Source organism: Carcharodon carcharias, chromosome 3 (assembly GCF_017639515.1).
Source record: "Carcharodon carcharias isolate sCarCar2 chromosome 3, sCarCar2.pri, whole genome shotgun sequence".
NCBI classification, from domain to species: domain Eukaryota; kingdom Metazoa; phylum Chordata; class Chondrichthyes; order Lamniformes; family Lamnidae; genus Carcharodon; species Carcharodon carcharias.
The window spans coordinates 150089823-150661881 of NC_054469.1; the positions used below are offsets into that span (position 1 = coordinate 150089823).

General features: G+C 42.7%; 2 protein-coding genes across 4 annotated transcripts; both read left to right on the forward strand.

Annotated features, from left to right (window-relative positions):
* The first annotated feature begins 26216 nt into the window (after positions 1-26216).
* Positions 26217-409432, forward strand: chn2 (chimerin 2). Its single transcript, XM_041184893.1, has 13 exons — positions 26217-26879; positions 212756-212794; positions 225870-225925; positions 230875-230906; positions 235208-235321; positions 266802-267087; positions 328892-328969; positions 354466-354550; positions 377209-377382; positions 392343-392420; positions 402255-402392; positions 403182-403287; positions 407815-409432. Exons 1-13 carry the CDS (start codon positions 26834-26836, stop codon positions 407984-407986), a joined length of 1404 nt encoding a protein of 467 aa, XP_041040827.1. The 5' UTR covers positions 26217-26833; the 3' UTR covers positions 407987-409432.
* A 64678-nt stretch (positions 409433-474110) lies between these two features.
* On the forward strand, positions 474111-475384 carry LOC121276524 (proline-rich protein 15-like). 3 transcript variants are annotated; one of them, XM_041185033.1, is made up of 2 exons: positions 474111-474369; positions 474554-475384. In XM_041185033.1, the coding sequence occupies exon 2, from the start codon at positions 474585-474587 to the stop codon at positions 474915-474917; it is 333 nt and encodes a 110-aa protein (XP_041040967.1). In that variant the 5' UTR covers positions 474111-474369; positions 474554-474584; the 3' UTR covers positions 474918-475384. The 3 variants fall into 3 exon arrangements, with proteins under 3 accessions (XP_041040967.1, XP_041040966.1, XP_041040968.1); XM_041185032.1 differs by having other exon boundaries at positions 474557-475384; XM_041185034.1 differs by having other exon boundaries at positions 474111-474288; positions 474557-475384.
* The last annotated feature ends 96675 nt before the right edge of the window (positions 475385-572059 follow it).

Sequence of the window (572059 nt, forward strand, 5' to 3'; positions counted from 1 at the left end):
ACAGTAGTGGAGGAGTCTCAGACTTTGCAATTGTCAAACAGGCTTGAGGTGCTCACAACCTGTGTGAATGAAAATGAAGTCTACAAGGTGGATGAGCAGGCTGGCCATGTCACTGCAGTATAAGAAGCCATTCAAGCGGGGGGAGCAAAAAGAAATGTAGTGGTAATGGGGGACAGTATAGTGAGGGGGGATTGACACTTTTTTCTGCAGCAAAGATCGAGAGTTCAGACGGCTATGTTGCCCACCCGGTGCCAGGGTTCAGGACATCTGCTCGGGCTGAAGAGGAAATTGCAGTGGGAGGAGGAGGATCCAGTTGCCGTGGTCCAAGTAGGTATCAATGATATAGGTAGATCCAGGAAAGAGTCTCTGCAAAGTCAGTATGAGGAGCTAGGTACCAAAGTAATAAGCAGAACTTCAAAGGTAATAATCTCTGAATTATTACCTGAGCCATGTGCAAATTGGCAGACGGCAAATAAGATTAGAGAGATGAATGTGTGGCTCAAAGACTGGTGTGGGAGAAGTGGATTCCAGTTTGTGGGGCACTGGCATCAATACTGGGGCAAGTGGGGGCTGTACCGTTGGGACAGTTTACACCTGAACCTTGCTGGGATGAGTGTCCTCGCAAATCGCATAACTGGGGAAGTAGAGAGGACTTTAAACTAGAGGGGTGAGGGATCAAGCTTGGGTAGAGGTAGCAATTCAAGGAGTAGAGTCAAGACAGAAGAGCAAAATAGTAATATGAGAAATGAGGGTTAGAGAATGGCAGGAAGGAACAGAGAGAAAAAAACCTAAGAATACACTAACAGTCAAGACTAGATGTTACAAAGGTAACAAAAAGACAAAACTAAATGCATGTAGCACTCATAACAAAGTAAATAAATTGATGGCCCACATTGAATTAAATAAATATTATCTGGTAGCCATTACGGAGATGTGGCTGCAGGACGACAAAGATTGGGTCCTTAGTATTGTGGGGTACAAGACATTCAAGGAGAATAGGAAGCTAGATAAAGGTGGAGGGGTGGCACTGTTAATCAAAGAGGGCATTGGTGCGATAGAGGAGACCTTGGTTCAGGAGATTAGGATGCAGAATCAGTTTGGGTGGAGATGAGGAATAGTAGGAGAAAAAAGTCATTAGTAGGAGAAAAAAGTCTACAGGCCCCCTAACAGTAGTCACAGTGTAGGACAAAGCATTCAAGAGAAAATATTGTGTGCTTGTGGTAACGAGATTGCAATAATCATGTGTGATTTTAATCTACATATAAACTGGAAAAATCAGATTGGCAGTAGTAGTCTGGATGAGGAGTTCTTACAATGCTTATGAGATAGTTTCTTAGAGCAGCATGTTCTGGAACCAACCAGAGAGCAGGTTATATTAGACTTGATACTGTGTAACATGACAGGATTAATTAATGACTTCAGAGTAAAGGCACCGCAAGGTAGCAGCAACCACAATATGATTGAATTTTACATCCAGGCTGAAAAGGAAGAAAAGTGGGTCCAAGCATAGTATCTTAAACTTAAATAAGGGCAACTTTGTGGGGATGAAAGCTGAGCGAGCTGAAGTGAACTGGCAAATGAGGCTAGAGGATAGAACAATAGAGAAGCAATGGCAGACATTTAAAGGGGTATTTCAGATCTTCAGAATAAGCACATTCCGAAGGGGAGGACCCACCATCTGTGGTTAACTAAAGCAGTTAAGGAAAGCATCAAACTTAAGGAAAAAACATACAACTCCGCAAAGATGAGTGGCAGGACAGATGATTGGACAGAATATAAAGAACAGCAGAGAATGGCTAAAAGGTTAATCAGGAGAAAGAAATTGGAGTATGACAGGAAGCTAGCTAGAAATGTAAAATGGATAACAAGAGTTTCTGTAGGTACTTAAAAAGGAAAAGAGTAAGTAAAGTGAGTGTTGGTCCTCTAGAGAGTGACAGTGGGGAGTTAATAGTAGATAATAAGGAAATGGTGAAATAAATTATCAAATATTTTGCTTCTGTGTTCCCTGTAGAGGTTACAAAAAGCATTCCAGTAATAGCTGCAAATCAGGATGTGAATGGGAGAAAGGAACTTGGTGAAATTGAAATCACCAGGGAAATTATACTGAGCAAATTGATGGAGTTGCAGGCTGGCAAGTCTCCAGGTCCTGATGGACTGCATCCTACTAGGGTTTTAATAAATGTGGCTAATGATGTAGTCGACGCACTGGTGTTAATTTTCCAAAATTTGCTAGATTCTGGAAAGGTTCCATCAGATTGGAAAGTAGTAAATATAACCCTTCTATTCAAGAAGAGAGGGAGGCAGAAAACAAGAAACTACAGGCCAGTTCTGTCATGGGGAAGTTATTAGAATCAATCATTAAGGAGGTTATAACTGGGCACTCAGAAGTGCTCAAGGCATTCGGGAAGAGTCAGGAAAATCATGTTTTACCAATTTTTTGGAGTTTTTTGAAGGAGTAACATGTGCAGTGGATAAAGAGGAGCCTGTAGACATGCTGTGCTTGGATTTCCAAAAGGCATTTGATAAGTTGCCACATCAAAGATTATTATGGAAAATAAAAGCACATGGTGTAGAGGGTAACACGTTGGCATGGATAGAAGATTGATTGGCTGGCAGAAAGCAGAGAGTATGCATTAATGGGTCTTTTTCTTATTGGCAGGATGTGACAAGCGGAGTCCTACAAGAGTCTGTACTGGGGCTTTAACTTTTTTACAATTTACATCAATGACTTAGATGAGGGGAGTGAAGACATGGTAGCTAAATTTGTAGATTACACAAAGATAAGTAGGAAAGTATGTTATGAAGAGGACATGAGGAAGTTGCAGCTGGGTATAGGTAGGTTGAGTGAGTGGGCAAAGATCTGGCTAAATGGAGTTTAATGTGAAAAAATGTGAAGTTGTTCACTTTGACAGGAAGAACCAAAATAGCAGAGTATTACTTAAATGGCATATGGCTGCATAATTCTGAGGTGTAGAGGGATCCAGGTGTTCTAGTACATGAGTCACAAAAAGCTAATGTGCAAGTACAGCAAGTAATTAAGAAGGCTAATGGAATGAGAGGGATTGAACACAAAAGTAAAGATGTTATGCTTCAGTTATACAGGGCATTGGTGAGACCACACCTCGAATAGTGTGTGCAGTTTTGGTCTCCTTATTTAAGGAAGGATGTAAATGCATTGGAGGCGGTTCAAAGGAGGTTTACTGGATTGATATCTGGAATGAGTGGGTTGACTTATGAGGAAAGGTTGGACAGACTAGACTTGTTTCCACTGGAGTTTAGAAGAGTGAGGGGTGATTTGACTGAAGTATGCAAGATCCTGAATGGCCTTGACAAGGTGGATGTTGAAAGGATGTTTCCTCTTGTGGGTGAGTGCAGAACTAGGGGGCACTGATTTAAAATTAGGGGTCGCCACTTTAGGACAGAGATGAGGAGAATTTTTTTCTCTCAGAGGGATGTGTGACTTTGGAACTCTCTGCCTCAGAAGGTGGTGGAATTGGGGTCATTGAATATTTTTAAGGCGGTGGTAGATAGATTCTTGTTAGGCAAAGGGATCAAAGGTTATCAGGGTTAGATGGAAATGTGGAAATTGAAACACAAGAAGATCAGCCATGATCTTACTGTATGGCGGAGCAGGCTCAAGGAGCTGATGTAAATCGTAAAAAGTTGAGGCCCCAGTACAGACCCCTGTGGGACTCAACTCGTCACATCTATTCCTGTTCCTATTTCTTATGTTCTTATGTGAGGGTGGTTGATGGGGACCCAGAGACAGACACGGAGCCTGAGGTTGGGAAGCAGGAGGACGGGGAGGCGCATGTGGATGGAGGTGGGATTTTCAGGAAGGCAGGGAACGTACACATTCACCTGGACATCCCTGAAGGGTTGTGGCTGCTGGGTAATGGAGGGGAGGTGGAAGGTGATGCTGGGAGGGTCAGTTGTGATGGGAGAGAAGAAATGGGTGGCCAGGAAAGGATAAGAGATGGGGGAGCGCACAATGCAGTGAAAGCAGACCATACTTGCTAAATCGAAAGTGAAACAAGAGTCATGGTGGGCAAGATCATGTGCTGCGTGGGATTGTGATCAGTGGGTGGGTGAAGACGTAGGTCAGCTCAGATGGACAACTGAAAGTGAACCCCAGCAGGTAGCATTCAAAATGCTCAGGACATTGAGATAATTGTTTAACATGAAGGATCTGCATGCGTGGGAGAGTGCTTGCACCAGGATCTGAAAGGCCCTGCCACACACACACTTTTCCCTCCAGAATTAGTCGTGGGCCAGCTGCTCCCTCTGTGGTGACAGGTCTTCCAGGCTGCTTATTTCTACCTCTTCAATGGAGGAGGTGTCCTCTCAGCTGGAGGTCAGGATGTGGATGGAGCTGAGGGACTGGCTGGCTGAGGGTGTTGGTCCCTTGGCGGAGCTCCCTGTGAACCAAAGTAGAGATAAGTCGTGCATGGCAGCAGAGTCAAAAGCAGGAGAGAGAACACTCACAGTTGCGTTGAGGGAGGGTTGGTGTGGTGCAGGATCCTCAGGTGGGTGTTCACCCGCGACCTCACTGATGCCGCAGGCAGAGGCCACATCCTCACCAGTCAGCACAATGGCACACTCCTCAAAGTGAGTGAGGGGCCTAATGTGGGCCATTCAACCCCGGTCTGGGACCTCTGCTTGCTGATGTGATCAGACTTCTCCTGCATGAGAACAAATGAAGAAAGTGTAAGCAGGATGCGTGGCACTGTGTGGGATGTTTGAGTGGTGAACGGTGCCATGGATAGGACTGAAGATGTGAGCTCAAGTGGATACGAGCCTGATGGAAACGTGTGTGTGTGAGTTAGAGGTGCTGCCCCTTGGGCTGTAAGTTCCCTGTGAATGTGTGATGGGTTTCTGAGTGAGTTGAGAGTCATGAGAAGAGTGGGTTACCCTGGCTGAATGAATTAGACCATGCATTCAGTAGTGGCACTGAGTGGCTGCCTTCCTTTGCGGGGCATTGGCGCTGATCACCATCTCCCAAGGCTGGTTAGTAATGCTGCTGCCCATCCTGCGGCCAGAGTTGGGGTAGAGGACATTGCAGTGGGCCTCCATGGCATCCAAAAGGTGTTCCAGTGATGTGTCACTAAATCTGGGGGCTGCAGTCTTCTTTTCTTTCATGTATATCTTCCCTGCAGTAGTCAAGGTCTGGAAGCACTGAGATGTGCGCGCGCGGCTAGACTTTAAATATGACACCTGACGTGATGAAGTTATGAAGTGATGGCGAGTGGGCGAATTAGTGCTATCAAAATGGCGTGTTTCCCAGAATGCAGAAATAATGTGGCAGGATTGGGATGATACAGCTTGAAAATCCGCCATTGTGGCTAGCTGGTAAAGTGTCATTTTATCCGCCCGCTACTGCACTTAGTGCAAATTTGGGACGATTCCATCCAAAGTTGGCCCCACAGTTTAGCGAAGCCTCCCTGGAGATTCTCCTCCAGACCATCCAGGGGAAGTGGGAGGTGCTGTTTCCCCAGGATGCAGCAGGAGAGCTTCTTCTGAAGATGACGTAAGGAGGTTACAAAGTGACATAGATAGGCTAAGTGAGTGGGCAAAGGTCTGGCAAATGGCGTATAATTTGGAAAAATGTGAAATTGTTTATTCTGGCAGGAAGAATAAAAAAGAAGCTTCTTATCTAGTTAGTGAGAGATTGTAGACCCCCGAGATGCAGAGGGATCTGGGTGTCCTAGTGCGTGAATCACAAAAGGCTAGCATGCAGGTACAAATCTAATAGAATCTTCTCACTTATTGTGAAGGAAATTGATTACAAAAGTAGGGAGGTTATGTTTCAGTTGTACAGGGTGCTGGTGAGACCACATCTGGAATATTGTATACAGTACTGGTTTATTTATTTACAGAAAGATGTAACTGTGTTAGAAGCAGTTCAGAGAAGGTTTACTAGATTAGGTTGTCTTATGAAGAAAGGTTGGACAGGTTAGGCTTGTATCCACTGGAATTTAGAAGAGTAAGAGGTGACTTGATTGAAACCTTTAAAATTCTGAGGGGTCTTGACAGGATGGATGTGGAGAGGATGTTTCCTCATATGGGAGAGTCTAGAACTAGAGTATTATGAGTGCCACTTTAAGTTCAGTTCGACTGAGTTGGGGTCACATAATTTGTTCAATCAATGTGTAGTTTAGTGCCAGGGAATAAATTCTAGGGGTGGAGTTTCCTAGAAGATGCTTTATGAGGGGTTGGCTAGACGCAAGCAGCCATAGCAGTTCTCGTGTAGATAAAGTTTGTTTTGTTTGACTAAGAAGCCTCCCAGAGAGTGTTTCTACATTTGGCGACAAGGAAAAACTATCTTGGCACTGACTTCCGCATACATCTGTGAGTGTTGTGTTTAATTGATGATTTTGAATATTACTCACCAGGATGCCTCTTTCTGGATGGATAGACTCATTCAACTCCTCTGCAGAGGAATGGGATCAATACGTCTAATGCCTTGGACTCTGCTTTCAGATGAATGAAATAAGGGACGAGAGGAAGCGTAAGGCGATCCTCTTGAGCGTTTGTGGAAGTCTGATCCACAGCCTTACTGTTGCACGTACACCTGATTCCAAATCATTCAGTGAGTTAGTGGATCCACTTAAAGATCATTGCCAACCAAATCCTTCAGTCATAATGCAACATTTTAAGTTTAATTTGTGAGTGAGTGCCCCTGGGGAATCGATCGCGGTGTACCTTGTGAAACTCAAACAATTATCAGAGCTTTGCAATTTTGGTATGACCCTAAGTGATATGCTGCAGGTTCAATTAGTCTGTGGTGGGTAACAATGCCATACATCAGCTGTTAGCAGAAGTTGATATCGATTTCAAATGTGTGATGGAGATTGTGCTCGCTATGGAAAGCGCTGAGGATGTATTGGAACTGCAATTAGGGCAGGAACCAGCAGCCAACCATGGCACCAAATCAGCTGAAGGCACTGGAAAATGGAATCAGTTCCAATAAGCTATAGAACTAAATGATACAGTGGAGGCAGTCAGGCAGTGATTCCTAAGGTCCAATGTTATCAATGTAGGAGTAACCACACTCCTGAATCTTGTTGATTTAAGGAGGCTGAGTGCCATTATTGTGGAAAAAAAAGGACACCTGAGGAGACAAAGCAGTGCTAAGTCCAGGCAGCTGAATAGCCAATCTACCAAGATGTTACAAGTACACAATGAAGAAGACCCTGGGAGCAGTAAGTCTGATATTTACTCTCTTTTCAACCTCAATGATGTTAAGCCAGACCCAATCTCTGTAACACTCTGTGTAAATGGGAAGCCTCTAAATATGGAAGTAAATACAAATGCATCAGTCACTGTGATGTATACCTTGATGATGTACTCATCACTGGGGCCACAGAGGCCGAGCATCTGGCAAATTTAGAATAAGTGCTATAAAGATTTCAGGAGGCTGGAGTCTTCCTCAAGAAAGAGAAGTGCACTTTTCAAGCCAAGGAGGTGACTTAGCTGAACCACAGGATCAATGCTCAAGGGTTACACCCTGTCAAGGAGAAAGTCAGGGCCATGAAAGAAGCGCCTTCCCCCACGAACGTGTCTAAACTTAAATTGTTTCTAGGAATAGTTAATTATCGTGGGCAGTTTTTGCCAGATCTATCCACTGTGCTGACCCCCTTACACGCCTTACTAAAGAAGCACCACCGCTGGGGAACTCCTCAGGCTTTCAACAAGGTGAAGTGATTGCTGCAGTCTTCAAGCCTACTTGTACACTTTGACTCATCGAAGGAATTTATATCAACATGTGACGCCCCTCCATACAGCATTGAGGCAGTGTTGTCCCGTAAGATGGCTGACGGCTCAGAAAGGCCAATAGAATACATGCCAAGAACACTATCAGTAGTTGAAAGAGGCTTTCCGCAATAGTTTTGGCGTCAAAAAGTTCAATCAATATCTACATGGGAGACATTTCTCTATTGTTTCAAACCACAAGCTGATGTTGGGCCTTTTTAAAGAGGACAAGGCTTTTCCACCAATAGCCTCTGTGAATATTCAGAGGTGGGCATTGATCCTGGCCGCAAAAGAATACACATTCAAACACCGACCATGGGTACATGTTGTGAATGCAGATGCCCTGAGTCGCCTGTCCTTGAGAGAAGTTATTACATGTACATCCATTCCTCAAAAAATTGTCTTGGCCTTAAACATTTTGGATATGCTACTAGTCTGTGCAAAAAAAATCAAAACTTGGACCAGTCGGGATCCACTGTTATTTAGAGTGCGAGTTAAATTCCTTCCAAATGGGGAAATGAGGCAGTTTCAGAGGACATAAAACCCTACTCCATCTGTAAACATGAGCTTAGTTGTCAAGATGGCATTGTGCTATGGGGAGCATGAGTGGTCGTTTCTATGCCGGGCAGGCAGCTACTCATGATGGAACTACACAGTGGCCACCCTGCTATCTCAAAAATGAAAATGTTAGCCAGGAGTTATGTATGGTGGTTTGGAATCGACACTGATATTGAAAACCTGGTAAGGCACTGCCAACAGTGCCAGTTGCAGCAAAACCTGCCAGCCACAGCTCCACTACATCCTTCGGAATGGTCTGGCTGGCCATGGGTCCGCATCCATGTCGATCATGAATGGGTACGATATTTCTCTTTGTAATTAATGCACACTCTAAGTGGACAGAAATTTTTTAGATGAAGACACTAACATCGATGGCAACCATCGAAAAGCTGCAGCACTGCTTTGCAACTCATGGTTTGCCTGAAGTAATCATGCCAAATACTGAGTCAGTGTTCACGAGTGTGGAGTTTTAACACTTCTCCACTCTCAATGGCATAAAACGCATAAAGACAGCACCCTACCACCCAGCATCAAACAGCTTAGCCGAGAAAGCTGTCCAAACTTTTAAATCTGGCATGAAAAAACTATCAGGTGGATCTTTAGCAACAAGAGTCTCACATTTTCTGTTGAAAAAACATTTTCTCACTTTTCCACCCCACACGCAACAACAGGAGTTCCTCCTGCTAAACTGTTAGTAAAATGCCGTCTCAGGATGAGGTTAGGTCTTGTGTTTCCAAATTTGCAGGGAAGGGTAGAGTCAAGTCAGTGCAACCAGAAGACAAACCATGAGTAGGGCTAGGAGGTTCTCGATTAATGAAAATGTGTATGTGAAAAACTTTGGTAGTGGTCCTAGGTGGATTCCCAGAAAGATAGTCTCTGACACTGGACTTCTTTCGTAGCAAGTAAGGATAGAGGGATGGATCGTCCGGAAGCACATTGGCCACTTGAGGGGTAGAGAGGCACTCCCGAGTCACTGTTACCACCGAGTGTTGGTGAACCTGTGTGCACCAAAGATCCTGGTCGACCTGTAATAAATGTCAAGGACATCCCTGAGGAAGTTAATGATAATGATTTGTCTGTGCCAAATACAAGGTACCCGTTAGTACAGTTCCAGAAAATGTCGATCCAGTAGAAGCCTCACAACCTGTCGAGCTACTCCACTCAATGCAAATCTGAAAACCACCCAAAGACTCCATCTATAACTTTGGGTCTATTCTATTTATTGTGTAATTGAAGTCCAGCTAATGGTATATGTAATTCTTTCTAGAATTCAGAAAATTCTTGGTTCAAATGTATAAAGCAATTATTAGCTGAAAAGATGTACAGAGGAGTTAAGCGGGGAGGGATGTGATGACTGTCACTCTAAGATCAGTTCGACTGAGTAAGGGTCAAGTGATTTGTTCAACCAATGTGTAGCTGGATTAAATTCTAGGGGCGGTGTTTCCTAGAAGATGGTTGGATGAGGGGCTGGCTAGATGCAAGTAACCACAGAAGCTCTCATGTAAACAAAGTTTGTTCTGTTTGCCTAAGAAGCCTCCCAGAACATTTTTCTTCATAGGGGTCACTATTTAAAAATAAGGGGTCGCTCATTTGAGACAAAGATAAGGAGAAATATTTTCTCTCAGAGGGTAGTGAGTCTTTGGAACTCTCTTGCTCAAAAGATGGTGGAAGCGTCTTTGAATATTTTTATGGCAGAGCTAGATAGATTCTTGATTAACATTGGATGAAAGGTTATCAGGGGTAGGCAGGAATGTAGGGTTGAGGTTACAATCAGATCAGTTATGATCTTATTGAATGGCGGAGCAGGCTCGAGGAGCTAAGTGGCCGACTCCTGCTTCTAGTTTGAACGTTCGTATTAATGTTCATATGTTCACAGTGACCTGGACAGAGGTTGCAGCAGAGGTTAGCTCCTGTGGGGCTACCAAAGAACCGCCCAGCAGTGCAGGAAGAGGATGAATGATCTGCTGCACTCCGCCAGGATAAGTGGCACCATCTAGTCACTGCAAAGTGATACTCATAAGGGCATTTGGTAGTGATAGTGTGCCAGTGCACAGGGATGTCAGACAGGAGTTTGGGTTGCATGACTCAGCAGCAAATAGGACATGTGCACTGAATGTGTGCCAGCCACTTGCTCTCAATGTTCTATCAGTTACAGGACATCCTGCTTTTTAATCGATTACAGGGGAAGGTTCAGAAGCTGCCATAGGAATACATGCTCCTAAACTGTTCATACACCCATTGGGTTAACACTTAATCCTTTTGACTGTCTGCAGGACAAAAACGTTCACAATAAGGGAGTGGGTCAAGACTGGAGGCAGCATTCTGGACATTCATAGGGAAGGCTGTTGAGCTAGAAGGGCAGGAGCAGGACTGTACCTTTGCTGAAGGCAAGATAGGACTCCCCCAGAAAGTCAGTGAGGATGTCTTAAGTTTGCAATTGTCAGATGTGCCCACAAAGTAACACATTGCTTTCATTTAGGGCCTTGCTTAGGCATCCACTAAATCTTTCTTTTCTCCATTCCAGGTACCAGCAAGAAAAGGTGGAGGCCCACAAGTGAGACCAGCCACAGTTCCATCTCCAACCCCACCTCTGAGGAGGAATCCTCTGGAGCATCAGAGGATGCACTGTCATGGCATTCACCTGCACCCTCCATCAGCACAGAGACATTCACCTCAGTGGGTGTACGTTTTAGAGTAGGTTCGGGGTCAAAATCCGGTGAGCACATCACTGATGCTGATCCACAACTGGTGGAGGAAGTGACAGCCGAAGTTCTGACACTCTGAGGACTGCTGGAGATCAGGCCCCTTTTCAGCCTCATGCAGATGGTGAGCCCCTGGACTAGACCCTAAGACTCCTGATGGAAATGCTGACACAGGCAAAGATGCCAAAGGCCATGTGCAGACTGGGCCGAAGGTTGGAGGAGTTTGTCCATGTTCTGTCTGATGTCATGGCTCCAACATGCAAGCGCTTGACTGCCTCCATGGAAAGGGTGGCACCTGCCTTGGGGACCCAGGTCCAGAAGAATGCACAGTGGCTACCGGATATGCACTCAGACCTGCACTTCCATTGCTCTAGCCATGGATGCAGTGCAGCAGTGGCTAGGTGAGAGGGGCAAAGGGGCACCTCCACCTCCCTCTAGGTGTGCCTTTTCCTCAAGGAGTTAGGGAGGTGCCACTGGGCACCCTCAGGCTGGAGGAGCACCAGCCAGGCACCCTGGGGGCTTCATTCCAGGGTACTGCTGCTCCACCTACTCTCTGCCATGATCCCATTGCCTCCACCAGTGAGGCTGAGGAGGATGCATCTGTTCGTGAAGAGATCCTTAGCAGGCTGGGGCCCTCTAGGCCTTGGGCCATCAGAGAACGCCTGCCAAAATCATCACAGTCAACAGGGCATGGCAGACAGCAGGCTGCCTCCAGCTTGCTATGGATGTCGAGGCTGCACCCAGACGTAGTAATAGAGAAAGAAAGATAAGGACATTTTGAAGGCACACAGGTGGCATGGTTGTACAGCCATTGAATATACTTTTGGTACTCATAAATTTATGTTCATTTGCAGTTTGGAAACATCCTGGATTCCATCTTGCTGCAAGTTGCTTCAATGGCTACGGGTGTTTAAGGATGTGGAATTTGGACCTGCATCAGAGTCCAGTAATAAACTCCTCTAGATTCAATTCTCTCACATTATCAACATGGTGTTTGCCCAATAATCCCATCTGTGCATGTTTAAGCACTGGCCACCATTTGTGGGTGTGCAGCCTGGGCACGCACCATGTAATCCATTACTTGCATCTCACCATGTTCTGATCTCTGAAAATGATGTCTGTGCAGAGTGTTCAACCAGATTATTGCAAATCCTGTTGTTGCCCTGATGTGAGATGTGGGTGGTTGTAAAGTGTACTCAAGAGGAGTTAAACATGCTATGTAAGTGACAAGGAACACTGTAGATGCTGTTTCAGTGTTAAAAGGTTAAAGCTGTATACTGTCTTCTTAATAGTGTTAATCCTTAGTGATTTGTCATTTTGAGCTAACATGCAGGGGCAGCTGCAAGTAAGGAGGCAACGGCCAATTAGCCTTGACTACAAGAGAGATTGAGTGTAAGATTAAAGAGGTGTGTGTGTGCGCAGTTGATTGAAACATTTGTGAGACTTCACTTAGAGAGTTGTTTGGTCCTCTCGTCTCCTTATCAAGGGTGGCATTAGACCTCACATAAAAGGTTTGCAACTAAAGTGCACTGGACTTCACTGAAGGACATTGGCCTTAGTGCATGAGGTGAGAGACAATAGAATGGGCATGTGTGCTGGACCATGCTGAGGACTGTGAGGCTATCCATGTGAAGCATCAGCAGCTCTAACAGGGCTCTGCAGATTCTTTGCAGCAAATATATTAACCTTGGGGTGTCCTCAATGACAGATCAGTCTCGCACTAATACTAAGACCAGCTAGGACTGAGATTTGTAGGAGTCTCTGCAAATGGAGGATCTGGAGTGGTTGCTACTCAACAACCCCTAGTGCAGGTGAGGCACTCTCAGTGAGTGAACTCCAAAGTAGCTTCAAAACTTGATAAAGATGTCGAGGGATATGAGTTTACCGTGGACGAGTGAAAATCAGGGGGCAGGAACACGACCTTCCCTGATCAAGCCTCATGGAGGAACGATCTCAAGGGACTGAATGGTGTTCTCATGCTGCTGCTCCCTGTGGACACATACATCTGGTTCTGCCTAAAAGAGCTCTCTGCAAGGTCTGCTCCCATGGGAGCAGGTGTGAGGGTGACATGAGTACATCCCTGCCACAGTGGGATTTCATGTTGCTTCCAAGCTGCCATGCACATGGATTTTGTAAGGGCATGGGAAAAATCTAATGTTTACTTACAGGTTCCTGAGGTCGTGCAAGAACAGAGTGCTTTGAATGTTCTAATGTGTGCATTTTGCACCAGGACTCTATATCAGCACAGTTTGGCACATGCAAGGTATCAAACCACCAGCAAGGCAGACGTTAAGTAGTGAATTTAATTCAGCTCTCATACATCAAGGTACATTAGGGCAAAATATAGTGCCTATTACCAAAAAGGAGCTGGGGCCTACCAGCTAGCAGAGGATAGAAAACCAAATAGTAAAGGAAATGTCTTGGCTGCTTACTCTGCCTGGAATCTGTTAACCATCAAATTGTCACGGGCCTCTCTGCCGCATCATATCCTTACAGTGACCTCCGCATGTTCTTCCATGACATCCTGGCCCTTGTCATCACCATCCATTTTGTCGCCCTCATTGTCAAAGGAGACACCTTGGTCCTCCGTGATTCCCTCAGCCAAGACATCTTCCCTTTGTTGCGTGAGGTTATGCAGGGCACAGCAGACAACGATGATCTGGGATACTCTCTGAGGGGAGTATTGGAGAGCCCTGCCTGAGCATTCCAAACATCTGAACCTTATCTTCAGAAGGCCTATCATCTGCTCAATTGTGGACCTTGTGGAGGCATGTGCAGCATTGTACTTCTCCTCAGTAGCATTGTGTGGACAAACTGGTGTCATCATCCAGGTCTTCTGGGGGTATCCCTTGTCCCCAAGGAGCCAGCCCTACAATGCCATGATCCTTCAAAACTTCTGGCACCTGGGAGTGGGTGAGAATGTAAGAGAGCTCCCTGGGAACTGAGCACAAACATGCAGGATTTGACTTCTACAAACGCATCAGCTGTGCTTTCAAAGACCTTTCCTATTGATGAATGTGTCTGGCTGTTACCAAGAAGCTCTCAAGGCTACACGTGTGCAGTCAGTTGCCCCTTGCACTTGCGGGAAACCTGCAATTGCTGAAAAACCCAATGTTTTTGCAGCCTGGCTTTCAGGATCCAGGCAGAATTGGATAAATTGTGTGTGCTCTCCTGAACAGGGCATGTGTCCCCTCCCGGATGTATCTGTGTACCACTGACTGGGAGTTGCCGCACAGGTCCCCAGTGGATCCATGGAAGGAGCCACTGGCAAAAAAGTTTAAAGACGCCTTTGACTTTTAATGCCACTGGCATGGAATTGCCTCCAAGTCCTTGTAGAAGCAGGTCATTGTGGAGAAGCTGGCAGTTTTGAGCAACCACATTCTGGGACATCCTAAGTTGCTACTGGCATTGCCTTTTGCTCAACCATAGGTAGCTGCACCATCTGCGATATACCTGAGTTTGGGCCAATGCTCACTGCCTTGTTGGCCCGTGGTCACCAGTATCCAGACCTTCTTAAGGCCCTGCTGCCTCTTGCTGCTCAGGCAGTTGCTCCTCCTGACCCTCTGCCAACCTGCACCAGACCCCCCTCCTCCTCATCTGGATGAGATCCAGTAGCAAGGCAGAGTCGTCTGGAGCCTGCATCATCTAGGCCTCAGTGGATCTGTGAATAAATTGCAGTAATCAATCTATAGAGCATATTCTTTTCAGGTATGTCTCTATCTCAGAGCCATCAAGCCAGTGCTAAGCCCCATGCTAGGCTTCCATTTAGAGATGGCATCTCCATTCCACCCATTCCAGGTGATCCTGGAGGAATAGAGATGAATGTTTCTCCAGTTCATACATGACTGTGCATGGAGACATTGCTCCTTGGCCAGGGTGATGACAGCCATGTGCGAGAACCCATCCAAGCTATTCAGCTTGTCTCCATTACCCTCGAGAGACATTGCCTTGGCAGCATGGCAAAACTTCCCACATGAATCCTTATCAGCCATGACCAGTCACCCAGGAGGTTGGAGGTTCAGAGTCACCAGTTTGCTGACATTAACCAGTAGTGCCCTTTGGAGGCATCCGTCTTCCTCCCTCTCTTCATCCCTGCCTCTGATAGCAGCAGATGGCAAACTGCTCAGAATGAACAACAGCTCGACATCTTGCTGTGATTTTAATTTATGAGATCCATGAGTCAGGGAGCAAACCTGCTGCCATGTGGGCTTCACCATAGATAGGAAAACACAACTGAGCTCATCCAGTTGCCTCATGATTATTAGGGTGTCCCTATAGGCAACCTATTCTGCTCACTTTGACTCCATCCACCACAAAAAAACTCTCCTCCCACTTCAAATGATCGCAGTTTCAGAGCAACAGCGTTGTATAGCAGAGAATACAAAAATGGTGCATATGACATTCCAGACTTGCTCCAGCATTTTCTACCCTCCCCCGTCACCCACCAACTTCCCCCCCCACCATGCTTTACCAACTCAGTATAATCATTCCTCTCCCCCTGTCACTCTTGAATCTCCCCCGATTAGCCTTACACCCATAGCCATCACCTTCCACATGCCTTCTCTCGCCTCTGAGCCTACACCCATTACCGTCCCAATGCCCACCCTGAACCTGATCTCTCCTCCTATCCAAACCACCTGAATCATCTGTTTGCGTGACCTTCCCCATGAATCCTTCACCTGCCCGACTATTATCCCGGACCTGCCACCATACTGCATCCCAATCCCTGCTCTCACTGTGACTGTTCCCTCCATTGCCCAGTACCTTCAGTCCGACCCCAGTATCCCACTGTCGACAGCACTGGATCTCTAGGATCATCTCTCTCCCATCATTCCTGGCTGGAAAACCCCTCCCTGACCCACCCAATCACAGGATCCCAGACCCAACAAGCAAGCTCTTTCCCTGCATCCCACATTCTTACACCCTTGCATACCCTTGCTACCTTTCTCCCTGCCTTGGACAGTCTGTCTTCCTTCCTTGGACAGCATCCCTCCCTGCCGCACCCCCCCCCCTCCTGCCCCCCCTCCTTAGCCTGCCTCCCGTGTCTAGCCTCCACTCCACTCCGCTCTTCCCTCCTTAATCTGCCTCCCATTTCCAGCTTCTGCTCCACCCCTTCCCCTTTAGCCTGCTTCCTGTGTCCAGTTTCCACTCCACCCCTGCTTCTGGTCCTGCCTCCCATATCCAGCTTTCACGCAGCTTGGACTATTGGCACTCGATCTGAGTCAAGGGGCTGAGATTCGTTAGCGGTCCTCAAGATGGCCAAAGCAGCGCATACTCAACTTCAAATTCCAGAAAGAAGTCAAGCTCGCTGGCTCAAGCTACTTATATACAGTTGTAAATGTGAATGGTCTAATTTCTCGCTGGTGTAGAACTTAACTTGGAGGGGGAACTTATTTCTGATGAGATGGTCTTTTAGTGAGCATGCATGACTTGCTAATACATACAAAAGGGCTTCATGACATTAAGGTAAAAGCAAAATGATGCAGATACTGGAAATCTGAAACAAAAACAGAAAATGCTGGGAAAGCTCAGCAGGTTTAGCAGTACCTGTGGAGATAGAAACAGCGTTAACATTTCGAGTCCGTATGACCCTTTTTCAGATCTCTGAAGAAGGGTCATACAGACTCGAAACATTACCTTTGTTTCTCTCTCTACAGATGCTGCTAGGCCTGCTGAGTTTTTCCAACATTTTCTGTTTTTGGCTTCCTGACCTTGTTTGTTGGGAAGTTTGACCCACATTTAAAGTCTCGAAATAGAATTCCTACAGTTCATCCCCACGTCAGGAAACTGATTTTTGGCCTCCTGCCACATTAAGTTCCCCCGCCCGCCAAGCTTCCCACTGCTGGTGGGGCCAGAAGATTCCACCTGTTATTGCAAGCCCTTACTACTGCAATTAAGGAAACATTGGCCTATATTAATGGCTGCAACACCAGGGTGATTCAACAATGGTAAATGAATGGAGTTGCCTGTCAGAAATTTAGATCAGCCTGTATTCCTCCTAAGCACAGCAGTCAGTGTAACATCATAGAAATGAAACAGAATGATCCTTAACAAGGTTGGGTAATATGGTTATTGTTACTGGAAGGCATTATACTCTTCCTTTCTAACTACCACACAAGAGCATTAATATTTTCAATCATGCTGTTAAATTCAGCTGGCCAGAAGTTTAACGGATATTAGGTAAGATTGCAATGCCGCAAAGCTTAGGGTGTTGTAGGCACTGGAGCTACACTTCTAGGACAGAATTTTCCCAACTTAGTCCCTGCCAAAATTACAGGACCATTAGCAGGTCAGTAATCCTTTGCAACCTCTAGTGGGCTTTCCCTGAGCTATGGCATAAGCATCGCACTTCCAGGTTCTCTGGCCAGTCAGAGAGGCAAGTGGGATGTCATGTTGAATCTGTCGAAGGAGAAATTTCTGGTTAAAGGGATATCAACAGAGGTTGTGGATTTTTGAGCCTGCAGTAATCGTAGGAATGGAGAGGAGACTTTAGAAGGCTGCTTCCTGGGCCTTTCACCCTTACCTGGGTGTTCTGCTACAGGATCTGAGAGGCTGCAGTGAGGTGAGCTCTCTGAAGGATGGGAGGAAAACAGCCTTCCCAGTCAAGCAAGCGTGGATGGAAGTGACCGAGGAATTCATCAGCAGGAGTGTGTTCCATCCAATCTAGAGACAGTGTACCAAGAGGATCCAGGACCTGGGGAGGGTGGGCAAAGTGAGTTTTTTAAAACTCATTCACGGGATGTGGGCTTCGCTGGCTAGGCCAGTATTTATTGCCCAACCCTAGTTGCCCTTGTGAAGGTGGTGGTGAGCTGCCTTCTTGAACTGCTGCAGTCCATGTCATGTAGGTACACCCACAGTGCTGTTCGGGAGGGAGTTCCAGGATTGTGACCCAGTGACAGTGAAGGAGCAGCCATATATTTCCAAGTCAGGATGGTGAGTGACTTGGAGGTGATCTTCCAGGAAGAAGTGGCCTAACACTTTCACATGTCAAGCCCCACCTGCTGACTTTCACAACATTCTCCAACACAGCATGCCCCAGGACAACACACCTTGCAGCTTCACGAAAAGTGTTCAGTAATGTTTTTTGCAAAGTTACGTTTAAGTGATTTAAATCAGGCTACCCAGTGGTGGAGGACATGACCTACTAATTAAAAAATAATATTTTTGTTAATAATCCAGGTTTCAGCAGTATTAATAAAACTCCACTAAAATATCACTCCTAAAAACATCAAGGTGTACTTTTTACATAGAATGGAAAATATCACATGATGCAGTTTATTATGCTGTCCATTCATGAAGATTTTCTGCTTGTGATTCTGTTAATGAAATTTAGTGGAAACTTAAATTCTAACCTAATGAGCACAATTTCAACAGCATTTTGGACATAATTTTCCAATTCCACCTTAAACAGATACCCTTACCTCCCGATTTTTCATTTTACAATTGGCAGATGGCATGAAGATATTTATGCAGTTTTGAACAATCTCTGGATATTATCACTTTAATACCACTCGGGTCATGTTCTAACAAGTTATTTACATTTCAACACCACCATCCAAAGTCAGATCACCAATTATTTACTCAATGCAGTACTTCCTATCTTTCATAATGACTTGAGCGATGGTTGTTGGAATCTTACTTACCTTCCAAGCTTCTGGATTCCTGTCAAAATGTGTTAGAGTGACATAAACAAATACGGCTTGAGTAAGTAAATTTGGTAATTTAATTAGACAGGCAAATTTCATTCTTAAAATATTACAATAGGAAAAAAATCTACTTTATTGACATAATCTGTGGCAACATACATGAAACTGAAAACCTGAACAAAGGTTCACAGTGGGCGTATTTCAATCATTTTGATATAAATATTAGCATCAAATGGGCCAATGACTTGCAATCAGTTAGAACCTGGCACATTCTCTGTCAGCAGAAATTAATTCTGTACTTTAATTGTGGCAAACATTGATTGTCTGACAGACCAATGAGGCCGAGGATTATTCTTTAATGTATATAATTCAACTGGAGGCAAATTCTAAGAAGCTGAAATGGTGTCTGAAAATAATGGAACTAAAGTATTTGCAAGAAACGCAACTTGTTATATATAACATTTTAGACTTGTCTAATTTTAAAGATAATTGTTGTCAAAAATTCCAGGTCTGAGTTAATGCATCAGATTTTGCTTGGTGATACTGATATGCAAACAACATTTATGTTAGAACACTAAGATAAAAGCAAAATACTGTGGATGCTGGAAATCTGAAATGAAAACAGAAAAGGCTGGAAAAACTCAGCAAGTCTAACAGCATCTGTGGAGAGAGAAACAGAATTAACGTTTCGAGTCTGTGTAACCCTTCTTCAGGGCTAAAAAGAAGTAGAAATGTGATGAAATTTATACTCCTTCAATTTGGTCTATGCATTCATTGCTCCCAATGTGGTCTCCTCTACTTTGGGGAGACCAATCGCAGACTGGGTGACTGCTTTGCGAACACCATTGGTCTGTCCACAAGCATGACCCAGACCTTCCTGTCACTTGCCATTTCAACACACCACCCTGCTCTCATGCCCACATGTCCGTCCTTGGCTTGCTGCAATGTTTCAGTGAAGCCCAACACAAACTGGAGGAATAGCACCTCATCTTCTGATTAGGTGCCTTACAGCCTTCTGGACTTAACATTGAGTTCAACAACTTCAGACCAGGAACTTTCTCCTCTATCTTCATCCCTTTTCAACCCCCCTTTTTAAAAAAAATATTTTTATTTTTTATCCATTTTATTCATTTTTATTCATATATTCCTTGTTTTATCCCTTTTTTATCCCCTTTTCCATCCTTTTTCTCTAACTGTGGCCCCCTCCCCCCACCCCATCCCCAAGAGGGCCATCTGTCACTTTTTCCATGTTGTTCTTTCAAAGAGTGCTGACCCTTGTTCTACTATTAACACATTCTGCTTTCTTATCTTTATGCCACTATCAGCTCCTCCTTTAGCCCTTACCCTAACCATTAATAATCCCTTTGTCTTTTTGTCCATGACATCTTTGTCAATCTCTCCTTAGCCCCCACCTATTACTGGCCTTCTAACCAGCTTCACCTGCTCCAGCCCCTTAAACAGTATCAATTTCATCGCATTTCTACTTTTTAGCTCTGAAGAAGAATTATACAGACTCAGAATGTTAACTCTGTTTCTCTGTCCACAGATTTGTTACACATGCTGAGTTTTTCCAGCATTTTCTGTTTTTATTTATGTTAGAACATTGTTTGAATGGGGTGTTAAACAAACAATACGTTCAAAACACTACAATTGTCACATGGTCTGTCAATTGAAAACAGAAAATTGTATTTCCACAATTGTCATACTATCCCCAGAGTCAAATCCCTGACACAAAGAGGCATTTTGGATACCAGACAGTTAACTTGCAACGATGATATCATATCTTCAGTTGATGGTTGAAAATCATTTGTGTGCTGCTGCAGTAATAATAGTGGCTGCTGGGGAAAGTCATGTAGCTGTCACTGCTTGGTGCTTGCATGAATTAATGGATACAGTCTATACAACAATCTATTACAGCTGCAATTCTGTAGTGCGAGTTAAATTGAGTTCTTATGCCTTGACTTTCTTTGTCAGTTTAAGGTGTTTTATATATTGTTGGTGTAAGACAGCCAATTCTACACATGGCTGGCTTTGACCCAAGCTTAAATAACATCACCTACAACAGACAGAAATCTGCCAATAACAATAAATACAATGAAATAACTATGTGTACCAGCTTGAGGAAGATGAAATGGATCTGAATTTAATTGTAAGATTTAAAAGCGCACGTAACTTATGATATAATATATTGTTACAATCCCCATAGAGGCAGATAATTTTTAAGAAGAGATACATTTCCCAATGACTGATGGAAATAACCAAAGGACAAGATTTCACATTTTAAGACTTTTACTCTAACAAACTAAAATCAATATAATTCAATCATCACTTAACAGGCAATTCATACATTGAACTGAAGAAAAGGTACATACACATTAACCAACTAATGCAATCAGGATGCATCTTACAACTCCTTTCACTGTGCACCACACCTCTGCCAGATATAGCATTACAAAGTCCAGGCACCAAGATACTCCCAGCTTTCCAGCAGGCACTTCTCCCTGCTACACCAGGTTTAATCTTTTAGTGTCCTTCAAAGTCATCCCATTCTGCCTGAGTAAACCAACCTCTACCAGCAAGGCCCACCTCACTTAGTCCTTGTTCCATAAATCTCCAGAAGTTCCGTCTGTTCCATTTTCTTCTTTTCGAACAAAGAACCAGCTCTCATCAGCATCTTGCTTGGCTGCCAATAAAAACATAATCTTTTATTGCTCTTCACAGCAGCTGCATTTTTTTCTCTCTCTCTGTCTCTCTCTCTCGTGTCTCTGGGCCTCTGTATCCATAAAGCAGCTGCCCCTTTTCTGTGTCAAGGTGTGAAAACTGTCACTTAATTTTCAATAGGTTTTGGTTTATGTTTTCTTTTCCCATAACAACCAGATCAGATGGGCTTGTCTCAGGCAGAGGTTTATTATGATCACCATATGCCCTATCCAGAACTTTCTGTTTCACCTTAAGTTAAAAGAGACATTTTAAAACATAACCATCTTGTAAAGTCCTGCAGTTGTAACAATATATTGCTCTAGGCACATGTTTTCATTTTTAAAGGCTTGCTTTGAGGAATTCTTTTGGTTCTTATAATTTTGAAACTAAAAAGAATTACTGCAAAAATTGTGGCAGGTTCTCATCACCTTTCTTTAAATGGTCTCCCATCAAATTGTCCCTTGTTAATATGAAGAAGGGTTCCTTGCCTTACAAGCAAGAAATACTTGATGTCTATCTCTGTAGATAATTAAAAAAATTAAAAGTCGCACTTGGGAAGAGCAGTGTTTTGGATGTTGTGTTAGCAGAAGTTTTAAAATGTAGATATACTACAAACTCCAGCATTGACTGTATCAGAGCTGCCGGTTTAAGACTAACTGATCAGGACGGTAAAAAGAGAGATATAAATTGAAAACACTTTTTGACAAAAGCAAGAATTTATTTTTCTTGAAAATTTGATGTTGATGTCTATTTAACAGAACAATCAATATGAAAAGTCATCTTGGTTGTGTTTAAACTTTACAAATATAATCTTTAAAGGGATCTTATATATTTCACTGATAAGTCATTCTTATCTTTGAATCACATTTGGTATATTGCATAACCAGTTATTCATTTGTCTGCTATATAGGACAACTTAAGTCTACTTTTCTGCTTCTATCATTTGCCAACCATTTGCCAATTTTCTTTATTGAATGTGATCTGTCTTTAGAATTTACCTAAAGAGAACTCACCTTATGAGAATCTTAAATCTACCCTATCCTGAAAACTTATAGTAGGGAGTGAAAACTCCAGATAACTGATAGAATTTTTGGGTGGGAAGTTGGAATGGGGGGAAGCTTTATCTTGCATGTAATTGTTGACTCTTGAACACTTGAAATTATTTTTATCTTGCAAAATATCTAAGCATTTTATAACAATTGGATTTCTGTGCACTTGTGACATTGATATTTCTTAAAGAACTAAAATAAAATAATGCATGTTTGGAGTCATGTAACATTTTTTAATTTATAGAATTTGAATAAAAAAGTTAAAATTCTTGTAATTTATATTTTGATATGTAGCCACTAGGGGTTAAAATGAATGGTTTATAAAACAGTATTTTTATTTTGAATTTTATGTTATAAATTAATATTATACATATATGTATGAGTCAAAGTAAAATTACTTTACAGAAAATTTATTTTACATGTGATTTGTTTTCCAATAAATTGGCAGTACAAGATATAGTTCCCCTTCATTGATTTTACCTCAAATTGTAAAGAACAATTTGAGAAGTATACAGAAGTATAGAATAAATTTTTAAACAGTGTACACAATTAATAAGTTTTGATTTTGGTGCAAAATATGTTTCAGTCTTCAATATGTTAAGTGCGTCATATTTGACATTAACCAGGTGTTGTTAAGAAAATGAGGCCAGGCTGTAGGCGGCAAGGCTGTAGAGTGGCAGATCCACACCCTGCTACAGATCCATGAAAATGCATCTGGCAGAAGAAAATTATTCCTTTCACTTTTTCCTTGAAATTGCATGGGGAAAAAGAAATTAAAATATCTAAGAGTTTGTATTGCTACAATAGACACATAGTTAAAGACTGTCTCCTTTGCATTATTATGTAACAGCTTTAGGTTGGATTTATTATTATTTCTTTTGTAAATTTTACTTTTCCTTGAATTCTGGCCTAGAAATTTGAGTGTGCTGCTTCCGTTCTTTTGGATGGCAAACGGACCCTGACATGTCCAATATGGTGTCCAGCACTCTATATTCATCCAGGTTGCATTTGAATCAGACATTAGGTGTATTGCCTATGCAATTCACGGGCTTGATGGCTGCTTCAGGCCCCTTTGTCAAGTTGGTCATGACTGAGTGAACATAGTGCTGTGGTCAATTTTCTCACGTGCACAGCAGTCAAACTAGTGGCACTTAAAAATTTTAACCAAAATAAAAATAATAAAATAGTTACATATTTTACAATAAGACGATAAAATTATCTATTGCATTGCCTTTTGGGTCTTTTAGTATCTTCATTGAAGCTTTTATTTCAAAGCCTCAGTATTGGAAAGCTGGTTATGGGTTTAGTATTTTTGCCAAGAGCTGTGACTCTGTTAGATATAAGCAGGTCCTACAGTCCAGGCATGTGGAATATGCAACATTCCTCTATATTTAGTCCAGCATATTTTGTAACCATTTTGTTCAGCTTTTGGCACTTTCTGCATTGCTGGTTTTTAAGACTGTCACCCTTGTTCTGCTAAGACTCCAGCAATTTCCTCAGTGTTATCAAAGAACTGGGCTCCTGCACTGTCAAAACTCAGGATTGTACCCATAGCTCATCCATACTCCTTACTGCTAAATATCTGGGTCTAAATTTCCCAATAAGGCATTCTGCTGCTGGAACTGTGGTGGATGTGTGCTTCTGTCTACCTGAGGCCACACTGCTGACTGTGGAAAATTGCCTTGGTCAGTATATTATTTGGTGATTTCCTGCTGGAGATCCACAGGAGATTGGCATGTTCATGACTAAAATGTTCACTGCCAACCATATCTGTGTTTAATCATGAGGAAGATCCAGAGCTGTCAAGCTTTGGCTGAGAAGATCTTACAAGCCCTCCCTTTAAATGAAGATGCTAATGTATAGACACTCAGGACCATCTCTCAGACTGGTTAGCTGGAAGATTGATCGCCAATAACAATAACTTGCATTTATATCATACCTTAATGTAGTAAAAAGGTCCAATGGCACTTTGGACGAACATTATCAAACAAAATTTCACTGAGCCACATAAAGAGATAGGACAGGTGACCAAAAGCTTTGTCAAAGATGTAGGTTTTAAGCAGTGTCTTAAAATAGGAGAGAGAGATAGGGAGACATCGAAGTTTTGTGAAGGAATTCTAGAGATTAGAACATAGGGAGCATGTAAACCACTGAAAGGTTTCTCCTCACGCATAATTCACTTGAAAGGGTAACAATTCAAGGAGAATATGTGAATGTCACCTCCATGTATGATAACTCTGTAGTAATACCTGCTTCTTAACAGAAAGCACACACAGCTTCTTTGGAGGTCTTGGATGCCCATATTGAGAAAGAGTTGTCATCTCTGATTGAGAACATTCAGTCTGTCTTCCACTGAACAGTGATCCATCAGGGAGTGTGACCAGCATATGTGGTCTGTCAGACAGTTCTTTACAGGATCTATCATTCTCTCTTTCAGGTCTCCCAGCTACTTTAGCCTGTTGGTTTATAGAAGCAGAACCAGGTTCCCCCAACATCTGATTGGAGTTGCAATCTGCAGTCTATCCTTCTCAGGGCAGTGAATTCAGTGAAAATAACCAGTTTAGTATCATGAACTAACTGATGAGATGGGGATGATACACAGTTGATCAACCCATCCATTCTGGTCATTCAAATGATACCAATAAACTATTCATGGTTAGTGATAAGTAATAATGATTTAGATGCACAAAAGGTAAGCATCATAGTGTAGACTGATGAATAAGCCTGGAATATATCATTGGAACTGGATATCTAGAAAATCATTGTGGCTGGCATGATGCAAGCTGCCGTGCATAGGTTTTTCCTCATCCTGAAAGTAGATGCTCATCATATGAGGAAATGATGAGGTGTGACATTGCAGTCCCTGAAAAACATTATCTCAGCAAGTGTTTATATATCCAGGGTTAGTGCCCATCACGATTGTGTGATGCAAAGGGGCATTACCACCTCCAACAATTACAATACCATTTGCTGAGTGTCCTATGTTATGATCAGAACAATGATTCCAATTTATTTATACATTTGTGAGATATGCTGCTCATCCTGCCACTTGTAAGCAGCTGCTGGTAACTGCTGTCCACCAAGCCTGAATTCAAACCTTTGCATGCATGCTTAAGAGACCAGCTCGTCACTATTGTTCAAGGAGTTGAAGTAAGCAAGATCTCTTTTATTCCAAGTTGATACGCCTGGCTGTAAAAGTTCGAAACCAAATCAATATTCTGTAGTGGTCTTAGGAATCTGATACCTCAACCAGCACTTTGTTTAACCTTCTGAAGTAGTTTTGCGCATTTTGAAGTCTTATTGCCAACTTTATCTTAAGTCCACTGACTTAACATTTTTCGCAGGCCACATTGACTAAACATACGTTCTGCGTGTTGATTTTTAGTTTGGTTGATTTTTTTTTCAACATGATGCTGTGTTTCCTTGCCATATATGCCTTAAATGCCATACATATAAGGAATGAGGGACAACTCCACCGTCTCAGAAGCGGAGATGGATTCAATTTTTAGATATATATTAAGAAGTTATACTAAACATTGGCTGAAGTACACGCGGAAATTATCAGTAAAAGTATGAGGCATTCAAGAAATTACTTTGCAGAGATTTATTGCACGCCCAATAAATAAACTCTATGAAAGAAAATAGCTCCAATCAGCTCCGAGCAGCTGCAAGAGCTGAGCCGAGGTTCGCGGGCTGTGACGGGAGTTGTAGTCTACCGCTGCACTCACTTCCTCACCCGCCAATCAGCTGGCCGAATCAGGAGAACTACATGTCTCAGAAGGCGCTGCGAGCGGGCAGAATGTCCAGCCGACTCCGCCGTTTGCAGCCTCCGGTCGGGTAGGGACAATGTTTCTCTGCTTTGGGTTTTGCACATGGTAACGTGTGGCCACAATACTGTGAAACTGTGCTGGAAATGGCGTAGGCGATTTGTTGTAACGTTCGCATTTTAAAAAAAATCTTCTTTATGTTTGTAAGAATCTTTATGACTGCAGTGTTTGTGGCTCATTTGGTGTGCGCGTTTTTTTCCTGTCCTGTGGGGTTTTTCTTTTGCTCGTGGTCCTTATTGCCTGTGTTGGACATGAACCGCCTTGCCACAGTTTTTAGTCAGCATTTAAACAGGCAAACAGCTCTGACACGGTGATTACAGCGCTCCCTACTTTCCTGCACCGACCATTGAGTTGGAAACATTGTATCGCAACCTCTTCTTCTCGGCGGGAGACGTTGTATCGCAGTGTCTGTCCACGACTTGCACAGAAGGTCTGCCCCAAGAGGGGGAGTTTGAAGAAAAACCCGTTCTGGCAGCGCACTTCGAATTTGACAGTTCAGGAAGTGGCTTGAAATGGGTAATACCGCTACAACACGTAGAAGACTGCCGATCTGTCAGCATTAAATTCTATGAAAATAAAAGAAAACAGATACGTCGAGGATGGCATCAAGTAACTCGAGTTTATCTGGCTCATCGGTTTCGTCAGGTAAGGAAGGGGAAAGCACAATGACAGGTTAAAATATTAAAGCATGTTCAAACAGCTGACATGTAAATTGAATGCTTTAAATAGCATTGGCAGTGCTGCTAGGTGAGCGTGTTGTCTGACATTTTTGTTTAAAGATCTAATCCATGGTAACATGCTATTTCCTGGAATGTTCTTTAGATATCGTAATAAAAATTGTCACTTAAGATAAATCTTTTCCATATCAGCTTTTTGACCTAGTTGACTTTGTTTTGATCATGGATGTTAAAAGTCCCTAAGTTGCTGCATTCTTATGCCTAGCCGCCCCCCCCCCACCTTCAATAAAACATGACTATCCTTGTCTTAGCAACAATTATGACCCATAGCCGTTTTATTTATGTATACCTAATCGTGCAGCAACAAGAAATGATTATTTCAGAGGTCATTCTGGAATGGTGTACACAGCTGCAACTCTCCATTAACTCTCTCTCAAACTATAATCATAAGTGAATATCAAGTGAGTAACCTGATCTGTATTTTATAATAATTTACAACTCATTTCCAAAATAACATTAGACCTTTTTAAGAAAATGTCCTGACAATAATTATGACATTTTAAAAAGTTTGAAATATTTTGATTTCATAAAACCATAATGTGTTAATTGAGCAATACAGTCACATTTTAAACTGATTTATCAGGGCAATGTGATTCAAATTACATTTAGATATGGGTAAATTAATAGTTTCTGATGAAGATTGAAGTTCTTGCTTTGCTGATAAACGCTAAGTAGCGCTTAAGATGCTTGGTCTCCATTTCACATCTGAGAAATGGTGTGAAAAAGAATTGAAATTTTTGAAAATTTACCAGTAGTTGGGAATGTGTTACAAAAATCTGTTGAAAATGCTATAACAACAATAAATTGCAACATGATAAGCCATTTCTTTACTATCTTTTGGATATTCGAGACTGCTTGGTTTTTAAAATGTGCAAAAATAGCTGAAGCGGGAGAGCAGTGAAGCTGATTTTAATTAAGATGGTGAAATTTGACCAAGGTGAATCATCTAACTGCTCAGTTTTGAAGAGATTTATATGAGAAAGTAATGACGATTAATGGGTAAAGAACTATTCCAATTTAAGATGGATACTACGAAATTGTTCTGTTTTATTTGAAAGTAATTTAAGTAGCATAGTGCAGTTGTATCTATACGTAATATTGAAGTCTTTTCTAGATTAGGGAATAACTTAGTGACAGGAATTTACTAATAGCATTAATATGACTTTAATACCCTTCATAATTGAAGTGCACTTTGTTTTTTGTACGAATATCCTAATGTTACTCTATTTCTATTGGTGGACCTTGAAAAGTTTGTAGCCTAAGAATTGACTAGCTATATGAAATATTTGCCTTTGCCTCTCACTAAATGTATGTACTAAAATCTGGACTGTGCCTGCAGTGTAGTTTTTCTGCTTTAAGAAAATGCAAGTATACTGTTATTTCCCTAAGAAGGGCATGTTTGCTATATTGCCGCTAAGCTCTGTGTGTGTGTGTGTGTGTGTGTGTGTGTGTGTGTGTGTGTCCTGATTCTTCCAAACTTGACCTTTTTTATATGGATAAATAAACAGATTGCAAAACTTTACTGTGCAGTCTGACACCACAATGAGTCAGTTGGGAGTGTATTTTGGCACATTCAAAGGAACTGTACTATTGCTCCCATTTACATATTAAAATAGTTACATGTGGTAGACTTAGTTTTCTTAATTCATTAACACTATAACTAGCTTAAAATGAGTGCACCATTGATTTAATGAGAATGCTTTTTTCATAAAATTCTGTACAGGTGATGGCAATTGAATACTGTATAACCAGGAGTGACAGTATGAAACATGCAATAGTGACACCTGACTATCCATCTGCATATCTTGAGGGGAAAGTTCAATGGTACAATCCAGTCAGTGCTTGTAGAATTTTTCTAAGTGAGGACTGCAAATAATCCACAAGACTTGAAGTAATTGGTGTGTCTCAAGTCATCCATGGTACAGAAGCAGTAGCAGCGATACTGAATTCACGAGGCAAAGGCCTAAGAGTTATGGATTCAAATGTGTTCACTGTGCACATGTTGTAAATAAATTATTTGTAACTCTCTGAAAACTTTTAGTTACTGTGATATTTACAGAATTTTAATTGTAATGGCATTGTCTACTTCACAAAAAAGGTATTGACTTGCAATCTGTCCCACTTGAAGCAGTGTTTCAATAAGATAAGTTATTTATGTGTGGAATTCTTAAAATGATCCATGTTTTAATATGGCAAGTATTAGTCTTTCTCTGAGCTTGTGATTATCTCAAATGAAAACAGAGCTTTTGACCTTTGAAGGGTGGATCATAATAGTGCAGAAGATTAATAGTGTTTTTGTCACACTGCCTTGACATGCACATTATCAGCAAATGAATACACTTGTTCAAAAAATGCATTCAAGTTCTTTTAGTATGAAATGTATCTACAATCAATAGAAACAAAATTTATTCTCCATGTTTTGTTTGATTTTCCGAACAAGAAACTCAGGGTTCTGAACTTGAAATCTCTGCCAGAACTTATCCTGAACTATCCGCTAGAAACAAAAGCAAAATATAGCTGTGCTGGAAATCTGAAATAAAAGTAGAAAGTGCTGAATATACTTAACAGATTAGACAGCATATGTGGAGAGAGAAGCAGAACAAATATATCAGATGGTTGAGCTTTCATCTGAACTGGAAATAGAAAGTAGCAATGTAATCGACTTTAAGCACGTACAGAGGCAGGGATGATAAAGATGTAATGATCTGAAATTGTTGAACTTAATGTTGAGTCCAGAAGGCTGTACTGTTTCCTGTATGTCTGCTCTCACCCCTTCCCCTCCCTGCCAGAAGCATGATAGGGTTCTCTTTGTCCTCATCTTCCACCCATCAGCCTCCACACTCTGAATTATCCTCTAGCATTTCTGCCACTTCAAGCATGATGCCACAACCAAACACACCTTTCCCTCCCCTCTCCCCTCTGTATTCTCAAGGGACTGCGGTGCAACCTGTGGAGGAGCAGGATATATCTCACAGCAACTTTGGATTTCTCAGTTTAATCATACGCAAGGGCTCTAGAAGTTGCTATTATGTTTATCCCATTGTAATGATGAGCTCTGATCGCCTTATCGTTTATTCTTATTATGTATACTGGGCCATTATTTTGGAGCTCCCTCCTAACAGCATGATGGCAACATCATCAGTACAAAGGCAGCAGTGGTCCAAGCAGAAGATCCAATACCATATTCGCTGGGCAATTGGGGATACAGCTTTGTTGGTGTCACCCATGTTCGGTGAAATGTAAAAAATATGCTTATCTATGGCTAGCATCTATCGAGGTGAGAAAAATAACAATATAGAAATAAATATTGTCTGCCTAGTAACACATTTCTATGCTATTTCAGTATCGATGTTTCTATTTTTAAAAAAAGACATCCATTTGAAAACCAATTTACCGAAGTGAGACTTGTACAGTTACAATTTTACAAATTTATGTTGTAATATTTACTGTTTAGGCTCTGAGTCTTAACTCACAAGTTAATGTGTCTCATTAACATTATGAAGCATGCTCTGTGGATACATAATATTTACAGCATGGAAACAGGCCATTTGCTTCATCTGGTCCATACTGGTACTTATGTGCCACAAGAGCCTCCTCCCATCCTCTTGCATCTAACTTCATCAACATCCTCTTCTATTTCTTTCTCCCTCATGTATTTTTCTAAAATCTCCTAAATACATCTATGCTAGTTGCCTCAACTACTCTTGTGGTGATGAATTCCACATTCTCACCATTTTCTGGGTAAATAAGTTCTCCTGAATTCTCTGTTGATTTATCAGTGACTATCTTATATTTGTGGTCCTGTAGTTCTGATCTTCCCTGCAAGAGCAAACATATTTTCTATGTCTACCAGTCGAACCTTTCATCATTTTAAAGACATCTGTCAGGCCACCCATCAGTCTGCAACAGTGACTACACTTCAAACGTACTTCATTGCTTGTAAAGCACTTTGGGACATCTGGTGGGCATGAAAGGCATGCTATAAATGAAAGATTTTTATTTTTTAGATAAGAGTCCCAGCCTGTATCACCTCTCAGCTCTGGTAATGTTCTAGTAAATTATCTTTGCAATTCGTCCAGTGCTTCTATAATATGATAAGCAGAACGATCCAAAGTACTGCAAGTGTGGCCTAACCAAGTTTTTTTTTAAACATAATCCCTCTGCTTTCCAGTTCTATCGCTGTAAAAATGAACGCCAGTGCTTTGTTTTTTTTAAATGAGTAACTGATGTTGCTACTTTTAGTGATTTGTGTATCTGTACCTCCGGATCTTTCTATTCATTACCCCATTTAGACTCTTATTTTCCATGGAATATGTGGCCTGCCTTATTCTTCCTCCTAAAATGTGCCACCTCACACATATATAATCAAGTTCATTTGCCAATTACATGTCCATTCTGCAAATTTGTCGCAGTCTTCCTCTATTAACTGAACCCCTCCATTTGGTACTGCCTGTAAATTTTGGAATTGTACTTCTGATTCCCAAGGCCAAATTGTTCAGGTAAATGGTGAACAACAGTTGTCTCAGCACCATCCTGGGGAAGATGACTTCCACCTTTTGCCAATCTGAGTAGTTAGCTACCCCTTAACCCCAAATCTGTTTTTAGTTTTGTGAACAGCTACAACTATTCTGTCGCTTATGCTCCAACTCTGCATGCTCTGACTGTAGTCATGAATGTACAATGCGGTATCTTATGGAAGATCTTTTGGAAATCCGAATATGTCTCTTACATTGCCGTTGTTTTTCTGTTATGCTAGATAGGTATATTTTGTATGTTGTACAGATAGCACCCTTATTAACAATAATGATTATGAACCATATTTGTTTGGCTGTTATTAATGAGATTTAGGGAACATTTTATGCACAGAAACCCCATCTGGCATTTCTAACTCAGTTTTGCATAGTGAGGTGCACTGTGAAACTCTCACTATTTTCCTATAATTTGCCTTAATCCCAGTTTTAAAGGAGTGCCATCTCTACACCAGCCTCATTAATTGAAACTACTTATTTGTGATAAATTGTGAATAGCTTTTTTTCCTCTCCGTTTCAGCTACTCTCAATGTGAATTAGGTTGGAATTGCCCAAAGTTTTATCACATAGCATTTGTAATAGGCAGCAAAGAGAGGGAAAACTTCCTGCAAAGTCAGCCGGGCCTACATTTGAGTTAGATCCTTTATTAAGAAGAAAATGTGCTACTTATTTGTTTAAGTTAATAGCTGATGATGTGCAGTGGTTACATTTGATGTATTTTGGTATAAAAATTGTGTTTAAAAAGTTTTAGACAAACAATACTTAAGCATTGTTAATTGTTGGGTGGAAGTCCCTTTGAAACATTTTTCAAAAAAATATAGCAAATAATTACATCATGATCCTTTTTGCTCTGTTACAATTTTTGGTTGATTTTTTAAATACTAGGAAGGCAATAATGGGATGATTAGGAGAGTGCTTGATAAGTTGCTGGTATAAGAAGCCAGTATTCACATTGGAAGGAGTGTAGACATTAGTCACGAGTTAATTCAGCTCATTTGTAAAGTCAGACTTGCTGGTACCAGGTGAGGACAGTAACCTGATGTCTTCTATTTTTACTTAGTTCTGTTGAAGAGTCATACAGACTCGAAACATTAACTGTGTTCGTCTCCGCAGATGCTGCCAGACCTGCTGAGTTTTTCCAGGTATTTTTATTTTTATTTTTGTACCTGATTCAGGCTTCAGCACTCAATCTTCAAACAAAACCAGCTATGATATTATTAATAGTCATGCCAGACTTGGCTGTTTCACTGGGAATGTAAAATAATGTTAGGTGTGCTCGAGCTCAATTTAAAATGAAAGTGAAAAGAAATACAAATAAGTATTAATAACTTAAATGAAAACAGTAAAGTGCCAACAGAAGGAAAAAAAGACAAAAGCACAAAAAGGCAATGCAAAGATTTGTGCATCTGGAGAAAATGGGGCCTCAGGCAATCAAGGTGCAGTCCAGTCCAATTGATTTGCAAGGAGGAAAATTGTGCCTCGGGTGGCTTCTGAAGACGAACAGCAGTTTTGGAATGTGAAATACCATGCAAAAAGTGGACGTATTTAGTGATTTCAAAAATAATTTATATCTTTTTTAATTACAATAAATATTAAATGCATGATTGAAAGTGCAAGTAAGGGTTGGAACCTCTAGGAAATAAAGTAAACTCAATTGTTTTTCTTTGGTGATCTGAATTTCAGTGAGTTGGTGTGGTTATGATGCTTGTTTGAGAATAAGAAAAGCATGGCACTTCCATGTCTTCTGCTATAGGCAGGCTTAATATGGTACTTTACAGATTTAATGTCTAATTCACTGGGCAGAATTAATGATAATGATAGTTAGTAAACCAATTAATATGTCAGGAAAATAAATTTAAGTTAAAACTCTATTCCATGGATTAAGTTGAAAAGAAAACATGATGAAACTTTTTTTTCCAGGGAGCTTTGTAATGTAAAATGTATTCAGCTAAAACATTTAATTTGGGCAGTTTTTAAGTTCAATGGATCTGTCTCTTTTTGCTAGTCTATTTGAATAATTGATTTGGACATAGAAGGTGAAAGCCACTTCTGATATAAAATCAATTAGTGGTGGAGGCAGTAATGTATTTAAGACCCAAGTTTACTTGAAATTTTAAAATATGTTCTGCCCCACTACTTCCTAACAAAGGCTACTCTATATTTCATGCCATATCCATGTCTACTTAACTGTGACTTGAACTTGAGAGACAGAGGGAATAAAACAAACTGTTTTTGGATTTGCCTTGGATTTAAGGACCAACCTATAATGGTATAAGTATTTTTCTTGAATATTCCATCTTGTAGCATAGTGGAAATGATTCTGGGGATTTTTTGTGCACTTACTTCAAAACATTTTTCTCACAGCTCATAAAAACCTGGAATATTCTCTCCCAAGAGGCTTTAGATATTGGGACAATTGACCTTTGAGATTAATAGTTTTTGTAAAGTAAGGTCTCGAGATATACGGACTGATGAGATATAAGAGGCGTTGAACTACAGATGAGCTATGATCTGAAAGTCGCCTAGAGGACCACAGGCTGCTCTCTCGTTAGAAGAGACAACTGGTGGTGAGTTTAACCCGAGGGTCACCACACCTCAGGTGTGGGATGAGATTGAGAAAGCGGGGCCTTCATGGATGACTCAGCCAGTATGGAAATTGAACCCGCGCTGTTGGCGTCGTTCTGCATCACAAACCAGCTGTTCAGCCAACTAAGCTAATTGAATAGTCAAGCAAGCCCAGTGGGCTGAATGGTATACTCCTATTCCCATATTTCAAAATCTGTTGTACATTACCATCACGAGAAACATGACATATTTGCTTCCATTGTGCAGCATTGTATTAAATCTTTTTGGAAACACTTTAATTGAAAGCTTGCTTGATGATTTGATGTCATGTTGACCTCTTAGAAGTCACAGAAATAAATACTTCAAGCACCGAAGCTGTGATATAACCTTTTAATAGTGAAAAGCGCAATACTAAAAACAAACAAAATACTTCCTTATATAACTAGAGAGTAGGAAGAACAGAGAACTGCAATTTTGTATTGAAAATTATAAGTCCTCTTGTTAAGCTTGTGGGAAGGACTTGAGAGGAGGTGGGCTCCCAGATACTTTGTAGTGATCATGAGGAGTTGGGTTGTAGTAACTGGAGATAATCCTATTCGCAATAATGCAGCCGAGATTAGGAATTTGGTAAAGCTGCAATCGTAGCTGTGAACCCATGTTTCGTCTTTTGGGCTGGAATGCACTGTTGCTGCAACTTGCTACTATTTCCAATATTTCTTAATTTTTGCGTTCCTGTTTTATTCATTCTGCAACACCAATAGAAGGGAATTGATTTTCCCCCCTATTTACTCCTGAAATTAACATTAAGGACTCTTAAGCTATAGCACCAGCTTAGGCTCATTCTAAACTGAACTGCTCCAAAGGACATTCTCATTTCCAGGTTCCACCATAGCATCTTTGTACCTTTAGGGTTCATTGCCAATTCCATAATAATCAGTAAGAAATAAATATGCATGCTGTGCAGTAGATTCACACATACCAGAGGTATGGGCTTGAGCCTGCCAAAACTTAAATTTCTTTTCGATCCTTGCATCTTGCTGAACAAGGAGATTTTTATCGTTAAGTTTGGGCAAGACTCAAATTCGAGTCCTCAAGGTGCAAGGTTATAGTTCTGATCCACTGTCACTCATTCTTCACTGTTACTGAAAATTACATTGCTTCAAAATGCAGATGTTTTATGAAGAGCTAATGTAAATTTTGCATTTTCTCATGGTTGAGAAAAGGTGCAGTGCCACTATGATGAATAACTCAGTTGTGGTGGAAGATGAAAATAGCAAAAATAAAAATAAAAATGAAATAATCCACATCCTAATTATTTCTTCATAACCTGTAATTGTAATAGCAATGAGTTCACTCATCTGTCTAGAGCTAGTTTGAGAGAATTAAAATCATTTGTATACATAAATGAAATGCATTTATCTGTTTTGCAGATCACACATTAAAATGGTGACACTGTAAAACTATTACTGTTGTACATACACTGTTTTCTTAGCAACTACATTGGTATTTTGTTTCCATTAACCTCTACATATATTCCAGTAGTGAAAGTATTTTTTTTTTGCTGCTTGAAGTATAGATTCTATTATAGGTGTGTAATTTAAACCCAGTCACGGTGTTTTATTTCTTTCAATAGAAAATAAATATACCAATAGAGAAGTTTATAGTATTGAAGCCAAAAGAAACAATGCCAACACAAAACCACGCTGCTGTTAAATTACATTCTGTTTCAATCCACATATCAAGATCTACCATAATTTGACTAGGGAATATGAGGGGCAATATATAATGGCCAATGATGTGCACCTTAAGTTGTCAATACTTGGGTGGCTGAAAACATTTAGCACATAAAGGTACAATAGAAATAATTGCAGGTTATTTGGCACCCAGACAACACTATGTGAGCGATTACGCTTCATTCCTCTGTGCCAGGAAGTGTAATGCAAATGATCAGAGGTTTCTTGCAGATTTCTTGCCCTTTCCTTGAATCTGTTTAAGGCTTGCTTTTTAAAAAAAATCCAAATGTAGAGGTTGAAAAAACTGTATCGATATGAAATACCTGACTTCTGCTTGGTGGGAATATGTACATTGAACCCAATTGTTTACTCATTGCTGATAATACTGAGCTAAATCCCAAGAAGTACAGTTTCTTGAACAAATATCTCAAAGATTAAACTTCCTGGGCACAAATCCAAGTCCTGTACAGTAGCAAAGGATACATTTTGTTAGGACACTTTATCTGTGATGCTCACGAGGTTTTGAAGCACCAGTCCTTTCCTTTGGTAATTTTGAAAAATTTGAGGCCGCCTTTTGTTTATTGTAAAGTTTGTGCTATTTTATTCACCTTTCCTATCTGTGAACGTCAGGCACCATTTCTGAAATTGAGGGCAGCTGATTGGCTAAAACTGCTCCTTGGTCTCTGGCCTGTAAGCAGCTATCAGGAGGTTTGTAAGAATGACCTATGGTGACTATTCCTGTGATGATTTTCTCCCCGGTGGGAAATGGCTCGCCTCCATTCAACACTCTCTTTGGAGGCATGGATGAGATTAACAGTTCACTATGTTTTGGAATAACACTGGTGCAAACCCTTGCCTTCCACTTAAGATATTGTATTTAATTTTTTGTTCCTCAACATAGGAACAGGAGGAGACCATTTAGTCCCTCAAACCTGTTCCACTGCCATTTAGTGAAATTATGACTGATCTGCAAACTAACCCCACATACCTGCCTTTGCTCCATATCTCTTGATATCTTTGGTTGACAAAAGTCTTATAAATTTCAGATTTAAAATTGACAGTTGATCTAGCATCAGTTGCCCTTTGCAGAAGGGAGTTCTAAACTTCCAGCACTCTTTTTGTGTGTAGAGGTGTTTCCTAATTTTGCTCCTGAAAGGACTGGCTCTAATATTTAGACGCATAGTCATAGTTTAGATGCATATTCAGACAGCATATATCTACTCCTAGACTTGCCAAGCAATGGGAATAGTTTCTCTCTGTCTACTCTATTTGTTCTTCTTAATATCTTGGAAACTTGGATTAAATCACTTCTTAATTTTCTAATACAATCCAGTTTTTGTAATCTCTTCATTTGTAGGCAAAAGTGAGATCATCCAATTTGGACATAAAATGGTTAGAACAGGATACTTGAATTGTGAAAAGCTAGAAGAAAAGGAGGTCCAAAGGATAACAAAAAGCAAAATACTGATGATGCTGGAAATTGGAAATAAAAGCAGAAATTGCTAGAAATACTCAGGTCTGGCAGAATGTGTGGAGAGAGAAACAGAGCATATTGGATCTGTGACCTTTCACCAGAATTGGGAGAAGTTAGAAATATAAGCGATTTTGAGCGAGTGAAAGGGGGGAGAGTGGGAAAATGCACAAACGGAAAGTTTATGACAGGGTGTAAGGCAGAAGAAATTAAACAGCAAAATATTTCATGGTGCAAAGTCAAAAGGAGTGGTAACAGAACAAATAAAGAAACTGCCCCCTCTTTTGTAGAACCTTCTTCTACATACTGGCTTAAAAAGCTCTCCTGGATACAGTTTAAGAATTCTGCTCCCTCTAAACCTATCACATTATGACTAACCCAGTTAATGTTCGGCAAGTTGAAATCCCCCACTACTACTGCCCTATTATTTTTACACTTCTCTGAAATTTGCCTACATATCTGCTCTTTTATTTCTTTCTGACTGTTTGGGGGTCTATAGTACACTCCCAGTGAGATCAGATATGATTTGGCCAGAGTGGACTGGGAGCAGCTACTTTTAGGTAAATCTGTGTCAGAGCAGTGGGACTCATTCAAGAAGGAAATATGGAGAGTATATAGCCAACATATTCCAGTAAAGATAGAGTGGGACCAACAAATGCAGGGAATCCTGGATGTTGTGGGATATACAGGATTGGATAAAGAGAAAAAGAGAGGCTTATGGTAGGTACTGAGGGCTCAAAGCAGCGGAAGCCCTAGAGGACTATAGAATGTGTAGCTGGGGACTTATAAAGGAAATTAAGAGAGCAAAAAGGCAGCATGAGAAAACATTGGCAGGTAAAATAAAGGAAAATCCAAAGTTATTTTACAAGTACATCAAGAGTAAGAGGATAACTAGGGAAGGAGTAGGGCCCATTAAGGACCATAGTAGTAATTTGTGTGTGGAGCCAGAAGATGTAGGTAGGGCTCTAAATGAATACTTTGTGTCGGTGTTCACAAGTGAGAGGGATGATGTGGGTATGGAAATCAGGCAGAAGGACTGTGGTATAATTAAAGAAATTAGCATGGAAAGGGAGGAAGTCCTAAGTGGTCTGGCAGGCTTAAAAGCAGTTAAATCTCCAGGCCTGGATGAAATGTATCCTAGGCTGTTGAGTGAGGCAAGGGAGGAGAAAGCAGGGGCGCTGGCAATAATTTTCAATATCTCTTTGGCCACAGGAGAGATGCCAGAGGACTAGAGGACAGCAAGTATAGTTCCGTTATTCAAGAAGGGAGGAAGGGATAAACCAGGGAACTACAGGCCAGTCAGTCTAACCTCGGTGGTGGGGAAACTATTGGAAGCAATTCTGAGGGACAGAATTAATCTACACTTGGAGAGGCAGGGATTAATCAAGTACAGTCAGCATGGTTTTGTTAAGGGGAGGTCATGTCTGACCAATTTGATTGAATTTTTCAGAGGTGACCAGGTGTGTAGATGAGGGCAATGCATTTGATGTAGTCTACTTGGACTTCAGCAAGGCTTTTGATATGTCCTGCATGGGAGACTGATAATGAAGGTAAGAGCCTATGGGATCCAAGGCAGTTTTGCAAATTGGATCCAGAATTGGCTGAATGGCGGGAAGCAGAGGGTGATGTCGAGGGGTGTTTTTGTGACTGGATGCCTGTGTCCAGTGGGCTTCCACAGGGATCGGTGTTGGGTCCCTTGCTGTTTGTGGTATATAAAAAAAGGATTTAGACTTGAATGTAGGAGGGTTGATCAGTAAGTTTGCGGATGACACGAAAATTGGTGGGATGGTAAACAGGAGGATAGCCTTAGATTACAGGAGGATATAGACTGGCTGGCCAGATGGGCTGATCAGTGGCAAATAGAATTTAATCCAGATAAGTGTGAGGTGATGCACTTGGGCAGGACAAACAAGGCGGGAATAAATGATGAATGGTAGATCCCTGGGAAGTACCGAGGATCAGCGGGACCTTGATGAGAATGTACACTGGTTCCTTAAGGTAGCGGGACAGGTAGGTAAGGTGATTAAGAAGGCATATGGGATAGTTGCCTTTATTAACCAAGGCATAGAACGTAAGAGCAGGGAGGTTATGCTGGAACTGCATAAAACACGGGTTAGGCCACAGCTAGAGTATTGTGTGCAGTTCTGGAATTTGCATTATGGAAGGATGTGATTGCACCAGAGCGAGTGCAGAGGAGATTTACCAGGATGTTACCTGGGCTGGAGAGTTTTAGTTATGAGGAGAGATTGGATAGACTGGGGTTATTTTCCTTGGACCAGAGGAGATTGAGGGGGTACATGATTGAGGTGTATAAAATTGAGGAGCATAGATAGCGTAGACAGGAAGGAACTTTCCCCTTGGCTGAGGGATCAAGAATCAGGGGGTATAGATTTAAGGTAAGGGGCAGGAGGTTTAGAAGGGATGTGAGGAAGAATGTTTTCACCAAGAGGGTGATGGGAATCTGGAACTCATTGCCTGAAAGGGTGGTAGAGGCAGAAACCCTCATATTTAAGAAGTATTTGGATGTGCACTTGCGTTGCCATGACAAAGAGGCTATGGGCCGAGTGCTGGAAAATGGGATTAGAATAGTTAGGTACTTGTTTGACCAGTGCAGTCTCAATGAGCTGAAGGGCCCTTTTCTGTGCTGTTGACCTCTGTGACTTTATGACTAAAAGATGTGTGTAGAGGAGCTATGAATAGCAGGTTCCTGAATAGCTGCTGCCTGAAAGCAAAGAGAAACCAGAGTGAAAAAGGCTAAACCAGAATGCCCAATTGAAAGATGAGGTGCTGTTACTTGAGTGATCAGAGATTTTGCATTTGGCCTCTGCTAAGGAGAGGTCAGTATGTCAGACAAAACAGCACCACTTTTGTCAGTAAGTTTGATGGCAATGGAGAGTTGGACCTGAGAGAATGCAGTGCTGCAGGTTTAAGAGTGAAGGGAGCAGAAAAATTGGGACAGCTGATGTCATGCTGACAATTCTTGGTGAAAAGATGCAGAGAGGGTAAGAGGTCAGAGGGAGGTGTCCAGGTGGAGGAATAATATTGTTGATTTGTAAAAGCCCCCAGAGAGCATGGGGGAGACTCTTGGCTGAAGAAGATGCAAGGGCAAAGGTGACAGAAGAAGAGCTCAGCATCATGCCAACTGCAAATTGCTTGAAGTGGGGGTGTAAGGAGATGAGGCCTTTAATAGCATAGATTGATCAGGGTCAGAGGGGGAGAATGTCAGAGAGTGTCGTGAATCGACAGCAAAGTGTGAGATGGAAGGAGGGATGGGGCCAGAAGAAAGTGAAGGGGATGCAGGATCCAGATGGATGTTGGTCCACATGAGTTGTTGAAGCTTATGATCCTTCACACTTGAAAGGAAGAAAACAAGTTTTTGTTAAAGCGCCAAATGAGACGAAGGTAAAAGGTGCGCTAGGGCTTTGAGATAGGTCAAGAACATGCATGTGGCAGGACATGGTGTTGAGTTAGTGTGGATCTCAAGATGGGGCGAGAGTAGCAGTTTGAGGAATGTTGAATGTCTAGGCCAGTGCTTCCCAAATCTTTTCCTTCTCTAGGTGATATGAAAGACTCATGTGCAAGGCCAGGGAGAGAAATAAAGGGCCCTGGTGCTTCTCATCTTTCCGGGCCCCTTATTTCCCAAACACCTCCACCTCGCCCCATTTAACCCTCCCCCTCAATCGTGTATGATGTTTTTCGCCCTTTCAAGATTCATCAATCAATTCACCAATCACAGAAAGATACTAATAAAATTATAACGCCCATTATTGACATCTGGTTATAAATATCATCCAATATGTATGCAGCATGTGTCATTAGTAATAAGAGTGGCAATGATATAATCCAATGTTAGATTGTGTGCATCGTATAAGTGATCCAAATGCAACTATTAAACAAACCAGAGAATAAAAATTTTACTTTATCAGCATGCATGCAATATTGTTAATTTGATAGGAGAATATCCAGTTATTTATAACACTGCAGGCGATAACACTGATTTCAGTGACTGCCTAAGCTGCCTTTAAAATGTTCTGCACATTGCACCATATGAATATGGTGACAATAAATTCATATTCGGGGGCAAGATTCAATACTTGATAAACTGTACAAGATCTTTTCCATTCTGTAGATGAATTAGAAGACTTTCTCCTGCCTGGGTGCATGATATTAGTCAATATAATTATTTCATAGGTGGGGTGTAATTGTATACTATTTTATTAATAATCTCAGAGTAGAAATGCCAAATGACTCCTGAGCAACCAAGTGGAATGGTTGAACAACATATGTCTTTACTATCAATAAGAGCCATTGGAGTCTTCAGGTGCCTCCATGTGACACAATTTTTAAGAAGCCAGAGCTCAAAGACTGATTGGTTCACAATTGTATCTATGTTTTCTTGATTAGCAAGTCTGAAGGCTCTGCTGCTTCTCACTACAATATATTTTCAATATCTACTGTGCAACACAGCCTTAGCACAATATTTCATTTCTTAAAAAAACTCATAAAAGGATCAAAATAGAGTGGGATAATAGATAAATAACAAAAGGACATGATTGAAATTAATGGAAGAAACTCTTGAGAATCATGTGCAGAATAAAATGGGTTACTGATTCACTATGAGCCCATTGTGTACCCCTGTCCTGGAAATTTCATCCCACAGAGTCTGCACACAATAAACATACATTAGCAACAAAATAAGCAGAACTCCAGCCGTGATTCCACCCTCTGTTCACAAGATCATTATAAATGATAATGGTCATCTAGTCCAGATCATCTCATCCATCCAGAACAACATGCGAACACATGTATTAGTAGCAGGAGTAAGCTATTCGACCCTTTGAGCCTGCTCCGCCATTTGATAACATTGCCTACAATATACCAGTGACTATAACTCAAAGGTATTTAATTGGCTGTAAAGCAATTTGAGACATTGTGAAAGGTGCTATAGAAGGCAGAGTGACTGTAGCAGTGGTGAACTTGGAGGCTCATTGCTGATTCTCGAAGGATAATTAATTAGAGAGCAATCAACTGATGTTAGAAAATTGGCTACAAAGAAATCACTACATTTATGAAACAATTCAACTCTAGCTAATACAACCTTATCATTCTGACTTCTCTAGCTTCAATCCATAATCTATCATAAATGGAATCTACACCTTTTATACTAATGGTACTATCCCCAGGATTTGTCAATCAGACATCTAGCAGCAGCTCAGGAAAAATGTACATTGAATTTTTGATATGAATTTTTCAGAGAAGATTGGTAAATGGTGCATAAATTTGGTGCGGCCTTAACTCAAGAATTGGATTGATCTCTCTTCCCCCAGAAGCTGTCATACAAATTGTGTTGTACACTGTGAATTTACAGTTTAAAATGGAAAAATGTCATTAATAAATAAGAAATTCCAACAGCAAAATAACCCCACCCCCACCCATAAGACTAGAAGGTACATATATTCATATGCAGGGACCTAGCAGCTGCTGGCAACAGGAACATGTTCAGGCAATGAGCCTTTTTTGAATTAAACAAAACCATAGGGGACAATAGTTCCCTGGTGTATTCACCATGGCAATGCCTTGACCAATCAGAGTTAGCTTGCCAACCAATTAATACCCTTTCCTCATGCAGTATAAATTGTTACTCCCTTTGAAATTTGGCATTCTTGCATTTGTCCTGATGAATGCAAGATGTAAAACTTCGACAGCACGTCTGTTTTTTTCGGCAATACTCAAGTTCTGTTTTTTTGTACTGCAACTATTTATAGTTAAAATGTTAATTTCTGCTGTTAAATGCTTTAGTTTAAGATGTATTTAATTCCTTCAATCCTTCATTAATGAACTTGTTTTGCAATTTATTAGTTTAACGAACTTGCCTGTTGTGCTTGCAATTGATGTCACTGTTGAAGTGAATTTGGTGGTTAGTGTAGACAAAACTAAGCAAAAAATCATGCAGTCTAGATTTTGTATTAAATTGACAAACAAATCAGTTTCTTTTATATAGTAAGTAAAGAAGAAATAGTGACAACTTTTGTTTACTATCCATGTGAAGCAACATTTAAATGATTTACAAGGTGAGTGAAGGGCGCATAACAGGAGCGAAAAAATCTAAAAGGGCGGGGGGGGTGGTTGTGGTTGTGGAGAGCTGATAGCATGGTTGACCCAATAGATTTTTAAGAAGCTTTTGAAGAAAAGTTTTAGCAAAGCCAAGTGGTTTATGGAGAAAACCAGTGGCTTAACAGCTGAAAGATTTGTGGAGCAGTGATGAGTGGTAATCTGGAGCTCAGAGTGGAGGGTATGTGCTTGTATATGTAGGTGAAACTAGCTCCGATAAGTTGGAGCGAGGCCGCAGGTGATTTTAAAATAAGGAAGATAATCTTGATGAATTGGGAAACAGGAAGTTAGTGGAGCTTGGCAAAGATAATGTGTTATTGATATGCAGGAGTTTGAGTGAAGTGTATTTGGACTCCTCAATACACTAAGAATGTTTTATATACTCCTAAGCAAGTATCTTTTCAACAACAGGAAACATTTTAAATCATTCCAGGCTAATAAAGTACAAGTGGAATGCTTTGAGCTCTTTATAATTGTTGGCATTATCATGGAAGTATATAAGATACTCTTGGGTGGTGGCATGGGGTCATTTATTTTAATTAACTCAGTGGTAACACTTTTGCCCTTGAGTCAGAAGGCTTGGAGCTCAAGCCTCAGTCCAGTGACTTGAACAAAGGGTCTAGGCTGCTTAGATGGAAATTAAAGACTCCATGGCACAATTTGAAGAGGAGAAGGGAAGGTCTCCTTGAGTCCTCCCCAACATTTATCCCTAAACCAACACCACTAAAACAGATTATTTGGCAAATTATCTCATTACTGTTTGTGGGACTTTACTATGCACACACTGGCTACTGTGTTTCTCTGCTTTACAACACCAGTTACACTTCAATAATATTTCATAGGCTTTGAAACATTTTAGGACATCTTAAGGACATAAATAAAACACTTGCATTCATATTTTTTAAAAAATTTTGTTTTAAGATTATAGCATTATTTCACAACAAAGTTTGATTGCTCTGTAGTAAGTTTACATTAAATGAAATCTCTACAATGCAGTGTTGTGATGATTGTTATTGTAGGATTCCTGCCAATCAATGTATTGTGCAATGCTATGAATTAAAGTGAACTTTGAATTGGAGAAACTCATGGTGTTAAATTGTGTAATATTGATGTGCAGAGATGAAGAATGGAGGAAAGTGTGTAAGGAACTGTTGAAGGTAAAAAGTAAGGAGGGTGTTGGAGAGTTTACAAAGTGATATGCTTAATTGGCTGGGAAAATGAGGCACCTCAATTAATGCTGTTTTACTTGCACTCTTCAGGGTCTACTGGTTGTACACTGATATATGCATTATTTGCCCTGATTTCCAGAACTACCTCTGTGTAAATCCATTGGCATGTGTGTAGCTCATAATGCAACAGCATGTCTTAGTACATACAATAGCTCTGAGTTTTGCAGAAAGTCACAGCAACAACGATGTATGAACTGTATAATCTGACTGCACATCATGGGTAGGTGAAAGCTAAAAGCAAAAAACTGCGGATGCTGGAAATCCAAAACAAAAATAAAAATACCTGGAAAAACTCAGCAGGTCTGGCAGCATCTACGGAGAGGAACACAGTTAATGTTTCGAGAACGTATGACTCTTCAACAGAACTAAGTAAAAATAGGAGAGAGGTGAAATATAAGCTGGTTTAAGTGGGGGTCAGACAAGTAGAGGGGGGTGAGGGGAAGTGAAGATGTAGTACATAGTATAACTCAGAATGCAATCTACAGATATTATACTGGATTCCATACATTTGCACATGTCATACCTTAGACCACGGATGGTGTTGGACACATTGCATCTAAACTGGGGTTGCCTTTCAGTAAGATCTGAAATGGGTTTTGTTTGTGTTTCATATTTCTAGCTGACACTTACATAACATGAACATGCATAGCAACATAGGAGCAGGAATAGGCCCCGTGAGCCTGCTCTGCCATTTAATAAAATCATGGCTGATCTGAATGTAACCTCAACCCCACATTCCTGCATACCCCTGATAACCTTTCACCCCCTTGTTAGTCAAGAATCTATCTAACTCTGCCTTAAAAATAATCAAAGATCCTGCTTCCACCGCCTTTTGAGGAAGAGAGTTCTAAAGGCTCACTACTCTCAGAGAAAAAATTTCTCCTCATCTCTGTCTTAAATGAACAAACCCCATATTTTTAAACAGTGACCCCTAATTCTAGATTCTCCAACAAGAGGAAACATCCTCTCTACATCCACCCTGTCAAGACCCCTCAGGATCTTAAAAGTTTCAATTAAGTCATCCCTTGTATTTCTAAACTCCAGTGGATGCAAGCCTAACCTGCTCAACCTTTCCTCATAAGACAACCCACCCATTCCTTGTACTAGTCTAATAAACCTTCTCTGAACTGCTTCTAATGCATTTACACCTTTCCTTAATTAAGGAGACCAGTACTGTACACAGTATTCCAGATGTGGTCTCACCAGTGCCCTGTACAACTGAAGCATAACCTCCCTACTTTTGTAATAATTTCCCCTCACAATAAATGATTATACTCTATTAGCTTTCTTAATTACTTGCATGCTACTTTTGTGCTTGAAGTACCTTGGGGTAAAAATTTGTTTCCTCTCATTTTTTCAATATGTTTGCACCTGGCCTTATTGAAGCAGACTGCAAACAAACTTTTTGCTCCCTCTTCATTTGACTGATTATAACTTTCAGCCAAGCATGTCCTATGTTGCTGGCTGGCTGAATGCTAAATGGGGTTCTGGGCAGCATGCGTGGCTAGCACATGTTTCAGCTGGCCTGCAGCTCTTAAAGGCAAAAAGGGAGCTGGATTCAGTAGCAGGAAGCTGTTTCTGTCTGTCTCTGTTCTGCAATTGGCTGCAAAAAGAAGTTGAACATAAGAAGAACCAGGGATGGGAGAGTTTCCCAGGTTCACAGATGGACACTGGAGGCCTTGGAAGTATTGGAGGTTGGCAGGAGAAGAGAACCCATGATTCCATGTGGGGGCCAGGATGCTCCCAAAGAACGCTTTCTGAAGGGAATGGAAGCAGGTAGCAAGGAAGGACAATTTCCAGAGTCTGGCCCTGAGGGCATAGTAGCAGTGTTGTGAGAAGTCCAATACCTCATGCAGGTGGTCAAAGTCAGTGAATGCAACTTCAAAATACATCTCATATCAACCACACCACCAACCTCTCATGCTGCTTAATGCACCACACCCCGTTCAATCACTCAACATCAGTTCCTGGCACTCGGGACTCATGCCTAGCCTCTTGATGCTGCACCACATTCTATGGTGCACACACCTTCCTATGGTGTAAGCCTTGCACCCACCTCTCAGAGCCTCTACATACCTTGTTATTCAGCAATGGCAGACACATCATCCAAACGTAGTGCAACAACTCAGTGATGTTCTTTCATCGTTTGAAAAATGATGTTGCATACAATTGCAGGCAGCAGAGCAGAGGCGGTGGGGACCGGGCATGGCTAAATCACCCGAGTGCTATGGAGCAGATGGTGCACTCCATCATGGAGCTGATCGCAACAGAGTCCATTACATTCGGCATCTGTTTCAGATGAGGCTATGTTTCCAAACTTATGCTTCTTCTTAGCTCCAGTCTTACCTTCATCTTGCTATTTGGCATGAGGTGCAAGCTACTGATAGTGTAACCATATACCTCTCGCTTTCTACCCTACTCCCCTTACCTTAGCCCCTAAACCTCCCCTTCTGTGTTTCTGCTTTCAGACACCAAAGAATGGCTGACTGCCCAGCCAGAGCAACTCTAGGAGGAAGGGCTAGAGCAAAACCACTCTACTGACAAGATGCATCAGCACTTGGCTACGAGTGTCAGATCACCAGCTGGCACCGCATGAACTTTAGAGAGTAGTGGATAATTGGGTCACTGGAAATGAGTGGTTTACAACCAAACCAGTGGGGAGGGATTGGTCATGTGCCAGCTCACTGGATTTGAGCTTGTACACAAACTCTGCTGCAAGGGACTCAAATGAGGACCTGATGGGGTGATGTACTGGAGAACGCTGGTGAACATGCACGAGATGCTTGGTGCATTGATAGGCCTGTCAGACAGCTTGTTGTCGCTGCCAAAGAACTTGGAGGAGTCTGGCTCCCATGTGTCAGAGTATCTCACACAGCTTGGAACCCATCCTTTCTACCATGGAAGTGTTGGTCAACTCTATGACTGCACTGTGGATCGAGCAATGTTATGGCATCTGGTGGTTGCTGTCACAGCTTTCACTACAGCACAGGGGGAAGCTATGCAACATCTCAGTGTGTGAGATCATGAGATCCATGCCTGCTGCATGACCAGATGACGTCATGGCTGTGGCTTGTGTTCAAAGGTGCATGAAGGTTCTTGTGCCAGTCCAGCAATCTGAGTTCAGTACAAACCTGCTGACTTCTCTCAGGGTGATGGCATTCATGCTCCCACCACTGGCATTCTGCCACGGCCCTTGCTGGTGTCTCTGAGCCTGTCAGTCCAGACTGCTGCTGCCCATGTCAAGGTGCGAAGCTAGGCCCTCAGGGCCCAAAGTTGCTGGAGGGCATCCTGCAAGGCCATCCCCAGACTCCCCAATGAAATTCAGCAGCCTTGCTGCAGCCACTTCGGGTAGCACTGCATAGGAGCAGTAGATCAGACAAAGGCATTAAGGGGATTTACAAGGGTGAATAGTCTGTTTAATTTATCTTTATTTGGTGATGGCAGATAAAGATTTTATGGAAATATTTTCATTGGTGCATTTTGTTGCACCAATCTTTGGTCAAGGATCTTGACCAAAAGGATGCTGTGATGGGGCATCCCAGATGAAAGAGAAGTAGTGGAATACTGGTGGTGAAGGGATGGCCTTATAACAGAAATGGAATCTGAATAGGTGTTCTCGGACAGCCCATCTGAAGCAGATGCGTCCTGGATGTCTTCCTCCCTGCCTCCTTTCCATCCTCCCCCTCCCCACAAGGTGACCTCCAGATGTCTAGTGGCAATGGCTGCACGCTCATAATAGTGATGTTATGGGGAACAGCAGACCACTACAAATTTTGATACAGGCTCTGAAGATTACTGAAAGGCTCTCCTGAGTGGACACTGGCAATGGAACCATTACTAAAGCACTCCGATGGTCTGCTCCTTGATATTGCATGCTTACATGGTGGAGGGGGGCCATCAGCCGTTTGTGAAGCAGGATAACCATTGTCTTTGATCAACTGTCTTTGTGGCCTGAAAATGACAGACTGCCTCAGAATGAAGGCATTGTGGTTGCTGCCAGGTTAGTGGGCATTCACTGACAATGGTTTTGGCATGGTTGTACGCCAGCCATACATTGATAAAGTGATAGCCCTTGTAGTTTCAGTACCATTGCTTCACTACCTCTTTCTTCCTTTAATTTTAAAAAATTCTTTCACAGAATGTGGACGTCGTTGGTTAGGCCAGTATTTATTGCCCATTCCTAATTGCCCTTGAGAAGGTAGTGGTGAGCTGCCTTCATGAACTGCTGTAATCCATGTGCTGTAGCTACACCCACAGTGCTGTTAGGGAGGGAGTTCCAGGATTTTGATCCAGTGACAGTGAAAGAATGGCAATATGGTTCCAAGTCAGGATGCTGAGTGGCTTGGAGGTGGAAATTCCAGGTGGTGGCATTCCCATGCACTTGCTACCCTTGTCCTTCTAGGTGGTAGAGGTCGGGTGTTGGAAGATGCTGCCGAAGGAGCCTCGGTGAGTTCCTGTAGTGCATCTTGTAGATGGTACTCGCTGCTGCTATTCTGCATTGGTGGTTGATGATGTGCCAGTCAAGTGAGCTGCTTTGTTCTGGATGTTGTCGAGCTTCTTGAGCGTTGCTGGAGCTGCACTCATCCAAGCAAATGACGAGTATTCCATCGCACTCCTGACTTTTGCCTTGTAGATGGAGGACAGGCTTTGGGGAGTCAAGAGGTGAGTTACTCTGCAGAATTCCTAGCCTCTGACCTGCTTTTGTAGCCACGGTAATTCTGTGGCTGATCCAGTTTAATTTCTGGCCAATGGTAACTCCCAGGATGTTGATAGTGGGGGATTCAGCGAAGGTAATGCCATTGAATGTCAAGGGGGGATGGTTGGATTCTCTCTTGTTGGAGATGCTCATTGCCTGGCACTCGTGTGATGCAAATGTTACTTCTCACTTATCGTCCAAACCCTGAATGTTGTCCAGATCTTGCTGCATATGGGCATGATAGCTTTAGCATTTGAGTTGTGCTGAACATTGTGCAATCATCAGTGACCATCCCAGCTTCTGACTTTATAATACACCCCTTAAAACCTATCTCTTTGGCCAACATTTTGGTCATCTGCTTTAAAGTCTCCTTAAGTGGCTCAGTGTCAAGTTTTAACAATCTTGAGGTAATTTATCAAAAAGATTGAAGGTCATTTTAACCTGAGCTGGAGGGTTTGGATTGGCTGCTCATTTATACCTACCCAATTTTGCTCTATTGGCTTACCTAACAAGTTTATTTTAGACAAATGTATATCCTCAGCTGGGTGTAAAACCAAGTTGGGCTCAGGGATCATTGTGAAAAGGCTCTGAGCAATTTTGTTGAGTAATTTTGTACCATTTGCTTTCCTTATTGTCAACTGTGCTGCTTATTTTTTTTATTTTTTCACAAGATGTGGGCATTATTAGCTAGACCAGCATTTGTTGCCCATCCCTAATTGTCCTTCAGAAGGTGAACTGCTTATTAATATTGTATGTTCACTGCTGAGTAGTTAAACAGTGGTGCTTCTGCTCCTTGCAAATACATTTTCGAGTTAGTCAGCATTGTTTAGCATTATTCAGCTAACACAGGTTATGATACATAGAGCAAGAAATGCAACAAATCAGTGTATTCTGTCCAGTAGATTCTCCACAAGTGATTTTTGGAGAATGATTGACATTTTGTGAGTGTGGCATAAACAAATTTGATTGTACACTTAATACGAGGTATTAAATTATAAAGACAAATATGTTAGTTGGCATTTATCTCCACAGATTTCTCTTTCTATTGTGGAATTTCTAAAACAACAACTTGTATTTTTATAATGTAATAAAATGTGCCAAGGCACATCAGAGGAGTCTTATAAAACAGAATTTGACATCAAGCTAACGAAGGTGAAACTAAGCCAAAAACCTGGTCAGATTTTAAGGGATATCCTAAAGGGGGAACGAGAGGAGGTGAGGCTTAGGGAGGAAATTCCAGAGTTCAGGGACTGGACAGCTGAAGACACGACCACAAATGGTGGAACAATTAAAATCATGGATGCTCAAAAAGCTAGAATGAGAAGCACAGATATTTTGGAGGGTTGTGGGGCTGGAGGAGAATACAGAGATAGGGAGCGATGGGGCATTGGAGAGATTTGAGAAACAGGAATGAGAACTGTAAAATAGTGGCATTGCTTGACCGGAGCTAATGTAATTCAACGAGTACAGGGGTGATAGGTGGACGGGATTTGTTGTGAGAAAAGTTTTGGATGATCTTAAGCTTACCGTGAGTAGAATGTGGGAGGCCAGCCAGGAATGCATTGGAACAGCGAAGCTTAGAGGTAATAAAGGCATGGATGAGGGTTTCATCAGCAGACAAGCTGTGGCAGAGGGGGAGTTGGTCAATGTTAGAGAGGTGGAAAAGGTCTTAGTGATTGCATAGATAAATGGTCAGAAGCTGATCACGGGGTCAAATATGACATGGAGATAGTCTGGTCCAGCCTCAGACTGTGGCCAGGAAGAAGGATGGAGTCAATTCCTAGGGAATGGAGTTTGTGGCAGCAATCGAAAACAATGGCTTCAGTTATCGCAATATTTGATGGGAGGAAATTTCTGCTCATCCAGTACTGAATGTCAGACAAGCTGTCAGTTTGGAGACAGAGGAGTCGCCAAGAGAGGTGGTGGTGAGGTAGAACCAAGTGTTGTCACAAACGGAAACTAATGCTGTGTTTTCAGATGATGTTGCCGATGGGCAAAGTGCAGATAAAAAATAGGAAGGGGTCAAGGATAGATCCTTGGGGGACACCAGAGGTGGTGTGGGAGCAAGAAGAGAAGGCATTGTAAGTGGTACTCTGGCTATGATTAGATGGATAAGAATGTAACCAAGGGGAATGCTGTGCTACCAGGTAGATAATAGTGGAGAGGATTTGGAGGAGCATGGTATGGCCAAACATGTAAAAGCCTCACACAGATTGAGAGGGATAAGGAGGGACAAGTTCACCATTACCTCAGTCGCATTGGTTGTCTTTGTGATTTTGATAAGAGCTGCTTTAGTACAGTGACAGGGTAGGAAACCAGATTAGAGGGATTCAACCACTGAGTTCTGGGAAAGATGGGCACAGATTTGGGAGGTGACAACCATTCAAGGACTTTGGAAAGGTTGGAGATGAGTCTGTAGTTTGAATGATGGTGGGTTCAAGGGCGTGATGACGGCAGATTTGAAAGAGAGAAAGGAGAGTACCTGAAGAAATAGAATTGCTAACAATACCAGCTATTAGGGGACCAGGAGGGGAGCTGGGTGGTCAGTGGTTCAGGAGAATAGAGTTGAGGGAGCAAGAGAGAAGTCTCATGAACAAATAAGCTCAGGGCTAGGGCAGGGTTGTAGCTTTACAGGAAGTTTAGCCCAGTGGGCCTGGAGAAAGGAGGAAAATGACAGAGGTAGCTAAATGGGTGACATCGATCTTAGTTTCAAAGAAGTCCATGAGCAGATCCTCACACTTATTGTTGGAGGTGAGGGTACAGGGGAAAGTAAGACGGTTTGCAGGAGGGAAAGAAAGAAGCCGGGGGTTATCTTTCCTTTCCAGGATTATTCTGGCATAGTGAGCAGTTTAAGCTGAGGAGAGCTATATGTGGTCCAACCAGACCCGGCAGGGAATAGCTAAACCAGTTGCCTGCTATATCCTTTCAAGTTTCTGCCCCCTAGGCTTAAGGGAGTGGAGATGAGGCTGTACAGGGTGAATGGCCAGGATCAGAGAGAGGAATGATTTTAGTGGGAACTGTGGCACCAAAGGTGTAGGTGATGATGTTGTTGAGCAAATTTGCAGTTATAGAAATGACGAGGTGAGTGGAAAGCCGAAGGCTAAACTGTTGGGATTTTGAAACTGCAGTTGTAAGTAAATTGGGGGATAGTTTTTTTTCCAGGGGTGGACACAGAACATGGTAGGGTTGGGGCATGGAAGGGGAATTGGGTGGACAGTGATGCAAGGAAGTGATCAGAGATGGGCTTATCTGTGATCGATATGATGGGAGTAGCGAGGTGGCATGAGATAGCAAAGCCAAGGTGGGGCTGGGAAAACTAAGAGGGAAGTGAACTCAGGAGAGAGAGATGAATTGAGATGGAAGTTGACTCTGAGATGAGAAGTTGTTCTGTGCAGTGGTTAAGGGAGGAAAGTCGTGAAGATATCTCTGAAAAAAATTATTATAATTGAAGTGGGGGTAGAGATGCTGAAAGGGGGGAAAAAGGGACAGAGAAGCTATGGGGTCAGGCCAGTGTGTGTGATATGGTGATGAGAGTGACACCTGCATCACAACAGTAAGGGCAGGGAAAGTGGCAGAATGTGCAGCCAAACAGGAAGGTGTTATCCCCCTTGATCAGGTTTCCATCAAGGCTCTAATGTCTTTGCACTCGTTCACAATAGCTGATGGATGATGAGGACTTTGTTCACAAGTGAATAGATATTCTGAAGGGAGATATGGAGAGCTCATCTGGTGCCAGAGACCACAGGGTCTGCAGTGGGAGAGGTGAAGGAGATGGGAATGATTAGCCTCAGCAGACCCATTGAGTGGGAAGTTTGACGAGATAGGAGGATGGAGCAATTGGGGTTTCTGCTTGTATTGAGCTAGCACTGAATACCTCAATGACTGCTTCTGACGATGCCAAGAGGAGCTCTGGGCTTATCTAAGACATAAATAATTCAATAAACTAAATGATTAGTACACAACGTAGTGATTGTCTTGTAATATGAAGTAAATCAATATGCTTTGATGTTTGGATCTTTTCAACAGGTGTTTTGTCAAAGTAATAATTGTCATTAATATTGTGAAGCGCACTACATGTCGAGTATCCTTTATCTGAAACCCTTGGGGCCAATTATGTTTTGGTATTCAGATATTTTCAATTTTTGTAAGTGATATTTAGGCATGGAAGGGGAATTGGGTGGACAGTGATGCAAGGAAGCGATCAGAGATGGCCTTACAGCTTTAATTAGGATGAATAAGTGGTGACTTGTGGAAATTTAGCTAGTACTGAGGAGTTGGAGAAAAGGTTTTGTGTCCCTCAGTGGTACATTAAACAGTTTGTGAAGCAAGTGAAAGCAACCTCTGGGCAGACTGGACTTGGCACTTATACCTGTACTTCCTAAGACTTGCTGATTCCATTTGGATAAGATATTGTTGTTTGCCCGAGGGGCTGCATTTTCTTGGTTGAACTTAGTTGCCATGATAGGGTTTGGATCAGAGACAAAAACTCTCTCTGCAGCTGGGCACAAGGTAAGGCAAGCAACAAGATTTTCCATGCTAAGGTCAGGTGCCGTTGGTAAGGTTCGTGTTTGCTTGGGTCATGTCGGCTCTGGTCAGGGACTTCCAATATTAAAGGTCGATGAGGTTTAAAAAAGGTGCGGTATTTGGATGTGTTCGGTTTTAAGATTTATGGATAAAGAATACTTGACCTGTACTGAAGTTGCTGGTTCAAATAGCCAGTGTTGACTATTAATAGGCACCAAATTTAATTTTTCCATTGTGACTCTCAATAAGTATCTTTTTTCAATTACTTCCACTGCAAATGTCATGCTAATGGATGTTGGGTGAAGGAAAGCTTAATCTTCGGTTTGAGTGGCATTATTGAACTGTTTACTGATGTCAACCATTTAGCTCTAATGTGATAAGTTGCTGCTGGTTGGAGGTTTCAGAGGATGTCCCGTTCACTGTGGAAGTATGCATTGCACTTTCAAAATGGTGGGAGGTGTTATGGAGCTGTAGAGAGCTATAACTTTTAAAATAAGACTAATTTACCAACGAGTGACAGAAATAACTGAAGGACAAAATTTCGTATTTTAAGACTTTTACTGCACCAAACAAATTAAAATCAATACAGATCAAACATTACTAAATAGGTGACAAATGCATTGAACTAAAGAAAAGTGCTATCACACTTTTGGCAGATGGGCAGCATCACAAGAACAAGTCCAGAGTGACTCCTAGCTGTCCAGCAGGCTCCCTTCTTCTTGCTGTACTAGATCAAAACTTCCAGTGTCCTTTGAAAGTCATTCCACTCAGCCTGAGTCTTCCAGATCTAACTTTCACCAGCATGGCCCACCTTGGTGACTTCAAGTTACTTCAATCTCCAAAGGTCACATTGGTTCTATCATCTTCCTTTTGAATAGAAATCCAATTCTCACAAACATCCTGCTTGTTTGTTAACAGAATACAGTCCCCCTTTGCTTTTCATAGCAGTAGCTGCTTTTTCATTCCACACAGCAGCTTTGACTGTCTCAAAAAAAAACATATGGCCAAGGTGTGAAAACAGGCTTCTGTTTGAGTTTGTTTCCCCATAGCAGCCAGATAACTTGGGCCTATCTTCAAGCTGAGGTGTTTATTATGATACTTTTTCATAATATTCTGTTTCACCTTTAGTTAAAGGAGACATTTGAAAACATATCTATCTTGTATAGTCCAACATTTGTAAACAAAGGGAAGGAAAATTATGCCTTGATGAAACTGGCCTCCGTGGGGAACCTGTGATCTGATCTGATTCCCGCATCATGGGATACATAGGTATAAGCTCTAGTTGTGCCACTATACTGAAGCAGAGGGACGTCTCCTGATGCTGCTTAATAATCCTTTATAATTTTGGAGGGATTAAGAATTTATTGGGAGAATTCTCTTATACCTAACATCCATATCCATAGATAGTAGTAGATTTTCTCTTCCCTAGGTGTAGTGAATAAAGGATGGATTGACAATATTTTTACACAAAACACACAAAGCAAATCTTTTAAATCCTGCACACACCCCTCCCCCACCAAATAAGGGACAAAAACTTTCATGTATCTGGACAGGAAAGTATATGCAAAAATGTATTCTTGAAATAGTAATGGCCAGAAAATATCAATTTTCATTTAAAATAGCCATTAAAATACTTTTAGGCCACAGTAGCTACAGTAAGTCTCAAAGGAGATGTATATTTTTAAACTTCCGTCCTAAGGGAATTGACAATTGCTCTACCATGCATATCCTTCTAGGTAGGAGGTCACGTTGGACAGGCATATGGCAAAAGTTGACATTACAAAACTCCAAGTGATTTTTCAAAAGAAAAAAATCAGTGAGCACAGATTCCCACGGGATAAAAATAATAAACCTCATTGCTTTGGTTATGTTCCCTGCCTTATGACATGATGCAACTTTCTAGAATAACATGAGTTCTTTTGTGTATCTATCCTGTTCAAAGTCGACCTGGGCTATTTTCAAAAACCTTGACTCAGTAAAAAGTGTTTTAGTGCTAAGTAATAATATACAGATATAAATGCTAGCATAGCCCAATTGTGTTGAATGTCCCGGTTTCTGTGCTGTGAACTGTTGTATAACTGTTTTAAATGCAGTGCATGCATTTATAGACTCTCCTATCTTCCTTTGTGCCTTTTATTTAAATAAAAACCTTTGCACTAAGATAAACCCCTATAATTCCCGTAGGGCTTAGATATACAATGGACTTGTGCATTGTTGCATTATGTCGCTCTTTAATAGCTGAATTGTATTTAAAAAGAAAAGTCCGCACATTAGCACGTCTTTTTTCTTTGTACAGCTCAAAGAAAGCAAAACGTAGAAAGGTTTCTCAACAGTGCTATGTCTAGTTAATTTAGCATTTATTTTTTAAAATGAGAGAATTTTACAGCTGTAAAGTAGCCTGCTTATGAAGAGCTTGAACAAGATGCTTTTCAAAAGCACTATTTATTCAAAGTGAATTAAACCCCAAGATTGATATTTCTGTTACGTTTAATTTCATTATAGATACGTTAATCATTGCGATTACCTTCTTGTACTTCTGGTTAGTATATCCTATTTGTACACTACCTTTGTTGTTGCCATTTTTTGGCAACCTGTGTGTACACTGCTCTATGTCACTGTTCATTTTTTACTTAAACACGCAAGCCTCTTGATGTTGAAAAGTATAGGGGTGTCCAACATCCAGTGCCTTATCTCAGCAATTTGGCCCTCAGACAACTCTAACCCATTTACACTTATATTTCATATTTGCTAGTTGGTAAATTTTTACTGTGCAATATAAATTTTCTGTTAGCATTGGACTCATTAAGAATGTAGTTATTGGCATGAAATATTATGGTAAGCAATTGTGTATTAAGTGACACAGACAAAATTCACTTCCCCAATTTTAAAAAAAAGTCTTCAGTTACAATTTTTATTGCGCACATTAGGTAGATTGCATCTAGTAATACTCCCTATAAATGTATTCATACGCTCTAGTGGGAAGTGCATTGTAAGCATACCACTTGGGAGAGATTTCATTAATGACTTTTATTGTAAAGATTATAAATAAAAGAAGATTACTGCTTGGTGCATTAATGTTAATTACTTTTAATTGCTTTGTCAATGGAAGTATTTTTTGAATCAAGGGGAGTTGTGTTGTGTTTGGATGTGCTTGTAATAAAAAAAATGTCTATTGATAGCTGTATAACCTTAAGTAGTGGGTGGGGCTTTCAAAGTGAAGTACTGGGAACTGAACATATTTTTTATTTGTGATTTCCTGTATGAATGTCTGTCTTTGTGGATAGTTCAAGCTTTTGGCAGTCTCTCAGCTTGATGTCTGTAACTGAGTGGGAGTTGGGGGCAGGTGGGTGGGATTAAGAAATCAAGTTAATTAAAAAATGATCTTATATTTATTACATAGAATGCTTAAAATTAATTTTTGTGCACATTATAGAAATGTTCTAAAATACAAATCTGATTAAAACGTTGGCAAATAACTTCAGTAGGTTCTGAATTTTTAAGGCTGCAAAGGCTTCAAAAAATCTGAATTGAATTTAACGAGTGGAAAAACCTTTTGTTAATTACAGCAAGTAAATATTACAATTTTCTAAGATTAAATTCTGAAATAAAAACAAAATTTTCTGGAAATACTCAGGTCAGGCAGCAGCTGTGGAGAGAAACAGTTAATTTGTCAGATCAATGACATTTCAACAGAACATCCTAACGAAACGTTATTGACCTGAAATGTTAACTCTGTTTCTTGCCACAGATGCTGCCTAAGCTGCTGAATATTTCTTGCAATTTTTGTTTTTATTTCAGATTTCCAGCATCTGCAGTATTTGTAATAGTTGTCTGGATGTTCTGAATTTTGTCCCAGTCAGATATGATTCAGCTGATTTCTTTCTCCAGGCAGCTTGAACCAACTTGAATACGAGAAAGCAAAAATCAAAGATATTGCATTTTGCTGCACACAACATTTAGGGGATGAAATTGATCACCAATGATATAAAACAGGGTAATAGTGAATCTGCAGCTATTTAATACTGTCCAATTTTCTTTTTTATTGATTTCAATGATTTTGAAAGAAAATGTAGTGTAAAAGAGGCTGTTGATTCACACCCAGCCCTGCTTTATGCTACTGGCTTTGACCAATTTCACTCCTCTTTTACTTAACAAAAATAAATTACATCTGATAAAATTGGAGCTCTTCATTCTAAATAAATGATTAGGAACCGGTTGTTTCCCAAGCCAAAGAGACAGTCTATACATTGGTATGATTTTCTCTTCTTTTGTTCTAAAGAATAAAAATTAGATGCATTTGCTGTACACCATATATAATGTTCATTTATCCTTGCATTATCCCAAACCCCCACATCCACAACGCTCTACAGGAAAGTATGTGTGCTTTCATTTAACCCTGTGAATAGTGGGGCACAGTAAGTGATGGTGGAAACTTGACTGCAACAGTTCAGCCTAATGATTTACTTCATATGTAAATATGTTGACAAAAATTGGACATTCTCCAAAAATGAGTGCAGGGATTGCAATGAGCAATTAACCCATGCCTACTGTTTCCAATACAGACAGCAAGCAAACTTTGTGTTGCCTGCTCATTTAAATTAAAGTATCATGCAGTCAGTGCTATGCACGATGATGAGTGGATGCATGCCTGAGCAGGGGAATGCAAAATTGAGAGGGACTGGCACGGGTTCAAGCTAGCCTGCACTGCTTAAAGCCGACTTACACCTCTTAAAGGGAAAATATAGTTTGGCGAGACCACGTGTTGGGAGTAATTGTAAAAGTGAATTTGACCTGAAAGAAAAACAAGAATAGCACAACATAAGAGGCTGGACGCCAAGATTTTTTGATGCTGCATTAAAGGCCTGGGTGTAGGAGGAAGAGAGCAAGAGAGATGTCATTTAGCCATTGAAGGCCCTCCAGACAAATGTTGGGAAGGCACTGTGACTGGATTGCTGTTTACTGCCAGAAATCCAACTCCATGGAGCCTGGATACAGTGCTCTAAAGTTCATTGACCTCACAAGAATGGTCCAGGTCAGTGAATGTATCTTCAAATACTGTGTCCCATCAACTGGATCACTAGCCTCAAACACTGTTCAATGCACCACACTGCATAACTCACTCGCTAACAATCGGTATCAATCAGGAATCACATCCAACACTCATAGCTTCACTTCCCCCTAAGAAACTAAGCATTACTGCAAGCTTCACACCCACACCTTGCCACTTGCACACATTGCAAGTTATTCAACTATGACAACCATGTCATCCAACACATGCTCACTGACACTCACTTTCTTCTTTCTTGCAGGACATGGTGGGGGACAGGCATATTTTCATGTCTTAACCCCAGGGAGGAGATGGAGTGACCATGACTGAGGCCATATCCATTGGAAGAGCTGAAATGATCAAAGATAACTGTACGCTTGTATCTTATCCTCTTCAGATCCAACATTCCACTGCCCCCCACCTCAACACAACCCTACCTTGTGCCCATTTTCCTTTCAGGTACCCAAAAACTGCAATCCAGCCAGGCAGTGGTGGAAGAGCAGAAAGAGGAAGAGATTAAGAAGTAACACTGTCATTCGCTCTCACACTCAGCCACCAGTATGGGATACCCATAATGGATGGCTGCAAGTGTGAGAGCAAGTGACAGTGTTACTATTTCTTGTCACAGTGTGTAATTTAGAGGATTGCTGAGAGGTGGGATCTGCATGTAGTGAGACACAGGACACAAATTGCCTGCAACCAGGGCAGAGGGAGAGGAAAGTGTCAGCTTTCTGGAGGTTGAGGTTGCAAACAAGTTATGCTAAAGAGAAATCAGATGAGGCAGTGTTTGGGGTGGCGTACAAAAGAAGGTTGACAGGTCTGGAAAAAGAAATGGATGGTCCATTTGAAGACCTGCCAAAAAGCCTGCATTCAGTGTCAAGGGGGTGGCCAACTCCATGAGAATACTTGTGGACCCATGATGCAGTATCTGATGGCTGATGTCTGTTTCTAGTATAACAGAAGCCAACTTGATATTTAGGTGCTTCAATGGAAGCTCAAACTGAAGTTATGCAATCTTAGCTTGCTGTCACAAAAGCTCAGTCAGCTGTCCTGTGCACCCAGGTTGCTGCGACACAGGCTCAGATTGTTGCCATTATGCACAAATTACTGTTCAAAGAGCCTTGCAGTGTGTGTTACAGCAGTCCAGCAATTTGCTCTCCAACAATTGCTAGAATTGCTGAGGGGAAGTGGCTCCATGAACCTCTCTAAGGATGCCAGCATTCGTGACACCATCACTTTCACTCAGTCAGTGCCCCTGCTGATGCCTGCCAGCCTAGATTGCTGTCACCCATGCTAAGGTGGTGTAGCTTAAAGTCAGGCACTCGATGCTCAGAGCTGTTCAAAGTCTGGCTTGGCCAGAAAGTGGGTAAGTTGGTTACTCACGCTCCCCTACCCAGCCTTTCCTCCTCCTCTTTTCCCTCTTCCTCCTCAGCTGGTCACCATAGAGGTGTTAGCAAGTGCGGTGCCTTCATAATGGTGAGGTTGTGCAGCATGCAGCAGAATGCATGAGTCTTGGTATTTTCTCTGCTGAGTACTGTAGGGCTCCTCCAAAGTAGTCCAGACAGTGTAAGTGCCCCAATGGTCTGCCTTTGTTGTAACATTTGTTACAGCCAAGTGAGGAAGGTTCGAATGTCAAATGGCTCCCTTCTTTGCCCTGTCCATGCTTGATTGCAACAAGCTTTTGTTTGAAAAGGATATACTTGCCAATTCAGTGAACTGTTTATGTGCTGTGATCATAAAAGGACCAATCAGACAACATTTCTTGAGTTTAACAAAGATAGAAAGTAGCTTCACTATATTTAAACTGATCTAAGTAAAATAATAAAATACATACCGGCTTTCTCACACACATGGATTTGAAGTCCCCACACACTCACATAAATACAGATTACAGAGTAGTGAAGGATAGGTTGGCCAAATTAGTGTCAAAGAAAAAGGTAAAAGAGTATACAGTCCATATGTTGGTGACTCAGCTGGCTTCAGGCTAAATCCGGTGGTTTTCTGCTTTCACTGTCGAGGTGGTTTAAAATCGCAGATGTGTGAATTTGTTCCTCTGGATACACAGTTGTGGAGTTGAGTTCTTTCCTTAAAATCTCTGTCTGCTGCATATGGAGAGAGGGTCAACAATATTAGGCAGGGCCCAAGACATATAAGTCGTGTAGCGAGAGGGGCAGAAAAGGACCCTTCTCAGCTGTTTATTCAGTTCTGCAGAGAAAGCAGTTGCTTATAACACACAAAAGGAATTGGCTTGTCATACGACTGCATTCGCCAACTGCCAGTAATTCAAATGTGATTGTATGTTCCAATTGTAACTCAATTAGCTCATGTCTGAAAAGCTATCTTAAACCAGGGTCCCATTGTCTAAGCAATTAGCCTTTAAAAGTCCATCTCCAACAGTTGAATACCTCAGGTGATTGCCATTGATGTCTTGTTAATGAGAAAGGAGATGAGTCCTCCACAATCCTCAGGGGGTCATTGTTTTTGGAAAGTTTCTGCAGACATGCCATCTCCATTTCAATGGATGTTGGAATGTGGAATGTACAGTAATGCAAATTAGGTAGCCATTTTGGCTGAGAGTCATTTTAGTCTGTTATTTTAAAAAGTCTGGTTTTTAAAAAGTTCAATTCATGCTTCCAGCCAGTGGATTATAAATCATTGTTTGGCATAAAGCACACCTTCATAAGGTATTCCACGTGGCAGCATGATTTTGCATCTGTGTGCTGCCCCATGTGTGTGTGGGCTGGAGTCAGGCATCATGTCATCAAAGGACATTGTTATCCAGTAGCCAAATTATTTTATTGTGGTAGCTTAAATCCAGAGGGCAGAATTAAGGCATCATGACCTGTAGGATATGTTTGCACACCAGCTTGACATTGAGGGAGTGGAATCCCTTTTAGTTATGTTGTACCTTAGAGTTGAAATACAGTGCCCACACAGGAGTGCCTGTGTAGCCAATGGCACCCTGTACCATGGGGAAACCTGTAATTTTTGCAAAACCATGTGCTTACTCTGCCTGATTCTATCTTTCAAGACAGAATGAAATATATTCAGCTTTCTTGGACTGCAGCGCCTCAGTAACCTTCAGATCCTGCATAAAAGTTCATGGCTACAGTTACCTTCACAGCCATTGGCAGTGACATTCTCACCATACACTGGAGCTGCAGCAAATTGCAGATTTCAATGAGGACGTCCTTAGTGAAGTAGAGACAACCGACACACCTGTTTCTCATGGAGTTTCAGATAGAAGAATGGCTTTCTAAATGTCCTGGATTGATATAGCCTCCTCCTGAGAGTCCTTCTCCCTCTCCTCCCTCTGCCAGCAGCTTGCTTTTCTCTGTATCTACTCTGTATCTTCTCTGCTTATTCTCCTTATCCTGCTGTAGGGCAAGTAGGATGCATACTAATGAACACATGCCTGGGAGAAAATGGCTTGTGCAAAGTCCAGTAGAAATCAGGACACAGCTTGTCAACAAGTGTCACACCACTTCCTGTAGACATCAAGTTAAACAACTATGGAAAATACCAAACACTTATACAATCACAGCAGTCTCACTCCCTTCCCATCAACGCACAGTAGCAACAGCGTGTACCATCTACAATATGCACTGCAGGATTTCACCAAGGCTCCTTCAACAGCACCTTCCAAACCCACGACAATTCTCATCTAGAAGGACAAGGGCAGCAGATAGATGGGAAAACTACCACCTAGAAGTTCCCCTCCAAGTCACTCACCATCCTGACTTGGAAATATATAGCCGTTCCTTCACTGTCGCCAAGTCAAAAGCCTGGAATCCCTTCCTAACAGCACTGTGGGTGTACCCACAACATATGGACTGCAGCGGTTCAAGAAGGCAGCTTACCACCACCTTCTCAAGGGCAACTAGGAATGAGCAAATAATGCTGGCCCAGCCAGCAAAGCCCACATCCCACGAATGAATAAAAAAAAAGCAACATCCAGTAGGAATCAAATAGCAACTAACCTGAAAGTAATTGATGCTACCTTTCTATTGCTAAATGTCTGTACAGCTGTGCGTATTTGAGACAAGGGGCTTGGCTTTGAATTTAAGGCTAGGAACCCAAAGCCTGTGTAATTTCTGAGGCCCCACTCCACATCTGCATTGCTCACCTGATGCAACCTTGAAATGTAAATGGCCTAGTTGGCCGGAAGTGAGCTTGGTGCTCTATTATAGCACTGAATGTAGCCAGGAGGCAGGAGCTGTCTGTAAAGCACGAGTGGTAAAAAGCATTTGGCCACCATTGTGGGGCATGCCGTTGCCTTGCAATAAGAGGAAGCAGCACCTTGGAGGGCCAGCAGCTGCACTGAGCGCAAAAGTGGCCCAATGTAAAGTACACGATCCAGTGCAAGATTTCCATCTGCTGAAATTTTTTCACCTAAAAAAAACTTCTGCCCACTTTGAACCTGACAGCTGTGCACTAACATGTACCAGACTGTTTGAGGTCAACATTTTCAACTTTGAAAATTCCTTTCTCACCCTTCCTGGCCGGTTAACAAGCTCCTCGGGGAGCTTAACGGGCTGTTAATTGGTGGTGAATGGATTCCCTATTTTACCCCCACTTCCCATCCTCCCTTTGAATATTGTGTTCTATTCCAGAGACAGAGGGATCCATTGCCACCCTCCCAGATCAAAAATTTCAAATCATGTCCTGTACCTATTCCTGACCCCTTTGGCCATTACAATTCTGGCCTGTGGAGTATTGAGCTCCAAAACTCTGACTGATAACATGATCTGCCTACTCAGAATATTTTCAGCAGATATTCTCTGTGCAAACAGTAACACCATCATCAAAATGGCATCCAGTGCTAGAAGTGCGTGAGTGCGTCGTGAATGCCAGTTAGAGGCAAAATGGCATTTGTAGTAGTGCAAAGCTGAATGCAATGGAGCCTAACTTCTCTGCCGTTATTTAAATATCCACCTGCAGATAATATAGAACAACACCCTTTCATTTTGGGCTATATCAGCTTGACTGTTAATGCATCCTTAGTTGTTTCAGTTATTCTGCCTGATGCTATGCAGTAAATTTATACTGCACTTTTGGAATGGTAGATTAGAGTTTTAAAATTCTCAATAGCCAATCGTGCATTTATTCTGCAATGGTGTTGTCAAATGACAGTCCCTGTTCCAGTGGCTGCGATAATTTAAGTGAAGTAATGGAAGTGTCTCTTTGAAAAAAGATGGATTATTTTCTAGTTGACTATACCCAAAGCACTGTTACCCCACCCATTTGACCATTACCTCCCTGAGACTATAAACCGAGTGTCATCAGAATATAATATGGCAGGAATTACTGGGAAACCCAATCCTGCCCTTGAAATAGATTCCTTTTGCTGTTTGATAACCTGGTCCCATCAGATAATTTCTGTTCAGTAATATTTCTTTGTGAATGGATAAAAATAGTTTTATTTTAATCATCTTGCTGAGTTTCATGTTTTTGTCTTATAGATTTAGATTCTCCAATTTCACCTGTTCGGTTTGTCCTTGGTACTTGGCTAACTATAGTGGATCTAGCAACAGCCAGAAGTAATAAGAACCATTCCTGCTGAGAAGCATTGCCAGCACATATGGCATTTGTTGGTTCAGCTGGTACAAAGTGTATTTGTTACCAGGAGCCTCCAATCTGCACTGAAATACTGTTTTCTGGTATACAAAGGTGTGTATTATTTCTGGTTTTATTCCAGAACTGCCATCACTGCATTTTTTCTAAACTGGGGGAAAAAATGCAGCATTGCGAGCAGTTGTATTAATATTCAGTATATTGTGCTCAATATGCTGTTTTCACATTTGGCATATATTCTAAAGTTGTTAGATTTTTAGGTAAGGAAATGGAGGCAGGAAGAATGACACATGCAAGCATATCATTGATTGAGTAATGCTGCTGTAACCACAATATAAATTATAATTGCTAGCAGATGGATTTTCAAAGGAGCAATCCAACTGGCTGAGAAATTGTATAAACTGGAATTGTATGTCATTGGAATAATTTTAATTGCCACAGCTCACATTTCTCATCAGAATAAAATTTTATCTCAATGGTTAAAACAGTGTATTTTATGGTGAAATTCAGGCTTGAGATGAAAATATTAGGTCTTGATCCCTTTCTGAAATTAAAACAGATGCTTTGTACATCAGCATCATATCTGTTATAAGGAAAAGAGCATCAGGCAATTCGGCTAAATATCACAGCAATGGTTCTTAATGATTTCAGAACTGAAAAAGAATCTGATGGCCAACAAAAACAGATTTCTTCTTCCATAAATTTATTCTTTCAAAACAGAAATAGTCTGCAGTGCCAGATGAATTGTGAAATATACAGTAATTTACAAAAGCAGAATAAAATGCTGTTAGGTCAGAAATTATGTATGTTTTGAGTTAAAAGTGATATTTAGTGCTACGAAGGCTGGGGAAGGTTTTGGACATGTAGTACAACACTTTCATTCCTCATATTGCACTATTCTAAACAGGTGGGCCTGAATCTTCCAGTCCCTGGCTTATTGAAGACTGGACTTATGACTGAAGATGCACATCAGGACCCTGTGGAAGTCCTGACTTGCGGGCCTACATGGGCATTGCCTGGGAAGTTTAAGCTTCAGCTGGGCAATTCCCCAGGACCTTACATGAAAGTCTCTGACCCTGAGTTAGAGACAGAGGCTTTGACAGTTTTGATGTACTTAACTGAATAATGTTAGACAGATTAAAACCTGATCTAACACCTGGATAAGTATCCCCCCAACTTACTGACCACCCAACTACTCAACCCCCACTCCCCACCCCTGGGATTGGAAGATCTTGGAAGAAATATGTAGCACTGTCGGGTTGTGGGTATCTTTGCGAGCAGCATTGCTGCTGTTTGGAAGGTTCAGGGCATGATCTTCCACACAGATTGTTTTTCTTCAATATAGTTGTCATTCAGTAGATACTCACTTTATATCTGAGTCTTTAGGGGCTGGATTTTCCCTTCGGATTCAGGATGTCTGCTGTCAGAACCAGATGGGGGTCCTGAGGTCACACTTGCTGTTTCCAGAGGTGGCCTCTTAATTGGCTGCCTCAACATTTGCCATCCTATTAAGGGCAGCAGGAAGGCTCTTTGCTACTAGCTCAGTCAGAGGGTTGGCAGCCCCACTGGGAGAGGTGAGCGCTGCCAACCCTCTGAGGTGCATCAGGGCTAACGAAGCTGTCTCAACATGGAGATATGATCAAAGGAGTGGATGCAAATTAGGCTCCTTGGAGCTGCAAAAGCCAAGGAGGACCAAGAAACCGATTAAGAAAGGGAAAAGAGAATATGAATGCAAACTAGCGCGGAACATAAAGGCGGACTGTAAAAGCTTCCTGAGGAATGTGAAAAGGAGAAGATTAACTAGGCCAAATTTGGCCCCATTATACATGGGGACTGAGAATTTATAGTGGAGAGCAGGGAAATTGCGGAGAAACTAAATAATTATTTTGTGCCTATCTTCACGGAAGAAGATACAGAAAATCTCCCAGAAATACTAGGCAACCAAGGAACTTGTGAAACTGAGGAGCTAAAAGAAATTAGTGTTAGTAAAGAGGTAGTAATTGAAAAGTTAACTGGATTGAAGTTTGTTAAATCCTCTGGACCAAATGAGTTTCATCCCAGAGCGTTGAAGGATATGGCTGGAGAGATAATGGATGCATTGATGATTATCTTTTAAAATTCAGTAGATTCTGGAAAGGTTCCTGAGGTTTGGAAGGTAGCAGATGTAACCCCAGTATTTAAGAGGGGAGGAAGAGGGAGAATGGAGAGCTATAGACCTGTTGGTTTGATGTCAGTAGTAGGGAAAATGTTAGAGTCTATTATAAAGGATGTGATAACTGGACATTTAGAAAAGAATGGATTTATGAAAGGGGAATCATGTTTGACGAACTCGTTGGAGTTTTTTGAGCATATTACTTGTAGCATTGATAAAGGAGAAGTAGTGGAGATGGTGTTTTTGGATTTTCAGAAGTCTTTTGATAAGGTCCCACACAGGAGGTTAGTAAATAAAATTAGAGCGCATAGGATTGGGGGAAATATACTGGTAGGATTGAGAATTGGCAGACAGACAGAAAGCAGAGAGTTGGAATAAATGGATAATTCTCAGGATGGCAGGCTGTTACTAGTGGGGTACCACAAGGATCAGTGCTAGGTCCACAGTTGTTTACAATTTATATAAGTGTTTGAGATGTGGGGGACCAATTGTAATATTCCCAGATTTGCTGATGACGACAAACTGGCTGGGAACACAGGTTGTGAGGAGGATGCAAACAGGGTTCAAGAGGACTTGGACAGGCTAATTGAGTGGGCTAGACCATGGCAGATGGAATATAATATGAAAAAGTGTGAAGTTATTTACTTTGGTAGAAAAAAACAAAGGCAGAATATTTTTATATTTCTGTTCACGAGTTTCTCGAAGTTTGCATGCCGGTGCAGCAAGCAATTAGGAAGGTGAATGGTATTCAATGCCTTCATCGCAAGGGAATTTGAATACAGGAATAAAGATGTCTTGCTGCAGTTGTAAAAGTTCTTTGCTATTGGGGAGATGCACCTGCCACCAACAATTTTAGCAGTAATTATTTTGAGGACTTTGTGCTTTTTTTTTTGTCATGGCTATTCAAGTACCTTCTTCGTGTAAAGACTCCACATTTGCCATATTATATTTTTATTAGCCATTCATAATTATTAAATATAAGACTATGAGCTAGAAAACAAGTTGATCCTAAACAGACTAGCTGTTTATTATATTCCAGTGCATTCTTTCCTAGCCAGCCTGTGCCCTCACTGGAGCTACTAGACCTTTGGAGGATGTTATTCTCCCTACACATATCTGATTGTTTTGAAAATTAGTTCTTACTTGCTTTGTATCTAGGCAACAAGACAATAGTATATTTTTAAGGCTCATTAATGTAATTATGCTTTGCAGAAAAAGAAAACTATTATTCTGGTAGAAATATTGGAACAAATTTTGTATAAATCACAGCTTATTGATTACCCTTTGCAACTATGGGGTCATTCATTTTGGTCATAAGTGTAGAAAAACAGAATATTTTTTAAAAGGCATGAAACCTTCAAATATTGGATTCAGAGAGATTTGAGTATACTTGTACAGGGTACATAGGTTAGCATGCAGGTGCAGCAAGCAATTAGGAAGGTAAATGGCATGCTAGCTTCAATTGCAAGGGAATTGGAGTATAAGAATAAAGAAGTCTTGCTACATTTGTATAGGGATTTGATGACACCACACTTGGAATACTGTGTGCAGATTTGGTCCCTATACTTAAGGAAGAATTTGTTTGCTTTGGAGGCAGTGCAAGTAAAGGTTCATTAGTTTGGTTCCTGGGATGAGAGGCTGAGTAAATTGGGCCTATACTTTTGCGAATTTAGAAGAATGAATGGTGATCTCATTGAAACATCCAAGACTCTGAAGGGACTTGACAGGGTAGCCACTGAGAGGTTGTTTCCGCTGGCTGGGGATTCTAGTATTTGGGACCACAGCCTCAGGATTAGGAGTTGAGCATTTAGCACTGAGATGAGAAATTTCATCACTAAAATGTTTGCGACTCCTTGGAATTCTCTATGCCAGAAGGTTGTGGATGCTCAATCATTGAGTATATTCAAGGCTAAGGTAGACGGATTTTTGGCCTTCCAGGGAATCAAGGGATGTACAGAGCAGACAGGATAGTGGGGTTGAGGCAGAAGATCAGCCATGATTCTATTGAATGGCAAAGCAGCTCACCAGCTGTGAGAGGGAGGGTCAGGGTGGGCCTGGGGCAGGAGTGTAAAGGGGATTTCCGGGCAGGCTCAAGTGTGAGCCTGGTACAGGCTGGCTTGTCCTGTGGTCTCGCCAGCAGAAACAGCCCCTCCCCCACCAGCCATCCCGAGCTCCTCAGATATTCCCAGAAACCCTCCCCCCATGCACTCTTTCGGTAACGTGTCCCTTATTTTTTTCCCTCAGAGTTGGTCACCCTGTTGAGAAGCCATTTGGTCTGCCCCTATTTCTTATGTAAAATGTAGAGTAATTCGATAAGATGGAAGACAAATATCCCAAGCTAGTGGTTATGATTTCTTGCACTGTATTACATTTGTAATGGAAATCCACATCCTGAAGTGTATCTCTGTTAGCATTTGCCATTCCTAGTGCAATGTTATTGAGCAGTTTCTTTAGCAGCTGGATTCACTCAACATGGCTCTTGATGAAATGTTGCTTTCTACCCTTTTGGCTGAATTTAATAACAAATACTACGTAGTGTCAGAATTGGAGATAGTTGACTCTGAATCTCCTAGAAATTTAAACATTCTACAGAAGGCAAAAAATAAAAAAACATTTTTTCCTGAAAACAAAAGCCAGCTTCCTGGTGCACCAAATTCCTTTGGCTAAGTACTCTAAACTGACCCAATACATTTGAGCAATAGTTTAAAGTGAGAAACCTTTCAATGTCAAGCTCCAAGGAGGCAAAAAGTGAACTGGAGATCAGGGACAAGCTAATACTGAAGGACAAAAAAGTTCTCTGTTGAGATGTATACACATCTATGAATGTTAGAAGCTTTAGGTACAAGATGCCAGACCTGGGGACAGTTAAGGCAGTAGGAACTAAGGTATAATGGGAATATCAGAAAATGGCTAACTAGTGAGGTGGAAGTGGATGCAATATTTAGGGTGGAAAAGATTGTAAAAAGATCGTGGACATGAAAGGTGAGGTAGCCTTGTTTTTCAGGAACACCGAGGAGGTAAGCAAAGTTGATTATGTGGAAGTGGGGCACAGCTACAGAATGAATCACACATGTAAACATCTCTGATCCAAAAAGAAGAATATATGTTAACACTAGGACTACACCTGGCCATCAGAAGAAGGGAGAGAGCTTGCTCTATGAGAAGTGATGAAAGAAAGGTGCACAGGAAAATTGCTTTTAGAGAGGACTTTGAGGAAATATAAACTGCGAAAACTCAGTTTTTTAGAATCAACATTGATAAATGTAATGCATAACTCTTTGATGATCTAATGCACCAAGGAAGAGGCACAGCTTAGCTAAACTTGATATTTGCAAAAGATTCAGATAACATACAGGAAATTGAGGTCATAGCACCCTGGGTAATTGTAAATACTAAATGATGAAATTCAACAGGATATGGGGGCTATCAAAAATACCTAAGCCCATCAGGTGTATGATTGTAAAAAGGACTAAGTTCAATTTAGTGAGGGCAATTGGGCAAATAAATTGACAGAGTTTGCCAATATTTCAGTCAAAGAAAAGTGGAACATCTTTAAAGAAATCATGCTGAAAATGCAAAGTAAACACCGAAAGTCAATAAGCTCAGACTAAACAAACGTGACCCATAAATGGATTGATAGACAAATTAAAACTGATATGAAGTGGATTTTTAAAAAGACCCAACAAATTCTGCAGCAAAAAGGGCAAGGGTTGAATATAAAAATATGCATAAATTAGTTTAAAAGAGTGATCATAGGGGTAAAGAGAGAACTTGAGTATTGCTGAAAAAAGAGACATGTCTAAGCTTTCCATTTTGCACTCATCAGGACACTCGCAAGAATACCAATATAAGGGGAAAACAACAATTTATACTCTGTGAAGAGAGTGCTGATTGGTTGGCAAGTGACGTTGCCATGGAGAATGCACCAGTGATGGTGACTGACTAACTGCCAAGCATTGTTTGAAAATTTAAACCTGATTGGTCAAGGCACCACCCAGAGGAATAAGTCAGTGGATGAATGTAACTTATTTTGCTGAGCTGAAACAGGTGTAATGTATGTAATGTTCTTTCTGTCTGCAAAGAACAGGGCCCTGTGTATTAGTAGGAGTAGCTTCCAGAATGTGCAAATGCGCCAAAAGAAAAGCTTAGTCATGTCTCTTTTCAGCAATACTCAAGTTCTGTACTACCAAATGACAATTTGTACCTCTGTCTCAAAGAGAGGCCTACAGAGGGGAAAATGTAGCTACAGAGGTCAAACGTAATACATGGCAAAAGCATTATTCATTTAATCATTTTGCAAAGTAATTTTATTCACTTAAATTATCCCATTCCTTTATCTTCTACTGTGCTTAAGAATATTATTTTCCATGTTGACAATGCACTTTGTTCCTCTGGTGCTCTCCAGTTCAGGAAGGCCTCAAGTTTGTTTGCTGGCAGACATTGTGTGTATCTTCTCCAGGACCACCCAGGTGCAAACAAGACTGCTGAAGAGAGCCAAGTCTGCCAGAATAAACAATCCACTGCTCACACCTAACCTGGACCCATGGATGGCCATCTTGGTCAGGCCCAAGAACAGACCTATAAGGACATCCTCCCACTTCCAACCTCACCCTATCACTGGATGACGAAAGATTAGGAGCATGGCACAAAAATTCAGCGGGAAATTGAGGAGCAGCCCCTTCAAATTGTGAAGGTGAACTGCAACCTCTCACATACCGTGCAAATGATTTAAAAAGCTCTGCTGATTTCAGGTAGTGTTGAACATTTAAGCAGTTTCAATCAATTGTTTGCAGTTGGTTAAAATGTAATTACTCTTGACAACTGCTAATAATTAGAGCAGGCATTCACTAAGTGGAGATTGGAAACCTTTTGAAAGGTCTTTCATCTGAAACATTCACTGTTCTCTCACAGATGCTGCCGGATCTGCTGTGTATTTCCAGCATTCCTGTTTTTATTTGAGTTCCAGCATTTGCAGTATTTTTCTTTTTGAGTGATGTGGGGATTTAATGTTTTAAAAAAAATGTTGGTTACTTTTTGGTTTTATCATCCACTACGTATGGTAAACAAATTGTGTAACCACCAGTACAGCTTGTAATGACTTCGAGCAACATTGCATAATTCTTAATCATAGCATTGCCATACTTAAGAATTAGTACCTGAAGTGGTTTTCACAACTAAACAAAAGTACTTGGCACATTAATTATCAAAAATGTTTGAGCCCGACACCTGATGAGGTGAAAAAGACTGAAACATCGCTGAATTGATTACTAGGGCAAAAAGAAAATCATAAAAAGAACTTAACACAAAGCAGTGCAATGCAATATCTGAATTTATTAATTTTGGCAATCATTTAAACCTTTAATTGTTTAACATGGACAGTTATCATTAATATGAAAGGAATTTATGCATATATATTTTTTTTTCTTATTAGCTCTTTAAGTGGATTTACTGTTAAAACGACAGACTTGATTTTTGCCTCCCCAATGGAGGTGGGAATCAGGCTGTGAATTGCTGAACTTCGTTCTTTTTTGCTGGAAAAACAATTTTCCCCTGCCTTCCCAACCCCACCACCATTTTTGTGTGACCTTTGTGTAGTTCAGGAAGGCCTTTGTATGCAAAATGCACAAGCACCTCTTCTGAGTTCGGGGTCTCCATTGTGAAAACCACAGGAAAACTGTATTTTCTTCTGCACACAATTTTCATGTGTTGGTTTGAGTTTTGGAAGCCCTAAAAAAAATCTACCTCCTTGGAGAGTTTGTGACCGCTGGGCAAAGCTTGCTAAGGAGTCTGGAACATTTGGAAAGGTAAATGTAAAATGTTTGATACCTTCACATGTCACTATTAGAAGTTGTATTGTAATGTGAATGTGTTTTTAATGCAATGGTATGTCATAGGGTCCTGCAAAGGTAAGTTGAACCTTGCATTGACCACCTTTGTTTGTCTTGTCATGCATTACAGTACTTTGGAGAAGTGCCATTGTACATTAAAAAAAATGTGAAAATGCGCTGTCAGGCTCTGCTGTCATGTTTTATGCTGTAACTTAAATTGACTGACTACTCTGGCTGTTAAAAAGAAACACTTCTGCAAGTTGAAAAAAGTCTCTGCACCTGCCCCCTACACTGATTGACAGACATCTGCTTTAAAATGGAAATTGGACACTATTCTATTTGCCAGTTTCAGGCAGTGTAACTATGTTATGACAGCTGCAGCCATCGTAAATGCTTGGCTGGGTTTTAAAAGCTTAATGGCTTCAGCTCAACAGGTGGTCTGTTGATCCAAGAACAATTGAAACTTTTAAGAGGCTATAATACCACAATATGCCTTTGATGTGGTTTTTTTTTGTTTATTTACATTCAAAATGGCAATTAAAGGATTACAATTTTTTGAGTAATGGTTTTAAAATAATTCCCAGTGATAACGCATGGATCCTGAGGACTGTGCATAGTGACTATGCAGGATTGTTGGGGGTCATGGTGGTGACATATCTGAAAGGACATAAGGTGGCATGGATGGGTTCGGTGAAGAGACATGGGTGATCTGAGGGGGCATAGGGTGGAGGGTGAGGGGAGGAGCATGGGGTGTCATGAACGACCTGAGGGAGCATGAGGTGGTTGAGAGGAATGACAGGTGAGGGGGTTTAGGGGAACTCTAAACTATGTTGGGAGCTGGGCTGTTGTGTTGAGAACCCAGATGAGCTTTCTAGCCTGCCCACCTTGGGATCCACGCTCCTCACGAACTTCATCGCAACTTGCAAAATGCACTGTAAATCCAACCCCTTGTTTTTGTAAAAAAGACAAAAATCTCAGGCAAAATCACACATGGGTTGGGTGTGTATTTTGGAAGGCACAAAAGTGCACAGTTCAGGTTTTCCCGAGCCCTCTGGAGCATCCGAACTAATGTTTCAATATTATCACAGTAAAAGGGTATTCAGTGAAGAAATGAAATCCTGAAAAGATGAAAAGAAAAGAAATATTGAGCATAAGTATGTGTTAGATAATACTCTGGATAATTACTTCTTAAGTACTCACAAAGATATGAGCAACAATACCCTCCCCAATAAAGTTAATCTACATTAAAATAATTGCTTCCCTGTAAAAGATCGTGAAATCAGAATTTCACAGAAGGAGATCATTCTGTCTATTGTGTCTGTGTAAGCTCTTTGAAAGGGCTATCCAATTAGTCCCACTTGCCTACTTTTTCCCATAGCTTTGCACATTTTTCCCCATACAATTAATTATCCAATTTCCTTTTGGAAGTTATTATTGAATCTGCTTCACCACTTTTTTAGGCAGTGCATTCCAGGTCATCTTAACATGCTGTGTATTTTTTCCCTCATGGAGTCTTTGGTTCCTTTGCCAGTCACATTAAGTTTGTGTCCACTGGTTACCAACCTTTCTAGAGCAGGAAACACTTCCTTCTCATTTATCAAAACCCTCTGTGATTTTGAACATCTCTATTAAATCAGTCCTTAACCTGCTCTACTCTAAGTGGAACAATGCCAGCATCTCTCATCTTCCCAGATAATTGAAGCCTTTCATCCCTGGTACCATTCTGGTAAATCTCTTCTAATCTTTCAATGGACTTAACATCCTTCCTAAGTGTGGTTTCCAGAATTGGCCATGATACTCCAGATAGGAGCTACCCAGAGTTTTGTAAATGGTTAGGGGACCTCCTTCCTTTTGTACTCTAATTCTCTGCTTATTAGATCCAAGGATCCCGTGTGCCTGTTCAACAGCCTTCGCAACTTGTTCATCCACCTTCAAAGACCTGTGTAGGTTGATCCTTTTGAATTATACCATTCAGTTTATATTGCCTCTTCTCATTCTTCCTACCAAAATAAATCACTTTACATTTGGAAGTATTAGCAGGTTGAGTGAGCTCAAAAGAAATAAATTGTCAAGGTTATATGATATTGATCGCAGAATGCTGAAGAACACTAGAAAAAATATCTGATACACTGTTATTTTAACTATTTTGATGGAATTACCGAACAGTGGGGACATATGCTTAGATCATAAATTACTTTGCCCTGTCTCCTCCATCCTCACCTTAACAAAGTGTGCAAGAAACTCATGAACTTCTTTGTCAATAAGATTGAGAGCATCTGATCAGTTATCTCTGCCATTTTTCCCCTTCCTCCTACCCCATTAGGCCAGACATCCTACATGAATCCCTGTATACCACCTTGAATTTGCATTTTTACCTAGTTCCTGGCCTTTTTTTCCCCCCTCATGCCCTCTCAAACTCCTCATGCCCATGAGATCCACCTTCAGCTTCCTCAGTTTGTTCCCACTAAATGGCTGACCACCCAACTTTTGTTCCTGGCTCCCAAGTTAGCTGATACTTTTAATGGTTCTCTTCCCTTAAGTACTGTCCCTCACTCATTCAAATCTGCCGTTATCACCACTGTTCTCAAAAAACCAACCTTATTCCCTCCATCCTTGTAAACTATCACTCCATCTCCAACCTCTCTCCTTCAGTGTCGTTGAACTTGTCATCTCCTCCCAGATTTGTTCCCCATCTTCCCTAGAACTCCATGTTTGAATCCCTCCAGTCAGGTTTCCATCCTGTCACAGTACCAGATGGCTCTTATCAGAGTCATAAACGACATCAAGTGTGTCTGTGACAAAGGTAAACCATTCCCCCTCATCCTTCTTGAGCTGTCTGCAGCCTTATCTTCCTTCATTGCCTCTCAACTGTCATCAGCTGGTTGAATCTGCACTCACCTGATTGCATTCTTATTGTCAATTATTCACCACTTTCATAATTGGATGTGGCAGGACTGCAGAGCTTTGATCTGAACTGTTGGTTGTGGGATGGTTTAGCTCGGAATGTCACATGCTGCTTCCACTCATTAGCCTACATTTAGTCCTGTGTTGTAACCTCACCAGGTTGGATCCTCATTTTTAGATATGGCTGGTGCTACTCCTGTCCTGGTCTTCTACAGTCCTCATTGAACCAGAATTGATCCCCTGGCCTTTTGGTAATGGTAGAGCTGGGGATCTGGAAGACCATGTGAAGTTGAATACAATTCTGCTCATGCTGGTGATATCCCATGGATGCCCAGTTTTGAGCTGTTGTGTCTGTCCTGAGTCTATCCCATTTAGTATGGTGGTAATGCCACACAACTCCATGAAGGCTATCCTTGGGGTAAAGTCAGGACCTTGCTGCAGTGAGGTCTGTGCAGTGGTCACTCCTGTTAATACTGTCATAGAGAAATACATCTGCGATATTTAAACTGATGAGGAGAAAGCAAGTAGGTTTTCCCCCCTCATTTGTTTTCTCACTATCTGCTGCAGACCCTATCTGGCAGATATGTTCTTCAGGACTCATCCAGCTGGGTCAGTAGAATGCTATTGAGCTACTCTGATGAACGTTGAAGTCCCCACACAGAATACATTCTGTGCCCTTGTTGAGTGTCAAGTTGGCTAGTGCAGGTTGAGTGAGCACAGCTGATCATGTTCTGCTTTGTCCTTTCCATAGACAACGATGTTATCAAGTAGGTTGAGTGTGGCACGGGCTGAGAGGCAGGAAGTAGATGAAAAGAGTGTTGCTGATCCTGGGAAGAGACGTCAGTCAGGAGCATTAAGTGTAATAGTTGTCCAAAGAGAAGGTTGAGAGGAGATTTAATAGACGTATTCCAAATCATGAGGTATCTGGACTAAATAGATGGGGAGAAACTGCTCCCATTGGTGGAAGGACAGAGAAACAGAAGACACCAAGTTTAGCTGATTGACAAAAGAAGCAACAATGACATGGTGAAGAACTCGTTTACACATATCTGGAATGCATTGCCTGAGAGTGTGGTGGAGGCAAATTCAAAATTTCAAAAGGGAATTGGATTATTATATAAAGACAAAAAATTGCAGTGCTGTTGGGAAAGGGTGTGGGAGTGGCACTTGGTAAACTGCTGTTGCAGAGAGTTGGCACAGATACTATGGGCCAAATGGCTGCTTTCTGTACTGTAACTATTCTATGTTGTCAGAGAATCACCTCTAATTGCTTCAGTTCTCACTACTATATCGTTACCTCTGGTGTCCAACAAGGAACTAATTTTGGATTCCCTCCTATATTTTGTTTGCATTACCCCATGCCTAATCCAATGCACTCCTGGTTGACCTCCCACATTCTACCTTCCATGAACTTGACGTAATCTAGAATTGCGCTACCCGTGCTCTAATTTGTACGAAATCCTGTTCATCCATCGCTCCCATGCTTGTTGGCCTACGTTGGCTCAGAGTTACACAGCACCTCGATTTTAAATTCTCATCCTTGTTTTCAAATTCCTCCATGGCCTTGCCCCTCTCCATCTCTGTAACCTCCTCCAGTTTCACCACCTTCCACAAGATATTTGCACTCCTTTAATTCTGGCTGCTTGAGCATTTCTGATTTTAACTACTCCACTGTTAGTAGCTGTGCCATCAGCTATCAAGGTCTTAAGCTTTGGAATTCCATCACTAAAACACTTGAAGCCTCTACCTCTTTCCTCTTTTAATATGCTCCTTAAAACTTACTTCATTGATCAAGCTTTCAGTTCTCTACTAATGTGTCTTTGTATTTGTTTTATAATATTTCTGTGAAGCACCTTGGTATGTTTTATTAGTTTAAGTGCACTGTATAAATACCAATTGTGGTTGGAAGTAGGCTAATGTGTCCATTTTCAGAAAGGATGATAAAACAGTCGCAGGAAACTACAGGTCCTTTAGTCTTAAACACTTATCAAGAGTACATTGAATGTATCTGTGTAAAAACCCAGTTGAATAGTAGCCGATACTGATTCACAGGTATAAGATTGTGCCTGACCAATCTCCTTGATTTCGGGTATCACCCGAAGTGGACTGTAGAAAACCTTATCACATAGTGTCTCTAAATCCCTAAACGTCATGAAGTCCAACCCTTTGCAGAGTCACACTGAACAAAGTCACTAGGATATTGAGATACAAAGATTGTAAAAGTCATGATCAAACTGTGAAACTGACTACCTTGGAGATGAGGTTGGAGGTGCAGTACTGGGGTTGAGGGTCAAGCAAACTTAGGGCAAAAAGCGTCGGGCTGATTTGTTTATGAATTCTTGCCTCTGGCCGCTTTTCCCAGGGCAAGCTGGATCTAATGCTAATAACCCTTGTGTTCATGAGGGGAAGCCAATAAAAAGATACATTTTCAGCAATTTTTCTAGCACAAGGCAATTTTTTTAGTGTCACACACGTCCCCAGCTGTGTTAACACCCCAGTGTCTCAGAGGAGGTGGCTGAAGTCAGAACTGCATGATATTTCAGGGCTTTTTAATGTTTACTGGTAAGCAATGACAAGATGAATGCATTCCCATGTTAAAGACTGTTGATGGTGGGGGATTCAGTGATGATAATTGTTACATTCTCCGTAGAGACCATTAACTTTTAATAAGAAATTTGAGCTACCAGTTGATAGCTGAAAGGATAACATTCATGTTTTAATTTAAGATTTTTACTGTAACAAACAGATTAAAAGCTCCATTGACTAAACACTATTTTTGTTGGCAACTAGTACTTTATACTACAGAACAGAATTTTCCCCTTTTACTTTTAGCACAAGCGAAAATGCACTTCAAAGATATAGTTTACACTGTCCCTTAAGTAGTAATTTGTTTTTCTCGGAAGTCCAAAGTGATTCTTAGTTCCCTAGGGCTTACTCCCATTCCTTTCCTTTCCCAGCCTAGTAGTTTTTAACCCCGGAGCTGCCTTTCATGGTGAAGGATTTTCCTGGCAATTTGCCCTCCAGCGCAGTTAGGCAAGTCTTCTGGCCTTGCTTCAAATCCTCATGAATTTGGCCTTTTCAGTCTGAGCATGAGCTCCCACCCCCTTTCTTGTATGGTGAACCACAAAGACTCCTCTCTCCTAGAACCTGGCAGGCTGCCTGTGTCTGAGAGTTTTAGAGATATCTTAGAAACCTTCAACTCTTAAAGCCCTTCTCCATGGCAGTGTGAATTGCATAGGCCTTGTATCCAGGTAGAAATACTGATTAGCTACCCTTGAGACACCAACTCTCTTTTTTATCTTAGAAGCAAATGAACAGTTTAAAGTATAACTGTTTGCAACCCGATATTCTTAACACCTTCCTGGGACCTTGGGAGACTTGCAGCCTAACCACTTTAAAACAGATGCTGCTGCCATTGTCTCCAAGAATGAACATCTTACACCTTTTTTCCAGAAAAACAACTGGGCCTCCCTTTAATCTTTAACAGCCATGTGACTCAGACCTCTTCTTAGGCAAACTTTAGAACAGGTTACATGACCCCCTTCATTGTACCCTAAATTAAAGGCACAGTCCCAAGACATAGTCTTACAAACATCATAGTTGTAACTTATTGCTGTTGGCTGTCAAGGGACTATGGTTAAATTCTGTATTGTTTGAGATGGTCACTGCTTTCTGTTTGTGTGCCATGAATGTTACTTTGCCACTTTACACCCCAAGCCTGAATTGTCCAGGTTTTGTTGCATGTGGGCATGGACTGCATCAGTATCTGAAGAATCTCAAATGGTGCTGAGCACTTACAATCATCAGCAGACATTCCACTTCTGGCCTTATGATGAAACAGCTGAAGGTGGTTAGGCCTAGAACACTGTCATAAGGATGTCCTGGAGCTAAGATAATTGGCCTCCAACAACCACAGTCATCTTCCTTTGTGTTAGGTATGACTCCAGCCAGTGGAGAGTTTTCCCCCTGATTCTCATTGGTTCAGTTTTACTAGAACTCCTTGATGCTCAGTCAAATGTTGTCTTGATGCCAAGGGCAATCACTCTCATCTCAGTTCTACTATTCAGCTCTTTTGTCCACGATTGGACAAAGGTTGTAGTGAGGTCTGGAGCCTAGTGGTCCTGACAGAATCCCAACTGGATATCATTGAGCATGTTGTTGGTGGCTAAGTGTTATGTGATAGCACCGATGATTGAATGAAAGCAGACCAGGCATTAATTGGCTGGATTGGATTAAATAAAGTCACTTATGGCAGATAAGGAGACCATTTGGTTCATTCTGTTTTTAAAGGGCATGACAAATCTGGGCAATTTTTTACATTGCCTGATAAACGACAGTGTTGTAGCTGTACTGGAACAGCTTAGAGGCTCCTCTTCACTTAGTAAGTGATCAGCACTTAGAATGGACTCTGGTCAAATTAATGGAGGCAAAAATTCTTGAAGTATTGAAGAAACAACTAAAATCAGTAATAGAGGAATTGAAGGATGCTTCTGAAGGGATAAAGGTTTTCCTCATCCATAATGATTTTGCGATCAGTTGAGGCAAAGAAGATCATTTCTTTATCAGTTCAAAAATGCTTCAAGCTCATTAAAGAAAAAGATAGTGCCTTTTATGTTCCCGACCTCAAGTTTCGGAGCTAAGAAATTACTTTATAAATGTAAGCAGTTGTTGTTTTTGTAGGTGAACGTGGCAGCTAATTTGTGAACAGTAAGATACCAGAACAGGTTTGAGCTAAATGACCAGTTAATCTGTTTTGATGGTGTTGGCTGAGGAATGAATGTAGGGCTGAACTCTGAGGAAACTCTTCAAACAAAGTACAATGGAGTCTGTACACCCTCTTGTTCAATGTCCGCCTGAAAAACAATACATCTTGATAATGCAGCACTCTGTGGTGTCCACCTGGATTATTTGTGCTAGTCCAACAGATAGACTTAAATCCACACATTCTGTCCCAGATGAAATTGCTACCAATTAAGCAGGCTAATTGTAAGGTTCTCTTCAATGCAGTAAATCTTAAAGAAGAGTTGGATCAGTCTCCTGAAAGAAGGTCTGCTTGGTTTATATTTCAGCATTTCTAACTGCAACTGAAATATTATACCTTGATCAAAAATAAAGTTTTGTCATTAATTTTCTTTTGGAGGGGTTAGAATGGTACATTTTTAGAAAGAAGGTTAGTGAAAGCTAGCCAAAAAAAATCCTTGAAGCCATTTTGGAAAAAGCTAATTAATGCACACCAAAAGCTCTATAGAATTATGCTGTATCACTAAGAATAAAAATTTGACCTTGTCAACATGAGAAGTGCTGAGATGCTACTTGAAGACGTGCTAAGCTGAGCATAGTCACTTTATTTAACTACAAAGGCTGACAATGAAGAAATCATATAGATGAACAAAGGCTTCAAAATGGAAAAAGAGACAGGAAACTGCAATGTTTGCCCCATTTGAAGATGGAATGAATACGATTCAGCATGTTATTGTAATACATATAGATCTGAACTTTGTTGAGAGTGAAAGGCTAGTTTATTTCAAGATCACAAGATAATTATAGATGAGAAGGACCATTTCGATCATTTAGAATTCCTTTGGGTGGATGAATTAATGTCCTCTCTGCCACCCATCTGGCTCTGTCCCATAGTACCCAGTTATTTATTAAATATTTTTTGCCTTTGCTGTTACATCCATTGATGGTGGAAATGTTATGCTTCTGCTGTTCTTCAGTGTATGTTATTTCTTCATGCGTAAGTGCCAACAGGCTGTGAACCTCGAGACATTATTGATTCATCTCTTCAGTGCTAAATAAATATTTGAAACCTAGTTTTAATGGACTTTACCGCATCTTGGGGAAATAGCTATCTTCTTTTGTACACCACAAGCAGTGGTTAGCCTAATTTGAGATAAGGGAGGTGCATGGAATAGCTGCTTCTGCTAATTTAGTGCAACATAGCCCTCTTCCATCTAATTTACCTGCCAAGTAAAAAGTAATAGTGATACATGTTTAAAAAGTAACTGAAAATAAGATCACAATGACGAAAATTAAGAGATCTGTTCCCTGTAAAAAGGCAAACTAAAGATAGAAAATAAGATTGTAGTTTGAAAAGCATTGGGAGGGAGTGAAAGATTAGCTCCATGTCAAGAACAATTCACATGCTAATATGCTCATGGCAGTAATGGCAGGGAATTTAATGCTTGAGTGCATGCAGTTTCCAAAGTGTTTGCATATTAAATTCAATTTGCTTGTTAACTATCTTGCTCATCCTGGAAATATTTATATTTCATGCTCTCATCCATCTTCGTGCTTTTACTGAAGCCTCATGTTCCTTCTATTAAACTGGCTGCTTATAGTAAATGACATTAAACTGCCTTTAAAAGTTTTTGAAAGCAATATGTCAAAACTACTATTTTATGGGCATTTGTTCAGTTTGGAGTCCAGGAAATCAGTGTCTGGAACCAGCTTAATATTTTTATAGTTCAAGAGCTGGCAGTTGACATTGGTGCAAAGGCCTGAAAGCCATAAAAGAAAAATTGAGCCCATGAATCTGCTGCTGGGTAAGAGACTGGAATTTAGTGGTGTGATGCAGGGAGCTGGCTTGTGAATTATAGTCTTCTGGTAATCCAAACTAAACCAGCCACAATATAAAAGTAGCTCTGTGATCATTTGAATCATAGAATCTAGAAGCAGAGGAAGGTGCCATTTGGCCCACCACGCCTGTTCTGGCTTGTTGAAAGTGCTATCGAATTAGTTCTACTCATGAGTTCTGATGAGAGATTATCGACCTGAAAAGTTAACCCTTTTTCTGCCTCCATAGGTGTTGTCTATCTGTGTTTTCCCAGCATTTTCTGTTTTTATTTCATATTTCTAGCATCCGCACTATTTTACTTTAGTGTTAGTTCCACTCCCCATTGTCTACCGAGTTTTCAAGTATATATATATATATTCAATTCCCTTTTAAAAGTTCCTACTAAATCTGCTTCCACCACTTTTTCTGGCTGTGCATTCCTGATCATAATCACTAGCTGTGTATTTTTTTTTTAAATTCTCCTTTTTAAAACAATTATCTTTGCCACTGAAGGTGGGTAGAGGTAATGTTTTGGCCTCTGTTAATCTGTTTGTCTGTAAACCAAATATCTCAAAAACTAATGGACTGATTGCAACAAAATTTGGTACACAGGATATAGCCCAAGGTAGAAGTGATCAGTGTTTGGTGAAGATGCAGATCCAGACCTGGATCCGAGAATTTTGTAATGAATGCGTTAACATTGGGTGATGGGGCAAGTTGACTTTTTTTTCGAATTTTGTGGGGAGTTTTATTTAGAATCTTGTTGTTTGTTTTAGAATGCTGAGGATTGTCTCAGCTGCTGTGGTGGAATTCGTTACAGCTGTCAAAATGTGAGCAGAGTTTTCAGAGCAGGTTGTTGGATGTGGATTGGCCAGAAGCCTCCTCACTGAGATGGAAGTTCATAACTAAGTAATTTCTTTTTTGGCTTTGTAGTGACAAAACATCAACCAGGCAGGGACGAGCCTCAAGGAAAAGGTCTGTGTAATTGTAATAAAGTTGAATTAACACAGCATGGTGGAGGTATGTGCTCTACTGAGTGCCTTCACTTATTTTATGTTTGTTGTTGTCTGGTTATTGTCCCACCTTCCAGTGTTTACAGTTTCTCCTATTTACCCTATTAAAACCCCTCAATTTTGAACACCTCAATTAAATGGTCCCTTACCCTCTCTGAGAAGAGCCCCAATTAGATTTTATTTTTTCCCTGCATACCTACAATCTACCTGTAACATCCTCTTCTTAATTGGTAACTACATTTCTCCCTGTAAATCTATGATTCCCAGGTACCATTGGGGATATTCCCTGCAATTATTCATTCCCAGAAACCTCCAATCCAAGACAGTTACCCATAAGAAAACATTGCTAGAAAACACAAATTGGTATACAGCAAGGAAATAATGCACTGTTAAGTTGATGGAAATAAGGTGCTTTGTATCAGGTCAAAGGGTGCTCAAAGAAGTGGGTCCCAATGCATGATCCTGTATAGTTGGCAGCAACCTCAAATTAAGCATGCCAATTATATTAAGGCCAACTGCAAGGAGAACCAGTTATTACTGGGTCGTCTTGGTTGCTGGACATAGCAGGTCCAACATGTTTGCTTTGAGCTTGCTGTCTGGAGCATGAGATTTGCACATCAGAAGCTAGCAACACTCAAACCCTACTAAACCAGGTGTAAAATCAGCTATGAAAAATATGCAAATTTGATGGCAGACTAATCTGGGATCCCTTCACTGATTTCAATTTAAAAACCCTGTCGTGAAGCAATCAGAGACATTCTTTTGCGTGAGGTGCACTCTATAAATGTAATGTATTGCTGGTGAATTTAAATAACAATAATGATCAAAAATGGAAAGAAGCTTTTTGTTCTGAAATTGTATGATATTATGTAAATGCTGGTAAGACAACCTCCTTGATTTCCACAGGATTAGTCTATGCTACAGACAGGGGGTGGGGCGAAGGATAGACTTGAAACACCCAATTCCCTTTCCTTACAGTCTGTAATTCTTGTGGTTTAATTTTGATAAGGCTGGTGTCTGTTCCCAACCCTGCGCGCACCCCCCCCACCAGTATGTGGGCAATTTAAAGGTCACCAGCAGCAGACTTTCATGGATTTAAACAAGAAGTATTGTTTATTCACACAGCCACCTAAGCAAGGCCTATCGCTACATCAATCACACAACACACATGCCCGAGAAAGATAAAACTAAAAACAGTTGTGCACTTCTACAAATATTAGGACCAAACAGAATGGTTAGCAGCTCATGTGTCTTTGAGAGATCAGAGAAGGAGGGAGCTTTTCCCACTATGGAACTGAAGTTCAGATGGCAGGGGTCAAACCCGGACTGACTGCAGGGTTCTTTTGAAATAAAGACTATTCAGCAGGTTGTGTAGAAAAGTCCTGATTGCTGTTCTAACTGGAGGTCCAATTTCTTGCAGGCGAACTTGGAGCTGATTGAAATAGGTTGGAGGAGGCTTTTAAAAGACTTTATGCTTCACAGATCTTGAAAAGACAAGGTGATACAGCTTTTCTTCAGCAGCTGCAATGTTATTGCTGGTGTTATGTGGACTGCTCTCTGTCTTGTCTATTTAGATAAAAGGATTTCAAAATCAAAGTAGTTTTGATCACATGATGAATGGCCATTGATACACAATGGGAAGCAAATGATGGAGTTTCAATTACATGGTCAAAAGCTGATGACAGACAATAGAAGGGGGAGTAGTGATCTTCAGCACTTCATTGTGGATACTGAGTCTTGATAGACTTCCTTTATTACATAGTAGACCCAGAGTTAGTGAGTCTGAGAGTTTATTGTCCCTGTGTTTTGGAGTATGCCTTGACAGCAGGTGTGAAATTCCACTGAAGAGTCCTGTTTAGGCATGTCCATTCAAGAGAGAACGCTGCACCCCCCCCCCCCCCCCCACCCCCCCCGCAGCCATCTTGCAGTTCATCAGGGTCCATTATTGAAAGGAATACAATTTTTTTAAAAAATTGTAATATGTTCATGCCTGCACTGACATGACAAAAGTAATACCACATTTACTTAGCCATAATATATTGTGATCGTAGTGACTATGTAAAAGCTGGTTTTCGACTCTTCGATTTGCTAGCTGGCCAATTCACTACCTAATGTAGTACCCATAAAGGTCCACAAAACTAGATGGGAATGTGAATTATGAGGAGGATGCAAGGAAGCTTCAAGGGGACTTGGACGGTCAAGAACATGGCATATGCAATACAATGAGAACAAGTGTGAAGTTAACAAAAACAAAAATTGCTGGAAAAACTCAGGTCTGACAGCATCTGTGAAGAGAAAGACAGAGTTAATGTTTCGAGTCCGGATGACTCTTCAGAAGTGTGAAGTTATCCACTTTGATAGAAAAAAACTGAAAGGCAGAGTATCTCCTAAATGGTGAGAGATTGGGAAATGTTGATGTCCAAAGGGGCCTGAGTGCCCTTGTTCATGAATCACTAAAAGCGAGCAGGCAGGTGCAGCAAGCAATTTAGGAAGGCATATTGCATGTTGACCTTCATCACAAGGGGATTTTTCATACAGGAGTAAAGATGTCTTGCTGCAATTGTCTAGAGTCTTGGTGAGACCACACCTGGAGTACAGTTTTGGTCTCCTTATCTAAGGAAGGATGTACTTGCCATAGAGGGAGTGCAGAGGGGATTCACCAGACTAATCCCTAGGATGGCAGCATTGCCTTATGAGGAGAGATTGAGGAAACTGGGCCTGTATTCTCTAGAGTTTCGAAGAATGAGAGGTGATCTCATTGAAACTTACAAAATTCTTATAAGGCGTGACAGGGTAGATGTGGATAGGATGTTTCCCCTGGCTGGTGAGTCTAGAATCAAGGGACACAGACTCAGAATAAGGGGCAAGCCATTTAAGACTGAGATGAGGAAGAATTTCTTCACTCAGAAGGGTGAATCTTTGGAACGCTGTACTCCAAAGGGCTGTGGAAACATCAGTTTGCAATTGCCCGCTCCACCCATTAATGGTGGGCCACGTTTCCCGCTGCCGCAGGAACTCCATTGTACTACATATGCATGTCATAAGCCCAGCTTGCTGGATTCATTCCCCCCACACTGGATTATCTGAGCATGCCGACATGTTTCACAACAGCGTTTATAAGACATGCACCTAGTGAGCTGCGCTTCGAGGGGAACTTGGAGGTGAGTTATCAGTAACATTATGCAATGCTCGCGAGGGTCACCTGTTGGACCTCAAGGTTGAGGCGTCGCGTATTCAGGTGAGGGCACAGGCAAATCGCATTTTCCCAGCTGGCTGACAGTGCACTGCCAGGGCAAGGGCTGCACTGCAGTTGAGGAGAGTTCAGGGGGAGTTGGGGGGACAAGGGCTGCATTGTGGTTGATAGTACAACAAGCATGTGTGTGAGGCAGGGGAGTGTAGTGACCACACATTTGGGAAACCTTGTATAAAATGACCATTTCTCCGCAGCTGTGAGAGTTCAGGTGCAACACATTGACATGCTTGGAGTCAGGCTTCTAGCCTATCTGCTCACTCAAGCAATGCAGAGACCTGAAAGTGCCACCAAATGCTCCAGATCTCTTCAACCCTTGGGCACAAACTGCAAATTAATATGTTTTAGTGGACTGTTGAACAATTGGATGACTGGGCACATTGTATAATCTCCTTGTGAAAGCTGGCCATGGAGTAGTCACTGGTAGAGACGCTCTCAGTCCCTTGCAAACTCATCGTTCAGGTTTGGACCAGCCTCCCTGCACGGTTCAAGCTAACAGTGCAGCCTTGCAGTGTGGGTTAGGAGAATGCCCACGTCCGAGCTGAGAGCACAGCATGCAGCCCAGTGGGCAAAGCTGCTGCCAGTCGGTCAGGTGGAGCAGAGTGGAGGTGGATGGGATGCTTAACCAAGAGAAGTTCTTAGTACACCCAAACTAACCAACATGTCTCTGTCTTTCACCCTGCAGGAGGAGTACATCAGGAGCATGGAGCCTGGTGACCTAGCTGTATTCCTCATGGCTTACAGAGAGCGGCAACAAAGGAGAAGAGAGTGTTGGAGGCATCTGGCTGGGCAGAGGAGGAGCAGCACCCTCAGGAAGAAGGGGCAGCTGGGGCTTCCGCGCATGCTGTTGAAGAGCCACAGCGAGCTGTTGCTGGTGGGCGCCCAGCTAGGTCCAGGTTCTATAGACAGCACTTGTCGTTCCTGCAGATGTCCGGGAACCAGTGTTGCCGAAGACTGTGCATGTCCAGAGAACTGGTCGCTCACGTCTGCCAGCTGCTGCAGGATTTGGTGCCACGGGGACATGGAAGGCATCCATTGTCCGTGCCATGAAAGTGACCATGGTGCTCAATTTTTATGCAAGTGGCTCTTTTCAGGGCTCCACAGGTGACCTTTGTGGAATATCGCAAGCCTCCACTCACAAATGCATCCATGAGGTCACGGATGCCAACTTTGTGAAGGCACACAACTTTGTGCATTTTGCCTGGGACCAGGAAAACCAGGATGCAAGAGCGATTGGGTTTGCCAAGATGTCAGTTTTCCCACAGATGCAGGGTGCCATTGTCTGCACACTCACGGCACTCGGACCTCCATGGCAACAGGCGGTCAACTATGTCAACTGCAAGGGCTTCCATTCGCTGAATGTGCAGCTGGTGTGTGATAACCACAAGTGCATCCTGCAGGTCTGTGCATGGTTCCCAGGGAGAGTCCACAGCTCCTGCATTCTCAGTAGACTTCAGATCCCTGAAGTCTTCCAGGGTCCACAGAGGTTGCAGGGTTAGCTCTTCAGGGACAAGGGCTACCTGCAGAGGATGTGACTGATGACACCCATGCGGCAACCTCAGACTGCAGCAGAGAGAAGGCACAATGAGGCTTGTGCTACAAGTGATTAACACCCATGCCCAGGCTGTGCAACTACACCGCCTTAAAGGGCTTGGCCTAAATAGCCAAGTGGTTATGGTACTGGGTTTGTAACCCCAAGATCAAGAGTTCAAATCTCACAATGGCAAACTATGAAACAATGTAACTTCATCTGAAACAGATGGAAACGGGTTTGTACTCGAAAGAGTTACACCGCCTTAAAGGGCTTGGCCTAAATAGCCAAGTGGTTATGGTACTGGGTTTGTAACCCCAAGATCAAGAGTTCAAATCTCACAATGGCAAACTATGAAACAATGTAACTTCATCTGAAACAGATGGAAACGTGTTTATACTCGAAAGAGTTACTTTAAGCTTGGCCTAAATAGCCAAGTGGTTATGGTACTGGGTTTGTAACCCCAAGATCAAGAGTTCAAATCTCACAATGGCAAACTATGAAACAATGTAACTTCATCTAAAACAGATGGAAACGTGTTTGTACTCGAAATAGTTACACTGCCTTAAAGGGCTTGGCCTAAATAGCCAAGTGGTTATGGTACTGGGCTTGTAACCCCAAGATCAAGAATTCAAATCTCACAATGGCAAACTATGAAACAATGTAACTTCATCTGAAAACAGATGGAAACGTGTTTGTATTCGAAAGAGTTACAGGCAATGCTGATTTGGCTTGGCCTAAATAGCCAAGTGGTTATGGTACTGGGCTTGTAACCCCAAGATCAAGAGTTCAAATCTCACAATGGCAAGCTATGAAAACAATGTAACTTCATCTGAATAGGAACAGATGGAAATGTGTTTGTACTGGAAAGAGTTACATCTTCTTTATCTGGCTTGGCCTAAATAGCCAAGTGGTTATGGTACTGGGTTTGTAACCCCAAAATCAAGAGTTCAAATCTCACAATGGCAAACTATGAAACAATGTAACTTCATCTGAAACAGATGGAAACGGGTTTGTACTCGAAAGAGTTACACCGCCTTAAAGGGCTTGGCCTAAATAGCCAAGTGGTTATGGTACTGGGTTTGTAACCCCAAGATCAAGAGTTCAAATCTCACAATGGCAAACTATGAAACAATGTAACTTCATCTGAAACAGATGGAAACGGGTTTGTACTCGAAAGAGTTACACCGCCTTAAAGGGCTTGGCCTAAATAGCCAAGTGGTTATGGTACTGGGTTTGTAACCCCAAGATCAAGAGTTCAAATCTCACAATGGCAAACTATGAAACAATGTAACTTCATCTGAAACAGATGGAAACGTGTTTATACTCGAAAGAGTTACTTTAAGCTTGGCCTAAATAGCCAAGTGGTTATGGTACTGGGTTTGTAACCCCAAGATCAAGAGTTCAAATCTCACAATGGCAAACTATGAAACAATGTAACTTCATCTAAAACAGATGGACACGTGTTTGTACTCGAAATAGTTACACTGCCTTAAAGGGCTTGGCCTAAATAGCCAAGTGGTTATGGTACTGGGCTTGTAACCCCAAGATCAAGAATTCAAATCTCACAATGGCAAACTATGAAACAATGTAACTTCATCTGAAAACAGATGGAAACGTGTTTGTATTCGAAAGAGTTACAGGCAATGCTGATTTGGCTTGGCCTAAATAGCCAAGTGGTTATGGTACTGGGTTTATAACCCCAAAATCAAGAGTTCAAATCTTACAATGGCAAACTATGAAACAATGTAACTTCATCTGAAACAGATGGAAACAGGTTTACTCAAAAGAGTATCAAGAGTTCAAATCTCACAATGGCAAACTATGAAACAATGTAACTTCATCTGAAACAGATGGAAACGTGTTTGTACTCGAAAGAGTTACTTTAAGCTTGGCCTAAATAGCCAAGTGGTTATGGTACTGGGTTTGTAACCCCAAGATCAAGAGTTCAAATCTCACAATGGCAGACTATGAAACAATGTAACTTCATCTGAAACAGATGGAAACGGGTTTGTACTTGAAAGAGTTACACCGCCTTAAATATCCCTCATTTTGTTAATTTAGTTTAATTGTTTTAACTCTAAAAAAGTTACACTGCCTTAATCTTCCTAACCCTGGTCTCCCCTGACGTCCACAGCGGAGGTGCAGGAGGCCTGCTGACTGCTGCACCTGTGTGATGATTCTGACAGCATCCTCTAGAGGGTCTGCTTTTGGGATCCTGCTGTGTGGCAGTAGCACCTTCCTCAGCCTGTGGAGCTGGATTTGTTGGGCTCACAGGAAGAGGGGATTCTGATGGGCCGGACATTCCTGGAGTCACTTCGATGGATTGTGACTCTGAGGCTACTCTAGATCTAGGTCCTACCAAGGTGTGTATCTCTGCACTGGTGGAGGGTGTAGGTGAGCGCTGTGATGGGTCTTGCAATGAGGGTTTCACCAGATTCCTCTTCTGGGTTGTCTTCAGGGCGTGAGTTGAAGACCTGGGCCATCGACTCCACTTGTTTCCCAGATTTTCCTGCGAAAGCAAGGAGAGATAATTAGTGCATGGTAGTTACCTGTGAAATAGGACACATCACTCATAGCATGATTGTCTAATGGATATTGCGCTGCTAGATCCTCACTTGTTTGAGCACCGCCGATCTCTCTGTCAGCACAGGAACAGTCCAGATCTTTGCCAGCCAGCTGGATGCCTCCATCTTCAAAGTCCGTGAGGACCTTGCTTTCAGGCATTCCTCCACCAGCCCTTGACCTCTCCATTTTGTTGTGTGCCAGCTAGTCCTGTGTGAATATGGATTGAGTGTGTGTAAACAGGATGATAAGTATGCCTGGCATGTGTGGGTGACGATTGGTGCCATGAATGCGATGAGGACAATGAAAATGTGTGAGAGAGTGTTAATGGTGATGTCCCTCGAACTGGCAATGAGTGAAATCCCTGTGGATGTGTAATGGGTTTGAGTGTTTTGAGTTGTGAGTGATGAGAAGAGTGACTTATCTGGTGGAACGGAGGAGATCATTCTCTTTCGACACTGAGTGGCTGTCCTCTTTTGCAGGGCATTGGTACCGACCACCGCTGTCACCACCTCCCAAGCCAGATTGGTGATGTTACTGCCCCTCCTGCAGCCAGAGCGAGGTTAGAGGACATCACAGTGGGCCTCTGTGGTGTCCAAAAGGCATTCCAGGTGTACATCACTGCATCAGGGGGCTGCAGTCTTCTTGCCTTTTGCAGCCATGTCTTCTGTGCAGCAGCCCTGGGCTGGAAGCACTGAGATGAGAGGTGTATGTACGGTTGCACTGTAAATATGGCGCCTGACATGGGGAAGCAGTGAGGCCGCCTGCCACCGAAATGGGGTGTTTACCTGGAATGCATGATTAATGAGACAGTATTGGGACGGTATGGCATGAAAAGCGTCCAATGTGGCCGGTGGGTAAAATGTTCTTTTTCCCACCCGCTACTGCACTTTGTGCAAACCTGGATGACTCCACCCGTTATCTTTTCAAAATAAAGTATACTTTGATTTCGATATCACAGCATTTTATTTTTATTTGATTGAACACATTTAAAACTGAAATGAACAAATTTTCCATTGCCTTCTTTGATTTAACACATTTATGGCTAAAATGAAAGCATTTTCCAATGATCTTCAATTATTCAATGAAAATGATTTAGTGATTCAGCAGTTTATAGAGCGTACATGTTTTGTTAGTATTACCTCGATTTCATGATTGTATATTATGCTAAATGTTCCTCATTCATTTTAGGTAAGTAAATATCAGGTCTTGGTATGTGAGCGTTTCACCTGTTGGAGCAAATGATGACCGGATTGCCACTGTTTCAACTTGGCAAGCTAAGTGTCTGGGAAATTGGGCTAAAAGGGAGAAATTGCTTTTTAGCATTATATAGCAAATGGTAGCGGTATATCAGCTTCCTGGGAGATTAGATATGTATGCAGAATGATTGCAAAACAAAAAAATGGCTGGTGTGTCAGGTTAGAGCACCGCCTTTTGTCGTTTGAAATGTAAATTTCAATCCAGTCCAGATTCCGTATGTACTTCCCTGGAAAGAAACTCCTGTTCTCCCCACTCTGTACACAGACACACACATATGATATAGAAGCCAAGGAAAGCCATCCTGGTATTATCCCAGCTGAGATTGCCCCGCTCAGCAGTGATGAGGGAGACACACAGATCCTTCCTGCTCCATGCAGCACAGCACTCACCATGTAGTATGTTTACCCATCGAGTTACCTTTGTATGTAATCTTCCTGAGACAATTTCTATGTTAAAAGTGCTATATATATCCAACTATTGTTATTTACAATATATTAAGTGTGATTGCTGTCCTCAAAGGTTAAGAATAAAAACGTAGGTAGGAATGCCATGCTTTTAATGGTAGTTTCTCAAAAGCGCTGACAAACTTTTTACTTAATTGGCTGTGATTGAGCTGGGGGATTTATCTGACTTAATAAGTTGTAAAAATATGCACATGTTTTGGATTTTGTAATTTCAAAGAAGTATGTGGTAGTGTGTTACCATGCCAACGTTTTTTTTATCATTTCTTTCAGACATATAAACGATATGCTCAGGCAAATGAATTCGAATCATTATATTTGCCATGTTCGGCAATTAGCTTATTAACATAGCTAGAAATGTCACTTTTCATAAATATACAAAAGATACAGTGTTATTGCAGTAAGCTATTAATAGATTTTACATAATATGGCATTTCCCTGTTGCACAATATCTATTCACCATTATGATCTAATATACTGTACATTATTTATTGTGTCCTCATTAATAAGAAACCCATGCGAAGTGTCCTTATTGTAATGCTATATGCCTTTCTGATATCTGATTTTCATGAAGCTACTAAAGACAGCACAGTAAAAGGAATCTGCTAGTTAAGAAACCTTTCCTTGTTGCATTCCATTCTGTTCAGAGTGACCCTGTAAACCAGAAATAGTAAATGTCATAAAAGAAGTAGAACAAATGCAGCTGATGTTGTTTCATACTTGTATAGTCTCCACTTGTATTTGATTTTTTAAAGGTAAGTCATTCTCTCTCTCTCTCTCTCTCTCATTCAAAGGTGCTGATTCTTTCAGTGCATGGTTTTGTGAGTGCCAACAGCTCTCTAGGATCTTGTATGAGAAGCTGGAGATTATTTTAACAGCGTTGATGCACAAGGCTCCTTGTTTCAGCCTTCGGGAGAATAGGGGAGAGAGACCTAAGAAAAAAAAATAAGCATGACATAGATGATATAAAACAAAATGAAAATATATTTGGAGAAGAAAATATACTTGGAAAATGATAACAGCCTCCAAATGTTGCCGGTGAAAACTGGTTAGCCAGAAGAGGGTTTAATGTTGCTTTCAATTTTTTGTTGCTCAGACTTCCTCCATGCCAAACCATGGCAACTTAATACAAATCCACACCACCATTTTCCTTCACACCTTCCATACCAACTCACCCCATATCCATCATTGCCAGACCTCCGGAGCCATTTTGAGATGAAATAAATGAAGATCTAAATATCTATTTAATACGGTTTCATAAATGAGAGTTTTTTTAAAGCCCATTAAAAACATTTAATTTCCCTCAAGTACTTAACCTGTTGTAAAAACAGATTTGTATTCATTATCCCACATTAAAGACAGCTAATCCTTTAATAACCTCTTTGAGCTGTCAATCAAACTGTGAACTTAGGATCCCCAACTGAGACAATGATAGATTGTGGACAGCAGCCAAGCATTAATAATGACATAATGATAACCATTGGGATAATGTCAATGAATAGCTATTGTAACTGCAAGAACAGATTTTTAAAAATAACTTTCACTGACACAGGCTGCAGGGCTGGGGAGTTAAATAATTTCATAGCTTGAGTATTTTTAACCTCTCTGACACAGGTAGGCTGTTTTGTAAATTTTTAAATGGCTGGGCATATAAATAACTTAACATCATTACTGTTTTACAAACCTCACCACCCTTCAAAAGCATTTTCGACTACTCTAAAAATTCAGAACACTCACACAACGGGCTGAGGCCCTTACTACAATGAACATGGGGTCTGTTTCAACTTAGCACCAAGTTCATTTGGTCTTGTTGAGTTCCGGTTTTCCTCGTACGTGAGTCATGCCCCACCCCTTTTCCCTTAGAAATGGGTTCGAAACTTCTGGGTCTGGGTCCCACCTGTCACTTTGGAGACTTGGTGCAATTTCCTGGAGTCTGCGAAAATCCTGCTCTGTAAAAAAAAAAACAAAACTTGATATCTATTTTTCTATCCTTGGGTGGGAGAAAAGAAAACACCCTGCGTATGCTCCCCATGGTACTTCCTCACCCCTGGATCTCTTCTCCCCCTCCCCACTCCCCAACCCCACTCCCCAAACCCCCAAGGGACTCCCCCCACCTGCCTGACTATTCTCCACTACCCTGGGACTTCCTCAGTGCAAGACTGCCCTGCAGGTCTGACCTGACCACTCCCCCACACCCACACAAAAACCCTCGCTCCCTCCCCTGATCTCCACTGGCTGTCAGCAACTCCCACAGGCAGTCAACCACTCTTTTTACCCCCCCCACCAAATTGCCTTCCTCACCCGACTATCTGACTTCTTCTCCCCCCAACTGCCCAACCCTCCACCCCTGTTGGTTGTCTGACCTGCTCCCACCCTCTATTCCAACATCACGCACCCCCCCACCCCCGACTGTTTGACCTCCCATCCTCTCTCTTTCTTTCTCTCCCACTGCCCCCCTCTACTCCATTCCACCTGCCAACTTACCTAACCTCTTAGCTGACAAACCTACCTTCTCCCTGGTTTGAAGGTGGCTGGACCTTTAAAACTACTTAATTTATGGCAGCTGGTGCTGTTTAAAAAAAAAAGAGGGCATGGCCTCTTTCCAGCTGACTTTGCAGTGCTTGACTGAAGCGCTGCCCTGCACAGTTCTTGCCTGGGCTGAGTCAGAATGTTTGGTGTGAGACAGGATCGTGAAGATTTCCAGGTAAGAAAGTGGGAGCGGAGTGGCAATCTGACTGATTGCCACTCTGTGGAAGTTCAGGCCCAATGCTATGTACTGGACTAAAGTCAATCTATGGTGTAGTCTGCCAATAAGTTTTCAAGTTACTTGATATGCATTATTTAGCATAACTGTCACAATAGTGACACTGAAGTGTAAGGTGAAAGGCAATACAAATCAGATTTAGTTCCCAGAAGAGGCAGAAATGTATTAGCACTAAATTCTGCTTCAGAATGGCTGTGTTGATTACTGTGGCGAGCTTCATTTTACACTGCAACAGTTAATATATCATTGTATTTGCTGAAGCCTAATAATTGTTACAGTGCTGTTTTCAAATCTTTTATCTTAGATCACATTTAAAGCGTCACTTTCTTTGCTGTCATACTTTCGAAATTACAATATGATTGTATTGCTAGTCATGTCATCCGTTATGAATGAACTTAAAGAGGAACATGTCTAAGCTTTCTTTCGCGCAGTTGAGTTCAGTTTTAATGACACTATGTACGCCAAAATAGATGGTGTTGCCATGGGATCCCCTCTAGGCCCAGCTCTTGTAAATATCTTTGTTGGGTTCCATGAGAAATGTATCTTCAATGGAATAACACCGAATCTCCTGCCCATTGCATATTTCCAGTACGTGGATGATACGTTTGCTATATTTAAATCTGCAGCTGCATGTAACATTTTCTTACATGTCTTAATGCGCTCCATTCTGTGTTTAAATTCACCTATGAAATGGAGCAATCAAATGAACTCCCCTTGATGTACTAGATTTTTTTTATTCATTCATGGGATGTGGGCTTCGCTGGCTGGGCCAGCGTTTATTGCCCATCCTAGTTGCCCTTAAGAAGCTGGTGGTGAGCTGCCTTCTTGAAACGCTGCAGCCCATGTGATGTAGGTACACCCATAGTGCTGTTAGGGAGGGAGTTCCAGGATCTTGAGTCAGTGACAGTGAAGGAACAGTGATATATTTCCAAGGAGGATGGTGAGTGACTTGGAAGGGAGCTTCCAGGTGGTGATTTTCCCATCTATCTGCTGCCCTTGTCCTTCTAGGTGGCTGTGTTCTTGGGTTTGGAAGGTGCTGTCGAAGAAGCCTTAGTGAATTCCTGCAGTGCATCTTGTAGATGGTGTACACTGCTGCCAATGTGCTTTGGTGGTGGAGAGAGTGAATGTTTGTGGATGTGGTGCCAATCAAGCGAGCTGCTTTGTCCTGGATGGTGTCAAGCTTCTTGACTGTTGTGGGAGCCGCACTCATCCAGGCAAGTGGGGAGTATTCCATCACATTCCTGACTTGTGCCTTGTAGATGGTGGACAGGCTTTTGGGAGTCAGGCAGTGAATTACTCGTTGCACGATTCCTAGCCTCTTGACCTGCTCTTGTAGCCACAGTATTTATATGGCTAGTCCAGTTCAGTTTCTGGTCAATGGTAACCCCCAGGATGTTGATAGTGGAGGATTCAGTGATGGTAATGCCATTGAATATCAAGAGGTGATGGTTGGATTCTCTCTTGTTGGAGATGGTCTATGTCTAACACTTTTCTGTGGCACGAAGGTTACTTGCCACTAGTCAGCCCAACCCTTGATATTGTCCACGTCTTGCTGCATTTGGACATGGACTGCTTCAGTATCTGAGGAGTCGTGAATGGTGCTGACCATTGTGCAATCACCAGCAAACCTCCCCACTTCTGACCTTATGCTGGGAGGAAGATCATTGATGAAGCAGCTGAAGATAGTTGGGCCGAGGGCACTACCCTGAGGAACTCCTGCAGTGATGTCCTGGAACTGAGATGACAGATCTCCAACAATCACAACCATCTTCCTTTGTGCTCGGTATGACTCCAACCAGCAGAGAGTTTTCCCCCTGATTCCCATTGACTGCAGTTTTGCTAGGGCTCCTTGATTCCACACTTGGTCAAATGCAGCCTTGATGGTCAAGGGCAGTCACTCTCATCTCACCTTGGGAGTTCAGCTTTTTTGTCCATGTTTGAGCCAAGGCTGTAATGAGGCCAGGAGTTGAATGGCCCTGGCGGAACCTAAACTGGGCGTCAGTGAGCAGGTTATTGCTAAGGAAGTGCCGCTTGATAGCACTATTGATGACCGCTACCATTACTTGACTGATGGAGAGTAGACTGATGAGGTGGTAATTGGCCGGTTTGGATTTGTCCTGCTTTTTGTGTACAGTACATACCTGGGCAACTTTTCACATAGTTGGGTAGATGCTAGTGTTGTAGCAGTACTGAAACAGCTTGGCTAGGGGTGTGGCAAGTTCTGGAGCACAAGTTTTCAATGCTATTGTCAGGGCCCATAGCCTGTGCACTATCCAGTGCCTTCAGCTGTTTCTTGATATCACATGGAGTGAATTGAACTGGTTGAAGACCGGCATCTGTGATGCTGGGGACCTCAGGAGGAGGCCAAGATGGATCATCCACACGGCACTTCTGGCTGAAGATTGTAGCAAATGCTTCAGCCTTATCTTTTGCACTGATGCGCTGGCCTCCTCCATCATTGAGGATGGGGATGTTTGTGGTGCCTCCTCCTCCAGTGAGTTGTTTAATTGTTCATCACCATTCATGACTGGATCTGATCTGTTGGTTGTGGGATCGCTTGGCTCTGTCTATCACTTGCTGCTTATGCTGTTTGGCATGCAAGTAGTCCTGTGTTATAACTTCACCAGCTTGACACTTCATTTTTAGGTATGCCTGGTGTTGCTCCTGGCATGCTGTCCTGCACACTTCATTCAGCCAGGGTTGATCCACTGGCTTGACGGTAATGGTAGAGTGGGGGATATGCCAGGCCATGAGGTTACGGATGGTATTCAAGTACAGTCTGGTGCTGCTGATGGCCCACAACACCTCATGGATGCCCAGTCTTGAGTTGCTTGATCTGATTGAAATCTATCCCATTTAGCACGGTGGTAGTGCCACACAGCATGATGGAAGGTAACCTCAGTGTGATGGTGGGACTTGGTCTCCACAACAACTATGTGGTGCTCACTCCTACTGATGCTGTCATGGACAGATGCATTTGCGGCAGGCTGGTTGGTAAGGATGAGGTCAAGTATGTTTTTCCCTCTTGTTGGTCCCTTCACCACCTGCCTCAGACCCAGTCTAGCAGCTATGCCATTTAGGACTCAGCGAGTTCGGTCAGTAGTGGTGCTCGACATTGAAGTCCCCCACCGAGAATACATTCTGCCCCCTTGCTACCCTCAGTGCTTCCTCCAAGTGGTGTCCGACATGGAGGAGCTACAGGAAGGCAGTACGTGATAATCAGCAGTAAGTTTCTTTGCACCTGTTTGACCTGATGCATGAGACTTCATGGGGTCCAGCGTCTATGTTCAGGACTCCCAGGGCAACTTCCTCCCAACTGTATACCACTGTGCCACCACTTCTACTATGTCTGTCCTGCTAGTGGGACAGGACATACCCAGGGATGGTGGTGTATGGGACATTATCTGTCAAATATGATTCTGGAGGATGACTGTGTCAGGCTGTTGCTTGACTAGTCTGAGACAGCTCTCCCAACTTTGGCACTAGCCCCCAGATGTTAGTAAGGAGGACTGCAGAGTCAACAGGGCTGAGATTGCCGTTGTCGTTTCTGGTGCTGAGGTTGATGCCAAGTGGTCCATCTGGTTTAATTTCTTTTTTGTGACTTTGTAGTGGCTTGATAGAACTGAGTGGCTTGCTAGGCCATCTTGGAGGGCATTTAAGAGTCAACCATGTTGCTGTGGGTCTGGAGTCACACGTAGGCCAGACAAGGTAAGGGCGACAGATTTCCTTCCCTAAAGGACATTAGTCCTTTAGGCAGATCAACTGCTGAATCCCCTAACCACAATCTAGGTCAACATTAGCCAATAGCATGGACCAGAGATCAAACACTGGACCTTCCTGTTCTATGTGGTTTACTCAATCACTGCATAAAGCTTGGAAGATGATGCCAGTTGACGGAAGATAAGACAAGTCAGAGGTTTTGAGATTTGGGGCAAGGGACTCAAAACCTACACCAAGGAATCTTATGCAAACATTTCTATTTGTTCTGGTTAGAAACATTTTATTAGTGGTGTATCAGCATTACACTCGAATCAACAAACCTGTTGACGTTCAAGAAGCAGTTGCAAATTGCATTATTGGCTCCAGAAGGCTGTGATATATTCACGAGCATCAATTTGTTGCACCACAGAACTAAAACTGTGTCCATCAGGCCCAACTTGGAGAAATAAAGCAAAGCAAGAGAAGTGAATAGAAGATTGAACAATTAGATATCCTTTCTTTCATGTGCAGCCGGTGAATTGGAAGGTTTTATTTGAAATCATTGTTAAAGGCCTTTTCTAAAGCTGAAAGATAATGTCAAACAAAATAAGTCCACAATATTATTAATCAAAAATATAAGTTCAGCTAAGAACATCTCAGAAGGACATACTGATCTGTGGCTAGAACAAACTATCTAATCCTCCATAACTTATATCGCTCAGTGTAAGTGTTCATCATGAATGTTGTTGGGTGTCTTTGTTTAAGCGATACTTAAAAATCATTGAAAAATCTAGTTGAGAAGTATGTCAGGTGGTTTTCTACCATGGTCTACCGCAAGCCTACTTTTACTGGTCAGGATATGTGTTGGGATTCTCACAGTTGGATTCTCACACTGAAGAGGGTACAGAAGAGATTTACCAGGATGCTACCTGGGCTGCACGGTCTGACCTATGAGGAAAGGTTGGATAGTCTGGGGTTGTTTTCCTTGGAGCAACGAAAGTTGAGAGGGGACCTGAAAGAGGTGTATAAGATTATGAGGGGCAAAGATAGGTGGATAGGAAGGCACTTTTTCCATTAGTAGAGGGCTCAATAACCAGGGCGCATAGATTTAAGGTAGAAGGTTAAGACGGGAGTTGAGGAGAAATTTTTTCACCCAGAGGGTGGTGGGAGTTTGGAGCTCACTGCCTGAAAGGGTGGTTGAGTCAGAAACTCTCGTGACATTTAAGAAATATTTAGATATTCACTTGCGTTGCCATAGCCTCCAGGGCTATGGGCCAAGCGCTGGAAAATGGGATTAGTATAGTCAGATCTTTGTCGACCAGCACGGACCCATTGGGCCAAATGGCCTCCTTCTGTGCTGTATTACACATTTGTGTAGATTGGCAGAATGCCTTTTTGGCCAGGTCTGAGTTTCACACGTTATAAGATTGGTCTTATCGGCAACCTTGTAAATAGGGTCCGAGCCATTTGTTCACCATGCAAGCTTGATGCTTAAATAGGGCACATCAAAGGCATTGTGCAGAATAATGGCTACCCTATCAGATCATTTTCCGCTGTATATCACACAAACTAATGAATGGGCCCAAGGCCATCACTTTTGGCCCTGATAAGTGCCCAGTCTACCTTGGATTATCCTGAAGGGCAAGGTATCTCAAAAATTTGAACAACAGGTGAAGCTAACTGTTTCACCCTGCTACTATGCAGTAGCAACAAGAGTGGTATTCACCACTAACAGGATGCTGCCATCAAGCCAAAAAGACATTCTGCCAATCACACAAAAGAGTAATGTGGCATATGAATATGTGTGATGCTGGGTATGTAGGCCAAACGTCCCAAAGACTGGCAGATTGTGTCAAACAGCATGTCTCATCCACTATTCATGATGGGAAAGGTATAGACTGTACCCAACCAGCCCGTGCTTGCAAAACTCAAAACACAGTGTCCAACATTAGATATGATTCCACAACTGGACAACAGTTGCTAAATAAGCCTCAGTATGTTAAGAATTACGCTGACAACCAATTTAAAGTAGCCAGTTGGGTTCACAATGTGGCGCACTTGCTTGTACTGGAAGCTACATATATTAATACACAAGACCCTGTTCTTTGCAGACAGAAAGAACATGTACAAACACTGCGCCTCTTTCAACTAAACAAATAAATGACAGCCATTCGCTGACTCATTGCTCAGGGCAATGCCTTGACCAATTAGGGTCAAGCTGCCTGGTTTAAATTTCAAACAATGCTTGGCAGTTAACTGTCAGTCACCATTACTGGTGCATTCTCCATGGCAATGCCACTTCCCAACCAATCAACGTTCTCTTCACCCACAGTATAAATTGTTGTTTTCCCCTTATATTGGTATTCTTGCGAGTGTCCTGAAAAGCTTAGATATGTCTCTTTTTATTCAGAAATACTCAAGTTCTGTACTAGCAAACGATTATAACTAGGAATCCTGTATATCATTCTATCATGGTAACATTGCTTCTTTATTAATGAATATATGATGATGGATAATTTTGTTTAATTGTGGTGATTTTGTAGGCGTTTCCCACAGCAATGTATGATAAAGTGCTTTTTACATAGCTTATATTGTACCTACTTGAGGAAGAAATAGACTTTCTGGGCCATGTGGCTTTTTCTTGTTTGATGTTTTCAGTGTTCAGTTCATAGCTTTTCAGATACATAGGAATTTCATCTATGGTTTAATGGAGAGTGATTGGTTTACGGAACAAGTTTACGCTGGAATTTATGCTGCAGCTGACTTATTACTGGATTAATGAGTGCAAGTATACAAAGCAAATCAGGTTAAGTTGTCATGGCTAAGTAGATATTACATAACTTCCATTTACTGTCATGTGTGTGTGCAGGTTGAGAAGTATAATGCAAACCACTAACTGATAGGAAATTTAGAGAAATTAACTTGATCAAAACTTATTTTCCATACCTTTTGTTAAAATCAGTTGGATAAAGGAAATATTTTCTTGTCAAGCAGGGGGTTCCATTCTAAAGCAACTGCATACGTTTTAGTTTGATTCCCAGTTCAGAATTTTGTAAACTTTATACTTGATTTTCTTTGTGTTCATTTCAATAATTGACTTGAGTTTCTTCTGTATAAGTACGCAAGTGGCAGTTTGTCAGTATTATGGAAACGGGCACACATAGCCAAGTTTTGTTACAGCAGTGCATTAGCTTGAAACAAGATTACTATAAATTGTCCGCTATAAATCAAATGTTCTATAAATGTCTGTCTGCTTGCTGACACTTTTGTCTGAGCTGGAAGGTTACGGATTCAGGCCCCATTCTGGAACTTGAGTCCTGGTCCAGTAGTGAGATGGTACTTAGATGTCATCCCCAGGTAAAACTTTGATCCAAACTCTTGTCTTAAGTGAAGATTAAATTGTTGGAAGAAGAGCAGGGAATTCTTACCATATTACAGTTAACTTTCCTCCCTCAACCAAGGCACCAAAAGAACTGGTGATTCACGTTGATGAAGTTATGGGACCCTGCTGTGCGCAAATTGCTATTGTGTTTACCTACGTCAGCAATTTTACTTCAATGTAATTAATTGCATGAAAACTACCTTGAGACATTTGAGATACTTGGTTTCTTATTTATAATAAGAATTTTAAAATCCTGTTCCCACAACTCATCTGTTCATCCTCAAATTAACCAGTAACAGAAACAGCTGAATAACATAAGCTAATTTTTGTATAACTTAAAATATCTGAAAATTTGGCAGATAAATTTTTCACTTATGCATTACTGTAAATGAGTTTCTACTATGTAGTACTTCAGAAGTTACAACATTACTCCTGAATTGAGTCCCTAACTGCTTCCAGAACTCTTATGTACTTCATAATTTGAAATAGTTCAGTTTCATATTTTCAAAGGTTGGGCCCTCCTGCCTCAATACATTCCAGATTTATTGCTGTGAGTGGAACTCTACATGGGTTTGTGATGCTTACACAGGTGCTCAGAACTCTTGTGACACTCAGGGTATGATGTGCAGCCAGAGGCAGGGCAGTAAAACATTGATGTTGCTGACTGAAAATTTTATTGTTATGCAGCTATGTTTCAGATTGTTGGCAGAGTATAACTACAGTTTTATTCTTTTAAGCTTTGAACAGAAATTCTGTACAGTGGGAGTGAATGGGCTATGGTTTGGTGCATTTGACTTAAACGTGGATTTGAATTCTGCTTTGAATAGCTATCTATTTCACCCTTAGCAAAGTGTGGTTAATTTTCAAATGTTCAGTAAACTAAAGCATTCAATTATTTAAAATATATTAGTTCTCTGTGTACAAACATGACTAATGAAAGTAAGATGCCTATTTTACACTGCATTGTGCCTGATATGGATGTGTCATATAGATGTGAAAAGCCAGCTATGATTTGTGCTGATATGTCAGTTCTTATCTGGATCATTAGTTCCATCCAAGCACTGGCAACATAACTATCTTGAAGGCTCAGAGCCATGTTGTGGCAAATGTGATGCCCCTTAATGAAATATAGATCCTTTTTTCTCCCCTCACTAACTAGCTATTAGGATCAGCTACAGTAGATCTGTTTGCATCCATTAAGTTGCCATGATAGCAGATGTGAAAGTCCAGTAAGATATACATCTGAATAAAACTGTACTTAAAAATAGGAACTTATTGAAATGCACAGTGAGTCAACATCTGAAAGAGAAAATTTGTTTAAAGACAGTTATCCGATACAAATTTTCAGAAGACAATATGCAAATTTGAACTTTGTGCCTGTGTGCCTAATCTGTCAAGTCCAGTAGCAACCACTTATATGGTATGCTTAAGTATAATGATGAATGGCCCTGGGCTTGCTACATTTACCTGGATATTGGACAAGTTAAGATATGTTCCTGATTTTAAGGAGCAAAGGGTCACATATGAGCATATTTTGTGACTAATAGATGTGTTTTGGGTTGTTCTAGCACACGATATTCATTCCCAGATGGGTAATCAAGCTATTCATTTCAAACATAACTTAGGAAATGGTTTTGAAACCCAATGTAAGTGGCAGCGGCATCAATGTGGGTGAACACTGCTTTGAATCCCCTTAGGCCTCGGAATTCAAGACTTGAATAAATTCTAAGAGGAAAGGAGTTGAGTTCTTTTAGGCAGTATTGTCTAATGCAGGCTTGTAATTCTAAGCCCAACTCAGGACACATGTTGAAACACTTGTATATAATGGTATAGCAGAGAAATCTGCTGAACACCTACAAGTTTAGCAAGGGACCATCATTCACTTTGGAATTAGTTCAGGAGAAACATCTTTAGTATTTCTGAAAAAAGAGACATGTCTAAGCTTCTCGTCTTGCACTCATCAGGACACTCAAGAATATCAAGATAAGGGGAAAACAACAAATTTATACTGTATGTGAAGAGAGTGCTGTTTTGTTGGCAAGCGCCATTGCCATGGGGAATGCAACAGTGATGGTGACTGACAGTTAACTGCCAAGGATTGTTTGAAATTTAAACCAGGCAGCTTGACCCTGATTGGTCAAGGCATTGTACTGAGGAATGAGTCAGCAAATGACTGCCACTTATTTTGTTCAGCTGAAACAGGCACAATGTATGTACATGTTCTTCCTGTCTGCTAAGAGCAGGGTCCTGTGTATTAATATTTGTCGTTTCCAGTACATGCAAATGCGCCACATTGCGAGTCTGACTGACAATCTTAAATTGGTTGTTAGAGTAATTCCTAACATGTTGAAGATAATTTAGCAAATGTTGTCCAATCGCAGAATCAAATCTAATGTTGGACACTGTTTTGAATTTTGCAAGCACGGACTGGTTGGGCACAGTCTAAATAAGCTTTTCAGCAATGCTCAAGTTCTGTACTACCAAATGAGAATTAGAAACATCTTTGTTAATTTCTATACTCCAAAGAGGACCAGTAAATTCCGTAATTATAAGCCACTTCCTTAATTTAATATAGTTTATTGTTTATTTACTATTTTTGATACAACTGCCTTGGAGTTCTAGCCCAAGCTACGGACTGATAGAATATTTATTCTTCTGCCTTTATGGAGGCAAGAAAACCACATGGTGGCACATGATGTTTCTAGTATGCTTAAATTTAGTGATGAGGGTTCTCTTAATCTTTGAACTTGCTGTATTTGCCAAAACATTAGACAATGAAAGTTTTACTCCTGTTTTTAGTGGGCAAAGCCTCACTTACAGAAGTGATATATGACTTTGAACCAGATGAAAATCCAAAATGTAATAGCCTTAACCAGAAAATCATTCCAGGTTATGACCATGTGAAGGTGTGTTCTAGCATGGATCTTTACCATGTCTTTTACCAGTCACTCTCTCCCGTCCTCTGTGTTTTAACTTGAAATAGTGCTTAAGATCAATCTGTTTATTCTGCTTATTATCTAGATTAATTTGCTTATAAATACTGTACTACACAGATATTTATTGATTTTTGCAATTTAGCACTGATTTTAAGAATGCGATACATGTCATTGAAATCTATTTTGAAAAATGTAATGTATTATATTTGCCTAAAACTCTGCCATTTCAAGAACAGCAGTAGTTTTGTCTTATTTTGCCTTCTTTTTCCACCTTCCCATCCCATGATGGGATTCTTAGCATTCTTAGCTGTGATTATTGATGACAAATGGTCACGATAGTACAATCCGCTTTTTAAAAAAAAAAGTTACTATCTTGTAATTTCTCCAGTAGCATGAAACTTTGCAGGTAGAAGTTGGTATTAGCATGCAGAGAAAGTTAACTCTCCACAGACCACACTCTTATTTTGCCATATTTTTCTATCTTCTCACTCCCCTGTCTTATCCCGTAACCTTGCACATTCTTTCTTTTCAGATAGCAATCCAATTCTCTTTTGAAAACCTCGATTGAACCTGCCTCCAACGTCCTCTCAGGAAGTTTGTCCCAGTCGCCGACCATCCTCTTGATGAAAAAGCTTTTCCTCTCGTCACATTTACTCTTTTTGCCAGTTATTTTGAATCTTTGTCCTCTAGTTCTTGATGCTCCCTTGAGTGGGAACAGTTTCTCACTATTTTACCTGCCCATACCCCTCAGGATCTTGGATACTTCTATCAGATCTCCTCTCAGCCTTCCTTTCTCCAAGGAAAATAGTCTAATCTTTCCAATCTATCCTCACAGCTGCAGTTCTAATATCCCTGGAATCATTCTTATGAATCTCCTCTGTACTCTCTCCAATGCCTTCACATCCCTCCTCAAGCATGGAGCCCAGAACTGGACACGGTGCTCCAGATCAGGCCTAACTGGTGTCTTATACAAGTTCAACATGACCTCCCTACTCTTGTATTCAATGCCCCTATTAATAAAGCCTAAGATATTATATGCTTTATTAACTGCTCTCTCAATGTGCCCTGCCATCTTCAATGACTTATGTACGTATACACCGAGGTCCCTCTGTTCCTGCACCTCCTTTGGAGTTTCTCCCTTTACTTTATACTATCTCTCCATATTCTTTCTGCCAAAATGAATCATCACACACTTCTCTGCATTGAACTTCATTTGCCACTTGTCTGTCTAATCCACCAACAGTGTCTATGTCCTTTTGAAGTTCAAGACTATCCCCATCACAGTTTCCATCTTCGTATCATCTGCACATTTTGAAATCATGCCCTGAACACCACAGTCTAGGTCATCAATATATGCTGGGAAGAGCAAAGGTCCCAACACTGACCCCTGGGGAACTCTACTACAAACCTTCCTCCAATCTAAAAAACATCATTAACTACTTTTTGTTTCCTGTCACTCAGTCAATTTCTTATCCAAGTGCCTACTCTCCCTTTTTTTCCATAAACTAGAATTTTGCGCACAAGTCTGTTTTGTGGCACTGTATCAAATTGTCTTTTGAAAATCCATATACACCACATCAACAGCATCAATCCTCTCTGTTAACACCTCAAAAAATCCCAGTGAGTTAGTTAAACATGATTTTCCCTTAATGAATCCACGCTGGCTTTCCCTGAATTATCCTACAATTGTCTAAGTGACTATTGATTTTGTCCCGTACTATAGTTTCCAGAATTTCCCCTACCACTGCAGTCAAACTGACTGGTCTGTAGTTGCCAGCTTTATCCTTGCACCCCTTTTTGAACAAGGGAATAACATTGGCAATTCTCCAGTTCTCTGGCACGGACCTGTGTCTAAGGAAGGCCAGAAGATTATCACTCGTGTCTCTGCAATTTCCGCTCTTGCTTCCCTCAACATCCTTAGTTGCATCTCATCCGGTCCTGGTACCTTTTCAATTATAAGTAAAGATAGTCTTTCTAAAACCACCTCCTTCTCAATTGCAAATTCTTCTAGTGTGCCAGTTAACTCCTCTCTCATCTTGGCCTGGGTAGCATCTTCTTCCTTTGTAAAGACGGACACAACGTACTCGTTTAATAAAAACAAAAAACTGCCGGTGCTGGAAATCCAAAACAAAAACAGAATTACCTGGAAAAACTCAACTCTTTTCTTCTCCGCTGATCCTGCCAGACCTGCCGAGTTTTTCCAGGTAATTCTGTTTTTGTACTGGTTTAATACCTCTTTTATTTCCCCTGCCTCCATATGCAAGTCTCCTTTTTATCCATAATCGGCCCTACTCTTTCTTTTACCACCCTTTCATTATTTATATGCTTACAGAAGACCATGGGATTCCCTTTTATATTAGCTGCCGTCTCTTTTCATGCTCTCTTATTGTTCTTCTTATTAGTTTTTCACTACCCCACTGGTTCTTCTATATTCAGCCCGATTTTCCGTTCTTTTTTCTACCTGACACCTGTTGTACATGTGCTTCTTCCTTTTCACCTTCACCTCTATAATTCTCGTCCTTTATTTGTCCTACTTTCCCCCTCAAGGGAATATGCCTTGACATTGTCTGCAATAATTTTTCTTCGAAGGTAGCCCATTGTTCTGCACTGTCTTTTTTTGCCAGCGTTTGACTCCAACTTGCACGATTCAGATGCATTCTCATTCCACTGAAGTTGGCTTTCCTCCAATTGTTCCTGCTCTGGATTGTTCCTTGTCCTTTTCCACAGCCAACCTAAACCTTATGATACAATGGTCACTGCCCCCTAAAAGCTCTCCCATTGATATTTGATCCATTTGGGCCAGCTCAATCCCCAGAACCAGGTTCAACAGTGTGCTCTCTCTTGTTGGACTGGAAACATTCTGCTACAGAAAATCATCTTGAACGCGTTCTAGGAACTGTAATCCCTCTTGTCCCTTTTGCACTATTCCAATCCCGTCTATATTTGGATAATTAAAGTCTGCCATTATAACTCCTGCATAATTCTTGCACCTTTCTGTAATTTCTTTGCAAATTTGTTTCTCTACATCCCTTCCACTAGTTGGTGGTCTATATACTACAGCTATCAGATGTTATTGCACCATTTTCATTCTTTACCTCTATCCAGAGAGATTCCGTTCTTGACTCCTCTGAAACATCCTCTCTCTCCAGTACTTGCCATCTTTAATCATTACTGCCACCCCCTGCCCCCCACCCCCCATTCCCTTTGTTTCCTTTCCTGCCTCTCCTAAACACCTTGTACCCAAGAATATTTAACGTCCAGTCCTGCCCTTCTCTGAGCCAGGTCTCTGTTATATCACTAATATCATAATTCCATTTGTCAACCTGTGCCATAGTTAAAAAAAAACAGAATTACCTGGAAAAACTCAGCAGGTCTGGCAGCATCGGCGGAGAAGAAAAGAGTTGACGTTTCGAGTCCTCATGACCCTTCGACAGAACTTGCGAAATGCCATAATTCACCAATCTTATTAATCACACCCCGTGCATTTCCATACATGTACATTAGATCTGATTTAGGTGCTTTTACTTTTCCCCCTTGCTCTGACCCCATCTCATAACTTACTATTGTCTACTCTAATTCTATCAAAACCTCCAAGTATTCTATCTAGCTTGATACTACTCTCTGGTATATCCTCCTTATCAGTTAATACTCCTATACTTCCTACTGCCAGTTCCTCTCCACTTCACTCTGACATTCCCCTCAGTTTACCATCCCCCTGCCAATCTAGTTTAAACCTTCTGACAACACTAGCAAACCTCCCTGTGAGCGCACTAGTCCCAGTCCTGTTAAAGTGTTGCCCTTCCTTCTTGCACCTGCCCCAGAACTGGTCCCGCTGCCTCAGAAATCTAAAGCCCTCCCTCCTGTCCCATTTCTCCAGCCACATGTTGAACTGCTTAATCTTCCTATTCTTATGCTCACTAGCAAGTGGCACTGGGAATAATCCTGAGATTACTGCTCTTGAGGCCCTGCTTTTTAATTCCCTTCCTAACTCCCTAAAATCTGCTTTCAGGACCTCATCCCTTTTCCTACCTGTGCCATTGGTCCCAATGTAGTCCACGGCCTCTGTCTGTTCACCATCCTCCAAAAGAAGATCCTACAGCTGCTCTGTGACATGCTTGACCCTGGCACCAGGGAGGCAACATACCATCCTAGAGTCACATCTACGGCTGCAGAAATGCCTGCCTGCCCCCCTAACTATTGAATTCCCTACCACTATAGCACTTCCACTCTTCCTCCTCTCCTCCTGTACAGCTGAGCCACCTGTGGTGCCACGAACTTGGTTCTTGCTACAGTACCCGGAGGAACCATCTCGCTCACCAGTGTTCAAAATAGAAAAATGGTTAGAGAGGGAGACAGCCTCAGGGGATTCCTGCACTACCTGCCTGTTTCTCTTAGATAATCTGGCATCGCCCATGCCCCCTCTGCCTGAGTACTTAGCTGCTGTGTGACCACCCCTCTCAACGTGCTATCCATGTAATCCTCAGCCTTGTGGATGCACAACAGTGACTCCAGCCACCGCTTGAGTTCCGCAACCCAGAGCTCAAATTTCCGCAGTTGTTGACACTTCCTGTAGATGTAGTCATCGCGGGTACTTTGTGCCTGCATGACTTCCCACATCCTGCAGATGCACATTCCACATGGCTGACATACCTTAAACTTTATACGAAGTGCTTACTACAGTATGGTATAACATCATAATTCAACTGTCACTCACCAATTTTCTCCTCTGTGCCAAGTCCTGAAAGGCCTATATTTACCACCCAGTCAACTTACAGGACTCCTGTGACGTCACTTTTAGATTTTATCTATAAACTCACGGCTCTCTCTCTCCTCTGCTTCATGAGCTCTCTCATTTTGTTTGGTTAGCTTATTTTAATTACTTAATCAACTTAGATTAATTCCTATGTATACCACACCTCTTTCCCCTGTGCACTGAATTCCCATGTGAACCTAATTCACTACTCACTCTGCCTCTGTCTCACTCAGGCATAGCCATCTGTCTCCTTACTGATCAAATGGTGGTAATGCCTTGTGGTAAGGAATTCCAGAAAAAAGAAATCTGGAAATATGAATTCAAATGTTAGAGAAAAGAGGAACATTGCTGATCTCACATTAGGCCCAGGATGAATGATGGTGAGGTTGTATGCTTCTGTGACATGTGGGTGATTTTGTTACTGAGAGTGATTCAATCTACATTCAGATTACCTGAACTAAGCACCGTTAAGGATTATAATTTATCCTCATTGGAGTTGATATGGCATACTTTCTGGTCTTGTATCAATTGGTGTATGTTGTACTGCTAAAAAGTGACCTTTTTGTTATATAGTTGAATCCTGATTAAGCTGGAACTAATTTATCAACAAATGTTACGCTTAGATAGGAATTTATGTTGTGAGCATTATTTCTTAAATTTCTAAAATAGCCAGTTAAAACGATTTTTATTCTGTTGTGAATATCTAGTTCATAGTTCATATATTTAAGAATATAATTTCTAGTTTTAGGGATGGAAGTGTTAAATGTAAGATAAATAAAAAATCCTGATTGAGAAACTGTTAGTAACTCTGATGTAAATGCAACTCCAACAAGTTTGGAGTTGATTATGCTTAGGTCAGAGTGAACAGTGTGAAAACCATAAACAATAGGGAGTCTTCTATCTTAGCATAATAGTGCCAAAAAGTCTGCCCTTAATTCAATAAAAAAAATTAAATTATGTATATAGTTTCCAGATGAAAGGAAGGGTGTCTGGAGAAAAGGTCGTAAAACTCCATTAACAATATACATTATTCATATGGTTACAGAATCCAAGAGTACCATTGAGGATCAAATAACTTGTTTATGTTTCTATTTGAGACCATCCCAAAGCATGCCACATTGCCATGGAGATGGGCTGTGGGGCTGGAAGGTTCTTTTGTTTCAGGTTTCTGATTTTGCTGACAAAAGCAGGTAGTTGCAGCTCTGAAGATGAGTCACATGGACTCGAAACCTTAACTCTGTTTTTCTCTCCACAGATTCTGTTAGACCTGCTGAGCTTTTCCAGCATTTTCTGTTTTAGTTGCAGTATTGCTTCTCACTGGATTTGAGAGGCAACAGGAGATGATAGTTAGGCCTGCACTTCATGCAGTGAAAATACTAACTTCATTCACCACATGGAATGCGGGCAGAGCTCTATCTCAGTTTGGATTTTGTGAGGGAAAAGCAGCTGGAAGATTTTTTTTAGCTTGCAGCGAGTGGAAGAAATCTATAGCAGCCCTCACTGAACCTTGTGGCAGAAAGCAGTCAGCAGAGTTAGAAAGCAGGTGGATATCTGCCGGCAACCTTAACAAGGAACTGAGGCACCTTGAGGTCCATAAAGGAAAGGTGAAGGGTTGTGTAGACAAAAAGATTATGGAAGGACAGTCCATAGGATTTTATCTCGGAGGATAGCTGGAATGCTGAAGAGAATTCAAGTGAATTCTGGAGGCATATATTTGGTTTGGCCTCTAGAGAAGTGAATGCACCTTTAAGATTGTTGTAACATTCAAGGGACTTCTTTTGGGGAAATAAAAAGTAAAACTGTGTTGATAATATACATAGTTGTAAACTGTTAATATATTTTGATGTACAATAAAGTTTGTTTTTGTTTAAAAGCATGAAATCTTGTGGTGTATTCTAACGAATAATTGCTGGGTGTTTGGATTTATTCTTTAAATGTTAATGTGACAGTACAGTCTCTGTGAATTCCTGGCAGGCTGCAAGCAACACAGCAAAGCCAGATCCAGATTTGAAGTCTCCATGTGCATGGTGAAACTAGCCTCTTTGACATTTGGTCCACCAAACTAGTGGACACAGAGTTAGTACACCTATTTTTGCCCTAGCTAAGATTAGTTGACATGGCACGAAACTTGGAACCTATGTGATATTAGACTGTTCGGGACAGCAAGGTCCTGGCTTAGCAATGTATTTATTAACAGTGCTACTGGGCATCTGTGTTTCTTTTTATCTTGTGTGAGGGATACCTGCTGCTGAACTGCAGTATTAATGAATTGTTAGAATGGATTGAAGGTGTAATGAATGGTCAGATAGGCTGACTTCAGCATAACGGCAACCACTAGGGAAATAATTAATACCTCACCCCCACCTCCCCTCCCCCGCCAAACACACTTCTTTTAAAATGTGGTTGCATTTCTGGATTATGAATGTGATTCTCTCTCTTCAGCTACTAGTACTCCTTCCTTTTAAACTCCTGTCATTACTCGCTTCCTTAAAACATCACTTGACTCTGCCATCCTTGCAACCTACTATGCACATGTCCGATCTCTTTCCTATTGAAAGTCCTTCAACATGTTCTTGCCCCATCCACCTGATTTGTACTCGTCTTCTGTGGAACTCCATGTTTGAAGTACTCTAATCAGGATTTTGTTCCTGCCACAGTACCGAAATGGCTGTTATCCAAGTCCCAAATGACATCCTGTGTAACTGTGACAAAGATAACTATATCTCCTCATCCTTCTTACCCTATCTACAGCCTTTGACATGGTTGACAACACCATCCCCCTCCAATGCCTCTCCACTATTGTCCATCTGGGTAGGACTGCACTCAGTTTCATTCTTATTTATCTAATCATAACCAAAGAATTACCTGCAATGGCTTCTCTTCCCTCTTTCACACCATTACTCCTTGGCCCCGCCCTATTTCTTATCTACATGCTGCTCCTTGACAATATCATCTGAAAACGTACCATCAGTCTTCACATACATTGACAACACCTAGTTCTACCTCACTACCACATCTCTTAACCTCTCCGCTGTCACTAAATTGTCAGGCTGCTTATCTGGCATCGTATATTGGATGAGTAGAAATTTTCTGCAATTAAATATCGAGAAGACTGAAGCCATTGTCTTTGGCCCCTGTTAGAAACTCTGTTTCCTAGCTACTGACTGCATCGCTGGCAACAGTCTGAGGCTGAATGAGACTGATCACAACATTGTTGTCCTTACTTGTCTCCAAGATGAAAGTCTGACAATGAATATTTATGTTGTCACTGAGACTACCTATTTTCACCTTCATAACAGTGCCCAGCTTTACCCGTGCCCAGCTTTACCCATGCCTCAGCTCCTCTGCTGTTGAAACCCTCTTCCAAGGCTTGGCTACCTCTAGGCTTGACTATTTCAACACAGTCCTGGCTGATCTCCTATATTCTAACCTCCGTAAATGTGATGTCATCAAACTTTCAGTTGCATTTCCGTACTCGTACCTAGTCCTGTTCACCCATCACTTCTGTGCTCCCAGTTAAGTAATACCTTGATATTAAAATTCTCATCCTTTTTTCATATTCCTCCATAGCCTCACCCCTCCCTATCTCTCTAATCTCCTTCAGCCCCACAACCCTGTAAGACATGTAGGCTCATCTAATTCTGGCTCTTTAAGCATCAAAATTTTTAATTGTTCCACCATTAGCTTCCTAGACCCTAAGATCTGGAATTCCATACCTAAATCCTTCCCCTCTCTATCTTTCTTTCCTCCTTTAAGACTTCCTTAAAGCCTACCTCATTGACCAAACTTTTGGCCATTTGCCAAGAGGTACTATGGAATGTTTTATTACATTTAAAGGTACTGTGTAAATACAGGTTGTTGTGATGTAACCCACAGGTACTTTGCAGTTTCTTATCCAAAATGCTTGTTGCAGGAGTTGGCCTGTGTGTGAATATGAAGCAGGAAGCTTTTTTACGCGACTACTTCTGGTGATCAATGAATTATATTTTAGCTGAAAATTATTTTTACGCCAGTGATGTAGGAAGCTTCATGCTGCATTTATTTGAAACTATTAAGTTAGTTCAAAGCAAATAATACATGCTTAATGTCATTACAAAAGATTTAACCAAGGAACAAATCTTGAAAAATTGAAAGGTAATTATTGGCCTTCTGGAGGAATGGGGCCTGTTGTTTTCATACTTATGTGATTGAAAATGGATGACTCCCTTGGAAAGCACCAACATTGCTTGGCTTGGAGTGTATGTGAATATGGTATTTGTCACAGGCGTCCACTCTGGAATTTTAACCTATTCACTGCATTTGATTAGGAGTAGACAACAATCAAGGGGCTGATAACAGAGGGAAGGTCTCTATAGCTGGAATCGGCCTCTGAAACTGGTTTTACAGTAGACATAGCCAGGTGTTAGGGTCATGCATTAGGACGATCAGCTGTCAGTACACAGGTCTTGTTTTGCTTGTGGCAGGCAATCCCAAAGTAAAGCCACAGCCTCGGCAATTCTGACACAGATTTGTGAAAGCAATTATGTAATTGATTATATCTCCTTTGCAAGTGCTGGCCTCATATGTATTATATATCACACACCTGTATACGTGAGTCTGTATTTGTGTATCTGTATAGATTATACACCTTCCATGCAATTCACTTGGTACTGTTTTGTACATGCTGCATTAGTGTTGGACTTTACACTTTAGATATGTTTAGTATGCACGTGTGATTCTATTCCTGTCATCAACCCACTTTCAAATTTTCTTTTTAAACGTGTGAAAAATGTGTTTTTTTTCTCTTTTTAAGCCATTGGCTCCTAATCTTATTCCTATATTTAGTTTCTAAAAAGTTGTCTTCAAGCATTTTTAGTTCCATAAGTAGGAATAACTGCATGATTTGAGAGGGAGAAAGTAACAAGAAAATATACTTTGAAAAGAGAAATAAGTGACCAATATTCCTGAATCTATAACAGCTATAATAACTCACTGATTTAGTTGGTTAAAGCAGTGAACAATTGAACACTTGGCACTGTGATAGTGGCAGGCTGCTCCCCGGTCTGTGCAGTGTTAGCTGGAGTGGTGGGGCAAGTGCAGTCACTGATGTGACCTTCCAAAATATTCCACCCCTCATTGCTGTGATGTTTGTAATCTCCCTCTACAGATGCTTCTTGATCCGTTGAGTATTTCCAGCATTTTCTGTTTTTATTTGAGGTTTTCAGCATCTGCAGTATTTTGTTCTTGTAGTGATATTCAAATGTTGCTAAACTAAAACAATCGTCCTTCCTATTATCTGGGGGCTTGTGCCAAAATTGGGTGAGGGTATCATTGGGTTCAGCTGTTTCCGAGTTGCCTACAGGCATTCACTTGTTTAGGCTTACACGCAGAATAATAATACCTTACATCACTGAAGGAAGCCATTCAGCCCATCATAATTTTCACATATTTGAAAAAGCTGCCAATAAGTCTCAGTCTCTTTCCTAAAGCCCTGCAAATATTTTATCTGATAAGGGAAAAATGGAGGCTTGCCAACGAATCAGCACCATTTTCTCTTGTAGCATAAACTATTGTGAATGTTTGAAATTTGGCATCCTTGCATTTGTCCTTGAGTGCAAGACAGAAAGCTTCAACAACATGTCTCTTTTCAGCGATATCTAAGTTCTGCACCACCAAGTGACTTTAGCTTTTGTTGTCTCCCTCTTCCTCCCCACCGCCTCTCCCACTTTTCCTGCCTCTCTATTTGTCACACCCTAACTTTTTCCAGGTCTGATGAAAGTCATCGGCTTGAAATATTTTCTCTGTATATGGATGCTGTCTGACCTAAGTATTTCCAGCTTTTTCTGTTTTTATTTGAGATTTTCAGCATCCACAGTATTTTGCTCTTGTAGAAATGATATTCAACGGTTGTCTAAACTAAAACAGAAAGAAATATTACAAAACAAAAACAGAATTACCTGGAAAAACTCAGCAGGTCTGGCAGCATCGGTGGAGAAGAAAAAAGTTGATGTTTCGAGTCCTCATGACTCTTCAGCAGAACTGGGTGAATCCAAGGAGAGGGGTGAAGTATAAGCTGGTTCAAGGTGGTTGGTGGGGGGGGAGAAGTGGAGTGGGGGTGGTGTGGTTGTAGGGACAAGCAAGCAGTGAATGGAGCAGATAATCATAAGATGTCACAGACAAAGGAACAAAGAGGAGTTGAAGGTGGTGATATTATCTAAACGAATGTGCTAATTAAGAATGGATGGTAGGGCACTCAAGGTACAGCTCTAGTGGGGCTTGGCCTAAATAGCCAAGTGGTTATGGTACTGGTCTTATAACCCCAAGATCAAGAGTTCAAATCTCACCATGGCAAATCATGAAACAATGTAATTTCATCTGAATAGGAACAGATGGAAATGTGTTAAATTTAGCTTGGCCTAAATAGCCAAGTGGTTATGGTACTGGGCTTGTAACCCCAAGATCAAGAGTTCAAATCTCACAATGGCAAACTATGAAAAACTGTCACGAGCTGTCAGAGAACTTATTTGGGGCTTGGCCTAAATAGCCAAGTGGTTATGGTACTGGGTTTGTAACCCCAAGATCAAGAGTTCAAATCTCACAATGGCAAACTATGAAACAATGTAACTTCATCTGAAACAGATGGAAACGGGTTTGTACTCGAAAGAGTTACAGCTCTAGTGGGGGTGGGGTGGGAAGACAAGCAGGGCATACAAGATTTAAAAATAATGGAAGTAGGTGGGAAAAGAAAAATCTATATAAATTATTGGAAAAAACGAAAGGAAGGGGGAAGAAACAGAAAGGGGGTGGGGATGGAGGAGGGAATTCAAGATCTAAAGTTGTTGAATTCAATATTCAGTCCGGAAGGCTGTAAAGTGCCTAGTCAGAAGGTGAGGTGCTGTTCCTCCAGTTTGCGTTGGGCTTCACTGGAACAATGCAGCAAGCCAAGGACAGACATGTGGGCAAGAGAGCAGGGTGGAGTGTTAAAATGGCAAGCGACAGGGAGATTTGGGTCATTCTTGCGGACAGACCGCAGGTGTTCTGCAAAGCGGTCACCCAGTTTACGTTTGGTGTCTCCAGTGTAGAGGAGACCGCATTGGGTGCAACAAATGCAGTAGACTAAGTTGGTGGAAATGCAAGTGAAATGCTGCTTCACTTGAAAGGAGTGTTTGAGCCCTTGGACGGTGAGGAGAGAAGAAGTGAAGGGGCAGGTGTTGCATCTTTTGCGTGGGCATGGGGAGATGCCATAGGTGGGGGTTGAGGAGTAGGGGATGACGGTCATTGACAGGGCCCTCAACCATGTCCGGCCCATCTCTTGCGCATCTGCCCTCACGCCTTCTCCTCCCTCCCAGGAACATGATGGGGTCCCCCTTGTCCTCACTTATCACCCCACCAGCCACCGCATTCAAAGGATCATCCTCTGCCATTTCCGCCAACTCCAGCATGATGCCACCACCAAACACATCTTCCCTTCACCCCCCTGGCGGCATTCCGTAGGGATCGTTCCCTCCGGGACACCCTGGTCCACTCCTCCATCACCCCCTACTCCTCAACCCCCACCTATGGCACCTCCCCATGCCCACGCAAAAGATGCAACACCTGCTCCTTCACTTCCTCTCTCCTCACCGTCCAAGGGCCCAAACACTCCTTTCAAGTGAAGCAGCATTTCACTTGCATTTCCCCCAACTTAGTCGACTGAATTCGTTGCACCCAATGCGGTCTCCTCTACATTGGAGAGACCAAACGTAAACTGGGCGACCGCTTTGCAGAACACCTGCGGTCTGCAAGATTGATCCAAACCTCCCTGTCGCTTGCCATTTTAACACTCCACCCTGCTCTCTTGCCCACATGTCTGTCCTTGGCTTGCTGCATTGTTCCAGTGAAGCCCAACGCAAACTGGAGGAACAACACCTCATCTTCCGACTAGGCACTTTATAGCCTTCCGGACTGAATATTGAATTCAACAACATTAGATCTTGAATTCCCTCCTCCATTCCCACCCCCTTTCTGTTTCTTCCCCCTTCCTTTTGTTTTTTCCAATAATTTATATAGATTTTCCTTTTCCCACCTATTTCCATTATTTTTAAATCTTTTATGCCCCCCACCCCCACTAGAGCTGTAATTCTTTCGAGTACAAAAATGTTTCCATCTGTTCCTGTTCAGATGAAGTTACATTGTTTCATAGTTTGCCATTGTGAGATTTGAACTCTTGATCTTGGGGTTACAAACCCAGTACCATAACCACTTGGCTATTTAGGCCAAGCCCCCACTAGAGCTGTACCTTGAGTGCCCTACCATCCATTCTTAATTAGCACATTCATTTAGATAATATCACCAACTTCAACACCTGTGTTCTTTTGTTCTTTTATCTGTGACATCTTTTGATTATCTGCTCCTATCACTGCTTGCTTGTCCCTACAACCACACCACCTCCCTCCACTTCTCTCCCCCCCTCCCACCTTAAACCAGCTTATATTTCACCCCTCTCCTTGGATTCACCCAGTTCTGCTGACGGGTCATGAGGACTCGAAGCGTCAACTCTTTTCTTCTCCGCCAATGTTGCCAGACCTGCTGAGTTTTTCCAGGTAATTCTGTTTTTGTTTTGGATTTCTAGCATCCGCAGTGTTTTGTTTTTAAGAAATATTACAACACTGCCTACATTTCAGAAGTATTCCACCAGCAAGATGCTTTAGGCTGCCCTGAGGTTGGGAAAAGCAGTATATAAATGCATGTCTTTTTGTGCTGAAAGTCTCAGCAAAGATACATTCCAGTGTAAGACTCTAGAAAGAGTCTAGGAGACGAATGCACCATCTGTGGCTAAGGAAGTTAAAGATAGTATCAAATTGGAAATAAAAAGCATATAATTCTGCGAAGATTAGTGGTAGGTCAGAAGATTGGACAGAATTTTTTAAAAAAGCGATGAATGCCAAACAATTAATAAGGAGGCAGGCAATGCAATAGTGGTAATGTCACCAGACTTCTAATCAAGCGGCCCAGGCTGATACTCTGGGGAGATAGGTTTGAATCTCATCATGGCAGCTGGTGGAATTTAAATTCAGTTAACATCTGGAAGTAAATAGCTAGCCTCAGCAATAGTGACCATGAAATGATTGCTGTAAAACCCATCTTGTTCACTAACGTCCCTTAGGGAAAGAAATCTGCCATTCTTACTGGTCTGGCCTACATACGACTCCAGACCCACAGCAATGTGGCTGTCTCTCAAATGCCCTTTGAAATGAGCTAGCAAGCCACTCAGTTGTGTCAAAACTGCTACAAAGTCTACTGAAAGGAATGAAACAATACAGACCACCCGGCATCGATCCAGACACCGAAAATGACAATGGCAAACCCAGCCCTGTCAACCCTGCAAAATTCTTCTTTCTTACATCTAGGGGCTCGTGCCAGAATTGGAAGACCTATCCCAGAGACTTGCCAAGCAACAGCCTGACATAATTATACTCACGAATCATACCTTACAATGTCCCACTGACAGGACTGACCCACCAGAGGTGGCAGCACAGTGGTATACAGTCGGGAGGGAGTTGTCCCGTGAATTCTCAACATTGATTATAGACCCCATGAAGTCTCATGGCCTTAGGCCATACATGGGCAAGGAAATATCCTGCTGATTACCACCTATTGACCTGCCCCCTCTCTCTCAGTTGACGAATCAGTATTCCTCCATGTTGAACACCACTTGGAGGAAGCACTGAGGGCGGCAATGGCACAGAATGTACTCAAGGTGGGGGACTTCAATGCCCATCACCAAGAGTGGCTCGGTACACCACTACAGACCAAGCTGGCCGAGTCCTAAAGGACATACCTGCTGGACTGGGTCTGTGGCAGGCGGTGAGGGAACCAACAAGAAGGAAAAACCTCCTTGATCTCGTCCTCACCAATCTACCTGTCAAGATGCATCTGTCCATGACAGTATTTGTAGGAGTGACCACCACACAGTACTTGTGGAGACAAAGTCCCGTCTTAGATTGAAGATACCTTTCATCGCGTTATGTGGCACGGCCCACCGTGCTAAATGGGATAGATTTCGAACAGACCTCACAACTCAAAACTGGGTACCCATTAGTTGGTGTGGACCATCAGCAACAGAATAGTTGTAACCTCATGGCCTGGTGTATCCCTGACTCTGCCATTGCCATCAAGCCGGGGGTCAGCCCTGGTTCAATGAAGAGTGCAGGAGCGCATGCCAGGAGAAGCACCAGGCATATCTTAAAATGAAATGTCAACCTGGTGAAGCTACAGCATAGGACTACTTGTATGCCAAACAACAAAATCAGCTTGCGATAGACAGAGCTAAGCAATCTCACAACCAATGGATTATATGTAAGATCTGCAGCCCTGCCACTTTCAGTCGTGAATGGTGATGGAAATTAAACAACTAACAGGAGGAGGAGGCAGCTCCACAAATATCCCCATCCTCCAGGATGGGGGAGCCCTGCACATCAGTGCAAAAAACAAGGCTGAAGTGTTTGCAACAATCTTCAGCCAGAAGTGCTGAGTGGATGATCCATTCCCAACATCACAGATGCCTGACTTCAGTCAATTTGATTCACTCCACGTGATATCAAGAAGCAGCTGAAGGCACTGGGTGTTGCAAAGACTATGGGCTCTGACAACATTTCAGCAATAGCACTGAAGACTTGTGCTCCAGAACTAGCAGCATCCTTAGTCAAGCTGTTCCAATACAGCTACAACACTGGCATCTACTTGGCAATGTGCAAAACTGCCTAGATGTGTCCTGCCCACTAAAAGCAGGTTAAAACCAACCTGGCCAATTACTGCCCCATCAGTCTACTCTTCATCAGTAAAATGGTGGAAAGTGTCATTGACAGTGCTATCAAGAGGCGCTTACTCAGCAATAACCTGCTCACTGATGCTCAGTTTGGTTTTTGCCAGGGCCACTCAGCTCCTGAGCTCATTATAGCCTTAATCCAAACATGGACAAAAGAGTGGAACTTGGGGGCTGAAGTGAGAGTGATTGCTCATCACAGCATTGGCCGAGCATCAATGAGCTTGAGCAATACTGGAGTCAGTGGGAATTGGGGGGAAAGCGTTGCACTGCACAAAGGAAGATGGTTGTGTTTGTTGGTGGTCAGTCGTCGTCCCAGGACATCATTGCAGGAGTTCCTAGGCCCAACCATTTTCAGATGCTTTATCAATGACCTTCCTTCCATCACAGGGTCAGAAGTGGGGATGTTCACTGATGATTGCACAATGTTCAGTACCAATTGTGACTCATCAGATATTGAAGCAGCCCATGCCCATATGTGGCAAGAACTGGACAGCATTCAGGCTTGGGCTGATAGGTTTTAAAGTAGCATTCATGGCACACAAGTGGCAGGCAATCACCATCTCCAACAAGAGAGAATCTAACCATCTCCCCTTGACATTCAGTGGTATTACCATCATTGAATCTTCCACTATCAACTTACTGAGGCTTACCATTGACCAGAAACTGAACTGGACCAGCCATGTAAATACTGTGGCTCCAAGAGCAGATCAGAGGCTGGGAATCCTGAGGAGAGTAACTCACCTCCTGACTCCACAAAGCATGTCCCCCAGCCACAAGGCACAAGTCAGGAGGGTGATGTAATAATGCCTGGATGATAAAAAGGATATATTGTCATTAGAAGCAGTTCAAGGAACATGACTGATTCCTGGAATGAGGGGTTATCTTCTGAGGAAAGGTTGGGCCTGTTCCATTGTAGTTTAGAAGAAAGAGAGGTGACCTTACTGAAACATAAAAGGTCTTGAGGGGACTTTACAGGTGTTCCTTCTTGTGTGAGAGATTGGAACGAGGGGACAAAGTTTATAAATAAGGGTTCTCCCATTTAAGGTGGAGCTGAGAAGAAGTTTTTTCTCTTGTAGGGTAATTGGTTTTTGGAATTCTTTTCCCCAGAGAGCAATGGAGGCTGGGTCACTGAATATTTTTAAGGCTGAGTTCGATAAATTCTTGAATGACAAGGGAGTCAAAGGGTATAGGGGGTAGACAGGAGGATATAGTTGAGGCCACAATCAGATCAGCCATGATCTGATCAAATGGCGGAGCAGGCCTTGGGGGCCAAATGGCCTACACCAGCTCCTAAATTGTGTTTTTATGTCTCTAGCCTGAACTGAACCATAAGACACCCATTTATATCCAATATTGTTGTCTTGTTTAAGACTGGAATAATTAGTCATGGAATTTGCACCTGGAAATACCTTGGGCATAATTTTCAAGCCTCTGAATAGTCTTAAGTGATGAGAGAGAAAGGATTTGGCAGAAGTTGGGGTTGGAATCAGAGGAAAACTGGCAAACAGTAACATGGGAAGTTGAAGGGATAGGTACAATTGAAACAATGTCTAAGCCAGACATTCCTCCCCAGCCTCATGAGATGAGAGAAGAAGGGAACTCTCCAGGCATGTTTAAGGGTTTAATTGGTTTAATTTTTAATAGTACCTGTTCCTCCTGCCCCAATATTCCCCATTTATTTAAGATGGAATAAGTCATTTGTGCAGTATTTATCAGATTTGAAATTAGCATCAATTAAATGGCTGTTATACATAAGTTATGAATCCACAATATGCTCCTCTAGTATCTAAACCCTTCTTTATCAGGTGGTCTGATAGTCTAATATATTGCATATTGCAGTTGTTCTTGGTTTTATTAAGGGATACTTTTTGATCCATAACCCATTTGATTCAGTACTTTGTGGGCATTTTTGTCCATGGACAGATGGCTATTTCTCCATTTGATGTGGTCTGTGGTATTGTGCCTATAAATTCGTTATTGCATTTTGTACTGGAGATTGATAAGTCATAATGGGCTCTGCTTTTGCAATTTATCTCTTTTACTAAAAAGTAGGTTGCAAATTGAGGCGCAGCATTTTAGCTGCGCATCACCAACAATTGTTAATTAAGTATATTGCCAGGTTTTTGCAAACTCTGCTGATGCAGGTGTTTGTCCTTTTGCTCTTCCTCTTTTATGCGTCAGGTCATTTTGTAAATGCAGTGTAAAACTGCACTTTTTCTACAGCTAAGCAAATATTGCTAAGATCAGAAATTGTTGGATATTTGTATTCCATTCTGTTGTAATGACACAACAATGATTTTGTTAAACTGTGAATAAGTGTGTCCATTTCTCAGTCTATTAGAGTTTGGCAACTTGTTGAATGTTATGGCTTGTGTCGTAGCTTTGCAGTGTTGAAGCGCTTGCCAAACTTCTCTCAATTATAGTTTACTTCTGCATTGGCCTCCTGCCTGTGAGGTATTTTCTTTGATGTACAATGGTCGTCTTCCTTTAGAAAACAGTTACGTTTCATCCTTTTGCTACTTTCTTTTCTGTAACTTGTCTTGCATAGTGTCTTTAAATATCTCATGCTCTTTTTTTGTGGTTGGAGAGATTCTTTTGGCGTAGGTTTCAAATGCTTGTGTACACTTAGAGGCTGTGGTTGGTATGTATGTGACGTGAGGGGAAAGTTGTAATTGGTTAGCTACTCCCACGGAGTAAATTTTCAGTTGCTCTGCTTGTGGAAAGTACGGGCAAGGTGTGGATTTCATATACAATGCAGAGCAAGTTTTGAGTTGAAGGGGAACACCCCAGTGATGGTATATGCAACCTGCAAATTACTGATCGTAAGCCAATTGGGAAATCAAGAACCATGTCTCACATTGCATAAAGCAGTGGACTCTATGGGGTATGTTTTCTAAGTGTTGAAATTCAAACTATTCCCTATGGGGGAAAAATAATGCACTAACCAAAACTTGTTTGACTTTTCAAAAACCTCTGGCTCAGATTTTGCAGTATAATTAATAAAAGAAAAGCTTGCATTTATGTATTGCTTTTCATGATCAGGGATGTCGTGAAGGGCTTTAGAATCAGCGAAATGTAGTGTAGTTATTTTTGTCATGTAGGAAATGTGGCAGTCAAGCTTGTACAGAGCAAACACCCACAAAGCAATGTAATAATGACTAGATCATCTGATTTTGTGATGTTGATTGAGAGATAAGCATTGGCTAGGTCACCGGGAATAGCTCCCCTATTGTCCTTCAAAATAGTGCTATGGCATCCTTTATATCGCCTGAGCAGGCAACTGGGGCCTTGCTTTAATGTCGCACCCAAAAGACGACAGGAAAGTTACATTAATGTGAGTTCTTTGCTGGGTAATATGTGGGGGCAAGTTCTAAAATAAGCCAAATGATAAGAAAAAAAGTGTTAGCTGTTCTATATATAGTCAAATTAGATGTTGGGTTGAAACTGTATAGTAGAGTTGAGATGAGAAACCCATTTGTGAAAATAGTTTACTTAGGATTGTTTTGAGCAATAAACATCACAATGCTGTTCTGAAACATATTTTGATGTTTGATGTTTTTTGTGTGCAAGTATCTCTGATTGGCACCCTTTCTAATATTCATCAGAAGGCATATGTGCAGCAGACATTGCCAAGTTAATTACACCTACAATGAAGTCTCACAAGGACTACTAAAAAGAAAATAAAAACAGAAATACCTGGAAAAACTCAGCAGGTCTGGCAGCATCGGCGGAGAAGAGCAAAGTTGACGTTGCGAGTCCTCATGACCCTTCACAATGAGTGAACTGGCTGTGTCCTATCCTGTAAAATACAATTCAGGAAATAAATGAATAATGTACAACGGAGAGCGCATTACGATCAGTAAGCAGCTAGCATGAATGTAAACCATTAATCATGAAATTGAAACTTTGAATCAGAATTGGAGAGTCAGCAACAGCTACCAATTCATGAATAGACTGAACCAGTTAAATTGTTTAAAATATATTTTGAGATCCTTTTGGGCACCACCTTGGGTGGTTCTTAATGCTCAGCACCAACTGTTAGAATATAGGTTAGTGGCATTATAGAATATAAAAACATAAGGAACAGACCATATCGCCCCTTCAGCCTGCACTGCTGGTCAATATAATCATGGATGAATTTCTGCCCCAATTTGACTTTCCCGCCCGCTCCTCATATTTCCAAAATTTGATTAGTTACTAACTAAACTAGCAGTGACTCTCAAAACATTTATGTGAAATTACCATCTTTATTGCAACAGTACTTAAAACCCCATCCCATGCTATTCCATCCTTTCCATGTCATTTCTTGCAAGTTGTGACCTATCCCATTCCTGTCATTTCTCATGTATCATCCCCATTCCACAACTTCCTATGCTATCCCATCCTTCCCATGCCATCCCATCTCCATTCCACATCTTCCACAACATCCCACCCTCCTTCCATGCCACCCAACACTGTACCCCATTGCTGTAACCCCCTCCTATGCTTTCTACCCATCCCACCCCAGTGCCATGTCGTCCCTCAACACCCTTGTGCTCCTGTACTGTCTTCCCCCTCCTCCATGTATCCAAACCACCCCCCCCCCCCCCGCTGACTCCTTGGTGCCATCTCCCCCGCTGGGGCCAACTCATCCCCACCCTCTAATGTCACCCTGCAGCCCCCTGTGCCATTTCCCTGTCCATGCTATGTCTCCCCACTCACTTTCTTCCCCTCTTGCCTTCATCACCCTTGTCTTGTCCCGCCTCCATGCCTTGTGTCCTGCCTCACCTGCCATCTCCCTCCCCCAATTGTTTCCCCACCCCGTGCCATCTACCCTCACTCCCATTCCATGTCTCCCATCCTATGCCATCTTCACCCTCCATGCCGTTTTCCCCCCCTCTGCATCCCATGCTGTTTCCCCTTTCTCCCTCCAAGGTTGGTTGTCTCCCTCTCACCATCCAAGGTTGTCTCCCCCTCTCCCTCCCCATCCCATGTCATCTCTCCCTGCTGCCGCCGCCTCTTCCCCTCATGTGCCATCTCCCAACCCCCACCCCAACCCCCATCCTCATCAGCAACCCATTAATCAATATTGTGGAGGACCAAGGGCTCAGACTAGTAAGTAAGGCTGGGCAGTGGCGGGCCCAGTAATCTGCACCTGGGAGCACTGGGTGCCAGTAACCGGGGCTGGGGAACGGCAAGAACTGGGGTGAGAGCCAAGTAAATGAGGCCAAAATTTGCATCTTCAACCCAACTAACATGAGAGTAGCATTGGATTCTATCTATCTGTTTCATTTCATAGTTCATTTGTCCCTTGAAGTTTATTGCTGTGCCCACCAAATCAAGCCACCGACCAATCGGAAAATGTGGACAGACAGAAACTGTATTATTGTTATAGATGTATAAGAAAAATGTGCTAATTGCTTAAACAATATTCTGTGTTGAGAATGGCTCCAACAATATTTTCATTGAACCTTCTGCCTAGGTGACTACATGCAGATTCTCAAACTCATTCTCAGTATTAACTGAAGTTTGCAGATGCAACACACGGTTATAGCCTATATTTAGAATAAGATTGGACATTCATTGTGTTCATTAGAGAATACAGTTTGTCTGAGTGGTCTTTCCAGTGAGAAAAATAGAAAGGGCGTTCAAAACCAAGACAAGGTTAGAGTGGGGGATTGTGATTTGGACAATTTTACTGCTGCCGCTTCAGTTTTGCCAGAGTTGACCAGATTATTTAGTGGGATTTGTTAAAGGAGTAGGATAAAAGGGTCTTTGAGGAATCTGTGCCATCAAGATTGTAGTGAACCTAGCTAACGAGGTTCTGGAGGAGTGTGCCGTTCAGGTGGCGGGAACGTAACTTGGGTGGGCAAATCGATTGAGTGGGAAAGTGAGATTCCTACATATAAGAGGTGAGTTAGAGAACTTTAGAACTGCATGTGGTCCTACATGTCTACGGAGAGTGATGCAAGTGCTTGTGGTTATGCAATATCTTTGTTTTATGACCTAATTAAAGTGAAATTTCCTTTTTTATTTGAGGTAGCATTTGCCTTTTAATTCCTGTTCAGTTTGCATTAAAGTAAACTTACAGTTTACTGTAATTCCTTAGAGAGTCATTTTGGGAAACTTGGGGAATAATTTTTCCTATGGTGGATGGGCGGGGCAGGGGTGGGCATGGAGCTGATCACTGCCCGCCATCGGCATGCGCGTGAAAGAGCGCAGCAATCTCCCTGAGGCATAGAGCTGCCTTGGAGAGTGAATAGACAATTAAAAAAAAGCTTCAAAAAATAAAAAAATTATTTAAACATGTCCCAACTCATGTGACACTGTAAAGGTGGGGAAATTAATTTATTGATTTTATAAAAGCTTTAGGAACCTCACCCCTGCCCCTGGATGAGGCTTTCTGAAAAACATGAAGGTCACTTGGGCTTTTCGCCTGCCTGCCAACCTTAAGGTTGGACGGGCAGCATTGTTAACTAGTTTACTTACTTTTTAATGGCCTTAATAGGCTGTTGACATTTAAGCGGGCATGCACCCACCGATGTCGGGACGCACGCCTGACGTCATTGAGTGTCATTTTACGCATCGGCATGTTGGGCCCACCCCCGCACGCCGACTGGAAGATTCAGCTCTTGGTTATTTTAGTTTATGGTGTCTCCATGGGGATGGTAGCAAGAGCTCTGGAAGCACCAGGAATTCTAGAAGTTTTACTGGAAACCTTTCTGCACTGCCCCGGGAGGAAAAGATGGGTCATTTGCAATGAGATGTCATTTGATGAAATAGCACTTTGAGCTCCATCTGCAGAAGTGATTTGTGTAACTACCATGTAACAAAACTGGTAGAGGCTTCACAAAATTTATCTTTTCTCTGCATGGTAAAACTCATATATGTATGTGTATATATATATATATATATATATATATATATTGCTTTTTCATTTTGAATGATTCTCACTGGGTCATTTGGATCTTCATCTCACCAAATCTCAGACACGCTTCTGGCATTAATGTGATTCTGCGCAACACCCTTCATTTGTGTGCACCAAAATTATCCTTGATCTTTGTTACCTCTTCATTATGCCTCACTGAAAATTCACCTTTCATTCTCCTTGGAATTTTCTTAAGAAAAGTGATCTTTCCTATCATTTAAACAGTGCTGCTGGTTGTTTTACATAGACATTTTATGAAGATTTGTGAGCAGTTCTAATGCCCCAATTGTCATTCATGTTCAAAGTTTAGGCCTAACTCTGTGTAGTTTTCAGCATAAGTTCTATTGGTGATGCTGTGAGTTGGGTCTTAAACTTCTGGAATTCTGAGAACAAATGCAAATTATTTATTACTACCTTGGACATCTTAACTGGGTGCTACATACACAATATTGTCTCCCACAATATCCTCCCTCATATCAGTGATCTTCATTTATCATCAAACAACAACAATCTTATCCACATCCTACAACTTTTGTCAATTTGTATGCCCACCTATACACAATCTGGCTCCTACAACCTTCAGGTGTTTACATTGGCAGCCTTCCATCTTGTTTGCACTGTTGGTATCTAATAGTTTCGGTTGATGGATGTTAAATACCTAGTAGTTTAAGGTAATAAGGTTAACAGGTGTTGGGTACTGATTAGTTAATTATATATAGATTTGTTTATAAAGCAGAGTGAGCCAGCACTGGGGGAGATTGTCTTAGAATACAGAAGTAAGTTGAGCTCTGCAGCTATAGTGGGTATAAAATGGTCATGGGAAGTGCTATGCCAGAATCGGTGGGAAGGTTTTCTAGTTTTTGAGCTCAAAATGTGAGTCGGTCTTCCTCACCAAGAAAAACCCTTGTCAGATCAACTGGACTGTCTTGTACAGGCACAAACAGAAAAAAGGGCAGTCTGAAGAGATTCAGAAAAAGCGCTCCCGAAGTTCAATGAAGTTCCAATGGGTTATTTCTGGTGCCTCTCTTGCTGAGATTATGGCTAAGAGGAATCAGAAGCCTGAGGTGCTCAAGGCTCAATGTAAACAGGCAATCAGGGCTGCCAAGGAGGTCAAAGCTGCAACAAAGAAGGTCAGTGCAGCTACAGCTTAGCCTACTCAGAAAGCAGCACCCAACAAAAGTTTGCTAAGCCAATGAAGTCTCAAGCTTCATTGGAAAACGCTAAATATAAAAATCAATTGTTGATGTAAAATAAAACCTGAGTAAAATTTAAAAAAAATAAACAGCCTCTACCAATGCAGCCTGGTCTCTTTATCTTCTTCATAAGCAGGCTTGGGAATTTCTCTAACAAGTACTATGATGGTCAACTCTGTGTTAAGCAACGCCTGATATGGCTCAGGAGGCCCAGACTAGCATAGAAGTCTCTGCTACATTTGCTGCAGAGGAAGACAGTTGACTGAGAAGGTGCACAATTTGCTGGTATCTGTTTTGTCTGGGCCCTCTTCTAGGCCAGTTGAGGTTTCCATTTTTGCTCAGTTCTTCCAAGAACAATCAGCCTGAAGAGGTCATGGACATCGGCGAATGTTTCCGAGTTGCCAGTGTCAATGTGTACCATTTTCATATCTTGCTTGTGGGTTTTTTTTTCATTCACGGAATGTGGGCTTCCCTGGCTGGGCCAGCGTTTATTGCCCATCTCTGGATGCCCTTGAGAAGGTGGCGGTGAGCAGCCTTCCTGAATCTCTGCAGTCCATGTGGTCTAGGTATACCCACAGTGCTGTTAGGAAGGGAGTTCCAGGATTTTGACTTAGCGACAGTGAAGGAATGGTGATATATTTCCAAGTCAGGATGGTGAGTGATTTGGAGGGGAACTTGCAGGTGGTGGTGTTCCCATCTGACTGCTGCCCTTGTCCTTCTAGGTGGTAGTGGTTGTGGGTTTGGAAGGTGCTGTCTAAGGCGCCTTTGTGAATTCCTGCATCTTGTAAATGGTATACACTGCTGCTACTGTGCATCGGTGATGGAGGGAGTGAATGTTTGTGGATATGGTGCCAATCAAGTGGACTGCTTTGTCCTGGACGGTGTCCAGCTTCTTCAGTATTGTAGGAGCTGCACTCATCCAGGCAAGTGGGGAGTATTCCATCACACTCTTGATTTGTGCCTTATAGATGATAGACAGGTTTTAGGGAGTCAGGAGGTGAGTTCTCATCACACGATTCCTGCTCTTGTAGCCACAATATTTATATGGCCAGTCCAGTTCATTTTCTGGTCAATGGTAACCCCAGAATGCTAGTGGGGGATTCAGTGATGGTAATGCCATTGAACATTAAGGGGCGATAGTTGGATTCTCTCTTGTTGGAGATGACCATTGCCTGACACTTGTGTGGCGCAAATGTTACTTGCCACCTGGATATTGTCCAGGTCTTGCTGCATTTGGACATGGACTGTTTCAGTATCTGAGGAGTCGCGAACGGTGCTGAACATAGGGCAATCATCAGTGAACATCCCCACTTCTGACCTTATGATGGAAGGAAGGTCATTCATGAAGTAGCTGAAGATGGTTGGAGATGGTGTCCTTGTGGTGGAGACATGGGCACCCAGCAAGTTGTCATGCAGTGGCTAGTTCACCATACACAATATCTTTGAATATACACTGTTATCCATCTGATGAACATTGCTGACCCAGCACAGATGTTGTTGGTTTAGCAATGCGTCTGTGTTGATGGAATTAGCATGCTCCAGGACCTTTGAGTTGGTGACCTTGCCTGCCAAGGGACGCCAAGGATACGTCTGAGACAGCGAAGGTGGAAACTCTTCAGCTTCTTCTCCTGGCTAGCAAATGTTGTCCAGGTCTCGCTACATTAGAGGTGTGTGTTGAGGACTCAGACTTTCTAGACTTGCAGCTTGGTGTTCTCATTCAGGTTGCTGTTATTCCACAGAATTAAAGTTTCAAGTCAATTATGTTTCATTGTATCTCTGCTAGGTTGGCACTTTTTTTTTAGGTGTGCCAATGCTGCTTCTGTCATGTTCTCCTACACTCCTCATTTAACCAGAGTCGATCCCCTGGCTTGATGATGTTGGAAGAGTGAGGCATATACCTGGCCATGAGGTTCTCAATTGTGGTGGAATACGATTCTGCTGCAGATGGCCTTTAGAGCCTCTTGGATTAATCTGTTCTATTCCACATGTTGGTACTGTCATAAAACATAATCAAAAGTGTCCTCAGTGTGAAGATGGGACTTTGCCTCCATATTAGTTGTGCATTGACCATTCCTGCAACTACTGTAATGGATAGATGCGTCTGCAACAGTTAGATTGATGAGGACAAGCTCAGGCAGGTTTTTCCCTCATGTTGGTTCTCTTACCACCTGCTGCTGGCCCAGGCTGGCTTCATTACTTGGTCAGCCATGGTGCTGCTAAGCCACCCTTGGTGATGGGTGTTGAAGTCCCCCACCCAGATTACATTCTGTGCTCTTGCTACCCACAATGTTTCTTCCAAGTGGTGTTTAACATGGAGGAGCACTGATTTAGCAGCTGAAGGAGGTCTGTAGGTGGTAATCAGCCAGAGGCTTCCTTACTCATTTTGGCCTGTTGCTATCAGACTGCCTTCAAACCCTATGAAACATTAAGGACTCGTAGTGCCACTCCCTTGCAACTGTATACTACTGTGCTGCCACCATTGGTGGCTCTCTCGGTGGGACAGGGCATACTAGAGATGATGATGACAGAGTCTGGAACTTTGGCAGAAAGATATGTTTCTGTGAGTATGACTATGTCAGGCTGTTTGACTAGGCAGTGGGACAGCTCTCCCAATTTTGGTACCGTTCCACCAATGTTAGTGAGGAGGATTTTGCAGGGTCCACTGGCCTGGGTAAGCCATCCAGTTTTAATTTTGTTGCTGTTTTGTATGGAGGACTGATGCAACTGAGTGGCTTGCTTTGCCATTTTAGAGGATTAACAGTCAATTGTAATATGTAATATGAGTTTAGATGGCTCAATGATGAGATCTTGAGACTTGTATATTTAAACATGAATCCTGGATGGTTAACCTTTACCTATTTACAGATCCCAGGTTACTGTCATGCATGGTGCTGTTACATCCATGCAAGTTGGTTCCAGAGTGTTCTCTAGACTGTTCTCTCAATCTATTACCATGTGACTCTATACATCATGCCCCATGTTAACCCTTGCTCTGCTGAGCACCTTTACATTGCAATGGCATGCAGGCACATACAACATCAACCATATTGCTGTGGGCCTGGAGTTACATATAGGCCAGACCATGTATTTTTAGTAGATTTTCTTCCCCAAAGATTGTTAATGAACCAGATAGGCTTTTATGACAATCCGGTAGTTTCATAGCTGCCATTACTGATACGAGCTGTTTATTCCAGTTTGATTTAATGAACTGAATTTAAGTTCCCAAGCTGTCGTAGTGGCAATTAAACATGTATTATTGAATCAGTAGTCCAGGCTCTGGATTACTACTTGAGAAACACAACCACAATGTTGCTGTACCCTGTGATGGAGGATAACTCCAATCTCTTAGCAGCCAGTTTCTTTCAGAATTCCATTTTGAATTATAACACTTAGAATGCTGTTTGGTGTGCTCTTGTTATCATGGGGAGGCAGTGATGTAGTAAACCAGGATAATGCTCTGGGGGCCCAAGTTTGAATCCCATCATAGCATATGGTGGAATTTGAATTCAATTGAAATATCTGGAATTAAAAATCTAATGATGACCATGAAACAATTGTTGATTGTCGTATAAAACCATCTGGTTCACTAATGCTCTTTAGGGAAGGAAATCTGCTGTCCTCACCTGGCCTGAGCTACACTTGAATCCAGACTCACTTCAGGTTGACTCTTAAATGCCCTCTGTTGCATTAATAACCGCTAGTATCACCGGAAACAACAATGGCGTACTGAGCCATGTCGACCCTTGCATCTGGGGGCTTGTGCCAAAATTAAAGCAACAGCCTGACATAGTCATACTCATGGAATCATACCTTACAGAAAATGTCCCAGACACACCATCACCATCCCTGGGTATGTCCTGTCCCACCAGCAGGACAGAGATGATGGCACAATGGTATACAGTCAGGAGGGAATTTCCCTGGGGGTTCTCAACATTAGCTGCAGACCCTCATGGCATCAGGCCAAACATGGGCAAGGAAACTTCCTGCTGATTATCACATATTGTCCCCCATTGGCTGATGAATCAGTGCTCCTCCATGTTGAACACCACTTGGAGGAAGTACTGAGGGTGGTAAGAGTGCAGAATGTACTCTGGGTGGGGGACTTCAACGTCCATCACGAAGAATAGATCGGTAGCACCATTACAGACTGAGCAGGCCTAGTCCTAAAGGACATAGCTATGGGCCTAGGCCTGCAGCAGGTTGTGAGAGGAAAGCATACTTGACTTCATCCTCACCAACCGACCCGATGTGGATGCATCTGTTCATGACAGTATTGGTAGCAGTGACCATTGCCTAGTCCTCGTGGTTCCGTCTTCACATTGAGGATACCCTCCATTGGGTTGGGTGGCACTCCCACAGTGCTAACTGGGATAGATTTTGAACAGATCTAGCAACTCAGACTGGGCAACCATGAGGCGCTGTGGGCTTTCAGCAGCAAAACTGTACTTGACCCCAATCTGTAACCTCATGGTCTGGCATATCCCTCACTCGACTATTACCACCAAGCCAGGGGATCAACCCTGGTTCAATGAAGAGTGCAATAGGGAATAGGAGCAGCACCAGGCATACCTAAAAATGAGTGTTAACCTGGTGAAGCTACAGCAGCAGAGTATTTGCATGCTAAACAACATAAGCAGCAAGCGATAGATGATTCCGCAACCAATGGATCAGATCTAAGCTTGGCAGTCCTGTCACATCCAGTCATGAACGGTGGTGGACAATTAAACAACTCGCTGGAGGAGGAGTAGGCTCCACAAATATCCCTATCCTCAATGATGGAGGAGCCCAGCACATCAGTGCTAAAGACAAGGCTGAAATATTTGCAACAATCTGCAGCCAGAACTGCCGAATGGATGATCCATTTTGGCTTCCTCCGGAGGACCCCAGCATCACAGATGCAAGTCTTCAATTTGATTCATTCCATATGATATCAAGACACTGCTGGATACTGCAAAGGCTATGGGCCCTGACAATATTTAGACAATAGTACTGAAGACTTGTGCTCCAGAACCTGCCGCACCCCTAGCCAAGCGGTTCCAGCGCAACTATAACACTGGCATCTACCCGGCAATGTGGAAAATTGCCCAGGTGTGTCCTGTACACAAAAAGCAGGACAAATTCAACCTGGCCAATTACCACCCTATCATTTTACTCTCCATCATCAGTAAAGTGATAGAAGGGGTCATCAACTTTGCCATCAAGCGGCACTTGCTTATTAATAACCTGCTCACTGACGCTCAGTTTGGGTTCTGCCAGCTCCTCACTTCTCAACTCCTGACTTCATTACAGCCTTGGTTCAAACATGGACAAAAGAGCTGAACTCAAGAGATGAGGTGAGAGTGAATGCCTTTGACATCAAGGCAGCATTTGACTGAGTGTGACATCAAGGAGCAAGACAAAACTGGAGTCAATGGGAATCGTTGGGAAAACTCTCTGATGGTTTGAGTCATACCTAGCACAAAAGAAGATGGTTATGGTTGCTGCTGGTCAATCATCTCAGTTCCAGGACGTCACTGCAGGAGTTCCCCAGGGTAGTGTCCTAGGCCCAACCATCTTCGGCTGCTTCATCAATGACCTTTCATCATAAGGTCAGAAGTGGAGATGTTTGCTGGTGATTGCACAGTGTTCACCATTCACGACTTCTCAGATATTGAAACTATCCGTGTCCAAATGCAGCAAGACCTGGATAGCATCCAGGTTTGGGTTGACGAGTGGCAAGTAATATTCGTGCCACGCAAATCCCAGGCAGTGACCATCTCCAGCAAGAGAGAATCTAACTATCACCCTTTGACATTCCATGGCATTACCATTGCTGAATCCCCCATTATCAGCTCTGTCTTTCTCTCCACAGATGCGGTCAGACCTGCTGAGTTTTTCTAGCAATTTTTGTTTTTGTTTCAGATTTCCAGCATCTGCAGTATTTTACTTTTATCAACAATTGGGGATTGCCATTGACCAGAAACTGAACTGGACTAGTTTTATAAGTACTGTGGCTACAAGAGCAGGTCAGAGGCTAGGAATCCTGCAGCAAGTAATTCCCCTCCTGACCCCCAAAAGCCTGTCCACCATCTACAAGGCACAGGTCAGAAATGAAATGCAATACTCTCCACTTGCCTGGATGCGTGTAGTGCCAACAACACTCAAGAAGCTTGACACCATCCAGGACCAAGCAGCCCACTTGATTGGCACCCCATCCACAAACATTCACTCCCTCCACTACAGATGCACAGCAGGAGCAATGTGTGCCATCTACAAGATATAATTAAGGAACTCACCCAGACTCCTTAAACAACATTCTCCAAACCCATGACCACGACCATCTAGATTCTAGGTGGTAGCAGTCATGAGTTTGGAACATGCTGCCTAAGGAACCTTGGTGAGTTCCTGTTGAAAGCAAGGACAGCAGACAAATGGGAACTGCGCCACTTCCCCTCCTAGCCACTCACCATCCTGACTTGGCAATATATCGCCGTTCCTTCACTGTTGCTGGGTCAAAACCCTGCAGCTCCCTCCCTAACAGCACAGTAGGTTTACCTACTGCTGTGGTTCAAGAAGGCAGCTCACCACCACTTTCTCAAGGGTAGCTAGGGATGGGCAACAAATGCTTGCCAAGCCAACGGCATCCATATCCGATGATTAGATTTTTTAAAAAGTTGTGTTCTATTTAGAAGATTTAAATCAGAATGAGCTGATACAAACTTTTCCTGATTTCTACATTTTTCAATTTTATAGCTATACTCATTAACTAATCAGGTGCAAATTGATGTGCATGGGCACAGTCTGTAGTTCTTAGATCTGCAACCAACAGAAATTGCTGGTCGCCACAATATTACAATACCTTATAAGGAATATACCTCGTCACTTGCATAGCAGCAGCAAGCCTTGGTTACTCTGCAGTAACCTGCTGATAATTTAATTCTCAAGCATCTGCTGTTTTCTTAAAAGTTTGCAATACATGAATCCAATGCATAAACTACTTGTTTCCATGGATACAAGTTTGCCTATCCTTGTAATATAGTAAATTGTACCCAAGCACAGAGAAATAGTTGATTGTATGACTTTACTATGGCACTTCCATCTTATTTTCTTGACAATTTTTAACTATAGTTTACAGCTGCTACAATAAAGCCACTTCTATTTGGATCTATTTATAAATGGATGTGACAAGGCGATGGTGACTAGTGTGGAATTTTGTTGCTTGCTGTTTATGTTCATGCTTGCTCTCTCCCCTCTCTCTCTCTTTCTCTCTCTCTCTTTCTCTCTCTCTCTTTCTCTCTCTCTCTCTCACATATTTTACTATTGCTCTTCCTTCTCAAACTTGTCCCTTTATTACTCCATTCTGTATCTTATAGCTATAATTCACTTGTCATTTGACTCGTGGTTTTGATGAAATGGTTTTGGGTTATTAGTTTTTCAGAATAAGTATGCACGTAAACAATACAAATATCTACCCTGAGTCACTCAGATGTTTGACTCACTGAAGGGGTTCTTTGTGATGTGTTGCACCATACATTCATATTAAAAATTAAATATTTTTTAAATACATTAAATAAATACCCATCCACCCCATGTTCTCCTGCTTATCTGACGTCTGCTCCCCGGCTACTTTTCTGTCAGACATGCAGTCGGCCAGTGGCTGCCTGTTGGGCGGGAAACATGCTCCAAAAATTTAAACAATACCTTGCAGTTAATTTCTGCAGGATACCTGGGAAATCCTTACTTCCGGGTTTTCTGTTTGGAAATCCTCCTCCTCCCATTTCTCTCTTCATTATCCTGTCCAAAATGTATACTTGCACATGAATAATGGTGGCTTAGGTAAGGTATCCGAAGATGCCCAGCACCTGTTGGTTTCCAGAGCCATAGAACCATACAAAAGTTACGGTGCAGAAAGAGGCCATTCAGCCTATCATGTCTGTGCCAGGCAAAAAAAAAGAAAGTAGCCGCACATTTCAATCCCACTTTCCAGTGGGATTACGGTGCTTCAGATGCAGATCCAAGCACCTTTTAAATGAGTTGAACGTTTTCGCCTTGATCACCGATTCAGGCAGTGAATTCCAGATGCCCACCACCCTCTGCGTGAAAAAGCTTTTCCTCATGTCCCCTCTAATCCTTCTACCAATCACCTTAAACCTATACCCCCTGGTAATTGACCTCTCAGCTAGGGGAAACAAGTCTTTACTGTCTACCCTATCTAGGTCCCTCATAATTTTGTACACCTCAAGTAGGTCACCCCTCAGCCTCATCTTCTAAGGTAAACAACACTAGCCTATCCAATCTTTCCTCATAACTGCAATTTTCAAACCCTGGCAACATTCTTGTAAATCTTCTTTATACTCTCTCCAGACCAAATATGTCCTTCCTGTAATGTGGTGACCAGAACTGTACACAAAATTCTATTTTATAAACTGCCTTCATTACATCCCTGCTTTTGTATTCAATACCTTGTCCAATAAAAGAAAGCATTCCATATGCTTTCTTTACCACCTTAGCCACCTGTCCTGCCACCTTCAGACATGCACTCCAAGGTCTCTCACTTCCTCAACCCCTCAATATCCTCCTGTTTATTGAGTATTCCCTTGCTTTGTTTGCTCTCTCTAAATGCATTACCTCACACTTTTCTGGATTGAATTCCATTTGCCACTTTTCTGTCCACTTGATATAATTCTGGAGACAACAGCTATCCTCTTCACTATCAACTACACTGTCAATTTTTGTGTCATCTGCAAATTTCCCAATCATGCCTTCCACGTTTATGTCCAAATCATTAATATAAACAACAAACAGCAAGGCCCCCAACACTGAGACCTGTAGAACACCACTGGAAACCATTATTCATTCGCAAAAACATACATTGACCATCACACTTTGTTTCCTGTTGCTGAGCTGACTTTGGATCCAACTTCCCACATTCCCCTGTATCTTGTGGGATCTTGCTTTCCTGACTTTTCTGACCCTATTTTTCCCGAGGAGGTTCATCTTTCCATCTGTGTGGACTGTGCACCATTCAACGGGCAGGTGACTATTTCCCACCCCGCTCTCACATGCCTATCCTGTACCTACTTTGAAGTCAGATTGCAGCAAAGACTGGCAGTTGCCGAGCAGGTAACCAAGTTTTGAGTTGGATGTGGGATGTAATCTAACTCAACTGGGGAGGTGAAGTGGGGGCGTGTGTAATTAGAGCCTGTGCTGAGATCACATGCTCTGAGGCAAAGGGTTATGCTTGCATGGTCACTAAACATTGGTAGTCAATCAGAGCTTGAAGGTCTACACTGCCTGCCTTCCTGTCCCTGTTCAGATCAAATCACGCATTTTAGACAGAATGCTGGGTGACTGGTGCCACTTCCCTGCAATGTCTGTACACCTGTACACTGGAGGACCTGTCGTTGTCCATAAATACATCCGTAACACAAAATTTTAAATGTTACATTGAAAAATGTTTATTTAATATTTCTTATGTGGATTCTTAACATAGCAGTTTAATGAATTGTTGGTGGCTTGGAGAAACCAAGCTCAAAATATAAAACTGAAATATAAGCAACTAAAAGTAAGGGCAATGTCAGTGTATTAGCTGTCATGTACTATTTGTACACTTAGTTTAATAACTTATGATTGGACAGGAACAGAACTGACTTCAGGCTCTTTAAGCAGATATGGGCAGGGAATATTTCACAATAGTTGGCTGGCACTGTTTGATTGCCTATAGGGTGTTCAAGAAATTTTCAACTACAAAATTGACTGCAGTGACCGCAGGAGGCAGAAATAGAAAAGAGCCGTACGTCAACTTTTTTTAATGTGGATATGGTAGTAGAAAATTATCATAAAACTTTTGTTTACTCTATTATAAACCTTTGCACAAATTGATAATAGACTTGATTGAGTGAATACAATTGTGCTTCTGAATTATTCCAGTTTCCATAGAACGGAATCTGAGATGAGACTAGAAATTGAAACTACATGATATATTCACAATATTTGACTACAATTTCTTGTACGGTGCGGCAACAATAAATAACATTTTCAAAACAAACATTCTAACTCAACCATGCTTGAGGGTCTAGCCTTCATTTTGATCTTAGTTCCTGCTAAGCCCAATATTTGGTAAGTAACTTGGTGTGGTATAAATTGTATTATCCACTAGAATGAATGGGACTCACATAGAACCCTAGCAGGTTGATAGAGGTTGACAAACAATTGAGGATAACCAAATTACATGTTGTCACAGGTAGGCTAGATTGAGTAAGAGGGAAAACAAAAACAGAATTACTTGGAAAAACTCAGCAGGTCTGGCAGCATCGGCAGAGAAGAAAAAAGTTGATGTTTCAAGTCCTCATGACCCTTCAACAGAACTGAGTAAAATTAGGAGAGGGGTGAAATATAAGCTGTTTGAGTAAGAGGGAACCAGTTGAGTCTTATTGGAAAGCAGAATACTACTGGTACTAAAGAGCTGCTGAGTTTTTGCCAGCATCTTCTGTTTTTATTTCAGATGAGTCTTATGACAGACTAGAATGTTTTAATGGTTATTTTTCTGATGTTGATCCCCTCATTACCAGACTTACTAAATTTAATTTCACAAGTGGGATCTGAGAGCTGTAGGCTGCTAGTCCAGTAGCGTAATCTTCAGAAGGAAAAAACAAAAGAATACTGCGGATGATGGTAATCTCAAACAAAGATCCTGGAAACACCAAACTGGTCAGGCAGTATTCATGGAGAGAAAGAGAAAGAGGAGAGCATAATTCAGAAGCACAATTGTATTCACTCAATCAAGTCTATTATCAATTTGTGCAAAGGTTTATAATAGAGTAAACAAAAGTTTTATGATAATTTTCTACTACCATATCCACATTAAAAAAAGTTGACGTACGGCTCTTTTCTATTTCTGCCTCCTGCGGTCACTGCAGTCAATTTTGTAGTTGAAAATTTCTTGAACACCCTAAATTTTTAGGTGTGAACACTTTGTCAAATTGATAATGATTTTGTTGCATGGCTTCAATTTGGTTTGATGCGAAACTGATGTACTACTTCCAGAAAACAGGTGGCATATACTTTGGAACATTCAGCCTTGTGTTGACCAGACAGACAGATGGTTGTATCGATCTTTTCTAGTAATTATGAAGTTCTGGGAGGCATTTTCGTCATACTCTGGGCAGCACTGATGTATATTATGTCCAGACAACAATGGTAATTAACCTCCAGCCTTCTCTCTCTGCATACGTTGCTTGGGTTTATCCTGTGGCATCAAGTGACTTTCCAGAGGACTACCGATACCAAATCCTTACAGATCCATTTTCACCAGTCTGTCAGATACTAAGAATTTTTTTTGGTATGAATGTTGGAGAATTACATAAGGAAACTTTGTGATCTACAGTGAAATAGTAAGGCCTTGTGTGAAATCAAATAAATGGTAAATTGTTGCAGTACTACATATGCACCACCATCATTATGTCGCACTGTGCATATAGAAGTATCTGTTTTGTCATAACTACTTGCACCTACATTTTGGCACCTACATTTTAATGTTTAATTTTGTTTTAATGTATTGTTTAGTTTTATTTTACTTAGAAGAGCAGTCCAGTCACATCACAGGTATTTTCATGATTTAGGTGAACATTGATTGAAATTAGTTGACAGCTAATTACTTGGTCTCTGGTGTATTTATATTAATCAAGTCAGAGCTGGGATACTACAAATGATTACAATGCAGTACAACTTTTGATGAAAGATCACAGACCTGAAATGTTAGCTCTGGCAGCATCTGTAGAGAAAGAAACAGACCTGTTGAGTGTTTCTAGCATTTTATGTTTTTATTTAAGATTTTCAACATCCACAGTATTTTGCTTTTCTTGTAATGTTAGTTGTTAAAATATTTCAAACTTACTGGGCTGGAATTGCTGAAAAAATAATGGTGTGCGAATGATGCATGTATGTCTGGGAGGTGAATTGTGTGTCCTGCCATTCTCGGTTGTTTCTCCATCACAATGTCCTGCAGGTACTTCTGACCAGTTCTCTGTAGCACTTCTTTGTTGGTGATGTTGTGTCACCATGTGATGCCTAAGAGCTTAGATAGGCAATGCTGGTGAAAGATGTCCAACTTATACGACACTTTTGCTGTTCTCTTCTGTGTCTTTCCGGCATAAGTTACAGTTGGTACTACTATGGACACGTAGAGTTGCAACTTCATGGCTGTGTTGATGATGTTGGGTGCCCTGACCACGAGGAGCCGCTGGAAGACCAATGCTACTTTGCCAATTTTATGTGGATGTCGATCTCTACATCACCCTCCCTGGAGATGCTACTCTCTAGGTAGGAGAAGTGGTCGACATCCTTGATACATTGGTGCGTGATGGTGTTTTGGGGAGTGGGGGGAATAATGGGAACCTTGTTGCTATCCAGTTCTCATTGTTTTGGTCTTTTTGCAACTGATGTTTAGACCAACCTTGGCGCTGCTACTCTCAAGACTGGTGGGCATATCTTGGAGCATGTGATTCTTTGGCCAGCAAGGCAGTGTCGTCCATGAAATCCAGTTCCATCAACTGGTGCTATTGCCATGGGATGCCAATGTCTGCACTTGCCATTGCATTCCTGATGATGAAATTAATAACCAAGAGAAAAAGGAATGGGGAGAGAATGCAGCCTTGCTATACTCCTGTGGTGATGTATTTGCAGTCCTTGGTGCTCGTGTGGTCTTGATGCAGAAGCTGAAGTCACAGTATAAGGCTTTGAAGATGTTAATATACCGCTGCAGGATGCCACACTGTTTTGCAGTGTACCAGAGCGACTGTGGGCTTGATGCTGTTGAAAGCCTTCTTAAAATCAATAAAGTTGATAACAAGTGGCTTCTGATACTCCATGCCCTGCTCTATGACAATCTGGAGCATAAAGATCTGTTCGCAGCATGATCTGCCACCCTGGAAACCTGTCTGTTCTTTGCGAAGGGTACCATCTACTTCTACTCCCAATCTGTTGACTTTTATATAGTCATTTCAAAAAAATTACCTCAGGTGCTTCACAGGTATGTGAAGCAAGAAAATGAAAAGCTGAGAAGAGTGAAAAAGCAGAGGTGGTTATTAGAATTCCAGAAAATAGGACCCAGGTCATTGAAGGCAGTGCCACAAATATTAGAGTGAAGGGAGCACAGTGCATAAGAGGCCAGAAGCAGAGGAATGGTGAGTTCAGAAGGAATTTGTAAAGCTTGAAGGGAGACAATGGAGAGATTTAAAGATGAGGGCAAAGATTTTGAAGTTGAAGCATACGAACGTACAAGCCAACGTAGGTCAGCAAGGATTTGGTGATATACAAGTAGGACATGATATAGGGACAGGACACCTACAGAGTTTTGATCAAATTGGGGTTGGTGAAGGGTGCAGGATGGGAGACCAGCAGAGAGCCTTAAGTGAAGCTAAGTGGCGTTAGTTTAAATTGTGCTGGAAATATTCAGCAGGTCTGGAAGCATCTGTGGAGGGAGAAACAGAGTTAATGTTTCAGGCCAATGACATTTCCTCAGTTCTGATGAAAGGTTATTGACCTGAAAAGTTAAGGTCTGTTTCCCTTTCCATAGATGATGTCGGACATCCTGAGTATTTCCAGCATTTTGTTTTTATTTCATATTCCCAACATCAGCTTCATTTTGTTTTATTATTAGGTTAAATTGTATAAGGCTGCATTTCCAAGCACAGAGCCAAGACTGAATAAAATCACTTTGCGATAAGAGGACTGAACATAAGCAAGGGTAAAGGGTGTTATAATGAGGTTGTGGGTGTCCGCACCTTCTTGATAAACCTGGCCACTGATTGTGGCATCTTGGTTACGAACTGAATGATGGCTGGTACACAACTACAGCAGACACATCTGCTTATTAATGCACCACATTTTTCTAGTGCCTAGATAATACCAATGCATTTTTGGAAGTCTTGTCCTTAACTGAGGCGCTATCTACCTGTTCACGTATACTGTAAAGATTCTGCTGCAGCAATTTGAGGAGTAGGGAGTTCTGTCAGATGTGCCCAAAAACCATCTGAAGATGTCCATTGCTATCTTTTCTGGGCAACTAGTGGTGACAATAAATGTAGTCTCAAACATATCCTGAGCGGGATAACAGGTCAGTAATGTCATTGCGGTTTGTGGGATTGTGTCCAAAATGGATGATGTGTTTCCCTACACAAGTGACTGCAATTCCAAGTAATGAATTGTATGTGAATTGTGTTGAAATGTTTATTAGAGCTTTGATAAGGCAATATATAAATCCCATCTTTGTATTTTAATTCCACTTTTTGATTAAAAGCAGAAGATCGTGTGCTACTGTAATTTCATCTGTCTATTTCTTTTCAGAAATACTGAATTGACACTTCAATAATGTTAAAGCGCTTTACCAGATTTTAATTAATTTAAGTATCTTTCCCACGGTAATCATTGGTTCTGTTCGTAAAAGGCTTAAAGTTGTTTGAGTACCATGTTAGGCACCTATGAAAAGTGATGTAATTTCAATCACTTTTTGCAGATTTATATTTGAGTGTAGTTTCTGCTATGAATTCAAAATTGTATTTTTTTGGATTAAAATATTTTATTTAACAACTTTCAATTAACGTAGACATCACTTTGCACTCATGTACTCCTAGCCCCTCATGATTCAAATACTTCATTTAAGTGTTTGGCAAACCTTGTTTCGTCTGGGAGTTGAAAAGTTGAAAAAAAAATGTCTTTTTTGTCATTTCATGTGTTTGTAAACCAAAGAAAAATATTTTGCCAAATATGTTTCTGCAAAGCCAGTAACCTTTTAAGGATTTTTAAAATTAGATTTTAATGAATTTAATATATGCTATTTCGTAATCAGATTTCTGAATCTTAGAATCTCTGCTGACATGCATGTATCACACGCCAACAAATACAGACTTGTGATCTCAGCAATTTACACACGTCGAAGAATTTTACGCAGTTAATATGATTAACTCTCAGCTATCACTCTTGAAATTATTGATAGTGAAGGCATTTCATTTCATTTCTCTTCTACCTCCAATTTTGGGCTAAATTTCTGTGCTTTGAAAATGTCCAAACGTTAATTCTAGCTCAAAAATTCTCCAGATATTTGGGAAAAGCATGAAGTGATTTTAAGTTTGAGTATAGTGAGTGGGTGGTGGGTGGAGTGTGCATTGCACCAACCTGAAGGATTTGCTGTAGGGCCATGCCATTTTTGTGGCTGGGCTTTCATTTACATTTACATTTCATTTGTACCACCTATAGGAAGCATTTTTGGCAATCACAGCTTGCTGTTCTGAAAGGCAGTACATAAGTAAAGTTAGAGGAATTCGTGGGCTTAAAGAGAGAAGGGTGGAAGCACCTGTAAGTGAAAATAAACCGTAGTCTTGAGCAGTAGGCAAAACCTTTAAAATATCTACAACTGAATATTGAAAGCCTTTTATCTCAAAACCCACAAGTGACTAACTGGTATAAAAATGTGTGCCCAACTTCAGCTGAGGATCTATCAAACGGTCACTAAAAATGGCTGCCTTCTAACTTCAACCCATCATGTTTGTTGGATGCAAGCTTGCAGTTATTTAGTGGGCAAGGACAGAAATACATTGGGGTTATGACCATGTTTCCTGACCCTGATTAACATCCCATCTTTCCAACAGGAGCTCCAGCCATCTTGATTGAAGCCCATCCAAAATTTGTAGCAAGCAGGAGTCAAACGATATATCGTGCTTCAACTAGTCACATCTTTTTTGTCTTATTTTGAAGTACATAAAACTTTCCCTTATTGTCTCTAAAATTGCACAAGCTTATTTTGTGCGAAGTTTAATTAAGACTTACATATCTGTCTTCGTAGAGCATTTATGTTAATTAAGTTTATACAGGTTTTACTATTTACACTGTACTGAGTTCATTTTGTATTTTTTTCTTCAACCTTTTGTTGAAGCAACATTGTCAATATAGTCACACATGGATAGGCTAAAGAGCATCTTGTGGTTGATAAGAATGATCCTTTATAATGCTAGTGTAACTTTTTTTACATCTTTGTAAATAAGCTGTCAGTTATAAACCTCAAGTTTCATCTACTGCTTCATTTTTGACGTATGTATTTTATACCAGAGTTCCTTTTAATTTAGCTGCACAGTCTTAGGTAATATTTTCTTTGAATTGTTTATAACAGGAAGTTTCCCCCGCACAAGAGACATTTGGGTTCCCACATGAGCGCACAGTCATACATCCCATAGCAACATAGATGCATGCTGTAGTGATGCATATGTGGTTTTCTGGGCTTGCAATCAGCTCTGATGTTGAGGGCAAGAAAAAGCCTGTTCTATTAATAATTAACCTTGCAACTTTGCTACTTTGTGACGCCCACAAACTATATTTTCTAGTAATGAATAAAAGACTTTTTGTGTTAGAATTGGACCACTATTTAATGAGGTTGGTTGGTGGGCATTACCTAGTAGTTGCAAAGCTAGAGAGTCACCTTTTGTATAATATCAAGTGGGAACTAATTTGAATTTGACTCTTATTTGTAACTCTAAGCATGGTGTATTTAGAAAAGGCAGTGATGTTTTTCTGTTCACACTAGTTCTAAGATTGTGTTGCTGTAATTGCCAAGCTACAGATAAATTTTGAGAAAACTGCTTCAAAATCAGTGGTGAAAGTGGGGTGGAGGCTGCAGCTATGTTTAAGTTTTTGTCTCACTAGTGGAATTGATTTACAGATTAGATGGGACAATTTTGCCAGTAAGTGGTTGATTGTGCCTTCCGATCCTTGTTGATTTCTCCCAACACTTTCAACACCATTCACCACACCATTCTTCAATGTCTTTTCTCTTCAGGCTGCCTCTGGCACTCCCCTCTCATGGCACTATTCATATTTTCTGCAAAATAAGATATTACATCTGCTTCAGTGGTTTCTCCTGCTGTGTCATGTGTAACCTCTAGTGTATGCCAGGACTGAATCCCTGATTCACTTCTTCATTTTATAGACTACTCCTCGGGACCTCACCGAGATGCACAAGTGTCAACTTGCAAAGTCTATACTGACAACACCCAGCAGTCCAATCAGTTTTAGAATTGTTGCTATCCATTCTGACTGCTTGTCCAATTAATATTTAGTCCTGGATAAGTAGTAATTTGGTCCAGTTAAATAATTAAAAAAAGCAAAGTTAGCAGCTTGGCTTTCAGCAACATCCATGCGCTCTCAGTCATGACTCCATAAGTCTGTCAGGGTGCCATCTCAGGATGTGTGTGAGGTATACGACCCCATCATATTGTTTAACCTGAACTTGGTTTCTTTCCTGTGCCAGATCATGATCAAAACCACTTTATATCTCTTAAGCAGCATCCACCTGTCCTGACCCATTGAGTCTCAATACGCTTTCTCAGCACTTAACGCCATCCCCAGCATTTACAAACTGAAAATTATTGAAAGTCCTGTTAACTCTGTTTTGACCTGCACAATGTACTAAGCTTTCAATACTACATCCTTATCGGGCTCCTGCAAATTCCCATACTACACCAAGGAATTTGTAATAGTAATTTCCTCTAGCCTGCAGTCTTGTGTGCAACTTCTGCTCCATAAATCTGGGATTACAGCATATGTTCCATCACAGGTACCTTCTCTTTCTGTCATTATTCCCATTCTCTCTGGTACTGCCTCCCTGAACTCTTCTGCAGTACTTGCCAAAGTTCATTCGCTGACTTTTGCTTTTACTCATCTTTTCTCACATTCTACCTTCCTAACATTTATATTCCCTTTGCCCTTCCTCTTTGGTATTTATTTTTGTCTTCTGTTTAAAATGCTCTTTAATGTTTTTCTGTACATGGGAACGCTATGACAATTTTAATTGGTCCAGTGTAACTCAGCATAAACACAGTCTTAGAAATCAGTTTGCATCTCGTTTCACTTCATGATTACAATGCTTTCCTGTGGGGAGGGGGAGTGGGGTGTGGCTGCGGGGTGGGTTGGGAGGAAGGAAGGAAGGAATAGTTGGGCTAATATCAGCCAAGTTGCTCAGCAGAGCCGGGAAATCAAAAAATCCGGCTGCCATAGCAGGCTGAAAACCTATTGAATAAAATGTAGTCACATTTGTTGTCAGTGACTAATGTTCTAGGCAGTAGAATAAGTTATAGCCTGTGCAAAGAGGATGACTGTTTTTCAATTTGTAATACATTTTGTTCCAGGGTATTAGTTACGCACCAAAATGTAAGGTTCTTTATTATAGTCATGTGTTGCATACACTGTATTTGAGAATATGTAGAAAAGCAGTCGGTTCAAAACTATACAAAAAGAAAAAAAATCATTTAAAATAAGTTTTCAAATCTTGATCTAATCTTTCCCTTAGGTTATAGAGTTGGGTGTATTTCAAATTTCTGTACAAGGAAATAATTTCATACATCCAAAGGCTACATTTCCTGAGTGAGAAGCGTGCCCAGCATAATTGGACCTCTGCCAAACAAACATTTCATATTGGAGCAATTTATGAGCTTAAGTTACAGGAAGTTACAAAGCACAAGCTGAATAAAAAGATGTCAACCTACCCATAAAGCATTTTGGATTGACCTCTGAGGAGAAGGCAATTCAACCCATTAAATCTACCCTAATATCTTGCATTATGGCAGCTTTATCTCCTTGATCACAGCTCACTGTCATTTCTCTATATCCCTCAACTTTGGTGGCATAAGTCAGATACAGCAGAATTGCATACACTAAATTCTTGTGAAAGACTGGTGCCAGAAGATATTCTTGCCCTTCCAGTGGTGCATATTGTCAAATGCACCATTCACAATCTGGTATATCAGAAATCTTGCTACTTAAGCTAGAATTGCACCTTTAAACTTGTAGAAAAGAGAAGCAAGTTCTTTTCATGTACAACCAGAAAGGAATGAACTTAAAGTTAATCGGTAAGGAGTTAACCTTCCACTAGAGTTTAAAGTTCAATCTGCTTCTTCAAGAATACCAATGGTATTGGTTGTGCTGTAGTATCATAAACATTTTTAGCCCTCTTCTCGGGGTTCTTCAGGTGCATTGCTACTGCAGGTATTTGAGCAACTAGTTTTGTGTTCTGCCAACTACATGAATAGCCAACTGAGGGGGTTGGCTGGAAAGGCCAGCTGCTCTATCATTCAAAGAGTGGATGGCACCAGGAAGATAAATGGTAGCCACACCATTTGAATGGGCTCTACACCTGACTGTTTGCTGATCAGCGGGAGGGCAGTCCTGATGGTACCAATTAAATCTGTCAGAGCAAATAGATGCAGGTGTTCATGGTATGTCATCATTTGCTTCAAGTAGTGCTCTCCTTGGATATTAGTACTGAGAGTGACATTGGTCTTCACCATGATCCCTGATATCACTCAGTTCTTCTGAGAGGGTCTTCAGTGCCATGTCTAAGTGTAATGCTCATCCAAAGTCCTTTTTAGCCCACAGCTGAGTTCACAGGCTTGGGAACCAGGGTCTGAATTGTGCAGAGCCTTGGTGCCCTGGATTCGGAGGGAAAATCAACCAGGATTCCTGTGATTATCACTGTCCAGTGATCCTTGCTGGGAGTGCGTGTTTGTAAACGTTCAGTGATGAATGAGATCGGATTCAGTTTGATCTCCCTTCTGTATGGTTGAATAGTCTACCAACACTTGTTTAGGTTAACATGAAGAATGACGTAGAACGTAAAACACAGAACCTCAGGCTATCTGGCACAATTAGTCCATGTCGGTGTTTATGCTGTATACGTGTCTCTTACCATCTCCCTTCGTTTAACCCTAGCAGCATAACCTTCTATCTCCCTCACTTCAATGTACTTAACCAGCTTCCCTTTAAATGCATCTGTGCAGTTTGCTGCAACTACTGTATGCGATAGCACTTAATAACCATGTTCTGGGTAAAGAAGATGTTCCTGAATATTCAATTTACTGGTGAGTATCTTATATTTATACCCTAGTCTTGGATTTCCTCACAACTGAAAATATTTTCTCTGCATCCACCTTTACAAACTCGTCGATAATATTAAAGACTTAAAATTGGAACATACTGCAGGGATGTTCATGGAACCTACCTCTGAATAGAAGTTACTGCCTCCTGGAGAAGAGGGAACAAAATTGGAGGAAGAAAAGACAATTAGCAATTTAATTACTAACTCTGATTACTTGATGGTTTAACAATGAACTTACCACTTTATAAAGCTGCAGAAGCTGCTCATTAAAGGCCCTTTAATGCAACTAGTGTCATTTATTTTATAGGGAACACCTAAGGTCATTTTCTATCAGTTAATAATTCATTCCCACCATATTTAATTCAGGATTATTTTTGATTAATAGAGGTAATCTAATAGGTGCAACAACTAAATTTTGACTATCCAAATAACGAGTGTTTTAACTCAAGCAGTAATTGAATGCAAATATTGTGTGCTGAATGAACCTTTTAAATGTTCTGTTTGTCAGTACATGCATTGATTTTTTTAAAAAAATAACTGTATCCCAAAGGGACCATGTAGTCTTCTTAAAAAAATAATTAAACATAAAGCATACTTGTAGATCAGCTGAAATGTTTTTACAGCCATTATCTTTTCTGACACTAGAACCAACCTGGATCTTTTGAGAAATAGCACTGATATTGACAGGGGTAGGCTGCATAAGGCACCATGGTAGGAAGGTGGAATTTCGGACATGTTTTCAGCATGATGTGGGGTTTTAACTACACAGTGTGTAGCTTTTTCCTTGACCGGTTGCCTGCCTAGAAGTCAGCTTGATTGGCAGGCTTAGCTTCTGGTTAGGTGAGGTGGGCTCCGAAGCAGGTTGCAATACCAGGTAGTGAGCATGCTGCTGTTATACTGCAATGTGCGGATGGTCTGATCCCAGATTCTAAGGGAGGCGATTTTCTGATCCTCAATCGCAGGATAGGTGGCGGGGATTTTCAGCATTGGCTCAGTCAGTAGCACCTTTGCCTCTAAATCTAAAGGTTGTGGGTTCAAGTTCGATTGCAGGAAATGAGAACAAGAATCAAGGCTGATAGTTCAGTGCAGTACTGAGGGAGTGCTGCACTGTCAGAGGTGCCATCATTCAGATGAGACATTAAACGGAAGCTCTGTCTGCTGTCTCGAGTGGTATAAAAGATTCCATGGCATTATTTCAAATAAGAGTAGGAGAGTATCAGTGGTGTCATAGCCAATATTTATCCCTCAGTCAGCATCGCAGATTATCAAGTCACTATAACCTATTGTTTCTGGTATCTTGCTGTGTACATTTTGTCTGCTGTGTTTCCTACATTACAGCAGGGACTATACTTAAAGTACTTAATTGGCTTTAAAATATTTAGGGACATCTGTTGATCATGAAAGGTGCTATATAAATGTAAGTCTTTTCCTGTCTTTCCTTCTTGGGTAGAGATGCCTAATAAGGTGGTGGTGTGAGAAAACAACTCCTTCTCCTGACCCACAAGTCGCGCTGTAAATCTCCTTGTTTTCCTTCAGCTGCCATGTTTCACCAGGACTAGGAAACCTGGCCAACTACAGTTAAACCTGCAAAGCAAATTAAATCAGAGGGTACTCACCTAATTTTTTTTTTAATTGCCTGGGAGTTGGTTGGCTGCCCATCCCATGTCTTACCTCTTTTAGACCTGGAAGTGGATAGAGTGGGCTTGAATTCAGGATATTTAAAATGTTAACGTCAAAGCTGGTTAAAACTCACTACAGTGTTTCTTTTTAAACTTCATCATAACAGTTGAAAAGGATATCCCTGTTCTAAATACTTCCAGGCAGTAATCATAAAAAATTGGATTGAATTTTTTAAAATTCTGACTACATAAATAAAATTCACTTTAATAAAATTGTAAAGGTGAGAAGAATCAACTCTGCTTGGTGGCATTGCTCTAGAAGAAAGCAGGTAGAAATGGCTTGATCTTCAAAAACGTTGCATACTAAGTTGGAAAAGTACTATCATTGTTGTTTGAACTTTAATAAAATAACAAAGCCAATATATCATGGAACTCACTGTTCCTTTTAAAAGTACATGTGGCATGCCAATAAAATTGGCTCCTGTGGGCTAACGGAGAAGAAAAAGACAGCCAAGGTTTCTCCAGATCATTGCACAGTGCCTTCCTGCTTGAAAGTGCAAATAAATATCATTGAGTCTCTGAGTGTGGCATCTTTTTAGGTCAGATAAGCTGCTGGCACTGTACATTTAGACTCACTCTTTAAAGAATTGGAAATTTGATGAAGTGCGAGAAGGCAGCTAGTGCACAAAATTATACATTATATGTTAGTAATTTCAGGAAAGGAAGCAAGAATGTTAGGAGTATGTGGCCTTGAGTATCTGCCATTTCTAGCATATTAACTAAGCATTGTGCTTATAAACATTATACTGCTCAGAAACAAATCTTAGGTAATTTGAGATTCAAAGTTCCCATTTCAGTCTGATTGCTCTAACTTATCTATCCTTATTCTTGTTTTCCTTGGATCATAATTAGTGTGCCATTAATGTGATTTGGGTTTGAGGCCCTGATTTGTATCTTTATTGTTCTGATCAAGATAGTAACTAAAGTATTGAGGCTTTAATAATTTACCTAACCAAGGTTTCAAAACCAAAGAAAGCAACTTAATTCTATATTAATATTAGATGTGAACTATTTTAACCACAGCTTCCAACTGCTCAGAAAGTGACAATATGGTTTACTAAAGATTGAGCTAGATTTTGAGATTCCCTAGCATTTTTGTTTAGTTCAAAAATTGAATTTCTGATGTAAAAGCTTACAGAGAAGAAAGAACAAAAGAGTTTCATTTATAAATAGTGCTGTTTGTGACCTCATAATGTTCCAAAGTTCTTTACATCCATTTTAAAGTACTTTGGAAGTATAGTTACATCTGCAACATAGGAAATATGTCGGGTTGATGGATAACTATTGGCCAGGACTTGAGGGAGAACTCGCCTTCAAACTTTCGAATTAGTGCCATGGGATCTTTTTTGTCCTCCTGAGAAGAGTAGGCAAGGCCCCAGTTTAAAGTCTTCTCTGAAAGACGACAGTTGAGTTCTCTCAGTATTATCCTGAAGTATCAACCTGTATTAACTAAACTAAAAGCAAAATACTGCAGATGCTGCAAAACTGAAACAATGTCAGAAAATGTTGGAAAAACTCAGGTCTGTGGAGAGAGAAACAGAGTTAACACTTCAGGTTGAATGTGATTTTTCTTAAGAACTGAAGGAAGGGAGAAATGTTATAGGTTTTATGCTTTTGAAAGGAGGGAGGGAGAGAGAGAGAGAAAGAAAAATGGGGAAGGTCAGGGATAGGCTAGAGGGCAGGAGAGATTAAATAACAAAGATGTCATGGAACAAAAGGGAAAGGAAGTGGCAATTGTTGTAGTAAAGAAACAAAACGTTGATCTGAAGGGAATGTTAGTGACAGGATAATGAACAGCTCTGTCTGAAATCAAAAACATGAAAACAGACCTGCATCTGCTCTTTGGTTGGAGGAGGTGGGGGGGTTGTGGTTGTACAGAGATGGGAGGGGAAATGAATCAAAATATAATTACTAATAATAATATAGTTAATAAAAAATATAAGAAAGCAACCTAAATAATTGGTTAATATAGTTAAATAATCATTTAAAACACATTAAGGATGGCAGGACAATTGATATGTCAAGGCTGCAGCATGTGGGAGCTCCTGGATAACATTGTGATCCAGGGCAAACACGTCTGCAGTAAGCGTTTATGGCTTAAGGAACTTTAGTTCAAAGTCATTGAGCTGCAGGCTCTGAGGCACATCAGGTGGGATGGGGGGGCGGGGTTGGATATTACCTGGATGTATTATACCAGTCTCACCACTTAGGATAGGGTCTTCTGATTTGGCCAGTGGCCAGGAGCAGAAGGGTGTGACCACGAGTGAGGCAGGCAAAGGGACCCAGAGGGCAGGAGTGTGAGCCTCTGCAATTATCCAACAGGTTTGAGGTGTCCTCAGCTTACTTGAATGAGAGTGGGGCCTGCAGGATGAATGAGCAAACTGACCATGGCACCTTGGACAGGAAGCCACCCGAGTGGAGGAGCAAAAAGGAATGTAGTGGTAGTAACAGTATAGTAAGGTGGCTTTACACTGTTTGCTGTAGCAAAGAATGAGAGTCCAGATGGCTTTGTTGTCTGCCTAGTACCAGGCTTCAGGACATCTGCTCAGGGTTTGAGAGGAACTTGCAGTGGGAAGGGGACAGAATCAAACTTAAAGATAAATCATATAGTTATGCAAAAGCGGGTGGCAGGTCAGAAGATTGGAAAGAATATGAAGAGCAGCAAAGAATGACAAAAAGATTAATAAAGAGGGAACATTAAGAGTATGAGAGAAAGCTAGTTAGTATTATAAAGGCAAATAGTAAGATTTTCTATCAATATTTAAATAAGAAAAGAGTTAACAAAGTGAGCGTTGGTCCTATAGAGAGTGTGTCTGGGGAATTGATAATGGAAAGTAGGGAGTTGGCAGATGAATTAAACAGGTATTTTTCTACGGTCTTCACTGTAGAGGAAATAAGTAACATCCCGGAATTGCTGTAAATCAGGAAAAGGAAGAGAGGGAGAACTCGGGAAAATTACAATCACCAGGGAAGTGGTATTGAGCAAATTGCTGGGGCTGTGGACTGACAAAACCCCAGGTCCAGATGGACTTCACCCTAAGGTCTTGAAAGAAGTGGCTGGTGAGATAGTTGATGCACTGGTTTTAATTTTCCAAAATTCCCTAGATTCAGGGAAGGTTCCATTAGATTAGAAAATAGCAAATATAACTCCTTTATATATAAAAAAAAAGGGAGGGAGATAGAAAGCAGGAAGTTATAGGCCAATTAGCCTATCATCTGTCATTGGGAAAATGTTAAAAGCTATTATTAAAGATGTTATAGCAGGGCACTTCAAAAAATTCAATGCAATCAGGCAGACTCAACATGGTTCAGTAAAAGAGAAATCATATTTAACTGATTTATTGGAGTTCTTTGAAGGAGTCACATGTGCTGTGGATAAAGTTAGTTTTCCAGAAGGCATTTGATAAAGTGCCACATCAAAGGTTATTGCAGAAAATAAAAGCTCATAGTGTAGGGTATAACATATTGGCATGGATAGAAGATTGGCTGGTTAACAAGAAGCAGTGAGTTGGCATAAACGGGTCTTTTTCTGGTTGGCAGGGTGTGACAAGTGGTGTGCCAAACGGAGCAGTGCTGGGGTCTCAACTTTTTACAATTTATATAAATGACTTGGATGAAGGGACCGAAGGAATGGTAGCAAAATTTGCTGATGAGACAAAGATAGGTGGAAAAAGGCTACAAAGTGACATAGATAGGTTAAGTGATTGGGCAAGGATCAGGCAAATGGAGTATAATGTGGGCAAATGTGAAATCCTTCATTTTAGCAGGAAGAATAAAAAAGCTCATTATCTAAATGGTGAGAGGATGCATAGTGACCTGGGTGTCCTAGTGTATGAATCACAAAAGCTTAGTATACAGGTACAGAAGGTAATTAGGAAAGCTAATAGAATGTTACCATTTATCATGAGAGGTTATAAATGTAGGGAGGTTATGCTTCAGTTGTATAGGGTGCTAGTAAGACCACATCTGCAGTATTGTGCACAGTACTGGTCGTCTTATGTAAAGAAAGTTGTAAACGCATTAGAAGCAGTTCAGAGAAGGCTTACTGGACTAATACCAGAGATGGACGGGTTGTCTTATGAGGAAAGGCTGGTCAGATTAGGCTTGTATTTGCTGGAATTTAGAAGAGTAAGAGGTGACTTAATTGAAACCACAGGGTGGATCTGGAGAGGATGTATCCTCTTGTGGGAGAATCTAGAACTAGTGGTCACTGTTTAAAAATAAGGGGTCGCTTATTTAAGACAGAGGTGGTGAGAAATTTTTTCTCTTGAGGGCTAGAGTCTTTGGAACCAAGATTCTTGATTAACAAGGGGATGAAAGGCTGTTGGGGGTAGGCAGGAATGTGGGGTTGAAGTTACATATAAATGACTTGGATGAAGGGACCGAAGCCATGATTTTATTGAGTAGTGGAGCACGCTTGAGGGGCTGGGTGGCCTTCTCCCGCTCCTAATTCGTATGTTCATATTGCTATGGCAGGCGGATGGTAAATGCCAAGCTGCCCAAATCCCAGAGTGACACTTGAAACAACTGTCGCAACTATTTGTAATTTATATTTATTTCGAGATGAGGGCTTTGAATTCAGTAAAAAGGTCACCAAGTCTCATATATTTCTTTATAAAAATTAAATTAAACCTTTATTAAATAAAAAAAATGATTTTAAGCACATACGTAGGTTTACATATTACTGCAATGATAACTCCTAACCCTCCTGATTAATTCAACTCCCAGCTACACCTTGGTTAAGGCAACAGTAAGACACACAGATTTTAAAAGACCCAGGCAAAGTAACACGGTACACTGGCCATTTGAATTTAAAGTGAGTTTTTCTCTGCTTTGGTTCCTTATAGACAGCAGTTTGAGGCTTTTCATACTTGTTAGATCTTAGAATTCTTTCCTTTATAAACGGCCGTCTCTCTTTTATACATATTTTCCCCTTTGAATGCAAATTCCCATAGTTTCACTATGTCTTTGGACTTTACCTCTCTAATAATAAAAATCTATCATAGTACCAATTTTACCAGTAATCTTTGGGAAAAATAAACACACTGTTTCTTAACTTCTCCTGGCTAGGTGAAACATTTCACCCCCTCTTTTTAATTCAAGCTAGTCTGGTTTATTTAAAAATGCAAATATTCCTGTTACACCTCACATTCTAAAACTTCCACCATGTTTACCTACTTAACATTTCAAACCTAACTTACCTTCTGATACATCAAAGCTTTCAGACCAACTGCCTTTAAATCAATTAAGACACACACACACACACACACACACACACACACACACACACACACACACACACACAGACCCCGCTATTACTCTACAATAAATTGTAATAACATTATGAAAATTATTATATCTTGCTGACATCCCCCTCCTTATATTAAAAAAGCCATAATTTTAAAAGATGACTTTATTTTCTGAACCTGTCTTATAATACCTCCTGTACGTACACTATTACATTACCAGATGCATGCATTAACATAACTATATATATATATATATATATATATATATATACAAATCATTACAGTCTAGTGTCCAGGTTTTAAATGTCCAATTTTCCCTTTAAGCTTCAAGCCCTTGACAATGCATCTGTGATCAGATTTTCTCATCCCGCCACATGTATAATCTGTAGATTAATGGTTGCATTAATAAACATCATCTGAATAGCTTTGTACTTCTATCTCAAAATTTGTCCAGAAACTTTGAAGGATTGCGGTCTGTATAAACAGTTGTTTCTGATGAATTGTTTGCCACATAAATCTCAAAATGCTGCAACGCTAACACCAAACCCAAAGTTTCCTTCTCTATCTTTGAATATCTTCTCTGTTGTACATTCAACTCCTGTGAAAAATAACCTATCTTTTTTTCAATTCCAGTGTCGTCATTTTGTAACAGTATGGCCCCAATGCTTATGTCGCTTCTGTCAACAGCCAGCCTAAATTGCTTGGCGTAATTGGGTACTGCCAAAACTGGTGTCATGGTTGATACAGTTTTGAAACTGTCAAATGCCTTCTGACACTCCTGTGTCTACTGAAACTTCTTGTTCTTTTTTAATAGTTTAGTCAATGAAGCAACAACACTGCTAAAGTTTGGTACAAATTTCCGATAAAACCACTCATGCCCAGAAATCCCAAAACTTCTCATTTTGTTGTAAGCACGGGGAAATCCACGATAGCCTTGACTTTCACATCTCTTGGAGCCACCTTACCGTGTCCAATGGTATGGCCTAGATACATGCGCTTTTTCAAATTTAATTTTAGCTAATTTCACCAACAAATTAGCTTCAAATTGAGTAAATAATTCTTTCAGATGTGGTAAATGCTCCTCCCACGTTTGATTGAAAACTATCAAGTTGCCAATATAAACAACACAATTGCTCAGACCTGCAATTCATTTGTCAGTCTTTGAAATGATGCAGGTACATTTTTTGACTATAAACTGATGTAGTCCATCTGGCATCACAAAAGCTGATATCTCCTTTGTTCACTCTGGTAATGCTACTTGCCAGAATCGTCTTAGCAAGTCAATCTTTGTGATAAATTTTGTTTGTCCAACTTTCTCAATGCAACCTTCCAGCCGTGGTATAGGATAGGAATCTGCTTTTGTCACTGCATTCACCTTTCGATAGTGCACACGCAGGGTGGGGTTTTCCGCACCCGCCCGCTGCTGGGATCTTTCAGTCCCGCTGCAATTCAATGGGCTTCTGGCTGGGGGCACTGCCTCACCCGCGGCAGGTCCCGCCTTGCAATGGGGCCGGAAAATCCCTGCCTTTGTGTTCCATCCGGTTTCAGTACCAGCACAATAGGCGAACTCCAGTTACTGCAACTGGACTCAATGATATTGTTTTGAAGCATGAATTCAATTTCTCTCTGTACTTGTGATAACTTTGCCAGATTTACTCTATAAGAATGTTCTCTATAAGGATGAAACTTCTATAGGCATATCATGTATAGCTAAATTTGTCCTCCCAAACTTATTTCCACAAATAGATTTGTGTGACTGCAATATCTTCCCTAAATCACTTTGAAGCTTGCCTGGAAAGTAACTCAATATTACATATAAATTTCAAGTACACCCTCATTATCCAATTTGATGAGAGGAAAATCAATTTCAGAATCCTGTATTTCTACCTATTTCTCATTATCTACCATCACTAACACCTCCTTTTGGTCCTCTTCCATGTCAAAGTACTTTTTAAGCATATTTACATGACACACCCTTTGCTTCTTTCTTCTATCTGGAGTGTTTATTAAATAGTATACTTCACTCAATTCTTTTTCAATCCTGTGAGGCCCAGTGCACCTTGCCTTTAATGAGTTGCTCAGTACTGGTAACAGAACTAGCACTTTATCCGCAGCAACAAAACAACAAGCTGTAACTTTCCTGTCTGTCTTCACTTTCGTCACTTGCTGTTATACCTTTAAATGTTCCCTAGCCAATTCACATGCTCAGTCTAATCTCTCTCTGAAATTTGGTATATAATCCAGGAGAATAGTTTCTGAATTTTGACCCACCAATTTCTCATGAATCAATTTCAGTGGACCCCTTACCTCATGACCATAAACTAGTACAAAAGGACTAAAAGCAGTTGATGCATTAGGAGCATCCCTAATAGCAAATAACAAGAATGGAATTCCCCAGCCCAAACCTGTGGATAATCCTGATTATATGCCCTCATCATAGTTTTTGTTTGATGCCATCTTTCCAAAGCCCCTTGTGACTCAGGATGGTAAACTGTTGACTTAAACTGTTTTATCCCCAAATTGTTGATTACTTCCTTAAACAGCTATGACATGAAATTTGAACCCTGATCTGATTGTATTTCTTTAGGTAAACCATATCTTGTAAAAAAAAGTGTAGTTAAAATCTTCCACAGTTTTCTTTGTTGTAATATTTCTCAAAGATATTTCTTCAGGAAACTTGGTAGACACATCCATTATTGTCACTAACCTTGGTCAAATTGTATTTCAGTTGGTAGACCATAACGAGTGAAAAACAGTTAACTTTTCTACTACCACCTTAGTTGTAATTGTCCTTAAAGGAATAGCTACAGGAAATCAGGTTGTCACATTCATGATTGTAATGATATACTGATGTCCTGCTTTCATTTTGGGTAATGGTCCTACACAATCTACTAATATCTGACTGGTTCTTCAAAAACTGGTATGGGTATAAAAGGTGCTGGTTTGATTACATGTTGAGGTTTACCTACTACCTGACATATATGACAGATTTTACAAAATTGCACTACATCCCAATGAAGTATTGGGCAGGTAAAATGCCTGTTTAGCGTGAAATGCTTGGGGTTTTCGTATTCCTACATGTCGTGCCATAGGAATTTCATGTGATACTTGCAATATCTCCTTACGATATTTGGGAGCTACCTCTGTCTAATGAACAACTGTCCATTCCTCATCTGCAGGTCTGTGAGGGTGTCTCCTCTTCCTCACCAGAACTCTGTTTTTAATGTAATAACACTCTGGAACTCCTTCCGCCTCAGATTCAGTGTCAGCTGATTCTGCTAATTTATTTAACTCTGGATCTGCTTTCTGAGCCTCAATTAATGAAGACCTGCCAAACAATTCCTTTGAATTATCCTCATCCTTAAAGAAAGTTTCGGCTACTCTAACATCTGCTTGTGATATTCCTTTGACCTCTGGTGATGGATTTTGTTTAGCCATTGCTCTGGTCACCAAACACGATGGAAAAATACCAGGAACTTGTTCTTGTAACTGCTCCGTCTCTTTAGCCTCTCTCAGACTTTCCGTAATTATGGGCGAAGCTATAACCTTCATTCCTGCTAAATCATTCCCCAGGAGTAAATCAACTCCATCCACGGGTAATTCCTCAACCACTCCCACAAACACCGATCCAGACAACAAATCACACTCCAGTTGCATTTTGTACAATGGAACCGGGATGTACTCTCCACTTATCCCGTTTACCAATACTTTAGCTTTAATTGACCTCTCTGGAGAAAAAACTAGGTCCTTCTCCAGCAAAAGAGTTCAAGTAGCTTCTGTGTCCCTTAATATAGTTATGGGTTTAGCTGCATCATTTGATGAAAAAGGGGTTATCTTTCCTTTAGGCAAAAACCCTTTATATCTCTCATCCATCTTATTCACTTCACCTTCATTTACTGCAGTGTTTACCTACAGTTCCTTAGTTGTAGTTAAACAATCTGGTCTGTGGCATTTTATTTTTGAGTTCCCTTTTCGGACTCTCTCTTACGAACTCCAATAAGTCCCATGGGCTTCCCTTGCAACTTCCAGCATTCTGAATGTGAATGTGTCCCACGTTATTACAATGGAAGCACTTAGGCCTTCGAGTTTCATCTCCACCCTCAGTACCTTCCTTCCTGATCTGGGGAGGAGATCTCAAGGTATTCCCAGCTATCCATTCTTTACCCTGGCTACTTGCCTTCCTTTCACACTCCCACTTTCTATCCTTTTCAAATGTATGGGGTGATGGAAAAAAGGTTTAATTTTATGGATCAGCTCATAATCATCAGCCATTGGTGCTTACCTAACAGTTGCAACCCTTTGGTCTTCAACATGGGTTCTTATTACAGAAGGTAAGGAGTTTTTAAGTTCTTCCAAGAGAATGGTCTCTCAGAACATCATAGGTAGTTTCAACTCCTAATGCTCGTATCCACCTGTCAAAACTACTTTGCTTAATCCTTTCAAATTCAATGTAAGCTTGCCTAGGCTGTTTCCTTAAATTTCGAAATGCTTGCCTATACGCTTCAGGGACTAACTCAATATGGCCTTTTTCACCACATCATAAACCCTAGAAACCTCCTCTGACAGCGAAGCATAAATTTCCTGTGCTCTATCTGTCAATTTGCTCTGTATGGGCAATGTCCAGTTTTCCTTTAGCCCGTTCATCTGTTTAGCTGTCTTCTCAAATGAAATAAAGAATGCTTCAGCATCCCTTTCCTCAAACATTGGAAGAGTTTATACAAAGTTAAATATCTCCCCACGGGGTTCTGATCTGGAAATCAGTCCTGCCTCAGCTACTGGTGTCTCTTTCTTTAACATCCAGCATTTTCAGTTGGAATTCTTTCTCTTTTCTCTTTCTGTTCTTTCCTGTTCAAGTTTGTTTCTCCATTTCTAACCTCGCCATTTCTAATTCCCTTTGAAAGGCTCTCTCTTTCCTTTTTCTTTCTCTGCCTGTTTCCTTTAGAATGCCCTTTCTCTTTGCTTTTTCTCTCTCTGCCCTTTCTCTTTCTGCTGCTTCTAGTTCCAATTTTTAAATTTGCAACCGAATTTGAGCCCATTCCAAGAACCACCCCTTGGAGAACTCGGTCTCTTGGGTATTCCTTCCAGTTTTAAATGCTGTGCCACTTATCTCAGCCTTCCTAGCTTTGGCAGGCAATCCTACTCTTAATTTACTTGCCAGTTCGATTAACCTGACTTTTGGGATTCCTTGTAAAATCATCAGGGGCATCTCTTCCACTTTCAGGAAGGTTTTAGCAGTTTCCAGGGTCGTCATATTTTTGATAATACAAACCTGTTTCCTTGTAGCTTTTATTTCTTACTAAATCTGCACCCAAATTGTCGTTACCTTTTGTTCCAAAATATCCCGGTCATGAGCCCCAAAACTTTGCCACAATTTACTGGGGATAGTGCACTGCAATATCAAGCCCCACTGCCCCTGAGCTGTGCCAAATGTGAAAAAAGTTTGATCAACCCACCTAATTGTTTAATTTAGGTTAAATGAATACAAGCACCAGTTTTGTAAACTTAAGTAAATAACTGTTTATTGAACAAATTGTCTTTGACCAGTGGCAAAAGAAAGAAATATGAACTGCTAACTTCTAACTCTATAACCTAAAGTCTAATCCTTCTTAAATCCCTACACACACACACACACACACACAAGACACAAGATGCACAAAAACATGGATTTTAACGGCGGGATAAAACAGTTCAATACCAGAGTACAGGATTTTCACCCCTCTCCTTGGATTCACCTAGTTCTGTTGAAGGGTCATGAGGACTCGAAACGTCAACTCTTTTCTTCTCCGCCGATGCTGCCAGACCTGCTGAGTTTTTCCAGGTAATTCTGTTTTTGTTTTGGATTTCCAGCATCTGCAGTTTTTTGTTTTTATCTACAGGATTTGTAGGGTTGATTTTGATTGATGCCTTCCAAATTCCTTTCAGTTCTTTGTTGATGACATGAGGTGGTCTTCCAGCACTTTAAGTCTTTAGTTCACCAGTTGAGCACTTGCCTTTCAGTCTCTCCAACAGTGATTTTCCCCTTTGCCTCTTGACAGGGGTTTTCAGAGAGAGAGAGCAGATCGTAGAGTTATGAGGAGAAAAAGCCAGCTAGCTATTATTGTAAAATTACTGGAATCTTACACACACAGGAGCGAGAGGTTTTAGGTCTTTTTCCTTTCAGGCTAGGAGCTATTCTGCTGCACTGCTGTCACACAAACCCTTGTCACCTGGTCATGAGCCAGTTAAAACGTTGTTGCCAGGCAGTTCCCCATTAGACCAGACTCCTCCTCAACACCATCCTCTCTTTCATGGTACAATGTGTTCCAGGACAGCAACATTGTATATACCCCTTACACTGTTCCATTAGATATGTCCTTCAAACTGCAGCTATTGTAATTTTAATCCACAGTCCAACAGAAATAAAAAGGTATGTTCTTTACAATATGTTTGTATGAATAAAAGGGATGACAGAGTTCATGGCCTGAAGTTGTTGATCTCACTGTTGAGTCCAGAAGGCTGCAAAGTTCCCATTCAGAAGATGTGCTGTTGCTCAAGCTTGCATTGAACTTCATTGGAACATTGCAGCAGGTCCAGGTTAAAAATGTGAAGATGAGAGCAAGGCAGTGAAATGGAAATGTAAGTAACTAGAAGGTGGGGTCATGCTTGCAGAGTGAGTAGAAGTGTTCTACAAAGCGGTCACCCAGTCTCCTCCCCATTGTGGAGGAGATCACATTGTGAGCAGTGAATACAGTAGGTTAAGTCCCCACTTAACGTTGACTTACTTAACATTGTTCCGCTTTAACATTATTTTTAAAGTAGTAACAAAATATCCATTTAATATTGTGAGTTTCACTTTAACATCATTTCCCACAGACTTCCTCTTCTGCACATGTCCCTTTCCCCAGTGTTCACATCCTAAGTCCTGGAGCCCCTCTTCCTCGCAGGCTCGCAGTCCCATCCTCCGTTCTTATAAAGACCACAGTGACCGTTTCCACCACTATCCTGGCCTGTCTCCCTATCCTGGCCTCGCTCCCACTCACACCATTGCTCTCACTCCCTCTTCTCCCCAGCTCTCGTTCCCATCCTCTTGTTCTTACCTTTATGATCCCCAGTGTCAGTTGCCACCACTGGGGACATCTTCAGCTGCTCCTCTTCTAGCTACTTTACCTGCTCTGAACTCTCGCTGAAGTCCTAAGCTCCGTTTAGTGGCAGAAGTTGGTCTGTGCCGATAGCTGCTACCTGCACTGATGAACCTCTGCCCCTAGATGGAGTCTGCTCAACCTAAAACTAGGTAGGTGAGTTATGTTTCCTATGTACTGTATTTTTATATTTTTAAATTTATTTTATTTTAATGGTTACATTTATGAATGTAGTATTTAGGGATATACAGCATTGCAACTTATAATGTTTTGATTTTTTTCTGCTGAGAAACGTTCTAAAATACCTAACTATACAGTATTTATTTTATATTTAGTGAATTTTTATTTTGTAAATTATTTCAGCTAGGAATGCACAGTATTACACATAACAGTATAGTATTTCAACCTGTACATTGCTTTTTCTGGGCAAGACATGTCCGAAGGAACCTAACCCCAGTTTTAAAATTGATTCATATGAGACCCTATGATTCACTTAGTTATTTCACTTAAAGGTGTGATTTTCAGCAATGCAGCTACAGCTTTAGGTGAGGACTTACAGTATACTAAATTGGAAGACGTACACGTAAATTGCCTCTTCACCTGGAAGGAGTGTTTAAGGCCTTGTTGTTGTGTTTTTAGAGTGATATAAAGGCACCAATCGCTCATAAGAGATTGGGTAAACACTTTGTGGTTCATTTCTTTTGACTAGGTACATAAGAACAGTTATACAAAGGTAGAAAGCTTGAAGACAGCCGCACCAGAGCTGTATGTGTTGTGCTTTGCTCACAGGCCAAGGTGAAACTGAGACTGGATCACATGACACACTTCCTTTCTAGTGCTGTCATGCCAATATCCCTTAAAGGCATATTACAACATCCCCCTTGCTTCTTAAAAATACTTTCTCCCCTTCCAAAGAAGTATAACTATTTACAATACATGTTCATGTTTGGCTACCATTACATGAGTGTATAAAACTGATGAATCTATTGGTCTCAAGTGTAGAGGTAATGTGTTGGGACACCCAGATCTTGTGATGGTAACCTTGTCTAGAGGTTTCTTTAATTGCCCACTATGATCTGTGTGATTGTCATTCTTGGATGTTGCCCCTGGTTGCATTTGGGATCTTGTCCTAGATGCAGTAGGACTGTGAATTGGTTGAGGAGCTGGAATGGATCTGATTTGTCCTCAGTTATGCCTCACTATTGCACCTTTGTGTGTAATGACTTTGGTTGTGAACAAATCCATGTCATCGCGTCTGATTACCATATACCTTCTGTGGGACCCTGGATGAAAACTGTTGTCCCAACTGTAAACTTGGCAATTCTGTACCTGCATGTTTATTGTGCACTTTGGTGGTCACCTTTTACAGTTTTAAAAGTGGCTCTCTAATCTCTGAGAGAGTAGAATGGTTAAGAGTAAGTAAATTGGTATGCATTGGTCTGCCAAACATGAGCCCTGCTAGTGATGGAATAATTGCTCTTAAAGGTGCCGCTGGAGGTGGACAAAATGGCGGCGGTGGTGTGGAAAGTGAGGACAAGGGGAGCCGCCTCACAGTTCTGGAAGGGAGGAGAAGGGGTGACAGCAGATGTGCAGGAAATGGGTCATACACAATTGAGGACCCTGTCAACCAAAATGTTTGTGGGGAATCCTTGGTTGAGGTAAAAGGAAGATATGTCAGAAGTGCTATTGTGGAACGTAGCATCATCAGAATGGATGTGCCAGAAACAGTAATTTTTTTAATAAAACAATTAACCATTTTAAATTAAAAGCAAAATACTGTGGATGCTAAAAATTTGAAATCAGAAAATATGGAAAAGATTTAACAGGACTGGCAGTATCTGGGAGAGAGGAACAGAGTTAACATTTCAAGTCAAGGTTTCTGTCCCCACAGATGCTGTCAGATCTGAGTATTTTCAGCATTTTCTATTTTTCATTAACCATTTTAATTTTATAGGTTTATGACCACAAAACTGCAATATCACTAATTTTCTATTGAGATATGCTGATGTGTAAAGATTATAATTTGTAGATCATTTTTAATATTTTTTACTGTTTTTCTTTTAATCTAAATAACTTTGCTATAAAAAACCATTAAAGTTCTGCTATCGGGTAATGTAGCTAAATGTGGAATAATTCTGCGGAAGACACGGTGTTAATTAAAAGCAACACAGTTTAAAACCTTTCCTCACACATGCTGATAATGGATGAAAAACAACTTGATTCTTGCAGCCTGTTTAGAGGAGTGCTGTAAGTTTCTGGGTTGTTTTGAGCACTTGTTCATCAGGAGGATTTTGACACTCATGGGGCCAACCATTATTCCCTTCAGAACAACATGAGATTACTAAACAGAGTCGAACTGCACTTTGGGGTGGGGAATGCCAATGGGACAGCTTCCTTCCATCAGCTTAATTCTCTCATTTCTGGCTGGTTCAAATGGATAAATGGATGTGCACATGCATCTTCTGTTACTACCGCCTGAATTTGGAGATATGTTTCAATTTTAATAATTTTTTTATACCTTTAATATTTTCAATTTAATTTCAGCATGTTGACTGAATTGACTATTTATATCAGAATGTTTTTCTTCAAAACACAAGCTTTTAATGAGTAAATTCAAAGGTTCTGAGACATTGAGTGGCTGGATGATAATGTGCCACTGTAAGGCATTATATTTTCTGTACTCGCCCCCAAGTCTTCAGACCTTGAAATTATGATAAATATTTTGCATATTTATCTGATATTTCTCTCTGTTGTTTTAATGGACTCCTTAGCTGATTTAAAACAACATCTCTTCTGAAATAGGAGAGAGAACTATTTTAGATGTGCTAAGTGTTCATATTCACTGTGTAATTTGAAGGCACGGGTTATGTCTAACAGGCATTCCAGTTTCTGATACAGTTTAGATGTTGCATATACAAGGCTACATCTTATTTTGCATGCACAACTAATATATTAGCAACTCAATCTCAGTATTTTTTAGTGGCATGCCAGATGAACTTATTTTAATGAGTTACTTCTGGCCTTGTTAGTTGTGGAGCAGGAATTCTGAGCCATTATAGAGAAGCAGTGGACAAGGACATTTTCATTAATATGACAAGTAAAATTGTAGAAATAGGACATTTCAAGGCATCGCACACAGTCTAGACTAATGCATGGGTAATTTATTTAAATATAGCTAATATCTGACAGTTTGTATCACTTCCGTTGCTGTTTTTGATGCTCCAAAGATTTACTTTTTAAAATTACATGTAACATTAAAACAAGCAGAAAACTAACATGTAGGACAGATATGACCAGCTTTCAGTGCTCAGGGGCCAGGAAAATAAATGATATACCAATAAGAATAACAATTTTAAATATGCCACTGATATTCTCACTGTATCTACTAGTGCAGGTTTACCATGTGTAGGAGCTACTTGGCAGTATCAGGGAATTGGCACATTGCTATCCCTGAATCGCCATTAACAACCCCCTGTGGGCTGCGCAGACCAAATTCAAAGAGAGTTATATAACGGCCACCTGAATTTCATAACCCGGGATGGCCAACAGGAGTCTGCTTGTCTGCCAAGACAAAGGCCCTACACTCTTCCTTCCAGTTCTTTAATGGTTGAGATATTTAACAATCTTGAGCACCCAGACAAGAGGTACAAGTCCTTTGACAAATATGGTGTAGGAAGTTGGGAATCGTGATATGGGCCTCTGGCTCGTGGAACCAGTAATATTGCCTTGCTGAATTGCAAAGTCTCAGTCTGATTTTCTAATCATCTGACTAGCAGCCTCACAGACAAGGAGTTATGGTCCAGAGATAAAAACAAAAAACTGCGGATGCTGGAAATTCAAAACAAAAACAAAAATACCTGGAAAAACGCAACAGGTCTGGCAGCATAGGCGGAGAAGAACAAAGATGACGTTTCGAGTCCTCATGACCCTTCAACAGAACTAAGTAGAAATAGGAAAGGGGTGAAATATAAGCTGGTTTAAGATGGGGGGTGGGGAGGAAGAGGGTAGTGGGGGGGTGTTGTTGTGACAAGCAAGCAGTGATAGGAGGAGATAACCAAAAGATGTCACAGGCAAAAGGACAAAGAGGTGTTGAAGGTGGTGATATTATCTAAAAGAATATGCTAATTAAGATTGGAGAGCAGGACGAGCAAGGTAGCTCTAGTGGGGGTGGGGTGAAATAAACCATGGGTGGAATACATTTAAAAATAATGGAAATATTGTCTACGATGAGAAACAGCACCTCATCTTCCGACTAGGCATTTTACAGCCTTCCGGACTGAATATTGAATTCAACAACTTTAGATCTTGAACTCCCTCCTCCATCCCCATCCCCTTTCCGTTTCTTCCCCCTCCCTTTTGTTTTTTCCAATAATTTATATAGATTTTTCTTTTCCCACCTATTTCCATTATTTTTAAATGTATTCCACCCATGGTTTATTTCACCCCACCCCCCACTAGAGCTGCCTTGTTTGTCCTGCTCTCCAATCTTAATTAGTACATTTGTTTAGATAATATCACCACCTTCAACACCTCTTTGTTCTTTTGTCTGTGACAACTTCTGGTTACCTGCTCCTATCACTGCTTGTTTGTCCCAACAACAACCACACCCCCCCCCCCCCCCCCCCCGACTTCCCGGCCAAACCAGCTTATATTTCACCCCTTTCCTATTTCTACTTAGTTCTGCTGAAGGGTCATGAGGACTCAAAACGTAACTTTGTTCCTCTCCGCCGATGCTGCCAGACCTGCTGAGTTTTTCCAGGTATTTCTGTTTGAGTTATGGCCCAGGTTGGACATCTGGCCCCATCTATACTGCTACTGGAAATTATGTACCATCGACTACAAGATTGATTCATCTCTGCGTGCCTATCTCAGCGTGTGAAGTCAACACCACTGGAAAAGTGCAATACACCACCTCGGGTTTTCATCCCACCGACCTCCATGAAGGAATTCCTCATTGGACTTTGGTTCTGGACTCTGGAACCCAATATTTATTTTTCTTTGTGGCCTCTGTACTATAAATCTTTCTTCTCTGTATCCCTCTCTTTACTGTCTGAGTGCGGAGGTGCTGTTGCGACCCTCCTCCCACATCTTGTGTGTGTGCAAAGAAATTAACCTTTTGAGTTCATCCTACTTTGAGTTTGCTTGTGCCTATAAAATTTTAACACACCAAATCCGATGGGTTGGGAAATACGCCACCACTTATAAAGAGGGAAACAAATCAGAAACACCTTTCTATATATGGACGGATGCTGAGAGGAGAAATTACCCTGTTTAAATTAACCCCCCTTCCTGTCCATAGCACTCTGTTTACTTTTCTTTCCCACCCTCTTTGCATCCCCATTGTCTGTCTTTGTTTATTTGTGTGTGTGTGTTTATAGGGGGGGGGGGAAGAAAGAATTAGCTGAAACAGACCAAACATTAATGGGAATGAAAATTGAATGGGCTCTATAGTGGCAGGCAACCCACTGTGCCAATTTACCAAATAGTGAAGGTCAAAATTACACCCATTTTTTAAGGAGTGAGCTTTTGAAGTACTTAATGCATTGGAAAATGCATCAACTAAGTATCATTGAAATGATTTGAGGAAAAGTCTATTTATTCTTCATAAATTTGATTGGTTGATCTATTCTGCATCTCTAGTTGTAAAAGCAGATTATAAACATTTCAAATGCATTTTCCTATTTGTATTTCTTTCTCTTGGCAATGGAGACATGACTGATCAGGAGCTTTAAAATGAATGGACTGTCTCTGAGAGAGATCATCAAGTAGGCATGTAAACATGTATTTCTGTCCTGGAGGCAGAAGAGACATTAGGGATAAAAAAAACTATAAATAAAAGTACAAATAAACATCCGCAACAACAACAGCATTCTGGCATACAAAACAATGTAAAGAAGCAAGAATAAAGAATGCAGGCAAAGAATAATGAAAACAAAATAATGCAATAGAATCAAATCTAATGCAGAAATTTCCTTCCTTCCCTGACTCCTGGCTGGGTAATGGTTCCACATGTGTCCTCTGATTCCTTGCCAAAGTGGCTATTCCTCATGTCTGAATCTTAATATGGAGTTTTAGTGGTTAATTCAACTGTGGGCCAATCTGAATTGAGCCAGTATCCACATGCTGGCATTTACAGCAGGAGCCCTATTATATCAGTAGGATCATATATCAGTAGGATGCAATTTCACCCTCTTCTCCAAACTTGACACATTAAAGTTAGTTGTATTTTAAAAATTGCTACCCTGGTAGAGATTGTTTACCGGCATTTCAGCAGAGATCTGATATTGAACCTGAGATTTCCCTGATCGTAAGGTTCAGCTGCACAACCTTAACTGTTTGAACCACCTGGGGAAACTCCATAGCTCCATATTTATTTAGTATTGTAAAATATAATAAGCTGTGCTAAAGGATTGATGATAAATGGAAAATAATGCATTATGCTGTTTAGTTGCTGACTTTGTGCTTGCTAAAAGGTTGCATTTGAAGTTCAGATGGTAAATTGGGACATGTACTGATCAAATTTGAATGTATGATCAGTATTATATTTTTAAAAATATTTTTCGGATGCGTACACATGCAAGGCTGCATTTTATTGCCCATCGCTTATTCTGCCAAGAAGGTTGGTAGTGGGCTTCTCCTTGAGCTGTTGCAGTTCTTGTATTGTTGCAGTTGGTAGGGAACTCCAAAAATTTGCCTTAATGATCAGAGAGCATACGTCCAAATCAGAATGGTGTGTAACTTGGAGACGGTGGTGTTCTCAAGACATGGCTGCTCTTGGCCTCCAAGGTAGAGAGGTTGCAGGTCAGTGAGATGCTGTCAAAATGAAGTTCGTGGAATTCTTGTTGGGCAATCACAGTTGTTACAGCACAGAAGGTGGCCATTCAGCCCATCATGTTTGTACTGGCTCTCCAAATGAGCAGTTGCCTTGGTGCTATTCCCGCCTTCGACAGTGTTTTAAGAATCAACCCAGCAGCTACTGAACAGATATAAATTTCACATCAACATATTTAAATTGACACCAAATTCAGTGGGACCATTACAGTCAGCCTGAAATTATCTAGGTCATCAGCCTACAAGGCTTGTATACCTTTAACTTTTACTGGACTCTTTAAAATGCTGCTTAATTTATCATAGTCTATCACTTATGCGTGTGTGTGTGTGTGTGTGTGTGGTTGGGGGGAGATAGGTGAAAGTTGGACTTTTTATTATTTTTCTTAGAGCAGTTTAAGTACAATAAATATTATTCTGTTTGCTTTTTGAAAACTTACAAGGAAATTTGTCTGTGTCTTTTACAGTCACAGCATGTAAACAGTTGAACAGTTGCTGGATTAGCAGCATATCCTTTTTAAAAAAAAGCTTGTTATGATCAAGCAAGGATCGGGAAAAGAGGGGAGCCAGTCTACCTCTCTTCACCTGACCAGCACAGTGCCAAACATGCATTTGGGTGCAAGCCAATCGTAACATAGGTCAACATTTTATACAACATTTGAATGTAAAAATCTGTCGTGAAAATCCTGCTCCCTCAGTGACCAGGCTGCAAACTCCTCTCTTCTAAACAACCCTGATTGACCGCACAACACCTCCCCCAAACCCCCTAATACACCGCCACATAACCCGCCATTGCCAAAAGCACACGAAAATCAGCAGCGCAGCACATTGTCCAACCTTAAGAGATACCCAACAGATTCAACCTGAAGCTTATCCCCTGGCTCCCCTGCCCCATTCCTCACCCAGTCAATCCAAAGGCAATTCTTAGTCAACTCCCTGCCCTTAATTCTATTTACTCACATGTTTCCTAAACGTTGCTGCTCACACAAATAAATAGACTACTATTTCCTGGATGGCTTTGAATTTTTTGTATGTTCCTGCAGTTGGAATTACTAAGGTGAGTGGTGATTATGCCATCACATTCCTGACATGAGCCTTGTAGATATTGGATCAGCTTTGAGGGGTCAGATGGTGGGCCACTTGCTGCCAAATACACAGCCTCTGCACTCTTTGTGTAGCTGCAATGTTGATATGGTTTCTTCAGTCAAGTTTCTGATAAACGGTAACCTAGGATGTTGATATTAGAGGACTCTGTTATGGTGGTGTTGAACATTTAATGAGTGGTGATTTAGTATTTTTTTAGTTGGAGTTGGTAATTGCCAGTTACTTAGTGTAATTGTTATCTGGAATGTGTTGACACAAGCCTGGATGGTTGTCCTGTATTAGTTTGACATAGCTGTGGTAGTGATTTGCCTGAGGGTAGGCCGTTTGCTCATTTCTCCATGCCTCGTGCTCTTGTGCTTTCCTTCATTTGCTCATAAAGCCTCTCATTTTCAGTTTTAGTGAGAAATATGACAAGGGAAAATAACACAATGATGTAGTTTCCCATAATTCCCCTTGTATGCGTGAAGGAAGGTCCTCTTCCCGAATGATCTTCTTCCACAAATAAGCAGCCATTATCCCTTGAGTGAAAATTTGTTGGTTCCGCCATTGGCCTTAGCTCATAACCCTGAGCATGGGGCCCTTACCTGGGCCTAGGGGGACTCACAAAAAGGACAGGAACAACAATCCTCTGAGGTCCCAGAGTTTGATATGGACTGCTTTATTGTCGGATGATTTGTGAAAGGAGCTAAACTCTGTAGAACAATCAGTGATAACCTTACTCCTGGCTTGTTGATGGGGGTGTGCTACTGATGTAGCAGGTGAAGATGGTAGGATTGAAGACCCTGCCCACAGGTACATCTGCAGTGATGTCCTGGCACTGTGATGATTGTGAATTGTGTGCAGTTTTAGTCTCCTTACCTAAGGAAAGTTATAATTGCCATAGAGGGAGCGCAACAAAGGTTCACTAAACTAATTCCTGGGATAGAGGGATTGTCCTTTGAGGAAAAATTAAATAGACTGGACCATTATTCTTTGGAGTCTAGGAGAATGAGAGGTGATCTTATTAAAACATAGAAAATTCTTACAGGACTTGAGAAGTTGATGCAGGAAGGGTGTTTCCTCTGGCTGGCAGGGGTCTAGAACCAAGAGATACAGTCTCAGAGTAAGGGCCATTTAAGACTGAGATGAGGAGGGATTCCTTGACCCAAGAGTGGTGAATCTTTGGAATTCACTGCCCCAGAGGGCTGTGGAGGCTCATCCATTAAGTATGTTCAAGACTGAGATCAATAGATTTCTACATTCTAAAACATCAAGGGATACGGGGATACTGCAGGAAAATGGTTTTGAAGTAGAAGATTAGCCATGATCTCATTGAATGTTGGAGTGGGCTCTAGGGGCTGAATGGCCTACTCCTGCTCCTGTTTATTATGTTCCATGATTGTCCTCTGGCAGCATTGAACATTTCCCTCCCTCTGTCTCTGTCTGTCTCTCTCTCGTATTTCTCCTGCAGCTGAAATATTTTCCATTGATCCCCTTCTCCCATTTACTTCAGTTGTATTAGGGCTGTCCATGTTATACTTCATAAAATGTTGCCTTGATATCAAGGGCAACTGCATTCATCTCTCCTCTGGCATTCAGCTTGCAGCCAAATGTGCAGGCACTGTGCTGGTAGAGCTGGAGAAAGTAGGATTCCAGCAATTGAAGTATCCGTTAGGCCTTTAAAGCAGACAAATATTTATGGTGGCTCCTACTGTCATAACACTAAAAACCTTCACCTCACCTTGCTTTGCACTTTGTTTAGTCCTGTGAATGCTGAAAGTCCATAGTAGATTTTGAAAAGCCTATTAAACTTGTGTTCTCCTTAAGATTTGAATGTGATCCTCTCAAAGTATTAGTTTCAATTCTGCCTAAATAAGGTCAAATTGATTACTTTTCATATCTGCAATGCAGTTAGAAGCCCTCACATTTTTATTGAGTGAACTGAATTTTTTATTAGCTTCTGACTTAAAATGCATCAAGAAACAAAGGCAGATATCTCACTAAATTAACCTAGGTATTTTGTAGGATGGCAGAAAGACTGAAGGAGGTTATAATAGCATATTATCAACGAGCAACTGACAGCTCGATGTATGATTTGGCAATTGAGCTTTGGCAGATAATTCAGTAATTCTCAAGATGCTGATTGATACCTGTGCATGGTTTCATGAGCATTGGTTTCTTTCCAGTAAATTCCCAAACAGCCATTCTTCATGTGGAAGTCCACGTGGTCAGCACTTGTAGGCTATATTAGTAGGTGATATCATAGCTGAGATTGATCTTGCTATCTAGTGTATATGTGCATACTTTATCACCTTTCCTACCACCCCTGCTGGGTTGGGGGATGGGGAAGGTGGACTTGGTCAGTAGATACTAGATAACAAAATAGAAGCAAAATACTGCGGATGCTGGAAATCTGAAATTAAAAAGAGTGTGCTGGAAATACTCAGCAGATCTGGTAACATCTGTAGCGAGAGATGCTGCCAGACTTGCTAGGTATTTCTAGCACTTTCTTTGACTTTTATACTAGGTAACAAAACTTGACACCCTCCAATTGAAGCTATTAAGGTTTGTATGCTGTCATTACCAACCAAAGATGATGGTACTCGCTCATTACAAGGGAGAAACTCCACAGGCTAAACAAAGGCTGGTTGTAGAATCCCCATTTGCGACCTTGCCTTAAAAGTTAGACAGTTGTCGTGCCCAGCAAAGGCATATCATGTTCATGGCTTTAAGCATGGACTGCATTCAGTATATATTTTTCTGGAACTGCTTTTTCTTTTAAAAATGGACATTAAAAGGTAGCTAAGATGGCTGCCAAGTGTCAGGTGCATTTTGCAATTTCTACATAGACTCAAATATCTCAAGTCTCTGTAAAGTTCCTAATTGCAGTCTATGGGTAGAGTGCCTCCCCATTGAGTGAACATACCAAGGTTAATACATTTTTGGAATTCACACCTTATATTATCTGTGGACTTACCCAAAACTTAAGCCTGACTCTGAATTCAAAATTTAACAAAAGAGAACTGCAGAAACCAGTCCGGTCATAAGTAGGTGTGAATGGCCATCGTCAATTCTCCATTAAATAGCAATGGCTTCTAACTTAAGTCATTGTGGGCGGAGATAGAAATATTGATCACGTGATCGATGCTGTCTTCAGATAACAAATCTTTACCCTAAGCACCAGGGAGAAACTAGATTAGTCTGGATACCAACAGGACAAGAGGGACCATTTCTCCAGCCAGGAGAAATGTCTAGCAAGCATAAAAGTCAGGCAGTGCGAGGGGGACTAATTTGTTTTCACCTGCAAAGATTCGCCGCCATAGAACTTCAGCATAATCTGGTCTGGAACTCCAGAGACTTCCAACTTCCATTCATCTGCAAAGAACGAGGTGAGAGAGCCTATTCAGGCCTGCACTGTGTACAACTTAAAGGTCTTTATCTGAATGTGATTTGCTCCTTGTGTTTTGTTAATCTAGCTGCATGCTTCATTCATTAGAATCCATCTTTACTTGTGTGTTATGTGTCTGTGTGCATGAGGAAGTGAGTGTGTTTCTCACGGCATTCACATTTTGGGGTGCTGTGTGAGTAAACATTATATTTTCTTCTGATGTAAACCTACTCGAAAGCAGGCTCACGTTTAGTACTAAAGGTCACTATGAAAAATGTAAAGCACCCCCTCTAAACACACACCTTGTTGTGGGCACCTGAGAAGTGAAGTAAAAGGGGAGAAGTTATCTCATCGTCTCTCTATCCATAACACAATTTAGGGATGAACCTAGCTGGCGGCCTAAATGCTTTAATTAGCTATTGAGCTGTACAAAGAAAATTTACATCCTATTTGTGCCTCATCAGTTAACATATCCCAAAGAATAGTTTTTGGTTCAAAGGCTGAAAACAGCCCTTCTACCATTTGTATCCAGAACATGTTACAAGTCTGAGTTCCTTTCTAGTTGTACATAGGCACTATAATTCTGTTATACAATTTTCAACAAACTCATGATGAGGCATTAGGTGGTTTAAGTTGATATTAAGCCAGAAATGTAATTGCTTTATGACTCATTGAGTGGTCAGATGTGCTTAAGATGAGTGTAATCTATTGACTTTCAGACAAATTACCATTCTAGCTATTGATTTTTTTTTCTTTTCGAGCACATTTTTAAAGGAGCAATGGTGACACAGTAGTTGGGCATTAAACAGTTTTCAAAATCATCTTTTGAGAATAATGAACAATGAATACATAATGAATATGATAGGATGGGGGTTAGGATTGTAATGCTTTCTTCTCCTTTTCCTTCTCCTTTAGAAATGTCTTACATTGTTGGTAAGAAAAAAATAATGTACTGTCATGCTTCTTGGGAAAATTATTGCTGGTTTTACTCTTGTTATGGTCATCTCTGTAAAGACTTTTGGAACAAAGTTGTTTTGAAACAATTGGATAATACGTACTGATTCTAACACCTGAGTACTTTGAATATTCAATATTCGTTTGTGTCAGATTCTGCCCTTGCAAATTGTGTGCTGGCCATCCTAGTTCTCTGCTGTGGAATGGAATGCTTTACTTAATTTTGGATAAATATTGACCATGTTGATGCTGACCATCGCATGACTAAGTCTCTGTGCTTGTGTCACTAGTGTGCCCAAAGCTACACTTTGGAAATTTGCCCCTCATTGTAACAGTATGATTTTTTAATTTTATTTTGCATTTCACCAATCGTCTTTCTCCTAGCATTTGTGCCTTGAGATTGTCAATTTGAGCAATCTGTGTTTTGTGAACCTGATTCACAGGACCTGGGTTAGGACAGTTGAGGCTCATTTTATGTAGAACTTTTTATCCAGCAGGTGCTGAAATTTTCCATATAGTCCAAGCCAGATTTGACCTATGATCCAGACGTGAAAGGAAAGGATTTACATTCTTTGTGCCGCTATTTCCCTTCAAACTTTTTTTTTGCAGCTAAGTATTAAGTGTTTAAAAATAATCAACACTGTTGTTTTGTTTTATTTTGCATTAAAAACCTATGTAAACTGCCCACATATTGTTTGCCATAGTCTGCAGAGGTAGTGCGGAAACCAACAAGAGGGAAAAACATACTTGACCTCATCTTCACCAACCTGCCTGCTGCAGGCGCATCTGCCCATGACCGTATCAGTAGGAGTGACCACCACACAGTCCTTGTGGTGATGAAGTCCCATCTTCACATTGAGGATCCCCTCCATAGTATTGTGTGGCACTATCACCCTGCTAAATGGGATAGATTTCAGACTGATCTAGCAACTCGACTGGGGTGCTGTGGGCCATCAGCAGCAGAATTGTACTCGATCACAATCTGTAATTTCATGGCCGGCATATCTCCCACTCTACCGTCTCTACCGTTATCACAAAGCCGGGGATCAATCCTGGTTCAATGACGTGCAGGAGGGCATACCAGGAGCAGCACCAGGCATACTTAAAAATTAGGTCTCAACCTGGCGAAGCTACAACACAGGACTGCTTGCATGCCAAACAACATGAGCAGCAAGTGATAGACAGAGCTAAGCACTCCCACAACCAATGGATCAGATCAAAGCTCCATAGTCATGCCGTATCCAGTATAAATGGTGGTGGACAATTAAACATCTTACTGGAGGAGGAGGCTCCACAAATATCCCCATCCTCAATGATGGAGGTGCCCAGCACATCAGTGCAAAGTGTGCGACTGAAGCATTTGCAACAATCTTCAGCCAGAAGTGCCGATAATCCAGTAGAGTGGATAATCCATCTCGGCCTCCTCCGGAGGACCCCAGCATCACAGATGCCAGTCTTCAACCAATTTGATTCACTCCATGCGCTATCAAGAAATGGCTCAAAGCACTAGATATTGCGGAGCTATGCATCTGGACAATATTCCGGTAATAGTACTGAAAACTTGTGCTCCAGAAACTGCCGCGCCCCTAGCCAAGCTGTTCTAGTGCAGCTACAACATTAGCATCTATCTGGCTATGCCGAAAAATGCCAAGGTATGTCCTGTACACAAAAAGCAGTTCAAATCTAATTTGGCCAATTACTGCCCCATCAGTCTACTCTCGATAATCAGTAATGTGATGGAAGGGGCCATTAACAGTGCTTTCAAGTGGCACTTGCTTAGCAATAACCTGCTCACTGATGCTCACTTTGGGTTCTGCCAAGGCCACTTGGCTCCTGACCTCATTACAACCTTGCTTCAAACATGGACAAAAGAGCTGAATTCCAGAGGTGAGGTGAGAGTGACTGCCCTTGTCATCAAGGCAGCATTTGACTGAGTGTGATATCAAGGATCCCTAGCAAAACTGAGGTCAGTGGGAATTGGGGTAAAACTCTCTGTTGATCATACCTAGCACAAAGGAAGATGGTTGTGGTTGTTGGAGGTCAGTCATCTCAATTCCAGGACATCCATGCAGGAGTTCCTCAGGGTAGTGTCCTCGGCCCAAACATCTTCAGCTGCTTCATCAATGACCTTCCTTCCATCATAAGGTCAGAAGTGGGAATGTTTGCTGATGATTGCACAATGTTCAGCAGCATTTGTGACTCCTCAGATAATGAAGCAGTCCATGTCCAAAGGCAGCAAGACCTGGGCTGACAAGTGGCAAGTAACATTCGCACCACGCAAATGCCAGGCAATGACCATCTCCAACAAGAGAGAATCTAACCATCGCTCCTTGATGTTCAATGCCATTACCATCGCTGAGTCCCCCACATCAACATCCTGGGGGTTTCCATTGCCCAGAAACTGAACTGGACTAGCTATATAAACATCGTGGCTGCAAGAGCAGGTTAGAGGCAAGGAATCCTGCAGCGTGTAACTCACTTCCTGACTCCCCAAAGCATGTCTACCGTCTGCAAGGCACAAGTCAGGAGTGTGATGAAATACTCCCCACTTTTGCCTGGATGAGTGCAGCTCCCACAGCACTCAAGAAGCTTGACACCATCCAGGACAAAACAGCCTGCTTGATTGGCACCACATCCACAAACGTTCACTCCCACCACCACCAATGCACAGTAGCAGCAGTGTGTACCATGTACAAGATGCACTGCAGGAATTCAGCAAGACTCCTTAGCACCTTCCAAACCCACGTCGACTACCGTCTAGAAGGTCAAAGGCAGCAGATAGATGGGGCCACCACTATCTGGAAGTTCACCTCCAAGTTGCTCACAATGCTGACTTGGAAATATATCACTGTTCCTTCACTGTAACTGGTTAAAATCCTGGAACTCTGTTCCTAACAGCACTCTGGGTGTACCTACACCACATGAACTGCAACGGTTCAAGAAAGCAGCTCACCACCGCCTTATCAAGGGCAACTTGGGATGGGCAATAAATGCTGGCCCAGCCAGTGAAGCCCACAATATAGAAAATGCTGGACAGGCTTTGGCTGATAAGTGGTAAGCAATATTCACAGCACAGAAATGTCAAGCAATGCCCATCACAAGAGAGTGCCTAATCACTTCCCCATTTCATCTTTTCATTCCTGGAATATAGGCTTTGCTGGCTAGACCAGCATTTATTGCCCATCCTTAATTGCCTTGAGAAGGTGGTGCTGAGTTGCCTTCTTGAACAGTCCATGCATTGTAGGAACATTTACAGTGCTGTTAGGAAGGGAGTACCAGGATTTTGACCCAATATGTTGACATTCAATGATACTATCATCAACTCCCCCATCATCAACATTCTAGGTGTCACTGTTGACCAGGAACCTAACTGGACAAGCCACAGTGGCTACAAGAACACGTGAGCTCTGTGGTCAGTAATTCACTTCCTGACTCTCCAAAGCTTGTTCACCATCTTCAAGACACAAGGCAGGAGTGTGATGAAATACTCTCCAATTGCCTGGAGGGCCACTCCAACAACATTCAAAAACACCATCCAGGACAAAACAGACCACTTGATCAGTACCCCATCCGCCACCTTAAACATTCACATCCTCCTCCATTGGTGCTACTTGGCTGCAATGTGTGCCATCTACAAGATGCACTTGCAACAACTTACCAAGGCTTCTTTGACAGCACCTTCCAAACCCCCAATCTTCACCACCTACAAGGCAGTAGGCGCATGGAAACATATACCACTTGCAAGTTCTCCTCCATGCCACGCAACATCCTGACTGTTCCTTCATCATTGCTCTGTTAAAGACCTGGAAGTCTGCACCTAATATCACTGTTGGAGTGCCTTCACCATATGGGCTGCAGTGTTTCAATAAGGTGGCTTACCGCTATTTTCTTGAATAACTCAAGATGGACTATAAATGGTGGCTTTGCCAGTGAAGCCTATAGCTTATGGCTGAATAAAAACTAAATATTGCCTATTTGACACTATCCTTTTCCTTAAAATTAATATTAAATTTTTAAAAATGCTCGATTCAAGATTTGTCCTCAACTCATGCCCTCCCCAAACAGCGTGACTTAGCACAAAATATTTGCTGAAACTTATGTTTGTGCTTCAATGATATTTAATACAGTCAATATTCTAGTTTTATTTAGTCAATACTATGAATAAGTGTTGTGAAAGAATTGGTACTTGGAAGAGCTGTAGGTGATGTTTACATTTAGAATGGTTATAATTGATTTTTATTTTACTGTATTAATAATCTGGGTTGTGAAACACTCGCATTTATCAGTAAGCTTTCTCATGGTTTATGAACAGACAACATTAAAATTAATTGCATCATTTTTCAATGCATTAATTGATGTCAGACTGAACAGAAGTACTGTTTAGTATGACAAGAGTCACTGTTTGAACTGTTCAAATGTTTACAGTTCTGAGTCGTTGTATCCACTACAATAAACAGGATTTATTCTGGGTTAGGTAGGACCTGGTATTTGGATATGATTTTCCCATACTGAACAAGCGTATTTCAAAAGGTCTGTTTTTCAAATAGGAATTAGCTCCATTAACCTAACAATTCAACAGAAAAAATTGAAAAGAAAGATCAGTCTGGTCAGATAAAAACTCTCAAGCATGAAGTCCAAGTGCGAGGTATGTTTCACAAATCCATAATAACTTTGCTATTATTCACTGAAATATCCTGATAAGTACAGTATTTCGACGCAGAAAGTGAACTAATCGGTTTGCACTGATTGAATTGAAAAACTCACCAGCTCCAGAAGAACATTCATTTTTCCTGTGCTCTGTCAAGTGACTGTAGTGATTTTAGGAACAGGAGAAGGACAGGAGCCCCTTGAGCTTTTTGCACCATTCAACGACTGATCTGTATCCTAACTCTATTCACCCACCTTGACTCCACACTGAGTGTGGATTTCAGAATGTGACGGGAAATCCACACTCAGTGCCATGCGCCGCCATATGAACACACTCGACCTCTCCCTCCAGCAGCACCGCCGTACCCTTTTTCAAAGCTGCACGTGCCCCCAGTTTCATTTTATCCTTCGGCTCATCCGACGCCTCAACAAGAAACTTTTTCTCTTTCTCTCAAGTGCTAAGGAACGCAAGCTCCAACAACTCATCGACACCAACACCCATCTAGGACCCTCCACCCCTGCCTGTCCCTCCGTCCCCACCCCATCTTCCAATCCCAACCCCAGCCGTGTATTCACTATACCCCCTGAACTTCCCCTCTCCGATGGTGAACGTTCAGTGCTCAGCAAAGGACTTAGTTTCATACCCTTACGCCCTCACCTCAATGAATTTCAGGCTCGGCATGATGCTGAACTCTTCTTCCGCCGTCTTCGTCTCCGGGCTCACTTCTTTGGGCAGGAGTCCTCTCCCAGTTCAACGGATCCTTTTACCCATCTCCAATATTCTCCCTCCACCTGGACCCCTCCCTCTGGATTCTTACCTTCTCTTGATCTTTTCATTGAGAACTGTCGGCGCGACATTAGTCGTCTCAATTTCTCTGCTCCTCTCACCCATTCTAACCTGTCTCTCTCTGAACTTACTGCACTCCATTCTCTCAAGTCCAACCCTGACATTGTCATCAAACCCGCTGACAAGGGTGGTGCTGTTGTTGTCTGGCGCACTGACCTCTACCTCGCGGAGGCTGAGCGTCAACTCGCAGACACTTCCTCCTACCTCTCCCTGGACCATGACCCCACCACTGAACATCAAGCCATTGTTTCCAGGACTGTCACTGACCTCATCTCCTCTGGGGATCTCCCTCCCACAGCTTCCAACCTGATAGTCGCCCAACCTCGGACGGCCCGCTTCTATCTCCTACCCAAAATCCACAAACAGAACTGCCCCGGTAGACTGATCGTCTCAGCTTGCTCCTGCCCCACAAAACTCATTTCTCGTTATCTTGACTCCCTTCTCTCTCCCCTTGTTCTGTCCCTTCCCACCTACATCCGCGATTCCTCTGACACCTTACGTCACATCAACAATTTCCAGTTCCCTGGCCCCAACCGCTTCCTCTTCACCATGGACGTCCTATCCCTCTACACCTCCATCCCCCACCAGGATGGTCTGAGGGCCCTTAGCTTCTTCCTCGAACAGAGGCCCAAACAATCCCCATCCACCACTACTCTCCTCCGTCTGGCTGAACTTGTTCTCGCGCTGAACAATTTCTCCTTCAACTCCTCTCACTTCCTCCAAATAAAAGGTGTGGCTGTGGGTACCCGCATGGGCCCCAGCTATGCCTGTCTCTTTATGGGGTATGTGGAACATTCCTTGTTCCAGTCCTACTCCGGCCCCCTTCTACAACTCTTTCTCCGGTACATCGATGATTACTTCGGTGCCGCTTCATGCTCTCGTCGGGACTTGGAAAAATTTATTAATTTTGCTTCCAATCTCCACCCCTCCATCATTTTCACGTGGTCTATCCCTGACACTTCCCTTCCTTGACCTCTCTGTCTCAATCTCTGGTGATAGACTGTCCACCAATATCCATTACAAACCCACCGACTCCCACAGCTATCTCGACTACAGCTCCTCACACCCCGCTTCCTGTAAGGACTCCATCCCGTTCTCTCAGTTCCTTCACCTCCGTCGCATCTGTTCCAATGATGCTACCTTCAAAAACAGTTCCTCTGACATGTCCTCCTTCTTCCTTAACCGAGGTTTTCCACCCACGGTCGTTGACAGGGCCCTCAACCGTGTCCGGCCCATCTCCCGCGCATCCGCCCTCACGCCTTCTCCTCCCTCCCAGAAACATGATAGGGTCCTCCTTGTCCTCACTTATCACCCCACCAGCCTCCGCATTCAAAGGATCATTCTCCGCCATTTCTGCCAACTCCAGCATGATGCCACCACCAAACACATCTTCCCTTCACCCCCCCTATCGGCATTCCGTAGGGATCGCTCCCTCCTGGTCCACTCCTCCATCACCCCCTACTCCTCAACCCCTCCTATGGCACCACCCCATGCCCACGCAAAAGATGCAACACCTGCCCCTTCACTTCCTCTCTCCTCACCGTCCAAGGACCCAAACACTCCTTTCAAGTGAAGCAGCGTTTCACTTGTATTTCCCCCAACTTAGTCTATTGCATTCGTTGCTCCCAATGTGGTCTCCTCTAATTTGGAGAGACCAAACGTAAACTGGGCGACCGCTTTGCAGAACACCTGCGGTCTGTCCGCAAGAATGACCCAAACCTCCCTGTCGCTTGCCATTTTAACACTCCACCCTGCTCTCTTGCCCACATGTCTGTCCTTGGCTTGCTGCATTGTTCCAGTGAAGCCCAACGCAAACTGGAGGAACAGCACCTCATCTTCCGACTAGGCACTTTACAACCTTCCGGACTGAATATTGAATTCAACAACTTTAGGTCGTGAGCTCCCTCCCCCATCCCCACCCCCTTTGTGTTTCCCCCCCTTTTTTTTCCAATAAATTATATAGATTTTCCTTTTCCCACCCATTTCCATTATTTTTTAAAAAAAAAAATTAATTAAAAAAAAAAATTAAAAAAAAAAAAAAATTTTTAAAGCTTTTGTGGTCCCCCCACCGCCATTAGAGCTATACCTTGAGTGTCCTGCCATCCATTCTTAATTAGCACATTCGCTTAGATAATATCACCAACTTTAACTTTAACACCTATGTGTTCTTCTGTTCTATTGTTGGTGACATCTTTTGATGATCTGCTTCTATCACTGCTTGTTTGTCCCTACAACCACACCCCCACTCCACTTCTCTCTCTCTCTCTGCCCCCCACACACACACCTTAAACCAGCTTATATTTCAACTCTTTCTTGGACTCGAACTCAAGTTCTGTCGAAGGGTCATGAGGACTCGAAACGTCAACTCTTTTCTTCTCCGCCGATGCTGCCAGACCTGCTGAGTTTTTCCAGGTAATTCTGTTTTTGTTTTTGTTTTGGATTTCCAGCATCCGCAGTTTTTTTGTTTTTACCATACTTCCCATGTTGTCCAACTGGACGTAGCGTATATTCTATATTCTAGTCCTTTAGTTATGAAGGCTGGCATTCTATCAACACCCATTTGGTTTTTTTTGTATCTGACACTACATTGTAGTGATCTTTTTACAAGGGCTTGCTGCTATTCCAAGCTTTTCACTGTTTAAAACACACTTGATATAATCTTTTATTTTGTCCAGAAGGGATAATCTCACATTTGCCTATGTGGAAATCCATCTGCCAGTTTTGCCACTCTCATAATCTATCAATCTCTTTGTAATTTTATGCTGATATCTGTATTACTATGCTGTCAATCTTTGTGAAATTAGCAAATCCGATTTACTGAAAATTTGAGCCATTGTGTAAATAAGCCAAGATAGTGGTTGAGTTATAGCAAAAGTCTGAAATATTTGTAGGCATTTTGCCACATTGCATTGAGTTAATTTGCAATAACAGTAGTTCATTCCTTCATGCTTAGCCTTCTAACTATGCACACACACACCTGAATTATATACCTTCTTTGGGATGAAGTAGTCATTTGGCTTTTAGACTTTTTGGAGTGCAATTAAAAGTTGCTGCTTGGTTGAACCAACATGAAGCTAATTGATAGTGGTGCAGTTATCTTTTCTTAATCAGGTAACCTGGTCACATTTGCTCATACTCCATCCAGTGAAATTACTTGCCTGAATGCTAATTGAGAAAAGTGTTTGTGCTTTGGTCTTCTGGTGAGGTGCCTGTTACATGACCATTGTACCAATAGGACTGCATACCAAACATTTAAATGATTTTTGAAAAATATAGAGCAGGACGTAACAGCTAGAATTGATTAATTTTCTAAGAATGATTATATTGATCCATTTTCCACATACTTTTTACTTTTGCCCTTTTTCTTTTGAAAACAGGCAGGCAACAAAATGCAAATAAATAGCAAGTGCAAAACACTGTCTTCTAAATATAGTCAGGTACAAATTAGATTTTGCAGTTCATCATTTGCAGTTCAAGTGATTTGGTATATTGCAGTGCCCCAAGGGATTCATTTAAAGAAAATGAAGTACATTATACTGCAGCTGCACTGAATTGTATCTGTTGCTATGGGAAGCAATATACCAACAGGATTCATGCATAGCCAAGCATGCCATTGTCATGAGGTCACTATTATGCATTTGCAGCAGTCTAAAGTTTGAAAATGAAAATCAGTCATACAAATTGAAACTAATGTCTCAGATGACTTAACACAAAATAAACTTATGATTTTGGAAGATTGGTTGAACCATTAAATTATTCTATTGCCAAGCTGCTGTTATTATGTTTCTTCCAAAGCTTCACTATCTGCAATATCATTTCCTATGTGTATACTTGTTTACATATAATTTTTGCTTGTCCAGGCACTGACTAATAATAACAGTTTCATGGGCTAATGCTCTCCAAGTGGTCAATATTTATGTGTAAGTGTAAACAGAAATAGACCATTTAATAGCTGACATTCCCCTCATCTGTGCTTGTAAGTAAGGTCATAGGAGCAAGAATCTCTTGACTTTTAAATCTTATCAGAGCTGAAGGACACTAAATCCAGTGGTTATGCCCCACTGCTGTGGAGATTAGCTCACTTAGGATGGATCAAGTTCCAAAGTAGGACATTTGTGGTGTGCGTGGATCTGTTTTGTATTTGTGTGGTGTATATTTCAACTGAGCATTGAGTAAATGGCTATAGTCCTTAAGAAGACTGAGCTCAATCAATCATATGCTCAGCTTTATTTATTTCATATTTGTCACATAACCCGAAATAAGAAATTATAACTTGAGGATGAATGTGCAAGTTTTTTGAAGCAGTGACATAGTTGGAATATTTTGTACAAGCCTCCATCCATTAATATTTGTGCATTCTCTTGATATGTAAGTTTTCAAAGCAGTTTTGGGTTGGGATAGAAACCTGAATTTAATAAGGGTTTATGGGTGTTGATGATGCAGTCAAAAACACACTGCAGTCCTTTGGCATTATTCCTTTTTTGTTGAAAACCTTTGTTATTGAATCTAATATCATTTCATCAAACCTTCAGTTTTCTGGAATGCATGCCAGCTGCATACCATACAGTGAGTTTTCTACTTCTGATTTTACTTTTTAAAAAAATAAGTTTCCTTTTAAGAACATGAGAAATAGGAGCATGAGTAAGCCATATGGCCCCGACAGCCTCCTCTGCCATTCAGTAAGATCTTGGCTGATGTTTGGTCTCAACTCCATTTTCCCAGCTGATCACCATATCCCTTGATTTCCTGAGGGCCCAAAAAGTCTATCTATCTCAGCCTTGAAATATAGTCAGTGACTGAGCATCCACAGCTTTCTGGGGTAGAGAAGATTCACAATCCTCTGAGTGAAGAAATCCCTCCTCTGTCTCTGTCCTAAATGATCGACCCTTCATCCTGAGGACTATCCCCCAGATAAAAAGTCTAGAATGAGGGGTCAAATAGCCTCTCAGTATAGTATCTGTCAAGCTACCTCACAATCCTACATCTTTCAACGAGATCACCTCTCATTCTCCTAAACTGCAGAGCAGAGGCTCATCCTATTCAATCTCTTATTATAGGACAACACTCTCATCCCAGGAATAAATCTAGTGAATGTTCAAGGCAAGTATATTCTTCTTTAAATAAGGAGGCCAAAACTGTGCACTGTATTACAGGTGTAGTCTCACCAAAGCCCTGTAACAAGACTTCCTACTCTTGTACTCCAGTGTCCTTGCGGTAAAGGCTGACATATCAGTTACTTTCCTAATTGTTTGCTGTATCTGCATGCTAACTTTTTGTGTTTCAATGTACAAATCTCTCTGCCAACATTTGAAAGTTTGTCCTCATTTTAAAAAAAACTTTTTTATTCTTCCTAACTCATTTTCCCATATTATACTCCATCTGCTGCCATCTTATTACCTACTCACTGAGCCTGTCTATATCAGTATGCAGCTTCTTTGTATCCTCCTCACAGTCTAGTAGCAAACTTGGATATATTACTCCCAGTGCCTTCATCTAAGTCATTAATATAGATTATAAACAGCCAAGGTTCCATCCCTGATCCTTGTGATATAGCTAAAGCCTGCCAACTTGAAAATACCCCATTTATCCCAAATGTCCGCTTTTTCGCTTTCAACCAATCTTCTACCCAAATGAATATATTGCCCCCAACCCCATGAGCTTTTATCTTTTGTAATAACTTTTTATTGAATATTTAATTAAATATTTATCTCCAGTACAAGTAATGGCTTTTTCATGTCCTCCTTGGATACTTCTAATGTCCAATTTTACCTTCTTATGTGAAAACTGAGCGATTATTAAATACCTCTGCCATTCCTTCATTCTCAATTACAAGATGGCCCTCTTCATTTCTAACTGGTCCAACTCCTTTGTGACTTTTTTTTACTACTTATGTTCTTAAAAAGCCCTTGTTATACTCCTTTTTTGTTCTTTGCAGTTCTGACAGTTTTTTTCCCCGTATCACGTTTGTATTATTTGCCTTCTTTAACCTCACTTTTGCTGCAATCTTTCTGTTTATCTGAGTAACCCCAGCTTTTAAAGCATTCCCTTTATTCCTAGTTAAAATATACTTCATGATTACAGTATTCATCTCACTTAAATATCTCCCACAGCTGGTTTGTTGAACTGCAACTTTTCTCAACCAACTAATCTAGGCTTACACACCTGTCATGCTACTAAAATTTAAATAACTACAGTTCCAGCATTTTGCATCTTGGCCACCTTTTATTTTCAAATGTGAATTTAGTTAGGTTGTCAACTATTTCCAAGTATTCCACTACTTTCAGCTTGTCTTGCTTTGTTACTCAGAACTGTATTCACCTTTACATGCGTCGTTAGATCTGCAGCAAAAAGACGAAGAAAAGGAAGGGTAATGGTATTAATCAGACAAAGGACATAAAATTGAATTTGGGGATGGTGAATAAGTTGAATTTATTTGTTTAGATTTAAGAAACAAGAAGAAAAGGGTTCCTCTATTGGGAATTCATTGTTGTGCTAAATGGTGGAATGGAGCTAGAGGACTCTGAAAATTATAGATAAATTAAGGTGGCACATTTTAGTGGGAAAAGCAAGGGGGCCATTACTACTTAGAAAGTAAGAGTCCAAATTTGGTGGAAGAGCAAAGGGATCTAGGGCTATTGATTCACAAATCATTAAAAGTTAACAAGGCCATAAAAATGCACAGTTCATGCCTAGAGGAATAGAATTGAAAAACAGAGGAGTTCTGTAAAACATATATTGGACCATGGTGCACAGTGTTGGTCACCATATTGCAAAAAAAAAGAGGCACAAGCGAAGGTGTCAAAAAGATGTACAAGGTTAATGTTAGAACTGAGAGGTTCTGACTTTCAGCTAGGACTGAACAGGCTAGAACTCTGTAGGGAAGATGTTTCCACTTGGAATTCATTAGGAATTCAGGAGAATCTTCTTTATTCAAAGGGTGGGTCGAATGTGGAACTTGATACCACATGGTGCAGTTGAGGTGATGACATAGGCACATTTAAGGGGAAGCTAGATGTGTACATGAGAAACAAAGGAATAGAACAATATGCTGATAGATTTGGATGAAGTAGGGTGCATATGGTATGTTTGATTTAATTGCAAGGGATTTGGCGTATAAGTGTAAGGAAGTGGGGCCATATTTGGACTCCTTCCCTAAGGAAGGATGTATATGGCTCAGAGAGGTTGAAACAAAGGTTCACTGAATTGGCCCCTGAGATGAGAGGACTGACCTATAAGGAGAGATTGAGTGTAATGGGCCTATATTCTCTGGCGTTTGGAAGAATGAGATGTAATATAATCAAAGCATATAAAAATCTTAGAGGGCTTTACAGGATACTCAGAGGCTATTTCCCTTGGCTAGAGAATCTAGAACTGGGGGTCATGGTCTCAGGATAAGGGGTCCATCATTTATGACTGATATGAGGAGAAATATCTTCCTCAGTTTCTGGGGTACTAAGGGAATCGAGTGGCATGAGGTAGGATGAGAAAGTGGCATTAATATTAGAAGCTCAGTCATGATCTAATTGAATGTTGGAGCAGACTTGAGGACTATATGACCTCCTATTTCTTATGTTCTTTGGAGCCATGTGTGGAACATAAACACCAGCATAGACTAGTTGGGCAGAATGACCTGTTACTATGCTGTAAATTCTAAAAAAAAAAGGAAAAAAAATCAGAAATGACTGGACCGTAATAATCGGTGACTTTATCCAAAAAAACGAATGTTCAGATTGAAATCCATGTAAGTAGCAGTGAAGGGAAGGGGTTTCAACAAAGAATGTTTTCTTATTAATATGCTTTAGATCAAAAAGCTGGAAGGCATTGCTATACCTATTTCTAGGAAATGAAGTGGGCCAAGTATGGAATATAAGAAGAGAAGAGCATCTTAGACATAGTGACCTGAACATATGAAGATTTATTTAAAAATTGAGAAGTTAAAAGAACAGTCAAAGGTATTCAGCTGGAAAATACAGATTTAAAAAAGACTAAAGGGAAACTAGCACAGATAAATTGGGTGGAAAAAATGTCAACAGGTAATTAATGGGAAGCTTTCAAATGGATGATTACTGTACATAATAGACTTGTTCTCACAAGAAGTAAAAGTTTGCAATAAAGATGTAGTTCCTCAGAAGAGTAGACAAGTTAAGATTATGCTGGAACTTCAAGGCATACAAGAATTATTGGGTTAATGTAAAAGAAAATCAAAAGGAGTATAGAAAATGAAGAGGATGCAGAAGAGACGAGAAAGTAAAGATGAGGATATGAAGAAAGATTGGCAAGTAATATGAGGTGAAATTATTGAGATTTAATACACACATAGAAAGTAAAGAATGGATTAAGAAATTATAAACTTTTTGAGAAAAGAAAAAAGGAAGTTTTGTGGAGGATTAATGAATTCACAGATACCAAATGAATACTTTGCCTCAGTTTTCATATACATATTTATTTCAATCTTGCCTTCTGAGATTCTTTTCCCCTGGATCTCTGAGTACACTCAAGTTTCACTTTCCACATACAATCTCAGACTTCTCCCATGTCAAACAGAATACCATTGCCCCAAAGGAGTACCATTGCCTCAAAGGAGTACCATTGCCCCAGCGGCCTGCAGTAAGGGGTCATCAACCTTCGGTGGCATTCTCGGATATTCAGGACCCCTCTTGTGTCCACTTTGCTGAAAGTCTGCTCCATGCAGCTCGCTCTTGAATTCTTACTCTGCTTCTTTCTTTAACTTTACTTAAGGGACCTATTTCCATCCTCTGGCTTTGTCCCTTACCTGGGACTTCTTTTTGGGATCTCTCCCTGTCCCCCTCCCTGGTTTGGGACTTTCTCCCTGTTCCCGTCTCATGTCCTGCTCCCTTGAGCTGTCATGAAAGTATAATAATTTTTATATTTTTCTGGTTTATCGTAAAGTAGGTTTATAGGGGTAAGTATAGTTAGGTCTATCTGTATGTTATTTAATTACATTTGGAGTCCAGTAGACTGCAGGCTTTGACTTCATCAAAAGAAGCTAGGTGCTCAATATGCCAATGAGTAAACATGGATGCTGGCTTAGCATGTAAGGTGTGAAGGGAATTTGCATTTTTAAATAGATAAAGTGAGATTTGGATTTCAAAGGGATTTTAGTCTGTTTACAATTAGTCAGATAGACAAGGCTAAGGAATGTGTTTATTTTTCCCAAAGGTTACTGTCAATAAATAGTAGCAACATGAAAGGTTTTATATTGTGAGGAAGATACAGTTTCAAGACATGTGAAACAATAGAATTTACAGATTAAGAAGAGAGAAACATATATAAAGGAGAATGAGGCTATATATCAGGAAAAGGCATTGGGAGACCCAACAGAAGTGTGTGAAATAGCCTTAACGAAGCCTCTAGTATTTGTACATAAGCCTGCTATTTACTGAAACTGGAACAAAGTCATTTGGAATTCCACTGTCCAGGGCATTTTGTTAATTTGCTGGATCTGTTTAAAATCTAAAATCTATGTTTGGACAGTTGCCTTAAAGGGGGAGCCAGGCTAAGTCGTCTGTGGGTCTGCTTCTCCTGCATGACAATGTGCAGAATTAGTAACGTGTCAAGTGACACTTGATCCCCTTGTCAATCCTATTGTCTGTACACATCCCCATCACAAATACTGGCTGTCAATGGCACATTGGATTCAAACACGCATGCAAGCCAAATTGTTAGACACTTGGTCTCAATTGCCATGTGATACTGAGGCTAATCACATTCACCTGCCTAACCTAGCTGCCCACTTGCAAAGATACCTTTTAAAAAAATTTTCACAGGAAATGGGTGTGGCTGACAAGACCAGCATTTTATTACCCATTCCTAAATGTCCTTGAGAATCTGGTGGTGAGCCACCGCCTTGAACTGCTGCTAGCAGATACACCTACAATGCTGCTAGAGAGGGTGTTCCAAGATTTTGACCCAGTGACAGTGAAGGAATGACAATATAGTTCCAAGTCAGGATGGTGAGTGGATTGGAGGGGAACTTGCAGGTATTGGCATTCTCAACGTCTACCCTCATCTTTCTAGGTGGTAAAGGTTGCAGGTTTGGAAGGTGCTGCTGAAGGAGCATTGGTGAGTTGCTGTAGTGCTTCTTATAGATGATACGCACTGCTGCTGCTTTGTGTCGGCGGTGTTGAATGTTGAATGGCGGATGTTGAAGCTGGTCGAGTTGATGACCCCATGAGAGACCCTTTGATAACATGTGGCCGTGCCAGTTATCTTGGTGAATCGGAGCAGGGTGTTGACGTTTTCCTGCACTGGATCCAGAATCTTTGGAGGACCCCATAGTTGCTCACCTCTGCAATCTCCATCCAGTCCATCTTGATCAAGCGGGAGGGCCTTCTGTTATTATCTGTGGGAAAGAGCACCCCCGGCGTTTCCTGACAGCCTGGAGGAGAATTTGCAGGGAGTTGTCACTGAACAATGGGGCTGGTTTCTGTCTTGGGCTCAGATATCTACATGGTGTAGTCAAAGAGGCTTGGACATGATGAGGGAGGGGACCAAATACAAATCTGTAATTGGTGGGGGGGCTAAATATTTGAGGGGCTGCTGGGAGTGATGAGGGGATGCAACAAGAAATTGAACAAATTACTGATAGAATTGAAGAGACGTGAAAGTTACGGCCATGATGCAGAGCTTCCCTGTGTGGCCAGGAGGCTCTTTGATAGCCCATCTGTGCCTAGTGCATTGTCACCTGATGGCAGGATCCACCAATGAACACCTGCCCCCTCCTTACAACTTCACGCCTTCTGTGGCCTTCGCTGGCCCTTTAAATTTTAATTGTAACTGCATGTGTGCCTGACACGCAAGCAAAAGTGGTGCCCACTTCCGGTTCTGCAAAGGGGACCTGCGTCCCACTTATTAAATCTCACCCAAAAGTGGGGTGTGAGGAATTGTGGTTATGGGAGTTGGTGGTTTTTTCGTGGATATTGGTCAATTGTCTGACCCCAGAGCTGGAGACCTCTTTGTCCTCAGCCTTTTTTGTTGTCCCAGTGAAGCTCAACATAACATCTTGAGTAACAGCACCCCATATTTCAATTAGCCATGTCTGGACTCAACACTTGAGTTCAGCAATTTCAGATCATGACCTCTGCTTCCAGCTTTTTTTGGACAGCTATTGGTAATGATTCTGCTATTCCAATTTACACCTCCTCTGGACCCACCTTTTGCCTCTTTGCTCATCCCGTTTCCACCCCCTTTTGCTTTGCACCATCATCACTTTTGTCATATAGTTTCTTCTGCCTACCAGCTTATCACAGATCTATAATTCTGTTTTCCCTCATCCTCACTTTCCCAGCCTCTTCATTTTGTTAAAACCAACTACACTGCTAACCTTTTCCAGTTCTGAGGACAGGTTATCAACCTGAAACATTAGCTCTATTTCTCTTCCCACAGATGCTGCCTGACCTGCTAAGTATTTGCAATGTTTTCTGTTTCTATTTCAGAAATGATCTAGTAAGTTTGTATTTAATTAGTACAAAAGAAGCCAAGTTGCTACCCTGAGTTTATATTGTAATCTAATCCTGCTTGATTATTGTAGTGCAGTGCCTTTAAAAGAACTGCCCTTCAGAACAATTTTATAAATTAATGCAAAGTATATTAAATTACACAATGCATCATCTTTACAATTAGAAACATAAACTTTCAAAATTGTGAATGTTTTTCTTGTCATTTCTATGTTGGGTTATTTGAAGATAATAAAGCCTTATTCCACTCTGGCTGCAGACTCACGTTTGTTGACCTTTTGCTGGAAAAATGTGAGAATTGCTGTGAACGTGCTCCACTTGTCATTTTCACTTTGCAAGGACAGTTCACTGAATTGCAACGCCATGTGCAAACTTTGGAATCCAATTCAGTTGAGATAGTTGTAAATCTTAGTTGAATGTGACTGGTATAGCATGGTAATATAACTGTTAGAGAGATTTATATTGATATAATGTTTTAAAATCTATATGAGCATCGCAACTTACAGGAGATATGCTGGATTTTACAGAGAAAACCTGAGGTCAGCAATGAATGAAAAGCAATTTTTATTAAATACAGGCTCAAAAGTATTGCAATTATTTTATGGGGATGCAACCTTCCTCCCTGTTAGCTGCATCCAGGTCCTAGGCTTTGCAGGTAACTGACAAAATGTGGATCTACAAATTTGATTCCGTGCATTTACACCCTTGGGTCCATAACCCTTTTTGGATTGAACAGGTCGGGTTTTAGACTAGTGGCAGGCAGTCTTGACCGTGACAGTCTGACGCCTGACTGACTTTAACTCTTGGGCATCATCCGCATGCTCTGAGTCAGTTGCCTATCTGAACTGAGTGACATCAGACCAGCAGGGGGAGCAGAATGTTGGAGAGCAGGTTGCCACCATTGGGAGTTGTGAGAAAGGATTTGGGGCCTAACAATCAGAAAGAAAGTGGATAAAAACAAAAAAACTGCGGATGCTGGAAATCCAAAACAAAAACAGAATTACCTGGAAAAACTCAGCAGGTCTGGCAGCATCGGCGGAGAAGAAAAGAGTTGACGTTTCGAGTCCTGGAACAATGGAGGCTTAAGTTTTTGTGGGCCTGGAAAATTATTTTCTTTATGACCTTGATTTCTTCCTACTTACTTCAGCTGGTGGGAAGGTCACAAATGCTTTCGCATTCAGGATCTGATGACATCATCAGAACTCAATCTGCATATGAAAGGTCCTGCCAGTTTCTAGTGGGTGATCTTGAACTGAGGGTAGTGAGCAAGTCATCAGTTGAGTAAGCTGGGTGATTTTTAACATCTGGTTCCTGTATTGCACAGTGGAATCTATTGGAGTTTTGTGCCTAAAACTGAATATATAAAAAGTGATAGTGACTTGTAGAGAACCATCTGTCCTGAATAAAGCAACAAATCTTTTTAATACAAATGTATTTCTAAACCTAAAATAAAGTATTAGAAGGGAGAGTAGTGTCAAAAAATTGTCAAAATTCAGCTTGTACGGTACCTGAGGAATAGACAGCACTAAATGTGAATTTACCCTTCAAAAAGCATGTGCTTATCAAAGGCCAGATTATGTTAGCCAAGTATTTGAGTTCTTATGAGAACACACTAGGGTGAATTTTTGACTTTGCTCATTTGCTAGAAACATATTGACCCATAACAATCACACAAAGGAAGATGGCTGTGGTTGCTGGAGGTCAGTCATCTCAGCTCCAAGACATCACTGCAGGAATTCTTCAGGGCAGTGTCCTAGGCCCAACGTATCTTCATTTGCTTCATCAATGACCTGCCATCCATCATAAGATCAGAAGTGGGGATGTTCACTAATGATTGCACCATGTTCAGCACCATCCATGACTCCTCTGATATTGAAGCTGTCCATGTCCAAATGCAGCAAGACCTGGATAATATCCAGGCTTGGGCTGATAAGTGGCAAGTAACATTCACGTGACACAATTGTCAGGCAATGACCATCTCCAACAAGAGAGAATCCAACCATCACCCTTTGATGTTCAATGGCATTACCATCACTGAATCCCCCACTATCAACATTCTGGGGGTTACCATTGACCAGAAGCTGAACTGGACTAGCCATATAAATACTGTGGCTATAAGAGCAGGTCAGAGGCTGGGAATCGCACAACAAATAACTCAACTCCTGACTCACCAAAGTCTGTCAACCATCTACAAAGCACAAGTCAGGAGTGTGATGGAATACTCCCCACTTGCCTGGATGAGTGCAGCTCCCACAACACTGAAGAAGCTTGACACTGTACAGGACAAAGCAGCCCGCTTGATTGGCACCACATCCACAGACATTCACTCCCTCCACTACTGATGCACAGTGGCAGCAGTGTGTAACATCTATAAGATACACTGCAGGAATTCACCAATGCTCCTTAGACAGCACCTTCCAAACCCATGGCCACTACTATCTAGAAGGACAAAGGCAGCAGATAAATGGGAACAGCAACACCTTCAAGTTCCCCTCCAGGTCACTCACCATCCTGACTTGGAACTATATCAACGTTCATTCACTGTCACTGGGTCAAAATCCTGGAACTCTGTTCCTAATTGCCCTGTGGGTGTACCTATACCACATAGACTGCAGTGGTTCAAGAAGGCAGCTCATCACCATCTTATCAAAGGCAACAAGGGATGGGCAATAAATGCTGGTCCAGCCAGCGAAGCACATGTCCTGTTAATGAATACAAAAAAACTACTGAGCTCCGGGACATTGTAACGGGGAGGTATCCGAATGATGTGCAGGGGACCCTACCCCGCAGAAGTTCCCAGTTCCTAGATAAGGATTGCATAGCAATTTCCTCATAGTTCAAACTTCTGTTGGGAAATTGCCCTATAACCAGAACCATCTAAAAGTATGATATAAATCGCTAACTTCGGATGATTTTGACTGTCTTACCAGAATAGTTACCCAGGAAAGGTTAGGAGAATTAAAACCACTTCCAGCTCCTGGGTAACTATAGTATTGATCCCCTACTACCCCCATTGACTACCCCTAATCACCCCTATTATCCCAATTGACTACCCTTGACGCCCCCCGCCCCACCCCAAAATGGGAGCCCTTGACGCCCCCCTCGACTGGGGTGGATTTCCAGGTAAGAAACCAGGAGGAGAGTGGCAATCCAACTCAGATTGCCACTCCAGGGAAGTTAAGCGCCATTGAGAATTTAAAAGAAGGGATGGACACTTATTCATTCTATATGAATTAGTGGTCATAAATCATTCATGAAATATGCCCAAAATGTTCTTTATTTGATGTTGTTGGTTGAGGCACCCTGAATGGTTAATTTTCAACTCTGTTTTCCAATGAAAAGCAGTAAATGCTGTTCATTGACTATATGATAGTTCTTGAACACATGATGTAGGCTGACATTTCAGCGTGATTTTAGTGGAGTGCTGCATTGTTTTTTTTTCCTGATGCTGTGTTTTATATGAGATGGTAAAACCAAGGTTTCATCTGCCTATTCAGCTGGACACAAAAGATTGCACAGCATTATTTGACGAAACATAGAAACACAGGAGTAGGTCGTTTGACCCCACAAGCCTGCTCCGCCATTCAATTTGATGATGGCTGATCCTCTATCTCAATGCCATACTCCTGCTCTCTCCACATTGATGCCTTTAGAATCCAGAAATCCATCTATTTCCTCCTTAAATATATTCAGTGACTTGGCCTCCACAGCCTTCTGTGGTAGAGAATTCCATAGGTTCACCACCCTCTGAGTGAAGAAGTTTCTCCTCGTCTCAGTCTTAAATGATCATCTCCATATCCTGAGACTTGTTCTAGATCCCCCCAGGCAGAGGAAACATCATCTCAAGCACTGATCTACCGCACTAGTCATCGCCTGCCATTCTGAAAAAGACCCGTTTATTCCTAAGATAAAAGCAAAATACTCTGGATGCTGGAAGTATGAAACAAAAACAAAAGTTACTGGAAAAACTCAGCAGGTCTGACAGCATCTGTGGAGAGGAAGACACAGTTAACATTTCGAGTCCGTATGACTCCTCATCAGAACTAAAGAGAAATAGAAATGTGGTAAAATCTAAACTGTTTAAGGGGGGTGGGGCAGGTGGAGCTGGATAGAGGGCCAGTGATAGGTGGAGGCAAAGGAGAGATTGCCAAAGGTATCAAAGTGGTGTTGACAGTGGTGATGTTAGCTAAAGGATGTGCTAATGGTGACATTAAGGGTAGAAAGCAGGATGAACAAGTGACAGATGGCCCTGGTGGGGGTGGGATTGAAATAGGCTAAAAGGTGGAGATAAAACCATGGATGGAAATAAATTTTTAAAATAATAATAGAAATAGGTGGGAAAAGAAAACATATATTAAATATATAATTATTAGAAAAAAAAGGATCAAAAAGGAGGTGAGGATGGAGGAGAGAGTTCATGATCTGAAGTTGTTGAACTTAATGTTAATTCCGGAAAGCTGTAAAGTGCCTAATTGGAAGATGAGGTACTGTTCCTCCAGTTTGAGTTTCACTGGAACATTGCAGCAGGCCAAGGACGGACATGTGGGCATGAGAGCAGGGTGATGTGTTGAAATGGCAAGCGACAGGAAGGTCTGGATCATGCTTGTAGACAGACCGAAGGTGTTCAGTAAAGCGGTCACCCAGTCTGCGTTTGGTCTCTCCAGTGTAGAGGAGACCGCATTGGGAGCAGCAAACGCAGTAGACTAAATTGAGGGAAGTGCAAGTGAAGTGCTGCTTCACTTGAAAGAAGTGTTTGGGCCCTTGGACGGTGAGGAGAGGGGAAAGAAAGGTGCAGGTGTTGCACCTTCTGCGGTTGCATGGGAAGGTGCCGTGGGAGTTGAGGTGTAGGGGGTGATGGAGGAGTTTCCTGTCAGCTAACCAATTCTTAATCTATGCCAATATATTACTCCCAATTCCAAAAATTGGTGCTTTAATTTTACACACTAACCTCTTATGTGGGACTTTCTCAAAAGCTTTTTATCAAGAGCAGGAAAGTTCTCCGAGTGTCCTGGCCAACATTTATCTCTTCAGTAACATCACCATAGAAATAGTCATTCATCTAATTGCTGTTTGTGGAACCTTGAAATGTACAAATTTGCTGTTGAGTTCATCACAAAATAACTGATTAGGCTTTGAACTGTACAGGCTATGAAACACTTTGGTGTTCTGAAGAAGTGAGCAGTTATATTATATGTAGCATAATATAATAATTATGGTATTAATAATTTATAATATACAGGTGCAAGTTCTTTCTTGTTTTCATTCTCTGACTAACAGAATGGATTAGGTGTAGCTCGCTTGCTTATCCCTCTGTGTTGAGAGTATTGTGGCATTTTTGAATTAGTTCTTTTACCGACTGGCAACGCTTGCATCTGTTTCAAATTTTACATTTTTTTAAAAAAAGTTGGAAATTTTGTGTGTGCACGTGTTGTACATACTTATCATTTAACATAACTTTTTCAAAGAGTTTTAAAGTGGTCATCAATGAATCATTCGATAATTTTTCCTGTGCTTACATTGTCCTGCATGGATTCAGATAGGATATTTTTAACCTCCAGCAATTAAAAATGATTGTTACACACACACAGGCTGAAAAGCTGTACTTCATTTCAAAACTGGCTGTTTTCAATCCATTAATATTTTGCCTTGTGTCATATAATGAACACGTTAAGCCAAAACAAAGCAGCATGAGACTTCTATCACAGCATTTGCATCACAGTGCCGTCCATAAGTGTAGCATAATCCGTGAATGTTTGGCCCTCCCTTCTACACGCTGAATTCAGTGACCACTGCTTCAACATATTAGTTGTAGAATCTTTCAAGGTAGTAAGTCTACGTGTGAAGAATAATATTTTACTTGAAACTTTTCAATATTGGGAACATGCATGAGCTGGCATACCAGAATGATAGGGGAAAAGCTAGTTACATTGGGCAAAACCATGTCACCTATTTCCTTTAAGGATAGACTTGTGTGTTTCACATTATTCACGTGGATTATTTTTCAGAACATCCATTGTGAAATTCAGTTTTCTGCTGACCTTTGCATTGTGTAAATTTTCAAGAGTATATAAACAGAATCATATTTGGAACTAGTACAGATTTTGGCATAAATGATTGAAGACTCTGAAAATCCTTTGTTAAAAATCATTCAAAAGCAGACTTAAACAGATTGCAATTGCTATATATAGGTCTGGATTTTTGCCAAGTTGGGACAACTCAGGAGCCCTTTAAAAATGGTGGACAGAATCCAATTTTGAGATTCCCAGCCCCATTCCCATTCCCAGTTATTTTTGCTGGCGCAGGTAGCCTGCTCGTCTGCAGCATACCTGCCCTTATCAAGTCCCTTGTGGGTATGGGTACTTTAAATCCACTGGCCTCACCACCCCCCACCACCCCCGCACCTACACTTTCTATGGAGTCAGACCTTTCTCGTGAGTAAGCATAATTCACAGCCTCTCAGAGGAGCCTTGAACCATGGGTGAGTCCCAGTCGTAAATGGGAAATCAAAAGGAAACACGGATATCTGCTCCTGGAACTCTTTCAATGACGGGCTTTGAAGTACGAAAAAATTGTTCTTTCAGTTTCAGTAGTTAGATGCTGTATTGTAAATTAGATGTGCTTTTACTGCAGTGATTGGAATTTTTCGTCTAATAATCTGAAGTGACTTAAATGCCTAGAGCACTATTAAAATGAAAAATAAACTTAAGTAGTTTTCAGATAAAAATCGACCACCTGCTCTTGGACTGCTTTGTTTGACAGGACATCTGGTTTAGATTAATAAAAAGGGGTTTTCAGTTTCAATATACTCAATAAGATACATGCAGGTGCATGGAGGGGAACTGGGGAATTTGGAGGGGGCATGGTCAATACACTTGCTAACAAGCCTAATTGAACTTTCATTATTTATTTACATATGTCAGGCATGCTGCCAATTTCAGCACTTGCCCACCTAGTAGTATTATGGGTCACAGCTTAGAGGTGGGTGGTAGGTTAGTGGGCTGGGCTCCCATCATATTTCAAGTGCCCCAGCATGGCCCCACCCCACTGGAAATATGGCCAGCGAAGGTATGTAAAATCCAGCCCATGGTATTCTGACTTGAATAATATTTTAATGCCCAGTGAATTTATTTTTAAAAAACATATGCTTTAAGATTGCAAGTGACTTAATCTACCAGCATGTGTTTCCATTAATACCTCCAATTCCCTAATTTGCCTTTCCTGCTCCCTGCCTCTCACTTATTACTGGAAGATTAGCTGGTAATGTGCAGCATATAAATAGCTGCATTTGTGTCTTTGTTTAGCCTGTGCTGTGGAAAACATTATGTAGCAGCAAGCTTTCATCGATTTAGAGAGATAAATTGCTTATGGTACATCGCTAGGGTACTGGGACTGAATTTCTTTCTGAAAAGGTCTCATTTCATGTTAGCAGTGATCATTACCTTCCATATTAGGCTTACTAGTTTTGAGACATCTGGGAGAAAGGGAAAATTGGGCTCAGTGAGAGCCAGCATGTACCTGCAACACTAATACACGTTGGAAAACTAAATTGTATTTACAAGTTGCAGTATGGATGCAGGGAAATTGGGATCAGGGAATGATTATAAAACAAAAGATTGAAAGCATTAATGTATGACATTCTGCTGATTGTGCGTAATTATTTATCAACACGTTAAGGGAAATGGAGCTGGTAAAAAAAAATTTGGAAGAGAAGATTCTTTTTAAATAACCAGTCATTGTAAATTTGTAGAAATTAGTAGCTACTAATACTTATTGAAGTGTAGCAGGTGTGACAGAGCTGTACAAGCAGATTAGGTGGAAAATTAGAATTGATCAAATCCAGAAGCACTGACATTTCTCAATTAATTATTCTGCTGAGATAGTAAAGACACAGTTAATTATTATCAGCCGATGATGAGATGGAGGTCATGCCGCCAGCAATATCAAGTAGAACATCATCAGCATATAAATGGATTTTTATCAGTGAAAATGGAAGAAGACGAATGCTGAGAGGCTTTGATAAGTGCATTGGCCCTGTGTTGAAGAATGAGTGAAGCAGAAAAAATAACTGAAAACTGAATATGAGATAGCCTGATTTTCAAGTTTAACACCATAAATGATGCTGTGAACAGAGTTTCTTCTAGCAGAAATTGCTGAGGTTCAGGAATCCGTGCTTTTCTAAGCCACATTTCCTGGGTTGTTCTTCTTGCTGTCACATTTCTCTTTCTTTAAAAATAATTGATGCCAATAAATTAACTAAGAACGTTCTGATGAAAGGTTATTGGCCTTGAAACATTAACTCTGTATCCCTCCACGGAAGCTGTATGGCCTACTGGGCAGGGTTTTTCAGTCAGCGTGCGGGGGTGGGCTCGATATGCTGATGTGTAAAATGATGCTCGATGACATCGGGCGTGTGTCCCGATGTCGCGCAGTCCTGCGACATTTCATTTGGCGGGCATGCGTCGGAGTCGGCTGCATGCCCGCTGATATGTAAGTGGCCTATTAAGACCATTAAGAAAGTAATTGATCTAATTGTTAATGCTGCCCATCCAACCTTAGGGTTGGCAGCACGCGTAAAGGCCAAGCGGCCTTCACATTTATTAGGAAGCCTCATCCATGAGAGGGATAAGGTTTCCAAAAGCTTCTATTAAATAAATAAATTTTTTTTTACCTAAATATAAAAACATGTCCCATCCCACATGAGGGTACATGTTTAAATAAATTTTTAAACCATTTATTTAATTATTTCAACATCAATTCAATCTCCCTGAGGCAGCTCCGTGCCTTGGAGATTGAAGTGCCCTTTCGCGCATGTGCGAAAGAGTGCTGGCCCCAACTCTCCCTCCTCCCCCGCCCGCACAGGTAGCGCTGAACACTACAGCATGCGTATTATGCTGGGTGGGCCAACTGTAAAATGACGGCACGGAGCCGATCACGGGCGAGCCTGTCCACCACCTGAAAAATTCAGGCCACTGAGTATTTCCAGCACTTTTGTTTTTATTACTACATTTATCTTTTATCATTTCTGGATGTGGCTTTTTTTGTTCCTTTTCTTTTTATCTCTCAGTTTTTAGAGTAGTTTTGATACAATACAAACAAGAATCAGTGTTCTTCTCTCTTGTTACTTCTGAACTTCAAATATGCTGTCCTACATCCTCTTGAACACAAGTATTCGTACAGTCTCCTACTCTAAATCGAAGTTGCAGATTCCTTCCCCTTGATTAACCCTGCCTCCTTCCTACAAGCTTCTGTTTTTGTTTTTAAAAAAGTGCCTGTGATTAATATCACTTGCCTTCCTGCAATAAATTGTACTTTCTTTTACTGATTTCAATCTTGGTGATATCTTTGGCTTTGACCTTGGTTTCTCAGCAATAATCTGCCTTTTTTGACCTGCTTAAAATAATTTTGCTCAATTTCTCATCCCTTATCATGCATTTTCCTTCCACAGCTAGACCTTCCATTTATTTTATTAACTACTTTGTCTAATTTCATTGCTCTTACTAGCCTCTTTGGCATGGTTAAGCTCAGTAAAGACCTTCAAAATATGAACTTTATTCAATGTGGACTCTTTGAAATTGGCCATTTTTAAAAAGACAAGTTAAAGTGTTGCAAAGACAGGTGCTGAAGGTCGGATGACCTGGCTTGTGTTTTCAAGAGCTGACTCACTAAAAGAAACAAAAGGGCATATCCCAGATGAAAATGTGTAAACTACACATATCCTGAGATCATCAAGAGATATTCCATAATTGAATGGGTCTTCTTTGAAACAAAGAAGGTGATCATCTTAACGCACTCATCCTCAGGAGAGGTTAAAGCAGTAAACCAGGATGTGGCTAATCAATTCAAGACCACTACTACATTTGGAAGAGGAACTGCCATTGTGAGGAGTCACATGATAAGGCAGCTCTGATTGTTGTCTTATAAGCTTTAAAATGCTGACTGCAGAAAGTAAGTTACAGTAGCAGAAAGGGCAATAACACCTATGCCTTAAGAACCAGAGACTGTAATATTGTAAGGTCTCCAAGCCTGCTCCTTCTTGGGTCCACCAATACAGCAAACTGACCTCCTGATAATGAGACTATAAACAACTAATGTTGTGACTTGCAGAAAATCCATAGAATTCTGAAACAATTTTGCCTGTTGAATTCACCTTAACTTACCCTTCAGGAGTGAAGACATCTTCATCAGGCCTGCAACATGTGTTTTCTAGAAGGGCAATCATGTGCATTATGAACTTTCATTTGCTTATAACCTGTGAAAGTACACTATTCTCTTCAACTGTACTTTCCTTGAGTGGGTTTGTGTGTGTGATTGTGTCAGAGAGTGCCGTAGTGTTGCATTTCTGGTTGAGTGCGTAAATAAACAATCATCTTTATTTAAACCCAAAAAAAGCTTGCTGATACTTATTCAAATTGTCTACACATTCAGGGGTTAAAAAAACTACATATCTTCCTTTCCAAAGCTTACGGATTGCAGATGCTTGGGAAGGGAACAGGGATTTCAGCGATTGTCTCTGACCCTGTCTGTAGCAAGTGTTTAAATAATTGCTGCTCTATTTCTGGTCTTAAGTGTAAAAGTAGAAGAAAAGTGAGGTGCAAACTAGGTTGATTTGTATCTGTTGCTTTATTGCTTTTTCTTCCTAATTAAGTTTCATGCTAATGGTATCCTATACATACCTTAACTGGCTATTGTTAGCGGAAGACGGAATACAACCTCTTAAGGTAAGACAATGTAGCTTTCATGTATAATAATGAGATGACAAGAATAATTGGTTGATATCAAATCTGTTCATGTCACTTAACCACCAGCTTTTGACTGTTCTGGGCTCTTTTAGACAATTACACTCAAACCTCAAACAAATGGGAATTTTAGACTTTCAGATGTTCAAACCACTTCCAAGAGGTTTTTAGATAAACTAAAATACGAGTAGGGATTTTGGGAATAAAATTGGTAGTTTTGTGCAAGCTGGAGACGTGGAGCAGCCAATATATTGATCAGCACCCTCAAGAGAGAATAGATAAATATTTCTGGTATACCTCTTCAGACAGTGAAGTATTAATCCTTTTTTTCAAATGATGACCAACCTGCTGGCACATGTTCAGCATTTTTTTTATTCTTACCTCTGAATTCCAGCATTTTCCCCCTTTTTGTCAATAACATAACCAAGTGAAAATTATATCCAACATTTGCTGTACTGGTCACATGAGACTAAGTAATATTGATGGAGGTTAACAGTCTACTTAGCAGATACTGATAAGAAATTAAGGATTCATGGGCTGCGAATATCTCATCCGTGTTTATGCTTTCCTGCTCAGTAAACACATTTATTCTGTTTTAAAGTACTTAGTTAAAGTCGTTCACTCACTAAATTCTAGTTTAGAAGATATTTTGACTTTACTATATGGAATTCATATTTCTTAAACTTCCTCTATGTGTTGGCATTTTGCAGTGACATCAAACTTGCAATAAATGCTCTTGACCTTCGCCAGCAATAACGAAGCTGATGATCATGGATCCAGATCGATGATTCTCTAAGCCTGTTAAATATGGAATATAGTATAACAAAGTTAGTTGCTTGATTGCAGGTCTGTGGGGTAAGAGTAGGAAGTAATAGAAAAGCTCTTCAAAGAACCTGCACAGATATGATGGGACAAATGGCTTCCCACTGTGCTGAATGATTCTATGATTTTTAGTTGAGCTGGTTGGTGTGACTCCTCAAAATTACTTCTGGCTTCAGTTGTCATCCTTTTCCCTAGCCTACATAGATTGTCCAGCCTCTGATTGACAGCTGCAGCTTTCCCACCTATGGAATTTTCAAACTGTCAACTTACATTCTCATGAGTATTTGTATAAATGTTTCATAGTCCTCAGCTAATCAGATGTTCCAGGCTACTACAGAAATATGGGGATGCCTTGTCAGTGGACCCCAACTTTCCTGTAGAACCATTTTTGGCTGCTGTATAACCACAGTGTTATTGTCAGTCTTCTCTGTTTTAAATTTACCAAGACTACTTGCTGTGCTAGGCTGTAATCTGATGAGATGATTGTGTGAAGTGCGGACAATTTTCAGTCTAAAATGTGAAAGCCTTGTCTGATTTTAGCCAAAGGGGCAAGATCCTAAATTTTAGACACTTGGCATCACAGCATTTTCTTTAAGCACCTTTGGATGTTTTACTGCATTAAAGATGCAATAAAAATATAGGTTATTGTGATCTTCAGTTGTGGGTAACATAATTAAACTAACTAGACTTGTTAGAACTTTGAAATTAGGGATCTGATTTCCAGTGCTGGACAACACACTCACCTTTCTTCTCTGAGACTTGAGACTGACTGTACCTAAACTGATTAGGTAAAAATGTTCATTTTGTGGTCAGTCACATTTGGACAGCTTTAACTGCTCATAAATGCTTAGAACTTTCATCCAATGAAAGGATGCCTCAAGTGGAAATCCCATATTGATGCGGTGGAGGTTTTTCATCTGAAGTTTGTTAAAATAGATTGGGGAAAGATTTCCCTGGTGTGTTCGGTGTAGCAAATTCATGAACATTTTTAGAAAGAATGAATTTATGATTCTGCTATATCTAATGCACTGAAAAAAAACTTTATCCACTGTCCAGTGTTGGAGCAGTGTAAAGGATCATTTAATCTATGATGTACCTGATTATGAGCATTTGGTGCTAAAACTGCATATAAAATTGGAAAACATGTTCTATTCTTTATTCATTTGCCTTTTGATCAAAGCATACATCACAAGAAAGTAAGTTCCTATTCTATCTGATGTTTATCATAAAATAGCCTGCATTTTTTCCACACCATTTACCTGTTTGACTTTTGCTGCTTTTTAATTTCCACTTTAAATCTGTGGGAGACTCCCATTTGGCATTCATAGAAGTCACCTGATGTGAATTTCCTACTTCATAGCTCTAAACAGAACTAAGGGGAGGTGCAAATTGCTCTACCTATCCCACTGGGATGAAAATAACTCCCTAGCTGTTTATGTTTTCCCTTAGTTGTTGGAATTTGCATACGAGACAAATAGAAAAATTCTTACAAATGGAGTGAGATATTCTCTTCCTTGACATAATGGACAGTTGTTGCTGGGGGCACAAATTATTGGAAGGTAAGAAAGGATTACATATGCATATACATATATGCATATACTCTCACTATTTTTTGATTTTTTTAAATGTCTTAAAAATTGGGATGTTTTGAACTTAGTTCAGCATATATGCCAATATTATGTCCTTAGTAATAAAAATGAAGACAATTTAAATTTTTTTTATAAGACTTGACTATTGAACTAATAGCTGATTGGTGTTTTGAAGCATGGTCTGTTATGAAGGAAGCATGCATGCATTGTAAACAGGTAGTTTGGTTTAGCTTCATAATTATGAAAGTCTGAAGCAGCTTTGTTCCAGGTACAGATGTAAATATAAAAGCATTAAGTTAATAAATTAACTTTTTGCTATATTTGAAGAACTATTGCATTTAATGCACGGGTAGATATATTGATCATAATCTGTAGCAACAGTAAAGGAATTAAATCAGCATTGCTGAGCCTTACTTGGGTAAAGCACATGAAATATAGCAAGCAGTGATGCAGCATAAGAATTTGTCTTATGAGAGTTCTTTTTTTCATATGTAGAACATAAATATCATTTCCTGCCTCACCCTATATTAGCAACTTAACTGAACCTCTCTCCCATTTCTCTCATACCCTTTGCCCTCTAAATCTGCCGTTTTGTGGACCATTCCTCTCCTTGCCATGCACTCCCACCTGTAGTGGTAGAGCTGCTCTGGCCTTACTCTCTCTTACACATCCACCTCTCTCTCATTTATTTAAACAGCATCCGCAAACTTAACTTTACAACCAAACTTGGGATCATCCCTCTGAACTCTTGCATCATGGACTGAGTTTTTGTTCTGGGTTGGGACTCTGTCATTGGCCGCTTTTTGGGTCCTGACCCCACATCATGCCAGTGTCTAATGCCCAATGTGATTTTTGACCAGCTGGTCAATTAGTGGCCAGGGTACGTGCTTGCTGTCCACTTAAGGACGGCAAGTGGGTTCTTGAGGCTGGAAGCCAAAATAGGAGGTCTGGGTTGCCGATATAGATAGGAGAGAGAGGGCGTTTCAAAGATGGAGACGCCCTCTGAAGAATTTGTAACAAAAGTTAGACTTAAACTGCTGTTATAATGCTACAGCCAAGAGGGAGCCCTTCCAAAGGGCATCCTGAGGCAATAGCTATGGCCATCTCGCAGTCACAGGATGGGGTCGAGGGGGATTGTTAAAAATGTCAAATGAAGTGCTGGCCCCCTGGCCTGCCACTGGGAGGCCGCCCCCATTCATTAGCCAAGATTGCGCCTCAGCTGGGATTCTGACTGTGGATTGGTTAAGTCCAGTCAGTAGCTGCACTGTGCCCTGAATAGGCCATTTATGGGCCTTAATTGGCTAGTGGGCAGGTAGCCGCCACCCCCCCACCCCAAAACTATCCATTTTTAACTGACAGGAACATGCCAGCAAAACAACACACTGGTTGATTGGTTGATGCTGGGAAATTGCAGGCCCAGCTACCTCCATTCCCTGCGGCTGTTTGAAAATTTGGCTGCATATTTCAGCATTGTTTTCTTCATTCCCCTACCTATCCATCTGAGGGGGCAGACGGGGCCTCGGTTTAACATCTCACTCAAACGACAGCACCTCCAACAGTGCAGCACTCCCTCAGTACTGCACTGGAGATTCAACCTTGATTTTGCTGTTCAAGCCCGATGGGAAGGTTTGAACTTGGAACCTTGTGACTCAGGTGAGCGTGCTCCCGACTGAGTCATAGCTGACAGGATCTCTGTATGGGAATTTTCAGTCTCAACTCTGTTTCTGGAATTTCCAGGTCCCCTCCCTCCTGCTGCAACCATGTTCTCCTGCTCTCTACCCATTTCCCTGTAAATATTGTGGCCTCTGGAGCAAATAAGGGAGATAGCCCAGAAATTGCAAAATGAGCAAAACAAAATATTTTGTGTGAGCAGTCAATAGCAAATTGAACATGGTACAGACAAGAGTGAAATGCTGCACAGTAGAAGGAAAACCGGTCAAGACCCCTACTCTGTAAGTGGTGCTGAAACACAAGAAAGAGGCAGGGTATGCATGCTGACAAGGGCAGCATTTATTGCCAATTGCCCTTCAGAAGGCGGTGGTGAGCCATCTTCTAGACCCACTGCAGTCTGTCCAGTGAAGATGCACCATAGTGATGTTAAGGAGGAAATTCCAGGATTTTGATGCAGTGATGATGAAGGAATGACAATGTATTTCAAAATCAGGATTGTGTGTGTGAATTGGATGGAAACTTGGAGGTGGTCATGTTCCCATGCTCCTGTTACCCTTATTCTTCTAAGTGGCAGAAGTTACAGGTATGGGAGGTGCTGTCAAAAAAACCTTGGCGAGTTGCTGCAGTGCACCTTGTGATATACTGCTCCCACTGTATACTGGTTCTGGAGGAAGTGAATGTTTAGGATGGTGAATGGGTTGCCAATCATACAAACTATTCTGTCCAGGGTGATGTCTAACTGCACTTATTCAGGGAAGGAGAGAACATTCCATCACACTCTTGACACATTCCTTGTCAATGGTAGGAAATCTTAAGGGAGTCAGGAGGTACATTACTTACCACAGAATACCCAGCTCCTGACCTCCTCTGGTAGGCATAATATTTATGTGGCCGGTTCAGTTAAGTTCCTAAGGTGTTGATGCTGGGGAGTTTGGTGAGGCAGTGCCGTTGAATGTAGAGGGAGGTGGTTAGAGTTCTCTCTTGTTGTGATGGTCATTCCTTAGCTCTTGTGTGACATGAGTGTTACTTGCCACATGTTAGCCCAAGCTTGAATTTTGTCTAGGTTTTGCTGCGTGAGACCACAGACTGCTTCAGTATCTGAGGAGTTGCGAACGGTAGTGAACAGCATGCAATCACCAGCAAAAAACCCTCCCTTCTGACCTTATGAAGGGAAGGTCATTAATGAAGAAGCCGAAGATGGCTGGATCTAGGAAACTTCCCTAACAAACTCCTGCAGCAATGTCTTGGGACTGAGACAGTTGTCTTCCAACAATCGCAACCATCTTCCTTTGTGCTTGTTACTTCTCAGTAAATGGAGAGTTTTCCCTCTGATTCCCATTGTCTTCAATTTTACTAGGATCCCTGAATGCTCAGCATATCTAAACAATGCAGAGCAAAAATCAAGAAAGCCAACATATAGTTAAACTATAAAGCTAAAACAGTGAATATTACTCAATGGAAGTTGTATTCACATTGTGGATTTCTTTGGTCAGAATGCACCTTGAATACTTGTCCATTTCTGGTCAACCCAGAAATAATTGACATTCATGACGTTCAAATTGTGCACAAAAGAACCCTGAAGTTGATTCCTCATGTCATGTGTTAAAGTTGTAAAAAAGAGAAAAACTTGCATTTTTATAGAACCTTTCACAATCTCAGGATGTCCCAAGCGTTTTACAGCCAATTAAGTACTTTTGAATTGTAGTCACTTCTGTAATGTAGGAAACATGACAGTCAATAAACATGAGGCCTCAACAAACAGCAATGTGTTAATGACCATTTAATCCATTTTTAATCTCTCTGCTCTCTCCTTTGGAATAGTGCCATGAAACCTTTTGTGCCTACCCAGGGAGAACAGACAGAGTCTTGGTTTAATGTCTCACCTGAAAGATGGCACCTTCAAAAGTACAGTCCTCCATCAGGGCTGCACTGAAGTGTCAGCCTACATTCTGGTGCTCAGCTGTCTTGTGTGGGAGTTCAACCCACAACCTTTTGACTTCGAAGTGAGAGTGCTACCAACTGAGCCGCAGCTGAAACGCTAGGGAATGACTTGAGTAACTTGCACTTTTCAGCTAGAAAAGAAGATGGCTGGGAGGTATTCTTATAGAGGTTTATAAGATAATAATTATGGCATATAAAAAGATAATCCATAATATGATTTATTATCAAAAGTAGGAGTTTGACAAGGGAGCACAGATTAAATGCATAGAAATTAACTTCAGTATTGATATCAGGAGACGATTCCTCACACTGAATGATCAACACTTTGATTTGACTTCTGGGCAGAATTTTGAAGGTGAATACCCGTAATCTTTTCAGAACCAATTATGTGCAACAATTGAGAGAGCATTAGGTTATTTTGGATGGGCCAAATGTCAATCCTCATCTGTAAGTATCTTGTGAAATGTATTGTAGAAATAGATGAGGGATCTACTCAGGTTGATTTACGAAAAGTTGAGCACAATTTGAATCTTAAATGTACCTTTTGTTAAATATCTATCTATGGGAAGTAACTATCATGTTACATTGGGTTTAAATAGCTTGCATTCGCCAGGCTTACAGGGAATACACATTAAGGCCCGGTATTGAAGGGTAACTTCAAATATATTTTGATTGCAAAGCAAGTAGAAGCTACTTTGTGTGGAAACCTATAAACAAAAGTAAAGTGCTTGGTAGCACATTGAAATGGACAGTTATCTTTTGTCTTGTAGAAGTTCAGGTTATTCTAACATCAAGTTGATTTTTGCATTTTTTGTTTTTGTATATCGCAAGTTTGAGTACAGGAGGTATTCACACACCAGCAAGCAAACTCTATATTTTAAATTCTGCTGATGTTTAATAGCTTGATGAAATCAAGAGAGGGAAATATTTGTACTGTGCTTAATTTCAAATTTTATAGTTTGACAAGTAACTTCAATTGGGAAGGTTTGAGTTAATTGGTCCTCCTGGTCTGAGAGTGACCTAGTACTGTGCAGAGCTGTTCTCCTTATTGGTTGTATTCCTTTGGCTAACTGGAATATTGCCATTGATCACAGCAAAGACCTCAATTTCTGGATAACAAGCAATTATGTCAAGAGCGTTGTTACTCTGATTTTGGCTGAGCGGGCTATTGGATTGTCTTGTAATATGGTTCAAATCCTTCGTTGTATATAATTTGGATCATCTATTAGATCCTGTCCTGATGTTACAATTATACTGATATTGTTTGTAGTCATCAAGAAGTGACTAACTATTGACTGTTTATCCGTAAAGGTAAATATTGTTTCCATATTTGGTGAAAATGTTTACCATACTTCCAGAAAACAAATTTTGTGGCCAAATTTTTAGGTGGCGTGTGTTCTGATAAATTGCTTTTGTCGAAACCGAGTTGCCCAGAACAAAATAGCCACTTTTTAAAGCATAGAAAAATCTATGAATTGTGTACTTAATCCATTTGCAACACCCTTGCTGAAAAATCATTGAAAATAGATGACTATTTTTATTTCAATGTGATCTCCGTAATATGGCATTTGTCTCCAAATTTATGGTCTATGCTGATGCTCTCCCCATTCAGTGTTGTGAATCTTTGGATATATGTTATATAATATTATATATTTAAGGCTGGAATAGAAGACTTTTGGTGTCTCGGAGTTAGGGATATGGGGAATGGATGAGAAAATAGAGTTGAAGCCCAAGATCAGTCACAATTGTATTGAATGGCTGAGCAGGCTCGACAGACTGTATGGTCTACTCCTGCTCCTATCTCTTTTATTATTGTAGTGAAAGAGTAGCTGAAATTCTTGGTTTATTTTTTGCCACACCCAGGAGCTTCGGTCAACTTTCTACCTTCGTCAAGCACTTTGAGGAATTCTAATTCAAGGCTAGAACAGATATTTATACAAATTTCCCAGAGAGCTATTTCCCTTATTCAGCTTTCTTTCCACTTCAGTTGCCAAAGGTTTACCATAGTAATCTGAATTAGTTCCAACCTTAAGTGAATCAAAATTGAGAATAGAAACATCAAATATGCCTGTGTGCCAATGTATTGCACATTTCCTTCCCTCTTACAGTCGAAATATTATTCAGCTATTCAGTTGATAAAGCTGAATTGACCTTTTTAAATGGATCCAATGGACTTCTGCCCAAGCCTATTAACATTCTGAATGCTGTCGATGAACTAATTCATCTAGGGCCCCCTGGGCTAGAGGACATACATTCAATTGTTGGGAACCTTCATGACCAATTAGTTGTTTCAAATGTCATTGAACTACTATCAAATTAGTCTGCTGAGTCTGTGTTCCTTGATAGGCCGAAAAAAATCAGCCTTGGAGGCCATTTTTCCAGCACTTGTTTATTTTTTCAACAGCATCTTTCTCCCAACTTCAAAGTGGAGGGATAGAGCAGAATAATAAGATGGAAAAGTCAGTGATTTAACATTTTTTTTTAAGGGGTTGGAAGTTAGAAAAGGCAGATGAACTAGCGGAGAGAAATTGAAAAAATAAGATTTTGAAAAGTTTAAAATTGGACACCAGAGAATGGAAAAGAAGTGAAGACAAAACTGATGCTAGAAGAGCACAAATAAATGTCAGTTTTTTAATTGTTTTAGGGTTGCCTTAACACTTTTCATGATCTTTGGCAGCTTTAATATTTGTATGAATTTTCAGCACCACAGTCAACTAAATGCGATATACAACTGCTTGGCTGAGGGTGGGCAGAAATTTCTTTGCACATGCTGTCAGTCAAAAGGATAAAGCAAGTTTCTAATTTAAATGGGAACATACAAGATTTAAATTTTGTGGGTGTGGTAGCTCTGGTTAGTTCAAATATGATGAAAAGTTGGCAAATAAAATGGGAGAATTTTTAAAAAATTGAACCTATTTTAATCTCTGTAGATAGACTTGTGCAACTAGAAAAAAATGCATTCTCTTCTGTTTATTAAGATACATTATGAAATAAGAGATATTTAAAATATAAATCAGCAGGTTGGATTATTATTTTTAAAAATGTATATTGAATTAATAAGGCAATGATTTGAAATGCTGTTCATTTTAGGAGTCTTCAGATGAGGCCAGGTTAGAGGATGGGGAATACATGTAGCAGGGTGCACCAACATAATTCCATCCCTATTTTTAGGCCATATAGGTTGTCCTTTTTCTGTAATTATTTATAATTAAATGGCAAAACTTACAGCAATGTAGGAGGCAGTATGGACATAAGAATTCATAATGGAGAAAAGTGTATACAGAAGTAAGATGTATAATAATTTGTAAAAATAAATCATGTGCACTGGAAGTAGAATAAAGGTAAGTTAGAGCTATAAGAGCTTTAATTTGAATGCTCCTGAGTTTCGACATTAATGTTCACAGTTACCTGACTTCAATGTGTTCTGAAGTGAAAGGATGTACTCACTGCAAAAGCATTGCAACTATAATGTAAAGGGCTCTGAACATGGTGTCAGGGCCCGATCTCAATGAAGTGGAGTTATAACACTCTGAAGAAGAGAGTGTCACTTTGCTTTTTATGGAATCAGTTTGGACCTTCATATCCAAGTTTTGCTCCAAATTGTATTGTTGCAATGTGGTTTTGGCTTTATAATAATGCTAAACTTGTAGCATTTGAATGACAGATTCAGCAGACTTCGCATACAAATTCTGTGGCTCTTTCACAACAATTAATAGAGTACAAATAAGGAAAACTAGTAACAAGAGATAAAACTAACATACCAAAAACGATATTTTCTGAACAGAAACTGTACAAATACAATATGCTTTAGGTTCCAGTACAAGGAGATACTTGTTGTTCTCCCAAAGGACTGCACAAACCTTAATTATAATTTGTTAGTTTTAGCCAGAAAATGGATACCACTTGAAGCAAATTTAAAACCCTGCTAAGTGTCAATTTATGGTTGTGTTTGTGTGCAAGATTAAGGAATTAATGGTTTAAGTTTGAAATAGAACAAGCTTGTCAAATAGAGGTTCGACTTAAAATGATGCTTAAACCCCATTTTGAAAAGTATTATCTCAATCCAAAGTATGCAAGCAATGTATGTTGTTAAGAGACTTATTATTTCTTATTATATTATAACTTAGATGTGTATTATTTACAAATATGATTTAATTACCTGTAATTTTGATTGTATTCTTAGAATCATTTTGATTATACTATGAAATAGATAAATCTAGAAGAAAAATATTAATTCATTTAGGATACCTGTGTATATTCATATATTTTGATGATTTTACTGAGAGTCTAACTCTTTGTGTTGGTGTGTACATGAAATATATGTAAATCACACAATTACATAAAATGCACAGTTTGTACATATGAAAGAATCATAGAATATTGAAGAAAATATGGTCTAATCTTTTTAACAGGTAAATTTCTATTTTCTTTTCTAGATGCCGAAGAGTATCAACCACCAATATGGAAATCCTATTGTAAGTTAAAATCTGACTGTGAAATACATAATGATATATATGTTTCTATACAAAAGTAAGTTATAATAATGCATTCGATGTTAAATTGCATCAGCAATGTGATTATTTTCCCCTCCATTTTAATGTCAAATTAGCAATGTAGGCTTTAATTTTATTTTAATTAGGTCCTTAAGGACAAATTAACAGATGTACTTGACAATAAAAGAGAGCATTAATTTGTCTAAAATGGTGTTTTAGTAATGTAATGCCCCATTTATACTGCACAACTGCATAATAGAAGGCTGCTGCTGCTCTGAATTCATTCCATTTATATTATGGGGAATTTTCGGAGCTCTGGAAATAGCATTGAAGCAATTAAAATTAGCAACTGCCTTTAATTTTATTTAATTAATCCTTTTTCATCCCTATTCTCTCATATTACTGGTCTATTTGGCCTCATGACAACATTTGCTGGTGAGAGGGGTGGATCAATACATTTCAACACCTGCTTGTTAATTTGTCTAAATGATGTCTGTCCTAATACAAGATCACATGCACAGTTTTTCAAAAATCACAATGAAGACTTCAATTACTCGCCAGTGGAACTTCTCCTATTTGTACAGGGGAACAATGTGAAAACCAGTGAAAGAGCTGAGCTCATCTACGCAAGAAAAAATTGGTGGCCAATGGCAACCAATGTTGTGGTTGTTACCATTTGTCACCAAAAACAATTTGTCACTTGAACTCCCTTGGAAACCACCTCACGTGGTGGCTGCCACTGCCCTTGGAGGCTCCAGACTGAATTGTTAAGATCTGAAATCTGGTTTCCTGCTAGCACCCACCCTCCGTTCAAACCCCAAACATCATTTTTCACAAAATCCTCAATCTCAGATACTTCCATAGCTTTGTTTCACCTTGCCTCTGTAGTTTCCTCCAGCTTCATGATCCAATGTGTACCATTGACAGTCCTGACACACTCCATTATTTATGACAAAGCCCTCTGCCACTTATTGTGCTCCATTGCAGCAATCCAATTCCTATCCTGTTATTCATCTGCAAATTCTCTCCACTTCCTGCAGAGTGAACTCCAATTCTACAGTAAATTGCTTTGGGACATTTTTTGCATGAAATTTACTATGTAAATGCAAATTGTTTTTATAATTAGGGTTGAAATTCAGTGGTTATTAATCACTTGTAAAATGGCAGATCCATGGCTTAGGAAACCAGGTGAAGTGGATACTTCCCTTTTATCTATTGGCTCTGGTTCATCTCCAGCCGAGATAGGATGAAAGTCTCTGTTTGCTGGCTGTAAGGGTTCCATGTGAAAGGATTTTGGGAACGCTCAATTCAGGAGATGAACATGCAGTTCAAAACTATTCCTAATTTGGCGCTAATTGGAAATTTTGGTTCCAAGCTAGATATTTTCCTGGGTTCAAATCATTCAGTGCTCCAATAACTTATAATCGGCTGTTTACCTTATAGCGCACTCTTTAGTTATGCAATAGTGACCTAGGGACTATGACAATGAAATACAGGCGATACTGTAACCTTGCACTTTCTCTTTCAAGCATTATCTCTGCCTTCAGGAAGGCTTACTGAAAAATACTACTGAGATGAGGCCAACTGGTTTGATTTCCACACAATGTTGGACTGAAGACAATACAGTTTCTATTAAAATTCAGTCTACTTTATAAAATTTTTGTGACAGTGTTAGCCATGCCCATTTAGTTGGATTCTTGCTCCAAGTTAGAGTTTATGGTTTCAAGTCCCACTCCAGAGACCTGAGCACAAAAATCAAGGCTGACTTGCTGGTGCAGTAGTGAGGAAGTGTTGCACTGTCAGAGGTGCCATCTTTCAGATGAAAATTTAAACGTATGCCCCACTTGCTCTGTCAGGCAAATGTAAAAGATCCCATGACACTATTTCGAAGAAGAGCAGCAGCGCTTGTTTGCAACACAAGTGGGTTGCTCATATTTCTGATTTCTCCCCTCGGAGATCACACCCAACAGTTTAATTGTGATGTGTAATTTAATCCTGTCTGCTGCTGGGTAATTGAGTCTCTGCAATGTGTAATTTGATCCAGTCATTATCAGGCAGGCTGCAAAGCTCGTGGTGCTTAGCACTGTTGCTTTCAGAGAACTACCTGGGCTCTCATTCCTAGTTTAGGAGCACTCAGTGTTCACACTCCTGAGTTCAGATAGGAAAGGGTGAGGTATGGAGGGATTTCAAAATGAGAAGGAGAATTTTAAAGTTGAGATGTTGCTGCATGGACCGCAAGACAGTGTAGGTTAGTGAGCTGGGTGGGGGATGGGGATGATGGGGGAATATGCCTTGCAGCGAGTTAGGATTAGGGCAGCAGAGTTTTAGATGAGCTCAGACTCACTGAGGATTGAATTTGAGAGCTTGACCATGAGAACATTGGAATTGTCAAGTCTAGAAAATACCACATAACGCGATGTACTGCATGTTGATAGGAACACAGATACACATTTTTCCCAAAGGAGAATAACCCCAATTTCTCTAGTCTCCTCACATAACTAAAAATTTACATACAAACATTAAATAGGAGCGGAAGTCGACCCCACATTCCCATTTACCCCCGACAACTTTTGATTCCCTTGCCTAACAAGAATCTATCTACCTCTGCCTTAAAAATATTCAATGACCCCGCTTCCACTGCCTTTTGAGGCAGAGAGTTCCAAACCCTCTGAGAGAAAAAAATTCATCTCACCTTTGCTCTATAAAGGCGACCCCTAACTTTGAAACAGTGCCTCCTAGTTCTGGACTCACTCACAATAGGCAACTCCCTTTCCATGTCCACCTTGTCAAGACCATTCAGGATCTTATATTCTTCAATCAAATCACCCCTCACTCTTCTAATCTCAAGAGGAAACAAGCCCAACCTGCCCAGCCTATCCTCATAAGTCAACCCGCTCATTCCAGGCATTCTTATTACCTTCTAGTAGATATTCTCTGCACCCTTTCTAAGGTCTTGACCTTCTTCCCAAAATGTGGTGTCTTGATCAAAATGTGGTGTCCTGAATTTGGAATGATTCCTTGCAAGGCATATCAGCTGTCCTCCTCTACATACACATTGTTGTGGGGTTGAGCTCGAAGACCGAAATGCCCCCACTAAAGGAGCTTTACTTTGCACATACAAATTCTGTACCAGAGCTAGCAATATTCATTGCTGATGACAGGTGCCTAAAATGAAACATGATTCATTGTTAAACACTTTAATGAGTGAAAAACTTCAAAAGGAAAAAAAATTGAGGTTTAGACAAAAACTGATCCTGTGACAGTTTAAGGCCTTTCCAGTATATGGAGAAACATAATGATTGATACAGCTGGTGTCTGGAATGCCTAATGTTTGAATTATTCTATCAGGAAATTCCTTCAATTATTAGAATGTTGCAAACTTTTTTCACAAAAACAATGTCCAACTGTGTTTAATTTTAATCAATTCTTTTCATCACCCCATTTACAATAAATTACAACCTTTTTAATCTTCCTGGATGGGGTTGAATAAGTACTCATATTTTGAATTGGAGTAAAATACATTCTATCCTATGCTCTTTGACTGTTGTGGAATATTGCTGGTGCTGCATTTAAAGCATATATTAGGACTTGCTGTGAAGACTGTACTTGTCTGGCCAATTTTTCATTCTTCCCTCGATTGCATTATATTTCATCCAGCAATTTAACTGAGAAATAAGCAACCTGCTTCCCTTCACTGGAAAACCTAAACATCTGTCAAAACTTGTAATTTAGCTTAAATTGCTCTTTTGAGCTGGGAACCCATTGCTGTTCATCTGTGGTAACCAAGCTATTCCTTAACAGCTGTTGTGATGTCCAATTGAAGTGGCAATTACTAGGACACAACAGTAATTGATTAACCATTTTACACGCAAACATCTTTCTGTGAACATGGGGGGAACTCTTACTTCCAAAAACAGATGAGTATGGATTGGCTGGGATGAAATATGTTAAAAATCTGAAACCTGACTCCAACCCACCCACTTCTGGTTTTAATAAAGGCGTGACGAAGGGAGGGCAGGCAATCAAGCACCTCACAGGAGGCAGGTTGGTCATTTAAATATTATTATGATGCAGCATACCTCTGAATTTACCACAAGCATAATGGTGAAATTGACAGCACATTGGGAAGCCATCTCCAACCCACTGACTTCCGCATTTAACTGTGATGCGTTAGCCTGAGTGTGAGAAAACCTCTTGGGAGAGGTGGGTTATCAGTTTCAATATATTTATAAGCCCATTAAGGTATTAACATGAGTTTTGGGATTTAACTGCGGACGCCTGGGTTTCCTGGGCTTTTGGTTTTCACCAGTGAAAGCAAGGTGAGAAAATAGTGGTAATTGAGGGGGTTGAAGAAATGATAGGCAAATATTCCAATAAATATTGAAATCTTACAGCTACTTTATTATCTAATTGTGTGAAAGGGTTCATAGTACTTGTGCTGAGAAGTTACTTTCCCTATTTTGGAGGTTTGTACATCTGATCTTCATTTTGCAATTGTGAACTATCACATCAGCATGGTTGCCACATATACTGATTTATTTTGGACCTTAGGTGAGGGGCTAAGATAAACAGCAGCAGGTGCACCACCAATAGCAGAAACAGCAACAGTTTTCTCCTTGTGGACCTGCCACTCCACAAGACAGAGAGCATAAGCTGAGAAATGTAGCCTGCAGGAGGCGATACTGCAACCACAAGGTGTACAAGAGCTTGAGCTTCCTGGCCATGTCAGAATAACAGTACATGAGGAATCTCAGGAGTTTGTGACAGGTGGTGGTAGACATTTGCAACTTACTGGAAGAAGTCATGCTGTCAAGTGGACTGGGTGGCCACACGTTTCCAGTGTCCTCAACTTCTTTGCCGTTGATTCCTTCCAGGCTCTGCTGGAGATATTTACAGGATCTAGTAGTTGGTAGTCTACAGGACAGGTGACTGATGCCATGTTTGTCAGGGCAAACAATTATGCATACTTAGTCACTCAGGATGCCAGTCAGAATGAGCAAATGTTTGGGTGTGTAGCTTTGATTGGCTTTCCACAGATAGGGAGCACGACTGACTGCACACATGTGGCAACTAAAGCACTGTCAAATCACCAAGATCATTATCTGTTGCAAGAGATTCCACTCCATCTATGTGCGGTTGGTGTCCGACCACAGAAAGACGTTTATGCAGGTGTGTGCACAAGATTCCCAGTCAGCTCTTATGGTGCTTTCGTCCTGCAGCAGCCCACGGTCCAGAATCATTTTGCACCTCGAAGTAGACTTGCTGGCTGGTTGCTTGGAGACCAAGTTTATCAACATAAAATGTGGCTGATGATAAAAATAAGGAACTCAGCCAGTGATGCTAAGGAGCAATACATGGAAAGCCATACAATAATTAAACATGTCACTGAACCAGCTGCCTCAACAGATCTGCAAGATCAATACCTAGCAGCTACGGTCTCCAGAATGGTCATGGTGTGTTGCACTCTTCACAACATTGTGCAACAGCAAAATTTAGATTTTCAGGAGGAGCGAGTTGTAGAGCACAGAACCTGTTCAGAGGAGGAGGAGGAATGGGAAGCAACCTGTGCAGCAAGAGCAGTGATGCACATTGCTGCATGGATGCCCTCATTATTGCGTGGTTAGGTTCCCTGAATGCACCCATGTGACATCCATTCCACTGCCCCCTCCACCCACCCCTCCCCCAAAACGAAGCAGTCCTGCAAACAACCATGCATTCCTTTCAAAGACCCTCATTGTTCAGCATTAATTCTTGTTTTAACATTCATCACAAGTAGGAAGGACACTGGACAGGCAGCAATCAAAAATAGGCAAAGTGGGAGTGAGGTATGAACAAATAATTTTAATGTGATGAGAAAGTCACACAGAAACTTACCAGTTTACCATTGTGATGTGCTGGAGTAGGCTTGTGAAGGCAAAGTGAGGGGGGGTTGATGTGATACAAACGTCAGGAAGTAGTTGAATGTGCCACTGTACTCTCCTGCTCTGCCAAGCTTAGGTTAGGAAACTGTTTTCAACATTAAATCCAAGAGCATGGCACTTCACTCCTGCTGCTCATCTCCAAAACAATCTCCTGCCGCAACTGTCATCTTTGCAGTGCCCCATTAAATACAGGAGTTGAAATCCATTCAAGTGGATCATCATCACACCTACTCAACCCAATTGGCCGGGAGATCTCCAAGTCTGATGTAAATGCAGTGGCTGCGTTTAAAAGCCACTGACAAATGCTCTGAGCTTACTTCTGGGTTTCCCACATGCTACCAAACACCCCACCTTGTTTGCAGCGCAGGAGGTTATCTGTTTAATGCCACATTCATGTGGTTCCTACCTACTTCTGTGAATTAAGTGGGTTAACTTCCACAGAAGTGATTCAGGTTAGACAAAAAAAATTAGCTTATGTTTCTTGCAATAATATAATTCCAACAATTCATTTGATTTTTTTGAGAGAATTGTTGGAGTTTAGGAGTCCTTTTTCACAAAAAAGATGAAAACTATAAAAATATGATAGTGATTTCTGAAATAAAGGTGAAGTCATTGCCTCTCTTACAACATGGTGATGCTACATCATGCTGGCGGTGTGAATCCTTAGGAGGCTGTGCTGCCTGCATTCTGGCTGCTGACTGAGAATTCCATAATGTGTCTTCTCATTCTTCCATTAATTGAATTGGGTGGTGTAAAAAAAAAATGAAGCAAAACAAATTGGGAAAACTCTCTGTGGGGGTCTGTTCTTTATCAGAGAGTAGGGAGCAGTTTATTATCTTAGTCATGTTCCAACTCTTTTCGATAACAGATAATTATTGTTACAGATGACGTTAGAATCTTGCATTTGCCTTCTAAAATAGATACAAAACATTTCCTTTAACTGCTTATTGTTCTCAGTCTTGTTGACAAACTGCATCATATCCATGCTGAATTGTCCTCATGTTAATGAGATCCCAATCTCAACTAGTGTTTCAAGATAATGTAAAATATTTCCCTGAGGCTGGGACAGAATAATCAGAGGGTTAGACGATGTATTGTTGATGCAGAGCAGGACTGGCAGGCATTTGGGATGAAATTGTTTATTTGCACTTATGGCGGTAGAATGGGGTGGGTGACAATGGATGAATTGATAGAACAAAGAGAAAATTACATTGGAAATATTTTATTTATTTACAGCTCATTATTTTAGTGAATTGTGAACAATTTCAGTCAAATTAAGCAAATACATATTTAAACTAGTTTACTAGCTTCAATTTCTTTCAGTTGTGAATTCTCATGGGGGTCAGCTGACCCCCATGAGAATTCTTGGTCTTGGAACATGACCAAGATAATAAACTGCTCCCTACTCTCTGATAAAGAGCAGACCTCCACAGAGAGTTTTTCCAATTTGTTTTGCTTCCTTTTCTACACCACACAATTCAGTTAATGGAAGAATGAGAAGGCACATTATGGAATTCTCAGTCAACAGCTAGAATGCAGGCAGCACAGTCTCCTAAAGATTCACACTGACAGCATGATGTAGCATCACCATGTTGTAAGAGAGACAATGACTTCACCTTTATTTCAGAAATCACTATCATATTTTTTATAGTTTTCATCTTTTTTGTGAAAAAGGACTCCTAAACTCCAACAATTCTCTCAAAAAAATCAAATGAATTGTTGGAATTTATATTATTGCAAGAAACATAAGCTAATCAATTTTTTTGTCTAACCTGAATGAGATAAGTCTTGTCATAATGGCTGCCTTATAATCTCTATTCGATTATAAGATCTGACTGAAGCTTGATGGCCCTTTAAAATTGGCAAAATCACTGTTCGCTCCATGAAAGTAAACAAAAACAAAAGTTGAATCTGAACGCTGCACCATATTATCCCTTTTCCCACTTTGTACATAGGGTGGAATGGTCCCAGAAATCAGCAAAGTCCAATGTTGGGCGGGAAAAGCAGTGTTTGATCCGCCAATGACAGCGGTGGCTTTTTTTGCTGTATTGTGTGGCACTTTGTTTCAAAAATGCAGAGGCACGGGTTTCACGTCAGATTGCTGGCAGTTCAGTCTCTGATTCGCCCACTCTGCTGTGACCTCAGGCCTTCAGTAATCCGGGCAGCATATTTAAAGGGAGCCCCTGCACAGAGCTAGCACTCTCTAAGGGATCAAAAGCTGCTGGAAAGTCATGGCTGCCAAAGGCAGGAAGCATACTGCCTCCAAATTTAGTGACGGTTCCCTCAAGCGCCTACTGGACACTGTGGAGGCCTGCCACAAAGTCCTCTACCCAACTCTGGACAATCCAGCATGTGAGTTGGTGGCAGCGGTGGTCAGTGCCAATGTCTTGCAAAAGAGGACAGTCACCCAGTGCTGAAGGAGGATGAATGATCTTTTCCGTTCCACCATGGTAAGTCACTTTTTTCATCACACTTAATTTTTACACTCATAAACCCATCACACGTCCACAGGGATCTCATTCACTGCCAGTTCAAGGGACATCACCATTCACTCTCTCACACACACCTTTATTTGCTCGACAGATCATGCCCTCATTCCATCCATGGCACCACTCACCACCCACACTTGCCTTGCATCCTTCTTATCTGGCCTGGCAGGTGTCCTGTTTACATTCTCTCCATTTCTACTCATGCAGGACAAAGCTGACACACAATAAAAGGGAGAAGTCGCAGACTGGTGGAGGAATGCCCAATATCAAGGTCCTCATAGACTTTGAAGAAAAAGCCGTCTAGCTGGCTGGCGACGACCTGGACTATTCCTGTGCTGACAGTGAGGTCAGTGATGCTCAACCAAGTGAGGATCCAGCAGTGCAACATCCATCTGACAGCCATGCGGTGAGCGAGTTCCCCTGTTCCGCAGTCCCTTGCATGCACTAATTAAGTCTCCTTGCTTTTGCAGGCACACCTGAGAAGCAGCCGAGGAAGACCACAAGCCAGAGCCTTGACTCAAGCCCTGAAGACACTTTGGAAGAGGAATCTGATGATACCCATCACAGCGCTCACCTGCACCCTCCACCAGCGCAGAGACACAAACCTCAGTGGCTCTTGATCTAGAGTAGCCTCAGCGTCACAATCTAGTGAGCACATTGCACTGTCTGATCCACAGCAGGAGGCGGCAAGGTCTTCCTAGGTTTTCGGCACTTGGAAGACCAGAAATATGCTGAGCCCGAGTCAGATGAGAAGCCCCTGAACTTGGTCATACCTCAATTGCTGGAGCTGCATAGGCAAGTTTGGGAACATCAGGAAGGGATTTCCACCACACTCCACGATGGAGGAGCCAGTCCGCCTTCAGTCTGAGGTGATAGCGTCGGCATGCCGATGCACCGAGGTCAACACAGGTAGAATGCTAGCTGCCATGGAGACCTTGGTCCAGGACATTAGTCCTGCACAGCTGCAGGAACTGCACTCCATCACTGAGACACTTGCAGGCATCTATCAGTGTCAATGCAAGAGGGTGGCAGGACATCTCAAGCTCACTCCAGCTGCCCCTTCCTCTCAAGGAGTCAGCCAGGGCACACCATAGGGATCAGCAGGTGCACACCCTGGGGTCATTACCCCAGGTGACTCCGGGAGTGTCTAGCCTATCCGAGTCCTCTCTCCCTGTGAACCCAGCAGCTGTAGCTCCAGCTCCACAGGCCGAGGAGGGTGCCACTGCCATACAGCAGGACCCCGAGAGAAGTCCGGGGCCCTCCAGGTCTCAGCCCTCCAGTGGACACCGCCAAGGTCATCGCAGACAACAGGATGTAGCAGTTAGCAGGCCACCTTCACCTCTGCTGTGGATGTTGGGAGAGCACCAAACAGCAGGGTTAGAAAGGTCAAAAAGATTTCACAACGAGGGCACGGGTGTTATTCACTTGTTCTTAATGTTGACCGTTGTAAATACACTCTCAAGAATGTTTCCTTGTCAATGGCTGTTTGTTATATTGAGCAATACTCATGTCAATCAGATGTGAAACCTCGTTTCATGCACAAAACAAAGGCTGCTGTCACAGTCCAGAGCCTCCCCACTGTGCAGAGTGTAACCTTTTAAGCACAGTGATTACCCGGCTTCAAAGTCATTCTCCAGATTAGTGATGCGTGCACCTCCATATGGCTTCTTTTGCTGCAAGAATCTCATACCCAAGCGTCACTGGGTTCTGTGATGTTCTCGTGTGCTCTCAGCACCTTTTGGGCGGGGCTGCCCCATCCATCTCAACGCCATTCCTGACAGATGAAGGTGCTGAAGGAAACAGCTGAAGGAAAAGCCTGCCAAAGGAGCAAGTTGTCTTAAAGTCCATGTGGCAACTATTTCTCAGCATTGTCGCGATGATTTGAGCCTCTTCATAGAGCATATGTGCGCCACCCAGATGCAAAGTAAAGATCTCAGGAGTGTCCTCACTGCATCTTGTCATCATCCTCCTGGAATCTTGTGGCTGTGAGGGCTTCATGACTATGTCTGCCTCATTTGGCCAGCGCAGTGGCTTTATCGCCTGCACCCTTGCCATCCAGGAGCTCATCACTCTTATCCCCTTTGATGTCATCCAAACTGGAGGAGATGTGCAGCTCTTATCACAGTTTCTTTATGGTGCAGAAGGAGGGCATTCGACCCATTGAGTCTGCACTGGCTCTGAAAGAGTATTCCACCTAGTCCCAGCCCCTTGCCTTATCCCCGTAAACTTGCACATTCTCTCTTTCAATTCTCTTTTGAATAACTTGATCAAACCTGCCTCCACCACCCTTTCAGGAAGTTTGTTCCAGACTCTGACTATCCTCTGGGTGAAAATATGTTTCCTCGCATCACATTTACTCCCTTTGCCAAATATTTTGAATCTGTGCCCTTTAGTTCTCTTGAGTGGGAACAGTTTCTCTCTACTTACCCTGTCCATACCCCTCAGGATCTTGAATACCTCTCTCAAGTCTCCGTTCAGCCACCTTTTCTCCAAAGAAAAGAGTCCCAGTCTCTCCAATCTATCCTCATAGCTACAGTTCATTATCCCTGGAATCATTCTTGTGAACCCCCTCTGTGCTCTCTCCAAAGTCTTTGCCCAGAGGTTATGTTCTCCTCCTTCCCCCTTTGCACTGTCCTCCTTGCCCCAGCACCAAAAAGCAGCCAAAAATAAACTGCTGCAGAGACTCGCCTGTGCCACCCATGCCCCCCGCCCACCCACCCACCCACACACAAATCCACAGAGCCCCTGGGATCATTGCGAGTGCCGTGCAAAGGTGTGTGCACTCACCTCTGAGTTCTTGAAGTTGGAGCCGCCAGGTTCACACCTTTTAAAGGCACTTGTAAATCACGCTGATATGGGATTTAAATTTGACGGGGGGATGATTTTGGCACGTGGCCACAATAATTAGATGCTAATTTATTACAATTAACTCCATGACATTTGACGGTGGGAAACATGGCCCGTCATTGAAGGGGAGGGGACAGTCAAGTCCTGGGTTTACGTCGTTGGAAAATGCAACTAGGGCCTTCTTGCAAGAAACTCCAATCTCGCAACCAAACACGTCCGCTTCAAACGGGGTGGAAAATCCTGGCCATAGTGTTTCATTTTTAAAAATATCTGCAGTTAAAATATGTATTTGCCAACTTTAAAATTATTAGGAGCTGATTTTATCATTACTATTTATGCATATGTATATAATTTCACTGCTGATAAGGTGTAGGGAAAATCTTGCCGCAAATTTCTTTCTTTTTTTAAATTCCGTTTACCCTCTTAAATTCCTAGAGTGGCAAAGAATGCTGCTAGGGTGTGTGGAAGATGATTTGTCTGTCCATATTTATTTATTTAGGTATTTTCTTGCTTCTTCCTACTGTTTGTGAAAAATAGCTAGGCTTTGCTTAGTATATAGGGTATCAGTGGTTGGGGATCACCATGGCTGGTTAATTACAGGAATTGTAATAAGTCAACATACTGTTCATCTGAAAATAGCTCTATATTGATATCCTTTGTTGATGATTATTTTAAGCATCAAGCTAAAAACGTGGATTCAGCTTTTTCTTTCAGATGCTGACCAGCCTGTTGTGCATTTCTAGCATTCTCAGTATTTATTTCGGATTTCAAAGATTCCAATTTTTTCATACACAAATGTCATACTTTGCTTCTTTAAATTGAAAGGTGCATGCAAGCACCTTATATAAAGCATGCAGGTGTTGCTAGTTTTTGGATCAAAGGATTGAGAGCTATTGATTTGAAAATGTCCATTCTATTTAGGCATTCAAACAGGAAAAATTGAACTAGTACAGAAGCTTTCATTCCATAACACTAGCTCAGTGATGCATACCCATTGTATACCATGACAATGTTTTTTGTTTAGCTTTTCCCTATCTCTGTAATCTCCTCCAACCCCACAACCCTCCAAAATATCTGCACTCCTCTGACTCTGGTCTCTTGTACATTCCCAATTATAATTGTTTCACCATTGGTGGCCATGCTTTCAGTTGCTTAGGCCTTAGGCTTTCAAATTCCCTCCCTACACCTCTCTGTTTCTCTTTCTCGCTTTTCTCCTTTAAGATAATCCTGAAAACCTACCTCCTTGACCAAGCTTTTGGTGATCTGACCTAATATCTCTTTAACTGGCTTGGTGTTTGTTTGTTTTGTACTTTGTTTTAAAGTGTGCCTGTGAAGCACCTTGCATTGTTTCAGTATGTTAAAGCCACTATATAAATATGTTATTGTTGTTTAGTACCATTATTTCCTGTTGCAGCGGTTTGTCATAAGAGGGTACAGAACTGGATTCACTTGTATAAGTGATCCCAGGTTGGTATAAATTTGAAAATGCAATAATCTGAGCATTCTAAATGGCTGCAAATTGAAGGTTGGGGGTGGGGGGGGGGGGGGGGGGGGGGGGGGGGTGGGGGGGGGTTGGTGGGCGTGTGGGTCACTTTCAGTCTAGAAAGGTTCAAAATTAATGTACAATATAATATTTCTTCGTACATGGTGCTGTAAAGATTAAAATCTGCATAATTATGGAATAAAAACATCTAGATCAGCAATGTGGGATTCAGATGTTTAGCTCCAGTGATGTTCTGGATACTGTACTTCATTGGTGTATTTAATGTGCTAACATTACTTTGTTCTGTTTTTGGACAGTGTATCAGTTACAGCAGGAAGCCCCACGTCCGAAGAGAATTATTTGTCCTCGAGAGGTCAGTTGGAAACTAGACTGGAGTAAAGTGACAAAACAGTTTTGAGCTTTGCTCAGCACAAAATGTTTTGATTTTGCTGTTGATGGCCAAGAAAGTCCCTGCGTGTTGTGTGATCACCAGTATGTTGAAATGGAAAGCAATTTTGTCAAATTGCCAGGTTCCCAACTGAAATAATCTTCTGAATCAAAGCGGCAGTGAATTTGGTGCTGTAAAACAATAAGTATCAGTGATTTAAGCATTTCATTGCCCAACCATGGGTTTATAATAGTGTGAAAGACTTTCATAATTAATTTCCCGATGAGCAATTTTAGACCAGTATGATTCTTATTAGCCTGAATATCATGTGGTTTGTTTGATGTTGGTAAAAACAGATACTTGCAATGTAACACTTGCTTTTCTGGCACACTTTTCATCCAAAATGAAATGAAATAGCATTTCACTAAATAGTTGTAGACCCAATGCTGTGCTAATAATTTAAATCGCACTTCTGTTTTCTATTCTTTAGTTTCTTTAGTTTGTTAACTATCCATTAGCTCTAATGCTGTGATAATTGTGCTGATTTGCATCAGCATCCTTTCAGTAGTATGATTATATTGCTGCTGTCTGCAGGAGTATTTCATTAACATTCTGAATATGAATTGTGTAAAATTGCAAAAGAGCAAATTAAAATATGAACAAATTTTCATAGAGAACGCTCTTTTGTTTTATTTTTAAACAAGGTGCTGTGCATCGGTCCTGTGTCATCTAGACATTCAGTTTAATGGAGTTTGACTGCATAGTCTCAAATTTACAAGGCTGCTGGTGGCAGGTTGAGAATTTAAGATATTTAGATTTGTGTAGCCAATCTCATGTACTTTTCTTTGCCAAAGACGAGAGTTTTATCAGAAGTACCGAAGTTATATAAATTGACCCCACGTCTGGTTTTGTGTTTTTCTCACTGGCCCTGCCCTTCAATTCCTACCATACCTTTATAAAATAAACTTATGGTTATTGCACTTCTAAATAAATATTATATGAATACGAGTTGTTGTTATAGGCTTCTAAACTCTGACTTTCACAATGAAAATTTTTTCTAAGATTCAGTTTTTTTTTGCACGAGCATTCCTACTGAATTTTGCTAAATGCACTGTTTTGTAGAGGCTTGACTTTTGCTTGCCAATAGTTTACCAAAGCTCATTCGCGTGCAGCAAAGTGCTGAGGATGGAAATTCTTTCTGGGGGTTCCAAAAGAAAATCCAACACGTTCAGAACTCTGTGGCCTGCATTCTGTCTCGTTCGCCCATCATATCCTTCCTTGTTAAGCTACTTTGGGCCCCTAACCACATTAAATTTAAAATCCTTACTTTTGTTTATGAATCCCTCCATAGTCTCAAGCTATCCTATCTCTGCCTTCTCTTCTACTTTATTATAACATAAATGCTCTTTGGTGTACAACTCAAGCTTTTACATGCATCATCATCCCATCGTTAATAGAAGAACCTTCAGTCACCATTGACATGACATTTTTTGGAATTCTCTGTTTAATGACCGCCTCCCCCCCCCCAAAATGTGATTTTCTAGACCTAATTTTAATCAATTTTAAAGCCTAAATTTAACCAAGCTTTTGGTCACCTATCCTAACTCTTGAACGAGCAATTAATGTTCTATATTCTTTCTATCAATATTTTTCCTTCTCTCTATCCCCTTCTCTAGTTCCCACTGTAAAGCTTTTGGGATATTTTCTACTTTAAAGGTGCCATATACAAGCCAGTTGTTGTGAGTAAAACTTAAATACAAAGAAACAATTCAGTTAATCTATCAGATTAGAAGCAAGTATCCTTCAGGACTGTTATTCAAATGGTGTGAAGTATAATCATTTCAATATACATTATTTGCTTTTATAATTGTAGTTACCTACTCTATTAACAATATGAAACCTTTTGAAAGAAATTTCTGTGGCAGTTGCCATCTGGTGGATTTCCCACAGCATTGCACTTGGACTTTCTAATGCAGTAAATCCGGAGAACGTTTTAGAATTATTGTGCTAACATATAATTGCATTTCTAATTTCAAGATTTATCAGTGAAAATTGGTAGCTCACTGGGAAATACATGCTAAGATTGTTTTATTTTAGTAGGAGAGAATGACCACCTATAACCTACTGTATAGAAACACATTAAACCAGCGGGTAATCTTTTATTTATTGAATTTTGAATAACCTTGAATGCAAAAGTTAATTGTTTTTTCACCCACCTTTGTGAAGTTATTTACTAATAAGACCATAAGACATAGGAGCAGAAATTAAGCCATTCGGCCTAATCGAGTCTGCTCCGCCATTCAATCATGGCTGATGAGTTTCTCAACCCCATTCTCCCACCTTCTCCCCGTAACCTTTGATCCCCTTACCAATCAAGAACCTATCTATCTCAGTCTTAAATACACTCAATCACCTGGCCTCCACAGCCTTCTGTGGCAATGAATTCCATAGATTCACCACCGTCTGGCTAAAGAAATTTATCCTCATCTCTTTTCTAAAAGGTCTTCCCTTTATTCTGAGGCTGTACCCTCAGGCCCTAGTCTCTCCTACTAATGGAAACATCTTCCCCACGTCCACTCTATCCAAGCCTTTCAGTATTCTGTAAGTTTCAATCAGCTCCCCCCTCATCCTTCTAAACTCCATCGAGTATAGACCCAGAATCCTCAAACGGTCCTCATATGTTAAGCCTTTCATTCCTGGGATTATTCTCGTGAACCTCCTCTGGATCTCCTCCAGGGCCAGAACATCCTTCCTGAGATATGAGGCCCAAAATTGCTCACAATACTCTAAATGTGGTCTGTCCAGAGCCTTATAAAGCCTCAGCAGCACATCCCTGCTTTTATATTCTTGTCCTCTCGAAATAAATGCCAACATTGCATTTGCCTTCCTAACTACTGACTCAACCTGCAAGTTAACCTTAAGAGAATCCTAGACTAGGACTCCCAAGTCCCTTTGCACTCTTGATTTCTGAATTCTCTCCCCATTTAGAAAATAGTCTATGCCTCTATTCTTCCTACCAAAGTGCATGACCTTACACTTCCCCACGTTGTATTCCATCTGCCACTTCTTTGCCCATTCTCCTAACCTGTCCAAATCCTTCTGCAGCCTCCCCGCCTTCTCAATACTACCCGTCCCTCCACCTATCTTTGTATCATCTGCAAACTTAGCCAGGATGCCCTCAGTTCCTTTATCTAATGCCAACTGTCAAACCACACTGGTATCTTCTGACACATTTAAATCTCCTTTCTAGTATTATGATGATGGTTCCTTTCTCTTTTGGATTTCTTTTCATGGAGTGTGGGTGTCGCTGGCTAGACTAGCATTTAATGCCCATCTGTATTTGCCCTTGTGATGGTAAGCTGCCTTCTTGAACTGCTGCAGTCCATGTGGTGTAGATACATCCCTATTGCTGTTAGGAAGGGAATTGCAGGATTTTGACCCAGTGACATTGAAGGAGTTCCAAATCAGGATGGTGTGTGGCTTGGAGGTGAACTTGTAGGCGGTGCATTCCCATGTATCTGCTGCCCATATCCTTCTAGGTGGTAGAGGTCACGGGTTTGGAAGGTGCCATTAAAGAAGCCTTGGTAAGTTGTTGCAGTGCATCTTGTAGATGGCACACACTGCTACCACTGTGCATCGGTGGTGGAGTGAGTAAATGTTTAAGGTGGTGGATGGGATGGGTTGCCAATCAAGTGGGCTGCTTTGCCCTGGTTGGTGTCAAGCTTCTTGAGTGGAGCTGCACTCATCCAGGCAACTGGAGAGTTTGTGATATCCCGAGTACCACCATTGATATCAGTTTGACATCTTTTTCCATTCCCATACCATTGCTCTTCTTTCTGAACTTATTACCATCACCTCTTTCAACAAATTCAGAGAATGACTGGTTAAGGATTTTATTTTCTGTTTCTGAGGTTTTTCTGTGCAAGAATTGCATCCATTTACACATATAAGACTTAGACCAATTTATCTGTTATGAAGCACTTTGGGACATCCTGGACAACATGTTAAGTTCCTCCATAAATGCAACTTCCTTCTAATTTACAGAGTCCAGCTGTCTGGAAAAAATATGATTGGTGACAGGATTCATTATTCTGTAAATGTATTAGCGATGTTTGAGGTGAATACGCAGTAGTTAATTTGGCAAACCATTTTTAACCCAGAGCTGCTTAATAAAAGTGTCACCTTATGTAGCCCCAATGCGCATTGCATAAAACAATAACTTGCATTTATATAGTGCCTTTAATGTTGTAAACTGTCACAAGGTGTTTAAAAGGGCCAGAGCTGAACAAAAATTGTCACCCAGCCAAAGGAGGAGATATTGGAACAAATGACTAAAAGCTTGGTCACAGGGGTAAGTTTTAAAGAGCATCTTAAAGGAAGAGGAGTGAAGAGGCTTAAAAAAGGAATTCTAGAGGCTATGGCCTAACTCACTTTCTGCATTGCAGAGATGTAAAATTCACCATGTAACTCCATAATTTGTCTAGTCAAGATTTGACCCCAAGGCAGAGCATAACTGCAGTACAATATTAAAGTTAGTTTGAAAAGAAATTGAGAGTCCCAGCATTTTTCCAGCACTTGACTTATGCTCCAGGTATACAATATGCAATATCCTGTATCAGAATTAAATACATACAGCTGGGCAGTCTTCTATAATAAATGAAATAAGTATTATGAAAGGTGCTACTGCCATTTGTTACACAAGTTACAAGAGGTGTACAGTATTATTTTTGAGGTAGTTTTGTTGTAAACATGGTCTATATAATGTTCTGAGGACATTTGCGTCTTCACTGTATTTAAAGTTTCAATTTAGCAACACATGCTAATGTGACCACTTTGGTAGCAGGTTGTACAGCTTCCTTATTTATCTTTTAGATCCATTTCTCTTCAAGGACTGATATATGTACATGTTGGTAATAATTTTCTTTGGTTTATAGGTTGAAAACAGGCCAAAGTACTATGGAAGAGAGTAAGTAAGCTATTTTCTTTTTTTGTTCAAATTTTACACTCTTTTTCAAATAACTTAAAAAGGGAAGGACTTCTTGGGAAGGGATAGAAGCTAAACTGCAGATCAGATTGATGTTGGAAAAGCAGTTACGCAGCAGAGTGATACATTTACGTGGTTTATGCAGGATTGTGTTTCATTTTTATGATGTATAGTGTTTTGCAGTGATGTTATGATGTGAAGATTACATTCTTTACCAACATTGTGATCTAAAAAGCAATTTTACACCATGCCACACCAGAAATAATTTCCATATCACATCGCAGCAGAGTGCATTTCTATATCATTGCATAATAAATGCTGGCTTTGCCGTAAACAAATTATTTATATATATATATATATATATATATATATGTATATGTATGTGTGTGTGTGTGTATGTATATATATATATATATATAAATAAATTATATACATTAAAAACATTTGAGAGTTCCTCAAGTTATTTTGTAACAGACACAATAATATCTTCAGTTTTAGCTGTACTTTACATTAACATCACATCTCTCATACACTGTTCTCTGGGATCATTTGATTGATTTATGAAACATTTATAGAAGCTGTTTTATATGTCAATGCAGAAGAATTCTCAAGTTTGCATTTTTCAGAAAACCATGCTTGCCTGTTTCTTTGTATTACTGAATTGTCTACAAAAACAAAAAGGCAACTTTAATGTCTTTGCTTTAATTAATGCATGACTACTATCTTCTCCTTTTGGCTTCTCCCATTTTACTTGGGCTCGCCACAATGCTGATTATCTTTTTCCACCTCCTCCTGTCAGTCATCTATTCCTCTTCCAATTCCCCTGTGTTTAAGTTCCTTGCGACTGCATCTTTCTATCTGGTCTTAGGCCTTCCTCTTCTCCTTCCTGGCTGCCCCATCTCCATTACCCGCCTCACCACATTTCCTCTCTCTCTTTGCATCAGATGAGTATACCATTTCAATCTCTTCCAGGCTACTTTCTTTGATGCTTCAACAGTCTTCAGACCCCTTGATGTGCTGGTTTCTGATTTTGTATTTTCTCATTACCCCACACATCCATCTTATCATCTGCATCCCATTAGTATCCAGTTATTGTGTTCCTCTCTTTTTGGTGTTGCCCGAGTTTCTGCACTGTATAACAAGGCTGGTCTCACAACTCTTGTAGATTCTTCTTTTCTGTTTCAATGATACTTTTCTATCACACAATACTCTACTGCACTTCCTCCAATTAGTCCATTCAGAGCTAATCTGGTGTTTAATTTCCATTTCCTGACTTCCATCTTCTTCCACTACTAGCCTCAGCTATTTGAAACTGCTCACTTTTTCCAAGTCTTCACCCGTAATCTTCACAAATTCACTCTGATTCTTTTCCCTAAGCTCAGATTGACAGTCCATATATTAGGCCTTTGGTCTACTGGATCTTCATGCTGCTATCTTCCTTTGCTTTTCCCCAGAGACTTGGTTATGTTTTCATCATCCCCACCACATAGTTCAATGTCATCTGCAAAGATCATTGACGATGGCACTTCTCGTTTCACTTGCTCAGCTAGGACATCCATGACAGTCAGGAAGAAGAAGGGGCTTAGTGCTTATCCCTGGTGTAACCCAACTTTGGCCTTGAAGCTCTCGCTCTCCCCCACATTGCTTCTTACTCTTGTCTGGCACTCCTTGTACATGTCTTGAAATAATTGTATGTACTTCTCAGGGACTCCACAAATTCTAGCACATCTCCAGACTTCACCACACAGCCACCGCCCGCCCCCCTGTCCCCCAAAACCCCACACCTCCCAACTCCACCAGGCACCTGGTCATAAGCCTTCTCTAGATCGGTGAATGCAATCTTCATATTGCATTGGCTTTCCCGATATTTCTCCATCACTTGTCTCAATAAAAATGGCATCGGTGATGCTTCTTCCAGTGATGCAAACTGACTTTCATGGATTTCCACTATTTTCCTCTGTTTCTGGCCCATGACACCTTCCCATATCTTGAAGGTAGTGGAAGGAGTTTAATTCCTCAGTACATTTTGCAATCTTGAACATCTCTCTTTCCTTTGAATATTGGTACCAAATTGCTTTCCCTCCATGCCCTTGGGATTTTTTGTTTTACCATAACTCAATTGATAAGCTTGTTCAAGACCTGAACCTCATATTCATCTAAGCAGATCCATACTTCCCCCGTTATCTCAACCCGTGCTACTGGTTTGCCATTTTTCATTCCTTTCAGTGCTGTTCTGATTTCTTCCAGATTGATGCAAGTTGTCATTCCTTGATTTGTAGCTACCTCTTCTGATTCTGATCTTGGGTTTCCTTCGCTTATAAGCCAGTTAAAATATTTGCCCTACCTCTCTTTGGTTTCATCTTCTTTCACCAAGGTTACTCCACCTGCATCATTGTACATATATTTCTCATATCTTTTGTTAACCTATCTCTAGTAGCTGAAAACATTTTGTCCATCTTTGGTATGCAAACTTTAATATATCTTTTCCATGGCCAGGCATCTTCTCAAGCAGTCACTTTATTTGTATTCCTTTCTGTCTTTTTGTACTTTCTAAAAAATCATCTTTGAGTCCTGACTGTTTCCAGTTCTTTAACAGTTCCTTGGGAAATCTTTTGGTGCAGTGGTAGTGTCCCTACCTCTGGATCAGAAGCTCACGTTCAAGTCCTAATTCGGGACTTGATGGCCATGGAAGGTGTGGTCATAACGTGGCCAAACAGGTTGATTATCAGTATGTAAATCTGTCAAACATCAGGCGGTAAGAGCAGGAGAGTTTCCTGGTCAGCCATATTGCAGACCATATGACAAACCACTGCAGCACTTTGCCAGGCATAATCATGGACCAATACAATGGAAGTCCATGGTCTCTAATACCCACTTAGGGCACGGTACCTGAAGAAGGAACAGTTACTTTTTCTCTTTTACTGCATTTCCTGTGTTTTCATTCCCATGCCAAGTTTCATTCGCTGTAGATTGCATCTACTTATACAATAATCTTTGGTATAAAAATGAACAGTTAGAGGCATGGACTGTTGTAATTCTGTAAATATTTTAAAAATCTAAATGATTAAACAGTCAGTTAATCACATAAAAAGAAATGTAGATTATAGATCAAATTATCTTTATTGACAATGTTTTGGAGCGCCCTATTTTGCCTTTTGAAAAGTCAATTTTGCAAATTGTAATTTTATCGATCTAAAGGGACAGAACAGTTACTTCCAAAGCAAGTGCAACTTCATAATTTGTGGATGCGTTATGAAAATTTAATTAAGTCTAATTGGGATTTATTGTAAAAGTAGCCTTTGGAAAAAATCTCAAGGACTATTTTCTTTATAGAAAACTATTCTGCAATTTTTCTTCTAAGTTTGCAAACGTAATCACAAAGTGAAATGACTTTTTATAATTACCGTAACAAAAACAAAAATACCTGGAAAAACAGAGCAGGTCTGGCAGCATCTGCAGAGTGGAACACAGTTAATGTTTCGAGTCCGAATGACCCTTCAACAGAACTAAGTAAAAATAGAAGAGAGGTGAAATATAAGCTGGTTTAAGGGGGGGTGGGACAAGTAAAGCTGAATAGAGGGCCAGTGATAGGTGGAGATAACCAAAAGATGTCACAGACAAAAGGACAAAGAGGTGCTGAAGGTGGTGATATTATCTAAGGAATGTGCTTATTAAGGGTAGAAAAAGTTAACTGTGCTCCTCTCCGCAGATACTGCCAGACCTGCTGAGTTTTTCCAGGTATTTTTGTTGTTGTTTTGGATTTCCAGCATCTGCAGTTTTTGCTTTTATAATTACCATATTACTTGTGTCAGCTTGACCTCATAACATGGCAACCTATGGCTTTGGTGACTTGGTAACACATTGCCACTCACTTTGGAAATTTTATTGGCAAAGATTTCTTTGCACACGGTATCAATCCAGCTATAATACAAATTTTTTTCAACCTGCATGGCAGTACCTCAATTTCTTTGCCATTTCTCTGTTTTTTAAGTGTAAAATTTGATATTTTTGTTTGAAATGATTGTGATTTCATTATCAAAATACAGTTGTCACTCTGGCTGCCCTAAATCAAGTTTAAATGTTGCCTGTAGTTCATTGATTCTGATTTAAATTATATGTGCTCAGGCCTAAAGCATATTTTATCATAATACTGCCACATTGAGGGGCAGGGAATAAACTGAAACTGTACATAATTTGTCGAAAACACATTTTTGCAGTATGTCCTGAAAACTAAAGATAATCTTGCCGATAATTTTTTTTTACAAAGTGTATCCTCCTCTCAGGTTCCATGGGATGATATCTCGTGAGCAGGCTGATGAACTGCTTGGTGGAGTTGAGGGAGCTTATCTCATCAGGGAGAGCCAACGTCAACCTGGTAGCAACACATTGGCTCTGAGGTCAGTGTCTGTTCCTAATGTTAATGAACTGAACAAATTATGTTGAACTTTCCTATTTTCTTAAAGCACAGTTACAGATATTGTTATATTTTTGGATTTCTTTATCTAGAGTAAGAAAGATATTTATATTTTAGACCACCGTCACACAGCTATGGCTCCCACAGGTGCCAACTGTCTAAGTTTTGCGTGTTTTAACCCCATATATTTGTATATGCTTCCAAGGGCACCTCTTGTGCCACACTGACTCAGTTCTTATATGCAAATCTTACAATACTAACTCCCAGTAGAGACACAAGATTGCATATAGATTGTACGTAAAAAGTAAGCCATGCTATTTAAACTGAATTGCCGAATGCTCAAACTTGTTGCTCTTGATCAGGTTGTGATTTCGAAGACTTGTTTCCCTTGCAACATCACAGGTAGTGCAAAAACGTGATAGATCTATGGCGTTTACCCAATTTTGAGCAATATCTCATTAATTAATAACATTAGAGGGTGTGCAACAAGCCACTAACACTTTTAACTTCTATCATATGTTGTTATTACTGCTAAGTTTTGTTCGTACATGTCTTCCATCCGTTCACCTTGATCAGGCCAGTGCCTGAAATGGGGAAATAAACAAATAAATGTAATGGCTATATTACTAGACTAGTATTCCAGCATTCATATGTGCAAATCCCACAAGGTAAAGTTATACATTTAATTCAATACATTTGGAAATATATGACATAGCATCAGAGCAAAATTGTCATCAGAGTTTCCATTTTATTGTAAAAACCTAATTGGTTCATTGATAACTCCTACCCAATCTAGTCTGCATGTGATTCCATCGCACACTACATACAGTTGAATGTTAATACCTGCTGAAGTGACCTGGCAAGGCAGTCAGTTGTAAAATGCCTGTTACAGAGTAGAATATTAAAAGTATTAAAGTCTTTTAGCAATTACATATGTATCAGACTGGGGCAAGGTTTGAAGTAGTTGTATTCAAATGCCAGATTCCTCCATGACTGTTCTTGGATATGTCCTATCCGGGATGTACTCATTAGCAGTGGAGGCCCAGGGTTGTACCATATAATAATCATGGCTTTGGAAATATACAGCATTGACCTTAGATCCCAAGGAATCTCCAAGCTTCAAGCGAAACAAGGCCAAAGAGGCCTCCTGCTAATTATCAGCTACCATTCCCTGTCAACTGTCACATCAGTACTCACTCATATTTAACACCACTTTGTAATACTGGGAAATTATTTTCTTTCCTAAATTTGTTCATGGGATATGGGTATCACAGGGAAGGCCAGCATTGATCGCCCATCCCTAATTGACCTTGGGAAGATAATAATGAACTGCCTCCTTGAACTGCTGCAATCCATGTGGTGTGGGTACAAACAAAGTTCCAGAATTTTCCTCCAGTGATAATGAAAATGATGGTATGTAACTTGAAATAGAACTTGCAGGTTGTGGTTTTTTGTGGCCCTTGTTATTTTAGGTGGCAGAGATCATGGGTTTGAAAGGTACTGTTGAAGAAGCCTTTGGCGAGTAGTTGCAGTGCATCTTGTAGATGGTGCACACTGCAGCCACAGTGAACTAGTGATGAAGGGAGTGAATATTTAAGGTGCTGGATCGGTTGCCAGTCCAAGTGGGCTGCTTAATTTTGGATGGTATTGAGGTTGTTTGGTGTTGCCTGGATGAGCACAGCTCCAACAAGTGGAGAGTACTTCTCAGTTCCACAACACTCAAGAAGCTTGACACCATCCAGGACAAAGCAGCCTGCTTGACTGGCACAACCATTCACTCCCTGCACCACTGATGCACAGTAGCAGCAGCATGTACCATGTGCAAGATGCACTGCAGGAGTTCACCAAGGCTCCTCAGACAACACCTTCCAAACCCACGACCACTACTATCTAGAAGGACAAGGGCAGCAGATAGATAGGAACACCATCATCTTGAAGTTTCCCTCCAAGCCACTCACCATCCTGACTTGGAAATATATCGCCATTCCTTCACTGTCGCAAAATCCTGGAACTCCCTTCCTAACAGCACTGTGGATGTACCTACACCACATGGACTGCTGTGGATCTAGAAGGCAGCTCACCACCACCTTCTCAAGGGCAACTCGGGATGGGCAATAAATGCTGGCCCAGTGACGAAGCCCACATCCTGTGAAGGAATAAAAAAAAAATCATAGTCCTGACTTGTGCCTCGCGGATTGTGGAAAGCTTTGGAGAGTCTGAAGGTGAGTTATTTGCTGCAGAATACCCAGCCTCAGGCCTTTTCTTGTAAGCACAGTATTTATATGCTTGCTTCATATAAGTTTCTGGTCAATGGTGACTCCCAGGATGTTGATGATGGGGTATTCGGTGATGGTAATGCTGTTGAATGTAAAGAGGAGATGGTGAGACACTCTCTTCTTGGAAACGGTCATTACCTGGCTCTTGTGTGGAGTGAATGTTATTTTCCACTTGTCAGTCCAGCCTGAATGCGGGCTGTTTCATTACCCGAGAAGTTGCGAATGCAACTGAACACCATACAACCATCAGCAACATCCCCACTTCTGAGCTTTTAATGGAGGGAAGGTAATTGATGAAGCAGCTGAAGGTGGTTGAGCCCAGGACACTATCCTGAGAAACTCCTACAGCAATGTCCTGGGGCTTAGATGATTGGTCTCCAACAACCACAGTCATTCTCCTTTGTGCTACATATGACTCCAACCAGCGAAGAGCTTTCCCCCAGGTTCCCATTGACTCCAGTTTTCCCCTTGATTCACATTGATTTCAGCTCTACTTTTGCACCTCGATGCCACACTTGGTCAAATGTTGCCTTGATATTAAGGACAGTTGCTCTCACCTCACCTCTGGAATTCACCTCATTTGTCCATGTTTGGGCTGAGGTTATAATGAGGCCTGAAGTCAAATGGTCCTGGAAGAACCCAACCTGAGCATCAGTCAGCAGGTTGTTGGTGAATAACAGCAACTTGATACCACTGTCAACAACACCTTCCATCATTTTTCTGAGGATTGAGTGTAGGCTAATGGAGCAATAATTGGACAGATTGGATTCATTTTGCTTTTTGTGGACAGGGCATACCTGAGTAATTTCTCATATTGTTAAGTAGATGCCAATGTTGTAGCTGTACTGGAACAGTTGGCTGCAGGTATGGCTAGAAGCATAAGTCTTCAGCATTACAGTCAGAATGTTGTTCCAACCCATAACCTTTGATGTATCTAGTCTGCTCAGCTGATTTTTGGTATTATGTGGAGTGAATTGAATTGGTTGAAGACTGGCATTAGTGATGATGAGGATCTCAGATGCAGGCTGAGATGGATCGTCCACCCAGCATTTCTGGCTGAAGATGGTTGCACGCACTTCAGACATTTTTTCATTCTGTCACATGATGTGGGCCTTGCTAACTAAGCCTGCATCATTTTTTCCCATCCCTAATTGCCCTTGAGAAGGTGCTGGTGAGCTGTCTTCTTGAACCTCTGCAGTTCATGTGGTGTAGGTACACTCACCGTGCTGTTAGGGAGAGAGTTCCAGAATTTTGACCCAGTGACAGTGATATAGTTCCATGTCAGGATGGTGAGTGACTTGGAGGGGAATTTGCAGATGGTGGTGTTCCCATGCATCAGCAGCCCTTGCCTTTTTAGGTGACAGAGGTCGTGGGTTTGGAAGGTGCTATCGAAGGAGCCTTGGTGAGTTGCTGCAGTGCACCCTGTAGATGGTACACACTGCTGCTACTGTGCATTGGTGGTGGAGGGAGTGGATGTCGAAAGTGGTGGAGTGACAATCAAGGATGGTGTCAGGCTTTTTGATTGTTGTTGGAATTGCACTCATCCAAGCAAGTGGAGAGTGTTCCATTACACTCCTGACTTATGCCTTGTATATGGTGGACAGGCTTTGGGGAGTCAGGAGGTGAATTACTCTTCACAGTATTCCGAGCCTCTGACCTGCACTTGTAGCCACAATACTTCGATAGCTGGTCCAGTTCAGGTTCTGGTCAGTGGTAACCCAAGGATGTTGATAGTAGGGGATTCAGTGATGGTAATGCCATTGAACGTCAAGACGTGATGGTTAGATTCTTTCTCATTGGAGATGGTCATTGCCTGGCACTTGTGTGGCGCAAATGTTAGTTGCCATTTATCAGCCCAAACCTGAACATTGTCCAGGTCTTGTTGCATGTGGATACGGACTGCTTCAGTATCTGAAGAGTCACAATGCTGAACATTGTGCAATCATTAGTGAACATCCCCATTCCTGGCCTTATATGGAGGGAAGGTCATTGATGAAACAGCTGAAGATGGTTGGATCTAGGACACTACCCTGATGAACTCCCACAATGATAGCCTTGGACTGAGATGACTGACCTCCAACAACCACAACCATTTTCCTTTGTGCCAGGTAAGACTCCAACCAATGGAGAGTTTTCCCCTGATTCCTGTTGACTCCAGTTTTGCTAGGGCTCCTCGATGCCACGCTCGGTCAACTGCTGCCTCGATGTTAAGGGCAGTCACTCTCATCTCACCTCTGGAGTTCAGCTCATCTGTCCATGTTTGGACTAAGGCTGTAATGAGGTCAAGAGCTGAGTGGCCCTGGCAGAACCCAATCTGAGCTTCAGTTAGCTGGTTTTTGCTGGTTAAGTTCAGCTTGATAGTACTGTCGATGACTCCATCCCATCACATTGCTGATGATTGAGAGTATACTGATGGGGCAGTAATTGGCCTGGTTGGATTTGAGCTGCTTTTTGTGGGCATTACAGACCTGGGTAGTTTTCCACATTGCTGGGTAGATGCCAGTGTTATAGCTGTACTAGAAGAGCTTTGCGAAGGGCACAGCTGGTTCTGGAACAGAAGTCTTCAGTACTATTGTCGGAATGTTGTTGGAGCCCATATCCTTTGCAGTATCCAGTTATTTCTTGATGTCTCTTGGAGTAAATCCAATTGGCTGAAGACTGGCATCTATGATGCTGAGGACTTCAGGAGGATGCTGAGGTGGATCACCCACTCAGCAGTTCTGGCTGAAGGTTGCTGCAAATACTTCAGCCTTGTCTTTAGCGCTGATGTGCTGGACTCCCCCATCATTGAGGATGGGGATATTTTGGATTCCCGTCCTCCAGTTAATTGTTTAGTTGTCCACTATCATTCATGACTGGATATGGCAGAACTGCAGAGCTTGGATCTGATCCATTGGTTGTCGGATCACTTGGTTCTGTCTATCGCATGCTGCTTTCGCTACTTGACATGCAAGTAGTCCTGAGCTGCAGTTTCACCAGAATGACACCTCATTTTTAGGTATGAATGGTGCTGCTCCTGGCATGCCCTGCTGCACTCTTCTTTGAACCAGGGTTGATTCCCTGCTTTGATGGTAATGTTAGTTGGGGGATGTGCCGGGCCATCAGGATACAGATTGTGGTTGAGCACAATCCTGCTGCTGCTGATGGCCAAAAGCGCCTCATGGATACCTAATTTTGAGCTGCTAGATCTGTTCGAAATCTATCCCATTTAGCATGGTGGTAGTGGCACACAACACGATGGAGGGTATCCTCAACGTGAAGACCATACTTTGGTTCCACAAGGACTGTGTGGCGGTCACTCCTACCAGTACAGTCATAGATACATCTGTGACTGTTAGATTGATGAGGGCGAGGCCACATAGGTTTTTGCTTCTTGTTGGCTTCCTCGCCACTTGCTGCAGACCCAGTCTTGTGGCCAGCTTGGTCAGTGGTGGTGCTACCGAGTCACTTTTGGTGATGGACATTGCTTCCTCCAACTGGTGTTGAGCATGGAGGAGTACTGATTCATCAGCTGAGGAGGGGTGGGGTTGAGGTAGATGGTATCCAGCAGGAGGTTTCCTTGCCCATGTTGACTTGTTGGCATGAGACTTCATGGGATCCAGAATCGATTTTGAGAACTCCCAGGGCAACTCCCTACCAACAGTTTACCACAGTGTCACCACCTCTGGTGGGTCTGTCCTGTTGGTGGGTCAGGACATACCCAGGGATGGTGATGGTGGTGTCTGGGACATTGTAAGGCATGATTCAGTGAGTATGACTATGTGAAGCATTTGCTTGATTAGTCTGTTGGACAGCTCTCCCAATTTTGGCACAAGCCTCCAGATGTTAGTAAGGAAGACTTTGCAGGGTTGATGAGGCTGGATTTGTCATTGTCGTTTCCGGAGCCTAGGCCGATGCTGAGTGATCTGTCTGGCTTCATTTCTTTTTGTAGACTTTGTAGCGTTTTGATACAACTGAGTGGCTTGCTAGGCCATTTCAGAGGGTATTTAAGAGTCAACCACATTAATGTGGGTCTGGAGTCACATGTAGGCCAGACCAGGTAAGAATGGCAGGTTTCCTTCCTTACCGGGCATCAGTGAACCAGATGGGTTTTTAGAACAGTCGACAGTGGTTTCATGGTCACTATTGCCGAGACTAGCATTTTTTTTGAAAATCCAGATTTATCAACTGAATTTAAATTCCACCAGCTGCTGCGATGGGATTCAAACCCATGTCTCCAGAGCCTTATCCTCTGGATTATTAGTCTGGTGACATTACCACTGGGCCACGCCTCCCTCTTTTACACTCTTTACAGTCTGTTATACTCATGTTCTGAGCCTCACCATCATTGAGGATGGAGATGTTCTTGGAATGTCTTCCTTTCCTTTAGTTGTTTAACTGTCCACCACCATTCACAACTAGATGTGGCAGAGCTTTGATCTCATTTACTGGTTTCAACATATACTTTGGATGGGGGAAGCTCAATGTCCAGCAGAAAGGGTGGCTTGGCAATTATCGTTGACCGAACTGGACAAGTCCGGAAAGATGTACCTGCCATAATGGACTTGCACCAGTTAGTAGCCTTCTCCTCACAAACTTGCAGACACACCTGTAAATAAATGCATTGATAGCAGTATCCACTGCACAGTCCTCTGAGGACAAAACAGTGAGAGCCCCCTTTATCATATAATGTGGCACCACTGCTGTGTTTAAGTGGAATGGACTAAGGAGAGATATAGCAGCCCAAAACTGAACATCCATGACGCACTATTGGCCCTAAGCTGCAGCAGAATTGTATACTGACACAATCCGTAACCTCATTGCTTTATACATCTCTCATTCCTCCAACACTACCAAGGTGGAATAACAGTTCTAGTTCAGTGGACAGTGCAGAGGGGCATTCCAGAAGCAGGGATCAACTTAGTGAAGCTACAACGCAGGGCTTTATGCTAAATGCCTCTAGACAGAGCTGAGCAATTCCAAAACTGGTGGATCAGAGCAAGTCTCTGCTGCCCTACCGCATCAAGTCAAGAACGGTGATTGTAAACTTGAAAATTATTGGAAGAAGGAGGCTCCACGAATATTCCCATCCTCAACTATGGTGCATCATGCTGTTCCATTGGTCTGCTGTCCTTTGGAAACAGCAGAACTGCTTAACATCTAACCTCACTATATCCTTAATTTATGTGCCAGTCTATCAGTCGGAACGTTTGAACTATTTTATATACAACTACCGTATTGCCCTAAAGTCTACGCATCACTAGACTAAATATATCAAGCTTTCTAAGCCTATCTGAGCAATTAAGATTGTGAATCTACAATCATTCTTGTGATCCTCCTTGTAACATTTACCAAAGCCTCCATATCACCCAACAACAGCAACAACTTGGCTCCTTTAAAATATCCCAAAGTGGTTCACAGGAGCACCAACAAACAAATAAGACCTGCAGCCGCACACACATATAAGGTCAGATGAACAAAGGCTTGGTCAAAGAGGTACGTTTTAAGGAATGCCTTAAAGGTGAAAAGTGAGGCAGAGGGATGGAGAGATGTAGGCAGGGAATTCCAGAGCTTAGGTCCTAAGCAACTGAAGGCACAGCAGCTAAACATGGAGCGATTAAGATCTAGGATACTCAAGAGTTCAGAATTAGGGGATCATAGATATCTTTGAGGGTTGTGATTGTGGGATTGAAGGGAATTACAGAGATACAGAGGGGAAAGACCATGCAGGGATATGAAAACAAGGGATGAGAATTTTAAAATCAAAACATTGATTGATTGGAAACCAATATAGGTCGGCGAGCACATGGGTGATAAATGAATAGGACTTGGCTATTTGTTAAGACACAGGCAGCAGTTTTGGCTGACCTCAAGTTTACAGAGGGCAGAATGTGGGAGACCAGCCAGTAATGTGTTTAAATAGTCATGTCTAGAGGTAGTAAAGCCATGAATGAGTTTCAGCAGCCGATGAGCTGAGATGGGCAAAGTCAGATGATATGGAGGTGGAAATAGGAGGTCTTAGTGATTGTGTTACTAGAAGGTCTGAATCCTCCATCTTGGCTTCATATATGACACCAAGGTTGTGAACAGACTGGTTTGGGTTCAGACTGTTATCAGGGAAAGGGATGAAGTTTGTAGTAGGGACTTAAAACAGTGGCTTCAGTCTCCCCAATATTTAAATTGAGGATGTTTTTTGCTTATCCAGTACTGGATGTCAGATATGATGTCTTCATCATATGAATGGACTAAAATTGAACAGTGCTTCGAATGTGATCTAGCTAAGGTGTTATACGATATGATTATATGCTAATTGACAATCTGTGGCTTTGCAAACAGGGAGTCAATATCAAATGTATGATTTAAGCCAAGTAGAGCTTATAGAGCAGAGAGATAAATGGACCCAAGGAAAGGGGAGATAACAAGTGGAGGATAGGGACAGTGGAACTACAGCAGGGTCACCATCTCAGCAAAAGGAGTAGGCTACATTATGGTCTTAGTTCAAACATGGACAAATGAGCTGAACTCCAGAGGTGACGTGAGATCAAGGCAGCATTTGACCAAGTGTGGCGTCAGGGAGCCCAAGCAAAACTGGAGTCAGTGGGAATCGGGGAAAACTCTCTGTTGGTTGGAGTCATACCTAGCACAAGAAGATGGTTATGATTGCTGGACATCTCAGTTCCAGGACATCACTGCAGGAATTCCTCAGGGTAGTGTCCTAGGTGGAACCATCTTTGGCTACTTCATTAATGATCTTCCTTCCATCATAAGGTCAGAAGTGGGGATGCTCGCCGATGCTTGCACAATGTTCAGCACCATTCACAACTCCTCGGGTACTGAAGCAGTCCATGTCCAAATGCAGCAAGACCTGGACAATATACAGGCTTAGGCTGGCAAGTGGCAAATAATATCCATGCCATTTATGCTTTTTATGTTTTTAAATTTCTTAGTCCTCTTCCAGTCATTATTAGAGTTTTAAGAACAAATGGTAAACATGCCAACTTTCAAAATTGAACACCAATAGGCAAAGATAAAAGCTGACTGCAAATAGTGTGGTGTGCATTGGCTGAACAGCATTACTGTTTTTTTTCCTCAATTATTTCATGGGATGTGGGTGTCACTGGCAAGGACAGCATTTGTTACCCATCCCTAATTGCTCTTAAACTGAATGGCTTTCTAGGCCATTTCAGAGGGCAGTTAAGAGTCAACCACATTGCTGTGGGTCTTGAGTCACATGTAGGCCAGACCAGGTGAAGATGGTAGATTTCCTTCTTTGAAGGACACCAGTGAACTAGATGAGTTTTTATGACAATCAATCATAGTTTCATCACCATTATTGAGACTAGCTTTCAATTCCAGATGTATTAATTGAATTTAAATTGCTCCAGCTGCCATGGTGGATTTGAACCCCTGTCCCCAGAGCATTAGCCTGGGCCTCTGGATTACTAGTTCAGTGACCTTACCACTACAGCACTGTCTCTGCTAACTGTTTTTATGCAATTTTCCCGACAATCAATGTAAGAGAGCAAGTGGTTTTGAAGTATATATTTTTTTCTTTCTGTCAAAAGCATTATTTTTTCAGTCAAAGCCTTTTAAATCACAGCGGAAAAGATGACAGGCAGGCTGACAGGACATATTATAATATTTTTCACTGCATTATGGTGTTTTTTCCATTGGAAAAGCACTGTTAATGCATGCAAACAAATATACGAGGCTGGTCAATGTAAGAGTCAACTTACCATTAAAGGACAAATTGCTGCAATAAAAACACATCTACGTTAAAGCATGGCACCAAATAATAACGTTAAAGGTATGAAAACGCTTGACACTTACTTTTTAGAATGTTTCAGACTGCACAGTTGGCTTCCCATTTTCTTCACAAACTCTCAATAGGCTTCCAAAACTACACCACCAGACAAATATGGTGTGTGGGACGAAATCTGATTTTTGTCTCCCATTTAAAATTGGAAACCCAACCTCAGCAAGGGCGGTTGTGCATTGTGCATGATAGGTAAACCTAACCCACAAAAGGGCCACAAGAAAATGACATGGGGTCAGGCATGTGGGGGAAAATCAGATTTCCTCCAAAAAAAAATAGTGTGGCCATTTGTGCACTACATTGCACCTCTGTACCCAGCGAACATACAAATTAGGAACAGGAATAGGCCTTTCGGCCACTTGAGCCTGCTCTTTCTTTCGATAAGGTCATGGCTGATCTGATTGTGGCCTCAACTCCACATTCCACCCACCCCCTATAACCTTTGATTCCCTTGTCAGTCAATGACCTATCTACCTCCACCTTTAAAACGTTCAATGACCCTGCCTCCACCCCTCTTGGAGGAAGCGAGTTCCAAAGACACATGACCCTCTGAGAGAAAAAAATTCTTTTAATCTTTGCCTTAAGCTGTGTCCCCTTGTTCTAGTCTCTCCCACAAGGGGAAGCCCTCAGAATCATATATGTTTCAATAAGATCACTCTCAATCTTCTAAACGTCAATGGATACAGGCCCAGCTGTCTAATGTTTCCTCATAAGATAATCCTGCCCCCCACCCTATCCTAGGTATCAGTTATGTGAACCTTCTCTGAACTGCTTCTAATGCTATTATATCCCTTCTTGAATAAGGAGACCAAAATTATACATAGTACTCTATGTGTGGTCTCATCAATGTCCATATTATACTCCATCTCCATATTTTTGCTCATCACTTAACCTATGTATGTCCCTTTGCAAGCTCCTTATGTCCTCTTCACAACTTACTTTCATACCTATCTTTCTGTCATCAGCAAATTTAGCAACAGTACATTTGGTCCCTTCGTCCAAGTCATTTCTGTAAATTGTAAAAAGTTGAGGTTCCAGCACTGATCCTTGTGACACTCCACTTGTCACATCTTGCCAACCCAAAAATGACCCATTTATGCCTACTCTCTGTTTCCTGTTGGCTAACCAATCCTCTATCCATGCAAATATTTAACCCCTTACACCATGAACTCTTTTTTTATTCATTCACGGAATGTGGGCTGCGCTGGCAGGGCCAGCATTTTTTGGCCATCTCTAATTGCCCTTGAGAAGGTGGTGGTGAGCTGCCTTCTTGAAACTCTGCAGTCCATGTGGTGCAGGTACAACCACAGTGCTGTTAGGGAGGGAGTTCCAGGATTTTGACCCAGCGACAGTGAGGGGACGGTGATATATTTCCAAGTCAGGATGGTGGGTGACTTGGAGGGGAACTTACAGGTGGTGGTGCTCCCATCTATCTGCTGCCCTTCTAGGTGGTAGTGATCATGGGTTTGGAAGGTGCAGTCTAAGGAGCCTTGGTGAATTCATGTAGTGCATTTTGTAGAGATGGTACACACTGCTGCTACTGTGCGTTGGTGGTGGGAGGGAGTGAATGTTTGTGGATGTGGACTATCTTCCTTTGATTACTTTGCAAAGATTACTTTGCATAGTAACCGTTGATGTGGCACCTTGTCAAATGCCTTCTAGAAATCTAAGTCCAGCAAATCCACAGACTCCCCTTTATCCACATTGCTTGTTACTTCCTCAAAGAACTTGAATAAATTAGTCAAACCTGGTTTCCCTTTCACAAAATGATGTTGAATCTAATTTTACTGAGATTTTCTAAGTGTCCTGCTATGCCTTCCTTAATAATAGATTCCAGCAATTTCCCTATGACAAATGTTAACCTAACTGGACTGTAGTTTACTGCTTTCTGTCTCCCCGCTTTCTTGATTAGAGGAGTTACATTTGCTATTTTCCAATCTGATGGGACCTTTCCAGAATCTAGGAAATTTTGGAAAATTAAAACCAATGCATCTAATATTTCAGCAGCCGCTTATTTTAAGACTTTAGGATGAAGTCCATCGGGACCTGGAGATTTGTCAGGTTTTAGTTCTAATAATTTTCTTAGTACCCTTTCCTTGGTGATTGGAATTATCTTTAAAGTCCTCCCTTCCTTTCACATCTTGATTCAAAATTATTTCTGGAGTTATATTTGTATCCTCTACAGTAAAGACAGATACAATATTTCTGTTCAATTCATCCTTGTCTTTCATTCCCCAGACTCACTCTCCAGAGGACCAACGCTCACTTTACTTGCTCTCTTCCTTTTCAAACACCTGTAGAAATTCTCACTCTTTTTATATTTCTAGCTATTTTCTAATTTCTTCCTCCTTTTAATCTTTCAGTCATTCTTTGCCGTTCCTTATATTCTGTCCAACCTTCTGACCTGCCACTGATCTTTGTGGAACTATACATTTTTTCTTTCAATTTAATACTATCTTTAATTTTCTTAGTTAGCCAATGATGGTGTGCCCTTCCCATAGACTCTTTCTCACTGGAATGTATCTTTTCTCAATATTCTGAAATATCTCCTTAAATGCCTGCCACTGCATCTCTACTGACCTATATCTTAACCTAATTTCCCCGTTCACTTTAGCCAGCTCTTTTCTGGAATTCAATCTTTTGATCACTAGTGCCTAGGGGCTCCTTCACTTTAAGGTTATTAATTAATTCTGTCCCGTTGCACATTACCAGATCTAATATAACCTGCTGTCTGGTTGGTGCTAGAACACACTGCTCTAAGAAACTGTCCTGAAAACTCTCTCTCATCATCCAGGCTGCCATTGCCAATCTGGTCCAATCTGTATGCAGATTAAAATCACCTATGATTATCGCAGTACCTTTCCCCGATTATTTCTTCTTGTATGCCCTGTCCTACAGCGTGGTTACTGTTAGGGGTCCTTTCAAACCACTCCAACAAATGACTCTTACTTTTACTATTTCTCATATCTCCCCAAACTAATTCTATACCTTGATCTCCAGAACTAAGGTCCTCTTCCATTATTGTGCAAATATCATCCTTAATTAATATAGCAACCCCTCCAACTTTTCCTAGCTTCCTGTTCCTCCTAAATGTCATATACCCTTAAATATTCAGATCCCAGTCTTTGTCATATTGCAGCCATGTCTCTGTAATGGCTATCATACATATTTACTTCTATTTGTGCTGTCAATTCATCTGCTTCATTATGAATGCTACATACATTCAGATACAGAGCCTTTAGTTTTGTCTTTTTTCTATTTTTGTAACCTCTAGCCTCTTAGGTTTGTGCACTCTGACCTTTCCTGCCATACGCTGATCATCATTTCCCTTATGGCTACCTTGCTCTCTTGCCTTCCCTTCTCTGTTTAATTTATCACATCTTCCCAAACATGATCCCTTGCTCTGACTATTTAGTTTAAAGCCTTGTCTACCACTCTAGTTATACGACTTGCCAGAACACTTGTCCCAGCCACGATTCAGGTGAAGACCACCCCAACGGTACAGCTCCCACTTTCCCCAGTACCGATGCTAGTGCCCAATGAATCAAAACCCGTTTCTCCCACGCCAATCTTTAGGCCACACATTTAACTCCCTAATCTGATTTACCCTCCTCTAATTTGCTTGTGGCTCAGGTAGTAATCCGGAGATTATTATCTTTGAGGTTCTACTTTTTAATTTAGCCCTAGCTGCTCATATTCCCTCAGCAAAACTTCATTCCTACTTCTACCAGTGTTATTGGTGCCTATGTGAACCACGACCACTACCAGTGTTATTGGTGCCCATGTGAACCACGACCGCTACCAGTGTTATTGGTGCCCATGTGAACCACGACCGCTACCAGTGTTATTGGTGCCTATGTGAACCACGACCGCTACCAGTGTTATTGGTGCCTATGTGAACCACGACCTCTACCAGTGTTATTGGTGCCCATGTGAACCACGACCGCTACCAGTGTTATTGGTGCCTATGTGAACCACAACCGCTGCCAGTGTTATTGGTGCCCATGTGAACCACGACCGCTACCAGTGTTATTGGTGCCCATGTGAACCACGACCGCTACCAGTGTTATTGGTGCCTATGTGAACCACGACCGCTACCAGTGTTATTGGTGCCTATGTGAACCACGACCGCTACCAGTGTTATTGGTGCCTATGTGAACCACGACCGCTACCAGTGTTATTGGTGCCTATGTGAACCACGACCGCTACCAGTGTTATTGGTGCCTATGTGAACCACGACCGCTACCAGTGTTATTGGTGCCCATGTGAACCACGACCGCTACCAGTGTTATTGGTGCCCATGTGAACCACGACCGCTACCAGTGTTATTGGTGCCTATGTGAACCACGACCGCTACCAGTGTTATTGGTGCCCATGTGAACCACGACCGCTACCAGTGTTATTGGTGCCCATGTGAACCACGACCGCTACCAGTGTTATTGGTGCCCATGTGAACCACGACCGCTACCAGTGTTATTGGTGCCCATGTGAACCACGACCGCTACCAGTGTTATTGGTGCCTATGTGAACCACGACCGCTACCAGTGTTATTGGTGCCCATGTGAACCACGACCGCTACCAGTGTTATTGGTGCCCATGTGAACCACGACCGCTACCAGTGTGTATTGGTGCCCATGTGAACCACGACCGCTACCAGTGTTATTGGTGCCCATGTGAACCACGACCGCTACCAATGTTATTGGTGCCCATGTGAACCACGACCGCTACCGGTGTTATTGGTGCCCATGTGAACCACGAGCGCTACCGGTGTTATTGGTGCCCATGTGAACCACGACCGCTACCGGTGTTATTGGTGCCCATGTGAACCACGACCTCTACCAGTGTTATTGGTGCCTATGTGAACCACGACCGCTACCAGTGTTATTGGTGCCCATGTGAACCACGACCACGGGATCCTCTCCCTCTCACTGCAAGCTCCTCCCCAGCCCAAAGCAGAAATCCCGAGCCCTGGCATCAGGCAGGCAACACAACTGCCTGGACTCTTGATCATGGCTGAAGAGAATTGCATCTATCCCCCCGGACTATACTGTCCCCTACTACCACTACATTCTTATTAATGCCCCCTGCTTGAATGGCTTCCTGAACAATGGTGCCATGGTCAGCTTGCTCATTCACCCTGCAGCCACTGCTTTCATCCATACAGGCTGCAAGAACCTGGAACCTGTTGGATAATTGCAAAGGCTGAGCTTTTCCGCTTCCACCATCTGGGCTCCCATACATGCCTTACTCACAGTCACACCCTGTTGTCCCTGACCACTGACCAAATCAGAAGACCTGATCCTAATGGGTGTGATGGCCTCCTGGAACAAAGTGTCCAGGTAACTGCCCCCACTGGTGCATCACAATGTCTGCAGCTTGGCCATCAGCTCAATCACTCTTAGCCGAAGCGCCTCAAAACGCAGACTTACTACAGACATGTTTGCTCTGGATCAAACTGGTGTCCAGGAGTTCTCACATCCTGTAGTCTCAAACAAATCACCTGCCCTTCCATCTTTATTATGTGTTCATTAATTTAATTTCTTAATTTATAATTAATAAACCTTACTACTTCCAATAAACTTTATTACTGCTAGTAAAGTTTACCAATACCAATTAAACCTTACAGTTGTTAATCAATTACCTGAGTTTTGAAAGATAAGCTAGCAATATATTCACCAACCAATCACTTACCTGTTTCCCTGAGACACCAGGTTTTGATTTTTCTCAGAACTCGGTCAGTCCTCACTTGGCTGCTCTCCTCGCTCTTTTTAGAAATGTATATATTTAAAATGGAGACTGAACCTCATGCAGGGGATAGCATTTGTAAAATATATATGTAAAACGTCAGCACACAGTTCCTGTCTACAGACCTGGCTTCTTGCTGTAACCCTTTTACTCTTTTTTTTACTTTCCCATTGAAAATTCCTGACACCACAATCTCAATTCAATTTTTCTATGCTAACTTTCAGTGAAGGTTTGTTGATGAAGTAATCAAATTGCTGAAAATACTTTCTCAAAAAATAACTGACTGCTCTTTTTGTTTTCGGTAACTAAAATTACTGATCTTAACTGATTTATTGGATTGTTTACTGCTCTATAAATATATTAATTCACTGGTATTTGCAGCTCCAGTAATTTATTGGTTTGTTTGTGCCTGCTGCTCTCTTCATTTTTCAGTGTACGCACTGCTGCTTTAATTTGTTGATTTGTGCCAATCTTTTACTTGATTTATTGGTGTTCCCATTACCTTGTGAAGTTCTTAGCACACTGCTGTTGGTTGCTTTCTTAATTTATTGGTAATATCTGATGCTCTATTAATTATTTATTCTGTGCTCAATGTTCTGAATGTATTGATTCACTGATGCCTACTTAGCATTTATGCAATGTTTATCACTTTTCTATATCTTTCAATTATTAGTGAGTTGTGCATATGGTTTGTGTTGGTTTCTGTGGGCTTAGCATTACATTATGATTATATTTTCCACAATATTCTGTTCTGTTCATTTTAAATGTCTATGCATTTAAGGAATATAGGAACAAGAGTAGGCCATTCAGCCCCTCGGGTCTGTTCTGCCATTCAATTAGACTGATCTGTATCTTAATTTTACCTACTCAACTTGTTTCCACAACCCTTAATACCAATGCCTAACAAAAACCTATCAATCTCAGGTTTGAAATTTTCAATTGCCTGGCTGCAAAAACTTATTGGGGGAAGAATTGCAGATTTACCACATACTGTGTGTGATGAAATGCTTTCTAACATCACCACTGATGACTAAGATCTAATTTTAAAGATATACCATATTTTATTGAATTCGTTCACATGAGGAAAAATATTTCTCTCTCTGGACTATCAAATCCTTCGATTATCTGAAACACTCAATTAGATCTCACTAATCTTCGATATTCAAGAAATAGATGCCTAGCCTATGAAACATGCCCTCATAATTTATCCTTTTTACCCATGTAACATTCAGGTGAATCTGTGCTACACCCTCTCCAAATCTAAAATCCTTCCTGAGATGCAGTGTCCTCAATGTAGTAGTCCAGATGGGGCCTAACACAACTGTAACATAACTTCCACCCCTTTGCATTCCAGCCTTCTTGAAATAAAGCCCAACATTACATTAGACTTTTAAATTATCTTTGTATCTGTCCAGTAGCTTTTAGCTATTTCTGTACTTAAATCCCTAAATCTCTCTGCTCATCCAAAACTCCTAACATTTCACCATTTAGAAAATATTCAGTCTTTCTTTCTTAGATCCAAAATGGATGACTTCAAAATTTTCCATCCTGAACTCCATCTGCCAGTTTTGCCCACGCACTTAGTCTATTCATGTTCCTTTGCAACATCCTGCTTTCACCTACACTATTTACCATGCCACATAATTTATTGTTGTTAACAAACAAATATCTAGCTCTATTCCTTCATCCAAGACATTTATAAATGTGCAACAACAACTTGTATTTATATAGCACCTTTACCATAAGACAACCCAAGGTGCTTCATAGGAACATTATGAAGCAAAATTTGACATCAAGCCACGTAAGAAGATATTAGGGAAGATGAACAAAAGCATGATCAAAGAGGTAGATTTGAAGGCGCATCTTAAAGGAGGAAAGAAAGATAAAGATGCAGGAGTATTTAGGGAGACAATTTCAGAATTTAGTACCTTGGCAGCCAAAGGCATGGCTACCAATCGTGGACCAATTAAAATTGGGAATGTTTAAGATGCAAGAAATAGATGAGCACAAATGTTGATGGGGTTAGAGGAGGTAACAAAAATAAGGAGGGGTGAGGTCATGGAGGGACTTGAAACCAAGAATTTTAAAATCAAATCTTGACCAGGAGCCAATGTAAGTCAGAGCAAAGGCCTAATGGGTGAATGGGTCTTGGCATGAGTAAGGACACAGATGGTAGAATTTTGGATGACCTCAAATTTATGGGTAACAAAGTGAGACTTTCAGCAGCAGAAGAACCAAGGCACGGGTGAAGTCAGGTAATGTAATGGAGTGGAAATAAGCGGCCTTAGTAATGGCATGAATGTGTGGTTGGAAGCTCATCTCAGAATTAAATGTGACACCAAGGTTCCCACAGACTGGCTTAATCTCAGACTATTGCATATCATTGTTCTCATTTGTGTCACACAAAATACTTGCTGGCATTTCCAGCTTTCTTGTTTTAGTGTGTAGAATTGGGCAGCACATTAATCTGTGGGTGATTAGCTGCTCACCACTCTATTCCTTTCCTGTTGCATGATTGAAGCCATTCTTTTTCTCATCTGAACAGAGATTTTGTTGCTCTTAATGTTTTCAAGGATTAATACCGGCCTTACATTCTCTCTACCAGTCCTCTCTGTAGTCCTCTAGCTACTTGAACTGAAGTTAAGTAGATTGTACACATTCTCTTTATCGCATCAACAGAGAATCGGCAGGGATTTGTAAAATATTCACGTCTTTCTTTGTGCAGTTAGTTTCCACAGAGAATCATAAACTGACAAAATGTGACCGTATAAATTTAGTGTGTTACATCACCTCAACACAATATGTGCTGCGCTGTTGGTGAGCTCATTGACTGCTCGGTGTTTGTAAACACAACCTCATACCACTAATATTACAGTTTAGTTCATCTTTCATAATTCTCACTTCTACTTCAGATTTTCTGTTTGAGTTAGTTCTTTTTTGAGGCATTGCTGTAGGTTTTTTTTATTCCCCTTTAACGCAAGCCTTTTGACCAGTTTACATTCCATCATCCATTTCTAGCGCCTGCTATCTCTATCCTCATCTACCATAAGGTACTGTATTGTAATGGTTATGTTACTGCGTCAGTAATTCAGAAGTCTGAACTAATAATCCAATGAACGTGAGTTCAGATCCCACCAGTTTGAGAATTTGAAGTTAATTTAAAAAAATGTCTGGAAATAACAAAGCTGTTCTAAGTTAAAGTTACCATGAAAGTTTCAGATTGTCATTTAAAAACAAAAATGATTCCAAAGAACCACAGAAAAGTTACAGTGCAGAGAGAGGCCATTCAGCTCATTGTATCTGTGCCAGCCAAAAAGAAACAAGCTGCTCATTTCAATCCCACTTTCCAGCACCTGGTCCATAGCCTTGCAGGTTATAGCACTTCAGATGTAGATCCAGGTGCCTTTTAAATGAGTTGAGCGTTTCAGCCTCAACCACCAACTTAGGCAGTGAGTTCCAGAGGTTCACCCCCCTCTGATTGAAAAAGTTTTTCCTTATGTCCCCTCTAATCCTTCTACCAATCACCTTAAATCTGTGCCCCCTCAATTGACCCCTCAGCTTGGGGAAGTAAGTGTTTACTGTCTACCCTATCTAGGTCACTCATAATTTTATTACACCTCAATTAGGTCACCCCTTAACCTCCTCTGTTCTAAGGATAACAGCCCTAGCCAATCCAATCTCTCCAAATAGCTGCAATTTTCAAGCCCAGGCAACATTCTTGTAAATCTCCGCTGCATTCTCTCCGGAGCAATTATGTCCTTCCTGTAACCTGGTGACCAGAACTATACACGAAATTCCAGCTGTGGCCTAACTCAGTATTTTATACAGTTCCACCATTACATTGACCTCTCTGTCTCAATTTCTGGTGATAGACTGTCCACCAATATTCATTACAAGCCTACCGACTCCCACAGCTACCTTGACTACAGCTCCGCACACCCCGCTTCCTGTAAGGACTCCATCCCATTCTCTTAGTTCCTTCGCCTCCGTCGCATCTGTTCTGATGATGCCACTTTCCAAAACAGTTCCTCTGACACGTCTTCCTTCTTCCTTAACCGAGGTTTTCCACCCACGGTCGTTGACAGGGCCCTCAACCGTGTTCGGCCCATCTCCCGCGCATCCGCCCTCACACCCTTCCTCTCCCTCCCAGAACTATGATAGGGTCCCCCTTGTCCTCATTTGTCACCCCACCAGCCTCCGCATTCAAAGGATCATCCTCCACCAACTCCAGCATGTTGCCATCACCAAACACATCTTCCCTTCATCCCCCTGGCGGCTTTCCACAGGGATCGTTCACTCCTCCATCACCCACTACACCTCAACCCCCTCCCACGGCACCTTCCCATGCAACCGCAGAAGGTGCAACACCTGCACCTTTACTTGCCCCCCTCCTCACTTGCATTACTTGCACTTCCCTCAATTTAGTCTACTGCATTCGCTGCTCCCAATGCGGTCTCCTCTACACTGGAGAGACCAAACGCAGACTGGGTGACCGCTTTGTGGAACACCTTCCGTCTGTCTGCAAGCATGACCCAGACCTCCCTGTCGCTTGCCATTTCAACCTCCACCCTGCTCTCATGCCCACATGTCCTCCTTGGCCTGCTGCATTGTTCCAGTGAAGCTCGACATAAACTGGAGGAACAGCACCTCATCTTCCGATTAGGCACTTTAGAGTCTTCTGGACTTGATATTGAGTTCAACAATTTCAGATCATGAACTCTCTCCTCCATCCCCACCTCCTTTCCGATTCCCCTTTTTCCAATAATTTATAATTTTTTAACAAATATATTTTTCTTTTCGCACCTATTTTTGAATTTATTTCGATCTATTGTTTCATCTCCACCTTTTAACTCATTTCGATCCCTTCCCTGCACCCCATCCCCACTTGGGCCATCTGCCATTAGCTTGTCCTGCTTGCTACCCTTAATGTCCCCATTAGCACATCCTTTAGATAATGTCACCACTGTCAACACCCCTTTGTCCTTTTATCTATGACATCTTTGGCAGTCTCTTTTTTGGCCTCCACCTATCACTGGTCTCCTATCGAGCTCTACCTGTCCCACCCCCCTCTACCAGCTTATATTTCATCTTATTTCTATATTTCTTAGTTCTGATGAAGGGTCATACGGACTCAAAACATCAACTGTCAGATTTGCTGAGTTTTTCCAGGTATTTTTGTCTTTGTTCTAGATTTCTAGCATCTGCAGTATTTTGCTTTTATCCATCATTACATCCCTGTTTTTGTATTTACTATCTTGTCCAATAAAGGAAAGCATTCCATATGCTTTCCTGATCATCTTGTCCACCTATCCTGCCACCTTCGAGGACCTGTGGATATGCATTCCAAGGTCTCCCACTTTCTCAGCCCCTCTCAATAACTTCCCATTTATTGAGTATTCCATTACTTTGTTTGCCCTCCCCAAATGCATTGCCTCCCACTTTTCTGAATTGAATTCCATTTGCCACTTCTCCGCCCACCCAACCAAACCATTTCTGGAGTCGACAGCTAGCCTCTTCACTATCAACTATGCTGCCAATTTTTGTGTCATCTGCAAATTTTCCAATTATGCCTCCCACATTTAAGTCTAAATCATTAATATATACAACAAACAGCAAGGGCACCAACACTTCCCTGTGGAACACCACTGGAGATCATTTTCCAATGGTAAAACATCCATCGACCATTATCCTTTGTTTCCTGTCACTGAGCCAATTTTGGATCCAATCTGCCACCTTCCCCTGTGTTCCATGAGATCTCACTTTCCTGACCAGTCTGCCGTGTGGGACCTTGTCAAATGCCTTACTGAAATCCATGTAGACAACACCCATTGTACTACCCTCATCAGTCCTCCCTGTTACTTCCTCAAAAAATTCTATTGTTAGTAAGATATGATCTTCCCCTAACAAAACCATGCTGACTATCCTTGATCAATCTGTGCCTTCTAAGTGACAGTTTATCCTGAACCTCAGAATTATTTCCAATAATTTGCCTATCACCGAAGCCATGAAAGCCCATGCAATACATTTAAATCCCCTCAAGTATTTAATCCTATATAAAACACATTTGTATTAACCCCATGTCAAAGACAGCTAATCCTTTAATAACCTTTGAGTTGTCAATCAGATTGTGAACTTGCAGTCCCCCACTGTGATAGTGATAGGTTGTGGAAAGCACTCAAGCAGCAACAATGTTATAATGATAGCACTTAGGGTTATGTCAACAAAGATCTATTAAAACTGCAAACTTTTTTTTGCTAACAGTGGCATGTTTCGTTTTAATTTTTGAAGAGCAGGCTAGTTAAATGACTTGACAGCTTGACAGTTCCACAGACCTTATTTGCCCTGCTGGAGAATTTACTTATATGGTAAAAATTCGTAACTCTCTCATTGCAGGGTAAGGCCTTCATTTCAGTGAAAATGGGATCTGTTTGAACTCAGAACTGAGTTCAAGTAGTCCTGCTGAGCTTAGGTAACCCCCTTGTGTGAGTCACAGCCTACCCTCTCTCCCCTACCGCCAAATTATGACATTGCAAATGTGGGCGGGGTTTCTAGATCTGGGTCTCACCCACAATTTTTAAAGGTCCGCAGTCTCCATGGCTCCACAAAAGTCTAGGCCATAGTCTCCAACTTTCATAAGGAGGTGTTAGGAATGTCAGATTTTGTAAATAATTATACTTTAAATTGTCTGTTTAATTTCAGTGACTTGAGGGTCCAAAGGATAGCCACTTAGCATTTCTACCTGGGTGTAAAACCCATGTGATTCAGGTTGCCATGGAGATGATTTTGGGAAAGGAGAAGTCCATAACAAGCCTTTTTGTTATCAGGTTACTGTTGTTTTTCTTAAGATATCCGTAAACCTCACTGACAGGTTAGTCTGCAAGGGGCAGAGAGCAAAGAGATAGAGGCAGCCAGTCTCTATTGTTCACCACACTCTGATTGAAGAGACCAAGTTAGTGAGGATTTAAATGAGGCTGAAAGATTCACCTAGCTTTGGCTAGAGGAAGGAATTTCCAGGGTAACCCTCACCATGAAAGTCAGTTCAGAGATTAGTTACCTGACAGGAAAAGGAAGCAAGCCATTGGAAGCTGAGAATAGCTTTGGACTGGTTCCTGGAGAATGAAATGTCCATTTGAAGGACAGAATAAAACAAAACCATGGAGGGGGAATTTCGGTCATTTTAGAAGTTAAATGGAGAAACTTTTCTGTCATTTAGGGTGTAAGTTGCCAACTGATTGGGGTTTAGAAAATATTGCCTTTAGTTTGTGTGTTAAAGTAAAACTTGAAATCTTGTGTAAATCTTTCAGTCACTGTAAGTTCAAATTTCTTTTTAAAAGCTATCAATCTCTACGGGGATCATAACATGTGACTCGGAGGCGACAGTTCTGCCAACTGAGCCACAACTGACATGCAGTAGGACCAGCCACATAAATGCCAAGGCTGATGAGCAGATCAAAGGCTGGGTATCAGAGAGTGCCTTTTCATCCAACCCGCCAAAGCTTCACCATCAATTACAGGGCATAGGTCAGGGGTATGTAAGAGCACTCATCAATTTCCTAGATGGTCGCAGCTGCGATAGTACTCAAGATACTTGACACCATCCAGAACAAAGCTGTCTGCTTGATTGGCACCTCATCCACTACCTTAAATATGTAGCCCTCCGCTACAGGTGTACCATTGGTTCAGTGTTTGCAGGACACCGTCTCCTGCAAGTCTCTAAGGCTTCTTCGGAAACTTCTGACACACTCAAACGCCACCACCAAGAAGGAGAATAACAGGAGATGCATGGAAATATCATCACCTCCAAGTTATACATATGAGCCCGGATTTTCCTGCAGGGACAGGAAAAGGTCAGTTGTATGCTTTTCCAGCTTCACAGATGCACATCTGACCCATGTGTGACTTTGCCTGTGATTTTTCTTTTTTCATGCAGGTTTCTGGTTCACGTTTACATTGTAGTTTGTGAGTCATGATGGACTGTGTGAGGATTGAGAATTTTTAAAAGTATCATTCATGTGATGTGGGCATCGCTGGCTAGGCCAGTGTTTATTACCCATTCCTAATTGCCCTTGAAAAATTGGTGGTGAGCTGCCTTCTTGAACCGCTGCAGTCTATGTGCTGAAGATATACCCATAGTGCTATTAGGAAAGGAGTTCCAGGATTTTGACCCAGCAACAGTGAAGGAATGACGATATGTTTCCAAGCCAGGATGGTGAGTGGCTTGGAGGGGAACTTCCAGGTGATGGTGTTCCCACATATCTGCTGCCCTTACCCTTCTAGTTGGTAGTGGTCATGGGTTTGGAAGGTGCTGCCTAAGGAGCCTTAGTGAGTTCCTGCAGTGCATCTTGTAGGTGGTACACTGCTGCCACTGTGCATCAGCGGTGGAGGAAGTGAATGTTTGTGGATGGGGTGTTAGTCAAGTGGGCTGCTTTGTCCTGGATGATGTCAAGCTTCTTGTGTTGTTGGAGCTGTACTCAACCAGGCAAGTAGAGAATATTTCATCACGCTCCTGACCTGTGCCTTATTGATGAGAGACAGACTTTTGGGAGTCAGGGGATGAGGTACTCGCCACAGGATTCCTAACCGCTGACCTACCCTTGCAGCCACAGTATTTATGTGGCAAGCACAGTTCAATTTCTGATCAGTGGTAACTCCCAGGATATTGGTAGCGGGGGATACAGTGATGGTAATGCCATTATATATCAAGGGGCGATGGTTAGATTCTCTTTTGTTGGAGATGGTCATCGCCTGGCAATTGTGTGGCGTGAATGTTACTTGCCACTTGTCAGCCCAAGCCTGGATATTATCCAGGTCTTGCTGCTTTTGGACATGGACTGCTTCAGTATCTGAGGAGTCACAAATGGGCTGAATGTTGTGCAATCATCAGTGAACCTTCCTACTTCTGACCTTATGATGGTAGGATGGTCATTGATGAAGCAGCTGTGAAGGTGAGCTGGTTCGAAGGCCTGCCTTTGTTCTTGGCGATAACAACCAAGTTCCCAGCATAGTTTAAAGGCCCTCTAAACCTCACCCCTCATCCTCTGAGCCCCCACCCACCCCCATGTCACCGTATACCATGCCTTTATGTATCCTCCATAGCCGCTCACTCAGTATCCATTATGTACAGTCTTCAGAAAACATGCAATAACAATGTGAGTTATTTTAAATGCAGGTGTAAAAAATTTAATATGCTAAGACTGTTATTCAAAAGTCTGTTATTGATACTGCAAAAAAAACCTCTCCATTAAGTAGTGTAAACAAACAAACATGTACAGTACTCTGAAAACCAAATTGAAGGTAGAGTTTGTTATTACAACCACATACAACTGCCAGTCATTCCTCCAGACAGCTGTGTCAACAGAGCTGAGTGCTCAAGCATTTGAGTTCAGCCAAGCATTCATAAAAACAGCAGCTATCAAAACATTCGCTTCCATCTCCGAAGCCTGAAATTGAAAGAACAGATGATGTCTTCTTCATTTCACAAAAATGCCTGTCAGTCGATGGAGGAAAAGCAGGTGTTTAGTTTGTTTTTAAACTTTCAAAAGCAGGGGATGTTTTCAGGCAGAGATGTCTAAACATTTAAATCCCAGCAACAAACTGAACTAGGAGAGTTTACCAAAACATTTTTCAACATTTTTGAATGCATTATATCATTTTCTTCTATGGAAAAAATACTGTAATGCATGTCAGCACTTAGACAATAATTGTCAATGTAATGGTCAATCTTCTCTTTGCAGGGGAGAATCCTATGATGAACCACTGTGCTAAAAACAGCTCTACATTACAATACAGTATCTAATAGTAACATTTCAAGTTGTGAAAGCATTTTACACTTCCCTTTCAGAATGTTCCCAAATCAGCAGGATTCTTCCAGTGGTAACGAACTCTCTTGTTGTCCATGACAAATTATGCCATTAATAAAATGTTCAAAGGCACTTCAAAGAGGCGCTATAAGACAGTATATATATATATATATATATATATATATATATATAGATATATAGTTATGACAATACACAGTATATGACACTGAGCCACATAAGCAGATATTAGGACTGATAACCAAAAGTATGGTCAAGCAGTAGATTTATAGAGTATCTTGAAGGAAGAAAGGTAGAGTGACTGAGAGGTTTAAGGTGGGAATTCCCGAGCATTGGGCCCTGACAGCAATAGGCATAGCCAACAAGTGGAGGCACGATTAAAATCGCAAATGTTCAGAAGGCTGGAATTAAAGGAGTACAGCTACCTCAGTGTTGTGGGGCTGGAGAAGGCTACAGAGATGGAGACGGGCAAGAACTTGGAGGGATTTGAAAACAAGAAGGAGAATTTTAAAATTGAGATTGTTCCAAGTTAAGACAGACATCAGAATTTTGGATGACCTCAAGTTTACATAGGGTAATGTGGGATGCTGGCCAGGTGTGTGTTGGAATAGTGAAGTCTGGAGGTGACAAATACATGGATGAAGGTTTCAGCAGTGGAAGAGCTGAAGCTGGGGCAGAGTTAGGCAATGTTGTGGAGCTGAAAATAGGCAGTCTTAGTGATGGTGCAGGTATGTGGTTGAAAGCTCACCTCAAGGTCAAATACAACACCAAGTTTGCAAACAATCTGTTTCAGCCTCAGATAGTTATTAGGGAGAAGGATGGTATTGGTGAGGGAACAGTGTTCATGCAGAGACCAAAGACAATGGCAATAAGTAATTGGAGGAAATTTTTATTTATCCAGAACTGGATGTTGGACAATCTAACAATTTAAAGACAATGAAGGAATGAGAGAGGTGATATTTGGGTAAAGCTGGGTGCCATCAAACTTACATATGGAAGTTGATGCTGTGTTTGTGGATGATGTCACTCAGGGGCAGCGTGTAGATGAGAAACAGGAGGGGACCAAGGATAGATTCTTAAGCGACACCAGAGGTAACTTGCGGGAATGGGAGGAGAAACCGGTGATGGTGATTCCCTGGCGACAATCAGATAGATGAGAATGGATCCAAGTGAATGCAGTGCCATCCAGCTGGACAACAGTGGAGAGGAGTGGAAGTGAATGGTGTGCTCTACTATGTCAACGGTTGCAGACAGGTTGAAAGGATAAGGAGGGATAGTTTACTTTTGTCACAGTCACATCAGGTGTCATTTGTGACTTTGATAAGAGCTGGTTTGATACTGTGGCAGGACAGAAACCTGATTGGAGGAATTCAAACGTGGAATTTGGGATGGTTGGGCATGAATTTAGAAATTGACAGCATGTTTAAAGACCTTTGGGAGGAAAAGGGAGTGGGTAGTTTGCAAGGATAGAGGGGTCAAGGGTAAATTAATGGCTGTATTAAATTTATTTTTTATTTTTGTGTTGATTGAATTTTGACTTTTTATTTCAGTTTGTCAAAATACCACTGGGCATATATTTTGATTATGTGTTCAAACTCTTTGTACTCGGCCCAGCCCACAAAAACATTTGAGTAATTTTTTTAATGGACTTATCTACATTAATGTGTTGTGGTGTTTCTCAGGAGCACACTTTCGGTGTCATTTTCACCTAATTGTTTATTTCACAGAATATGGGAGTCACTGGCTAGGCCAGCATTTATTGCCCATCCCTAACTGCCCTTGAGAAGGTGGTGGTGAGTCATTATCTTGAACTGCTGAGGTTCATGTGGTGTAGGTGCACCCAGAATGCTGTTTGGAACGGAGTTCCATGATTTTGACTCAGCAACAGTGAAGGAACAGTGACATAGTTCCAAGTCAGGATAGTATGTAGCTTGGAGGGGAGCTTGCAGGTGGTGGTATTCACATACAACAGCTGCCCTTGTCCTTCAAGGTGATAGAGGTTACAGGTTTGGAAGATGCTGTTGAAGGAGCCTGTTGTTACAGTGCATCATGTAGATGATACACACTGTTGCCACTGTCCATCGATGGTGGCAGGAGTGAATATTTGTGGATGAGGTACCAGTCAAGTGGGCTGCGTTATTCTGAATGGTGTTGAGCTTCTTGAGTGTTGGAGCTGCACTCATTCTGGCAAGTGGAGTGTATTCTATCACACTCCTGACTTGTGGAATTGTAGATGGTGGACAGGCTTTAGGGAGTCAGGAGGTGAGTTAGGCGCCACAGAATTCCCTGCCTCTGACCTGCTCTTGTAGCCAGAGTATTTATTTGGTTAGTCCAATTCAGCTTCTGGTCAATGTTAACCCCCAGGATATGTGAGAGCGGGATTCAGCAATGACAATGACATTGAATGTCAAGGGGAGATAGTTTTATTCTCTCTTGCTGGAGATGCTCATTGTCTGGCACATTTGTGGCACGAATGTTCCTTGACACTTATCAGCCCAAGGCTGAATCTTGTCCAGATATTGCTGCATATGGACATGGACTGCCTCAGTATCTGAGGAATCATGAATGATACTGAACAGTATGCAATCATTAGTGAACATCCAGACTTCTGACTTTATGATGGAGGGAAGGTCATTGATGAAGCAGCTAAAGATGGTTGGGCTTAGGTGACTACCCTGAGGAACCCCTGCAGTGATATCCTGGGTACTGAGATGATTGGCCTCCAACAACCGCATCTTCCTTTGTGTTAGGTATGACCCCAACCCGTGGAAAGTTTTCCCCCGTTTCCTATTGACTCTAGTTTTCCTAGGGCTTCTCGGTCAGATGCTGCCTTGATGTCAAGAGCAGTCACTGTCACCTCACCCCTTGAGTTTAGCCCTTTTGTCCATGTTTGAACTAAAGTTATAATGAGGCCAGGAGCTGAGTGGTTCTGGCGGAACCCAAACTGAGCATCAGTGAGCAGATTATTGCTGAGCAACTGCCTCTTGATAGCACTTTTGATGACCCCTTCCATCATTTTACTGATGACTGAGAGTACACTGATGGGGCGATAATTAGCCAGCTTGGATTTGTCCTGCTTTTGGTGGACAGAGCAATTCTCCACATTGATGTTACATGCCAGTGTTGTAGCATGGCTAGTTTTGGAGCACAAGCCTTCAATACTATCGCTGGAATGTTGTCAGGGCCCATAGCCTCTGCGGTATCCAGTGTCTTCAGCCATTTCTTGATATCACGTGGAGTGAATCGGATTTACTGATGCTGGCATCTGTGATGCTGGGGACATCAGGAGTTGGCCGAGATGGATCATCCACTCAGCACTTCTGGCTGAAGACGGTTGCAAATGCATCAGCCTTGTCTTTTGCACTGAAGTGCTGGGTTTCCCCATCATTGAGGATGGGATATTTGTTGCACCTCCTCCTCCAGTTGATTGTTTAATTGTCCACCACCATTCACAACTGGTTGTGGCAGAACTGCAGAGCTTAGGTCTGATTCATTGGTTGTGGGATTGCTTAGCTCTGTCTATCACATGTTGCTTCTGCCATTTGGCTTGCAAGTAGTCCTGTGTTGTAGCTGCACCTGGTTGATACCTCATTTTTAGGTATGCCTGGTGCATCCTGGCATTTCCTTCTGGAGTGAGCTAGGGTTGATCCCCTGGCTTGATGGGAATGGTGGAGTCGAGGATATGCCATGCCATGAGGCTGCAGATTGTGGTTGAATACAATTCTGCAGCTGCTGATGTCCCACAGCGCCTCATGGATGCCCAGTTTTGAGCTGCTAGATCTGTTCGAAGTCTATCCCATTTAGCATGGTGGCACACAACAGAATGGAGGGTATCCTCATTGTGGAGACTGGACTTCGTCTGCACAAGGATCCAGTGGTCACTCCTGTCATTACTGTCATGGACATATGTATCTGCGACAGGTAGACTGGTGAGGACGTGGTCAAGTTGGTTATGCCCACTTGTTGGTTCCCTCACCTCCTGCTGCAGGCCCAGTCCAGCAGCTGTGTCCTTTAGGACTCGGTCAGTAGTGGTACTACTGAGCCATTATTGATGATAAACAGAGGAAATAGGGATAGTAGTAGGCCAGTTGACCCGTTGAACCTTCTCCATCATTCAAACAGATCATGGCTAATCATTTACCTCTACACCATTTTTCTTTACTATCCCTTGATGTTATTTGTATCCAGGAATCTATCGATTTCTGTCTTGAACATGCTCAGTGATTTAGCTTCCACAGCCCTCTGAGGTAGAGAATTCCAAAGATTCGCGACCATCCGAAGAAATTCCTCCTCATCTCAGTCTTAAATGGCCTGTCTCTTATTCTGAGACTAAGTTCTGGCTCTAGACTCACCAGGCAGGGAAAACATCCTATCCACATCTACCCTGTCATGCTCTGTAAGAATTTTTTAAGAATTAATGATCACCTTTCATTCTTCAAAACTCTGGAGAATACAGGCCCAGTTTCCTCAATCTCTCCTCCTAAGACATCCCTCCATCCCAGAGATTAGTCTGGTGAAACTCTATTGCACTCCCTCTATGGTAAGTGTATTCTTCCTTCGATTAGTAGACTAAAAGCGTACACAATACTCCAGGTGCGATCTCATCAAGGCTCTATACAACTGCAACTAGACATCTTTACTTCTGTACTCAAATCCCCTTGCAATGAAGGCCAACATACCATGTGTTTTCCTAATTATTTGCTGTCTTTCACAGTGACTTATGAACAAGGACATCTGAGTCCCTTTGGACATCAGCACTTCCTAACTCTCACCACTTAAGAAATGCTCTGCCTTTCTGCTTTTTCTAAATGGATGGCTTCACACTTATTCACACTATATTCCACCTACCATGTTCTTGCCTACTCACTTAGCCTATCCAAATCCCCTTAAAACCTTCTTACATCCTCCTCACAACTTATATTACCATCTAGTTTTGTGTCACTGAAGTCCCCACCCAGAGTACAGTCTGTGCCCTTGCCACTCTCAGTGCTTCCTCCAAGTGGCGTTCAACATGGAGGAGTAGTGATTCATCAGCTGAGGTGGGTTGGGGTGGGGGATTGGCAGGTTATGTTAAGTGGTTTGACTGATACCATGAGACTTCATGGGGTCCGGAGTCAATGCTGAAGACTCTCAGGGCAACTGCCTCTTGACTGTATACCACTGTGCCACCACCTGTGGTGGCTTGTTCTGCTGGTGGGACAGGATATACCAGGGATGGTGATGGTGGTCTCTGGGACATTGTCGTTAAGTTATGGTTTCATAAGTATGACTATGTCAGGCTGTTGCTTTACTAGTCTGTGGAACAGCGCTCCCAAATTTGACAAAAGCCCCCGGATGTTAGTCGGGAGGACTTTGCAGAGTTGACAGGGTTGGGTATGCCATTGTCATTCCTAGTACCTAAGTCGATGCCAGGTGGTCCATCCAGTTTCTTTCCGTGCTGAATTTTCTATAGCAGCTTGATACAACTGAGTGGCTTGCTGAACTATTCTATGGGTCTGGAGTCATGTGTCAGATTTCTTGCCCTAACGGGCATTAGTAAACCAGATGGATTTTTATGATAATGGCTTACAAATGATAATGGTATCATGATCACCATTACTGAGACTGGCTTTTAACTCCAGATTTAGTAACTGAATTTAAATTCCACCAGCTGCCATAGTGGGATTTGAATCCATGTCCCCAGAGCATTAGCTTGAACCTCTGGATTACGAGTCGAGTAACATTACCACAATGCCGCTTCCCCCAGTTTGAGTTAGTCTGTGACACATTTGATATAGATGCCAGGGATCCTGCTTATGACCTATTGTCTTTTTGTTGTTTTCTTTGTAGGTTTGGATATCAGACCTTAAACTATAGATTGTTCTATGATGGAAAGCATTTTGTTGGTGAGAAGCGTTTTGAGTCGATCCATGATCTTGTGACTGATGGCTTGATAACACTGTATATAGAAACCAAAGCATCTGAGTATATTTCAAAGATGACAACAAATCCCATCTATGAGCATATAGGATATGCCACACTATTGCGAGAACAAACCTCAAAGAGACTGATCAAAGCAAAGCGTGACAGTAGGAAGGTGTCCTTGGTGAATGATGAGAACAATTCAGTTGAAAAGGTAAGAATTTCCATTTACGTTTTCTTGTTCTAGTTGCCACAGAAATGGTTATTTTGTGGCTGTATTTTTATGTGTAGCCATTCTAACATACAGTGTTATATATGCCATGTACTTCCTGTAGACTTCACAATTGCTCTGTTCTTCTTTCCATTACGTTACTTCTGTCACGCCTGTCTACTATATGAATCCAACAATGTAATATTCTTAGGCTGCTCTCCAAAGACTCCATCTGTGGTACAGAAAAGACATGTTTGCAATGCTATACCAATTTAAGTTTTTGTGTTATCTGTGCCGTACTGCTCAGCCTCCACTGTATTTTTTATGAATGTCACTTTGAGTGATAAATTGGGCTGTTGCTTATAATGGATAAAGGGCTTACAAGCTAACACTTTACAATTGGCTGGTGCCCTTTTTTGAACAAGGGTGTAAAATTGCAATTCTTCAGTCCTCTGGAAAATTATGGCCAGTGCTTCTGCAGTTTCCATCCTCATTTCCCTCATTATCCTTGGATGCATCTCATCCGGTCCTGATGACTGAAACAAATTTAAGTATAGTCAGCCTAACCAATACCACCACCTTATCAATGTCAAACAATCAAGTGTCAGAACAATAGTATCTTCTCTTTCACCATGACCTGAGCACCATCTTCTTCCTTGGCAAAGACACATACAAAGTATTAATTTAGTACTTCAGCCATGTCCTCTGCCTCCAAAACAGCCTGTCTTTTTCTTTTCAGATGCTATTATCCTAGAATTGGCCACTCTGGCATATTCCGCCATTCAATTAGAGTATTAGCTGAACTTCATTTACCCATCTTTCATAGCCTTACCTGACAAAATCTACCAATTTCAGTCCTGAAAATTTCAATTGATTCAGCTTTCTCTACCCTTTGCGGGAGAGTTCCAGATTTCCACTACCATTTGTGGGAAAATGTGCCTGTTGCTTTCACTCTTAATTCGCCCAGTTTTAATTTTAAAATTATGCCCTATTTGTTCTGGAGTTCTGCAAGAGGAAATAACTTTATTTACCCTATTAAATCTCTGTCATTTAAATATACCAATCAGATTACTCTTGGACCATTTAAAGTCAAAGGAATGCAAGGCAAGTTTGTGTAACCTGTCTTTATAATTGCCTCCTTAAGCCGATTCTAGTGAATCTGCATTCTACTCCATTCAACTCTATTCTTCTTAAGGCACATTACTTTTGAAGGGTCTGACCAAGGCTCTGTGCAGCTGGCACTAATCCAGATGCAAAGGGCATGCATAACATTACTTTGTGTTTTGGTGGACACCTGTGTATGTAGCTAGTATTGCCTGATCTACATTACTGGAGGCAGCAGCATTCAATGTTTTTTTTCCAGCTAATAGATGTAGCAAGAATACAAATGGAGTGGAAAAGCTACTATATTTGTTTCCACCCCATGCAGTGGTGGGGAGGATGTTCTTCTATGATTCCCACCTGAAACTGCAACAGAAGATAAGGGGAAAATTGGTGGTGAGACTAATGGTGCTCAGGATTTCCTCCTACCCCCCAAGGACGTTAAATATGTTATCTCCAATTGGTGAAGGGGAAGACCAGAAGTCAATCTTTGCTCAGCTTTAGATTTATTCACAAAGTGGATGTTACAAATGTATAGCTCCTAACTCTACAACTCACAAGTAAAATAAACAAATGAACTAATAAACTAATTGAAAGCCCTTTAAAGGGGCACTGTAACAAAAAGATGACATCTTAAAGGAAACTTAAATTAAATTAAAATTATGTTCCCAGGGCTGATGATGCATTCCAGCCCCTGCATAAGTGTCTCTTTATATGTGCACAAGTAATTATACAATGAGTGTTCCCTTACCTGTATACACTTAAACTTAATTTATACAATTAACAAATTCCCTTTTTCCTTTCTTGAATAAAACTTAATACTATTCACAAACACTACTTCAAAACAAGTTGAAGATGAACAAAAGATATCCTAAATTCTCCAAGAGGCATTACATCACACGACACCCCCAACTAGTAAGGTACTGACTCGCCATGGTCCATCTGTTTCACTGAGTGCTTGGCGCTTTTAGTCTCTGCTCAACAAGTGGACAGAATACATTGCACCAGGCAAATAAACAAAGCAAACAAAAATAAAGAAGATGCTAACTCTTTGATTGGAAAACTGGAACATCAAAATCATAGCATTGACAGATGACTTGCAGCTAGTCGATAATGCGCACAAAACAACTGTGATTGACATGGAACTTGATAGGCTGAATGTTGACATAGTTTCCCTACAAGTGACCAGACTCGCTTAGAGCAAATTTCTGGATGAAAAATATTATACACCCACCTGGCAGGGGAAGTGTTCAGAGGAAATTTGTGACAGGGTGTAGGTTTTGCTGTAAGGATCTCGCTACTCTCAATGATAGAAGCCCCCACTAGTGGATCAGAACATGTTCTTTCCATCTGCCTCTCAACTCAAATAGGGCCCATTAACTCCATGAGTATCTACCAATGTTGTACTCCACTCCAGAGGCGAAAGACCGTTCTATGTGGAGCTTGACTCTATCAGCCGAATCCCTAAGGCAGAACATCTATATCTAGTGGGGGATTTCAACGCAAGAGTGAGAGAGGACCATAAGGCATGGCCCTCTTGCCTCAGATATTATGGCCTGGGGAAGATTCCTTATTTAAGGAAAGGTATAAATGTGTTGGAAGCAGTTCAGAGAAGATTTACTAGATTAATACCTGGAATGGGTGGGTTGTCTTATGATAAAAGGCTGAACAGGCTAGTGTGATGGCACAACTGATGGCAAATGCCAAGTGCCCAAATCCCAAAGGGCAATTTTGAAACAGCTGCCAAAACAGCTTTTAGATTTGTATAGTATGAGGAGAGGCTCTGAAATTAGGAAATGATGTCCCTGACTACTTGTGATGATTTTATAGGAGAGTATATGCTTATTAAAAGAGTAAAGCAAAAAAAAAAACACAATTACACTTCAACACAAGAATAGCTTCCCACAATAAACAGTACTTTAAAACAGTTCCACAAGATCTTAACTTAATTACCCTCAGAGCTAACCTCCCCCTTTTCTGCTTGGCAACTATCCTTACAAACTTTAAAATCAGTAGAATTCCAGTAATTTTTACTACACAGTGCCTTGTTCCTTGGGGTGCCCTCTGAGGCTGACAGTAACTGCTTCTCCCAGTTTGGCCTTGTTCACACTGTCTTCTGGGAGGTCTGACCAGCTATCTTGCTCTCTTCTGGGAGATCTAAGCAACTACCCCCACCTAGGCTTCAGTATTTCCTTAAATGTGTCCCTTCCTTTTGACCTCTCCATTGTCTCAACCAGTCTCTTCAGAAATGCTTTCCTTCCAGAAGCGATTAAACTTGTTTCTTTACCCTAGCTCTTAGATTTTAAAAAAACAACCTTACCCTACCTTTACCTTAAGATAAAAGCAAAAAACTGCAGACGCTGGAAATCGAAAACAAAAACAAAAATACCTGGAAAAACTCAGCAGGTCTGGCAGCATCTGTGGAAGGGAGCACAGTTAACGTTTCGAGTCCGCATGACTCTTCAACAGAACTAAGGAAAAATAGAAAAGGGGTGAAATATAAGCTGGTTTAAGGGGGGGGCAGGGTTGGGGCAAGAGAGCTGGATAGAGGGCCAGTGATAGGTGGAGATAACCAAAAGATGTCACAGACAAAAGGACAAAGAGGTGTTGAAGGTGGTGATTATTATCTAAAGGAATGTGCTAATTAAGGGTAGGAAGCAGGACAAGCAAGGTACAGATAGCCCGAGTGGGTGTGGGGTGGGGTGAAGGAATCGAAAAAGGCTAAAAGGTAGAGATAAAACAATGAATGGAAATACATTTAAAAATAATGGAAATAGGTGGGAAAAGAAAAATCTATATAAATTATTGGAAAAAACAAAAAGGAGGGGAAAAAACAGAAAGGGGGTGGGGATGGAGGAGAGAGTTCATGATCTAAAATTGTTGAACTCAATATTCAGTCCGAAAGGCTGTAAAGTGCCGAGTCAGAAGATGAGGTGCTGTTCCTCCAGTTTGCGTTGAGCTTCACTGGAACAATGCAGCAAGCCAAGGATGGACATGTGGGCATGAGAGCAGGGTGGAGTGTTGAAATGGCAAGCGACAGGGAGGTCTGGGTAATGCTTACGGACAGAACGAAGGTGTTCTGCAAAGCGGTCACCCAGTCTGTGTTTGGTCTCTCTGAAGTAGAGGAAACCGCATTGGGAGCAATGAATGCAGTAGACTAAATTGAGGGAAGAGCAAGTGAAATGCTGCTTCGCTTGAAAGGAGTGTTTGGGTCCTTGGACGGTGAGGAGACGGGAAGTAAAGGGGCTGGTGTTGCATCTTCTGCGGTTGCATGGGAAGGTGCCGTGGGAGGGGGTTGAGGTGTAAGGAGTGATGAAGGAGTGGATCAGGGTTTCACGAAGGGAACAATTCCTGTGGAATGCCGCCAGCGGGGGGTGAAGGGAAGATGTGTTTGGTGGTGGCATCATGCTGAAGTTGGCGGAAATGGTGGAGGATGATCCTCTGAATGTGGAGGCTGGTGGGGTGAGGACAAGGGGGACCCTATCATGTTTCTGGGAGGGAGAGGAAGGTGTGAGGGCGGATGCACGGGAGATGGGCCAGACGCAGTTGAGGACACTGTCAACCACCGTGGGTGGAAAACCTCGGTTAAGGAAGAAGGAGGACATGTCAGAGGAACTGTTTTTGAAAGTGGCATCATCAGAACAGATGCAACAGAGGTGAAGGAACTGAGAGCATGGGATGGATTCCTTACAGGAAGCGGGGTGTGAGGAGCTGTAGTCGAGGTAGCTATGGGAGTCGGTAGGCTTCTAAAGGATATTGGTGGACACTCTATCACCAGAAATTGAAACAGAGAGGTCAAGGAAGGGAAATGTCAGAGATAGACCATGTGAAAATGATGGAGGGGTGGAAATTGGAAGCAAAATTAATAAACGTTTCCAGGTCCAGACGAGAGCATGAAGCAGCACTGAAGTAATCACCGATGTACTGGAGAAAGAGTTGTGGGAGGGGGCGTGAGTAGGACTGGAACAAGGAAAGTTCTACATACCCCATAAAGAGATAGGCATAGCTGGGGTCCATGCGGGTACCCATTTATTTGGAGGAACTGCGAGGAGTTAAAGGAGAAATTGTTCAGTGTGAGAACAAGTTCAGCCAGACAGAGGAGAGTAGTGGTAAATGGAGATTGTTTGGGCCTCTGTTCAAGGAAGAAGCGGAGAGCCATCAGACCATTCCGGTGGGGGATGGAGGTGTAGAGGGATTGGACGTCCATGGTGAAGAGGCGGCGATTGGGGCCAGGGAACTGGAAATTGTTGATATGATGTAGGGTGTCAGAGGAATCACGGATATAGATGGGAAGGTACTGGACAAGGGGAGAGAGAATGGAATCAAGATAACGAGAATTGAGTTCCGTGGGGCAGGAACAGGTTGACATGATCGGTCTGCAGGGACAGTCCTGTTTGTGGATTTTAGTTAGGAGGTAGAAGTGGGCCATCCGAGGTTGGGCGACTGTCAGGTTGGAAGCTGTGGAAGGAAGTTCTCCAGAGGATATGAGGTCAGTGACAGTCCTGGAAACAATGGCTTGATGTTCAGTAGTGGGGTCATGGTCCAGGGAGAGGTAGGAGGAAGTGTCTGCGAGTTGACGCTCAGCCTCTGCAAGGTAGAAGTCAGTGCGCCAGACAACAACAGCACCACCCTTGTCAGCGGGTTTGATGACAATGTCAGGGTTGGATCTGAGAGAATGGAGTGCAGCAAATTCAGAGAGAGACAGGTTAGAATGGGTGAGAAGAGCAGAGGAATTGAGACGCCTAATGTCACGCCGACAGTTCTCAATGAAGAGATCAAGAGAAGGTAAGAATCCAGAGGGAGGGGTCCAGGTGGAGGGAGAATATTGGAGGTGGGTAAAAGGATCCATTGAACGGGGAGAGGACTCCTGCCCAAAGAAGTGAGCATGGAGACGAAGGTGGCGGAAGAAGAGTTCAGCATCGTGCCGAGCCTGTAATTCATTGAGATGAGGGTGTAAGGGTATGAAGCTAAGTCCTTTGCTGAGCACTGAATGTTCAGCATCGGAGAGGGGAAGTTCAGGGGGTATAGTGAATACATGGCCGGGGCTGGGATTGGAAGACGGGATGGGGACAGAGGAGCAGACGGGTGGAGGGTCCTGGATGGGTGTTGGTGTCGATGAGTTGTTGGAGCTTGCGTTCCTTTGCACCTGAAAGAAAGAGAAAAAGTTTCTTGTTGAGGTGTCAGATGAGACGAAAAATAAAATGAAACTGGGGGCACGCGCAGCTTTGAAAAAGGGTGCGGCGGTGCTGCTGGAGGGAGAGGTTGAGTGTGTTCATATGGCGGCGCATGGCACTGAGTGTGGATTTCAGAATGTGACGGGAACAGCAGTCCGAGGAGTGTTGTATGTCCCGGAGATACCTGTAATCCTGGGTGGGTTCGAAACATGAGGGATGGAACTTCAATTGAAATCCACTTGGGGTAAATCTGAGATGGAGACAGTCACTGAGAAAGGAGATATGGCTGTGAAAGCGGGTTTTAGTAAATACCGTGTCACTATCTTTACCTTACACATTTTACAACCTGCATATATCCATCCTCCTTTGAACTAAAACAACTCAATCAAAAACTGCTCCTGTTATTGCTTTATGTAAAACTCTGATTCAAGTTCCTCTTGGTTCATTAACATTACAAAATCACTTCTTACTGTTGGTTTTAGACTCTTGCAGCCACTCTGGCTCTTACTCCCATTACCATATTTATAACCCCAACAGCCTGTCTTCCAGTACAAAAGAAATATGGCAGTGATATTACCAGACAAAAAATATTAGGATCTCCCATTTTCTTGACACTAGGCTTGTATCTGCTGGAGTTTAGAAGAGTAAGAGGCAACTTGATTGAAACATACAAGATCCAGAGGGGACTTGACAGGGTGGGTGTGGAGAGGATGTTTCCTCTTGTGGGAGAATGTCGAACTCGGGATCACTGTTTAAAAATACGGGGTCACCCATTTAAGAAAGAGATGAGTAATTTTTTTTCTCTCAGAATTGTGAGACTTTGCAATTCTCTTCCCCAAAAAGTGGTCAGAGCAGTCTTTGAATATCTTTAAGGCAGAGTTAGATGGATTCTTGATAAGGGGGTGAAAGATTATTGAGGGTAGGCAGGAATATGGAGCTGAGGTTAAAATTAAATCAACCATGATTTATTGAATGGCAAGCAGGCTCAAGGGGCCAAGTAGCCTACTCCTCCTAATTTGTATGTTTGTATGTAACAAACAGAAACTACTTGAATTTTGCTGTTACCATGAGCTTTGTGTAATGAACACTTACTTTCAGAACAAGCCATGCCATAGGGTGTCCTGGAGACTCCCAAGATCAGGGCATTGGCAGCAGCTGGATCTGATCATAACCAGGCACAACTGTCTCAAAAGCATTCTCAACACATGCAGCTACCACAGTGCAAATCACTCCCTGGTGTGCACCAAGGTTAGGATGCAACCCTGACATTTTTTCATTCAAGGCAGAAATGCTGTCCTTGTATTAGCATTAGCTATACTGCCCACACAGATAAAAACCAACAGTTCCTTTGCTCAATTGAACAGGGAATATCTGGCATTCTCATAGAGTGCAGAAGTGAAATGGAACATACTTTGAGACATGATCTACAATATGCACTCTCAACATATAGGAAACAAAAGTGGAAAAATGCTGACTGGTTTGAGGCTAACATCACTGTGATGGAAGCTATCATTGAAGCCAAGCGGTCTGCTTTCATTAATTACCAGAGAGACCTGTACACAAACACTCTGAATGCGCTAAGAGCTGCTCGAAGTAAAGTTCAACTGACTGCTAGCTGGTGTACAAATGCAGCAGAGATTGCCATGCCAGTGTTGGGCTCCTGAGCCGCACCATGTGATGCTTAACAGAGTTGACAACTGCGACATAAACCATTATCATAAGAGATAGAAGGCTGCCATCACAATCACTTCTTTTCGTAAAACAATCAGATGACTTGCATTAACTAATATGTTATTGCAGATTTCCTTTTTTTTCTAATATCTGTTTCATCTTTAATCTTTTTTCACTTATATTTTGGTAGAGTGTATGTTATCTCACAAAGAACAATTATCTACGTAACATTCAATGGGCAAACTGTTTTCAGTTATATACAATTTCCTTATATAGAATTTCTCCTAAAATGTTTGACGAATAAAATTTTATATTCACTGCTTCCAAAAGGAACCAGTGTTTCTGCAGCTAAAGCACTTCCAGCAACCCTTTTTGTGTTCTTAGCTTCCCAGGCTAAAGGGCAACATTTCCCATTTCCACCCACCAAAAATATTATGAAACCAACTGCACTGGAATACCCATGAAGAGCGGCATGAGAAGCATCGCTAAAAAAACTAATTTCACGTTCTTCGGGTCATCAAAGGATAGAAACTTAAGTATGCATTCCACCATTTTAATTATTAAAAAAAAATGTTTTTGCTCTTAAAATATCCTCAATATTTGGGTGCTTCACCGTAGTACTTAGTTCCAACACATCAAAGCTAACATCTGGTCTTGTCTGTGGAAAACTAATTCATCTGACCAACCAAGCTTCGTATCTACTGTTTCTTCTTTAAATGTCACATCATCTTTGTGTGATGATCTAGCACAATTAACTAGGAGAGGACTAACACTCTCTGAATACCGATTGCTGATTCAAAGTTGCACCAAACCTAATTTCTAGAGCAACATATTAAAAAAACCTCTTAAGACTGACTTCCAATCTTAAATTCCACTTTAATTTTATTAATAACACATTTCTCAAATTCCATACTACCAACCCATAAGAAATCATCAATATGCATCAAGGCGATGCCTGGAAGTTTCCCTCTTTGCTACCAATAAACATTACGGGATCTGCTTTTAGTTGAACACAGCCTATTTTCAGCAGATCCGATCTCACCAAAAAATATCACACCTTCCAGGCATTATTCAGGCCATAAATGCATTGGTTTAATTTGTATTGTTTCCCTTCTGTATCGTTTGGCTCTTTCTCTTTGAAATTTTTCACTCTGCAGAAATGAGGTTTTTACGTCAGATGATCCCGAAGTGAGAGAAGTCCAAAGTATTTGGCGGGGAGGGTTTGGCCAGCTTAGGGAGGGAGGTTGGGACGGGTGGGGTGGGCTGGGCTTTGGAGAGCAGGAGGGTAGGAAGGAAGTGGGTTACTATCTTTGGGGTCTGCCCCGATACGCAAAGGGCACCTCCTGAAGATCATACCTCCCTTCCACTCCTTTGTAAAACCTTTTTAAAAAAAACAGGTTGCCCACTCCTGCCTGCCTGCCCGCCCATGCCAACTGTATTATGACATGGGCACTCTGTTATTGGGGTCAGTTGGCTTGTTAATGAGCTCAATTCACCCTTAATTATTTATTCGTATATGGTGGACGGGCTGCCGATTTTGGCGCCTGCTCACCTACCGTGTTATGGGGTGAGCTTGGAGATGGGTACGAAGGTGGTGGATTGGGCACCCACCTTATTTTATGTACCACCCTTCCAAAAACATGCCCATTGGGGCACGTCAAATCCAGCCCCAAAATTAAAATACAAACAAAGAAAAAAGATACTTAAAGATGAGATTTCAAATCAGTCTCTGTGAGATATTGTTGCGAGCCCGTTGCTTGAATTGTGAAGTGAAGGAGTTGAAACTTTGAGGTCCTTTTTAGTAGCTACTATGGCTTCTGTAGTTGAAGAGTTGGAGTTTGCCTTTGCAGGTGGACTTAACAAGCAGAACAGGTCCTGGGAGTGAGTAAAGGCTCCTGTTTTATGGTACTGCAGTGGTGGTCCTTAGTAGCCTAATTTTGTACAGCTGTTTCTGGAAACCTTCCTCGGTGTCACCCTATCCAGAGGTAGTTGCTGTTTCAAGGTGTCTCCCTCATGATGTTCAAGATGGTTCTGTCGAAGGGTCATGAGGACTCGAAACGTCAACTCTTTTCTTCTCCGCCGATGCTGCCAGACCTGCTGAGTTTATCCAGGTAATTCTGTTTTTGTTTTGGATTTCCAGCATCTGCAGTTTTTTTGTTTTTATCTCTGTGTTTAATTGACTGCCACTGCTCTTCAAGAAATGCCTACCTCCTTGAAGAAGTTCTGTTCTTTCCTGCGACAAGATTTCCGTTCCTCTCTTTTGCCTTGCTCACCTTCATTGCTTTCCATTTCCCTCCTGGTGTTTGACAAGGTGTTTACTAAAACCCGCTTTCACAGCCATATCTCCTTTCTCAGTGACTGTCTCCATCTCAGAATTACCCCAAGTGGATTTCAACTGAAATTCCACCCCTCATGTTTCAAACCCACCCAGGATTACAGGTATCTCCGGGACATAAAACGTTTCTCGGACTGCTGTTCCCATCACATTCTGAAATCCACACTCAGTGCCATGCGCCGCCATATGAACACACTCGACCTCTCCCTCCAGCAGCACCGCCGCACCCTTTTTCAAAGCTGCACGTGCCCCCAGTTTCATTTTATTCTTCGGCTCATCCGACGCCTCAACAAGAAACTTTTTCTCTTTCTCTCAAGTGCTAAGGAACGCAAGCTCCAACAACTCATCGACATCGACACCAACACCCATCTAGGACCCTCCACCCCTGCCCGTCCTTCCATCCCCACCCCATCTTCCAATCCCAACCCCAGCCGTGTATTCACTATACCCCCTGACCTTCCCCTCTCCGATGCTGAACGTTCAGTGCTCAGCAAAGGACTTAGTTTCATACCCTTACGCCCTCACCTCAATGAATTTCGGGCTCGGCATGATGCTGAACTCTTCTTCCGCCGTCTTCGTCTCCGGGCTCACTTCTTTGGGCAGGAGTCCTCTCCCAGTTCAACGGATCCTTTTACCCATCTCCAATATTCTCCCTCCACCTGGACCCCTCCCTCTGGATTCTTACCTTCTCTTGATCTTTTCATTGAGAACTGTCGGCGCGACATTAGTCGTCTCAATTTCTCTGCTCCTCTCACCCATTCTAACCTGTCTCTCTCTGAACTTACTGCACTCCATTCTCTCAGGTCCAACCCTGACATTGTCATCAAACCCGCTGACAAGGGTGGTGCTGTTGTTGTCTGGCGCACTGACCTCTTCCTCGCGAAGGCTGAGCGTCAACTCAAGTTCTGTCGAAGGGTCAACTCTTTTCTTCTCCGCCGATGCTGCCAGACCTGCTGAGTTTTTCCAGGTAATTCTGTTTTTGTTTTGGATTTCCAGCATCCGCAGTTTTTTTGTTTATATATATGCATGTGTGGTCATCTCTAGTCCTGGAATTGCAAACATTCGAGCATTGGCAGCATCAAGTTAACACTTAACAATCCACTCCATCCACAGGTCACCCCAACCCTCTCAAACAGGCCTGGAAAGAGTAAGTGGCAAATGGGACCCACTCTGCCTGCCCATCCTCACCCCAACACCCTATTAAAATGACACATGATGTTGGTGTCTTTTTAGAAATTTATTAAAAGCTGAATATCGAAAGAAATGGTTGGAGAGAGAGAGAGAGAGAAAGCAGGAGAGACAGGGAAATGGCCGCTCCCCAAGTGCCTGCCCGCTGGGGTGGGTGGGTGCTCAGGAAACATGGAATTGCTTGAAATTTCAGACTGGCCATTTAATTAGTTCAGAGGGTTTCTCCTACACCTGGCTGTGTATTTTTTTGTGTGGTGTAAATCATTTTGGAGACACATGGCAGTGTAATAAGATTCATTATTAAAAGTTTGAAGACTGCTGAAAACACTGTTTATGAGGGTGGATTTGTGTCTCCTGCAAATGACATCAGATTATGCACATGCGCAGACAGGTATCGATGGCCATTTACGTTTGCAGGAGATACAACTTTGAACTTAAAATGGCTGCTATCCCAAATTGCCAAATCATGCTCCCATATTAGAAATTGGATTCGTCTGGGGTGGGGGCATAGTCCCATATGTTGTTTTTTAGCTGAGATAATTAGCCGTTTAAATGTCTCAGTCATTAACTTGAATGGTTCCCAATCTCCCAGATTTGGGGAGATAGCAAAGAGCTAATCGCACCTTCAGGAAAGCCATGATGAGTTTCCGTTTATCTTTGTGGAAATGCGAATTGAATTTCAAATGTCTTCAAATTTGAGATGTCTGCCTCCATCTACTGGAGTTTTCTGGATGCTTGACCACATTCCAGTGGAAAGTACAGATGACTTTCGGCAGCCACCTTTAAGGCTTCTTGTGTCCAGTAAAAAAGGAAGATTAGCATTTTTACAATATCTACAATATCACAACTAAATGTTCATGACATACGCGAACAAGTAGTTATCCGATGAGTGCCCCCATCTCTGTACGCTTAATCTTAATTTATGCAATTTATGCAAACTGCTGCTGACCATCTTTACCCAATGTCTTGTACAAATGGCAGTGGATGTGCCATTTTGGATTCCTAATAGATTGCCTTGCATCCATCTATTTTAATGCATCTTCCTGGGGCCATGGTGGGAAAATGGGCAATGGGCCTCAAGAAATGACCAAGGTGAAGGAAGACCTTGTAGCCTTATCTTCACTTACATACCTTTTGAAGGCCCCAGTCTCAGTCAAGATTATTAATGGGGCATATACTGTAACCTTCGGGGTGCATTTGCCCCTTTAGTTCTGCGGATTGGAATTCCTACTCTTGCACTGGAGAGCTGCCTCTTGAGAGCAGAAATCTCATTGTGCATCTGCCATGAACCCTGTCCTAGCAAAATGGGCTGAGACTGAGATGGACTGGTTGACTGAAGTCCCACCTCAAAGAGAATTCTCCATCCTCATATGCTTTCCTGCTTTGTTTTCCACTTGGTATGTCTTCCTGCACCATGAACTATTCCCAAATCAAGATGGTAGGGAAGCCCTCTTTTAGTTGACAATTTTCCCTCTTCAAGTGAGTGCTAGAACAGGCATGAAACTGGAACCAATGTATGTGACCAGTATTGCCTAATCTACATTACTGGAGACAGCAGCATTCAGTGTTTTTCCAGCTAATGGCTGTAGCAAGAATAAAAATGTAGAATAAACAGGTTGACTATAGCTCCATGAGAGGAAGGATTTCACCTCTGGTTTGTGCCTCACATCAGTGGTTGTGTTTGAGAACTTGCTGTGTAGGTTATTAGTCATGGTACCATGCCATACCACAATGAGGTGCTTTGTTTTAATATCCAGACAAGCCGTGCTGCCAACCTGTGTGTATAAAACAGTTCTAGCAATTGTAACTGATTGATCTGAAATATCTGAATTTCACACAACTACTTCAGTCCAAAATTCTCAGGCAGACTTCAAGTTTTTTAATGAAGATTGAATAAATTTTGTTCTTACTCCCTGATTTTAGAGGGTGATTGAAAGAGCAGGAAAGGTTATTGATAAAGAAGTCTAGAAGTGAGCATAGCATGTATTGTAAGAAAAAAGAGAATTATTTAAAAATATAACATTTTACCAAATTTTACAAATGGTGTTTAGCTACAAAAGTGAGTACTTTCATTGAATTTTGCTTTATTAATAGCATTTTCTAAACCTACTGTTGTAATACACTTTGGCACTGTACTGTAACTTCAGTGGTTCCGAAAGGGTATTATAAATCATGCCACAAGCAGCAACCAATTCGGTCACTTCATTCAGTAAGGCATGCATCTCATTAAAGGTACTTGTATTCTAAATAGCTGTTTCATCAATAGCCAACTTCCCTGATGCTCGAGTTAAAATTGAAATCCTTTAAGCACTTGAACATGCCTTTCAAACATCACTGACAATGAAGTTGTTTTGTCAGTAAAGTGAGTTTAATGTAAATGATTTTTAGTATGTTAATTGAAACCTTTAAGGTTCTGAGGGGCCTTGACAGGGTGGAGGTGGAGAGGATGTTTCTTCTTGTGGGAGAATCTAGAACTAGGGTCACTGTTTAAAAATAAGGGATTGCTCATTTAAGACAGAGATGAGGAGAATTTTTTTCTCTGAGGGTTGTGAGACTTTGAAACTCTCTTCCTCAAAAGATGGTGGAAGCAGAGTCTTTGAATATTTTAAAGACAGAGTGGATAGGTTCTTAATAAGCAAGGGGGTGAAAGGTTAGCAGGAGTAGGTAGGAATTTGGGCTTGAGCTTACATTCAGATCGGCTGTGATCTTATTGAATGGCAGAACAGGCTCGAGGGGCCGAGTGGCCTCCTCCTAATTCGTATGTTCATATGTCCTTCACTGCATCTCTTAGCTGTTTAAGAAGGTCATCCCTCAGGCAGAAAAAAATAACATTATGGTTGACATGTTGCATTCCTTTGCAAATCAATGCTCTAAACATATTCATACAGTTGAGAAATTGAAGTATGTTGTTTACTAACAGAAAGTAATACGTCCTTTGCTTTCCTACATGTTATACTTAATGTGATATTTTTGCTTTTCCTTCATCAAATGTTGATGCTAATTTTCTTTCCTATCCTCCTGTTTAGTAGGTGACAATTCATGCCCACATAGTTTCATAACCAACTGTAGCCCTGTGAAACCTTGTCCTTGTGGTTGTGTTCATGTATGAGCCTGGGCAGTAAGTGTTAGAAGGTTATTCAACCACTGGAGTATCATAGCTGAGGCTTACAATGCCTTCAATTAGGCCAGAATTTTTAGCTCATTGGGTGGGCGTGCGCCTGATCCGAACGAGCGTAAACTGACCTACGATGTCGGGCAAGCGTCCTGACATCGTTGCGCACTCGCATGATAATTCAGTCGGTGGGCACGCATGGAAGTCAGCAGCGCACCCGTCAATAATTGAAAGCCCTATTAAGGCCATCAAAGTAATAATTGAATTAAACTTTTCGCTGCCCGTCCAACATTACGGATGGTGGGCAGGCAAAAAGGCCAAGCGGCCTTTGGATTTTTTAGGAAACCTCATCCACAGGCAGGATGAGGTTTACAACAGCTACTATAAATTAAAAATTTTAATATTTCATTAAAAACATGTCCCTGCTGATATGACAGAGTCACATGAGGGGACATGTTTTGTAACATTTTAAAGTTCTTTATTTTTAATTTTTAAAATCTTCATCACCCTGAGGCAGCCCTGTGTCCTCCTCCCCTTCCTCCTTACAGACAGCGCTGCTGCGTGTGTTTCATGCTGGGCGGGTCTTAATTGGCCTGCCAGCGTGAAATCACAGCCAGGCCCCGATTGCAGGCTTGGCGCTTTCTGACTGCTCCCACCCGCCCACGCCCAGCTCGCCCAACGAGGGCAAAATCCTGGCCTTAATGGCTAAACATGCATAATTCCAGCAGCAGTCAGTGTACCCGTTAAAAACAGTTCTGCTGGTTGTGACTGTTGCCTTGTTTAACTCTTTTTTGCCAACTGTGAACAGGCAGAGTTTTCACCCCATTGTTACAGGCCTGATTGACATGGACAAACCTCCTCGAGCCATTTTGGAAAATCCTTCAGCCAGGAAATAAAACTCCAAATCGTGTATACAAAGTTATTTGTTGTTGCTAATTCTGTAGAATTTCTGCAATGTAAGTGAAGCGACCGCACCACACCAGGACCTCTAGGATATTACAGAACCAGGAACCAAGCAGTCTTCCTGCGTTGCATGACGCTACATCACACAGTGTCTTGCCTGTAAAGTACTGTATCAATGTACAAGCTTTAAGGAAAGAAAGGTCATTAGAGAAAGATTGTGCTTCATACAGGTTATAGTTGTTGGTATTTCCTTGAGCTATTTATAATCCTCTCTTCAAGCCAATCCATGTTATGAAAACCTTTTCTGAATATAATAGTTACTAGTTAATCATCCATGGTGTTACATGTGTGGAGTCAAGACCAAGTGTAACATTTAAGCAGGGTTAGAGGGCTGCAGAATAATTGGGCCCAGGCAGGGAAGAGGGGAGACTCAGGTTTTTAAAAATTCATTCATGGCATGTGGGCTTCGCTAGCTGGGCCAGCATTTATTGCCCATCTCTAGTTGCCCTTGAGAAGGTGGTGGTGAGCTGCCTTCTTGAACTGCTGCAGTCTGTGTGGTGTAAGTACACCCAGAGTGCTGTTAGGAAGGGAGTTCCAGGATTTTGACCCAGCGACAGTGAATGAATGGCGATATATTTCCAAGTCAGGAGGTGAGTGACTTGGAGGGGAACTTCCAGGTGGTGGTGTTCCTACCTATCTGCTGCCCTTGTCCTTCTAGATGGTAGTGGTCGTGGGTTTGGAAGGTGCTGTCTTAGGAGCCTTGGTGAGTTCCTGCAGTGCATCTTGTGGATGGTGCACACTGCTGCTACTGTGTGTCGGTGGTGGAGGGAGTGAGTGTTGGTGGGTGTGGTGCCAATCAAGCTGGCTGCTTTGTCCTGGATGGTGTCCAGCTTCTTGTGTATTGTGGGAGCTGCACTCAATTCAGGCAAGTGGGGAGTATTCCATCATATTCCTGACTTGTGCCTTGTAGATGGGGGACAGGTTTTGGGGAGTCAGGAGGTGAGTTAATCACTGCAGGATTCCTAGCCCCTGACCTGCTCTTGTAGCCACAGTATTTATATGGCTAGTCCAGTTCAGTTTCTGGTCAGTGGTAACGTCCCAGGATGTTGATAGTGGGGGAATTCAGTGATGGTAATGCCATTGAACATCAAGGAGCGATGGTTAGATTCCCTCTTGTTGGAGATGGTCATTTGCTTGGAATTTGTGTGGCATGACTGTAACTTGCCATTTGTCAGCCCAAGCCTGGATATTGTCCAGGTCTTGCTGCATTTGGACAAGGACTGCTTCAGTATCTGAAGAGTCGCGAATGGTGCTGAACATTGTGCAACCATCAGGGAACATCCCCATTTCTGACCTTATGATGGAAGGAAGGTCATTGGTAAAGTAGCAGAAGATGGTTGGGCTGAGGTCAGTACCCTGAGGAACTCCTGTGCCGATGCCCTGGAGCTGAGATGACAGACCTGCAACAACCACAACTATCTTCCTTTGTGGTACGTATGACTCCAAACAGTGGAGAGTTTTCCCCCTGATTCCCATTGACTCCAGTTTTGCTAGGGCTCCTTGACACCGTACTCTGTCAAGGGCGGTCACTCTCACCTCACCTCAGGAATTCAGCTCTTTTGTCCATGTTTGAACCAAGGCTGTAATGAACTCAGGAACTGAGTGGCCCTGATGGAACCCAAACTGGGCATCAGTGAGCAGGTTATTGCAAGCAGGTGCCACTGGATAGCACTGTTGATGACCCCTTCCATTACTTGACTGATGATGGAGAGTAGACTGGGGCAGCAATTGACGGGTAATTGCTTTTTGTGTACAGGACATACCTGGGCAATTTTCCACATAGCCAGGTAGATGCCAGTGTTGTAGCTGTACTGGAACAGTTTGCCTAGGGGCGTGGCAAGTTCTGGAGCACAAGTCTTCAGTACTATTGCCGGAATATTGTCAGGGCCCATAGCCTTTGTGGTATCCAGTACCTTCAGCTGTTTCTTGATATCACATGGGCTGAATCGAATTGGCTGAAGACTGGCAATTGTGCTGCTGGAGACCTCTGGAGGAGGCTGAGATGGATCATCCATTCGGCAATTCTGGCTGAAGATTATACAAATGCTTCAGCCTTATCTTTTGCACTGATGTGCTGGGCTCCTCCATCATTGAGGATGGGGATATTTGTGGTGGCTCCTCCTGCAGTGAGCTGTTTAATTGTCCACCACCATTCACCACTGGGTGTGACAGGACTGCAGAGCTTAGATCTGATCTGTTGGTTGTGTGATCGCTTAGTTCTATCACTTGCTGCTTATGCTGTTTGGCCACAAGCAGTCCTGTGCTATAGCTTCACCAGGTTGACACCTCATTTTTAGGTATGCCTGGTACTGCTCCTGGCATGCCCTTCTGCACTCTTCATTGAACTAGGGTTGATTCCCGGCTTGATGGCAATAGTAGAGTGGGGGATATGCCGAGCCATGAGGATACGGACTGTGTTCGAATACAATTCTGCTGCTGCTGCTACTGATGGCCCACAACGCCTCATGGATGCCCAGTCTTGAGTTGATAGTTTGAAATCTGTCCTATTTAGTGGTAGTGCCACACAACGCAATGAAGGGTACCCTCGTAGACAGATGCATCTGCAGCAGGCAGGTTGGTGAGGATGAGATCAAGTATTTTTTTCCTCCTTGCTGGTTCCCTCACCACCTGCCACAGACCTAGTCTAGCAGCTGTGTCCTTTAGGACTCGGCCAGCTTGGTCAATATTGGTGCTACGGAGCCACTCTTGGTGATGGACATTGAAGTCCCCCACCCAGAGTACATTCTGCACCCTTGCCATCCTCGGTGATTCCTCCAAGTGGTGTTCAACATGGAGGAGCACTGATTCATCAGCTGAGGGAGGGTGGTACCTGGTAATCAGCAGCAAGTTTCCTTGCCAATATTTGACCTGATGCCATGAGACTCAATGATTCAATGATTCAATGTTGAGCACTCCCAGGGCAACTCCCTCCTAACTGTATACCACTGTGCTGCCACCTCTGCTGGGTCTGTCCGGCCAGTGAGACAGGACATACCCAAGGATGGTGCTATTGGTGTCTGGGACATTATATAAGATTTGATTCCATGAGGATGACTATGTCAGGCTGTTGCTTGACTAATCTTGGCAATCTCCCAATTTTGGCACTAGCCCCCAGATGTTAATAAATAGGACTTTGCAGGGTCGATAGGGCTGAGTTTGCCATTGTCGTTTCTGGTGCGTAGCTCCATGCCGGCTTCATTCCTTTTTTGGGGCTTTGCAGCGGTTTGAAACAACTGAGTTGCTTTCTAAACCATTTCAGAGGGTATTTAAGAGTCAACCACATTGCTGTGGGTCTGGAGTCACATGTAAGTCAGACCAAGTAAGGACAGCCGATTTCCTTCCCTAAAGGGCATTAGTGAACCAGATGGATTTTTAGAACAATTGATAGTAGTTTCATGGTCATCATTAGACTTGAATTCCAGGAGGAATTAAGGGAGGAGGAGTGAGAATGAGGAGGAACGAACAGGTAAATTAAAGACTGGAAACTATCTTACTGAAATGCTGCAGAGATCCCCTTTCTTTCATTGGGCCTATAAATTCATCTTGGCAAGGGTGTGAAGTTTGAGAGTGGGCTTTGGGTCAGATTTTCCTCCCAGCAGGTCTTAGGAAATGAAATATGCAGCAGCGGCTACTGAGGGCTGAGAGCAGGCAGCTGTTCAGGTCAAGGAAAAATGCTGGACGTTGAAGGGATGAGGGGCATCTGAACTGTGACTGGAAGCAGGTACCTGATGTGCAGGAGAGGTATATGTGGGGTGGACGCGGTAGGAATAGCAGCTGGTATATCAGCATTGAAAGTCTGTATCAGACAGGAGCTGTTTGAAAAATAAAAATGGAAGATTTGCATTTATATGTCGCTTTTCATGGCCACCAGATATCCAAAAGTGCTTTACAGCCAATGAAGCACTTCTGAAGTGGAGTCACTGTTATATTTTTGCTTAATGTGTAATTTGTTGTTGGTGCTAAGCAACAATCTATCAAAGTGCAGAAGTAGTGTTGCAGTTTAGGGTAGGTCCTCTGCTCATTTCTGCATACCTCACGGTCTTCCTCTTCAATTACCTGTAGGAGCCTCCCTTTTCAATTTCAAGTTATCTAACATTATCATTCTCTCTACCCCTCTCGTATTTCTTTAATCACCTCTTTCATCAAGTTCTCATGCCTTAGAACGTGAACAGCCCAATCTTGTTGCCTTTCAGTTATGATGAAATGTTAATGAGCCCTCCTAATAGCTTGATGAGGCAGTGGGTGCCAGTTTAGCTTCAATATTCTCACTGACTTGGTTTGTTCACAAATCAGCAAACTGTTTTGTTGAGAGGTCTAGAAAGTATCATGTTAAATTTGTTGAGTAGATCAGAGAAATGTGCTACAAACTGTGGTTTGCTTACGTCAAAGCCAACGTTTCTTGAATGAAAGAATGTAAGAGCTCAAATATATCTGTAGTACCTAACCACTGGAGCAGCCTGACAAGGAGGGACACCCTCCAGAAACCTGAGCATGTTGTCAGGGCAATTGCTATTTTTTTCAACAACAAAAGACCAACAGAAAGGAGGGCATGTTAAAGTTTAAAATGTTTGTGTTGCGATTGTTAGTGCAAGTTTATTATCACTGGTGCAGACAAACATTCAGTTTAAACTTAGCTGACTTTGCCCTCTTTCACAGTACAATAACTATTTTAATGCAAAACTTTTCCTTGAGAAAATCTGAAGTTTATCTCTTTTATATTGACACGGACAACAAATTTGATGTAAAAGGAAGAACACTGTAAATCACTTTCTGACTCAAATTTTTTCTCTCACTCATTCCAAACTAAATTAGTAACAAATGTGCCTAGGATTGTGCGCTCGTTCTGAAATTTTCATTGCATTAGCTCGGCTATCAAACACAAGGCATTGCCCTACCTGTGTCATGACCTTTATTTGCTCCATCATCAGTCACATCCTGCATTTTGCTCAAGTCAACTCGAATACAAATGGCTTAAGGTTATGAGCGAAGGAAATTGCGAGGGTTGGGGCTGGAATCTGGTGCTCGAGCCTTCTCGTGTGGGTCAGGAGAGTGAGGGAAGATTGGGAGTGACTGAGTGAATTCAGAGAAAGCTGACATTGCAGTAAGTTATTCCATCCAGCCCTGGGAATTTTAAAAATAAGTTTGTGGGTACAGTCTGGATTTCTGTTGCCAGCTGATGGGAATCTCAAATAAGATGTGCAACAAGTTGGCCAGAAAGATGAGGCATTCATGACCTTGGTAGATTACATAGTCTGTGTGGTTTTGGCTGACCTGTTGAAACCTCTCTCAGACCCACCCCACCCTCCCTACCCATGGGAGCTATGGATCCCTGTTTGAGAACCCCTGGAACAGATGCATTTAATGGGAAGTTAGATAAATGCATTAGGAAGAAAGGAATAGAATGATATCTTAATTGGGTGATATGAAAGAAGGTGCAAGAAGGCTCGTTTGGACCATAAATACCGGCACAGACCAGTTGAGCCTAATAGACAATTTCTGTGCTGTGAAATTCTACCATAACACCACCTTGTGGCTAAGACGTGCAACTGTATGCAAACTGAAAGCCCTGAAAAATGATCAATTAGTCCATGTCCTCTGTCTAAATAAGAGTGTAGGATTCGTGTTATATTAATTCACAAGCAAAACATTTAATTGCATTGGAAGCTGCTACCACAGCTCCACCTAGAGGAACTAAAGATGAATATTAACACCATATTAATATAATTTGCATAAATAGAAATGCAAACAAATATGCTTGAAATACCCAGCAGATCAAGCAGCATCTGCAGAGAAAAACAGAGTTAACATTTCAAATGGAGATGACCTTTCATCAGAACATGACCTGAAATGTTAGGAAGGATTTTACATTCACAAATCGGGATTGCTGAAGCCCTGTGCGTGGGTAAAATCCAGCATGATGACATTGGGCCGCGCCAGTCTGCCATAATAAGGGAGTCGGGCAGGCCCCAAAGTTGCAGCCTGCCCGCCATTTTTAAATACCTCATTAGTAAACACTTAAGCTTGTTTACAAGTCTATTGACTGGAATGAAATGTTGTCCATGCCATAATACAGTGGGTGCACAGGAAACAGGTTCGGAAAGAGTCATGTTTTTAAAAGTGTTGCAAAAGCAGATGTAAAGGCTGCAATGGAACAATGGCAGACTTTTTAGCAGAAGTGTCTGCTTCTCATGCTGGGACCTAACTATTGGTGTTAATTTTGTTTTTCATTACACTTCAATCTGCCTTAGGGGCATTTCCTCAGGGAAGGGGCAAAAAAGTAGTGCCTCAATCAGCATTGAGCACCATTGCTTTTCTGCTCAACAAAATATAAAAAATACCTGGAAAAACTCAGCAGGTCTGGTAGCATCGGCGGAGAGGAGTACAGTTGACGATTCGAGTCCACGTGACCCTTCAGCAGAACTAAGTAAAAATAGGAGAGGGGTGAAATATAAGCTGGTTTAAGGTGGGGCGGGGGGGGGTGGTTGTTGGGACAAGCAAGTAGTGATAGGAGGAGATAACCAAAAGATGTCACAGGCAAAAAGAACAGAGGTGTTGAAGGTGGTTATCTAAAAGAATGTGCTAATTAAGAGGACAAGCAAGGTACAGATAGCTCTAGTGGGAGTGGGGTGAAATAAGACTAAAAGGGCATAAAAGGTATAGATTTAAAAATAATGGAAATAGGTGGGAAAAAAATCTATATAAATTATTGGAAAAAACAAAAAGGAGGGGGAAGAAACGGAAAGGGGGTGGGGATGGAGGAGGGAGTTCAGGATCTAAAATTGTTGAACTCAATATTCAGTCCAGAAGGCTGTAAAGTGCCTAGTCGGAGGATGAGGTGCTGTTCCTCCAGTTTGCATTGAGCTTCACTAGAACAATGCAGCAAGCCAAGGCCAGACATGTGGGCAAGAGAGCAGGGTGGAGTGTTAAAATGGCAAGTGACAGGGAGGTCTGGGTGATGCTTGTGATCAGACTGAAGGTGTTCTGCAAAGCGGTCACCCAGTCTGCGTTTGGTCTCTCTAATGTAGAGGAAACCGCATTGGGAGCAACGAATGCAGTAGACTAAGTTGAAGAAAGTGCAAGTGAAATGCTGCTTCACTTGAAAGGAATGTTTGGGACCTTGGATGGTGAGGAGAGAGGAAGTGAAGGGGCAGGTGTTGCATATCTTGCGTTCGCAAAGGGAGGTGCCTTAGGAGGGGGTTGACGAGTAGGGGATGATGGAGGAGTGGACCAAGGTGTCACGGAGGGAATGATCCCTACGGAATGCCGGTGGTGGGGGGTGGGGGGGGGGGGGGGGGGGGGGTGGGGGGGGTGGTGAAGGGAAGATGTGTTTGGTGGTGGCATCATGCTGGAGTTGGCGGAAATGGCGGAGGATGATCCTTTGAACACGGAGGCTGGTGGGGTGATAAGTGAGGACAAGGGGAACCCTATCATGTTTCTGGGAGGGAGGAGAAGGTGTGAGGGCAGATGCGCGGGAGGCTGTATGTTGCTGTCCCCTATGGGAATATGAGGCACAATTTAATTTCCTTTGGTGTTGGAATTTGGCTCAAGGAAAGCTTTCACTCAGGCACCTAGTGCCTTCTATCCCTTTTCCATTTTTAAATCCCAGTTCTGTGTTGTTAAACAGTGTCAGATTTTTGCTAGCATCTTTTGTAGGAGTTTGGACATTTTAACATTAACAGACATGTGACTTTTTGGTGAGTTTTGGACAAAGTGGAAACTCAAGTTCAATTCTTGAGTCTTTGAGTGGATCGAATTTTACAGGCTGCTGAAGAGGCATCTTTTCTGTTCCAAGGTTTGTATTATGCAAATTTGTGACTGTATTGTTGCACTGCTTATAAAGTCCTTAACCCCTTAACTGCAATCTCCACAACCCATGAGTTTAATAGTTCGGTTTCTAGCACAATAATAATGCTTATCTCTAGGATGACAATAACAATAGGGTAATTATATTCGGTGATTTCAACTTTCCCAACATCAATTGGGATAGGCATAGTGTTAAGGGCTTGGATGGAGTAGATTTCTTGAAATGTGTACAGGTCAGTATGTAGAGGATCCAACAAGGGACGGCGCAGTGCTGGACCTAATTCTGGGGAATGAAGCCGGACAGGTGGCTGAGGTGGTGGTGGGGGAGCATTTTAGTGAAAGCGACTACAACATGGTACAGTTTAAGTTTGTTATGGACAAAGAAATAGACAAGTTGCAAAAAAATGTTTTGGATTGCGGGAAGAGCGGATTTTAGTAAAATAAGGCACGATCTGGCCAAGGTAGATTGGGAACAGCTACTTGTGGGGAAATCTACAGAGGAACAATGGGGGACATTTAAAAAGGAAATAGGGAAGGTACAGGCTCAACATGTTCCCTCTAGGGTGATAGGAAGGAGTAACAAGCCCAGATAACCAGAGATATTCAGGATATGATGAGAAGGAAAAGAGAGGCTTTTAGCAGGTACAAGGGGAGCAAATCAGCGGAGGCATTAGTGGAGTACAGAAAGTGCAGGGTGGAGCTTAAGAAAGTAATTAGGAGAGCAAAGAGGGGATATGAGAAAGCTCTGGTTGGTAAGGGAAAATTCCAAGATATTCTATAAATATATCAATGGGAAGAGGATAACCAGGAAAAGAGTAGGGCCAATTAGGGACCAAGGGGGCAATCTATGGGTGGAGCCAGAGGACATCACTAGAGTGTTGAATGAATACTTCACATTCGTCTTCACCGAAGAGAATGAGGATGCAGGTATCGAACTCGGGGAGAGAGACCGCGAGGTTCTTGAGCAAATAGATACAGGGAGTGACAAGGTATTGGAGGTGTTAGCAGGCTTAAAAGTGGACAGATCTCCAGGTCCAGATGATTTGTGTCCCAGACTGCTGAGGGAGACAAGGGAGGAGATCGCAGGGGCTCTGACCCAAATCTTTAATTCCTCTCTGGCCACGGGGGAGGTGCCAGAGGACTGGAGAACAGCTAATGTGGTTCCGCTATTTAAGAAGGGTTGTAAAGATAAGCCAGGGAACTGCAGGCCAGTGAGTCTCACGTCAATGGTAGGGAAACTATTGGAGAAAATTCTGAAGGAGAGAATCTATCTCCACTTGGAGAGGCAAGGTTTGATCAGAGATAGTCAGCATGGCTTTGTCAGAGGGAGGTCATGCCTAACAAATTTGATTGAATTTTTTGAGGAGGTGACCAGTGTGTAGATGAGGGTAGTGCAGTTGATGTAGTTTATATGGATTTCAGCAAAGACTTTGACAAGGTCCCACATGGGAGACTTATAAAGAAGGCAAATACACATAGAATACAGGGTAATTTGATGAGGTGGATTCAAAATTGGCTTAGTTGTAGGAGAGGGTGATGACAGAAGGCTGCTTTAGTGACTGGAAGCCAGTGTCCAGTGGCATACTACAGGGATCTGTGCTGGCTCCTCTGTTATTTGTCACTTATATAAACGACATAGATGACTATGTGGGGGTGTAAAATTAGTAAGTTTGCGGATGACACAAAGATTGGCCGGGTGGTTAACAGTGAGGTTGAATGTCTTGGGCTACTGGAAGATATAGACGGAATGGTCAAATGGGCAGATAAGTGGCAGATGGAATTTAACCCTGAAAAGTGAGAGGTGATACACTTTGGAAGGAGTAATTTGACAAGGAAGTATTCAGTGAACGGCATGACACTAGGAAGTTATGAGGAACAAAGGGACCTTGGTGTGTGTGTCCATAGATTCCTGATGGCGGAGGGGCACGTTAGTGGGCTGGTGAAAAAGGCAAATGGGACACTTTCCTTTATCAATCAAGGCATAAATTACAAAAGTAGGGAGGTCATGTTGGAGTTATATAGAATCTTGGTGAGGACACAGCTGGAGTACTGTGTGCAGTTCTGGTCGCCACATTATAGGAAGGATGTGATTGCGCTAGAGGGGTGCAGAGGAAATTCAGCAGGATGCTGCCTGGGATGAAACATTTAAGTTAGGAAGAGAGGTTGGATAGACTTGGGTTGTTGTTGTTGGAGCAGAAAAGACTGAGGGGCGACCTGATCGAGGTGTATAAGATTATGAGGGGCATGGACATGGTGGATAGGGAGCAGTTGTTCCTCTTAGTTGAAGAGTCAGTCACAAGGGTCAAGGAGGTTTAGGGGGGATGTGAGGAAAAACCTTTTTACCCAGAGAGTGGTGATGGTCTGGAATGCGCTGCCTGGGAGGGTGGTGGAGGCGGGTTGCCTCACATCCTTTAAAAAGTGCCTGGATGAGCACTTGGCACGTCATAACATTCAAGGCTATGGGCCAAGTGCTGGTAAATGGGATTAGGTAGGTAGGTCAGGTGTTTCTCATGGGTCGGTGCAGACTCGATGGGCTAAGGGCCTCTTCTACACTGTGATTCTGTGATGACAGTGGGTGATAAACTTTTTTAGCCTTTGTAAAGTGTCTGGATTGTCTTGCTACACTTTGTCCTTAGTGGGTTCTGAATCCAAATTGCTGGGCTCAGTTTATTTTGGATTTAGAACCTGACCGTTTGATTCTTCAGTGGGCAAATCCTCACGAACTTCACTTTTATTTTCCTTGTGGTTTTCACAAGTGCTGTTTCCCTTAGAATGTATTACCTTCCCTTTTTCCTTTGGGGATGGGTTTCCCCCAATCTGTCTTGTGTGTTCTGGGACACTACTGCTCGCAGGTGGTTGTCCAGCTTCAGCTGCACTCCCTTGTGGCACTTCAGCTAGATGGGGCATCTCCCTCATTTTTGGCTTGCTGTTTGGGATCTTCCTTTGTCCTGTTTAAACCTTTAAAGAAGGTCTCTGCTAACCCTGCAACTGATGCATTCCCTTCAATTCCTGCTGTTTTTAACTCAGCTCCTTTACTTTCCGCTGGCTCTATCTCGGCCCCTTTAAGTTGTGCTGGCATTCCTTTAGCCTCTTTAATCTTTACTGGCACTATTGCCTCCTGTGGGATCTTTGGGACTTCCTCAACCCTTGACAGATTCGTATCCACCCTATTGTATATTCCAAAAAAATAAATCTAACATAGATCACAAACATACCTATAAATCTTGCTCCAAGAACTTCTCTTTCCTCAAGTCACAGGGCAATTGTCTCAGCTACTGAACATTTTGAAGACAAGCAGGGGAGTTCTTCCTGGTATCCTTGCCAATAATTGTCTATCAAGCAGCTTCACTAAAACAGATTATCTGACCAATATCTCATTGTGGAACCTGGTTATGTACAAATTGACTGCAATTTTTTTTCATTTCAGCAATAACTGCACTTTGAACTACTTCATTGGCTATAAAGAACTTGGGGACATTCTTAGGTCGTGAAAGGTGCAATATAATAGCAAGACTTTTTTTTTGTAACTTTCGTTATTCCCACAGCTATTGATGACTACATTTGGAGGCCAGAATGCAGTGATCCTAATATAAGAAAGTGCAGCATTCCAAAGCCACCCTGTACCCCCAACTCCCAGATGATGTATTTTGCTTCTACAGATAGCAATAATAATTAATGACATTAGATAGTCCCAAGGAATAATAATAAAAAAAAAGCTATCTCATACAAAACAAGTAATTAACTAATGCTACAAAATCTGAGTACAGTGGTAATAAATTGCAACTCTGCGGTACAGTAATTATAATGTCAGCACACTGCAGCAATTAGCTGTACTCTTCCGCATGGCCTCACGTAGCCTCCCAATAATTCCCAATGTCCTTTCAACCCAGGCCCCAGTAGACAGCTCATTTATGCAATGGAGCAAAACAACCTACGCTCAATGCCTTGCTATAAGAAAGACAAAGTAATTTCTTCAGTAAACAGAAGCTTGGACCCCAGGCCTTCATGGCATGAGAGAAAAAATGAGAGAATATAAAACGCATAAATGATCAGACAGACAAGGGGAAAGAGTGTCTAAATGACATGGAAAGCACCAGATAGAAAGAAAAGAATACACACAAGTTGTTGCAGAGAGAATAGAAACCGCATAGGAATGAGATAACAGACACAAGCATAGAATTACACAGAGCACGCGAATAACTTGGAGATACACATTAAGATGGACATAACCATGATTGTAAGTGCATGAGAGTAATGGAGAATGCAAGGGAAAGAGTGGAAGACAAATGCAGAGTAGTCTGGAAAGCTATCATTTTCACAATTCTTTCCTACTGCACCATTTTGATATACATAAAAATATAATTCAATTCAAATTTTACCCCATACAAATGTTTATTGCACTGTAATATTGTTCCATTCCAGACTACCAATATGGTTTCATTACCACAGAAATTAGCAGCACGGATATTTAGTTACATGATGTGCCCAGAGCTTTTGCTGAAAATAGAATTAGTAATATAATTGCAACTGTTATTTCAATGGTTTCCACTTGTCAATAATGACATATTGTTTTGAAAGCTTAATCCATTTTTTTTAGAAAGGGAGCAGATATTTGTCTCCACTTTGGACATTGGGCAATCTGAAGAGCTGAAATTAAATGACCTGGAATTTGTATTAAAAACAAAAAAACTGCGGATGCTGGAAATCCAAAACAAAAACAAAAACAGAATTACTTGGAAAAACTCAGCAGGTCTAGCAGCATCGGCGGAAAAGAAAAGAGTTGACGTTTCGAGTCCTCATGACCCTTCGACAGAAATATCAACTCTTTTCTTCTCCGCCGATGCTGCCAGACCTGCTGAGTTTTTCCAGGTAATTCTGTTTCTGGAATTTGTATTGCTAGACCTCCAACGATATATGATCTTGTTAATACAATCTGTGTCCGTCAAAAATACAAATTCTGTGACAAGGATACAAATGATATAAAACATGTATGAAATTAAAATAATGGATGATGTTTGAGATATTATTTGCCATCTCTTTGTGTCGTGCTAACTTTATTTTGCTTGGTGCTTAGTTTCTCGCTCACCAAATCACAACTTATTGGCTTTTTAATGTTGGTGTCAGGATCTAGGGGCAGGATATTGAAGGTAATCAGTGACTTCGATTGGCCGCTCTCCTCAGTTTATATTCTGATGTATCAGTTTCTTCCTTGAGAAGTGGTTTGTAACATGCTTGATAAAATTTAAAGTGGCTTTGGGAAATCATTGGCCTAGATATTAGCAGAGAGAAATTACATAGGCAGGGGTTGGAGTTTTGGATGAGAAGCTCGAAAGTCTGGTTTTCCCCACATTCTGTGGCATTTTAATTCCGCAGCATGTGTATTTTGGTTCTGACAGGTTCCCCATCCAAAAGTCAGACTGATTGAAAAGCATGGCTTCCAGTCTGGAGCAGGCTGCTGGACCAGGTAGGCCCAATCCCTGATCCAGGATGGGATTGCAATTCCGATCCCGGGGACCTTTGTGCGGGGACGTGATTTGATGGGAGTTTGCGGGCCAAGGCGAAACCCCCCTCCTCCTGGCCCCCACACGGCGCTGTAAAGGCTCTTACCTTTTCCCTGAAGCTTTTCTCATCTCCCATCAGCTGCCAAGTTCCCTGAGACCTGAGAAATCCGACTGCCCTTTGTAACAAATACAAAGCAGATTAAATCAAAGACTGCTGGTCTCATTAAATATTTAAATTGCCAGCCCACCTTGCCCCTCCTCCATTAAACCTGGAAGTGGGCAGGTTATGAGCAGTTCCCAAGGCTCTTGGAATTTTGCCTGATTTAACCTTCCACACCTCAGAACCGCATCCAACTCCATGCACTCACTTGCTAAGGCTCCCCACAGCATCTCAAGATGCAGTTAGGAACAGAAATGCGTAGGATGGGCATGCAAGTCAATACAGAATTGGCTATCTGTGCCTTTGCACATGAATCATCAATAAAATTCAGTTTTGCAGTACTTGCATTAAGTTTAGACTTGAGATTATCAGTAATAGTTTGTATTCCACCTATACAAGAAGAAATGGTACATAATTTAGTATTGCATTCTTTAATATTAAGCACTACAACTTTTAAATTTAATTTGAAAATGCTATCTATTAACAGTGGTTCAAATGGGGAAAAAGGCTCAAAAATAACAGTTGTGATGTTCTGTTCATTTTTCTGCACATTATAGTTAATGTATACCAGAATGCCCTTATTGCAACATGAATGGAGGACTAGACCTTGTTACCTCAGAGTTGCCACAAAATAATATTTGAATCATTGTGGCGTATAAACCATCTATTTCTCCATTTTCATTTCCATATTTCCAATTAGGAATGGGGCATGAATGTTGCAACAAGCCTTTGTTGGATCTGATCTGAGCAATGTGCCATTGAATAAAACAATATTTGCATGGATTTACATTGTGCATTTATTTCAATGTCAGTAAAAAATGCATTTTATTCCAGAGTAGGTGGTTGAAATTCTCCAACCAAAATGTAATAAGCAATTGTAAAGTTTTAAATTGTTTTCAATTAATTCAGAAACAGTAATGGCTCGAGCTAAACAGTGATTAACCATGCAAAGAAATCCAACTTACAGCAAGTTCATTTTAGCTGGTCTGTGCATGACTGCTTTGAAAATGATTCTTTTTATTAGTATACTTTATGAATTAATGACAGCTTAGCTCTGTGTTCCAAACCTAATAATTGAAAACATTAACATCCTGTGTTATAAGGTTACAAAAGGCTTTTGAAATTTGAAGTCTCAATTTCAGCATTGACTCAGATAGTTATATACTCCAGGTTATGTTACAAAGTAATTTTACTGAGAAAGGTAACTAATAAATGACAATGAACAAGGTACTGAGGAAGCACATAGTTAAAATGACATCAAGTTTCATGTTTCACTTGACACCAGTGAGAAGGCTGCTGGCACTTCTGCATTTTGTGGCAGCTGAATGTTCGAATGGTAACTTTTACAGTATAAAAATTGAGGCTTAAAACAAACGTTAGATGGAAAGATTTCCATTGTGTGCCATTTGGTAGTGAAATTGTAAAGCATGCTTCTAAAGTGTGCTCACAGTTTTACTGAAATAGCACACAGAGGAAAATCTTCCCATTGGAATCTGACAACGATGAGTGATGTGACGAGAGTCTAAAGCTTGTTTGTATCTTATACACTGTACTATTCATTATTGTGTGGAGCTTGATACCAACATAAACTTTGAACTGGACATTTAGATTTAACACAAAGCTTCAGTAAACTTATATTTGTGACTTGAAGAAATTTGTTGTAAATCCTAAATAACTCAGTGCCTGGAGGTTAGTTTGATTGTAAAATCTCGATAGCTAAAATGTCTGTCAAGTATGATGTTCACATTTGATCAGATGGGTCAAGATGCATACGTTAATATAACTTGCAACCATTTAACTATATATTTAGGAGACAAATATTTCTTCAGTGTTTGATTGGCTACATGCTTCTTCACTTCTGTAAATATGCAAGCACATACAAATCAAGAATGCATTAATAAATATGCATGTCACCTGCTGCATGTAGTTCCATCTACTTTACAAATATTTGAAATTGTTCAGTATCTCTCAAATCAACTATACTATCATACAAATGCATATACGTGCATGCTCTTATTTATTGGGTGAAGTTATCACCTATGCATATTTAAAAGTTTACTACTGCAATTCAAATCTTAACCCTTGTTTTTGTTTTTCCTATCTTTGGAGTTTTCAGTATAATTTATTATCCATCATTAACTTAATGAAATTGTCAGATAAAAGCCTGCATCCAAGCCACCTCCAGGTATAACTAGTCTAGGAAATGGACAGATGGCATGTCCAGTAACTTTTTCCCCTTTCCTTTGATAAAGTTCTCTCGGGCCATCTACAGATTTTTTCTGTCGACCATATTACTTGTGTAGTTTGCCCATATGTTCCCAACATTGAAAATTGATCAAGAAAACGTAATTATATTTTCTGAATTATCAACAATAGATAATATTTTTGTTGTGATCTCATTACAAATGCCACTTATACTGTGGACAGAAACTGCACAGTGTGTTTGTCAGAGTATACGTACAGTCTGTATACATTTCTGGCTGCCAAGATGCAATGGGTGACAACAACAGTACTGATCTCAGTTTTGAAAGAAAGGGCACTGGGGAATTACTTAAGCAGTAGTTCTTTCACCTTGAAAAGAGATGCCTCAGAGGGACCTTGTGGAGATATTCTTAATGGAATAGAGAAATTGAACCTAGAACATTATTTTTCAGATGTGCAGCAGAACAAGGTGGTATGGGTTGCAAAATGCAAATTTAGGTTTATGTGAGAAAGTATTTGAGCAGCATGTCATCAGTAGTTGGGATGAGTTGACACGGAGAAAGTTCAGGCCATATAATTGAAAGAATTATTAAACAAATAGCTAGATGCTATATTGGGTGGGTGGGTTGGTATTATGAAAGGATGAGATCTGTTATGAAATCCATTCATTCTGTGTCTCTGTGTGCTATGTAAACTTGCAATCTGTGCAGATTGTAACATTTAAAGTACAGGATGTTCCAATACTTGTTACATTTGTTCCTGCCTAGTAATAAAGACGAGACCCTCTTTGAGTGTTTTGATAGGTCACCAGATTAGTTCAAGGGTCAGTGAACAGTCAGTTTGAGTCAGCCAGTCAGTTTTAATCAGAAAAGTGCTGTCCCAGGAAGAGGGGACAGAAACAGGTCGCAGCTAAGTTTAAAAACAAAGAAAGGAGAGAGAAATTGGCTCCAAATTAAAGAAAGAGCTAGGTGGAGCAGACTTAATGAAGTGGGCTCGAGAGGAGCCCAGAAGGCCCACAAAGGCAGCCAGAGGTTGGTGACTCTGTGCAATGGGCTGTTGGGGCAGAAGTACCCCTCTGGAGCATTGGGGTTCTGCTTGGCGTGGCTAAAGAACTTAAATTGTGCTTGTAAGTTGATGCTTGAGTGTACTTGGGAATCCAGGGTGGCAGAATCTCGGAAGGCGAGATGGGCCATCACTGAAACCATCTGAGTTGGAGTGACTTTTGGAGAAATTCTGAGGCAAGATCTTCGAATGTGAAGATTGGAAACCCAAGTGAGAGAGACAGAGTTTTAGTGAAATTGGTTGACTCAGTGTGACTACATTGTCTAGGTGGTTTGTTGAGAAATCCATGGAACATGTTTTGGTCGCATCTATCATTTATTGTGTAGTGTGGTGCCCTCGACCACAGTTTGCCTTTTAATTCACATGTACCTCATATTAACCCTGAATGTTGGAGTAGAAGGTAGATGTTTTAAATTGCTTTATCTTTCTGAACTTGTATAGTAAAGTTTATTTTTGTTTGTTCAAAACCTGTGGAATCTTTTGGCTTTGTTCACTTAGTATGTGTCCTGAATCTCAAACTTTGTCTACTTCAAACAAAATGTTATTGGTCATTAACCAGGTCTCACCAGCAACTTGGGGTTTGGCCAAGGATTGTAACAGATCAAATTGCTGAGGTGCATTCTTCATCCAAACCTCTGTCAAGATCTTACAGTCTTTGAACTTTGGTTGCATGTCCCAGCTGTCCAATTCCACATAAGTGGAGTACTTCCAGTTTCAACATAAATTTCAAATGTCTTCAATCTCCTCCCTTACTGTGTAGATGGTACAGTTTTCCTTGCAAATATGGGAGCATTGTTGCCATTTTGATAAACATTGACTATAAAAGACTGTAAAGTGTTTGCAAAAAGACAATATTCCAGTATAAAACAATCATCTAAATCCTTTAAACACTACATCTTATCTATTTCCAGTATATGATTATTTCTGTATTAACAAATAATCCATAAGAAATGGAATCTGACATATGAGGTCCTTTGTGCCAAAATGTGCGTATGTGTTTGAACATAAATAAAATGATTAGATGCAGAATAGTGTGGGTAGTAGGGTAACTTCTGTGGAGTCTGATGATCTAAACTACATAACAGAACGCCTGTATCTAGGGTTACCAACCCTCCAGGGTTAATCCTTTGGAGACGGCAGTGAATAACCCATGAGAAAAATCATAGGGCCATTTATAAAATACGTTCATTCTTCAATTTTCTTTCAACACTTCTATTCATTTTTCTAAAACTATTGGTGATGAGGGAAAATAACTGTTAAGGGGGGCAGTGGTTGAAGGTGGAAGGTCATATGACAGAGTCTCCAGGAAGATGTCCAAACCAGAGTTGCCAACCCTACCTGTATCTTGTATGCCATTCACATATCATAACTACCCAAAGTATATTATATAATTATTATATCTATAATAGCTGGTAATTAGAGAGGAAATGTAGAGATTGTTAGTCATTGCAATTCATGTGATCACTGTAGCTAGGTTTAGAGTTATATTTTGTGAGTTTATGCTTGGGAAATAGGCTTCATATTCCCCAAAGAAGAAAATAAAAGATGATCTGACAGTACAGTTTAGCTCAGGTTTTCTCCATTTTGATGAGATAGTTTAGTACTGTTTAAAGGGTAATCAAGGGAAAGTATATTGAAAGCAAGCTACACCTTCCTCAAAAAGAAGCTTTTAATGAAAATGAAAAAAAAACAATCCATTCAGTGTCTGTCAAAAAAAATTCCTGCTGGATCAACTGTTTGTGTTTAGGATTACAGAGATTTTTTTGTTCCACTTCTTAACACTGTCTCTGCTCTCTCTCAATCCAGCTGTCCTTGAAATTATTATCTATATCTGTGCTATCTTTAGACTTGACTATTTCAATGCTATCAAAGATATGTGAATAAGTATGATGAAACAACCAATCAAATTGCTCAAATGCTTTCAGCCACCATTTACATTCACTCAGGTGAATGCACAGAGTAGCATTCATAACAAACACAAATTACAGTTCTGCATAAAAATCAAAACTTATCTACAAACTTGGCTATTTAATATTGGAGGTGATTTCAAAAGGTTTCCTTCATAGACTTGCTCTTCTAATTGGAATTTGTGGTTAGGGTTTCTTCACTATTCATCCTGCTCCTCCTTGTGGAATTGCTATATGTGGCAGAACAGTCAGGAGGCAACATTCATAAATGTAAAGTTGTGGGATAGATATCAAAAGGTAAGATGACTTTGCTTTATACAATTTAAGCCAGTAAGTAAAATAAGCTAATGGCATTTGGGGTTAGTCACAGAGGAGGTGTGGTGTTTGCACTGGGTTCAAAGAAAGATGTCTCTGAGAAGCCCGGATGCGAAGGAAAAATGTGGAAAAGATATGGGAATGGGTTGGCCAAGTATAATTCAAATTCAATGCTTGCGTTGAAGGTAATCATTCTCTGGTTGGTCCAAATGGCCAGTATTCAGTGCTGAGTGGTCAAAATTGAGGAACTATAGTTAAAGGTTAAATTACACTTCTAGGGTTATGGTTGAGGCAGTAAATACGTCACCATTCAAGAAGATTAAATAGCTTGACAAGTGAAAAGGGGTTCAAAGGGAAAAGAGAACTGTAATTAGGACTGTTCGCATATGTCGAGGGTAAACATGGGCAGAAACTGGTTGGACTGAATGATCCAGATGTTTCTGTGTTGAAACTTTTATGAATTTCTCTTTATTAAGGCTACAGTCAGCCAGCCTGGCCTGGATCATGCCAAATGACTACAAGTTCAGCCCTGATTACTGGAAACTCAGTCCACTAAAAAGTGCTTCAGCAAAAAAACACAGAACTACTGTACAGAAATTATAGACAAACTGTCCCTTAGAATTGTAGTAATAACTGAGAAAAATATTTGATGGAGAGAAGAGTAAAGAATAAAGATACCTGCAACCTAAGCAAATACTGTAAATCCACTGTAGGAAGTAGAACATAAAATATTGTGTAAAAACAAATATTGCATATAGGGAATAAGTGAATGAGGAAGTTTTTTAACTATAGTGTGAGAAGTTTATTTTACAGATTCTACAATGTGAGGCCTCCTGGATTTTCCAATCATTAAACTCCTGAACTCTTGTGACAGAATACGCAGTAGGATATTTACTGTGAGCCTTATTTATGGTTAAATACCCACAGCACACTGTGTAAACAAAGCTTTGGTATTGCACTAAAAAGGAACATTAAAATATGCAGCACACTTTTTTTCTCTTTAAATGTTGAAAGGTGATATGGACCAGATCTTGCTGTGAGCAACAGCTTGCACTTGCCCATAAAATTTCTGTGGGCTTTTGCATGGCAAGTTCCTGACAGCCAAATATACAGGGCATCTGAGACCTGTGTGAACAGGGAGACCAACTGTGGATCACTTAAGTGAATTAAACAGTAGAATGGTTAATGAGTAAAGCAGAATCTGAATCAGGAGTGTCAGAATTGTGAATTCAATGCCATAATCAGGTACAAAAAGATAAAGAGAGGAAATGATAGATGTAATTGAAAGAGATAGAGAGAGAAAAAGTAAATAAAAATTATTTAAATTTGGATAAAAACTCATACAATAATCAAAATCTGAAGGAATACAAACTTACAAGCATTTAATTTTAATGCCAGAGAGGTTGTTTGGCAGTGATGAAGACTTATTACTTACATTAGAATAGATAAACCCTAGCATTTTCTTATCAGTTTAGCCCATATCTATATCAGTATAGAAACTTCATGCCATTCAATATCAGGAGCTATTTGGTGCAATTTACAGATAAACGTTGCAGTTTGGACAGCACCATCCGGATTTGCATATCTACCTGTGCATGTGTGCTCGCTGGAAGTTGGCTTCCGATTTGAGCAACAAAATCCAACCCATGCAATTTCAAAATGCCTACGAAAAGAATTGTTAAGTGTAAGCAGCAGTGAGGAAATCAGGCAAACCTTGTTTAACTAAGGCCTGCTATTGTTATGATACAAACATTATCAGCAGTTATAATCAAACAGGCCAGAGATATATTTTAAGCTGCTGTGTATCTTAGCCAATTAGAAAACCTTTCATTATTTGAAAATGCATACAAATTTATTCCTTGGGGTGACAAGTGTTATAAATACCTAGTTCATGGTTAAGAGTAATATTTCAGAGGTAATTTTAATTTCTGGTTAAGGTTTAACTGTAGAAAATGGGATAAATGCAACTAAAGCAGCTTGAAAACTATTACATTTAAAAGACTGGAACCATGTTGATTTAAGGGGTTAGCCGCTAGAAAGGTAAGGTCATGAAACAGCTGGTGGGCTTACTTAGCTGGAGAATTGGAGACTAGGTGTCTACACTGCTTGCAAAGAAATGCAGCCATTGAGTTATTTTGCTTTGGGAGTTAGAGCTACAATTAATTTAAAAGCATTTGGTGAGCTACATCGTCATGGGGATGGGTGGAGCTTAACAATGTTCTAGAGTTTCAATTTACCTGTGTGTTTGTTGAGGGAGTGCGTCTTCTGCAGCAGGGGCAAAAAACAATACCAAAAAGGTGTTGCTGTTAGCTGGCTCTGTGTAGTTGGGGCTCAGGAGAAGTCCCGGGAACCTCTTGATAGCTTTGTGCAGTTAGGGCTCAGAAGAAGCTCTGGGAGCCATTTATAGTTAAAGGTAGCTGGAGAGATTGGTGCTTGGAGAAATCCAGTGGCAGTGCCAGCTCAGAGAAGCTAGCCAGCTACTAAAAAGCTGAAATTATTCCAGTAAATCGAGGCAGTAGGGCAAATTCGGAAATCCAGGGGAACAGAGCCTTGGGAGACAAGTTTGAACCCTGGGAGGTGTGCAGTCATTGGGGCAGTCTGAGTTGAAGAGGCTTTAAGGGAATATAGAGGCTTGATCTTCAAAAGTGAAAAGTTTGGAGTTACTCGTGAGGGAGACAGACTTTCAATGAGATTGGTTGATTCAGTGTTTACTGAATGTCCGTGCGGGTTGCTGAGGAATCCATGGGATCTGTCGTGGCCGCGTTTGCTGTTTATTGTACAGTATGGTGTGTCCAACCACAATTTGCCTGTTAATTCACATGTACCTCATATCAACACTGAAAGTTAAAGAGTATAAGATAGATATTATAAATTGTTTCTCTTTTTGAACTTGTATAGTAAAGTTTATTTTTGTTTATTCAAACCCCATAAAAACATGTGGCTTTATTCTCTTAGCAAGTGCCTTGAATCTCAAACTTTGTCTACTTTAAACAGAATGTTATTGGTCCCTAACCGGATCTTACCAAAAACTTGGGGTCTGGTCTAGGATCAGAGCACAAGTCAAATGTTGAAATGCAAGTACATACTACACATGATTTGCTTTACTAAAGAATTTGCTGGGAATTCACCCTGCTTCATTTACTGATCTTACTGCAGGTCCCAGTTGCAACCTGAACATTATGGCGCTGTTTGTTCTGCCCTGCAAGTAAAATTCATCACCTTGCCATGAATCAGTCACACTTACCTGCAGTACAGAATCTGTTCATGAAACAAACTAGCAAAATCAGGTAGTAACAATGCCAAGAATAGCTGTAAGGAGCACACTTAAAGGCTTGGACAATATCCAGATTTGGGCTGACAAGTGGCAAGAAACATTCGTGCCACGCAACTGCCAGGCAATGATCATCTCCAACAAGAGAGCATCTAACCATCACCCCTTGACATTCAATGGCACTACCATCATTGAATCCCCCACTATCAACATCCTGGCGTTACCATTGACCAGAAACTGAACCGGACTAGCCATTCAAATACTGTGGCTATAAGAGCAGGTCAGAGGCTAGGAATCCTGTGACAAGTAACTCACCACCTGACTCCCCAAAGCCTGTCCACCATCTACAAGACATAAGTAAGGAATGTGATGGAATACTCTCTACTTGCTTAAATGAGTGCAGCTCCAACAACACTCAAGAAGCTTGATACCATCAAGGACAAAGCAGCCTGCTTGATTGGTGCCCAATTGACAAATATTCACTCCCTCCATCACCGATGCACAGTGGCATCAGTGTGTACCATCTGCAAGATGCACTGCAGGAACTCACCAAGGCTCCTTAGGCAGCACTTTCCAAACCCACGACCACTACTATCTAGAAGGACAAGGGCAGCAGACACATGGAAACATCACCACCTGGAAGTTCCCCTCCAAGCTACATACCATCTTGACTTGGAAATATATCGCTGTTCTTTCACTGTCGCTGGGTCAAAATCCTGGAACCTCTTCCCTAACAGCACTGTGGGTGTACCTACACCACATGGACTGCAGCGGTTCAAGAAGGCAGCTCACCACCACCTTCTCAAGGGCATTTAGGGATGGGCAATAAATGCTGGCCCAGTCAGTGATGCCCACATCCCATGAATAAAAAAAAATACACAAGATTGTTGGTATTTTCTGTAATAGGTGGGAGACTTGATAACACTTACGAAAAGCAAACTGTAGATAACATATATCTGATGGACCTTGTACTCTAAAATGCAGGTGTACATAGGTTTATGTAAAGCCTAATTATCTTAAATAAGCAATGATACTTTGCTAGATATTCTGATGTTTGTTCATTAGTTTTCCCCAGTCTGCCTTTCTATTAAAAATTTGAAGTGCTATTTTGGGAAATTGTGAAAAAGGGGGAATTGTTTGAAAGGACGGAGACAGAATGAGTTTAATAACAGGGTGCCACTTTGAGTAGCTGCACATGTATTTGAGTAGTAGGACTCCTCCTATTTACAGAACACAGGAGCAGAGTTCACTGGGAGAGGCTGGTATAGCAAAGGGTCAATGACATCTCTCGCATTATTACAAGCAGTAGTGATGCTTTTAATTGCATTTTGATTCACAAATGCTATTTCACTGGTAGTCACAGAGGCTACATTTTAGTTCTTTGCATCATAATAGATTTAAATATGCTTTAGGGAATTCACTTAACAGCTAATTAAAATGAGATCAGGCTTTTTGTTTCATGATTTAGTTGATCACATTAACTGGTTGTACAAAGAACTGTACATTAAAATATGCAATCAGCTTTAACCCTTCTTAATTAGAACAACCCTATATTTCATCCTATTAGCTGCAGTGGCCCAGATTTTGCAGCAGTAATGATGGCGAAACGATCAGCATTCACTGTCATTACTGCTCTGAAACTGATAACAACTGGGATCTGCACAAGCACGGTTAAATGCAGAAATCCAGAAGTTGCTGACAGTGATTGTACGTCTCTCCATAGGGTGTGTTGTTGAAGACTCTGCAGATATAAATTAATTAGAAATCATGAACTTCACTTTTTATACTGAAAAAGCTATGCCTTGTTAGTGAAATGTAACTGAGATATTAATGGCATGCTAATTCATAACTACTTCTGAAGACCTGCTCTGGGTGGAAAATTGATTCTGTAGTTATGATATTTTCCATATGATTTCAACATTTTTTAATATATAATATATAGTTTAAGTTTGATATTTCAGCTTCAACATTACAGGATTGAGAAGAACCAGAACTTTCATAATGATCTAAACAAAACTCAAAAGTAAGCCTGTCTATTTTGTTTATTTAGTTAGTTGTGTGGTTGACGCACATGAAAACAAAATGAAAACATGAAAACCAATCTTTATTTCGACGTTAGTAAAATTTCTATTAAAGTACATTTTACTTCCTAGTTTGCTGTTGGTGAGAATTCTTCAATGTGATTAGTTGCTTAACCTGTCTGATGACATCACTATTGCCAGATACTTGGAGGCACCCATGAACTTGGTGCCAGATTCAAATTAACATTGGAAAAGGTGAAATCTATACCTCTGAGATTGCTGGATCTTTATGAGCAGCTTTTTTTCGAGGCCACTGGCGAGCACTGTTGCTTCACAGCTGACTGCAAAATTTTGCATTAATTAGTTGGGTCTGAGGAATGACATAAGATGGAGCAGTGAAAAGAAATGACAACTGTGAGCAACAGTAACTGGAGACAAGTGGTGTGTGAAGATCTGCTTAGTAAACACAGTAGTTTAGGATGGAATCTCCTCCAGAGCATTATGTATTAACAGTCCTGCATTTCATTGATGGAAAGTTGAAGTGCTTGTCATTGTTTTAGTAAGGAAGAAACAGCTGCATGTCTTCTAACAGATGCAATATAATGTATTGTGGAGGGGAAAAAAGACAGCTAACTTGTTCATCGCATTTTGATGAAAGTTATGCAGTATAATCTCTGCACAACGCTTGGTGTGAGATTCATTTTGCTTTGTGTATTCAACTTTAAATCCCAATGCCACCCCCCACCCCCACAATCTGTTCTGCTTCCACGTAGTGCTCATTTATGGGAAAAGGAAATTGATTCCACATTAAAATAAAGCTGTTTAGCCTTTTTAGTAAAGGCTGTTTAAATTGCACACTTCATGTACCAGATAGTTAAAAGAGAGGGTACCAAATAAATGGCTAAGTTAGTCATTGTATTAACGCTTCCAGCAATAAAATGCAACCGACGAAAATATTTCTGAAATCTACTTGTAAACAATTTTCAAAAGTTTATTTGAGGTGTGTGAAGGAATTTCCCACTTTGGAAGCAATTTACAATAAATGTATGCATGACACAGCTATCTCAAAAATGAGATTAGAAAGTTATAATTATGAAAATCAGCTAAAGATTTTCTGATTTTTTTTAATACAGCTAACATAACTGTTGTTATGCTGCTCTGTATGTACCTTAGCAATACGTGCTAGCTAATGTGGCTCTGTATGGTTTTAGTTAATTAATGATCTGATATATTTGGTTAACAGATGATTCCATTGAATTATTAAAGCAATGCTCTTAATATTTCTGCCTGGAGAACATTCATTCTGTCTCAGTAGTTATTAAAATGCCTGTGATTGTGATTTTATATTTTTTGCAAATCATTTTCAGGAGACATTCCACAGCACTGTTGTGCCTCTGGAGTTTTGGCCAGGTGAAACTTGTGCCCGCTGATTTCACTATGCCCTGATTTCATCCCAAACCTGGATTTATAAACAACCATTTATAAAATAGGGATAAGCACTCACACCTGTACTGATGCGATAAAGGTGCCCACCCTTGCTGGATCAATGTTATGAGGGGTGGAGGTGGCAGAGGCCACTCAAGTTAAGGATGGAAAGTTTGGCAAAGCCACTAACTATAGTGCCAGATGATAGTTCTTTCATTTGAAACCATTTTGCAAAACAATATGAATATGTAATAAATAAAGTCATTTAGAGTCATGGAAGAAAAATTAAATTAAGCTTTGTGGAGGTGATCAACTTTGATGTCTGTTGAAGTTTTGCTTTTTTAACAGTTAAGATCAAGAGTGTTGGCTATAGCAAGCATGGTAGTGCAGTATCAATGCTGGATTAGTTGAATTGGCAATTGTTGAACTGAACGCTCACTATCTTATTTATCTTATTTCATTGCATCCTTCCTGGGACTGTTTCACTCTTTGCTTTCTGAAAATTCAATATAATGCTTCACTGAAGATTTTTAAATTCAGTTTCACAGAATGGCTCTGTCTCCCTCAGGAGCTAATTCACTGAACTGTGATGCACATGCTATTATAAAGTTGCATCATCAGGATATTGAGGCCAAGTTTTAGTCTTGTTAGGGAACAGAAGACTTTACTTACTCATGTAACAGGGAAACTGTGGCTCCCACTTGCAGCTAAGAATGGTAGCTGCCTGCACTCAACAGCTGTAGGTATTGCTGGATGTACCTAGCCCAATCCCTGCTGAGACATTGTGGGCAGGCCAAAGGCAGCCCTGTCCAATCAGAATGTTCTTTTCCTTTTGCAATGTGGTGTACGCCTGGTGGGTCTGGCTTGCAACTTCAATTTTCTCCACTATCAAAATTCTCCTCCCCAGGGGACAGCACTAACAGATCTGGTTTGAAATTTTTTTTTTGTTTAAAAAGCTACCAGTGCTGCCTAAAAATGTTAAGATTTCCCTTGCAATCTGATCGCAGTATAATGCTAAAATTTATAACTTTCATTTGTTTGTAAAAAGAGGTTTTATTTGGGAGAGAGAAAATGCCTTGGGCAATTTTGTTGCATTTTCATTCAATGCTGCATTTTGGTGGTAGAAACGTCATCCCTTTCATTTTACAAATACATTGTAACAATTTTCAGCATGCATTCAGGCACCAAAAAGCCTCTAAGATTTAGTGCAAGGTGCCATCTTGGTAAAGGAGCTGAAGTTTGTGCTAGGGGTTACCGCCCTGAAGCTTTTTAAGAAGCTATTTTGCAACATAAATTGCCTGCTCATGCTCATTAAGGAGGCTGCACAGCATTTTAGTGACTAACACTTGTCCTAACACCCTCTCCCAACAGCAACCATCTCTTAGGGAGTCAACAAGATTCTGATGTGGATTTCAAGCAAGAGTTAAAAGGGATATTCACCACTTAGAGATATTCACTGCTTTGTGCTCATTGTTGCTGGAGCTGTGAAGAGTATCTCTGAAACACATTAGGAGACTTTTTGGGACATTTTTTTGTTAAATCTTCACCAGCGCTTGAGCAGTGTTTGTTCTGGAAATTCCCTGAGGACTCCGTCTAAAAAAGTGAAGGCTCTGTGTTAATCTGCCTTCTAAGAGACCTTATGGGAGTTAGCAGGAGAAAGGGAGTACTTGGTCATGGGCAACGTACTTGGGGTTCCCTGAACTGAATGAGGAAAGGGAGGAGGACATTTGACCAAGCAGCATTAACTACTACAGGAGGGAGAGATAGGAGGATATGTAGAGTGAAGTGGCATCCCTTCAACCCCTAACCCACCCTTCCTACCCACCCCCCACAACCCCACTCCCCACCATCCCCACCTGGAGTATGGGTACAGGATATCCTTCCTGCTCCAGAACTCCTCCAATTAGAACCTCCAGTACCATGTCTGAGAACCTTGGTCCTTGAGCCATCATGCGTTGCGCCATTATGAGCCAATCAGCAGACTCCACATCGTCAGTGTAAGTGGATGTGAAGATCCCACATGTACTCAGAATCACAGAATTGTTACTACGCAGAAGGAGACCATTTGGCTGCCAGCTCTCTGTAGGAGCAATTTACCTAGTGCCACTTCCCCACTTTCTCCTTGTAGCTCTACATATTCTTCCTTTTCAGATAACAATCCAGTTCCCTCTTGAATGCCTCCATTGAATGTACCTCCACCACAATCCTAAAGCAGTGCATTTTAGATCCTAACCACTCGCTGAGTGAAATTTTTTTTTCCTCATGTCACCATTGTTTCTTTTGTCAAATACATTAAATCTGTGCCCTTTGGTTCTCGATCCTTCCACCAATGGGAACAGTTTTTCCCAATCTACTCTGTACAGAACCTCTTGTGATTTTGAATATCTCTAACAAATCTCCTCACAACCTTCTACTCTCCAAGGAAAACAGTCCCAGCTTCTCCAAGCTATCTATGCAACTGAAGTTCCTCCCTGGAACCATTCTTGTGAATATTTTCTGCACAGTCTCTAATGCTTTCACATATCTCCTAAAGTGTGGGACCCAGAGCCCAGAATTATACTGCTTCACAATAATTGAGTGCTAAACCTGCAGAAAGTTAATAGCAGAAAAGGAGATAATTTGGCCTATTGGGTTTATGCTGGCTAATCCCACTTTATCACTATCCATCTAACTGTGACTTAACTATTGTTTTATACAGTTCAAGCATTGCCTTCCTTATCTTATGATCTAAGCCTCGGCTAGTAAAGGAAAGCATTCCGTATGCTGTCTTAACCTTATCTACCTCTACTGTTATCTTCAGAAATCTGTGGACATGCATACCAAGGTTCCTCTACACTTTTCATTATCCTACTAATTATTGTATATTCCCTTACCTTCCCCAAGTGCATTACCTTACATGTTTCCAGATTGAATTAAATTTGTTACTTTTCTGCCACCTGACCAACCCATTGATATTTTTCTGCAGTTGATAGCTTTCTTCCTCACTGTCAACCACACGGCCAATTTTTGTATCATGGGTAAACTTCCTGATCATACTGGCTACATTCAAGTCTAAATCATTGATATCCACCACAGAAAGCCAGGGACTGAGCACTGAGCCCTGCAGAACCCCACTGGAAACAGACTACCAGCCACAAAAGTCATCTGCCGGCCATTACCCTTTGTTTTCTACCACTGCATCAATTTAGGATTAAACCTGCCACTTTCCCTTGGATCTCACGCGCATTTACTTTTTATGATCAGTCTGCCATATGGACGTGGTCAAAAATCTTGCTAAAATACATGTAGATTATACCAAATACCTTATATCTTCATCAACCCTCCTTTTGCCTCCTCAAAAAATTCATTCAATTTAGTCAGCCACAAATTTCCCTTAACAAATCCATGCTGGCTGTTTTGATTAATCCATGCCTAACTACATACTGTCCTTAAGAACTTTTTCCAATAATATTCCCACCACCAGGGTTGGCCTGTGATTATTTGTTCTAATGCTCCTTCCCTGTTTAAACCTCGGTACAAAGTTATCAGTCCTCCAGTCATCTGGCACTACACTTGTAGCCAGAAAAGATTGAAAATTACAGTTAGAGCCTCTGTTATTTAATCACTTGCTTCTCTTAATCTGGGATCCTGGCCCAGTGATTTAGGTACTTTCAAAGATACTAAACTCTTAATATTTCCCCCCTCACAAAGCTTGTCCCATCCAATATCTCACATTCTTTCTCCTTAACCACAGTGCCTGCATCGTCCCCTTCTTTCGTAAAATGAATGCAAAATATTCATTAGAGCCAAGCTCACATCTTCTTTCTCCACACATAGATTACCTTTTTGGTCTCCATTAGGCCCTACTCTTTCTTCCTGCTCTTTATGTATTTTTAAAACATTTTCCTTGTCAATGTTTTCTCATGCCCTCCCTTTGCTTTCCTACTTTACTTTTTAATTCCACCCCTGAAATTTTTATATTCCGCTAGGATTTCTGCTGTATTGAGCTTTGGGAACCTGACATAAGCTTCCCTTTTTTAGCCCTATCCTATCTTCAATGCTGTTTGACATCTGGGGGAACCAGATTTTGGGAGTCCCACCCTTTTTCTTTGTGGCAAGATATTTGTTCTGAGCCCTCTATCTATCTCCTTGAATGTCTCTCAGTGCTCTGACACTGATTTACCTTAATTACCTGTTTCCAGCCCACTTTACTTAAATCCCATCTCAGCTTAGTAAAATTGGCTTTTCCCAAGTTTAAAACTTTTACTCTGGATCTATCATTTTATTTTTCCATAACTATGCTAAATCTAACTGATCACTGCCACCAAAATGCTAACAGCCCAATGCAGCTCTTACTCATATACATCCATGGTAGTGAAAATAAACTCCATTCATGAAACCCATTCAAATTTTTAAAATCTCCTCAACTGGTTAATCTTTTATGAAAACAGACACACTCTTATTCAGTAACTGCATCAGAAACAGCTAATCCTTTAATAGCATCTTTAAACTGTCAATCAAACTATGAAATCATAACCTCCTGCTGAGTTAAGTGCTTTTGTAGCTTCTGAAGCTGTGAAACAGGTGGTCATGTTTCTTTCTAACCATCACCATCACCTTTTTTCAAGTTTAAAGAGCAGGTGATTTAAAATGCTTCAGACCATGATATTTATTCAGATCTTATCTGCTCTTCAGAGCATTACATCTACCCCATAAATTTGTGACTCCGACACTGCAGGTTAAGGCCCTTGGAACAGCCAAAAAAAGGGTCTTTTTGAATCCAGTGTTAAGTTCAAATGGCCCTGCTGATTTCCCACCTGTGTGTACCGTACCACACCCCAGCCCCTTCCCCTGCCAGCAAGAATTTAAATTTGTCGGAAATGGGGGTAGGACTTCCGCATCCGGTCTTCCTGACTCTACGAAAATTGGCCCTAAGTGTTAAAACCACAAGGCTAGCTCAAAGATTTAAAAGTTCAAAGATTTACTTTTCTTCCATGAGGTATTATTGATACTTAATGCTGTTGTTAAATACAAACAGAAGTCTGATTTTCAAATTCATACCTAGATACACTAGGAAGCAAACACCTCATGTAAAGCTTCAGTTCAGTGTGGCACACTGTAAGCAATTGGCCTGTCGGTGCAAACTACTGTTCAAATGTAGATTGATAACAGTAGTGGTGGAAGCAGAGGTAGCTGTTCAGCTCTGTGCATGTAGGTAGCAAATTGAGTCCAATGTCTAATAAATACCATGGCATGTTAAACAAATGGAAAGTGATTCTCTAAAGAGCAACTTGTATAAAATGCATGTCTGCTCAAAGATTAATGTAGATTTTTGATGAGGCTTAACTAGAAGCTGGAGTCAGTAAAAATGCCCACTGTTAGCAAGAGCCTGCCTGTAAAACAAGGCAGCAATTTAACTGCAGAATATTGTAATTAATGTAAATACATCTCTCATTCTACACTGCAGAAATTGGCAATTAATTCTTTATAGCAGGCCCATATTTTGTGTAATTATTGACCAAAGTTTGAGATCTTGTCTAATGGAAGAATCTTGCATGCTGCACAGCTAAGTTTTAGTTCTTAAAGGCTAACAAATAAATGAAAAATACTGATGGATTTCTCTATTTAAATAAAACATGTTGCTTTTTGCTGAAATGTTTTAATGCAACTTTTAACCCTAAAAACTCTGAATTACTGCCAAGAGTCAAAACAAAAGAAATATCTCTTTAGAGGAAAATAAAGGGTAAAAGGAGCAATTGAACTGGAGTGTCCGTTTGTTTACAAAACATTCCTGTGTTTGTACAAAAGCTCGACATCCCTTCATGTGACCCATTTATATATATTTTTCCTCATTCCCACACTGTGTTTCTACTCAGATTGTTTGATCGCTGCATTTTGAAATGGATAAATGTGTCATGATTTTATATTGAACAAACAGATCGTAGCAATCCTGTGCTACTGTACCTCGAGCATGATTTTGCTGATTAAAGTTGCTGTAGCAACACTGATTTTTGTTGAAACAAAGTAATGTTGTATATCCCACCGTACTATTCTAGATTTTACCTTTACATTTTCAGTTGTATTTAAAGGTAAAAGTATAAGCTATTTAGTTTGGTGTGAAGTGAGTTACTTCTCTAAAGTTTCTGCAGCTGTTATCCATGTACTTTTAGCTTACTCACTATTTTGTTTTGCGTTGTTCTATTTTTGTTACCTTTACATTGAGTTTTTTTATCACATAGAGTTATGGTTTCCTGTAATCTATGTTTCTATAAATTTTTCTATAATAAATATTCAGGATCAGAATAATAACTCATTAAATTGGAGTTATATAGTTTCATTAAACCTGATGGCAAAAGACGTTTAGTTCTTGAAATTAAAATACGTCCTGCCAGTTTGGTTGACAAGATCACTGGCCTGAAACTAGTATTCCTAGCAAATTTTAATTAAGTGCATTAATTAAAAGCCAGAAAGTGTAGATGGATTGTTCAACTGTTCTCATTCAGAATAATTAAGTGATAATCTTCTGTTGGCCTGAAGCACTTGAGGCCATAGTACAGTTTTGCTTTGGCTGTATGCCAGAGCCAGTAGGCCAAGGCTTTTGAACAGATGTTAATGTTTATGCAATAACATGCCACATAACTGGATATTCTTACTATTTTATTATAATTACTTACAAAAGGAAGCTGCTATGTAATATTATTTTCCACCAATAGATACTGCTATTCTGTCACCAATGAGAGATGGCATTATAAAGAAATTGAAATATTTTGTTCTCCAGTATCTGAAATCAATGTTTGAAAGATTTTATTGGATCTTTTTTAAAACTTTGGTTTAAGTTCATAGTTAGATCCCTTATATTTTTACTTTATTATATGTCATTGATTCCATTTTTTAAAAATTTTTTTAAACATCTGTAAAGGCATAATACATGCATGGCACTTGAGCAGTGCTCTATTTGTTACATGTTTAATCCATTATTAATAGTTGATCAACAGAGCCATGTTACCCATTCCCTGTAGCATAATTGACTTCTTGTGCACAAATGTTAAATGGATGACAAATACATGAAAAAAAGATTGTCTGGTCTGTTCTTCTGTTTACAAATGTACAGTAACACACATTACATTGCAATGTATCATTGAGTCACTAGCCTAATGCCTTACTGCAGGGTTTGCATGGGCTGCTGCGGGCACACCCTTTTATACTCTGCAGTGAACCAGGATGTATTTCCTGGCTTGATGGAATGGAGGGAGGAGTGGTGTGATAGGCTGTGAATGGCGGTGTACAATTATGTTGCAGCTGATGGCCCATGACATTTCATGAACGTGGATTTGCATTTTGATCCACTTATCATTTTTGTAGTGTCATGCTGTATTATAGAGGATTTCCTCATTGTGAAGGCAAGTCTTTATCTTCAATAAGGACTATGTGATGGTTCCCCCACCAATACTAACATACACAAATGTATTGCTGAAAAAAGAGACTTGTTGAAGCTTTTTGCCTTGCACTCATCAGGACACTTCGCAAGAATACCAATATACGGGGGAAACAACAATTTATACTGTAAGTGAAGAGAGTGCTAATTGGTTGGCAAGTGGACTCTGGTCAAAGCATTGCCCTGAGCAATGAGTCAGAGAATGGCTGTCACTTATTTTGTTTAGCTGAAACAGGTGCAATGTATGTACATGTTATTTCTGTCTGCAAAGAACAGGGCCCTTTGTATTAATTTATGTAGCTTCCAGTACATGCAAATGCCCTACACTGCACTACAACTTTAAATTGATTGTCAGGATCAGTCTAATTCTTAGCAAATTGAGGACTATTTAATAAATGTTGTCCAATCGCAGAAACACATCTAATGTTGGACACTGTTTTGAGTTTTGCAAACACGGGCTGGTTGGGTATGGTCTGTACCTTGCGCATTGCGAGCAGCGGCTGGGGATACGATTCACCAGTCTTCAGAACATACAGCCTACATATCTAGAATCTCACTGACACTGAAATTCGATATACCACATTCCTCGTATGTGTGATAGGCAGAACGCCTTTTTTGGCTTGATGGCAGCATCCTGTTAGCTTCCAGGGTAATCTGAGGTTGAATAGGCACTTTTCAGAGCCAAAAGTGACAGCCTCACGAATTTGTGTGGTGTACAGCCCTAAATGTTCTGATCAGGGTAGCCATTATCCTGCAGGTTGCGTTTGATGCGCCCTATTTCAGCATCAAGCTATCACCGTGAGCAAATGGCTCAGGTCCTATTTACAAGATTGCCGATAAGACCAATCTTATAGCACGTGGAACTGAGAATCCCAACGTGAATATTGACCAGTGAAGGTAGGCTTGCGGTAGAGAACTCCTTGGTAGATTGCTCAACTAGTACTTCAAGGAAGAGGAGTTCATTTGATTGCTCCATTTCAAAGGTGATGGTGTCGTGATGGGATCCCCTCCAGGCCCAGCTCTCGCAAATATCTTTGTTGGGCTCCATGAGAAACATGTCTTCGATGGAATGACACCTAACCTCCTATCCCTCGCATATTTCGATATGTGGATGATACATGTGCTATATTTAAATCTGCAGCTGCATATAATAATTTCCTTATATGTCTTAGTGAACTCCCCTTCCTTGACATACTAGTTGAGAAATATGCCAGGGGGTTCTCTACCACAGTCTACCATAAACCTACCATCACTGGTCAATAAACGCGTTGCAATTCTTATAGTTCCGCACACTTTAAGATTGTTTTTATCAACAACCTTGTAAATAGGGTCCGAGCCATTTGCTCACCGATGCAAGTTTGATGCTGAAATAGGGCACATCAAAGGCATCCTGCGGAATAATGGTTGCCCTGATCAGATCATTTTGAGCTGTATATCTCACACATTCATGAATGGGCCTAAGGCCGTCAATTTCGGTTGATAAGTGTTCAGTCTATCTCAGATTACCCTGGAAGGGCAAGGTATATCAAAAATTTGAGCAATGGAGGAAGCTAGCTGTTTCACACTACAACTATGCCACAGCAACATGAGTGGTGTTCGCCACTAACAGGATGCTGTCACCAACCAAAAAGATGTTTTGCCTATCTTACAAATGAGCTATGCGGTATGTTAATTTCGTTGCCAGTGTGATGCTAGGTATGGAGGTCGTACATCCCAAAGACTGGTGGATCATATCAGACAGAATGGCTAGGTACAGGCCATACCCAACCAACCTGTGCTTGCAAAACTTAAAACATAGCGTTCAACATTAGATGTGATTCCGTGATTGGACAACATTTGCTAAATAATCCTCAATGTGCTAAGAATTATGCTGACAACCAATTTAAGATTGTCAGTCAGGCTTGCAGTGTGGCGCATTTGTGTGTACTGGAAGCTACATATATTAATACACAGGGCCCTGTTCTTTGCAAACAGAAAGAACATGTAGACACATTGCACCTATTTCAGCTCAACAAAATAAGTGACAGCCATTTGCTGACTCATTCCTCAGGGCAATGCCCTGACCAATCAGGGTCAAGCTGCCTGGTTTAAATTTCAAACAATGCTTGGCAGTTAACTGTCAGTCATCATCATTGGTGCATTCTCCATGGCAATGCCTCTACCGTTCAGACTCCACTTCCAACCAATCAGCACTCTCTTCACATGCAGTATAACTTGTTGTTTCTCCCCTTTGCATTCTTCCAAAGTGTCCTGATGAGTGCAAGATGAAAAGCTTTGACATGTCTCTTTTTTCAGCAATACTCAAGTTCTGTACTACCAAATGACTATAGACAGATGTGTTTGCGACACTTGCATTGGTGAGCATAAAGTCAGGTAGGTTACTCCCTCATGTTGACCCCCTCAAAACCTGATGTAGGACCCGTTTGGCAGCTTCTTTCAGGACTCTGCTAGCTCAATCAGTGGAAGTGTTACTTTGTACGGATTGTTGATGGATATCCAAGTCCTCCACCCAAACCGCATTTCATGCTCTTGCTTCCTCCAGGCGTTCAGCATGCAAGAGTTGAGGTTGTGAAATAGGTGAGTATCAGCAAAAGTTTTCCCTAGTATTGTTTGACCTGAGGTTGAGACTTCATGGGATCTAGAGTTGAACCATGCTCATCTGACAGTATACTACTGTGTCTCTGTCTTTGGTGGATTAATTTGGTTGGCAAAACAGGACATACGTGCTTGTGTTGTATAGTCTGAAAAATATGTTGCTGAAAAATGTGCCTGAGTGCAATTATGCCAGGTTGTTGCCTAATTCGTTTGTGTGAAAATTCTCCTAACTTGGAAATCAGTCTCCAGATAATAGCAAGGAGGATTTTATAGGGTTGCCTGGGCTGGAATTACTTGAGCTTTGTCCTGGTATGGTTTCTGGGTCATTCCTAATAGTTCTATCTGACATTTCACTTGCTCTGTTAGTATTGATTGGTTACAATGTCTGCTTCTGTTTTAGTTATGTCGGCATCACAGACTAATATCCGTATTGTGCCAACATTTGGTGCTTGTTAGGCTGTTTCAAATATGTTGTGGAACTGGAATCATGTAGGCCAATCTGGGCAGGCCCATTGATGGATATTTGTGAATGTGTTGGGCGTTAACTTCCGGCTATCAGATTTATTGAATTTAGTTTCACAGCTTGCTGCAGCAGATTTGAAGTGATGATCTTTGGACAGTTAGTTCATAATCACCAGATTAGCATGTCCATTAACTCCTTGCTCCCACCTCATCTAATACCTGCAGATCCCAGCCCACTGCATCCATGACCTTGTCCTCCATTTTCTCTAGTCCAGATCAGAATTCTTCTCTCAGTGAAGCCAATCACACAATTCTGCAGCCATTTTCTAGCCACCTACACCCCTCCCACCCTAACATCACTTGTCTGCACACTCCTTGAAATTTTCAACATCTCTTTTTCATCACACATTTTCTGAACCCATTAAAATTGGCTTTAGCTATTCTTTATAAAAAGCCCTAAACCCTTCAGATTAAACAGCTAACCACCATACCTGTAAACTTCACCTTTTCAGGATCCTTCAACTTAGTGATCACTATTCAACTATCCCAACACTGTAGGGTTCCACTAATCTGGCTAGAGTGGCCAATAGCATTGAGAATAAAGACAGAAAAAGATGGAAAAACTCAGCAGGTCTGACTGCAGAGAAACAGGGTTAATGTTTTGAGTCCATATGACTCTTCTTCATTGAGAATAACCCAGGTGAAAGTCACCAATCATATCCTGTCTGACTCTAATAATGCTCACTGCCCATGCTCAGCCTCTCCACCACCTTCAACATTATTGACCACTCCATTCTTTTTCACAGTTTCTTCGCTATGGATCAACCTCACGGAACCACTCTTTCATTGTTTCATTGCTATATATCCCAATGCAGTGACTACATCTCCTCAAATGTTTTTTTCTCACATGCCCATGCAGTTACCTCTGGTGTACTGGATTCTTTTCATGACTGCCTTCTCATCGTCTGCATGCCACCTTTGATCAACTTCACACTCCTCCATGGGTGAGCTTCTACAGTCCCTGTATTTTGATGACCACTAACAATATTCTCTGACAGCATTATTGTTATATTTTCTGATTGCTGGCAGCCACCCACCTCTGGGCGAATCATGATTGCCTGCAGTTTGCTCATGCTGAACCTTTTTTGTGTTTCATTCACGGGATTTGGAATTCACTGGCTGGGCCAGCATTTATTGCCCACCTCAGTGTTCAGTTTGATCCGTACACATCCAGCCTGTTACCCAAAATGCTGCTTTTTATCTTAGAATGTTGTGAATTCTGTTGTATCTGTTTTGTTACTGAAACCCTCAACCACATTTCTATTGGCATACAAATTGACCTTTCAAATGCTTTTTCCTTATTGTCCCCTGTTTTCTGTTTACTTTTCCCTATTTTCTTATCTACGCCTTCAAAAAATGCAACATATCCAGAACTTAGCCACACACGCGTCACTCCCTGTATGCATCACCCCCACCCTCATTCAGCTGTATTTGGCTCTATAAGTCATAATTAATTGACTTAAAGCCACCATCATTTAAAATCCACGTCTTTCCTCCCTTATTTGGGGAGGCAGCACCGTGGTGGCATTGTCACTGGACTACTACTCCAGATACCCAGGGTAATGCTCTGGGGACCTGAGTTCAAATCCTGCCACAGCAGATGGTGAAATTTGAATTCAATAAAAAACCTGGAATTAAAAGCCTAACGATGACCATGAAAACATTGAAAGGAAATCTGATGCCCTTAACCTGGTCTGGCCTACATGTGACTCCAGTCCCACAGCAATGTGGTTGACTTGTAAATGCCCTCAGTTCTCAAGAGCAGTTAGGGATGGGCAATAAATGCTGGCCCAGCCAGTGATGCCCACATTCATGAATAAATAAAAGTCTTTTACAGTCAAACTAAATCAAAATTATGCTCATTTCCCCAATATCTTTACTTTAACAATTTTTTAACCATTATTTCCCTTTCTTGTTTCCTTTCCTTCCTTCCTCTGTCCCTGTCTTGTTTCCCCCTCTTTTTTTCCCATTATTTCTGTCTCTCACCAAAATAATCTTATGAAAATATTTGTCTTCAATCATGCTTTTGGGTTTCCCCTCCTGCTCCTAGTTTGTTGCTTCCTATTTTTTTTTTTTACCTTTTTCTCCTTTTTTGATAAAGCGGAAAGACATTCTTTTACTCAAGAAGCTTTAACTAAATACATGTTGCAGTCACTGCAGGAAAAATAATGGTGAGAATTTTACGTCCCGTGGGTGGGCACATGCCCGACCTGTCCAGCTGCAAAATAACGCAAGATGACGTCAGGCAAGCATCCCGACATCATTGTGCACTCACGTGATATCTCACTCAGTGGGTACGTGCGGCAGTCAGAAGTGCGCCCATTGACAATTAAGCGGGCAATTAAGGAGGAAATTGAAAGTGATTTTTCGTGGCTCTTTCACTTGTACAGTTGGCGGACTGGCCAGACGGCCTTTACATTTTTGCTCCAACCTCGATCCAGGGCGGGATAAAATCTCTGTAGGGAAATAAAATAAAGAGAGAAATCTGGAGGCTGGTTTTTTATGAAGTCTGCCTTCAGGTGCTTGATTGTGCTGCATGGGCATATTTTGCAGCATTTTTGTTTTGTTTATTCTGTGGAGGTCTGGAGCTCCCTGAGGCAGTTGTCTGCCTTCAGGGAGCTCACTGGAAGTGCTCACCAGGACCTGTAGTGACGTTGGCGCCCGCCCCCACCGAGGCAATGCTGAGCCTTTCCCAGTGCGTGTTTCAGCCAATAAATGGCCAGCCAGCGTGAAATCGTGGTCCAGGGCCGATCGCAGTCAGGGGCCCGTTTCCTGTCCGCCCTTGATGAGTGAAAAATTCAGGCCAATAGATTTTGCTCCAACCTGGATTTGCATCACTCAATGTGGTCTAAATAATTAAGCCAAGGACTCTGATAAGAAGAGTTTTTTTTAAAAAAAAATTGACGTAATTAGAATATAAGATTCATCTAATTACTAGTAAATTTTATCCAGATCAGAGTTAATCTTTTGCAGTATTTTTAAGCTCGAGTCTCATTCCTGCATGCAGTAAATTGTTGCTAGATTTAAAACATTTTAAGTTTTAAATTTAATTTCTCCTTTTTTTCCTTTCTATCTCATTTCTATTCCCACCTCTTAATCCTATCTTTCTCTCCCACTCTTTCTCTTTTTTTATCTGCTTTACTCTGATTCTCTACAATTTTCACTCTTTATTATTAATCTGTTTGTTTCCCAATCCTTAATTCTCATTAGTTAAGGAAATATACTGTTGGTCCCACCCTTCATTTGCTGTTCACTAAGGTACCAGGTGCCCCATTGCCCTTGCCACACTGTTATATACATATACTTCCAGCAAGCTATAATGCAAAAGTTTATTTGATTTGAGTGTGCAGAAAAAAGTCTAACAGTGAGAACACTGCAAGATGCCCTGCTCCAGCAAGAAAGCAGTTGTTTACCTGTGCTCTCCTTCTGTCATGAAAACCATACTTGCCTCATTGGACCGCGCAGAGTTCAGGAACTTAAACTCTTGATGGACCTTGGACCTCTTGTGCATGTGCACATGCGAATGGGCTGACACACGCAGTTTTACGTTTTCACATTCTGCGGGCCCAGCCTACCTGCGCAAGTGGGAAAATGGTGTGAAAACCTGGGTTAGGTGACTGGGTGCAGAGCACCATAGCCAGCAAGTGTCCCAGGAAGGGGACAAGGGAGAGGGACAGGGAGAGGTCCTAAAAGGAAGTCCCAGGTAAGGGACAGAGACAAGGTATAGAGACAGGTCCTAGTTCAGGGAAAAAGAGAGGAGCACAGAAACAGGTGCCAATTAGAGAAAAGGCTGAAGTGGGGTTGAGAGAGGCCCTAGTAATCAAAGAGGGCTCAGGGGAAACCCTGAAGGTCCAAGAAGGCAACCAAAGGTTGGTGACTTTGTGCGCAGCTCATTGCGGCAAAGGTATCCCTTTGGAGCAGTTGCATTCTGTTTGGCATAGCCGAAGATCTGAAGTACCTTTTAATTTGGTGCTCAAGTGTAGACTTGGGAATCTAGAGGAATGGAATCTCAGGAGACGAGATTGAAACCCTGTGAGATGGGCCATCATTAAGCCGTCAGAGTTGGAGCGACTTTTGGAGACAATTCCAATGTGAGATTTTTGAAGGTGAAGATTGGTATCCCTCGAGAGAGGCAGAATTTCATGAGATTGGTTGACTGTGTTACTGACATCTGGGTGGGTTGTTGAGAAATCCGTGGAATCTGACTTGGTCACATTTGGCATTTATTGTGCAGTATGGCGCGTTCGACCACAGATTTTTAATCAGTAAGGGAATCAAGGGTTATGGGGAAAAGGCAGGAAAGTGGAGTTGAGGATTACCAGATCACCCATGATCTCATTGAATGAGAGAGCAGACTCGATGGGCCAAATAGCCTATTTCTGCTCCTATGTCTTATGGTCTTAATTCACGTGCCCCGTACTTAATCTGAATGTTGGAGTATAAAATAGATAGAGTGAATTCTTTTATCTTTCAAACCTTGTATAGTAAAGTTTTTATTTGTTCATTTGTTCAAGACATTTATAACACTTACTTTAGCCCGAGACTTTTTATGGGTTTCTTTCAGTGGAAAATGGCGCACAAACCTCTATAAGGATCTGGGACATGTGTGAACAGGCCAAGCAACTATCCCTTTAACCAATCAGCTTAAATAAATGTTGCTGAGGTATACTGAATATAAACCAGGAAGTGTAAATTCGAAAAGTTAATTCAAAACCATATCATTCACAGAAAGTGAAAGCAAGATAAAGGAGACTGAAAAAGTTTTTTTTTAAAAAGTTTTAAAACCTCCCAACAAAAACTAAAATCTGAAGGAAAAAGAATCCATACTTAGAAAAGTTGTTTTTCAGTGCCAGTGAGGTTGTTTGGTAATAATTAAGTCTTATCATAGCTTTACAAATTCAGTTACATTTGAACCGACAAACCCTAACATTTTTCTGGCACATTTAGTGGGTATCTATCACGTAAGTGATAGATTAAATGTCTTTCCATGTGTTTGAATGCTGAGTCTCATGGTGAGATAGCAGTATAGTGAATCTTCTGGAGGAGCAGGGGCTCAGACAGCAACTTCCTGATTTATGTGCTTAACTACACATGTGCGTACACTGTAAGTTGCTCTCCGATTTACTTTTTAATAATGATGAACACTGATAGCCTTGTCGTTATTTTTACCCCAAAATCTAATTTTCTTTTTTTTAAAAAAATGTTTTATGCTTTATAATGGATTGTGACACATATTTCCTTATTCTAAGTAGTTGGCCTCTGTGTAAAGATGTTACTCTAATCCATCCATTGAGTTGGGGGTAAAAAATTTGCATGGATGGAGGATTTTTTAATAGATTGGGAACAGCAAATAGGGATAAATGGGGCATTTTTAAATTGGCAGGCTTAACGGATGAAGTGCCACAAGGATCAGTGCTGGGGCCAAAGCTATTTGCAATCTATATTAATAATTTAGGCAAAGAGACTAAGAATAATGTATCCTGTTGTTTTTGTTGTTTATTCATGGGATGTGAACATTGCTGGAAAGGTCACAATTTGTTGTCCATATCTAATTGCCCTTGAGAGAGTGGTGGTGAACGGTTGCAGTCCATGTGGGATATGTACAATCACAGTGCCCTAGGAAGGGACTTCCACTTTTTTGGCCCAGTGAAGGAACAGCTTCATTGTCAGATATCGTTCAAAGTCAGGCTGGAGTGGGACTTTCAAGCAGTGGTGTTCATGTGCTTCTGCTGCCCTTGCCTTTCTAGCTAGTGGACGTCACAGGTTTGGAAAATTTTCTCGAAGGAGATTTGTTGATGACACAAAGCTAGTTGGGAATGTAAGCTGTGATGAGGGGACATGCAACAAATTGAAGTAGATAGGTTAAATGATGGACAACAAGATGGCAGATGGAAAATGGTTTTGGGAAGTGTGAAAGTATTCATTTTGATAATAAGAACAGAAAAACAGAATATGTTTTAAATGACGTGAAACTTTTAAATGTTCATGTTCAGAGAGATTTGGGTGTAACTTGTACAAGAAGCACAAAGGCCTGAATTTTTAGGAAGGTGGGGGCAGAGTCCTCGCCATCCAAAGTGTCGGTGGGGAACATTTTATGCTCAAGCGAGTGCTGAGTGGCAATAGGCGGAACTTGCAGCTCTCAGTCGGGAGGCAGTCCCACCTTGTAGAGCACTGCAGTGGCCGGAAGAGGAACTTCATAGAGCTGCCTGAGACTTAAGTCCCAGGAACCAGAAACCCAGGTAAATGTCAGGAGTCCCAGGGTAGGGAAGGCCTGGGGGGTTGTGAGAGGGGCGATTGGGGTCTCAAGGGATAGGGTGGTGGTGGGGGAGAGGGAGATCCTGAAGTCACTGGGCCTTATTGGGGGGAAGGGTGGTTCCCAGTTAGAAGGGTGCCCCTCCCCCTTCTAACTTTCCTCACTTTCAGGTTTCCCCCATGGAGTTTCAATCCGCCCACCAACCTAAAAATTGAGGCTGGGTGGGAAACGGCCATTAATTAGCCACTTAAGGGCCTCAACAGGGTTAAGGGCGAGCTTCCGGTCTGAGGCCTTACACCCCCCACACACACACACACACACACACACACACACACACACACACACACACACACACACAATTTAAAATCGCTGCAAGATTGGCACAGGCTAGAACCTGGAGGAATTCTATCCCTGCAATTTGATCTCCCCCCACCCCACCCCCCACTGCTTAAAAACCCATTGGGGGAGCATAAAATGCTAAGAAAAGTTAATATGATCGTACAGCAAACAATTAGGAAGGCAAATGGCATGTTGGCCAATATTTCAAGGTACCTTGAGTATAAGAATAAGGAGGTCCTGCTCCAATTGTATAGGGCTTTGGCAAGACCACACTAAGGGTACTGTGGATAGTTTAGTCTCCCTATTTAAGGAAGGACTTACCTTGAAAGTGGTACAGCAAAGGATCTCCAGATTGGTTTGTCGAATGAAAGGATTATCCTATGATGAGAGGCTGAATAAATTAGGCCTATAATCTCAAATTTAGGAGAATGAAAGGTTATTGCAGTATATGAGATTCTGAAGGTGTTTGACAGGAAGGTTGTTTCCCCTGGCTGGGGAGCCTTGAACACAGGAACTCAGGATAAAGGGTTGATTATTTAGGATTGAGATGAGGAATGTATTCACTTATAGAGGGTTGTGAATCTTTGGAATTGTCCACCCCAGAGGATTGTGGATTTCCAACATTGTGTATATTCAAGGCTGGGGTAGATAGATTTTTGATTTCTCAGGGATTCAATAGGATATGGGAAGTGAGGGTGGAAAGTGGAGTTGAGGCAGCAGATCAGTCATGATCGTACTGAATGGCAGCGCAAGCTCAAGGGGCCAACAGTCTATTCCTGCTCCTGTTTCATACGTCCTTATCTTTCAAAAATCTTAAATCTTTGGGGCAAGAATTTAACTCATTCAAGTCCCATCCCTTTACTACACAGAATTAAATCAGGCCAGTGGTCTCTTATTACTGTCTTGCCAACCAGAGGAAATAATCTCATTGTTTATCTTAAGAACATATAGGAATAAAGGAGTTCGGAACAGGAGTAGTTCATTCAGCCCTTTTACCCTGCTCTGCCATTCAATAAGACCATGGCTGATCTGGTCTGTGGTCTCAATTCCACTTTCCTCTCTGACCCCATAACCCTTGACTCCCTGTCTATCAAAAATCTGTCTAACTCTGCCTTTAATAAATTCAATTACCCAGCCTCCACTGCTCTCTGGGGAAGAGAATTCCACGTACTAATGGTCCTCTGAGAGAAAAAAAATATCCTCATCTTAGTCTTAAAAGGGAGACCTCTTATTCCTAAACTCTGTCCCCTGGTTCTCAATCCCCCACAAGTGGAAACATCCTCCCAGTATCCACCCTATCAAGTCTCCGCAGGATGTTTCTATAATAATGTTACCTTAATTATGTTATCGAAATCCATCATAATGTTCAGTCACCTGTCAATTTTTCAACTTGCATGAAAAAATTCTAACTTCTCAATTCTCTTCATTACTATAATTCCTCATCCATGCTTCCTTCTAGTTCACCTACAATCCACTTTTCAACAATCATAGAAACTTACACTGTTGGCTCCTTGAAAGACCAGTTATGCTTTGTCCCTAAATCCCACTAAACAATATGTGTGCAGTCAGCAACATCTTATTGAAATGTAAAAGTTCCTGAGGGGCCTTGAAAGGGTGGATACCGGGAGGATGTTTCCTCTTGTGGGCGAGATTAGATCTAGGGGATACAGTTTATGAATAAGAGGTCTCCCTTTTAAAACTGAGTTGAGGGGAAATTTTTTCTCTCAGTTGGTTGTTAGTATGTGAAATTCTCTTCCCCAGAAAGCAGTGGAGGCTGGGTCATTTAATTTGTTCAAGGTAGAGATAGACAGATTATTGATAGACAAGGAAGTCAAGGGGGCAGACAGGAAAGTGGAGTTGAGACACCACCAGATCAGCCATGATCTTATCAAATGGCAGAGCAGGCTTGAATGGCCAAATGGCCTACTCCTGCTGCTAAGTCCAATGTTCTTATGCTTCATCCTGCACCATGGGAAAGCCTGCAAACCTACATTCTTCATGCTGCTGAACGTATGTTGTGTTTAAGAGTCAGCATTGAGTTCCAAATTGGCAGCACTGGCATCAATCAATGATTTAACTGCTTAACATCATAAACTGCCTGCTCAGCATATACTGCACATGCACGCACCAGAATGGAAGCCACCATGACTCTCACCAGAATTGTGCATGCATGCTGCAGATGCTATTTTGAACCTCTAAGGGCACAAGAAATCTAAATTTTGCAAGTGTTTTGTGAGATCCAAAATCCATCATGGAATCTCTGGATCTAGGAGGAAATAACAATTTGTTTCAGAAATCTTGAAGTGAAGAATGGAACATAAAATGTGTATCAAAATCTAGTTTCATTCTGGTATGTTTATACCTAATATTAGTATCAACCCTGTGGATGCATTTAGATCAGCATGTTATATACCGATAGAAAAGACAAATATACATGCATGTTATAAGATAGTGTATTTCACACAGCCAAGAATGCTATAGCCCACAAGAATTTTATATTTATCTTTTCTAAATTTGCTATATTCTAATAGTTACATTTTTAAGCAAATACACAGATAATTTGTGCATGGCAAATTTAAAATGGTGTTACTTAGGAAGTGTAATAGATTTCTGCTTTTGCACAAAATTTTGATTTTAGTTTTAGCATAGGATTAAGATGATTGATAATAAGATGATTGGATTGCATGAGTTCTTAACACTATGCAGAATTGCATTTTTAAACTGGGAGGTGACTCTCAAACTATTGTAGTCTCCTCTGATACTGGTGTCTTATAGGATATGAAAAGGCGTAATCTAAGATTGGATTTTTTTCTGCACTTTAATCTCTCAGCCCAGTCAGAAAGTCTTACAACTTCTGGGTCTGTTCTTCTGTGTAATTGGATGCAGTATCTGACCAGTGCTGCCTGAGTTAGTTTCTTTAATGTGGTACCATGCAGAACGGATCAGTCCTTTGAAATCTGCTGTGGTCTCAGGGTGCAGAGCTACTACCCCCTGCCTAAAGTTTCTCTAGCGTCTGTCTAGAAACCGTTGCCAAGGTTTTGCAGGGTTTATGAATGTGAGCTTCTGTCTGCAGCACACGTCTGCTTTAAGTGCTCACACAGGCCTTTGCTAAAGCTCATTCAGATGCAGAAACCCCTTTCATCACACAAGACAGCCCATTCAAGTCACATGCCTGAGGTCTCACAGAATGGAGTGCAGCTGCTGCCACTTTGGTTGCTAACATTAGAGGCTGTTTGGCAAACTTGAGGACGCTAAAACTTCACAGCTCAAAGGACAGAGACCCTATTTGGGACCCTAACACTATGCCGTCTCAGGAACTCTGGTTAGAGAGTGAACAGGCATGTCCTCCTGTTATACACAAATCCAAAAAGGACAAGCAGCATCAAGAACTGCTGGCTGTAGCATTAGGGATGAAAGTGGGTAGAAGGAGTACAGTGCTGTGGCAACCTCTGAAACTTTTTGCCTATTCACAGATCACCTCACTTGTCAGAAGAGCTGCCTTGAAACAAAGTGAGAACCATTTCAATTATGAAAAAGCTCACAATTTTAAGGTAAGACCGACTTTTAAATTTCTGTCATTAGAATGCTGAATGAAGGAAGGCTGGAATTATTTGTAATTAGCAAATGCTCCAAGGTTAACCTTATTGATGCTAAATGTAATTGAATGTTACTGATGTAGTATTAAGAAGTTTTGTAGAACTATTGTCACTTTCACTTCACGTTAGCATGTTTAAATGAAACATTGCAGGACACTCAGAAATGTGGCTATTTAAATTTATTTAAACTCATTAAACATTATGTTCCAAATATGCATTGTTTTGACTTTGATGATATACTTCAGAGTTAGGGATCATTTTTCTGTTTTACTGCTTGTTATTTAACTGCTGTTTAATTGGATCTAATTAAAGGTGGATTAATAGAAAAACTTCTGTGATCAGCAGTGTTTCTGCAGCAGAAAGTTGTAAAGCAGTGTAGTTATGCTGGTATCTGAACTTCCTACAATTACTGCAGCTGCCATCTCATTCTACCCACTGCTGTACATACTATAATATTGCTACTAATTAGTTTTGTTAGCTACATTTTCTAGTTGCGGCAACACCTAACATTTTCTTCAACAGTCCAGCAAGCATTTGAACTAATAATTAAAACCAGTATTACTTTTTAATTTACAATTAAGCACTAAACAAAAGTTGCACTTAGTTTGTTAATCCCTTCAGCCTTATTTCCTGCTTACCATGAGTTGCACACCAACTGGAAATGGTGAGGGTTGGGATATTGGGTTGTATTTGTCCTCAATGCTGCGTTAAACTAGCCACTAGGAAATACAGGAGAATTATTGAGGGATGACTCTCCTTTCTGTATTTTGTTTTTTCCCCTGGGAAAAGTAGATGACCTTAGTCAGCATTTGCTCAAAATCATTTGACTGAAATTGGGAATTCAGTCATGCAAGCAACTTCGGATTGCACCTTTTTCTTACCACGCCTGCATGGTAATTTTGTCCTCCAATGCATTGTGCCATTGCACTACCCTTCTAGAACAGAAACAAGCAACCAGATAATCATGTGTGTGCATTTGTGAGAAGCTTGTAACTTACTATTTATATTTGACAGCTCAAATTTCAACATTCTTGTAGTAAGTATAATGAATTGTGAAGTACTCTTAAACCATGATGCTGTATAGTGTCACAGCTCAGAAGGAGACCATTTAACCTATTATGCCTTTGCCAGCTCTTTGCTAGAGCTAACCAATTAGTCCCACTACCCTACTTTAATTAAATAATTGTGTAATAAAGCAATTATTCATCCAGTCATCCTTTGAACAAAAAGTGAAGAAGTGTCTACTGTGTATTAGTTCTAATTGAGAAATTTCAATTGAACTATGGTTAACAAACTCCTTATGTCTGTGCTGTCTCATCCCTTATAATTTAAATATCATATGGTCAGCATATTCCTTTTGCTTGAATCAACTCATTTTGTCAGTGCAACAATTCTACCCACAAGTAAGGGTTTTAGGATTGATATGAGAATTGCTGACAATCTGAGTGACTATTTAGAAAAATAAACCTTACTACATTCTCTGGAAAACGATTGGCTTTTAGTTCTTCCATTAATTGTTTACAAAAGTAAGCATGATCAATGTAAAGTGAATTTTCTGCTGTACATGAAATTTTAGTCAGTATATTTGATCTAGCATATTATTTTGTTGTTCAGATTGTGCTCATCTAAGAAAAAAGTTTTCTAAACATTCTGTCCAAAACTAGACTTGTTTTTGTAATAAATCAAAAATTTTCAATTAAGCAGGGTTATTTCTAGAACATAAAAATATTGTGTCCTGCTCTATTTTTAAACAGTTGCGGAGTCAATTCAACCTTGAAATAAAACAGTATTACAGTTTGCTTTATACACACTGAAGATGTCAATGAATTGTAAATAAATATCTTTATATAATTGATCGGAAATTATTATCTGTAAATATATCTTCATGGCAACCTTGCAGTCCATTATTCTGATGTTATTAAAGAGATTAGAATTTAATAACTTAATGATGCAGTTCAGAATCAGCAGGAACTTGTGTGTGTGTGAAGCTTTTTCCTCATAATAGTATAATACCAGCATGAATTTCTTGGGACTGCCTGATTGCATTGTGCAGTGTCTGCTGAATTCAGTCATTCTCTCAGCTATAACGATGTCAATTAATGTTTTCACAATATAGATCTAATTTTGTACATCATTGATATTATGTTTATTTGTAATAACATGCACAATTTCACTGTGTTAACTACATCTTTAAATAGCTGCAACTAATAATGAATGTACTATGTTACTCTGATAAAGACATACATTGTGCTTCTAGTAGTCATAACTGGATGCTTAGTGTTTCAACCTCAGTTTTAATTAAAAATGGAACAACCAAAGTAGAATAATGTGCAGAAGATTAAATGTTCAATCAAACATCAGATTCAATAGACCCAGTAAAAATTTACTAGTCCAGCTTTTCAAGTTTTGCTGAATATTCAAACAAACATGAAAACTTTCAAAATTCTTTCCTTAATCACATCAAATCCTACAGGATTAGACTCTGTACAAAGTTTCAATATGCCTTTTTGTTTTATTAAAACAAAAACAGGAAATACACAACAGGTTAGTTTGTTCACATTTTTTGAATAGATATCCTGATGACAGGTTCCACCCTAAACTTGTCTTTTGCATTCAGGTGCTAATTACTTGTTGTGTATGTTCAACATTCTGTGTTTGTTTCAAATTTTCAACATGCAGTATGATCTTTCATCAGACGTTAAGTAACCCATGTGGTGCATTTTCTAGAAAGAAATGGTATTTGGTCAATATTAATATTTGCAAAGATTTATTCATGAAGAAGTTAACAGTGACCCAACAGCTGCGCCTTAGAACATTGAACTTTTTTAATAAGAGCCATAAATTTAAATCCCAACATCAATGCACAGTTAAACAGATTTGATTGAGCTGAGTATGGTTTGGTGGCCATAGTGAAGCTACTGCTTGGAGCAAAATATAGGGGCTCTGTGTTCCCCATCATGAAAAAAGGTAGTGGACAATAGAATCCATCTGAACCAGTCAGGCACACCAATGAACACAGAGATAAAAACAAATATAAAAACAAAAAAACTGCGGATGCTGGAAATCCAAAACAAAAACAGAATTACCTGGAAAAACTCAGCAGGTCTGGCAGCATCGGCGGAGAAGAAAAGAGTTGACGTTTCGAGTCCTCATGACCCTTCGACAGAACTTGAGTTCGAGTCCAAGAAAGAGTTGAAATATAAGCTGGTTTAAGGTGTGTGGGGGGGCGGAGAGAGAGAGAGAGAGAGAGAAGTGGAGGGGGTTGGTGTGGTTGTAGGGACAAACAAGCAGTGATAGAAGCAGATCATCAAAAGATGTCAGCAACAATAGAACAAAAGGTGTTAAAGTTGGTGATATTATCTAAACGAATGTGCTAATTAAGAATGGATGGTAGGGCACTCAAGGTATAGCTCTAGTGGGGGTGGGGAGAGCATAAAAGATTTAAAAATATTTAAAAATAATGGAAATAGGTGGGAAAAGAAAAATCTATATAATTTATTGGAAAAAAACAAAAGGAAGGGGGAAACAGAAAGGGAGAGGGGATGGAGGAGGGAGCTCAAGACCTAAAGTTGTTGAATTCAATATTCAGTCCGGAAGGCTGTAAAGTGCCTAGTCGGAAGATGAGGTGTTGTTCCTCCAGTTTGCGTTGGGCTTCACTGGAACAATGCAGCAAGCCAAGGACAGACGTGTGGGCAAGAGAGCAGGGTGGAGTGTTAAAATGGCAAGCGACAGGGAGGTTTGGGTCATTCTTGCGGACAGACCGCAGGTGTTCTGCAAAGCGGTCGCCCAGTTTACGTTTGGTCTCTCCAATGTAGAGGAGACCATATTGGGAGCAACGAATGCAGTAGATTAAGTTGGGGGAAATGCAAGTGAAATGCTGCTTCACTTGAAAGGAGTGTTTGGACCCTTGGACGGTGAGGAGAGAGGAAGTGAAGGGGCAGGTGTTGCATCTTTTGCGTGGGCATGGGGTGGTGCCATAGGAGGGGGTTGAGGAGTAGGGGGTGATGGAGGAGTGGACCAGGGTGTCTCGGAGGGAGCGATCCAATGAACACCTTGTTTCGCTAAGTTACGGAGTAGTAATGACAGCAATTGTGAGTGTCCTCCCAGCTGAAGAAGTATAGGGGTATGGAGGAGAGGAAGAGGCAATACTAAAGCAGGAGAAAGAGGTAGGAAATTTTGAAGACAACATAAACTTTTCTCAATTAAAATGGAGTATAAATCCAAGTTAAAGCTAGAATATGTCAAAGGCGATTTTTTTTTTCACAAAACTGTGACATATGGATTTTTGTGCAACTAAGTGTGAGGTCATCCATTTTGGACTAAAATGGATAGATAAGAATATTGTTTTTAAGCACAATTACTTATATTCCAAATGAAATGTCTAAGCTTCACTTTGTTTCTACACCATGTCGAATTATATCCAAAACCTTCAAGTTAGATACTTAACAAAACTTGGAAGATTAACCCCTTGGTCTGGATACTGTATCAATGTTCGTATGCAGGTTGAGATTTCTTTGGCCTTCTGTTTACTTTCAACAAGGTTATCCCTTCAAATCTCCTCCAACTGTCCAACCTTCATTCAACAAAGGTGTCTCTGGCACCTTAAGCATAGTTGCCTTGGCCATAACTTTTCTGGTTCCAATATTCTTTAACTATGGCATTTTGTATCTAAAACTCACTCTCTCCTCAGCACAGCTATACCAGAAACTTAATTCACAGTCAGCAGAATCCTTCAATTGTTGCCAACACCCAGAATTTCAACCAAGTTCTGCTGAAAGGGATGTTTCTTCTCTCCAGCTTGTTTAAATTCTCAAACTAAATTGCTTGAACTGAGAACCACCTCTAGGAACCTACTCATTTCTATAATTAATTTGTTGATCCTTTTTTTATTGTTCATCTCCCAGGCAACCTGTTCCAACGATCATTTACTAGAACCCAGCTATTTTTTTAACCAGAAATCAGGTCCTATTTCTTAAAGGGACCACCACCCCATATAAAATATAGTTTTTCTTTCCCCATCACAATAGTAATAGTGTAAAAAGCAGAGAGGGGGAAGAGTTCATGATTTTTTCAGGAGAATTTTATAGATCAGTATATTTCTGGTGTTACAGACTAAAGGATGCTGATTTAAGGTAATTGACAAAAGAAGCAATGTAGACAAGAGGAAAAACTTTTTTATACAACGTGTGGTTAGGATTTGGAATACACTGTCCAGAGTGTGGTGGAGGCAGATTCAATTGAGACCTTCAAAATAGAAGTGGATAATTAGCCAAAGCATAAAGATTTTCAGGTCTACAGGGAAAGGCAGGGGAATGGAAATAGGTGAATTGCTCTTCCGGAGAGCTGGCACAGACATGACGGGCAAAATTGGCCTCCTTCTGTGCTGTAGCCATTCTATGATTCTATTTGCATTTGGGGTACTGTGCCCAGTTCTGGGCATCATACCTTAGAAAGGATGCATTGGCCTTGCAAGGAATGGAGTGCAGGTTCACCAGAATGTGACCTGGATAACAAAGGTTAAATTGTCAGAAGAAATTGCATAAAGTAGGCTTGTATTTCCTCAGAATACGCAAGGTTAAGAAGTAATTTTATCAAGGTTTTTAGGATTTTGGAAGGAATTGACAGAGTAGCTGGAGAGAAACATTTTCCACTGGTGAAAGACTCTTGTGCAAAGAGTCATAGCCTTAAAATCCCAGCCACGCCATTTAGGAGAAAAGTTAGAAATGCTTTTCATGCAAAGGGTGGTAGAAGTGTGGAATACCTTCCACAAAAAGCAGTAGAAAGTGGCTCAAATTAATAGTTTTAAACTGGGATTGATAGATTTTTGCTTGGTAAGGATATTAAGAGATTATGGAGCCAAGGCAGGTGGATAGAGTTAGGGTACAGATCAGCCACTTTCTCAGTCAGCAGGCACCAGGTCCTGGTAAAATTGTTCAAATTAGGGAGGACATAAGTGATTTAAACATTTTGGTGCACAGTGTGTGTAGGAACAGACATTAAATAGCTGACCCAAGGGGGTCTAGCTTTAAACAGAACTCAGAGAGAATTTCTTACTGCTCTAGACCATCTCTTCAGGAGGTGGAGGAGTGATTAAACACTGGACACTCGGCGAGGGAAGAAGAGTCCATCCAGTAACAGCTCCCAACAGCCAGAAGAAGGCTGTAAAAAGTATTTTTTTCTGTTTAATTTCCCCCTTCAAGCCTGCAGTTCTTTTCTGCACCAAAATCACTTTTGTGGGCAGAACTTAGAGTAAGTGCAGGAAAGAAGAAAAAAAGCTTAACGGCACCACCATTGCAGTCCAGCAACAACCCATGCCCAGCTATACCTGTGACCACTTAAGGTACTGCAACTCAGGGAGCTAAATTAAGTTGTGAAGGGCTGTAAAAAGAAAAAAGCCTGAATATTTGTTACTGTTCCAGATAATCTTAATCCTGCAAAAAGCCAGAGGATGACCACAGCATTTCCAACACTCAGTTGAAATGCAACCGATCTCCTGTCTGAGGTTAATTTGTTCCGAAAACACATACAGCTCTGTTTTCTGAACCTCAATATTTCCAAACCAGATGAATAAGCGATTAAAGTTAAAATTGCTATAGGCAATGAAGGTCTCCACAGACTGAACACTTCAGGTCTGTTGGAAGAGGACCTCAAAAATCCAGATAAAATATGATCAACGCTCAAAGATCAATTATGAGTGAAGCTCAACTTCCAAACACATTTGGAATTCATGTCTTTTAGTCAACAACGGTCAGAGACTATTGGTTAACACATAATTAGATGCAGAGACAAGGGGTGTGATTGCAACTTACAGCACCAGAGCTAACTGACAGAAATAATCAAACTCCTGATAGTGTCTACCCCAATAGAAGCATTCCAAAAAGACCTCTTGTACCAAGCCAGAACTTACAGTATGAAAACACTACTGTAAAGCGGATGCAAGCATGAAGTCATATTACTGGGTAGACAGTCTGCAGGCTATTTGTAATTTGTCCACCACTGGTACGAAAGCCAATGCAGGCAAGCTTGGTGAGCAATGTGAGTGACACAGCCTCACACACGCACCCAGAAATTGTCCTGCTTTTAATGACATATGCAAGGCATGTGGCACTAGAGGACACTGGAAATGCTAATGCAGAAAACAAAGGCTGGAATAAATGGTTCAACGTCATGAGAAGCCACAACCAAAGGCCAGACAGGTACAGCATTCTAATCGACCAAAGGCACAAAACAGAAATCGTCAAAATAAGATCCATGAAATGTCCAGCTAAGCTATATGGTCATGTGATGAAATGCAAAGTGAGCAAACATTTCACATGGTGAACACACATTCTTTGGCACCATGGCGCCAACAGAAGCCTTTGCCACTGTCCAGATAATATGCTCACGACCAGCATGTGGGTAATGAATTACCCCACCAGAACATCAGGCAAAAAGTTTAAGTACAACACCCAAATGATGGCACGTGGAATCCAGCAGAAATTATCAGCATATGCCCAGAACCAAGATTGTTTCAAGTATACACCAAATGACATGGCAGTGTGAAAATTAGAACAAAACCATAACCAGAAATGAATAGAATAGAATACGGTCTAAGATGCAACATAAACAAAGCACCCCTAACCAACCTGCTGAAAACAGACAGCAGCCTCCGACCAAGATCACTATAACTCAAAACAAAAACAGAATTACCTGGAAAAACTCAGGTCTGGCAGCATCGGCGGAGAAGAAAAGAGTTGACGTTTCGAGTCTTCATGACCCTTCGACAGAACAGTTCTGTTGAAGGGTCATGAGGACTCGAAACGTCAACTCTTTTCTTCTCCGCCGATGCTGCCAGACCTGCTGAGTTTTTCCAGGTAATTCTGTTTTGTTTTGGATTTCCAGCATCCGCAGTTTTTTTGTTTTTATCACTATAACTCAGTTCGGACAGATAAGCAAACCACTGATTCGTTTCAGATATTTATAAATTTATTCTTTTGTATAATCTCTATGTTCTGACACAATGTAATTTTCTTTAGTTGTCATATACATAGTTTGATTCTCTAAAGGTAATTTTTTAGTTTAGGAAAAAAGGGAATATTGTGATATGATGTACATGCAACTTTAGGTAGGCGTATCTTAAACTGCTGCCTATCATTAGCCACCTCTAGACAGGATGTGATGTGTAACTCCATGATTTTGTACTTAGTATACAGCAGCAGCAGTAGTAGAGGTCAGATGTGCCCTGCAAGGCAGAAGCCCCTCCAGTTAACTTTGTATGTATACAGGGCGGAATCTTCCCAGATTTGCACTAAGTGCGGTGGCAGGCTGGTAAAACTGTTTTACCTGCTGGCTGCATTGGCGGTTTTTCATGCTACATCATCCCAAACCCGCCGTATTAATTATGCATTCCTGGGAAACACGCCGCTTCCATGATGGGAGGACTGTCATTCGTCCGCTGCGCTATCACCTCGCCGCTTCAGCACACTGGGCGTCATATTTAAACTCCAGCCGTGCGCACACATCTCAGTGCTTCCAGCCCAGGACTGCTGCAAAGAAGACATGGCCCTGAAAGGCAAAAAGACTGCAGCTCCTAGGTTCAATAATGCATCCCTCGAGCACCTTTTGGATGCAGTGGAGGCTCGTCATAATGTCCTCTGGCCACAGGGTGGGCAGAACCCTCACCAATCTGGCTTGGGAGATGATAGCAGCAGTGGTCAGCGCCAATCCCCTTCAAAAGAGGACAGCCAACCAGTGCCACAAGAGGAAGAATGATGATCTCCATTCCGCCATCACTCTCAACTCTCACACTTACACATCCCATCACAAATCCACAGGGCCCCCACTACCTACTGGTTCCAGGGACATCACCATTCGCACTTACATACGCCTTCATTGTCCTCATCCCCACCCACGTATGCCAGGCATACTTATCATCTGGCCTGGCAGGCGTCCAGCTTACTCTATCTCCATTTCTATTCATGCAGGACAAGCTGACAAACAACAAGAGGGAGAGGTCACAGACCAGTGGATGAATGCCTGAAAGCAAGGTCCTCACAGGCTTTGAAAACAGAGCCATCCAGCTGACCGGTGAGGATCTGGATCATTCCTGTGCTGATGGTGAGGCCAGCAGTGCTCTACCAAGTGAGGATCCAACAGTGCAACATCCATCAGACAACCATGCTGTGACTGATATGTCCTGTTTCACAGGCCACTGCCATGCACCAGTTACTTCCCCTTGCTTCCGCAGGCACATCTGGGAAACAGCCGACGGAGACCATGACCCAGGGCCTCCAGTCAAGCCCTGAAGAAACGTCTGAAGGGGAACCTGGAGGCACTCTCCATGAAGTCCCATTACAGCGCTCACTCACACCCTCCACCAGCGCAGAGAGACACACCTGCATGAGACCTAGCTTTACAGTAGGCTCAGGAACACAATCTGGTGAGCACATTGCACTGTCTGATCCGCAGCAGGTGGCAGTAGGGACATCCCAGGTTTCTGGCACGCAGAAAATTGCTGGAGGCCAGAAATCTGCTGAGCCTGAGTCAGATGATGAGCCTCTGGACTCAGTCATGTCACAGTTGCTGGAACTGCAAAGGCAAGTTCGCGAACATCAGGAAGGGATGTCTGCTGCGCTCCTCAGATTGCAAGGCATGGTGGAGGAGTCCGTCCACCTTCAGGCTGAGGTGATAGTGCTGGCATGTCGACGAAACGATGGTCAACACTGGTAGGATGGTGGCCGCCATGAAGACCTTGGTCCAGGACGTTGCTCCTGCACTGCTGCGCGGGCTCAACTCCATCGCTAACGCGATAGATGGCCTCCAACAATTTGTATGTGAGAGGAGTGCCAGGCATCTTGATCTTACTCCAGCTACACCTTCTCAAGGAGTCAGTCAGGGGCTCTTGAGCACCCAAAGGGAGGAGGATCAGCAGGTGTACACCCACCGCCCCCCCCCCACCCCCCTTGCAGGGCCATCCATCCAGGTAACTCCAGGTGTATCTGGTCCATCCGAATCCCATCTTCCTGTGACCTCAGCAGCTCCAGCTCTATAGGCAGAGGAGGATGCCATTGCCACACAGCAGGCCGGGGCCCTCCAGGTCTTGGCCTCCACAGGATGTGCGCTAATCACAGGCTGCCTCCACTTCCAGGGAGCACTAAGACGTAGCGGCAGGGTTGGAAAAGTTAAAAAGATGTAGTTGCACAACCTGAGCATGGAATTTAATCACTTGTACATACTGCTCACTTGTGTCAATAAATTCCCAATAATGTCTCCCTGCCTATGGCTCCTTGTTCTGATGAGCATTGTTCGTGTCACTCAGATGTGAAACCTCAAGGGCTCCTTCACTGTGCTTTGTGCAGCCTTCAGACCATAGTGATGGTCAGGCCTCACACTCCTGGACACTGATACCTGTGCCTCAACGGTGAATGTCATGGGCAGGCGTCACAGAGTTCCGTCTTTCTCTCTGTGTGCTCTCATCACCTTTAAAGTGGAGCTGGCCCTATCTCTTCAGTATCTGTGACCAGTGACGCTGTGCTCCTGAAGAGGTCAGGTGCTGAAGGCGGACAAAGAATCAGATGCTTTTAAAATTTCATGGCTGCGTTTCTTTGATATGACCCTGATCACAAAGCACAAGGGAGCTGCCCTCGGCCAGGCAGTAATCATACATTCACAGAGGCTATGTGAAGATCTATGGAGTGTCCTCGCTGCATGGCATCATCCTCCTGCAATCGAGCGACTATTAGGGCCTCCACTGTGTCTTCATGACAGAAGCATTATCACAGTGGGCATGTGCGCTGCCATAAGCCAGACCGGATTCAAATGTTCATAAATGCAATGTGAGAATCTATGGTATCTCCTTACTGCATGTCATCATCATCCTCCACAAATCAAGCAGCAATGAGGGCCTCCTGAGCATGCCTGCCTCGTCTGGCCAGTGTGAGGACCTCATCATTGTCATCCTCGTCTTCGAGGACCTCCTCATCCCTGTCAGCGTCCTCCTTGTCAGAGACCTCCATCTCCTCCTGTGCCAACTCCTGTCCCCGTTGCAGTGCCAGGTTGTAAAGGGTGCAGCAGGCAACAACGATGCATGACATCATCTGTGGACTATATTGCAGGGCTCCACCAGACTGGTTCGGCACTGGAGTCTCATTTTCAGCATCCTGATGGTCTGCTCCACCAAGTTACAAGTTGCAGCATGAGCCTTGTTATGTCTTCACTCTGCTGCAGTCTGAAGCCGCTGCATGGGTGTCATCAGCCACATCCTCTGTGGGTAGCCCTTGTCCCTGAAGAACCATCCCTGAAGCTTCTGTGGACCTTGGAAGATGTTGGGGATCTGTGACCGACTGAGAATATAGGAGTCGTGGACACTCCATGGAAACCGTGCGCAGATTTGCAGGATGTGTTTGTGGTGGTCGCACACCAGCTGCACATTCAGCGAATGGAATTCCTTGCGGTTGACGTAATTGGCCGCCTGTTGCAGCAGAGATCTTATTGCCACATGAGTGCAGTGGATGGCACCCTGCCCATGTGGGAAGTCTGAGATCTGGGCAAATCCAATTGCTCTTGCATCCTGGCTGTCCTGGTCCCGGGCAAAATGCATAAAGTTGTGTGCCCTCGTGAAGTTGGCATCCATGACCTCATGGATGCATTTGTGGGTACAGGCTTGTGATATTCCACAGAGGTCACCTGTAGAGCCCTGCAAGGAGCTACTGGCATGGAAATTGAGCGCCGCAGTCATTTTCACGGCCACTGGCAGCGGATGCCCTCCATGTCCCCATGGCAACAAATCCTGCAACAGTTGGCAGATGTGACCAACCAGTTCCCTGGACATGTGCAGTCGTCGGCGACACTGGTTTTCCGTCATCTGCAGGAATGAAAGGCTGCGTCTATAGAACCCTGGGTTAAGCTAGACGCCGGCTCGCTGTAGCTCTTTGGCGGCTTGTGTGGGAGCCACAGCCACCCTTTCATCCAGAGGGTGTTGCTCCTTCCTCTGCACAGCCAGGAGCCTCAGCCACTCTGTTCTCGGTCGCCTTCGGTCTCTGTACACCATGAGGCATACAGCTAGGTCACCAGGCTACATGATCCTGATGTCGTACTCCTGTAGGATGAAAGAGAGAGGCTCGTGGGTGTACTAAGAACCTGACTGGGTTCATTCTGAAGGATGTTTAACACATCCCACAGAGTGGTGGCCACCATTTGGATGGACAGAGATTAGTGAGCTGCATGGCTGCCCAAAACCCCACCCACCTCCACCCCACCCCACTCCACTCGACCGATTGGCGGAAACTTCGCCCACTGGACTGCATGCTGTCCTCTCAGCTCAGGCGCCGGCATTCTCCTAACCCGTGGTCCACTGTTAGCTTGAACCATGGGGGAGACTGGTCCAAACCAGGATGGTGAAATTGCAAGGGCCTGTGAGCACCTCCACCAGTGACTGCTTCATGGCCAACTTTAGCAAGGAGGTTGTACAACTTGCCCAGTCGTTCAACTGTTCTGCAGTCCACTAAAATGCTCATTAGTTTGCTGGCCCGAGGTGTGAAAATCTCTGGAGCACTTAGTGACGTTTTGATTGGGCAGAGAAACTAAAGGCCTGACTCCAATAATATTAATGTGGCTGCGCCAGAACTGTCTCAGTTACAGTGGGATGGCCACTTTATACAAGGCGGCCCTAATACGTGGCCACTACCCTTGCCCAACTCCCATCTCGCCCCCCTCCCCGCCCCGCACAAGGTCCCCAGGTCAACCCCGCTTGTGTGCTACCTCCAACTGCAAGGCAGCCCTTGACACCCTTCCTCCCCCGCCCAACGTGCCTTAACAGCAGGCCAGCCCTTGCGCGCACACACCCCATCCCCTCCCCGCAAGTGCCTCAACTGCAGGGCAGCGCTTGATACCCCACTGACCACACCTCAACCGCAGGGCAGCCCTTGCCCCCACCCCCCACAAATGCTCCTCAGCCACAGGGCAGCCCTTGTCCTATCCTCCACAATGCGCCTCAATCTTGAAGCCCAACAGGCGACCCAGGCGAGGGCTCCGCAACGTTACTGTGCAATCACCTCCGAGTTCCCCCGCCAAGTGCACGCCTTATATATGCTGTGGTGAAACACGTTGGTGTGCTGAGCTTATAATGATATGCAGATGTATTACTATGAGGTCCCGATGTCCGATGGCAGGAAATGCGGCGGACGATCGCAAACTGATTTCACGATGTCGTGAAGCCGATTTTTGGTCTTCTTGCCATATTGTCCGGTCACGCCACCAAGCACACTCGACGCCAGCAGGCACAGAAGATTCTGCCCATAGTCTTTTATTCTAAAGAAGAACCCACATTATTGCTTTACCAATCCTTGTCATTTAACTGGTATGTTTGCAACAAATAGAAGAATGTAATGACCAACCAACTTGTAAGTAAGACCCTTTATAGCACCATACATATGATCTAAAGCTTCTTCACTTAAACTCCTAGCTTGTTAGTTGTTCTCACCCAGTGCAGTAGTTTTGATGCTAAAGTTAGGCTTGCTGGCTTGACTTAGGGTGCGAGGGTGGAAATATCTACCACTGGAAGCAGCTGGAACTGTAATGCAATTTCCTTGATCCTGTGAGTAATTAGTGTGGTGCAGACCTGCAACCAATTGCTCAATTATACAGCACCCTGACTGTGGCCTTTGGGCAACATTTTTGTGGGATCATGGGCCTCAACAAAAGATGACTGAATAATGCTGCTCTATATAAATTCCCTTCTGAATTCTCTATCCCATAAATATCAGTTACCCTGTATGCAATACACTCCTAAATTTTTGTTGTACAGTATTTTGCATTTATGGGCAATGAAGTTACACTAAATAACTCCTTTTAAGCACATTCCATTGTCAGTTTTATTCAGTGGTACCATCTTAGCCTCTGAATCACAAGATTGAATGTTCAAGCCTCACATCAGTAGTTCTGCATTTTTTTTATTCACGGGATGTGGGCTTCGCTGGCTGGGCCAGCATTTAGTGTCCATCCCTAGTTGCCCTTCAGAAGGTGGCGGTGAGCTGCCACCTTGAACGGCTGCAGTCCATGTGGTGTAGGTACACCCACAGTAGGGTGTTCCAGGATTTTGACCCAAAGACAGAGAAGGAACGGCAATATGTTTCCAAGTCAGGATGGTGAGTGACTTGCAGGGGAACTTCCAAATGGTGGTGTTCCTATTAATCTACTGCCGTTGTCCTTCTAGGTGGTAGTGAACATGGGTTTGGAAGGTGCTGTCTTAGGAGCTTTAGTGAATTCCTTCCATGCCTCTTGTAAATGGTATACACTGCTGCTACTGTACATTGGTGGTGGAGGGAATGAATGTTTGTGGATGTGGTGCCAATCAAACAGACTGCTTTGTCCTGGATGGTGTCAAGCTTCTTGAGTGTTGTGAGAGCTGCACTCATCCAGGCAAGTGCGGAGTATTCCATCACATTCCTGACTTGTGCCTTGTAGATGGTGGACAGACTTTGAGGAGTCAAGAGATGAGTTACTCGTCGCACGATTCCTAGTCCTTGATCTGCTCTTGTAGCCGCGGTATTTATATGGCTACTCCAGGTCAGTTTCTGATCAGTGGTAACCCCCAGGATGTTGATACTGGGGATTCCGTGATGGTAATGCCATTGAATATCAAGAGGCGATGGTTAGATTCCCTCTTGTTGGAGATGGTCATTTGCTTGGCATTTGTGTGGCGTGAATGTGACTTGCCACTTGTCAGCCCAAGCCTGGATATTGTCCAGGTCTTGCTGCATTTGGACATGGACTGTTTCAGTATCTGAGGAGTCGGGAATGGTGCTGAACATTGTGCAATCATCAGCAAACATCCCCATTTCTGACCTTATGATGGAAGGAAGGTCATTGATGAAACAGTTGAAGATGGTTGGGCCTAGGACGCTACCCTGAGGAACTCCTGCAGTGATGTCCTGGAGCTGAGATGACTGACCTCCAACAACCACAACCATCTTCCTTTGTGGTACGTATGACTCCAAAGAGTGGAGAATTTTCCTCCTGATTCCCATTGACTCCAGTTTTGCTTGGGCTCCATGATGCTACACTCGGTGAAATGCTGCCTTGATGTTGAAGGGCAGTCACTCTCATCTCACCTCGGGAGTTCAGCTCTTTTGTCCATGTTTGAATCAAGTCTGTAATGAGGTCAGGAGCTGAGTGGCCCTGGCGGAACCCAAACTGGGCATCAGTGAGCAGGTTATTGTTAAGCAAGTGCCACTTGATAACACTGTTGATGACCCTTCCATCACCTTACTGATGATCGAGAGTAGACTGATGGGGCGGTAATTGGCCTGGTTGGATTTTTCCTGCTTTTTTGTGTACAGGACATACTTGGGCAATTTTCCACATAGCCGGGTAGATGTCAGTGTTGTGGCTGTACTGGAAGGGGTGCAGCAAGTTCTGGAGCACAAGTCTTCAGTACTATTGCTGGAATATTGTCAGGGCCCATAGCCTTTGCAGTATCCAGTGCCTTCAGCCATTTCTTAATATCATGTGGAATGAATCGAATTGGCTGAAGACTGGCATCTGTGATGCTGGGACCTCCGGAGGAGGCCGAGATGGATCATCCACTTGGCACATCTGGCTGAAGATTGTTGCGAATGCTTCAGCCTTACCTTTTGCGCTGCTGTGCTGGGCACCTCCATCATCGAGGATGGGGATATTTGTGGAGCCTCCTCCTCCAATGAGTTGTTTAATTGTCCACCACCATTTACGACAGGATGTGGCAGGACTGCAGAGCTTAGATCTGATCCATTGGTTGTGAGATCACTTAGCTCTGTCTATCACTTGCTGCTTATGCTGTTTGGTACGCAAGTAATTCTGTTTTATAGCTGCACCAGGTTGACACCTAATTTTTAGGTATGCCTGATGCTGCGTCTGGCATGCTCTCCTGCACTCCTGTAATATAGCTGAAGCATGGAGGCAGTACCACATTGTTGGTGGTGCCATCTTTTAGTTAAGATGTTAAGCCAAGGCCCTGTCTGTCTTTTTGGGTAGTTGTAAGAAATCCGTGAGACTTTCTAAGTGCCGTTTGTAGGCTGCTGCATTTGCCTTCACAACTTCAAAAGATTTAATTGGCATTAAAGCACATTTGGATTACCTGAGGAGGTGAAAGGCAAAAAAGAATGCAAGTTTATTCTTTGCAATATAAATTCATGAAAAATTCACATGTTTATAGTTTACTTTGATTAGAATGTCCACAGTGATGTGTTTATGTTTTGAAAGCCCCCACAGGTTGCAACAGTATTTTGGTGGATGCTATTTTATAGTGAAAGGCAAATTATTTCAAATTATACATTGAGCTTTTAATGAACACCTGCTTTGCTCCCCGTTACTGCCTTAACCGAAAAGTTAAATGTGAAAAAATAGCTTCCCTGAATCCAGACAATGATCTTCTGTCCAAATTCTTAACATAGTTTGCACTGAATGTAATTTAGTCAGCAGATCTTATTGCTGTCTTCCTGCTGAGTTTCTTGCCTCTGGCCCTGACCCATGTAGTCAATCAAGTTAAATGGCTGCTGATACCATGGCAAGAAGGATAATATATAATAAAAATTATTTAAGGATTTGAAGGATTTGATCCAATTACTTATAAAAAAAAAAGAAAGCTTGCTACATTCTTTAAGCTCTCAACTTTGTTATAAACATAAGCAGGCTGGATTTTTCTCCGGTGCTTAGTTGTTGGTGGGAGGAAAATTGAATGGAACTGCCTGCCACCAAATCCTTGTCCCAGAAATGGCTGTATTAAATTTTCTGCTCCCCTATTGATGATGAATGACTTCACTCACCCCACCCTCACCCGACTATGTGCAAATATCAGCAGATGGGTAAAGATTTGGGGATTATTCCCATCGGAGCAGAAATAGGTAAGGAAAGTGCAATACATTTTTTAAAGGAAAATTGTATAAATATTTGAAGCTAATGATGATACAGGGCGATGGAGAGCATACAGGGTAATAGGATTAATCGGTAGGGGTTGGGGGGGCTGCGAAATATTGCACATGCTGGAAATCTGAAACATTAACTTAAAATGCAGGTCTAGTAACATCAGATATAATCCTTTGTGAATTCTGACGAAAGGCTATACCTAACCTTTTGTTTTCTTCGGGATGCTGACTGACCTGCTGAGTGTTACCAACATTTTGTGTTTTTGTTGCAGTGGGATATGTTTATAGATTTTTCTATAGCAAAGAAATGACGCAGATGCACGGCCCAATGATTTAATTCTGGGGTAAATTCCAGTAACTCTTTCAGGTGCTACTGCAGCAGTGAACCACCTACCCACTCATCTCACCCGAACCCCATCCAAGAGGATAAATGCCTAAAGAGGGCACTAATAGCACTGGAAGTGCACCATGACTATTTACTGAAGGGCCATTCCAGGAAAATTGGGATGATTCTTTTTAGAAATTTTGTGTTTTTCTCTGGTGCTAAACCTGCCACTGAGAAAAACTAGTCCATAATACTTTCCCAAAATATTTAACCTGGAACATAAAGATTATTATTTAAATATTGCTTAAAAGAGAGAAGTGTTACTGAAGCTTTTCATCTTGTACATAACAGGACAATAGAAGACTGCCAAATTTCAAACAATCACAATTTATATAATAGGAGAAAAGAATGCCAATTGGTTGGCAAATTGACTCTAATTGGCCATGGAGAAAGAAAAGGGGATCTATAGGTTCCCCAAGCTCCTAGTTAATTCAAAAAAGGCGCAAGGCTTGAACATATTCCTTTTGTTTGTAGAGAATGGGTCCATGCGTATCAATGTATATCATTTCTTGCAAGCATAAATGAACCAAATTATTAAATTGGTTGCTAGTTTAGCTTTTAGATGAAAAGCTTCAGCAACATGTCTCTTTATTCAGCGGTTATCATTTACAAGTAGCAGTAAGATTATTTAAAGTATATTGCCCAACACATGTATTGTTAAAAATGACTAATGCTGCCTGCTGAAATTCTTTTCAAAATCAATATGACTTTAAAAAATGCTATCACAGATCTTTTTATAGTCACTGTAATTTTTATTTATTAATGATCGCATGATAAAAGTTCAAATGTTTCTACACAGGAAAAAGAAAACACGATATTTGGGGAGGTGTTGGCATAGTGGTATTATCACTGAACTAGTATTCTAGAAATCCAGGTTAATGCTCTAGGGACCTGGGTTCGAATCCCACCACGGTAGATGGTGAAATTTGAATCTAATAAAAAAAACCTGGAATTAAAAATCTGATGACGAATCATCTGTCCTTTCGGGAAGGAGATCTGCTGACCTTACCTGGTCTGGCCTACATGTGACAGCAGTGTTAAATGCCCTCTAAATAAGAGCAATTGGGGATGGGCAATAAATGTTGGCCCAGCCAGGGACGCCCACCTCCCATGAACGAATATAAAACAAAATTCTGGATTTATTTTAGTAAGCAAACCTTTGATGTTTTGACCTTTGATGTTTCAACCTTTCATGTTTCAGATATGTTTGAGTTTCCCTGACTACTTTAAGTTTTCACTTGAACCTCCATTTAAAGCTGCATGCAATCTGCATGTTCCCAAACTACGTTGGGTTCCTGCTAATTTAATCATTTCGTATAATAATATTTTTGCACTCTTTCCTGGACTATATCATTAATGTAGTGCCAAAGTCCCTCCACACACACATTGAAAACAAAACAATCTTTTCACTAATTAATGAAAAGCAAATAAATAAGAATTGTTATAAAGCTTGCATTTCCCACTGCACCAGTGAGTCCTGTTTTGTTGGTGTTGTCACAATACAGAACATCTTTAGGATGTCAAGATATCAATGCTAGTTTGAATCCAGGTCTAGTTTATCACTGGTGCCAAAGTATTCTCAGGTTGTTAGCTTTAAACGGTAATTGCTAATGTTATGTGTTCAACATCCCATTTATTATCACTGCCAGTGCAAATACTATAAGTTATAATTACTGGTCTGAAATTAATGTTATAAATGTACCAGTCAGCACTCAACTCAGTACAAGTGTCATACTGATATAACATTGTAGGTATGAGCAGGACTGCAGGGTGACATTTTCACTGTTTGATCCTGCGCCAATCAAGATTTAAAAGTGCTGTGGCTTCTAACCCTTATCACTCAACATCATTTTGACCACGCCCCTGCAGCACTTCTGAATTGTTGAACATAATAATGTGGTTGGGCAGAGCTCCAGCAATGATCTGAAAACAGTTTAGTGTTACACCATTTTGACCACTTTTACAGTTGCCATCTGAAAGCCTTAGTGATATGCTGTAGCTACAATTTTGGGCCTAGCAGTGCACAGAAACTTTCACTGTGCTGGCTTCAAAAGTGCACTACAATGCTGCCAGTGTAAAATTAGTCATCCCTGCTATAACTGATTTAATCATGATTACCTCCTAAAGACAGTCTTGCATCAGTTTAACACGCTGTTCACAGTACAACTTCTGGAAAAAAAACACTGGGGGATATTTTCCTCAATGGCAGAATCAGTGCTGTAAATGACATGGGTGGGACTTTCAATCCCACTCTGTTTTGTTTTGTTTCATTTTCTTTGTTGAGATTAATTTGTATTCTTGGTGGACTTCAAGTGCACTAGCGTTCTTCCTTGGGAATCTCAACAGAATTCAATGCCAAATTTTGCAATGATTGCTATTCCTTACACCAAAATTCATAGAGTCACATGGCAGGATTTTGCCTGCAGTCTTCGGGACACGCACTTCGGGGTCACAGCCCCACATTGTGTGAGGAACAGTCACCTGGCAGTGATTTTCCCTGAATTGGCCAATTAGTTTCCCTGACTAGTGGCCAAAGGGCAAGCTCACTGTCCAATTAAGCATGATGGCTGGACTCTTGAAGCTGGAGGCCAGTTGGAAGCCAAAACTGGGAGAGCTGGTCCACAGACTAGTCAAGGAGCAGCCTGAAATTTTCATATTCACCAAATCATACCTTACAGCCAATATCCCAGACACCACCATCACAGCCCTGGGTATGCTGTACCCCACGAGAGGACAGACCCATCAGTGGTGGCATCATAGTGGTTTACAGCTGGGTTAAACATTCACTCCTTCCACCACTGGCACACAGTGGCAGCAGTGCGTACCATATACAAGATGTACTGTAGCAACTCAGCGAGCTTCCTTCAGTAGCACCTTCCAAACCTTTGACCTCTAAGGAGGTCAAATGATGATGCATGGGAACACCACCACCTGCAAGTTCCCATCCAAGCCACACACCATCCTGACTTGGAACTGTCTCACCATTCCTTCAGTGTTGCTCGATCAGAATCCTGGAACTCCCTTCCTAACATCACTGTGGGTTTACCTACACCACATGAACTGCAGTGGTTCAAGAAGGCAACTCACTGCCAACTTCTCAAGGACAATTAGGGATGGGTAACAAGTGCTGGCCTAACCAGCAACACCCATATCTCATGAAAGGATTTAAAAAAAACAGACCAGCAGTTTGTGTAAAAAGAACCATAGTAGGTTAGTAAGGGACAGTAAGAGTAACAAAGTAAATAGGGAATTAGTGACTAAGGTAATGTCCGGAAAATTAGTACAAGTCAAAACTAAAGGTACCATATCTGAATGTGCAAAGCATTTGCAACAAATTAAATTAATTAATAGCACAGATAGAAATTAATAGGTTTGATCTAATAGCCATTAAGGAGGCATGGGAAGGAATTTAATGCCACCCGGAGGCGAGTTCAGGTGGGAGGATGTGGGGTGTCGGTCTGATTTGGTGCAGGAAGGCTTATGGGTAGCCTTCCTGCCTGGAGACCAATTGAGGCCCTTAGGTGGCCATTTAGGGATCAAATGTAAGGGCCACATCCTGCCACTGCTGGTTGAATACCATCTGGGCAGGCTGCCTGCAAACCCTATTGGGTTTGCCAGAGGCCTAACAGGGGTTTCCTTTGTCCATGAGCACTTTCTGCCAGTCGAAAGACAGCCCTTCCCCTTGCCAGCAACTCCCTCCTCACAACTCTCAACCTGCCCACACGTAGCTCTATTTGGGGATCCAGCAGCGATCCTGATGGTAGACCTCACTTTAGTACTGGCAGTGGCCACTGCTCCCAGTGGCACTGCCACTGCTGGAGAGCTGTTAGCCTCTGATTGGCCAGTTGTTCTCGGGAGTAGGATTTCTGCCCCACTGGGGGATTAATTGGACCAGAGTGCCGATGCTGCCCGGAATGTAATTGTGTCAGGCCTCGTGGAGTAAAACGACACCAGGTTCCACTTTTATTCCAACTGGTGGGCTAGATCACCCTCACCCACATTAAATCGTGGCCATGGTTGCAAAGTGACCAAGATTAAGAACTAAAAATTCAGGATACTTAACTTTTTGAAGAAATGGGCAAAATGGAACAGGCATAGGGTAATAAAAGATGGGAAAAACAGTGGAAAGAAAGTATCATAGCTCAGAAAATCAAGAAGTGGGATTAGTTTGGGTGGAGCTAAGAAACAGTAAGGGCTGAAATTCATTGCTGGGAGTTGCTTATAGGCTTTTTAACAATAGTTTTAGTGTAGGGCAGAGTATATGAATCAGGAAATTAGAAGCACATGTAGCAAGGGTAATACAGCAATCGTGTAGTCTTTAATCTTCTTATAGACTGGGCAAACCAAATTTGCAGTAATAATATGGAGGACGAATTCATGGAATGTATACCAGTTTCCTAGGTAAGCATATTGAGAAACTAACTGGGGAACAGGCTGTTTTGGATCTTGTGTTGTGCAATGAGAAAAGGTTAATTAATAAACTTGTGGTAATGAACTAACTGGGGAGTAGTGACCATACTGTGATAGTATTTTATATCAAGTTTGAAAGTGATTTAGTTAAGTCCGAAACTGGATTCTTAAATCTAAACTAAACAAACTGCATAGGTATGAGGAGCAAGTTGGCTAAAGTAGATTATGAAAATGCATTAAACGATATGACAGTAGATATGCAATGGCTGGCGTTTAAATACAAACATATATGTGAGCGTCTGAATTAGAAGCAGGAGTAGGCCATTCTGCCCCTCGAGCCTGCTCCTCCATTAATATTAATTAATACATGGCATGCAACAAATGCACATTCCTCTCAGCCAGAAACCTCCCACACAAAATTAGTCCAACCATGGCATTTGAGGAGTTAAAGACAGTACTAGATCAAAGGAAGAGGTATATAATGTTGCCAAAATGGGTAGTAAGCCTGAGGATTTTAGAACTCAGCAAAGGAGGACCAGGAAATTAATAAGGAACAAGAAAAGAGAATATGAGAGTAGACTAGCAAAAGATATAAAAACAAGAGACATGCTATCTAAGCCTTTTGTCTTGCACTCATCAGGACAGCTCGCAAGGTAAACCAACAGTATCTTGTGAGCTATACTGATGAGTGCAAGATGAAAAGCTTCAATAGCATGTCTCTCTTTCCAACAATTCTCAAATTCTGTGCTGCCAAAATTGTGAATCTTTCTATAGGTTTGTAAATAGGAAGAGATTAGTGAAAATAAACATGGGCCATTAAAGGCATGGACAGGTGAAATTATAATAGGGAGTAACAGAATGGCAGAGGTATTTAACAAATACTTTATATCTGTCTTCATTGTGGCAGACACAGAAGAACATTCTAGAAATAATGGGAAACCAAGGGTCTAGTGAGAGGGAGAAACTTAAAGAAATCAGTACAAGTGAAGAAATAGTACTGGAGAAATTAATGGAACTAAGTGGTGACAAGTTGCCTTGTTCTGAAACCTATATCCTTGGGCTGCAGAGATAGTGAATGCATTGGTTTTGATTTTCCAGAATTCCTTTGTTCCTTGAACAATTCCCAAGGATTGGAAGGTAGCAAACTTAAGCCAATTATTTAAGAGCAGAGGAAGAAACAAAACGGGGAAATATAGGCCAGTTAGCCTAATATCAATAGTAGACAAAATGCTACAATATCTTACCGGGAACTGGTAACAGAGCACTCAGAAAATCAGAATATGGTTGAGCAGAGGCAACATGGATTTATGGAAGGAAAATCATGTTTGACAAATCTTGAGTTTTTTGAGGATGTACCTTGTAGGAGGGATAAAGGGAAACCAAGCATGCAGTACATTTGGATAAGGTGCTACACAAGAGGTTATTACACAAAATTAGGACTAATGGTATTGGGGATAATATATTAGCATGGATTGACGATTGGTTAATGGACTGAAAACAGAGTTAAAATAAACTGAACATTTTCAAATTTGTAGATTATAACCAGCGGGGTACCGTAAGGTACCTCAGCTATTTACAATCTATATCAATGACTTAGGTGAGGAGACTGTCTATAAGGTATTCAAGTTTGCTTGATGCAAATTTAGCTGGGAAAGTTAGCAGGAAGGTGAATGCAAAGAGGCCACAGAAGGATATAGATTGGTTGGGTAGGTGGGCAAGAACATGGTAGATGGAATAGAATGTGATGAAATGCAAAGTTATCCACTTAGCTATGAAAACTGAAAAAGCAGAATATATTTTGAATAGTGAGAGGCTGGGAAATGTTTGCACTCAAAGCGACCAGAGTGTGCTTGAACATGAATCATAAGAAGTTGACATGCTGGTGCAGCAAACAATTAGGACAGCAAATTATATGTTAGCTTTAGTTACAAAGGGATTAGAGTTTTTTTATGCTTTCATGTGTTGTGGTGTCAATGTCAAGGCCAGCATTTGTTGTCCATCCCTAATTGCCATGAATTGAGTGGCTTGTTAGGTCACTTCAGAGGGAAGGTAAGAGTCAACCACATTGCTTTGGGCCTGGAGTCACATGTAAGCCAGACCTTTAAGGATAGCAGGTTTCCTTCCCTAAAGGATATTAGTGAACGAGATTGGTTTTTAACAACAATCAATGACGGTTGTCATGGTCACCATTACTGAGACCAGCTTTATATTCCAGATTTATTAATTGAATTTAAATTCCACCAGCTGCTGTGGTGGCATTTGAGCTCATGCCCTAGAGCATTAACCTGGATTGCCAATCCATTGACATTGCGACTATACCACCTTCTTCCCCTGAAAGAGTATGAGTAAACAAGTCTTACCACAGTTACGCAGGGTATTGGTGAGGCCAACCTGGAGCATTGTGTGGAGTTTTGGTCCCCTTACATTAGGAAAGATAGACTTACCCTTGGGAGAGTGCAATAAAGGTTCACTAAACTAGTTCCTGGATTGAAGGGATTGTCTTTTGAGGAGAGATTGAGTAGACCCGGCCTATATTCCCTGGAATTTAGAAGGATGAGAGGATCTATTGAAATATAAAAATAAATCTGGACAAGGTAGATGCTAAAAAAATGTTTCATCTGATTTGGGAATCTAGAACACCCACCCTCCAATACCAACCATTGGCAGGCGGACCTGCTCCAGTGCTCCACACATTGCCACTGTGTGCATCAGGCACCGCCCACCAGGTAAATCCACCAACAGATGGCCCCCTTAATCTGAGCAATTAAAATGGAGTAAAAACTGAGTATATTATTATTCCAGATGGGGAAAGTTTGGGAAGGTGCAATTGAAATGGAAGATCTTGTTCAATGGTGCAGCAGATTCGAAGGGCCAAATGACCTACTACAGTTCCTGGTTCTTCTGTAGTGGCTAGAGTATTGTATAAGAGTCATGAGTTCAGATCCCACTGTGGTAAGTTGTTGAACTGAAATATATAACAAGGTATCCATATATCCCCTGAAAATATGACTGGAACATATTGATCTTCAGACAAAAGGCCTGGCTGACTCTTAAGTGACCCGGCTAGTCACTTGTTGCCACAGAAGGCCTGCAACCACTATCCAAGAGCTATTAGGTATGGGAAATTAAAACATTGTGCAAAATTTAAAAAAAAACACTGACTTTTGCATGTGCACTATTGATAAGAAAAACACCGTTGCTGAAAGTCTTACATAAAAAACGTTAACTGCTTGAATAATGCAGGATTTTTGCCATTTTTGTCATCAATTTGAAAGAGAAAGATAGGCTCACCATTCATCAAAACTGAATGATGTAGAGTTTGTAAAGAATGTTATTAGAACTATCTAAATGCCTGCACTTTCTGGCAGCCAATAATAAAGGTCACATTATAAAGTATTAATAAACATGTTATTGCTTTGACAATCCTGCATGAATATCCTGGAACTGGTCAATGTGGATATGTTCAATCATCCTTGCAAGTAGGAAAGTTAATTTTGTTGATAGTTACAAATCTTATCTGCCAATGACGTGACTAAACTAAGGTGCCACAAGTTTAAGGCAAAAGTGAGCACAGAAAGCACTATTGTTTAAAATAAAAAAGGTTGTTTCTCTTGGAACCAGCTGTGAAAAGTGAAGATAAAGAACACTAGTCCTATAAAGACGGTTTCATATGTTGACCCCTACTGTGTGCTTTGTAACTGGTGCTTTTGTGTGTTCCATCTGTCAGACCATCTGGCTTCATCTTTCATTTCTTTATCCACCTTTCTGTTTTTCAGGTCCATACATTCAGAGGTCCTCACTGGTGTGAATACTGTGCCAACTTTATGTGGGGCCTAATTGCTCAGGGAGTGAGGTGTTCAGGTACAGTCCGATTTTATTCTGCATATTTTGGGATATACACTTCAAGATCGTTCACATAAAACACTAGCCAGTCATTAAATATAGTTTTGCAATTCAGTGAAACTTGTTAACTCTTTTCACTGAAAGCATTTAAATAAACATAATTGATTTAGGTAGAAATTTGCAGCTCATGTTTATGGAGAAAAGGTGAATCTAGAATTAACAGAAGCAAATAGTGTGCTGTAAAATTGCAACTGCACAAAGGTACATTTTAAATCAGTTAATGGTAGTGATTTTAAGAAAGCTATTCTAATGCAAGTTTCTAAATATTTACCTGGCTGTGGTGGAACAATATTACAAATAACTGATTTTTTTTTGTGGGCAACAATGTGGAAGTTATTAAAATGTTCTAGGCTTCCTGTTTCAGATTGCTCTGCTTTATAGTAAATTCTATGTTTAACCAAATAGGCCAAGGGCCTTTTCTGTGTCTTGTTACCTAATTCTTTTTTCCCCCAGAGTGTAGCAATGTATTTGTTATGACCTGCCCGTCTTAATGTGTTTTTCACTCTCTTGGGTGTAACCATTTTCATTTCAATCTTAGCTGTTCTGTTCTGTAAGAGTTAACCCATTGTTATTAATTTCTATAGCTAAATGAGCAAGTACACTGACCAAATCTAGAGGTGTTACTGGTGCGACTAATTACCTGGGTTGTTAGACAATTTGAGGTCCTTAGGTCAATTGTTGTTGCTGGATCATTTTACTCCACCATCGATACAATCTACTGACATATCTCAACAAAGTGAGAGATGGGTGTATGCAGTTAAACAATCTTCACTCTTAGTACACTCGTAAGTTACTGTACAAATAGTGCAGAGGTCTCTTAATTTTTCTGTTTTTATTTTTTAATTTTCTTCATTAGAACTAGAGATCTAATTAAAATGAATAAATGAATAGATCTTGTTCCACAACAATATAGCATGACATTGTCCTTAATGAAGGACTACACATTTTTTGTTTTATTAGATAAATGCATCATTATCAACTCATTCTTAGGAGCATGAATAATCTGCTTCTCATAATCAGTGCTCGGTACACTGAAAGAGACAACACTGATCTAATTGATGGTTGACTAATGCAGCACAGACAGAATTTCAGAATGCCCTTGGATTAGAACAGACTAGCTTCTCCCAGGGTTCAGTGAATTTATCCAGTGAGTAGCTCAGCCATGTTAGACAAGATGGTTTAATGTTCAATCTCTGGCCTTATAAAGTTAGTTGAACTCAGCCAAATCAGTTATAGTGGGTATGTCCTCAACGTATTTGGCCTAACAAAGGAACTATTACCAGAGTTCTTGACGCTGATTGCTATTCAACAGTCCCATTGAAAATGCACGTGAACGTTGTTTGAGGACAGTACTAGGCTCTATGGTGGTGCCCCTCAGTCAAATTGCTTGTCAACACTCCCTGTCAAGCTCAAAAATGAATAACACTGGCTTAATGAGGTTGCTGGAGGGAAACCAATACTGCATCAAGGAATCAGCACCGACAGGAGGATGATGTAAATTAATGAGGATAACAAAATAGCATACACAAAAGTAGCATTATCAACAATTTTTATGTAATAAATAAATTGAAAGTGTATAAAGATATTGGTTTAAATTGGTTTCAAGGAAGTAACATGGCTGAAATAACTGGTTTATCAACATATTAACCAAGAATGTCTCTATTGGAATGTAATTTGAGTATGTTATTCTCTATAATTTATACAAACATAATGATGTTTTATCTATTTTGTATTCAATTTATAGTTCTATTTTGCTGATGAGAGCCAGTTGTAGAGTACAGAAACACAGACTGTCAGTTATGACTACATAGTAAGGCCAGAAATACTGTTAGAATTTATTTTACTGCATGGCACAAGGAAATGCCTTAATCTCTACATGTTATACCCCGAGTAGAACTAAGGTCATTTGCATAGACAGTGGATAATGAAACTGCAAAAACGGTCTTAAGAGAATGATCTTTGATATGAACTATTAACAGTTTTTCGGAAATGTTATTCCATTAGTGGTATCTTGTGAGCCTGTACCAAATTCAATAGTTATGAATTCACAGAAGTTATTAATCTTTTAAAATAACACCACCAACCTGTGTTAAAGTGAACCTCAATAGTAAGGTCAGAGATTACTATATTCTTGTTTTATTTTACTATTGCTTATTACTTATTTTCATTTTATTACTGTTTAAATTCAGCCACAATAAACCAAGATAACCATGCAATATGAAGAATAGCAATATGAAGAAACACCTGGATAGGTGTTTGAAACATAATCCAAGTTTAAAATAAAGTGCTAAGTGATGCTATGCAATCACTGAGTCCAATAACTATGGTTTTATCCGATACTTCTGCCTAAAAGGTTTTATAATGTGATCTAACTATGTTGTAAATTATATTCTATTTTTGTAATTCCTATAGCTGTGGCATTTTACTTAGTGAAAAATTAGCCTCATTAGGAGAAAGCAAGCATTTTTGAGAGATTTACTTTTATTATCTGATTAGTTGATCACAACTGCCTTTAAAAAGACATCAAACTCACATGTTTAAGGATACACTTTTTTCTCAACAGGTAATACCAGTTACTATAATTGGACTTTACTCCTTCTCATCCAAAGACTATACTTTTAGAATAATCTGTCATTGCAAATTTGTATGACCAAATCATTAAAAATGACCCTTTTTGCAATAATCTATTTAATGGATTAAAAGTAATTTTATGCATGCTACAACAGTCACTTTCAAATATCAAACCCAGATTAAATTTGCTTTTTAGGATTCAATAGCTGATTTACCCATTTATAATTAAGTAGAAATATGAAATGCAAATATTCAGTAAATTACTAAAAGTACAATATAGAATAGAATAGTAATGGGAAAAATTCATATGGCCAATTACATTTCAAAGGTATCCCTTCTGGTAATATATTGAATATCTGCAGGGGAAAAAGTCCTTCCTTTGAATAGCAAATTCTATTTTTATCCACTTTCACTATTAATATAAGGTATCGTAGAAAATTGTCTTGCCACAAGAACATTGCATCTGATATCTCTTCATAAAATGAAAGGGCTAACTGGAACAAAAAAAAGTGTTGGAAATACACAGCAGGTCTCAGCGTGCATCTATAAAGCAAAAGTACAATGTTTGATATGTATTTTTCAATGGTCATAATGCTGCAGGATTTGTGTTGAGATACAAATGGTGATGCTATCAGTTTTGATCATTCACAGTGGAGGAAATCTGATATTAACTTCTGAAATATGCATGTTCATTGTTCGGTTTAGAAATTCAGAAGTTGCTGTCAGAGATACCCTGCTTCTCCACAGGATGTGCAGTTGAAGTCTTTCTTGTCTACTTGATAATGAAGTGACTGCAACAACATGAACTTGGTGGACTTGCCCACTACTTTCACACTAAAAATGACCAAAAAATTGGGCTGGTACATTTTGGCAGTGTGAAAGTGATAATTACTACCGAATAACCTTGCTAGCCCTGAAAAATTAATTTTACAAAGAAAAAAAATCTCAAAAAAAATTGTGTTGGGAGACTTTTAAAAATTTGAAATTAAAGTAATTTGCCTTTACTTTAATGTCTGTCTCTTTTATCGTTCTCTCCCTTAACTCTATCTGTGTTTCCCAGTTTGTATTTTGCTCTCTGCACATCATACAGCTCTGAAGAGGATCTGCAAAAGATTTTAGAGTAGTGAGTGAAAGTGCAAAGAAAGGGCTGAGCATAAATTGTAAGAAAACAAAATGTCTAGTCAAGTCCAAAAAGAAAATCATACCAGAATGTAAAAGCACATTGAAGAATAAAAAGATCTATCAGGTAGACAAATTTTTGTTACCTTGGGAGAATGAAAGCAAAACTGAGAATCCTGGAATGCTAAATCATACCAATTTTGACCTGCAGAAGTGAGCGTTGGATGATCAGTGAAGCAATGCAGAGAAGAATTGAGGCTGCAGAGTTGTGGCTTTTGAGGCAAACAATGAAAATATCTTTGCCAATAAGTCACACAACAAATGAAGAGGCGCTAGTAAAACCTGAGGCCAATAAAAAACGCTGCCGACCAAGATCAGGAAGAGACATTTTGGAATTTCTTGGGCATGTAATGAGAAATCATGATTTAGAAAGTCTGATGCTGATGGGGAAGATAGATGGTAAAAGAGATGAAGGTAGACAAAGAACGATCTTTTAAAGAACCTCACAAACCGCACCAACGAAGATGATCCAAGCTTTTAGAGTAAGATTAACATGCAGGTCATGATCACCAACATCCTCTTAGGGCATGGTACTTGAATAGAGAGAGAGCACATTATTTAAACCAAATTTATCCTTCCTGTTTTTCACTTCCTGGTTGGTGATCCGTGCATGAATAAGAATTCTTCAGTCTGCTTTGTTAGTGAGCCTTGCTGTCACTTTCCCTGCTCACAGTAGAGGGCACTGTCCTGGAAATCTACTGTTAAAAGTCTGAACAGCTGTCACCGAGGTGAACAGCAAGCATCATCCCTTGACCGCTGAAAGCAATGTACAGCCCATTGTGTCTTTTCTCCTTACAGATGCTGACTGCCATGTATTTCCCGTATTTATTATTTTTATTTCAGATTACTACTATTTACAATATGCCATTTGTTGATCTGAAACAAGCTCTACTTCTTTTGAAACAAGGTTTTCAGATAAACCTAATTCACTAAAATATTGCTTTGGATAATCTTATCTAGAATAAACAAATACAAGCATTATGCAAAAATGGAGATCAACAGCATTTACAGAACCTAATCAGAAGGAAACTCCATCTATGTCTGCTAAACTCCAAGTCCCATTAACAAATTTCCAGACATGTAGACCTGTTTGCTCTAGTGTCACCAGGCATTGGCAATGGAGACACAAATAACGTATTCTGATTACGGGAAACATCAATTTACATTGATGCATTCACAAGCAATTTAAAAGAGCAAACTAAATTGATATAGGTTAAAAGACCACTTTCTACATTCAAATTGTGGAAAATAATTCCTTCAATTTCTAGATCAAAAGCCATCACTTGAATTATAATTAAAATGGAATGCAGAAAGTCCACACAATTGTGATGCTGACAACTTCTTCACTTTCATTCTAAAACAGAAACCTTCATGATTATAGCAATAAGCTTTTAGCTTTTTGCTGTTTTAAGAGTAAGGTGTACTTTGATTAAAAAAAACTCTGCTTAGGATTTTAGTAAAAACATAGAGGTCTAGAAGTGCATTATGTGTGGCACTGTCTAACCCAGACCTTAAATGTTTGATTGAAACAAGTCAAACAAGATTTTTTTTGGACCTTATTGTGTTAACAGAAAAACAACTGAAAGAGTAGTCTAAAATTAAATCACTATCCTTTGAAACAGAGAGCTGGCACAAAATGTCAAGACATTTTTATACTCACGCTGCCACACCACACCCCTGCCCCGGCACCCCCACCCAGTCTTCCCTGAAAACAGCTGGAGAATTTCACTTATTCAATTGTGAGGCGGGTGTAGAGTTAGACAATGAATGCCTTCCTTAGTTGAGGAGGAGTGAGTGTTGAGAAAAATCACTGTTTAGGGTGATGAGAAAGGAAAATATTGTTGGAAGGGTAGAAGTATGGAAATCTTGTTGGATTGGAGGGGAACAGAACAGATATTTTGCTCAGCTGGGCGGGGCATATATTGGGCTTCCGGAACAACATGAAAACATTGCTTAGTTTGTTGGTTTTGCATGAGTCATGATCAGAACATGGATCTTTCATTACAAGCAAAAGTTGTAAAAAATATAACATTATATTGAATGAGAAATAATCCACTTTTGGATTTTGTAGGCAGTATCAGCAGAAACCTGCAGAAAGAAAAGTTATTATTCGTTGTTATAGGGAGAGAGGTTATAAAGCATTGTGTGATTTTATTTATATATATAAAAATAAATTCAATTGTACAGAAGTTATAAGAACCATGGAAAAACGTACCATAGATATTGGTGTATAAGTTGACCTTTGAAGCCTCAAGATTGCTCCAAAAATGGAGTCGACCTATATGCTGAGTATAAAAGTGAACCACCAGCAAGGGTGTGGGTGGTTGCCATCTTTGTCATTTAACATGCAGGGATTGATTGCAATATAGCCCGAATTACCTGCTTGATCCCCCAGTTATAAGGTACTGATAAGTAAAACATCCATTTGTGGCATGAAAAATTGATGCTGACTACTAATACAAGTATAGCATGGCATGTCTGAAAAGTGGGGTGGGGGGAGTGGGGGTCAACTTATATGCTGAGTATATGCAAAAGCATGATTTCTGGGGCCAAAAAATGGATCTTATATGCTGGGTTGATTTATACTCCATGGTCTATGGTACTATAAAATGGATAATCTGTAGAGAACACCAGATAATGGATGGGGTGTTTTGAGTTCCTTTCACATCAGATTCTATGAAGATTCCTGTCATCTAGGTGCGAAACCACCTAGTGGCCAGATTGTAGAATCACTGTGACATGCTTACATAGGGTGAACCCATAATAAATGTGAATATTGAAATTTATAATGCAAAGAAGTTAATTTTAAAAATGTGTGACAAGAATGTGACAACATGAAGTCAAGTAGACCGGAAGTGCAAGCAGACATGATGCTTAACAGGATATAGAAAAATATAGGTAGTAAACAATATCAAATCAAATAATGCTGATACATAATTACAGTTCCTTAATCTTACTATTATTTATATGCCAAATATTGCAAATTATTCTGAATAATTTGTGTATATTATTTTAAAAATCCAATTTTCACATGCACGCTTTATGTACATACATTACACAGAAAAATATATTCTGTGGTATGATTGCTTGTTGCCAAATGAAATGTTTCATGGTTTTCTATATGTTAGCCCGTGTAACACATACCACAAAGAGTCGGGTTCATATTGAGTCAGATATTTGAAAGTTTATTCACAACATTACATCAATGTACATTATTAAGACATCACAGAAAAATACATTATATTATGCGTTTTATATATTTCAATTTATTTATTGTTACTTCTCTTTTTTATAAAGTCTGATTATAAACATGCCTTTGTATACAATTTCATCACCATTTTCCAATTGCTTATAATTATTACTTTTCTAACTTCTCCCAGTTCTAATCAAAGGTTATCGACCTGAAATGTTAACTCTGTTCCTCTCTCCACAGAGCATCTGGCAGCAGTCCAGACTTGCTGGGTATTTCCAGTATTTTCTGTTTTTATTTCAGATTTCTAACATCTACAGTATTTTGCTCTTGCATTATAATTTTTATATAGCTCAACAATGGCAGATTCTCTCTCATTCTATCTTTATCAAATCACATAACATAAAACTTCCCAAAAGCAGCAGCTCAGACTCTCTATTGCAATATCCTATTCTGTTTCAGCTCCCCATTATCCTGCTGTTACCTCTGGCATCAATCTTCTTACGGCTGTGGTCCTGACCCACCAGCCACCAACCTGACTGTATAGCTAGAATGACTTCCCTAAGCCTTCCAGAAGGAAAAAATTACTGTTTGACAAAAGCAAAATTCTGAAGATGCTGAAAATCTGAAATAAAAACCGGAATTGCTGGAACTACTCAACAGGTCGGACAGCATCTGTGAAGAGAGAAACAGAGTTAATGGGCAGAACCTTCCATTCTGGAGTATAAATTCTCTAGGGGGCGTGATGGTTGGTCCCCTGCAATCTTGTGCTGGTTAGTTCATCACATGCACATGCACGAGGAGCACTGTAAATCTTGTGACAGGGTCAGGCAGGAAATCACCGTCCTTGCCCTTACCTCATGGGTTCCTGACACCATATTTAAAGGACATCTGGACAGCCATTCACTCACTGCAAGCCAGGAGCATCAGTCTGGCTGTCATTCCAGAGGGAGAGACCTACTGTAGATAACAATGCCGCAGAGCAGACGTGTGGCCCAATGGCTTAGTGAAGCTTTGCTGCAGGTTCTCCTTTAAGCCGTCCAAGAAAGCTAACAATTGGAGGCTCTGTTTCCCAGAGCCAGCAGCAGGAGGCCTTCCCGTCTGACCAAGGCGGCCTGAACAGGGGTCGCAGCGGAGGTTAGTGCCCTTGGGACCCACTCCAGAACCGGCATGCAGTGCAGCAAAAGGATGAACGATCTGTGCTCCATCAGGGTAAGTGGCACCTTCAACGTACTTGAAAGGGACACTCATAAGATCATCAGGCAGTGTAAGTGTGTGAGTGCACAAAGATGTCAGACAGGAGTTCGGGTTGCAAGACTCGGCAGCAGATGGGACTTAAGCACTGAATGTGTGGCAGCCACTACATGTTGTCAATGTTCTATCAGTTGCAGGACATCCTGCTTGTTGATCACTTACTGGGGAGGGCTCAGGAGCTCGCATAGACATGCGTGCTCCTAATCTGCTCATGCATCCATTGGGATGACACTCAATCCTTCTATCAGTCTGCAGGGCAAAAACGCTCACAACACGAGGGGGCAGGCCCAGACTGGCGACGGACTGGTGGATTTTCGAATCCTCGCCACATTCCGGGAGGAGGCCATAGAACTAGCTGGGGAGAACCAGGGCAGTGCCTGTGCCAAAGGTGAGACAGGACTCTCCCAGGAAGCTAGAGAGGATACCTCCAGTCTGCAGTTGTCGGATGCGCCACCAGAGTGAGACATTGTTTTAAAGACATCCACTAAATCCTTTTCTTATCGACTCCAGATACCAGCAAGAAAAGAAAGGGAAGGAAAGGAACCCAGTTGAACCACAGCTCCAGCTCCACCACCACCTCTGAGGAAGATGCCTCAGAATCCTCAGGGGATGTACCATCACAGTGTTCACCTGCACCCTCCACCTTCACAGAGACATTCATCTCAGTGGATGCACGTTCTAGAGTAGGCTTGAGGTCACAATCTGGTGATCATATCACAGGCATAGGTCCACAGCTGACTGAGGAAGTGACAGCCAAGGTCTCTGATACTCTGCGGATTGCTGGAGACCAGGCCCCTGCTGCGCCCCATACAGATGGTGAACCTCTGGGCCATATGAGACATGTTGGAGATGCAAAGACAGGGGAACATCAGGCAGCCAGAGGCCATGTGCAGACTGGAATGAAGGCTGGAGAAGTCCGTCTACGTTCTGTCTGCTATCGTGGCTGTGGCTTGTGAGTGCTTGGCTGCCTTCATGGAAAGAGTGGCAGCTGCCTTGGAAACTGGATATGCGCTTGAAACTGCACTCTGTTGCTCTAGCCATTGATGCAGTGCAGCAGTGGCTAGGCAAGAGGGGTATAAGGCACCTCAACTTCCCTCTAGGTATCCCATCTCCTCAAGGAGTCCGGGAGGTGCCATCATGCACCAACAGGGAGGAACGCCAGCAAGGCACCCCAGGGACTTCATCCCAGGACACTCCAAAGATGCCCTGCTGCTCATCCTCCCCTCTGTCAGTGACCCCATCACATCCAGCAGGTCAAGCCAAGGGTGGTGCACCTGCCCCTGTGCAAGATCCTTAGCAGGCCAGGGCCCTCTAGGCCTCAGACTAGAGGACGCCCCCCTAATATCATCATAGGGCATAGCAGTTAGCAGGCTGTCTCCACCTCAGCTGTGTTTGTCAGGGCAGCATCTACATGTAGTAATAGGAAAAGAAAGATAAAGAAGTTTTGAAGGCACATAGGTGACACAGATGTTCAACCATTGTATGGACTCTGGCACTTCTAAATATATGTACTCTTACACTGTTTGGAAGTTTCCTAGATTCTCATCTACCTGCTAATTGCTTCAATGGTGGTGGGCATTTAAGGGGGTGGAATTTGGTTCCCCTTCAGAGTCTGATAATGTTCTTCTTTAGAGTTACTTCTCTCACATTATTAGCATTGTGATCACTGAATATTCCAATATGAGGATGCTTAAGCACTGGCCATCATTTGTGAGTGTGCGGCTTGGGCTTCGTTCAAATTCAAACTGGGCAGGTCAAGGCATTGCCTTGGAGAATGAACCAGGCAATGACTATTAATTGTTCCTTGCTGCATCCTCCATGGCAACACCTCCAATAATCAGAGTTCACTTGTCAACCAATCAGCACACTCTTCTCATGCAGTAGACATTATTGTTCTCCTGTTACAGTTAATTTCTTGTGAGCTATCCTGATGAGTGCAAAATGAAAGGCTTTGGTAGCATATCTCTTTTTTTCAACAGTATTCAAATGTAATATTGAGCTAGCATGCAGGTGAAGGCTGCAAGTAAGGAGCAACAGGCAAGTTGAATGCAAGAGGGATTAAGTGTAGGATTAAAGAGGTGTGTGTACAATTGATTGCACTTGGCCTAAATAGCCAAGTGGTTATGGTACTGGGTTTATAACCCCAAGATCAAGAGTTCAAATCTCACAATGGCAAACTATGAAACAATGTAACTTCATCTGAAACAGATGGAAACAGGTTTACTCAAAAGAGTATCAAGAGTTCAAATCTCACAATGGCAAACTATGAAACAATGTAACTTCATCTGAAACAGATGGAAATGGGTTTGTACTCAAAAGAGTTACAGATCATGCTGAAAGTGTATCAAGAGTTCAAATCTCACAATGGCAAACTATGAAACAATGTAACTTCATCTGAAACAGATGGAAACAGGTTTACTCCAAAGAGTATCAAGAGTTCAAATCTCACAATGGCAAACAATGTAACTTCATGGCTTAAATAGCCAAGTGGTTATGGTACTGGGTTTGTAACCCCTAGATCAAGAGTTCAAATCTCACAATGGCAAAACTATGAAACAATGTAACTTCATCTGAAACAGATGGAAATGGGTTTGTACTCGAAAGAGTTACATGACCTTTAGGGGCTTGGCCTAAATAGCCAAGTGGTTATGGTACTGGGTTTGTAACCCCAAGATCAAGAGTTCAAATCTCACAATGGCAAACTGTGAAACAATGTAACTTCATCTGAAACAGATGGAAACGTGTTTGTACTCGAAAGAGTTACAATTGATTGCAGCCTTTGTGTGACTTCACAAGGAGAATTGTTTACCTTGCTTGTATCCTTATCAAGGGTTGGAATAGATCTCGCACAAAGGGATTGCAACCAAAGTGCACAGGACTTTATTAAGGAACCAGGGTAATATCTCATGAGGTGAGAGCAAATAGAATGGGCCTGTGTGCTGGACCGTGTGGAGGACAGAGGCTATATCTATGTGAAGCATCAAGAGCTCATACAGGGTTCTGCAGGGTCTATTCAGGAAAGATGTTTAACCTGGCTGGGGTGTCCAGAATGATGGTGCACAGTCCCACAGTAACAGAGGCCACCTAGGACTGAGTTGTGTACAATTCTCTGCAAATGGAGGGTGGTGAGTGGTTGGATCTCCACACCCCATAGTGCAGATGAGGCACTGTCATTGAGTGAACTCCAAAGTTACTTCAGTACCTTGTGGAATGTCAAGTGATATGAGGCGACTAAGGGCGATTGGGGAACAATTACAAGAACTTCCCTGATCAAGGTGCATGGCAGAGCAATCTCAAGGAGCCAGATGTACTCATGCTGTTCTTCCCTGTGCACCCATATTTCTGGTTCTGCCTGAAAGAGCTCTCTGCAAGGTTTACTCCCCATTGGGTGTAGGTGTGAGGGTGACATGAATGCATCCCTGCCAAGAAAAGAAATTATATTGCTTTCCATTTGCCTTACATACAGATTTTTTGAGGGCCTGGGAAAAACATATTTCTACTTAAGAGGTGTCTGAGGCATTTGGCATAAGGGATCTGTATATCAGCACAATTTGATGCAAAAAGTCATGCCAGTAGGGCTGATGTCAGTAATGGAATTGAATTCAGTTGTCATAAATCAGGATACATGAAAGCAAATTATAATGCATGTTTTAAGTAAGGACCTGTGGCTTGCCAGCCGGCAGAGGATTGAAAACAAAATAGTAAAAGATAAGTGTTGGAAGCCTTCTCAGTCTGGAATCTGTTAGCTATTAGATTGTCACGGACTTCTGCATTGTACCCTTGGGCCATGGCCTCTGCGTGTGACTCCGCGACATCCTATCCCTCGTCATCACCATCACCTTCCCTTTCCTCATTGGAAGATGAAACTTCTCAGTGCTCCATGTCCCTCTCTGCAAAGATATCCCCCCCTTTGTTGCACAAGGTTGTGCAGGGCACAGCAGGCAATGATGATCTGGGACATGCTCTGTGGGAATATTGGAGTGCTCCACCTGAGCAATCCAAACATCTGAACCTCATCTTCAGCAGGCTCTATCACCTGTTCAACGGTGGCCCCTATGGAGCATATGCGGCATTGTACCTCTCCTCAGCAGCACTCTGCAGATGGTGAACTGGTATCATCAGCCCTCCTTCCCTTTATCCCTGCCTCTGACAGCAGCAGATGCCAGTCAGCAAACAATGTACGACAGCTCCAGATCTTGATGGGCTCTCGCTGGAATGAGATCTGTTAGTCATGGAGCAATGCTGGTTTATTGGGCATTGGAACCTTGAGAGCAGAACTTAGCTGAGCCTGGTTCTCCAATGGGCTAATAATTAATAGGATGTCCCTTTAATCAGCCAAAAAAGCAAAGCAATGTCAGGAAGATATAATGTTATTGGAACTTATTGTAGAGCAATAGTGGGACCTGTGGCTTTGGGTCTGTGTGTGTATGAGAGACTTAATTGAATTAATAACAGCTGGTCTGAAGGCTTTGATGTAAGAAGAGAAGCTAGGTTTGAAATGCTAAATAGGTAAACATGGGTGAAGCTTTAGAATCTGAGGTGTGAAGGGGAACATTTGCATTTTAAAATGAACCAGAGCAGCTTGAATTCAAATAATGGGGCTGAAATGTTACATCTAGGCAGAAGAAGTTTAGAAACAGTGTGTTTATTTTTCCCAAATATTACTAGTAAAATTAATACAAGATAGATTTTTATTATTAGAGAGGTAAAGTCCAAAGACGTAGTGAAACAATGGGAATCTGCATTCAAAGGGGAAAATATGTATAAAGGAGAGAAGGCGGTGTGTAAGGGCAGGAATTTTAAGATCTAACACAAGTGTGAAAAGCTTCCAGCATCTAAATCTCTAGCTACTGTTTACAAGGAACCGAAGCTTTGCCTGGGTTTGTTTAAATCTGTTTTCCTGTTACCTTAATGGAGGTGTAACTAGGAGTCAGATTAACTAGGGGATTTAGGAGTTATTATGGTAGTAATTTATAAACCTATGTCTGTGCTTAAAACCACTTTTTTATTTAATAAAAGTTTAATTTAGGTCTGTTAGAAACCTGTAAGATTCAGTGGCTTTATTACTACTGAATTCAAGGCATGCATCTCGAAATAAACACAAATTGCGAAATAGTTATGGCAGCTGTTTTAAGTTTCCCTCTGGGATTTGAACAACTCAGCACCTAGCATCCGCTGTGCCATAACAAAATTAACTTCTTCCAACCAAGATGAGACCCCTCCCATATCGAACTCCGCAACAACCTTGAGAGTTTCAGCATGGTGTGTGTGAGGTTTGCCAGTACGTCAAGCACCTTCCACCCTTCCCTGTTACCCATCAAGTTCACCCCATCTTCCTACACAATTACTGCCTTGCCATTACTCTCCCTCTTATAACCCTCAACTCCCACCGGTACCCTGCATCCTATTGCTATCTATGTGAACATTCCTGCTCTATGCCTTGAGCCCATAACAGTTAATGTACACATGCCCCTCACGACTGATGCCTCATGTTCTCAAGACCAGCTGTACCCTGACTTTCCATGAAACCCCCATGACACCATCCATTACCTGCCCATGATGCTACTCTACTTCCACCCTAACTAATCCAAACCCCCCCCCCCCCACCCCCTCTGTTTATTACTGTACCCTCTGCCTCCCAGTACCCTTATTAGGAGCAAAATCTTCACATCAACAACCTTATCCTTTAGACCCATCTCTGTATGTTGCTCACTGCTTAGAATGCCCATCTACTGCCCTATAATGGGATCAGGGGATGCGTGATATTCTTACCCTCCTAACATGCCCTGGACAGTCTGGCTTCCTGCCCCAGACATCCTCCAGCACTTCTCCGTTGACCCTGCTCCCCTTGTCCAGCTTCCGCGCAGGTTGGACTACCTGCACCCAATCTCAATCAATAGGCTGACATTTATGAGCAGTCCCCAAGAAGCACAAAACAGTGGCTACTCACTCCAAAGTTCAGGAAGAAGCCTACCTCGCCAGGTCCATGCCACTTATATGCAGTCCTGAATCTGAATGCATGAATTCTCGCTTACAGAGAACTTAATTTGGATGGGGCACTTAATTCTGGCTAGCTGGTCTTTTGAGCATGTATGACATATAAAATCTTGCAAAACGGTTTCCTGACACTGATTGTCAGGAAGTTTAACCCAACTTTAAAACCCCAAGAACTTAGCTGCAAAAGCTCATCCTGCTGTCAGTAAATTGTTTTTTTTGCCTCCTGCTAAATTAAGCCCCCCGCCTGCAATGTTTTCCATTCCAGGCAGTTCCGGAGTATTCCATTCAATGTTTCATGTTCTGATGAAAGATCAATCACCTGAAACAGTAACTTAGCATTTTTTTCTCCACATATGCTGCCTGACCTGCTGAGTATCTCCAGAATTTTCTGCTTTTATTACAAATTTTTATTTTTACTTGATAAATTTATTTATGCAATTTTCATTACGAATTTGAAAATAGGAAAATTGCTGACAGGAAGTGCATTCAGATGAGATTTTAAATCCTTTTTGGATGATGTACATGTCAAATACTCAATTTGATTGGCCTAGATGCAAGTTACTTGTCTACTCATGCTCCCAGCATCTTTAACTAAAGTTGTGTTAAAAGCCTTTGGAAGTCTATTGTCCTGTGGGTGCTTGTGGTAAAATTGCTAGTTTTATAAATTTGGATTCTGTTTGGACTGTTGCCTTACAGGGGGTGTGTAGTTGGGAGTTTTGTTAAGTAGAAATTTTGGCAACTGTTATAACTGTGTAACTTTAATCTTGTGTGTGTGTTTTACATTTTTTCTTCTTTTGTTAATAAATGTTTTAATTTAATCTTTAAAATCTCTAAAGGTGGTAGTGGACTCATCACTTCTGACTTAAGTGCATAAGCCTTCTCGTAATAAATACAAATTGCAGAATCATTGTGGTAGCATGGCCAAGTTTTGCTTGTGGATTTGGTCAGCCTGGCAAATACCACCTACCATATCATAACAGGGTCTTTTATCACATGCTCTACAAATACGAGCTGCTATTAAAACATGAAGGATGAAAAGTTGGAACCATTTGCTGTCGTTTCTTGGCTGAGTGCCCTTCGAGCTTCAAACTCGCATCCAGGGTGTGTGCGCACACTTGAGGGGCAAATTATGTCAGATGCCGTATTCGTATGGGTGTTGGCGTTGCACGGTGAACTTCTGCTGGAGATGCACAGAGCAAACAGACCATGACACCAGTTGGCCTACACGAGCATTGACATTTTTGAGTTCAATGCTCCATCAAAAGCTCCATCTTAATCCCACACAGCTGAACATGTGATTAGTAACAGGAAGGACCCCCTCCCCACCCCTGACCATTGCCATTTAAAGGGATCACCAATGCATACACCAAGTCACTGGTTGATTTCTTCTGCTTTTTGTCTCAATTGTAAAGTGTTTGGTATTTTCTATACTTGTTTCATGTTGCAAAAATCTACGGGGAGTGATGTGGCAGTGTTATGACCGATGCAGTTGGTAAAGCGGAGTTATTTTTAAAAATCCCAGAAGGAAACTTCAAACAACTGTCATAACCTATAAGTTTAAGTGCTATGTTTGAGATGCGACTCTAAATTCAGGAATCAGACCATTAGTTCTCAAGGCTTTACATTAAACTAGATGAAACATTTTTTTTAATTTACACAGGTTAAAATATATGTACACATGGCTACAAATTATTATAACTTTTAACAAATTCCCAAAGTAATCTCCATGAAGGCAACGGCAACCCATAGACTTAACCAAACACCAGGCAAAGCATTTTCACCTTACAAATTCAAAATGAAGTTCTTTTCACTGTGGAGCCAGTTGAAGGCTTGCAGCTCTCTTTTGTTCTTACATTATCTCTGCCTGCGCAGCCGAAAACCACTGAACCACCGAAAACCACCTTCCACCAATGATTGAATTCAAATTCTCATTGCCTCACCAGACTGTTTGAACTTTACCTCTTAACAATGAAACACCTTTCATAGTGCCAATTTTATTAGTAATATAAACATATTGCTTCATAGCTGCTAGAAAGATGTCAAATTTTCACCCCACTTGAATGCTCTATTCAAAAAATGCAAATGTACACAATCTCTCTGTTTGCATCTCAAACTAGTACATCAAAGCACCCAAACTAGCTGGCTTTAATCCAATTAAGGCATACCTGAAGACTAAACCTCTATTTTAAGAGAGAAATATTTTCCAAAATATATACATTAATAGCTTCATGACAGGCAGGCACTGAAGAACATTCTGCTAAGTTCAAGGTTTCTGCACAAACCCAGACAAGGATGCTAGAGCAACAGTTTCTCCTTGGAATGCAGCATGACTGGAAATGAACGGGACAAGCTGCTGGAAGAGGGAGGCAGGAGAGAAGAGCTCCCAGCAGGAGAGACTATCTTTCTAAGGCAGTTCAGAGAGCAAGTTTTCGACCTGAAACTCAGTAAGAAACAATGTCTGTGCTTCAGTAAGGATGTCTTCACTGATATCTGCCACCTGCTGCATCCACAAATGCAACCTCGAGCAAGGCAAGGAGCACAATGCCAGTGGCTATGGCATGGATTTTTACATGTCTGATTCCTTCCAGGCTTCAGCTGGAGTTATTTGCAGCATCTCGCAGCTTGTCTTCCACTGTTGTCTAAGGGAGGCTCTCTATTCAAAGAGCAAATGACTTCACTATGATTACAGCTTCCTCACGGTGCAGGGTGCTATTGATTGCACACACCTCACATTGCATTTTTCATGTGTCAACACTGCCCTATGCCAGAAAGAGATCCTACTCACTCACCATTCAGTTAGTGTGTGACCATAGGCAACAATCATGCAGGCCAATGTCCAGTCTCCTGGAAGCAGTCATGATGACTTCATTGTGCATCAGTTTGCTGTGCCAGCTGCATTTAAGACACCACAGCAAAACAAAGGGTGGCTACTGGGTAATAGATGGCCTTAGAGGGCAATTCTGAACAGCTGTGAGGCTAGTACACTCAGCTGCGAACTGCACCATTACAGCATGCAGGCAGCTGTCCAAAGGAGGCTGGTTGATGGACAACAGCACAAACACTGGTGGAATGATAGGGTTGAAAGGACAGTGTTGTCTTCCTGAAAGCAAGTTCATGCTCCAGTTCTCCAAGCGACATATTAGCAACGCTGGAAGACAGATTGCTTTTCTGCAGCGATAACCAGCAAGCCCATTGGCACAATGTAATCCCAGCACTCAGACATTGGTGGTTACTGCTTGTGCTGCACTGGAAGCTGCGACAACAGCCATCGGCATCATGACTGGGCCCACAACTGTGCAAACTGAATCAGTCACTACTTCCATACTGGAAAGTATGGGCTCCAAGCTCAGTGCAAAGTCTCTTGCCAAATTAGTGATAGACTCTATGCTCACTAACATTGACCTTAGGCTTTCTGATGGGCTTCCCACTGCACTAAGTATCTTGTGGTGCTTATGCATTGGCTGCCCCATCAGTGTTCATCTGAGTCCTCTGTGGCAGATCATGCCCACAAGTGCCATGCAATGGCCATCTCCAGCAAGAGAGAATCCAACCGTTGGCCCTTGAAATTCAACGTCGTTACCATTGCTGAATCACCCACCACCACCATCCCAGGAGTTACCATTAACTAGAAACTTAACTGGACCAACCATATAAATACTGTGGTCGTATGAGCTGATAAGAGACTTGGAATTCTGCTGTGATTAACTCACCCCCTGACTCCCCAAAGCCCCTCCTACAAGGCACAAGTCAGTAATATGATGGAATACTTGCCTCAATGGGTGCAGCTCCAACATTCAAGAAGCTTGACACCAGAGTAAAGCAACACACTTGATTAGCACTCCATCCACCACCTTAAACATTCACTTCCTCCCCCACAGTGCAAAGTGGCAGCAGTGTGTAACATATACAAGATGTACTGTAGCAACTCATCAAGGCTCCTTCAACAGCAACTTCCAAATCCACGACTTCTACCATCTGGAAGGACAAGGGCAGCAAATGCATGGGAACACCACCACCTGCAAGTTCCCCCCAATCCACACACCATCCTGGCTTGGAACTATTTCACCATTTCTTCACTGTCACTAGGTCAAAAAAAGGAATCCCTCCTAACAGCACCATGGATGTACCTACACCAGCTGAAGTACAATGTTCAAGAAGGCAGCTCACTTGTTGAACTTCTCAAAGGCAGTTGGGGATGGCAATAAATGCTGGCCTTGCCAGTAAAGCTCATATCCTATGCAAGAATAACTTTTTAAAAATCACGCTCTCCGGCGAGCTGGCACCTTGCTATCCTTGCCTGAACCATGGCTATAGACCCCTTGTGCCCGAAGTCTCTCAAATCCTGCCTCTATGCTATCCTCTAAAATACATGCATTATCAGCATCTGAATTGATGGTGTATCTTTTTCACTGTCGCCTTGTTCTTCCACTGCCTGACTTCTTGGGTATCTATAAAGAGGAAAGACACAGGATAAGGTTGTGGAGCTTGGGAGGGGTTTGTGGGCGGGAAGAAACTGGTTGTATGCTTAAATCATCTGCACCTTTTTAAATCAGAAGAGATTGTGGGATGAGGGGCAAGTGGAATCTGAGAATGCGGATTAGATCTGAGCATACCATTTTCTTTGATTAGTTTCACCCTGCCACAGCGTCAGCAATGGTCATCCCAATATTGGTCATTACTATCTCTTTCATTTTAGGTTATGCAGACATTCCTATTCCGCTCTGGTTAGCTCCTGCTGCCTGTGATTATGGGCCACGTAGTCTAGCAAGAGACAGTGAAATGTATCAGTGAGTATAGTTCAGTGTCTTTGGGTGGTATGGCTGTAAGGTTGGATAGTTGATATTGTGTGTAAGCTGAGAGATATGGGTGTGAAGTTTGCAGCAATGCTTATATGTGTGAGGGTGCGGTGGTGCATATATTTGTCAGGTATGAATCCTGATTGATACTAATTGTTGGCAGGTGAGTGATGAAGGGTGTGGTGAATTGAGCAGTGTGTGAGGGTAGTAATGCAGTTGGCAGAATATGGCATTAACTGACCTTAATCATGCATGAAGTCATTGAACTTCTTGCAGGCTGCACCCATCCAGGTCCTTAGGACTTGGCTTCTGGCGTTGACCTCCAAGGCCACCTGTTCTCATTGCCTTTTGAGCATGGAGGGCATCCTGACACCAGTTGCAGATACAGGACACCACCTCCACCAACTCCTCCAGTACAGCATTTGAAAACCTTGGATCCTCTTTTTCTCTCATTTTGTGTCGCTCTGCAGTGTTTCCTAGATCAGAATCACTTCCTGCATGATTGCTGACACCTGCTCCAGTCTTAAAATACCTTCCCTTTAAAAGTTGCATACTAGCTTTAATCATGTGCTAGCTCCTCATGATATTTACCCCTTTCTAATGCATCCAGCCAATCAATAGCATGGTTACTGTGGCTTTGGCATGCTGCCTGTATTGCAATCAGCGAGCATATATTAATCACTCAATCCCTCTACTGGTTCTTGTGTCCCTTGGAATCTCGATAAACAAAACTTCATCTAAGTACTGTGAATAATTTTTTTGAATGAATGCACACAGCCAAATTTAAGTACATGAAAGACGTTGGATATGTGTACCATGGTGCTCTGGTTCACATTACCAGAAACCAGCTGCGGAAGGAGGTTCCAAGGCAGGGAGATGAGACTTACATAGGGATCCAGGTCACAGCTCTGGATTCACTGATTTTATCTGTTGTGTTTGGGCCTGGCTGTAGCACTCTTCCCAGGTTTGCTCTACTCTCCCCTCTATGCCCTGATACTGTTGTCAGTTTTTGTAGAAGCAGAAGAAAAGAACAGCACTAATCTCCTCCCAGTATTATGTTGATGTTGGAATCGCTGTTCTCTAGTCAATTGATGCCCATTTGGATGCAGTAGAAGTTTAGCATAAAGGTAATCGCCAATACATAAGCTGTAGTCTGTGCTGCTATTGGCATTAATTAATTCTCTCTCTCAAATTTTGTAGGTGATTGTTATCTATTCAGTTGTACATCCCATAGTCATAAACTATATGTAAGATAGTAAAATAATTATTGACTTGGATTCCTATTCCTATTTACTCTCTATGTATTGAAGTTTCAACCCAAGCAAATTTGGAAAGTTTTGTTGTCTGAGGAAGTGAATGTACATATCAGGATAGTATAATTAATCATACATGCAATGCTTGTTGCTATTTTCATTGAATGTTATTTATGTTTTTCATAAGGAGTATTCTGTCAAATAACCCACAGAACTGCTTTCCCTGCCAAGTGAAACTAATCTGACAGGAAAGTTTTTACTGTATAAACTGGTGAAACTTGAAGATTGAGGATTGCCCACAGTTGTTCTTGATATGAGCCAAAAGATACCAACATATTACAGTTTCCCTGTAACTTGTCATACATCATTGATTAGAAACAAAACACAATGTTAATGACAGAATTCTTTCTCTTTCTACTCCACTTTGTTAATTTTGGAACACTTCATTTTTTTGCCATTGACTCAGGAAGAAGGCATTAAGAGCACCATTGAGATTTTACCCCTGTCTAAAACTACGTTTTTCTAATATAGTTGTTCGGTAGTACAGAGTTTGAGTATTGCTGATAATAGACATTTTGTTGATGCTTTTCATCTTGCACTCATCAGGACAATCGCAAGAATACCAAAGTTAGAAAAAACAACAACTTTATACTGAAGGAGAAGAGAATGCTGATTGGTTGGCAAGTGGACTCTGGTAGAGGCGTTGCCATGGAGAATGCACCAGTTAATGGTGACTGATAGCTAACAGCCAAGCATTGTTTGAAATCTAAATCTAGCAGGTTGACATTTATTGGTCAAAGCATTGCACTGAGGAATGAACCAGCGAACAGATATCACTTATTTTGTTTAAATGAAACAGGCACAATGTGTGTACATGTTCTTTTTGCCTGCAAACAGGGCCCTGTGTATTAATATATGTAACTTCCAGTACACACTAATGTGCCACACTGCGACCCGACTGACAATCTTAAATTGGTTGTCAGCATAATTTTTAGCACACTAAGGATTAGCAAATGCTGTCCAATTGCAGAATCACATCTAATATTGAACATTGTGTTTAGAGTTTCACAAGCTTGGGCTGGTTGGATACGGCCTGTACCTTGCCTGTTGCAAACAGCGAAAGGGATATGCTGTTTGATACAAGGCTGCATGTCCCTTCTGTTCACAACAGGCAGGGTACAGACCATACCCAACCAGCCCGTGTTTACAAAACTCAAAACACAGTCTTCAATATTAGATGTGATTCTGCGATTGGACAGTATTTGCTAAATAACCTTCAGTGTGCTAAAAATGACACTGAAAACCAACTTAAAATTGTCAGCTGGGCTTGCAGTGTGGCATATTTGCGTGTACTGGAAGCTACATATATTAATATACAGAGCCCTGTTCTTTGCAGATAGTAAGAACATGCTTTTACACACATTGCATCTGTTTCAGCTAAACAAACTAAGTGACCGCCATTTGCTGGTTCATTCTTCAGGGAAATGCCTTGACCAATAAGTGTCAAGCTGCCTAGTTTAAATTTCAAACAAGGCTTGGCAGTAATATCAGTCACCATTAACTGCTGCATTATCCATGGCAACGCCTCTACCAATCAGAGTTCACTTGCCGATCAATCAGCACACTCTTCTCATATTGTATAAAATTGTAGCTTCCCTGACATTGGTATTCTTATGATTGCCCTGATGATACCAAGACAAAAAGCTTCAAGAAAATGTCTTTTTTCTAATATGAAAATAACAATACAGTAAAATCTGATGTATAAATCACAACTCACCTATATGTCACAACCCTATTTTACAGTTAGTTTTTTCAGTTTAAAATGTTCTGTTTAAATTGTACTGGGTTACAGTTCAAACGTGTATTGCTGCTGGCAGGTCTGTCATACTCTAACAAATGCCAATATTAATATAAAAGAACTACTGTGTATTGTTAGTTTTCAACTGTAATAATAATCCTAAACCACAAAAAATAATTTCTTGAAACGCAATTTTAAACAAAGAAGAAAACTTAAATATTTCTTGTCTTTCGCTGCCTCTTCCCTATTCTCCCTCTCATTTTTCACAAAATTGACTCTAGTTGTTTTCTAATCTATCTATTCTAATATTTATAAATAGAAAATCTTCCCTTACTACTACTCCTAGGCATTGACCATTTATTTAAGAATTGGATGCAACTTACACAGAATTGGTCTGCCTTAAGCAAACCAATACTAAAATATAACTTATTGGTACAAGATCTGTTATCATCTATACTAGAACTTTCAAGCAAATTCTGAGCAAAAATATACATTTTGTTATTGAATTACTTTTAACTGTTTCTGAGTCACATAACAAAAGCACTGTGTAATTATACTTCTGTTGATTTTTGTTCCAGACTGTGGACTGAATGTACATAAGCAGTGTTCAAAATTTGTACCCAATGACTGTCAGCCTGACCTCAAGAGAATCAAGAAGGTGTACAGTTGTGATTTGACAACTCTTGTAAAAGCGCACAATACTCAGAGACCAATGGTGGTGGATATGTGTATTCGAGAGATTGAAGCACGAGGTTTGAGCATACTCTTCATAATGCTGTAAATTATTATTTTGATTTAATGTTTGCTTGTTTATATGCACCCAAAGGCAGTTGGTGCATTTTGGTTATGCCCGTCTTGCATTGCCAGTGAAGCAGTGAGGCTCTGACATATTTCAGCAGGTACTAACTAGACGTGTATTCTTTTGTCTTATATTACCATTTCATTGTGTCATATCATAACCAAATTGCCTATTAATGACATCCATAAAGGAGAATGATGCAATGGGGGAAAACATTTAATAAAGTGATCCTGTGACTCATAGACGTCTACAGCACAGAAGGAGGCCATTCAGCTCATCGTGTCCGCACCGATCAACAAAGATCTGACTTCACTAATCCCATTTTCCAGCACTTGGCCCATAACCTTGGAGGCTATGGCAACGCAAGTGAATATCTAAATATTTCTGAAATGTTATGAGAGTTTCTGACTCAACCACCCTTTCAGGCAGTGAGTTCCGGACTCCCACCACCATCTGGGTGAAACAATTTCTCCTCAACTTCCCTTTATCTTAAATCTATGCCCACTGGTTATTGGCACCCCCCACTAATGGAAAAAGTGCCTTCCTATCCACCCTATCTATGCCCCTCATAATCTTACAGACCTCTATCAGGTCCCCCCTCAACCTTCATTGCTCCAAGGAAAACAACCCCAGCCTATTGAATCTTTCCTCATAGCTCAGACCCTACAAACCAGGCACTTTCCTGGTGAATCTCCTTTGCACCCTGTCCAGTGCAGTCACATCCTTCCTATAATGTGGTGACCAGAACTGCACACAGTACTCCAGTTGTGGCCTACCCAAGGTTTTGTACAGTTCCAGCATAACCTCCCTGCTCTTGTATTCTATGCTTCAGCTAATAATGACAAGTATCCCGTATGTCTGCTTAACCACCTTATCTACCTGCCCAGCTAATTTCAGGCAGCTATGGATATGCACACCAAGGTCCCTCTGATCTTCAGTACTTTTCAGGGCCCAACCATTCACAATGTAATCCTTTGCCTTGTTAGCCCTCCCCAAGTGCATTGCCTCAAACTTTTCCGGGTTGAATTCCATTTGCCACTGCTCTGCCTACATGACCTGTCCATTGACATCTTCCTGCAGTTTGCGGCTATCCTTCTCACTATTTACCACCCTACCAATTTTTGTGTCAGCCGCGAACTTCTTGACCATGCCCCCTACATTTAAGTCCAAATCATTTATGTACACCACAAACAGCAAGGACCCAGCACTGAGCCCTGCTGAACCCCAATGGGAACGGACTTCCAGTCACAGAAACATCCCTCTACCATCACCTTCTGCTTCCTGCCTCTCAGCCAATTTTGGATCCAACGTGCCACTTTGCCTTGGATCCCATGGGCTTTTACTTTCTTGACTAGTCTTCCATGAGGGACCTTATCAAAAGCCTTGCTAAAGTCCACGTATACCAAATCAATGCATTACCCTCATCAATAGTCCTGGTTACCTCCTGAAAAAATTCGATCAAATTTATCAAACACAACCTTCCCTTAACAAATCCTTGCTGACTATCCCTGATTAATCTGTGTCTCTCCATACATATAATATATATATATATATATAAATATTTACACAGAATATATACAAATATATTCTGTTCCTCAGAATTCTTTCTAGTAACTTCCCCACCATCAAGGTTAGACTGACTGGCCTGTAATTTCCTGGTCTATCCCTTCCTCCCTTTTTTAATAATGGGACAACGTTAGCAGTCCTTGAGTCCTCTGTTCATCACCTGTGGCCAGAGAGAATTTGAAAATTACTGCCAGGGCCGCTGATATCTCTTCCCTTGCCTCCCTCAACAGCCTGGGATACATCTCATCTGGGCCTGCGGATTTATCCACTTTTAAGGCCACTACACCCACTAGTACCTCCTCTCCCTCTCTGCTAGTTTCCTCCTAATATTTCACAGTCCTCCACCCTGATGTCTATATCTGTGTTGTCCTTTTCCATTGTGAAGACCAACATAAAGTATTCATTGAGGACTGTACCCACGTCTTCCGGGGCCCCATACACACTACCTTGATGGTCCCTAATTGGCCCTATTCTTTCCCTAGCTATTCTCTTGCTCTTTATATATTTTAAAAACCCCTTTGGGTTTTCCTTTATTCTACCCGCCAATGCTTTCTCATGCACTCTCTTAGTTTTCCTCATTTCCTTTTCAAGTTCCCCCCTGTACTTTTTATACTCCTGTGATATCAATAGGTTATGCACCTTGATTTGTTGAATTATTTTTTGTAACTGTTCTCAACTCATGGAATGACACAACACAAGGAGGCCATTTGGCCCATCTTGCCTCTGATGGCCTTTGAAAGAGCTGCCTTAATTAGTCCTACTCCTCTGCTTTTCATCCATAGCTAAGCTTTTTTTTCCTTTTCAAGTAATTGTCCAATTCCCTTTTGAAAGTTATTATTGAATTTGCTTCCACCAGCCTATCAGGCAGTGCATTCCAAATCATAGCAACTAGTTGTGTTTTTTTCTGTCATGTTGTCTCGGATTCATTTGCTAAGTTACTTAAATCTATGCTTTCTGTTTACCAACCCTTCTGCCATTGGAAACAGTTTCTCCTTATTTACTTTATCAAATCCCTTAAAGATAAGGTTAACTCTCCTCTTAACCTCCTTTGCTCTGAAGAAAATAACCTCAGTTTCTTTAGTCTCTCCACATAACTGAAGTCTTTCATCCCTGGTATCATTCTAGTAAATCTCTTCTGCAATCTCTCTAAGGATTTGACATCCTTCCTAAAGTGTGGTGCACAGAATCGGCCACAATACTTCAGTTGGGATCCAACCAGAGTTTTATAAAGGTTTAGCATTACTTCCTTGACTTGTATTCTATGCTTCTTCATTATAATGCCAAGGACCCATTGTGCCTTTTTTTAACAGTCTTCTCAATTGGCCTGCCACCTTTGAAGAATGGGTTGGATTTTTAGGTCCTGTTAGGGGTGCGAATGGAGATGGGTGGACTCCAAAATACTCTGCATTGCTGAGGCTTCCCAGTGCAACTCAATATATGGCATTGTGCCCCCTTAATGAGTGCTTGGCCTCTGTAATCTCCATCATGAGTGCCAATTTCGTCATGGCTGACTTCCTTGTGGTCTGCGATCATGGCTACTTACATCACTTCCTCCTCCATTGATAAAATGATCTGATGGTAGAGTACCCCTCCATCTGTTTGAGTCTTCTCACAAGCATTATGATCCTGTTTCTCCTGCAAGGACAAATTAGAGTGCGATAAGACACTGCTGTCCCCTATGGCCAATGGCAAATGATCCAAATTCATTGGAAGTTGCTTGTATTAATATCAATCAATCAATCACAAAAAGCTAGCGTACAAGTTCAGCATGTAATAGGGAAGGCAAATGAAATGTTGGCCTTTATTTCAAAGGGAATGGAGTATAAAAATAGGGAAGTCTTGCTAAAACTATACAAGGCACTACTTGGATCACACCTAGAATACTGTGAACAGTTTTGGTCCCCTTATCTAAGGAAATATAAACTGGCACTGGAGGCAGTCCAGAGAAAGTTCACTAGGTTGTCCCTAGGTATGGAGGCATTTTCTTAGGAAGAGCGGTTGAGTAGGTTGGACCTGTACTCATTGGAGTTTAGAAGAATGAGAGATGACCTAATTGAAACATATAAGATTCTTCCGGGGCTTGACAGGGTAGAAGCTGAGAGGTTGTTTCTCCCTTGTGGGAGAGTCTAGGACCAGAGGGCATAATCTGAATAAGGGATCACCTATTTAAGACAGAGATGAGGAAGAATTTCTTCTGAGGGTAGTGAATCTGTGGAATTCTTTCCTGCAGAGGGCTGTAGAGGCTGGGTCATTAAGTATATTCAAGGCTGAGATAGACAGATTTTTAACCAGTAAGGGAATCAATGGTTATGGGAAAAGTTAGGAAAGTTGAGCTGTGTATTTTCAGATCAGCCTTGATTTCTTTGAATGGCAGAGCAGACTCGATGGGTCAAATGGCCTACTTCTGCTCCTACATCTTATGGTACCAATAGTTGCAAATCCTCAGCAGCAGCCATTCTGAGGGGTGCACATACCTCTCCCATGTCCAGGAGCAGCATCAGCCTCAGGCTCCTCGGCTGGTGCTCTGCTGAATATTCAGAGGCTTGTTCTGAGGATTGGGAGGTAGCACTCACATTGCCAGAGTGTATCAGATCTTTGAACCTTTTCCTGCACTGGATCCAAGTTCTTCTCACCACTCTTCTGCTGCTGATAATGGCAGTGCTGTCAATCCACACAACTGCTTGGTCTTTGTGGATGGCCTCCTCCTGCCACCCTCCAGGAATTGGACCTCTCTCCTCTCCCTTATAGCCTCCAGCATCATCTGCAGATCTGCATCTGAAAAATGAGGGGTCGCCCTGTCCTGGGTTCCAGGCTTCTGGTTTTGCTGGAACGGTGTGCAACACAGCTGCCATGGAGAGTTTAAATTGGACCTGCAGTTGAGTTGGTGAGCCTCCGTTCATGCCTTCCACAGCCTTTAATTGGCTGCCAAACATGGCTCCACATGAAACTGAAGGCTCGTTTCTGTTTCCCACCCCTGCCTTAAAAATGCAGCCCCTGGATATGTCCCCCTCCCCCATCTTTTTCTCCTGTAGCCCTTTGAAAACTGTGCCATTTGGTTATATTGCCTTTCCTCATTCTTAGCAAAATGAAATGATGTGTGAAGTTCAGACTTACCTACATTAAATTTCATCTGCCATTTTACAGCCTGTCTGTCATCCTGAAGTCTGTTACTATTCTCCTCATTGATACTTTAACCTTTTGTGTCACCTGCAAAATTTGAAATTATAGCCTGTGTACTGAAATCCAAGTCATTAATATATATCAAAAAGAGCAGTGGGCCCAACATTGAACCTGGGGTTTGAGCCTGGGGGTGCGGGAGGGGGGTTTGTTAGGGAACAACGTTATACATATCCCTCCAGTCTGACAAGCAACCGTTCACCACTACTGTATGCTTTCTGTCCCTCAGGTAATTGTATATCCAAGCAGTGACTGCAACTTTAACCCCATGGATTTCAGTTTTGCTAACAAGTCAATTATCTGGTACTTTATCAAATGTCTTTTGAAAATCCGTATACACCGCATCAACTGCATTATACTCTCTGTTACTTCGTCAAAGAAGTCAAACAAGTTAGTCAGACACAATTTGCCATTAACAAATCCATGCTCGCTTTCATTTATTAATGGATATTTTTGTATTGCCAATTAATTTTGTCATGGATTAATGCTGCTGCTTGGCCTTTTTTTGAATAGGGCTGTGAGATTTGCAGTCTTCCAATTCTCTGGCACCACTCCCATGAGGAGCATTGGAAGATTGTGGTCAGAGCCTTCGCAAGTTCTACCCTTTCCTCATCAACCTAGGATAAATCCCATCAGGACTGGCTTTGAGTGCTGTCAACCTTACATGCACCTCCTCTTTGCTAATTTTTATTCTATCCAATTGCCTACTACTTTCTCCTTTACTGAGAGATTTACAGCACCCTCTGCTTTGGTGAAGAGAGATGCAAAGAATTCATTTAGTACCTCATTCATGCCCTCTGCTTCCATAAGATCATTTCCTTTTTGTTTCCTAACCAACCCCCCTTCCACTTTTAATATTTATGTATTGATTGAAGACTTTTGGGTTCCCTTCTGTTCGCCACTTATCTATTCTCATACATTCTCTTTGCCCGTCTTATTTTCTTTTCCAGTTCTCCTCTATACTTTCTGTAATCAGCATGATTTTCTACTGAATTATGAACCCAACATTTATCATGTGTCCTTTTTTTCATTTTAATCTCTTTATCTTTAGCCATCTGGGGATCTCTAACTTTGGATGGCGTTTCTTTTCCCCCAGAGAATGTGTCACTCTGTATCGCTTTTGAAGGCACCCCATTATTCATTTTCTGTTTTGCCTGCTAATCTTTGATTCCAATCCATCTGGGCTAGATCTCTCTTCAACTCACTGAGGATAGTACTCTTCGAGGTGACTGCAGCTTACCAACTTTACTTACCACCAGGCAGTTATGCACATGTTCACATCTTAGCCTATCTCTCATTTCCCCCTCCCCCATCCCCAAAACTGATCCCACCTGTTTCTGAATTGCTCTTTTGAAGAGATAAATAGCATTAGGATAGTCATTCTTGCACTTTGTACCATCTCTCTAATGCTTCATCTTAATGCCCCTCCCCCTGCCAAATTAGTTTAAATCAGCATCGCCAACACAACACACATGCCACAACCACCATGACACCACACATTAACCTTCCTTATCTTTATGCTCTTATATTCACTAGCATTGGCACTGGGAATAATGTAGAGATTACAACCAATGAGCTCTTGCTATTTTCTTCCATAGCTGCTGAAACTTGTCTGTATTACCTCAACTTTTTTTCTATTTATGTCATTGGTTCCAAAAGGGAACTGCAACTTTGAGCTGTTCCTCTTCTCCACAAATTGTTCTGCACTCATACAGTGATGTCCTTTACCCTGACACCATGAAGGCAATACACTATTTAAGACTCTTGGTGGTTGCAGAAACATTGGTATCCTCCAATTATCAAATCTCCTTTGACCACTGCATTTCTACACTTTGCTGCACCTCGTGTGTGTTTGTTTTTAGTTTAGTATCCTCTTATTCCAATTAATTATTTAATTATTATTTGCACACACCAAATGTTTATTTAATGCAATTCCGATCCCATTAATGGTGGCATCCTCCACTTAGTTAATTCTAATTTTAACTCCTTACATCAAAATAATTACTCTGCTTACTTATGTTGTTACATTAATGAGGTTTATAAGATTATTTTAGGACTGTCTTTAATTTAGGGTAAATGAAAAGGATCATGTGACCTGTGTAAGTCTGCGTAATAACATGTCTGGTTGATAGGACTGTTAAAAATTGAAGGAAGGCCTAGATTGTTTTACTGAAAAGAAGGTGCAAGGTATTCAAATGATAATGACTAAGACAACTGGGATGCGGATGGACAGACTGTGGGTCTCCGAATCCCAGGAAAGTGTTAAAAATGTCAAGTTGTAAATGGGCATAAAAGCAAAATACTGAGGATGCTGGAAATCTGAAACAAAAACAGAAAACGCTGGAAAAACTCAGCAGGACTAACAATATTTGTGGAGAGAAAGATAGAGGTAATGTTTCGAGTCCATACTTTTCTTCCGTGTCTGACTCCACACCGGATCTTCCGACTCAGGCCGGGTGTGATCCAGGCAACGCAACTGTCTCCGAAACCCAGCGTTGCAGTCCAGCTCTGTCCGATTGAAGAAGTACACACCGCTTGGGGTGGGGTGGGCAGGGGTGGGGCTTGGGGGTTGGTGGTGAGAATGTTGGATGGGGGTTGGGGGCGGAGCGGGGGGGTGGTGCTGGACCACGGGTGAGCCTGGGTGGTGGGGGGAGGGTCAGGCCTTTGTGGGGGTGGGACCTCAGCAGGGGGTTGGTCAGATGTGGGGGTGGGTGATTGGGCCAGGCCTGTGGGATCTGGTCGGGTTGTGAGGCTGGGTTGGGCCTGCGGGGAGGGGCCTGGGGTGAGGTGGGGGGTGCGGTGTCTGGACAGGTCGTGCGGATCCAGGGTTGGGCCTGTGGGAGGGGGGTCCGGTCAGTTCGGGAGGAATCCCATGGGGAGCTGGGTGGGTAGGAAATACTGTGGGGGTGTGGTTAGTGGGGGGTTGGGGGAGTCCCCTGGGGAGGTGGTGGTAGTCGGGAGGTAGGGGAGTCCCTTAGGGAGGGAGGGTGGGTATTCAGGGGCTTGGGGAGTCCGGGGGGGGACGGGACGGGATTGGGGATGTGGCAGAAGTCCCGTCACGGTGGGGGATAGGGGTCAATCTTTTTAACTTTTTATGGGTAACTATTTGTGTAACACAGCCGGAGCCATTTGAAGTTTGTGATTTAAACTGCATTTTTGGATGGCTCCCAACGTAGGGAAATTGCCCAGACGAAATTTGCACTTCTGGTCAATTGCTGTACAAACCCTTACCTGTGAACTTCCGAAGGGGATTCCCCAGCGCATATTTGGGGTACCCCCAAATCTGACACTGGGGAGCTCGGAAGTTAGAGCCCATTGTAAACATCAAGTTACAAGCTTTTCTAGAGTATCACTGAACATCACGTCACATCACAGGTTGGCTAGTCAGCCAGGATCCAGGGGAAGGAGAGCAGCTATAGGCAGTAAGATACTGTGGTTTACAGCACAGGAATGCATGTGGGATTGGAAAGGTCAAATTCGTGGGGAATTAAAACAAGGCTGCAAAATTTGCCTAACTTTAGCTGAGCGGGGAGGTCTCCAGGAGAACCTGCACTATGAAAGACACTTCTGGAGCTAAAAGTTTCCAGGCTGGGAAAATAAAAAAAATTGCAGTAAACCCTTGGGAGCCAAGAACCATTTTAGACTGATTCTGGAAAATTGAATGTCTGCTTAAAGGACAGTGTAAAGTATATCTGTGACATGTGTTTTTTCAGTTGTGCTAAAAGTAAAAAGTTATGTGCTATGGTTTAAAGTATAAGTTGCCTTCAAAAAGAATGTTTAGTCAATACTGGTTTTAATGAGGTGTTAGAGCAGAAGCCTTAAAACATGAAATCGAGTGTCATCCTTTCAGCTATTAGCTGGAAGTTTGAATTTCTTTTCTACAGTTATTGGTCTCTACGGGGATCATAACAATATGTTTATTGCTCATCTTTGGGTTAAATAACTTCCTCCTCTGCTTCAAATTCCCAAGCTGATCACTCCAATTAGCAGGTTGATCCAACTCTGATTTCACACTGCTGTGCTCACAACTCCAGCATTTATCATCTTTCTAAAAACAACAACAACTTGTATTTATATAGCCACTTTATCATTGTAAAATGTCCCATGGTGGTTTACAGGAGCATTATCAACGTTTTACACTGAGCCAAATTTGGACTTATTAGGGCAGTTGATCAAATGTTTGATCAAAGAGTTAGGGTTTAAAGAGCTTCTTAAAGGTGGAAAGTGTGGGGAAAAAGTGGAGAAGCTTATGGAGGTAATTCCAAAGTTCAGAGCCTTGGCAGCTGAAGGTATGGTCAGCAGTGGCGAAGCATTTTAAATCAAGGATGCTCAAGAGATCAGAATTGAGAGAGCACATACCAGATAGGTTAGGGCAAGGCAACAGAGGGTTTTGAAAATAAAGATGATAATTTTAAAATTGAGGCATTGCTTAAGCAGGAGCCAGCATGGGTCAGCAAACGTTGGGGTAATGACTGAACAGAAATTGGTGCAAGCTGGGATCTGGGCAACAAAGTTTTGGATGACCTCAAGTTTATGGAGGGCAGACTATGGGAGGTCAGCCAAAAGTGCATTGGAACAGTCAAATCTAGAGGTAACAAAGGCATGGATGAGAGCTTCAGCAGCAGTAGAGCTGAGGCAAGGGCAGAGTTAGGCGATTTGATGGAGGTGGAAATAGACGGTCTTAGTGATGACGCGAATACATGATTGGGAGTTCATCTTGGGATTAAATATGATACCAAGGTTGCAAACAGTCTGGTTCAACCTGAGGGAGTTGCCAAGGAAAGGGATGGAGTTGGTAGTTAGGGAAAGCAATTTGTGGCATGGAAGTGATGATCAAGATTTTGAGATTACAGTGCTTTTGGTAACTTGACTAACCTTCGATTTGGGAAAACCCTATAAATTCCTATTTTTCTTAGCTAATTTGAAAAAAGAAGCAATAGCCCATAATACTTGAAGGTCATATTGTTTACTTATAATTCAGTCAATTTCTCTATAAACCTGCAGAAATGTTGTTGCAAATATTTCAAATATCTTTCTGGGAATGTTATACTGCAGATGTTATACTTGCATTTACTATATAAATGCAAGTTGGTGTTCTTGGGAAGAGAAGGTAGCTGAGAAGGGCCCTATAGATGGTGATAATTGAGACTGATTGCATCATTCAATTTTTAGAACCCCAATGTAGGGATTATCTGTAGCATCTTCAGCATTATATCTTTAATAGAGGTAATATGCTGCATTACATTGGATATGATAAAAATAGCCATTACGTAAACAACACAATGGATGATTAAAAACCATTATACATTATGGTCTGCTTTGATGTGTATGGCCCAGATCTTCTAATCTCTGGATCTTCAGAGACCAGGTGTGCAACCCAAGATGTGCGTCGGGACCCTGCCGAAGTCCTGACACACTGACCTCTGTGGAAATTGCCCAGGAAGTTTGAACTTGTGATGGGGAATTCTCCTGCTTCCTGCAGCCCTCTGTGAATGTCTCCGATTCTAAATGAGATTCGGAGACTTTGGACAGTTCCGCAGCACTTAACTGGGCAGTTATCCAGAAAATGTTAGACAGAAGAGTCCTAGTTTAACTCCTGGGTAACTTCAGAACTGACCCTCCAGTGACCATTGACAGACACTGAACCCCTACAACCCCATCACCACACTGACCCTCCGACTCCCCCTTCAAACCCTGGGTTACTCCACCCCAACTTCCTGACTACCCTTCAATTCCTACCATCCTGACTACCGACCATGTGACTCACCCCCTATCAGCCCCACTGACCCAACCCAACTACCCCTCCTGACCATGCTAACCCTGACCGCCCTCCCTGACCAGACCTGACTAGCCCCCACCACTCAACTACCCTCCTACCCACCTGTCACCCTGCCACCCTATTCATCTGCCACCCTCCCCACATGCGCACTGATCAACATACACCTCATCCATCCTACCCAATCACTCAATCATCCACTCACCCATTCACAAGCATTCATCCATTCGCCCACTCACTAACGTTCACACTGGACATTTAAACTTACTTTACGGCAGCTAATGCTGTAAAAAGGGGGCATGTCCTTCCCCCCCCCCCACAATGCTACAGTGCTCTGACAGAACTCTTAGATGGAAGCTGAGATCAGCATTTCTGAAGAAGCCAGGCTCAGAAGACCAGGTCAAAAATGTGGAGGAGCTTCGGGGCAGGCAAAATTAAGAGGGGAGTGACAATCTGATGATTGCTGTTCCTCAGAATATTCATGCCATTTTTAGCAGATTCTGCTTATGTTTTCTGTTCATGCCATGGGTATTTTATAAGTAAATCAAAAGACAGGGATAAAAGTGAACAAAACATGGAGCAAATCAAAGTTGTGTGGTATATGGCTTTATCAAAATGTTATCTCTTCAAAGCCAAAAAATGGTGTTCTCATTTTCTTGGTTGTACCTGTCATGAGCATTAGGCCACAGCCTTTCTAGGAACATAGGAGCAGGAGTAGGCCATTCAGCCCTTTGAACCTGCTCTGCCATTCTATAAGATAATGGTTGATCTGGTTCTGATCTCAACTCAAATTTGCCTTCCCCCCGCATAACCTTTGACTCCCTTCTCTATCAAAGATCTGTCTAACTGCCTTGAATAAATTCACTAACCCAGCCTCCACTGCTTTCTGGGAAATATAATTCCACAGACGTAACGACTCTGCGAGAAAAAAATTCTGATCTCCATCATAAGCCTCTTATTCTTAAACTATGACCCCTGGTTCTAATCTCTCTCTTAAGTGGAAGCATCCTCCTGGTATCTACCTTGTCAGATCCCCTCAAGATCTTATATGTTTCAATAAGATGACCTCTCATTCTTCTAAACTCCAATGAGTATAGACCCAATCTGTTCAACCTTTCTTCATAAGGTAAGCCCCTCATCCCAGGAATGAGTCGAGTGAACCTGCTGTGAACTGCTTCTCATGCAATTATATCTTATTTTAAATAAGCAGACAAAAACTGCACACGGTATTCCAGAAGTAGTCTCACCAAGGCCCTGCACAGCTGTAGCAAAACTTCCCTACTTTTAGATTCCATTCCCTTGGCAATAAATGCCAACGTTCTATTTGCCTTCTTAATCACTTGCTGCACCTGCATACAAACATTTTGTGATTCATGTAGCAAGATACCCAGATCCCTCTGTACCACCAAATTCTGCAATCTCCATTTAAATAGTACACTGCTTTTCTATTCTTCCTGCCAAAACAGAGAAGCTTACATTTTCCCACATTGCACTCCATCTACCAAATTTTAGCCCACTCACTTAACCTGTCTGTATCCTTTTGCAGGCTCTCTACCTCCTCTTGACAACTTACTTTCCGATCTTGGTGTAATCAGCAAATTTAGCTACCATACAGTCAGTCACTTCACAGCCAAATAATTGATATAAATTGTAAATAGTTGAGGACCCAGCACTGATCCTTATGACACTGCACTTGTTACAGTCTGCCAACCCGAAAAAGACCCATTTATCCCTACGCTTTTCTTCCTGTTAGCTAACCAATCCTTTATCCATGCTAATATGATACCCCTACGCCATGTAAGCTTGTGTAATAACCTTTGATGTGGCACCTTACCAAACGTCTTCTGGAAATCCAAGTACAGCAAATCTACAGGATCCCCTGTATCCACTTGCTTGTTTCCTCAAAAATCTTCAATACATTAGTTAAACACAATTTTTCTTTCACAAAGCCATGTTGACTCTGCCTGATCAAATTGTGATTTTCTAAGTATCCTGCTATGGCCTCCTTAATAATGGTTTCTAGCAATTTTCCTACAACAGATGTTATGCTAACTGGACTGTAGTTTCCAGCTTTCTGTCTCCCTCCTTTCTTGAATAAAGGTGTTACACTAGCTATTTTCCAATCCACTGGGACCCTTCCAGAATCTACGGAATTTGGAACATTATAACCAATGCATCTATTACTTCTGCAACCACTTCTTTTAAGACCTGGGGAGCAGGCCATCTGGTCCTGGGGACTTGTCAGACTTTAGGTCTAATAGTTTTCCCAGCACCTTTTCCCAGTGATGGTGATTCACAGAATCACGCAGTGCAGAAGAGGCCCTTCGGCCCATCGAGTCTGCACCGACACATGAGAAACACCTGACCTACCTACCTAACCCCATTTACCAGCAGTTGGCCCATAGTCTTGAATGTTATGACGTGCCAAGTGCTCATCCAGGTACTTTTTAAGGGATGTGAGGCAACCCGCATCCACCACCCTCCCAGGCAGCACATTCCAGACCGTTACCACCCTCTGGGTAAAAAGGTCTTACCTTTCATCCCCCCTGAAACCTCCTGTCCCCTTGTGACTGACCCTTCAACTAAAGGGAACAGCTGCTCCCTATCCACCCTGACAATGCCCCTCATAATCTTGTACACCTAAATCAGGTTGTGCCTCAGTCTTTTCTGCTCCAGCGAAAACAACCCAAGTCTATCCAACCTCTCTTTATAACTTAAATGTTTCATCCCAGGCAACATCCTGGTGAATCTCCTCTGCACCCCTTCCAGTGCAATCACATCCTTCCTATAATGTGGCGACCAGAACTGCACACAGTACTCCAGCTATGGCCTCACCAAGGTTCTATATAACTCCAACATGACCTCCCTACTTTTGTAATCTATGCCTCAATTGATAAAGGAAATTGTTCCATATGCCTTTTTCACCAGCCCACTAACATGCCCCTCCGCCTTCAGAGATCTATGGACACACACACCAAGGTCCCTTTGTTCCTCAGAATTTCCTAGTGTCATGCCATTCATTGAATACTTCCTTGTTAAATTACTCCTTCCAAAGTGTATCACCTCTCACTTTTCAGGGTTAAATTCCATCTGCCACTTATCTGCCCATTTGACCATCCTGTCTATATCTTCCTGTAGCCCAAGACACTCAACCTCACTGTTAACCACCCGGCCAATCTTTGTGTCATCCGCAAACTTACTAATCCTAGCCCCCCACATAGTCATCTATGTCGTTTATATAAATGACAAATAATAGGGGACCAAGCACAGATCCTGTGGTATGCCACTGGACACTGGCTTCCAGTCACTAAAGCATCCTTCTGTCATCAACCTCTGTCTCCTAAAACTAAGCCAATTTTGAATCCATATTATCAAATTACCCTGTTTCCCATGTGCACTTGTCTTCTTTATAAGTCTTCCATGTGGGACCTTGTCAAAGGCTTTGCTGAAATCCAAATAAACTACATCAACTGCACTACCCTCATCTACACACCTGGTCACCACCTCAAAAAATTCAATCAAATTTGTTAGGCATGACCCCCCTCTGACAAAGCCATGCTGATTATCCCTGATCGAACCTTGCCTCTCCAAGTGGAGATAGATTCTCTCCTTCAGAATTTTCTCCAATAGTTTCCCTACTACTGACGTGAGACTCACTGGGCTGTAGTCCCTGGCTTATCTCTACAACACTTCTTAAATAGCGGAACCACATTAGCTATTCTCCAGTCCTCTGGCACCTCCCAGAGGTGTTTTAAGTTCCCCCCTCCTTTCTTCCCTTGACTTTCAAGTAAACTTGGGAAGTTTTCTACAGTGAAGATGGGTACCAAATACCTGTTCAATGTCTCTGCCATTTCGTGGTTTTCCATTATCAATTCTCCAGACTAACTCTCCAGAGAACCAACATTGTTCGACTCTGCTAGATTACAAGGAAAATGAATGTTTAGCCTGTGATTTCCAAAATGAATGACTGAAAAAGTGAATCGCACTGCACCCATATGTGGAATTAAAATATTCCAATAAAAGTTGTATTTTGATTGTTGTCAGCTCACTAATGCAATTAATGGCATAAAAATATTTATAATGTGGAGTACATTTTTTGCATTTTAAAAAGTAAACACAAAGAAGAAAATAACAGACTCTTCTACATATTTGCTTTTCAATGGATGGGAGCAAGAATTATGTCCGCCCTTATTTTTCCCGCTAAAACCAATAGGGTAGCAATGGACTTTTTGACTTCTTCTTGCAGAGTATGGGGTTGGGTTCTGGGTATTTGTGTTATTCACAACATGAGAGTGTTCATGGATGTTCTCTGAAAACTTTCATTTAAACTTCACTATCACCCCCACTATATACAGTGCAATTAGTGAAATAACAATTTTCCATTTGTTAAATAGGTTTGAAGTCTGAGGGGCTTTACAGAGTCTCTGGATTTACTGAGCACATAGAAGATGTTAAAATGGCATTTGACCGAGGTAAGTGCAACACTATCTTATGCTTTTAGCCATTGTGTAATATTAAATAAACATACAAAACTATTAACTTAAATTGTAAGTTTTCCCTTTGGCTTAACTTGTCAAAACAGTAGTGCAGTCATAAAAAGCTTCTATTTCACACTTAGGGAAGATTTCCATTTCTATTTGTCGCAAGATCATAAACATGAATATAAAAATTGCATTTATGATATCTCTTCATATCTCCATGAGTATTTCTTCAGTTTTATAATTGTCATGAACTGTATGTACCTGCAAAGGCATGTGTTTGTACTTGGCTGAATTACTATGTGCAGTTTTGTCCATCCAATTATAGAAAGCAAAAGAGCCATGGAAACATGTGATTAAGGTTAGGATGAAACCAGACATGAGCAGATGTGATTATGATCAGCGCCCTGAAAAGGTGTCAACTGAAAGTATTACAAATCAAAGAATATTAGTGAATAAGTGGAATGCTGTCTACTTGTGGGAATCAATAATCAGTTATTACGTCCTTTTCCATGTACAATACAGGCTCAATGGGAACATTTTCCTAGACTTTCAGAGAGGGGTTTGGATGCAGGATAACATGCATTGAGCCAGTGTGCTGATGAGTTCCTGCCTCTGGCTGCTTTTCCCAGGTGCGGGCTGGGTTCGATGCCAGCAATCCTTGTGTCCATGGTGGGAAGCCAATTAGGGTAGTTGAGGGATCAATTTTCAGTGATTTTTCCCAGCCCAAGGCAATTATGCCAGCATTGCAGGCCCCTTCCCCCACCCACCATGGCTGGATCAGCATTCCAGCAACTTGGAGGAGACAGCTGCATAGTGGAGACCAGAGCAACCATGAGATTTCAAGGTTTTTTAATGTTTACTGCCAAGAAATGGCAAGGCTAATGCATTCCCATGTAGTTAGGAAAGCAAATGCAATGTTGGCATTTATTTTGAGAGGACTAGAATATAAAAGCAGGGATGTGCTGCTGAGGCTTTATAAGGCTCTGGTCAGACCACATTTAGAATATTGTGAGCAATTTTGGGCCCCGTATCTCAGGAAGGATGTTCTGGCCCTAGAGAGGGTCCAGAGGAGGTTCATGAGAACGATCCCAGGAATGAAAGGCTTAACGTATGAGGAACGTTTGAGGACTCTGGGTCTATACTCGATGGAGTTTAGAAGGATGAGGGGGATCTGATTGAAACTTACAGAATACTGAAAGGCCTGGATAGAGTGGACGTGGGGAAGATGTTTCCATTAGTAGGAGAGACTAGGACCTGAGAGCACAGCCTCAGAGTAAAGGGAAGACCTATTAGAACAGAGATGAGGAGAAACTTCTTTAGCCTGAGAGTGGTGAATCTATGGAATTCATTGCCACAGAAGGCTGTGGAGGCCAAGTCATTGAGTATATTTAAGGCCGAGATAGATAGGTTCTTGATTGGTATGGGGATCAAAGGTTACGGGGAGAAGGTGGGAGAATGGGGTTGAAAAACTTATCAGCCATGATTGAATGGCAGAGCAGACTCGATGGGCCAAATGGCCTAATTTCTGCTCCTATGTCTTATGGTCTTACAGCGTGTGGATGTCCTAGAGACTGATCTCTCCAATAGTGCGGGACTCAAGCAATGCCAGTCACTCCTCTAATGTCATTTTTGACCGTGGAGATGAGCTTCTGACAACATATTTTTGCCATGACAAAGATCCCCTATTTCCAGATCGCCAGGCTTCACCCTGTCTCAACTTATCTTCTGCTGAAACCTACATTCTTGCCTTTGTTGCCTATTTTAAAGCATCCTGGCTGGTCTCCCATTTTCTATCCTTGGTAAACTTGAGTTCATATAAAACTTAACTTGCACTAAGTCCTGTTCACCTATCACCCCTATGCTCATTGACTTACATTGGCTCCCGATCAAGCAATAGTACAGTATAATTTAGTCTGAATGTTGGCAATAACAATGTGAACAAATTTGTAAAGAAATTATTTTGACCAGGATTTTACAGTTGGTGTGCGGGGGTGGGTCCGACATGCCGGCATGTAAAATGACACACGATGACATCGGGCGTGTGTCCCGATGTCATCGCGCTGTCTCACGACGTTTCGTTTGGCGGATGCGTGCCAGAGTCGGCTGCGCGCCCGCCGATAATTAAAAGGCCTATTAAGGCCATTAAGGAACCAATTCATTTCAAATTTACACTGCCCGTCCAACCTAACGGTTGCCGGGTAGGCAAAAAAGGCCACACGGCCTTTACGTTTCTTAGGAAACTTCATCCACGAGGGGGATGTGGTTTCCTAAAGCTTTTACAAATAGATTAACACTTTTTTTTGAAAAATTAAAACATGTCACGTCTCGTGTGACACAGTCACATGAGGAAACACATTTCATTAAATTTTTTATCGCATTTAATTATTTTTTGCAAAAGCGCTTCAATCTCCCTGAGGCAACTCTGTGCCTCAGGGAGATTGAAGTGCTCTTTCACGCGCATGTGCGCAAACGCGCACTGGACCCAACACTCCTTTCTCCCCCTGCCCGCACAGGTAGTGCCTCGCTACCGCTCATGTATCATGCTGGGCGGGCCTTAATTGGCTTGCCTGTGTAAAATGGCGGTGCAGAGCCAATTGCGGGCGGCTCTGCCACCGCTCCTGCCAAGCCTGCCTGATACAGGAAAATTTCAGGCCTTTGAGTATTTCCCACATTTGCAGAGGTCCAGCACTTAAATTGGACAGTGGGCTCTATCATTTAATCGCAAGGACATTGGAACCAAAAATTCATACTTAAACTAATTTACTTTGAAGCCTTATCTGTCCTTAAGAAAATATGAGATATTTGTATCTCTAGTTCTCAGAAAAATGAAACAGGATCCTGAGATCATAAATACCATCACTAATTGTTTCAAGGTCATCAAAATAGCAGAGCACCTCTGTCTTATATACTTATCACATAACCTATTTAACCGTTGTGGGAATAAAAGGAAGCCATTTGCAGCTCAAAATCCTGGCATAGTACAGCACACGCTCAAATTCATCCTGACCCAGGGAACCTTTTTGATACCTTTATCTATTCCACCATGCAAAATTTCTTGGCAAGTTTTCTTGGGCAGTTGTTTCTCTGTCCACTGTTAAGCATTTAGAATGCACTTCTAGCTTTAGAGTTCTCTAGTGATGGAAGGTGTCGTAGACAGTGCTATCATGTAGTATTTTCAAACCAAGAACATCCTTGCCAATGCTCAGTTTGAGTTCCAGCAGGACCACTCAGCTCCAGATCGTATTACAACTTGGTCCAAACATAGACCAAAATGCTTGAGGTGAGAGTGACTTCTCTTGATATCAAGGCAGCATTTGACTGAGTGTGGCCTCAAGGAGCCCTAGTGAAATTGAAATCAATGGGATAGTCATACCTAACACAAAGGAAGATATCTGTGGTTGTTGGAGGCCAATCACCTCCACCCCTTCTACTCTGTTAGGTTGTTGTTTACATACAAAACTATTGGCAACTGCCTTCAAAGTATTCATTCATTCCAATAATGGCTTTTGTGAATTTTAGTGTTAGAATAATTCTCGTTTCTTTTCCTTGTTCCTTTTGTCCAAAAAGTTGGAGTCATTAGAGAACCCAAATTTATTTTTAATGATCAAACTAAAGAGTCACAGACATCCCGTGATGTCCTGTTTAATCAGCCTTATCTTACGTTGACTTGATTCAGGAGGTGAGCGAGTTTCGTCTTGCGCATTAGAATTCATAGTCTGCAACTTGATTGAGACCATTTATTCAGGCAAGCCTCAAGTACATAGTGAATAGATGTGGTAGTGAAGTTGACTTCAAGTTGTAGGCTGCAGAGAGAGTCAGGCTTGTATTAGGAAATGCTTCAGGTTCTCAACATAGCCAAGGCTATGAGTGAGTTTATTATTTAGCTTCTTGTTAAATATGTTAGAAATCAAAATGTTGTTTAAAGCACTGCAAAAATAGCTTGTGATGTAACTACTTCATTCTGCTTGCAAATTTTTAATTGACTTCCATTTTGCTTGCAAGCTGTTATTGGTAGCTTTTTAAAAAAACTTTTTGATTATTGATAGTTTTACTCTCTGTTTAGCAATATTTGAGGCAATTAACATTGCTAAGTTATATCGTTTGCTTCTTTCCAAAAATTATGTTTGAGTATGATGGATTTTTACAAATATAATTCTTTGAATTATGTTAGTTACTTTCATACGCTGTACAAATGCACTTTACATGAGATATTGAGAGTGAAATTAACCAACACTAGAGGCGCAAAAGGGCTCATAGTGAATCGGCAGTTGATTATTCACCATGCCCGAGCTTTTGACTGAAGTTCACAGAACAGTAGTTCAAATATTTTTTGGAGACTTGTTTCCTCGTAACACTGTAGTTTCTGCTTGGTTTGAAATCAAAAATCTTACCAACGTTTTCCAAGTCAACGTAAATAAAACCTAGCATGGTGCAAAATCGGTTGCCAAATTGTGACAAGCCCTTTCCATGTTGTAGACCCAATTCCACCCCTATAATTTATATTTATCTGTGAAGACAGGTTTAAGTTGAATTATTGCATAATCACACAAGGAACCATAATTTATTTTATGAAAACTTCACTGTAATCTTGCTCTGATATAATATGAACATAAGATGAGCCTATTTACAGGGCTTACACTGTGCTCTACATTAGTATCCATGCTGCACGAGCCCACTTCTGGTGCGGTCCTGGTAGGATGTCATTTTGGGAGGTCGATAACGCAGGCACTGGAAATATACAGAGTAAGCAGATCATGATGTCAGTCATCGTGCAACCTGATTTGACCCTAGCTGTGCCATTTTGGACTTGTGCTCGAGCTAATGGCCTCTTTTAATCTTGCACAGCTAAATATGCACTCAGCAGCAGGAAAGAGAAGGACCCCACCAGTGTTATTTAAAGGAGTAATCAGCCTCTTTTCAATTGCTGACTGATTTCTATTGGCTGCTGCTGAGGTAGTAGAAGTGTTTTGAGATTTGCACATCCACTTAATGTTGCTGAAACCTACAGGAAATGTTGTAGCATGTGGTTGGCCCTCGTTCTCACTTGAGTAAGCATTGCCTTCAAGCAAAAGAGTTGGTTGCTTAAGCTCTGTTCCCACTGCCTTACTCTTCAGAGGAAGCATTACAATTTGTTGTTGTTGTAGGGTGGCCGAATTGTGTTAATGATAGAGTTGATCTGCAGACACTTCTTTGGTGGAAACTTTAAGTTTATTTACAGTATACTCAGCAGCAACTACATGTGTGCTTTCAACTCTAACTATCTCTACACTGACTGCGGAGGTAGGCCGTGCTACTCTCCTATTGGCTATTACAGATCATGTGATCCCTTAGCAAGCATTATTCTTAAAGCTACATTGCACACTAAATGAAGCAATATTTACTACAGCTGTGGTCTGCTGCATCCTTCACATCACCGTCATAAAAGTAAACCTTTGTCACCAGGTATTCGGTGAGCAGCTGAGAAGGAGAAGGAAGGGAGGAGGCAATCAACCCTTTTGAGGCCAGACTGTCCATGATCACCTCATCTGACTGCTATACTAATGAATGCAACCCTAATTCCCTGATCAACATCAGTCCCACACCTTACCTTTTCCCAATTACAGTGTCCTCCTGACCACAGTGCTGACCACCATTGAACAAACATTCCAAAAACAACTTTATCAAACAAACCATCCAATATTCCACTCAAAAGCCAACTAATCACCCTTGTGCATTCCCTTAGTGCTTGTCTTCTGTGTGCCTTTGCCTATCCTAACCCTCCCACGTGCTGCTACCCCAGTGGCTGCAGCATTGTTGGCGGAAGGCTGGTGATTGAGTTGATCACCAGTTCCACACTGGAGACATTGAACTCCAAACTGAGTGAAGCTTTATGTAAGGTTAGTGCCAGACTCCTCCATGTTCCTGGATAGTGACCACAGCCTTTCTGGCAACCCTGTCAATGCACCAATCATTTCTGTGTGCAAACTCATTAGCCTTTTTCTGCATTCTGCCCTATCTTATCTCAGTCCTCTGCAGCACTTTCGTGTGATGTTGTGCTCCAGTGAGCTGGACTTGCACTATCTTTCCCTCCTGCCCTGGCAGCAGGCCACTCAGGCCCAGTGTCGCACCATGTGCAGGACCCTTCTCTAAGCTACCTGGTAAAGTTGTGTCAGTTCTGAGCCAGTGGCTGCAAGTGTGAGAGAGAGTGGGAGTGTTTCTTAATTATCAAGTGTCCTCTTCCTGCATGATTGCCTGGTCAGATGGCAGCTTTCAGATATCTGAAAAGAGAAAGGCATAAGGATATGGTTCTGTTGAGGGGACGAGTGGAAAGCAAGAGGTGCTTAGACCATCTGCATATCAGAAGAGATTGTAGGTGAGGGGGAAGTGGCATGTGAGAAGGAGGATTACATATTATCACCTTTCCTGCTGTCAACCCCGCCACTGGCCATTGCCTCAGTCAGTGCCGCTGCAATGATGGTGAGGACATTCGGCTGTGTCTGTCATCCACCGTTTAGCTGCTTTTTCATGCAGTTATGCACCACCTTGTTCTGCAAGCGAAAAGGAATTGTGTCAGTGAGTGTGGTGCAATGTGTTTAGGTGATGTGATTGTTCCGATTGAATAGTTGGCAGTGCCCTCAAGCTGTGAGATGTGGATATGAGGCTTGCAACAATGATGTGTATGAGGATGCAGTGGAGCATATGAATGTTGGGTATAAGTCATGATTGATAAAGGTTGTTGGTAGGTGAGCGATGGGGATGTAGCACGTTGAACAGAGTGTGAGGCAAGTGAGATCAGCTTGTAGGATATGGCATTTCAAGATGCATTCACTTGACTTCATGATGTAATTGAATTTCTTGTGGCATTGCCTCTTGTTTTCTGGGGTTAGACTTCTCACATTGACTGCAGTGATTATTTGCTTGCGCCGCTTTCATAGTACCTGCCGAGAGAGTCTTCTGGTCCCCTGTGGTTACATGACCTCTCTTTTCCTATCTGCCTTTTAGATCAAGGCTCCAGTGTGGCATCAGAGAATCCTAAAGCTTGCTTTCTACCATTCTTGTGTCTTTCCTGGATCAAACTCTGTTCTAGAATGACTTTCAGAAACTGTTCCAGTCAAAATGCACCTACATTTTTAAGGGGTACAGCTGACAATAAGTATTGAATCTCAAGATTCCATCTCCCTCCCACCCCCCACCCCCACCTGCCCCCCACCCCCCAAGCTCAGGCTGCACTCACTCTGCAACATGCTTCACACTGGCTGCATGCCTCAATCACACAAATAAGCAGACAGCACAAAGTTTGCATTGGAAGCAATGGGTTAATCATGCATTGCGATCCCTGCACCCATTTTCAGGCCCCATCAAATTTCACGGCCAGTGTACGGTGTAAGACCAAAACCCAAAATTATAAATGTGAAATGCACAAAAGATCCAAGTAAATTTTCATGTTTGTGATTTCCCACATTTTACTTAAATTTATATAATTATGCTTGAGTACAAAGACTAAACTTTCAAATATTGGCTAAACTTGACTGTTTTTTTAATTTGTTCATAGGATGTGGGCGTTGTTGGCTAGGCCAACATTTATTGCCCATTCCTTAATGCCCTTGTTCAGAGGGCATCTTAAGAATCAGCCACATTGCTGTGGATCTGGTGTCACATGTAGGCCAGACCAAGTAAGAATGGCAGATTTCCTTCCCTAAAGGACATTAGTGAACCAGATGGGTTTTTACAACAATTGACAATGGTTTCATGGTCATCATCAGACTTTTTATTGAATTCGAGTTCTACAATTTGCCATGGTGGGGTTTGAACCCGCGTCTCCACAGAATTACCCTGGGTCTCTGGAATATCAGTCCAGTGACAATACCATTATGCCACTTGCCTCCCTGAAAAATTAAATTTTCCATAGTTCTTCAAATTGAAATTATTGTTACATCTTATATATATTGTTAGAAAATGTGTGTGTGTATTTTATTAATACACACCATTCCCCAGGTGAGGTCCCCCAATTTGTTATAATCTCAGATTCTTATCATCGTGTTCACGGACAGTCTATACATGGCCCAGCCAGAACTGGACACATTTTTGCGCCGTGTTGTTGAATTCAGCAAGATCTGCAACAGTGCAGGGTTCCTCTAGCGATAGGCATTGCAGGAGATGTTGCATAGTTTGTGGCTCAGTTCCACATTCACAAGTTGTTGGGCTGGTTGCATATTTCCATTTGCTTAGTGACACCTTTGAATGACCTACACCAGTCCTAAGTATCTCGGATGAGATACCCCAAATTGTTAACTTGCCAAACGGGCCCCTAATTTTGTTATGCTCCTGGGTGAGGAGGAATGAGCTTGCTCCCCTTCTTTATTCAACCCTCTTGGTTGATTGCTACAAGGTTAATTTAAAAGGGATCCCTTCCCAGTCCAAGTATATTTATGTTCTAGCAGGAGCCAATTTAACCAAGCTTTCTTGAGTCAAAGTTTATTAGTTACTAAAAACCCAAGAATAAAAATAAAAATGAAACTCACATACACATAGGTCAGAAATGAGAAGTTGAGTCCAAAAATAGAAGTTAAAAGAGATATACGAATCAGTATTTGGCTTGTCCGCCAAAGATGGCAAAATGTTGTGGCCATTAAGTTGGGTGATTCCAGTAGAGCTGACTTTGGCAGTTGAGCAGTTGGTTTGGAAACACTTGGTTCTACAGGTTAGCTGAAGGAGCTGCCGTTTTTCTTTTTTGACTGTGGCTTTGCTGACTTGTGACTTGCCTGCAGCAACAGAGGGAGAGGGAGAAATAGAGATTTTTACCTGCAAGCTGCAGGGATGCCTAGCTGCTGTTCTTCTGTTGTGACCTTCACAGCACAAATAGCACATAAGAACTAGAACACACCGGTCAGGTTTTCAGCTGGCTTTTTAACCCGTTCCCTTTTGTACTCCTGGAAGGGAAGAAAAAAAACATATCTTTCCTCCAGAATCTGCATTCTTTCAACTCAGACCATTTCCACATTCTGAGATATAACTCAACAGAAGATGGTTTCTACTGAGATATAGAAATCAGTCTCCACTGTCTCGGCAACCAGATTAAAGTTCAGTCTTTTGCATTCCTTTCAAATGTCTCTGTCTGAAGTAGGCCTTGACACCATTTTAGGCATGACGTTCCATGTTCTCTCTGGAACAAATCTGTTTACGAATATATTTTTAATCATTCTCAAAATGCAGAGCTAAAACTTGGATAAAGAAAGTCTTAAATTTATATTGAGCTTTTCACAACCATTGGGCATCCCAATGTGCTTTACAGCTAATGAAGCCTTTTTGAAGTGTAGTCATTGTTGTAACATTCAAAACGCAGCAGCCAATTTGCACACAGCAAGTTCCCACAAACAGCAATGCGAGAATGACCAGATAAGCTGTTGTTCTGATGTTTATTGAGGGATAAATATTGTCCAGGATACTAGGTAATTCCCCTGCTCTTCTTCAAAATAGCACCATGGAATCTTTTATGTATTCCTGAGGGGGAAGACAAGGCCTCGGCTTAACCTCTCATCCAAAAGGCAACACCTCCGACAGTGCAGCACTCCCTCAGTACTGCATTGGAGTGTCAACTTTGATTTTTATGCTCAAGTTCTGGAGTGGTGGTGGAATAGTTGTTGCCTCGTGAAGTTTGGGAAAATAATCATTAGTGTGTTCAAATAATATAATTATTTAAGAGGTAACGAATCCTTTGTGCATTGCTGTGATTGAAGATCTGCAGGAGTGGTAAGCTCTGGCAACTAGCTCACATTCTTTGTAAAACAACTTGTGTAAGCTTTGGGTAGCATTCTTTAGTGCAATTAACATTTGTCTTCTTTCCAGATGGTGACAAAGCTGACATTTCTGCCGCTACATATGCAGACATCAACATCATTGCTGGTGCACTTAAGCTGTATTTTAGGGATTTGCCTATTCCTGTTATCACCTATGATTCATATCAAAAATTCATTGAAGCAGCCAGTAAGTATCATCTGAATTTTGAGACGCTGCCTAACTCCCACTTGGAATTGGTGAATATTGGACAAGACGATGAGAATAGGTCTATCCAGTAACAAGGCTAATTCAGTTATTGCATGCAGATTTCATTTTTAAAAATATTTTCCAGTAACAGTGGCCATTAACAAAACTAATCAGTGTGATTCCTCTGTCTTTCACCAATTTTGTCACCTGACCTGGACTGTAACCTTTGATTCCTTGCTGGTCTATGAAATTGCAATTAACAGATGCTCTATGGTACCTCACATAGCCATCCTCCGCATCTGAGCCTAAACAGTGAGCTTTGGCAGGCAGTTCATCTGTGGAGGGGCACCACAACTTAGCCAGATCCTGTCCTTACTGGATGTGCATAAAACAGCAGGATATCTGGTCATTTTTTTCCATCTCGAATACAGGGATATAGGATAGCAATGAATTTGTCTGTCATACCTCAAGCTGTCAATTAGCCTAACAATAGTGGCAATGCTGCTGCAAGAATATTGGCTTTTGGAATGAGGTATCTGAGGGCACCGACACCCTTGCAACTGTACCCAACAGCAATTGGCATCTTCAGGAGAGTAGGAAAAGGGAGGCCTAGATTCAGTAAAGGTGAGGAGAAAGCAAAATATGCAAAGAAATTTGATTTAGAAAAAGACATGGTGTTAGGAATTCATTGGAGAGCCAATATTTCAGAAGTTCAGTTCTAAGGACAAAAAGCCAATATGTGTGAATTAATGTCTATTTTATGACTAATGTGCATTTGCTTTTACTTAGAAATTACCAATCCAGATGACAGGCTGGAGGCCATCAATGAATCCTTAATGTTACTCCCTCCTGCACATTATGAGACACTAAGGCACTTGATGACTCATCTAAAAAGGTAGGCGGGTTTTATACTTGGGTAGATGATTTGTATATTCAGCTGAAAAGTTTGAACCATTTAATAATAATGCACAGAGAAATTGTCAATATACCAAAATTATGATAATTCTCTGGATAAAAATTTAAACAGTTATTCAGAATTCATCTGACTTGTCCACAAATGTTTTACATTGCAGTAACTCCCTGATACATGAGTCCTGCCCAGTTAATGACTCATTCATGAGGAATTCTATTGGCCCTAATAAACCCAATAGTAAGGGAAACCCAGCTTTTCTTTGGTCTTTAAATTTGCCTCTATCCTTTGTAATTACGTGAACCAATTAAACACAACATGTGCATATTAGGGGGAGATAGTGGTGTAGTAATGTCGCTGGACTAGTAATCCACAGACCCAGGCTAATGCTTGGGTACATGAGTTCAAATCCCATCACGGCAGGTGGTACAATTTAAATTCAATTAATTAATCTGGAAAATAAAACTGGTCTCAGTAATAGTGACTGTGGCAACTATCAATTGTAGTAATAACATATCTGGTTCACCAATGTCCTTTAGGGAAGGAATCTGTTATTCTTACCTGGTCTGGCTTACATGTGACTCCAGACCCAGCAATGTGGTTGACTCCTAACTGCCTTCTGAAATGGCCTAGCAAGCCACTCAATTCAAGGGCAATTAGAGATGGACAACAAATGTTGGCCTCGTCAGCAACATCCACATCCCATGGAAGAATAAAGGAAAAAAAGTTCATCAACCATTTGCACATGAACAGTACTCAAAACCTCACAGATCACTCAATGACTGTCAGCTTCAGTTGCCAACCCGCATCAAGTGCTTAAGTGTAGAAGACTAGCAACCATAGGGCACTCTCCCAAAATCTCTGGTCAAACCAAAGGTAAAGCACCTTTAAGTTTTATAAAGAAAAAATACTAAGCCTTTTATCTGCCCCTGGTTATCATATTTATGCTTTAACACAAATGATTAGAGGCAACATGAGAACACAGGTACTCTGTAGAGCTCCCCCTGCTGTGACATGAATTCCCTTGGCAACATGACTGAGCAGTTCCTACCTATAGGCTATAATGACAACTTGCAGCTATGCAGCATCTTGAAAGCAAAGAAATATTTTAAGATGCTTCACGAGCAGGTGCAAGGATCAGTACACCAATAATAGTCCCCAGCTATTATTAGTTCTTATTTGAAAAGTGCAGTGCAAAATGTCCACCCCTCTAACCAGCCTTTTTAAAGCAATATTACAAGACTGAATGAAAAACGTAGATCAATGTATTTATGTTATATAAATATTTATGTATATAAATGCCGCATTCAGCCATCACCCCTGTGCTTGCCAGCCTACATTGGCGCCTAATTCAACAATGCCTTGAGTTTAAAATTTACATCCTTGTGTTCCAATCACTTCATAGCCTCACCCCTCCCCATCTTTTTAACTTCGTCCAATGCTACAATCTTCCGAGAGCTCTGCATTCCTCCAATTCTGGCATCTTGTGCAACCCTAGTATCTTTCATCTCTTCATTGGCGGCTATGTCTTCAGCTGTCTAGGCTCTAAGCTCTAGAATTTACTCCCTAACCCTCTTCATCTCTCTCTTCACCTTCAAGATGTTCCTTAAAACTTATCTTTTTAACCAAGCTTTTGGTCATCTGACCTAATCCTCCTTATGTGGTTCAGTTTCAAATTTTGTGTCTCAATAAAGTGCCTTGGGACATTTTACTACATTAAAGGAACTATGTAAATGGAAGATGGTGTTGTATTTATGGCAATTATTACTCTAAATTTCAATAGATTACAATTCCTTTTAATTTTGGAAATCAAATCTCTCATAACTAATTTGGAGTATGAAGTGGTAATACTATGAAAGAAAAATATTGATAGCCATTTATTGGAATTGATTAGTGTTCCATGTAATATAAAAACATACCGCAAAACAGAAACTAATATGAGGCTTTTTTTTTAGCACTTCAGTGTACTATTGAAATTAACTAGCTAAGGTGTAATAAATTTTCTGGAACCAGTTTAGCAATGGCCATCTGTTCTTTCATTCCTTTGTATTCCTACATTACATTAGTTTGCCTTTGTTTTATAATATTTCCTGTGGGCTTTTATGTGATCAGATGTTTCAACAGAATAAAATGCTTTTCATTTTAGAAGAATTATTAAACATATTTTTACAAAATGGCCTGATAAATATTCAGTGGCACTATTTTAAGAAAATGTGAATTTCAAAACATTTTTGTTTAAGTTCTTACTTCACTACCATTTACATATTCATGGAGGAACCACTAAATTTATTTCTGGGAAAATGGGTAGGTAGGATAGTTTGTCATGACTACATCCATAGCTACTGTCATTGCTACTCTAGGGGTAGCCAACTAGTTCTACAAGCCTACTATGTTATCTTTTTATTCCCAGTAGGAGAAAAATGAGAATAGGCAAAAGCATATTCCTGATTCTCTCAAGATTGTGGTCAAAATTGAATGCAGAGGCAGTGGCTCCACTGACTGGCTACAAAGTTCGGGGCTAAGCTCGCATCCACCAGCCCTTGAAGCCATAACCAGATTTTATGATGGTCAGGCAATTAGTTGCCTGAGGAAACAAAAATAAGTCAGGTTGCATCTGTGGAGAGAAATAGAGTTAACGTTTAGATCAATAACCCATCATTCCCCCAGGAATTCTGCTGAGTATTTCAAGCATTTTCTGCTTTTGTTTCAGATTTTCAGCATCTGCAGTGTTTTATTTTTGTGTTGTTGTAGTTGCCTGAAATCATGGCTCCTGCCTGCCTGAGGCAGGATGTTCCACCTACAAGAATTGCCAGCCTATTAGACGGCTGGCAGCTCTTGAGCCCCAGCAGTGCCACTGTGAGTGGTGCCATTGCTGACTCTGTAGTCAATCCATGACTAAAGGCAGCACTAGGTAAGTGAGGTGGCTATGCTGAGGCCAGTCAGGCAGGCCCCATCGGGAGTAAGGGTTGGGGACTGGTGAGGCAATGGAAGGATGGGCTGCCCTTTCCACTGGGAGGCTCTTCATGGGGCACAGGATGCCTGAACAGGAGGAAACCCTCCCCTGTCCAAGCAGGTAGACAGGCCATCAGGGTATACCTGGTGACCTTGCCACACGACATTTGCCTAAAAGCAGGCAGGCTGCCTGACACCTCCCCTGCTGCTAATAAAATTTCAGCGGAGGCAGGCACACGAAGGGCATAGCACCCACCCGCCATCCCACCCAATTTTATGACCCCTCCCCCCCACCTCCACCTCCAGCCTGCCAGGGGCATAAAATTCCAGCCAGTGTCAGTGATTGGACTCTCAGGAGTCCAACCTGCAACTATCTGGTTATGAAGTAGAACCTTAATTTTTTGGGGTTCTGGGATCCCCAAATTAAAAGCAGTTAATGCATTAAGCTGATAAACTGTATTGGCATTGAATGCCTTCTATGACTGCATGAATCAATTATTCTTAGTGCTATAACATTTTTTGGTATTGCCAGGCATTCAGAATTACACACAATAAGACAACGGGGTAGTGAAATATTTATGACGTTCTTATATTTTGTCTTCAGAGCCATGTATATTTGTTTATGACCATGTTTTACAACATTTAGTGGGTATCATAAATTTATGCTTAGAAACTGCATCTTTTGTGTCCTGTATCGGTTGAAAGCTAAGCCATTTGATGGTTGAGTACAAATAATTTGAATGGTTGTCCAGAATCCTTACTGTTTTTCCATCTAGCATTTATTCAATATCATGAACTTTAAAAAAATCTGCAACAGGTGTGTTGTGCAATGATTTGCTACCAGCACATTTTATTGTTCTAGACTTTATAGAAAAGCAGGTGATGTGTGGTTCTTCATAGTTGTAATAATAACCACTACTAGTCAGTGCCTTACATGGCTGTCATGACGGAAAAACCATTAGTAAAGTCCTTTTTACGTACCATATTTAATGACGTGTAACTGTGTGTGAAAATTAATTTAATAAAATTCTAATTACTTCAGTAACTAAAGACATTTTCTCTGCCCTTGAGCAGAATTTTAGGACTTCCCCATTAAATATGTTTAAACAGCGCTGTCAGAAAATCAAGTCAATATTTATGCCAATGTTCTGTGTTTTGATTTTAATACTATAGGATTAATTTATTAGTGATTTTGCACTTCCTGACCACGTAAGAGAGGCCTGAACTAGAAACTGTTATATAATTCTATGACTGACTACTGAAACTCTGATTAAAAGGGAGGTCATTTTCAAAATTCCTGAAGTAAAATGGCTTTCATAACAAATTATAAATTCTCTAGGGTTTTCATTGTATTTTGTTTTGATTGATATATAGTCATCCACTACTGCTGTTAAAACATCCAGTTAGAGGCAATATGAGAGTCTTGGTTTAGGGTTATGATTGCTACTGTCCACCTTATTTGAAATAATGCAAATGTAGATCAAAACATAAAAATTGATAAGTATTGGAGTGTTGTACAATCACATAATATATCTAACATATCGATCCTATTCTTTATAGAGTCACTATGTTTGGAAAGGACAATTTGATGAATGCTGAAAACCTTGGAATTGTGTTTGGGCCTACATTGATGCGACCCCCTGAACAGAATACACTGGCAACCTTGAATGACATGCGATACCAGAGACTGATTGTCCAGCTCTTGATTGAAAATGAAGATGTCTTGTTCTGATAGAGGAAAACAATATGAAGTAAAACCAGCATTGTAGTTACTATTTGTGACTGAGCGGCAAAAGGCACTGGTGCTAGTATCTCCTTGCAAGATTGGCAATGTAAACTTAAGTCTGTGATGCTGAAGATGAATGCCAAAACATTCCCTGTAGCCTGCTTGTTAGGAAGTTTATGTTTAATTAAGAGAGTTGAGGTTTGGAAAGTTTATCCTATCATACTACATGCTTTCCAACAACAATAGCACAAAGTTATATTATACAGGAAAAACTAAGCAAAAATGGTTTGTGACTACCACAAGCTACAGAGTTGGTATCTTGCTTTTTAAAATCTAAGACATATATGCTCATTCAGTAATGCCAATCGTCAAAATTCTACTCCAAAGTTAGCTTGGTGCAGAGTGAGTGTATTTTTATTTGTAATGATAGTATTTACCTGTTTTGTATGTGAATTACATCACAGAATTTTGAATTGCACTAAGTGTCTCGATAAATTGGTATATCAACTAATTTATACCTATAAATTTTCCAAGAATCATTACCCATTAACTTGAGCTACATTTAACAAATTATCAATATACTACAAATGATCAATTTTGTAATAATTGTGGGAAATAATATACCAGCCACATGCAACGGTAAAAGATGGTATTCTAATAGTAATATTATTAATTTTAATTACCATTGAACACTTTTTCTCCTCTCCTCAAAACTCCTCCACTGTACTTACACTCAGTCCACAATGAGAACTGGATTAATTGCCACATTACTGTATTTATGACTGGTGCCTAGTGATTCATGGAAGGCATTTAATTTGTATATATGTATAAAGCTGTGTTTGGTTATCACTTTGGAAAAGATAGCAGGAAGTCAACAAAGTGAAGAGTGTAGAGGGAAGGATCTTCTGTAGTTCTTCCATTTTATATCTTTTTGTGAATTAGCTATATTCCTGTTTATGACGCCCAGCTGCATTTCAAAACTGTCGAACATCATACCTTCACAGCAAGTTCCTTTCATACATCATTTTGGTTAAAATATTATCAAACCATTCCTGTTTTACAATGACAGTTATAGTCTCCTGTGGTCCTCCTGGTAGGTGTCGTTAATTCATCTTTTCAAAACAAATATATTTAAACTAGATAAAAAGTTGTTTGTTTTTTGAAGTGTTCTGTGGATATGATTTTGATAGTTTTCAAATGCAAATATATGTTTTGACTAAATCAAATGCTGCAAATGTTTAAAAGACCACTTTTTAAATTCTTTTGAGGTGTAAATTTTCATTCATTTAGTGAACTGAGCATAGTCACTGGTACCTGCGTATGAAATATTTTGCTTTGAAAGCTTTTGCCTATTTTATTTCTCATCTATTAATGTGTAAAATGATACCAATTTACTTTGTAAATTAAATAATGTACTGTGAAAATTTTATTAAATGTACTATTAAATTTAAATCCTGCAAGTTACTGATTTTTATCAATAAATGGCTGGGGAAGAATTTTTTTCACTACTTCAAGATCAAAAGGAGTCTGTATTGTAGAGGAAATTTCAGTAATATAATGTCAATACTTTGAGGATGTCATTCTTAAATGGAGATAAGCTGAAACATTTTGCTACAACTTACAAAGCACAGCTGTATGTTTTACCCACTTTAGTGATCTGAGCACATAATTTAGGCTGATACATCAGCGCATTACTGCATTGTTACTGTTGTTGCCGCCTTTTGATGAGCCTTTAAACTGAGGCCCTGACTGTGTATCTCAAAATGATGCCAAAGCACTATTCAAAAAAAGAGTAAGGAGTTCTCCCAGTGTTCTTGCTAATATTCATCGTTCAACCAAAAGCAGATTACCTGGTTATTTAGCTCATTGTTGCTAGTAAGCCCTTGCTTTGTACAACTCACCTGCTATGTTTTCTAACAGTGACTTAAAGCATTTATGGCTACAAAGTGTTTTGTAATATCCCGAGGATACTTAATCAGAAATGCAGGTTTGTTCATTTTTCCTCCCTTTTTCATCCAACTGAACAAAACAACGGCTATTGATAGGTACAAGTAGGTCCGCTGAAATTTTGGAGAATAAAGATATTAATGATAACTTTTATGTTATGAACTACTCTTCCTCTCTTCTCAAAATAATTTATTTCACTAAATAAAAAGTAAAGGAAACTAAATTGAATGCTAGAAACCATTTTTTAAGGCACTGCACTACCACATAAGACTCAAAAATTGAGTCTAATACGTGTGCGCACACTACTGATGAGAAGTGCACAGCACACCACCTTTGTAAAGGGGTTTATCTGCACACAACTAATGACTATTGACAGCATACAGTGCAGCAAGCTGATTATGTGAATCAGTTTGGAATGCTGATTTGCAGGCACTGCTGCCATTCTCATACTCAGTACACCAGCGAACTTAACCTTGCACAGCTGAAGAAGATATTGAACAGAATAAAATACTGCATCCAACTCAATTTAAAAGGATCACAAAGTACTCATAGATTAGTTGCTGGATTATTTCTTCCAGCTGCTGGTGCAATTGTGTGTGTTTTTGAAGATTTTGTTCACTTGGCTAAACTTTTAAACAGGGAGTAGTCTGGCTGGTCCTGGAGGATGACCACAAGAAGCTCTGAGTCAGACAGCATCATCTTAGTATTGGTTGCAGCTGGGCGGCTGTCAGGCAACAGCAAGTGCACCACCCAAGTAACAGAGATGGGACGAGTAACCCTGGGAGAGGACAGCACGTTCCTGTTTTGTAGAACCACTGCTTCTCTTCCACAGCAGCACCTCAACAATCCTGCTGATCAGGCTGGAGAAGAGATTGATAGACTGCCATGAGGCTGTAGAAGCCCCTTTAAATTGTGTCATCCAAAGCCATGATGGCAGCAGTCTTGAGAGTCCATTGCAGCATTCACCTTTGATGGAAGCTGTTTCTACTGAAGTGGAAGTTGTGAAATCCATCATCAGACATTGCATTGTGCTAAAATCCACAGGTATGCTAATGGAGCTATCCAACAGTTCCATGCTGGAAAGCTCTGTTCAAAGCTCTGTGTGGAGTTGGTGTTGGACTCCTCCATCCTCTTTGACTTTGCACACAGGCTTTCCAGTGCCCATGAATTTGTTTATATACAATTATCAACTTCTGTAGCTTGGACCGTCCAAGTCATCATCTGACATCTCTACAGCAGATCTAGTATGCAACCACACCCTTCAGTGAGTTGGTTCCTGAACTCTCCCCATCCTGGCTTCTATACATTTGTGACCAGTGTCTCACCACATACAGACTACTCCTCCACCCTAACCTCAAAAATACACTGTCAATCTTTTAGATAATGGCTGTGAGAAGGAAATAGACTGATGGTGTCTTCTTCATCTTCACTGTCATCTTCACTGTAATCTTCCTCTTCCTCCTCTGATAGGGAAGGTTCCAGTGCTTGGGCATTTGAAATTAAAAGAGGACCAGGGTTGAGTTGTGGTGAGGGAAAAGCAGAAAGTAAGAAGTGCAAGCTTACACCATCAGCAGCCTGAGAATCTGAAAAGACATGGATGAGAGAGAAGAGGCTTAAGTTTGCAGATGCCCTCATCATCATTCCCTTCTGGCTAAATCAGTAGGCACGATCTCAGAGATGTCCCTTCCCAGGATGACCAGCACTGCCTCATCCATGGGGATTAAAACATGCAGACACATTTGTCCTCATCCCTTTCTGCTGTTGAGTGCCGCCTTCTGTAAAAAAAAAAGTGGTGTGTCAGTAAGTGTTGTTCAATATGTTTTGCTGATGTGGTTCTAATGGTTGAATAGCTGCAAGCTGAGAGTTGTGGGCATTAAGAGTTGCATTTTTGTAATGGTATGGTAAACCATATGAATTGAAGAGTTGAGTACTGATAGTGATTATTGGTAGATGGGTGATCAGGTTGTAGTGAATTAGCAGCAGTTGGTAGAAATGCCATTTGAAGATTGAACTCACCGTAACTCGTGCTGAATCATTAAACACTGGCCCATAACTTCCAGTGGAGTGACAAATGAGTTGAAGGGTGACAGGGGTTCCCCAGCACATCTTTGGGGTACCCCCCAAGCATGAGGCCCTGGAGCTCGGAAGTTACGGCCCATTGTCTAGCACCGCACCTGGGTTCTTGGAGCCACCCTCCTTGCATTGACGTCCGCTTCTACTTCTTCCCATTGCTTGTGTCTGGAGGGACACCTAACCCACTGAAAATACAGGATGGCTCTCCTCTCCATCTTTCAGCAAGCCTCCATTACACTGTCAGAAAACCTTGGTGCACAACATCTCTCATGTTCGGGCATTGCTCAAAGTATCAGAGCATTGATTAAGTTTTCAAATAATTCCCACCGCTTCTTACAGCCACAAAATGCACCTCCTCCTGAAGAGGTGTGGGCTGCCTTTCAGTAACACTAGTCACATGCAATATCAGGCCCCCCACCACCCCGATGTGTGCAGCCAATGTCCAGTGCTGGTAGCATTGGCTGCATGCAGTGATCATGTAAATCAGCAAGCAGCATGAACTTAACATGCTGCCTGCAAAATAATGAACAGGCATAGATTAAACATGTGCCTCAATCCTCACACCCCCAAAACATGAAGAGCTATTTCCAATATCTAGTCAAAATTGAACTGGTCCAAATCTTTTGGTTTCTGAATCATCGGATAATATGAAATCCAATGCCATATGGAAAGCCGTAATTGCCCAGTTTACAAAGTGCAATTTAGGCTAAAAATTTAAGGCTGTGCTGTTGCCATGAGGTTGCCTCATTTAAGTTGAAAAACTATCTATATCATGGGTCACATTGAATCTTTCAATTTTTAGCATGGTTCCATCCATAGTATGTCCTATGAGAATTAAAGCCCTCTGCACTGTTTCTCCAAGAACTAGGGACATTGGGGTTACAGTCATTCCTACCATTTCTGTGTATTTAAAACACTTCTCCCATGTTTTCTCTCACTTTTTTAAGCTTTCCTGCAATCCAGGCATCAAGTCTGCGTTGATGTCATTTGGGCATGGTAATGAGAGCCAGAGGGGCAAGTTGCCTGGATTTGAACTGCTAATATAGTCTGCTGCTAGGATATGCTTCTTAAAGCTTTTTATAAAAATCATCCTGCCCATACATGCCTGGACTTGCTTCTCACTGCTTCCCACACCGAGTCAGATACAGCAGATTTCAGACTCCTCCTTCCCCCTTCCCATAGTCAGGGCTTTTTAAAAACAATGCTTCTTAGGTATTGCATTCCCTGTCGGCATACTCTTGTATGCCATTATTTTGAAGGAGGAGAAGCATCACAGGATGGAGCAAAAGAGACTCAAGACAGGACAGACCCACCAGGGTCTGCAGTTGGGAGAGAGTTGCCTTGGGAGTTCTCACCATCGACTCTGGACCCCATAAAGCCTCATGGCATTAGGACAAAGATAGGCAAGGAAACCTGCTGATTACTACATACTGCCCCCACCCCCCACCCCCCCAGCCTGTCCACTGATGAGTCAGTACTCCTCCATGTTGAAAATCACTTGGAGGAAGCATTGAGGGTGGTGAAGGCATAGAATGTATTCTGGTGGGGGCCTTTAATATCCATCACCAAGAGTGGCTTGGTAGCACCACTAATGATTGAGCTGGCTGAGCCCTAAAGGACATACAAGGTGAGGGAACCAACAAGAGGGAAAAAAAATACTTGATCTTGTCCTCCCCAATTTACCTGTCGCAGATGCATCTGTCCATGACAGTATTTGTAGCAGTGACCACTGCACAGTCCTTGTGGAGCCAAAGTCTCATCTTCACATTAAGGTGTTGAATGGCACTATCACCATGCTACATGGGATAGATTTTGAACAGATCTAGCAACTCAAAACTGGTCATCCATGAGGTGCTGTGGGCCATGAGCAGCAGCAGAACTGTATATAACCACAATCTGTAACCTCAGCCAGGTTCAATGAAGAGTGCAGGACGGCATGCCAGGAGCAGCACCAGGTATACCAAAAAATTACATTTCAACATGGTGAAGCTACAGTACAGGACTACTTGCATGCTAAACAGCAGAAGCAGCATGTGATAGACAGATAGACACCAACAGGTCAGATCTAAGTTCTGCAGTCCTGCCACATCCAGTTTTGATTGGTGGTGGACAATTAAACTAACTGGAGGAGGCTCCACAAATATTCCCATCCTCAACAATAAGGAAGCCCAGCACATCAGTGCAAAAGACAAAGCTGAGGCATTTGCAGCAATCTTCAGACAGAAGTGCCGAATGGATGATCCATCTTGGCCTCCTGATATCCTCAGCATCCCAGATGCCAGTCTTCAGCCAATTAGATTCACTCCAAGTGATATCAGAAAATGACTGAAGCTCTAGATACTGCAAAGGCTATGGAGCCTGACAACATTCCAGCAATACTGCTCCAGAAATAGCTGCGGCCTTAGACAAGTTGGTCCGTTACAGCTACAATACTGGCTTCTACTCAGCAACATAGAAAACTGCCTAGGTGTGTCATGTCTGTAAAGAGCAGGACAAATCCAATATGACCAATGACTGCTCCATAGTCTACTCTTGATTATCAGTAAAGTGATGGAAGGGGTCATCAACAGTGCTATTAAGTAGCACTTACTCAGCAATTACTTCACTGATGCTCAGTTTGGGTTTCACCAGGGCCACTCACTCCTGACCTCATTACAGCCTTGGTCCAAAAATGGACAAAAGAGCTCCTGAAGTGAGAGTGACTGTACTTGACACCAAGGCAGCATTTGACCAAGTGTGGCATCAAGGAGCCCTAGCAAACCTGAAGTCAATGGGAATCACTCTCCACTCTCCATCAGGAGTCATAACTAGCACAAAGAAAAATGGTTGTGGTTGTTGGAGGCTAATCATCTCAGTCACAGGACTTCACAGCAGGAGTTCCTCAAGGTAGTGTCCTAGGGAAAACCATCCTTACCTGCTTCGTCAATGACCTTCCCCCACATCACAAGGTCAGACATGGAATGTTCGCTGATGATTCCACACCGTTCAGCACCGTTTGCAACTCCTCAGATACTGAAGCAGCCCATGCCCATGCCCATATGTAGCAAGACCTGGACAAAATTCAGACTTGGGCTGATAAGTGGCAAGTAACATTTGCACTACACAAGTGCTAGGCAATGACCATCTCCAACAAGACAGAATCCAATCATCTTATTTGACATGCAATGGCATTACTATTACTAATGCCCCTGCTATCAACATCCTGGGGGGTTATCATTGACCAGAAACTGAACTAGACCTGCCATATAAATACCCTGGCTGCAACAGTAGGTCAGAGATGGAATTCTGCAGAGAGTAACTCACTTCTTGACTCCCCAAAGCCTGTCCACCATCTACAAGGCACAAGTCAGGAGTGTGATGGAATACATTTGCCTGGATGAGTTCAGCTCCAACAACACTCAAGAAGATTGCCACAATCCAGAACAAAGCAGCCTGCTTGATTGGAACCCCTTCCACAAACATTAACTCCCTCCACCACCGATGAATAGTGATAGTGGTGTGCACCATCTACAAGATGCACTGCAGAAACTCACCAAGGGTCCTTTGACAGCCGTGACCTCTATCACCTAGAAAGAGAAGGGCAACAGATGCATGGGAACACCACCAAGTGGAAGTTCCCCTCCAAACCATACCTTACCCTAACTTGGAACTATATCACTGTTCTTTCACTGTTGCTGGGTCAAAATCCTGAAGCTCCCTTCCTAACAGCAACAGTTCAATAATTTGCTCACTACCACCATCTCAAGGGAAATTAGGGATGGGCAATAAAAATGCTGGCCTAGCCATCTATGCCCATGTCCTGTGAAATAATGAAAAGAAATAGCCAATACGGCTCTAACCTCTATCATCAGCAAGGTGCTACGGCAGTAGACATTCTGCTTAATTTTTTGTTTTTATAAAAGTAAATTCCAAGGTGCACACAGTTAATCTACTCATTCTTAACATTGTGCCTACTTTTGTCTTTTGTTTTCAAACTATTCTCATATTTCTTATAGATGCCACTTGAGGTCCAGAAGTATGAGAATTAGCATGATCAGGAAGATGGTGTCCAGCTGTAGCCATTCCCTGGGCCCTGGAACTGCAACCTCATTGACCAGTGACTGCCCCAACAGCAGCTATCAAATCTGGCAAGGGGTGAACCATAGCAATTTCCATGAATTACCTGGAAACAGCAGTTCATGCTGTGATCATACTGTCCCCTACTCTGTGCTTCTATTGAAGTAGAGACAGAGGCATTGGCTGGTCTTATCTCTTGGTTCAGTTTTATCTGGGGATCTGCTGCAGATTCCAATGACGCAACTATTCCTACATTGGTGCCTGCAAGGAAGACAAAGCTTCCAAGATGATTCCACATCCATACAGCCATAGGCTTGAGTCACACCTGCCATTTTCAGTACATTATTTTGAGTGACCTCAGAGTCTGCAGATTAGTATGATTGCTTCTGAAAGATATCCTTCTTTTCAGCTGGGTACCTATGTATCCTGGATTCCACAACTTAACTGGACCAGCCATATAAATACTGTGGCTATAAGAGCAGGTCAGAATCCATGGCAATTCAGCATCGCTTGAATCCCCAAAATTGTCCTCCATCCACAAGGCACAAGTCAGGAGTGTGATGGAATACTCTCCTCGTGCTTGTAGGAGAGCAGCTCCAACAACACTTAAGAAGCTCAACACAATCCGGGACAAAGCAGCCCATTTGATTGGCACCCCATCCGCCACCTTAAACATTCATGCCTTCCACCAATGCTGCACTGTGGCAGCAGTCTGCACCATCTACAAGGTGCATTGCAGCAACTCAACAAGCCTCCTTCGACACAAAAACAAAAATACCTGGAAAAACTCAGGAGGTCTGACAGCATCTGCGGAGAGGAATACAGTTAACATTTCAAGTCTGAATGACTCTTCTTCAGAACTAAGGAAAAATAGAAAAGAGGTCAAATATAAGCTGGTTTAAGGAGGGGTGGGACAGGCAGAGCTGGATAGAGGGCCAGAGATAGGTGGAGATTGCCAAAAGATGTCAAAGACAAAAGGACAAAGAGGTGGAGATAGGGCATGAAGGTGCCTCCTTCGATAGTGCCTTCCAAACCCACAACTTCTGACACCTAGAAAAACATGGGTAGCAGTTGCATGGGAACACCACTACCTGCAAGGTCCCCTCCAACTCACACACCTACCTGACTTGGAGATATATTGTTGCTCCTTCACTGTCACTGGGCCAACATCCCGGAATTCCCTTCTTAACAGCACTGTAGGTGTTTGTGCACCACATAGGCTGCAGCCGTTCAAGAAGGCAGCTCACCACCACCTTCTCAAGGGCAGTTATGGGGTGGCAATAAATGTTGGCCTTGCCAGCAATGCTCACATGCCATGAATGAATAGAAAAAAAACATTAAGAGAATAAACAATGTGCCGGTGCCCATGGACAGTGCCCATTGTGTTAACTTGCCAGGCCTGATGAGGTAGTTTAGCATTTTCCAGTATTTCTCTGCAGTTTTGGCTGAGGGAGGGAGCTCTTAGTGTCAGTTTATCTCTCTCCAGGCGGCACAAATTATATTTCTGGGTGATTTGGTGGCACCCAAGCCCAGAATTCTGTGCCTTCTGCATTTGATTTCCTCAAAGAAGGTTTAGCAGTCTGAATCTCTGGCTTAGTGCCAGGCCCTCTTACCCTTTGGGTCCGGATGTTGTCTGCATAATCATAATTCAGGTAAAGTGAAACGTTCCTCTCTTGCTTGTTTATCTTCACCTCTGCAATTGACGATTAGGGGCTGAATTGTGTTTTAAAGGCTGCACAAAGTTTCTAGGTAATTCAGTTACTTACACCCATTTTATCCCGATCACTGCACTAGGGGATGCAAATAACCAGTCCCAGGAAACCTGAGAGTTACACAGGAAACCCTTGTGTAACTCCCTCCACAGGCCATTGGCAGGTGCAAATATTTTTCTGAGGGGTCCACCAGCGGAGCAACTCATTTTGAGGAAATTCTAGTCCAATGTGTTTAGAGAATTAATAGCTTGTTAATATTAATTGAGCGTTCAGTTGCAAGATGAAAGAGACATTGAGTAATTTTTGTGAACTGCGGTGAGCTAAAACAATTAAACAGCCAGATTGAAAATAGATGGATTCAATGGTTTTTATTCACTAGAATTTAACAAGCTCAGTAAGGTGCTGTAAATATAAATGTAACTGTTTCATGCATTAATTGTACTATATAATTTTGAATGACAAATTTATAATTAAGTTAGGCTGCAGTACTTCCCGAGTGAGCAAAGTTAGTTCATATATGTTGGAAAGCAATTTTTGGGTTTACAATAATCATTGAAAATAAATCTAAATAATAGTTACTAGAAATAATCTGTCAGCCATGATAAAGGAATCCTGTTTGTTGATATCTTGTGTGAAATAATTCAGAAAATAACATATCTATACAAATTACAATTAATATCCACTTCTACTATGCAGCAGACTGTCAGATATAACAAAAATAAATGCCAATTTTATTGAGTCTTTTAACCCAAAAATGGAAAAGAAAATAATATGTGAGGACTTCTTAACATGTTATTGAAAGAGACAGAACCATGCTATTAAGAGCCACTGTGTTGATCTAACCACCATAAAGTGAGAGGTTCTGTTCCAAGGATAAGACAAAGCTCTATTGTCTTTGATCCAATTGTGCCAGTAACTACAGCTACCAAAACTATGACAACACAATTCCCAATGGTATGTTGCTGGACTAATTTGCTTGTTTTCTGAGTTTACATGGAAGAATACAGATGATAAATTTAAAGTGCAAATTGTGCATCATTTATATAAGTTCGAAATTTTGTCAGTTACCTTCATCACTTGAGTATAGGCTCCATAAAAAAATGAACTTTGTGTTCAAATGATAATACAGTAGTAATCAAGCCACAATCACAGAGCCTTGTCCACTGGGAGCACACATCAGGAATTCAGGAGTGGTCCCCAAGCTTTTACATCCATTAAAATGAATGGACAGAAAATTATGTAAACCTTAATTCCCAGTTTGCTAAATTTCTTAGGGGCACAGTGTTGGGTTCCCTCTGCAGAGTGAAAAAGCCACCATGCGTTTGCCCTTCCTATTTAATAACATAAGACTCAGGAAAATGGGTCAGGCTAGGATCAGGCAAAAGATCCTTTTATTTCCCCTTCTGTCAGCATAAGCCAGCCATGAACAAAAGAAAGAGGGGAAAATGCTCCTCCCTTCAGCACTCCTTTACAATAGGCTGCATCAGGCAAGCTTTCTCTGGGGGCATGACAGACGTAGGGTTGCCAACTCTGGTTGGACATATTCCAGGAGATGTTGGCAGAAATGACATAATGGAAATCCAGTAGGTTCTAAGGGAGTGCAAGAGAGGAAAGCAAACCAACTCCAATAGGCAGACAGAACAAATTTTCAGCGATGGTGAATAACTATTAAGGTTTAGAGGAAAATAAAGCTTTACTCACTCTTAAGGGACCTTGATGCAAGATCTGACACCATGGTTTCAATCAGGGATATCAAAAGCTGCTAAAACTGAGAGGAGAATGGCCAAGATTTTCACGAGTCGCATTGACTGAGAAACCCTTTAAAAATGCCAGGCATTTTTCAATTTCACAATATTTGTTTATACATTAATGCCCAATTCCCGATTCCCAACCTCATTCCTGGGCTATGTCATTGTGCCTTCAAAAGGTGCCATCTGGTTCCTGTCAAAAGCCCTTACCCCGGCTCCATTGTGGAGTTAGGCATGTCCTACTCCTCTGCAATTTTCATGGTGTTGGGCCAGGTTTTTAAAGAGTCATGTTTCACGGCCCCTCAGGGGAGTCATGAGGTCTAGTCTGCAAGGGGGAAGGGGACCTTTTAAAAGGTAAGTTCAAAAGGTACCCTCATGACCCCATGCCAATGCTATGCCTTTCTGCCCCCAACCCCTCCCTATGGCCCCTCATAGCCCTAATGCCAAGCTATGGCACTTCCATGCCCATTGACCCCTATATATTGTATAGAACCAATGAGCCCTATGGTGACTGTAGGATGTGTAAAAAAAGGTAATTCATTCATAACTTTCTACTATGTTTAAAAAAGTTATTTCACTTAGAAAGCAATAAAATCATCCAAACCCTTTAAAGTATTAATAACAAAAAGCGCAAGCCCTTGAAACCACTTAACCTTGTGTAAATAAACATTGTGAAATGGACTACAGAGATCAGAGAGCCTGAGCAGTCAATCAAGCAATGTTTTCTTCTTGGGTACAGCTGTTTCAACAAACTTAATAGTTGTCTGGGCTCTCCTGCGCCTGTCTGATTGACAACTCAGAATCTCTGATCTCTGCTGTCAATTTCACAATATTTGTTTATACATTAAGTGGTTTCAAGAGTTTGAGGTTTTTGTTATTGATACTTTAAAAGGTCTGAAGGCTTGACACTTTTATTGGCTTGTTGTGAAATGACTTTTTGCCAACATAGTGGAAAGATATGAATGCTTTTTTTAAAGCATTTTTTACACCCCCTACTGCCACTAAAGGGTTCAATGGTTTTATACAATGTATACTGCATCAATCGGCATGGAAGTGCCATAGCTTGGCATGAGGGGGTCACCAGGAGTGAGAAGGGCATGGGGTCACGAGGGGACCTTTTGAACTTACCTTTTAAAATACCCGATCATGCAGAATATGGTTCATGACTCCTCTGAGAGTCCGTGAACCGGAACCTTGGCCCAACTCCATGAAAATTGCAGAGGGGTGGGACATGCCTATCTCCGTCATGGGAACCAGCTAGGTTTGGAGTGCCGGATACAGACTTTTGACAGGAAGCAGCTGCACCCTTTAAGGACACTCCTGAAAATCAGACAACTGAGAATGGTGTCGGGAATCCTGAAATTGGGACCCGTCCATGATTTTTAAAGGGTTTCCAAGTCATCCTGACTTAGTGGAAATCCAGCTGGCATCCTTGGTAGGAACAATGAGCAGAGGCAATATAAAATATAAGGTACAATTGTAAAAGGGGTGCAGGAGCAGAGGGACCTGGAGTTATATGTACACAGATGTTTGAAGGTGGCAGGGCAGGTTGAGAAAACAGTTAGTAAAGCATACAGGATCCTGGGCCCAGATTTTCATCACTCTATTTGTATCAGAACTGAGGTGGACTGAAAAAAATGGTGGATGTGACCAGCGGCGGAAGTCCCGGCCCATTTCTGGCCTCTGCATATTTTCATTTGCTTGGGAAAGGGAGCATTCAAGTTTTGCGTACAAGTTCAGAGAGAAGTCGGAAGAGCTACTACTTGTAGTGGAAAATGTTTTCAGACCCCACCTTTATCATTTCCAATGCTGCAGTGAAGGACTTTGGAAGCATGTCCTTAGCAAGGAGTGGAAAGCTGTTGGACCAAAGATAGAGAAACTTCATTCAAAATTATCCCAGCTGTTCGTAGTTTGTTAGAGTCACCTGAACATCACTGTTCAAAGTGCTGGCCTTACATCCAGGAGGTGGAAAGAGGGAGGGAATAGTATTGGGTCACCTCAGGTGCTGCAACGATTCTTGGCAGCAAAGTGTATACCTTTGAAGAAAACCTCCAATTATAAAATGGGTGTAGGTCTCTTATATCCAGGCCATTGAAGCAGGACTGCGGCAGGTGCATGCTGCAAGGGCGAGGGTCTCCTGGCATCAAAAGGCAGAGCCTCGAGAGGCACAACCAAGAAGAAGGGCATACTGTTACCCTGAGCAAAGGGTTTATCATGTTAGGCGCAGTTATGTGGACATGGCAGAGCACCAATGTAGGCGAAGGCTGAGAATGTTCCGACAGGTGATCACAGACATCTGTACCATCGTGCAGGATGAAATGATAGTGCAAATCTGGGATGATTCTACCTAAGTGCAGTAGTGGGTGGGTAAAATTACATTCCCCCCTCCTGGATGTAAGGTGGGTTTTCAAGCTGTATTGTCCCAAACTTGCCACGTTATTTATGCATTCCTGGGAAACACACCCGGCAGGATTTTCTGCACCCGCCCGCCGCAGTGATCTTCCGGTCCCACCACAAGTCAATGGACTTCTGGCTGGGGCGCCGGAAAGTCCCAGCCACCGTTTCCATGGCGGGTGGGCTCTCATTCACCCGCCCGCCATCACCTCGCCAATTCATCACGCTGGGCATCATATTTAAAGTCCAGCTGTATGCACATATCTCAGTGCTTCCAGACCACAATTGCTGCAGGGAAGACATGGCCCTGAAAAGGAAAAAGACTGCAGCCCCCAAGTTCAGCAACGTCACTGGAACGCCTTTTGGATGCCGTGGAGTCCCACCGGGATGTCCTCTACCCCCACTCTGGCCGCAGGATGGGCAGTGGCATGAATAACCAGGTTTGGGAGGCGGTGGTGGCCGTGGTCAGTGCCAACGCCCTTCAAAAAAAAAAACAGCCATCCAGTGTCATAAGAGGATGAGTGATCTCCTCCGTTCTGCCAGGGTAAGTCATTCTTTTCATCAATCTCAACTCACACTCACAAATCTATCACACGTCCATAGGGCCCTCACTCACTGCCAGTTCATGGGACATCACCATTCACTCTTTCACATTCACCGTCATTGTCCACATCCTGCCCATGGGACCACTAACCACCCACATATGCCAAGCATACTTATCATCTGGCCTGTCAGACATCCTGCTTACACTTTCTCCATCTCTATTCATGAAGGCAAGCTGGCACACAACAACAGGGAGAGGTCACAGACCAGTGGAGGAATGCCTCAAAATCAAGATCCTCATGCACTTTGAAAACAGAACCATCCAGCTGGCCAGCGATGATCTGGGCCGGTCCTGTGCTGACAGTGAGGTCGGCGGTGCTCTACCAAGTGAGGGTGTAGCAGTGCAACATCCATCAGACAACAATGCTGTGAGTGATGTGTCCTGTTTCACAGGCCACTGCCATGCACTAATTATCTCCCCTTGCTTCTGCAGGCGCATCTGGGAAACAGCCAATGGAGTCCATGACCAGAGCCTCCAATCAAGCCCTGAAGAAACCTCTGAAGAGGCATCTGGTGGCACCCTCCTTGAAGTCCTGACACAGTGCTCACCCACCCCTCCACCAGCACAGAGACACATGCCTCAGTGGGACCTAGCTTAAGAATAACCTCGGGATCACAATCTGGTGAGCACATCACACTGTCTGATCCACAGCAGTAGGGTTAGGGACTTCCTTGATGTTGGAGAGTCAGGGGACTGCTGGAGGCCAGAAATTTGCTGAGTCCGAGACAGATGGCGAGCCTCTGGACTCGATCATTACAGTTGCTAAAACTGCAAAGGCAAGCTCGGGAACATCAGTGATGTCCGTTGCACTCCTCGGATTGCAAGACACAATGGAGGAGTCCGTGCACCTTCACTCTGAGGTGATAGCGTTAGCATGTCAATACGCCAAGGTCAACACTGGTAGGAAGGAGATCCTGGTCCAGGACATTGGTCCTGCACTGCTGCACGAGCTGAACTCCATCGCTGACGCCATAGTTGGCCTCCAACTGTGTGTACACGAGAGGGGTGCCAGGCAGCTCAAACCCACTCCAAATACACCTTCTCCTCAAGGAGTCAGCCTGGGATTCTCGGACACCCTTAGGGAGGAGGATCAGCAGGGGGAACACTCTTGGACCATCCATCCAAGTGACTCCGGGAGTGTCTGGCCCATCCGAATGTGCTCTTCCTTTGACCTCAGCAGCTCCAGCTCCACAGGCCAAGGAGGCTGCCACTGCCACTCAGCAGGACCCCAAAAGCAGGCCAGAGCCCTCCAAGTCTTGGCCCTCCAGAAGACACCCGCCAACGCAGGACATTACAGTCAGCGGGCTGCCCCCACCTCCACTGTGGATGTCTGGGGACATAGCGAGGGATTAGGAAAGTTAAGAATTAGCTGCACAGCCTGGGCACAATTGTTAATCACTTGTACGTACTGTTCACTATTGTCAATAAACTCTCAAACCTGCCTATGGCACCTTGTTCTGATGAGTAGTGTTGTTGCTATTCAGATGTGAAACCTTTCTGCACAAGATAAAGGCAGGTGTATCAGTCCGGGGCCTCTTTCCTGTGCTCTGTGCAGCCTTCAGGTCAAAATGATTGTCTAGCCTCTCACTCCCTGGACACATTACTGATGCCTGCACCTCGGCGGTGCTTGTCATCGCTGCCAGAATGTAGTGGGCAGGCATGATAGAGTTCTCTCCTTCTCTCTTTGTGCTCTCAGCACCTTTAAAGTGGGGCTGGCCCCCATCTCTTCAGCATCTGTGACTACTGATGCTGTGCTCCTGAAGGGCTTAGGTGCTGAAGGCGGACAAAGGATCAGATGCTTCTAAAGTTTCATGGCTGCGTCTCTGATGTGACTCTAATCACAGAGAACAAGCGAACTGCTATCGGCTGAGGAGCAGTCAGACATTTTCAGAGACTACGTGAAGATCAGTGGAGTGCCCTCACTGCATGTCATCATCCTCCTGCAATCGAGCAACTATTAGGGCCTCCACTGCATCCCCATTACAAGAGCATTCTCACAGAGCATATTCATGCAGCCATAACCCAGACTGGAGTCAAACATTCACAGATGCAATGTCAGGATCTATGGGGTCATCTCACTGCATGTCATCAGCATCCTCCACAAATCTAGCAGCTATGATGGCCTCCCGAGTGTGCCTGTCTCGTCTAGCCAGTGTGAGGGCACCACTGTCATTGTTGCCTTCGAAGACCTCCTCACGCTTATCCCCATCTGTGTCTTCCGCATCGGAGGTGACCTCCAGTTCCTCCATCTCCTCAGCCAGCTCGTCTCCACGTTGCAGCGCCACCTTGTAAAGAGAGCAGCATATGACAACGATGATACATGACACCCACTGTGGACTATATTGCAGGGCTCCGCCAGACCAGGCACCAGAACCTCATCTTCAGCATCCCGATAGTTTGTTCCACCAAGCTGCAGCATGAGCCTCATTCTAGCGTAGCTCTGCTGCAGTCTGAGGCTGCCGCACGGGTGTTGTCAGCCACATCCTCTGCGGGTAGCCCTTGTCCCTGAGGAGCCATCCTTGCAGCCTCTGTGGACCCAGGAAGACTTCAGGATCTGTGACTGACTGAGGAGAAAGGAGTCATGCAAACTCACTGGAAACCTTGCGCACACCTACAGGATTCATTTCTGGTGGTTGTACATCAGCTTCACATTCAGCAAAAGGAACCCCTTGCAGTTGATGTAGTTCACCACGTGTTGCGATGGAAATCTGAGCACCACATGAGTGCAGTCAATCACACCCTGCACCTGAGGGAAACCCGAGATCTGGGCAAATCCAATTGCTCTTGTACCTGGTCCTGATCCCAGGTGAAATGCACAAAGTTGTGTACACTTGCAAAGCTGGCATCTGTGACCTCACAGATGCATTTGTGGATTTGTGGATGGAGGCTTGTGAGATCCCACAGAGGTCATCTGTGGATCCCTGAAAGGAGCCACTGGCGTAGAAATTGAGCACCACGGTCACTTTCACAGCCACTAGCAGTGGGTGTCCTCCATGTCCTCGTGGCACCAAATCCTTCAGTAGCTGGCAGATGTGACCGACCAGTTCCCTAGACATGCTCAGTCTTCATTGACACTGGTTCTTGGTCATCTGCAGGAATGAAAGGTGGCATCTTTGGACACTGGCTGTCACTAGGCGCTGACCAGCGATGGCTTGCTGTGGCTCTTCAGTGGCATGTCAGAAGCCCCAGCCACCCTTTCTTCCTGAGGTTGCTACTCCTGCCTTTGTGCAGCCAGGAGCCTCAGTCGCTCTCTCCTCCATCGTCTTCGTTCTCTGTAGGCTGTAATGCATACAGCTAGTTCATAGAATCACAGAATCACACAGTGCAGAAAAGGTCCTTCTGCCCATCGAGTCTACACTGACACGTGAGAAACACCTGACCTACCTACCTAATCCCATTTACCAGCACTTGGCCCATAGCCTTGAACGTTATGATGTGCCAAGTGCTCATCCAAGTACTCTTTAAAGGATGTGAGGCAAACCGCCTCCACCACCCTCCCAGGCAGTGCATTCCAGACCGTCACCACCCTCTGTGTAGACGATAAGACCATAAGACATAGGAGCAGAAATTAGGCCATTCGGCCCATCGAGTCTGCTCCCCCATTCAATCATGGCTGATAGGTTTTTCAACCCCATTCTCCCGCCTTCTCCCCGTAACCTTTGATCCCCTTACCAATCAAGAACCTATCTATCTCAGTCTTAAATACACTCAATGACCTGGCCTCCACAGCCTTCTGTGGCAATGAATGCCATAGATTCACCACTCTCTGGCGAAAGACGTTTCTTCTCATCTCTGTTCTAAAAGGTCTTCCCTTTACTCTGAGGCTGTGCCCTCCGGTCCTAGTCTCTCCTACTAATGGAAACATCTTCCCCAGGTCCACTCTATCCATGCATTTCAGTATTCTGTAAGTTTCAATCAGATCCCCCCTCATCATTCTAAACTCCATCGAGTATAGACCCAGAGACCTCAAACATTCCTCATACGTTAAGCCTTTCATTCCTGGGATCGTTCTCGTCAACCTCCTCTGGACCCTCTCCAGGGCCAGAACATCCTTCCTGAGATACGAGGCCCAAAATTGCTCACAATATTCTAAATGTGGTCTGACCAGAGCCTTATAAAGCCTCAGCAGCACATCCCTGCTTTTATATTCTAATCCTCTCGAAATAAATGGTAACATTGCATTTGCCTTCCTAACTACCAACTCAACCTGCAAGTTAACCTTAAGAGAATCCTAGACTAGGACTCCCAAGTCCCTTTGCACTCTAGATTTCTGAATTCTCTCCTCATTTAGAAAATAGTCTATGCCTCTATTCTTCCTACCTAAGTGCATGACCTCACACTTCCCCACATTGTATTTCACCTGCCACTTCTTTGCCCATTCTCCTAACCTGAAAATCCTCCTGCAGCCTCCCCGCCTCCTCAATACTACCTAGCCCTCCACCTATCTTTATATCATATGCAAACTTAGCCAGGATGCCCTCAGTTCCTTCATCTAGATCATTAATGTATAAAGTGAAAAGTTGTGGTCCCAACACTGACCCCTGCGGAACTCCACTAGTCACCGACCGCCGTCCTGAGTCTTCCACTGTGAAGCCTGACACAAAGTACTCTCTGCCTCCTGCCAGACAGCCAATCTTCTATCCATGCTAGTAACTGCCTCTAACACCATGGGCTCTTATCTTTCTGAGCAGCATCCTGTGCTGCACCTTGTCAAAGGCCTTCTGGAAGTCCAAATAGATAACATCCATTGGCTCTTCTTTGTCTAACCTACGCGTTATCTTCTCAAAGAATTCTAACAGATTTGTCAGGCATGACCTCCCCTTGATGAAACCATGCTGACTTTACCCTATTTTACCATGCACTTCCAAGTATTCTGAAATCTCATCCTTAATAATGGACTCTAAAATCTTACCAACGACCAAAGTCAGGCTAATTGGCCTGTAATTTCCCGTCTTTTGCCTCACTCCCTTCTTAAACAGGGGGGGTTACATTAGCGATTTTCCAGTCCTCTGGGACCCTCCCTGACTCGAGTGATTCCTGAAAGATCACCGCTAACGCCTCCACCATCTCTTCAGCTATCTCCTTCAGAACTCTGTGGTGTAATACACCTGGTCCAGGTGATTTATCCACCTTCAGACCTTTCAGTTTTCCTAGCACCTTCTCCTTGGTAATGGCCACCATACTCACCTCTGCCCCTGACTCTCTTGAACTTTGGGGATGTTACTTGTGTCTTCCACTGTGAAGCCTGACGCAAAGTACCTATTCAGTTCCTCCGCCATTTCTTTGTTCCCCACTACTACTTCTCCAGCATCATTTTCCAGTGGCCCAATGTCCACTTTTGCCTCTCTCTTACCCTTTATATAACTAAAAAAAACTCTTGCAATCTTCTTTTATTTTACTGGCTAGTCTACCCTCATATTTCATCTTCTCCCTCCTTATTTCTTTTTTGTTGTCCTCTGTTGATCTTTGTAGGCTTCCCAATCCACTGGTTTCCCACAGCTCTTCGCCGCATTGTATGCTTTCTCTTAAGCTTTTATGCTGTCCCTGACTTCCCTTGTCAGCCATGGTTGCCTCGTCCTCCCTTTGGTATGTTTCTTCTTCCTCGGGATGAATTTTTGCTGTGTCTCTCAAATTACTCCCAGAAACTCCTGCCATTGCTGTTCCACTGTCTTTCCTGTTAAGCTCATCTCGAAGTCAATTCTGGCCAGCTCCTCCCTCATGCCTCTGTAGTTGCCTTTATTCAATTGTAATACCGTTATATCTGATTCCAGCTTTTTCCTCTCAAATTGCAGGGTAAATTCTATCATATTATGTTCACTTCCTCCTAAGTGTTCCTTCACCTTAAGCTCCCTTCTCAAATCTGCCTCATTACACATCACTAAATCTAGAATTGCCTGTTCCCTCGTGGGCTCCACCACAAGCTGCTCCAAAAAGCCATCTCGTAGACATTCCACAAATTCCTTTTCTTGGGATCCACTACCAACCTGATTTTCCCAGTCTACCTGCATATTGAAATCCCTCATGATCACTGTAATCTTGCCTTTCTTACATGCCTTTTCTATCTCCTGGTGTATCTTGTGCCCCACATCCTGACTACTGTTTGAAGGCCTGTACATAATTCCCATTATGGTTTTTTTACCTTTGCGGTTTCTCAACTCTACCCACACAGATTCTACATCATTTGACCCTACGTCATTTCTTGCTATCGATTTCAGTTAATTTCTTACTGACAAAGCAACCCCACCCCCTCTGTCAACCTGCCTATCTTTTCGATAGGATGTATATCCTTGGATATTTAGCTCCCAGTCTTGATCCCCTTACAGCCATGTGTTCGTGATGCCCACCAGATCATACTTGCCAATTTCAATATGCACCACAAGCTCATTTACCTTATTTCGTATACTGTGTGTATTCAGATACAATACCTTCAGTCCTGTATTTCCCGTCCCCTTAAAAATGTTTTTCCTCACATCCCCCCTAAACTTCCTGCCCCTCACCTTGAACTTATGTCCCCTTGTGACTGACCCTTCAACTAAGGGGAACAGCTGCTCCCTATCCACCCTGACAAGGCCCCTCATAATTTTGTACACCTCGAACAGGTCACCCCTCAGTCTTCTCTGCTGCAATGAAAACAACCCAAGTCTATTCAACCTCTCTTCATAACTTAAATGTTTCATCCCAGGCAACATCCTGGTGAATCTCCTCTGCACCCCTTCCAGTGCAGTCACATCTTTCCTATAATGTGGCGACCAGAACTGCACACAGTACTCCAGCTGTGGCCTCACCAAGGTTCTATACAACTCCAACATGACCTCCTACTTTTGTAATCTATGCCTCGATTGATAAAAGAAAGTGTTCCATATGCCTTTTTCATCACCCCACTAACATGCCCCTCTGCCTATCTATGGACACACACATCAAGGTCCCTTTGTTCCTCAGAACATCCTAGTGTCATGCCGTTCATTGAATACTTCCTTGTCAAATTATTCCTTCCAAAGTGTATCACCTCTCACTTTTCAGGGTTAAATTCCATCTGCCACTTATCTGCCCATTTGACCATCCCATCTATATCTTCCTGTAGCCCAAGACACTCAACCTCACTGTTAACCACCCGGCCAATCTTTGTGTCATTCGCAAACTTACTAATCCTACCCCCCACATAGTCATCTATGTCGTTTATATAAATGACAAATAACAGGGGACCGAGCACAGATCCAGTGGTACGCCACTGGACACTGGCTTCCAGACACTAAAGCATCCTTCTGTCATCATCCTCTGTCTTCTACAACTAAGCTAATTTTGAATCCATCTTATCAAATTACCCTGTATCCCATGTGCATTTGCCTTCTTTATAAGTCTCCCATGTGGGACCTTGTCAAAGGCTTTGCTGAAATCCATATAAATGACATCAACTGCACTACCCTCATCTACACACCTGGTCACCTCCTCAATAAATTCAAATTTGTTAGGCATGACCTCCCTCTGACAAAGCCATGCTGACTATCCTTGATCAAACCTTGCCTCTCCAAGTGGAGATAGATTCTCTCCTTCAGAATTTTCTCCAATAATTTCCCTACCACCAACATGAGACTCACTGGCCTGCAGTCCCTGGCTTTTCTTTACAACCCTTCTTAAATAGCGAAACCACATTAGCTGTTCTCCAGTCCTCTGGTACCTCCCCCGTGGCCAGAGAGGAATTAAAAATTTGGGTCAGAGCCCCTGCGATCTCCTCCCTTGCCTCCCTCAGCAGTCTGGGATACAAGTCATCTGGACCTGGAGATTTGTCCACTTTTAAGCCTGCCAACACCTCCAATACCTTGTTACTCCCTATATCAATTTGCTTAAGAGCCTTGCAGTCTCTCTCCCCAAGTTCAATACCTTCATCCTCATTAACTTGGGTGAAGACGGATGTGAAGTATTCATTCAACATTTTAGCGATGTCCTCTAGCTCCACCCATAGATTGCCCCCTTGGTCCGTTATGGGCTTTACTCTTTCCCTGGTTATCCTCTTCCCATTGATATACTTATAGAATAGTTCACCAGGCTCCATGTACTCCTGGTGTACTCCTCCTGCAGGATGAAAGAAGAGACACATGGTTAGCATGGGTGTACTAAGAACCTGTCCTGGTTAAGTGTGAAGGCCCCTTCACACTTCCTGGAGAGTGCTGGCCACCACTTGGATGGCCAGAGATTAATGTGCTGATTGGCTGCCCAAAACCCCACCACCTCCACCCCACGCCACCTGACCGATTGATGGCAGCTTTGCCCACTGCACTCATACTGTGCTCTCAGCTCTGTGCAGGCATTCTCCTAACCTGCACTGCAAGGCTGCACTGTTAGCTTGAACCATGGAGAAGACTGGTCCAAACCAGGATGCTGACATTGCAAGGGGCTGGGAATGCCTCCAGCAGTAACTGCTCCATGGCCAGCTTTACAGAGGAGATTGTACAACATGTGCAGTTGTCCAACTGTTCTACAGTCCACTAAAACGCTCATGACTTCGCAATCTGTGCCGGGGGATGAAAAGCTTTGGAGCATGTGGTGGTACTTTGATGCCTCTGCATTGCTTGAGTGAGCAGATAAGCTAGAAGACCGACTCCAATCATATCAATGTGGCTGTGCCTGAACTGTCACAGTTGCAGAGGAATGGTCACTTTATACAGGTTTCCCTAATGTGTGACCACTTCCCTCAACCACCCTACCACCCCCACCCTGAATGCTTGTGCCCTATATTCAATGGCAGGGTAGTTCTTGCACCCCCCCCGCAAGTCACCTCAACCACAAGGCAGCCCTTTCCCCCCTTCCACAATCGCCTCAATGGCAATTCTGCCCTTAACCGCACCCCTGCCAACGTCGCTCAAGCTTGAAGTCCAACAGGCGACCCTGGCAAGTGCTGCACAATGTCACTATGTACTCACCTCCGAGTTCCCCTCAAAGTGCAGCCCACAATTGCATACCTTTTATATGTTGTTGTGAAACACGTCAGCCTGCTTTCCCACCAACGTGGACGGTGATCCTGCGGGGAGGGAATGATTCTGGCAGGCTGGCCTAATAATGATACGCAGATGCATTACAATGAGATTCCTGACGTCCGATGGCAGGAAATGCGGCCTGCCATTGATTGGCTGAGCGGACAATCGTGAACTGGTTCCACGCTGTCATGAAACCGATCACACCATATTGTCTGCTCTTGCCACCGAACACGCCCGTCGCTGGCAGGCACAGCAAATCCCAGCTGATGTCTCAAACCAACAGCCGACAGGTGCTGCCTGTAGCAGTCAAGATTAAGGCAGTTCTAAATCTTTTTGCAGCCGCTAATTCCAGGGTTCAGCTGCAGACCTGTGCGGCATTTCACAAGGGCAGCCCACTGTTGTATAACTACAGTTAGGGATGCCCTGTTTGCATGGGTGGTGGACTCATCACCTTTCCTACTGATCCAGTCTCCCAGGTGCAAAATGCAATGGGCTTCGCCGCAGTAGCAGACTCCCCAGGTGTAATAGGTAATCAATTACACATCTGTGGCCATTAGGTGCCCGCTGGCAAGCCTGAGAGATTCATAAATCAGAAGGTGTTCCCTTCTGTCAACATTCAGGTGATGTATGACCTCAGAAAGATACTCAAATAGTTGTTTAGTAGTACAGAACTTAAGTATTACTAAAAAAAAGAGAAATGTTGAAGCTTCGCATCTTGCAGTCATCAGAATACTTTGCAAGGATACCAGTATAAGGGAAAAGCAATAATTTATGCTGAGCAGGAAGAGAGCGCTGATTGGTTGGCAAGAGGACTCTGATAGGTAGAGGTATTGCCATGGAGAATGCACTAGTGGCAGTTAACTGCCAATCATTGTTAGAAATTTAAACCAGGCAGCTTGCCCCTTATTGGTCAAGGCATTGCCCGAGGAATCAGTCAGTGAACAGCTGTCACTCATTTTACTTTGCTGAAACAGGTACAATGTGCGTACATGTTCTTTCCGTCTGCAAGGAACAGGGCCCTGTGTACTAATACATGTAGTTTCCAGTACACACAATGCGCCACACTGCGAGCCTGACTGACAATTTAAATTGGTTGTCAGCATAATTTAGCAAATGTTGTCCAATTGCGGAATCACATCTAATGTTGGACACTGTGTTTTGAGTTTTGCAAGCATGGGCTGATTGGGTATGATCTATAACTTGCCCATTGCAAACAATGGCTGGGACATACTGTTTGATACAATCCACTAGTCTTTGGGACGTACAGCCTACATATCATACTGACACTGAAATTCATATACCACATGTTAGATCCAGCGCCCTTAGGTTTGTTGGGCTAAAGGATCCAGGTTTCACACTTAAACTGGGGTGATTGAGTTGGTACAGAGACAGAAAACATCAGGAGATTGTTGTTAGAATAAACACATGTTGTTTATTTACAAACTCAACTCTGCAGCTATACTTGTGTGCTCACAGAATAAAATTCTGCCTTCACTCATCAGTGACTAACTCAAGACTCTGCCATAGATAGCCTGCACTACTTTGCTATTGGGTATTAAGATCATGTGACCTTACCTTAAAGGTATATTACATATCAGGTTACTACATCTCTCCCCCTTTACTGAAAAATACATTTTACAATTTTTCAATATATCAAGTTACTTACACAGGTCAATTATTTACAAAGTCAGTCTCTCTGGGGTTTCCTTATGCACGTAGAATGTCTCAACTCTAAAGCTTCTGTAGTTTGCTTTGGAGTCTGCCTTTCTGAAGTTGTCTGAGTTTCAGGTACTGCTGCAGGTACCTGTATATTTGTTTCTTCAACTCTTTCAGGTATAGTCAGCCCTTCAACACAATTGTACTTGGCTGAGTTCTTTCAACAGAGAATGTTGATTCAGTCTCAAGCACTAGTGGAATTGCTATGGATATTTGGTTTCTCCTCTTTGTATGTGATCCACATGTCTCGTTATTTGATCTCCAACTTTCAGGTGGTAGGGAAGAGGTCCCATTACAGCACTTATTTCACCGGATAACCACGCTGGTCCTTTTCTAAAATTTTTCACAAATACCTTCTCTTCTACATTAAATGTTTTGTCCTGACTGTGACAATCATGTTCCATTTTCTGATTTTCCTGCCTTCCTTCAACCTTCCCCCCAAGTTTGGCATAATTAGGCTTAGTCTCAACCAGAGATGACGCTTCATCAACAATTCTGCAGGTGTGACACCTGTTGTTGATTGAGGGGTGGTTCTATAATGGAAAAGAAAATGTGCCAATTTAGTCGCTATCGAATCTCCAGATAATTTCCTCATACCAGATTTGAATGTCTGAACTGCTCTCTCTTTGCAGAAGGGTGATATGGAGATGTCTCCACATGAACAATATCATTGAGGCTTGTAAATCGGTTAAATTCAGCACTTGTGAACACTGTTCTGTTATCTGATACTAGCACTTCAGGTAATCCATTTATAGCGAAGCTTTGTCGTAGCTTGTCGATTGTCGCTGAGGATGTGGGTGACCTTACTTCGTATATGTCCATCCATTTTGAATGGGCATCTGTGATAAGTAGAAATATTGATCCTATAAAAGGTCCCACATTATCGATGTGTACTTGTACCAATGGCCTTTCTAGCCACTGCAGGGGTGTAAAGGAGCTGTTGCAGGTAATTTTTGCACTTGTTGACACTGCATACATTCTCACTACATTTTCTATTTCTCCATCCATTCCCGGCCACCACATATAGCTACATGTTATTGCCTTCATTTTAGAAATTCTGGGATGTACACTGTGAAGTTCAGATACCAATAGCTTTTGTCCCTTTGGAGGAACAATCACCCGAGCTCCCCACAATAAAATACCGTCTTGTCTGGTTAACTCATATCTTTTTTGGAAATATGGTTTCATTTCATCAGACTCTTGTGTTTGTGACCAACCATAAAGAACTTGATTCCTCACTTTGGATAAGACTGGGTCTTGGTTCATCCAATTTTTAATCTGTTTAGCAAGTATCAGTGATGAGTCCAGGAAGCTCAACAATAAAACGAATTCCTGAGGAATTGGAACTTGCTCATCTTTTACTTGCAGGAGTAAACAACACTGAGTGCATCTGCATTTGCAATTTGACTTCCAAGTCTATGAATAAAAGTATACTCATACACTGCTAAGATCAATGCGCATCTTTCTACTCTTGCAGAGGCTATTGTCTTCATCACTAGTAGTGGCTTGTGGTCCGTTATGATAGCGAAATGATGACTAAGTACAAACTGATTAAACTTTTTAACACCAAAAATTACCTCTAGGCCTTCTTTTTCAATTTGTGAGTACTTTTTCTCTGCAGTACTGAGTGTTCTTGACATATCCTATAGGTCATTCTGATCCATCATCCATTCAATGGGAAAGCACTGCTCCTACTCCATAAGGTGATGTGTCACACATTATCAATTCTTTCTTTGGGTCAGAACGTACTAGCAATGTAGAATATTGTGGCAATTGTGAAAGCTTCTTCTTGTGGTGTTTGCCAAGATTATCTCTGGTTTTTCTTGAACAAGTAATACAGTGGTGCTGTCGACAAGTTAGGTAGAAAACGTCCGTCGTAATTGATCATCCCCAAGATTGATTTCAGTTTGGATGTTTTGTTTGGTGCTGGGGCTTCTTTAATGGCTTTCACTTTTTCTTGAACTGGATGTAGGCCTTGTAAATCTACCTTGTGACCTAGGTAAGTTACCTCTTTTGCCTGGAATGTGCACATCTCCTTTTTCAATCTCATTCCAATCTGTACCAAACATTTCAGAACTTCTTCCAAGTTCTTCAAATTTTCCTTTTCAGTGAGTCCAGTCACAAGAACATCGTCCAAATAAACTACCACATGGAGCAATTTCTCTAATAAATTTTCCATGGTTCTTTGGAATATGGCGCCATAAGATATGCCAAATGGTAACTGTTGTATTGATACAATCCCTTTTGTGTATTTATGGTGACAAGCTTCCAGGATGCCTTCCCTAATTCCAATTGTTGGTAGGTATGACTCATAACCTAATTTTGTGTAGACCTTTCCACCTGCCATTTTAGCATATAAATCTTCTATTTTAGGTATGGAGTGTCTATCCAATTTTGCCACTTAGTTAACTGCTAATTTGTAGTCCCCACATATTCTAATACTTCTGACAGGTTTGAAAACATGTAAAATTGGAGCTGCCCACACTGAAAATTGCACTGGTTGTATCACTCCCAAGTTTTCTAATCTGTCCAGTTCGACATCTACCTTATCCCACATAAGATACTAGCCTGGCCTTCATGAATCTTGGTGTTGCCTCTGGATCTACATGAATTTTTGCTTGTAGTCCCTCAATTTTTCCAAGTTCTTCCTTGAAAACTGAGGCATATTTTTGTAGTAGCTGTGATAACCCATTAGTTCTCAGTTGGAAGATTTCAGTCCATTTCAATTTAATTTCTTTCATCCAGTTTCATCCGAGGAGACTAGGTCCCTTGCCTGCAACTACAATCAAGAGTAATCTCTCTGTTTTACCTCCATAATGTATTGTGACTTTACATATACCCTTCACTTGTATGTTTTCTTCTGTGTAGGTTTGTAACTTTTCATCAGTTTCTCCTAAATTCAGCTTAAGTTCTTCAAGATTCAGATATTTGAAATTATGCTCACTTCTCACCATATTAGCTATACCAGTATCCACCTCCATTCTGATAGGCTTCTCATTCACACTCATGGTCACATAGATAGGCTCCGTTCTTCCTATATTTAATTTATACAGCGAATAGATATCAGCATCTATTACTTCTGGCTTTTCAACACTGTTTATCTCATGGAGTTTTTGCTTTTGTCTGGAAGTCTGCCTAATTCTGTCTTTACAATGTCTTATGAGGTCTATTACAATGGCAGAAGAAAATTTGATCTTAAATTGGGATTCAGTCCAGGGTTGACTGCTTCCACCTCTATCACTATTATGCATATTTTTGCTGCTGAGCTATCCCTTTTAATTTGTCTGCTAGTGGTGGCTACTTCCCACTTCAAAACAAAGCTCTACACTTTCACTTTCTTTATGGTTGAGGATCTCCGCCCACCATGGAGGATGGTACCATTTTGCACTCCTCGAATGGCTTCTGAGTCTCGCACTGCACCTTCCATTGCCAGAGCGATTTCTAATACCTTCTGAAAATCTAGATTTGCTTCAGCAAGTAATCTCTTCTGAATTGCATTTTCATTTGTACCGCCCACCAAACAATCTCTAAGCATATCATTGATAGATGTAACAAACTAGCAATATTCAGTTAATTGCTTCAGACATGCCACATAACAAGCAACTGTCTTCCCTTCAGCTCTATTTCTTGAGTTAAATTTAAACCGTTGTGTCGTCACTGACGATTTGGGCTGATAATGATTCTTTACAAGGTTCACTAAATCATCAAAACTTTTCGAGTCTGGGGCACTGGGGGCCAACAGATTCCGAATTAGTCTAAAACAAAAACAGAATTACCTGGAAAGACTCAGCAGGTCTGGCAGCATCGGCGGAGAAGAAAAGAGTTGACGCTTCGAGTCCTCGTGACCCTTCAACAGAACTGAGTGAATATTAGGAGAGGGGTGAAATATGAGCTTTATCCAAATTAGTCCATATGTCTTACTTCCACACATGGACATGCCTCTTCTTCGCACCAACTTCCCCCCCTACCCCGGCGCAATGTCATTCACCTGGAAGAAGAACGTAAGGCATTCAACATAGTGAGACCAGTCATCCGAGATTGGATTGAAAGGCCCCACTCTTCCAAATTGCAGCATACTCTGAGGGGATTACTTCGACACTCAGAAGGAAATTTTCTTTTACTTACGACTACCTTGTGAGGTACGACTTGATTTCGGCTCTTCTGGATTCCTTCGTTCTTTCTTGCATTTTTTACCTTGTTTTTCGTGATTTTACTCTCTTCGCCTGTTTGCTGGATCCAGTGCCCCTAGGATGTTGGGCTAAAGGATCCGGGTTGCATGCTTAAACTGGGGTGACCAAGTTGGTACAGAGGCAGAGTACATCAAAATATCGTTGTTAGAATAAACACATGCTGTTTATTTACAAATTAAACTCAGCAGCTATATTTGTGCGGTCACAACATAAAACTCTGTCTTCACTCATCAGTGACTAACTCAAGACTCTCCCACAGAGAGGTAGCCCGCACTACACTGCTACTGGGTATTAAGGTCATGTGACCTTATATTACAATACTTGTCTTAAAGGTATATTACATATCAGGTTACTACACCACACTACTCATTTGTGAGATAGGCAGAACGTCTTTTTGACTTGATGACAACATCCTGTTAGTGACGAATACCACTTGTTTTGCTACTGTGTAGTAGCAGCGTGAAACAACTAGCTTCACCTATTGCTCAAAGGTTTGAGATACCTTGCCCCTCCAGAGTAATCTGAGGTAGAATGGACACTTTTCAGGGCCAAATGTGACGACCTTAGGTCTGTTCATGAGTTTGTACTGCGCTCAATTCCCAGGCAGCTGTCACAAAGCTTCCATCTTCTGTGAATCATGCCTGCCTCAGTTGTTTCACCCCATTCCTCAGGTGCATGGCTAGCTACTCAGTAACTAGGACTACCCTTTAAGAAGGTAGCTCCTCACTCCCCTGAGAACCCCACAGAATTAGGCCCAACAGCGTTAAAATGCGAGTCATATTAAGATGCAGACCATCACTAAACAGGTAATCGGACAGTTAAAGATGTGCTTTCAGTGCTTCGGCCGCTCCGAGGGTACCCTGCAATATTCACCTGCTAGGATCTCTGGGACAGTGGTTGTATGCTGTAGCCTGCAGAATATGGCACAGATATGGGAGTGCCACCTTGAGCGGGCAGGTACTGAGGAAGGATCCATGTTATTGGAAGGTGAGGATGAAGAGAAAGTGGAAGAGAAGGAGGAAGAGGAGGGAGAAGAACAGCCAGGGGATTCAGAGAGAGAGCCATCAGAAGTGGAGAGTGGTGAGGGAAGGATCGGCAGACAGTACGCTAGGATGCCTTTGGTGGGTTGCATGCAGGATGTCATTGTCATCAGGGACCTCCTACTATAGTGGTGATTCACCTGAGTGCCCATGAGGAGTTCATAGCACATGCATGGCAAGAAACCAAACCTGCGAATTGAAGTGGGGGAGATCCATACAACCATCCCTCACACTCCTACTGTTACTGAGAGATGGGCTACAGTCTACTGGTTCAATAAGAACCAACAAGAACCTTATTTTGACTTTGAAGATGTCCTATCAACCTGCCCTGCTAAATGAACAAACATTGAAAACCATTAAAGCAGATAGTATTTCTAGTGTCTATTACAATAAATGTCTATCTAACATCAAGGCGGCCTATTTAGTGGTCATGATGATGAGGCATCTTGGCGCATATTCCTTCACAGTGCTCCCTGTTGCCTCAGGGTAGGTGGAGACAGGCTACTCACCTTTCTGGCTACATGACTGTTAGGTACATGGTGAGCAGCCTTGGCAAGCAGGGTCCAAGTTTGTGGCTGCAATCCCTCCATCTTTGCAGAGTCAGCTGTGGTCAGATGCTGGCTCTGACAGTGGGGCCGAGGAAGCTGTGGGAGATGAGGATGCCAAATGCTGCTCGGGCACTTCACACTCCTCTTTGACCTCCTCAGCCATGGGTACGCTTTCCAGTGGCCTGGAGGGAGTCAGCTGCTGGAGCACAGCTGCCAATCCCTCCATCCACCATTGTGCCACAAGCACAGGCGTCCTGTTTTGGGTATGCAGAACGTTGGGTACTCCATGGAAATCAATACTCATGTTATGAACTGACTAGTCCAGGCTACTAAGTGTGCCTTGTACCCTGTGCAGAATCTCACACTGCTCATGCATGCATTCCAGCTGCTGCCGCATGTGACTCTCCATGAGCTTGGCCATTCTCTCCTGGAAAGAGCTCATGCTCTTGAGTCCCCTAGACACTAATGAGCTCATCTGTGCCAAGGACTCCTCCACTCACTGAACATGAGCTTGTATGGCCCCCAGGAGTACCACCAAATGTCCATGCATCTGTTGTAAGCTGTTCCAAGTGCTGAGTCCCAAAAAGAGATTCCTCAGGCCTTTCCTCAATGCTGGAGCACCATTGTGACTGCCCTCCTTCCTCCAAGATAAGCTGTCCATAAATGTTTCTAACTCTGACACCATCTCCTGCACTCTGGTGCTGTGTGTCTCACACCCAGTGACCCTAACTCTAATTGCGCCTGAGAACCCAGTGATGTGCAAATATAAGCGGTAGGGGATGGCTTGCTTGTTTGATGTGGCACTGCACTCTCATACATCTCTTCCTCCTCTTGATGCCCAAGGGATAACCCAGCTCTTGGGGGTGGCCATACACAGCCAGGACCTGAGTAGTACACAAGACGTGGTAATGAGAGTTCACCTATGACATTCTAATGGTGATACAAACATATCACCATTCACACCACACAGTGCTTGGCATTCAGTGATTGGATCCTTGTCTCAAGGCCTGATTTGCATACCCCTTCCGTTGACATCTAATCCACTTCCTCCCCTTGCCACCATCATCCTTGGCTTATCCCTCTCCCTCCCTCAGCACTTAACACCATCACCCCACCAATGAAAACGTGCTATTGTATGACTCATCCAAAGCCAATTGCACCTGGAATAGGAGATTCTGTCTCTGATTCTCTGGTGACTGGGCACACACACCATCTCCTTGACCCTCTCCTTCATGGCCCATATTGTCCTCAGTTGCTATGTCCCACCAACAGACTGGGTCCTATCCCTGGCACCTCTTTTCCTGCAAGGACAAGAGAAGATATGAAACATATTAACCTGAATTTTACCCTTGGTGGGCGGCATGCGATCGGCGGGCCCAGGAGCAGCCGGGAAATGGACTGCTGGCCGGGATTGGCCCCCGACTGCCAATTAATGGCCAGCCAGCGTGAAATGTGCGCTGAAAAGCTCAGCACTGCCAGGGTGGGGGCGGGAAGGAGGGAGGCGATGAAGTCACCACTGGTGTGGGTGAGCACTGCAAGAGAGCTCCTTGAAGGCAGTCAGCTGCCTCAGAGAGCTGAAAACGCGCAAATAATGAAGCAAAGCTATAAAAAGCTGCAAAAAATGTCCATGCATCACAATTAAGCACCTGAAAGCATACCTCATAAAAATGCTGTTCCGAGATATTTATTTTTACTTTATTTCCTAACAGAGATTTCATCCTACCCTTGGATGAAGTTTGATGAAAAATGCAAAGGCCGCCTGATCGATTCGACCCCCATCAACTGTAAGGTTGGACAAGCCATGAAAGATCGCAGACAATTGCACCATTAATGGGCTTAATTGCCCTCTTAATTGTCGGCAGGCGCGCTTTTGACTTTTACATGCACCGTCTTGAGTAAAATATTGTGCAAGTGCGTGATGATGTCAGGTCGCTCGCCTGACGTCATCTCGCACGATTTCAGACCCGTTTGGTTCAGGTGCGCGTCTGCCCACAAGGCGTAAAATTCTGCCCATTGTATTCCTGCATGCTCATATGCTGCTCATCAATGTGACTTGAACTGACTATGGCCATACATGTTTTAAAACAGATTGTCGCATGTCTACATAGACCTCCTGGTTACAGGACAGGCATGCGCCATGCATGGCCCACCTACGCCTGCATGTTGCTTAGAGACCTGCAATGGCCATGTCTGCTCTACACAAGGACTCACTTACCTAGCCAGACTGCAGAATTATGGAAGTACTTGCGGCACTGCATCCAGGAGCCCCAGTGTTTACCCAAGGCGCTCATAGTTAATGCAAACTCCAGCCATGCTTGTTTTGTGATGGCTGGAGAGAGCCTTGTGCCTGCTGGGTACAGCATGTACCTCTTATCTATCTCTGACTGCATTAGGAGCTCCAGATCCTGGTCATTGATTTAAGATGTACTCAATGCCTGGCTCCCCATTGATGTTCTCCTATGGCACATTCTGACATGGCAACATGGGTCATTATGTATGTTCGCCTTGTGTGAAAACTCACAATCCATGAGTCTGGTTGGATCTAATGAGTGGGGTGCTGACGGCTGTGTGCTGGATGGATGTCATTGCCATGGCTGTCTACATGCCAGCATGGCAAGAGTGGCCGTGACCCAGGAGTCCATTGAACCATGAGGTGCACAGGAGCATGATAAAGGTATCAGGTTCTTGATGTACTAGGACATTTGTTTTATGCCTTCAGCAACCTGCTGCGCTTCTGATCAGCATTGCTGCAGAGTACAGACACTTGATAGGACAGCAAGTACAAGTGCCAGTAGTGTGTCAATGCTGTGTACTACAATCATATGAGAAATGAAGGCAGCCAGCAAGGAATTTGCAGCTTTCCCAGGGTAGGCCTATGCTGGGCCAAAAACAGGTTAAAAACCTGTTGGCCATCACATACAGTCAAAGTTCATTACTCACATGATAAGGGTCTGGAATTTGCTGCCAGAGGAGGTACGATAGTGGTGTCTAAGAGGCAGCTTGACAAATACATGGATAGGATGGGAATAGAGGGATATGGACCCCGGAAGTGCAAAATATTTTAGTTGACGGGCAATATGATCGGTGCAGGCTTGGAGGGCCGAAGGGCCTGTTCCTGTGCTGTACTTTTCTTTGTTCTTTGTTCTCACCTCCACATCCAGGCCTGTTTCCGACTCCGCTAAGCCTTCCGATTCGGTGGATCCTTTGCCAAGATGAACCCACCTTCCTTGTATGTAAATAGGATGGGTCAGCACCTCCACAATGGACACAGGGTCACAGAGTTGGGAAAATTCCCAACTCCCAGTACCTGCCTTGAGAATGAAAATCCGGCCCCTGGCTTTATAAACACAGGCATAGAGTACAAAACCAAGGATGGTATGATGAACCTCTATAAAACACTGGTTTGGCCCTGGAGTATTGTGTCCAACTCTGGGCACCACATTGAAGGCATTGGAGAAGGTGCAGAAAAGATTTACAAGAATGGCATGGATAAGGGATTTCAGTTACATGTATAGATTTGAGAATCTGAGGCTGTTCTCTTTGGACAAGAGAAAATTAAGAGGAGATTTGACAGAGATTTTCAAAATCATGAGGTGTCTGGACAAAGTAGATAGGGAGAAACTTTTCCCATTGGTGGAATTTCTGGAAACCAAAGAACAACGATTTAAGGTGATTGGCAAAAGAAACAAACGGTGATATGACAAATAACGTCTTTTACACAGACCCTGGTTAGGACCTGGAACGCTCTGTCTGAGAGTGTATTGGAGGTAGATTCAATCGAGGCCTTCAAAAGGGAATTGGATAATTAGCAAAAGTGAGAAAAACTTGCAGGGTTATGAGGAAAAGACAGGGGAGTGGGACTAGGTAAATTGATCTTCCAGATTGAGAGCCGGCACAGGCACAACAGACTAAATGACCTCGTTCTCTGCTGTAACCATTTTATGATTCAATAATACCATTCTAATAAACTTTTTCTGCATTTTCCAAGTTCATGACATCCTTCCTAAAGTGTGGTGCCCAGAATTAATCATAATACTCCAGCTGGAGCCTAATCAATGTTTTATAAAGGTTTAACATAACTATTTTTATTTCAGAGGTCCAACATCCTCAGTACAGCTTTTTGCTTTTGTATTAATATAACCTCTTGCTGTACTCTACTGCCTAGATTTTAACTTGTTAGACCTTTTGGGACCAGGCGCCAATAGGCACAAGAACGCAGATGTTGGAATTAGAGATACCCCCTGTATGCTGTGGAGTTGTACGCCTCTGTGGAATTGGGGGCAGGTGGGGGGTAGTGGAGTCAATTGAGGAGGCATCGATCATGGTGCGGTGAAGAATGGTCAATGGGAGTGTCAATCGGGTGGGTGGAGGGGGCTTGTTCAGGAGGATAATTTCAGCAGGGGGCTGCGGTCCCTTTTGGGAGCGGGGAGTACTTGGAGAGGTGTGTGCCCTGTGGGGATTGTGGGGGGGTGGTGGTGAGCAGAACCATAGGCCTTGCTGGGGGAGGTCAATGGCCTCATAAGGAAGGTCAGAGGTCAGAGGCGGGAGGTGGTTTGTTTGCACAGAGGGGTCACTCAGGCAGACACACTGGATCCAACTAGTAGGTGTTAAAGGCACTCAGCCTTGGATCTGGAGTCCTTGCCTGGATGTACCTGATGGGTTTCCCAAGGATCAGGAAACCCAACTATCTGTGGTTAAATCTGAAAAGCCAACCAATGAGATTTATGGTCTCATTAACAATCTTAAGTACCAATCCACCTCGTTGAAGGGGGTTGGTCACCCACCCACCTTCCCATCTCAGTTGGGCTTGGCCTAAATAGCCAAGTGGTTATGGTACTGGGTTTGTAACCCTGAGATCAAGAGTTCAAATCTCACAATGGCAAACTGTGAAACATGTAACTTCATCTGAAACAGATGGAAACAGGTTTGTACTCGAAAGAGTATCAAAAGTTCAAATCTCACAATGGCAAACTATCAAGAGTTCAAATCTCACAATGGCAAAACAATGTAACTTCCCATCTCAGTTGGGCTTGGCCTAAATAGCCAAGTGGTTATGGTACTGGGTTTGTAACCCTAAGATTAAGAGTTCAAATCTCACAATGGCAAACAATGTAAATTCAGATGGAAACAGGTTTGTACTCAAAAGAGTTACTCTAATTGGCAGGGGGCTTGGCCTAAATAGCTAAATGGTTATGGTACTGGGTTTGTAACCCCAAGATCAAGAGTTCAAATCCCATCTCAGTTGCTTGGCCTAAATAGCCAAGTGGTTATGGTACTGGGTTTGTAACCCCAAGATCAAGAGTTCAAATCTCTCAATGGCAAACTCTGAAACAATGTAACTTCATCTGAAACAGATGGAAACGGGTTTGTACTCGAAAGAGTTACATCTCAGCACAATGAACTGTCTGGAGGAAGTATTCCCATCTCAGTTGGGCTTGGCCTAAATAGCCAAGTGGTTATGGTACTGGGTTTGTAACCCCAAGATCAAAAGTTCAAATCTCACAATGGCAAACTATCAAGAGTTCAAATCTCACAATGGCAAAACAATGTAACTTCCCATCTCAGTTGGGCTTGGCCTAAATAGCCAACTGGTTATGGTACTGGGTTTGTAACCCTAAGATTAAGAGTTCAAATCTCACAATGGCAAACAATGTAAATTCAGATGGAAACAGGTTTGTACTCAAAAGAGTTACTCTAATTGGCAGGGGGCTTGGCCTAAATAGCTAAATGGTTATGGTACTGGGTTTGTAACCCCAAGATCAAGAGTTCAAATCCCATCTCAGTTGCTTGGCCTAAATAGCCAAGTGGTTATGGTACTGGGCTTGTAACCCCAAGATCAAGAATTCAAATCTCACAATGGCAAACTATGAAACAATGTAACTTCATCTGAATAGGAACAGATGGAAACGTGTTTGTACTCAAAAGAGTTACTCTCTGAATCGGTGAAGAAAGACTCACTTAAAAGAAAATAAATTCCCATCTCAGTTAAAGCTGGAAACGGGCAGGTTGGAGGTGAGTTTGGGCAGGATTCAGGTTGTTAAGTCTCTCACCCAACTCAAAGATTTATTTTCTTTAGCTAAAATTCTCCCCTATGCCCTTGTTTATTACGTCAAGGACCCCAACTACCTTTGTAATAGCTTTCTTAACTTTTCCTGCCACCTTCAAAGAATAATGTGCATCGAACCTAGGTCTCTCTGTTCCTACAGCCCTTTTAAAATTGGTACTCTGCATTAAATTTTATCTGCCATGTGCCTTCCTATTTCACCAGTCAATGTCCTTCTGAAGGCTGTTACCATCATCCTCACTGTTTATTACATTTTTGAATGGTGTGCCATCTACAAACTTTGAAATTATGCCCTGTATACCCAAGTCCATATCATTGATTTAAATAAAAAAGGGCAGTGCTCCTAGTACCGAGCCCCAGGATTTACCATTGTAAAGCAACTATTCACCATACTCTCTGCTTTCTATTTTTTAACCAATTTCACACTCACACAGCCACAGCCTCTTTAAACCTCTCAGCTTCATTTTCACTAACAAGTTCATTTTGTGGTATTTTATCAAACTCCTTTAAAAGTTCATATAGACAACATCAACTGAACTACTCTCATCAGTCCTCTTCATTACAGCACTTTATCAGAGAAGTCAATCAAGTTGGTCAAGTTAGTAAATAAAAGTAAAATATTGCAAATGCTGGAAATCTGAAACAAAAACAAAAAATGCTGGAAAAACTCAGCAGGTCTGACAGCATCTGTGGAGAGAGAGAGACAGAGATAACATTTTGAATCCAAATGACTCTTCTTCAGATCTAAAGAGAGGTAGAGATGTGGTGAAATATATACTGATTAAGGGGGGTGGAACCAGTGAAGATGGATAGAAGGCCAGTGATGGGTGGAGGCAATGGAGAGATGGCAAAAGATGTCATAAGCAAAAGATCAAAGAGTTGTTAATGGTGGTGGTACTGGCTAAATGAGGTGCGAATGGTGGCATTAAGAAAGCAAAATGTGATAATGGCCAGACTAGGGTAAGCACTCTGGAAAGCGACAGATGGCCCTTATGGGGGTGGGATGGGGGGAGGGGGGCGGTGCTGGGAAAAGAGATCGAAAATAGACTAAAAGCTGCGGATAAAACAATGAATGAAAACAAAAATAAATTTTAAAAATAATGAATAATGAAAAAAAGTGAAAAAAAATGAATAAAAATATAAAAATGAATATGCAAAAAAGGGGGATGAAACAGTACAACCAACATTAACAACATTTACCCAAGACATAAAAGTGGCAATGAGGATAAAGAACAAAAGAAAATAAATTTCAAGATGGGTAAGCAAAGCATTGGAAAGAGCATCTGCACTTAAGTTGTAAAATAGGCAACAGCCGGCATTTGGAGCAGAAATGCACAGTGCTGTGGTTTAAAATAAAATAAAAAAAACCCCTGCAGTATTGCGATCGCAGGGATCCCACTAAAACTCAAAAAGAGTGCGAAACCCAGCAGAGAAAAGCTGACAGCTGCAGAGATAGAGTTAAAAAAAAGACTGCTCTTAAAGCAGCAATGCATTTACAAGGGTAAATACATGAAAAATAGCTATAGACAGAAAATTACGAGACCCCAGAGAGAGGACAACCCTGCGGTAAGCCAAACACCTAAATTTGTTATTACCTGGAAAACCTATCAGAAGTGCAGTCCCCTTGCAGTCATTCACAATGCCGCATTTTGGGCATGTCGATCCATTCGACCCTATTTCAGATGACCGGTCTTAGTATGTCGAATGCCTAGTATTCTTTTTTACCGCTAACATCATTACGAGGGAAGATTCTTTTGTCCTCATATGGGAGCAAAACATATGGGCTGATTCGTGGCCTTACATCACCTAGCACCCCAGACTTGAACACTTTCGACAAGTTAAAGAAAATTGTACAGAGCCATCTGAGACCAAAGCCTTCAGTTACTATTCAGCGCTTCAAGTACAATTCAAGGAACAGGCTTCCAGAGGAGACAATAGCTGACTATGTGGCTGCTTTAAAGGCATTTAACTGAGCATTGCGAATTCGGAACATCCATTAGTGGTATGTTGAGAGACCAGCTGACATACAGGATTGGAAATGATGCTATCCAAAGGCATTTGCGAACCAAACCTAGTCTAGACTTCAACAAGGCATTAGAATTAACTACCACGATGGGGAGTGCTGTTAGAAATTCCGAAGTTATAAAAGATACAAAAAATGGAGCCGTCCATCTGGTCGAGCGGGACAATCCGCCAACAAAAGGAGTGAAAACTTCGAGCTCCACGGAAAGGCGGGAAACGCTTTCTAGCTCCAGACCACTGAAAAACAACGGCACTGCAGTGAAAACCCACAAAATGAATGAGAGAAATACACTTCCCTAGCACAATCTCTAAGACAAGGCCTTCCTAAATCTCAAGGCTCATATGTAAACCAACTGTCTGGTTAAAAGTTAAACAGGATGTCCGAGCAAGTGATGAGCCACAAAATGACATCCTGTGCTTCCAACAGAAATAGGAGGGATTACCTTGCATATCTGTCCCTTGCTAGGACAATTAGATTAGTGACTGGCATAACACCCCCAGAAATAAGGTATATAAGCAAGCTCTCAAGAACAAAAAATTACTTCAGTCAAGAATGAGCTTCTTGAGATGAACCAATGCTAGCTCCAGCCTTACACCTTGGTTAGCTCAAGAAGATTTCAGGCAGAGGAGAGCTTTTCAAAGTGATTCATGCTGGCTTCAGCCTAACACTTTGACTAGCCCAAAAGACTGAGGGCAGAAGACTCTTCCACTTCCAGCTACGGAGGTGAACTTCATCCATCTCTCTGATCCGAGACCAGTAAGCCGTTATAAGCAAACTGTAATTTCTCACTATGGAGATCAGCAACCTCTTGCTTTCCCCATCCACTTGTTCAATCTGGGACCAGTAAACTGTTCTCACCTGTTGTGGTTTATTTCTGCCTATTTAGCTTATTTATCATATTTAAAATGTTGCTTCTTAATAAGCTGCTTTAAAATCACTTATGACTTTGACCCCCTTTTTAGGTAATCTGTGACTCCTGGACCCAAATCTTAGAGCCCTCTTTTCCCGTTACATCGGCTCTTTCCCGTCTATATTAGGATAGTTGAAGTCTGCTCTACCAGCGTTACTCTGAAGTTCTTGCTCTTTCTGCAATTTGCTTACAAGTTAGCTGCTCTATCTCCCTCTCATTATTACACGGCCTACAGAATGCACCCAGCAGTGCAATAGCTCCTGTATTGTTCCTTAAGTCAAACCAAATAGATTCTGTCTTTGAAGCCACAAATACAGTATATTTGATCAATACTGGCAACCCTCATTTTCCTTTCTCTATCTTTCCTGAATATATTGTAGCCAGGGATATTAAGCTCCCAATCCTCCCCTTTTTTGACCTAGATCAATGTTATTGCCACTACATTATAATCCTATGTGACAACTTGTACTTGTAGCTCACTAACCTTATAGACTACACTCTGTGCTTTAACATACATGCTCTTAAAACCCATCGTAGTCCACCTCGCCTTTCCCCGTCTGATGCCTACCATTTTGAGCTACTCTTTATCCTCATGCTGTTTGTCCTCCCAAGTCCTCTGCATACCTTGTCTTTCCTCTCTAATGTTTCATCCTAGTCCAGCATCTCCTGCCAATTAGGAAGTCTATCTAAGAGGACATTGATTCCAACCCAGGAAGTACAACCTGTACATTACAGTTCTCTTCTGCCCCAGAATTGGTTCCAATACCCCACAGGCAGAATTTTCTGCCTGCCAGGTGGGTGGGCCCAACCCAATCTCCGACGGGAGCCGATCCCCATTGCAGAAGCAAGCCCTGCCGCCATTTTAAGTGGGCGGGCCAATTAAGGCCCACCCAGCATGACGCCCGGTGGGAAGCGCTATGCGCTTCCTGTTCAGGCGGGGGGAGGGGGGGGGATTACCCAAATGCACAAAAGAGTGCACATCTCCCTGAGGCTAAGTGCTGCCTCAGGGAGATTGCTGACAGTTCTAAAAGCATTAAAAATAGAAAAATAAAATCCTTAACATGTCCCCCTCATATGACAATGTCACACAAGATGGGACATGTTAATAAATTTCACTAAAACTTTATTAAACTATTTTAAACCCTTAATGAAACCTCATCCTGCCGGTGGATGAGGTTTCATGTTTTCTCTATTTGCTGCCGGGGCTCCTGGCCTGCCTGCCAACATTAAGGTTGGATGGGCAGGTCCTTTAATTGTTTTACTGATCCTGTCAATGGCCTCAATTGGCCATTGACAGGTCAGCGGGCGCACAGCTGATTTCGCTGTGCCCCCACCTTCCTGAAGATTTAAATGGGGCCCCTGCTCGCCAACGGCAAAATTCAGCCCCATGTATCTGAAGCCATCCCTCCTGCACTGTTTTTCCAGCCATGAGTTAATCTATCGTATCTTATGGCTCCTATTTCTTCCTTCATCATTGGTTCGAATGTGAACCAAGATGTCTCCTTCCTCTTTTTTTATTCATTCATGGGAGTGGGCATCACTGGCTAGGCCAGCATTTGTTGCCCATCCCTAATTGCCTTTGAGAAGGTGGTGGTGAGTGGCTGCCTTGAACCGCTGGCGTCCATGTGGTGTAGGTACAGCCACAATGCTGTTAGAGAGGGAGGTGCATGATTTTGACCCACTAACAGTGAAGGAACGGCAATATATTTCCAAATCAGGATGGTGAGTGGTTTGGAGGGGAACTTCCAGGTGGTGGTGTTCCCATGTATCTGCTACCCTTCTCCTTCTAGATGGTAGCGTCGTGGGTTTGGAAGGTGCTGTCTAAGGAGCCCTGGTGAGTTCCTGCAGTGCACCTTGTAGATGGTACACACTGCTGCTACTGTGTGTCAGTGGTGGAGAGATTGAATGTTTGTGGATGGGTTGTCAATCAAACGGATTGTTTTGTCCTAGATGGTGTCAAGCTTCTTGAGTGTTGCTGGAGCTGGCAAGTAGAGAGTATTCCGTCTCACTCCTGACCTGTGCCTTGTAGATTGTGGACAGGCTTTGGGGAGTCAGGTGAGTTACTTGTCGCAGGATTCCTAGCCTCTGACCCGATCTTGTAGCCACAGCATATGTATGACTAGTCCAGTTCAGTTTCTGGTCAATAGTAATCTCCAGGATGTTGATAGTGGAGGATTCAGTGATGTTAATGCCATTGAATGTCCAGGGGCGATGGTTAGATTCTCTCTTGTTGGAGATGGTCATTGTCTGGCACTCGTGTGGCGCAAATGTTACTTGCCACTTGTCAGCCTTTGCCTGGATATTGCCCAAGTCTTGCTGCCTTTGGACATAAATTGCTGCAGTATCTGAGGAGTCACGAATAGTGATGAACATTGTGCAATCATCAGCGAACATCCCCACTTCTGACATTATGATGGCATGAAGGTCATTAATGAAGCAGCTGAAGATGGTTGGGTCAAGGACACTACCCTGAGGAACTACTGCAGTGATATCCTGGAACTGAGGTGATTGACCTCCAACAGCCACAACCATCTCCCTTTGTGCTAGCTGTAACCGCTACCAGCAGAGAGCTTTCCCCCTGATTCCCATTGTCTCCAGTTTTGCTAGGGCTCCTTGAAGTCACACTCGGTCAAATGTTTCCTTGATGTCAAAGGCAGTCACTCTCACTTCACCTCTGGAGTTCAGCTCTTTTGTCCATGCTTGAACCAAGGCTGTAATGAGGTCAGGAGCTGACTGACCCTGGCGGAACCCAAACTGAGTGTCAGTGAGCAGGTTATTGCTAAGCAAGTGCCGCTTAATAGCACTGTTGACAAACCCTTCCATCACTTTACTGATGATTGAGAGTAGTCTGCTGGGGCTGCAATTGGCTGGGTTGGATTTGCCATACTTTTTGTGTAAAGGACATACCTGGGCAATCTTCCACATAGCCGGGTAGATGCCAATGTTGTAGCTGTACTGGAACAGCTTGGCTAGGGGCGCGGCAAGTTCTGGAGCACAAGTCTTCAGTACTATTGCCGGAATATTGTCAGGGCCCACAGCCTTTGCAGTATCCAGTGCCTTCAACCGTTTCTTGATATCACATGGAGTGAATCGAATTGGCTGAAGACTAGCATCTGTGATGCTGGGGACTTGTGGAGGAGGCCAAGATAGATCATCCATTTGGCACTTCTGGCTGAAGGCTGTTACAAATGCTTCAGCCTTATCTTTTTCACTGATATGCTGCACTCCCCATCATTGAGGATGGGGATATTTGTGGAGTCTCCTCCTCCAGTGAGTTGTTTGATTGTCCACTACCATTCACGACTGATGCAGAAGGACTGTAGAGCTTAGATCTGATCTATTGATTATGGAATTGCTTAGCTGTGTATCACTTGCTGCTTATGTTGTTTGGCACGCAAGTAGTCCTGTGTTATAGCTTCACCAGGTTGACACCTCATTTTTAGGTATGCCTGGTGCTGCTCCTGGCATGCTCTCCTGTACTCTACATTGAACCAAGGTTTATCCCCGAGCTTGATGGTAATAGTAGAGTGGGGGATATGTCAGGCCATGAGGTTGCAGATTGTGGTTGAGTACAATCCTGCTGCTGCTGATGGCCAACAGCGCCTCATGGATGCCTAGTCTTGAGTTGCTAGATCTGTTCAAAATCTATCCTATTTAGCACGGTGGTAGTGCCACAGGACATGATGGAGGGTACCTCAACATGAAGACGGGATTTTGTCTCCACAAGGACTGTGCAGTGGTCGCTCCAACCGATACTGTCATGGACAGATGCATCTGCAGCAGGCAGGTTGGTGAGGATGAATTGAAGTATCTTTTTCCTTCTTGTTGGTTCCATCACTACCTGCCACAGATCCAATCTAGCAGCTTTAGGACTCAGCCAGTTTGGTCAGTAGTGGTGCTACTAAGCCACTCTTGGTGATCGACATTGAAGTCCCCCACGCAGAGTACATTCTACGCCCTTGCCACCCTTAGTGCTTCCTCCATGTTGAACATCACTTGGAGAAGCACTGATTCATCAGCTGAGGGAGGGCGGTACATGGTAAACAGCAGGTGGTTAAAACAAAAACAGAATTACCTGGAAAAACTCAGCAGGTCTGGCAGCATCGGCGGAGAAGAAAAGACTTGACGTTTCGAGTGGTTAACTTGCTCATGGTTGACCTGAAGCCATGAGATTTCATGCGGTCCAGAATCCCAGGGCAACACCCTCCCAACTGTATATCACTATGCTGCCACCTCTGCTGGGTCTGTCCGGCTGGTGACTAGTTTGAGAGACAGCTCTCCCAATTTTGGCACAAATCCCCAGATGTTAGTAAGGAGGACTTTGCAGGGTTGACAGGGCTGAGTTTGTCATTGTCATTTCCGGTGCCTAGGTCGATGTTGGGTATTCCATCCAGCTTCATTCCTTATTGACTTGTTTTTTAGTAGTTTGGTACAACTGAATGGCTTGCTAGGCCATTTCAGAGGGCATTTAAGAGTTGACCACAATGCTGTGGCTCTGGAGTCCAACCAGTTAAGCACCAGTTAATATGACAATCCACAATGGTTTCATGGTCATCATTTGGCTTTTAATTCCAGATATTTATTGGTATCAAATTCCACCATCTGCTGTGAGCATTATTCTATACAATACCACTATGCTACTTCTCACAAGATGTTCTGCACCCATTCAGTGATGTCCTTTGTTATGAGGAGGTGCTTTTTTTAAAGATACAATTTCTAATTTTTCTCTTCCTGGTTGGATTTTTAAAAAATAAACTGAAACCCTCTAAAGACATTGGAGACTCACAGATGGCTACAATGCACAGCTTGCATTCCACCAAGTGGGATGGAAAGAAAAGATACTCGACCACCTGGGGAACATGAAAGATCCAATCTTTTGTTGGCGTTACACTATTCTGAAATTTTTCACGTTTCTGAGTAAAGACATCAAAATGCAATTACCTGTTCTAAAACAATGACTGCAGCAGACATGGACTAATAGAATTTCTCTGGAATATACAGCCAGCAGGTAAATGGGTAGGTACCAGCAGGTAAGATAAAAGCAAAATACTGTGGATGCAGATCTGAAACAAAAACAGAAAATGCTGCAAAAACTCAGCAGGACTAACAGCATCTGTGGAGTGAGAATCAGAGTTACTATTTCCAGTCTGTATGACCCGTCTTCAAAGCTTACTTTATAAGTTGCTTTAAGGTTTCTTTAAAAGATTGTATTATCAAGCTGGGAGAGATTAGAATGCTGCACTGAAACAGGATGAAGCTGTTGCCCACTCTATCTCTCTCTCTCTCCTGGAAGTATTGTGCCCGGATTTGCAAAGTAACCATCCTAAGAGAAATCTGCTGCAAACTGAGATCTTTTGGGAATAAAACATGGAAATCTGCTCCATACAACTAAACCCAGGAAGGCAACGAAACAAAATGTCCTCAATGTGGAATCACTGCATTGAGACCAGCCAAAAACAGTTAACCGTATACTCCTTTGATTTATCTTCATGAACTGTAAAAAATCCTTAAACTATCCTCTTATTCTGCCATCTGTAGTAGTGAGTGTGTGTGGGCCCAGGCAAATGTATGTGATATATCGTGGTTGCGATTTACCTAGTTTTTTTAAATTTGGGAAATAGCTTCAATAAACTTATCTTTTTCTTTGTTTAACCAAAGAAAACCTGTCTCACTAATTCTTTACAATCTGAAAAGGTAAATAGTGGGACTCCTACAGTATTGGCAAAGCACATTCCCTCTACATTGAAAAGAAACCCCTGCTACGGTCAGACCTGCAGAGGGAGAATTAGGGAATCATTTCACCCCTCCTCACATAGTTGTATCGCCTCTACTTTAGCACCAGGGGTAAAAACACATTCATGTCAGTGGTTACAGATACACCCATTATTCCCAGCAGGTCAGGCAGTGATTGTGAAGAGACACAGAGTCAAAATTTCAGGTCAAGATGACCTTCCATCAGAACAGTTGTCTTGACCTGAAATGTTAACCCCATTTCTCTCCACAGATGCTGCCTGACCTGCTGAATTTTTATAATGTTTTTTGGGCAGGATTTTTAGGTTGGTGTGTGGGCATGATTGGTGGGCCCAGGAGCAGCCTGGGAATGGTCCACTGCCCGTGATCAGCCCTTGACAGCGATTTCATGCTAGCTGGCCAATTAATGGCCAGCCAGCGTGAAGTGCATGCTGAAATGCTCATCGCTGCCAAGGTGGTGGCTGAAGGAGGGCAGCTGCTGACATAAGAATGGGAGGGTGCTGAATGAAAGCTCCCTGAAGGTGGGGAGCTGCCTTAGGAAGCCAAAGACTTTGAAACCAATAAATAAAACTTTTAAAATCCGAAAAAAAATGTCCATGCATCACAATCAGTCACCTGAACATATAGATTTTTTGAAATTTAATAACGGAAACCACATCCCGCCCTTGGAAGAGGTTTCATCAAAAATGCAAAGCCCACCTGGCAGATTTGCCCATCCACCAACTGTAAGTTTGGATGGACCACGAAAAATCGGGGACAATTGGAACTTTAACAACTTTAATTGTCTTCTTCAAAGTATCGTGCGAGTGCGAGGTCACGTCGGGACCCTCACCCGACATCATCTCGTGCAATTCAAGTCCGGTCAGGTTGGATGTGCACACGCATGCCGACCTAAAAATTCTAGCCTTTGTTTTTATTTCAGATTTCTAGCATCCACAGTATTTTGCTTTTGTACCTGTTGATTCCCTTGCGTGTTGAATCCCCTATGATCACTGCATTTCTTTTCCATACCTCCTGTCATTTACCCTGTGGATGGGTTCTAGACTGCATTCTCCCAAGGTGCTGTCACCTTGCTACTGAAAAATTATTTGGAAGTGCTACATTGATGGAGGATTCCTGCTGTCTGCTTCCTCCTATCCTTAAACCATTTGTTTTTCTCCTGAAATCTCTGTAGCTGCGGCGTTATCACCTCTTGGGAGGTGTGATCCGGGGAATTTTCAGTTATATGAGCCTATGGACATACAAATTAGGAGCAGGAGCAGGCCACTCGGCTCTATGAGCCTGCTCTGCCATTCATTAAGATCATGGCCGATCTGACTGCAGCCTCCTGCCTACCCCTGATAACCCTTCTCCCCCTTGTTTATCAAGAATCTATCTATCTCTGCCTTGAAAACATTCAAAGACTCTACTTCCACTGCCATTTGAGGAAGGGAGTTCTAAAGACTCATTACCCTCTGAGAGAAAATTTTTTCCTCATCTCTGTCTTAAATGGGTGACCCCTTATTTTTAAACAGCAATCCCTAGTACCAGATTCTCCCAACATCCTCTGCATATCTACCAACCAAGACCCATCAGGATTTTATATGTTTCAATCAAGTTGCCTCTTACTCTTCTAAACCCCAGCAGATACAAGCTAAACCTGTTCAATCGTTCCTCATAAGAACAATTCTTATTCCTGGTATTAGTTTAGTAAACCTTCTCTAAGTTGCTTCAAATGCATTTACATCCTTCCTTAAGTAAGGATACCAATACTGTACACAGTACTCCATGGCCTGAATTTTACCTTTTGCGGGTGCGCGTGATCGGCGGGCCTGGGAGCGATCAGGAAACAGACCGCAAACCCTGATTATCCCCCAACCACGATTTCATGCTGGGCTGGACCAGCTTGAAATGCATGCTGAAAAGCTCAGTGCTGCAGGGGTTGGGGGGAGAGGGTGGGCGATGATGTTGCCGGGGGTGCGGGTGAGTACTACGAGAGAGCTCCTTGAAGGCAGACAGCTGCCTCAGGGAACTGCAGACCTTCAAATGACGAAATAAAGGTTTAAAAAGCTGCAAAAAAATATCCAATCATCACCATCAAGCACCTGAAAATATACTTCATAAAAATGCTGTCTGTCCACTGATATTTATTTTTATTTGATTTCATAACAGAGATTTCATCCTGCCCTTGGATGAGATTTGATGAAAAATGTAAAGTCCGTCTGGCTGATTCGCCTGTCTGCCAGCCGTAAGGTTGGACAAGGCCACGAAAAATTGGAGACAATTGCGCTGTTAATGGGGTTAATTGCCCTCTTAATTGTAGGCAGGTGCGCTTCCAACTTTTGCACGATCCTGCCAAGCAAAATATCGCACAAGTGTGCGATGATGCCAGGATGCTCATCTGTCGTAGGGAGTTCTGCTGTCCCATCATTTTATTTACAGTCTATTTAAGTTTTATAACGCGTCTTGAGAAGACCGATGGCTCTCTCCACCACAGCCCTTGTGGTGCTGTGGCTCCTATTGTAGCGCTCCTCAGTTTCTGTTCTTGGATGGCATAATAGCGTCGCAGGGAATAGCCCTTGTCACCCAGCAGCCAACCATCCAGCTGAGCCAGAGCACTGAAGAGCCCCGGCAACTGGGAGTGTCTGAGGATGTAGGGAGCTGCCTAGGTACCTGCACAGACCTGTAAAATCTGTATCCTGTGATCACACACTATCTGCACATTCATGAAGTGACGGTGGTTGACGAAGGCACCGGTCTCACCTGCTGGCGCCTTGATGGCCACATGTGTACAGTTTATAGCACCCTGTACATGGGGGAAGCCAGCAATGGCCGCAAAGCCTCTGGTTCACTGAACCTGACTTGCCTGGTCGCAGCGGAAGTGGATGAAGGTGGATACCCGTCTGAACAGAGCACCTGTAACCTGCTTGACACAAGTGTGGACAGCTGATTGGAAGACACCGCAAAGATCACCCACCGAGCCCTGGAAGGAGCCAGAGGCATAGAAGTGGAGGGAAACTGTGAGCTTCAGAGCCGCTGGCATGGGGTGTCCACCCACACAGTTAGGGGAGATCTCAGAGCCATCTGGCAGATATAGCTGACTGTCTCCCTTGAGAGTTGGAGCCTCCTTCAACACTGCACCTCAGTCACATTGAAGTAGCTGCTTCGCCACCTGCGTCTTCTGCGGGCCCTCGCACCTCGGACAACCTCTTGGCCCTGCACCTCTTGGAGGCTGATTGTCCAGTTCTGGCCTCCTCCTTATTCTATCCCTCCCTTCCTCCTCAGAGGAGCTGCCTCCAGCGGAGAGGTCAGAACTCATAACCCCAGGCTAAGCGGAGGCCTCCGGAAAGCTGCAGGCCCGAGAAAGATTACCGTCACCAGACTGGTTTCAAAGTATCCAAAAAAGCTCTTGGAAATCATTGAGAACTGCTAACAATCACACAGGCAACTTTTAAACACTTTCAGCAATTAAAACTTCATGGAAAACATGAACAACTCCTCTGAGTCCACATATCCCGACATTGCATGAGTTTTATTAAAAAATCTTCAAACCCGCCTGCCCGTTGGGCCCGTGCGCCGACCTGAAGTTCGCACGGGCCCCTCAAAATCCAGGACATTTGGCAAATTAAGGGTCTTAACGAGGCCTTCAATTAATGGTGAGCGCGCCCACCAACCGAAACATCGCGATGCCATGAGCTGATGTCAGTGGGTGATATTTTAAGCGCTGACGTGTGGGCTCTGCCACCCCCACGCCAGCCGGAAAATTCTGGCCAATGTTTCTAGGAAAGTGATCAGCATGAGCAAGTCAAAAATCATTTGAAATGATGTAATCTTCATTGTTCTGTAGCACTTTTTATGGATCTGTTCCATACCTTTTTCACAGATACTCAAATATACTGTTCCTAGAATTACAATAAAATGTAATATAGACATTTTACTAAACTTTGCTCATGGCCAGGAGACAGATGGACAGGAACTCATATTTCAGAGTCAGTCCTGCAGTGTTATAACCCAATATTTAATGCAGCCAAGAGAAATGATTCCTCATATGTATGAGTTGCAAATCATGCATTGGGCACAACCTTAGGCCAGGATGTTTAGGTCAGTGAGCGGGGGGAGGGGCCCACTCACCTATGTGAAAAATGAGGCGGGATAATTGTGGATGGAACTCCCGATGTCACTCCGCCTCATTTCAATTTTCAGGTCAGCGGGGGCGCAGCTGAATCAGCTGTATGCCCGCTGACCTGTCAACGGCCTATTGAGGCCACTTAAAAAGTAATTAAGCTCATTAATGGACCTGTCCGTCCAACCTTAAGGTTGGCAGGCAGGCCGGGAGCCCTGGTGAGCTTCAGAAAAAGCATGAAACCTCATCCACGGGCGGGATGAGATTTCATGAGGGTTTTTAAAATTTGAATAAATGTTTGATTAAAAGTGATGGACATGTCCCAACTCATGTGACAGTCTCACATGAGGGGACATGTCAGGGAAGTTTTATTTTTGCCCCTTCGCCATCTTTAAATTTGGCGCCGATCTCCCTTAGCCTTAGCCTCAGGGAGATGAGCGGCCTCTTTCACGCGCATGCGTACTCTTGGCTGAGGGAATCCCGTCCCTGACTGCACAAGGAGTGCATAGCGCTTCCTGGCAGACATCACGCTGGATGGGCCTTAATTGACCTGCCTATGTAAAATGGCAGCACCCCCTCGATTGGGGGTGCTGATTGGAGGCGTGCCCGCATGCGCCTGCTCCTGGACATCCCCCCCAACGGGGGGAAAATTCTTCCCTTAAGCTATTTTTGGCGGTTTAGCATTTTGAAAAATAACATTTTAAAATTAATTAAGTAAACCTTTGAAACAATGATAGTTCATATTTTAAAAAAATAGTGTTAAATCAGATGCTCATATTTTCTTTTATGAAGATATATATTGTCATATGTAATTAGCTTCTGAATGTGACAGCTGAGTTTTATATCAATTTGAAACAGCATTACTTGCTCTGATGTTCAATTCTGTATTATAGTCTTGAGCTCTGTTACATCCAAGCTGCATGGGTACACTGCATGGATGCATAGTTACACCACAGTTCAGAACTTTCTATGCAGGGGACAAATAGGCCACACACAAAAAGCAGTCCCTTTAAGAAATGCACATATGTGGCTGCAGGGCAATCTTAAAGGACCCATGCAGTGCAACAAATTAGTCATATCTTCCAGAGGGAAATTAAAGGGAACATTGGGTTAGAGTGAACGTTGGGCCTGAATGCTTTCCATATCCTCACCTGAACTGTAAACAGTGCCCAACATGCTGAACCAAAGTAGCATTTATGATTTATTCCAAAGTACGGACGTTGGAACTGATGGGTGTGGCAATGCTTACTTTTCCTCCTCCGGTATTGACTCATCTTCCACAAGCCCTGGAAACACTCCAGTACTTCACTCAAGTAGTCATTCTTCATGTATGAACCTACAATTGACACTTGGTTTACCAATAAATATCACCTGACTTAATCGCACCAATGAAATCAGCAAAGTCCTGAAAAATACTTGTTTTTATCCCAGCACCAATAGCTCAAATGTCATAAGAATCAACCCTCCATAATCTAAAGTGTCAGGCCCCTAAGGCAACAATCCAAGCATCTACGGTCGAAACATAGAACATTCTTAGTATCTACAACACAGTGCCTTGGTAGCAGATTGGCCCGGAGCCAGACCAGACTGCATAGCAAGGAAACCATCCATCAAGGTTCTGCAGGTGCAATTAGTAGATTCATCCAATCAATGTGTTGGAGGCTAACTACCCACTGAAGACTGATCCAGTGCCTGCATATGCATTCCAAACACTGTAAACCTTCTTTGAACAGTAGGAACCATGACATCTAGGTTCCCAGGCTTTAAGCCGAGGGGATCTTCTTACTTTGCCTGGCCTGATAAGATTATTGAATTTTTTATATTACTGAGGTGGCACTCACTGTCCTGGCTGTATTGCTCTACTGGATCTGGCCATCTCCTTTTGGAGCTTTTGCTCGATCTCAGTCTTGATCACCACCTTTCCCCTTCTCAGGAATCTGTTAGATCTGTGCAATTATACAAGCAGCTTTTAGTAACAAATATTCAACCTCCATTTCCAAGTCAGATTTCAATTTGCCAGGCCTTTTAAACTTCTGTTGATGTTTAAATCCTTAATGAAAGTCATTTACAATGCCTGGAATTTTCCATGCATATTATAATTAAGATGACTCCAGAAGCACAGGTGGATTCAGCGATACTGCATAGAAATCCTGCCTGTCATGCTTCTGGGGACACCTAAAGCAGGATTTTCCTTGTGGGGTTCAAGATCCTGCCATCAAACTCAAATAGGGTTCAGAAGCCCAGATTGTGGGGAGGAAACAGTCTGTCGCCTGCTATTTTCACCAAATTGGCCAATTAGTGGTCTGGCAGCATGCTCACCATCCGATTAAGGACAGTGGGGGCTCTTGAAGCTGGAGAGCCAATAGGAGGCCTGCCAGTTTGGAAGCAGCAGCAGGATATCCTTACAGACAAGTGAGGGAAAGGGACCCCAAGATGAAGATGAAGATGCCCTTTCTCTAAATCATAAATAAAGGCCTGTAGCAGCAAGGCCACCATTGGAGGGAAACCCTTCTGCAGGGCAGCCTGTGGCTGCAGCTAAAGCCAGAAAGGCAGGAAGGGAGGGCTTCTAAGCCTGCCTGGTACGCTGCCCCACTCGCATCCCCACCCCAAGTTTGCCACCAGGAGGTTGCCACCAAACAAATGTCTTGTTCCCCATTCTTTGAGAGACCTGCAGGCTGACTGAAAAATCCCAGTCCTGCAATAGACGTTAAGTGGCCATTAATTGGCTGAATTGGTTACTCGCCACTTGCGAGCGGGTAGCCCTGACCCCACCCCACCCCAAAGCAATCCCTCCTCTGGGCTACTAGCCTGGGGCAGGGGCAGGATGGAGCTGGGGAACCAGCACATTGGCCAGCGGCATTAAATTCCCCACACACCCACCTCCATGCCTGCCCCCATTGTGGGCCTAAAAATTCAACCCCCAGGTAGAAAACTTAGCCTTTATTGTCTGTAGGCTACTTAACCTGAAATCCATTAAAGCCAGCCCCAATTCTGTCCCCAGCTGGTGTGTGCACATATACATTTCTAGGAGAGTACACTGGATGACAATCACCGGAAAATTCAGCAGTTACTTAACTTTTTAGCTACAGAGTGGGGAAGTGAATTGTATCCCATCATTTTTAGTGCTTTTAGTGCTTAACTTTCTTAAAATATGATCCCTCTTAAAAAAGTTGTTTTGCAACTACCTTATTCTAAGTTAAATATTGCTGTAACAAATAATCAGGTGTGTCACTGTATTCTCATTTTCAGGATTGGAAAGATCTTTAAAAGGCTGGCAGGTCACACCCTGTTCTGTAGTTTACATTACCTGAACTGTTTGTATCCACTTCAGTTTTATGGAGTAGCTATAGAAGCAACAAATGTTCATGGATGGGAACTTGAATGTTAGTGTATATGTGCAAAGAGTTTCTCAGACAAGGGACATAAAAGAAAAAAAAGGATATTCCACGAATGAAGACACACAGTTTACTGGCAGCAATTATTCAATTCTTATTAAAGACCGTACTAATTCAACAAACTATGGAAGTCACCTTATTACTGCCACAAAAAATTTAACAAAGGAGCCATTCAGTCAACCTTAACTACTCAGTTCTGAACATTTGAAAGGAAAACCTAAGAAAAGTGTTACATATTGTTTATTCAGGCCACTGATGGAATACATCTAATTGAGGAGGAATTATGTAGGGAGGGTATAAGATCAGAAGGGGACTATCAATGGGGCTGGCTGTAGACTCAGGGGGAACGATGACAAGAGAGTGATAGTATCTGGGGTATTGGGAGAAGATTGAAAGGTTATAGTGAGAAGAAGCAAAGTAATGTTAGGAGGGTCAAGGGTGATGGAGACAAGTGTGAAGATGACAGGAGGAGGGTGGAGCATATGGGTTCTAGCACAATGGTGACACATAGCAATTTGTTGAAACGTCTCCAAACACATGTGCGGCTACCAGAATTGGAGCTCAGAGTAGGGTGGGGAGGGTTTTGTGTGTGGACAATGGAAGGAGTTGAAAATCTCACTGCTCCTCAGTTCTACGGGTGAAATCCATGGACACACATGTTCTCACCTCACTGTCTGCCTTCACATAGTTTAATTGCTGGAATAACTACAGGTCTCATATGCCCAATACTCTTATAATCTCAGCAACAGGAGGGGAGGATGCAACAAAGGAGGAATCTTGCCGGTCAACAACTGAGGTCACAATGCCAGCAGCAGGCAGCAGAGAGGGGGAGACTGGTCAGGATGCAGCCATCCAGGGAAGGCATCATGGATGATGGGCAGGTCACCATGTCCACAGGACAAGAACTTTCTGCCTGCAGATGTCAGAGAGGCAATGTCAGAGACAACTGCGACTATCCCTGGAAGTGGTCATTGAAATATGTGGAATTGTACAACCAGACCTACAGCCATATGGATTTGACAGGAACCCAATGTCAGTGACCCTGCAGCACTCAGTTTTATCGTCACCAGTACTTTCTAGGACTCCACAAGCCACATATGTGGCATGTTACAGGCTGCCACACACAGGTGCATAAAGAAGGTGCCCAATGCTCTCTTCCATCACACAAATGTTCATTAATTCATCAACTACTCTACAGACGAGGACAGCCAGGCAGCAAAGATATTGGGCTTCGGGGCCATTGCTCGTTTCCATACAGTGCAAGGGCTCATTGACTGCACACGTGTGGCCATTAGAGCTCCCTGGAACCAGCCAGTGGCATTTGTGAATTGCAAGGGCTTTCATTCTTTAAATATGTAATTGGTCTGCAACCAAAAGCAAAGAATCATGCATGTCTGTGCTCATTTCCCAGGGTGCTCTCATGACTCATTCATTTTGTGCTTTCTGAGCTTTCTGAGGTTGGCGACTGGCTCCTGGGTGACAAGAGTTAACCCTTCCTGATCTGGTTGATGAGACTAATGAGGCATCCCCAGAGCACAGTGGAAGCATGCTACAATGCCAGTCACACCTCCACAAGAGCCACCGTCAAGCAAACCATTGGCTTACTGAAAATTCACTTCCACTGCCTTGACTAGTGTGGAGGGGCACTGCAGTACACACCACAGGAGGTATCATGAATAATCTTGGTCTGCTGTGCACTACATACATGGCCATGCAATGTGGTGAACTGTTTCAATAGGAAGATTGGGAGGAATAGCACTCCTCTTCAGATGAAGTTGAATTAGGTGTGCCTGAAGAGGAGGCCATGAATGCGAATGAGCTTTTACTGGATGCTTGGGCCATGAAGAGAAGTGCACAGGATACCAGGTACAAACTAATATACTAAAATAAAAGCAAAATACTGCAGATGTTAGAGATCTAAAATAAAAATAGAATGTACTGGAAAAACTCAGGTCTGGCAGCATCTGTGGAGAGAAAAAAACAGAGTTAATGTTTCAAGTCCAATATCGTTCTTCTTTGGAACTTTCAGTAGAGGCCTTAAAAAGCTCTGGGAGCTGCGAATTGCGCAAAATGAATGAGTCATGAGAGCACCCTGGGAAACGAGCACAGACATACATGATTCTTTGCTTTTGGTTGTAGACCAATTACATGTTCAAAGAGTAAAAACTCTTTCAGTTCAGAAGAAGGGTCATATTGGGCTTGAAATGTTAACTCTGTTTCTTCCCCCTTACAACTAATATACACCAGATTCAGTCAACAGTGATGCACCTACGTGACCATGATCCCATTGCCGGAATTCCATTGCATGCTTGAAATGTAGACCAACCCTGCCAGTCTCCCTTATGGAGCTACCTACGAACCTACATCCTTTGACACCTAGAAGAGCAAGGACTGTGGAACTTTAGCACACATATTTGCTAGTTAATACTAGTCCCAACAACATCTGTGTCACATTGGACATACGTCACTCAGCCTACCATGATTGAAAATCAGATTCTGCACCATTCTTACAGGGCTTTGAGTTTATCTACAACATTTCAATTATCCCTGCTGAGGGTGATCATAAGTAGGGGGCAGGCTAGGGGTGATGGGGTTGGGCTGGGGATGATGCAAGGTGAGTTGAGGATGATGTAGGAGTGGATCGAGGGTGACATGGGGTGGAGAAGGTGATGCAAGGGAGGGTCAGGGTGACAGGGGTTGGTCGAGGGTGACGCAGGAGTGGGTCATCGGTGACTGAGAGTTCTTCAATAGTGACGGAAGGAGGGTTGAGGGTTACCAAAAGCAGAGCAGATATAATGGAGTGAGGGTTGAGGTCATTGGAGAGGAGGTCAAAGATGACTGAGGGAGGGTGGAGAGTGGTGGTGGAGAGGGTAGCTCCAGGGTGATTGTGGGACTGCTGAGGGACATTGTTGCAACATCAGGAAGAGGTGGCTGGTGACCAGGTCGAGGAGGGAAGAGACCACTGGTTGGTAGATGGAGACGAGGGAGTAGTTGATGCAAAGCAGTGGGATCCCCATTGGTCCAAAGGTGCAAAACCAGGAATAAGGGTCAAGTAGATGGTATTGACCATATCTTTGCCTGCCTTCTGCCCATGTTTACTTCATGCAGGCAAAATGAGTCCAGTGTTGTGGAGGCTCAGGCAGAGGAGAGGAACTGGGAGAAGATGGCCTTGGACCATGCACAACAACGGACCATAGGCCAATAATGGGTGGCACCAGAGGGTGAGGTTGCTCAGGATACAGACAAACAGAAGCCAGTGTGCTGCTGAGAAATGGTGCATAATCAAATATACTGCACCAGCACAAACATCAGCAAATGTCTGAGACGAAATGTCAGAGATGTCTAAGGCTGTTATCGCAGGCAAGTCACTAATATATATCAGCTCCTTCATGGATTCCCATGGCTCCATGGAATGTGAGGAAATCCTATGCCAGTAGCCTGAAAAGTCATCATGGCATTAAATCTCTATGTCACTGGATTGTTCCTGAGCTCCACAGGAAACATGTATGGCAGCTTGCAAGGCAATCACTCACAGATAAATCAAGGAGGTCACCAATGTCCTGTATAAGAGAGCCATTGAATTTGTGAGATTCACTACAGACCCTGAGATCCATGTAGCCAGAGTTGAGGCCTTTGGGTCAAGCACAAGGGGTTATTGATTGCATACATGGGACTGAGAGGTCCCTTAGAACAGGCAACAGTATTCATAAACAAAAAGGGGTTTCACTCCATCAATGTGCATCTGGTCTCTCATCACCACAAATAAATCCCGCAGATGTGTGCTCTCTTCCCAGGGAGTTCTCTGGATTTGTACATTCTCAGTCACTTTCAGGTGCTGCAGCTGTTTGCACCCCCTGAGCAACTGCAAGGTTGGCTCCTGGGTGACAGGGGATATTCTCTTAAGACTTGGCTCATGACACCTGTGCAGTACCCACAAAGCCCAGCAAAGAAGAGGTACAATGCCTCCCATGGCTCGACAACAGCAATAATAGAACAGCCAATTGGACTGAAGATGAGATTCAGCTGCTGGGACTGCTCAGGTGGAGTGCTGCACTCCACACCACAGAGTCTTCAGGATCATTGTAGTCTGCTGCGCCCTTCATAACCTTGCACAGAAAAGGGGTGAGGAATTGACAACCAGGGATCAGAAGAGCCAGACTCATCCTCAGGTAATGAAAGGGAAGAATCAGACCATGTGGAAAGGCATGGTGTGGCTCCATCTGGAGATGGTCAGGCCCTTGAGACACTCATTGAAACTTATTTTCAGCCGGAATTAAACGGCTACCAGACCTGTCGATCACCATTTCAAGAAAAGTTGCTGTGGATGTTCAACCAGCTCAGGCAGCCTCCCTACAGACCAACCTACAACCTGTGGCCTCTGGCATCTAGAAGTCAATGGCAGCAGGCCTTTGCCAAGAGCATTCCCATATGCAGGGCCCCAAGAAATCAACCAACACTCCTCACTTGGAAAGGGGTCACATATGCTTCACAACCACATGCCCCAGAATTTGGAACCACTTTCCTACAGCTGTGTGTGCACCTTCAAAAGATGGAATGCATTGGATGCAGATTTTGTTGAGACAACACCTTCCCAGGGATCTACCATTACTATCAAGGCAGGGGATCAATCCTGGTTCAATGAAGAGTGCAGGAGGGCATGCCAGGAACAGCACCAGGCATACCAAAAATGAGGTGTCAATTGGTGAAGCTATAACACAGGACTACTTTCATGCTAAACAGCATAAGCAGAGCTAAGCGATCCCACAACCAACAGATCAAATTTAATGTCCTTCTACATACAGTTGTGAATGATGGCGGACAATTAAACAACCCACTGGAGGAGGAGGCTCCACAAATATCACCATCCACAATGACGGAGGAGCCCAGCACATCAGTACAAAAGATAAGGCTGTAGTATTCGCAACAATCTTCAGCCAGAAGTGCCGAGTGCATGGTCCATCTTGGTTTCCTCTAGAGGTTCCCAGCATCACATTTGCCAGTCTTCAGCCAACTTGATTCACTCCACATGTTATTAAGAAATGTCTGAAGGCACTGGATATTGCAAAGGCAATGGACCCTGAAAATAAAGTGACAACATTACTGCAGATAAAGCAAAAACTGCGGATGCTGGAAATCTGAAACAAAGACAAAAATAGCTGGAAAAACTCAGCAGGTTTGACAGTATCTGCGGTGAGGAATACAGTTAACATTTCGAGTCCATATGATTCTTCATCAGAACTAAGGAAATATAGAAATGTGGTGAAATATAAGCTGGTTGAACGTGGTGGGACAGGTAGAGCTGGATAGAGGACCAGTGATAGATGGAGGCAAAGAAGAGATTGCCAAAGATGTCATGGACAAAAGGACAAAGGGGTGTTGACGGTGGTGATATTATCTAAGGAATGTGCTAATGGTGACATAATATTACTGCAGACTTGTGCTCCAGAACTTGCTGTTCCAATACAGCTACAACACAAGCATCTACCCAGCAATGTGGAAAATTGCCCAGGTATGTCCTATACATAAAAGAGGACAATTCTAACCTGACCAATTACCACTCATCAGTCTACTGATGGAAGGGGTCATCAACAGTGCTGTCAAGCAGCTTTTGCTTAGCAATAACCTGCTCACTGACGCTCAGTTTGGGTTCCGCCAGGATCACTCAGCTTCTGACCTCATTACAGCCTTGATTCAAAAAGAAAAGAGCTGAACTCCAGAGGTGAGGTGAGAGTGACTGCCCTTGACATCAAAGCAGCATTTGACAGTGTGTAGCATCAAGGAGCCCTAGCAAAACTGGAGTCAATGGGAATCAGAGGGAAAACTCCGCTGGTTGGAGACACACCTAGCATAAAGGAAGATGGTTGCGGTTGTCGGAGGTCAATCATCTCGGTTCCAAAACATCACTGCAAGGCTTCCTCAAAGTAGAGTCCTAGCCCACAACACAACCATCTCCAGCAGCTTCATCAATGACATTCCATCTATTATAAGGTCAGAAGTGGGGATATTCGCTGATGACTGCACAATGTTCAGCACCGTTCACGACTCCTCAGACACTGAAACAATTCATGTCCAAATGCAGCAAGCCCTGCAGAATATCCAGGCTTGGGCTGACAAGTGGCAAGTAACATTGTGCCACACAACTGCCAGGCTACGACCATCTCCAACATCTATAACCATCGCCCCATGACATTCAATGGCATTACCATCATTGAATCCCCTACTATCAACATCCTGGGAGTTACCATTGACCAGAAACAGAACCATATAAATACTGTGCCCACAAGAACAGGTCAGAGACTAGAAATCCTGAGGCGAGTAAACTCACCTCCTGACCCTGTCCACCATCTACAAGGCACAAGTCAGGACTGTGACGGAATACTCTCTTGCCTGGGTGAGTGCAGCTCCAACAACACTCAAGAAGCTTGACACCATCCAGGACAAAGCACCCGCTTGATTGACACCCCTTTCACAAACATTCAGTACCCCCAACACCAATGAATAGTTGCAGCAGTGTGTACCATCTATAAGATGCACTGCAGAAACTCACCAAGGTTCCTTAGACAGTACCTTCCAAACCCACGACCATTACCATCCAGAAGGGCAAGGGCAGCAGACAGATGGGAATACCAACATCTGGAAATAGCACCATCCTGACTTGGAAATATATCGTTCCTTCACTGTTGTTGGGTCAAATTCCTGCAACGCCCTCCCCAAAAGCACTGTGGGTGTACCTGCACCACATGGACTGCAGCGGTTCAAGAAGGCAGCTCACCACCACCTTCCCAAGGGCAACTAGCAATGGGCAATAAATGCTGGCCTAGCCCATAAATTAATAAAAAAAATAAATAATAGCTGAATGTCAGAGAATAGTTTGACACCCATGTCATCTTTGTGCCATCAGAACATCTTAAGCTTATGTTTATGACCACTATGTCTTTGTGCAACCCTGAGATCTGCAGCTGAGGTCGAGGCAGCCTGCTGGGTGCTATGCCATGTTATCTAAGATGTCCTTGGTGACTTTCCTCCAGTGGCCTGAGGCTTAGAGGCCTCCTGCTTGCTAAATGTCTTCTGTACTGGTGCAGGTGCACCCTGCTTGACCTCACTGTCTGGAAGCACTGGAGTGACTGGCAGAGTGGATGACAGTAGCAGTTCACCCTTGGAGTACTCTGAGATGAATCTCCTGAGGTGGAAGGCTGGTACTCCTCCTCCCTGTTGGTGCACAATGGTGCCTCTCTGAATCCTGGAGAAGAGGCGCTTGGAGTGAGGTTCAAGTGCCTTGTTCTTCTCTTGTCTCGCCACCACTGTATGGAGTCCATGGCCAGTGTGATGGAATGCTGGTTCAAACGCATAGCCAAAAGCCACTGAGTGCTCTGTTGGACATGGCATTCAATATTGGTCCATGAAGGTAGCCATGTGGTCACATGCCTGAGCCATGACAGAATTCATGGCTTGGATGGACTCCTCCACCATCTCTGCAAGGCTATGCATGGCTTCTGGCATCTCTACCAGATGTTCCCCTGCCTGTCTCTGCCTCTCCTGTGACCAGAAGCCCGTCATGAAACGGGTTCAGCATGGGTCTGGTCTCCAATAGTCCTCTGACTGTCAGGTCCCTGATTGTCACAGTCTCCATTGGCTGCTGTGATGTGTCTGTGATATGCTCACTAAACTGTGACCCTGAGCCTAATCCCAAGCGCATTCCCACCGAGATGACCATCTCTGTGCTGGTACAGGGTTCAGGGGAAGGAGGTGACAGGTATCCTCTGAGACTTCAGTGTCATCATCCTCAGAACTGGAATAGGGCTTGCTGTCGACTAAGGTGGCCATGAGTCAGTTATCTTGTTTTCTGGGGCTCCTCCACCCATCCTCGCCAGTTCTCTGGCATTATGCACTGTTTTGTCTTGCAGACAGATGGAAGGATTAAGTGTCTTCTCACTGGGTGCCGAACCCCTTTATGCTCTTGCAGCCCTATGACAGCTAATGGCTCCCCCCTAGTAAGTTTTCCACACATGCACTCTCCTGAAATTGCACAACTTTGTCTATGTGGACTGCCTCCTACTCATTCAGGCCTCACATTACATCTGGAGCTGAGGCTTTCAGAACTCAAACTCCTGCCTGGCATACCTCTCCAGTCGTACATATACATTGCTTGATGCCCTCATTTGAGCCACTTTTCTGAAGCGCTACTGTGCCATTTATCTGGCAGAGCACATGAAATCGTTAACCATTTTTTGGCACTGGACCCGGTTTTGCTTATGGACCCCATGGTTACTATCCTTCACTGTGATCTTTGTCCAGGCTGCCTTGGTCAGACGGGATGGTCTTCAGGTGCCATCGCTGGGGAAAAGTACCTTCCATCTTTCCTGGACAGCCTGGATGACAATCTGCAGGGATGCATTGCTGAACTGTGGGGCTATGTATTTGCTCTGAGACATCTCTCAGTATTTTTAGGGGCTGATAGCAATTTCTGAGGTCCAAAGGAGGGAAAATGATGAGAGGGAGGCAGAAGTTTGGGGTTCAAATCTGCACACTCTTTAAAACGAATACTGCTGGTTGGTAGGGAGTGGATGTCTGTCTGGGTGCAGTTTATGAATGGCACTTGGACCTTCACCCCAAGAGCTGATGGCAGGGTTGTCTACTTCCTATCCACTTTCACTGCAAAATTGGCCAGGCCTCACGCCTCTGCATATCTAATTGGCTGGCTGTCATGTGATTAGCCTTTCGCCAAGCAACCACAGGTCCCACACACTTCCGGATCCGCCATTGGGAACCTCGCCCCGGAGCAAAATCCACCCTTGGACACGTTACAGTTGTGTGATTCCTCATCATTTGTGAAACCGTAGGCTGGAGTGGTATTTTGTCATATCATATTGCACCTATAGACTAAAATAGTCCCTGATGCAGCCCTCTATGTTCAGATCTATCCAGGTTCCATTGTCCTTTATCAGTTAACATAGGTATTCCTGATATTGTTTATGTATAAGGCCTATACCAAAGTCTTCAATCGCTCCAATGGACTCTACCCAATACACTCTCCAAGACTGACTCTTATCCTTTCTTAACAACATGGGGATGAGGGTATTATACCACTGGTATGCTATCCTCAATCCCACCTTTATCTCAGGGAGGCAAACATGCCACTATTATTTAGCACATCCTAGTATAGTCTATATCCATGGGTCTTTTGATCAGTTGTTCTTTATAAATAAACAAAGGGATTCAATTACCTTCTGTGTAGTCCAGTCCTTTCTGTACCATATTCATCAGAAATGCTGCATACAAACTACACATCTAGTAAAGTCTTGATTCTGATTAGCTTAATTGTTTGCCTGCATCAAATCATGAATTTTACCCTTGATCTTTCCCAGCTCCCACGCCAATTCTTCTCTAAACAATAATGTACTCTGATGCTCCATTATCTAATTGTGTTCGCACATATTTTCTATATTTATTCTGTTTACTCCTGCTAATCCTGCTGTAGATCCTATCCTAGCCATTCTGTCAATTCTTACTTCCTCCACAATTTAAACTTTCTTATGGTCCCCATCTTTCTCAGGCTTTTGTTCCTGTTTTCTACTCTTTCCTAATAACTCCTTTACTAATTCTCCTATCATCTTGCCTACTGATTATAAATAAATCCCTGCACATAATCCAGCTGACAAATTCAAGCTCATCTTTAATACAACTGGTACAATTTCAAAACATACATTGTTATACATTATAATACATTTCTTGATTTGATTGCTTCTAGTCTATTGACATTTGGAAATTTTCACTGGATCAGATAATTCTTTCCTTTAAATGGTTTTTCATTTCTTGGTTTCACTGTTTTATTTTTGCAGGTAAGATCACGCCTCCATCATCACAGCGCATGCCTTCCCTTCTCCTTTCTACATGTCGCTGCCATATCTGTGATCAAGTAGTATTTGGGTCAGGTGTGTCCTATCCCTCTTGATTCAGGGGAGTCTGCCTGGTCTCCCATGTATGGTAACCTCAGTGACAAAGTACAGTCCTGCCACATGCAGCCGTGAATGATGGTGAACATTTAAACTACGAACGGAAGGAAGAGTGTCCATGTACATTCCCATCCTCAATAATGGTGCAGCCCACTACCTCAGTGCAAAAGGTTGAAGTGTTTGCAACCATCTTCAGCAAGATATGCCGAGTCATTGATGCAATAGCTACAACATTGGAATCTGCCCAACAATTGGAAAATTGCCCAAGTATATCTCTCCACAGAAAGCATGCAAATCCAATCCAGCCAATTATCACCCCATCAGCCTAGCCTCAATCATCAGCAAAGTGATTGAAGGTGTCATCAACAGTTCTATTAAGTGGCACTTTCTCACCAATAACATGTTCACAGGTATCCAGTTTGGATTCTGCAAGAACCACACAGCTCCAGACCTCATTTCAGCCTTGGTCCAAAAATGGACAAAAAAGTTGACTCCCAGAGGTAAGGTGAGAGTGATGCTCTCGATATCAGGGCAGCATTTGACCGAGTGTGGCATCAAGGAACCTTAGCAAAATTGAAGTCAATAGGAATTAGGTGGAAAACTTTCCACTGGCTAGAGACTTACCCAGCAGAAACAAAGATGATTGTGATTGTTGGAGACCAAGCATCTAAGCTCCAGGACATTACTGCAGGAATTACCCAGGGCAGTATCCTAGGTCTAATCATTTTCTTCTGCTTCATCAATGACCTTCCATCGATCATAAAGTCAGAAGTGGTGATATTTGCTGATGATTGCACACTGTTCAGTACCGTTTATAGCTCCTCAAATGATGAAACACACCGCACCTCCATGCAGTAAAACCTGGGCATTGTTCAAGCTTGGGATGATAAATGGCAAATAACATTTGCTAGGATGTGACCATCTCCAACAATAGAGCTCTGAACATTACTTCTTAATATTCAATGGAAATACCATTACTGGATGCCATACCATCAACATCCTGGAGGCTACCATTGACCAGAAACTTAATTGGACCAGACATATAAATACAGAGATGGTCAGAGGTTGGGAATTCTGCAATGAGTAACTCACCTATCTCCCCAAAATTTGTCCAAAATCTATAAGATACAAGTCAGGAGTGTGCAAAAATACTCCACAGTTGCCTAGATAAATGCAGCTCCAATGCTCAAGAAACTTGACACCATCCAGGTCAAAGCAGCTCACTGGATTGACACTCCCTCCAACACTGGCACATGGTGGCAGCATTGTGAACTGACGACAAGATGTACGGATCAACTCACCAAGGCTCTTTTGATAGCACCTTCCAAACCCCAAACTCTACTGCCTAGAACAACAGGGGCAGTGGGCGCATGGGAACACTGCAACTGGCAAGTTCCCCTCCAAGTCCTGCACCATCCTTACTTGGGAATGTTTTGCCATTCCTTCATTAGCTTGGTCAAAATCCTGGAACTCCCTCCCTAACAGCACTGTAGATGTACCAATATCAGGGAGATTGCAGAAGTCTAAGAAAATGGCTCACTGCCACCCCCTTAAGGAAAATTAGGGATGGGCAATCCTTGCCAACAACTCCCATATTCCATGGACAAATAAGAATAAATTTTCCCAGGGAGCCTGTCTTTGGATTCTTTCCCTAATATCTCAGCAATATCTTGGCTCACCACTGATTAAAACCTAAGTGATAGAGGTGTAATTGGGTGTGCAGCCTAACCTTTTCGGGGTCCTCTGCTTGCTCATGGAGGTCGGTTCTCACTTGTCTCCATCTTCAGCCTGAGGCTTACTTGTATACAACCCATGCCCCCTTGTCCAGACAGAAACAAACTCAAGGCCTTTCTTATCTTGTTACCCTCCATACAAGCTTTCTTTGTACCGCTACTTTACAAAAATAATTTATTATATATGCAGTTGAGATGGTTTGAGAGACAGAATAAGGTGCTGCATAACTGTGTATATTTCTATATTAGCCCAGCAGTTTTCTGTTTAAAAATTACATTTATAAGAAAAACACAAGACATTAAATGTCACTCAGCCCTTTGAATTTCATCCATCCCATCTCATACCCTAATTTTGCTATTACCATATCCAACCACATTTGAACAATCTTCTGCCTCTACCATGTGCTGGCAAAACCACTGTGACATTTAACATAACTTCTGTCATAAGTGTCTTGAATTTACTTTTAATAACTTCCCTTAATTGCTCTGTAATCCTGCCTTCCTGTCTTAAATTGGGTTGTTTCCGTATAATATATATTGTACATACTTAAATTTTCCTCCCCTTCCCTACAACAATTCCTCACTTCTTTGTATTTTTCCACAGTTTACAATCAGTTTTATTGCTCTAAAATCCAGAGCACTTAATGTCCAAAGTTTTGAACAATTTATTTAGTTGACTCTGTGTAAAACCTAACTTATAGCATTAAGGATACATTCTGGAAAAATACAAAGCATGAAGGTAAATTTGATATGCATAGAATGCACTGCGCATATTTAATGTTTTAAAGTTTTGAATGTCACCTTTCTTAACCCAGGGAGATCGTTTCGAAACGGATAGGAACCCATTCGCTGTAGTATAACTGTAATATTTCTGTCCTAAGTGAAAACCCACCTTCCAGGTATTCAGGATTGACTTTCCTCGTTCGAACATCAGTAAATGCATTGGAAGTAATTTACTCCTGGGAGCACACGACGTCGAAACGCTACGATTTGTAACGGCAAAAGCTTGTGTGGAGTTCGGACGCCTCACCGCGGCGCGCGATCCAGGTACAGCACCTGTGCCGAGCTCGAGCCGGGACTTGGGCTGAGGGGCACGTGGCCCGTTTGATTGACAGGAACAGTGTTGCCCATTCGCGGTAAAGCACCAATGAGGAGGCGGCACAAGGCGCCCGCTGCGCACTTTACCTGTGGCAGGATTGCAAGCTGAGGAAAGGAAGCAGCGCCGGAGGAGGCAACAGGTCAGATTGCTGAGGGGCAGGCGCACTCACATCGTAGGGCAAAACAAGGTTTACCTTATCTTCAGCCGGCACTGGGATCATAAACCACTGGGACAAAGTGCGTGGACTTATGGCAAACATGGACTAACAACTAAGCGGAGTAAGGAAGGCGATTCGATCATTTGAAGTAGTAAAAATTGTTCTACTGCAGATCAAGTCAAAGCTTGTGAGAGGCGAACAGGTGAGCCGGTAAACAGAAGTGATGATGTGGAACTCAGCAGAAAGTTGGAGGTGGCATTGTTTTTTTAATGTTTTGTGCTGTTTTATGTTTTCCGCAATGAGGTTTTATAAACAAGGGAAATTATTGGTCTGCCAATGCAAGCAGTAATCTCTAGTCCTCCAATGACACTGTCCGTGTTTTAAAGCAGGTCAAGAGTGCGAAGAAGTGGCCGGGAAATGGCTGACGGTGGGAAGACCAGTTGGTGGAAATCGATGACCACGAAGAAGAAGCCGAAGGAACTGGCAGACAAGGGAGCAGGACTGGAGAATGTGCAGTCGTCCACGGATAAAACGGCGACTCAGGAGAACAAACATCCCAATTATATCGAGGAAAAAGAATACGTAGACCCCAAATCAGAAAAAGGCTTTAACGAGAAAAGCACACGCAGGAACCTGAAAATCTCTCGCTCCGGACGTTTCAAGGAAAAGCGCAGAGTCAGGGCTACTTTACCGGACAGCCCCAAGTTTTTTGAAGGCAACGCGAATGGAAATACAAATGATGAAAACTAGTGCAAAATACAATTTCTAAAGGCGCTGTCCGGTGTATTAAAGACCGCTCAACGAACTCTAATGGGAGATTTTACAGCCGTTAATTTAATAGTGATAAAAGCTGAAATTAAAGTGTCAATTTATATTACCTTGAATATTTTATGAATTATGTGTTAAATATTTATTTGTTGTAATGCAGATACCTACTGGTGTAGATTGATTTTTACGGCTCCTGAATTCTTTCCCTTTCAGGTGCAGAGACAGGCAGTGAAATTCTCTGCGGGTGAGAATTATTAAGAAACGCTTGTTCTGATTCAGAACTTTTTGGGGGAAAATGATTCAAGGTATTAGTTTATATTGAGAACGCTACCTTTAGCAAACATTTTTGTCTGTGGCTGTTATGAAGCTTGAGGTCTAAAACAGCGTCAACTCCCGACCAAACCAATTGTTTATATTTGAGAAAGGGGTTAATTTTGTAATAAAATAATATTTTCAAGACAATTCATATCTGTATTGTTTCATATTTGCTGAATACTGTTTTTTTCCCCTCCTGTAAGGTTCACAGAAAAGTGCTTTCTCCCCTTTTGGCCTATTATAAAAGTTAATCATTTGCTAAAATATAGCCTAAGACTGAAATGCAACACACCCAGTAATCCAACACGTAGAACATTTTCTTTAGAGGATAGTGCTTCTGGAATTTTGCCACGAAATTTGTAAATTGTTTTTGGATCAGTCAAGATCACAACTTTCTTGGGGAAATTGTTCTCCTCAATGAGTAAAGCCAGCAATCGGGGGTCATTCTTCAGGCGACCGTAAGGTCAGGGAAGGCGCAGGTAAGTTTGAATGAGACCATAAGGCGCTGTAGTTCTTGTCTGTAAAATGTATTTTTCACCTATCTTGGCGGCTAGTGTGAAGATCTGATGAAAGCTGTCTGATGAAAAGTCTGCATTTATCACACGTGTACCTGACCCAGGTTCACAGTTCAGGTGGTGTGCGCTAGGGAAGTTTAGCAAATGTACCAACGACTGCGATTGTACACCTTTTTACCGAGAACCTTTTCGACGTTCATCCACATTGGTACAATATAACAATATACTTTTTGTTTTGTAAATTCCTTTGTTCTGAACAAGCCAAAAGATTAATCAGTATAAACAAAAAGCAGGAAGGATACTTCAAAAGCTGGAATGTGACCTTTGTTTTTTGTCCTCTCCTGGCGTAATCGGTTTGAAAAGTTAAGATGCTTTCCCGTTAACTCCTGCGAACTCACCCAGCCATGTGAAATATGAGTGAAATAATTCACTGCCTATTTGTAATCTCGTTCATTCACATTTCTGGGTAAGTAAAATTACATTCGATCAATTTGTTTCAAATATAGACATTAGTGTTTACATGAATCTGGTTATGAGGTGTTTTTTTTTAATCTTTTACAGAAAACAAGATTTCATGGTGTGTTGCCTCTATCGATAAGATGAGCTATTCCACAGCATTTAGCAGTGTTTGGAAAGTCTGAAAAAGTCTTTTTTAAAATTGTACCCAAATTGACATTGTCGATTGAGTGGAACACCATGCAGAAAGCGCACTGTTCCAAGTTTGCATTAAGGTACAAAATTGATGTTTTAAGGTTTTCTTTTTAATAATTCCCAAATGAATCAAAACTAAATTTTATCTGAATAGATTATGAAAAATGAATTACATAAGAATATGTAATATAGCAATTGATATAATAACGTGGCTCAATCACATCATTTATACAATGTGTATATCATTTGCTCTGATATTGTGGTTCTGGCACCAATATTAACATGTATATATATTATTCATTATGATATTGAGAGAGTAATCAGCAAAGCATATGGGAGTTTGGGCTTTATAAATTGAGGCATTGAATGCAAAAGCTATGCTGATCCTTCATCAAGCTCTGGTTAGGCCACAACTGAAGTATTGCACCCAGTTCTGGTCACCACAATTTAGGAAAGATGTGAGCGTCCTTCAGAGAATGCAGAGGAGATTTATCAGAATGATCCCAGGGTTTGGGATTTTAACTACAAGGTTAGGTTGGAGAGATGGGGGTTGTTCTCCTTGAAGCAAAGGAGATTGAGAAGGGCTATGATAGAGGTGTACAAAATTAGGACAGGTTTAGATAAGGCAAACAAAGAAAGGCTGCTCCTATTAGCTGATGGCAACAGGACTATTGGACATTGGCTCAAGGCTTTGGGCAAGAGATGCAGGAGTATTGTAAGGAAGAACTTTTTATGCAGCGAGTGGTAATGACCTGGCAATCACTGCCTACAAGGATGGTGAAAGTAGAAATGATCAATGTTTTCCAGAAATTGGATGTGCACTTATAGGAAATAAACTAACAGGGCTTTGGGGGTAGAGCAAGGAAATGGGACTGACTGGATTCCTCTACAGAGAGCTGGCATGGACTAGATGTGTTGAATGGGCTCCTGTGCCATAATGACACAATGATACTATTGAATATCTCAAGGGAAAGGTGAAAACTGGGGCACTTCTCATGCAATGATCCAAAAAAAATCCAGACGTAGAAATTAAGCCTCACATGAGCAACTAACATAAGTATTTTTATGTATTAGAAGTCCTTTTTATATATGTATATTTGTGCCTATTTTATGTTCATTGAATTAAAGAAATACTAAACACTAAATAACAACTTAGAATATTCCCAGAATGCCATGAATAGCAAGTTTTATTTCCATAATTATATTTTTATTTTGGTTTCAAATTCTATGACAGCCATTGGTTAACATGAACAAATATTCTAAAATTCTTTGTATAACATAGAACATCCCTTTATAATTAACTGAAAGAGAACAGTTTCACTGATTAGAAATTTGACTTATATATACATAATCACCTGACTAAATTAAAATATTCCTACCAAACACCACAGATGTTTAGAAGAATACAAAAATAGCAAAGAAACACAGACTAGATATTGATTTGATTTTTGAATCTTCCAATTTAGAAGGATGGATTTGAAAATCTTTCAATCAAAATACTGTCCAAGCCAAATATTCTCCTTACTGGAGGAATTCTTTTACATAAAGAGGGAATAGAGAAGATATTACTAGAAAATGGAGATACTTATACAGATATCTTAGTTAATTTTAATTCCATTTCATCATATCTATTTTGAAATTATATCATTGTTTATTTCACTAAACAAAAGAAAGCTAAATAAAAGTGTTAGGCATGTTCAAATGTACCAGTTGAAAAAGTGATACCCCTATATCTTGCAATAAACATAATTCCTTTCAATCAAAAAACTGTTTCCAGTACATCTGGTATCAGTCAAGCATATTCAGGTGGGAAATAACATATTTGTGTAGAACAGTCAATGATATATACTAATAACAATTGCTTATATATTAATAAGGTAGATTTTCATGATGATAATGCAAAAATATTGCCTTTAATTCATGCACAGTGGGCTATACTTTCTTACTGCAAATAAAGCCATAGATATGACATCTTAAGTTTGAATGGACTCAGCTGAAAATGACACATGTCCTGATTTTGCTGCAAATAAGTCTGTTAGGAAGAAAATAAATCTGCCACCATAATGCATCTGTAATGAAGTTGTTAGTGCTAGTCACTTAACAATTATAACTGATGAAAATCTATGCAATCCAACTGAGAAATAATAAAAATATGTGTCTAATGACTTTCTGAAATGGCCTGAGAGATCATGGGCAGGCCGACCTCAGCTTGTGCCTTGTCACGCTTGCGCAATATGGACTCACGGATTTATTTGAAATGAACATTCTACCTTAAAACAAAATGGTGAATGGACACTGATTTTGCAATAAAAAATGGATTGAGAGGTCAGGTGACCTTTTTTCTGTTAATATACGTGGAACTACACAAGGCCCTAGAAGCTAGCCTGCTTGCCTGGACACAGCATTAAAATGCAAATGACTTATCGGGACATTTCACTGAGAAGACATGAAAATGCAACAAACCTTTCCTGTGGACTGATGACTGCCATTATCCAAATCATTATAGATGGACTTGCACTCTTGTCTTCAGAGTGGAATTCCAAAGAATGGGGGTGAGAAGAATCCCTTTCTATCACAAGTCGATGTATATGGATGAAGCGTGAACACCATTGTGTGTCAAGTGACCAAGCTGTCAGAGACCATTTGTGAGGATGATAGAAAACAGATACTATGGTCACATTTCAGAAACCAGGTTTAATAAATGACATTTAGTAAGACACATCTTTGGAGCAGCAGGGAGAAAGAAAGAAAGAAGAAGAGTTCCAAACCAACAAAGGAACAGGACCCTGCCTAAGATCCACCAGGGCACAGAAAATTCAGGCTGGCCTTTACCTAACTACTTGAGGAGCCAAACCAAGTTTTCTGCTGCAGGGATTTGATTGCCCTTCAACTGGAGTGAAGCCAGGAAATCTGCTACTGCATGCAGTAAGCCACTGCAAACCCATCCTCGTAAACCTTCAGCCTCTATTTCTTCAGTAGACCGAAATAGCAAATCCCGGCCTGCGATGTTTCAAGACCTCATTTCAAACTAAGCAAGTGTGACAGTGAATTTCTGGACTTTTAAAAACATAAGTGCGTGGTACCTCCTTTGTAATTATCTTTTCTTGTGTGTGTGTGTGGGTGATGTTGCAAATACAATTTCCGATGGACAGTAATAAAAATTTACCTTTTCAAAACCTTATGAGAAAACCTGTCATTTGTCTGTTCTTGAGAATTATAGCACTCCAGGGGAATAAAACACTCCTGTAAAACACATCTACCTTCAGTCAGTCAAGAGGTGGAGACAGGGGACCTATCCTATCATCTCTCCCCTATCTGTAACAGCCCGGGTTTATTGGATTATTTGGGTGCAGCTCAGAGAGAAAAATGGCCAGGAGGAATTGCACAAGCACACTTGATTTTCCATCCATTTAAATTAATGCATGGGGATTTAGGTGGGCTCTCTAACAGGCGTGTGATCCTTGTTTGATTTTGCTTTATGCAATATACCAGGAACAGGAAAACCTTTCCACAGGTTTTTCCAGCTTAACATAATGCTGCTTCTCTGAGAGCTCCATAGTTAATCATTTGTTAATTACACTAAATGCAAATGTCTCGGAATCATGTCACAATTATTTAGTAACTTCAGATCTACTGGTGTAAATGTCACAGGTTTGTTGTTATTATTGAATGGTTAATGATATTCGCATACTTGAACTGACATTGAAATGATTATCTCAGGAGATAAATTTCAACAGTAAGTCTAAGGGCAGAATTTTCTGCCTTCTGGGTGGGCGGCTGGGCCCGACCCAATCTCTGGCGGGTGGGGGAGCCGATCCCTGCCGGAGAAGCATGCCCCGTCGCCATTTTACGTGGGTGGGCCAATTAAGGCCCGCCCAGCGTGACGTCCACCGGGAAGAGCTGTGTGCTTCCTTTGCGGGCGGGGGGATTCCCCAAAAGCGAGAGTGTGCTCTTTCATGCATGCACATGAAAGAGCGTACATCTCCCTGAGGCTAAGTGCTGCCTCAGGGAGATCGCTGACAGTTCTGAAAGCATTAAAAATAGAAAAGAAAATCCTTAACATGTCCTCCTCATGGGACAATGTCACATGAGATGGGACATGTTCATAATTTACACTAAAACTTTATTAAACTGTTTAAAACCCTACTTGAAACCTCATCCCGCTGGTGGATGAGGTTTCATGACTTTTCTATTTCCCGCCAGGGCTCCTGGCCTGCCCACCAACCTTAAGGTTGGACGGGCAGGTCCTTCAATTGTTTTAATGATCCTGCCAATGCCCTCAATTGGCCATTGACAGGTTGGTGGGTCTGCAGCTGATTTTGCTGCAGGTCTGCCTTCCTGAAAATTTAAATGGGGCAGGATGACGTCAGGGGTTCCCCCCGATGTCATCCTGTGTCATTGTACGTGTCGGCGAGCAGGCCCCACCTCCTGCTCGCCGACGGCAAAATTCAGCCCTAAATGTTTCAAGAAGATTACAAATTAGATTACATTGGATTGAACCATATTTCTATTCGTTATCGCATGGCTGATTGTAAATGCTGAGCTGCTCAAGTCCCAGATGGAAACTTGAAATAGCTGTCAAAATGTTTTTTGTAGTTTGTACATTATGAATAGAGGTTCCGAAATCATGAAATGATGTCCCCAACTACTTGTGATGATTTTATAGTAAAGTAAACATTTATTATAAGAATAAAGGTTAAAAAAAACACAATTACTGTCAGGAAGATATAATAATTTTCATAATGTTATTGGAATTTATTGTAAAGTAGAGTAATGGTGGGGTCTATGTCTATGGGTCAGTGTGTTTGGGACTTAAATGAATTAAAGGCAGCTGATCTGAAAGCTTTGATGTATCAGGAGATAAGCTAGGTTTGAAATGTTAAGTAAGTAAACATGGGGGAGGTTTTAGAATGTGTGGTGTAAAGGGAATATTTGCATTTTTAAATAAACCAGATTATCTTGAATTCAAGAGAGGGGGTGAAGTGTTACACCTAGCCAGGAGTAGTTAAGAAACAGTGGGGAGAATTTTCTCCCTGTTGAAGGCTGGGCGGGAGCGAGCATGGTTGCGGGTGGCTGCGTGCTGCCATTTTACATGGGCAGGCCAATTAAAGCCCACCCAGCGTGATGCACACCCAGAAATGCTGAGTGCTACCTGTGGAGGCGTGGGGAGGAAGGGAGAGTCAGGCCCGCCCCCGCACACCGACCAGAAGATTCAGGCCAGTGTACTTATTTTTCCCAAAGATTACTGGTAAAATTGTTACTATGATAGATGTTATTATTAGAGAGATAAAGTCCAAAGTGAAACAATGGGAATTTGCATTCAAAGGGGAAAATATGTATAAAGGAGAGAAGCTTGTACGTAAGGGCAGGAATTCTAAGACCTAACACAAGTGTGAAAAACCTTTAGCATCTAAGCCTCAAGCTGCTGTCTAGAAGGAACTGAAGCTGAGAAAAACTCACTTTGAATTCAACTGTTTAGGGTATTGTGTGTTACTTTGCCTGGGTCTTTTAAAATCTGTGTCTCATTGTTGCCTTAACGGAGGTGTAACTGGAGTTTGGATTAATTAGGGGATTTAGAAGTTATCATAGTAGTAATTTATGGATCTATATATGTGTTTAAAATCATTTATTCTATTAATAAAGGTTTAATTTAATTTAGTTTTGTAAGAAACCTGTAAGACTTGGTGGCCTTTTACTGAATTCAAAGCCCGCATCTCGAAATAAGTAGAAATGCAAATTGTTATGGCAGCTGCTTCAAGTTTTGTCTGGGATTTGGGCAGCTTGGCATTTACCATCCGCTTGCCATACAATTACACTTAAACACAAGAATGGCTTTACACAGTAAACAGTACTTTAAAACAGTTCCACAAGATCTTAGCTTAACTACCCTCAGAGCTAACCTTCCCTTTTCTGTTCAGCAACTATCCATAAAGATTCTAAAATCTATCGAATTCCATTAATTTTTTACCACACAGTGCCTTTTTCCTTGGGGTGTCCTCTGTGGCTGATAGCAACCAGATCTTCAGGTCTGGGTTTGTTCACACTCTCCTTGGAGTTCTGCCCAGCTATCCTGCTGTCTTCTGGGAGATCTGGCCAGCTACCACCACCTAGACATCAGTATTTCCTTAAATGCATTCCTTCCCTTTGACCTTTCTAGTGTCTCAACCAGTCTCTTCAGAAATGCTTTCTTCTCTGAATTGATTAAATTTGTTTCATTACCTAAGCTCTTAGACTTGTAAATACAAACTTACCCTATCTGTACCTTAGTTACACCTTTTACAACCTGCATATATCCCCTTTTGAACTAAAACAACTCAATTTAAAATCACTCCTTTTATTTCCCTATGTAAAACTCTGATTGAAGTTCCTCTTGGTTTACTAACATATCAACACCACTTCTTACTGTTGGTTTTAGATTCTTGCAGTCACTCTTGCTGTTACTCCAATTACAATATTTACAAACCCCCAATAGCCTGTCTTCCAGTACAAAATAAATATGACAGGGTTATTAACAGAAGGAAAATATTACAATAGTGTCAATAAAAAAGTAATTGCATTTCAGTATGCAGTATTATTTTATAACATAAAAGCAAAATGCTGCAGATGCTGGAAATCTAAAATAAAAACAGAAAATGCTGGAAAAACTCAGCAGGTCTGGCAGCTTCTGTGTCCTGTTGGCTGGCTTCCCATTCAAATATATCTAGTGGCATGAAACTCCTGAAGTTTTATGATCGATACGAAATAATCTCACCACAGAAAGTCAAGTTATTTCAAGTTTAAGAACCATTTTAACAGAGTGATAGTTAATTACTGCCAGTCCACCCTTTTGGCACTGTCATAGTATTAAGTCACATTCCACCAGGTTGTGAATTATGGGAATTTTAAAATATATTTTTAACTTTTTCTTTCTGTCTCCTATCTATCTCTCTCTCTCTTTCTCATGTACCGGGGCTAAGACCTCATTATACCTTTTTAATTTCTAAAATTTAAAAACTGGACAATGGACCTTTTAAAATGTATGAAGTTATGTCCTACTGTGACTTTCAAACAGAAACTTGCTCCTTGTTATCTCTGAAGAGCCGCTAATGACCCTGTGGGCAGCAGAGACCAAATTTAAAGGGAATTATACAAAGGCCATCTACATTTCATAAGCCAGGCCTGGCCAACCGGAGCTGATCTGTCTGCTAGGTCAAAGGACCCTTCAACCTTCTGTTAAGACTTAATGGTTGGAACATTAACCATCTCAGGAACCCAGGCAAAGGGATACATGATCTTTGTCAATGTCAAAGTGCAGAGGTGGGGCTTATGTGACAGGGCCTCCCCTCACTCCCCCTCCAGCTGGGGAAACCTGTAATATTGCCATGTAGAGCTGCAAAGCTCAGATGCTATCTTTCCAGCTACCTAGCAGCAGCACAGAAAAGGGGCTATGTCCTAGTTTGAATAGCTGGCCCCATGTGCGCTTTCTATGAGACTTTTTGTTCCATTGCCTACAAGACTGATTCATCTCTACGTGCCTATCTCATCGTGGAAGTCATCTCTACTGGCGAAGTGAAGGAATATACCATTGGACTTTTGATTCCGGACTCTGGACACACGTGAAGCAATAATTTTTTTTTGGTGGCCTTTGCCTTGTAAATCTTTCTTTCTCTATCCCTCTTTACTGTATGAATGTACAGGGTGCTATGTAGTGGTCCCCCCCATCTCCCACATTTTGAGTGTGTGCAAATAAACTAACTTTGAATTTGCTGTGGGGTTAGTAATAGAAATTGGATCACACCAAAACGAAGGGGTTGGGAAATACGCCACTGCTTATCAAGGGGGAAATGAAAACCAAAACACCTTTCTGTTCATGGATGAACTGTGAGAAATTAGGGCTGTTTAAATTAAAGCCCCTCCTGTTTGTAACAGAAATTGGGAGTCTAAATCTGGGATAACCCATTTGAATTTGACATGAGTCCAAGTTAAGAGACGAGCCAAATATGCCATAAAAAGTCAATCAGAAGCCAGAAGGGGAAAACATACTGGCTGGAACAAATTTTAAAACGCAAATAACTTAGTGTTCCCTAACACTAAGAAAATGGCAACTTTTATTGCCCAGATGTTGATCAAGTAAGGGAATTTGAATGGTGAATCTTTAGTGGCCCTTGTCGCTGAACAACTGAAAGCTGCAGCTAGGGAGGTACAGTTCAAATTACCCAGTAATGTGAAGTGAACTGATCCAGTTCTTGGGAGAACATCTGGATCTCATGGGCAGAATTCTCCCTTCAGCGAGCAGGGATGGGGTCCGTTCACAGACACGTAAAATGACGCGCGGTGATGTCGGGCAGGCATCTGGACGTCACCGCGTGTCATTTAGATTTTCAGTTCGGCAGCCATGCAGCTGAGTCGACTGCGCGCCCGCCGAACTGTCAAAGGCCTATTGAAAAGTAATTAAAACAGTTAAAGGAGCTGCCCATCCAACCTTAAGGTTGGTGGGCAGGCGAAGAACCCGGGCGGCCTTCAGAAAAAACATGAAACCTCATCCATGGGCGGGATGAGGTTTCATGAGGGTTTTAAATTTTGTATAAAATGTTTAAATAAAAGAAATTGACATGTCCCAGCTCATGTGACAGTGTCACATGAGGGGACATGTCAAGAATATTTTTTCTGCCTTTGATGAACTTTTGAATCTTAAGCCAATCTCCCTGAGGCAGCATTTTGCCTCGGGGATCTGTGCACTCTTTCGTGCGCATGCATGAAAGAGCACACTCCCAGCTCAGGGAATCCCCCCAGCCTGCACAGGGAGGGCACAGCGTCACGTTGGGTGAGCCTTAATTGGCCTACTCACATAAAATGGCAGCACACCTCTGACCAGGGGCGTCGATCGGGAGCCCGCCTGCTTGTGTCCACTCCCACACAAGCCCCCTAATGGGGGGTAAAATGCTGTCTCATGTTACCAGTAGAGCAGCTAGCTGTAGAGCTCAACCATGATTCCAAATCCCACCCCCTGCCGCCCCCGCCAGCCCAATTCAAGCTGGAAAAGCTCAGAATACAGCTAGTATTTAAGGAGTGGGAAAGGGAGGTTCAGGAGAGGGATCAAGAAAGGGAAAGAGAATTCCAGCTCTGAAAATTGGAAATGGAGCTAGCAGCTCAGAGATAGAGAGACCAGGGAGCTAGAGTCTGCGAGGGAAATTCTCTATCTGGTGGCACCCCCTATCTCTTTAACCCAGAACCACACTCTCAGGCCTTCAAGTATGCAAGATTCATTCCCAAGTTCAAAGAGAGTGATGTGGAGTCATTTTTTGCCACTTTTGACAAAAAGACAGGACAGCTAAAATGGCCATCAGATATCTGGACATTTTGAATTCAAGGGCAGCTGTCAGGGAGAGTCCAAGAGGTCTATCCTTGCCATGCTGACTCCTGATGCGTTCATGAATTATAAGACCATGGCTGCCATCCTAAGTGCCTTTGAGTTCGTCCCAGAGGCATATCGCCAGTAATTCCAGAATGCTCGCGAGAAACCCACACAAACCTACATCGAGTTTGAATAGCAGGAGAAAATCATGTTTGATCAATGGGCAAGATCCCTAAGAATCCCATGAACCTATGAGGGGCTGCGTGAGTTGGTATTGTTAGAGGAATTCAAAAATTGCTTACCCTCCAACCTTAGAGGGGCAGAGGATCCTCACAACCAGGGACGCAGACAGCAGACGGCCATGATCTCAGCCATGTGCCTGGACACTTAGGCAGACCCTTTCCAAACCATTTCCATGTATTGGAAAGAGAAGCAGGGCAATCTAGATACGTAAGGCCCCCAACCTGGAAAAACAAAACACAAAGGAGGGTGCGAGAAACCCCCCCCACTGCAGCCTGAAAAGGGAACCCCAGGAGACTGTTGTATTCCCATTGCAATAAAATAGGCCATTCCACACCTGAGTGCTTAAGATTGCAAGGGAGGCCTGTTGGTCTAATAGGGCACCAGATGAGTAGTTCCCCGAAGGATGCCCCAATGGATAGTGCAACAGAGCAAGCAGAGACTCTCACAACAGAAACTTAGTGCCATTTCCGCCATAGGCTATGTGTGTCTGAGCCGGACAAACTCCCAGACAGCTTCTGGAGTTTTGTCGTTTCAGGAAGTGTCCCCCTACCCATCCCAAAATGTGTACAAGGTCCGTTGTACTGCTCCAGGACACAGGCGCTACTCAGTCCTTAATGTTGAAGGGAAACATTAACCTACCCCTCAAGTTCTCCCTGAAAGCTAAAGCCCTAATCAGTGGAGTGGGAGGAGGATCTGTGTTTGCACCACTCCAGAAGGTCCAACTAAAGTGTGAACTTGTTTCTGGCCTTGTTACAGTAGTAATTGTCCCTGAACCACCTGTAGCAGGAATCAGTTTCCTCATTGGGAATGATTTGACTAGCAGCATGGTATTGGCCAGCAAAGAAAAAGAGGCCAAAGCCAACCAGCATAAATCTGCAGGAAAGCAGAAAGCTGGGGAAGATCCAGAGGCCCAAAAAGGTGAAATAGCACCCATAAACAATGAACGAGGGCTGCTCGAATGCAGCAAGGCTGAAACCAGGCGAATAAAGTTGAAATAAGCCCAGGAAAGGCCACTAGAATCTAAAATAGATTCACAGGGTATCCCAGAATTAATTAGGGATCAGAGAAGTCCCAGAGCAGGGAAAGAGATAATGAGTGAGATGACCCATATTGCCGAAAAGCCTGAAGGAATGCAAGCTTTTATACCATGAAAGGACAAAGGTTAAGGAATTTCCAGAAGTATCGTTGGCAGAAACCTTCTTTCCAACATTAAATAGGGACAAAGAGAGTTCGCAAGCCAATGAGCAGATAGGGAGTGATATTCCTCCCCCAGTCAAAAAGCCACAAAGGAGTGTAGCCAGAGCTGCACCTCCAATTGAGGGCAGTGGTGTTCCAGGGGACATGGAACAAGTTAGGAGAGTGTCCCCTTCAAGGGTTTTTTTAAAAAAAATATTCTTTCATTGGATGTAGGCAACATTGGTTGGGCAAGCATTTGTTGCCTGCCCGAATTGCCCTTGAGAAGGTGGTGGTGAGCTGATTTCTCATGATTTCACTTTAACAAGACTGTAAACAAGCAATTTTTCAGCTAAGTTCTGTATATATTAAGATAGGAGTAAGATTCAGAATAACAGTTACAAAGATGAGAAATCCATTCCCTCGTTTCAGTCTCCCTCCTCTGTTTACTCACATCACCTTTTTGTGTAAACTAATGTACAATGAAATATGGTCAATAGGGTAACTTCAGTGCTGCCAGCAGGGAACCTTTCTTGAAGGAAATGTGACTCACTCGACAATCAGAGTTAGAATAGTGTAGCCTTAACTTTGACCTACACTCCCTTAAAGTTCAGCTCAACTCCATAGGAGTGTTAAATTTAACTTGATATGTTAAAGATTTCTTCTGTATTTTGAAGGTTACCAGGTAATGCATTTTAATTGAACATGAAACTGAGCTAAATAAATGTCCATAACAAACAGCCCGGTAAAGCAGAAAAGTCCAGTCTGTATCCAGTTTCTAGTAATTCAGAACTGCAGGCAGGACCACATGACATCATGGACAATGCTGTGTTCAGATCAAAATGAAAAGTCATTTTAAAATAAAAAAAATAAAGAAACAATAATAAAGCCAATACTTTTACAGCCACCTGGAATAACATTTTTTCTATAATTATTAAATTCTGCAAGTTTTATTGTAAATAATTTACAGGATAATTATATCTATATTGTTATGAACTGCATCTTGGTTTTAAACAAATTGCTTTTTTTTAATGTTTAGTCTTTAGCAGGGAAGTGTTGCCCTCATCATGCCTATGGACTACCTTTGCTGTTATATGTATAATGTCACAGTTCATTTAAACTTGGATTTCACCATTACTAGTGTCTATAACAGAACTGTAGCCAGGTTTTTGGAGAGGGTTGTTGAAATTCATTTCAGTTAGATTACTGAATCAAGACCCTTATTTATCCTGTTATATTCTCAGTTTATGAAAATAATTGTGCCTGTGCTCCTGTGGGATCAGATTTTTATATCACTGGCAGGTTAAGGTTATCGCTCTGCCACTGTTATGCCAATGCAGTGGAATTGCAGGTTTTCTACTCTAATATCAGCAGAAAGGAAATGTGTGATTTGGAATGTGAGTTTTTTTAAAGTTTGGTAATGTAACTAGTATTGACTTTTGTAAAATTGTACAGTATTATAAAACAGTCAATAATGCATTGGATCTAAATTATGGAAAGAATCTATTTATATATGTTATGGCACAGCAGATGGCAAATGCTGAGCTGCACAAATCCAGAGGGAAACTTGAAACAGCTGCCACAACTGGTTTGCAACTTGTATTTCGAGATGCATGCCTTGAATTCAGTAGTAATAAGTCCACCGACACTTAGGAGGTTTTTTTCTACAAAACTAAATTAAACATTTACTAATAGAAGAAAAGATTTTAAGCACATACATAAGCCTACAAATAACTACTATAATAACTCCTAAATCCCCTAATTAATCTGGCTCCCAGTTACACCTCCATTAATGCAACAGTAAAAACAAATAAATTAGACAGACCCGGCAAAGCACACAATATCTTGGGCAGTGATATTCAAAGTGAGTTTTCTTAGCTTCAGTTCCTGTAGACACCAACTTGATTCACAGAGACTGGAGACTCTTCACTCTTGTGTTAGATCTTAGAATGCCTTCCACCTTACACATAACCTCACCTCCTTTATACATGTTTTCCTTTTTTAATGTAAATTCCATTGTTCCAATATGTCTTTGCAACTTTACTTTTCTCATCATATATAACTTTCATAGTACTAATTTTATTAGCGACCTTTGGGAAAAATAAACACACTGTTTGCCTTAGCTTCTTATGGCTAGGTGTAACATCATACAATCTCTTTGAAATTCAAACTAACCTAATTTATCTAAAAATGCAAATGTTCCTCACACCTCACATTCTAAAACATCAGCCATGTTCTTAGCATTTCAAACCGAGCTTCTGTTTTGATAGCTTAAAAGTTCCAGACTAGCTGTCTCCAACTTAAATTAATCCACCTCACCCCCGCTGGCTGCCACCCCCCCCCCCCCCACGCCCACTCATACACACACACATCCACACAGGTGGTGGAATTTTCCCAGATTTTCACTAAGTGCAGTAGTGGGCGGGTAAAACAACGTTTCACCCGCTGGCTGTGATGGCAGGTTTTCATGCTGTATTGCCCCAAACCTGCCTCATTATTTATGTACTCCTGGGAAACACACCATTTCCATGGCGGGCTGGCTCTCATTTACCCTCCCGTCATCACCCCACCGTTGCATCACACCGGCCGCCATGTTTAAAAGGTGGCTGCCAACACACCGCTCATCGCTACTAGATCACCACTGCTGCCCGGGAGACATGGCCAGCAAAGGAAAAAAGATCGCAGCTCCCCCAGTTTAATGACAAGACCCTCAAGCCACTGCTGGATGCCGTAGAGGCCTGCCGGAATGTTCTGTACCCCAGCTCTGGCCATAGGATGGGCAGCAATGTGACCAGTCCAGCTTGGGAGGCAGTGGCAGCGGTGGTCAGTGCCAATGCCCTTCAGTAGAGGACAGCCACCCAGAGCCACAAGAGGATGAATGATCTCCTCTGTTCCGCCAAGGTAAGTCACCCTTCCCATCACTCTCAACTCACACACTCACAAACCCAACACACATCTACAGGGCCCTCACTTTCTACCATTTCAAGGGACATCACTATTCACTCTCTCACAGACACATTCATTGTCCTCAGCTTGTCCATGGGACCACTCATCACCCGCACAGGCCAGGCACATTTATCACCCAGCCCGGCAGGCATCCTGCTTATACTTTCTCTGTCTCTATCCACGCAGGACAAGCTAGCACATAACAAGAGAGAGAGAGAAATTGCAGACTGGTGGCAGAATGCCCAAATTAGGACTTTGAAAACAGAGCCATCCAGCTGGCAGGCAGGCAAGAATCTGGAATGCTGCTGTGCTGATGGTGAGGTTGGCGCTGCTCTGCCAAGTGAGGATCTGGCAGTGCAACATCCAACAGTCAACCATGCTGTAAGTGATGTGTCCTCTTTCACAAGCCACTGCCATGCACTAATTATCTCTCTTTTCTTTCACATGCACATCTGCCAAACAGCTGACAGAGTCCATGACCCAGGGCCACCAATCAAACTCCAAAGAAGAATCTGAAGACACCCTCCTTGAAGTTCCGTCACAGCACTCACCCACCCTCTCCACCAGCGCAGAGACACACACCCCAGGGACTTAACTTTAGAATAGACATGGCGTCACAATCTGGTGAGCACATCACACTGTCTGATCCACAGTGGGCGGCAGCAGGGACTTCCCAGGACACCGGCATTTGGAGGACTGCTGGAGGCCAGAAAGTCCGAGTCAGATTCCTTTTTTTTTTAATTCATTCATGGGATGTGGGCATTGCTGGCTAGGACAGCATTTACTGCCCATCCCTAATTGCCTTTGTTCAGAGGGCATTTTAAGAGTCAACCACATTGCTGTGGGTCTGGAGTTACATGTAGGCCAGACCAGGTAAAGACAGCAGGTTTCCTTCCCTAAAACACATTAGTGAACCAGATGGATTTTTACAACAATCGACAATGCTTTCATGGAAAAACTCAGCAGGTCTGGCAGCATCGGCGGAGAAGAAAAGAGTTGACGTTTTGAGTCCTCATGACCCTTCAACAGAACTGGGACAATGGTTTCATGGTCATCATCAGGCTTTTAATTCTAGATTTTTGTTGAATTTACATTTCACCATCTGCCATGATGGGATTCAAACCCAGATCCCCAGACCATTACCTTGGGTCTCTGGAATACCAGTCCAGCAACAATACCACTATGCCACCACTTCCCCATGATGACGAATCTCTGTACTCGGTCATGTCACAGTTGCTGGAGCTGCAAAGGTAAGCTCGGGAACACCAGGAAGGGATATCCGCTGCACTCTTCAGATTGCATGGCACAATGGAGATGTCTGTCTGCCTTCAGGTTGAGGTGACAATGCCGGCATGCCCATGCACTGGTCGGATGGTGGCCGCCATGGAGACCTTGGTCGAGGACTTCGCTCCTGCATCGCTGCATGGGCTCAACTCTGCCGCTGATGACATAGTTGGCCTACAACAGTGTGTACGCAAGAGAGGTGTGGGGCAGCTTGATCTCACTCCAGCTATCTCTCCCCCTCGAGTCAGCCAGGGGCCTGCATGCACCCATAGGGAGGAGGATCAACAGGTGCATACTCTGGGCCCATCCACTCAGGTGACTCCGGGAGTGACCAGCCCATCCAAATCCCCTCTTCCTGTGACCTCAGCAGCTTCAGCTTCACAGGCTAAGGAGGGTGCCATTGCCACACAGCAGGACCTAGAAAACAGGACGGGGTCCTCCAAGTTTTGGCCCTCCAGAGGACACCTGCTAAAGTCACTACAGACAGGGTGTTGCAGTCAGCAGGCTGCCTCCACCTCCATTGTGCATGTCCAGGGAGCACCAAGACGTAGAGGCAGGGTTAGGAAAGTTAAGGAGAATTAACTCTCTTGAGTCCAATTAAAAGGTTAAGGAGAATTAGCTCTTTTGGAGTCAACCAATTAAATTAGGGAGACTGCAAAACCAAAGACAAAATTTAAAGGAAACTTAAAAAACATTAAACCAAAATGTGATTAAGGGGGTCAGTAAAGCACCCCAGTCCCTGCGGTGCCCACCGAGCACGGAAGGCCTCAATGGTGCCAGCAGACACCGCGTGCTCCCTCTCCAGGGATACTTGACCACGAATGTAGCCGTGGAAGAGGGGCAGACAGTTGGGTCAGACATCCCCTCGATTGCCCGCTGCCTGGATCTGTTAATTGCCAACTTGGCCAGGCCCAGGAGCAGGTTCACAAGGAGGTCCTCCTCCCTCCCGGCCCCCCTCCGCACCGGGTGCCCATAGATCAGGAGCGTTTGACTGAGGTGCAGACAAAACATCAGAAAAAGGTTTTTTAAATAACTGAAAAGGGAGGGCAGCCTACAACACCCTATATAAGCCTGGTCCACGGAATCCACAAGGCTGCAAAAGACGCAGGTCTCTTGGGAGCCCGTGAAGTGACACATCCTACAGTTGTACGGGACTGCTGCTTGCAACATCATCCACCCCAGGACCCCAATGGAAAGTGGGAGGACACCTCTGTAGAGGGCCCCCCAATTGGGACCTCCACCACCGGGCAGCAACAAGGCATGCCAGGGTGTGTCTGGGCAGCAGGCGGGGGCAAGGAAGTGAAGGGTATGCAGCAGCAGCCCATACAGGAAACCCCTCCGCGCTGTGCTAAAGGGCATGGAGGGCATTTCCACGAGGTGACTCAGGTTGCAGGGCACCGGCTCCCGAAGGAGGGCTTGGGGCTTGGGGCCAATGTGGAATTCCATCCGAACAGGGGTATGTTCAGACGGAAGACCACCGCCCACCTGTGCCATCTCAAGGCCAAGTATGATGTCGGAGTGGAGCACGACTGTCCTGAGGTCTTAAATGGCACTGGCCGCGAGCCAGACATCCACGGACGCGCGATGCACCAACTCCTGTGGAAGCATCCAGCCCACTCCTCCACCACCTAGCACGTCCCCGATCCTGGTCACCCCAGCAGCCACTGCCCTCCTCTCTGCTAGTCGCCGGAAAGGACTGAGGGGCGGATTCTTGAGCAGCAGCTCTCTGATAATAGCCGCTCCTCCTGATGGCAGAGAGCTCTGGCACGAGGTGACCATGTTCCAGACCTTGATCTGGACCTGGTAAAAGATGGGCAACACCTGCAAGGAGCCACAAAGGCCCCTCTGGTCTACAAAGAGGAGCTGCATGTCATAATTCAGGCCATACACCTGGTGGAAGAAATACATTGCCAGGACATACCATCTCGGAGGGGGCTCGATGTAAAGGTATCGCTGCAGGAAGGTTGCCACCTGGGTGCGTTGGCACACTAGTGCCTGACTACCCTCCCTAAGTGGGAGATTCAGAACCTCAGCAGCGACCCAGTGCAGCCTTTTGTCCCAGAAGAAATCGATGAGCGTTCTCTGGATTTTTGTGACAATGTCCGGGGGAGGGATCAAAGGGACCAGCCAGTACCACAGCATGGTGGCAATCAGCTGGTTTATGACCAGAACTCGACCCCGGTAAGACAACACTCGGAGCTGTCCTGTCCAGCGCCGCAGGCGAGTGGTGACTTTAATCTCCAGCCCCTGCCTGCTTGCCGGCCAGGATTCCTCAGCTGGTCCTGCTCGAGACGAAAGGCCTGAGTTCCTCGGGTAGGGGATCCATCTGCCACTGACAGACCAGGAGTCCAGAACATTTGCCCCAGTTGATCCTGGCAGAGGACGCGGTAGAGTAGACCTCCTGACACTTGCACATCCTCCGCAGGTCAGACGGGTTGCTGAACATGAGGAGCACGTCATCGGCATAAGCCGAAAGGACCACCCCGATGCTTGGCCCGCACTGAACCAATCCCAAGAACCTCCTCCGCAAGAGGAGCAGGAGAGGCTCCACGCAGATGGAATACAATTGGCCAGACGGGGCAGTCCTGACACACTGTCTCCCAAAGTGAAGGGGTGCTGTTAGGGACCCGTTAACCTTAACAAGCCACTCTGTGGCAGCGTACAGAAGTCGGATCCAGGCAACGAAATGCATCCCGAACCCGAATGCTTGCAGAGTCCAGAATAAACATTCGTGACCCAGTCTGTCGAACGTCTTCTCCTAGACAAGAGACAGGAAGGTGCTCAACAGACCTTGTCCTCTGGGAGAATTGGATGATGCCCGAGACCAGATGGATATTATCAAAGCCCAAGACTATGTGGTGCAGCACGGTGCCAAGTGAGAATACATTGCCCTGGCAAACATCTTGTAATCCGTGCTGAGGAGGGAGACCAGGCGCCAGTTTTTAAGAAGGTGGAGATCCCCCTTCTTTGGTAGCAATGACCGCCATGCACCACGAGAGGAGCATCCACCTGGTAGCGATACTCTCCCCAGGACCCCCGGGTCGTCGTTCCCCAGGTCATCTCAGAATGTCATGAAGAACTCCACGGTCAGCGCATCCAGCCCTGGGGACTTGCCTCTGGAGAGGCTGTCGAGGGTGCCGATCAGACTTATAGGGGAGTCAAGCTTTCCAGCGCCCTTTTGGCCAACCTGCAACAGGTCCTCCCACAAAACTCTGCAGGCATCCTCACTGGATGGATCTGGAGAGAACAGGACAGTGTAGTAGGTTTTAGCAATGGGCTTGATGCTCTCTGACAAGGGATCCATTGTCGGCTAGCAGTGTAAAGTTTCCAGCAAGTAGAAGAAGGGGGAGGCGTGATCCAGGTCCTGGAGGAACCAGATCTGCGACCTCACGTGCGCACCACGGGATCCAATGAGTCGCAGGTCCCGCAGCGTGCCCTTCTTCTCTTCGTACACCAGCCACAGGGTTGGGTCTGCATTGGGCTGACAGAGACGTGCCTCCAGGTCGAGAAGTGTAAGAAGGAGAGGACTATATTAATCTTTCTACTCCTTCAGGAGCCCAGCGAGAAATATGTGGATCCTCCTCTTAGTGTTCTGGTCCAGCCCAGGGGCCTTGAGGGAAAGAGGAAAAGAATGCCACCGGTCCAGGGCCGACTGGACCCTGTCTCAACGACTGTGATTACTCGCTAAAAAATCCTGGAGCTCCTGTAAAGGGAGAGGGCAGAATAGTGTGGGGCACCAGGGGATCCACCACCTCACCTGACAATGACTCTAAGTCACCCCTGGTGCTCATCACCGAAACCCTGTCCTCCTCCAGGTCATTGCCTCCAGCTTCCAACCCCTCCCCTGTATTGAGTAGGGGACTGGTTCGGAGCTGCCTGTCTTCTCCATCTCCACCTCGATCCCACCCTCAGGATCAAGGGAAGAGGAGTCCTCTCTTGTTTTCTCTTGGGGATATGGGCCAAAGGTTGATGGTGGCTCAGAGCCTCGCTCCCCATCAGGCACTGGGTCACCTGGTGAATCCGAAAAAATCTCTGGACCTAGGGTTGAGGTGTTTGGCGCTGAAGGTTGGGAGAGAGCAGGGAGGCCTTCCTCGCCACTGCTGACCGATGACCCAGCAATTGGGGCCGTGAATGGACTGCTGCAGTCCCCTGGTGGATCAAATGACATCTCGGGGGTACAAGGTGGGTCGGGTTGGAGCACCACCACAAGGGCGATACCCTCACCGACACCCGAGGGGCCCTGCTCAGGGGACTGCAGCAAGAGGTCAGGGATTTGGGCTCCCCCCAGAGGGCACAACGATAACTTATGGGGCGGAGATGCCACCACCTTTGCATTGGAAGAGGGGATACATCCAACCTCACAAGTCACGAGGTCCTCCCCTTCCAAGGTGTGGCACCTCTTCTGGGATAGGCTGAGGGCTGGGGAGACCTTCATCTGCGAGGCCCCCCGCCGCTTCACCCAGTCCCTCCGGATGCTCTGCCCTCTGGGGTTTTGGCTGGTCTATTTTTAGGACAACCTCTGGCTCGGCGTCGCGCGACCCGTCGCCGCCGGACCTGGGAGCATGCGCATGAACGACGCTGGGCCCAACACATGTGCTGAATTGCACACAGGCCCAGGAGCATGCACAGACAAGTCCCCAGGGCCGGATGATGTTTTTCTCCCGAGCTGGTGTCCCTGGGTCTGGAGATCAGGGTGGGTTTGAGTAGTTCCGGAGGTTTGGGGGCTGCCTCCACATAGCGGGTTTTCCATCACCCCCTCTTCCAGCGCGTGGTCTCTCCACTTGCCTCGCCCACAGCCAAGATAGTGGCACCTCCCCTTGTGGGGAAGAAGATGGAGCGGTGGCAGGGGGAGAAGCAGCAGTGATATTGGCGGCCTTGGAGGCAGGGCAGTTCTTTCAGACGTGCCCCACCTCCTTGCAGACATGGCACCACATGCCATCTGCCATCCAGAAGACGTGATAGCCAGCCCCCTCAGAGGTGACATCAAACTGCCCCTCTGTGCATTCCCCTCAGGTCAGGTGAACGAAGACCTGGCACTGGAAGGAGTACACATGGCGGAGACTGGGTTCCCTGAGGCCGAGTGGGATCGGCACCACCCCTGACCTGACCTCCCCCAGTTGGTGAAGGTGCGGGAGGAGGAGCTCACCGGGAATGAAGGGCGAGATGTTGGATAAGACAAGCCCCTCCGCAGTGGCCTCAAGAAGATCCACTGCCAGATAGGTCTTGGTGAGCCCCTTGGCCAGGGCCAGGTGCACCGCCCGCTCGGACCTCAGGAAGAACACCACCTTCCCATACATGCATGAGGCCGCAACAATGGCCGAGGGGCCGACAACTCCGGCCAAAGCCTTCACGCATGTTTCTACCGTCATCTCGGGGTGAATGTAGCTCTTTACGCCCATGGCCCTGGTCAGGAGGTGGAATGGTGACAGGGCTGCGGGAGCAGCGGAAGCGGGGCCACGGAAGCAGTCACTTATGTATAGGTCTTCTTGGTGGACCCTGCCACTGGTGATAGCGCCGCCTCCACAACTGTTCCAGAGGGCCCGGCCACTGGTGACCCCATGGCAGCCATTGGGGGATGAGCCACACTCACCCTGAGCTCTGCCGGTGGTATTAACAGCAGTGGCATAGTGGTATTGTCAATGAACTGGTAAACCAGAGACTCAGGGTAAGGCTCTGGGGACCCGATTCAGGGTCTACCTATGGTGCAATTTGAATTCACAAATATCTGGAATTATAAGTCTAATGATGACCATGAAACCACTGTTGATAATCATAAAAACATCTGGTTCACTAATGCCCTTTAGGGAAGGAAATCTGCTGTCCTTACCTAATCTGGCCTACATGTGACTCCAGACCCACAGCAATGTGGTTGACTCTTAAAAATGCCCTCTGAACAAGGGCAATTAGGGATGGGCAATAAATGCTGGCCTAGCAAGTGACACCCACATCCCACAAGTGAATAAAAAAAAGGGGAGGGGGAAAAGGAAGGGTTACCCTCTCCCTCTTGATGGTGTGTAAAGACAGAAGGGGAGAGGAGGAAAAAGGACAGGGAGGCACAGAAAGGGAAAGGGTAATGGGTGCAGGGTGGGTGGTTGTCCCTGGGTGGAGTGGAGTGGGGTGGTGGGGTCCTAGCTGTTCCTCCCATAGGGGGAGGCAATGTCTTCGCCAGGCAGCCGGTACTCCCTGGCACACGGAAACCAGGCAGCACCTGTTACCTGGACTTGGACACCGGCAGGGTGAGAAATGGTGGGTGGGGCAAGATGTTAACTGGACACATTCACACACCCCTTCTCCCCGAGTCCCTTCAGTGGTCTTCTTCCTCTCCCTACAAAGCAACATGGTCTTCCACAGCCCCCACCAAACAAACGTCCAGATACCCACTGCAGATGTAATGATAAAAGTCTTTGCTTCCTTGGCTCCCTGTCTTGCAGCACCTCCCCTCTCTCTCTCTCTCTCTCTCTCCCTGCCAATTCTTCAAGCCTCAGGCCTTGCAGACTGCAGGCCCCTGCAGCCCCAACAACAATACCAGCAGTCGGCTTCTAGTGTCCCCTGGGCAGCAGCAAAACCAGAGCAGCTTGTAAAAACCCAGAGCAGTATGTTGGAAAAAGCAAAAGTAGCAGCAGCAGGGTGTACCTCTCCCAGCAGCAGCAGGGTGTACCTCTCCCAGTAGCAGCAGGATGTACCTCTCCCAGTAGCAGCAGCCACAGCCAGCACACAGCAACAGCTCCCACTCAGGCAGGAGCAAGCTGCCCCTGAGCCCAATCAGGAAACGTAGCCTGGGCACGGGAGTTAATCACTTGTACATAATGTTCATTTTGTTAATAAACACCCAAGAATGTCTCCCTGCCTATGGCTCCTTGTTCTGATGAGCAGTGTTTGTCACTCAGATACGAAATCTTGGTCTCTGCACAAGATTAAGGCAGGTGTCTCAGTCCAGGGCCTCTTCTCTGTGCTTTGTGCAACCTTCCCAGCACACTGATAGCATGGCTTCACAATCACTGGTCACATTAGTCATGCTTGCGCCTCAGTGAGGTTTATCATTGCTGCCAGAATGTCCTGGGCTGGCAGCACAGAGTTCTGTCATTCTCTCTGTGGACCCCCATCTCATCAGCATCTGTGTCCGGCGACAGTGTGGTCCTGAAGGGTTCAGCTCATGGAGGATGCCATAGGACCATGAGAAGTTAAAATCTCCTCAATGCATTTCCATGATGTGACCCTGTTCACAGAATGCAAGCAAAGGGCCATCAGACATTCACATAAGCTATGTGAGGATCTATGGAGTGTCCTCACTGCATGTCATCATCATCCTCAAAGAATCTTGCAGCTATGAGGGCCTCTTGAGCACACCCACTGCATCTGGCCAGTTTGATGGCCTCATTGCCATCACCATTGCCTTTGAGGACCTCATCACCCTCATCCCTGTCAACATCCTCCTCATCGGAGGAGACATGCAGCTCCTCCATCTCCTCCTCATTCAGCCCCTCTCCCCATTGCAGTGCCAGGTTGTGAAGGGCACAGCAGGTGTGATGATATGTTACACCCTCTGTGGACTGTGTTGCAGAGCACCAGAACCTCATTTTCAACATTCCGATGGTTTGCTCCACAAAAGTGCAAGTTGCAGCATGAGCTTCGTTGTACGCTCTCTTCTGCACTCTGGGGCTGCCCATGGGTGTCATCAGCCACACCCTCCACGGGTAGCCCTTAACTCTGAGGAGCCAACCCAGCAGCCTCTCTGAACCCTGGAAGATGTCAGGGATCTGAGACCTACTGAGAATGTAGGAACTGCGGACACTCCCTGGGAACTGTGCGCAGACCTTCAGGATTTGTTTGTGGTGGTCGCATTCCAGCTGAGCATTCAGCTTGTGGAAGCCCTTGCAGTTGATGTAGTTGACTGCTTGTTACCACAGAGATCTGAGTGCCATTTGAGTGCAGTCGATGGCATCCTGCACCTGTGGGAAAACGAGAGCTCTGTACATATCCCAACGCACTTGCATCCTGGCTTTCCTGATCCCGGGCGAAATGCACGAAGTTCGCTAAGATGGTGTCCGTGACCTCATGGATACATTTGTGGGTGGAGGCTTGCAATATCCCACAAAGCTCACCTGTGAAGCCCTAAAAGGATTCACTGGCATAAAAATTGAGCACCATGGTCACTTTCATGTCCACTGGCCGTGCATGCTCTCCATGTCGCTGTGATGCCAAATACTGCAGTGGCTGGCAGATGTGACTGACCAGTTCCCTGGACATGTGCAGTCTTCAGCAACACTGGTTCTCAGTCATCTGCAGGAATGACAAGCACTGTCTATAGACCCTGGGTCTAGCTAGGTGCCAACCAGTGACTCCTCACTGTGCCTTTTCAGCAGTGTGCGCGGGAGTCCCAACTGCCCCTTCTTCCTGAGGGTGCTTTCCTCCTTCTGCCCAGCCAGGCATCTCCGTCGCTGTCTTCTCCTTCATCTCCACTCTCTGTAAACCATGAGGCATACAGCTGGGTCACCAGGCTTCATGCTCGTGATGTACTCCTCCTGCAGGATGAAAGAGAGAGACACGTGTGTTAGCTTGGGTGTATGAAGAACCTCTCTTGGTTAAGTCTGAAGGCCCCTTAGAGCATCCCAGAGAACGCTGGCCACCACTTAGTTGGCCAGAGTTTAGTGTGCTTCATAGCTGCCCGAAACCCCACCCAGCTATGCCCCTTTCCGCCTGACAGGTTGATGGCAGCTTTACCCATTGGACTGCATGCTGTGCTCTCAGTTCAGGCACAAGCATCCTCCTAACCCACAGTGCAAGTCAGCACTGTTAACTTGAACCATGGGGGAGACTGGTCCAAACCTGACATTGCAAGGGGCTGTGAGCACTCCCAACAGTGACTGCTCCATGGCCAGCTTTCTCAAAGAGATTGTACGATGTACCCAGCCGTCCAACTGTTCTGCAATCCACTAATGTTCATTAGTTTGCAGTCTTTGCCCGAGCGGTGAAAAGTGCAGGAGCATTTGGTGGCACTTTCAGGGCTCTGCAATGATTGAGTGGGCAGATAAGCTAGAGGCCTGACTCCAAGCATATCAATGTAGCTGCACCTGAACTGTCTCAGATGCAAAGAAATGGTCACTTTATATAACGTTTCCCTAATGTGTGGCCGTTTCCCTTCTCAAACCCCTGTCACCGCATGTGCTTGTGCACTACCATCAACTGCAGTGCAGCCCTTGCCCACCAACTTGCCCCAACTGCAGTGCAGGCCTTGCACCCCCCCACACACACACCCCCTCGCCATGCAGTGCAGCCCTTACTCCTGCCGAACTCACCCTCCCAATTCGCCCCAACCATAATGCAGCGGTGCCCCTCACCAAGTCACCCTAACTGCAGTGCAGCCCTTGTCCCGGCACCACTCTGTCAGCCAGCCAGGAAAAAGCGACTTGCCTGTGCCCTCGCCTGAAAGCGTAGTGCCTCACCTTAAAAGTCCAACGGGTAACCCTTGTGAGCGCTGCATAATATCACTGTGCACTCACCTTCGAGTTCCCCTCGAAGTGCAGCTTGCCAGGCGCATGCCTTATAAATGCTGTTGTGAAACATGTTAGCATACAAGCATGCCAATGTGCCCGGATGATCCAGCGTGAGGGTATGGTTCCAGCGAGTTGGGCTTATAATGATATGCAGATATATTAAAATGATGTCCTCAACGTGCGGTGGCAGAAAACGTGGCCCGCCATTGACAGGCAGAGCGGATGATTGCAAACTGTTTTCACTACGGCGTGAAACCAGTTTTTGGCCTCCCCGCCATATTGTCAGCTCATGCCCGCCATGATGCCTGTGCCAATGGGCATGGAAAATTCCACCCATTGTCTCTCCGTGTCCTTCTTACCAAAATGGATCCCCTCAGACATCTCTGCACTGAACTTCACCTGCCACTTATCTGCCCACTCCACCAACCTGTCTATGTGCTTTTGAAATTCTTCACTGTCCTCACAGTTTACAATGATTCCAAGTTTTATATCATCCGCAAACTTTGAAATTGTCCCCTGCACACCAAGATCTAGATCATTAATATATGTCAGGGAAAACAAGGGTCCCAATACCGACCCCTGGGGAACTCCACTACAAACCTTCCTCCAACCCGAAAAATATCCATTAACCATTACTTGCTGTTTCCTATTACTCAGAAATTTTGTATCCACATTGCTACTGTTCCTTTTATTCCATGAGCTATAACTTTACTCACAAGTCTGTTGTGTGTGGCACTGTATCAAATGCCTTTTGGAAGTCCATGTACACCACATCAACAGCATTACCCTAATCAACCCTCTTTGTTACCTCTTGAAAAAAAACTCCAGCAAGTTAGTTAAACATGATTTTCCCTTTAGAAATCCATGCTGGCTCTGCCTAATTAACCCACATTTTTCCATGTGACTATTAATTTTATTCCGAATAATTGTTTCTAGAAGCTCGCCCACACTAAAGTTAAATATCAGGTCTGTAATTGCTGGGCTTATCCTTCCAACCTTCATTGAACAACGGCATAATGTTTGCAATTCTCCAGTCATTTGCCACCTCCCCTGAGCCTAGAGAAGGCAGAAAGGTTATGTTCAGTGCTCCAGCAATTTCCACTCTCACTTCTTTCAATACCCTTGGATGCATCTCATCCAGTCCTGGTGCCTTGTCAACTTTAAGTATCGACAGTTTATCCAATACCTTCTCCTTATCTATTTTGAACCCTCCTAGTGACAGAGTTTCTCCTTATCTATTTTGAACCCTCCTAGTGACAGAGTTTCCTCTTTTGTCACCATGGCCTGAGTAGCATTTGCTTCCTTGGGAAAGACAAATGCAAAGTATTAATTTAACACCTCAGCCATGCTCCCTGCCTCCATGTGTAAATCCCCTTTTTGGTCTCTAATAGGCCCTATTCCTCCTTTTACCACCATTTTACTATTTATGTGCCTATAGAAGACTTTGGGATTCCCCTTAATGTTGACTGCCAGTCTTTTCTCATGATCCCTCTTCGCTTCTCTTGTTTGCTTCTTCACCTCTCCTCTGAACCTTCTGTCTTCAGCTTGGTTCTCAATTGTATTTTCTACCTGACACCTGTCATAAGCATACTTTTTCTTCTTTATCTTAATTTCTATCTCCTTTTTCATCCAGGGAGCTTTGGACTTGTTTTTCCTACCTTTCCCTTTAGAGGAAATATACCTTGACTTGTTCTGAACCATTTCTTCTTTGTTCAGCTAAAATATTTCTCACCAAACTTTGGTTCCAGTCTATCTGGCCCAGCTCCACTCTTGCCCCATTGAAGTGTGCACTCCCCCAGTTAATTATTCTTACTCTGGATTTCCCAATGTCATTTTCTACCATCATTCTAAACCTTATGTTACAATGAATACTGTCTCCTAAATGTTCCCCATTGATACATGGTCTACTTGGCCCACCTTATTTCCAAGAATCAGGTCTAGCAGTGCCTCCTTTCTTGTTGGACTGGACCCATACTGCTGTAGAAAATTCTCCTGAACACACTCCAGCAATTCTTGTCCTTCTCTGCCATTTACACTACCACCCCAGCCTATATTCAGGTAAAGTCCCCCATATAATGTTTGCACCTCTCTGTAATTTCCCTGCAGATTTCTTCCTCTCCCATACCTTTTTAACAATTTTCTCAATCTGCCCTGCCACCTTCAATGATTTGTGCACATATGCCTCCAGCTCTTTTGTTCCAGCACCCATTTTAGAATTGTACCATTTGGTTTATATTGCTTCCCCTCATTCTTTTAATCAATGAATCACTTGAATTACATTTGCTGCATGTTTGCTCATGTTTGGGGAGGTGGTAGCATAGTGGTATTATTGATAAACTCACATTCTAAAGGCCCAGGGTAATGCTTTGGAGACCTGGGTTCAAATCCCACCATGGCAGGTGGTGAAAATTATGTAAATTAAAAACCTGGAGTAAAAAGTCTGATGATGATCACAAAACCATTGATGATTGTCATAGAAACCCATCTGGTTCACTGATGCCCTTTAGGGAAGGTAATCTGCCATCCTTACTGGCTTACATGTGACTCCAAACCCACAGGAATGTGGTTGACTCTTGGGCAAGGGCAATTAGGGATGGGCAATAAATGCTGGCCTAGCCAGCAATACCCACACCCCATGAATGAATATTTTTTTTAAAAATTACCAGTTTTTCTATGCCTTTCAAAGTCAATTACTACCATCCTTGCTACTTACTGACATTTCAGACTTTCCTGTCTTCTGCAAACTTTGAAATTATGCTATGTATACCCAAGTCCAGGTCATTTATATCTAGGCCAACGTCAAAAATGTTTTTGGCACTATTTTGGTTCTTCCAGGACGTAGTCTAAGCCTGGAAAGCTTGGGGAACCTACGTACATCTGTCAGAGGAACCGGATGTCACTTTCTTTCCTGCATCCAGATCACTGAGTGCAAAAGAACCTGCAGGCATGGGAAATCCAGCAGAACTCCTTTTGTTGGATTTGCTTCCTTCTGATCCCATAGGCTTTCTGTGGGGCACAATGGCACAGAATCTGCCTATCTCATGAGAAATTCTTATTGGCTTCTCTTTTGAGTAGTGGAAGCTGGTATATCTGCATTTTGTTTGATTTTCCTCCCTCTGTTGCACTCCAATCCATTTTCTGCCAAGAGGGTACCCTAAGCACTGAAGAAATATGCTGCACTAATTTTTTTTCCATGCACTTCAGTCACTTCAGTGTATATTATCAGTGCTATTAGCACCAACAATTCATATGTTGACAAGGCTGATCAGATCACAAACTATCTATCACCAAGAGACTTGCATCTATTTTCATTGTCGGATGGCAGAAGATAACTCATAAAAATTACTTGTAGACATCTCATGATATTTTTTACTGGTGGTCCAATTTATGTATGTGCACCTGTAATTAGCAGAGTGGTTCAAGTGCTTCTGTGATATACAACCAATTTACTGAAGCAATGCATCACATGACAGGAAGAGAGTTTGGAGATTGGAGGGGGAGAGTGGGGGAGAGAGTTTGGAGACTGGAGAGAGAGGGGAGAGAGGGTTTGGAGACTGGAGAGAGGGGGAGAGAGAGTTTGGAAACTGGAGAGAGAGGGGAGAGAGAGTTTGGAGACTGGAGAGAGGGGGGGGGGAGAAGAGAGGCTGAAGACTGGAGAGCGAGAGTTTGGAGACTGGAGAGAGAGAGAGGAGAGAGAGTTTGGAGACTGGAGAGAGGGGAGAGAGAGTTTGGAGACTGGAGAGAGAGGGGAGAGAGAGTTTGGAGACTGGAGAGAGGGGAGAGAGAGTTTGGAGACTGGAGAGAGAGGGGAGAGAGAGTTTGGAGACTGGAGAGAGAGGGGAGAGAGGGTTTGGAGACTGGAGAGAGGGGGAGAGAGAGTTTGGAGACGAGAGAGAGGGGAGAGAGAGTTTGGAGACTGGAGAGAGAGGGGAGAGAGAGTTTGGAGACTGGAGAGAGAGGGGAGAGAGAGTTTGGAGACTGGGGAGAGGGGAGAGAGAGTTTGGAGACTGGAGAGAGAGGGGAGAGAGGGTTTGGAGACTGGGGAGAGGGGGAGAGAGAGTTTGGAGACAAGAGAGAGGGGAGAGAGAGTTTGGAGACTGGAGAGAGAGGGGAGAGAGAGTTTGGAGACTGGAGAGAGATGGGAGAGAGAGTTTGGAGACTGGGGAGAGGGGAGAGAGAGTTTGGAGACTGGAGAGAGATGGGAGAGAGAGTTTGGAGACTGGGGAGAGGGGAGAGAGAGTTTGGAGACTGGAGAGAGAGGATGGAGAAGAGAGACTAAAGACCGGAGAGAGAGAGAGGGTGGGGAAGAGAGATTGGAGACTGAAGGGGGAGATGGGGGAGAGAATTTGGAAACTGCAGGGAGACAGAGGGAGAGAGAGTTTAAACCTGAGATGGGTGGGGGAAAGACGTATTATATAAAATATTAATTTATAATGTCATCGGCTGGATGTATATATGTACTGAACTTTTTTGAAAAGAACACTTTTTGTTAAACAAAGAACACAGGCTACAGCAGCTACTATGTTGCATTTGCAAAGGATGCACTCTGCTTTTATGGAGACATGGGGCAAAATTTTTCCATCCTGCCCTTGGCGGGTTTCGTGGCATGTGGAAGCGGAGAATCCAGCGGCAGGCAAAAAGTCACAAATTCACCATCGTAAAAACAGGTTGCAATTCTCCCGAGGGTATGTTTATGGCAGGTCAGTCATCCTGCTGACTAGTGGCACGAACACCATTTACATTCATTAACATATCATGAGTGCTCATTAAAACAACTCGCTGGAATCATGCCAGGCCTTCCAATCTTCCGTCACGCCAGCGGGAAATTACATCGGTCTCAAATCTGAAAAGGGGTGGCGTGCACAAGTTGGACTTCAGTTTACTTGTAACTTCGAGGTGAGTGGAACATACTTAACCTATTTACACCGGCCTTGTTGTGATAAACACTCTGCTGGGTCTATAAGATTGGACTGCTCCAGCTTGTTGCTTACATTGTCCCAAGGAACACCACTGTGCTGTGCTACTCATGCAGGCCTCAAATTTCAGAACCTAGCACTTCAATCATGGGCAGGCTGAAAGGCGAGGGTAGGGTTGATGAACACGAGGGGGGCATGGAGAGGGAAGGCTGTGGAATAGCAGTGAGGGAAAAGGGCGAACACAAGGGGGGGCTTTTCTGGGGTCACCCTCTAACCTTTTGTTGCCACAGGAGTGAATAGGAGGCTGCTGAAAGAAAGAAAGGAGGAAGACCTCCTTGCAATGAAAGCCACTGAAAGCCAATGGCTTCATTAGCATTGTTAAAAGGCTACTCAGAACTCAGTGGCTTCACATCACAGTCACTGCGTCTCAAGAGTAATACATAGGAATGTAGAATTTGGGAATGCAGGCAGTAGTGAAGGAGGAACAGTTTTATCATATATCAGATTCCATAAGGCCTGTCACGTGTTCACTAAAATTGACACTCCTAACAGACTAAAGGGCATCCACTCATTGACCATGAGCAACTTTGACAATTAATGACAATGAGTCATTAATATGCCACATCAGAGACTGGAACACAAAGCAAGGTTAGGTCACTCATCTCACTGAAACCTTAGCATCCCATGCAGTATTCAAAATGTTATATATCTGCGATGCCATCTTGGTCACCTCGATGTCCGTGCTAGTGTCTCAGGGACAAGGTGGCATTAGCCACCATGAAAGTACAGAAGGAAAAACAATAGACCCTTACAGTTTCCAAATGTGTCACCTTCTGAGCTTCAATTTCTTGCCTCTTGAATCATTAATGTCTTCAATGTTTCCTTTCAGGGAGAAGGCAAAAGCAGATAAGGATCCAGGGCTCAATGCTGCCCTTTCCAGGGTCTTAATGCTATGGAGGAGGCAAAGGAGGGAGAGGCGACTTCGCGTGCAGCTTCAGCAGGAGGGACATGGTCTAGCAGAGTCACAGCATGAACAGGAGGTTCAGGAGGAGAGACCCAGACAATGGGGGCAACTCGCCTGACCTAAGGTTTAACATAGAAGAATCTCCTATGTACAAATGAGTGAAAGGCAATGCCATGCACGTCTGCGCTTGTCCCAAGCTCTGGTGTGCCACATTCTTCATGAAGACCTAATGCCACATGGTGTTGGAGGGTATCCCCTGCCAGTGGCTTTGAAGGTGGCTGCAGCACTCAATTTCTTGGCCTCTGGTTGTTTCCAAGTCTGCAACACATCAATGCATAAAGGGGTCACAGGTGCCCTTTACAGGAAGGCCCATTATTATGTTAGGTTTGTTCTAGACAAAGCTAGCCAGGCTGCGAGATTCACCACAATCTCAGGCTTCCCAAGAATATAGGTTGTAATAGACTGCACCCATGTGACCATACGGGTTCCATAGCAGCAGGCCCTAATGTTTATAAACTGCAAGGGCTATCATTCCATCCATGTACAAAGGCGTGTGATCATCAGAGCACATGGTACCCCGAGAGTTGCAATGTCTCCTACATCCTGAGTCACTCCAAGGTGCTTGAGATTTTCAGGAGACCATTACATCTGCAGGGATGGCTGCTTGGAGATAAGGAGTACCCAATGAAATGCTGGCTGATGACACCGGTGCGCCGCCCTCAGAGTCATTCTGAGGAGAAGTACAACGCTGCTCATAGCTCCACGTGCTCCCTTATAGAGCAGACCATAGGGCTTCTGAAGATGTGCTTCAGATGCTTGGATGGCTCAGGTGCCTCACTACAATACACACTTGACAGAGTTTCCCGTATCATCACAGTTTGTTGCACCCTTCACCATCTGGCAATACAAAGAGGTGAACCACTCCAGAGGATGAACTGGAAGAGGATGAGAGCTCATTGGATGATGGCGATCTGGAGGCCCAAGAACCCCAGGAGGCTGCTGACGGTCAACATGAGCATGATCACGCCATGGAGAAGAGGTGGGACACATGCCTGTGATACGTTAATTGCTGACAGGTTCCAGGAAGAGTAAAGTCAAGCAAGGAAATATGGCCACATCTTTCCTAGCCCTCAATGCCATTTTCTTTCAATTCAGGGAATGTCCACCCACTTGCAGGGAGAACGAGTCCAGCATTCACACTTGTACGTTCTGACCTCATGAATCACCAGGCCATGATCTTTGCTTTGTTCTCTGGGGCCCTGTGAATGAGCTCACTCTGGGAACTGAGAGTCCACTTGAAACAAGGTCGATGCGAGAGAAGACTTGAAGGCTTTGCCATCATCTAATGATGTAAGCACTGCTGCAACTACAATGTGGACATGCCTAGGGAGCTCCTGTGCATGTTCTTTCTTCTGCCACTACCACTGAGGAGACACAAGTTCTGCTAGAATATCAATGCTGATGAGCTGCCCTGACTCCATGGTGTTCCTTGAGGAAGAAGGATTAGAAACGCTTACATCACACATTTCCATTAAAGATTTAAACACATCTCCCTTACATCACACAAGGATCCATTGACTAGTTCAACTAAGGCTCACATCACAGAAGTGTGAATCCAACTTTGGGACACTATTACTGAGTGGGATGAAGGCTAAACCTCGAAATAAGATGATTCCAAAGTACAAAATCATAATGTCTTCAGTTGGCAGGAACATTCACAGTATCATCAAATGTATTAACAAAAGTGCAATTTATTTACATGTCTAGCAACCCGTGACCCAAAAGTGACATCAATTTTTCTTGACTTTCCTAACTCTACCGCTATGCCTGGGTGCAGCCCTGACATCTGCAGCAGAGGTGCCTGCTGACTGCTATATCCTGATGTCTGTGATGGCCTTGGCAGATGTCTTCTGGTGGCCCAACCTGCTCAGGGGCAGAAATGTCCTCGGTGGCCTGAGAAGCTAGAGTGGATGGGGCAGAAGGGGCTGTGAGCGGTTGCAGACCCTTGGTGTGTCATGAGAGGAGGCCCCCGGGGTGTTCAGCTGATGCTAATCCTCCCTGTGGGTGCCCAAGGGCCCTGCCCTGACTCCTGCAAGTGCACCTGGAGGGAGTTCAAGTTGCCTCAATCCCTTGTCACCTATGCCTTGATGGTGTTAACCAGGGTGTATTTTTTTTAATTCATTCATGGGATTATGGGTTTCACTGGCTGGGCCAGCATTTATTGCCCATCCCTGGTTGCCCTTCAGAAGATGGTGGTGAGCTGCCTCCTTGAACCGCTGCAGTTCATATGGTATAGGTACACCAATAGTGCAGTTAGGAAGGGAGTTCCAGGATTTTGACCCAGCAACAGTGAAGGAATGGCTATATATTTCCAAGTCAGGATGATGAGTGACTTGGAGGGGAACTTCCAGGTGGTGGTGTTCCCATCTATCTGCAGCCCTTGTTCTTCTAGATGGTAGTGGTCATTGATTTGGAAGGTGCTGTCGAAGGAGCCTTGGTGAATTCCTGCAGTGCATCTTGTTGACAGTACACACTGTTGCTACTGTGCATTGGTGGTGGAGGGAGTGAATGTTTGTTTGTGGAAGGGATGCCAATCAAGCAAGCTGCTTTGTCCTGGATGGTGTTAAGCTTTTTGGGTGTTGTGGGAGCTGAACTCATCCAGGCAATTGGGGAGTATTCCATTATATTCCTGACTTGTGCTTTGTAGATTGGTGGACAGGCTTTGAGGAGTCAGGAGGTGAGTTACTCGCCGCTCGATCCCTAGCCCCTGACCTGCTCTTATAGCTACAGTATTTATTTGGCTAGCCCAGTCCAGTTTCTGGTCAATGGTAGCCCCCTGGTTATTGATAGTGAGTGATTCAGTGATGATAATGCCATTGAACGTCAAGGGGCAATGGTTGGATTCTCTCTTGTTGGAGATGCTCATTGCCTGGCACTTGTGTGATGTGACGGTTGCTTGCCACATGTCAGCCCAAGCCTGGATATTGTCCAAGTCTTGCTGCATTTGGACATGGATTGCTTCAGTATCCGAGGAGTTGTGAATGGTGCTGAACATTGTGCAATCATCAGCGAACATCCCCACTTCTGACCTTATGATGGAAGGAAGGTCATTGGTGAAGCAGCTGAAGATGGTTGAGCTGAGAACACTTCCCTGAAGAACTCCTGCAGTGATGTCATGGCCATGGAGTGCAGGGCCAAGCACAAATCCAGGAAGACCTGCTGGACCAGGGTCTCCATGGTGGTTGCCAACCTTCCCATGGTGACCTTAAGGCACTCACATGTCAGAGTCACGCATCAGACTGAACGTGGATGGACTCCTTCATCATTCGTTCTAGTTTGCTGAGTGACTATTGAATCTCAGCCTGACATTCCGCCACCTGTTGTTGCCGCTTCAGCATTGGTTTGGCAGCTGCTTCCAGAGGCTCATCATCTGACTCAGACCCTGTGGGTGGCTGGTTTCCAGCAGCCCTCCGAATGCCAGAAACCTGGGCTGTCTCTGCCTCTGACTGTTGCGGGGACTTGTCAGTGAGATGTTCCCCAGAGAGTGAGGCCGAGCCTAATTTACATCTGTGTCCCACCAACGTGTGTGTCTCTCTGAGCTAGAAGAGGGTGTGTGTGAGTGCCATGGCGGCTCTTCCAGAGCTTCTTCCTCGGATGAAGTCTGGAGGCTTGCTGGAAAGGCTTAGGGCCTCGATCTGCTGGTGCCTAGAAAATAGAAAATAGAGGTTCAGTTGAGCATGAACTAGATAAGACTGCACATGACTCACTGTGAATGTCAGGATTTGATGAAGTGTTGGAGCTGTGATCCGTACTAGGTTGGTTGGAGAGGCCGAGCTCCCCTTCTCCACAGGAGTGATCCCTGTTGCCCAGCCAGCTCGACTGCAGCCTCCTCAAACTCAGTGAGGGTGATGATGTCGGCCGTCCCTTCCCCGGTCTGTGCTCTCTCTCATGCCTGCTGTGCGTCAGCTTGGCTTGTATGAAGAAGAAAGAAAGGCATGTGATGAGAATGGATGGAACAGAGATTGGGTGAGATGCATGTCCCCTGTGTGTGGTGAGCCCTCCCCAGAAGGGCCAGAGAATGGAGCATGAGTAGCATGATAGATGGGATGGTGGTGATCTGAAAGTCTCAGTGAATGGGTGTTGATATGTGTCCCCGCTAATGGTTGCGTGGGGCCCCTGAAGAGAGTAGCCGTTTGAGTGTATGATGCCATGCTGAGAGTTTGATATTGGAGGGTGTTAAAGGATGACTTACTCTGGCAGAGCGAATGAGATCATTCATCCTGTTCCTGCACTGGGAGACACTCCGGGCAAGGTTGCCAGCTGCACTGATGTGACAGCCTGCTATGCTTCCTGCAGTCATCCCTGGGACAGAACACATGCCTTTTCTCCTGCATTCCTCTGATCAAGACCTGGAGGGCCTGCTGCAAGAATTGGGGTGCTGCCTTCCTCTTCTGGCTGCCAGACATCTCTCCTGGGCTGAAGAGAGTGAGATTGTGTGTTGCACTGGCCTTTAAAAATGGCACCCAGACCTTAGAACCTGCCAGCTGATGGCGGGTGGATGATTCGACTCCTTACCCTCCAGGTGATTTGGACCGATACGCGCCTCTGCATAATTAATGACCCTCCGAGCGCAGAATTGGGTACTAGTTTGCTGTGATTATGGACAGTAGGATGGATGCCATTGAAATCGCCTGCCACACCACTTAGTTTCATGATGGGAAAATTCCACCCACAGGGTCTATGGAGCTCTGAGAGACAGGTCACATGATCTAGCTCTTGGCTGAAAAGATACTGGATTTAGTATAGTCAGAGAGACAGCAGCCTTACCCCATCTCTCTCTTTCTTCTGAAACCTCTTTCATCAAAGCTGAGCTGTTTATGATTTGAAAAACCCAACAGAAGACCTCATTGCTGCAAACTGAGTTCTTAAAAGAGAATTCTGAATTTTATGCTCCCCACTGGTGGGATTTTACGCAGGGCAGAGTGTGAGATTGCAGGGACAATTAATGACCACTTAAGGGCAATTTCCCTCAATTTTTAGGCTGGCGGGAACCTCAAACCTCTGGGAAAGCTGGAAGGGATCAAAGTTAGATCTTGGTGGCAAGTGTGGGGTGTAGGGGACCTCCATCAGAAGTCCCCATGCTCCCTTCTGACTGGGGGCACCCTCCCCTTTAGGCCCGGTGACCTCCGGACCTCCATCCCCAATCCCGGCTTCTCCTCTGAGACCTTAATCGCGACTTTCCAGATCTTCACCACCCTCCCTGCCTTGGAACCACTTACATTTACTTTGTCCTCTTGCTCCTGCACTTAGGCTCAGGCAGGTTGATGTAGTTCCTTTCTGTCCACTGTAGCGCTGTCGCTGCAGGGATTGGTGAGCTGCTGGCCAATCAGATTGGCTGGCAGCTCTCTAAGACGGGACTTCTTCCTGAGTGAGCATAAATTGGCAGCAGGGCAGTCGGAGTTGGTGGGGACTCTTCAGATGGTGGAAGGTGAGCCCCGCCATTTGAAAATAATCAGGTCATTGTCTCCAGTGAGTAACCCCAAGAACAAGCAGTTACAGTGGCTGGGACCCTTTAGCTGTAAACAGGCATCTGGACATTCAGTGAAAATTTTTTTTGACTTTACCTGTTACTTGGCCAAGTTTTTAACATCGGAAATTCTGCAGAGTTTTACTTCATTTTTGCATGCTTGGGGGTATTGTGTGTGTGTTTTTGCATTAGTGGGTAGTTGGACACATATTTGTAGAGTTTAAATCTTTTATTAATAATTTCTGCATCTTTACCTGCGTGAGTTTTAACAATAAGACTAACTCTTTACTTGTTAACCTAAGGAGCCTGGCTGGCTTCATTCACAGAATCACAGAATTGTTACAGTGAAGGAGGCCATTCAACTCATCGTATCTGCACCAGCTCTCTGAGCATTTTAACTTCATGCCAATCTCCTGCCTTTTCCCCATAACCCTGCACGTTATTTCTATTTAGATAATCATCCAATGCCCTCTTGAATGCCTCAATTGAATATGCCTCCTCCACACTTCCAGGCAGTGCATTCCAAACCCTAACTACTCATTGTGTGAGAAAGTTTTTCTCACTTCACATTTGTTTCTTTTGCAAAACACTATAAAACTGTCTGTCTGGTCCTCGATCCATTTACAAGTGGGAACAGTTTCTCCCTATCTACTCTGTCCAGGCCCCTCATTATTTTGAAAACTCCTATCAAGTCTCCTCTCCAAGGAAAACAGTCCCAACTTTTCCAATCTTCCCACATAACTCAAGTGTCTCATCCCTGGAACCATTCTCATAAATCGCTTCTGCGCTCTCTTCAATGTGTTTACATCCTTCCTATAATGTGGCGCCCAGAACTGTACACAATACTCCAGCTGAGGTCTAGTGTCAAGGTCATCATAACCTCCCTGCTCTTGTGCTTTATGCCCCTATTAATGAAGCCTAGAATACTATCTGCTTTAGAAACAGCTCTCTCTACCTGTCCTGCCACCTTTAATGACTTATGTATATATACACCCAAGCCTCTCTGCTCCTGCACACCCTTCAAAGTAGTACCCTTTATTTTATACTGTCTCTCCATGTTCTTTGTACCAAAGTGTAACACCTCACACTTCTCCACATTGAACTTCATCTGCCTCCTATCTTCCCACTCCACCAATGTGTTAATGTCCTTTTGAAGTTCTGGACTGCCCTCCTCACAGTTTACAATTCTCCCAAGTTTTGTGTCACCCACAAACTTTGAAATTGTCCCCTGCACACCAAGATCTAGATCATTTATATATATCAGGGAGAGCAAGGGTCCCAACACCGACCCCGGGGAACTCCACTGCAAACCTTCTTCCAGCCCAAAAAATACCCATTAATCATTGCTCTTTGTTTCCTATCCCTCAGCCAATTTTGTATCCATGTTGCTACTGTCCCTTTTATTCAATGACCTATAACTTTCCTCACAAGTGTGTTGTGTGGCTCTGTATCGAACGCCTTTTGGAAGTCCATATACACCACATCAATGGCCTTTCCCTCATTAACCATCTCTGTTACCACTTCAAAAAACTCCAGTGAAATAGTTAGACATGATTTTCCTTTAACAAATCCATACTGACTCTTCCAAATCAATCCAAATTTTTCCATGTGACTATTAAGTCTATCTCTAATAATTGTGTCTAGAAGTTTCCCCACCCCCAAAGTTAAACTGACTGGTCTGTAATTACTGGGCAGATCTTTACAACCTTTTTTAAACAAGGACGTAAAGGGGCGTAAAGTCCTCCAGCACCTTCCCTGAATCCAGGGAACATTGAAAGATTATCGCCAGTGCCGCTTGTAAAGGTTGTAAAGATCTGCCCTGTAATTACAGACCAATCAGTTTAACTTTGGTGGTGGGGAAACTTCTAGACAGTGCCGCTGCAATTTCCGCTCTCACTTCCTTCAAAATTCTTGGATGCCTCTCATCCAGTGCCGGTGCCTTATCAACTTTAAGTACTGACAGCTTATCCAATATTTCCTGCTTATCAATTTTAAACCCTTCTAGTGACTGAGTTTCCTCCTCTGTCACCATGCCCTGGGCAGCATCTACCTCGTAGGTAAAGACAGATGCAAAGTATTCAGTTAACACCTCAGCCATTACTTTTGTTTCTATGTGTAAATCCCTTTTTTGGTCCCTAATTGGCCCTCCTACTCCATTAAATGGCCAATTATTGCTCAATTAAGAGCCTGATCCTGCTGCCACTCCAATATAACAGGCAACAGAAGAGGCCTGTGTCCAACATCAAGCCTGGCAGCTTCAAACCTGCAGACTTCTGGAAAGTAAAATGGGGGTGGGGGTTGGTGGATGCCTCCTCCTGGGTCCCCTGTGTCAATAGGAGGCGCCCCTCATCCTGGCTCCAGCGAGATCTCAGATTTATCTGAATGTTCAGATCCAGCGCTGCATATTCAGATCAAGCCTTGGCCTACCTGTGACATCAGCAGTGGTCCTGCTTGATCCTGTTGGTGTGCAGAGCTGCTGGTTCCAATTGGCCGCTAGCTCTATGAGGTGGGACGTCCTCCTGGAGGTGGGACAGAAGCCCCACCTAATAAAGGACTGAAGTCTGAAAAATTGAAGCACAGCAAGCTGGTTAATCGGAGGTGGACTTACCTGTGAAATTTGTTCTGGGGTGCTGGAGCTCACACTCAGTGTAAAATCCAGCCCAACATCTCAATATTGCACAAGTCTGATACTGTCCCTGGAAAGAAAACAATTTGACACAAAATAAACTTTTTTAGATTATCAGGTACTAAAATCCCTTGCAATATAAATGTGTTAATTTTACTGAAGATGTTGACAAAACTAGTCATACCAACATTCTGTTAACTCCTCCATATTATTCCTTTTTGTGTGTTCCTTTGGGATGGGGGCAGTTAAATGGATGGCCCGGAATTTTATCAGGGCTGCTTCCACTTTGCTACCTTAACTTCACTGAAGGGGTGGTGATGGTGTAGTGATATGATGGCACTAGCTGGACTAGTAATCCCGAGACCCAGGGTAATACTCTAGCGACCTGGGTTTGAATCCTGCACAGCAGATGGTGGGATTTGAATCCAATAAAAATCTGGAATTAAAAAGCCTAATGATTACTATGAAACCATTGTTGATTGTTGTAAAAACCCATCTGGTTCACTAATGCCCTTTAGGGAAGGAAATCTGATGTTCTTACCTGGCCTAGCCTACATGTGACCCCCCATAAGTGGTTGACTTTTAAATGGCCTAGCAAATTGCTACAAAGTCACAAAAAGGAATGAAACCAGTCAGACCACTACGACCTAGGACCTAGGCACTAGAAACAATGGCTACTTTCCAGAAGTCTCTTTTACTTTCCAGAATGGCTACTTTTACTTTCCAGAAGTCTCAGCCCTGTTAAGCCGGCTAAGTCCTCCTTACTGACATCTGGGAGCTAGTGCCAAAATTGGGAGAGCTGTCTCACAGACCAGACATGGAATCATACCTTACAGATAATGTCCCAGACACCACCATCCCTGGGTATGTCCTGTCTCACTGGCAGGACAGGCCCAGCAAAGGTGGTGGCACAGTGGTATGCTGTAGGGAGTGAGTCACCCTGGGAGCCATCAATATCAACTCTGGACCCCATGAAGTCTCGTGGCATCAGGTCAAATATGGGTAAGGAAATTTCCTGCTGATTATCACGTACCACCCTCCCTCAGCTAATGGATCAATGCTCCTCCATGTTGAACAGACCACTTGCAGGAAGCACTGAGGGTGGCAAGGGTGCAGAATGTACTCTGGGTGGATGTCCATCACCAAGAGTAGCTCATTAGCACCATTACTGACCGAGCTGGCCAAGTCCTAAATGACATAGCTGCTAGACTGGGTCTATGGCAGGTGGTGAGGGAACTAATAAAAGGGGGAAAAAACATACTTGACCTCACCCTCACGAAACTGCCTGCTGCAGATGCATCTGTCTATGACAGCATCGGTATGAGTGACCACGGCACAGTCATTGTGGAGTTGAAGTCCCGCATTCACAATGAGGATACCCTCCATCGTATTGTGTGGCACTACCACCTTGCTAAATGATTGTGAACAGACCTAGCAACTCAAGACTGGGCATCAATGAGGCACTGTAGGCCATTGGCAGCAGCAGAATTGTACTCGACCACAATCTGTAACTTCATGGCCTGGCATATCCTCCACTCTACCATTGCCTTCAAGCCAGGGGATCAATCCTGTTTCAATGAAGAGTGCAGGAGGGCATGCCAGGAGCAATACCAGGCATAACTAAAATTGAGGTGTCACCCTGGTGAAGCTATAACACAGGACTACCTGCATGTCAAACAGCATAAGCAGCAAGTGATAGAGCTAAGTGATTCCACAACCAACGGATCAGATCTAAGCTCTGCAGCTCTGCCACATCCAGTTGTGAATGCTGGTGGACAATTAACTCACTAGAGGAGGAGGCTCCACAAATATTCCCCATCCTCAATGATGGAGGAATCCAGCACATCAGTGCAAAATATAAGGCTGAAGTATTTGCTACAATCTTCAGCCAGAAGTGCCAAGTGGATGATCCATCTTGATCTCCTCCAGAGGTCCCCAGCATCACAGATGCCAGTCTTTAGCCAATTCGATTCACTCCACATGACATCAAGAAATGGCTGAAGGCATTGGATACTGCAAAGGCTATGGGGCCTGACAATATTCTGGCAAAAGTACTGAAGACTTGTGCTCCAGAACTTGCTGCGCCTCTAGCCAAGCTGTTCCAGAACAGCTAAAACTCAGGCATCTACCTGGCTTTGTGGATAATTGCCCAGGTATGTCCTGTACACAAAAAGCAAGACAAATCCAATGCGGCCAATTACAGCCCCATCAGTCTACTCTCCATCATCAGTAAAGTAATGGTTATCAACAGTGCTATCAAGCGGCACTTGCTTAACAATAACCTGCTCACTGACGCCCAAGTTGGGTTCTGCCAGGGACACTCAGCTCCTGACCAAGGCTCATGACCACTACCGTCTAGAAGGATAAGGGCAGCAGATAGATGGAAAAACCACCGCCTGTAAGTTCCCCTTCAAGTCACTCACCATCCTGACTTGGAAATATATCGCCGTTCCTTCACTGTTGCTGGGCCAAAATCCTGGAACTTCCTTCCTAACAGCACTGTGGGTGTACATGGACTGTAGCGGTTCAAGAAGGCAGCTCACCACCACCTTCTCAAGGGCAACTAAGGATGGGCAATAAAATGTTGGCCCAGCCAGTGAAGCCTTGAATGAATTAAAAAAAACTTCACTGAATATGTGGTGGAAATCTTGTTTGCGTGTGTGAATGGGGTTCCTACTGCAGATAGGCAAAAATTGGCAACAACTGCAAGAAAAATCCTGGGCCACAGCATAAGAGTTTGAATAATATATACAAATTTTCTATACAATTGGTCCCCAACCCTTATAGCTAGGTTTAATTAGCATAGCTGTTAAAACAGAAGAAAACCTACAAACAAAACCTTGTATAAAAATTTATTTTTAAAGGTTAACTCATTTTAATGCATTGTTCTTTCTGTTGTAAGAATGAAGTAGAGCAATCATCTTATATTTTAGCACTGCTGTCAGCTGTACATTGAAATAAGAGATAACAATGGCAAAGGGGAGCTGATCTAACAAAGTTTCCATTGAGGTTAATAACAGATTGTAATTTGATCAGTCAATCACAGTGGCAACATTTATTATGCTTAATAGTTCTGCTGTGTTTTAGAGCACTATACTTAACTATGCTTAAAAAATAAATTTGTACAATATGTTCCTCAAGTGCCACCGTAAATTGTTATTGGAGAACATTTCTTTTTATAAGGTGAATTGTGGTATTGTTAAGGTCAGTGAAGGCATATCCTATTCATAACTTCAAACATGGACTGTATTCCTGTAGAAGTTTCTAGAATTGTCTTTGATATTTTAAAATGGACACTCACAAAGGCAGCTGCCAAAAGATCAGGTGACTTTTTCTTATTCGACATTTTACCTCAAGCTTCCAGAATGCTATAACTGAATCACCATGTGTAGGGGGCCAGCTGGATTGGACATATCCAGACAGCACCCCTCTGGATGGAATTCATATTGCCATTGTTTGAAGCTTACTCTAAACACAAAATCAATGGACCTATACTCTATATCCCCAAGTTAACAAAAGAAAGCTGACGAGACCAGTTATCCACCAGCTAAGTGCGAAAGACTGCCATCTATCTCCTATTATGTAGTTCTGATGAAGGGTCATACGGACTCGAAACGTCAACTGTATCCCTCTCCACAGGTGCTGTCAGACTTGCTGAGTTTTTCCAGGTATTTTTGTTTGTGTTCTAGATTTCCAGCATCCGCAGTATTTTGCTTTTATCCTATTGTGTAGTGATGGCTTTGGATTTCTAAACCATTCAGATATCATGATACCAGAATTGGTCATGTAACCAAACTGGTTTGAGATAACAAGTTTTATCTAAAGACTCAAAAAGACCTGGGAAGTCTGCAGAAAAACACAGAAGATACAATAAGTGCAGAAAATGCAAGGTCATCTTTGCCTTTTTAAGAAGTGGGAGAATGTAAAATTTTTTTTTAAAAGCCTCCAAACCTGATTCCAAAACTCCAAGTCCATCTGTAAAGAAATTGGACCTTCTGATATGAAAACCACAAGTACTTAAATTCATGAACTGCTGAACATGCATCTCTTTGAGGGGGAATTCTGCAACAATCTGGATATCTGACTTTAGCTATTTGAACCCATCTAAACTACAACTCAAGAGTGGAAAAGACTTCCTTCATCACTGGACTCGAAAAGACTGTTTTCCTTCAACGAGCTACACATGTGAACCTAGGCTCCTTAACAGAGGGTAGTCATATTGGCATCTCCCAAATACGTGCCCTACTTTCTCACACTCTATGTTTGAACCCCTTCAACCTAGTTTCCATCCCTGCCAATGCACTGATACAGCCCATATCAAAGCTACAAATTACATTCTATGTGACTATGACCATGGCTGTGGTAAATTATCCTTCCTCATCCTTCTTGATCTGTCTGCAGCTTTTGACACAGTTGGATCATCACCATCCTCTTACTATGTCTTTCACCCACTTGCAGTTGGATGTGACTGCACTCACCTGGTTACATTTTTATCTATCCAGTCGTAGCCAAAGAATCACTCACAATGGCTTTTCTCCTCACTCCCGCGCTATTACCTCTAGACTTCCCCAAAGATCTATTTCATCAACTTTCTGCCCCTTGGTGACTTCATCCTAAAATATGTCAAAGTTCCAAACCACCATCTCTCTACACTGCAGTTCAGTATTTGAATAAGCAGAAATTTCTTGCAATTATTGGGAAGACTAAAGGCATTGCCTTTGTGCTTGCCACAAACTCCATTTGCTGGCCACCCCCATTCTCCTCTCTGGCCAGGTCCTGAACTAGGCTGTTTGCAATTTTAATGTCCTGTTTGACCATGAGCTGAGCTTCAGACATTATATCTTCTCTATCACCAAGACTAACAACTCCCAGCTCTGTAAAATCACCTGTCCCAGCCCCAGCCTTAGCTCATCTGTTGCTGAAATCCTTATCGGTGCCTTTGTTACCCAACTCAACTATTACAATGCTTTACTGGTCAGTCTCCCACCTTGCACCTCTGTAAACTCGAACTTGTCCAAAACTCTGCTGCTGATATCTTAACTCATATCAAGCCCTGTTCTCTGATCGCCCTGTGCTCACGAACTTATATTGTTTTTCAGTCTGGCAAAGCCTTGATGTTAAAATTCTGCTCCTTCTTTTCAAACCTCCCTGTGGCTTCATCCCTGCTCTGTAACCTCCTCCAGACCTACACACCTCCAAGATCTCTGTGCTGCTCCAAACCTTGACTCCTGTGCATCACCGATTTTCATTCTTCATCTTCGTGTCTTCAGCTGCATCAGTCCTAATTTCTGGAATTCCCTTCCTACATCTCAAAGTCTCTCTACCAATGACTACTTCTTTACTAATGCTCTTTAAAACCTACCTGTCCTGATCGAGTATCAAATTTTGTCTAAGCATCTTGTGATGCACTTAGGATCTATTACTACGTTAAAAGTGCTATATAAATGCAAATTGTTGTTGTAATTCCTTCCACTCACAAGTCTACATTCTCATTCTCAGTGATTCTCATCTCATGAATTCTCAGTGGGCAGGATTTTTTGGATGGTGGGATTCCTGTCCCACCACCAGAAGAATCAGCAGGGAATACATCCCTGATGATAACAGCTGCCACACAGCCATTTAACATTCAGTGGGGCATTAATTGGCTAAGGGTGAGACATCTGCCTTCATCTGCAGAGGAAGCCCCTCCTTAGAGAGCTGCCGGCCGATCAGATAGCTGGCAGCTCTGTAGTTCTAGCAGCACCAGGTTCACAGGCAGTCCCCAAAGAAGAGGAGTTAATGGAGGCCAGAATGAAGGTACATAGGGATGTCAGCAGGGACTGGCTAGCAGGCCCAGCGAGAGGAGTGAGGGGGCTGGTTTGAGATGCCAGGAGGAGGGTTAAAGGGGAGTATGACTTTGGGGGTTGCCTTCAATGGGCACAGAGGACTCCCAAAGGAGGTACCCTACCGCTTCACCCAGCACTAGCCTGTGCAGCTAAAGCTGCTGGGCTATCCACTTTGTGTGGGCCTCCCTCTGCTGTGGGTAAAATAGTAGCAGGGTACAGTAGACATTAATTAGCAACTTAAAGGCATCAATAGGCCCAAGGATAGGTGGGCCACCTGATTTTTTTTTATTTTGGAAACATATACTTTATTCATAAAATATCTGAAAGAACATTACAAAACATTTCTAAATGGCCATCACAAAAAGTGCAATCATATTCAACTTTTACACATGGCTCATGAGGTGCTTCAATATAATCAATGAATGTTACAGTCATTTCAATATGGTCATTACAGACAGCGAAACAGTGCAATGGGCTTGGAGTTATCAACACACATCATGTTGCATTCAAGTGCTTCAATACAATTATAATACATTTAGTATTCACTACATACATTCATTGTGAGTTGTACAGCCCGAGAGGTCTATACAATTCCCAGGCCCTCGGTGCATTATGGCAGAAAGGTCTGAGAGATTGACCTTTCCCCATTGCGTCTTTGCAGCAGCTGCCCCAAGCTTTAGTGCGTCCCTCAGAACGTGGTCCTGGACCTTGGAATGTGACAGTCTGCAACACTCCGTCAGGGACAGCTCATTGCACTGGAAGACCAACAAATTTCGGGCCAAAGAGTGTCTTTCACCGAATTGATGATCCTCCAGCTGCAGTTGATGTTTGTCTCAGTGTGTGTCCCTGGGAACAGCCCGTAGAGCAGAGTCCTGCGTCACAGCACTGCTCGGGATGAATCTTGACAAAAACCACTGCATCTCTCTCCAGACCTTCTTTGCAAAGGCACATTCCACAAGGAGGTGAACAACGGTCTCTTCCCCACCACAGCCACCTCGAGGGCAATGTGCAGAGGGGGTGAGACTCCTGGCATGTAGGAATCAGGATGAGGGCGATGTTGGGCATGTTTTCCCCCCCTCAATCTAGAGGCTTGTATATCGTATCCCTGAGAACATGATCTATTTTCGACCTCCAGATAAAGCGAAAGATGGCTTGGGTGATCGCCATCACGCAGAAGTGAGGAATGGGCCAGACCTGCACTATGTACAGCAACAGCGAGAGTGCCTCACACCTGATAACCAGGTTCTTACTCGCAATGGAGAGGGAGTGTCACTCCCACATGCCCAGTTTTCTTTCCACTATAGACACTCGCTCCTTCCAGTTTCTAATGCATGCCCCGGTCCTTCCGAACCACATCCCCAGCACCTTCAGGCCGTTGACCTGACAATGGATGGGACAAAGGATCGGTCAGCCCAGTTCCCAAAGAACATGACCTCGCTCTTGCCATCTTGGCTCCCGAGGCCAGTTCGAACTGGTCGCAGATGTTGATCAGTCTGTGCACCGACAGCAGCTCCGAGCAGAAGACGGTGACATCGTCCATGTACAGGGAGGCTTTGACCTGAGTGCCTCCACTGCCTGGGATCATCACTCCTCTTATGTCCGGATCCTTCCTGATGGACTCAGCAAAGGGTTCTATGCAACACACAAACAGGACAGGGGAGAGAGGGCGGCCCTGCCTGAATTGGAATGATTCCCACTCATTGATTGAAACTGTGCTACTAGTGTTAGTGTAAAACAGTTAGATCCTGTTGCGGATTCCCTCCCCAAACTCTATTTTTGTAGAGCACATCCACCATGTATATGTGCAATATTCTGTCAAAGGCCTTCTCCTGATCCAGGCTGATGAGGCAGGTGTCCACACCCCTGTCCTGCACATAGGCAATCGTATCCCTGAGGAGCGCAAGGCTGTCAGAGATCTTCCTGCCAGGCACAGCGCAGGTCTGGTCAGGGTGGATCACCAACTCCAGAGAAGACTTGACCTGATTGGTGATGACCTTGGACAGAATCTTATAGCCCACATTCAGCAGTGAAATGGGTCACCAATTTCTAATTTCCTCCCTTTCCCCCTTCCGCTTATAGATGAGGGTGATGCCTTTCCTCATGGATTCTGACATGCTGCCGGCCAGAAGCATACTTTTGTACACTTCTAGCAGGTCTGGCCCAATCCAGTCCCACAGAGGTGAATACAATGCAGCCAGTAAGCTGTCCCTTCCAGGATTCTGACACTTCTTGAAGGACTCAAGGGCCTTAGTCAGTTCGTCAGGAGTTAGCAGTTTGTCCAGACTCTCCCGTGTACTGTTGTACAAGACCTCCATGGTAGATGACAGGAAGGACTGGGAGGCTGTGCTGTCTGTGGGCTTCACGTCATACAATCTGGCACAAAAGGATTTGCTGATCCTCAAAATGTCAGACTGCGATGACTTTACTGAGCCATCTTCTTCCCTCATGCTGCTGATCACAGAGCTCTCTCTGTGTACCTTTTGGAAGAAGATATGTGAGCACATCTCATCCTGCTCCACGGAGCAGACTCTGGACTGGAAGATGATCTTGGAGTCCTCCGAGGCAAAGAGCGAGTTTTGCTGGCTCTTCACCTCTTGTGGTTCCTCCTTGACAATGACCCCCATTGAGCCGGAGCAGGTTCTGCATGTTTTTCTGGAGTAGGGACATTTCCCTCTGTTCCTTTTTAGCTTTCTGGATGCCTTTGAGGATGAAAAATCTCTTAATGTTTTCCTTGATCGCTTCCCACCAGTGTGCATGGCACTCAAAGAGGAGTTTCATGTTTCTCCAATCTTTGTAATCCCTCTTGAGTTCCTCAATGTTCTCTGGGGTCAGCAGTTGCATGCTCAGCTTCCATGTCCCCCTGCCAACCCTCTGGTCACCCTGTAAGTGGCAGTCAGCTAGTAGGAGGCAATGGTCAGAGAAGAACACTGGCTTGACATCGGTGGATCTGACTGTGTACGCACAGGACACAAACAGGAAGTCTATCTTGGAACGGATGGACCCGTCTGGCCACGGCCAGGTGTATCTGCGCTGCGCTCCATCTGCAGGGTTGCTGAAGACGTTGTGCAGCTTGGCATCCTTTACTGTTTCCATCGGGGATCTGGACATAGTGTCCAATCTGCTGTTAGCCCTGCTGGCTCATCCAGCTGTATCGATGATGCAGTTGAAGTCACCGCCCAGAATGACTGGCCTGGAGGTTACCAGCAGCAGTGGGAGCTGCTGAAAGACCGCCAGCCGCTCGCTCTTTTGAGCTGGGGCATACACGTTAATTAACCGGAGTGGAGCATTCTTGTACATTACGTCTGCTATGCTCGGAGATGGTGAAGTTGCCTCCCTGCAGCAAAATACCCAGGAACGTGAGTTGTTTCCTCCTGACCAGATCGATGGCCCGTGAGACCATTATCTTGAACATTGCCTGTAGGAGCTGAGATGCGATATCGCATACTCCTGCAGAAACAGCAGGTCAGCTTTGACCTTGGCAAGATAATCCAAGGTCGCAACACATCGTAGTAGATTTAATGCTTTGCATATTTATGGATACAATCTTTATCCCCATTTTAAAGCATTTTGTTGCTTAACAAACCTGTTGTCTTTGAGAGTTCCAGACCTTTGGTCTGCTTCTGCATACCCATAGTGTTCACAAAATGTCTCACTTTGGATGAGCTGAGGAAACTGTCCTGAACCACTTCCATTGGTGATGTTCCGCTCAGGTGGCATCTGGGGGTTCGTGCAAGGAATGAGCTTTGAATTTTTCTCTGTTGGCGAAGTCTCTCCGATCCATTCCCCGTCTGGGGCGTTGCTGCTCCCAGCTTCCTGGAGCTGGGGTGCGCTGCGCACTTCACTGCTCCCAGATTCCTGGGGCTGGGATGCGCTGGCCTCTTCAAGTTGTGGGCAAAGTTGGGGTGCGCATTGTCTCCAATGTTCTGGAGCTTGGGTGTCTTGTCCTCCAACTCCTTAGAGCTTTGCCTCTTCTTCTGTTGGTGCCGCCCTTGCCCTTCTTCGTCCAAAGAGCAGCAACCCTTGTCATCCATGTCAGATGGGAGACACCTCTTGCCATTCCTCTGGGAAGTGTCTTAGTCCCTTTTTAGCCCCTTTTTATTTTTGGCCCTCTTCACCAGCTGCCACGCCCCCTGATGATTTTCTGCTGGTTTCTCCTCCATTGATTCGCTCTGCTGAGGAGTGGGAGGTTCGGGGGCAGTGCAGTTGTCTGGCTGTCTGCTACCTCAATCTTTTCCTTCATCTTGTCTCTCTCCGTGTCTCCTTTGTCCCATTTTTCACGCTGGAGGCCTTGGTGGTTGGAAGGTTGCAAGTGTCCTTGGTAGTAGTGACACTGAGCATTTCATCTGCTTCCCCCTCGTTGGTTTTGGCCACCTGTGCATAAGTGAAGTAGCATTTGGGGCACGTCTTTAGAGGTGGCCTGCCTCACCACACAGGTTGCAGCACTTAGTCTGTTTGCAGTCCTTTGTCTGGTGCCCTTCCTGCTTGCAATTCTTGAAGAGGACGGCGTTGCAGTTGGCCGCCACGTGACCAGATTTGCCGCATGAGCGACAAAGTTTGGGCTGCCCAGCATAGACAAGGTAGCCATGGCTCCCCCCAGTAGCAAAGCTGGAAGGAAGGCGGAGGATGGCTCCTTTACCATCAGCTTTGAGTGTGACTTTGGCGTTTACTGGTCCAAATCCAGAAGGCGTCTTTAACCTTGGTGCAGTTCCCAACCTTGTCGACTTACCTGGCGAGGAAGATGAGCACATCGGCGACAGGGACGTGGGGGTTGTAGAAATGCACAGTCACCACACGGTCCCATTGCAATGGCAGAGCAAAGAGTGGCTCCACCATCAGGATCCTCATCTGCAGCTGGTCTCTCTTCTCCTTGAACACCTTCAGGAACTTGACGCAGGCAGCAACATTCTTGAAGGTCACATTGAAATATCCAGTGCTGGGGAAGTCCTACAGGCAGTAGATCTCCATGGCTTCAAATCCACACGATTCCAAAAGGATTCACTTAATGAAGAAGGCACAATTCATGGTTGTTCGTCCTTCGCTGTCCTTCACTGCCACCCTAATGGTATTACGAACCCCCCCTGATTTGGAGCTCGACTGGTTGCAGCTATTGCCTCTTCAGGTTCCCGATGGTAGGCACTGGAGCCTGCACATGCAGAAGAAACTGATAAAAACAGATACTACACTTGATCTTAGCCAAAATGCCGAGAATGGTAGGCAGGCCACCTGATGCCTCCACTGCCAAAAAGGTGTTCCCAAAGATTTAAAACGCAGAAGAGATTTTTTACTTCACATACATTGACATTCCCCCTCTAAGAAATAGTTACCGAGTATAAAGGGCATTATAATACATTGAGAAAGCTCATAAAGCTGAGATTAACTAAAATGAACATTTAATAGATTTAATTAACCTTCTGTTACCATGTTGTCTCCATACTTGCCCTCTCACACAGATTTTCCTGTCTGCTTGCATATTTTGCAACAGCTCCTCTTCAAGCATGCAGGTTTGGTTGAGACCCCAGACTCCCAAAGGTTTTACTTTGTTGACACAGCATGGAGGAAGGAAAATGTTGCCTGACTGACAGCTTTATGATGTTATAACAAGCTATTTTTTCTGTGGTTGGTTTTGCCAATGGCTCAATGTTTATTTGCCAAGATAAATAGTGTCAAGGGCTCAAAGCTTCTGTTATTGATACTTTAAAGATCTGGTTGATTGACATTTTGATAGGGTTGCAGTAACAACAGATTTTTTTAAAAAGAAAATGATAAATGGTTGATTTTTAGCAGTTCCGCACATGCTATTTTTACTGTAGGGCTCTTTGGTTCTGTGCAGATTGTATACTGGATGAACGAGCATAGAAATGCCCTAAGTTGGCATGAAAAGTATGAGGGACCATTGGAGGATGGATGAGGGCATAGGTTGGCATGGAGGGGGCTTGGGTAAGACCTTTTGACCTTTCAAAAAGTGTCTGAGTTCAGAAAATGGATCCTCTGAGGGGCCATGAGCCATGAGTCATGGAGAAGCTGGCCCACCTCCACGGAAATTGCCTTGGAGAAATTGCTGGGCTGATTATACCTGACGCTTATCCTGCACCAAAAGTTGGGGGTGTCAGGAATGGGTGGAAATCCCAGAATCAGGTGCTGTCCGCCGTTTTAAAAATTACCCCACCTTCGTTCCGCCATAGTCAGGGACATTAAAATCTGCTCTATAGTATTCCTTCTTCATCATTAGCCCAACTAGAGGGAAATGCAGGCTAATAATATCATTTTAAGCTGAAGCTCCAATTGCTTGTCTGACATTTTGATGTTAAAATTAATTTTAGAGCTGCCCTAACTGTGGTTTAGCTTATGATACTAAGGTCATGAAATTTGTGGACAAGGGTTCATTGATTTTAAATCAGAAAATAGTGTTTTCTTTTTGCTGAAATGGCTAATCAGTCCTGAACTTTGAACTGCCTGTATTAAATCAAATAAAGAAATTTCACTAATAACAATCATAATAAATCATAACTTTAATACAAATATTTCAGATATTTGCAAGACAGGGAAGTTGTTGGAGGATGGAGTGATGGGCTTATTTTGAAGAATAAATTCTGGTGGAATTAATTTAGAAACTATAGTTTCAATTAGCTTGTTTTTAGTGACCTTTACTAGCTGTGTTTTCATGGGTTGTTATTGTCTTGTACTATACCTGCTCTACCTGATTGTTTTGTTTGACTTTTGGCTTGGATCTATTGCGAATCAAGGAAGTTAAGTGGAAGTACACAGCATGGCTAAAGTATCCAATATTAGATTTCAGTGAATTGACCTGTTTTTTTTTAAACTTTTGTTTCCTGCACTTTCATTCTACTTGACTGTTTTGTTTGTCTGTATTCTCGCTGCAGCCAGTTCTCGGACAGAATGTACATTTTAACCTGCTTACTGAGTGAGTGACAAGGCAAACGGTGCATGGGAGGAGAAAAAATTAATCTCATTGCCATTGCTGTTCGCATCTGCAATTATTCTAAAAAATAGGAGATTCTGGATGATGCAGCAGATTAACAACTGTCTTTTAACTCAAAAATCTGGATCTCAATTCAGTCCACACTGATAAAATCAAAGTCAGTCACAGATAGGACCAGTTTTGGTGACTTTTTTGTAACAAAGCGGTAAAGAATTTTGAACACGTCAACCAAATTTCGCTAGTTCACACATGCACAGTTCCATTCACATTGCTGATGTTATTTTAAAGCGCCCTCCATTGGCAGATGCAACATACACACATATGTACCTTCATTCGATGGGATCTTTAAACATTTTGTTTTGGCAGCTTCATGGAGAGAGCCCAGAAAAGAGAAAACTTATTTAAACCAGGAGCGCAGCTGGAAACAGTTATCGATGCAAGTACTTGAGCATTTATCTACTATTTATTGTACCTATTTAGCAATCAGAGCTATTGTGAGGCGTTATACAGCTCTGAGGCCAGTGCAGCTCTTTGTTGTGAATCAAAATCCTTGCGAATCAATTGCCATCCTTTGACTTTACCCCCCAATCTCCCCTCTTCGACTGTCTTGCTCCTCTGCCTCTAATAAGGGATGCATTTTTGCCTAATTATAAGATCAAAATTACTGTTACTTGTACCCTGCCTGACGATGTTTCCACTACTGTCCAACCTCAGCCATGCTTAAATTTGCATTCAAAAGCAAAATACTGGAATGCTGGAAATCTGAAATAAAAGCAGAAAATGCTAGAAATACTCAGCAGGGCAGGCAGCATTGGTTAGAGAGAAACAGAGTTGGTGTTTCAGGATCTTTCACCAGAACTCAACTCTTAAGGCTGTGTTTTCTGCTGGCAAATCAACTCGACCTTATACAACTGGCTTATCAGCTTTATTTTGCGACAGTGTTTCATGATCAGAAATTGATTTTTCTACACTCTGCTATTTCTGGATCTTATAGTGACCTCTTAAGTTCTGCACCACACCACTCACACCTTGTGCATGCTGCCAGCTATTCAACTGTGGGAGGCAAATCATTCAGAAACCTTGTGCCACACTCAATAACTTCCCTTTCTCTTGCAGGATATGGTGGCCCATAATGGTCATGGTGACATTATGGTAATGTTACTGGACTAGTAATTCAGAGGCCTGAGCTCCAGACACACAAGGTCAGATCCCACTATGGCAGCTGGTAGAATTTAAATTCAATTAATTAATAAATCTGGAATAAAAAGTTAGTTTCAGTAATGGTGACCATGAAACTACTGAATTATGGTTAAAAAACCCATCTGGTTTATGAATGTCCTTTAGAGAGGCAAATCTGCCATCCTTACCCAGTCTGACCTACATGTGCCTCCAGGCCCATAGCAATGTGGCTGACTCTTAACTGCCAGCTGAGATGACCTAGAAGCCATTTAGTTGTATCAAACCACTACAGAAAAATCGAAAAAAATGAAAGCAGATGGACTTACCTGGCATTGACCTAAGCACTGGAAATGACAAAGGCAAAGCCTGCCCAGCTGACCCTTCAAAGTTCTCCTTACTACCAACTGAGGACGAGTGCCAGGATTGGGAGAGCCACTTCATGCACTAATCATTCAACAGCCTGATCTAGTCAAACTGTCTGAATCAGACATTACAGTCAATGTCCCAGACTCCTCCAACACAATCCCTGAATACATCCTGTTCCACCGGCAGGATAGACCCAGGAAAGGTGCTGGCAGCATGTTATACAGTTGGGAGTAAGTGGTCCCTGGAGGCCTCAATGTATTTTTTATTCATTTATAGGATGTGGGTGTCGCGGGCTAGGCCAGCATTTATTGCCTATCCATAATCGCCCTTGAGAAGGTGGTGTTGAGCTGTCTTCTTGAACTGCTGCAGTCCCTGTGATGTAGGTACACCCACAGTGCTGTTAGGGAGGGAGTTCAAGGATTTCAACCCAGTGACAGTGAAGGAATAGTGATATATTTCCAAGTCAGGATGGTGAGTGGTTTGGAGGAGAATTTCCAAGCATTGGTGTTCCCATGTATTTGCTGCCCTTGTCCTTCTAGATGGTAGTGGTCGTGGCTTTGGAAGGGCTGCCTAAGGACCCTTGCTGAGCTTCTGCAGCGCATCTTATAGATGATACACACTGCTGCCACTGTGCGTTGATGGTGGAGAGAGTGAATGTTTGTTGATATGATGCCAATCAAATGGGCTGCTTTGTTCTGGATGGTGTCAAGCTTCTTGAGTGTTGTTGGAGTTGCACTCATCCAGGCAAATGGAGAGTATCCCATCACACTCCTGACATGTGCCTTGTGCCTTGTAGATTGTGGACAGGCTTTGGGGAGTCTGGAGGTTAGTTATTTGCTGTAGGATTCCTAGCCTCTGATCTGCCCTTGTAGCCACAGTATTGATATGGCTAGTCCAGTTCAGCTTCTGTTCAATGGTAACTCCCAGGATGTTGATAGTGGGGGATTCAGCACTGGTAATGCTATTGAAAGTCAAGGGGTGATGGTTAGGTTCTCTCTTGTTGGAAATGGTCATTGTCTGACACTTGTGTGACATGAATGTTACTTGCCACTTGTCAGCCCAAGCCTGGATATTGTCCAGGTCTTGCTGCATTTGGACATGGACTGCTTCAGTACCTGAGAAGTCGCAAATAGTGCTGAACATTGTGCAATCAGCAGCGAACATCCCCACTTCTGACCTTATGATGGAAGGAAGGTCATTGATGAAGCAGCTGTGGATGCTACCCTGAGGAAATCCCGCAGTGATGTCTTGGGACTGAGATGATTGACCTCTAACAATCACAATCAACTTCCTTTGTGCTAGTATGATTCCAACCAGCGGAGAGTTTTCCCCCGACTCTCATTGACTCCAGTTTTGCTAGGGCTCCTTGATGCCACACTCTGTCAAATGCTGCCTTGATGTCAAGGGCAGTCACCCTCACCTCACCTCTGGAGTTCAGCTCTTTTGTCCATGTTTGAACCAAGGCTGTAATGAGATTCTTGCTCCATGAAGTCACATGGAATCAGATCAAACATGGCCAAGGAAGCCTTTTACTGATTACCACCTACCACTCTCACTCAGCTGATGAATCAGTACCCCTCCATGTTGAACAACACTTGGAACAAGTACCGTGGGTAGCAAGGGAACAGAATGTACACTAGATGAAGTCTTCAATGTCTATCATTAAGAGTGACTCTGTAGCACCACTAGTGATGGAGCTGGCTGAGTCCTGAAGGACATATCTGCCAGACAGGGCCTGTAGCAGGTGGTGAAAGAACAAACAAGAGGGAAAAAAAACTAATTGACCTTGCTTTCAACAATCAATTTATCACAGATGCATCTGTCAATGACAATATAGGTAGGAGTGACCACTGCACCATCCTTGTGGAGCTGAAGTCCTTTCTTCACACTGAGGATACCCTCTATTGTGTTGTGTGGCACTACCGCTGTGTTAAATGGTGTAGATTCAGAACAGATTCAGATGCTCAAGTCTGGGCACCCATGAGACACTTTGGTTCAGCAGCTGCAGCAGAATTATATTCAACTGCAATCTGTAATCTCATGGCCGGGCATTTCTCTCACTCTACTATTACCATCAAACTGTGGGATCAACCCTGGTTGACTGAAGATTGCAGGAAGGCATGCCAAGAGTAGCACCAGGCAAACCTAAAAATGAGGTGTCAACCTGGTGTAGCAACAACACAGGCCAAAAACATGCTAAACAGAGGAAGCAGCATGCTATGGACAAAGCTAAGCAATGCCACAGCCAATGGATCAAATCAAAACCCTGCATGCTTTCACATCCAGTTGTGAATGGTGCTGGATAATTAAACAACTAACCAGAGGAGGAGGCTCCACAAACATTCCCAACCTCAATGATGGGAGAATATAGCACATCAATGCAAAATACAAGGTTGAAGCATTTGCAACCACCTTCAGCCAGAAATGCTGAATGGATGATCCATCTTGGTCTCCTGCAGAGGTTCCCAGCTTCACCAATACCAGTCTTCAGTCAATTCAGGTCACACCACATCATACCAAGAAACACCTGAAGGCACTGGTTAAAGCAAAGACAATGGGCCCTGACAACAGCCCAGCTGTAGTGGTGAAGACTTGTGCTCCAGTCCTAGATGCGCCCTTAGTCAAGTTGTTCCAGTACAGCCATAACTATCCAATGATGTGGAAAACTGTCTACAAAAAAATGGACAATCCAGCCAATTGTCATCCCATCAGTCCACTCTTCATCATCAGAACATTGAAGGAAGATGCTATTACAATGTTTCTTACATTACAACAATTACTATACTTGAAAAAGCACATCATTGGCTGTAAAGCGCTATGAGACATCCAGTGGTCATGTAAAGTGCTATATAGATGGAAGTCTTTCTTTCTTTCATTGACAGTGCTATCAAGCAGTACTTACACAGCAATAACCTGGCCATCAATGCTAAGTTAGGTTCTGTCAGGAGCACTCGTCCCCAGACCTCTTTATAGCCTTGATCCAAGCCTGGAGAGGTGTGATGAAAGTCACTGCTTTTGACATCAAGGCAGCTTTTGATCAAGTATGGTATCAAGGAGCCTCAGCTAAACTGATGTCCATGTGAATCAAGAGGAAAGCTCATGATTGGAGGTGGAATCATACCAAAGAAGATGGTTGTGGACGTTGGAGGCTAATTATTTCAGTTCTAGGATATCACAGCACGAGTTACTCAGGGTAGTATCTTTGGCACAACATCTTATCTGCTTCATCAATGACCTTCCCTCCATCATAAGGTCAGAAATGGGCATCTTTGCTGATGACTGCCCAGTGTTCAGTACAATTCGCAACATGTCAGATACTGAAGTGGTCTGTGTCCACATACAGCAAGCCCTGGACAATGTTCAGTCTTAGGCTGATAAGTGGCAAGAAACATTTGCACCAAACAAGTGCCAGGCAATGACCAGTTCCAACAAGAGAGCATCTAACCATCTTCCCTTGATATCCAATGGCATTACCATCACTGAATCCCAACCATCAATGTCATGGGGGTCACCACTGACCAGAAACTGAGCTAGCCATATCAATACTGTGGCTACATGAGCAGGTCAGAGGCTGGGGATTCTGCAACCACCTCCTGACTTCCCAAAGCCTGGCCTCTGTCTACAAGGCACAGGACAGGAATTGGAATACTCTCCACTTGCCAGGATGAATGACATGATCCAGGACAAAGCAGCCTGCTTGACTGGCACCCTATTCACCACCTTAAGCATTCACTTCCTCCACCAACAGCACACTGTGGCAGCAATGTGTAATATCTATAAGATGCACCGCTGCAACTCGACAAACCTCCCTTGACAGCACCTTCTAATCCTGCAACATCTTCACCTAGAGGGACATTGGGAACACCACCACCTGCAAGATTCCCTTTGTTGTCAGATGTGTGTAGTTTAGTAGGTCTCATGAAAAGGTCATGAGTCTTATGTAGTTTAACAGTAAGTGTTTGTCAACTACTAATAACTATAAACATATACACAGAATAAGGTCTAAGCTAGGTGCTGTCTCCATGCTTACCAACACACACACAGCCTCTGTCTAGTACAAGACTGGCCCCTAGATTTGGGTCATGTGTTTCTTTACATAACAGTGTGGGCGATACCATCTCAGGTCAACCCTTTATATTTCAGACCCTTATACTACACCCTCCAAGTCACGGATCATCCTAACCTGAATCTATATCGTTATTCCTTCACTGTAAGAAGGATAAAATCCTTGAATTTCATCTCCAACTGCACCAGTGGTGTACTACACCACATGGACTGCAGCAGTTCAAGAAGTCAGTTCACCACCACCTCCTCAAGTGCCATGAGGGCTGGACTACAAAGGCTGGCCTTGCCAATGACACTCACATCCCAGGAAAGAATAAATAAAGGCAGCAGCAGCTAACCAATGAGGGGCAGGCATGGTTACATTTGCCAATCCGCATGGAGGAGCTGTGCTGGAAATAGCAGCCATCACTGAGGTTGTGACCAGTGGCGAAATGGACACCATCTAGGATGCCACTACATTTCTACCTTATCCATCTTTTCACAGAGGCTTCACCCTCATCTCACCATCTGTTATGATTTGCAAAATGCAGATGGTGTAACCATACTTTCAATCTCCCCAGCCACCAGTTCACTTATTTAAAACCTTTACTTTTGCCTTTATGTTTTGAAGTCTGCAAGAACTGCTGATGGACAACCAACGGTTTGAGAGTCTGAAGACCTAACAGGAGAAAAGAATAATGAGGAAGAAACATCATCACTTGATTGACACCAGCTCAGATACTGGTAATGCACTTACTTTAGAGGATAGCATAATTTGCAAGAGATGAATTAAAGGGCACATGAGGGCTGCAGTATTTAACATCCACCTGAAAGGGCAGGTTAACATCCCATCAGAAAGACAGCACCCCTGCAGCAGTGTAGTACTGCACTGGAATATCAGTCTTGATTGTTGTGTTCAATACTTGAACACAGAATCTTGAGACTCATAGGCAACAGTGCTAGAATGAAGCCACAGCTGACTTACCAAACCCACTTTTACATGTCAATTGTAGCCTGGAGCTATGGCAGAGGCTCCAATTTCTTTCCATCACAAAGCTAACCAAGAATTACTCATGATCCTCTGCCTGCAATTGGCATATGTTAGATCTACAAATTACTCAACCTATTTGCCTGCATTATGAACATACCTTCCTTAGCCATCAAGTCCTGGTGTGGGACTTGAACCCAGAGCTTCAGGTTCAGAGGTAGGTATGCTACCCACTGCACCACAGGCAGATTGGGGATAAGGATACCCATGAGGAACACTACAAATTAGCTGTCAGCCCACAGAAAATTGACATAAGTCCGTATGGCATAATTTAAGATTGTGCCACATGACCAAACTATTCACCTGTTGTAATTTGTTACTGCTGTAATATAGGAAATTAATCTATTTGTTGGATAGTAATAGTTAGATGAAAATTTGCCAACTTATTTTCAAAGTATTCAAACTATTTTGTTGTCCCTGAATCTACACGAATGCAAGATTTACATTTACATTTATGTCCCCACAATGAAATGCAAGTCGAATACTTGAAATTAAATGGGCATTTTCTAACTAGAATTATTATCCTAGCAATTTACTTGTTTAACTGGCTAGTAATATTGTAGTGCTTGTTGTTACAGAATTGTGTTTGCAGCTGGTAAAACACAGTAGATGAATTTAAGCTTACCATTGATCCGCTGTTTGATAAAATTTCACAAATAAAGTCTTATCATCTCCATTTTCTTTCTAGGGTATTTCAGGGCAGTGCTTAATTTGGTAACTGTGAGTTGTTAGCTAAACCTGCAGAGTATTTTCTGAAGAAATATATTGTCATCTGCAAATTGCATTTCAGGTTCATTGGCAGGAGTTACTCTGAAAATAAAAATCCTTTGAATTAGCATTCCTGTATCAATACTAGATCAAAGTATTCCAGTTTATAATATTGCCAACTGAACTCTGATTGACTGCAAAGAAACTCTGTTGTCTAACCCTTATTGCTGATGTGACATGAACAGCTGGCTGTTCATGCAGCGGATGAAAATTTATCATACAAAATCACAGTTTGTTTCACATGAAGGCCTTTCGTGCCTTTCATTCTTTTGAACAATGCCTGCCCATGTGCGTAGATCACAACTAATTTCTGTTTTATTTGAAGGGTTTGTTTCAAAACCATAATCAGCAGGAGTTCGGAGAGAGGGTCTGTAAAGAGAGCGTGGAACTGAGAGAGAGAGTCCATAAGACCATAAGACATAGGAGCAGAAATTAGGCCATTCAGCCCATCAAGTCTGCCCCGCCATTCAATCATGACTGATAAGTTTCTCAACCCCATTCTCCCGCCTTCTCTCTGTAACCTTTGATCCCCTTACCAATCAAGAACCTACCTATCTCAGTCTTAAATACACTCAATGACCTGGCCTCCACAGCCTTCTGTGGCAATGAATTCCATAAATTCTGGCTAAAGAAGTTTCTCCTCATCTCTGTTCTAAAAGGTCTTCCCTTTACTCCGAGGCTGTGCCCTTGGGTCCTAGTCTCTCCTACTAATGGAAACATCTTCCCCACGTCCACTCTATCCAGGCTTTCAGTATTCTGTAAGTTTCAATCAGATCCCCCCTCATCATTCTAAACTCCATCGAGTATAGACCCAGAGTCCTCAAACGTTCCTCATATGTTAAGCCTTTCATTCCAGGGATCATAAACCAGTGGGTGTTTGGAGAGAGAGAGCCCATAAAGCAGCATGGAGATTGGAGAGAGAGAGAGAGCCCATAAGGCAGTGGGAGTCCACAGAGAGAGAGCCCATAAAGCAGCGCAGAGTTCAGAGAGAGAGCCCATAAAGCAGCGGGAGTTTGGAGAGAGAGATAGCCCATAAGGCAGAGTGGAGTTTGGAGAGAGAGCGAACCAATAAAGTAGTGGGGGTTCTGAGAGAGAGAGCCCAAAAAACAGCGTGGAGCTCAGAGGGAGAGAAAGCCCATAAAGCAGTATGGAGTTCAAGAGAGAGAAAGTCCATAAAGCAGCGTGGAATTCAGAGAGTCCATAAAATAGTGGGAGTTTGGAGGGGGAGAGCTCATAAAGCAGTGAGAGTTTAGAGAGAGAGAGAGAGCCCATGAAGCAGCGTGGAATTCGGAGAGAGAGAGAGAGCCCATAAAGCGAAAGGTTAGTATGCAGGTGCAGCAAGTAATTAGCAAAGTTAATTGAATGTTATGGTTTATTCCAAGGGAAATTGAATACAAGAATAGGGAGGTTATGCTTCAGTTATACAGGGCATTGGTGAGACCACATCTGGACTACCGTGTACAGTATTGGTCTCCTTATTTATGGAAAGATGTAAATGTACTAGAAACAGTTCAGAGAAAGTTTACTAGATTAATACCTGGAATGGGTGGGCTGTATTATGAGGAAAGGCTGGACAGGCTAGGCTTGTATCCAATGGAGTTTCGAAGAGTAAGATGAGACTTGATTGAAACATATAAAATCCTGAGGGGACTTGACAGGGTCGATGTGGAAAGCATGCTTCCTCTTGTGGGAGAATTTAGAACTCAGGTTCACTGTTTCAAATTAAAGGGTCACCCATTTAGGACAGAGATGAGAAAAAATTTTTCTCTGAGAGTTGTGAGACTTTGAAATTCTCTTCCTCAAAAGGTGATTGAGGCAGAGTCCTTGGATAGAATTTTCCCTGGGGGGGAGGAGAGCGGGCACAGGAGAGGGTGGGTGCAGACCTGATCGGTGCCTGCGCTCAGGTCCGCACCACCATTTTATGCGGGCAGGCCAATTAAGGCCTGCCCAGCGTATTTGCCGACTCCCATGGATAGCAAGAGTGAGCGAGCGGGCAGCGGCGGGTGTGCATGGACCGCCAGGTACAAAGGTGACACGGCAGTCTGTTTAACGGAAGGCCTGGCAGCCTCCTGTAGGCTGCTCACAATGGCCAATTCAAGGGCGCACCGCAGGGGGTCAGCTGAGCAGGCCAAGCTGAGGGAAGGGCAGAGGAGCAGGCCGGGCTGCAGGGTCTGCCACAGGGGCAGGGCAGACTGCAGGGTAGGCCACCGGGGGCCAATGCATCCCTCATTTTCAGATGAATGCCTTGCTGCCCTCCTCGAGGAGGTGTTGGTCCCCCAGGATGGGAGGAGGAGGCTCCCCCCACATGACCATAAGGTGCCTGGGAGGAGGTGGCGGAGGTGGTGAGCTCCTGCGACGTGGTGTGGCACACCTGGATCCAGTGGCGTAAGCGCTTCAGCGACTTGTTGTGCTCTGGCAGGGTGAGTACCATGTTGGCATTGGGCATTTAACCCAGCAGGTTGCCTTAGCCTTTGAGGCCCCCCCCTCCAACAACACCCACCCACACCCCCCCCCCCCCCCCCCCCCACCGCCAAGTCTTACCATCGTGACTGCATTGAATCATGTTGGACATTTTCCTTACGCTGGGTGGGCAAGCAGATAGTGCCCATGCTTAGATCAGCCTGAGTGGTTCATGAGGAGGTGAGTTCTCCCCCGCACCATGTGTTGCTCTTATTCGCACGTGGCTGGGCTGGGGCAACCCGCAGGAGATGCAGCTAGGTGCATACTCAGAGCTCCAGCACATGTCCTATTCAGGGTTTTGAGATGGTGGAAGGGGAACCTCAAGGTGTCATGGCCAAGAGCCATCTGCTGCCCTCGATGCTGCACATAGTTGTGCTTCTTTGCTATGGGAGCAAATACCGTGTGTTTCCTAAAGTGATGTACACAGAATGTGTTGGGGAGGTTGGGAGCAGGCGTACTATCTTTGTGTGAATGATTAGCAGTAGCGGGGAGAGAAGGCACTGGATGCCTGATATGGCCTACTGTGGTTGGGGTGCAGCGTACGCATGCAGTATTCATGTGCAATTTGCCGTAATGAATGGTGCTCTCTCTTTCTTAGGAGAAGAATGCTCATAATGCCTCGGAGCGTGCGAGGTCTGGAGGCAGCCAGACTCACCTGATGATGTTAAGCTGCTTCAAGCAGGAGGCCCTTGAGCTTGAGAGGCACCATGCACCCAGGTCAACTGGCATGGGTGAGGGTGGGGTAGGACAGCCAGGTATTTGAAGCCAACAGTGAGATCCGCAATGTGCCCCCAACATCCATAGCACTGATGATTGTTAAATTTGTTATTTTTGCACCATTGCTCGGTTACAGAGTGATAGAGTCAGAGTTGTGGAGCACAGAAAAAGATCCTTCGGGGATGCACGGGTCAAATGTGTTCCTAAGTCTTCTAATCCCATTTTCCAGCACGAGGCCCATAGCCTTGTATGCTATGGCATCACAAGTGCACATCCAAATACTTGTTACATGTTATGAGGGTTTCTACATCTACCACCCTTTCAGGCAGTGAGTTCCAGATTCCCACCACCCTCTGTGTGCAAAAGTTGCTCATCACATCCCCTGTAAACTTCATGCCCCCTTACCTTAAATCTATGCCACCTGGTTACTGATCCCTCTGCCAAGGGGAAAAGTTCCTTTCTGTCGACCCTATCTACGCCCCTCATAAGTTTATATACCTCAATCATGTCACTCCTCAATCACCTCTGGTCCAGGGGAAATAACCCCAGTAAATGCAATCTCTCCTCGTAACTGAAACTCTCCAGGCCAGGCATAATCCTGGTAAACGTCCTCTGCACTCCCTCCACTGCAATCACATCCCTCCCAGAAAGCACATTTCAGAACTGCACGCAGAACTATAGCTGTGGCCTAAGCAGCGTTTTCTGCAGTTGGAACATTACCTCCCTGCTCCCATATTCTACGCCTCAGCTAATAAAGGCAAGTATGGCATATGTCTTCTTAAACACCTTATGTACCTGTCCCGCTACCATAAGGTCCCTCTGATCCTCGTTACTTCCTACGGTCCTACCATTCATCATGTGTTCCCGTCCCTTGTTTGTTTTGCCCAAGTGCATGACCTCACACTTATCCACATTACATTCCATTTGGCATTCACCAGTCCATCTGACCAGCCCATCTATATCCGCCTGTAATGTGAGACTATCCTCCTCACTATTTACCACCCCATCAATGTTCATGTCCATTGGTTCTGGAAGGTTGAGCGCATACTGAGCCAGGAGGAAAGGGATGAAGTTTGTCACTGTGTGCACGCTAACTGATCCACTGCCCTTGTTGTTCATTTCAGCATCAGAGCATAGCTGGCAGGAGGAGCTGCAGATGTCCCCTGTCATACCTGAGGGCCCTCAAGTGTCACCTACGTCATACCATTTCTGTTACGCAGGCACCAGCGCAGATACTAGCACCTCGGTGGGCACTGGAACATTGGCTAGTGCCCCGGGGAACAGCGGAGAGGGCACTTTACATTTGCTGAAGGAGCTGGCAGAGACAGAGAGTGCCGATGGCGCCAGCAGCTGGAGGAATGCAAGGGACCAGGCACATGCTCAGTCGGTGCCTGATGATGTTCCTCTGGGGGCGTCCGCGATGCAGGAGCTGCAGGAAATGCGGCCAGGTTTGCTGGAGCATCTGGGTGTGATACATGAAGCTATGCTTCGCTTGGTCCCTGTGGTGGAGGAGTCCATGCAGAGCATCACTGATGCAATGAGCACTCATCATGTGCAGCCACAGACAATGCGTCAACGTCTTCATCGTCCACTGTGTCCCTCCTTTCCAGCGCAAGATTGTGTAGAGCGCAGCATGCAACCACTATTACCGACACACGATCTAGGGGGTACTGGAGTGCGCCCCCTGAGCGGCCCAGGCATCAGAAGTGCATCTTGAGAAGACCGATGGCTCTCTCCACCACAGCCCTTGTGGAGGCATGGCTCCTATTGTACTGCTGCTCAGCTTCTGTTCTTGGATGACGGAGGAGAGTCATGAGCCACCTTCTGAGGGGATAGCCCTTGTCACCCAGAAGCCATTCATCCAGCTGAGCCTGAGCACTGAAGATCCCCAGAGCCTGGGAGTGTCTGAGGATGTAGGCATCATGGGAGCTGCCTGAGTACCTTGCACAGACTTGTAGAATCTGCATCCTTTGCTCACACACTATCTGCACGTTCATGGAGTGGAAGCCCTTCCTGTTGACAAAGGCACCAGGCTCACCTGTTGGCGCCTTGCTGGCCACATGTGTGCAGCCTATTGCATCCTGAACACGGGTGAACCCAGCAATGGCTGCAAAACCTCTGACTCGCTGTGTCTGGTTTGCCTGGTCCCAACGGAAGTGGATGAAGGTCAATGCATGTCTGAACAGAGCATCTGGAACCTGCTTGACACAAGTGTGGACAGCTGATTGGGAGACATCTCAGAGATCACCCACCAAGCCCTGGAAGGAGCCAGAGGCATAGAAGTTGAAGGCAGATGTTACCTTCAGGGCCACAGGCATGGGGTGTCCACCCACACAGTTAGGGGAGATCTCAAGGCTAATCATCTGACAGATGTAGTTGTCTGTCTTCCTTGACAGTCGGAGCCTCCTTCGGTACTGCACCTCAGTCATATTGAGGTAGCTGTTTCGCCGTCTGTCTACCCTGGCAGCAGGATAGTGGCACCTTTTGTGGTCCCTTCCACCTTGGACTACCTCTTGGCCCTGTGCCCCTTGCGCCTACGCCTCTCCACCCAAAGGTGGCTCCCCTGGAGTCTGAATGTGCACTCTGGGCCTCCACCTCCTTCTAGTCCTCTCTTCCTCCTCAGAGGAGCTGACCCTAGTGGACATGTCAGATCCCATACCCAGGCTAAGGGGAGGCTTCCGGAAAGCTGCAGGCCTGCTAAAGATTCCTGACTGCAGAGTGCTGACCTGAAGGTCCAAAGTACAGAGAAAGCTGCTGGAATGTGTTTTGAACTACTGCTGATCACACAGGCCAGTTTAAAATACTTTCTCCAATAAATACTCCACAAAGCAAATCGACAACCCCACTGATCCCCCTTATCCTGCCCGTGGATGAGGTTCATAGAAAAGTCTCTTACCCGCCTGCCCATGCGCCGACCCGAAGATCACATAGGCGCCTAAAAATCGCCGTCGATTGATGACTAAAAGGCCTTACCTGGCCTGTTAATTAATGGCGGGCACGCATCAGACTTCGTCGCCCGCCCACCCAGCGAAATATCACAATGCCGGGCACTGACATCGGGACGTTCACCCGACGCCACCGCGTATCAACTTACACACGTCAAACTGAAAGTTCTGTCCCTTGAATATCTTTAAGGCAGAGGTAGATTCTTGATAAGCCAGACTGAAAGGTTATCGGGGGCAGACAAGAATGTGAATTTGAGGTTAAAATCAGATCAGTTGTGAACTTATTGAATGGCGGAGCAGGCTTGAGGGGCCAAGTGGCCTACTCCTGCTCCTAATTCCTATGTTTGTATGTTCTTTTTCTCCTCTAAAGAGCTTGTACAATTTGCCTAGGGGCTTTGTGAAACTACTGTATTTACATCTAACTGAGTCATGTTTAAAAACTATTAATTTCCACTGACGGTCAAGCTGTTGAGCTATGTATTTACTGGGAAGGAGAAGAGTTGAGACTTAATATTCAGTGGAAAGGTAAATTTTAAATTTATTTTTAATTATTTATTTTAACACGCCAGCCCAAGACCAATGTAACCTCTCACACATAGCATTAAAAATTCTGATTGTTAAATCAGTACAATAAATAGCAAACAAATGCTCTCAAGTACTCATATCTCTAACAATTTATAGCTATCTTGATTTAAAGATGTTTTCTTCTTTGTGGACTCTCTTGACGGACCATCCAACAAGAAAGGTTTAAAAATTGTGCTGAGTGAGGTACATAAGGGTGTTCGATAACATCAGTATGTATGATTGAAACTGTACCAGCTCAAGTGATTTGGGTAATTTTCACATATGTGAAGGCAGCTGGGTGGTGTCTGTTGAAGAAGGAAGCTTTTTTATTATGTCACTGAAGTGAATGGAATTGAGCACATGCGGACTAACAAAATTCAATCAATGCAGATGCACAAAATGCATTTCCAGTTTATTGGCAGGAGTCACTCCATGCTAACCATACACTGTGATGATGGTGGAGGGACACATGCCTCTATTGGAATGGAAGCTTGTAAAAGATCTACCCAGCAACAGCATAGAAGATTTTTTTTTGGCTAGCTTCTGGTAGATAATTAGTGGGCAGGATTTTTAGCACATGATGATGTCGGGCGAGTGTCATCGCACACTTGTGTGATATTTTGGTCAGCAGGTATGCATGAGAATTGACATGTCCATTGACAAGAGGCTTATTAAGGCTATTAATGTATTATCTAACTGGATTTTACGCTGCCCGTCCAACGTTATGTTTGGCGGGCAGGCAAATCAGCCAGGGTCCTTTGGATTTTTGAGGAAACCTCATCCAACGGCAGGATGAGGTTTCCGATGTTAATTTAAAAAAATAAAAATGTTTGGGTAGGATGTTTATAATCTATATGTTTAGGTGAGTGAGTCCAATGTGTGGACATTTTTTTCTGCATTTTAAAATCTTTATTTGATGGTTTTAAATTCTTCAACTCCCTGATGCAGCTTTCTGTCTTCAGGGAGCTTTCATTGCACACTTCCCTGCACCTGCTGACTTCAGTGCTTGCCCTCCTCTCTCCCCTACCCTGGCAGCGCTGAGCCTTTCAGTGCGTCTTTCATGCTGGCTGGCCATTAATTGGCCAGCCAGCATGAAATTGTGTTTGAGGGCCGATCGTGGGCGGTAGGCTGTTTTTTGGCCACTCCTGAGTCCACCCACAGCGCCTGCCCGATAATCTCAAAATTCTGCCTGGTATGCACCATACTCATTACACGTGCATAATTTTGTTTGCTCACATTTTACCCCTGCATAAAGATTCCCATGTAATATGGGGTTGTACCATTTTACCGTTCATCTTGCTAGATTAGGATTTTTACACTGGAGGCTAAGAAATGTCTAAAAACAATGGCCTTCAATAGAAAATATCATTTCAACAATAGATGGTGTTATTAAAATGGTCTGCATAAATATTCATGACTTTTCATTAGAACTTCTATTTGAACCTGAACAATGGCACAATAATTAACAGAGCTTGTCAATCTTTATATGTATCTTCAGTTTTCCTGAGCACTTTGGAATTCTGAGATAAAACTGAGAGAATGCAGCTGTCGTAATCATGTAAAATGCATTTCTAAAAGCTCACTGATGCAGTTTTTGGTTTCTGCCAGCACCACTTGACTCCAAAGCTCATTATAGCCTTGGTGTATGCTTGGACATGGGTTGAATTTCACAGATGAGGTGAGAGTGCCTACCTCAGCTATCAAGGAAACATTTGACAAATACAGCCCCATGGAATTTAGTAAAACTGATGTCAATGGCAATGAAAACTCTTAACAGCACAAAGAGGTGTGTGGTTGTTGAATGCAATTATCTCAGCCACAGGATATCACTGCAGGAGTTCCTTAAGTCAGCATCCTAGGCATCACTATCTTCAGTTGCTTTCTCAATGATGTCCTCTTTATCATAAGTTGAGAAGTATGACTACCTGCTGATGACTAGCTTGCTACTGGACACAGACCTGTAGCTCCACAGGAGGGTGTAGGAAATTGTAAATATGATAGGGATAAAAACTAGGGGGGAGATGTAGAATAAAAGGTTAGCATCAGAAACATGCCTGATGCTAATGTAATAATAATATCAGATGACATGACTGAGAAGTAAGAGAGATCTGGAAGGAGGAGAAGCTCCAACCTGGTGTAGAGGTCCAAATGTGTAAATACTTGCTGTAAATAAAGAGTGATGGTTTTAAGAATCTACAGACGAGCAGCATACTTTGGGATAATAGACAATTCCAAAACCCTCGTTAAAACCTGACCACACAATGAAACAGAGGGTGACCTTTGTGTAGTCGAAGGATCTAGTACCTAAGGGGTTAACTTGAGGCTGAGTACAGTACCGCCCACACGGTGATGTAAGAAGGCACATGACCTAGACCTAAGGCCAGTCTAGAGATAAGTAGTAACATGTAAGGACCTAACATGGGGCCCTTTCCATACCTTTCCCCTCTACTGTAAATATGTACTGTTCAGTACTGTTAATAAAGACTTCTTTGTAGCTTCAAAAAGGCTGCTTCATGTTGCCCAAGCAGTACACATCATGGGTAGCGACAACAGAACAGGTCACTTTATTCTATCAAGCTTTCTCTAAACTGTCCTATTAAACACCTCCAGGGCAAGGATGGCATGGGTTACACACAGAGCAAGGCTCCCTCTACGCTATGCTATCAAACATTCCCAGGCTAGGTAGAGCATAGGGAAGGTTCCTCATGCACTGTCCCATCAAACTTTCAAGGGATTGGTGCAACATGGGCAAGATACAGAGCAAAGCTCCCCCTACGCTGGCCTTGAAACACTCTAAGGTATGCATAGCAGTGGGATGGGCAAGAGGCCAGAACTGGGGGAATTGCTGGAAGGCCATAATTAACAGGAAGTGGTGAGGATCCCTGCAGCAGCCAGAGGTAGCCCTGCTTGGACACTGAGGATGCACCATGACAAGGACAAGTAGTACTGGGTCACCATTTTCCCGACTTGCTGAAGCTGCAGGTACCACACAGGGTTTGCTGGACATGGCATGCAATTGCAGACAGTGGAAGATACTCATTGTGATTGTTGTGATCTTCCCAGCATGAGCAGTACCTGTCTGCCCTCCACCACCCTGCAACCCTTTGCCACTCTGGGACAAATTTGTTCACTCTGGGTCCGCGTCGCCTCGGATCATCAATACCAATACCAACCTTCAGAGAGGAGGATTGGGTGGGGGTTGGGGAGGGGGGTTTGGTGGTGTGGGATTTAGGGTGACACACTGTGAACCCCCTAGGTTCTTGCAGACAGCCTGACATATATATCCGTTTCCTGTTGTTCCCAGTGTGTACCTTCCCCATACGGAACTACCTCACTTCATGGCTGATCCTTCTCACACACCCACACTGAGTTGTCACCTGGCCATCCAGCTGCACATCCTCATTTCTCACTGGCTGACTGATTCTGGAGGTGATTGGGGTTGGTTGCCATGCTGTTGTATCACGCATGGGATGGCATCGCTCTACTTTTGACCATTACTCTCCATGAACTTGCAGCACTGCAACCAGTTTCTCCAAATGGCACCACTGCTGCTGACCTCCTCTGTGCCCTTCATCCAGGCTTGCTTAGTTAGGCAGGAAGGTGTCCTCCTCCTGCCTCTGAGGAAGAGGATCTCCCACCTTTTCCGAATAACCTGGAGTAGAACCTGTAGGAAGCTATTACGGAAACGTGGAACTCCTGGAATCTTCCTTCTGCAATGCCAACAAGTGCCTAGTCCCTCTGGCCTTCAGAATGTTTGTTTTGCTGACAAAGAAGCTTTCTCACAGTGGCAGGACTGGACTCCATGCTGGGCCTTCAATGTAGTCTTGGCCTTCAGAGCAGGCTGGGCCTTCAAGGCAGGCTGGGTGCTAAGGGAATGCAGGTCATTCAGAGCTGCCTTCAGCTGTGTTCCAAGAGTACTGGCAGTCCTTTAAAAATGCGGCAACACTTCCAATGGCATCACTTGATGCCAAGGCTGCCTCCTCAGTGACTGCCTCCATTCCTGGAGTGGTGAGGACCCTGTGCCTGCTGGCTGTCAACTGGCCAGCCGGCATGAGATAACTTTCCAATTGTGCATCAGGTTATGGGTGGCACCTTGGGTCACTATGGAAAATTCTAGCCAATATTTCATGTTAATGACACTTCTGTTTCTGCCCCTGGAAAACATTTTTTCCTCAAATCACTTGTAATGGCACTTTGAAATTCCTAATTGTCTCGCCTTGGCACTGCTTTCATCATGACACATCTGCAGCTACTGATATGCTCACTCATACCCTCACCTCCACCTTTGAGGTCCTTGTCCCCAGTAAAACCATTACTCTCTCTCACCCTGGTTGTTTCCCCTACTATGGCACTCATCTCTGTTACTTTAAATCTAGGGGCACAGACATGAATGTTTATGGCAGACAACTGGTTTAACCATTCATTGCCTGATCTGGCTGGGCCACATAAAGCACTATTGTATTCAGCTCTCCTCTGCCAGACTTTCTCATTATTCTAGGATCATCCTGGAATGTGAAAAGAAACCCAGCTTCTCTTTACCACTTCAAACTGTGTTCTTAAACCCCTTTCTTCCTCTCCTCCACCTTCACCTTCAACAACAAGTGCCAGACATTCATTGACGTCTTTGTCACTAAGATTAAGACAATACATTCTGCTGCTTTTGCCACATCCCTCTATCCACCTAGCCCACCAAGCAAAGTATTTCCTAAGGTTTCCCCGTCTTTGGCCCTTAACTCTCAACTTTGTCTAAATTCTTACCTATCTCCCCTCATGTCGTCTCTGATCTCATCTTGTCCACAAGATTCACCTGCTGTTCCCTCTATCCTATTCCCATGAAACTGCCGACCACCCAACATTCCTCCCTGGCCCCTATTTTACAATTCCTTCTCCTCTGTTACTATCCCCTTCCCACACATCTGCAGTCATTGGGCTGAATTTTACACTGATTGGGTGGGCACGCACCTGACCCGATCGGGTGTGATATCTTGCAAAATGACGTTGGGCAAGCGTCCCAAAGTCATCCCGCACTCGCGCAATATTTTGGTAGGCGGGCACGCACAAAAGCCAGAAATGTGCCCGCCAATCATTAAGATACCAGTTAAGCCCATTAATGGTGCAATTGTCTGTCATTTTACATAGCCTGTCCAACCTTACAGTTGGCAGACTGGCTAATTGGCCAGGTAGTCTTTACATTTTTCAGCAAACCTCATCCAAGAGCGGGATGAGGCTTCCATTATTAAATAAAATAAAAATAGATATCTGTGGACAGCATTTTTATAATCTATATATTCAGGTGTCTGATTGTGATGCTTGGACACTTTTTTTTCTGTTTTTAAAAGCTGTATTTCCTGGTCTTGGGTCATCAGCTCTTTGAGGCAGCTCTCTGCCTTCAGAGAGCATTCTGTCAGCGCTTGCCCATGCCTGTGTTGACATCATCACTCATCCTCCTCCCAGCCCCACCCTGGCAGTGCTGAGCTTTTCAGCGTGCGCTTCATGCTGGCTGCCCATTAATTAGCTAGCCAGCGTGAAATCGCGGTCGGGGGCTGATCACGATCGGTGGTCCATTTTCCACCGATCGTGCTCGCCCACTGAGCTGAAAATTCAGGCCTTTATTCCCTCCTCAAAAAACCTACCCTTGATTCTCTGCCCTGTCTAACTATTGCCCAATCTCCAACCTCCAAATGTCCTTCACATAGACCTTGAATGTGTTGTTGGCTCTCAAATCTATGCTCAACTTCTTGCAACTCCCTGTTTGAATCCCTCCAATTAGGGTTTTTCCACTGCTACCATACCAAAACAGCCTTTATCAGATTGACAAGTACCATTTTATGTGCCTATGGCTGTGGTCATTTATCCCTCCTTGATCTGTCTGGGAAGGGTTGACCATACCATCCTTCTCCAACCCCTCGCCTTCATTGTCCAGCTGGGTGGGACTATTGTCACCTGGTTTCATACTTATACATCTAGTCATCGCCATAGAATCAATTGCAATGGTTTCTCTTCCTGCTTCTGCACTGTTACCTCTGGACACAATCTCACCCATTCCCCCCCACCTGCCCACAATCTATCATTGCCCTCCTCCTATTTCTCACATATGTGCTTAAGTGACATTATCTGAAAACACATCATGCTTTCGCATAAATGTCGATGACACCCACCTTTACCCCACCAGCAACCCTCTCAACTCCCCTACTTCCTCTGATTTGTCATGTTGCTTGTCCAACATTTAGTACTGGATGAACAGAAATTTCTTCAGTTATAGATTGATAAGACTGAAGTCACTGTCTTTGGTCCCAATCACAAACTCTATTTCTGCTAACTCCATCTCTCTGCCTGGTGAGTGTTTGAGGCTGAACTAAACTATTTGAAACCTTGTCATCTGATTTGGCACTGAACTGAGCTTTCAGCCCCAAATCTTCTCCATTACAAAAATCCACCTCTATAACATATTCATTTTCATCCCTGCTTCAGCTCATGTGCTGCTTCACAATTGGCATAAAATTAAGTAATATAGTTTATGAAGAATATAAGGATGACTGATGTGGGAAGAGGAAAATGAATCACAAGAAGTTAGCAAGCAGGTACAGGAAGTAATTAAGGAGGCAACTGGAATGTTGGTTTTTATTGCAAGGGGAATGGAGTGGGAAGCCATGTTATAACTGGAAAGAGCATTGGTGAGTACTATGTATAGTTTTGGTTTCCTTATTTAAGGAGTGATACACTTGCACTGGTGTAAGTTCACTGGAATTCCTGGGATGTAGGGGTTATTAGGAGAGGTTGAACAGTTTTGGCCTATACTCATTGGAGTTTCGAAGAATGAGAGGCGATGTTGTTGAAACATATAAGATTCTGAGGGGCTTGACAGTAGATGCTGAGAGGATGTTTTCCCTTGTGGGTGAATTTAGTATTAGGGGGAATAGTTTCAAAACAAACGGCTCTCCCAGCTTTTTTTTTATTCATTCATGGGAGGTGGACATCCCTGGCTATGCCAGCATTTATTGCCCATCTCTAATTGCCCTTGCTCAGAGGGCATTTAAGAGCCAACCACATTGCTGAGGGTCTGGAGTCACATGTAGGCCAGACCAGGTAAGGACAGCAGAGTTCCTTCCCTTAAGGGCATTAGTGAACCAGATGGATTTTTACAACAATCAATTGATGGTCATCATTCAACTTTTAATTCCAGATTTTTATTGAATTCAAATTGCACCATCTGCCATGACAGGATTTAAACCCATTACTCTAGGTTTCTGGATTACTAGTCCAGTGACAATACCATTATGCCATCCCCTCCATGGGGGTGAGGAGGAATTTCTTTTCTCAGAAGGTTGGTAATCTTTGGAATTCTTTACCCCAGAGAGTAATATAGGCTGGATCATTCAATACATTCAAGACTGAGTTGGACAGACTTTTGATCTACAAGGGAGACAAAGATTATAGGGGGCAGGCAGAAAAGTGGAGTTAAGGCCACAGTTGTCTCAGCTATGATCTTGTTGTATGATGGAGCAGGTTCAAGGAGCCATATGGCCTTCTCCTGCTCCTATTTCTTATGTTCTTAAGCACATGTTCCAAAGCCAATTTGCACATATACCTGACATTATTGATTGTTTATAGTGCATTATGCTCCTACATGCTCCATGACATCATCCAAAAACAGAGTATCAGTTTCCACATGTACGCTAAGAATGCCCAGCTCTGCGTCACCGCCGTTTCTTTTGACTCCTACACCCTCTTCAAATTATCAGACTGCTCATCCAACATGTAGAAGTGGGCAAGCAGAAACTTGCTCCAACTAAATATTTGGAAGACCGAAGCCATTGCCTTCGCTTCACGAAACAAATCCCATTTCATAGTCATTGACTCTGGGTGGAATAGCCCCAGATTTGCACTAAGTGAGGTAGTGGGCAGAAAAAAGACATTTTATCCACCGGCCGCAATGGTGGATTTTCATACTGTATCGTTCCCATCCCAGCTCACCCTGCCTTATTAATAATGCAGTCATGGGAAACACTCACTGGTGGGTGGGCTCGGATTTGCCTGCCACGCCATGACCTCAGCGCTTCCTCACATTGGGTGCCATATTTAAAGCACACCAGAGTGAATGCCTACTTCATATCTACAGACCAGGACTGCACTAGGCGACAGATGGGCATGAAAGCAAAGAAGTTGGCAGCCCCCAAATTCAGTGATGTGTCTCTGAAACACCTGCTGGACACAGTGGAAGGCTGCTGCAAAAGCCTCTACCCCTGCCCTGGCCGTAGAAGATACACCAAGTCATCAATCTGGCCTGGCAGCGATGGTCAGCACCACCGGAACACGGAAGAGGTCAGCCATCCAGTGCAGGAAGAGGATGAATGCTCTCATCCATTCCACCAGGGTAAGTCAACCATCTCATCACTCGCAACTCACACACTCACAAACATATCACACATCCACAGGGACCTTACACCTCAAGGGACAACACCACTAACTCTCCCACACACCAATCCATCTCCATCAGGCTTATGTCCTTAGAGTTCGTGTCCTCATTCTGTCCATATCGCCGCTCACCACACATACATTCCATGCAGTGCCATGCATCCTGATCACTCTGTTTTCATGCAGGAGAAGCTGGCTTACACCAGTAGGGAGAGGTCTCAGATTGGGCCCACATTAGGCCCCTCACTCACTTTAAGGAACATGCCATCACGTTGACTGGTGAGGATGTGGACTGTGCCTGTGGCAATGGTGAGGTCGGTGCTGAACACCCATGTGAGAATCCTGCACCACATCGTCCCTCTCTCAACACAACTGTGAATGCTCCCTCTCCTGCTTTTGGTTCTGCTGCCATGCATTAATTATCTCTATTTTGGTTCAGAGGAAGCTCTGCCAAGCAACTGATGCCTTCATCCAGTCAGTCCCCCAGTTGCACGTCCTTACGTTCTGCCAAGAGGACACCCCCTCCATTGAAGAGCTGGAAATAAGCAACCTGGAAGACCTGTCATAGCGCTTACCCACACCCTCCACCAGTGAAGAGACACACACCTCGGTGGGACCTAGATCTAGAGCAGGCTCGGGTTCACAATCTGGCGGTCACTGCATGGACACTGTCCGCAACAGGAGGAGGCAGGTTCAGCTGAGCTCCCCAGCATTTGGAGGACTGCTGGGGAAGAGGCATCTGTGAGGTCCGAGTCAGATGACCAGCCTCTGGATTCGGCCTTCCGACTCATTGTGGAGAGTCAGCAGAAGGCGGAAACATCAAGCAGAGCTGTTGGAAGCCCATAACAGAGTGGCACGCGAGTTGGAGGAATGCGTCCACTTGCTCCCTGACAAGGGCACATATGGAGGTCTCACGGGGAGGATGGTGGATGCCATGGAGACCCTGGCCCAGCAGAACGTGGAGATGCACTTCATTGTGGTAGCCATGGGTAAGTTCCTGCAGTGGCAATGCAAGAGGGAAATCAGGCACCTCAACGTCCCTCCAGGTGCTCCTTCCCCTCAATGAGTCAGGCCAAGACAGTCGGGCACCCAAAAGGAGGAGGATCGGAAACTGGGCATTGCTGCGTCATCCACTCAGAAATCTCAGAGACTGTCCCCTCCCTCCCAGTCCTCTTTGCCTGTGACCCCCCTCAACCTCATCCTCTGTCACCACTGAGGGAGCAGCTGGCCCACAGGAGGACAGCCAAAGCAAGCTGAGGCCCTCAAGGCCTCTGCTCTCCAGAGGACGCATGCTGAAGTCATCAGAAGCAATAGGGCCAACCAATGCACAGGCTGTCTCCACCCCTGCTGCTGCTGTCAGGGCAGCACCTGGAAGAAGAGGTAGGCCTAGAAAAGCTAAGAATTCTTGATCACAAGTGGTTGCACGGGTGAACAGATTTTTCACTTTATAGTCTGAAAATATATTCACTTTCACTGAATAATGTGTAATATTGTCTTTCAGCTTCATTGACAGGCTTTGTGAGTCCTCCCACTGCATCCCCCCTCCCACCAATTAGCAGTTCATCTGGATGCAACCAAATCACGAGTGATTCTGGAGGGAGAAGTGTTTGTATGTGACAGGGCTTTTTGTAGTCTTGTGCAAGCACTTTCCCACGCAAGCAGATCCTTCATCCATCACCCTCACCTTACTGCCCTGAGCATTTTCATTGCTGCCAGTTCGGGTTATCTTTCAGATGTCAATTTGAGTTGACCTGCTTCTCTACCCACCCACTGATTGCACACTCTCATGCAGCACCTGTGTCCATCCAACACGTAGTTCTGCTTACTTTCAATTTGAAAACCATGGTCGTAGTCAAGTTTAGCATTAGCTCCCCTGTCATTTTCCCTCCCTCTGTCACCCATGTCCTTTCCCCCATCACTGTCCCCTGACATCATCTTCCATTTCCCCATCACCTACCAACCCGAACCCTTGTCGTTTCAGGATGCCTAGGTGAACATGCACATTCACTACCTTGCTGAGAATCCCACCCACATCCACAATGACCTCCCCAACCTCCTCCTTCCCACCCCCAGAGTCCGTGTCTGCCTCCAAGTCCCCACCAACCACCCTTGCCGTCCCTTCTACCATTACCTACTCAGCCTCACCCTCCTGCTCCACCGGCTCCCTCTGCCCCCTCTCACGTTCACTATTCCCGTCTAAAACACCCAACTTCAGTTCGCTCCTCAGGAGGCAGTCATTGACTCTACAGACTCCTCCCTTGCACGTTCACCTGGACATCGCCACCCCCATCACTCCCCCCTTCACCGTCCCAACCTCACCCCCCCGACACCTTCCTTCCCCCCTTCCCAACCTCACCCCCCTGACACCTTCGTCCCCATCCCTCCCAACCTCACTCCTCTCCCAGTACACCTTCCTTTCCCACTCACACTTGGAACTTCCTCTCACCCGGCCTTTGCCGATCATCCGAAGCAGTCCATGGTCAAGACCATGATGTTTCAAAGCAGATCCAAAGCATCAACAGAGACCTCCCACCTTCCGAGAGATGGTTCACAGTGAAGCCACGTGCATGAGGATCCACCCAGCATGCGATGTACGTGTTCTTCCAGGGTCCAGTAGCTGTAGTGCTCCAGCTCTGAGGTATCTGCACTCCTTGAATTTTGGCCTATTCAGCATCCCTGATATTTATTGCTCCACCAATAGTGACTGTGCCTTCCACTGCCTAGGCCCTACATTCTTGAATTCCATCCCATGAACCTCTCTACCTTGCTGTTCACCTTTAAGACACTTCTTAAAATGTACCTTCCTAGCCAAGCTTTTGGTTATTTGACTTAATATCTCCTCATGTTGCTCCATGTCAGATGTTGCTTTATAATGCTCCTGTGAAGTGTCTTGGTACATTTTATTCTGCTAAAGGTGCCATATAAATACAAGTAGCCGTTGCTGTTTACTCTGCTACAGCTGACTGCAGAGTGCTCAGTGTTGAATGTAAAGAAATATTCTGCTCGCGTCATCGCCCACAGTGATACCTTTGGGCAGAATCATTCCAGATTTGTGCTAAGTGCGGTAGCAGGTGTGAAAAAAGTTGTTTCACCCGCTGGCCATAATGGTGGGTTTTCGTGCTGTATCCATCTCATTCCCGGCTCATTGATAATGCAGCCAGGGGAAACACTCTGGATCACTGGCCCCCACCTTAGGCCTTCAATAACCCGGGCAGCATATTTAAAGGGCACCCCCGTGCAGACCTAGCACTCTCTAAGAGATCGAAAGCTACTGGAATGTCATGGTTGCCAAAGAGAGGAAACACATTGCCCCCAAATTTTGCAAAGCCTCCCTCGGGCACCTACTGGATGCAGTGGAAGCCCACTGTGAAGCCCTCTACCCCCACTCTGGGCGAAGACCAGGAAGAAAGGTCACCAATCCAGCATGGGAGGCAGTGGCAGCGGTGGTCAGCGCCAATGCCCTGCAAAAGAGGGCAGATACCCAATGCTGAAAGAGAATGAATGATCTCTATTCTGCCAGGGTTAGTCACCCTCCTCATGACTCTCAACTGACACACTTGCAAATCAATCACACATTCACAGGGATCTCACTCACTGCCAGTTCAAGGGATATTACCATTCACTCTCTCTCACACACCTTCATCTGCCCTGCGGATTGTGTCCTCATCCTGTCCATGGCACCTTTCACCACCCACACAAGCCCAGCATCCCTCTCATCTGTTCTGGCAGGCATCCTGCTTATACTCTCTCTATCTGTCTTCATGCAGGACAAGTTGGCACACAACAAAAGAGAGAGGTTGCAGATTGTTGGTGGAATGCCCAACATCGAGGTCCTCACAGACTTTGAAAATAGAGTCATCCAGCTAGCAGGTGACAATCTGGACCATTCCTGTGCTGACGGTGAGGTCAGTGCTCAACCAAGTGAGGATCCAGCAGTGCAACTTCCATCAAGCCACCATGCTGTGAGTAAGTTCTCTTGTTGCACAGTCCCTTAGTAATGCACTAATTATCTCTCCTTGCCTTCGCAGGCACATCTGGGAAGCAGTCAAGGGGGTCTACTAGCCAGTTCGGCAACTCAAGTCCCGAAGGCATCTCGGAAGAAGAATCTTATGACTCCTTAATTGAAGACCTGTCACAGTGCTCACCCACACCCTCCACTATAGACACACACCTTGGTGGGACCTAGTTCTAGAGCAGCCTCAGGGTCACAATCTGGTAAGCACATCACACTGATCCACAGCAGGCAGAGGCAGGGACTTCTCAGGTTTCTGGCACTGGAGGTCAAAATTCTGCTGAGGCCAAGTCAGATGAGAAGCCTCTGGACTCAGTCATACCTCAGTTGCTGGAGCTGCAAAGTCTAGTTCGGGAACATCAGCACTCCTCATATTGCAAGGTGCAGTGGAGGAGTCTGTCCGCCTTCAGTCTGAGGTGAGAGCACTGGCATGCCAATGCATTGAGGTCAACCCTGGTCGGAAGGCAGCTGCCATGGAGGCATTGGTCCAGGATATCATCCTACACTGGTGCGTGGGCTGCACATCATCGCTGACGCCATAGTTGGCCTCCAACAGTGTCAACGTGAGAGGGCTGCAGGGCAGCTCAATCTTGCTCTAGCTTCCCTTCTCCTCAAGGAGTCAACCAGGGGCTGTTGGGCACCCATAGGGAGGAGGACCTGCAGCTCGATACCCTGGGGCCATCTGCTCAGGTGACTCCGGGAATGTCCAGCCGATCCAAATCCGCTCTTCCTGTGACTGCTGCAGCTTCAGGTCCACAGGCCATGGAGGGTGCAGCTGGCTCTTAGTAGGACACCCAGATCAGGCTGGGGCATTCAGGTCTCAGGCCTCCAGAGGACACCTGCCAAGGTCATCAGACAGGGTGTAGCTGTCAGCAGGCTGCTTCCACCTCTGCTGTGGATGTCCGGGGAGCACCAAGACGTGCAGTAGGGTTAAGAAGGTTAAGAAGAGGTAGTTGCACGGTCTGGGCACAAGTGTTAATCACTTGTACATAATGTTCACTTTAATAAATAAACTCCCAAAAATGTCTCCTTGTTATGATGAGCAATGTTCGCATCACTCAGATATGAAACCTTGGTTCATGCATAAGATAAAGGCCTCTGTCAGGTCCAGGGCCTCTTCCCTGTGCAGTGTGTAACCTTCAGACCAGCTTCACACTTACTGGACACATTAGTGGTGCTTGTCATTGCTGCCAGAATGTTGTGGGCAGGCATCACAGAATTCCATCATTCTGTACGTATGCTCTCAGCACCTTTGAGATGAGGCTGGTCCCCATCTCTTCAGCATCTGTGACTGGTGATGGTGTGCTCCTGAAGGGGCCGGGTGCTGAAGGCTGACAAAGGATCAGATGCATTTAAAGTTTCATGGCTGCGTCTCTATGATATGACCCAGAACACAGAGTGCAAGCGAGCTGCCCTCAACCAGACAGGAGTCAGACATGCACAGAGGGTATATGTGAAGATCTATGGAGAACCCTCACTGCATTTCGGTGTCACCCTCCTGGAATCTAGCAACTATTAGGGCCTCCGCTGCATCCCTATGACAGGAGTTGTATCACAGAGGGTATGTGTGCATCAGCCAGATTGGAGTCAAACGTTTACAGATGCAAGGTGAGGATGTCAGGACTGTCCTCACTGCATCTCCATCTCCATGAATCTTATGGCTATGAGGGCCTCCCGATTGCGCCTGCCTCGTCTGGCCAGTGCAATGACCACATTGCTGGCATCCTTACCTTCGAGAACCTCATCATCATCATCCCCTTTGATGTCCTTCTCATTGGATGATGTGCAGCACCCTCTGGGGCCTGTATTGTAGTGCTCCATTGGACTTGTCGAAACACCAGAACCTAATTTTCAAAATGCCTATCATTAGCTCCGCCAAAGTCTGTGTTGCGGCATGAGCCTTGTTATATTGTTGCTCTGCTGCAGTCTGAGGCCGCCGCACGGGCGTCATCAGCCATGTCCTCTGTGGGTGGCCCTTGTCCCCGTGGAGTCAACCCTGTAGTCTCTGTGGACCCTGGAAGATGTCAGGGATCTGAGACCTGCTAAGAATGTAGGCATTGTGGATGCTTCCTGTGAATTGTGCAGTGTGCTGTAGGATGCACTTGTGGTGGTTGCACACTAGTTGAACATTCAGTGAGTGAAAGCCCTTGCAATTGACATAGTTGTCTGCTTGTTGCCACGGAGATCTAAGCACCATATGAGTGCAGTCAATGACATCCTGCAGCGTGGAAAACCAGATATCCGCACAAATCCTAGCGCTCTTGTTTCCTGGCTTTCCTGATCCCGGGCGAAATGCACAAAGTTCTGTGCCTTTGTGAAGATGGCATTTGCAACCTCCTGGATACACTTCTGTGTAAAGTCTTGTGAGATCCTGCACAGGTCACCTGTAAAGCCTTGGAAAGAGCCCTGGCGTAAAAGTTGAGCACTGTGGCCACTTTCACGGCCACTGGCAGTCGATGGTCTCCATGTTCCCCTATAACAAAATCCTGCAGCAGGTGGCATATGTGACTGACCAGTTCCCTAAACATGTGCAGTGTTTGGCAACATTGGTTCTCAGTCATCGGCAGGAATAACAAGAGCCATCTATATACCCTGGGTCTAGCAAGGCACTTACGAGCGATGGCTCACTGGGGATCTTCAGCTGCCTGCACAGCTTTATCTTGAGGGAGGTGCATCTTCCATTGTTGAGCCAGGCACCTCTGCCGCCCTCTTCTTTTTCTTCTCTGCTCCCTGTAAGCCATAAGGCATACAGCTAAATCACCAGGCTCCATGATCCTGATGTTCTCCTCCTGCAGGATCAGAGATAGACACATGGGTTAGCATAGGTGTCCTAAGAACCTCTCTTGGTTAAGTCTGAAGGCCCCCTTCATGTATGCAGGAGAGTGCTGGCCACTGCTTGGATGGCCAGTGTGTTGTGCACTCATTGGCTGTCTGAAACACCACCCATCCCTGGCCCACTCCACTTGGTGGCAGCTTCGGCCACTGGACTGCATGCTATGCTCTCAGCTGAGGTGCAGGCATTCCCCTAACCCGTTCTGCAAGGCTGTGCTGTTACTTTGAACCATGAAGGACAGTGGTCCAAACCTTAATAAAGACATTGCAAGGGGTTGTGAGCGCCTCCGCCAGTGACTGCACCATGGCCACCTTTCGCAAGGGGATTTGACAACTTACCCAATTGGCTAATCACTCTGCTGCCCCCTAAAACACATATTAATTTGCAGTCTGCACCCAAGGGATGAAAGGTTCTGGAGCATTTGGTGGCATTTCATGCTTTTGTGTTACTTGAGTGGACAGTAAATCTTCAGGGGCTCAACTCCAAGCATGTCAATGGAGCTGCAGCTGAATGATCTCAGCTGCAAAAGATTGTTCACTTTTAACAAGCTTTTATAAGTGTGTGGCTGCTTCCCTTGCCACCCCCTCCCTCCAACTCACCCCAGCATATACTTGAGTACTTCCTTCAGTCTGTGCTGCCTTGGCCCCACAATGCCCCCGGCATGTGCTTCAGTACTTCCTTCAGTCTGTGCGGCCTTGCCCCCCAACCCCACCCCCCCAACATGTGTTTGAGCACTTAATTCAGTCTGTACTGCCTTGTCCCCCACCACCCCCCACTATGTGTTTGAGTACCTCCTTCAGTCTGTACTGTCTTGTCCCCCACCACTCCCCACTATGTGTTTGAGTATCTCCTTCAGTCTGTACTGCCTTGTCCCCCACCACCCCCGACTATGTGTTTGAGTACCTCCTTCAGTCTGTACTGCCTTGTCCCCCACCACCCCCAACTATGTGTTTGAGTACGTCCTTCAGTCTGTGCTGCCTTGTCTCCCACCTCCCCACCGCCACTATGTGTTTGAGCACTTTCTTCACAACGTGCTGTGTTGTCTCCCAACCCCCAACCCCAACCTGACCCGCACTAGAACCCTTGTCCCGGCACTGCACTGAAAGCCAGCCAGGAAAAAGCGACTTTGCCTGTGCCCCCACAAACACACGGCACCTCTTCCTTGATGTCCTACAGATGAAGCTCGCAAGTGCTGTGCAAGATTGTATGCACTCAATCCCGAGTTCCCCCTGAAATTCAGGTTGCTGGTTGGATGCCTTTTAAAGGCAGTAGTGAGATACATTGTTCTGAAGTCATGCTGTCGTGGGCAGTAAATTTGATGTGGGGGGATGATTCCAGCAAGCAGGGCTTATAATGAGATGCTAATGTTTTGAAATTAGGTGCCCGACATGTGGCGGTGGGGAGCACAGCCTACCATTGACAGGTGGAGTGGACGATTGCAACCTGGTTTCACAATGACGTGAAGCCAATTTTTGGCCTTTTCGCCATATTGTCGCCAACATCTCACCTACCATGACACCCGACGCCAACTGGGCGGAAAATTCCGGCCTTTACCTTGACAATTACTAGAAACAAATGAAGCTGGTGAATCACGAACAGCCTGCAAAGATGCTGCTGTGACTCTCAGCTGCAGTTTAAACCTAGCAATCATCAGTTTAGTCAAAAGAATAATTAAGAGAAAAGCTTCCGTCTGAACTATTTTAAACGCTTTTTAAAGATATCTTCAAAGACAACTGACTGTCTTGGAAAGTCCTTTAGTTGAAAACATTGTACCTACTGTAATAAACTTGGAGTACTTGTCGGGTTTCTTGTAAGAAACAGTAAACTTTATTTACAGAGCTCCTGATGAAGCTACATGCTTGTACCAAGACCAAGGCTAGAAAGCCCTACTCGCGCTTAGGGCTGATTCATCTGTACAGTCACAGTATGAAAGGTTTAACTTACAATTACTACATTTCTCCCCCTTTAACTTTGTTTTATGTCTCTTATTTCCAAAAATATTTTAACCCATATTATATACAATTATATACAGCTCATGCCATTATAAATTCAGTCTTTGAGGAGGTTTTCAAATTCGGGTAGAGCGACACAGCCCTACGACTTGAGATTCTTCCAATGAATTGACTTGCACAGAAACTGCAGCATCAGGGATATCCTCAGACAATGGCAGTTCAGAATTATTTACTGCAACAGAGACATCAGGTATGTCTATTGTTTGTTGATCTGGCATCTCAGGGACTAAAGGTTTGACTTGAATTTCAGCTGGAATAACTGGTTGTTGGAGTGTCTCTCTACTTCTTAGATGATCCACGTGTTTCCTAACAATCTTGTTTTCCACTTCCACTTGATATGACTGTTTCAGAGACAATTGTACCAGGAACCCATCTCAGTCCAGTTGCAAAGTTTTACACAAAAATTGTCTCCCCCACAGTAAATTTCCGATCTTTACTGTGAACTGATTCACTTTCTAACTACTCTGGTTCTTCTCCATCTTCCCCTCTAAGTTAGGGAATACTAGCCTCAATCTTGTACGAAGGCGGCATTTCATTAGTAATTCAGAGGGTGTTGAACCTGTAGTTACATGAGGAGTTTTGCGATAGTTGAGAAGAAATCTTGAAATTTGTGTTTTTAACATTCCTTCAGTTAGTTTCTTCATGTCTGTTTTAAAGGTGTGCACTGCCCTTTCTGCTAACCCATTTGATGAGGGATGATATGGTGCTGTTTTGATGTTTAATCCCATTTAGGTTCATGAATCTCTGGAATTCTGTACAGTGAAAGCAGTGCCATTATCTGACACAATAATTTCTGGTAGGCTGTGTAAACTAAAATATTGGCACAGCTTTTCAATAGTTGCATACGATGGAGGTGATCTCATTTCATACACATCCATCCACTTAGAATGTGCGCCAATGATCACTAAAAACATGGTACCCTAAAAATGGACCTACATCGTCTATATGTAATCTAACACAGGGTCCAGCAGGCTGCTCCTACAGATTCAGTGGGGCTGAAATGGGCAACTTCTGTATTTGCTGACACTGGAGACAGTGTTTAACTATTTTTTCTATATCACTGTCTATACCTGGCCACCAGATATAACTTAGTGCAAGCATCTTCATTTTTGAAATACCTGGATGCACACAATGAAGCTCTGTGGTTCTCTTCCTTATGATGGGAAGACTACTTTTGCTCCCCATAACTAGATGCCATCTTAACAACTTAGTTCAGATTTACGAGCTTAGAATGGTTTTATTTCTTCAGAGACTTGTGCATTTGGCTATCCTTGCAATACCTGTTCTTGGACTCTTGATAAAATTGGATCCCGATTTGTCCATTTCTTTATCTGCTTCACACAGACTGGTGATGAGTCCAGGAAATTCAACACAAATACAACCTCTTGAGATACTGGAACATGTGTATTGCTATCTGGCAATGGAAGGCAACTGAAGACATCTACATTTGCAATATGCACACCTGAACGGTGCATAAATGTGTACTTATATGCTGACAAAATCAAAGCCCATCTTTGAATTCTAGCAGAGGCTATTGGTGGGATTGCCTTATCTTCCCTAAACAAACCCAACAGTGGCTTGTGACCTGACACTATGGTGAAGTGTCAACCATGCAAATATTGATGGAACTTCTTCACTCCAAATATGACAGATAAGCCTTCTTTTTCAATTTGCAAGTAACCTTTCTCAGCAGCAGAGGGTTCTGGAGACATATCCTATTGGTCTTTCAGATCTATCCTCCATCTTGTGTGACAATACCGCTCCCATTCTGTAGGGAATTGCATCACAAGTTAGTATTCCTTTGACTCCAGTCCTCGATGGATGTACAGGTCAATTATGCCTCAGAGTGGCATGACTGGTGAGGATACTTTTCCTTCTTCCCTTAAAAGTCGAAACACTCACATTCAAGAGGCGAAGTGCAGCATTGGAGCTATTTACCCTCATCGCCAATTGTCATAAACATGGAATACCGGGCAGGTTTCTTGTAAGAAACAATAAACTTTATTTAAGTGCTCCTGATGAAACTACATGCTTGAACCGAGACCAAGGCTAGAAAGCTCCACCCCTAAGATTACTCGCGTTTAGGGCTGATTCATCTGTACAGTCACATTATCCCCACAACCGTATGAAAGGTTTAACTTACAATTACTACACCAACATAATGATAGTGACATAAATGCTACATCAAAAATAAATTGTTTAAAACCAAAATTCCTTTGGACATGATGCCGGCAGTTATGTTGGGATTATGCCTCCTGGTGCCTTCCAACACTGACACTGCTGTAATATATAGAGCAAGGGGAAAGACATTCACTTAATGTGAGGCTGGTGGATGCAAACGTCAATACAGGTATATCCCATAAGGCGAAAAATGAAGTGCCTGCCACAATGAAGGGAGTGAGTTTGCCCAGACCCCATTCTCCTGCCTCACACCTCCTTTAAAATGAGGCTGATCAATAAAAGGTTTTTTGGAAGAAATAACTCAGGCTTCTTTGGAGGTCTAGGTTACTTCACTGGACCAACTTCCATGGCAACACCAGATTCCAGCTGAGTCACTGAAGTAGGAAATCTGGTGTCAGGAGTCCCCATATCTATGGCTCAGTGGGTAGTGTGCTTGCCTCAGAATCAGAGGATTGTGGGTTCACTTTCTACTTCAGGATTTGAGCAGAAAAATATAAACTGACTCATTAGGGAAGTGGTACTGAGCAAATTGATGGAACTGCGCGCTGACAAATCTCTGGGCCCTGATGGACTTCATCCTAGGGTCTTAAAAGAGATGGCACATGAGGAAGTAGATGTGTTGGTGTTAATTTTCCAAAAGTCACTAGATTCTGGAAAGGTTCCATCAGACTGGAAAGTAGCAAATATAACCCCTTTATTCAAGAAGGGAGGGAAGCAGAAAACAGGAAACTATGAGCTAGTTAGCCTGAACTGTCATGGAGAAGGTGTTAGAGTCGATCATTAAGGAGGTTATAGCTGGGCATCTAGAAAAACTCAAGGTAATCAGGAAGAGTTAGCATGGCTTTGTGAAAGGGAAATCATGTTTAACCAATTTATTGGAGTTCTTTGAAGGAGTGGATGCGCTGTTGACGTACTGTACCTAGATCTCCAGAAGGCATTTGATAAGGTGCCACACCAAAGGTTATTGTGGAAAATAAAAGCTCATGGTGTAGGGTGTAACATATTAGCATGGATACAAGATTGGCTGGCTGGCAGAAAACAGTATGCATAAATGAGTCTTATTCTGATTGACAAGATGTGACGAGTGGAGTCTGGCAGGGGTCTGTACTGAGGCCTCAACCTTTTACAATTTATATCAATGACTTAGATGAAGGGAGAGAAGGCATGGTAGCTAAATTTGCAGATAAGCTGAGTGAGTAGGCAAAAATCTGGTAGATGGAGTTTAATGTGGGAAAATGTGAAGTTGTTCACTTTGGCAGGAAGAATAAAAAAGCAGAGTATAACTTAAATGGAGAATGATTGCGGAATTCCGAGGTTTAGAGGGCTCTAGGTATTCCAGTGAATGAGTCACAAAAGTTAGCATGTGGGTACTGCAAGTAACTAAGAAGACTAATGGAATGCTATCCTTTATTGCAAGAGGAATTGAACATGTAAGTAAGGATGTTATGCTTCAGTTATATGGGGCATTGGTGAGGCCACATCTCGAATACAGTGTGCAGTTTTGGCTTCCTTATTTAAAGAAGGATGTAAATGCATTGGAGGCAGTTCAGAGGAGGTTTACTAGATTTATACCTGGAATGAGCAGGTTGTCTTATGAGGAAAGATTGCTCAGACTGGGCTTGTTTCCACTGGAGCTTAGAAGAGTGAAAGGTGACTTGATTAAGTATGTAAGACCCTGAATGGTCTCGACAAGGTGGACGTGAAAAGGATGTTTCCTCTTATGGGTGAGTCCAGAATTAGGGTGTGCTGTTTTAGGACAGAGATGAGGGGAAATTTTTTCTCTCAGAGGGTTGTGCAACTTTGGAAATCTCTGCCTCTGAAGGCAGTGGAGGCGGGGTCATTGGATATTTTTAAGGCGGAAGTGGATGGATTCTTGTTAGGCAAAGGAATCAAAGGTTATCATGGGTAGATGGAATTGTGGAATTCGAAACACAGATTAGCCATGATCTTATTGAATGGCAGAGCAGGCTTGAGGGTCTGAATGCCTACAGCTGCTCCTATTTCATATGTTCGTATGCTGGTATGACACTCCAGTGCAGTACTGAGGGACAGCTGCACTTTTGTAAGTGCCATCTTTCAGATGTGATATTAACCAAGGCCCTGTCTGCCCTCTCAGGTAGACATTAAAGATCCCAGGGCACTATTTTGAAGAATAGCAGCAGAGCTTTCCCTAATATTTGTACCTCAATCAACATTTGGTCCTTATCACATTGCTGTTTGTAGGAGCTTTCTGTCTGCAAATTGGCTGCTGTGCTTCCTATGTTCCAATAGTAACTACACTTCAAAAGAACTTCTTTGGATGTCAAGTGCTTTGGGACGTCCCGTGGTTATGAAAGGTGCTACATAAATGCAAGCCCTTCCTTCCAATTCCCTTTCATCACAGTAACATTTGCCTTGTAAGGGATAGGTGGAGGCCCTGGTGCAAAAATGGCAAATCAATATTTTTTCGAAAGAACAGATATAGCACTACTCAGTCCCCATCATTTCCCAGGGCTTTTGCCAATCTCTCAACGGAACCACTGCAGGTGACCAAGAAATTTTAGTTTCTATTGAGTCAGCTATGGCTTCATTCAGAAGATTGCCAGCAGGTGGAGACAGTGCTCAAGAAAGAGAGACCTAATTATTAATTTTCAGTTACCCTTGTAGTATATTTTATTGACTATGGCATGGAGTTAATAATATCCAATAGCAATGACAGGTTTAACTCTCCAACAGAAGTCCAAAATTTTGCACTTACCATGCAGAGAATAAATGCATGAATTTGCTTCTTCTGTGTCACTTTAAGCAACTAGTTCTGTGTTTCTGACTGTGTGTTATTTAATGTTTAACAAACACACTTACATTTAAGTCCTGATTTTGCAAGGCTCTATTCCTGTAGAAGATCCTCCTAATAGCAGAGAATGTTGGGGAAGTGCAGCAATGGATTTGATCTGTGCTATGTTAGCTGAACTTGCAGGGCAGTCAAAGGCTAACTGCATCTGCCTTAGTGCAGCTAGGCTAGAGAAGTGGAAAAAAACAGAATGCTGATTCTGCAAATATGTGGAAGTTGCTTTTGCTATGATGTCCTCCACAGACTATTAACCTTCACTGCTAAGATTTAAAGATGAAGAATAATGACTTGGATGAGAGGGCTGCAGTCCATGGAACTGTCTGAGTATGAGTTCCTTCTCAAGGAAAGGTGGATAAAGCAAAAAATTAAGATTATGGTTAAATTTACAATCAATTTAAATTATTCTTTTGTTAAAATATTTACCAAGACCTTTGTGGTTTTTGTTATATAGCAGAAGGATATAAATAGTAATGGGACAATTTGATAGCACACATCCATAAATGGAAGGACAATCTTGGGCATTGCACCCATGGGGCAGAATTTTGCCCTTAGTGTGCAGAATTGGCGGGGGCAGGCGGGGGTGATTGGGAAGCCAACCGCTACCCACGATCAGCAGTGCACCGCGATTTTACGCTGACAGGCCCACTAAGGTCTGCCCAGAATGAAACACGGCTTGTGAATGAGCGAGAAGGCGCGGGCGGGGGCATGATGTCCACTGGGTCGAATGACGACCCGGCAGATGATTCAAAAGCGGCCTCGGCAGCCCCTGGACTGCCACGGAAGGACGCTGAAGTCTGCACAATGGAATCCATTACAGGTAGACATGGCAGGCGGGAGGGCAGATCGGTGGGGCAGTTAGCCCCGCGTTTCTCAGATGAGTGCCTCGCAGCCCTTCTGGAGGAAGTGGCAGTGAGGAGAGAAACCCTTGTCCCAGAGACCTCACCAAGAAGACCTGGGAGGAGGTGGCATCCAGAGCCAGGAGCCACAACGTGGTGAGGCACACAAGGATGCAGTGCCGGAAGTGCTTTAACAATCTCTTATGATCAGGAGGGGTGAGTACCATGTTGGCATGGGTCACTTTACAGAACTGGTAAGAGCTGCCCATTCCCTTGTAGACCTCAGACGTGTTAGAGTGTGAGCGGAAAATGACAATGAGGCAGGATCTGGCCAAGGGGATGAGCCCTGGCTGCTTGGACTGAGTGTCTTGCGGCTCCAGGGTCATAAATTGGCTGAGCCCTGCGAGGTGTTCTTCAGGTGGGGTTGGCCAGACTGCAATGGCACTGCAGGTAGAGAGTGGACTAATCAATGCACCTCTGTCCTTTCAGGAGAAAGCATCCAATAACAATATTGAGAGGTCGCAGACTAGCAGGGGACCCCCACACCTCCTCATCCTCACAAGCTATGAGTAGGAGGCCCTGGAGCTGGATAGGTACCATGCACCTTGGTCAGCAGCCGTGGTGAGGTTGGAGTGCAGAGAAAGGTAAGAGTGCAGCGCACTGAGGTGAGAATGTCAGCTATTGCAGCCATCCCAGTGTAGTCTCTATATTGATGTGAGCGTCAAACCTGGAATCCCCATTGATAATTGGAAGATGAGGGCACTATGATGCATATCTCTGTCTCATCAGAGTGCCAGGCACACACAGTGACAGTGTCATGACTTAAACTAATGACATGTCATTCTTCTTCCTTTTAAGCTCACGAGCAGGCAGTCGTCATGAGGAGTCTGAAGGCCCATCCCTGACCCCTGAGGACCACCATGTTCACCACGCCTTGTCACCCAGCAGCCATCATCCAGTCAGCCTCAGCACCTGGGAGTACCTCAGGATGTAAGCATCATGGGAGCTGCCCGGGTACCTTACACAGACTTGCAGAATCTGCATCCTGTAGTCACACACTACCTGCACATTCATGGATTGGACAGCTGATTGGAAGACTCCACACTGAGCTCTGGAAAGAGCCAGAGGCATAGAAGTTGAGGTCCACTGTGACCTTCAGTGCCACTGGCATGGGGTATCCATCCACACAGTCGGAGCTGATCTCAGGGCCAATCCTCTGACAAATGGAGATCACTGTCTCTTTGAGAGATGGAGCCTCCTTCAGCATTGCACCTCAGATATATTGAGGTAGCTGCATCGCCGCCTGTAAACTCTGGCAGCAGGATAGTGGCGTCTTCTGCAGTCCCTTGTGCCTTGGACTTCCTGTTGACCCTGCACCCCTTATGCCTGCGCCTCTCCTCCCACAGGTCGCTCCACTGAAAGCTGCAAAGGGACACCTGGCCTCCCCCACCGCCCCCCACCCCCTCCCCAGCCCTCTCTTCCTCCTTGGAGGAGGTGCATCCAGTGGAGACCACAATCCCCATTACCAGGGTAGGGGAAGGCAGTCTGATATCTGGAAGGGTCCACGAGAATCCTCTGGGGGCCTGGAAAACAACAATGTGTCCTGAACTGAAGCCTTGAAATTCTCTGGATGCAGCTCTGAAGCGAGATAAAGCTGTCCTGTTCACAGAAGCAACCAGCAGCAAGTGATATCCTAAACTCCTCACTAATCACATTGACAAGGCCACTGATCCCTCTTATCCCGCTCGTGGATGAGATTTTGCAAATTGTGGCCTGCCTGTTTTGCCTGTGCGATGGCCTAAAAATTACATGGGTTACATAAAGTCGGAGACAATTGGTGTCCCAAGGGCCTTAACTGGCCATTTAATTAATTAATGGCAGGCATGCGTCCATCTCCATCGCATGCCCGCCCAGTGAAATATCGCGAGAGTGCGCGTTAATGTAGGCACACTCGGCTGACATCAATGGGCTTTATTTAACGCTTGAGCGGGTCGGGAGAGAAAATAAAATGATTCGTGAAGTTCATGATTCCTTTGAATCAATAAATTGTCTTCTAGATGAATTCTGTAAATAGCACCATCTGTGTTTAAATGGGGATAAATGATATTAAAATTTATATTCAGCTAGAGAAATGTGAAATTGATTAATGTATAATGTAGAAGATTATAGTCTGAAACTGTGCATCCTTTAAAGAATTGGTCTCTTTTATAAGTTTAGTGCAATATGGTTATTCTAGATTGATGATTGATTAATAAAAATATTGCTTTAGAAATAAGAATATGTAAAGGAAAGTTTAGAAGCAATTCATCAGTAGGCTATGCCATTAGGGGCACTGTGGTATCCTCCTCCTCAATTTCTGGTTTTGATCATTGTAATCAAAATACTCCCTATTGGTTTGATTATCAACAGTGAGTGGAATGTTTCATCTTCAACAATTAACAATAAGTATTATTTTGCTATTTTTAAATCAGACGCTTTTGATAACAATGATTTAAATTTATGCGGGTGAATTTTATGCTTCTCAGTGGTGGATGGGAGTGCCAACCAGAAGTGTGCGATTTGCCAACTTCAACTCTGCCCCCGCCTTTTAAAGACACTGAATTAAGTGTCTTGCAGCCAATTAGTGGCCACCCAATGGGAAGCTGGTCAATTAGGTAAGGGAAGGGTGGACATCTCGCCCAATCAGGCCCCCGGGCTAGGATGTCTGGGAAGAGAGAGGGCAGCCGTGAACTGGAAGTCTGTCATGGCCACCCATTTAAAGGCACCCTGGCCTGAGTTTCTGGCAGTTGCATCATAACTCGTGGTTTTTAGACAGAAGTTTTGACTCAGAAGAGCGTGAAATCCTTTGAATTATTGGACCAGCAGGTAAGAGCTTGTTTTTAAATTTTGGTGACAATTGTGTCAGCACTGTTTCACTCAGGACTCTTGTCAGGAGAAAAGAACGTTTGAGCAAACATGTCCATTCCTCTTATAAATAACAACTGTTTAGAAAAATACTCAAATTCTATCGTTTAACTCCCTTTGTCTTTCTGCAGGGGCATTAAGGCCACCATATGGTGGAGAGAGGAGCTGTTGAGGGGTCTAGGCCAAGGACGGCCCCATCGTTTGATGATGACTCCCTAAGAGCCATCCTCTGGCTGTGAGTGATCAGTGGGAGGGGCCAGATCAAAACAGCCTGGATGGAGGTTGCAGAAGAGAGCAACAGCTTTTGGATCATCCAAAGGACTTGGTTAGAGTGCCATAAGAGGCTAAATGACCTCTTATGATCTGCCAGGGTAAATGTGTAATCATTTTGGATATAGCCTTAGAGGGTGTGATGTGTGTCAAGTGTGGGATTACCTAGTGTCTTGGCCAAGTGCACAAGATAGCATGAAGCAGATGTACCACTCTGCATGGCACCAGGGAATTCTGGGGCTGGGAGGGAAGCTTATGGACTGCAACACCTATTAGTTAGCAAGGAGCATTGAGGAATGTTTTCCACCGACAAAGGGCATGCAGGGCACGCATTTGAAAGCATGATTATAGCACAGCATATTCATTGCAATTTATCTTTTTATTTGCAGAAGAGGGCACACATTGCCAGAGAGAGGGCCAGGACTGGAGGTGGTCAAGCCACATGGTCATTTTCACTCCTCTAGTGGAGGAAGTGCCGGAGCTGGCAGCCCTGCATGATCCTTTGTCTATGGTCACATACAATCTGCACATTGATGGAGCGATATCTTTTCTATTGAAAAAAGCCCTGACTGTCCAGATGGAGATTTTATTGCAACATGAGTGCAATAGATGATCTCTTGCACCTTCAGAAATCCAGCCATGGCTGCAAAGCCTCTGGTTCTTTCTTCCGGACTGGCATTGTCCCTGATAAAGGAGATAAACTCATGGGCACGCCTGAATATGGCATCTGTAAAATCCTTTATAAAGTGATGGCCTGCAGGCTGCAAAATTCCACTAAGGTCTCCATATGATGCCTGGAATGATCCAAAGGCAAAACAAATTAAGGCAACAGTTACGTTTAAGGCCACAGACATCTGGGACCATCAACACAATTGGAGGCAATCTCCTCAGACAGCATGTCACACAGGGATGTGATTGTCGCCCTTGAGAGACGCAGTCTTCTAAAGCAGTGTCATTTAGATATCTGGAGGTATGTCATCCTCACCCTGTAGACTCAGTTGTCAGGGTAGGGCCTTTGTCTACTTCTGCCTGCCTGATGTTGCAATCTGTCCTCTGCAGCCCCTTGGGCAGCAGCAATTTAGACTACAGGGTGCACCTGTCCTTGGCCAGCTTCTTGCCTCCTTCTCCTTCTCCTCCACACTGGAGGAGGAGCCTCCTATAGAATGGACAATTCTCATGGGGGACAATGATCTAAAGGTTCAATGCTGGAGTGCGCAAACTTGATTGTAGCACTTTCTGTCTACCTCGTTCCCTGAGAAAATGTCCTAGTGCAATCTGAAAACTATGAAAAATCAAACTTAAACCACCATGAAACTCTCCCACCTTCAGTATTAGAGTCTTCTGCTGAATGCAGCCACAGTCCCATTGCAACATATCTTGATACCTGGTGTAACTCCCACCAAAGGTTTTTCACATGTGCCCACCAAAAAATGGCATGGGCAACAGAAAATTCAGGTCTATTTCTTCGTTAACAAGCTTAATAGCTTGTTAATTAATTGTTAAAAAATGGTGGGTGGGCTGCTAATTTCGCTCCCCGCTCCCCCGACTCCCGAGCAGAGCGCGCACCTTGATGGACTGACTGCAGGAAGACGAGCTGAAACATGGGCTGCAGATCAGGTGCCTGGAGACACAAAAGTGTCCTTAACGTTTTCTGTCTAATTTCTAAATGCAAATTTCACCCCTTAGAGATTATTTCTGGAGCTTTTCAGAAAGCTCTGACAATACTAATTAAATTGCTGAGTTTTGAAATAAATATTTTCAGAGCCAATTGTGGCATTTTGAAAATAATCTATCGAATATGTATTGTTTTATGCATGCAGAGGTTGGGGAGCAAATGAAAAGCACAGCACATGCCTTAATTTTCATTCTCTATCCCTTTGGTGGATGCTCAGCAGGTGCAGTGCACACGTAGTGTGCTATATCACTCCTAGTTTGTCTATGTTTAAATTTGGTGAGTCATGTGATTTGAATAGTTTAGCTGTAGCCTGCCCTCTGGCAGGACCTTATGCCTAGAAACTGGGGCAGGAATACATGAATGGCTTCAGGTCTCACAGCCTGGTTGCTGACCTGGGGACCTTCTTGCTGTTGTTGGAAAACAAGAGTCTGAAGACTTACAGAATCAAAGGACATTGGAGGTTGGAAGAGAAAGGTAAGATCTGCCTCCTAAGCTTCAAGGACATTATATATTTCTCACTCAGATCCTGGATCTAAGAAGTGGAAAGGGCCCAGATGCAAGACTCAATCCTCCAACTTCCTCAGGTACTACTATATGTCTGAGCCCACTGGCAAGCATTGAGGAAAAGAAAGCAGGAAAGCTGGGATCGCTCCTATTTAATTTAAATAAATATCATTCTCCAGCAACTGTCATGGGTGTATGAACTCTTCCCATCTTAGGAGGTTCCACAAATCTTGGGACAATGAATGGGGTGGAAGTCAAAACTCACATTTTCCCCTATTTCCTGTTCTTTTCTCTCGACAAAATAACAGAAAAATCAGGTGCATTAAATTGCACTAATCACATCTACCCATGAAATAAAATAATAGATGCAGTGTAATGTGCTGTGTCATCAACCCTATTTACAATTTAAATATGTAATGACAATCAGTGTTCAAATAAAGGAAATTGGATAAAATTCTTGTAGGTTTTCATGTTGAAATAATAATGCGGCTGAATCGTACCCTGTTGGGGGTGGAAGTTGAGGGGCTGTTGCTATGCACGTCCTGTGCGGGCGGTCGGGGGGGGGGAGGAATCCCAAAATCGAGACTGTGCTCTTTTGCGCATGTGCATGAAAGAGCGCACTCATCTCCCTGAGGCTAGGTGCAGCCTCAGGGAGATCAGCTCAAAATGTACAAAACCTAAAAATAGAAAAGTAAAATTTCCCTAACACGTCCCCTTATGTGACAATGTCACATGAGTTCAGACATGTCCATAATTTTTACAAAATCTTTATTAAAATTTTTTAAAGCTTATATGAAACCTCATCCCGTCTGTGGATGAGGTTTCATGCTTTTTCTAATTCCCGCCGGGGCACCTGGCCTGCCCGTTATCCTTAAGGTTGGACAGGCAGGTCCTTTAATTACTTAATGGACCCTGTCAATGGCCTCAATTGGCCATTGACAGGTCAGTGGGCGTGCAGCTGATTTTGCTGCGCCCCCGCCTTCCTGAAAATTTAAATGGGGTGCGGTGACATCAGGAGTTTCCCCGACATCACCATGTGACATTTTATGCGTCGGCGAGCGGGCCCCACCTCCGCTCGCCGACTCGTAAAATTCTGCCCTATGGGGTAGAAGGTTGTATGCATTGCACCTATTTTCTGGGTGCAAGACTGGCATTAAGCATACTTATTTGGCAATGGCCTGCACTCTACCTGCACAGGCATTGGTGCCACTGCTAAATTTGTGGGATCTTTTTGTAGGTATCACAGCCATTAGACATTTGGCTTTAGGCCCTTAAATAGGTATTCCAAATCCTCTAACAACTAGGGAGCTGGAGGTTGCTTGGTGCCGCCAAGTGTGGGATTTTGTGTGGATGAATGGGGGAGATAAAATCACAGTGGTGAAGTGACTTTACTTGGTGTTTCAACTTTTAACTTTTTGGGCCTATCTCCTCATTTTTCTATCGGTTGGCTCTCCTATTCCACATTTTCTCCTTTGTCTGCACCCTCAATGGTGCAGTTGGATTGGAGGCCCTTTCACATTGTCTCGATCATTATCCCTTTCAGTTTCTGGAAAAAACAATCTTTCTTCATCACGACATTATGTGGTACACAACAATTTACAATGATCCTGGAAACTTGCTGGCTGTATTGTAGGGCTTCACCAAATTTATTCAGGCACCTAAAATGAGGCTTCTTAATGCCTGTAGTCCGTTCTATCACACTTTATAGTGCCATAGGACTCATTATATTCTAACCCTTTTTTAGTGAAACCCTTAATGGAATCGTAATCCATGGCTGCAAAGGAAAATTCTGTTTACCAATTAACTAT

Coding starts and splice junctions, on each gene's coding strand:
- chn2 (XM_041184893.1), top strand. CDS start 26,834: ATGGCATCAAGTAACTCGAGTTTATCTGGCTCATCGGTTTCGTCAG. Junction 26,880..212,755: donor TGGCTCATCGGTTTCGTCAG/GTAAGGAAGGGG, acceptor TTTCTTTTCTAG/ATGCCGAAGAGTATCAACCA. Junction 267,088..328,891: donor AGAACAATTCAGTTGAAAAG/GTAAGAATTTCC, acceptor GCCTATTCACAG/ATCACCTCACTTGTCAGAAG.
- LOC121276524 (XM_041185033.1), top strand. CDS start 474,585: ATGGCTGACGGTGGGAAGACCAGTTGGTGGAAATCGATGACCACGAAG.